The 523797-nt window shown below is 40.7% G+C and overlaps 2 protein-coding genes across 3 annotated transcripts; one reads left to right on the forward strand and one right to left on the reverse strand.

Annotated features, from left to right (window-relative positions):
• Positions 1-58556: 58556 nt before the first annotated feature.
• LOC126335398 (regulatory-associated protein of mTOR) lies at positions 58557-334122 on the forward strand. 2 transcript variants are annotated; one of them, XM_049998641.1, is made up of 25 exons: positions 58557-58982; positions 82224-82326; positions 98820-99061; positions 110498-110644; positions 123274-123437; positions 133652-133711; positions 133787-133887; positions 150022-150155; positions 158333-158521; positions 170735-170929; positions 171167-171241; positions 205366-205623; positions 212879-213022; positions 227080-227203; positions 242944-243129; positions 244226-244371; positions 252096-252193; positions 258594-258705; positions 279865-280019; positions 286424-286594; positions 289955-290193; positions 320098-320259; positions 324171-324327; positions 324413-324529; positions 331330-334122. In XM_049998641.1, the coding sequence occupies exons 1-25, from the start codon at positions 58839-58841 to the stop codon at positions 331523-331525; spliced, it is 3819 nt and encodes a 1272-aa protein (XP_049854598.1). In that variant the 5' UTR covers positions 58557-58838; the 3' UTR covers positions 331526-334122. The 2 variants fall into 2 exon arrangements, with proteins under 2 accessions (XP_049854598.1, XP_049854599.1); XM_049998642.1 differs by lacking the exon at positions 242944-243129 and having other exon boundaries at positions 58622-58982.
• Positions 333478-336563, reverse strand: LOC126335400 (EKC/KEOPS complex subunit Tprkb-like). The gene has a single exon (XM_049998643.1). It carries the CDS (start codon positions 336478-336480, stop codon positions 335956-335958), a length of 525 nt encoding a protein of 174 aa, XP_049854600.1. The 5' UTR covers positions 336481-336563; the 3' UTR covers positions 333478-335955.
• Positions 336564-523797: the final 187234 nt, after the last annotated feature.

Genomic DNA, 523797 nt, shown 5'->3' on the forward strand with positions numbered 1-523797 from the left:
TCACCAGTGTCGCATAGAATATATCAGACGGGTTGTCCTGTGGAGGAATCGGTTGACCTATAACCTTGCGATCAAATGTTTTCGGTTTCCATTGGAGAAGTACGTCCTTTCGTCTACTATGTTGTTGTTGTTGTGGTCTTCAGTCATGAGACTTGTTTGATACAGCTCTCCATGCTACTCTACCCTGTGCAAGCTTCTTCATCTCCCAGTACCTTCTGCAGCCTACATCCTTCTGAATCTGTTTAGTGTATTCATCACTTGGTCTCGCTCTACGATTTTAACCCTCCACGCTGCCCTCCAGTACTAAATTGGTAATCCCTTGATGCCTCAGAACATGTCCTACCAACCGATCCCTTCTTCTAGTCATGTTGTGCCACAAACTCCTCTTCTCCCCAATTCTATTCAATACCTCCACATTAATTATGTGATCTACCCATCTAATCTTCATCATTCTTCTGTAGCACCACATTTCGAAAGCTTCTATTCTCTTCTTGTCCAAACTAGTTATTGTCCATGTTTCAGTTCTGTACATGGATGCAACCCATACAAATACTTTCAGAAACGACTTCCTGACAGTTAAAGCAATATTCGATGTTAACAAATTTATCTTCTTCAGAAACGCTTTCCTTGCCATTTCCAGTCTACATTTTATATCCTCTCTATTTCGATCATCATCAGTTATTTTGCTCCCCAAATAGCATAACACCTTTACTACTTGAAGTGTATCACTTCCTAATCTAATTCCCTCAGCATCACCAGACTTAATTCGACTACATTCCATTATCCTCGTTTTACTTTTGTTGATGTTCATCTTATACCCTCCTTTCAATGCACTGTCCATTCCGTTCTATTGCTCTTCCAGGTCGTTTGCCGTCTCTGACAGAATTACAATGTCATCGGCAAACCTCAAAGTTTTTATTTCTTCTCCATGGATTTTAACACCTACTCCGAATTTTTCTTTTGTTTCCTTCACTGCTTGCTCAATATACAGATTGAATAGCATCAGGGAGAGGCTACAATCCTATCACACTCCCTTCCCAACCACTGCTTACTTTTCATGCCCCTCGATTCTTATAACTGCCGTCTGGTTTCTGTACAAATTGTAAATAGCCTTTCGTTCCCTGTATTTTACCCCTGCCCCCTTCAGAATTTGAAAGAGAGCATTTCAGTCACCATTGTCAAAAACTTTCTCTAAGTCTACAAATGCTAGAAATGTAGGTTTGCCTTTCCTTAATCTTTCTTCTAAGATAAGTCGTAGGGTCAATACTGCCTCACGTGTTCCAATATTTCTATGGAATCCAAACTGATCTTCCCCAAGGTCGGCTTCTACCAGTTTTTCCATTCGTCTCTAAAGAATTTGCGTTAGTATTTTGCAGCTGTGACTTATTAAACTGATAGTTCGGTAATTTTCACATCTGTCAACACCTGCTTTCTTAGGAATTGGAATTATTATATTCTTCTTTACGTCTGAGGGAATTTCGCCTTTCTCATACATCTTGCTCACCAGATGGTAGAGTTTTGGAAGGCTTGGCTCTCCCAAGGCTGTCAGTAGTTCTAATGGAATGTTGTTTACTCTGGGGTCCTTGATTCGACTTAGGTCTTTCAGTGCTCTGTCAAACTCTTCACACAGTATCATATCTCCCATTGCATCTTCATCTACCTCCTCTTCCATTTACATAATATTGTCCTCAAGAACATCTCCCACGTATAGGCCATGTATATACTCCTTCCACATTTCTGTTTTCCCTTCTTTGCTTAGAATTGGGTTTCCATCTGAAAAGAATGGCTCTGAGCACTCTGGGACTTAACGTCTGAGGTCGTCAGTCCCCTAGAACTTAGAACTATTTAAACCTAACTAACCTAAGGACATCACACACATCCACGCCTGAGGCAGGATTCGAACCTGTGACCGTAGCGGTCGTGCAATTCCAGACTGTAGAGCAGAGAACCCCTTGGCCAACACAGCTGGAGTTTCCACCTGAGCTCTTCATATTAATACAAGTGGTTCTCTTTTCTCCAAAGGTCTCTTTAATTTTCTTGTAGGCAGTATCTATCTTACCCCTAGTGAGATAAGCCTCTACATCCTTACATTTGTCCTCTAGCCATCCCTGCTTAGCCATTTTGCACTTCCTGTTTATCTCATTTTTGAGACGTTTGTATTCCTTTTTGCCTGCTTCACTTACTAGTTTTTTGTATTTTCTCCTTTCATCAATTAAATTCAGTATCTCTTCTGTTACCCAAGGATTTCTACTATTCCTCGTCTTTTTACCTACTTGATCGTCTGCTGCCTTCGCTATTTCATTCCTCAAAGCTACCCATTCCTCTTCTACTGTATTTCTTTCCCCCATTCCTGTCAATTGTTCCCTTGTGCTCTCCCTGAAACTCTGTACAACCTCTGGTTCTTTCAGTTTATCCAGGACCCATCTCCTTAAATTCCCACCTCTTTGCAGTTTCTTCAGTTTTATTCTACTGTTCATAACCAATAGATTGTGTTCAGAGTCCACATCTGCCCCTGGAAATGTCTTACAATTTAAAACCTGCTCCTAAATCTCTGTCTTACCATTATGTAGTCTATCTGAAACCTTCTAGTATCTCCAGGGGTCTTCAATGCATACAACCATCTTTTATGATTCTTGAACCAAGTGTTAGCTATGATTAAGTTATGGTCTGTGCAAATTCTACCAGGCGGCTTCCTCTTTCATTTCTTAGCCCCAATCCATATTCACCTACTATGTTTCCTTTTCTTCCTTTTCCTACTCTCGAATTCCAGTCACGCATGACTATTAAATTTTCGTCTCCCTGCACTACCTGAATGATTCTTTTATTTCATCATACATTTCATCAATTTGTTCATCATCTGCAAAGCTAGTTGGCCTATAAACTTGTACTACTGTCGTATGCATGGGCTTCGTGTCTATCTTGGCCACAATGATGCGTTCACTATGCTGTTTGTAGTAGCTTACCCACACTCCTATTTTTTTATTCATTATTAAACCTACTCCTGCATTACCCCTATTTGATTTTGTATTTATAACTCTGTATTCACCTGTGCAAAAGTCTTGTTCCTTCTGCCATAGAACTTCACTAATTCCCACTATATCTAACTTTAACCTATCCATTTCCCTTTTTAAATTTTCTAACCTACCTGCCCGATTAAGGGACCAGACATTCCACACTCCGATCCATAGAACGCCAGTTCTTTCTCCTGATAACGACGTCCTCCTGAGTAGTCCCCATCCGGAGATCTGAATGGGGGACTATTTTACCTCCAGAATATTTTACCCAAGAGGACGTCATTATCATTTAACTATACAGTAAAGCTGCATGCCCTTGCGAAAAGTTATGGCTGTAGTTTCCCCTTGCTTTCAGCCGTTCACAGTACCAGCACAGCAAGGCCGTTTTGGTTATTGTTACGAGGCCAGATCAGTCAATCATCCAGACTGTTGCCCCTGCTACTACTGTAGAGGCTGCTGCCCCTCTTCAGGAACCACACGTTTGTCTGGCTTCTCAACAGATACCCCTCCGTTGTGGTTGCACCTACGGTATGGCTATCTGTGTCGTTGAGGCACGCAAGCCTTCCCACCAACAGAAAGGTCCATGGTTCATTGGGGGGGGGGGGGGGGGGGGGGGGAGGGGAGTTCGTCTACTAATTGCACGGTTTTGAGGTGCGGTCGCAAAACACAGACACTAAACTTATGACAGTGAACAGAGATGTCAATGAACGAATGGACAGATCATAACTTTGCAAAAATAAAGAAAATAAACTTTTCACTCAAGGGAAGACTAGGACCAAGGACCTCTCGGTCTGCAGCTGCTCACGCTAACCACAGGACGACGGCGCTCCTCAGCTTACACTGTCCTTGATTTTGCCTATCTTGGTCATGAACTACTCAGTTTGTATATTTTGCTTACTTTTTCATAGTTCCACACAACTTCTTCCTGTTTTCTCGATTGATCTGTGTTCAGTTTTTCAAGGCCTATCCACTGTGCCAACTTATAACTAAATCTGAGGGGGGTGCGATGGGGAGGTTCCCGTGTTAGCAGAAGAACCCAGGCAGCCTGCATTACTTGAGCATTAACAATTATCTTGTTTTTATCCAAAAAGTTAGGTACTGTAAGTTTTCACACATGGCTATTTCAATTATTTTGGAATGGCTAGGCAATACTGGGATTGCTTCGTAGTTTCGTACGTCTTGTTCATCACCCTTGTGAAGTGATTGTATAAACGTATGTTTTGATTTTTTGTGAATATTCCTATTATTGCTGAAAAATAGATGGTATCACTTAGACTAGCATGTTAATCAACTTTCTGTAGTGACATTTTCTAGAATATCACCAGTGCAACATCGCAGTTTATTTTTTAATTTGTTGAAAGTGTTTCATAATGCTGTTACAGTCATACAAATATGCTACCTTCATTTGCTGGCATTTTTTATCATTACTTATGTCATCTTTAGTTCAAAAAATTCCGGAATTCTGTCCACACAATTTTTCTCATTGCCTTTTACTTATTGCGCACGGTCTATTTCGGAATACTCACCTCCACAAGAGACACACCACTGCCAAGGCCTTTTCCACTTACAGAAGCAGACTTGGTACACCTCTTGCTGGACTTCACAAAGCATTATCTGCGATTGTTTTATCTCGTCTATCGCTGCAAATCTTCGTCCTTTCAAGGGGGTTTTCAACTTTTAAAATAAAAATGTCCACAGGGGCCAGGTCTGGTAAAAGCTCTGCACAGATTGTGACTCGAAAGTCGCTCTGCTCTTGACGCATGAGCTTGTAACCACCCCCTCACTTACCGACCTTAATGATAGTGAAAAATTGAACCCCGTGTACCTAACGGAAATTTGGGAAAAGCAATTGTCAGCAAAGTTAATCTGTCGGTAAAGAGGGAGGAAAGAGTTACATGTAAATGAAAGGAAAACTTCAAATGAAACTGGTGGAAATTAATTTTGAAAAGGGGTTAAGTTAATAAAGAAAGTAAATGTGCGGCTGTTACGTTAACAATTAACTAGCAGTAATTAGATATTTGAGATTTTGGGGAAATTACAGTCGCCAGTCCCATGGACAATTACTGTAGTAACTGAAAAAGAAAGGTTATTACACATATAATTAGCACTAGAAGCATTGCAACTGAAGGTTGACACGTGTAGTGTGAAAACTGAAAGTTTGTCAGAAATAACAAATTTCGCTACACTCTGACTTAATATAGCAAAAGAATTAATAAAACCGGAAAATTGAAAGTTAATTTAGTGACTGAAATTAATATGAGATTTGTTTCTGAAGCAATTTTGAAATAAGAGATTTAACTTAGAACTTGAATTAAATGATTCTGGACAATTAACAATAGTAACATTAAGTACGTTCAAAGCTGAGCTGCAGTCATAGGTATGCTAAAATATGCTAACAAAACCCGCACTCTCAATTTGTGCTTGTAGTGACTGAAATTAATATGAGATTTGTTTCTGAAGCAATTTTGAAATAAGAGATTTAACTTAGAACTTGAATTAAATGATTCTGGACAATTAACAATAGTAACATTAAGTACGTTCAAAGCTGAGCTGCAGTCATAGGTATGCTAAAATATGCTAACAAAACCCGCACTCTCAATTTGTGCTTGTGTAATCTAAATATTGTAGCCAGCTATGAATACCTTAACTGAACTTTGAAATTAAAGCACTGAAATGGAATGGTATTACTTTAATGCTGGCGTCTGAATTTCAATGACACTCGGGTTCATTTTGGAAAAGGAAGGGACTCTGCTTGGTAATGCAATTGGGACAATGAGCAACAAACGTTCATCCCAAGTTGCTGTACTTTAGTCATGCAAATGGAACAGTTTGAAAAGCTGAGGTCTGCCATACAGTTCTAAAACTTTACAAGCTTCCAGTCTTCCTTGTTGGTTGATTGAAGGTTTGCAGTCGTCGGTCGAGCAGGTGATGACAGTCACTCATTGTCGGCCGTCGCTGCTGCAGAACCTGGATGTTGGCGCGCCTTCTTCTCGACACGATCACCAGGCGAAACGAGCTCTTGATGTGCGCCAACTAATGCTTCCCGTCTGCGACACCGTGTCAGAAACTATCACAGCAATTCAAGCGCAATTACATGCTGCCAAACCCCGAAAGAGCGGCAGCCCGCGGGAGCGTCACACAACACACCTGCTCCACTGCACTACTCCAGCCAGACTCTCTGCTCTGCCCGCGCTCCACGCAGCAGAGTTAGCACTACCAAAGATACTAAACACCTTGGTTCTCCACACGACCTATCCATGTATTCGTTCGATACCATAGTTTTCCCTAGGCAAGACCCAGCATAAAAATACGAATAGTATTTACAAAACAAACCAATTATACGTCGACATAAATGCATAAATATACATATACAAATAGTAAAACAATTACAATATATAAAGAGACAGAATTGTCATATCTTCAGGTGACAAAATAAGGAAAACATGTATAGTACAATAGATGGAAATAGGAGGATATGCATTTCTGGCATTACAAGCTTTGGGACGAACTTGGCGGCAACACGATGCATCGTGCCAAGATTTCATGACATGATATAACTGAAATGTTACGTTCTTCTGAAATCTCTTGGACGGTCAGTCTTCGACTGGCAAGCACAATTTCGTTGATGTTTCTGTCATGAGCGTCGACGGTAGATGTCGAAGGGCGTCCTGAACGAGGGTCAGCTTTAACTTCCGTGTAGTATTTTTTAAACGATGAACTATTCATAACACCCAGTACTGCTTAAGCACTCAGCACAGTAGGCTTCCTGCATGATTTGGTATATCTCTGTCAAGCTTTTCTTGATCTTCACGCAAAATTTAATGCAGACGTGTTGTTCCTTCAGCTTTGCTAGCTATGTGGCACAATGTTCTACTCAGTACAGCACTGAACAAAAACTAACAGACATACAACAATGAGACTTTCGCCAGTTGCACTTTAAACACATGGAAAGTAAGCGTTTCCGGACACATGTCCACATAACATATTTTCTTTCTTTGTGTGTGAGGAATGTTTCCTGAAAGTTTGGCCGTACCTTTTTGTAACACCCTATATATATATATATATATATATATATATATATATATATATATATATATATATATATATATATATATATATCCGTTACAGCCATGCGGATAAGATGCCTGTCATCTTGACTGCTAGTAATACTAAGCCGTTAGGTTCCAGCACGGAGTTCTGTATTACCCTCCTGAACCCACCAATTCCATATTCTGCTGACAGTCATTGGATCTCGATCAACGCGAGCAGCAATGTCGCGATACGATAAACCCCAATCGCAATAGGCTACAATCCGACCTTTAGCAAAGTCGGAAACGTGATGGTACACATTTCTCCTCCTTACACGAGGCATCACAATAACGTTTCACCAGGCAACGCCTATCACTGCTGTTTGTGTGTGAGAAATCGGTTGGAAACTTTCCTCGTGTCAGCACGTTGTGTGAATGCTTTGAAAAGCTAATCATTTGCATATCACAGCATCTTCTTCCTGTCGGTTAACTTTCGCGTCTGTAGCACGTCATCTTCGTGTTGTAGCAATTTTAATGGCCAGTAGTGTATTAAAGAAAGATGCAGTATTTGAGTGGAGAAACGAGTGCGAGGCAGCAATGAAAAAAAATTTAAGAAATTTTTATTAGTTCACCTTTACTAACAAATCCAGATTTTGAAAAGCCTTTCACTCTTTCGACTGGCGCATCAGACTACAATGTCTGAGCTGTTTTAGTCAGGAATAGAATGGTGAGGAATTACTAATTGGTCACGATCCCAGACAAATAAACTCGGGGAAAATTTATTGCAGTACTAGCAAAAAGGAGTTGCTAGCTCTGATGTTTGGAGTAAATTACTTTAAGTGTTACCTGTATGGACGTCAGATCACTGTAGTTGCAGCCCAAGGTGCTTTAGTACAGAGGTTAAGTTAAAGGACCCAGCAGTCACTTGACTAGATGGTCATTAAAATTATCAGAGTATAATTACACAGTTCAGTGTAAGACTGACTGCCTGCACAGCAACGCCAACAGACTAAGTAGAATGGTTAGAGTTGTTGAAACAGATGATCTTTCAATCGATGAATTGAAAGAGGTACAGAAGAGAGATGCAGAAAATCCATCAGTATGCTAAAATCCGAGATTTTGTTACAGAATACGATATACTGTACCACAAAACTCCACTGCACAACAGTATAGTAATACCTAAAGAATTGCAACAGAACGTTATGGCACAATGTCATACAGCTTACAGACTTTCCATAATGAGTGACGAGCCACAAATGCTAGAACAGCCTCACGATTCTGGTTGAGAGGCCGACAAATAAATGTTCGGAAGTGTACACAAAATTGTCTGCCTTTTGGGACGCCTCGGCCAAGAACCAAAATTCCTTCACGGTCATTGTCATAAGCTACAAGACCATTTCAAAATGTGGCCTTAGATCTCGTAAACTCTTTTTCCCAAAGTAATCAAGGTAATAAATATAAACTGTCAATCCTTGGACACTTTTCCAGGTACCTAAAATTAGTACCAATTGCGGATATGACCGCAGAAACGGCCGCATGCGTGTTTGTCGATCACTTGGTCTTGCCGTTCGGCAGCCCCGACGCAATACTCGCAGTACTTACTGACCGACATGTTCGTACAGATTTGCAAAATGCTGTGAATCAAAAATTGGCGAGCTATGCCTGTTCATCCTTAAGCCAATGTGTACCTGGAGAGAGTGCACAAAACTGTTTGCGAATGCTACCGTATAACTTAGGCAAGATCCAGTTAGATTGAGACAGATACGTAAGATTTGCCCCTCAGCGTGTAGTAGACGTATCCATGAGGCAAAGGGATATGGGAGACCAATGAATTCACCTTTTGAAATTGACAAATAGCTACCTGACGTCAACATAGGCTAAGTGAAAAGGCCAGCCCGCCGTCTCAGAACCATATGGTACCAAGTTAAACACAGTAATTTCAAAGCCACGCAAAAACAGCTAGAACATAGTAACAAAGGCTCTACACACCCTTTGTATAAACCCAGTGATTTGGTATTGCTCCAAAATCCCATGGTAAAAGAGGGACGAATTAAGAGATTCACTCCTTGGTACAAGGGCCTCTACCCTCTATTGCACATCCCTCCCTTGATGATTGCCGAAATCAGTTTCCTTATCGTACTACAACAGTACACTTTGATCGACTACAGTGGTATCATAGCCCAGCTGTGCATCCTCAAGCTTCCCCGATTGTTTCCATCCCTAAAGACGCAACAATGGATAAATGTGTCAGCATGATAAAGCCTAAAGATGAGAAAGATAGGTTGTTACGAGCATATCCTCGCTAAAGTGTAGGAAACGAGCATCCCTATGCCCTTGAAGTCCAGGGACTAAATGAGAAAGATGTAGTGATAGTGTGACCCTTCTCTCTTTGCTCCGTTTCATTCTTCCTTCTGCGTACCGCAGCTATATCTCAGGGTTTTCAATGCAGAAATGTAGTGAGAAGGGGGCACATGTGTGTGGTGGTTCACGATATCGTAGTACTGTGAGGGAGCATCCTTCGTGCCTCTGATTTGAGAAGACTGATAACTGAAGTACGAACATTTCTCGAAAGAAAAACAGCTATGTGTCTTTTCTTTTAAAACTATAAAAAGTAGCGTAGCTAGTACTATCTATCGTTCTACTAAAATGAATGAGCCTGACAGCATTGATGAAGTTTCAACCTCGAAAGAATTTTATTAATACCAATTAGCTGAAGAAAAAATAATCTATAACGGAAGTCACTCACAGTTAGAGTAATTAGTTCCTAATATGTGTGTAGTGGTCATTAATACTTAAAGATCGTTTCAACGATTTTATCACTGTCTGTTTATGAGTTGCTGAGCATATCAACAAGCTTACTTTAAGAATCAAGACGATTACTGTGCCGCTCATATAAGTCTTTGATAGTTATTATCAAGCTAATGTCCATAAACTGCAGCTAATGTTACTGAATCACGCACGCGACGATAACGCTTGATATCCAGGCGCGTATCTTGGAACTACCTAGAATAATTTTTAAATTAACTGCGGGTTGTAAATTAACAATTCTATGCCCATTAACGAAAGTTACAGCAGATCCGCACTCGATGGCTACTTGATCGCGCACTCGAGGACACAGAAGTCTTTTTTCTTACAAAGAGAAAACGTATCATGCGTAATGCAACAAGGTGATTTGCTATGTCAAAACATATTTATACCTATCTCATTTAAACTCATTACCTATTAAATGTTGTACATAATTAAATTCTTTACTCTGTAAATAATCAATAACATTTAGAATTGAATGACATACAAAAAACATCTCTTAGTTGATATGACATCATGGGTCACTACTGGTTTCGACTCCCCTACACTCACGTGACACAAAGTAGAACCGACTATATAGGACACACTCATGTAATGTTACAATAGGAATGTATCAAAATAGGACAGGAAAGATGCGAATCATTTAACTATTTCTTTTTATCTATAAACTGTGTTAGCCGGACAGAATTAAGTCCAACAGAGATTAATGTTGTTCCACTAAAACAAAAAAAATATTTGTGCACTTTTATGCTACTAGTTGTTTCATGTTATATTATTACAATTCATAGTGTTAAGCATCAGCAGCTAGGACATAGGGAAATTATAAGATTCAGGTCATAAAAACTAAATGATAATAAGTGAGATAATTATTTGTGGCAAATTTCTGCCACTAACAGGAAAATGTTAGAGTATGAGTAAGTCTGTGATACAGCAGTCATAATTTTTTACACGTTCGACTTGGTCATGAACAGAAAAGCTAAAGAGAATAATTTGTCACAAAATTCACAGTAACACATTGCTTAACTTTAATTACTGCAGGTCCAAGGAGCCAAAAGACATTAACGAGTCATATAGGAAACAGAATCCGTTTGCATAATGTCGATATAAATGAAATACACTCCAAACATATTAAAAGGCCTTTCAAATGGGTACTAGTAATCCACTTCTCAGAAAACAAATGATCACATGTCAATGTAAGGGCTAGATATATGTGAAGAACACAAGTTATACTCCACCCGAGAGTCAGTCAGAAACTACTTCCTGTGCCATAATTTGAACACCTAGAAAGTTAATTGCCATCTCACTCAGTGTTATTAGTACCATTGGATAGCTTGAGACACAAAAAATTAGCATTTGGAAGTAACGACAGTTACCAGTACACATCTATTGGAACAATGCTTCACACATAGTGCAGTTCTATCTCTTAACAAGTATTGTGAAATGATTTCGGTTGATGATTTATGTTTACGTGTGTAAATTGTTACATATACCTATACAGAGTGTAATACAAATGTAACACATCAAACATTGCCATCACGTTTGAAATCAACCAATGTTATTTACATGAAGATGAAATAATTAATCAAAACAGCTAACGTTCTATACAGCAATTAAAACTTACACTAATTGAGCTAGAACTATACCTGCAAACAAAGTCATGACTATTAATTGTTTAACATTCAGATTTCATACACTGAGGCAGCAAATCAATGGCATTCAGGTTCAATATTAGTTGGTTATTATCTGGTAATAAGGAAAATTCATTATAAAATAGGAAAATAAAAATACCAGCTTATTTTGGTCAGTGTAGAGGTGAAAGGCCCAGAAGCCTGTAAGTAAGGATTTCTTCATGATATGATCGTATATCGAATGGCTGATAAGTGTCTTTCCATCCTTCTGATAGGAAATATTAACGAAGTTACAGGTTGAAAAGCTTAGTCGCTATGGGGAGCGACGCCTCGTTGTTGCCTGCGAGTGTTGATTCGAATGTACTTTGGTTCCCTGCCCCCTATTCTCGCAGCGCACAGTGGCCATTGCTTTTACATATATACTTACATACATTAATACTTGTTCCATAGATCATGAATATGACATTTTGTAATGATGTGAAATGTGTCCCTTTAACATAAGTTTTCTTTACACAAAATAATTAATTTTACTTATAGTTATTACTTCATATCTAAAAATTTGTCTTGAGTAGAAGGAGCTGTCATTCAGAAATTCTTTTAATTTGCTTTTCAGTGTTGGTTGATATCTATTAGACTTTTAATGCTATTTGGCAAATGACCAAAGATTTTTGTGACAGCATAATTCATTCATTTCTATGCCAAAGTGAGATTTAATCTAGAACAGTGAATATCATTCTTTCTTCTAGTGTTGTAGCTATGCACTTCCTTGTTATTTTTGAATTGGGATGGGCTATTAATAACAAATTTCATAAGTGAATATATTTATTGCGAAGGTACTGTGAACATACCGAGTGGCTTAAAAAATGTCTGCAAGGTGATCTTTCTGGGGGCTCCAGCTATTATTCTGATTACACCCTTTTGTGCAATGAATATTTTCTCTCTTAAAGACGAGTTGTCCCAAAATATGATGCCATATAAAAGCGGTGAATGAAAATAGGCACAGTAGGCTAATTTACTGATTTGTTTACCACCAAAATTTGCAATAACCCTAATAGCATAAGTAGCTGAGCCTAACCATTTCAGCAGATCCTCAACGTGATTCCTTCAATTCAATTTCTCATCAAGACATGCATCCAGAAATTTTGAATATACTGCCTTAGCAAAAGACTTAGATTCAAAGTTTATATTGAAAATGGTTTTACACCGTTTACTGCACATAACTCTTTATACTGTGTTTTCCCAAAATTTAGTGAGAGTCCATTTGCACAGACCCATTCAATAATTTTCTGTAAGACATTATTTACAATTTCCTTAGATAGTTCTTGTTTGTTAGGTGTGATTACTATAATTCTATAATCAGAAAAAGAACAAGCTTTGCATCTTCATCAACATAGAGTAGCAAGTCGTTAATATGTATTAAGAACAACAAGAGGTCCAAGACTGAACCCTGTGGGAGACCATTCTTGGTATCTCCCCAGTTTGAGGTCTCTGCTGATTTTTGCAGGCCGTCTATACCATTAATTTCAACATTCTGCATTCTTACAGTTAAATATGAACTAAAACATTTTTGATCTGTCCCACCCATACTAAGATACTTAAGCTTATCTAGAAGAATTCCATGATTTGCACTGTCAAAAACCTTTGAAATATCACAAAAAATCCCAATTGGTAATTTTCAGTTATTCAGAGCATTTAATATTTGATCAGTGAAGGAATATATAGCACTTTTTGTCTAAAGCCTTTCCGAAAACCAAACTGACATTTTGTTAGCATTTAATTTTTACAAATATGTGAAGCTACTCTTGAAAATATTACTTTTATTAAGAATTTAGCATAAATCTGTCAGAAGTGAGATTGGGTGGTAGTTGTCAGCATCACATCTATCCATTTTTTATATGCAGGGGTTTAAGAATTGCATATTTTAGTCTACCCAGAAAAATGCTCTGTTTCAGTGAGCTGCTACACGTGTAGCTGAGAATCCTACTTATCTGTTGAGTACAAGCGTTTTGTACTCTGTTGGAAATTCCATTAACTTCATGTCATCTTTTACTTTTGAGTGAATTTATTATTTTCCTAATTTCAATAGGAGAGATGGACTGAATTTCGCTTTTATCAAATTTCATAGGAATAGCCTCTTCCACACACAACCTTGCGTTTTCTACGATACAACTGCGTCCTATTTTCTCTACATCATTCAAAAAATGATTATAAAAATATTTCCTACTTCTGGCTTTTCATTTACAAATTTTTCATTAAGTCTGATACAAATACAGTCTTCTTGTGCTCTCAGTTGCTGTGTTTCCTTTTTAACAATATTCCAGATTCTTTTAATTTTGAATAACTTTCATTAATACAGTGCAGCAGTTTTTATAATGTTTGATTGTTTCTGAATCATTACTCATTCTAGCTATCAGATACATTTCCGTTTTCTGTTGACAATATGCTTTTATCCCTTTAGAAGCTTTGGCTTTTTAGATTGTTTCTTACAATTATGTTTCACTGTTTTCTTAGGAAATTGTTTTCAAAAATGCTCACAAGGGTTTCATGAAATAGGTTAAGTTTTAAATTAGCATCAGGTTCCCTGTACACCTTGTCCCAGTCTAACAGTTGCAAGCTATCCCTAAAATTTGCAATTGTTAAATGATTAATTGAGTGCAATACTTTGTAGGACTGTTTTGCATAACTGTATGGCACTATGTCATATACTGTAACTAGCTGTGCATCATCATCAGAAAGACCATTCTTAACAGGAAAAGTTTTCATTTCATTAAATTTATCTTGGTCTATAAAAACATATCCTATCAGTGTGCTGCTTCCCTGTACTACCTGAGTTGGAATGTCAATAACTGGTGTCAAATTAAAAGGCCCAAGTAATACTTCAAGGTCATGCTTTCTATCAGACTCTGACAGAAAATCTACACTGGAATCCCCATAAGCAATAATTTTCTTCCCTCTGTCTGACAGATAGCACAACAAAGAATCCACGTTTTTCAGAAATAGCTGAACATTTCCCAATGGGGACCTACACACAGCTACAATTATAAAAGTAGCATTACTTAGTTTAAACTCACAGTCACATACTTTTGTATGTTGCTCTACACAAAAATTTTTGGTATCTAAATTTTTCACACTATGATAAATTTTAACTTAAGTGACAACTCCTCCTCTCTCCATAGTGTCTTTAGTTACAAGTACTGAAAGCTCATGTCCACCTAAATTTACCTTTTCCATACCTGTGACTGTATGATGTTCAGACAGGCATAGTGCATCTGTCCCATTTTCAGTTTCTAAATCTTCTAGACAAACAAGAAGCTCATCTATTTTGTTTTTTAATCCCTCCTTTGATATTCTGATTCAATATACTAACATTATTTTTCACTGTACTTTTATGAGAATCTTGTGATATTTTAACATCCCTTGTACCAGCCTGTCTGAGATTCACATTAAGCTTAGTTTCTTTCAATGTTGAATCACTGGGTACTAATCTTATCCTAAAAAAGAGGAACTTCTATGGCTTTCAGTGCCCCTCCCCCCACCTTAAAGAATTTGCTATCACCACGGCCAATTTATCCTTTACTTTCCTACAGAGATGCAGGCTGTGCCATGTCAAGTCCCACCTACCAACTGCGCCAACAGGAACCAAACCTATGCCTGATAAAGTAGCTGCCCGGAGCAGTTATCTAACTCCATATTGACCCTCCTGACAGAGCTGTTCAGTTGGGGCTGATCAGACTGGATGGAGGCAGGAACCAAACCAACATTTGTATGTTTCATTGCAGGTGATGCGTTTACCAGGACACAATCAACATTGTAGTCCTGATCGCTATCAATACTATTTTGTGCTCTATCCACTATCACAACATTATCCTGCTTTGTGAAACAGTTGCACAATGATCTATCATCCTCTGTCACTTGCTTAAGACATGCACTGGGCTTGAAAAAACTTGTGATGTAGTACCTGTCACCTAATTTTTTCTGCAAGGTCTGTCCCACACCTCTCCCATTGCTGGTACCTAACAACAGAAGTTTCCTGGTACTTTCTACTTAGTTTGAAACTGTTGGGTTCCTGGTGAAAGTCTGTTGAGTATTAACTACAATTACATCTACCTGATCCTCTTCCTTAATTAGCCATGGTTGCACGGGAAATCTGTTGTCTGTCCAATGGCAAAACTGTCAGATGCTGTTCTCTTTCTGTGCCCGCTGTTCCTTGCTACCACTTCCCAACTGTCTTTACCCTTCTCCCCTCTTAGCCTCATCAGCTCCTCCCAGTTCAGCTTTAAAGTCTCTAATCTTCCATCCCTGTTCTGCTATTTTCCTATCCCTTGAACACACTTCGCAATGTCACGAAAGAGACCCATTTACTTCAACAGCTACATAGAATCCCAGAACTAACTTTCCTATTACAGCTCAAACACATCTCGCTCATGGTTGTTTACAATCTTTTTACTATATTTATAACGACAATAACAGTAATGTTCTGTTAACTACAGATCACAATAGTCGTTGAAGTTGTATGGTACACTAATATATGTGTCTGCCATTAATATAGCAACGTAATGCACTTAAAATAACGTTAAAGCTCAAAACTTGTATACCCGAAAAATTATGTCTAAGAGTGCGAATGCTGAATATGGACTTTAGAAAAGAAAAAAAGATACAACTTCAACAAAAGACACAAATTCAATAAAAGACAATAACACTCCAAATATGCTAAGAACTATGCAGGTTAAACGGCACTGTTCCAAAATCATGTGTCTTGAGCTGGACATGTGCATTTCTGTACTAATTGGAGTATACAGCACAATAATTACCTTTCATAAAACACCTGCTGTTCCCCACCTAGCAAAGAATTATTAAAACGTTAAGTTCAAACGTTAAATCCACTTATTAAATAAATGCTCATCCATTTTCTTAATGGCTTAACTAATCACAGCTGAAACCATTATGCACAACCTACCATATTAATCATAGCATACAAACTAATGCTAAAAGCTTTCAGTAGATAAAGAAAATATTTCTAGCTTCTCAAGTAACCGGACTCAACTGTATGACTGAAGAAGCAGAATCATAAGAGACACAATTTTGAGTAAACACAACTGCGCCAGTCCTATTAGGAATTTCATTTCACACTTCCTATCTGTCACTGTAACAGGAATTATTAGCAGAGATTCATACTTTAGCAAGGCCCATTACGATACTAATTTTCGTGGAAATCCTAGCTACTTAAGAAAGAGAGAGAGAGAATATAATACGCCTGTGTAGTCAGATCTTTCCCAAGTAAACTTACTCCTAGTAGAGATCTCAAACTGAGCAGAAACTGCACATTAAGAAACAAATAAAAAAGAAGTTCTATTCAAGATACTATTTAAATAGTACTCATTATGGAGTGTGGTCAGTAGTGCTTCACTGAAATTATGGCGAGAACTGCCATATATTTTGTAGCTGCAATCACGGTATGAGGATTTAAGCATCTAAAAGTGACTACGCATAACCAGCTTATCAATCTGCAGTATTTCACGTCGTATCCATACTTCACAAAACGTAACTGAAGTAAATTACGAGTTTTGCATTTGTAACGATAACAGAAAACTGTCGAGTATTACAAATCGATATTAATCCTACCACTGCGTCAACATGCCAGATACATTTTCCAACGTTTCTCAGGTGCCCGAATAAGCCACTGAGGCATGCTCGTTACCGACAGGACACCAGATCCTGCTGGCTATAGTACATGCCACTGGTATCACGCCGTAGCTACTGCGCCGAGCCTCACTTAGTTACAGCATCCAGCACCTTTACATAAAGTAGTTAAAAAACTTTGGAATACAGTCTCGATCTCCCCTTTCCTCATTAAAATACTGTAATGATTCATGACCTTACAAAACACATTGGAAAATTCGTACTACAAATTATTATGAAAACGCCGATTTTGAAGATACAGCCTTGCACAGCCCTGTAATACTGGATGGAGATCCACAGCCATTCAGCTCCAAGCTCCTCCTATGCGAAGGGGCCATCTTTTATTTGTCTGACATCATTTACCAGAACCAAACTTGCGTCCAAAAACACGCAACTTTTAGTTCTGAAGTACTGGTATTGTAGCCACATGGGAATACGAAATAATCATTTCAAGATGCCACATGCTACAGTCGTAGGTTCGAATCCTTAGGTTAGTTAGGCTTAAGTAGTTCTAAGTTCTAGGGGACTGATGACCTCAGATTTTAAGTCCCATAGTGCTCAGAGCCATTTGAACTATTTGACCCAAGCTACATTCTTCGGTTTACCACGCTACTTGCAGCCTCCAGACTTCAAGGTAAGTTCGTCGCTGGAACTTTGTTCATTTGAAGATAGCAATTGAGGGCATACCTCCTAATCTAAACATTGTAAATAATTATGTCCTCTCACTGAGAGACGTGTACACTGTGCACTTTACGCAACAAATACTTTTAGTGCTGAACAACATAATTCAGCTACAGTAGCGATCTCCAAGGTAAAATGGGCTATAGAAATAGAGAAGCCCATGAGAATTGGCAGTAGTTACCTGCACTAACTTACTTTCAGAACCATTGTACTAATGGTGACGCCACAAGCTCTATTGCATATGCCAAAATAAGGTACACCGACCAGCGAAGAACTCTCTAAGTGGCCATGCCTCTACACCCTTAGGTAAACAGAAACGCATAATTTATAGACTGACGCGAGACTAGGCACCTGTTGATTTCTATGGTAGACCGAATAAACTGTGATCGATTCTGGCGACGCGGTTTTTAGGCTACTGACATGCGTTCAATCTCCTGGAATTGCCAGTGGGCGTCCATGACTGCATGTTTCTAGTTGATACTTTCGACTCTCCCGTCTTTATCACTTACGCTATTGCCGTGTTGCCAGCTCTACTTTTCGTTCTGTATTTCTTTCTACCATCAATGAAAAGCTAACCATATTAATCGGGACTATGCCCTCCGACAGTACCAACAGTATCATGTTCCTTTCCAACCACATTATACCAAGGTATTGCTCCGCTCTTGTTTCAGTGATCTGTCTCACTCCACTCAGGTCTTGTCGTAAGGCGTCAATAGTGCCCTAATTAATTAACCAAGCATGTCACTAATATGTTAAAAAGAAAAGCCATAGATAACTAACACTGCCCACTTTGGAACGTATGCCCAACCTTAAGGGATATAAATGCAATTTCACTACTTGGCGGTTGTCTCGAAACAATGTTCCTTTGTCACTCTGTTCTGAACATTACCATTTTCTGACAACCTACAGTGATTACATATAGGTAACGTTTGATGAGGCACACTATTTCACAGGGGTGGCCCTCCCAATGGGTTAAGCTACAGTTCTGTGTAACTGTCTAGTCAAGTTTAATGCAAACTTGTTAAAAACAGTATTATGGGAAAGTAGTTTTCAGATGCCATGAGTAAAAACAAACTGATGTTTGATACCTAATTTGTTCAACTGGGGATTATGCCTCTTACAGGCTTATTCTATATTTGTATCTATCTCTTATTGTTACTTTTTGCCTAGGTATTGTGATTCACTTAAGCCTCTATTGACTCGATTGTCACCTACTAGTGTTGCAGTCGCTGGTACCCGATACACTCTCATTTGGCCAACTGACCCTCTAGTCACCTCAACTCCGGGTGCATATTATGATGCACGAGTGATCATGCACTTCAGCTCTGCTGCAGCCCAGCTGGTCTCTGCCACTGTGCCCACCTCCACATTGGCTCCATGCATTCAGCTGACTGCTCGCTGCTACACCAACTCCAATGGCTTTACAAAGACATAAAAGACATTATGCCAGCAGAGACTTCCAATTAAGAACAACTCAAGTGACACCAATGGACAATTATATCATAAAGTAAAACCTCAAACTTTGTTCCCCCTGACCCAACTGCATATTTTATAATCAGTTTTTAAAAAATGTAAATTCAACCATTCACTGGTTTTAAGATGCCTCTTCTTAAAAAAAAACACTATATGTCAGACACATTCCATGTACATTAAAAGAAAAATTGTTTTTGTGTTTTGAATTGGTCATTAAGAATGATTTTGTCAGCCATTGTAAGAATCACAGACCTGTAACCAGCTGTCATAGGAGAGGAAAGGAATTGTACATGGTAATGGGTAATAATGATTATAATTTTATTGTGTTCTATTTCCATCATTTTAACTTCCATACAGTGGTCCAATCCATACAAATACTTTCAGACACTTAAATCTACACTCAATGTTAACAAATTTCTCTTCTTCAGAAAAGTTTTTCATGCCATTGCCAGTCTACATTTTACATCTTCCCTATTTTGACCATCATCAGTTATTTTGCTTCCCAAATAGCAAAACTCATCTGCTACTTTAAATGTTTCATTTCCTAATGCAATTCCCACAGCATCACTCGAATTAATTCGACTACATTCCATTATACTCGTTTTGCTTTTGTTGATGTTCATCTTATACCCTCTTTTCAAGACACTGTCCATTCCATTCAGCTGCTCTTCCAAGTCCTTTGCTGTCTCTGACAGAATTACAATGTCGTCGGCGAACCTCAAAATTTTTATTTGTTCTCCATGGATTTTAATACCTACTCAGAATTTTTCTTTTGTTTCCTTTACTGCTTGCTCAATATACAGATTGAATAGCATTGGGGAGAGGCTACAGCCCTGTTTCACTCCCTTCCCAACCACTGCTTCCCTTTCGTGTCTGTTGACTCTTATAACTGCCATCTGCTTTCTGTACAAATTGTAAATAGTCTTTCGCTCCCTGCATTTTACCCCTGCCACCTTCAGAATTTGAAAGAGAGTATTCCAGTCAACATTGTCAAAAGCTTTCTCCAAGTCTAAAAATGCCAGAAACATAGGTTTGCCTTTCCTTAATCTTTCTTCTAAGATAAGTCGTAGGGTCAGTACTGCATCAAGTGTTTCTACAGAATCAAAACTGATCTTCCTTGAGGTTGGCTTCTACCGGTTTTTCCATTCGTCTGCAAAGAATTCGCGTTAGTATTTTGCAACTGTGACTTATTAAACTGATAGTTCGGTAATTTTCACATCTGTCAACACCTGCTTCCTTTGGGATTGAAATTATTATACTCTTCTTGAAGTCTGAGGGCGTTTCGCCTGTCTCATACATCTTGCTCGCCAGATGGTAGAGTTTTGTCAGGACTAGCTCTCCCAAGGCTGTCAGTAGTTCTAATGGAATATTGTCTTCTACTGGAGCCTTGTTTCGATTCAGGTCTTTCAGTGCTCTGTCAAACACTTCACACAGTATCATATCTCCCATTTCATCTTCATCTACATCCTCTTCCATTTCCATAATATTGTCCTCAAGTAAATCGCCCTTTTATAGAACCTCTATATACTCCCTCCACCTTTCTGCTTTCCCTTCTTTGCTTAGAACTGGATTTCCATCTGAGCTCTTGATATTCATACAAATGGTTCTCTTTTCTCCAAAGGTCTCTTTAATTTTCCTGTAGGCCGTATCTATCTTACCCCTAGTGAGATTAGCCTCTACATCCTTACATTTGTCCTCTAGCTATCCCTGGTTAGCCTTTTTGCACTTCTTGTCGATCTCATTTTTGAGACGTTTGTATTCCTTTTTGTCTGTTTCATTTACTGCTTTTTTATATATTCTCCTTTCATCGATTAAGTTCAATATATCTTCTGTTCCCAAAGATTTCTACTAGTCCCCGTCTTTCTACCTACTTTATCCTCTGCTGCCTTGACTATTTCATCCCTCGAAGCTACCCATTCTTCTTCTACTGTATTTCTTTCCCCATTCCTGGTTATCGTTAAATAATGCTCTCCCTGAAACTCTGTACAAGCTCTGGTTTAGTCAGTTTATCCAGGTCCCATCCCCTTAAATTCCCACCTTTATGCAGTTTCTTCAGTTTTAATCTACAGTTCATAACCAACAGATTGTGGTCAGAGTCCATCACCTCTAGTATTAATTGTGAACGCCAGGCAGGTAGCAATAGGAGCAGCATTACAACAACAGGTAAATGGAGTGTAGCATTCTCTGGTAAATGATCACGCTGGCATAACAACAGTGGAGTGCGATAGACAGAGAAGTGTACACAATCTACACTGTGATACAACACTTCAAAGGCTCCATAGGAAGGCAAGGATTTCGCAGTCTCCACAGACTATGCTCCTTTAACTGCTTTCTTTCCAAAGGTCACAGCACACAATTCACCTAGACAATGTTGACAGGCAGATTACACCTTATATAATAATAATAATAATAATAATAATAATAATGAGTGATGATCCCATGTGGCGTTGATAGTCTCCCATCGGGCGCCTCCCCAGGTGGCGGATAGGGGAATGCTCTCCATATATGGAGGGTACCGGGGAAATAAAATACCCGGGATGGACCAAAACTATCAACCGAAATCCACTAACGTCTGCCTGGTATCCAGTGGTTAGGGGTCAGCGTCTGTTTGCCTAGATGGTGCTGCTGCAGCAACCTTCTTGATCTCAACAATCAAGTCGTATTCCTCGTGATCTTTCCTCGGAACGACCACCACCAAGTTAGTTATCAACTTGAAAACCAAACATCATGATAACACAAGGAATGAATCCACTACCCCGGGCACCAGTTGCAAGGCTGGCTTTACCTGGGACCAGGAGCATCATGTTACGCCTAAGGTTGAGAACCAGACGACGTCCAAATTATTACACACAAAACAAAGACACTTCATCAGTACACTTAATACTAATACTCTTTTCAAACTGGGCAAGATCAAATAACTTACAGATGTGCTGCAAAAATTCCAGATCAAAATCCTCGCAATCCAGGAAACACGATTTACGGATGAAAACCATTTTGATACAGACAACTACAGGATCTCCAAAGGAAAACCAGCAGTTAAAACTAATGAGAAAGGGCTCAAAGAGTTTGGCACAGCATTTTCAGTCCACAAATCTATCAGCGACTCTGTCATTGACTTCCAGTCTGCCTCAGAACGTATATCAACGCTCTCCAACAAAGCATATACCTTGATCAAGGCACACGCACCCACAAATAACTATAACAAGAAGAACCGCCAGAAAGTGGATGACTTCTGGAATGACCTTGAAGATACGACAAACAAAATTGCCAAACACCATGTAATAATCTTGTTAGGCGACTTTAACGCACAATTAGGTAAAGAGAAAAAATACAGGAAAATAACCGGAATCCATACAGGTCACAAGAGAACTAACACGAATGGGGAAAGATTGATAAAATTTGCGAAAATTTCGGCCCAGTAATTATGTCAACACAATTCAAAAACCCAATAAGAAACTGTATACTTGGAAGACGCCCAACACAATGTTGGGTGAATTCCAGATAGACCATGTGGCCATCTCCAAGAGTAACACAGCAGACATTCTGAATGTGAAAACAAGAAGAGGATTTTTTGACTCAGACCACGATCTTCTACGGATAAAGACCAGATTACAACCCAATAGAAAAAAGCCAAAACTAAACAAAGTGCTGAGACCAGACCTCGAATACATAAAACTCAACAAGGAAAACATCTTACGGGAAATTAGTCAGACAAACACCACAAACTGGACAGAATTGTGGATCTCCTCAAGTCCATGATGAAATTGGGTCGACCCCCGAGAAGGAGAAAACACAGGTGGTGGAATATAATGTGTGACGAAGCAATAGAAGAAAGGACCAATGCCTGGAAAAACTTCAATAGTCACAAAACATCAGAAAAATGGCAACAATTTCTAGTAATCCGAAAACAAACATCGAAAACTATTCGGAGGGAAAAAAGAAATAATGCAAACGGCGACTAGATGAGATAGAACAAGACTTTAAGAAGAACACCACCAGGAATTTTTAAGAGACGTTTAAAGAACATATTGCAGGATACCAGCCACCCAATCTTTGTTTCAAGAAACTGGATGGTTCACTAGAAACAAACACAAACAATAACTGCCAGATCCTCGCATACTATTTCAACAAACTTCTCAACTGCGAAAGACCTACACAGGATATTCACTACGAGACGTCTACACCAAATCCTGGCGTTAAACCGCCAACCATCAACGAAATAGTAGAAATTATCAAGACACTCAAAAACAATAGAGCCCCAGGAGAAGATGGAATTATTGCAGAACTATGGAAACTAAATGATGAAAGATTAACAGGAAAAATTCACAAAATCATATTAAACATTTGGGAAACAGAACAGATCCCTTCTGAATGGAAATGCGCTCTCATCCATTCACTCCACAAAAAAGGGGACAAAACTGAACCAAATAATTACCGGGGTATCTCACTCGTACCGGTCACATATGAAATCCTATCAAAAGTTCTCATGAATAGATTAGAAGAACAAGCTGACCCACAAATAGGAGAATACCAGGCTGGTTTTCGCAAGGGACGATCATGCATGGAGCAGATCTGGAATCTGAAAATGATTCTCCAGATGAGAAACACCCAAAACATAGTGGTTACTTTTGTAGATTTTAAAAAGGCCTACGACTCAATAGACACAGTATTGCTCTGGAAGACGCTGGAAGAGTTCAGCATTGACAGAAGGACAAGAGCAATCATTCGGGAAACATTAACTGACACAGTCTCCAAGGTTAAATTTATGGGGATATCTCGGAACCATTTGAAATCCAAACTGGAGTGCGACAGGGTGACGGACTTTCACCATTACTCTTTAATATCATTCTTGAAAAAATTATCAGGACATGGGAAAAAGAAGTCATAGTAATCCAAATTGGCATTAGAAAAGATAATAGATTCAATGTGAAGTGTTTAGCTTTTGCAGATGACCTTGCAATCCTCACAAATAATAGAAAAGAAGCCACTAATGCCATAGAGAAGTTACGCGAAATTGCACAAAGAACTGGCCTGCAAATCTCATATGAGAAAACCTAGTACATAAAAAGAGTGCCACAAGACAAATTGCCTATTGTGACAACCCATGGGAAAATCGTACAAGTACCACATTTTAAGTACCTGGGAGAAATCATCCAGCCATCAGGGATCAACCTAAAGGCCAATGGGGAAAGAATTAAAAAAACTACAGAAAGCATATAAACTAGCGTGGAACTATTATAACAAAAAGTCCATATCCATTAACGCAAAATTGAGGCACTACAACACTGTCGTTCTTCCGGAGGCACTGTATGCATCTGAAACAACACTAATAGGTGGCAAAACTAAAATCAAAGAAATAGAGAAACAAGAAAGGAAAATTCTCAGGAAAATTTTTGGCCCGATACAAGAGCAATGAAGTGGAAGAAGAGACCGACATCAGAATTATATAAATACACAGACAAGATTACAGATGCAATAAGGAAAAGAAGAATGCAGTTCTATGGACATATTCACAGGATGAATGAAAACAGAATTTCAAAGCGAATTCTTAAAGTCATCAACTCAGGCAGGGGAAAAACAAAATGGATAAAAGAAATTGAAGAGGAACTCAGACAAGCACACATAACAGTAAACGATGCAGAAAATAGAACTGAATTCAGGAACATCATCAGAAAACCTAAATTTGACACCACAACACAGAAGAGACCAGGATGCAAATGGACAGTGGAGCGAAAGAAACAACATAGTGAACACATGAAGAAAATTTGGGCTCAGAAAAAACATAAACATTCATCATAAAGGAATTCAAGTTCAAACGCTCTCTTAAATGGCGATAATCGAAAATAATAATAATAATAAATGATGATTTAATTAAAGTGGAAAAAATTGAATGGTAGTACAGTTGCATTATTAGTAAATGTTCTGCGTGTATGAAATTGTGCCCATATATATATTAATTATATTTGTCGTCTCCTGCAAGGTCTTATAGTTCTGTTAATCTTACGAAATAGGACTGTGGACTTCCTTTCATACATTTTAACTGTAGATGCAGGCAGCTGACTCCAAGGACACCAGTGTCTTTCAAGATGAGGAAATGTCTCCCAGCTTGACTCCACATCACTTCATTAAAAATACTTCATAATGTTATTAAGTCTTCTCTTATTCAGAATCACATACAATACAAAACACTCGTAGCACATCATACGTCGAGCAATATATCTTAACCATCCTTCTACATATGAGAGAGTGAAACAAAAACCATGACCACAGAAAAGTGAATGATGTTTTTCGTTCATTTGTCTGCACCTTACTGCACATTTATAATTAATGTCTTTGCCAACGCTTATGGTCGGTCCTTGCTTCTGTTATTATCGCTGTTTCATTTTTTAAATAAATTTTAATGTTGACATATCCAGGGGACTTTCACTATGTACCTACACAATTGTCCCCACACTATATGTTAACATGGTATGAAGACGTACAGTGTTTCAGCATGTACATATTTCTATTTACATTTGCCAATAGGGGTCGATATCCCTTTATTTGTCAGCTTCTCTTTTATTTAATGGAATTGATATGTCAGTTTATCCTATATATGTTAAGGTTCTACAAGAAATTGAAAGGTTGTATACATAATATGGTGGTTCATTACATATTTGGATTTAGTGTGCTGGCAACAATGTTCAGTTTGCTTTGGCCTCGCTACCGGATTTCGAGCTTGCGCACTAATAGGTTGGGCGACTAAGCATGAGTCACTAACGGCCAACATGCTAGTTACTACCGTTGCACGTGCGTGCACTCGTTTTCTTATATTAATTACACATTGAGTGTCACACTTTCACCTGAGTATTACTTATTTAAGAATTGCCGTGATGTTTGCCTTCATTCTGGGTGCAGTGTGTGTGCTTATTGTTCAAAATTCGACGATGTGACTGAAGATCTCCATTCCTAAGGCCCGGGCGTCATTATTACCCGTCGCACTTTCAGCAGAGAGAAACCTATCCAACAGCATCCGTCGACGAGGTAAGTACTGGCTCGAACAACTATAGTTCACTTATTAATGTGTCAGGCGTTGTGACACATGATACTCAGAGATTACTTCATTGCACTTGTGTATTAATGTCACCACACTTCACGGTCCACTTTGTTGAAAGACACATACAGCCGGCCAAAACATTGTATAAGTGGCATTCAAAAAGAAATGACGCTTCAAAAGAAGAGTAGAAAGGTGTTGCTTGTTTCCTGGCAACGGAAGGAGTAGGAGGAACGAACAGTCATCAACGAATGTCACAAGTGTACAGTGAAGACTGCATGTTGCATGCAAGGGTCAAGGTGTGGCACAAGCGCTTCAGGGAAGCGGATTTGTTAGCCAATGATGCACGGTCTGGAGCACCACACTACATTACCGATGACATCGCCCAGCTGGTGGATGCCCTCATTACCCAGGACCACCGTGTGTCAGTGAAAGCCATAGTCACCGAGGTCGGATTGAGCGTTGGAAGTGTTCACACGAGCATGAAGGAACGACTGCACAGGTGCTAAGTGTGAGCCCAATGGTTGCCTCACAGTCTTCAACCACACCAGGAACCATGTCGAATAGCCCACTGTCTTGCTCATCTGCAGCACTATGCTCAGGAAGGGAATGTGTTCCTGGTACGAGTCGTGGCTGGAGATGAGTCATGGTGTCATCACTTTGAACCAGATTCAAAACGACAAAGCATCCAGGGAGCCCATCACCAAAAAAGACAAGGCCATCCACAAGAGTGCAGGAGAGGTTATGCTGATATTCTTCTTTGAAAAAGATGGCCCCTTTCTGATTCACTTCCTGCAGTATGGGACAACAATGAATGCCCAGTGTAACTCACAAACCTTGACCAACCTTCGCCAAGGAATCAAATCTAAAACGACCAGGCAATCTCACCCGTGTGGTCATTCTGTTCCACAACAATGCAAAGCCTGATACAGCCAACACAGTCGCGGCACTCCTGCAGAAATTCAAATGGAAGGTTCTCGGCCACCCTCAATACAGTCCAGACGTCTCTCCCTGTGACTGCGTCATTTTTAAACCCCTTAAAAAGGCTATGAGAGGCAAACGATTCACTTCGGACGACGACGTCCAGCTGTACATGCGGAACTAGTTAACATCACAGCCCGGGGAATTTTATGAGACAGCCATTGACTGCCTTGTGTCACAATGGGACAAGTGTCTCAGCATACGGGGTCAATACTTCTAACATAGAGGTACTCGTTTCTGTAATTATGTCTTCGGCTCATTTCTTTTTCAATGCCCCATATAAATTGCTTCTCTTTAAAATTCATTCCTTTACATGGACTGTGGTTTCCAATGAAAATTCATACAAGTATTGAGTTACAACAAAATGTAACATGTTAGCTAATATCTAGGGCTGACATCCATCCATCGCTTATACTATGAACATAAATTTCTTAAGTTTTAAAACGTTATAAATTTTTTCATTAACTGGGTTCTGTTACTACAGTTTGTTAGTTTTTACGTAACATCACACATACAAATTAATTTCGTAACACATTATTCTGGAACAATACAAGCACACGATACATTTGCACTTAATTTTATAGATAAGCTTTTGTCACTTATAGGAGTTTATTTCTTCCTTTGTTAGAGGAGGGAGGTAAATATCCAAAATGGTTGAAATGCCTCTGAGCACTATAGGACTTAACTTATGAGGTCACCAGTCCCCTAGAACTTAGAACTACTTAAACCTAACTAACATGAGGACATCACACACACCCATGCCCGAGGCATGATTCGAACCTGCGACTGTAGCGGTCGCGCGGTTCCAAACTGTAGCGCCTAGGACCACTCGGCCACCCTCGCTGGTGGAAAATATCCAAAACAGGACTAAAACATTACGCATTCCTGCCATAACTGTTCTTGGCACTGCCTCCTTTGTTTGGGAAGGAAGAGAGGAAGAAAGGAAATACTCATCTATTGGTTCAAGGATTTATCAGGAAATGTTACTTGTACAGTCATGGACTAATTGCCAACAAACTCTTATTTCAAGGAAATGATGTGTAGTGACTAATAATTCATGTACTATCATGTTGTTTCTTCGTGCAATGGTGCTTCCTTCAATTCACATGGAGCTTTGTGTTAATTATGAAAGAGTTTCAACCATCATAGACCTATCTTTCTTGAATACATGGAAAAAACATTATTTATACTTTCATTGACATGATAAAAATTCCAGAATGAGATTTTCACTCTGCAGCGGAGTGTGCGCTGATATGAAACTTCCTGGCAGATTAAAACTGTGTGCCCGACCGAGACTCAAACTCGGGACCTTTGCCTTTCGCGGGCAAGTGCTCTACCATCTGAGCTACCGAAGCACGACTCACGCCCGGGAATCACAGCTTTTACTTCTGCCAGTATGCATCTCCTACCTTCCAAACTTTACAGAAGCTCTCCTGCGAACCCTGCAGAACTAGCACTCCTGAAAGAAAGGATATTGAGGAGACATGGCTTAGCCACAGCCTGGGGGATATTTCCAGAATGAGATTTTTACTCTGCAGCGGAGTTTCCCTGATATGAAACTTCCTGGCAGATTAAAACTGTGTGCCCGACCGAGACTCGAACTCGGGACCTTTGCCTTTCGCGGGCAAGTGCTCTACCATCTGAGCCACCGAATCTCCTAGGAAGTTTCATATCAGCGCACACTCCGCTGCAGAGTGAAAATCTCATTCTGGAAACATCCCCCAGGCTGTGGATAAGCCATGTCTCCGCAATATCCTTTCTTTCAGGAGTGCTAGTTCTGCAGAGTTCTCAGGAGAGCTTCTGTAATGTTTGGAAGGTAGGAGACCGATACTGGCAGAAGTAAAAGCTGTGATTCCCGGGCGTGAGTCGTGCTTCGGTAGCTCAGATGGTAGAGCACTTGCCCGCGAAAGGCAAAGGTCCTGAGTTCGAGTCTCGGTCGGGCACACAGTTTTAACCTGCCAGGAAGTTTCATGATAAAAATTAATTAGTTTTTGTAAAATCACATGGTTAAATATATATGTGTAATTTGCAGCAGAGAGGTACTGGTAAATGTCATGGAGCTATACTACGATGATGCATATTTTTATTTTTCATTGCCTTATGACCTTTGTATAAATATCCTTATAACTAAATTGTTTACTCAAGATGCAGCCGTTTTCTTCATTTGGCACCTGCTACTCTCGACGTAATTCTCTTCTTCTGTGCTGTGATAATGCACCAGTCGCTGAAAAAAAATAAACTTAAAACTAATTGCATCATGTAGCTCGATTGCCACTGATACATTTGGTCATTACATCTGTTGGCAGATATTTCCATACTTTGTTTAAATTCGTAGATAATAATTTATTCTGTTACCCTTTATGGTCATTTACCCTGCAATGAGAATTATTTGACATTTCCTACTGTAGTTTATCATTTCTTCGTAGCCTACAAGTGTAATATATTTCTTCATAATGCTTCCTCCTGCTTGTAAATATGTTGTATATACCTTAATATTTAATTAAATCTCTCTCTCTCTCTCTCTCTCTCTCTCTCTCTCTCTCTCTATATATATATATATATATATATATATATATATATATATATATATATTTTCCTCAGTTCTTAGACATTAGATGTAACTGCATAGTATTTCTGTTTAATTTGTCTTTAAATTATGTACTCATACATATCACATTCCTATTTCATTGAGACTTCTGCCAGCCTGTCACAGATGTGCACAGGTCAATGCCTCCTCTCCTACTACTGATGTCAGCGTTTATTGTTGAGCGTGCACAGCTGAGTCATAAACTAATTTTATTTATACTTTCGCTTTGTGTGAAGAGGTGTATTACTTCTCATTCCTGTTGATAACATTGGAAGTTCACTGAGGCTTTTTATGGATGATGCTGTGGTATATCGAGAGGTTGTAACAATGGAAAATTGTACTGAAATGCAAGGGGAACGAATTGACGCATGGTGCAGGGAATGGCACTTGAATCTCAATGTAGACAAGTGTGATGTGCAACGAATACATAGAAAGAAAGATCCTTTATCATTTAGCTACAATATAGCAGTTCAGCAACTGGAAGAAGTTAATTCTGTGAATTATCTGGGAGTATGTATTAGGAGTGATTTAAAATGGAATGATCATATAAAGTTGATAGTCGGTAAAGCAGATGCCAGACTGAGATTCATTGGAAGAATCCTAAGGAAATGCAATCCGAAAACAAAGGAAGTAGATTACAGTACACTTGTTCGCCCACTGCTTGAATATTGCTCGCCAGAGTGGGATCCATACCAGATAGGGTTGATAGAAGAGATAGAGAAGATCCAATGGAGAGCAGCACACTTCGTTACAGGATCATTTAGTAATCACGAAAGCACTACAGAGATGATAGATAAACTCCAGTGGAAGACTTTGCAGAAGAGATGCTCAGTAGCTCGGTATGGGCTTTTGTTGAAGTTTCAAGAACTTACCTTCACCGAGGAGTCAAGCAGTATATTGCTCCCTCCTACGTATATCTCTCGAAGAGACCATGAGGATAAAATCAGAGAGATTAGAGCCCACACAGAGGCATACCAACAATCTTTCTTTCCATGAACAATACGAGACTGGAATAGAAGGGAGAACTGATAGAAGTTATGAAATTACCCTTGCCACACACCGCCAGGTGGCTTGCGGAGTATGGATGTAGATGTAGATGATTTTACGTTTATGTGCACCTACACATTACTTTATCCTAAAATACACTCCAGAAGAAAAAAATTACACTTAGAGTTAGGTGCACTAAGTACAACTATCTTGTGATAGAAAGAAAAGTGTTACCTAGCTTCATCATTCTATAAAAGCTTTTATATCTTTGTGAGACTGAAGACCATTGTCTCTCCCTGTTTTCTCAAGACTAATATGTACATTTCCCAGTAAGGAATTTTGAAAATTATCTATGGTCCTGAATAGAGTAATTGCCACTTCTTATTCAGTTTGCCAATTATTATCGATTTAGGGTGCGTCTGTAAGAGGACTCATTGCCCTTCAAAAATCTGTGTAAGATGTTCTAGTTTCTTATTATAATTTTTTTCTATACTCTGCCCTGTTTTCGTGTGTAATCATGGCTTGTTTGATTTTGTCTTGTACTGTCATTTCTGTAGCGGGTACTTATGGTATTGGCGACTCCCTCTCATTTGTTTATTTTGTCCAGAACATCAATTCATTAGGTGTGAAACCTATTGAAGAATGTGGAAGGTAACTGACAACTTGAATGAAAGGGGTTATGTATTCTACCCATCGAATGTGTTTGTGAGGAGTGTATGTCCTAATGAACCGGTTAAATTCTTAACGATTTGTTCTACTGGCCTTGCTTCTGGATGAAAACAGTTTTCTAATACATGTATTATGCACAGTGACGTCATAAATTGTTTCCATCTGGTTTACTTATTCTTCTCAAATAGCCATCCTCAATTGTTTTTCCGATATTTGCGGATGTTGCATTTTTAATTTCATACGTTTTGATATGTTTTGCAAAAATATCGTATAGTCCTACTACGTATCTTACTCGTCCTTTACTTCTTGGATATGGACCAGCTGTGTCCAGGTATACTATATCTAGAGGGTTTCTTGTGAGTATTGGGTGTAGCTCAGTATATTTTGTCACATTGGACTATTTTGATTTTTGACATATTGTACAATTTCTTAATACCTGTAGCACTCACCTTCCCAAACTTGGAAAAAACGAAGTGTACCAATTTCTTCAGCACATTTGCCTTCTCCATAATGTCCCCATACTTCAATTGTGTGTCTTATAAACTCGTCGATATAACATTCAGGAATACACAAACACCATTGATCAAATTTTTCGTGTTTCCTATGAAACAAAACGCCCTTGTACTCCTGATACCATTTACTTACGTTTCTACTTCATCTTGCTTAAGGTTTTGCATGACTTCACGCCATCTGCGATCTTGCTGTTGTATAATTTTCATTTGCTTACAAAACGTATGGTAATCAGACTGTTGTATTGTACCTTGCATTAAAAACGTTTTGATTTCTGCATCTTGCTCTGTTAACTCACTAAATTCCTCTAAACCTTGTGGTAACCTAGACAAGGCATATGCAACAACATTCTAACTTCCTTTAATATTGAATTCTTGTAAATTTAGACATCACCTAGCTAATGTACAGTGCAATAGTTTACATGTTAAAAGAAATGACAGTTACTAATGGTCACGGTAGTTTTTGGTATTCTTACCCCACAAAAAATATTCAAAGTTTTTAAATGCCCATATTACAGCTAAACTTTCCAATTCTGACGCATGGTAAGATTTTTCTGCTTCTGATAACGTCTGACTAGCAAAACGGATGCTACATCTGTGCATGGACAAAAATTCTTGGGCATGTCAGGGTGGCTAAGAATGTTTGCATTAACTAGTGCCTCCTTCTGACACTTATCATCTCATGACCAAGGCCTATTTTTTCATAACAAGTTGAGTAATGCATCACTGTTCATCAGTTGGTACGAATTTCCGAAAAAAAGGATGCTAGTCCTAAATAAACTTTTAGTTGTTTTTTAATCCTTGGACCTGGACAGTTGCATATGGCATCAAGTTTTTTCGGCTCAGGTAATATACCTTGTCCTGATAGAATATGATCTAAAAATTTTACTTGCTCCTTGCCAAAACTAGACTTTTTTTTAAATTGGCTGTTACTCTGTAATCTGCAAATCATTGAAGTACCTGTTCAATCAACCTGATATGTTCTAACAAAGTGGGTGTGGCTATTAGCATGTGACTTTGTTAAGCAATTCTGGTCCTAAGGTTTTGTGCAGTACAGATATAAACACACTTGCACTAATGTTCAGTCCAAAAGGTAGAACACGGAATTCGTAACTTCTACCACCACAAACAAATGGTGTATATCTTCGACATTCTTCATGGAGCTTTATTTGTCAGTAGGACACTCGAGACCTAATATACTGAAGTATTTTGTATTTTAAAACTTTAAAAGCTGTTCGTCGAAGTTGTCTGGTCTTGTGCATACTGGTACTAAAGTCTCATTGACACCTCTACCATTGAGAACTAATATAAAGATCTGTCTGGTTTAGTTACTGGTAATAGAGAACTACAGTAGTGTGAAAATGAAGGCTGTATAATTCCCCATTTAATCATATGCATGATCTCTACCCTTATTGCCTCTCGTTTGGCCATGGAATAGGATATACACTCCTGGAAATTGAAATAAGAACACCGTGAATTCATTGTCCCAGGAAGGGGAAACTTTATTGACACACTCCTGGGGTCAGATACATCACATGATCACACTGACAGAACCACAGGCACATAGACACAGGCAACAGAGCATGCACAATGTCGGCACTAGTACAGTGTATATCCACCTTTCGCAGCAATGCAGGCTGCTATTCTCCCATGGAGACGATCGTAGAGATGCTGGATGTAGTCCTGTGGAACGGCTTGCCATGCCATTTCCACCTGGCGCCTCAGTTGGACCAACGTTCGTGCTGGACGTGCAGACCGCGTGAGACGACGCTTCATCCAGTCCCAAACATGCTCAATGGGGGACAGATCCGGAGATCTTGCTGGCCAGGGTAGTTGACTTACACCTTCTAGAGCACGTTGGGTAGCACGGGATACATGCGGACTTGCATTGTCCTCTTGGAACAGCAAGTTCCCTTGCCGGTCTAGGAATGGTAGAACGATGGGTTCGATGAGGGTTTGGATGTACCGTGCACTATTCAGTGTCCCCTCGACGATCACCAGAGGTGTACGGCCAGTGTAGGAGATCGCTCCCCACACCATGATGCCGGGTGTTGGCCCTGTGTGCCTCGGTCGTATGCAGTTCTGATTGTGGCGCTCACCTGCACGGCGCCAAACACGCATACGACCATCATTGGCACTAAGGCAGAAGCGACTCTCATCGCTGACGACGACACGTCTCCATTCGTCCCTCCATTCACGCCTGTCGCGACACCACTGGAGGCGGGCTGCACGATGTTGGGGCGTGAGCGGAAGACAGCCTAACGGTGTGCGGGACCGTAGCCCAGCTTCATGGAGACGGTTGCGAATGGTCCTCGCCGATACCCCAGGAGCAACAGTGTCCCTAATTTGCTGGGAAGTGGCGGTGCGGTCCCCTACGGCACTGCGTAGGATCCTACGGTCTTGGTGTGCATCCGTGCGTCGCTGCGGTCCGGTCCCAGGTCGACGGGCACGTGCACCTTCCGCCGACCACTGGCCACAACATCGATGTACTGTGGAGACCTCACGCCCCACGTGTTGAGCAATTGGGCGGTACGTCCACCCGGCCTCCCGCATGCCCACTATACGCATTCGCTCAAAGTCCGTCAACTGCACATACGGTTCACGTCCACGCTGTCGCGGCATGCTACCAGTGTTAAAGACTGCGATGGAGCTCCGTATGCCACGGCAAACTGGCTGACACTGACGGCGGCGGTGCACAAATGCTGCGCAGCTAGCGCCATTCGACGGCCAACACCGCGGTTCCTGGTGTGTCCGCTGTGCCGTGCGTGTGATCATTGCTTGTACAGCCCTCTCGCAGTGTCCGGAGCAAGTATGGTGGGTCTGACACACCGGTGTCAATGTGTTCTTTTTTCCATTTCCAGGAGTGTAGTTCAAATGGCTCTGAGCACTATGGGACATAACATCTGAGGTCATCAGTCCCCTAGAACTTAGAACTATCTAAACCTAACTAACCGAAGGACATCACACACATCCATTCCCGAGCTAGGATCCGAACCTGCGACTGTAGCAGTCGTGGGGTTCTGGACTGAAGCGCCTAGAACCGCTCGACCACAACAGCTGGCGAATAGGATATGACATTAAACAAAATGTTTCATGTGAATAGATTCCAAATTTATATTCATAGTCTTTGATTACTCCTGGCTCCTTACTGAACACATTTGCATACTTAAATAACAAGTTGGAAAGTTCTTGTCGTTGCATATCATTTAGTATCTGTGATAACTTAGTTTCTGCTCTGCCATTTCGTGACTAAGATCAGTGTTTACTTCTTGTTCAGTATCAAAATTGTGAAATATACAGTTGGAAATGAATGTTGTACTATTACATTTGACTGTGATTTGTTTTTGTTACTTTTATCAGTTGTTTTGACTAAATCAACAGAAAAAATCTGATTCTTTATATCAAAGTGGCATTTACCATTACCTATGTCAATCTGTGTTTTGTGTGCTCTGAACATGTCCATGCCAATAAGAAAATTAACTGTAAGTTTGTCAATTATAATAAAATTGTCCGTTCCTGGTTGCTAAGTGGTCAGCGTGGCAGACTGTCATACCTAATTGCCCGATTTCAATTCCTGGCTGGGTCAGAGATTTCCTCCTGTCAGGGACTGGGTGTTGTGTTGTCCTTATCAGCATCATTTAATCCCCTTCGATACGCAAGTCGTCGAAGTGGCGACAACTTGAAAGACTTGCACAAGGTGAACGGTCTACCAGACAAGAGGCCCTAGATACACTGCTTTACCATAATAAAATTTCACTTCATTATAAAATGTTCAACTTGTAATGGAATAAATGTCCGGTGTCTCATCAATTTAGTCTTACTGCATGTAGCAGTTTGCACCTTGCAATTTTGGACAGGAAATGTTGAATCTGGACTTGCATTTAGGAGGACAATGGTTAAATCCAGACATCCTGATTTAGGTTTTCTGTGATTTTCCTAAATCGCTCCAGGCAAATGCTGGGATGGTTCCTTTCAAAGGGCACGCCGCCTTCCTTCCCAGTCCTTCCCTAATATGATGAGACCAATAACCTTGGTTTTTGGTCTCTTCCCCAAACAACCCAACCCCAACAGGAAATGTTGCAAATTTGCCTCTCTTCTTCTATTCACATAAAAATGCATCTGACATTACGTTGGCAGTTGAACTTGTGTCTAAAATTAACTACGTGACAATATTAAATATTTTCACCCTAATGATTGCTTGTACTTGTTCTTTCTGGATATTATTCGTTGTATCTAACTCATGCAGATACAGGTCATCCTTGATGGCACCTTGTTCATCAAATCTTACAAAACATGTTTGTTGTTTTGCTTTGCTCCCAATCCCTGACAGGTCAATAGCCTGGGGCTTAACTATGACAGGTTGGGGTTTTCCAGCGGTGTAGTGGGACTTAATTCATAACCTGGAGTAGTCGCGGTTGGTTGCACAGTGAAGTCACTTCGCCAATTTGTGTTGTTGGCTCCTCAAGACATTCCTTCGTGAGTGCTCGTGTTGTTATTAGCAAAAACTGCTGAGCTGTTACTGTGGTGCCCAAAAGTTGGCTGCTGTACAGCATAAGGCAAGGCGTTGATGCTGCGCATCGACCACTGCTGCGTCTGACTTTTTACTGTTTATATTCGGCATATGGCCTTGTGATGGTGGATTGTAATTCGATTGTGCATTGAAATTAATCCTCTTGTTTTGAAAATTTCTTTTAGATCGTTTGTTTTTTTCCGTTCGCATTACCATACTCGTTACCTATGGGTATGTAACATTGCATATGTGTGTACTATCCCTGATGTATGTTTAGATCACCTTTTATTAACTGACTTACATAATTATGTTGTGCCTAATTTTGTGTTGCTCTATTTGGTACAAGTCTTTCCTCATAGATTAAGTTAATAGAATCAAGCACTGACAGAAAATATTCAGTGTCGTGCTTGGCATTGTGACTAATTTTTCTCTAATGTACAACGGTAAATGCCTTTTCAAAATTTTTGATACTTCCACCTGTGATGTTGGGTTCGTCCAGTAGCGTGTCTTGTTCAGGTATTTTTCAAAGTATCAGCATAGACTACTTTATTTGCCACTGAACGGTGCGGGGTTGACAACCTCGCGCCTGAGTCTTTCTTGTACTGCCAGTATTTGTTGAGGAAAGCTCGTTCAAATTGTATATAAGAGCTGCAATGTTCAGCCACTTCAGTTGCCCATAAAAGAACGTCACCTTGCTTTCGTCTCACGACAAACCTGATTTTCTGTGCTTTCGTCCAGTTGCGTGGAAATACATGACGAAAAGCAGTAATAAATACTATTGGGTTCATTCTTTTACCTTCGGTAGGGAATGTAGGAAACTTATGATGTCTCAGCAAACTTTCGTCTGCAAAAATAGTTGACAGACACGTGGCATTTTCGGTTGTATTTATGTGGTTATTGTAGTTACCTGTAATTCCGGTTGGTAATTGCTCAGGTATTGGAGTTGTGGATAAGTTTACATTTTGCACTCTTTAAAATTCACTGGTACCTGCTGTATGACTTGTAACAATTTGTGGATAAATACCGACAGGTTGTGGTATGTTCATTGTAGCCTGTGTATTATTTACATGCATATTTCGAGATCTGGTAATATTTTCTTCTAAGAGATTGTGGATCCTACCTTCTGTGGCTTGTAGGTTAATGTTTACCTTTTTCATATTTCATTTTCTTTTTTCTGAATAACTTTTCTACTGCATCTGTGCATAACTTACAATCGAACCAACTTCTCTACAATGGTATTACTCTTATCTAATATCTGCTTCTGCTTGACTAATTATATCACTTAGATTTTCATTGATCTTCTCTTTCTCCTTCTTAGCACACAGTGAGCAACTTCTAAAATTGGAACCTTTAAAATAAGCTCTTCTACAGCTAGAGGTATACCTTCATAGTCTCTATTTAGTTTGTTAACGACGGTGGTTACCTTTTTTACTGTCAAACACAACTCGTTTTGTGTGGCTTGAATATTTGTGTTTGCATCTGTGATTTTCTTTATTTGTTGCTGTACTAGATCATGATAATCTTTAAAAGAATCTACCCTCTGCTGTAACTGCGTAATGTTAGTGTTAACTTCGGAAAGTACTTCATGCTTTACTTGTTTCTTCATATCATTCAGTTTTTCATCGATTATATTGTGAAAATTTTTGGCCAGGTCATTGATCTTCTAAGAGACCGCGTCTTGCAAGTCTTTGAATAGGTAATTTTGTTCTTCTTTCATTGTATTTAGATCTTGTGTTTTGATGCTGTTTTACCATGTTCATATCTTGTGTCAAATTATCAATTTGGTATTCAGATCTGGTTTCATATCACTAAAATTGGTGTTCATATTATCTAATTTCGCCTTTATGTTAGATAATAACTGCCATAGCAATTTATCATTTATATTACTGTGGTTGATGTCAGCTGTCTTTTCCAGGTTACTGTTTTTGTTGTGACCAAGTGGTGTTTGTGAAGTGTTGTCAAGACTCATATTTGTATCGCTCTCCAATGTTTCATTAATGAGTGGTAAGTCACTCTGGGAGATGCATGACATTGTCTCAATTGTAAACATTGTGTCATCAAAGTTTGTCTGTTGTGGAGCGTCGCTATTATTTGTCACACCTGACCTACTTACGGTAGCCATACATGGCGCCTGAACTTCAATTGTTCGATCGCGAAATTCCACGTTATTTTCCCTGATTGCGTTTTCGCTATTGCTATCAACAATGGACATATTTTTTGCCATGTTGTACGAATATGGAAAAACAAAAATAATTACACTTGATAATTGTAATTTACGCGATGTCATAGCCTGTTTTATGTCTCCTATGATACGCAAATTACTGTGTCGCAATTCTTTATTTTTACTGGCAAAGCGTCACACAGAAAAGTTCCTGTAAATTTTCCACAAAAAACTCCAGGAAGGGAATAATGTGGAAATTGTTTCTATCTACATCAAAAGAGGCGCTACCAAGTGTAAACATGCAAGCAACTTGTGAATCTGTCCTACCTTTGCACACACCAAACATAACAGCTTACTATGGAAAATTTTACATATCCTGGATCCAACTCTTATTTCTTTCCAAAATTTTCTCCTTAATTTTTTCCTCTACTTACTGCCCACTGTGATTCATGTAAACAGAAAATGTGAACAATTAGTTTTTATCAATAATAACAATGTCAGAAATTTCTTAATATAACAATAGTTAACAAACCCTACTTACAACCAGTGCCCTGACATTGTGGTACTTAGGTCGCCAGTTGTGTAATACTAATAATAATTATAAATTATGATATAATTAAAATGGAAAAAATTTCATTATTAGTATATGTCCTGCATGTACGAAACTCAGCTATAATTCATTCACTTTACTTTGTGTCATTCCTTTTTGTGTGTGTGTGTGTGTGTGTGTGTGTGTGTGTGTGTGTGTGTGTGTGTGTGTGTGTGTGTCCATCACTATATATATTAGAATTATATTTGTCGTCTCCTGAAAGCTCTTATATTTCTGTTAATCTTACGAAATAGGACTGCGGACTTCCTTTCAGACATTTCAACTGTAGATGCCGGACACCATTCTCTTTCGAGATGAAGGAAAGTCTCCCAACTTGGCTCCACTTCGCTTCAATAAAATACTAAATACTGTTATTAAGTCTTCTCTTACTCCGAATCACATACAATACAAAACACTCGTAGCACGTTACACTTCAAGCAATATATCTTAACCATCCTTCTACATACAAGAGAGTGAAACAAAATCATGTACAAAGAAAAGTGAATGATGCTTTTTGTTCATTTGTCTGCATCTTACTGCACATTTATAATTAGTGTCTTTGGCGACGCTTATGGTCGGTCCTTGGTTCTGTCATTACCGTTGTTTCATTTTTTTAAATAAATTTTAACTTTACTATATACGGTGGTCTTTCATTATGTACCTACACGCTCTCTCAGTTCGTGACCAATGTGAGATGTGGCTGACTTCTTACGCTGCTGTGCAAATACGATGGCTACTTCTTGGAAAAACGTAGGGGAGCAATAACAGGATAACAGCGGCGAACACCTGCTGCTGGCACAGCTAACATCCAGCCTGAACCCCTCACATGTTTATGAGACAGAACGTCAGACTTCATTGTGGTGTAACACATACTGCAACCTGTAGTAAGCTTATACACCCAAAAACAGTTCCAGCGCCATGTCTTTGAGGGTTTCCATAACGTCCCATATCTGGGAGTGAGAGCTACTCTTCAGATTGCTCAAAAAGAAAGAGATTTGGTTGCACATTAAAAAAGATTGCCAGAACTAGGCTCAGTCATGCAAAAGATGTCAACAGTGCAAAATTGACAGGCTCATATCGGCGCCATTAGGCACCACAAGGAATCTAACAGCATGTTTCACGCATGTACATTTGAAACTGTTGAGACCATTTCCGAGTTCTGGACAGCATAATTACTTGTCGGCAATGATTGGAAGGTTTCCTCACAAGCTGGAATTCATGACCATCGCAGATATGAGACCAGAAACAGAGGCCAAAGCTTTTATCAGTTGCAGTATTTCGTTATTTGGGGTGGCTCAGACGATAACAACAGATTGTTTCATGAGCTTTCTATGCCTACGTGGTTAGTAATATATCATAATCACCTACTACCACCTCGCCAGCAATGGGATGTTAGGAGTGTTCCTCAGAATATTGAAGTTAGCTGTAACGTGCAGGGAGAGCAGCGAACGATTACCATTGATGCTGTTATGGCTGTTTAGAAATACGGTTTTCAATATATTTTGTACATGAATTGTCCATACACAACGTGGCAGTTTATATATGTGGATGCTGGATCCACATTTATACGAATATAACTTTTATTGGGCTCAAATAGTTTGCAGCTTGCAGCGATAACTTGTATATTAGACAAGGAAGGCAGATGTCCAAAACAACACAAAAAAGAGTGTGTGTCTGGAAAGTGTTATTATGTGGTACAGAAAGGAAATTTCACATAATGTACAAGGAGCTTGAACAAGAGGAATCTGCATATTGTAAGTATTTTAGGAACTCGAAGCACCAGGTTGTTTATTTGTTATGTTAAGTTATACCAAGAGTTATTAAAAGGAACACAGTGTTATGAACTGCCATCAGATCCTGTGAAAAACTGGTATGTTAAAGGTTAATTCAGTTGCCAAACCAGGGAAAATTTTTTTCCATTTGTCACGTCTCCCTCAAACCATTCCTTTCAATATTTATAGTTCTTTTATTCATCTTGTATTTGGCTTTCAGAAGCTCAAGGGCTTAGCTAGTGAAACCTCATAAATACTGACCAGTGATGATTGCAAAACTGTTATACAGGCAATTCAGACAGCTACTTATCAATAAATAAGCCTGCCACCAACAAATATTTTAACAAACAACTCTAGTACATTACTTGATGCACATTTCACAAAAGAGATTTTGCGTGTTAAAGGTTTTGAAAATTTCGGTCCTTTTCTTTATGAAACATTACAAATGCTTGACAACATAATAATAAATTTCAGTTACTAATCAATCTGATTTTATCCACAATACTCCTTTCACTTCAAGTTACAGTCATACTGCAAAACATTTCACTGTAAAATTTTAAATCAGGACTGGTGTATTACAATCCACTTTGTAGATATAGGAAAGAGTAAGTAATTTAGTACACTCATGTTGTGCAATTCAGACTAGTGCCTCATTCCTTCAATTAATCTTTCATCATGTATTGTAAAATTGTAAATTTAAAACAAGAAGTAATGAATCCAAACAATTTATAACAAAAACAACAAACAACTGAAATCAACCACTTTACCATGATGAAACTAAGTATGAAGATCTGCACGTGGCTGTCTATCAGGAGGAAATGAGCTTGGGAGTCATATGATCAACAATCGATGGATGACATCAGCTATAGACATCTTAATGTTGCCGTGACATGATGGTACAACCAGTGTGGTTGCTAACATTTGAAATGCACAGCAGAATGTTATGATGTGACATGACGAGATGTGACTTGAGAGACAGTGTGAACTGGCCTTGACAGATGAAGTATATGACCACCTTTGTGACCCCCCATATACAGGATCTTCTAAAGGCTCTCCAACGAGGTGTCACCATATTCAAAACAGAGTAGGATGGTAAGACAATCCTGTTTCCTCTGAAGATGACATGATTGTCTAACGGCCACAAGTCATTATCTCCTCTCTGCCTTATAAGGTGACAGCCACCGAATATCTGGAGGGTACTTCATCCTCTATTGAAACCTTTCAATGGATACAGATGCCATCTACTCTGCAACCAGTGGTGATTACAACAACTGGAAGGGCTGTGAAACACCCGTTCACTGATATCCCTTGTATTTCCCAATTAAAAAAAGGGGAGGAGAGGATTTGTAGCAACCTCAGCAATTGGCCTATCAGTCGTAGACAATGAAACGTAATTAGTGTGTGGTATATTTAAGACAAAATCTTTAGTTATAGCTGCTTGGCACAAGTATCTCTGCTATGACGTGCTTGGGGGAGGTTTTAAATTATTGTAATAAATGTGAGTGATTCAAGTCAGTATTTGATTCATTTAAAGTAGGTGTCTGTCTGCCCTGCGAGCAAACAGCCCTACAAATGCTATGGATGACCTCTTTATGTACTTTGACTATATTCATACAGTAGACTTCACTTGAATAGTAAAGGAAACTGCATGTTAGGAAAGTTGAAAAGCGAAGCAAAAGAAAGTAAATCCCAAAAGACAGCCAGTGGACTGGGGTGGTATGAACCATACGCAGTATGTGGTACTGAACCAACGACAGTAACCACTTCAACACACTGCAACAGACCCACAGACACAGCCACATTTGTAGCCAAGAGGAGGGGTGGTGCTGCCACTAGTTCGTCTACCAGAAGCAGGGATGTGAGTAGCTGCAGTGATGATGTTTCATGAACTACCATGTCCCAGCCGTGCTACCATTATTTTAATTATAGATGCATTAAGTTCTTTACTTCTTTCAACAAATTTGCAGACAACCATTCCCTCTATGACAAATCTGCCAAAACAAAGTATCACCCTGCACTCACCAGATAAGTACCATCAAAATAGTATTCAGAAATGTAGTTTAAATATAGCTCCCAGAGGAATACAGATAGAGGCAAACTACTCACCTTTCTACAAATTAAAGTATATTGCCTTAGAAGTAAGGTTTTAGAATTAGAACGCTTGTGTAACAATCAGCATGTCGATATTACATGTGTATCTGAGCACTAGTTAACCCAAGAGCAAGTAAATATTTTGGTTCCCCAAGACATACGTGTAGAACACAGAGGAAGAATGGTGGTTCTGGAATTTTTCTCAGAGAAGATCTGATTTAACTATTATTACTCAGAAGTGGATGGGGATTTTGGTTGTATAAATCTAGAAAGCGATAGTATAGTTGTAATTAGTCTGTATAAGTCTCCAGATGGAGATGTGAACTTGTTTATTGGAAAATGTGAGTTAGCAGTTAAAATCTTGAAGAATAAGTCAAGAATTGCTATAGGTGGTGATTTTAACATAGAAATGGCAAACACAGTGATAAGTCACAAGCACATTTCTGAATATGCCACGATCAGTTGACCTGTATTGAACAAATAACTGTGTTACAATATTATAGTGAGTATTCATAGGGAAGACTTGACAGTCAGACTTTCAGGAGAAGGACAGGCAGATCATGAGGTGTTACTCCTCACACTGTATAAGAGGTAACCAATCAAAACTGAAGAACCTAAAGTGGTACTATTAAAAGAGCAAAAGGAAGAGCACATAAGAGTGTTTATTGGCAGACTAGGTAGTGGAAATTGAGACTTTATATATGATTGCCAATCGGGAAAAGGGGAACTGAAATCGCCTTTGATAACTTTTTTATGAAATATACAGATTTATGGCAATCTTGTTGTTCGGTAAAAAATTAGATCTCTAACAGCACCTAAAAATAAAAGGCTGAAGTAGTTTTCTAGAGAACTTACGGAAATCAGAGAAACACGATTCTGTCATACCAGATACAGAAGCATGGCTGTACCCAAAGGACAGGACAGAAAGAAAGAACATTTATAACTCATATCTTAAATGCAAAAAAACTCTATAAAGCTAAGCTTATTTGGCAAAAATCTGGCAGTGGAAAAATATGTAGAAAGGCTTCCTAATAAATGCTAAGCAGCATGGCAAATAATAAAATAGGGGACACATCAAATACACACAAGCAGCTCTGCTAGATCCCAAGAAGTTAAATCACTACTTTTCAAACTCAGTTAAAGAAATAGAAAGCAGTATTAAAGCAACAAGTTCATCAGCAATGGACCTGACTGGGGCCACACTGCCCAGTGACCAGGTATTTCAGTGGAGTAACATAAGATCTGCTAATACTGTAAAAGCTGTTTCCAAATTTTCAAATTCTGTAAGTATGGATTTCCAATGGCCTTACTGCAATGGTAACGCCATATCTTGTCAGATCACCAAAGATCGCCAGGCTTGGCTGGCACTTGGTTAGGTCACCGCCAGAGTCTGCCTAGTGCTGTTGACAAGTGGTTGCACTCAGCCCTTGAGAGGCTAATTGAGGAGTTACTTGACTAGGAAGTGGGGGCACCAGTCATGAAAACTGACAATGTCGAGGAGAGCGGTGTGCTGACCATGTGCGCCTCCTTATCTGCATCCAGTGACACCTAATGGCTGAGGATGACTGGTCAGTACTGTTGGGGCTTCAAGGGTTCTTTGGACAATGTTTGTATTCGATGAGTGAGGAGTGCAACTGGTTGTCAAATTACATAATTAAAAAGACAATACACTCAGCATCTATACCATTCACTTTTTATTTCTCATAATTATGTAGAATTTGGAGTATTTCTGGAATCACTCAAGGTATCAAAAGTTATACCAGTTTTTCAAAAAGGGGACAGACAACTTCTACAAAACTATGGAGCAGTCTCAATTGTGACAATATTTTCAAAGACATTTGAGGCACTGCTACACACTCAAATAAACAGCTACTTTGAAAAATACTATGTCCTATGTATCCATCAGTTTGGTTTTTGCAAGGGGGTGAAAACAACAGCAGCTGTTTTGAAAATTGTGTAACAGACTTTAACAGCTCTTGAAGAAAAGAAAGCGGTACCACTGCTATCATATGACCTGAGCATGGCATTCAATTGCATGAACAAGGAAGTTAGAGCTTTACTGTGATGCATTCTTATTTAAGCAACAGAAAACAGTTTGTCTCAGTCAGAAACGTAAACTCAACCTTAATGGAAATAAGTACAGGTGTTCCACGAGGATCTATTCTTGTGCCCTTCTTCTTTATTCCAGCAATCAATGATTTGCCTTATAACATAGCTCATTCTGTCATATGCTATGCAGATGATACAACACTACTTACCACACATCAGAGAATCTCAAATCTGAACAGAGTAACAAAGGAAACTCTTGATGGTGCCTTGGACTGCTAATAAACCCCTTTGTAATCCCAATAAAACCCAACAGTTCCTAATGGGATTGTCTAATGAAATAGAAAATATGTCAGTAAGACACTTAGGAATTTACATTGACTCTAGACTCCACTGGGAGAAACATGTCAACGTCATATGTCTAAAAACATCTTTGATGTCTTACCTCATTTTGAAGCTAAGGGATCTACTGAGCTTGGATTACCTTAGGGTGACATGCTTTGGACTATTCCAGTCATATATATCGCATGGTCTGATTGTATAGGGACACTCTTCTTGCGTCAGGAATATTTTAAAAGTGCAGAGAAGGTCCTACATGTAATGTGTAAAACAGGACACATGGAACGTTGTCGTCCTCTTTTTTCCAGGCTCAGAACAATCACACTTATAAATTTAGACTTATGTGTCTGTGCTCTATGTTAAAAGTAATATTTCAGAATTTTCTGCTAGAGGAGAAACTCATGAAGACATCACCAGAGCTAAGGCTAATTTAGATATACTAAGTCACAGGTCAGCAAGAACTGGAAATTCTCACAAAGTGAACCTACTCAAAATTTTCAACAAATTACCAATCTATGTTTGGTCTATGGAATTAAATTTTTTTTAATATTACATGGTACAGCTGGCTATCAGATCACCCATTTTACCACAGTAAAGAATTCTTTGAAATGCCTGTGGAGGTTATTAGCACATAACAAATTTTTTTGTAGTCTAATGTATCATTATGTGGTATGTTTATGCTTTGTTTAGTTATGCTTCTGCATTTTGTATAATTATGACCTGTATACTCCATCCAATTATTATTGCACAGCATTTGTACCATACTACATCGTAATATATCTGATGAACACTAGCTCTTAGGAGTCGTCCTGTACCATATATTATTATCATGGTACTCAATATGTATACTTCAGTTAATTTACATTATTATACTACTATATATACGTATGTATTTATACACCCTGTGTTATACAACAATGTCGAAGACGATTTCATTGCACAATGATCAATGGTGAATAAAAATTATGATTCTTGACTCTAGGCCTACATATACCCTGTCAGGAAGTAGTAATAGATGGCAAATCATCGAGTAAAACTGAAGGTATATCAGGTGTTCCCCAGGGAAGCGTCCTGGGACCTCTGCTGTTCCTGATCTATATAAATGACCTGGGCGACAATCTGAGGAGTTTTCTCAGGTCGTTCACAGATGATGCTGTAATTTATCGTCTAGTAAGATCATCCGAAGACCAGTATCAGTTGCAAAGCGATTTAGAAAAGATTGCTGTATGGTGTGTCAGGTGGCAGTTGACGCTAAATAACGATAAGCGTGAGGTGATCCACATGAGTTCCAAAAGAAATCCGTTGGAATTCGATTACTCGATAGATAGTACAATTCTGAAGGCTGTCAATTCATCTAAGTACCTGGGTGTTAAAATTACGAACAACTTCAGTTGGAAAGACCTCATAGATAATATTGTGGAGAAGGCGAGCCAAAGGTTGCGTTTCATTGGCAGGACACTTAGAAGATGCAACAAGTCCACTAAAGAGACAGTTTACACTACACTCGTTCGTCCTCTGTTAGAATATTGCTGGGCGGTGTGGGATCCTTACCAAGTGGGGTTGACAGAGGACATCGAAAGGGTGCAAAAAAGGGCAGCTCGTTTTGTATTATCACATAATAGGGGAGAGAGTGTGGCAGATATGATAAGCGAGTTGGAATGGAAGTCATTAAAGCAAAGTCGTTTTTCGTCACGGCGAGATCTATTTACAAAATTTCAGTCACCAACTTTCTCATCCGAATGCAAAAATATTTTGTTGAGCCCAACGTACATAGGTTGGAATGATCATCAAAATACAATTAGAGAAATCAGAGCTCGAACAGAAAGGTTTAGGTGTTCGTTTTTCCCGCACACTGTTCGAGAGTAGAATGGTAGGGAGATAGTATGATTGTGGTTCGAAGAACCCTCTACTAAGCACTTAAATGTGAATTGCAGAGTAATCATGTAGATGTAGATGTGGATGTAGATGAAAGTAGTTTTACATAATATATTTACAAGGTGCAACAATAAAGTAATAGACTGATTTTCTTTCCAAATTGTGGCAACGCTGCAGGCTTGTGGAGGCACAATATCTTTGACTTTCGGCTGTAAGGTGCTTCTAGTCCAAGTGGCACATCGATGCAACTGCTCAGTTGTGAGTTGTGCAGTAATAAGTTAACATGAGTTTGTGTCTCTTGTCACAGAAATGGTACCGCATAATATCGCGCAACGGTATACCATTTCTTTTTGCGTTAAATTGGGTGAAAACGCGACGACAACTTGTAGTAAGCTTCAGAAGGCTTTTGGAGAGGAGGTTATGTCAAGAGCTCAAGTTTTTCGTTGGCACAAAATGTTTAGTGAAGGCAGAACGAATGTTGAAGATAAAGACCTCTGTGGACGACCATCAACCTCATGGATGGATGTAAACTTGGCCAGGGTTCGTGAACTCGTACGATCTGATCGAAGATTATCCATGAAAATTATTGCAGAAGAACTGAACATCAATCGAGAAACGGTTCGTCTAATAATAACTGAAGATTTTGGTATAAGAAAAATTTGTGCAAAAATGGTCCCCAAAAATATCGGACCACAACAGTGAGAAAAACGAAGAAATGTGGCAGTCAATCTGTTAGAGCAAACGGAAATCAATCCAGAGTTGTTGAGATGTGTTATCACTGGTAATGAAAGTTGGTTTTTCAGTACGCTCCAGAGGCAAAACGCCGAAGTTCGCAATGGTGCTCAAACGGATCATCCAGACCAAAAAAAGCTCACATGTCAAAGTCAAAAGTGAAATGCATGCTTGTGTGCTTCTTTGATTCCAAGGGAATTGTTCATATGGAGTGGGTGCCTCCTGGACAAACAGTGAACCAATATTACTACAAAGAAATTTTAGAAAGACTTCATAAAAGAGTTCTTTGTGTCTCTGCCAACATTGTATCACGATAATGCGCCATCCCAACTGCTTTGTCAGTACAGCCATTTTTAACCTCAAAACAAATTTCAGTACAACCTCAGCCACCTTATTCACCAGATATTGCTCCATGCGACTTTTTTATATTTCCAAGAGTCCAAACAACACAAGATGCACAAAAAGCTGTGACGAGGGTCTTGGAGGATATTACATAAGATGAGTTGCAGAAATGTTACCATCAATGGCAGAAGCGATGGAAAAAGTGTGTACAATCAGAAGCGAACTACTTTGAAGGAGACAACACTAAACTAGACTAAAACGGTAAGCAACATTTTTTTTCACATTACTCTCATTACTTTATTGTCGCACCTTGTATTTCAGAAAAAAACGACCTCCTTTGACTTCAACAAACAATATCTAGAAGGTGTTTCGTTTCAGACACTGAAATCTGGTTTTAGTCAAAGGTGATATAAGTAATCAAGTATATCACAGGATGTGCGTCTCGTGGGCTCCTAGGAATCGCTTCATGACATCATTAGAAAGGCCGAAAGCATCACAGAGCTGCCTGGTGACTTGACCTGTAAGCAGCTCCGTTGACAAAATCGACATCAATGTCATGATATGACGTCATGATTCCTCGGGCCTGCGAGCCTCTTCGTATCACAGGCTAAGGCTCCTGGTTTATAGGAGCTCTACAGGCCATCGTTAACATTGACTGCACATGACGTCATTACTCTGAAAGCAATATCTACGTCACGTGACTTGGGCATCACGCCGAGTTTCTGTTATTATGCACTGTGTGGAATGGAGCTGACACTTACAGTTTTGCTCATTTATAGCTGAACATAAGCATTGGTTTCAACAAGAAAACAATTTGTATTATTGATATGACAAATGTAGTAGTGCAGTTAACATGATTTCACCGGAACTCCTAATATTAATGCAATGGTAATTGTTTTTACATGCTGGAAGGTGAAATGTAGCGACAGTTCTATTTACATCTACAACTATATGGTTACTCAGCAATTCACACTTAAGTACCCGGCAGAGTGTTCATCGAACCATTTTCATACTACTTCTCTACCATGACACTCTCGAATGGGGCGTGGGAAAAAGGAACACCTAAATCTTTCCATTCGTGCTCTGGTTTCTCTTATTTTATTATGATGATCATTTCTCCCTATGTAGGTGGGTGTCAATAAAATATTTTCGCATTCGGAACAGAAAGTTGGTGATTAAAATTTCGTAAATAGATCTCGCCACAAAGGAAACCGCCTTTGTTTCAGTGACTGCCACCCCAACTTGCATATCATATCAGTGACACTCTCACCCCTATTGCGCGATAACACAAAACGGGAGCCCTTCTTTGCACTTTTTCGATGTCCTCCGTCAGTCCTACTTGGTAAGGATCCCACACTGCACAGCAATATTGCAGATGAAGGACAAGTATAATGTAGGCTGTCTCTTTAGTGGGTTTGTTGCATTTTCTAAGTGTTCTGCCAACAAAGTGCAGTCTTTGTCTCGCCTTCCCCACGATATTATCTATGTGGTCTTTCCAGTTTAAGTTGCTAGTAATTGTAATTTCTAGTTATTTAATCGCATTGACAGCCCTTATATTTGTGCGATTTATTGTACACCAAAAATTTAACGGATTTCTTTTCGTACTCATGTGGATGACCTCGCACTTTTCTTTGTTTTGTAACAATTTCCACTTTTTGCAGCATACAGAAATTCTCTCTAGATCATTTTGCAATTGGAATTGATCGACTGATGATTTTACTAGACGGTAAATTGCAGCAGCATCTGCAAACAATCTGAGGGGGCTGCTCAGATTATCACCTAGATCATTTATGTTAATCAGGAACAGCAGAGGGCCTACGACACTACCTTACATAACGCCAGATATCACTTCTGTACTACTCGATGATTTACTGACTGTCAGCAGGAACTGTGACCTCTCTGAGAGGAAATCACGAATGCAGTCACATAACTGAGATGATACTCCATATACACGCAATTTGATTAATAGTCGCTTGTGAGGAACGGAACCAAAAGCCTTCTGGTAATATAAGAATATGGAATCGATCTGAGATTCCTTGTTGACAGCACTCATTACTTCATAGGAATAAAGAGGTAGCTGTGTTGCACAAGAATGATATTTTCTGAATCCATGTTGGCAATGTATCAATAAGTAATTCAAGCAACCAAAGTACAGTACTTAATTGAATATTTGTTTTAGTTGCAATGTGAGTCTTTTAGTCCACCATTTACCCAGGAATGGAACACAAAATATCGGTTTGGCAGCCAACATTACTTTTCTGACGATTCCTCAACAAAATGTGTGAAATGTTTAGTTGTGCTTTTATAAGAAAGGTCCGGTTTTTACGCGAAATAAACGTTTATATTTTATGACTTTTGCCACTTACTGATGCCAGTGTGTAAAACAAATAAAAGATTGCTAGTTTACATTAAAATAATCTCATGAGGAATCTTGACTGGTCCACTAAACAAGAACAGATTTTATAGGTATAATTAACACTCCACATTCAACTTTAGTTGTTTATGACGCTGTCAGAGGCAGATCTGCACCACAACGGTCTTTTGTACTGGCATACATACTCATTCAAGACCTGATGGAAGTGTTTTTTTAATGTTGTGATAAGTCGTGGAGGAGCAGAATATCAATCCAGCAGTCTGAAGCTGCTTTGTAGAGATTTTTGGTACACATTCAGGCTGGTAAACCTGTTATTGGTAACTGCTCTGCCACTGTAATAAATAACGACTATGAATACATACACCAACAAGTTTCTTACACTTTATATTTGGGTAGGAATCTGAACACAAAAATGGAGTGTCACATGTGGCAAATTTCCTAAACAGAAGAAACAGAGGTGCTTATTTACTATACCCAACGACTATGTTTATGTGTGCAAAATGAGTCAGAAAGTATTAGACAAATGTCTATTTTTAATGTCGAATACTCTTTTAAAAAATTAATGGCATCAGGATTGCAGGACATACCAAGGAATCAGATTTTTCTTGAGCTGAATGAACATTTTTCATACAGTGCTGCCCTTGATAATCACATTAATAAAATTGAAAACAGCGTTACTCCTTGAGTATTGTAAAATAAGGCTATATGATGAAGTGAGATTTCAGGAAGAAGCTTCACCATGCTCTTCTTAGAAGTGTCAACACAAAAATAGTTTTGTCTTGTAGTTAGTGACTTTGTGATTGATTTGAAAATAAAATTGCATACACATGTGGTGGCACCTTCTGTAATATCTAAACAGCTAGCTCACAATATCATATCTTTTTATTTTTTCTCATTATTAATTTGTATGAATGTTTTCTTTTCTCATTAGCAACAAGGAATCTGTACAATGCAGTAGAAGATGGCAAAGATAGGCTTTTAAAATTATCTTTGTAAGAGATGAACAATGTCTGGAGAATATTCATTTTTTAACAACTTTTGTTTCATCTCACTTGAGATCTCACATAAAAAGAACAAGCAATTTTTACTTGTGTTTCAACAATGTGTGTAGTAAATACTATGCAAGTATAAAAATGCAAGAAAATATATGTATTAAAAATCATCATAGCGACAAAAATATTTTTATTACAGCAAAATATTCCAGGACTTTTGCCTGCAATCATGAGAATATGCAGTAATTTCTTCCATCCTCTGCAAGACATCCTAAAATACATATATGCTAAATATGCTAATCATCAAGATTTAGTGGATGGTCTATATGATCAGCAACCACAGAAAACTAGAGGTAAATTAATGATATCAGTGCAACCTAATACACACACACACACACACACACACACACACACACACACACAGATATATATATATATATATATATATATATATATATATATATATATATATATATATATATATATATATATATAACAATTATATTGTTATGCATCAAGTGTGCTGCAAAGTCAGAAATTCCAAAAATCTCCATGGACAGAGTAAGAAAAATTATCCCATATACATTATTGTGACTAGAGTATTTGTACAGTGCATTGTATTTTTCTTATGCTATGAGGGAGATTGTTCATAGCACCAATTTAGTTTCAACAAGAATCCATGCTTTAATTCCAGTACTGCTAGTAGTAATTATCTCTAGAATGAGATTTTTCACTCTGCAGCGGAGTGTGCGCTGATATGAAACTTCGTGACAGGTTAAAACTGTGTGCCGGACCGAGACTCGAACTCGAGACCTTTGCCTTTAGCGGGCAAGTGCTCTACCAACTGAGCTACCCAATCACGACTCACGCCCCCTCCTCGCAGCTTTACTTCTGCCAGTACCTCGCCTCCTACCTTCCAAACTTTACAGAAGCTCTCCTGCAAACCTTACAGAACTAGCACTCCTGAAAGAAAGGCTATTTCGGAGACATGGTTTAGCTCAAGCCTAGGGAATGTTTCCAGAACGAAATTTTCAATCTGCAGCGGAGTGTGCGCTGATATGGAACTTCCTGGCAGGTTAAGGAGGCAGAAATAAAGCTGTAAGGACGGGGCGTGAGTCGTGCTTGGATAGCTAAGTTGGTAGAGCACTTGCCCGTGAAAGGCAAAGATCCCTAGTTCGAGCCACAGTCCGGCACACAGTTTTAACCTGCCAGGAAGTTTCAGTAATTATCTCTTATTACTTAAATTTCATGCCGATTCATACTCTTTGTGTTACCTGTTGGGCTGCCTCCCAAAACGCTTATTTTAAAACCGACCAATAGACTAACACAACCTAGCGCTGCAGAAGTCTACTTACCTAATGATGAACTGTAGGTTTTGTGTTTTTTTTATTCTTTGAAATAAATTAATGAATTTGAGTTCCACTCTGTAAACCTTCTCTGTATTCTTCTTAAATTCTGTTGCTGACAGTTGACTGTAATGGTGTTTTTCTATTATAAATTAGGTGCTTGTATTATTACAGTCAGTATTTCCATTTTTCTTTTGTGTTGACTCCTGATTTTAGAATTCTGTTCAACTTTTTTGTGCCTGGGCAGTGTGCGAAAATGTTGTAATCAGAAATGTACTTCTTTCCCCCCTGTCACTTTACTACAAAACGCTGGAACCTAAACACATATAATACAGCCTATTGTAGATTCTAAAGAATTTGTGAAACTGATAATGATCCTGTTAAATGATGCTGTTTACCTTATTCTTCCAAGAGAGGAGTTCATTTATGAGAAATATACAATATTATTTAGGCAGACACAATGGTATCAAGCTTCATTAATGTCTGTATAAAGTGTGTAGGGGGTACAGTGCTGTCCATGTAAATGTTGTTTTTCTTTGCAAGGAGGGGCGGGAGGACGAGCTGTTGGGCACTGGAGTTGGTGTATTTTCACTGTGCTATAAATGAATCTTCTTTGGTAGGACACTTTGAGTAAATAAAGTGTTTGGGTTTGTGTAGTAAACAGAAGTGAACAGGAAGATTATTGTGTAAAGAATATAGCCACATATTGTGCAAATTGCTTTTTAAGGCTCTTGGAGCTCTTAGTCGCCAATACTTATACTCCTCAATGGTTTCTCTTGCTGACATCAAATACAAGTTGCAGATGAACAGTGATGTACTTAACACAATACAATGTAATCAAAAGCATTTTCATGTGTACTTTCCATTCTTACCCAGTGTTCAGAGAGGAGTAATGGACTCTGCTGCAAAGAAATGGCATTCAGCAAACTCCCAACTAACACAAAGCAGGAAGTTGGGAATTGCTGCTAATTCAAAAGAAAACTATACCTAAATTCATCACTATTTTTATTACTTGACGATCTATATTCGATAATTAAAAAGTTCTTTTGGTTACTTGGTAATATTAATATGTGTTGTAAAGCTATACACACTGCAAGCAAGATTCAGTTTTTGGATATATAAGTTTCTATTTTGTTTGAGACAGTCAAGTGTAATGAAGTTAGAATATTGATACAGATTGTTTACAATTTGCTTGTTGTTACAATAGATCTTGACTCATTACACATCCATTAGGATTCTCAGCCTATAATGTAATTTCATTACAGTTCAAATTTTAGAAGCATAATTCATAACCTTCATATATGCCAGAGAAGTCTCCTTTGACCCTACCCCCTTTACAAACGGATGAAAATTTCAGTTGTGAAAGGGAACTATTTACAATTCTTTGCACAGGTATTTCCATAAGTTGAAAGTTAAGCTGGATCTTGGTTCTTGGATGTAAAACTCGATGAATGACTTAAGATTTTGAGATGATGTATTGTTAATATCTAGCTCACTTCACAATCATAATCACCGTTTTGTAATATATGGCACTTTGTCTCCTGATATCGTTTCGGTATCTATATTGTACTAAAGTGCGCGTCATTTATTACGGCGGTCGCGTTTAGGTTCGTTCTGCGCATCTGACGTCACAAAACACAGTCAGCCAATGAACAGAGAACGAAGTTGCAAGATCTCGACTGCAGTACAGAGCATGGACGAGTGTCTTCAGTTTTAGAAACTTTCAGTCATAAATAAAGTAATTGAACGAAAGCAATGTCTTGATAGTAGAATTACTTTTATAGAATGTTTGGAAAAAGCATTCTTTATACCAATTGCTTCATATTCTATTAATTAATTAAACCAAACATGCAATAAGCCTTCTAATTCAGGCGATAGCAAGGAAAGGTGTTTGTATCATTCTCACTAACCGCTTTTTCGCAATAAAGAACAGCTGTAATTGTATATTTCCTATTGTACTTCGATGAAACGTGAGTAACTCATAGTCATACCAACAGTGCTTGCCGGTATTTTGCGTCCTAGTTTAAAGTCCTCCAGGAAGTATACTGTATGATGAGCTGCGTTAGCGTAATGGTTTAAGTGTTTGGCAGCTAAGCAAAAGGTTCTGAGATCAAACCTTATTTAGTGCTTAATGTTTTCTTTATTTACAAACAATATTGATTTGTCTTATTTCATGAATTTTATTCGTTTGAATGTAATTTTTTGAAATTTCTGGTGGCATCTGAAATCAACCATATGGAAAGTATATGCTATGGACTTTCACCTCTGCAAACTCTTCAAAATTTCGTGCAGTGGTTTATTAATTTAATGCTGCACAATAACTGCGTTGAACATCGAAACAAAATTAAGTCATTTATGGGGGGAAAGTATCAGTCAAGAAGATGTGTAAAAATCAAATTTTTGGGCCAAATAGTTTTTGTGAGATCGAATGATAAGTGTTTCAAAGCAGTCGGAACACCATGTGTCTGCACAGGCGAGCAGTGCAGTGATGACAAAATCGCGCGGAATGCGGGGAGCACTTCTCTGTAGCAGCGAAAGGGTTAATGCGGCTGTGGTGGCTTACTTCATAAACTGTGCGCTTCCCCCTAATTGTAAGTTTGCTTGGTGGGTGCAACTGGCAAAGCAGCAATATCCCGCGTCTGGGCGGGCATGCGCGAACCGCCAAGATAAAAGAATTGAACTATAGGCAAAAGTCAGAAAATATATGCGTTTATTTTGTGTAAATAGCTGACATTATGCAATAAACAAATTAGATTTCTGACGAAATGATACTAAAAAATTTCATACATATTCTTGTGGAGCCGTTAGAAAACTAAAGCTACGTGCGAAATTGTAGTTGTGTTTAATACTCTTGTGGAAGTGGTGAACTACAAGAATTCACAGTGAAAAAAAAAACAAGTGTTCACTAAAGAACAGTCATTTTGTCGCTGGTTAAACGACCTGTCAATACGTTTCAACTTGATCTCATGTAAAAAACGATAACAATTGCTTTATCATGAGGATTTATTGAGATACTAGGTTAACTGCACTATTACATGTGCAATGGGACTACTACAGTTCGTTGAATTGTAAAAATCAATGTTTGATTTCAGCTATATATAAGAGAAACTTTGACTGTCAGCTCCACTTCACGAAGCATGTAATGACAGGAACTAGACTTTCTGCTCTGAGTCAGGTGACTTAGATGTTGGTTTCAAGCACAGTCTAACATAACAGTCGTTTGACATATGGAACGACACAAGCGTTCCAGGCAGTGAGAGCTGAGAACATCAGATGCAGCTTAAGCATAATGTTTGCTTCGCATTCCTTTCCTATGTGATTTACTAAATATTTGAATTATTTTTTTGCCTCCAAGAGTTTGTGTAATATCAGAAAACTTAGATGCTTTTACAAATGATTCTAAGATAAGCGCAAGTAGGGATAAAAATCTTGAATTCGGTTATTATTATTATTTATCGTATGGAAATAATACAGACACATAAGAAAGAAACTGACAGATCACTAATACAACAAATGTTAATAACTGCAAACAGACATCACTAATATAACAAAGTTTAAGAATTACAAATAAACATCAAGTCTATTAATATAATCTATCGACTCTCGAGTTGCGAGCAGGCAGTCGTTGGGGCTTCCATTATAGGCTCTTCTGGAAGACTCTTCAACAATGTGGCTTATGGTCTAATTTTCTCCGCAGTCACACTGAGGGGATGGTATACGACTATAAGACAGTTCCAGAAATCATGAATTCAGTGGAAATATACAACACATTCGTGAAGAAACGCTTTTGATGTTGAATAGAACTGCAGCTTACCATGTTGATATCAAAGGAATACAAACACATAGATTCACAGGTAAGAAGCACGAACATGTACCTCTACATGCAAAAGGCGTCGACGACCCGTTTGTCGTTCTGTAAATCTACGATGTTTTCGTCATCGTCGCCTGTTGCCACAAATACGACCTTCATCTTTATATTATTCCAAGTGGGACAAGCAACTGGCAAATACTGGGAAAAATATGCTGTGCGTGTAAACTATAAGTCCTCAAAGCCAATAAGACTGCCAGAAGTACTGTCATACGTTAAATTTGCTGTTAGAGACATTTCACCCAATGACACATTCACTAGTTTATCAATATCGGTGAAATGCTGCACCTTCTGCTTTAAAAGGTGGAATATATTGTTACTTATTCCATATTTTATTTATATGCCTTCCCCATACCTCTGCAATGTACACTCCGATGGAAACATAAGACATTCTGACAAAATCTCTATGCATGAGTGGTGTAATATAATAAATTTAGAGCAGACTGCTTAAATGCGTCTTTCCATCTTGCAGCGGGTTTCTCACTCAACGGCATGCTAATCTGGTTTAACAACAAGTCAAGGGCATCTTTTTTATAAATACTGGAATCTTATGGTCTTCAAAATTTGGTTGTCCTTACTCCCTTGATTCCTCTGACACACTTTCTGTTGCTGCCTGTACTTAAAATGATAGGCATTTTCTTGTCCCGTAATAGTTTTTCACGCAGACTAGCGATCTGTATATTTTGACACTTCACACACTTTTGCAAGACATGAATAACTGTATTTAACCTAACCACTTCGTCGCCAAAGCAGGTTTCTGTTGACGATTCAGATGACTCTGACATTGATGCAGGGAGATCTGAACTGGCTGCTTCTGTGTCATAGGAGTGTTTTACAGCTTTAGACGAATTATCGTATCTTTGTGGCAGTTTCCTCTTCGTTGTCAGTTGAGGTGGCTTATTAGGGACGTCAAACAGTGTTGGTACTGCATCCCACACGAGTTTATTGTTGTTTGTATTCATGAACTGTTTTTTTTTTTCGAATCGCAGCTTAAAAAACTTAACAGTATTATAAAGGTAAACAGTTCTTTTACATAAGATCTTCTAGTCTACTATTGACTAGCCATTTTCTGCTCCTAAAACGGAACATTAATACACATGTAGTTTGCACGCGAATCTTGACAATACAGTTTAGTAACATAACTATGGTATATATTTCTCAGGATTCTTAAGAAACCTAAAAAGATAGATGTGGTGTCTTCTTCTTGTTGTTGCTACAATTTATTGCGCTACAGAGGCTCCTGTTTGTGAAAACCACTGTACAAACCAATATAAACAACTACTTTTTGTTTTCACAATAACGCTGAACTCAACAGTTTTATTTACTTGCCGCTTAGCGCGCTGTTGGTCGTGTAGGCAAAAAAATCGAGACAAAGTGTCGCGACTGCGGTTTCAACTTTCAAACCTTAACACGGCAGAGATAGGGACATGCGCGGTCTATGAAGTATATAGTAACATCTTTAAAGGGAGAATCTTACACATGCGGGGGTAGTGTGACTTCTGTGACAACCATTGTTGACATCTTTGGCCGTTCGATCAGCTGTTTGCTTTGGCAATAGAAACAAACGTCTTGTATTTGTCTATAAATTCAGATGGCTTCGCGGGCCAAGTGTTTGTCATGCCACAGGCTAGTAGCGATCACCTGTGTACTCTGCGCGTTTACGGTGGTATCAACATAACACAATAAATTATTAGTTACGTTATTAAATAAAAATTGTTGTTAGAAAAATGATTGCCATCCATAATCACACCACAGAAGAAGAGGACTATGCAATAGATTGGGCCTTACCGTTAGCATTTGTTAAAAAGCGTCACATAGAGTCAATTGAAGGAGGGAGCGAAATAACTCAAACATGGAGAATGAAAGAAAGGGTAAGTGGAATTGCGTATAATGTTTTCATATTGATGTCCAGCGCCTCACTTTACAACTGACACTGCTAGAATTGCTGCCGTCAGTGGTATTTAATAATCTGACTCTCTCACTGTGTGTATGCCATTATGACACGAATCTAATAAAGCGTTTGTCGGCAAGAAAGTATGAAAGTTTAACTTGTTTATTTGTATTTCTTGATTTGCGAGTTACTGATATAAAAATTAAATACATCATGATTAAAAATAAGGAGCTATATTGGAAAAGGAAAAAAAAAATGTTTATCGTGGTTGGTTAGTATCCTTAAAATCTAATCTCTTTTGGTCTCGCCGTATGAGGGGAGTTCAGAATGCTGGCTTCCAGGAAATAATGGCATTTGGAGCAACCATTAATTATTAACGTAAATGGGATGCAGAGGACAATGTGTCACCATGTTAAACACTAATTTGACTATTTTCTTTCTTGTGAGTATAGTACACACAAGCTTGCCAAGGACTCTTTGATGTCTGCCTTGAGTCATCTGTATACGGAAGGCTGCTGTGACTAATACTATGCTGATAGGGCTGTGTTAAGTTACGAGCTCAGTTCAGATCATGAAATAATTAGAGATACAAGTTAAATTTAATGCTGTAAGAGTAATACAAAATTTCTAACATCAGACGTCTATAGGATGTGTATCACAATGATGATATGTGGAATAACAGGGACACAAAATGATGATGGAAACTGAATGTGCAACAGACACACTGGAGATTTAAGTGGCTATCATTGAAACAGAATTTATTCATTTTGGATGAATGCTTCGCCTTTGCATATTCATTCAGTTAGTTTTGTCCAAATTTGAAAATCTGGATGTTGGTATGTGGCTGAGCACTTGAGAACATCTCAAAATCGCCACACTCTGAAACTATCAGAGAATATTAATTATGAAGTGAAGTAAGAGATAGCAATGATTGCATATAAATGGCTAGTAAATTTTCTTTTAATAACTTTTTCGACCACTTAGTGTAATACTAAAGGGCATGCCAAATACACACACACACACACACACACACACACACACACACACAAACCATGAAACGTCTTGGTATTCATTTTAGTAACTTAGGAACCTCAAAGTGTGGACAGTAGGATGAATCTAACTCCTCAGGAATGTCATAAGTTTGTGCCATTTCTCTGTGTTCTATTTGTAGAAGAAACAACAAGTAATGCCACATACATCTAGATGTTTCAGATAGCTCACATGTTGCACTAGAGGCCTCAACAGTCACATTAGTGGGACATGAAAACTTTTGTTCTCTACACTTTCGAACATAATAATTGAACTGCCTTCACTACTTCGTACAAAGCACTTTATTACCCTTCTTATGTCAATCTCATTTTTTTGAGTTGATACATATGCAGATATATTCCTGTATAAAGAAATCCACATGAGATAGAGTACACTGTTATCAATTAAAAAAAAAAAATAATAATACTCAGCTGTGTCACAAGGTAGAGCCAAAATATTCACATAAATCATCTCAAGTAACATTTTTTGAAATTGTTCTAAAGCCCCTTTCCTGTTCCAACTCCTTGATGTATGCTGGCAGTGCCTTATGAAGTGTGTCAACAATGTCGTCACATGTCTTTGAGTATGATGTGTTCTTACTTGCACTACCTGTGGAGACCCACAGTTTGTATTGTTTCTATTAATTTGTGGATCTCCAGGTTAAATTCTAGTCATCAGTGTACATTTGTATATGCACAGGAAAGGTGTTGATCATTGACATTATGATGTAAATAGAGCTGTTCAATGTCAGAAAAAATATTAATTCTATAATACTGCTGCATCTTGTTCCCAAAAAATGTACATAATTGAATTGTATTACTAATTGTGTGTGTTTCTCTTGCACCCTAATCAGATGATTAATAAGTGTGTGTTATGGAATCAATAAATTGTTTTTCACTATTGTAAGCATAAATAACTTTTTAAACATAACTTTGCAGTGCCACTCGCATAGGTATTTAACATGATTTAGATAGCCCCTTTATGTGATATAATAATTTCCAAAATTCTTTTCCTTAAGCTGCTATGGACTGAAAATTCCGAAACTATTTGTACGGTGAAATGTTTTGAAATGTGTCTCAGTGTAAAACATGTTGAACTGAATCTCTGCAAAAAAAATCAAAACAATTTATTCCCTATCGAATTACATTGTGTACCTGCTCCTTTATATTAAGTCTCATATGGCTGAATAAATAATAATAATAATAATAATGTCATTCGTCTTTCATATTGTACTCTACTGCACCATCCTTTTTGTTTTGCAACATGGAGTTCTTTTTTCATGTAGTGTATTAGCTGTTTTCCTCACTATTTTACCTTGTGACTATTCACAGATTCTTGTAGGGCATCTTTTGTTACACAACCCATTCTTATCAAATGCTCCAGCCACTTTCTTTCCCTATTCTTGATTTTGATACCTTCGTATTTCGTATTTTGTCTTTCTGGTTGGTTCTGTCTTCCTTTAGACCCATAATTTTGAAGGCTTCTCACTGTTACTATTTGAAGGTTTGGAGTATTTTTACTGTTGTTACACAGTCTTAAGGCATAGTTTATTTTCTTGTTTCAGTACAAAGCATTTAGGAGCTACAACTCCATTGGAGGGAAGTTTGCACTTTCAATGACAAAAATACTCATAATGTATAAGTTATAGTAACGAGCAAGCCCCTACAAAATGTATGATAATGATGTTGCTTTGGATGTTATCACATTTCAAATTTCAGCACAATACAAGTTGATACTCCAATCAAAATACTTCTTCAGCTTCCCTAAGATGATTATCCAAGGGCTCACAAATATTATATTTTCTGGCTCTTTAAATTCTTTTTCATAATGCAGGTGGTTCAGAAATAAACTTCTTTTTGTTGGTTCATCTAGTCAACACCCACTTTTTAAAATTGTCATTTTATATTCATTATTCCCTCTCCCCCATGGACTGTGGAACTTGCTGTGGTGTGGTGGCTTGTATACCTGAATGATATAGGTAGCCCACCGTAGATGCAGCAGTCCCCCATTCAGATCTCCACCCAGGTACTGCTCAGGTGGACGTCGTCATCAGGAAAACCAAAACTGACACTCTACAAGTTAGAGTGTGGGATGTTAGATTCCTTAATCGGGCAAGTCGGTTAGAAAATTTAAAAAGGGAAATGAATAGGTTGAAGTTAAATATAATGGGGATTAGTGAAGTTTGGCACTAGGATGAATATAAGTTTTGGTCACTTGTTCAGGGTCATAAATATAAAATAAAATAGGAGTAATGTGGGAATAGGTCTAATCTATACCAATAAAAATGTAAATGTTTATTTGTTCAGAATGTAAATCTCTTAACAATTCTTCACCAGTTTCTGTGAAATTTTGTCATAACATTGATTTTGAATATACATGTGTTTTTATATATCTGATTGAGCGCCATATGCTATATAAATATATTTTACATATGTGATGAATAAAAATGTAATTTGTATATTTATGTGCTGTATGGCATAAAACTGTCGCATATTCAAATGAACATTGTGTCATATATTGAAAGTAATTGGTGTAGAACTTTCTGAGATTTAAGCTTTTGAAAAAAATAAAAATAAAAAACTTGAGATTTTTGTTAACAGCATACCCCCCATATATGTTCGGTATATTTACCAAATATGACTTAATAGAGGATGTTGAACCTATACAGAGAAGGGCAGCACAAATGATCACAGGCTTGTTTGATCCCTGCGAGTGTCACAGAGATCCAGAAGGAACTGATCTGGAAGACTCTTGAAGATAGACATAGACTATCCCAAGAAAGTCTATTAACAAAGTTTCAAGAAATGGCTTTAAATGATGACTCTAGGAATATACTACAACCCCATAATTATCACTCACATAAGGATAGTGAGAATAAGGTTAGAAAAATTATTGCACCCACAGAGACATTCAGTCATTTCCTCATGCTCCATATGTGAATGGAACAGGAAGAAGCCTTAATGAGTGGTGCAACGGACATACTCTCTGTCGTGCATCTCGTGGTGGGTTGCAGAGCCATGCATCTCGTGATGGATTGCAGAGCATAGATGTATATATAAAAACATACACTGAAGAGCCAGAGCATCTGGTACTCCTGCCTAATATCATGTTGGTCCCAACTGGGCACGCAGAGGTGCCGCAACACAATGAGACATGGACTCAACTAATGTGTGAAGTAGTGCTGAAGGGAACTGATACCAAGGGCTGACCATAAATTCATGAGTACGAGGGGGTGGAGATCTCTTCTGAACAGCACATTGCAAGGCATCCCAGATATGCTCAATAATGATAATGTCTAGGGAGTTTGGTGGCCAGTGGAAGTGTTTAAACTCAGGACAGTGTTCATGGAGCTACTCTGCAGCAATTCTGGACGTGTCGCATTGCCCTGCTGGAATTGCCCCAAGTCTGTCGGAATCCACAATGGACATGAGTGGATGCAGGTAATCAGACAGGATGCTTACGTACATGTTAGCTGTCAGAACCATATCTGGATGTATCAGGGATCCATATCTCTCCAACTGCACATGCCCCACACTATTACAGAGCCTCTACATCTACATTTATACTCCGCAAGCCACCCAACGGTGTGTGGCAGAGGACACTTTATGTGCCACTGTCACTACCTCCTTTTCTGTTCCAGTCACATATCGTTCGTGGGAAGAACGACTGTGTGAAAGCCTCTGTGCGTGCTCGAATCTCTCTAATTTTGCATTCGTGATCTCCTCGGGAGGTATAAGTAAGGGGAAGCAATATATTCGATACCTCATCCAGAAACGCACCCTCTGGAAACCTGACGAGCAAGCTACACTGCGATGCAGAGCGCCTCTCGTGCAGAGTCTGCCACTTGAGTTTGCTAAACATCTCCGTAACACTATCATGGTTACCAAATAACCCTGTGGCGAAATGCGCCGCTCTTCTTTGGATCTTCTCTATCTCCCCCATCAACCCAATCTGGTACAGATCCCACACTGATGAGCAATACTCAAGTATAGGTCGAACGAATGTTTTGTAAGCCACCTCCTTTGTTGATGGACAACATTTTCTAAGGACTCTCCCAATGAATCTCAAACTGGTATCCACCTTACCAACAATTAATTTTACATGATCATTCCACTTCAAATCGTTCCACACGCATACTCCCAGATATTTTACAGAAGTAACTGCTACCAGTGTTTGTTCCGCTATATAATCATACAATAAAGGGTCCTTCTTTCAATGTATTCGCAATACATTACATTTGTCTATGTTAAGGGTCAGTTGCCACTCCCTGCACCAAGTGCCTATTCGCTTCAGATCTTCCTGCATTTCGCTACAATTTTCTAATGCTGCAACTTCTCTGTATACTACAGCATCATCCGCGAAAAGCCGCATGGAATTTCCGACACTATCTACTAGGTCATTTACATATATTGTGAAAATCAATGGTCCCATAACACTCCCCTGTGGCACGCCAGAGGTTACTTTAACGTCTGTAGACGTCTCTCCATTGATAACAACATGCTGTGTTCTGTTTGCTAAAAACTCTTCAATCCAGCCACACAGCTGGTCTGATATTCTGTAGGCTCTTACTTTGTTTATCAGGCGACAGTGCGGAACTGTATCGAACGCTTTCTGGAAGTCAAGGAAAATAGCATCTATCTGGTATCCTGTAGCTAATATTTTGAACAGTCCCCAGCGGACATGCAAGTCCATGGATTCATGAGGTTGTCCCCATACCTGTACTCGTCCATCTGCTCGATACAATTTGAAACAAGACTCGTCCAACCAGGCAACATTTTTCCAGTCATCAACAGTCCATTGTCGGTATTGAGGGGGCTCGTGCAAGGCTTTGTGCTGTGCAGTCATCAAGGGTACAAGAGTGTGCTTTTGGCTCCGAAAGTCCATATCAATGGTGTTTCATTGAATGGCTCGTACACTGCCACTTGTTGATGCCAGCAATTTGCAGAAGTGTTGCACTTCTGTCATGTTGAATGGTTCTCTTCAGCCATTGTTGGCCCTGTTTTTGCAGGATCTTTTTTTTGGCCACAGCGATGTCAGAGAGTTGATGTTTTACCGGATTCCTTATATTCACAATACACTTGTGTAGTGGTTGTACGGAAAAATCCCCACTTCATCACTACCTCAGAGATGCTGTGTCCCATCACTCATGCACTGACCATAACACCACGTTCAAGCTCACTTAAATCTTGGTAACCTGGCACTGTAACAGCAGTAACTGATCTAACAACTGTGCCAGACACTTGTTGCCTTATATAGGCGTTGGTGACCACAGTGCCGTATCCTGTCTGTTTACATACAGGGTGTTTCAAAAATGACCGGTATATTTGAAACAGCAATAAAAACCAAATGAGCAGCGATAGAAATACACTGTTTGTTGCAATATGCTTGGGACAACAGTACATTTTCAGGCGGACAAACTTTCGAAATTATGCTAGTTACAATTTTCAACAACAGATGGCGCTGCAAGTGATGTGAAAGATATAGAAGACAACGCAGTCTGTGGGTGCGCCATTCTGGTACGTTGTCTTTCTGCTGTAAGCGTGTGCTGTTCACAACGTACAAGTGTGCTGTGGACAACATGGTTTATTCCTTAGAACAGAGGATTTTTCTGGTGTTGGAATTCCACCGCCTAGAACACATTGTTGTTGCAACAAGACGAAGTTTGCAATGGAGGTTTAATGTAACCAAAGGACCGAAAAGCGATACAATAAAGGATCTGTTTGAAAAATTTCAACCGACTGGGAATGTGACGGATGAACGTGCTGGAAAGGTAGGGCAACTGCGTACGGCAACCACAGAGGGCAACACGCAGCTAGTGCAGCGGGTGATCCAACAGCGGCCTCGGGTTTCCGTTCACCGTGTTGCAGCTGCGGTCCAAATGACGCCAACGTCCATGTATCATCTCATGCGCCAGAGTTTACATCTCTATCCATACAAAATTCAAACGCGGCAACCCCTCAGCGCCGCTACCATTGCTGCACGAGAGACATTCGCTAACGATATAGTGCACAGGATTGATGACGGCGATATGCATGTGGGCAGCATTTGGTTTACTGCCAAAGCTTATTTTTACCTGGACGGCTTCGTCAATAAACAGAACTGGCGCATATGGGGAACCGTAAAGCCCCATGTTGCAGTCCCATCGTCCCTGCATCCTCAAAAAGTACTGGTCTGGGCCGCCATTTCTTCCAAAGGAATCATTGGCCCATTTTTCAGATCCGAAACGATTACTGCATCACGCTATCTGGACATTCTTCGTGAATTTGTGGCAGTACAAACTGCCTTAGATGACACCGCGAACACCTCGTGGCTTATGCAAGATGGTGCCCGGCCACATCGCACGGCCGACGTCTTTAATTTTCTGAATGAATATTTCGATGATCGTGTGATTGCTTTGGGCTATCCGAAACATACAGGAGGCGGCGTGGATTGGCCTCCCTATTTGCCAGACATGAATCCCTGTGACTTCTTTCTGTGGGGACACTTGAAAGACCAGGTGTACCGCCAGAACCCAGAAACAATTGAACAGCTGAAGCAGTACATCTCCTCTGCATGTGAAGCCATTCCGCCAGACACGTTGTCAAAGGTTTCGGGTAATTTCATTCAGAGGCTGCGCCATATTATTGCTACGCATGGTGGATATGTGGAAAATATCGTACTATAGAGTTTCCCAGACCGCAGCGTCATCTGTTGTTGACAATTGTAACTACTGTAATTTCGAAAGTTTGTCTGCCTGAATATGTACTGTTGTCCCAAGCATATTGCAACAAACGGTGTATTTCTATTGCTGCTCGTTTAGTTTGTATTGCCGTTTCAAATATACCGGTCTTTTTTGAAACACCCTGTATCTCTGTATTTGAATAGACATGCCTATACCTGTTTCTTTAAAGCTACAGTATAAGTGTATCTAGCGTAACATTCTCTGAACTTAATTTTCGAATTCGTATTTGTTAAGGTAAGCTCTATCAGTTTCATTAATTTTGGTGGAGTCTGAAGTGTCTCAAAATTTTTAACAGTGAGGGTCTGATAAACATATCAGTAAATTAGTCTACTCTGCCTATCTTCATTCATTGCTTTCATATGGCATCATATTTTGGGGCAATACGTCATTAGGAGAGAAAGTATTCATTGCCCAAAAGTGTGTAATCAGAATAATAGCTGGAGACCACCCAATATCACGTTGCAGACATTTGTTTAAGCAACTCGGGATATTCACAGTACCTTTGCAGTACATATATTCACTTATAAAATTTGTCATTAATAACACATCAAAATTCAAAAATAACAGCAAAGTGCATAGCTACAACACTATAAGAAAGGATGGTCTTCACTCTTCTGGATTAAATCTCACTTTGGCACAGAAAGGGGTGAATTATGCTGCCACAAAAATCTTTGGTCATTTGCCAAATAGTATTAAAAGTCTGACAGACAGCCAACCAGTATTTAAAAGCAAATTAAAAGAATTTCTGAATTGCAACTCCTTCTACTCAATGGATGATGTCTTAGATGTGAAGTAGTAACTGGAAAAAAAAAGAAAAGAAAAAAAATAATTTAATTAGTTACTTGTGTAAAGAAAACATGTTAAAGTGACACTTTCCACATCATTACAAATTGTTGTATTCATGATCTGTGGAACAAGGATTAATAAATGAATGAATGTGGACACAATCATATGCTTTCTTAAAATCTGTAAATTGAGAGAGGCTTGTTTCATTTGCGATAATAAGCCATGATTAATTTCAGAGTAATTATTTGTTCAGGACAGCTTCTCCAATGTCTGAAGCCTCCTTGGTATTCCTCCAGTTCCTTATCCAGTTGTTATTTGATCCTATTGTGTAAAATCTTGAAAAAATGTTGTAGGTGCAGTTCAGGAGTGAGATTCCTCTGGTACTTTTGTCTCCTTTCTTGTAAAGTGGGTAATTATAGCTGTGATAGATTCTTCAGGGAATTTTTCTGTTGCCAAATAATTTGTAAAATAATATTTAAAGATGTCTGAGTTGCTTTACCAGCATACTTCTACATTTCTGCAAACACTTGATTTTCCCCACATGCTTTGTAGTTTCTCATTTCTTTAACTCCAGTTTCTATTTCTTCTACTGTAGGTGGCTTCATATTTTCTGGTTTGGTTTTTAGAGGGGTGCTTGTGTCTACTGTTAAAAGCTTTCCAAGTTTATCACAGTTCAAGAAACTTGTTGAGTACCGCTGCCATTATTTTCGTGTTTTACTTGTTGTTATGCTCTATTCTTCCATCTTTATTTATCAGCAGTAATGTGGGAGGGTTGTAATTACACAATTATTTATTAGTTGCTTTGAAATATTCTCTGGAAATGGTTTTGTAGAAGTTTTCTTCAGTGGAGCTCAGTATAGCCTTTTGATATTGCTACTTTGTTTTTCTGATAATTTGAGAGAACTTTTTTCTGATGTTTTTGAGGTTAGTTGCAATTTTTGTTTTGTTTTGTGAGTTTGAAATTTTGTCAGAGCTTGATGTCTTTCATCATGAATTTCATCAAATTCTGTAGTCCACCATGCATGTCTTTTAGTTGATTTACTGTGGCCAATTCTTCAGCATGCTGTTTTAAAATTGGTATTAGTTCCTCAAGATTTTTGCTTACTGTGGTATTTTGAGTGTTTTGCTGATATTTGTCATTTTTCATTACTCTATGTGGGTATTACTTTCTTTTGTCTCCAAATGTTCTGTCTTTTTTGTCTTTAGTGAGGTGAATCTGATTTTGATTTTGACCCAATAATGATCTGTTCCTCTGAATACTTTAACATTTTAAAACATTTTGAATTTCTTCATGAAAGAATTTTTCCATGTAGACATTGTCCAGATGCCACTCTCCTCTTCTCCAGTCAGGATGTATCCATGTCATAAGTTTACTTGTTTCTTTAAAAAAAAAAAATATGTAGATCTAGAGATGAGCCCATGAGTTCTGCAAATTTCAGAAAGTCTTTGTCCATTTCTATTAGTTTATTTATGTGGAGCCCATTTTCCAATTATATCTCGCTACTTCTTTTCCTTTCCCAGTTGGGCATTAAAAATTAATTAAAAAGCAGTAATGAAGAAGAAAGTAGGAATGCTGGTAAACTACTATGTACAGCATAGTGAATGCTTTATTGTAGCCAAGATACACACAAAGCCTATGCCTAAAACAGTAGTATGAGTGTATATGTCAACTAGTTCTGCAGATGATGAAGAGATTTAAAAAAATATATATATATATTATAATGATATAAAAGAAATCATTCAGATAGGTAAGGGAGAGGAATTGTGATGGGGACTGAAATTCAGTTGTAGGAAAAGAAAGAGAAGGAAAAAATAGTAGGTGAATATGGACTTGGGGAAAGGAATGAAAGAGGAAGCCACCTGGTAGAATTTTGTGTATAGCTTAGTTTAATCATTGTTAAAGAGTTATGATAGAACATTGTATATGTGGAAGAAACTTGGAGACACTGGTAGGTTTCAGATTGATTTTATACTGGTAAGACAGACATTCTATTTCTGGGGGCAGATGTGGACTCTGATCATAATTTATTGGGTACAAACTGTAGATTAAAACTGAAGAAATTGCAAAAAGGTCAAAAATTAAGGAGATAGGTTCTGGTTAAGTTGAAAGAACCAGAGATTGTTGAGAGTTACAAAGGGAGCATTAGGCGATGATTGACTGAAACAGGGGAAAGGAATGCAGTAGATGATGAATGGGTGGCTTTGATTGATGAAATAATGAAGGCAGCAGATGATCAAATAGAAAGATAAGGCGTATTGGAAATGAGATTGACCGGAAATACAAAAAAGTAAGCAGGAATGGCTAGAGGACAAATGTAAGGATATAAAAGCATATATAATTGGGAGAAAGATAGATTCCACCAATAGGAAAAGTGAAAAGACATTTGGAGGAAATAAAAGCAGCTTTATGAGTGTCAAGAGCCCAGATGAAAAACCAGTACTAAGCCATAAAGGGGAAGCTGAAAGTTGGATGGAGTATACAGAAGGACTATAGGAGTGAACTTGAAGGAAATGTTATAGAAAGGGAAAAGGGAAGAGGACATAGATGAAGGTAACACAGGAGATGTGATACTGCGGGAAGGAGCACTGGAAGAGCAAAGTTATAAAGGCCCCGAAAATAGATGACATTCCCTCAGTACTACTAATATCCTTGGGAGAGCCAGCCATAATGAAACCATTATACCTGGTATGCAAGAAGAATGTAACAATTCCAATAAAAAAAACAGGTGCTGACAAGTGTGAATATTCCCTATCTATCAGTTTAATATGTGATGGTTGCAAAATACTTACACAAATTATTTACAAAAGAATGGAAGAACTGTTAAAAGTGCACCTCAGTGAAGATCAGTTTAGATTCTGAAGAAATATAAGAACACACAAGGCAATACTGACTCTGTGACTTATTTTAGAAAATAAGTGAAGGAATGGCAAACCTACATTTATAGCTCTTTTAGATTTGGTGAGAGCTTTTGATGAGGTCAACTAGAATACTTCCTTTGAAATTCTAAAGGCAGTGTGGATAAAACACAGGGAGTGAAAGGGTATACACATCTTAGACAGAAATCAGTCAGCAGTTATGAGAGTTCAGGGGCATGCAAGGGAAGCAGTGCTTGAGAAAGGAGTGGGGCAGAGATATAGCCTAACCTTGATGTTATTAAATCTGGACATTGAGCAAAAAGTAATGGCAACCAAAGGAAAATTTGGAGAAGGAATTAAAGTTCAGGAGAAGAAATGAAAACTTTGATGTTTGCCGTTGATGTTTTAATTCTGTCACAGACAGCAAAAGTCTTGGAAGAGCAGCTGTATGGAATGGACACAGTCTTGAAAGGAGGATATAAGATGAACATCAACAAAAGCAAAGCAAGGATAGTGGAATGTATTTGAATTAAATCAGATGATGCTAAGGAAATTAGATTAGAAAAGTAGTGGATGAGTTTTTCTGTATGGGCAGTAAAATAACTGATGATGATGATGGCCAAAGCAGAGAGGATATAAAATGTCGACTGACAATGGCAAGAAAAGTGTTCCTAAAAAAGGGAAATGTGTTACTATTGAATAAAAATTTGTGTCAGGAAGTCCTTTCTGAAAGTATTTATATGAAGTGTAGTCATGTGTGGAAGTGAAACATGGGCAATAAACTGTTTAGACAGGAAGAGGTAAAAGCTTTTGAAATGTGGTGCTATAGAAGAATGCTGAAGATTGATGGGTGGATCATGTAACTAATGATGTGGTACTGAATAAAGTTGGGGAGAAACAAAATTTGCAACACAATGTGACTGGAAGAAGGGACAGTTGATAGCCTGGTAGGACACATTCTGAGACATCAAGAGATTACCAATTTAGTAGTGGAGGGAAGTGCTGAGGATAAAAACTGTAGAGGGATACCAAGAGGTGAAAACAGTCAGTGATTGGGGAAGGGAGGTGAGAAAGGAAGGAAATGCATGAGATAGGAATATGGCACATCTACACCTGTACTCCGCAATCCACCTTAACAGCATGTGGCGGAGGGTGACCCGTACCATCACAAGTAATTTCTTTTCCTGTTTCACTTATGAATAGAACTGTCTATATGCCTCAGTATGAGCCCTAATTTCTTGTATCTTATCTTCTTGTTCCTTGTGCACAATGTGTGTTGGAGGCAACAGAACAATTTTTAGTCAGCTTCAAACACCAGTTTCTAAATTTTCTTAATAGTGTTCCTGAAAAAGAATGTCACCTTCCTTCCAGAGATTCCCATTTGAGTTCACAAAGCATATCTGTAGTAATACTTGGGTGATGTTGGAATCTAGTTCTGGCTGCAGGCAGAGGAAGTTGTGAGCAGTACTTGATGATGTGGAGGAGTGGGTGGGGAGGGGGAGATGGAACAGAGGAAGCACGAATCCTTAAAGAATTCTTGGGTGTGGGATGAGTGAAGTTAGAGTCATGAGGCAGAATTGGAGGTGTGTGGTGTGAGGATGGGGCTAATGGAGGTTGAGACCAGAAAAGATTGGAAAAGATGAATGTGTTGCAAGGACAACTTCATTCTACATAATTAAGAAAAGTTGGTGTTGTGGGGAAAGATCCAGATGGCTTAACTTACGGAGCAGCCATTGAAATCAACCCTGTTGTGATCAGCGGTATGTTTTGCTACTGGGTGGTTAACTCTGCTGTTGGCCACAGTTTGGCAGTCACCATTCGCTCAGGTGGACAGCAGATTAGTGGTCATGTCCACATAAAATGCTGTGCACAAATTTCTGCAGAGGTAGTAATGATACTACTGCTTTCTTAGGTTACCCCCTATCCTTGATAGGATAGGATGAGCTTGTTACAGGACTGGATTAGCATGTGCTGGGTGAAGTATGTGTGTTGTAAAAATGGACTAGAGTATCACATAAATTGGTTCATCTGAAAATTAATCAGAGTCCTCAGTTTTCTTTATGTGTGTTTTGAGGATACAGCGCTTGTTACCTGTACTCCTTAAATTATTTAAAACACATCACGAACAATGCGCAGTTCATGATAGAATGTCGCAATATTATGAGAAGGAACACATACTCTTCAAAAGAAGCATACTTTATTTGTGGTGAATAAATTTTGTATTCATCAATGCTGTAATAACTGTTAGGTATTAGTATCTATTTCAACTCTTTCTTAAGTTCACATGATATGCACAATTTGTTTGGGTAGTAGGACTACCACATGTTGAATTAGTATAGATGTTCGCAGGTGGATGGAGGAATCTGTGACAGTGCAAACAAATTGTTGTTGTTGTTGTTGTGGTCTTCAGTCCTGAAACTGGTTTGATGCAGCTCTCCATGCTACTCTATCCTGTGCAAGCTTCTTCATCTCCCAGTACCTACTGCAACCTACATCCTTCTGAATCTGCTTAGTGTATTCACTCTTGGTCTCCCTCTATGATTTTTACCCTCCACGCTGCCCTCCAATACTAAATTGGTGATCCCTTGATGCCTCAGAACATGTCCTACCAACCGATCCCCTCTTCTGGTCGAGTTGTGCCACAAACTTCTCTTCTCCCCAATCCGATTCAATATTTCCTCATTAGTTACGTGATCTACCCATCTAATCTTCAGCATTCTTCTGTAGCACCACATTACAAAAGCTTCTATTCTCTTCTTGTCCAAACTATTTATCGTCCGTGATTCACTTCCATACATTGCTACACTCCATACAAATACTTTCAGAAATGACTTTCTGACACTTAAATCTATACTCGATGTTAACAAATTTCTCTTCTTCAGAAACGCTTTCCTAGCCATTGCCAGTCTACATCTTATATCCTCTCTACTTCGACCATCATCAGTTATTTTGCTCCCCAAATAGCAAAACTCCTTTACTACTTTAAGTGTCTCATTTCCTAATCTAATTCTCTCAGCATCACCCGACTTAATTCGACTACATTCCATTATCCTCATTTTGCTTTTGTTGATTTTCAGCTTATATCCTCCTTTCAAGACACTATCCATTCCATTCAACTTCTCTTCCAAGTCTTTGCTGTCTCTGACAGAATTACAATGTCATCGGCGAACCTCAAAGTTTTTATTTCTTCTCCATGGATTTTAATACCTACTCCGAATTTTTCTTTTGTTTCCTTCACTGCTTGCTCAATATACAGATTGAATAACATCGGGGAAAGACTACAACCCTGTCTCACTCCTTTCCCAACCACTGCTTCCCTTTCATGCCCCTCGACTCTTATGACTGCCATCTGGTTTCTGTACAAATTGTAAATAGCCTTTCGCTCCCTGTATTTTACCCCTTCCACCTCCAGAATTTGAAACAGAGTATTCCAGTCAACATTGTCAAAAGCTTTCTCTAAGTCTACAAATGCTAGAAACGTAGGTTTGCCCTTCCTTAATCTAGCTTCTAAGATAAGTCGTAGGGTCAGTATTGCCTCACGTGTTCCACGGAATCCAAACTGATCTTCCCCGTGGTCGGCTTCTACTAGTTTTTCCATTCGTCTGTAAAGAATTCGCGTTATTATTTTGCAGCTGTGACTTATTAAACTGCTAGTTCGGTAATTTTCATATCTGTCAACACCTGCTTTCTTTGGGATTGGAATTATTATATTCTTCTTGAAGTCTGAGGGTATTTCGCCTGTTTCATACATCTTGCTCACCAGATGGTAGAGTTTTATCAGGACTGGCTCTCCCAAGGCCGTCAGTAGTTCCAATGGAATGTTGTCTACTCCGGGGGCCTTGTTTCGACTCAGGTCTTTCAGTGCTCTGTCAAACTCTTCACGCAGTATCGTATCTCCCATTTCATCTTCATCTACATCCTCTTCCATTTCCATAATATTGCCCTTAAATACATCGCCCTTGTATAGATCCTCTATATACTCCTTCCACCTTTCTGCTTTCCCTTTTTGCTTAGAACTGGGTTTCCATCTGAGCTCTTGATGTTCATACAAGGCAAACAAATTAGTGACACAAAAATAAACACTTTATTGTTCTGTGATACTTAACTAAAATTGTACAACAACTTGTAAGATGTGCTTCTGGACAGATACACCTAAGCAGTGGCCTGTCAGGGCATTCGTTACTGTATACAATGTCAATGAGACTATGTCTGTCCTGGGTACCACACTGCACTCACTGTAGTAAACACTTTTCCCTGTGTGAAGGCTATAGGTGTCTCCACACACAGACTAAGTCACACAGGTTGATCTCCACTACGAACTGTAGCTATAAGCTGCAAACCTGGAAAGCCGTACTTGAACTGTCATAAGCCATTGCAGAACATGAACCATGTATTGTTGCCTCTGGAGGGAAGGGTTAAAATTTCAAATTATTTAGACATATTCCTGCAGCATTTCCTATTGGTAACTCCTTTCATTATTTATATTACTTTCTTTTTTTTAATTTTGAGTGATTGTTTTGCAAAACTTTCATTTTCCCATCATATTGCACAGTACTGCAGTAGGTGGTGCACATGTCCATAGTAAGAAATAGTATTATTTCAGTGTTACAGCAGTCCCTAAGCATTCTTAAGACAATGTATTTACTTAGCCATTGGTCAATAGTTAAAAATTTCCCCTAATAAATGACCACCTAACCAAAGTTATAAACCCCATGTAAGATATTTGTTCAGTGCTATGGCCCCTAATTCTAGGATTATGTTACGTCCAGTTTTTTTCTCTTACACCTCTAAACCCTGTCCACATAGTTTTTTTTTCTTATTTACCACGTGGAACAATCCCTAAACCATCTTTCTAATTTTTATGTTGCCACCAAGACCTTCTGCTGTAAATCAGCAATCTTGTATCCATTAATAAAAAATACTAGTATCATCTGCAAACAACCCTGGCTTTGCTGCTGACAAGTCGTGCTGTAAATCATCCTCAAAGAATAACAGAGAACCCATCACAGGCCTTGAGGTACTCTGTAGCTAACTTCCCTTCTCCCGAAAAGTAATTTTTATTTTCATTTCATGTTTCTAACATCTGATGCCTGCCAGAAGTACAAGACTTAAGTAAGATGTATGCATTTCCATAGATACTACATAATTCTCAAATTTGTAGATCATGATTGATAAGATCAAATGCTTTAGATAGATCTAGAAATAGTTCATACTTTAATTCATATTGGTCTGTAGCATTCAAGACTTGCTTCAAGAAGTCAGTCAGCTGTTTAAATAGCTGTCCTTTTCCTGAAACCATTTTCCAGTATTAACTAGTACTTTATTTTTGTCTTAGAAAAGCAAGGCAGTACTGAGATTGATCTATAGAGTGGTGTGTCTTATGTTCAATCCTTGCTGTGGAGTGCCTGTATTATTGACTGTTTTAGGTTTGTTGAAAATGTTTCTGCGCTAAATGGCAGTTATATCAGTTAGCTAAGAGAGTATTTTACATGAACTTAGTTTAATGACCTTTTTTGGGATACCACTAGCATTGTAGAAGGATTTATTTTACTGATTGAATTTATGAAGTCAGTTGTCGTTACTTGATACACAAATGTGGATTTTCCTTTTTTTAAAAAAAAAATAAATCATTATTTGAATTTCATTGGCTTTTAATTAAATTTTGTGCCATAGTTCTGTAAAGTTCATTAAATGTATTAGAAATCTACATTTATTTATTTTATTTATTTATTCATCCATTGATCACTTGGCACAACAGTATAGGACATGTCAGGTACACCACAGACATAATAAATACATACATGCATACACATACACACAATAAGATAGTATTAGGCAAGGATAGGGCAGGAAGTCGTGCATGGCCTTATCAAAGGAACCATCCCAGTGTTCACTTTATCCACTTGGGAAAACTATGGTCAGATGGGCTATGAATCATGATTCTTCTGAATATGAGTCCAGTATATTACCACCACCGTACCCAACTCCCTCATATATATTTTTTTTATTTGGAAAGAAAACTGTATGTACCTTGTCTTCAAGGAGCTTACATCATGCATGAGAAGGACAATCAGTGATATATCTAAACATGAAACACAAAAAAAAGCTAAAAAACATAAACCCCCCCCACAATCATTATACCCATCACAACTTTTCTTGCAAATGGTCCCCTTCTCTGCATCTGAAACAGAAAAAAACAGGAAACCAACAGCAGAAACATTCTTGTGCAAAGACACACACAGTATATATGGTAAATCAGATATCATGAAAAGTTCACAACAGTAAACAAGGGCCTAGAATTTCTGCAAGCTAACATATACATCTACAATGTGGAAACACTTCTCAACAATAAAGGTATTTGATTCTTCTCTAAAAGCTTTCTTCTTCACCAACCTCTACATATGTTGGCAGTGCATGACACCAAAGTGGCTCACACATTTTTGAGTACAAATTGTTCTTACTGTTTCTACATGGAGGGGCCCACAGCTACAGAGTGTTAAAACTATAATAACTGTTATTGTTTACAGGTCTCCCTATTTAGCTCTTGTCATCAGCACACATTTCTATATTTGTAAGGAGGATACAGTGAGTGTACACAACTTTTCAAAAATGGGCTTGCAATGAGCCCTTGTAGAGCTGTGTGACAGGATTTGAATAGTGCTTTCCCATAATGTAAAAATTTCATTTAAGGACTATTAGTTTTACCTCAAAACACTATTTTGTGACTATAAGTAACCAAAACAAGCCAATGTAGCAGCTTCTGGTGAGCATACTTTTCAAATGATTCTCAGAGCAAAGCATGCTTGACTGAGTGTCTGGTAGAGTTTGTTACATGGTCTTTTCAGTTTGTCTTTATCAACATACAGTCCTAAAAGTCTTGTACATCAAACTCTTTCTAACTCATTTCCATCCAGTATCAGTTGGAGATCTTGGTTTTGATTCATTTTTACAAATCGAATATAATTTGTTTCCTTCACATCAAGGGTCAGCCTGTTGGCAGTGAACCATGACTATATAGACTTGAGGGATTGATTGTTGTCGTGAACAGAGTTTATTTAACAGCACTTACTATTGCCCTAGGTGGATGTGAACTCCAGTGAGAACTTGGTACAGGGTTTGTACTGAAAAAATGATTAGTACTTCCGTTGATGAAAGTAGAGATAATAAGCAAAAGAGTGGTGTACCTGGCATTGAAACACAACATTCATCATTTTGTAGTTGACTTTCAGACCCCAACTGAGACCAATGTTGTGAATTAAAACATAGTGAGAATGAAGTGCAACCTGTTAATTTAGCCATGAACTGTGTGCAAGTCTACAGTGTTCCTGCACAACTGGGCTGATATAGAAATGTGGGATCAGTAGCTTGACAATATGTACAAGTATAATTCATACAATGAAAGAAGAGCCCTGTTAGCTGGCAGTGCTCTTGCCAGCTTTCAACCGTGAAGCACAAAAGGTTGTTGGTGGCAGCAAAACTATGTGACTGAAAACAATATTAGCTTGTAGAGCTGCAGTAGCACCGAGGCATTACCATAGGCAAATATATACAAAATTATGTTACATTACCAGTTGTGGCTGGCCCGCGAAACGTCCACATCACACCCACTTTAAATGTCAGGGCTCTTCTTCTGCTATATGTGCAATAAGAAGGGATCTTCAGAGCTGTTAGGTAACAGATAAAAATAGAGACAATGGACAAAGAAAGATGTTTATGAAATGGCATTATAAACAGGATTTAGTTTAGTTTTTGTGTTCACATGCTTCTGTGAATAAGTGAATTGTATCTGCATATTTTGCTGCATTGACTAGTGAGTACTAATTTATTTAGAAGTTTTTGCAAAAAATTTAGTGCATCTTCGTTGTGTGAGCTGAATTTGGAATGTAGTAAAAACCAAAAGCAGTGTAGCAGCACGATGTAGACTGCACCCCTTGGATTTGTGTTAGATTATTTGTAGTATCTTGGATTAGTGTTAGATTACTTGCAGTATTGAAGAAAATCGATTAAAATTGGAGAGGTACTCCACCTGTTGTGGACAGATGCTGGGGAATTTGAGTGATGTCCGTCAACAGCTAGAAGCTCTGTTGACCGTGGTCTACAGGCTTCAGATTGCTGCCCTAGGCTGCAGTGGCAATGGAGTACCTGAGATGAATGCATTGAAACATCTGGAGCCTATAGTGTCACCCAGGGTCTTTAATGCCACAGCACCCAGATTCACAGGATGCATCTGGTCGACACATATTTGACGACTATTGGCAAACATTGGTAGGGTTGCGAATCTCTGGGCAGAAGTCGAAAGTGGGTATCGACTTGACGGCTGCCCCTACTCTTTAAAAACAAGTTTGAGGTAGTGCTCATTGCTGAAAATAGATCTGAGACAGCATGGGACACATCACCTGGAATGGAGGCCAATCGTCCTGATTGATGTGAACAAGAATGGGAGCGGATGCTCATCATTGGGAGCTCCAGTGTTAGGTGGGTGATGGTTTCCCTTACAGAAATGGTGGGCATGCTTGGAAGGGAGGCCAATATTCACTCTATTTGCTTGCTGGAGGTCGTGTCTGAGATGTGGAGGAGGCTCTGCCAGCAGCAGTTGAGTGCACTGGATGCACCTGACTGCATATTGTGGCTTGAATAATGTGTGCTGCCTAGGTTCAGTAGCCATTCTCGGTTCCTACAAGTGGCTGGCTGATGAGGTGAAGACAGCTAGCCTTTGCTCGTGGGGTGGAAGCAGAGCTAGCACTCTGCAACATTGTTCTCAGAACCGATTAGAGTCCTCTGGTTTGGAGCTGAGTGGAGAATGAAATCAGAGATCAGACAATTCTATGATGATCTTGGATGCAGACCTCCACTATTTGGTAGAAAATTTTAGAAACCCCTTAAGAGATTAGTCATGCTTTATAGGTAGGTAGCGAGAACTAGGATAGTGAAGTACATGTGACATGCACATTTGGGTTTTTTATGATAGAAAAACCCCTACACATACCTGATAAGATGTATTGATTTCAGCCAGGGAAGAATAGTATCTCCATTAACTGAAGAAGTAAAGTTCATCATCACAGATTGGAGAAAGCTTGTTGGTGTAGTGTTAGTTAACTGCAGGAACACACATGAAAAGGTCCCAGAACTTGTCTAGTCTATGATCAGTAACAGTGCCCTCAAACTGCTTGGAGCAGAAAGCTAAATGAAACCAGATTTTAATGGCAATGAAGTTTTGAATTCCGATTGGATATATATTGGAAAAATAGGTTGAATGCCAGCAGTGGAGGCATGTTTATAGCCGAAAAAAAAAAAAAAAAATGTTAGTACTAGTAAGGTTAATACATATTCACAGTGGAAAATAATTTGGGTAAAGATAAGTGGTTGAAGATGGATCAAACACGGTCATTGGATGCTTTCATAGACCTTCTGCCACAGGAGCAATAGTGGTAGAACATTTGAGGGGAAACTTGGAGAATATTTTGTGTATAGACTGAGAGATTCAAGTGATTAGGGCAGTATACAAGGACAGGGAATCATCTGAAATTGTTCTGAATGCTTTACCCAAAAATTACTATCAGCAATTAATAAAGAGCCGACTCATGAAGGATATCTTTAATCTGGTGTGACAGACAGACCTGAATTTTGGAATCAGTTAGGTTAGAAAAGGAAATATGTGATCATCAGTGTGCTACAGTGTTAGTGAATATTGTGTAAATAGGATACAAAGAAAGGTAGGAAGATCCTACTGCTTGGCAAGAGTGACAAGAAACAGATTTCTGATTACCTGGGTGATCAGCATTAAAATTTTATTCAACAGCTGTGTTAGAAAGCTGCTACGAAAGTAATAAGAGTTCACTGCAAATTTAAAAGTAGCCAAAGCCTCACAGACAAACAAAAACGGAATGAAGCCAAAATTAACTAAGGAGAGCCAAACCAACTTGACAGGAAACCCTGAGAAGACTTGGTTTTAGGTTAAACCAGTAAACGAATTGATGCCATCTGTCCAGACACTGTGATCGTAATGGCATTAAGATGGAGGATGGCACAGTGAAGGCCAAAATACTAAATGTCTTTTGGGAAAACAGTTCTCTGAGGAAGATTCCACTATAACTCCTTCTCTAATTGTTCCACGAATTTCAGGTTGACAAATGTCAGAAATGTGACCATGGGATAGCTAAATAATTGAAATAACTCAAAAGAGGAAATGCCACTAGACTTGATGGGATACCAATATGATTCTGCATAGACTAAGTGCCACAACTTGCTCCTTTCCCAGCTGTGATGTACCACAGGTCACTAGGGGAGGAAAGCATTCTTAATGGCTGAATAAAAGTGTGTGCTGTTACTGTTTTCAAGGAGGGTCATCAGACAGATGCACAAAACTATAAGTTTATATCTCTGATGTCGGTCTGTTGTAGAATTTTGGAACATTTTTTACACTCAAGTATTATGACTGTCCTGGAGAATGAAAATCTCCTCTGTAGGAATAAACAAGGGTTCTGAAGAGAATGTTCATGTGAAACCCTGCTCACTTTGTTCATCTTCAATACCCAGAAAGCAATAGGTACCAGCACTTAAGCCGATGTCATATTGCTTGATTTCCAGAAGGCATCATTCAACGCAGTCCCACACTGCTGCCTAATGAATTAAATCCAGGTATACAAAATATCAGACCAGTTGTGTGATTGGACTGTAGAGTTTCTAACAAACAGAGCATAGTGTGACATGCTCAATGGAGGGAAATCTTCAGACATAAAAGTGACTTTGGGCATATCCCAAAGGAGTGTTAAAGGATCAGTTTTTTCTTTCACAATATATAAAAATGATGTAGCGGAGAACATTGTACATTCTGTGAGTCTTTTCACAGATTATGCTGTTGTATGCAGAGAAGTCATAATGCTATAAAATTGTAGCAAAATGCAGGAACATTGTAGAAGATTGATACTTGGTGCAGGGAGTGGCAATTGACCCAGAACATAAATGAATACACTCTTAGACAAAAAAAAGTGACACACCATGAAGGAATTATTAGCATGGGCCAGAAATTAGTAAGTGTGATCTACATATACAGACAAACAAATGATTACAATTGCAGAAAATTTGGTTGATTTATTCCAGAAAAAGAATGTCACAAATTGAACAAATCAGTAACACAGTGATCCACCTGTGGCCCTTATGCAAGCAGTTATTCAGCTTCGCATTGATTTATAAGTTGTTGGACATCCTTCTGAGGGATATCGTGCCAAATTCTGTGCTACTTATGCATTGGTTTGTCCAGATCCAGAACTGCTTGGAGGGCCCTGCACATAGTGCTCAAAATGTTACCAATTAGGGGATAGAAGTTCGGCACCCCTCTTGATGCTATTGGAAAGTATCAGGCTATGTGCTGGTACCTTGTTTCACCCTCTCCCTTCTTTTTATCCATAACTACAGCAGGTAGATTGTAAAAGCACTCATCACAGTTATCTACACAACACAGACACACTCAACACTTCATAATAGGTTGTGGAAAGACAATGATAAACCACATCCACTATGGCATAATTTAGAACAGCTATGCAGGATTTCTGCATCTACACCTCTATACTCTTTCCCTGAGAGTGGGACAACTTTGACTTTAGCTTGTAACTTGCATTCATAACACCTCCATAGTGGCAATGTTTGGTTTGATGAACTGTTTCTTATAAGTCTGTTTACTAAATACCTACTACTTTTTTCAAAATGCAGTTGAAATGCTTTTTGCAAAGTTTTTGTTAGTGGTTAAGGAGTCTATCAATAATTTTCTTTAAAGTGGAGCTGTGACAGTTAATAAATACATACTTTGATGAATAAAAATATTGATTGCAGATGAAAACTGTGAGTGTGGCTCTTGTACTCTGCCTTAATGTGGGTGTCGATCCACCGGACGTAGTAAAGACACAACCATGTGCCCGTCTTGAATGCTGGATAGGTAAGTAATGATTGAGCTCAAATCTATTACATTCTGTTTTTACTGAATACAAGTTTCATGTATGACAATTAGTAAGTGACTGCTGAAAAAAACTGTATGCTTGAATTAAACAGTGAGAAGTCCAGTTTGAAATATCAACAATATTGTGATTAGGACCCATTGCTACTCGTCATAGAGGTGATACATGGAGCTGCAGACGAAAAAACATTTACACTTTGAGCGTCTGGCGAAATCCTTCTTCAGAAAGGGAAACATGCACATATTCACACAAAAAAGCACATCTCACACACACATGGCACTTGTCTTTGGTGCATCTGGCCAGAATGCAACTGTGCCATGTTGAACTGAAGCAGCAATCTGGAGTGGGGTGTGGGGTAGCATGAGGAAGGGATAGCAAGGTACAGATTGGGGGGGGGAGACAGAAGTCAGTGCAGCCTGGCAGAGTGTATAGGGGCCGGATGGTGACAGGATGAGGCTGTCAGGTGCAGTGTCAGCAGGCTATAGTGAGGGAGAGAGATGAGTGGGAGGAATGGATAAATGGAAGGAGAGGAGCAGAGAAGGGGAAAAGACCAGTGTGTGCATTGGCAGAGAGCATTGTCCAATGAGGATGATGGGACTGAATAGGCAAGAGGTGATATGACAGTGGGGGGGGGGGGGGGGGGATGGAAAAGTTGGGTGGCTAGTGTAGGGGTAGTATATTACCATTGGTTGAGGCCAGGATGATTTCGGGAGTGGAGAATGTTTTGTGATAAGTCCCACTTGCTTGGTTTAGAAATGCTGGTGGTGGAGGGGAGGATCCAGATGGTAAACAGATGGCTGGTAGTCACACCAATATAAAAAGCTGGGCAATGTTTGCAATAAAGCTGTATATGACATTGTTGCTTTCACAGGTGGCTGAGCCTCTGGTGGGGTATGATAAACCTGTGATAAGACTGGAATAGGAAATGCTGGGTGGGTGGGTTTGGCAGGTCTTATACTTGGATCTTCCACAGGGATATGATCCCTGTGGCCAAGGTGGGGTTGGGAGTGGCATAGGGATGGACTATGATGATGTGGCATTTGTGTGGGCAATGAACACCACTTTAGGATGGGTGGGAAGGATCTTGGGTAAGATGTCCCTCATTTTAGGACATTATAATAGATAGTAATCTTGGTGGGTTTAATGAGGACAGAGGTGTGGATGGAATCATCAGAGAGGAAGGTGGCATGCTGTGTTGCGGAGAATCTGGTGGGGATGGGAGAGGAGTGGTGGTGTTGGGGTTGTGAAGGAATGAGGACAGGGTGTTTGTTCGACTCCAGATAATGAAGATATCTCCAATGAACCTGAACCATAAGCAGGTTGACATACAAGGGTGCTATGCAAGTGGCCATGGCTGTACCGCAGATTTGTTATCTGTGTGTGTGTGTGTGTGTGCGTGTGTGCGTGTGTGTGCGTGTGTGCGTGTGTTTGTGCGTGCGTGCGTGCGTGCGTGCGTGCGCGCGTTTCACTTTTGAAGAAGGCTTTGAGTGAGAGCTCATGCAACAGTCTTTTCGTTTTATTTATCTGCTACTGAGTGAGCAGCAATCTATCCTATTCATAATATTTTTGTATCATTGAATTATGTTTTTAACAAACCTTTGTAGAAATATTTGTTGAAAAGCAACACACAAAAGACAATGTTGCTGAACAATAGAGATAGAGAGAGAGAGAGAGGTATGTATTTTGCATGTGTCTCACATTTTCAGATTATTAGCTGTATAGCAAATGAGTAAGCTGTAGGATTAGTAGTGTTGATAAATCAGGCACCGGTTATGGAAATAAACATATGCAGTGTAATGTGAGCTAAATAATATATTATTCAAAAAAGAAAAGAGAAACTGTGTAGAATTTTTCACTAGATGATGGCTCAACATCTGATACAGCAAATTGGAGAGTAAGACTTTAGGTATTATTAGTAGTTGTCACTTACAACTTTTGGGAGCACTTGCAATATGTCATTCCTCCAGCTATGATAATGTTACTTCAATGATTGAGCTGTGTTCCGAGAGTATTTGTTTGCAGTTCAGAGCAGTTCTGGGGGTAAAACATTGCTAGAAGACCACAGAGAATTAAATGTCACAGTACAAGTACTTTAAAACATATGTAGCTGTGGTAAAACTCATTGTTGCTATTTTGAATGTGATGAATACCTCCAAAACAGCATGCATTTGTCATCTGCTTGGGAAAAAGAATTATCTATGTATTTATGAATCGCTTTAGGGAAACAGAAATTTACCACATAAAATCACTTGTGAGTGATGCAGATTAGAGTATGGCTGTCCCTCGTGAGCACCGTAATTACACTACCACACAAACAGTTGAGGTTACACTCATCTGGTATGAGACGTTCCCAGGGAGGGGGAGTCCACTGGGGTCCAAACCACACAATAACCCTGAGTTCGGTGTGGGGTGGCAGTGGGTTGGGAGGACTGCTGTGGCCTGTTTTGGGGTTGTGAACCACTGAGGGCTACGGCGAGATGAAGCCTCTCCATCGTTTTTAGGTCCTGGTTTAATACACAATGGCTCTCCCTACAGAAGGGAGAAAATGCTTCTCATCAAAAAACACTTTTCTTTACCATATCTTTAACAAAAGTTGAGAACACAACAACACTGAGAAGTAGCTTATGATTCAATGAACTGAAACATTCTGTATTGTATGCCACTTAGTTTTAGTTGCTATTGTTATTGCTGTTGTTATGAAAATCAACAAGATTTAGGACAAACATAAATATTCTGAGGTAGAAAGTTGTGAGAAGTTGAAACTGACCATTGTGATAACCACGTTAAAAAAAATTACAAGATGAATCCAAATTCCACTGTCAAAATTTCAGATGTTTTTCAGGGATATTTCCTGAGTAATTTGACACAAGGGACCCATGGTTTTCAGTAGCTCATTATAGAGTATGTGGCATTTTGTTTGATTTCTTACCCCCACTTATCTTTTTATCTCTTTTGAACTGAAAATTTCTGCACAACTGCCTAATGACAACTTGTTTGGAAACAAACTTCTTATATCCACTTGCAGAACTTGCTTTTGACAATAGTAATGCACACTCTTTTTCTCTTTGTCCTCAGTGTTCATGATTCAGTCTCCGGTTTGTTTGTTTTAAACGTTTATTTGTATGCTAATGGTGTAACACAGCACTGTGGATAGATTTACTGTTGGTGAGTTGTCCATTATACATCTTATATTTGGATTCATTGAGGGCAATGGAAGGCCAGCTCAATAATGCTATGCATGGATGCACCCTATGCAGTGCACTAATTTTGCATATATCTGAAGGTTATTGAACTACTCTCTGTTTTGTATTCTTTGTTTTGGTTATTGTGTAATAGAGGCTTTGTCACCATTGTAAGATATTTTCACAGAAACAAAGGTAACAGAAAAAAAATGTTCTATTACTTTGTAATGAGCCATTGACGACAATGAGTCTCTTGTTCCAAAGTAATCAGGAACTACTCATGAATGCTCTGATAAATGTTATACTGGAGTTAAGATTCCCCCAGTGGACATTAGCCAAGAATTCATTATGTGGATTCCAGATTATTAATGCCCTCAGTGGCTACAATAATTCCAGGGAAATTCATGTAGTATGAGACCAACTGTGAATGTGACCACTACTAGATATGAATTAAAAAGAAGTATCCACCTGAGAGTAGGAAAAAAATTGATAGGAAGGAAACCCCGAAATATGAAATACACGCTTTATTATGCAACCAATGAGCCTCAAATGAATACAATAACAGGTTGCACTGATCAGCAGCCACAACAACACTGATAAAAGAAGCAGCAGAACAAACATCAAGTATGAAAAAATGAATTGTGATGGGATGTAGTCTGTCAGGAAGCATTACAGAGAAAAACTGAAGCTTAGAATGGATGGAACTCAACTCATTGACAGTACAAACAAAATCAGCATCCAAAAATATTTGTGGTAACGAATAAACTTTGGCACTCATAAGTAAAGAGAAAAGTGAAGTTCACAAATTCAGCATATGCAGCTACCTCAAATGTCTAAACATTACTCAAATGTTACACATTGACTCTGTTATTTATGGACATAAGAGAAGTCTCAATAGCAGTGGACAAAATTACCAACAGTTAGCAAATTATTTCCATTGATTGCAACAGTTCCAAAAAGAAGATAATTGATTCAGAACTACCTAATAAGAATGAAATCAGGAGAAGAATAATTTGAATCAAGAACCATATGGCATTGGGTAAAGACTTCATAGTTACAGAGGTACTCAGGTGTGTAAGAAAGCACTTCATAAGCTATCTACTTTGACTGACAGCTTTCATTGGTATTTCATTCGTGGCGTGAAGTACTTGACACCTGTCTCGCACCTGGTTACAGTTCAGATTACAAAATCAGCTGGCTTCTTTTTAAGATGCTCTGAACATTTATGAGAGATTCATTTTTGGATTTGGGTTTGGTTAACATTCAACAAGTGTGAGACCGATTTTGTTCACTGTCTGGTACTTAACCCTCAAGTACTTTATCTTCCAGATAGCTGTTGAGTTTTGTATGACTTTAATTGGTGATGATCCAGTACCATAAGATGCACCTTTGTGAATTACTTCTTTAAAATAAAATGGGACCTTAATTAAATTCAACTGCCAGTTTCCTCACTGTTGAAAATGAGAAAGCAGCCTTGTCGTGAATATTCAGAAACTTAAGTTCAGTTTCCATGGATGCTAAGTTGTCCAAGGTTGGCTAGGTGTTTTATGTGAACAAAACACATACAACAGAAGTTCTTTTAAAAAGCTGTATGAGCAAAACTATTCTTCATATGAAGTTGACATTTGATACATGGAAAATCTCGAGTGCCTATTGTGAGCAGATTGTATCAAAGCATCTTCCACAACTCCAGTTACATAGATTTCTTATAGAACACTTTTTCAAGGCGATAAGAGCTAATGGATCTATTTAACATTAATATAAAGGAAATTCAGGCAATAATCAAGTGTATGAAGTGTAAGAATTCATGTTCTTATCATCATATACTGCTCAAAAGAATTAGGGAAATGTGACTTTAGGTGTCTGCCATACTCTACTGAGGAATAATTGAGGACTGGGTGTGTTACCAAGTTATACTTTTGCCTTTTACAAATTAAGTTCATTACAAAACATTATTACATCATTGTTCACTTACGTAACAAGTACTGAACTGCCCAACAAGTGTACAAAAACAAGGTGGAAACAATTTTTCACCCCTCATTCTTGATGATTTTCATTGGACTCTGAGAGCTTCAATAACATGTATGCCTTCCTTGGGAATTTATGAATGCCTGACTGGTACCTGGCGTACTCTGTGCAAGTCTACAGAGGTCACCCTGTGTTATCCATTTCCATTCTTCAATGAGAGCCTTGAGAATTTTTGAAGAGTCTGTGGTGGAATAGGAAAACCATGAACATGTCTCTGTCAAGCATGTCTCACACATGCTTGATGAGGTTTAGATCAGAACTCACTGCCGGCCTGCCATTACTTCAATGTCCAGATTTTGCAAGACATCGCTGGCGATGTGCGTAACATGGGCCCTGGGGTTATTGTGGATGAGAAGAAATTCAGGGCCACTACCATATGCAACAGCCACAACATTGTCCAGCAGGATATGTTCAATGTATTGCCTGACAGTAAGGCGATTATGGGCAACAACAAGATCCGTATGGCTGCCAACACTGATGCCTCCTCTCACCATCACACAACCTTGGCTGAATCTGGCAATTTCCTGGACACCATTTGACATGTAACACTCGCCAAGGTGTCTTCTCACACGGACATGGCCATCACCTTGCATCAGAGGAAATGTGGAATGTCTTTGAATAACACGTTTCACCAGTGACAAAGTTGCCACTTGATGTGTGAATGACAGAACTGAATGCAAATTGCAGGTTGTTGACATGTCAAGTGAGGCACTCGGACATGATTTATGGGTCATACGGTCCTTTCTCATAACCTGTTCTGTACAGTCTGGTTGGATGCAGCAACTCCAGTGGCCTCTCAGAGATCATCTTGCAGTGCTCTGATGGTAACTATACAGTGCTGCAATGCACAGATGGCCAGATATGGGTCTTCACAAGTGGTTGTAATACATCCTTGACCTTATCCAACTCACCTTGTGTACTGACTTGTCTCCCTTAGTGTGTTAGCAACCTATGGATGACAGATGGAGAGATGCTCACATCTGGAGCAACACAATGGATAGTCCATACTTCGTGGATCAGACTGCCCTGCAACTTGCACTGCATTAAGAAGCCGCATTGCATGTGCTTGACTGAACACAGTGAGTACAAATGACAACTGTCTCCTGTGTACCTCATTACAGAACAAAGGGACACCAGTACACAGTTTCTTTTGAGGGATCAATGATACTGTAATGCATAAAACAGACAATAGATGGCGAATTACTTTATTTGTTGCATACATTGAAAGTGCACCTCTCTTGCTATGCAGCAAGACTACAGGTACTGTCTGTATCAAAATAGAGTTTACATACTGGATGTTGATAGACTTGTTCCCTAATTATTTTTGAGCAGTGTATTTGTTCAGCTCATGTTAGTGGTGTACTTAAGTTATTTGTGTGTCATAATTTTTCATCAGTGTTTGCCCAGATAAACTTCTCCAGAAAAAAAAAGAAAAAAAAACCTTGTTACCCACAGGCACACAGCATTGAAAAGGCCACTTGTAATGGAGGAATTGTCTGTTTCTGTGAGCACAGTGGTTGGACATATTCACATTTCTATTTTAGGAATGGCTGTTCAGTTGACCAGACACTATTTCTCGTACAAGAAGGTATTGATCAAACACAGAAACAGTCAAGTATCTTCTGTTATGATATAAAGGGTTTTGAATATGGTGACTTTAGTATGTTGCAAAATAAATTAAAACATCATGAAATTAGAGGGAAGGTATTCAGTTTCTTTCAGATGTATCAGGGTGCTTTGGCATATTTCTTTACAAAGTGTTTTATTAGTGTTTCGCAGTTAACAACGTTACTTTGTACAATAACAGAATTATGAAAAGGATAGTTACTATACACCATATAGCTGAGGTGCATATAGACACAGCACTGTCATGCAACTCACACCCACATGACCATATTCCCTTGGTTGCCAAAGCCTTGGCAACTAGAGAAGGTGGTCGTTTGCTGTTGTTATGTGAGACTTATAGGCAGCTTATCAGCTGTTCTTGTGAAGATCTCATACTTTATACACAAAATAAAAGCAGCACCAAAAGGAAATTATTATTAAGTATGGAATTTCACAAGTGGATAGCTGTTGGTGATTGCCAGTTTTGTGTATATAGTGGTCATTTCTGCATAACTTAATACTTTTTGTGGTGTAACCAACATTTAATATCCCACCAGGTAACTTGCCACTCTTTGGTGGATTTGTGCTTGGCTACCATGGGGCCCCAGCCTTTGCAGCATTTTCCCCTTCCATGCTGCGTATCTTTCCTCTTGCTCTTCTTTTCTCCCTCCCTTTGGGAACTTGTCTGGGATATTGTTGGGAATGTTCAGCATTCTGTCGCTGATGTGTGAATGGTCTCACCTTTGTTTTTCGCTCCCTTTTCCTTTCTTTGTTTCCCTTCTCCTCTTGTTCCTCCGCTTCGGTGTTTGAGGATTCTCTTTTTTCTTCTTTCTCTCTGTGCGCTCCTGAAGGCCGATTCATATCTGACGCATGACAGGTGACTGGGTAACGCGTAATTCCTAGCTGTGGGTCGACAGGTAGGGTTCGCATGTACCCCCTGGTACAGGCCAGGCCCAGGGAGAGGTGATTGCCTGAGCTGTAACATTCCCAAATTGCCGATTGGTCCCCCTGTCAGGTCTTCGGTAAGTGTACTGAGGTGTGAACAGTCACCTAAGGCGGGTGTACCCCCTTTGTAAAGGGGCCCCCAGTTGGAAGGAGCACGCCAATGGAGATGCTGGCAATTATGGGGGATTTCATCATAATGAGTCGGTCATCTTCCCACTCAAGGTCTACAAAATTTAAACATAATGAGGCTATTGATTCGAAGTCTCTTCCCACTGCCCTACGGTTCCTTTTCGTCTCACATACTGTAGATGGTCAGTCCTTCACCACAGTCAATCTGTTAATTATACAGAAAGGTGTTGATGCAATTGCTGGCCCTCTGAAATCCTGCTCTCATTTACGGAATGGACATCGCTTTTGGAGACAGATTCTTATTCTCGAACACAACTACTACTTACTGCCTTGCTTTTCCATGGCTACCCTGTTCGTGTCGAGGCCCACAGAACTTTGAATTTTTCCCGCAGTGTAATTTACACCAGGCTGCTTGACAGTCTAATTGAATCTGAAATACAATCTTACCTCTCTGATCAGGGTGTCATTGCCATCCATCGTGTAATGAAAAAGGTGGATTCTCCTTAGTGCCCACCCGCACTCTTTTCCTCATCTTTGATTGGGTGGTGTTGCCGTCCAAGCTCAAAGCGGGCTATGAAATTATCACAGTTTTGCCATACATTCCGAACTTGCTGTGCTGCTACCAGTGTCATCGTTGTAACCACACTTACATAACTTAACATATTGTCGACACCCAGCCAAATGTATAACCTGTTACAGGGATGCACATGAGGGTGATTGTCCGCCTCCTTCTCCCGACTGTATCAACTGCAATGGCGGCCATGCCACCTCCTCTTGGGATTGTCCCATGTATCTAGATGAGCAGGCTGTCCAAGAGATTCGGGTAAAGGAAAAAGTGCCTTACCCAGTAGCTCGGAAGTTACTGGCTAGTTGCAAACCCTGTGTTCTGTCTGGCACCTATAGCTCTGTTCTTGTTACCCCTCACTCCATAAAGGACATGACCACTCAGACATGTGACCTCAAATTTGGCTCTGAGGTTGTGAAATTTCCCAGTGTCGAGGTAGCATCACCATCCTCCTGTCCCGTTGTGCAACAAACCATGAAACTCTCACCTCAAGGGGCGAAGCCACCAACTACACAACCACTAGGCAGGGTAGGGCAGGAGGAGCATTCCTGTAAAGACTTCCTCCATCCCTCCAGCCAAACAATGCCCAAGTCTTCCTCTACCAGGAAAGGCTCGAAGTAGTCTGTTAAAGGTACAGTCTTCACCTTCACCAACTCAAAGATCCTGTTCGACAGTGTCACCACATGGTATCTTAGCCCGGCTGATCTCTGTCTCGCCAGTGCGCACCACCAACCGTTTTTCAGTGCTGAACTTTACAGACCAATCACACAAGCAAGCTGATGATTGTGTGAACCCCTTGGAGCAGGATCCTCCTGCTCCTGTGCCCTGTAGTGGTGAATCTACACGAGCTGTCACTCGGCGGCCCCTGAGTTGACACCCTTCCATTTCTTCCTCCTCACGACTGTCCTCCAATGGAATCTTCACAGCCTTTGGTCCTACAATGTGGATTTATGGCTGCTTTTAGCATCGCAGCATCCCATTGTACTTTCCCTTCAGGAAACAAAACTGCACCCTCACAACTGCTTTGAGTTTTCACAGTGCTTACTGATTCATTTTGACCTTCCCCCTGAGGTCAGCATTCCACATTGGAGCGTCATGCTGCTCATACTACCCATCTTCAAGCTGCTGCAGTTCGCCTTTTCCTTCCCTGCCTGACTTCCTCCCTCAGTACCATTTATGTACCTCCATCCTTTGATGTCATCAGGGCAGACTTTCTTCAGCTTATTGGGCAGCTGCCTCCATCGTTTTTGCTATTCGGTGAATGAGCATCGTCCCCTCTGGGTTTCGCCCAGGACCTGTCAGAGAGGTGCTGTCTTGGCTGACCTTCTTAATCAACTTAACCTCTTCTGCCTTAACGCTGAAGCATCCACTTTCCTTTCCGACTCCTTGCACACCTTTTCCCATTTTGGACTTTTTGCACTGCCCAGCTTGCACATCGTCCATTCTTTGTGACACCTACTCGAGCGACCATTTCCCATGTGCTCTATGTTTGCTGCCTCCTACCCCATCCTGCATGCACACCCAAATGGCAGCTTACTAAGGCTGACTGGCAGCTTTACCCCTTCCTGGTGGCCTTCGCATAACAAGATTGCCCCAGTTGTGATGACCAGGTGGACTATCTCACCAGCTCCTTACTTTTGCAGAACATTCCATTCCTCGCACTTCCTCTTTACCACATCGTTTTCCAGTCTCTTGGTGGACTGAGGCATGCCGTGATGCAATTCGCGCATGAAATGTGCTCTCTGCACTTTCAACTGTCATCCTACGATAGCAAACTGCATTCATTATAAACAGATGCATGCAAAGTGCTGTCGTGTTCTTCGGGAAAGCAAACGACCTAGATGGCTATCCTTCACTAGTTCTTTTAACAGTTCCACCCCATCCTCTGTCTCGTGGGCCAACCTCCGACGGTTCTCTGGCACCAAGATCCATTTCCCAATTCCCTGCCTGATACTAGCAGATGATGTTATTGTGGACCGTATTGCTATCTCCAACACCTTGGGCCACCATTTTGCGAAAGTTTTGAGCTCATCGCACTATCACCCTACCTTCCTCCATTGGAAATGAGCAGGGGAGTCTCAGTGCTTTTAATAGGAGGGAGCTCAATCACGCCCTCAGTTCATCCCGATCCTCTGCCCCAGGGCCAGACACCATCATCATTCAGATGTTGCAGCACCTTTCTCTTGCAGACAAGCATTTTGTGCTAAACACATACAATCACATGTGGGCAGAGGGCACATTTTCCGTACGCTGGCGTGAAGCCACCATCAGACCCACACCTAAGCCTGGCAAGGACTTACTTCTAGCTACTGCCCCCTCTTTCTTACCAGTTACATTTGCAAGGTGATGGAACATATGATTCATGGCCAGCTGGTATGGTGGCTCGAGTCTCACAATTTACTGACGAATGCACAGTGTGGATTTCAAGCATGGCGTTCTGCAGTTGACCATCTTGTTACTTTGTCTATCCATGTCATGAAAGGCTTTCTGTGGAAATCACTGACTGGCTGTTTTTTTCGATATGGTGAAGGCCTACAACACCTGCTGGAGAACTGGTATCCTCCATACTCTTTACAAGTTGAGCTTCTGTGGCCGCCTGCCCTGTTCCCTTCAAACATTTTTACTAGATCCGAATTTTCAAGGTGCGTGTGGGTTCTGCCTTGTCGGACACCTTTATCCAGGAAAACTGTGTGCCTCAGGGTTCTGTCCTGAGTGTTGTCCTCTTTGCTATTGCCATTAACCCTGTCATAGCCTGTCTCCCACTGGGCATCTCCAGCTTCATTTTTGTTGACAATTTTTCCACCTATTGCAGCTCTCTACAGTCTTGTCTCTCTGAGCAGCATCTTCAGTGCTGTCTTGATCATCTTTACTCTTGGAGCATCGACTGTGCCTTTCGCTTTTCCCCTGACAAAACTGTCTGTATGAATTTCTTGCAGCACAAATTGTTACTTCCACCTTCTATAGATCTTGGGCCTGTTACCTTTCCGTTCATTGAAACTACTAAATTCCTGGGGCTCATGCTCGATAGGAAACACTCTTGGTCCTCCCATGTGTCTTACCTGGCAGCCCGTTGTATGTGGTCCCTCAATCTCCTACGTGTCATCAATGGTACTTCCTGGCATGCCGATCGAACCACCCTCCTCCATTTGTACCGGTCCCCTGTCCATTCGAAACTTTACTAAGGGTGCTTTGTTCATGCATCTGCACACCATCCCTCTAACACTGTCTCAACACTATCTACCATCACGGAATCCATAGGGCCACGGGTGCCTTTTACACCAGCCCAGTTGAGAGTCTGTATGCTAAAACTGCTGAACTGCCACTGCTCTACCACCGTGACTTTCTACTCAGCAGGTATGCATGCCATTTGTTTGTCATGCGTGGCCACCCCTCCTATGCCTCCTTCTTTGATGATTCCTTTGATGATCAGTATGGAGCTCATTCATCTTTTCTGTTACCTCCTGGAGTCCGCTTTCGCCACTTGCTACGGCTGACGAATGCACTACCTGCAACTTTCCTAGTGGGTGTAAACCCTTCACCACCTTAGCTTCATGAAGCAGCCCATGTTAACCTTGGCCTTCATTTGCTTCCTAAGGACACTACTCCAGCCTCAGTCTATGGCGTCCAGTTTCATGACCTTCGCATGGGACTTAGCGATAGTGCCTTTGTAGACTGATGGCTCTCACACTGACTGTGGGGTCAGGTGTGCATTCGTTATTGGCACCCGTGTCCTTCGATATCAGCTTCAGGTACACTCCTCAGTATTTACAGCCGAGTTCTTCGCCTTTTATCAGGCCACGGTGTACATCCGGCGACACAGGCTTTCCAGTTGTGTCCTCTGCTCAGACTCACCGAGTGCTCTCCAAAGTCTATGTGCGCTGTTCACTGCTCATCCCTTAGTACAGCGGGTTCAGGAAAACTGTCACTCACTCACTCACTCACTCACTCACTCATCATGGAGCCAGTGTCATGTTTCTTTGGGTCCCTGGTCATGTCGGTCTGCAAGGAAATGAGACTGCTGACACTGCTGCCAAGGCTGCAATCATCGTACCTCAGCCCGCGAGTACCTGTATTCCCTCCAATGATCTCTGCTTTGCCGTCTGTCAGGAGGTGGTGTCACTTTGGCATTGCCAATGGTTCACCCTACATGGGAATAAGCTTCAGCTTATTAAGCCTCTCCCAGCACCTTGGACAACCTCCTCTCAACCCTCCCATTGGGAGGAGATTATTTTAACTCGGCTGCATATTGGGCACTGCCTTTTTAGCCATCGTCGTTTGCTAAGTGGCACTGCCCCACCACTTTGTACACTTTGTGCCCAAGTTTTAACTGACAGCCACTTCCTGCTGGAGTGCCCTTTTTTTAACAATTTATGTTCCAGATTGGGTTTGCCGTTTGATTTATCAGCCGTTTTAACGAATGACACGCGGGATGTTGACCCAATTTTACTTTTTATCCATCGAAGCAATATGGTGAAAGCCGTTTAATTTTTCCACCTGACTGTTTTTAGCTGTCTCCTGTTCTGTCAATTGGGACTGATGTATAGTTGTTTAATTCCTCTCTGTGCTCATGTTCTATAATTTTGACTTGGATGCATATGACCCCAGTTGTTCTTTGCACCCTAAAACAAAATAAAACAAACATTTAATATTATTAGTGCAACAAGAACTACATGGCATACATTTATGCCTCTGTATTGTGGAGATTTGTGTGTTAACAACATTTATAAATTCATATTGTGTATAGACAGATAAAGAAAGGAATAAAAAATAAATGAAACACATTGTGTTTTGTCTTTCAGGCTGTAGATGTACATATTGGGGAGGATTAGTTCTGGAAGCCTTACACTTTGAATAAATAAATTTTTATTGTTTAAAAAATGTGCTTGACTTTTCATGTTTTCTGAATCTTGCTGGAGTCTTGAAACAAACTTTTCATTTACTGCCCCACATACTTGGTGTCTCCTAAAGAGAAGAGCTACCATGGTTTGTTTGTTTTATTGTGTACATCTTATTCCACAAATGGGATTCAATTATCTGAAATTTTTTGTGTTCATGCAAGTTACAATAGCCTAATGGTGACGTTTTTGTGAGTTAAACTTCTGCAGAAACTGTACATGCATTTCTTTCTTTCTTTCTTTTTTTTTTAATCTTATACCTTCCAGCAAATAAAATATTTTTGAAACTGGTGATAGAATCAACTAAAGTAAAGAAAGGTGACCCCTGCACCTAAACAGAATGCAACTAGTAGTTTCAGCACATAGGCCGATTAGTAAAAGAGATACTTTTGAAATTAATATGTTTGACTGTGAATTCCTTGACATCAGTTTATTGGGTATAGATTTACTACCTAACATTGACATATGAAAATATGTGCTGGACTGGGATTCGAATCCGGATTTCCTGCTTAGTGTCAGCAGTTGCCTTAACTACTTTGGCTATCTGTGCACAGCCTCAGACCGACCCAAACCTCCATATATCACACTGTCTACATCATTATATAGTCATCAGTTGTTGTGGTCTTCAGTCCTGAGACTGGTTTGATGCAGCTCTCCATGTTACTCTATCATGTGCAAGCTTCTTCGTCTCCCAGTAGCTACTGCAACCTACATCCTTCTGTATCTGGTGTATTCATCTCTTGGTCTCCCTCTACGATTTTTACCCTCCACGCTACCCTCTAATACCAAATTGGTGATCTCTTGATGCCCTTAGAACATGCCTACCAACCGATCCCTTCTTCTAGTCAAGTTGTGCCACAAACTTCTCGTCTCCCCAATCCTATTCAGTACTTCCTCATTAGTTATGTGATCTACCCATCTGATCTTCAGCATTCTTCTGTTGCACCACATTTCGAAAGCTTCTATTCTCTTTTTGTCCAAACTGTTTATCGTCCATGTTTCACTTCGATACATGGCTACACTCCATACAAATACTTTCAGAAACGACTTCCTGACACTTAAATCTATACTTGATGTTAACAAATTTCTCTTCTTCAGAAATGCTTTCCTAGCCATTGCCAGTCTACATTTTATATCCTCTTTACTTCGACCATCATCAGTTACTCCTTAACTACTTTAAGTGTCTCATTCCCTAATCTAATTCCCTCAGCATCACCCGACTTAATTCGACTACATTCCATTCTCCTCGTTTTGCTTTTGTTGATGTTCATCTTATACCCTCCTTTCAAGACACTGTCCATTCCATTCAGCTGCTCTTCCAAGTCCTTTGCTGTCTCTGACAGAATTACAATGTCATCGGCGAACCTCAAAGTTTTTATTTCTTCTCCATGGATTTTAATACCTACTCCGAACTTTTCTTTTGTTTCCTTCACTGCTTGCTCAATATAGAGATTGAATAATATCGGGGAGAGGCTACAACCTTGTTTCACTCCCTTCCCAACCACTGCTTCCCTTTGATGTCCCTCGACTCTTATAACTGCCCTCTGGTTTCTGTACAAATTGTAAATAGCTTTTCGCTCTCTGTATTTTACCCCTGCCACCTTCAGAATGTGGAAGGGTGTGTGTGGTGTCTATTCTTTCAGATATGAATGTAAGTAGTAAAAGAGACATTGGGTAACAAAGGAACTGTTAGCGACAACTTCCTCTTTGACTGGAACAGACAAGTTGTCTAGTCCTTGGAGGAGGAGGAGGAGGAGGAGGAGGAGGAGGAAGAAGATGAAATTAATATTATTTTTAAATCAACTTGACACTGCAGTTAGAAAAGTGTAGGTGCATGCAGTAGATGAAACTGCTTGTTATTGCAGAAGATTTTGTAATGTCAGTCTTCATTTATGAGTTACGCAATGGATGTGACATATCTTGGACCTAAGTAGAATATTCCAAAAAAAACAATATATGCTCGGAAAACTTCATCATTACTTTTAAACATAATACAAAGGCAAGTGGAAAAGCAATTCCTCTGAATTTTTCGCATGAAAACTCTTAAAGCTTTTTAAATAAAACAAATGTTATTAACACTCTATAGCTTTCTTCTTCATGTCTACATATTTATTTCTCAGTACCCTGGTAGCAAACACATTCTTCTAACGAAAGACCACTTTGTTGATACTGTCACTGTAGAAAGACTCACTTCATTGACTGAGCCACATCCTCACCTCTGCTTCCATCACTTCATCAGTATCATAGTGAAGTCCTCAAAGCTGCTCTTTAAGTTTTGGAAACAGATGAAAATCGGATGGAACGAATGAAAATCAGATGGGATGAAGTCAGGACTGTATGGAGGATGATCCATGACAGTGAACTCAAGGCGGCAGATTGTTGCAGATGTCGCAATGCTTGTGTGTGGTCTGGCATTGTCATGTTGAAGATGAGAGTGTGTATGAACTCTTTGAATTTGAAATTCTATTACAGCACACTGTTTCTCATGCACCAACATAGTTATGTTACACAACACCATCTTACGCACTACAATTCGGAATCTTCTAGTAGCAGAGGCTGCAAATATGTAGACATGAAGAATAAAAATGTTGAACATTAATAACATTTGTTTTATTTTTTCTGATGAAAAATTTGGAAGCATTACTTTTGAGCACACACTCATACTTGTCATGTTTGCTTCATGTCACCTGTAATAAACACAGCAAAGTCTCAGCACCTTTGTGATACCTAAAATACCAGGAAATTCAACACTAAATGTCCTATGTGCATCCTGAAGTACATACTACAGACAGACGTATGGCAGCGTGATGCTGTTTGCTCATGAGTCACATGATACACTGCTCCTTGCCAAGGCACATCACTCTGCCACCCACTTTCTTACATGCACACTACCATTCTCATGAAGGAAATGTCTAAAAACCTCAGGTTTTGATGATGAAACATTTTCAGCAGTTTTGCATCTAAGTGGTACATTTTGATGCTACCACTGCAGCTGTTTACAACTTTTTGCTTTTCAGCAGGTATGTTCACCTGTCTGTTGAAAAGTAGTTATAAATTTTATTGTTACATTATTTTAGTGTGCAGATGTTGAAATATTCTGCCTCAAAGATGTTAATTTTGTGCAGATCCTCTGTCAATGAGCCCACAGAAGGCCCTGGAAACTATTGGATCAAATCTTCAGAAACAGTACGAGCGCTGGCAACCTCGAGCACGGTACAAGCAGAGCCTCGATCCTACAGCAGAAGAAGTGAAAAAGCTTTGTACCTCACTACGTCGAAATGCAAAAGAGGAGCGTGTTCTCTTTCATTACAATGGACATGGAGTGCCCAAACCTACCTCAAATGGAGAAATCTGGGTTTTCAATCGGGTTAGTGTACTATCATTTCCTTTTCTTTCCACCATTGAATCACTGTTTTGCATAAATTTTACCTTTTTTTTATACTGCGGTGAAAAGGGTAATTTCTCTACTTAGAGAATTTTTTATGATATTGGCTGGTAATTTTCAGAGCACTTTAGACTATGTTTAAAGAAAATGTTTCCCATTACACAAAAACAAGGAGGACAGTAACTGAAAAATACCATGAAAGGTGCCTAAAATGTAATATGAAAATTTAGATTCACATTTTGTATGTTCAGAGTTGGTAGACAGTGTTTACACATATAATTTAAAAGATTCTACAAGTGACCTTCCACCTCATAATAAGGAATAAAGTAGCCGTTAGAACTACTATGACTCTTAAACATGATGGACAACTGTAATAACTGATGTTGAAGTAATTACAGTGTTGAATGTTTTCAGATTGTTTTGCAGAATCATGATCATGATATTAACATACATTACAGTGAACATTGATTTTTCTTCTAAGAAATATTTTGAACCCTATGTTTTTGGTATTAACCAACAGAGAAACATCATAGAGCATGTAAATTTAGAATAAAAACCATGTTTAGAAATTGGTTTGGAAGAAATGGGTGATGAAAATTACCCCTAAAGCTAAAAATTATGAATGAGACAGGAGATGAATGGGCAGCCCTTGTAACAAATACTGTAATTTTTGCAACAGACTGTACTGATGTATTCTTTAAGTGGAGGCAAATAAGAAGAAGAAACTTTGCTCTCTGTAGTGGCATAACCACTCTTGCTGCTTTGTGGCGAATCCTGCATGTTTGAGCCAAAGTATCACCCTTAACAGTTCTACCACTGTGCTGTTAACATAACTGTTGCATCTGTCACTACAGTTGCACTTAGTTCTGCTATAAACCCAGCTGCTAAATTTATCCCACAGTCAATGCTTCTGTCACTGAAATCGACTGTGGCTACTTCCTGAGAGTTCTCATACTGTCTTCCTCTCATTGCTATCTTATTTTTGAGGAAGAACTGTTTGATTCTAAATGCTGCAAATCGTTTAAATTTTAAAGTTATTGACTTGGTTACTGTCAAAACTTTGAGGAATTTCTGTTTCTTGGTATGTGTTCCCTATAGCTTGTAATTTGTATTTACATATTTGGAGCAGAATGACAAACATTTCAGTTTAGTATATGCTTTACAAGTCCACTTGTGTATCTTATGCATAGCTATATATAGATATTTATTAATTTAAGTGATGAAATACTTCACCAGTTGTGTTTTTCATGAATAGCACAGCGTGTTTTAGGAATTTATTTCCATTTTCAAGGACCAACCATACAACCATTATTGATTATAATATTAAAACAGCATTTCCGATCAATATTCTCTTAAAATATCTGTTACTTTTATGTAATTAAAGATTAAAAACCATTAAATATCAAGATCTCATCACATGATCGAAAATGCTGTTGTTGGCTGATGCTCTTATGATGTCACAGACTAGGATAAGACAAAGCTATGTGTATGTTATAGGAGCATTAGCCAAAGTGTCGAGATTTTTACATACTATTTCTGCAAACAGTTTGGCTGTTTAGTGATGGAAAATGGAATTACAACTTTTAAGTAGCAGTAGAAAGGAATTTTGTGAATGGTGATTGTGAAAGCCTTGCAAAAGTTGATGCCTTTAATTTCCATCCATTTAGAGCCGCAGTAAGTGCAAGGATGGACATTCTTTTCCCTGCTCCCTGCAACATCATTAAACTTGCTCAACACTCAGGAATTGTAGAACTTCAGCAAATGGGTCTGTATATTGTCGTGAGCTAAACTTGATGATGATTTCCTTTGTAGAAGACACTCAGCAGAGATCTTGCTCACTGCATGTGTTTGGTGGCCTAATGGGCAGTGCATCCAACAGCAGATCAAGTGATCACATGTCGTATCCAGGAAGGGTCATATATTTTTAAAAGTTTTATATAAAATATGAAAATAATTTTAGCAAGAACTGTTCGTGTAGTCGTTTCTGTTGTGGACTTTAGTATATACAGCTGCACATTAGTCTTAGTCGGAGAAATTGACAACAGAGGATAAATGCATTTACTTTGTGAACAAACGATTCAGTTTTTTGGAAAGCATTGCTAGTAGTGAAGATGCCACCATACGCCCCCAAGACAAGGAGTTGTAGGACGATGAGGTTATATGGAGAGATATAAAGCATGTACAACATGCAGGTGACACAAACGTAAGGGCTGTGATATTTGTGAGTGTAAATTAATGTTAGCATCTGAAGTATACTACCTTCATCTTTATGTAAAATGATGAAACTGCAAAATTTTAAACAATAGGAATCCTAGCTGCACAGTAAAAAGATAAAAACCTTATTTCTAATAAAGTAAAAAGTCTAGGGTCACATAAACTAGAAAATATGTTGTTGAAAGTGATGTCTGTGAGCAGTGACTGAAAAAGTGAGTGAGTGTAAACAGCAAAGAAAACACAATAATATTCTGTTTCTGATTAGTGTGGTGAAGTTTTGAAATTGTGATTTGGTTTTCTTATGAGAAGACTGTCAAGTCATTATACATATAAGTTAAAATGTGCTTTTGGGATAGATTTGGACCAGAGATCTATGGACATCATCTTATAACATTTGACCGTCTATTGCTCTAATAGCTGAGGTACTGAATAATTTGCATGTGCTTTGGTAAAATAAGTTTTCACTAGGAGTTTAAATTTGTTGAATGGTGCTGTATTTTGTTGTGACAGTGAGAGAACATATTTGGGAGGTAAGTTAATGTTAACTTCACAGTGCAACACATTTGTAATTTAGTGAACTTGTGCATCAACATGATGGCAATTTGTCAGTACAGTGCAACTACATTTTACACATCTTTTTATTCTCTGGAATACTCAAAAACAACTTTTCATGAGTTTCTATAGATATATTTGTATGATATGGCAGTACATGCCATTTGTAACCTATTGTCCAAAACGTAAATTACAAAACTCGACATTACTGTGGATTAGCATTATGACAGTAGGAGCAGCAAGCTAGTTAGTGATGTCACAGACATCACTTGACTTGAATGGAGATTTTAGCGGGCTTATAAATTATTCAAATTTTGTTTCCATTTTTGTAAAAGAATACTGTAATTCAACAATTAATCATATAATACAACTTCCAGAAAACAGTCAAATACCCTATGCTAATGTAAACCCCTACAGCACTTTAAAATGAGCCTTAATTCTGAAACATGTTGTGTTATGCATAAAAAAATGTAACTGGTGTAGTATTTTATTATTTAAATCATTACTGACACAGTTACAGGCTTTGGAAAACATTGTTTATGATGAATGAAATTACATCTTTGTCATATAAATTTCTACTACTACAGCATATGCAAGTGAGATTACCATGGCATTGTACTGCTCTTGTGTACCTATTACTATGGACTTTTTCTTTTGTTTTTGATTCTCAAATTTTCAGCCCAAAGAAACTGCAATGTTTACTGTAAATATCGTATTTGAATCACCTGCTGATAGTTGGGCAGTACTTTAATGCTTTAGAAGTTATAGGACCAGTGTTGAACCTGTTAATTCTGAACAACAATCAGAAATGAGGAAAGGCAGTCACTCATCAATAGATGAGAGATGAGGTGCACATAGATAAGTAATGAATCATAAAATTTTAATACTATTTGAGCTGCAGTATCAATCTTTTTTTGGTTCAACTAGATATTCATTCTCTCTCTCTCTCTCTCTCTCTCTCTCTCTCTCTCTCTCTCTAAGAAAGTACCATCTTTCATTAGATTAACACTTACATTATTCATGTCAGTCTGAATCTTTACAGACAACTGTGCCTTGTGAAGCACAGTGTGTCCCATTTCTCTTGTTGTTGAAATGGAACTTCCCTTTCCCACTTTCCCATCCTGTACATTCTGCACTGAGGTATGGTGCTCCCTCTCTCCATTCCTTGCCCCAATACTCAAAAGATAAAGTGCCTCTTTTTTTCAGAGGTATTTTTTCTGAACACAACATAACATTGTGGTTCTCTTCCACCATAGAGTTCTGCTCTGCAGTCCTAACAGATATTGCTTGGTGAGGACTGTAGGGTTTACATTTTAGAGATCCCTCTCAAGCCTGCTCCCATCTTCTTTGCCCAAATCTAAACTACCGAGGTGAACTCTAAGCAATACAGTCCAGATGTTGTATGCCTTTGAAGTCTGTCGTGGAACATTGTGATAGCCTTTGAAGTTTGAGTGGACCCCCTTCTCTGCATTCAAGGAAATCCATTCTATTAGTTTTTATAAAATTTGGTGTGATGGGCATTAACCCAATACTCGAATTAAAAGTTTGAAACTTGAAAAATATTTGTAGTACCTGAGTTTTTGGAATAATATAGTCTTCATGAACTGCAATAAGAGACCTTAGAATATTCGGTTAACTGTCAAGTTGTTTGGGTCTTGGAAATCAGAGATGTCAGCCAGCCACTCTAGGCTCAGAAACCACTGATTACTAACCATAGCTGACACTACTGGGATTTTTTAAAAATGATTTGATCTTGCTTTCAGCTGTTAGTAAGATGAAGTCCTTTAAAAAATTGTAGAAGATGTGACCCATACTACAAGAAAATAATTGACTACTGGGGATACAGTGCAGGCTTTCAAAGCCAGTATTAACTTCCTTGCTGATTTTAGTTACATAGGCATTGGACTGTAATCTAAGGCACATAAACATACCTTAGATTATGAGCTAATGCCTATGCAACTAAAATCTCTAAGGAAAACTACTGAGAGTAGTTCATAAGACTTGTTCCTGCCAGGCGTTAATTTACAAGGGTCTTTGTTGACATTTAAAAGGCAGATTCTATGCTAACTGAGTGTGATCCTTCCTTTCAAGATCTATTTTAGATATTTTTAGAAACTCAGAAATTTCCCTCGGAGCATAGTATTCTAAAGGAGTCTCAACTTTGTTTGCTATAGTTTCAAGTAGTATCTTGTCCACAGTCAGAAGTCCTCTCCAGTATTCTATTTTTGTGGCCACTTTCAATTTTCTGGCCACACTCTAGCCCCACAACTAAAATCTGTCTGCCGTAATTAGCACCTAGGATGCTGAAAGAATCAACAAAGAAAACTGGTTATGCCTTTTCTCATCTTAAAAAAACTGTATATATTTCTTTTAATCATCGCCGACTTGTTTTTAATCTGCCACAGTTACGACTGAGGGAGACTATTCTCAGTTTTAAAGAACCTGTGAGGTTCCTGGGCCTTGTATTCGATGGCAAAGTGACACGGCTACCACATCCTGAACATTTTAAAGGTAAGAAGTCTCAAATCCCTGTGTATTTTTAAATGTCTGAATGAGAAAGGGGAATAGGGGCAGCAAACAGATCCTGCTAACTGCAATGTTGCTGGAGTCGTGTTACATTCCAGTTGAACTGCAGATGTTTAGAGTATTAGCAAATCAGTATCGGATAGATCTGAGACTGGTAAACATGAAGGTCCTGACACAAGGTTGGAAAAAGTTTCCATCTTGGTTGTTGCTAGTGCCTAAATGTCCTAGAATGCAGTAAGTCTTGCACTTCAGACTGCACTTCAGACTGCATTTCAAGCTGACATTTTATAGGATTTATAGTAAGCACCTCAAAGTATACAAATGACTGTCCATTATAATCCACAGTTTTGTTCTCGGCATTTACTTACTGAATGAATACATTGTATTTAACGGCAAACTTTTTGCTTTTTTGAGGGCAATGGGATGTCATAGGATTCGAATGTTTCTTATCTGCTGCAATTTGTGAAACATTTTGTGAGCCTTTCAGTAGCTAAACTTAGCAAATGAAATAACCCAAAACATTACCAGATTCAGTTCTCATTTTGCAGTGATGAAGTTAGTCATTGTGCATAGTGGGAGTGTGTAATGTTTTGGTAGGTAATACTACCAGGGCATACCTAGTGTACTATGTACAATGTTATTATTTACCCCCAACACATTATAGTACTGTTTTCAAGTAGATGTGTTGTGTGTTAGTAGCAGACTCGGTGGCTGGAGGTGATTAATAACCAGTCAGGAACACATCTGTGGCATACCTCCTACCAACCAAAGAGATGTGAAGTAGTAGTGCTTACCAGACTTTGAATGGTGCATGCCTCTTTAAGACGTAACTTCATCCTCTATGGAGAGAACACATCAGTATGAGGTGCCTATGATATATCAGTAACAGTTTGCCATGTATTAGTTTGCTGTAATTTATTTGTTTTACAAGAGGTCATTTTTACAAGTACTCAGAGATGTGCTCTCTGTTTTTAAAGATTCCTGGGCAAATATAATGCAGGTTTTAAAATTCTGTACTACGTGTGAACTCCTCCATAATTTATTAAGCTCGAAGTTTTGTGTGTATCGTACTTGTTGATTCTATATCTCAGCGAGCCACAGATGTATAAAAATAAAAATTTTAGTACTTTTATTAAACTCTTTTTTATTTAGTTAAGAAGCATTTTACTTTGTGATTATAATGGTTTTATAAAACATGGAGAGCCTGTTTGTTTGTGTATGCACATGCATAAACACATGTATGTGGTGAGACCTCACAGTATCATAAACTGTCATAATTGTGACGCAAAATGTACACAATCACATGTGTTTCTTTTTACTATTTTAATTTTGAGATTAGATTGTTTGTGGTTTTAAGCTCATCATCATTATTTTATGGATTGTAGTAAGCTAGTTATTGGGCAGACAAATCCCGAAACCTACTAACCAATTATCTTCTTTAAATAACAATGTGATGATTGTTGTATGAGTTTGATAGTTTGTGTGTCATCTAGACTCTTCCTCAAAATACTAGAGGTTTTAATGGTTTGCAAAGTTCATAGTCCATCTGAATTTTGCCAGTGGTTGACTAGTAACCTAGCTCTGTGGTTTACTGTTGGCTTACATCAATAACTTTATTGTGTAAAATGTTTAATAGGAAGGCACATTTACTTATTCTTCATAAGTTGACATAGTTTTATAATTTTTGGGTTCTGTTTATAACTCAGTTTAATTGTTTATCATTCTTAACATCACTTGTTCCTCAAAATAAATATCTCAACTATGTAAAGTAATGCAGTGGAGGACAGTAACATGAGGTAGTTTTGAGGTTGGTGGTAGCAGGAAGGTTAATTCTCTCCTTAGGCTTAACCTTTAGGAGTAGAAACACTTGATAATCACAAAAGTGAGCTGTGTGCTCATGTTAATGTCTCCTGTGTGGTCAGAAATATGATTTTCTCAGGTGCAGATACTTTGTCATCTTCAGGCTGTAGATTTATACAATATTCAATGGGTTATTTGAATCCTTCAGTAGCCGGTCATTGCTGCATGGATATCTTGTTGTATGGGTGTCCTTGTCACATTAGTATTGATTGAGATCCAAGGTTTTGTGGGTTACTAAATACCCATGTTCAGGTTAAGCAAGGCTGTTGATAACCACACATTAGGTGCCATGAAATCATAATAAAAATGACAACAACCACCACCACCACCATTATTGTCGTCACTACATTTTCTTTTAATTTGCTGCTTCTTCTTCTCCTTCTCCTCTATATTTCCACCTCCTCTATTCCCCTCTAGAAGTGACAAAGAAAAATTGACTGGGTAGTGAAATTTCTGTGCACCTCAAGCCTTTCCTGCATTGTGAAATTGACTTTTGTTTTATATCACAGAATATTGACTTTTTTATGGACTTTGTCAAAATGAATGCTCTTTGATGTTCCTCTAGTCAATGAGGTAAGTGCCATATTAATTGTAAGAAATAGAACTGTTCTTGCACATGATAAGAGGATGACAGATGACGACAGGAGAATTGCATTTTAGTAGAATGCAGGTCCAATCGTTGGCATCTGAGTTCAATCGTGATGTGAAATTGCTAATCAAGGTTTTGGCAACTTAATTTGTGTGTATGTATATTGATCTGTGGTTATCAGCTGCCTCGAGGGAGTGAACTCATGTGTGCTGTGTATTACATAGTGTATATTTGTATTACACCTGGTTGTGATTTGTATCTGTATTTTTTAACTGTTTGTGTATTCTTGGTATATTGTGGAAAACTACTTTAGAGATGCACTTAGTCTCGACTGTGTGCTAGACGGCGGTCTTTAAACATATTCTGGGTTATCTCACTGTCTCGCATGTTAGGTCACTGCATGTGAAGCTACTTGTATACAAGTATATATAACAGAAGAATTTTATTACTTTGTAGTGAGAAAATTGAAAATCTAGAAAACTAAATGTAGGCATTCATGCAAAACATATCTGGATGTAGAAATACTTACAAAGTATTCTAATGAAAATAATCAATTTTTTGAAAACATAATGTAAGTGGATGGATAAAAAATCTGCACACCAAGTGGCAGCAGGAAAACGCACATATAAAAGGTATCATGTATGCAAGCTTTAAGAGCCAGTGGCTCCTCCTCCTAGCAGAGGGGTTGAAGGGGAAGGAAAAGGTGTGAAGGAAAAGGACTGGTGATGTTTAGGAGAAGGGGTAGAGTTTGGGAAAGTCACCCAGAACCGTGGGTCAGGCTAGATTTACTGGACGGGAGGAGAAGGAAAGACAGATCGTTGTGGACTGCACCAGACGAGATCTGAAAATTTGAGAGCTTAAAGGTGGAAGAAAGGGTAATATGCGAGACAGAGATTGCTGCTGAAACATCATGCATGATTTAATAAGAGTGAAAAGCTAAGTGCATTGTATGTGATAGAGGTGGGAGGGGGGATGACAAAAAATACACAGGTCAGAAAACAAAAGATGTAGAAAACTAAAACTGTGTGAAGAAAGAAATTGTAACTGTGAAGAAATACTGAGACCAAAGAAATTAACATAAATTAAAGCTAGGTGGGTGGCGAGAACCAAAGACACACTGTAGTGCCAGTTCTCACCGGTGGATTTCTGAGACACAGGTGTCTGGGGGAAGAATCCAGATTGCACATGTGGTCCTGACTGTCATGGTGTAGTGCATGCTCTGCAACAGAATATTGTGTGTTGCCAGTATACACCCTCTATCAGTACCTGTTCATCCTAACTGATTATTTCATAGTAGTCATGCTGATGTAAAACATGTTTTTACATAACAGTTGGTGTATGACGTGTGTCGTTTCACAGTGGATCTCCCTTCGATAGTATGTGTTTTGCCACTACAGGGCTGGTACATGTGGTGGTAGGAGGGTGCGTAGGTCAGGCCTTGCAGTGGGGCAGTAGCCATAGGGCACAGAGATGGGTGCAGGAGGACCATAGGGTCTGACAAGGACATTGTGGAGATTGGGAGGGTGATGAAATGGGACCTACCACTGTGGTACTTGACCGACAGAAGTATGTAAATGAAAGTCTACCAGCTGTGTGACACCTCTGCATACGGCATCTGCCATCAAGATCCAACCCCTGTGATTCAAACTGACCTGCAGTTCCTCCTTAAAACATCAGGCCCCTCACAAGGACGAACACCTCAATCCATAGACCTTCTTACCCCACCCAAACCACACACCCCCACCTTTTATCGTCTTCCTAAGATCCACAAACCATATCATCCTGGCTGTCCCATAGTTGCTAGATTCAAAACACACACTGAACATATATCTGCCTTAGTTGATCAACACCTGTAACCCATAGTACAAAGACTTCCCTCCTCTATAAAAGTCACCAAGCATTTTGGTTGTCTGAAATCCGTGCCTGTCCCACATCCACCACGCACCTTGCTTGTCACCACCAATGCCATCTCTCTCTATACCAACATCCCCCATGTACGTGGTCTGTCTGCTGCTGAACATTTCCTCAGTCAGTGCCCACATGATTTTTAGCCTGTATCATCATTCCTGCTCACCGTAATCAATTTTATACCTACCACATTTGAGGGCAGACATACAGACAGATCAAGGGTATGGCTGTGGGAACCAGGGTGGCTCCTCCTTATGCTAACCTTTTCATGGGTCGCTTGGATGGGACTTTCCTGAGATCCATAAGCCTTCACCTGCTGGTTAGATTTATATGTTAATGACATCTTTGCCATATGGACTCATGATGAGGCTGACATGTTAAAATTCCTGGAATCTCTAAATGCATTCTCCGAACTAAATTTCACATGGTCTTGTTCTGAATCCCATGCCACTTTCCTTGATGTTGATCTCATCCTCACAGAAGGCCAGCTGCATGATTCCATCCACATTAAACCTACTAACCAACAACAGTACTTACATTTTGACGATTGCCATCCTTTCTATGTCAAATATTCCCTCCCATAAAGCCTTGATATTTGAGGCAAATGTAATTGTTCAGATGCAGACACTTTACAGCAATACACCACCATTCTCAAATGGATTTCCTGTGCTATCACATCCGATGCTGGTACTGCTGAACCCTCCAAGAAACAGCTTACAAGTACACCACTTGTCACCCAGCATTATCCTGCTGCAGTGTATTAATCATCTGACAAGGCCATGACTTCCTAAAATCATGTCCTTAAATGAGGTCCATTCTGTCTGAGGTTTTGCCCACCGCACTTAGAATGGCTTTTTATCACCCTCCTGACCTCCACAGTGTCCTTGTCAGACCCTATGCTCCTTCTGCACCCATCTCCCTACCGTATGGCTCCTACCTCTGTCTGTGTCTTCACTGCAAGACTTGCCCTATGCACCCTCCTGCCACTACTTGTTATGTAAACATTGTTTGGCCTTTTACGTCAGCATGACTACCAACAAATTATCCATTAGAATGAACAGGTACGGGCAGAGGGTGTGTACTGGCTACACAAAATATTCTGTTTCAGAGCATGCAGCACAACATGACAGTCATGACCTTGGTGCCTGTTTCACCACTTATGCAATCTAGATTCTTCCCCCCAAAACCTGTGCCTTAAAACTCTGCAGGTGAGAACTGGCACTACAGTGTGTCTTTGGTTCTCGCCACCCACCTAGCTTTAATTTATGTTAATTTCTTTGGTCTCAGTATTTCTTCACAGTTACAATTTCTTTCTTCACACAGTTTTAGTTTTCTACATCTTTCGTTTTCAGACCTGTGTATTTTTTGTCATCCCTCTTCCACCTCTGACACATACAATGCACTTAGCTTTTCACTCTTGTTAACTCATACATGATATTTTAGCAGTAATCTCTGTCTTGCATGTTACCCTTTCTTCCACCTTTAAGCTCCAAAGTTTTCAAATCTCACCCTGTGCAGTCCACAACAATCTATCTTTCCTTCTCACCCATCCAGTAAGTCTAGCCTGACCCAGATTTCTGGGTGACTTTCCCAAACTCTGTCCCTTTTCCTAAACCTCACCAGTACTTTTTCTTCACTCCTATTCTTTCCCGTTCATTTCTGCTGCAGAAGAAGGAGCAACTGGCTCCAAAAGTTTGCATATGTAATACTGTTTACAAAGTCTATGATATGCTTTTTATGCAGCTCATACAAGGTTTCTATGTTTTCAGACCTATACTCAGTACATTCCTCTGTCAGTTTATGATCTTCAGACATGGATGGGAGCACCATCTATTTACATCTATGATTGCTCAAATGCAGGAATCATAGTTGACTCATTTAAACAGTTTGCTGATCAGCATGAAAAGGAATACAAGGTAAGTTGACTCCACATTATTTTTTAATTCCGTATACTGAAAAACACTGTTGCTAGTACTGCTCTCTGATAAAGTGAAGCAGTCTTTCTGTCTCATTCCCAGAATTACTGTGCCCTTACTGCTGCAAGTGTAGTTTTAGGGAGTTAAAGTGGTGAGGTGAAGGTAAATACTCAGCATGGGCTAGTCATGTAGCCAGTTCCTCTCCAGATTTGCATTATATAAAAAAAGCCACATATTATAGGGAAACTGCTGGGAAAGGGAGGAATGAGAAGGGAGAGGTTGACACACAATGGGGCTGTGGTTGGTGTGAACGAAGTATACAGACTAGTGAATGGTTGAGGCTTGTAAGAAAAGACAGTGATGTTGCATAGGTTGAAGAGGCAGCAGAATACCACTTTGAAAGGGATGGAAAATATAGTGGAGAAAATACCCCTCATTTCAGGACAAGATGAAAGGCAGTTGTTGGAGAATGTAATTTCATTCTTTCAGGTAGTATTGAGTGGTATAACCAGACTTTTTGTGACAGTTGCCAGATGCACAAAAATGTTAGAATCATAAAACACCAGTTGACGATTGAAGTGCAAGGTCGTTCTGTAACTACACTCATCATCTTCTCCTCAAGACTCAGTTCACATTACCACTTCTATCAAAGACAAAGCCATTTCTGAAATCGGTCACATCTATACCAAATTCATTGTAACAATTGCATAGTGCTTTATGTGGTTGTGACCCTGCATGAGGTAACCACCTGCATGATGGCAACTGCAAATTGCGTAGCATGCTGTTCTATTTGATGTGGTTGGTTTCAGCTGCGGCTTTATAACCTGATTCAACTGGAGTCACCTCCCCTGATCCAAGCATTTCTCAGTTTGAATTGTGTAGGAGGGAACCATGAATCATGGACCTTGCCCTTGGTGGGGAGGCCTGCATGCCTTAGTGATACAGATAGCCGTACCGCAGGTGCAACCACAACGGAGGGGTATCTGCTGAGAGGCCAGACAAACGTGTGGTTCCTGAAGAGGGGCAGCAGCCTTTTCGATAGTTGCAGGGGCAACATTCTGGAGGATTGACTGATCTGGCCTTGTAGCATTAACCCAAATGGCCATGCTGTGATGGTACTGCGAATGGCTGAAAGCAAGGGGATACTACAGCCGTAACTTTTCCCAAAGGCATGCAGCTTTACTATATGGTTAAATGAGGATGGTGTACTCTTGGGTCAAATATTCTGGAGATAAAATAGTCCCCCATTCGGATCTCTGGGCAGGGACTACTCAGGAGGACGTCACAATCAGGAGAAAGAAAACTGGTGTTCATGGATCGGAGCATGGAATGTCCGATCCCTGAATGAGGCAGATAGGTTAGAAAATTTAAAAAGGGAACTGAATGGGTTAAAGTTAGATATAGTGGGAATTAGTGACGTTTGGTGGCAGGAGGAACAAGACTACTGGTCATTTGGATACAGGGTTATAAAATACAAAATCAAATAGGGGTAATGCAGGTGTAGGTTTAATAATGAATTAAAAAAATAAGAACATGGGTAAGCTACTACGAACAGCATAGTGAAAACATTATTGTAGCCAAGCTGGACACGAAGCCCACACCTACCACAATAGTACAAATTTATCTGCCAGCTAGCTCCGCAGATGGCGAAGAGATGGAAGATGAGATAAAAGAAATTATTCAGATACTGAAGTGAGATGGAAATTTAATAGTTATGGGGGACTGGAATTCTATAGTAGAAAAAGGAAGAGAAGGAAAAGTAGTGGGTGAATAAGGAATGGGGGTAAGGAATGAAAGAGGAAGCCGGCTGGTAGAATTTTGCACAGAGCATAACTAAATCATAGCTAACTCGTGGTTTCAGAATCATGAAAGAATGTTATATACATGGAAGAGGCCTGGAGACACTGGAAGGTTTGAGATAGATTACATAATGCTAAGGCAGAGATTTAGGAACCAAGTTTTAAATTGTAAGACATTTCCAGAGGCAGATGTGGACTCTGACCACAATCTGTTGGTTATGAGCTGTAGATTAAAACTGAAGAAACTGCTAGAAGGTGGGAATTTAAGGAGATGGGTTCTGTATCAACTGAAAGAACCAGAGGTTGTATATAGTTTCAGAGAGAGCGTTAGGGAACAATTGACAGGAATGGGGGAAAGAAATACAGTTGAAGAAGAATGGGTAGCTTTGAGAGATGAAATAGTGAAGGCTGCAGAGGGTCAAGTAGGTGAAAAGAAGAGGGCTAGTAGAATTCCATGGGTAACAGACGAAATATTAAATTTAATTGATGAAAGGAGAAAATATAAAAATGGAGTAAATGAAACAGGCAAAAAGGAGTACAAATGTCTCAAAAATGAGATCGACAGGAAGTGAAAAATGGCTAAGCAGGGATGGCTAGAGGACAAATGTAAGGATGTAAAGGCATATCTCACTAGGGCTAAGATAGATTCTGCCTGTAGAAAAATTAGAGAGAGACCTTTGGAGAAAAGAGAACCACCTGTATGAATATCAAGAGCTCAGACAGAAAACCAGTTATAAGCAAATAAGGGAAAGTAGAAAGAGTATATAGAGGGTTTATACAGGGGCAATGCAGTTAAGGGCAATATTATGAAAATGGAAGAGGATGTAGATGGAGATGAAATGGGAGATATGATGTTGCGTGAAGAGTTTGACAGGGCTCTGAAAGACCTAAGTCGAAACAAGGCCATGGGAGTAGACAACATTCCTTTAGAGCTTCTGATAGCATCGGGAGAGCCAGCCAAAACAAAACTCTTCGGTCTGGTGAGCAAGATGTATGAGACAGGTGAAATACCCTCAGACTTCAAGAAGAATATAATAATTCCAATACCAAAGAAAGCAGCTGTTGACAGGCGTGAATATTACCAAACTGTCAGTTTAATAAGTCATGGCTGCAAAATACTAACATGAATTCTTTACAGACGAATGGAAAAACTGGAGGAAGCCGACCTCGGGGAAGATCAGATTGGATTCCGTAGAAATGTTGGAACATGTGAGGCAATACTGACTGTACACCTTATCTTAAAAGATAGATTAAAGAAAGGCAAACCTACGTTTCTAGCATTTGTAGACTTAGAGAAAACTACTAAAAATGTTGACTGGAATACTTTCTTTCAAATTCTGAAGGTGGCAGGGGTAAAATACAGGGAGCGAAAGGTGATTTACAATTTGTTCAGAAACCTGATGGCAGTTACAAGAGTCGAGGGGCACGAAAGGAAAGCAGTGGTTGGGAAGGGAGTGAGGCAAGGTTGTAGCCTCTCCCCAATGTTATTCAATCTGTATATTGCGCAAGCAGTAATGGAAACAATAGAAAAATCTCAAGTAGGAATTAAAAACCATGGAGAATAAATAAAACATGTGAGGTTTGCCGATGACATTGTAATTCTGTTAGAGACAGCAAAGGACCTGGGAGAGCAGTTGAACAGAATGGACAGTGTCTTGAAAGGAAGATATAAGATGAACATCAACAAAAGCAAAATGAGGATAATGGAATGTAGTTGAATTAAATCAGGTGATGGTGTGTGAATTAGAGTAGGAAATGAAAAACTTAATGTAGTAGATGAGTTTTGATATTTGGGGAGCAGAATAACTAATGGTGGTCAAAATAGGGAAGATGTAAAATGTATACTGGCAAAGGCAAGAAAAGCTTTTCTGAAGAAGAGAAATTTGTTAACATCGAGTGTAGATTTAAGTGTGAGGAAGTCTTTTTCTAAAAGTATTTGTATGGAGTGTAACACTGAATGGAAGTGAAACATGGACAATAAATAGTTTAGACAAGAAGAGAATAGAAGCTTTCAAAATGTGGTGCTACAGAGGAATGCTGAAGATTAGATGGGTAGACCACATAATTAATGAGGTGGTATTGAATAGAATTGGAGAGAAGAGAACATTGTGACACAACTTGATTAGAAGAAGGGATCGGTTGATAGGACATGTTCTGAGGCATCAAGGGGTCACGAATTTAGGGTTGGAGGGCAGCGTGGAGGGTAAAAATCGTAGAAGGAGACCAAGAGATGAAAGCACTAAGCAGATTCAGAAGGATGTAAGTTGCAGTAGGCACTTGGTGATGAAGAAGCTTGCACAGGATAGAGTAGCATGGCGAGCTGCATCAACCCAGTCTCTGCACTGAAGACCACAACAACAACAACAACAACAACAACAACAACAACAACAACAACACTCAGTATTATAAACCTTGGGCCCAGAAACAGCCTGGCTTCAGTGTCATTTGTGATTAACCTACATCAAGATGTCTGCTCCTTCCTGCCCCCCGCCTTTCTCTAAATCACAATGAGATCCAGTTTTACATCTGCCTCCAAATTTCTGTTAATCCCTGTCCTCCAGCTGCTTCTGAAATTCAGCTAGTCCCTGTCCACCTCGCGCCTCCAAAGTTCAGCTCATCCCTTTTCAAGTCTGCCTTCAAAGTTTTTTTTCTTTGCAACTGAGCAGGACTCGCACAGCCATCATCATGTTACAAGTCTTTAACATTTAATAATAAACATAACATTACAGAAGAAATATATTGTGGCATTTTTGTATCTGCACAGGCGTGACAATGCTGTGAAACCATCCTATAAGCACAAACATCGTTACTCTAGTTGATGTTGGTTACTCGACCCACAAGTCAGGGAGCTGGGCCCCAGAAGAGAAAAAATTGACATGTAGTCAATCTGTGGGGAAGCAGAGTGTCATGATAATCCATGTATGGATGTACCACAGCACAATACAGTCTTACTCCAATGCACATGCCCACTCCCCAGCTTACACCCGTGATAGCTCGCAATATATTGTGAGCTTTTCACAGTTTGTGACAGCCTCTATAATATGCGGGTTTCACTGACATATTTTGTGATCGATGTGGAGTCCGAGGTATTTGATTACTGTCTTCACTGGTATTTCTTATGGCCAATGCTTCAGCATCTGTGTGGAAGGAATCCTGTGCCTGGTGAAGAATAGAACTGAAGACTTGCTTGGTGATATATTGAAACATTCTTTGCCATGTACATGTGTAGACTAGACATCACTTGATCCATCTTATGTGTCACTTGCTAATATATACACAGGTCATCAGTGTACTATAAAATTGTTGCATTTTGTGGCAAACTATTTTGTCATTCAAATGTTAATATATTTAAAAGCAGAGGAGAGAGAATTGATCCTTGGGGTAGCCCTGCAACTGTCATTCTCGGCCCCGCAGTGTCATTTCCTTTTTTTTTTTTCTACCAGTGATCACTGGGAAAGTAAGAGGATAAGTTTGCTTATGAAGCTACTGAGAATATTCTGCCTCCACACTTTGACAGCCAGCATTGAGAAGGTGACATTATTATGAGCATTGTTTATGTCAGTTACAGCACATCTGTTGAGGCTGATACATATGTGGATGTTGGTTGCTAACACAGCATCCTTTCGAGCAGTTCCTGAACACAGCTCAGGAATGTTATGGGCCTGTATGAGGTTGCTTCATTTGTTAGTTTACTGCGTTGTTCTTCCACTACTACTCGTGACATCTTCCATTCAAGGATATCAACTTTTTTGTTCCAAATATTATTAAAAATACTACAATGGTGGTTCCTTCCTTTTTGTATCAAGGAAGAGAGCATGCGATAATGTATATTGTCCATCACTGGGGCATTACTTCCCCTAAATAATGGAGCACCATTGAGTTTCACAACAGTGTATACGAATTAGCTTATTGTAAATTGATCTAAGCTTGTAAATACTTTGACATGTCCTATATCCTTGTAAAAAGAGATCTACGGATGAATAAAACTACTACTACTACTACTACTACTACTACTACTAAAGCAGTCAGTCAGGAAATGGATTTCCTCCTCATCTTCCTCATCAGTGCACTGCTCAACTAGAGTCTGGTGCCAAATGTTTCAAGAAGTCATCCACTAATTTATATGGAAGAATTGTCATACTGTTGTTGTTCGAGCTTCTATGTACATGCTTAATTTGTTGCCAAAGTGTTAAGCTGGGTAAACCCTTGTTTAAGATTGTTACAGAAGCTTTCCAATTTTTCCATTTGTACGTTGGCCATATGACATCATGAATCACACCTGTATGACATCTGAGAATGGTGGGTAGATGATGAGATCCAAGGGATTCTGCAGCTACCTCCTGTATGAAGTCTAATGTTAAACATGTTAACACCAAAAATTTATCTGTAGCACTGAATCCTTGGTTTGGTGCAGTTACCCACATCAGTAAAACTCCATTTAAAATGATCAACTTATTCTAGTCTGCAATCTCCTCTATCATTTTGCCGATGTTATTTCCTTGGTCTGAACCCCAAGCAAGGTGATGAAAATTAAAATCATGTAATATTATCCTTGGGTGTGCTGCCAAATTAAACAGTGTATTGAGTTGTTGTTTTGTTACTGTCTCTCTTTTTGACCTGTAAAGTGACATTACATTTATTGTTCTTTTCATTTAGTGGTTTCATGGTGTGCGTTGCATCGGGTAACAAGCTGCATGAGAGTGAGAGCATACAAATGGTGGGGAAGGTGCCAAGTTCCCTGTGACATAAGTCTGCATATGTTCCAAAATTTAGTTGTGTAGCTGCCTGCCAATGTGCTATGTCTTTTATTGCCATGCACTGGTAAATTTTCCTTTGCTGGACGTACACTGGTTACACTCTAGAACTGGACAGATGCCCTCTTGAGCAGTAGACATCAGGATTTTTTTTCCGTACTATTACATTGTTTACTGTGGGCGTAATTCTATGAAAAGTGAAGGTTTTGTTACATCTGTAACACTTCCTGTTCCTTTGTTTGGTGGCAAATTAACAAAGCTTGAAGCTCGCGTAATTGAACCTTCACTGTGAATTGATCATATTCAGTCTACCAGTTTTTTATTTTCCTGTTAATACTTCAAAGTATTAACAGTTGTAACAATGGAATAACCCTAGGGTAACCATGTGATAGGCAATTTGAGCACTGTGACCTATAGCCTCTGGGGTTCGCAGCTCGTGGTCTCATGGTCCCATTCTCGCTTCCTGAGCACGGGGTCCCAGGTTCAATTCCTGGTGGGGTCAGGGATTTTCACCTGTCTCGAGATGACTGGGTGTTTGTGCTGTCCTCACCATTTCATCATCATCATTCATGAAAGTGGTGAGATTAGACTGAACAAAGGTTGGGAATTTGTACGGGCGCGATAACCGCACAGTTGAGCGCCCCACAAACCAAACATAATTATAGCCTTTGGGTGTTATCTCCCAATGCTCTCTTTATGTACACTTTTAATGTCCACAGTCTAACTGTGTACTGTTCACAGATATTTTCAGCAATGCTACCTACCTTCTGCTGGTGATTTTGTTGATTTTCAGTAATGCTTGTAACTATCGATGAGTTCACTGCTTGTTGAAGTTGCCTCAGGACCATCTTTCACTGGGGCAAATTTATCAGCCCTGATGAGCAGCTGTTGTTCCTCCCCATGTTGCTGTTTCATAGGTGGTTTCTTGACACGCATCTCTCGATTGTCAGCTAAGTTGACCTCACCGGTGGATTAATCCATATTGTTTTTGTCAGTGCTCAGGAGCTGAAGAGCACTATAAATGGTGCTACTGACAAATTATTCAGAGTGGTTGGCTCCCCTGCCTGCATCCTACTGTTCACTATATATCTTGCACTTGTAACATGATGCACGCATGGAAAAACAGTTAATGCGTTGTTAAGTTGTCACCAGCAAACGAGAACAATATCTTGGAATAAGTTAAAATCCGAAGAGCAAATATGAGTGCAACCTCTGCAGAATTGTTGTTATGAGATAACACTCTGCCTGCGAAGTTCACCTTGTCATTGTCCACACTCTGCTTCCAAAGTCAGCTAGCCCCGGCCCATTCTCTGCTCAAAGTTTGGCTAGTCCCTACCAACCTCCTGCCTCCAAAGTACAGCTAGTACCTGTCCAACCTGCACCTGTTGTTGTTGTGATCTTCAGTCCAGAGACTGGTTTGATGCAGCTCTCCATGCTACTCTATCCTGTGCAAGCTTCATCTCCCAGTACCTACTGCAACTTATATCCTTCTGAATCTGCTTAGTGTATTCATCTCTTGGTCTCCCTCTGCAATTTTTACCCTCCACGCTGCCCTCCAATACTAAATTGGTGATCCCTTGATGCCTCAGAATATGCCCTACCAATCAATCCCTTCATCTAGTCAAGTTGGGCCACAAATTTCTCTTCTCCTCAATCCTATTAAATACCTCCTCATTATTTATGTGATCTACCCATCTAATCTTCAGCATTCTTCTGTAGCACCACATTTCTAAAGCTTCTATTCTCTTCTTGTCTAAACTATTTATCGTCCATGTTTCACTTCCATACATGGCTACACTCCATACAAATATTTTCAGAAACGACTTCCTGACATTTAAATCTGTGCTATACTTAAATCTATATCTGCACGTAAGTTCATGTAATTCTTACCCAAATCCTGCCCCCAAAGTTCTGCTAGTTGCTGTCCATCTCCTGTCCATTTATAAAGACTCTACATCCTCCATTGTATTCGTGCTTATAATGTTCTCTAATAGGATTTTATTGTGTGTGCCTGGTCACACTTGTTAAGATGCCTGTATTGCTGGAATGTTGGCTGTCTGTTGTAAAGTATAATTTCAGACTCATTACCAAAAACAGTAATAACACTTTAAACACTGTTTTAAAGTGAACTGAATACTCTCACTAATGTTAACTGCTTCTTTTCTACCTGTTCGAATATTAATTTGGTTATCTTAGTTCTTCCAGAGCATTTAGGGTGCAAAGTAGGGTGTCACCATATCCAGAAACAAAGTATATATTTCACTTCATTATTATCTGTAATTATGATTGTGTGATTGATGTTTTCAGAACCAACTCACCTTGTGAATGTTTCTACTAAAAATCAGAATTCTGTTTGCTAATACAGGTTGCTGCATTGTGAAGGGACAAATATTGAAAGTACTCAACTTAGAGAAAATGATGAATTTAAGTTCCAGAGATGTGATTACAGCTTTCTGTACCAGAATGAAACTGACAAGTTCACAAATGACTTCCTTTTCAAACATTACTTTACGAACTTTGCAAAGACAAAATGAAGTTAGTACTTGTCAGGAGACTGAAGTTACTTTAATCTTGAAATTTTTGGTAAATGAATTTAAACAAATGATGTTTAATCAAGTGCTGTAAAAGTGTAATCCATCAAAGTTGTGTGTCCTGACTAAACAGCCATGGCATTCACTGTTGTCAATTTTTGACACAGTTAATGGTAATTTTAAGATGGAATTTAGGCAAATTAATGCTAGGTACTTGAAATAAGATGGTAAGCTTGTAATATTAACTATCAAAATATTGAACAAAAGCACTTTTTATTACAGATTTTGTTAACACATTTGTAACTAGAATGAGCTTTTCACTTTGCAGCAGAGTGTGCACTGACATGAAACTTCCTGGCAGATTAAAACTGTGTGCCGGACCGAGACTCGAACTTGGGACCTTTGCCTTTCGTGAGCTTGTGCTCTACCAACTGAGCTACCCAAGCATGACTCACGCCCTGTCACGAGGTACTGGCAGAAGTAAGGCTGTGAGGACTGAGCTACCCAAGCACAACTCATGCCCCATCAAGTACTGGCAGGAGTAAGGCTGTGAGGAAGGGGCTTGAGTCGTGCTTGGGTAGCTGAGGTGGTAGAGCACTTGCCCGCGAAAGGCAAAGGTTCCGAGTTTGAGTCTCGGTCCGGCACACAGTTTTAATCTGCCAGGAAGTTTCACACTTGGAACTTCCTGTACATGAATAAGGAAATAAAAATTGTCTGTGGCTTCCTTGTCAGAAGCAGTTCATTTGAGCATATGGTGCAAATAATATTTTAGCACATTCTTTATGTCTCTTATTAAGTAGAAAGAAAAAAAAATGCCATGATGGCTACTTTTGATAAGCATCCATGAAGTAAGATAGCATCATATTTTGGCCTGGAAAAGCCTTGCATCCATGACTACAATTGATGTGAGATGACTTATTATTGCACAAGTGCTAATTATTGCCTTTGCCCTTGAATTGTGCCAATGTTAACACCAAATACTTAATATCTTGATGAGTGTACCAATATCTGCCCTCACTCAACCACTGCCAAAGGGCTCCTTCCCAGGGTCCACTTTGTCTATGGTGTACTTTGTTCCACATTATAGTCATTCACAGAACTGAAATGGCAAGTCACACCTGTCAAAACCATCTCAATGCTGTTCAGTGGGGCAGCCTCCTACACATTATCCCTTGTAGAAAAGGCATTCACAAAACAGAACATTAAGGGAAAGCTTGACAATCCACAGGCCTAGTGGCTTCATGTCTTTGGCAGAATGTTACCAATTTTGGATTAATAAAATATAGCATCCACAGGAAGAGATCAGACTTTACAAATACAATTTTTTAAGTCATTAAATATATTACATTGAAATCGAAGGGCAGTTACTAATAACAGTATACTTTTACAATGGTTTGATAACATTTCCTCCCCATTATCAACATTAAATAATCGTTACTAAATCATTTCAAACATTAACAACACACTTCATGAATCTAAAATTAATACTGTTCCATTACACACTAGCTGCTTCCAGAATTCAGCTAGTCCCAGTCCACCCCCTACCTCCACAGTTCAGCTAGGCCTTGCACACTTCCTGTATTTGTTTGTGTAAGCATGCATTAGTTTTGTAGAATTACTGACAGTAACAAATATTCATTCTCTTTCTAATATTGTTTGCTCTCAGAAACAGAATGGCCTTCAAAGGCCATTAGGCCGTAGCGAAAAAGCAATAATTACCCAGAGTTTTATTTTCCTTTTAACTTTTTTAATACAGATGAATAAACTGCATATTTGAGGGCAGGGTAATGACAATGTTTGAAAGTCTTGTAAAGCCTTCATTGGGAAGTGCCATATATAAATCCACTTAAAGCAAGTCTTATTTTTCCACAGTTTTGTGTATCAATCTCCTGTATTCATCTTGAAGGAGAGCTTGGGAAATGTACCATATGCTATTTATGAAAATGTGATTTTGTAGGTTATTTTATTGTCATTATTTTTTGGAGGCAAAGATTTATAGCTTATAAAAATGATTGAAAAATTATGGTTGCACATAGTTGTTTTAATAAATTTATCATACAACCATTTCAGTCAGTAACAGATAACCTGCCAGTGTATTGTGTGACAACTCATAACTCCTGGTTGTATTAAAAAAAGAGAGAGAGAGAGAGAGAGAGAGAGAGAGAGAGAGAGAGAGAGACTTATACAGCTGTGTGCAACCATGATTTTTCAACAATCTTTGTTGTGCTTCTGTCATGTATTGTAAATATGGCTTTTAGTATCTAACAGGTTTAAGTCAGTCAGAAGGAGACAATTCCTGCTGTAAGAGTTATAGAGCAATAGCCTTAGGTATGAAGTACTAAGTGGAGAACAATATCTATATCTACATCCATACTCCCCAAGCCACCTGAAACAGAGAACACCTATAGAGGAATGAATCCTCTCTCTCTCTCTCTCTCTCTCTCTCTATCTCTCTCTCTCTCTCTCTCTCTCTCTCTCACACACACACACACACACTTACACTTACTTCTCATGACCTCTGACCAAGTTATTTGTGGCTTTGATCAGGTGCTTAGATTAACAGTTCATTCTAAATGTCTTGGTAAAAATGACCAGCAATACATTCACAGAACTCTTCTCTACTTTTTCTATTTTGTAAACTAGAATAAGAGAATCAATCCATAACATCTAACATTTGATTCATGCATCACTTTTCTGGATGCTTTACTGTACCTTGGAGAGACCTACAGTTTCACATGAAATTTTTATAGTGCTGTGACTTGGCGTTTATCAGATATAACATCTGTGACAAAGGTCAAATTTACATAAATAATTAAAAATAGTTTTAAATAATGTTCAAGTACCAACTGCAGTTTGAATTTGAGATCTTCCAAATTATATTGTGATATCTTAATTACTTGGTTGTGCATAGTATACCTTTTAATATGTGCTGCTATTAATGTTGTGGCGACTAAACTTGATCTTCTTATGCCAGTCTAATGATGAATGTCTGTGAAGCACATTTTCCTTATTGTATTTGTTAGAAACATTGGTTTCCATCAGAAGTGTTCACAACTCGTATTTGTAAATAATAAAATTATACCATATTTCCTTGTAAGGTAGGGTTACATTTATCAATGCTCATTTGAGTGCAGCTTCATCTACAAAGCCCACATAAAAACTTTACATATCTTATACTCCAATAGTGTCATTGCAGTGTCAGCAGTTTGTGTTGTAATCCTTTTTTGTGTCTTATTTTCTGTACATCAGTATTTTTTCTAAATTAAAACCTGTAACAATACATATATTAGATAAATACTAGCAAATATTAATGCAAATAAGCCTTATGCTATCTTGCCTTACATTATAAGCAAGCCCACTACAACCTCTTTAAAACTTTATAACTCTTTTTAATACTATTTAAGTTATGTACAAGTAAAATTTTTACCTTCAACATGTATGTGTAGGAGATTTTGCTAGTCTTGTGTGTGTGTGTGTGTGTGTGTGTGTGTGTGTGTGTGTGTGTGTGTTTTGCTATTAACATAAGGTATGTGATTTTACTGCAGGTTGCTGCACAAAGCCATGGAACAGTGAACACCCCTCCATCATTCAAAAACTGCATTCAGTTGGCAGCATGCAGTGCAAATCAGATATTGCCAATGAATCCAGATCTGCCAGCTGATGTCTTCACATCTTGCCTCACAACTCCTATTAAAATTGCTCTTCGATGGTTTGTAAAAGAAAATTCCTAATTTGTTGTTTCTTGTGTATGACAGAGTGTGTACAAGATTGCACTGTCTGCATTACATAGGTTAGATAGCCTTAATGTGTGATGACTAAATATGAATTATGATAATTTGAAAACTGATAATTCCTTAATATTTTGTTTTGTCACTGATGTGTAGCATGAAAAGAAAAACCTCTGCTGAAAAATGAACATCTGTTTTGACATGGCTGATGCAGAGGCTCTCATACATTTGTTCTTGCATTTCCTTTTGAACTTATGGAAAGACATCCACACAACTCCTCTTCATCACAAGCTTTTATCAATGTTGTAATGTAAGGAATAAAGGTAACAACGCACTGAATAGTTGAGGGGTTCAGTCATTGGCTTCCACATAAAGATTGTTTCTAGCTTTTGGATGAATTCTGCTTCATCGCCAATGGAACACACACACACACACACACACACACACACACACACACACACACACACATTTTCTTGCACCCACATACACTTTACACAAGATTGATATCTGACAGAATATTTTCAATTCTTGCCATTGCCTATTCATATCCTACTTTTTTGCATTTCAAGATTGAATAATAAATTGTTAACATTGGTCAAACAATACAAATTTATGAGTCTTTCATTTGATCACAAGTTTATACAGCTTTCACACATATGTCAACTGAAAACCAACTGTATCATAAAACTTAATGTTCTTCGGGGACACCAGTTGGAGGGCCGATAGCAATGTTCTTCTTTAATATTGTGCTAATCACCATAGTGCTGAGAGTTTGGTGGCTGGGAGCGTTACACTTGTGCTATCAACAACTTTCTCTTAGTAGCTGGCTTCTCATCACTGTAGTTTTAATGTTGACACAGAACCTCTTTTCAAGCTCAAAGCTTGTTGATATTTCATGATAGCAGGAGTCAAAATCTTGTAATAAATAGACATTTCCGGTTGGTGTCTTGGTTGGTGTCTGGTTCAGTTGAGAGCAGGCAGGTCAGTGTGTCGGTCAGGTTGTGGCATTGTTCTGGATTGACATCCATTCTGAGAGCAGAACAGTGCCAAAGACTGCTCCTGTGGGTCACTACTGATGGATGAGCTGTAAGCAGCAGCTGGTATTGAGCCCAGAGTGAGGGCAGTTGTTGCTGGCTAGTCATTGTGCCGCATCTTAAGTAATCCACCAGAATGAGTTCCGTGCATGTCATGAGGCACGTGAACAAACTCTAGTGGATTTGCAGCGCCATGGTCAGCTGCACACACAGCTCGTGGGCTTTACTGGTACCACACGTGGAGCCCACTGGAGTCTGGTGTGTGCACAGAGTGATGATTGTGTTGCTGTTGCCCTCCAACTTGATGCTATTGACACCGGTGTGTACACAGAGTGGTGTGTACAAACAGCACAAGATGCATGTGCATTCCGTGGTGGTATGTTGCCAGGCAAGTGGCCAGATACTACAAGAGGCAACTTCTCCTCAAATCAGGAAATGATGAAAGGGCTCCCAGCAGTTACAGGAGTGTTGTCTGAATGAACTATGTAGCAAAGACTTTGGAACAAATGATGTATTGTCATCTGATCTGGGTATTAGAGACCATGCAGCTCCTAGCTGCTCTCAGTGGGGATTCATGAGGTTTTAGACTCCTGTTGACAACTTGACCCTACTAGAGGCAGCTATCCAGCAAGCTTTCTATGTTGACAGTATTGTATATGAATATTCTTTGATATCAGCAAGGTGTGTGATACTACTTGGAGACACAGTATTCTAGGACACTTCCAACAGTGGGGTTTTCATGGCCACGTACCCATATTTATTTGGTCCTTGTAAAAATGCTTTTTTTTAGGTACTGAGTTCATGAATACTGTCAAGTAGTTTTGAGCTGGAGAATGGTGTTCTACATGGAAGTGTTGGAAGTGTTACCTTCTTTGTCATAACCATAAACAGTCTAATGTCTATGGCAAAGAGTCCTGTACAATGCTCCTTATTAGTGGATGATTTCATGGTTTTCTTGTTCCTCCTTCAACTCTATAACAGGGACTCGTCAATTACAGCTAACAGTGATGAGGTTGGATGAGTGGGTTGCAAAGATGAGTTTTACATTTCCTGCAGGTAGGTGTGTTGTGATAACTTTAATCATTCTCATCTTTTTAGTTTACCTCATTTTCATATAAGGGACACCATTTTATTTTCTAAAGGCTCATTGAGATTACTGGACCTCCTTTTTGATTCAAAACGGTGGTGGTTACCACATCTAAATGACCCAAAGGCAAGAAACCAGAAAGCACTTCATATCTTAAAGTGCCTTAGCCACAGGCCATGGGCAGCGGACAGGGCACACTTGCTCCTTCTTTATACAGGTCTGTGAGCCATTTCATCTGAAAATCATTGATGTTATCCATTGAAGGGGGCTCAGGCTACCCAGAGGTGCTAACAGGACCCACCCTGTAACCAGTCTCAGTACTGACGTGGGAAACCACTGCTCACCATCTGGTGGCAACTCCTGATGATGGTCTACAATGTCATATAATACAGTTGCTCATCCAGCTATGGAACATCTTGTGCTCAAATCGTCTGTGAGCAACAAGACCATTTGGGATTTAGCTGGAGACACTTGGTACAGGCCAAATACAAACCAAAATCCAGGGTTGGACCAATTTAACCATACCAGGTTAATTTTAGATTTAGTGTAACACAGAAGAGGAGTCATTCCTGCCCCTCCTTTAAAATAATATTTTGTGACGTTTTAAATGAGTACCAACACTATGTAGCTGTATTTGTGGATGGGTTTAATCAGGGTGACTCCCTTGGATGTTCTGTTGTTTTTATGGTCACATTCTCAAGGTACGATTACCTCAAGTCTTCATTGTGTTCAGTTTTGAATTATGCATGACCGTGCAGGCAGTGGAGCAGATGATTTGTGACGCAACTGCTAAATACTTTGTCTTTTTGACTTCCTTAATTTCTTTAACACTCCACACCATTTGTGCTTGGCAGATGAAGTAAGCCAGAATATCCAGGACACCCTTCTCCATCTACAAAGGCTGGAGTTATCTTTCTGCCGGGTACTAAGAGAAATAAAATGACAGATATAGCAGCCAAGGTAACATGTCACGATAAACAGGTGGTTCATTTTTCCATTGCCCCACATTCTATTACCTCATCACTGAGGTAGAGAGTTATGTGTAAATGGTGAGAAGAGTGACTGGAAATAATAGACAAAAAGCTGCATCTAGTAAAGTCATCAGCTAAGCCATGGCATACCTCCTTCCAGCCACATAGTAAGGATGAGGATATGGATTGGGGGAAGAAATGAAAGAGGAAGCCGTCTGGTAGAATTTTGCACAGAGCGTAACTTAATCATAGCTAATACTTGGTTCAAGAATCATAAAAGAAGGCTGTATACATGGAAGAAGCCTGGAGATACTAAAAGGTATCAGATAGATTATATAATGGTAAGACAGAGACTTGGGAACCAGGTTTTAAATTGCAAGACATTTCCAGGGGCAGATGTGGACTCTGACCACAATCTATTGGTTATGAACTGTAGATTAAAACTAAAGAAACTGCAAAAAGGTGGGAATTTAAGGAGATGGGTTCTGTATAAACTGAAAGAACCAGAAGTTGTAGAGAGTTTCAGGGATAGCACAAAGGAACAATTGACAAGGATGGGGGAAAGAAACACAGTAGAAGAAGAATGAGTAGCTTTGAGAGATGAAATAGTGAAGGCAGAAGAGGATCAATTAGGTAAAAAGGCGAGGGCTAATAGAAATCCTTGGGTAACAGAAGGGATACTGAATTTAATTGATGAAAGGAGAAAATACAAAAATGCAATAAATGAAACTGGCAAAAAGGAATACAAACGTCTCAAAAATGAGATCGACAGGAACAGAAAAGTGGCTTAGCAGGGATGGCTAGAGGACAAATGTAAGGATGTAGAGGTGTATATCACTAGGGGTAAGATAGATACTGCCTACAGGAAAATTAAGGGGACCTTTGGAGAAAAGAGAACCACTTGTATGAACATCAACAGTTCAGATGGAAAACCAATTCTAAGCAAAGAAGGAAATGCAGAAAGGTGGAGGGAATATATAGAGTTTCTATATGAGAGCGGTGTACTTGAGGACAATATTATGGAAATGGAAGAGGATGTAGATGAAGATGAAATGGGAGATACGATACTGCGTGAAGAGTTTGACAGAGCACTGAAAGACCTGAGTCAAAACAAGGCCCCGGGAGTAGACAACATTCCATTAGAGCTATTGATAGCCTTGGGAGAGCCATCCCTGACAAAACTCTACCACCTGTTGAGCAAGATGTATGAGACAGGCGAAATACCCTCAGACTTGAAGAAGAATATAATAATTCCAATCCCAAAGAAAGCAGGGGTTGACAGATGTGAAAATTACAGAACAATCAGTTTAATAAGCCGCAACTGCAAAATACTAACATGAATTCTTTACAGACGAATAGAAAAACTGGTTGTAGCCGACCTTGGGTAAGACCATTTTGGATTCCATAGAAATACTGTCCCTATGACTTACCTTAGAAAATAGATTAAGGAAAGGCAAACATATGTTTCTAGCATTTGTAGATTTAGAGAAAACTACTGAAAATGTTGACTGGAATACTCTCTTTCAAATTCTGAAGGTGGCAGGGGTAAAATACAGGGAGCGAAAGGCTATTTACAATTTGTACAGAAACCAGATGGCAGTTATAAGAGTCGAGGGGCATGAAAGGGAAGCAGTAGTTGGAAAAGGAGTGAGACAAAGTTGTAGCCTCTCCCCGATGTTATTCAATCTGTATATTGAGCTAGCAGTAAAGGAAACAGAAGAAAACTTTGGAGTAGGTATTAAAATCCGTGGAGAAGAAATAAAAACTTTGAGGTTCGCCGATGACATTGTAATTCTGTCAGAGACAGCAAGGGACTTGGAAGAGCAGTTGAACGGAATGCACAGTGTCCTGAAAGAAGGATATAAGATGAACATCGACAAAAGCAAAACGGGGATAATGGAATGTAGTCGAATTAAGTCGAGTGATGCTGAGGGAATTAGATTAGGAAATAGAGACACTTATAGTAGTAAAGGAGTTTTGCTATTTGTGGAGCAAAATAACTGATGATGGTCGAAGTAGAGAAGATATAAAATGTTGACTGGCAATGGCAAGGAAAGCGTTTCTGAAGAAGAGAAATTTGTTAACATTGAGTATAGATTTAAGTGTGAGGAAGTCATTTCTGAAAGTATTTGTATGAAGTGTAGCCATGTATGGAAGTGAAACATGGGTGATAAATATTTTGGACAAGAAGAGAATAGAAGCTTTCGAAATGTGGTGCTACAGAAGAATGAGGAGGATTAGATGGATAGATCACATAACTAATGAGGAGGTATTGAACAGAATTGGGGAGAAGAGGAGTTTGTGGTACAATTTGCTTGAAGAAGGAATCGGTTGGTAGGACATGTCCTGAGGCATCAAGGGATCACCAATTTGGAGGGCAGCTTGGAGGGTAAAAATCATAGAGAGACACCAAGAGATGAATACACTAAGCAGATTCAGAAGAATGTAAGTTGCAGTGTGTACTGGGAGATGAAGAACCTTGCACAGGATAGAGTAGCATGGAGAGCTGCATCAAACCAGTCTTAGGACTGAAGACCGCAACTACAACAGCAACTCTTTGTGGGGTGGAACCATGGTCAAGACACCTACCCAGATGGGCTCTCAACACTGCCGAATGGGATGCTTTTGCCTCTGCTGTTGACCCTGGGTGCCTGTCATATGGAGATATCTATGAGGCAATCCAGAATACTACTACAGCCATTCTTTCGGCAGCTGATTTAGCGATCCCCTGTGCCTCGGGCCCACCCCAGTGGAAGACAGTACTTTGGTGGTCCTTGGAAATCACAGAGGCCATTGGAGATTGAAGGTGGGATCTCCAATGCCATAAGCAGCACCCATCGTTGAATCACCTTATTGCCTTTAAGCAGTTCCATCTGCCATCTAATAAGCTGATGGAAGTGAGAATTCTAGGTACGGTATGTTTCAACCATTGGACCACGTACCTCTCCTTTGCAGGTTTGGGCTAAGATCAGACGTCTCTGTGGATACCAGACAACTGCAGGCGTACCTGGTGTTACCTCTAATGGCACTCTCTACACTGACCCAGATACGGTTGCCAAACATTTTGCTCTGCACTATGCTCAAACCTCAGTGTTGAGAATTATCAACCAACCTGTTGTGTCCTAAAATTTGGAGCGAAAGCTATTCCCTTTTACTATATGCCACCTGGTGCCATATAATGCTCCATTCAGTGTGTGGGAAATCTTCAGGGTCCTAGCCCACTTCCTTGATACAGCCTCCGGGCCAGACCACATCAAAAACCAAATGATCAAGCTCTTTCAGGTGGATTGTCAGCATTGTATCCTTGCCATCTTTAACTGCATCTGGAGCAAGAGTGAGCCCCATTACAATGGCGAGAAAGCATCATTGTCCCAGTATTGAAAACGAGCAATCACCTTTTAGAGATGGACTGTTACTGCCCAATAAGTCTCACCAATATTTCCTGTAAACTTGTTGAATGCATGGTGAGCCAGCGGCTGTGTTGGCTCCTTGGGTCTCAGCGTCTTCTGGCTCCATCTCTGGGTTGTTTCCACCAAGGCCTTTCCACTGCTGATAATCTGGTTTACCTGCAGTCTGCCGTCCGAACAGTTTCTGCCTGACATCAACACCTTATACCCCCTTTTTTTTGAACTGCAAAAAGTTTGTGACACGATATGCTGATACCACTTCCTTGCTACCTTACACAAGTGGGGTCTCTGGGGCCTGGTTCTGATTTTCATCCAGAACTTCCTGTCACAGCGTATGTTCCAGGTTCGAGTTGGTGCTTCCCACAGTATCCCCATATCCAAGAGAATGGGGTTCCACAGGGCACTGTACTGAGTGTTCCTCTCTTTCTAGTAGCCATCAATAGTCTAGCAGCAGCTTGGCATCCTCACTATCACCCTTCTTGTTTCCTGATGACTTTTTCCTGTATTATTGCTCCTCTAGTGTGAGTGTCACTGATCATTGACTGCAAGGCGCTGTACGAAATGCGCAGGCAAGTGGGTTATATCATGCACTTCTGTTGATGTCGTATCATTCACACACAACCAGAACTTTACGTCTACAACCAACTACTCAATGTGGTGGAGGATTATCACTTTTTAGGACTGATCTTCCTACACTTGTGGGTACTCTTCCACCTGCAGCAACTCCTTGCGAGCAGTTTAAAAACTGTAGACAAGTGCTACCCTCACTATCCCTTGGTCATTGCTATCCAAGAGTCTCTGTATGTCCTTGAACTGTGTGGATGCTCAGTGACCTTTGTATGGACCCCAGACCATGTCATGATCCCAAGAAATGAACTCACTGATAGCCTTTTGAGATCAATATTTCAGAAACAAATGTCTGATTGGTTTTACGCTGTCAAGGTTTAGGTGCCTGGAGTATGGAATAGCTCACTCAGACTTCACCAAACAAATGATGGGTGATAAAGGAGACTACAGACCTGTGGAGGTCCTCCATGCAGGCCTCTTGCAAGGACTCTACTGTCCTTATCCAGCTTCTCATCGGTCATAGGTGGATGACTCGTGGTTGTCTTCTCTGTAGCAAGGACCCACCCCACTGTCATTGTGGTTCCCGTTTGATGGTGGTCCACATTTTGCTGAACAGTCCCAACCTACCTGCCCTGTGGCAGACTCTTAATCTCCATGACTAACTACCCCTGGTGTTAGGAGACTATGCTCCAGCAACTGACTTAGTTTTATGTTTTATTCATGAAGTGGGCTTTTACCACTCTCTTTAAGGGAGGTCCCCTTGACCTTATTGGCCCATTGGGGGGTTGGCAGAACACTCTGTTGCCTCCTTTGCCCAGACCAGGCTGCAGCTGTCTGTGCTTGGTGGTCCAGCCTGATTCTCACTCTGTGTAGAATTCCTCTGGTAAATGGCAGAGGCTGAGGGGATTTCCCCTTATTGCATTCTGCTTTCAGGTTGCTCCCTAGATGAGGCATCTTGCTTGCCTTACTTCCCTTGTCTCCCTCTCTTCTTTTTGTGCATTACCTGAGCTTCACTGACCTTTGGGTTTTCTTCCCCTGGGTTTTGCATTGTAGGCTATCTCTGATCTACAGTCATATAGACACATCTGTTCGAGGAAAAGGGGACTGATGACCTAATAGTTTGGTCCCTTTACCCAACCAACCAATCTGTGACACACAACGTCTTGCTCTGACAGGAGGACCCTCTATTGTGTGGTGCTTGTGGCATGCAGATCACAGTGGGCCACATTTTCGTTGACTGTGTTTGATATTCAGACAAGAGGACAGCAGCTACTTTACTACAGATTTGCCCTTGTTTTAACTGACAGTCATACGAATGTGGTTCAGCGTTGAAGGTTCTGTGAAATACCCAAATCGTTCCCTAAAATTTTAGGGAGTAGTTTTTAATGTGTTGTCTGGGTGGCTGGCTCATCCATGTTTGTTCCAGGTAATGAGCCAGAAACATATCCCTGTGTAATTATTTTATGTTTCCTCTTGTATTACTTATGCTCTGATTTTTATGCTATCTTAGCAGTTGTGAGATAGTGTGATTGTGCAGGTGACTGTGAATGGGATTTAGAGAGACGGAGTGCAGTTTTGTGTCAAATTGCCTATTGCTTCTTTTCTAACATTTTTTATGTTTTAACCACATATGTTTCCATTACTATTTGTAACCTCACCATGGAGAACTTCTGGGGGGGGGGGGGGGGGGACACAATTTTGAAGATAAGATAGGGTAGGGTTATTGAGTATTTATGTTTAGAAGGTTGTGGTGAAGAGATGACTTGCATCCAGAGAGAGTTATTTTTAAGAACTGGGAGTCTGGGCATGATTAAAGAAACAAGCAGTTGTGGAAGCACTTGGGTTTCATATCATCACATCCTATCAGCTCATAAGTCTCTGTTGGGTTGGGATTGAGAGTAATTCTTGTGCATTTCTCTTTCCATTTTTTCCTCTGTTTAGAAAGAGTCTAAGTATCTCACATTGTGTGCGATTATTGTTTTGCTGTCATCTTTCATTCTGATAAATATGCAGTTTTTTTTCTTTATTTACTCACAATTTTGTGGGCATGAATAGAATAGACTAAGGTTTGTATTTCCTAGAAAATTTTTTTTATTTAACTTGACTTTTGTGGTATTATTTGGATACATCAAAAGTAAATTGGATAGAGAATGGAGAAATACATGCACAGAAGATGGGTAAAATGAAGACTGAAAAATTAATATTGTAATTAAAAAATGAATTTTCACTATGCACCCTGTTCCTAAATTCTACTTGCACACATGCAGAGTGTGTGGAAGATACTGGGTAGATAATGATTTGAATATGGTCCAGTGTCCAGGGATGTACAATATCCAGTCTACAATAACTAAGAAATCCACTTTCTCCATGTCTGTTGGGTGAAAGAGCAATAGCTCTTTGCTTTAAGTCTAGTAGTTATTGCTTTTATAAAGAGATATCTAACATGGTAATAACACTCAGTGCTAAGGTGTACCAGCAACATATTCATGTGTTGTATTACGCTGTACATCTTCTTCCACTAAAGCTATTATCCCATTTCAGTCCAGTGACACCAGTTGATGTTTGGTGTTTTTATTGCATTAGGTTATTGTCTACAAACATAATAATTAGTAGAGATAAAATAACTGATTGTCACTCTTTGAATCAGTAGACATTGTAGACTGGTCTCAGTAAAGGAAACTTAATATTAAATGCAGCAATTGCTTCATGTTACTATGCATCGTGTTAAAAGTGGCTGTTGGTCCCCTTATTTTGAAGAAATGTATTGAACTGCATCTCTCTGTGAAAAGTAGAAATGCGTTGAATTTATACCTGCACACAATAATGTGATTTACATTAATAATAATAATAATAATAAAATAATAATAATAATATGAAACATGAGCTGCAGTGATTGCTGCAGGATTAGTAGTGTCAAGAAACTTAAATAATGCGAAGAATATACCGTAGAAGTGTTTTGACATCTTTAACCGCAAATAGAAGGCATTCTACTACAGATGTACATCATAATTAGTCAGTTCATCCTTAAGGTTCTTAAAGTAATAATAATAATAATTTCTTTTCATTTATTAAGTGTGGAAAAAGTTGTGTATTGACAGTAACATCATGGATGTTTCATTTCTGTTTCAGGTTTGTCATACAAAACTCTTCTAAATTGGTGTCAAAACTTTCCTTGGATATAATTGACAAGTGAGTAGCTCATGGTTTGTCATTTTTGCTGATAAGATGTTTTCCCTGGTAGTAATCACAAAAAAAAATCTTTAGAATTCCAGGCCAGCTGAATGATCGCAGAACCATGCTTGGAGAGTTAAACTGGATCTTCACAGCTATTACTGACACAATTGCGTGGAATACATTACCACGAGGTGATGTTTGGCTTTTATTTCCACATTTATTTTATTTCCACTTCTTTTTGTTGTTGTTGTTGTTGTTGTTGTTATTATTATTGGCTTCATAACCAGCCATACATAGTTTATACATGTTAACAATAATTTAAGGAGTAAAAGTAACAACTCATCAAATCATAAAGGCATGACATTGTCAAAAGGGGCATAATCAAGACTGAAAACTTCACTTGGTTTAGGATGATTCCATTTTTTGAGCTATGAGTTGTTACCTGTACTCCTTGCATTATTTAAGTTCCGCCAGGACTTTCCATCCATACATATTAACAAAAGTCAGAGTGCAGCACTATCTATACATCCCCCTGCGCGTGTGTGTGTGTGCGCGTGTGTGTGTGTGCGCGTGTGTGTGTGTGTGTGTGTGTGTGTGTGTGTGTGTGTGTGTGTGCGCGCGCCCCCCTCCCCTCCCACGCACTCACACGAGCAACACTACTTCTGTTATAGAAGTTAATTATATTTTTAGTGTTCAGTAACATGGTTTATGAAACCATATTATGAAATAAAATATATCCATAGTTTATATATATTAACAATAATGTGAGGTGTAAAATGGTTGAAAAATCAAATACCAAAATCAGACGTATCTTTACTGTCTGGGTCGAAATCAATGTATTGCCACAAATTGGGAATGAAATTTCTTCTGGACACTGGTACATGTTCTTGCTAAACAAATTTACATACTTAAGTTTAGGAACACCAGCCTTGCAGGCAGCCAAGACAAACAAAACTTCCAGTTTCACTTACTTCCAAACAAGTCACTTAGCCAGTAGATTTTCTTGTCGAAGCTGACCCCACAGTGGACAATACAGTAGAGCTAGAATCTTTACACACTTTGAATTTACTATTCATAAAACAGCAAAACAACTAAAATGCAACTTGCACAAGTGTTCTTTCAGGCAACTGCCTGTAACAAATTTGGGTTTCAACCTAGCAGCCAGTGGAGTCAAAGAAGCTGAAGATTATGTTGTGGCAAACACCGGCAAGGAAGTGATGCCTGACACTGCACCTAATGCTTGCTGTGGTCTTCTAGTAACTTGCGAGGCCATCCCAACTGAAGGTCACACCTGAAAGAGTAGCTTCAGAGCTGCTCATCACCACATCCTCTTGGACATTTGGCATTCGCCACCAGTTCATATCGAGGCTTCTTCTTTGCAGATGGTCACAACAGTGTGGTTCCACTAGCTCAGATGCCACCCAACGTGGATCCAAGACCTCTGCTTGACATGGGTTTGTGGTATCCCATGGCCTCAAGCCTTGGAATTCTGTGGCATCACAGATATCAACTTTGCCTCTGCCATCCTGCTCAATGACCACCAATTTCTCCTCCAGTAACGAATCCTCCAGTTCCAGGGTAACCTACACAACTGACATTGAGTATTGTCTACCAGTGTCTTTTCGTAACAAAGTAGATGGACATAGATCCACTGTCTTCAAAGGTGGCAGCTTCTCTGCATCCCACGAATCCCACACAATCAAGGTTCACCTCCAGCAGTCACTAAAGGGTTGCAGGGAGGGGGGGAGTTTGATAGGATGTACTGGCACTGTCCAATGGTACCATGGAAACCAAGTAGGTGTCACAACATTACTATTGACCACTGTATTGGCCCCAATCAGGGCACTGATCCTTATGTGTGTTTCGGGCACGATCATGTCAGACTCTGACTAATAAGTCTGCACAGGGGTGGTCCGTCTCTCTTCTCTCTGTTTGTTGATGTTGACAGTGTAGTGTGTGGTGCGAGTGTGATTATATGGATATGGTGATATTCTGGTGGACTGTGTTTGTAATAGATGGAACTTTGATATGGCTTGGGATGGAATACGGACTTAAGGTAGCTTGCAGTTTTTCTGAATAGTATCTTGTACTCATATCTCTTCTTGTGAATAAATTGTTAGGAGGGTTTTACATAAATAAGTTAATGCAGACTGTTCAGTGCTTGTAAAAATAAACTGGCAATGCCCACACCATATACAGCAATGCTGTCAGTGTCCAGACATGTCTCACCTGACATAGTTCAAGCGTCCAAGTATCTAAGCAATAGAAATATATAAGCTTTACAGCAATATCCTTAACATATAAATTGCAGTTGCTTCACTACCATTCCAGTATTGTGAAATGTGCCATGTGTTGAAGCTTACTGGCAAATTAAAACCTTGCACTGGACAGGACTCAAAACCAGAACCTTTTCTCTTCATGAGAAGTGAGTCACATTTGGATACCTCAGTTGGTTGAGCAGTTGCTCTCAAAAGGCAACGGTTATGGATTTGAGTCTTAGTTTGGCACTCAGTTTTAATCTTCCAGTTTTAGTATTAATTGTTGCTACACACTAGTGAAATCAAGGAAACAGTAAGACTTCCGCTCACACACACCTTTATTCTCACATGTCCATTTTACAGTTACTCGAACTATATCTGCTGCAGAGGTCAGCACAATGTACAGACTTCACGAAACACCAACAGTTGGCGTAGGAGTCTTCATTCCCTGACATCCTCCCCACCCTGGTCCATCTCAGGGGGGATGGCCAGCTGGACCGGTCGACAGATCTTCATACCATCTGGCCGCCGGAGGATGATGCACCGTATTTTACTGTCTCTGCCATGCCGCACTTCTTCTACCACAGCCCTCTTCCACAAGTGCGGTGCTTTGCTGTCTTTTTGGAGCAGAACAACCTCTCCAATTCTTGGTTTCCTTTGCGAAGGGTATCCCTTCACCTCATGATATTGTCTTAGCAGCAGGAAGTATTCTGTCTTCCACCTGTGCCTGATGTCGTCATTGACCTTTTGTCTGAGTCGGAACTCCTTGGCAAGGTCCCTTCTAGTTGCTGGCTCTGGCCCACATAGAATTGTTACTAATTTACCACCATTTAGAAAGTGAGCTGGCATCAATGCAGTGACACTCTCTCCTTGAGTGATGGGTCGTGAGTTTATTGCAGCTTCTATGGTGGTCAAGGTGGTGTTTAAGCTCTCTTCATCCACCTGGGAGCGACCAAGAACTTTCCTCAAGCACCGCTTGACTGAGCCTATCATGCGTTCCCACCAACCTCCCCACCAAGCCGCAAGTGGTGGTATGAATTTCCAAGTGATTCCATGGTGGGCACAGTAGAGCTGTACGTCAGTATGCTGCATGGTTTTGAAAAGCTCTGCCAGTTCTGAGTTGGTTGCATGGAATGTTGCAGCATTGTCTGAGTAGACAGAGACTGGTAGGCTCCTACGTCCTGCAAAGCGTTGCACGGCCATCAAAAATCTGTCAGTGGACATGTCAGTTGCAAGTTCAGTATGTATGGCCTGTGTTGTAGCACATGTGAATAGGACCGTGTAGGACTTTTTTGTTTGATGTCCAGATCTGACATATAATGGTCCGGCAAAATCGATGCCTGTTACTGCAAATGGTCTTGAAGGCTGAACTCTGTCCAGTGGTAGGGGGCCTCCATCTCTTCGTACTGGTGACTGTGTATTACCTTGCATGGTAGGCAAGAGTGAAGAACCCTCCGAACAGCTTGTCATCCTCGCAGAATCCAAAATTCTTCTTGCAGTTCCCCTAACACAATCCGCACAATGTGTGTGTCTGATGAGAAGCCCAGTGAATTGGTGATGTTCATCCAATATAACTGGATGCTTCTCTGAGTGTGACAGTGCAGCACATTGCAGCCTACCGCCAAGATGAAGGATGCCATTCGAGCAATCTTTGATTCCTTGGGCAATTTTTCTCCCTTACGCAATGCAGACAGTTCACTATTGAATAGTTCCTCTTGAACCCTTCTGATCCAGTAGGTGCGGGCATTTTGTAATTCCACAGCACTAAAACTGCCAGAGATTCTATTTTTGTTTCTTGTTGTGCTGATAAATCGTAATACAAAGGCAGTTATATGCAGTACTCGCCAATATGAACTAAACTTTGCAATGTCTAATAGTGGTTCAGTGACGGTGATCAGTGACATTTGCTCTCGTTTGGCTTCTGGCGTTGATGGAGGTGGGGATGAGATTTCCAATGGCCAGAACTGCTTGTCTTCTGAAAGCCATGGTGGACCATCCCACCAGATATCAAGAGTGGCTAGCAGATTTGCTTCTAGTCCCTGCGTGAGAAGATCTGCAGGATTTTGGCTTCCCGGACAATGCCTCCATTGGCTGGGTGTGGTGTATGTCAATATCTCTGTCACACAATTACAGATAAATGTTTTCCATTTGTTTGGATCACTCCGTACCCATACCAAAGTGACTGTCGAGTTGCTCCACAAGGTAGCTCTGTTGGCATCAAACCCTGTTTCCTGGAAAAATTAATGAAGGAGTCGCGATCTGACCAATGCAGCAAGTAACTCCAACATGGGTAGAGTTACCTTCTTGATAGGGGCCAGTCTGTTCTTGCTACAGACAAGGTGCACAGTGTATCCAGTTTCAGTAGCCGTCCTTATATACAAAACAGCCCCATAGGCTCTTTCAGATGCATCACAGAATACATGCACCTCCGCAGAGCAACCTGTGCCCAGCGTCCCTATCCATCTAGGAATATGTAGTGATGACAAGTGATGAAGCTTTGAGACCCATGAGTGCCAACGACATGCAAGATCTGTGGGCAAAACTTCCTCCCATGTAAGACCCCTCAGCCACGTGTCTTGGAAAATTATCTTTGAAATGATCCCAACAGGAGTGAACACACCCAGCGGGTCATAAAACTGAGCAACTGCTCAAAGAACATTTCTCTTGATAGCCAGTTTGTCCATTAGATTTTCAGCTATCTTCTCGTATTCACTGCACATATTCATTTCCTGTGTTCCAATTAATTCCTAAAACTTGGGTTGTGGTCTTTGTTTCAAGGCCTTTGATATCCCATATTGCCTTCAGATCATTCGAATTAGTAGCTGCTGGAAAAATTCTGTCAGTTCATGGTAAACAGTTGCAGCAGTGTCGCTGTCTCTAACACCCGCTACAAAATCGTCCATGAATACTGACTTGTTTACAAGTCCTAAAGATTGTGGATATTTTCACTATTTAGTGCTGCTAGCTCCCTTATGGCAGCTGACAACAGGAATGGGCTTGGTGCAAGTCCAAATGGCAAACGTTTGAAGCGATATGTAGTCACGTCATTTGTGGTCATGTAGGCACCACTTCCAGCTTGCTCAACACGATACCAAAGGAATCTCGTGAGGCCTCTGTCTTCTTCTTTCAACGTTAACTGCAGGAAAGCTTGGTCCACATCACACACTAATCCCACCAGAAGTGTGCGGAATCGTAGTAAGATTGCTAGAATATCTGGAAGTAAATTTGGTCCCTTTTCAAGGGCATCATTCAGCGATAGACTCTGGCTCATGTGAGGATGCATCGAAGACTATTCTGTACTTCCCACTTTCACTGATGCATTTCTTCACAATGTGGCGTGGCAGGCAGAATGTGTTTCCAGCAGTACAGTCCTCAGGTGCTACCTCTACATGGTTCTTCTCAATATATTTCGACACGGTCTCATGGTAAATGACCTTCAGCTCTTCATTCCCTCGCAGCTTGTTTTGTAAGGAGCGAAGACGCGCTTCAGCAGTTGTGCGGTGCAGGAGAGAGGCATATCCTTCTTTCAAGGCAGAGATACAACTCTGCGGCCATATTCCACACAGTATGATTCTCGGAATTCCTGATAAATAGGGTGGTCCATGGGTTTTAATGCTCGCTCTTCATGTTCTGTTATCCCAATTGTCTCCAGGTCCCAAAATCGGTGCACTGATGCATCAGATATATCACTGCAGCTGCCCTGAATAAAGTTGACAGTTGCTCTGTTGACGGTGGCGCTAGATCTGTTTCCACTGACAACATATCCAAAGATTGTTGGGAGAAGAACCAATGACGGAGATACCTTGATTGGTTGTTCCAAAGTCACAATTCTCCAGTACTAATCAGCTCCAGTCAGGATCTCAATAGGTAGATCTTCAGTGTCTCCTTTAGGATCTGTGAGTGGTGTACCACCCCTCAAGGCCATATCTCCTACATCTTTTGGCACTGTTGGTTGCTGTGAAAAATTATTTGTGCTTTCAAAGGCTGTTACTGATATGTGGGAATTAGTGGAGCACCCCATCATATTAAACTGCACCTTCTTCCTTGACAGTGATGAACTGTAACTGGATTTGAAAGTAGTTATCTCGAGAGTAGTGCTTTCAATGACACTTAGTTGGAGAGATTCGATCAGTGAATGGTGAATGAAACTCGATTGACTCCCTGTGTCCAGGATGGCACGTGTCTGTTTGCTCTTACCAGTGGGTCTTGTGATACTCACACGAGCAGTCTGCAGGTATATGAAGTTAGAAGTCAAGTTTCAATTTTATTTACTGTTGTGGTATGGCTACTACAGATAGAAATGTGGTGCTCCCCCTTACATTTCGCACAGGACGCCTTTCCCCATTTGAAACACTGTTTTCTGTTGTGGCCCCATCTCAAGCATAAAATGCAACGGTTCATTGTCTTGAGGGTGTCGATTCTTGCCTGCAAGCTTGCAATCTTTTGGCAGTCTTGGCCCCAATGCCCTCTTTCACCGCAATACACAGAGAAGGGCTCTGAATTCTGTTCTTTCTTCTTGTTCTTCTTCTAACCTTTACGTGGAAGGCAGAGGCTGTTGGTACGTAATTTTCGTGTGGTACAGTATCTCCACGAATTTTGCGAGTGTTGATAGCTCCTTCCACCTCTTCATTTAAGAACTCCCTAAGGTGGGTGAGGTTCCCATCTTCAATCTTTTGTCTTCGGGCATGAACAAGCCAATTTTTGCAAATTTCTTCAGGAAAGGCTCGAAGAAGTTTGGGTGCAAGCACTCTGCCATAAAAGTCCACATTTTCTCCTAGTGTTCATAGTGCTTGGATGCGCTCATGGCACTCAATGTAGGTGGAATTGAGAGCCTTTGGACTGCCTGAAGTCGAAGTGTTAAGATTCTCCAATAAATCCAGGTGACTTTGGATGATTCTGTTCTTATCCCCATATTTGGATTTCAAAATTTGCTTAGTCTGCTCATACGTATCAACTGTAACAGCAATGCCATCGACCAAGTCCTTAGGTTCCCCATCAAGGTAACCACGGAGGAATACATGCTTGTTCTTTGTTGACACCATCGGATACTCGCTTATGGAAGCTGTGAATTGCTCCCAAAATCGAGGCCAAGCTTCTATATCCCCTGAGAATGCGTGCAGTTTGATAGTACACAATTTTATGTCCATACAGGCGTGTTGTTGAGCCACTGACGTCGAGTTTCTGTCTCCTGAGCGTTCTCCTCCTAGAAGGCCTTTCGCCTTTCAGAGGGCGCGTTTGCATTTATCAGTATATTCCTCACAAGCTTCCATGTCGGCTTCGTATTCAGAGTCATCCAGCAAGTCCTGTATTGTATCGTTGAGTCGGGTCAACTCTTCTAATGTTTCCTGTAGGCGTTCCTGGAAGTGTTCTACTTCTTCTGCAGCTGTATAACCATTGAAGGTGTTTATTTGGCTGATGAAACGCGTCGCATTCGATCACAAGGTCGTCCGCTTCCGTTGCAGCCTCCTGAAGTTCGTAGCTACTGCTTCTGCCATGGTGAGTTGGTGGTTTTGCTTTCTGTCGCGAGAGTGCGCTCATGGCCAAGATACCCTGTCAGTTGGATGCTATCGCTAAGGGATGGCGCTGTCCTGGAGTGTGAACCGTTAGCAGCCCCCGAGTGAAGTTTGTAGTTGTCAACAGATGGCGCGGACGTGCAGTTTTCAACTTTCGTGACCTTTAGTAGTGGTCGCTGTTGCTAACAGCCGCTGCAGTCTACCAATACTTAAGCAAGTCCCCTTTGTACTTTGCAAATAAAATGCCAACAGCCCTCCATTGCTCTGCCACCAACAAACATGCACCAAGTAACATCACATATAAATCAATTGCCCCACAGTGTCCTTTGCTACAGTTTCAGAGCAATGCCGCAACTTATCTGTGTGATATGAACGTGGCGTGACGTGACCGGATTTTGAGATTGAAGGCGCTCAAAACCTTCTCCGCCGGCGTCGAGTCCTCTTTAATGTGTATTAGCACTCTACCTCTTCATGTTCTCCCGGGTTTCGGCACCAAAATGTTGCTACACACTAGTGAAATCAAGGACACAGTAAGACTTTTGCTCACACACTCCTTTATTCTCACATGTCCATTTTACAGTTACTTGAACTATATCTGCTGCAGAGGTCAGCACAATGTACAGACTTAACAGAACACCAACAGATGGAGTAGGAGTCTTCATTCCCTGACATTAATGTTTTAAGCTTTATCTGTTACCTCCGAATAACATAATAATCATCATATATTACTTTTTTAACATCCTGCATAGCAGGTAACAGCTAATTGTTTAACAATTTCAACATGCCATATATGATATTCAAGTAACTTGATTTGATTTTAACAGGGAAACAAGAACAGATTAAGTCTAACCCACCACTGCCCACACCAAAACTGGGTTTATTGTGCAGTATCACTCCCTATATATCTAGTAAAGCCAACCAATGCCCTAGAATAGTGCAAGGAGTCCCTTTACCAGTTTTTTGTTAGACACAATTTCTTCAGGTCTTGTTGTCTTGAAGATTCTGTATCTTTTGCTCTCCAATGCCATGCATTCTAAGATTTGGTATGATGCAACTTCTTCACCATCATCACAGATCCTACATTTAGGGTCTTCTTCTGTTATACCCATTGTGTGTAGGTGTTTTTTGAAATTCCCATGGCCTGTCATGAATTTGATCTCTCTTCTGTTCAATACCAAGATTACAGAGCTTCTTTTAAAACATGGGTTGGGCATAATTACCTTACCATGTTTTTGTTTATGGACCTTGCTCCGATATTCTATACACTGTTTCCTAAGCCAGTTCCGTAGTTCTAGTTTGATCATAGCCTTGGTGATTGTCAGGGCTGGTTCCGTTCCAATAAATGGAGTCATTACCACCATCCTAGCCAATCTGTCGGCTTGTTCATTGCCACAGATCCCTGAGTGGCCAGGGACCCGCACTAGGTTTACCCTATTGCTTCCCCCTAGCTCCACCAGAGCCCTGTGGCATTCTGCAACAGTCTTAGATCTTGTTGCAGGAGCTGCCAATGATTTCAGGGCTGCCTAGCTGTCTGAATAGATGTAGATGCTATGGTCATTGTAGCACCTATACATATTCTCCTCCACACATGCCCTGATTGCCGTAATTTCAGCTTGGACTACAGAGGCCAGTTTTCCTAGAGAGATTATGCCCTCGAGTCTTAGCTGAACCCAGTACACCCCTGCTCCAACTCCTTGGTTTGATTTCGACCCATCGGTGGACCAAATGATTTCTCCCATACAGTGTTGAACTGTTTTCTCCCCACTCCTCCCTGCTTCCAGTTATTATATTGTAAGGCTTGTTGAAGCAGTTGGGAGTTGTAATATAGTCGGCAGGCATTTCCCCACCCATTCCTATATTTACCTCACTCACTATGTTAGTGTGTGATTCTGGATATACGATTGAGACCCAGTTTTTGCCAGTCTTAGGTCTGTATGCCCCAGCTGCTGCCTCCATCTTGATCCAAAGGTGTAGTGGAGGTATGTCCAGCATAGCTTCCATTCCAGCAGTGCTGCTAATTCCATCTGTTATGGCTAAGCAGGCCAGTCTCTGCACCTTATCAAGCTCCTTAGCTGCAACTCGCTGTTCTACCTTCTTCCACCACACTATGGCCCCGTATGAATTCCTAGGTCTAGTTGTATATCCAGTGCATATCCCTGGGGCTTAGACCCCAGTTTTTGCCATAAGCCCTTCTGGTACTCACTAGAGTTCTTTTTACCTTGGAGCAGATGTTCTTAATGTGAGGGGTCCATGTTAGTTTCTCATCTAAGGTTACCCCTAGGTATTTTACTATCCCCCTCACAGGTAGAGTTTCATTGAAGAGCCTTAGATTCCAACTTTGTATATGGCACCACAACAGTCTTCTTAGAATTAATCCTCAGATCCAGTTTGATGCACCAATTTTGCACAATGTCCAATCATCCTTGTACTGTATTTATAACTGTGTCAGTAAATTTGCCAAGTATTACTATGACAAGGTCATCTGCGTATCCTTGACAGAAGCATTGTGTGGAATTTTGTTCCTCAATGAGTTCATTCACCACTAGATTCCACAATAGAGGGGACAGAACTCCTCCTTGTAAGCAGCCTCTAGTGGTGTTAATTACCATCTTTTCATTCATTATGGTAGTCTCTGCCCTTCTTCCACTAAGCATGGTCCTGGTTCACCTACATATAGTGGTCCCTAGGTCATGCACCTCTGCTGCCCTTACCATGGAATCGAATTTCATGTTACTGAAGGCCCCCTTGATATCCAGGAAGATGCAGAGGGCTATTTCTTGGAAGTGAAGTGTTTTCTCCATCCTCCCAACGAATTGATGGAGAGCTGTCTCACATGATTTAGCTGGTTGACATGTGTGTTGGTTTGAATGTAGAAGGACCTTAATTAGCCTCCTCTCCCCAACGTACAAATTAACCAGTTTTCCAATGTTTTGAGAATGGAGGAGGACAGACCGATTGGTCTCATATCCTTGGCCTTGGTATGATCACTTCTCCCTGGCTTTGGAATGAAGACAATCTTTACTGCCCTCCAATGAATGATTCCTACTGCTTAGGCTAACCCTGAATAAACGGCATAGGACTCTTATGAGCTTCTCTCCTGCCTATTGCAGGAGAGCTGGAAAAATTCCATCTGGGGCAGGTGACTTGAACAGTTGGAATGTTCCCACCACCCATTGGATTTTATTAAAGTCCACACACTCCTTGGCCGACTCCCAGTCTTCTCTTCGAGTGCCTGAGGACCATTGTCCCTCTGGTATCACATTCTGGTCTGTGTTGTCTAGCAGAACATATTGAGGAAAGTGAGTTTTGAGAAGCATTTCCAGCATCTCATGTTCTGTCTTTGTATATTCCCCATCCTCCTTCCTCAATGTACCTCCTGGATTGGTTGGTACTTTAGTGAGAATTCTGTGAGGTCTGGCTTGAGCAGCTGTGCTCTCCACTTCCTCACAGAATGCCTTCTTTGCTTGTCTGATTGCAAGGTTGTAATTGACAAGGGCCTCAGGATCTTTAGCACATTGTACTTTGCTTCTCGCAATGTTAAACAGTCTCCGTACCAGTTTTCTTTTCATTTCCAAGTTGTTATTCCACCAAGGGACACTCCTATTTGTGCACTTCTTGGTGATTGTGCAGTTGTCCTGATACGAGGTCTCTATAGCCTCTGCTACTTCCTAAATTTCTTATCGAGGTTTTAATTTCCAATAAGCCTGATTCAGGGTCCCTCCCATATGTCTCCCAGTCTGTTTTCCTGGTATTCCCGTAGGTCATGGTCTGTCCGATTCCCATCTCAACCTTGATTTTAATGTACATGTAGTCCGATGAGGATGGCTCTAACACCACATGTCGTTGTTTGACATTGCTGCCCATCATCATGGAACCAAAGGTTATGTCAATTACTTCTTCCCTTCTGCTATTCCTGAATGAAGGTTCATTGCTCCTATTCAGGACCTCCAAGTTGTTAGCTAAAAGAAATTCAAGAAGGTACTCACTTCTACTGTTGGTGTCCTTGCTGCCTCACACTAGGTTGTGGGCATTGGCATCGTATCCCACCTGCAGTTGGTCATCCTGCTGATGGCAAGCCTCTACCAGTCTCCACACCTCCAAAGGAGGAGGAGAGCTGTCTTTGTAAGGAAGAAATGCTAAGGCCAAAATAATTTTCTTTGTGATACCTTCCTCACATTGCTGCATTTTAGTGGTCACTAAGTCCCTGGAGCAGAAATCCGTCATTGGCAAAAAAGAAATTCCATTTCTTATATAGATGCATGTTCTGGAGTTTCTTAGATTTCTAGCATAAATGAGCTTACCTCTAGTTCCACCGAGGCCTGATACAGCCCCTTTGTATAAAGAGGGTTCTTGTATCGGGGCCACATCTACTTCCTGCCTCCCCATGCAGTGACTCAGGGCAGCACAGGCCCCTTTACTGTGCTGCAGATTAATCTGAAGCACCTCCAGTCTCTGTCTTGTTGCCATCTTTGAGGTGTTTGAGAACCCTGACAGTGACATCAGAGAGAAATCCCTGAAGGCAATGTGGGAGCAGGACCTGAAATTGTTTTTAGGGTTCTCCCCTAAAAACAATTTCAGGTCCTGCTCCCACATTGCCTTCAGGGATTTCTCTCTGACGTCCACCACCAGGGTTTGTCCTTCTGGTACAACTTTCTGGTTGATCACACTCCAGTCTCCTGATGAGATTTTTGGGTTCTGGACCCCTATTTTCGCGACCAGAGTCTTAGGAGAGACTTCCTTAAGGATCTTTTGTACCCATGGTGAATAGAAATTGCATCATACTTATCATACTGTCACTGTTCATGGCCGGTGGCAGAAAACCAATTTTAATTCCTAGAAACTACAACAGAACTGTCACATTCTCATTTGATGTTCTCATGTACCATTATATTAGAATGTTGCGCAAATTGTAAGTTGGGCGCATGACACATTCTTAGCAGGGAATGATGTAGCATAGCCAATGTGCTCTCTACCTCTGCTCTGCAATGCATGCTATAACTGTACTTTTCACTGACAATCAACAATTCTAACAGAATGCTCCAAATCAAAGCAAAATTGCTGCTTCTGACTCTTGCTCTTTAAAATTTAGGTACTGAGAAAATTATCACTATTGATTGGTAATGTAATACCTATTGTGTTTGCATTATGTCATCTATAATGATCACTTAATGGACAAACTGCTTCTAACATAAAGCATATGCTGGTGAGCATCAAATAAGTAAAAAATATTGAGTTGTGGAATTGTAAGCACAGGTTTGGTGGGTGAGGGCAAGTTGTGGCATGTCAGCAGGGCTGTCATGACAAACTACATGGTCGCCAGTGAGTGAGTGTCCAGCAACAGGTAATCAGTGGTTTTCCCAAGGACTCGGGTGCTGGAGGATGGCTGTCAGCCTTGTGAAAGCCTGGTCTGTGTGTGAATAGGTCCTAAGATGGCATTGCTCACAACATGGCAGGATTTCAAAATTTCATAGTAATTCACAGTTTCATTGTAAAACCAATAACATCAGCACATTTAGAGCACAGAGATGAATGTTTTGGGACTTTAATATTATGAATACTATGAAAACTAAGAAAGTTATGTAGTATATTGATTGCATGATCTTAAAAAAAAAAAACCAAAAAAGTTAATAACAGTTGAACGCTTGACAAACAAAATGTTGGATGATAGTCTAAGCTTAAAGCCACACATTTATACAAATTTTTGTTGTTGAACTGTCACATACTTTACACTTTGTTAGTTATTTAAATGTGTTGGATCATCGTATTCTCCACACACACAAAATTCAAGCTTTCGCAACCAACGGTTGCTTCATCAGGAAAGAGGGAAGGAGAGGGAAAGACGAAAGGATGTGGGTTTTAAGGGAGAGGGTAAGGAGTCATTCCAATCTCGGGAGCGGAAAGACTTACCTTATGGGGAAAAAAGGACAGTTATACACTCGCGCACGTGCCCACACGCCCCCCCCCCCCCCCCACACACACATATATCCATCCACACACACACAGACACAAGCAGACATTTGTAAAGGCAAGGAGTTTGGGCAGAGATGTCAGTCGAGGCAGAAGTACAGAGGCAAAGATGTTGAGACATTTTCGGATATAGATAACATAGCTATCTATGATGTGTGTATTACCATTGCATGTTTATAAATATTGAAGTCTGCATAAACTTATTTTTGTAAAAGGTGTTCTACACATGCTACTAACAGAGCTTGCTCACAGCAAGAGATATTTATACAAGATACTATTCATAAGCATGACAACTTATTGTAAGTCTGTATTCCAAGCAAAATTCCATCCAAGCCATATCAGCATTTCATCTATTACTAATAAGAGTCTACCAAAGAACACCATCACCAAATCTGGCTGCGTTGGAATTTCCTGTGCCTGGGAACTGGTTGTTTGTGTTAGCCTCCTCCTCCTCCTCCTCCTCCTCCTCCTCATCATCATCATCATCGTTTGTGACTGTGGTTAGATTGGATTGTGTTAAAATTGGACTATGTAAAAACTGGGTCTTTGTACGGCTGCTGATTACCGCGCAGTTGAGCGCCTCTCAAACAAAACATCATCATCACAACCAAACTATTACACATGTACCACATGCTCCACTGCTAGGACCAACACAGACAGAGAAGAGAGTCAAATTGGTCCTGCACAAGCTTAGACAGGATCACGTCAGACTGCAACATATGAGGGCATATCTGAGGATCAGTGCCCTGACTAGTGCCACTACAGTGGTCAGTAGTGATGTTGTGACAACTACTTGGTTTCCCCGCAATCCATTAGTGACCATCATAGGTAAACGTTGGTGGTGTGGGGTTATTGGGATGCAGAGGAGCTGCCACCTTTGAAGGCAGTGGATCTCTGTCCATCAGCATTGACATGAAAAGACACTCTATGGCATTTGAGTAGGTTTCCATGGAACCAGAGATTTCATTATTGGAGAAGAAATTGGTGGCCATTGAACAGGATGGCAGAGGCAAAGTTGATATCAGTGATGCCACAGAAATCCAAGGTTTGAGGCCATGGGATACACCACAGACCCATGTCATCTGAGCTAGTGGACCCACACTGTTGTGACCATCTGCAAAGAAGAAGCCTTGATATGTACTGCTGGTGGATGCCAAATGTCCTAGAGGATGTGGTGATGAGCAGCTGTGAAGCTACTCTTTCAATTGTGACCTTCAGTTGGGATGGTCTTGCAAGTTACTAGAAGACCACAGCAAGTATTAGATGCAGTGTCAGGCATCATTTCCTTGCTGGTGTTGGCCACAACATAATCTTCAGCTTCTTTGACTCCACTGGCTGCTAGTTTGAAACCCAAGTCTTTCACAGGCAGTTGGCTGAAAAACTCTTGTGCAAGCTGCATTTTAGTTGTTTTGCTGTTTTATGAATTGTAAATACAAAGTGTGAAAAGATTCTAGCTCAAATGTATTGTACATTGTGGGGTCAGCTGTGACAAGAAAATCTAATGGTGAAGTGACTTGTTTGTAAGTGAAACTGGAAGTTTTACCAGCATGACCACCTGGTGGCGTACATCAATCCACGGGTTTGCCTTGGCTGCCTGCGAGAGTGACACCCTAAACCTCGTAAAGAAAACATGTCAGGTTGCAGACAGCCCTTTTCTTAAAACTCTCCAGTCCTTTTGTCACCCCTGTTCCTTCCCTTTCAACCCTTCTGCCTGAAGAAGGAACCACTGGCTCTGAAATCTTGCATAATTACAACCCTCTTTTATGTGTGTGTTCTGCCAACACTTGGTGAGAAGATTTTTTTATCGTTCCAGTTAAATTATTTTGTCACAAAATGATTGTTTTAATTGTTATTTTCCTAAATTGTTGATATTCCCACCTGGAGTTTTGATTTCCTGATATAACTCAATTAAAATAAACAGTTTTTTTTAATTTTTCTGAGCAACAGTCATACAATAATTTTTAAATGAACACAGAGCTATTTGACTGTATTGTTCTTTATTTAATTATGACCCAGTTTTGGACTTTTATGTCATTTTCAAGTGACTGAGTTTATGTCATTAACACATACTGCAGGACATCAACACAAAATTGGTCGTAAATTAAGAAAATATTTGTTCTCCTCAAAATGCCAGATGTAAAAATCATCATTTTGTAAAAATATCAAGAAATAATCGTGGGAGCACATCATGTTTAATAAAAACAGGTGTACTTTGGTGTATAAAAGATGAACACATGTACTTGAGTCGTAATGATAGTGATGGATTTCACTATCATTATGACTCAAGGACACGTGATCATCTTTTATATGCTAAAGTAAACCTGTTTTTATTAAATATGAAATGCTCCCACTATTATTTCCTGATCTTTTTATGAGATGATGATTTTACATCTGGCATTTTGAGGAGAACAAATATTTACTGAATTTATGGCCAATTTTGAGCTTGATGTCCTGCAATGTGTTAATGACGTAAACTCAGTCACTTGAAAATGGCATAAATAAAGAACAATACAGTCAAGTGATGATGTGCTAATTTAAAAACAGTTAAGATATATGTGCTTATAATTTACTTTTTTCAAATTTCCAGATGTGTTTCAAAAACTGTTTCGGCAAGATCTCCTAGTCGCTAGCTTGTTTAGAAATTTTTTGCTAGCAGAAAGAATTATGCGTTCTTATGACTGCACTCCTGTATCGTCTCCAAAGTTACCTCCAACCTATCAGGTAAATTTCCACACGTGCTTTTTATTTTTCTTATAATTGATTTAGTGTGGGCTAGTGGTCAAGTTCTCTCATTCTACAACCAATGGCTATTTCCATGTCATACTCACCGTCAGGTGTAGAACAGTGCTTACAAATAATTTGTTGTGTGGTGTTACTGTATTTCCATTTTCTGTACACAAAAGTGGTCGAATTAAATAATATTTAGTCAGTAAATGTACATAATGTGCGTTGCTTGAGCATTTATAACACAAATATAATACTTGGGGTGGCAGGTAAGGAAGTTCAGGACTGATTGGAGGGCTACTATTTGAAACCTGTATGTATAATATTTCTTTTTTTTTTTTTTTTCTAAATCATGCTGAGCAGCTAATAGGTTACTTATGCAACACTTAAGGTAATATACATGTGATCTTATCAGATTTTCAGTAATTACTTTCTTGCCAAATTAAAGGCATGTGCCAGCTTGTGATGTTCTCCGGAACTGTATATTTGTCACAGAAAGCTGCTCCACACGAGAAAGGCAACTATTCGGAGTGGCACATTGTCAGTCAGTCTGATAGGATGATTCCTTTCAGTGACAGTCTGCTACAAAGTGAATGTTTTATCCTGAAACTAGCCCCTAAAACATTCTCTGCCTCCCTCCCAGTTAATATGGTATAGCAAAGTGTTTGAGAGAAGATTTGAATGATTTGAAGAAAATAAAAAAGGTATTTCCATATAAGTGCTGTGAGTCTATCTGTGAGCATGTTCAGATATCTCGTTAAGGCTTGTCATTATTGTGCAGTGGCACTGCAGAACTGAGCTGTAAAGAGCTCTGGGCACGTAGCACAGTCATGCTTCCAGTTCAGCTGTAGTGGAGCATGAGATAAGCCTAGAACACACATCTAAAGACTATTGAAACTGTTCGTCAAGCAGAAAGACTCATTCTCCACAGTTAGTTACATAGTGCTGACCACTATTAGTATCAAAGCATAGATATACTTAGAAAACAATGCTGTCAGATTCTACAGCTTGCATCAATGTGTATCAAAGAGAAACTTAAAAACATTGTCCATCCATCTACTCAATGTCAACTGCCAAAAAAATTTAGAGTTTTTAAATTTGTTCTTTGCTTATTTCAAGATAAATATTGACAATACTTTAGGAAGTCAGTTCCCCCCTTTAACCACATCTTACAAAATATGAGACACAGTGTAAAACATACATTGCGTTACTTTGATTGTAATCCAGTTAGCCTTGAGAAATAATCAACAAATAGGCATTTGTCTAAAATGACCAGATAATTCTGGTACAATGTTTTAAATCTATAAATATTTTTATTCATTGCTACAGATGCCAACAGCAAGTTCATTGTAATTGGTATAGGAGGGTATGGACGTTGAAGCATTGAAGTGTTTGTACATTTAAATCTTTGAGTTTTTCACTACATGCAAGGAGGGAAGATTAATGTACCACCAGACTCTGTGCTACCACAGCCATCAGTCATATTACTGTAAGGGTACATTTGGAGATCACTAGTATTCATTGTTAAGACATTTCTTCAAATGTAGATCCATACACATAGTCTGGAAAGTTACACAAGTCATACCAAAACCCAAGAAAGGAAATAATAGTAATCTGCTGAATTACGGACCTATATCACTAATGTCAATTTGCAGTAAGATTTTGGAAATATACTGTGCTTGAACATTATGAATGACCTCGAAGAAAATGATTTATTGACAAATAGCTAACATGGATTCAGAAAATATCATTCTTGTGAAGCAATACTAGCTTTTTATTCACACAGAGTAATGAGTGCTATTGACAGGGAATGTCAAATTGATTCGATATTTTCAGATTTCCAGAAGGCTTTTGACTCTGTTCCTCACAAGCGACTTCTAATTAAATTACGTCACTAAGGAGTGTTGTCTCAGCTGTGTGTCTGGATTTGTGATTTTCTGTCAGAAAGCTTACCGTTCATAATAACTGACAGGAAGTCAATGAGTAAAACAGAAGTAATATCTGGTTTTTCCCAAGGAAGTGTTATAGGCCCGCTGTTGTTCCTGATCTACATAAACTAAAAGGAGACAATTTGAGGGCAGGCCTCTTAGGTTGTTTGCAGATGATGCTGTCATTTACTGTCATGTAATGTCATCAGATGATCCAAATGAATTGGAAAATGATTTAGACAAGATATCTGTATGGTGCAAAAAGTGGCAGTTGACTCTGAATCTTGAAAAGTGTGGAAGCATCCACATGGGCACTAAAAAGAACTTACTAAATTTCAGTTACATGATAAAACACAGAAATCTAATGGCTGTAAACTCAGCTAAATACTTAGGGATTGCAATTACAAATAACATAAATTGGAACAATCACATAGATAATGTTGTGGGTAAATCAAACGAAATACTGTGATTTATTTTCAGAGTACTTAGAAAATGTAACAGGTTTACTGAAGAGACTGCTTACACTGTGGTTGTCTGTCCTCTTCTGGAGTATTTTTGTGTGGTGTAGGATCAGCTTCATATAGGATTGACTGAGAAGAATGAAAAAAATTCAAAAAAGGGCAACTCATTTTGCATTATCATAAAATAGTGGAGAGAGTGCCGTGGATATGATACATGAATTGGGGTGGCTCTCGTTAAAACAAAGGCAGTTTTTCACTGTGGCAGGATCTTCTCATGAAATTTCAATCACCAACATTCTCTTTAGAGTGTGAAAATATTTTGTTGGTGCCCTCCTCTATAGGGAAAAATGATCATAAAAACATAATAAGAGAAATCATAGCTTTCACAAAAAGAGGTGAGTGTTTGTTTTTCCCACATGCTGTTTGATAGTGGAACAGTACTGATGTAGCTTAAAGGTAGTTTTATGTACCCTCTGTCAGGTGCATAATTGTAAATTGCCAAGTAATCATGTAGGTGTAGATGTGGAACCTTACAATCAGTGGGTTCCAGATTCAGAGAGAAAATATTTCAACAAATTTCTTTCTAGAACACAGCAAGTAATTGAATATACTTTCCGAACAGTGGGCACTCGTAGACAATTGTTTGGAAGCCAATGGAAATGTTGGAACAATTTTCTGACACTATTTTTAAATGTATATATGTTCTGCACAACACTTTTCTTAACAAACCACATGGAAGTGCATATGCCATCTTATCTGTTTGTTCTTATGAACTATGGTTGTTAATTTGAGAAGAAATGCTAATATTAATTTTATGACATAACATTGATAGTTTGTTGTGTTTGTACCTGCACTGTTACCTCATCTGAATGCGTGCTTTCCAATTAGTACTTGGTCATTCCTCTTCATGCCTTAATAACGACTTTCCATTATGTAAACAGTGAGAGAATTAAATTTTTAGTGTGTTCCTCAACCAGTTCACAAGTGTCACTAATAGTTTCTTCTATTCGTGGTTTCTTTTTTGTGACTGTATTTCCTGTAACCTTTCAACAGTTTGCAATAGGATTTAAATCAGGCCTGTTTTTTTGGCCATTCTAATATTTGCACTCTATTGTGGTCATAAGCTTGCTTTCATGGATTCCGAGGTATATGTTTGCATTGACTGTGCCATTTATGAAGTACAGATGATCTACTCCAAATACTTCCCTAGATCATCTGTCCTGTTGGATGTTTGACTGTTTGTGTTATACACGAAGGCAAAAATTGTTCACTTAATCTGTGATGTTCAAATACTTTGCCATCAGTGCTATGCAGATCAAATTTAGACCCATCTGGAAAGATTACTCTGTTCTGCATGCATCTCATGACTTTGTCCTATTTTAGCTGCTGTTATCACATTGTTTTTGTCAGTAAAGGCTTCTTTCTAGGCTGATAGGCAGCAAGTCCAGCTTCCATCAATCTGTTTCTAATAGTTATAATCTTTACTGAGACAGTACACAGATTTCTTTCCAGTATCACAGCAGTTCAATTGATGATCCATGAGAGAAAATCCGTCCTGTTTGACTGTTGACACCCTTCTTGTGCCTCTTCCTTTCTCACAATCAACGTTTCATTCTCTCTGTACCTGTTCAGTAATCTTGAAATTGTAAACTGATTAATAGCTATCTAGAGAATCTCTGTCTTGTGCTGAGACCAAATAGTGCATAAGCAAGTGTAGCAGCTTCCGGGTTTGGCATTAATTCCTCTGACCTGCACATCTTTCCACTTCAATGTGCCAACACAAGATGACTGTATGGACACTGCTTCATTGTAGATGACAACAGTGGCAACAAAGAGTTGGATATTGTTGGAAAAAATGTGACAGGAAGTAAAACAATAAAGGCAAGAATGTGTAACCATGACTAACATTCTTGTTACCAACAGTGTGATCTCTTGCGCATGAACAAGCAACTGACCCTGCAATTGGCTGAAAGTTTTTCAGCCGAAATAGTGGGATAAGGATTTAATAATATCCCAGAATTACTCCCAAAAATGATGAAATAAAACAAGAGTTTTATGTTTGCTACAATACAAAATGCTATTTTTCAGACCAAGCATACAAGTATCCTGGCAAATAATAATAATAATAATAATAATAATAATAATAATAATAATAATAATAATACACCACTGACCTTGGCGAAACACTGCAAAAATACACAAGACAAGTAAAATTTTTTCCAACAAGGGAGACCTACAAATCCAATAACAACTATTACCTATTTTCAAGATAGGCTATCACTAAGGCAGAGTGTCAAAGGTAAGTAGAACTCTTGGTATTGCCTTATGTGCTCACCATATCTCTACAACAATATTTTTATTTGTTTTATGTCTCATTAACATGTCATGATGATGTGTACTGTAAGAATGCATCAGATACATATAGTAACTTCACTCTACCTAGGAAGTCTGTTATAAAGAAGTTATGTGATACATCAGAGTGGAATTATAGAATATCAGACCACAACTTCAGCCTACGTCTTTGCCTTAGGCTGCTGTTATAGTGGAGCAATGCTGAGCCACCACAGGTGTATGGCAGTCAGAAAAGAACAGCACTGGTGAAACAAAATCATCATTACAGCCGGCACACAGTTGTAGTGGTGCTGGTTGCAGAATGGCACAAAAGAGAGCAGCAGAGAGCAGTGCTGAAGGGATCAAACATATTCGTCTGCTGAGCTCCAACCAGAGTGTTGGTGTAACTTTAGCTATACTGAGTGAGGTTGAGGTGGCACAGTGGCTAGGACACTGGACTCACATTCAGGAAGACGACGATTCAAACCCGCGTCCAGCCATCCTGATTTAGGTTTCCCGCGATTTTCCTATATCACTTGAGGCCAATGCCAGAATGATTCCTTTGAGAGGGCATAGCCAACTTCCTTAGAGATTTATATTTTCCGTAGATTTTATTTCTTCCGTTATCTTAATATGAGAGCCAATAATGAAATTCGAAGTACATAGCTGACAAACACATAAAAATCATATTTTGTCACAGTCAGTTCACAAAACCATCTCTTATATGGACAGCCTCATACGAAGCTCTATTGAAGTTTCATCCTGTTCGATAACTACAGTCGTAGAATTACATATTGTATCATCAAATGTTACTTCATAATTTTGTCCATGGCCTCTGTTTGCTTCAGGTTATACCAGTAAAACTAAAGAAGTGCAGAGTCAGCGAATCCAAAGTGCTTATGCAGTATTTGGTTGAGTCTTATGGACAGCATATGTTCGAGTGCTAGGCAGCGAAGACTTAAAATATTATTTTACCTGAGAGCACGGATTTTAAATAAGGGGTTTCCAAGATGTGTCATCTGAAAACCCTTGTTTTGGTTGAGGAGGTTATATGCTAATTGTGTTTTCCTTGACCACTGAATCTCAATAGTATGAGGCTGTGGCCAGTATTTTAACTTTCTCATAATCCATGGACTGGATTATTTATCTATCTATGACTGACTTTCTTGTTATCAACAGTGTTAACTCTGACACACTCATGTTTACTCCACAGTGTGAAGTACTTTAAAAATCTTGCAAGTTACTCTCCTTGAGAATAGCTGAAAGATTGTCAGCCAAAATGTTGATACAAGAGTTATTAACATCCCAGATGCGCTCCTGAAAAATGATGGAAAATTCGATCTACTGGGAAAACATCAAGAAACACTACACTTGTGTTGTGTTCTGCAGACACAACCAGTAAAGATAGCTGACAGAGTATGTGATCCATACTATTTAATTTCTTCCTTTCAGAAATTTTATTTGACAGTAGGAAAAAAATCCTCAAGCAGTAACTGGAGATGGTTATAGTAAAGGTTTTCATGCAACAATTATTATTTTTTAAATCTTTCCAAAATACTTAGCTCACAAAAACCCATAGTTAGCAGCAACCCATGAAGTAACATAACTATTGATAAACTTTTGTGATACCCAGCATTTACCTAGCGACAAATGATGATCACCATAGTGAAAGTATTTTCATTAGCTAATTGCTTTAGATTGCAAATGGTTTGGACATTTGTTATTATCATACAAAGTACATGTAATATCCTATGAGCATGAACATTTTATGAAGTTTCGTATTGTAACTGAAGGAACAATGTAATTGTATTTCAGAGGAAGTGCTATCTGTTATTTAGTAGAAAATTGAAGATAGATCAAAGCTTCCAGAATCTAGCACAGAAACATCTTCAGTGGTGAATAAGCCCATGTTAAGAAGAAAATACACAATTTGAATGTTTAAATAAGAGGGGGCAGTCAAAAGTTTTAGGATAACAACGATCTGAACATACACTATTTCAGAATTGGTGACATTTCAAAGCATTGTAAGATATTTGTCACAAAAATATGAGTTCATTGTAAAATATAGGCAATGAATAATTTGGAGGTCTGGGGGTCTGGGAATGTTCAACAATAGAATTCTCCTCACCCCATAGGTGGTGGGTTGAGTCACAGTCAGTCACAATGAAAAGACTGCTAATCTTTTGAGCAGTGGAAAATCTAGGATGAATTATAACAATATTGTTACTGCTCACCATATAGCGAAAATGCTGAGTCACAGATAAGCACAACAAAAAGGCTGTCACAAATATGCTATTGGCCAGTAAGGCCTTTGTCAAACTTAGATGACGAACACACACATACACACACAAACTCATGCAAATGCAATTCACGCACACACATGACTGAAGTCTCAGCCAATGCAGCAGCACCAATGTATGGTGTGAGTGGCAACTAGGTAGGGGTAAGGAGAAGGCTGGGGTGGGGAGGGGGAAGATAGTAGGGCAGGGATGCTGGACAGTGATGTGCTGCTGTGGAGCACGCAGGAATGAGGTGGAAAGAGGGTAGGGCTGCTACGTGCATTCAGGAAGTTACACGGAGGGCAGCAGAGAGGTGGGGATGGGAATGGGGGGATAGCAGAAAAGGAGAGAAGTAAAAAGACTGGGTGCGATGGAGGAATGAGGGCTGTGTAGTGCTGGAATGGGAACAGAGAAGGGGCTGGATGGGAGAGGACATTGACTAATGAAGGCTGAGGCCAGGAGGGTTACGGGAATGTAGGATATATTGCAGGGAAAGTTCCCACATTCGCAGTTCAGAAAAGCTGGTGTTGCTATGAAGGGTCCATATGGCACAGACTGTGAAGCTGTCATTGAAATGTAGGATGTCAAGATTTTTGAGAGGGTGTTTTTTTTTTTTTTTTTTTTTTTTTTTTTTTTTTTTTTTTTTTTTTTTTTTTTTTTTTTGACTCAGCATCTCCGCTATATAGTGAGTAGCAACTTTCCTTTTCACTGCTAAACTTATTTGGACTGAAAAGTCTTGCTTTGTGTGTGTGTGTGTGTGTGTGTGTGTGTGTGTGTGTGTGTGTGTGTTGTGTTTAATTCTGATGAAGACCTTTTTGGCTGAAAACTTACTTGTTTGATAGTATGTCAAACTGTCTATGCTAGCCAAAATTGGACTTTTTTGTCAACTGTAAATTCAAAACTGTAACTATTTTTGTAAACATAATGTAATGTTTGCATTTTTTTAAGCAAATCCTGAACTTTGTTAATTGTAAGGAATAAGTCTCGGAATTTCAAATCTCTTTTGTTGTTTCTTCATCACAGAATTTCTGCTTTGGATCTTATATTCCTAGAAGATAATTTATGCATGGATTTACAAAGGAAATGTGGCCTGAAATACGGTAATACAAAATTTCATGTCACTATGACAGGATGTATCCATTGTCATTTATGTTGGTCCAACATTTCTTTTCTAGCATCCTATGTGGCAGGCATGGGATATGGCCCTAGACTTGTGCCTTTCACAGTTGCCGGCCATAATGGAAAATGAAGAGCAATTTGTTCATTCACCATTCTTTGAAGAACAGTTGACAGCTTTCGAAGTGTGGCTTGGGCTCGGTTCAGACAGACGAAGTCCACCAGAACAGCTTCCAATTGTACTACAGGTATGACAGTATTTCAGTTTTTCTTGCCAAGCCATATTGTTACAGGAAAAGATGGGAGAATATGTAGAGAGCATAACAGTTATGTTGCATGTGTCTAATGGTGTTAAACTAAATAAAGCTGATAACATTTACTGCCACCACAACTTGGAATTTTGTATTTTGCACATTGTGACATTCAGAGATGGGCACTGTTCAGATTAATTTTCTATACAGATAATTATTCTGACACAAAAAATGGAAATTCCAGCATGAAATAGCAATATGAACATTAGGATAAACAGCTGTTCACCACAAAGAGGAGACATTGAAAAACAGACAAGAACATTTAACAATAGACTGTTAAGGTTTAGAAAAAAATTAATTGCTTTACTTTGTAGTTGCAATTTTATTTTATCTACTGCCTATTGGTCTTGGTATTAGTACCATCATCAGGCCGTCCCCAGGTGAGCAGTTGTCAGATTCAGTTCCCTAACAAAGTGTGAGTATATGACACACCTTGTTGGGGAAGTGTGCTTGATGATTACATTCAAGGATATTTGTATTGGCTGTTGTACCAACTGGCAGTACACTGAGGTGCAAAAGTCATGGCCTATCTCCTTTTGCATGGTGTCGAGCAGCAACTTGACATGGCATGGGCTCAACAATTCGTTAGAAGTCCCCTGCAGAAACGTTGAGCCATGCTGTCTCTATAGCTGTCCATAATTGTGAAAGTGTTGGTAGTGCAGGATTTTATGCGTGAGCTGACCTTTTGACTACGTCCCATAAAGACATATTAAAGGTAATTTTCATTTATTGTTCTGTCTCAGTTGCACACTGAGACAGAATGATAAATGAGAATTATCTTAAATATCTACTTATATACAGTTTCTGAATTCTCTGAAGAATATTATGTTGAATTTTATGTTTGATGGGATCTACGTTGTGTGATCTGGGTGGCCAAATCATTCGCTCGAATTGTCCAGAATGTTCTTTGGACCAGTCGCAAATAATTGTGGTCCAGTGACGTGGTGCATTGCCATCCATAAAAATTAGGTCTTTTTTTGGGGATGTGAAATCCATGAATGAATGTAATAGCTGAAGGTAATGATTTTCAGTCAGTGATCAGTTCAGTTGAACCAGTCGACCCATTCCATTCCATGTGAACACAGCGCACACCATTATGGAACCACCACCGACTTACACACTGCTTTGTAGACAACCTGGGTCTGTGGTTTTGTGGGACCTGTGCCACACTTTAACTCTCTTCAGCACGTACTAATGAAGCTGGGACTCATTTGACCAGACAGCGGTTTTCCAGTTATCTAGGGCTCAACCACCATTGATTTTCTGTTAACGTTGACAACTGTATGTAAACGTCACTGCTCTCGGTCATTAAGTGAAGCTCGTCAGCCACTGTGTTGTCTGTGGTGAGAGGTCATGCCTGAAATGTGGTATTTTTGGTACGCTCTTGACACTGTGGAGTCAGAATATTGAATTCCCTAATGATTTCTGAAATGGAATGTCCTATGCGTCTAGCTCTACCGTTCCTCATTCAGAATCTGTTAATTCCTACCATGTGGCATTAATCACATTTGCAAACCTATTCACATGAATCACCTGAGTACAAATAACAGATCTTCTAATGCACTGACCTTTCATAGCTAGTGTGCATGATACTATTGTCAACTGTATATGTGCATATCATATCACCATCCCATGACATTAAGCTAAAATCTGATGGTCTACTATTAATTGTGTCTCTCTGCTATGCAGTGCTTCCTCTAAGTAGTGAGTAGCATTCTGTTCGAGTATTCGTATTGTTTGTTGTTCAAATAAATAGATAATTTTAAAACTTTCCGTTGCAAATAAATTATTTGCAGGTATTGGGATTAAACCTTTGTGTTAATACAAATAGTTACATGTTAATTACCATTTGTAACTTGTTAATGAATAACAAATGATATTGTATTAGCCTATGAATATGAATATCTGAGGTTTGATCCCCAGTTAATCTTGTAATATTTTCTGTAACTTTTTGCTTTTTTTATCATTAGCAGTGATCTGTTAATTAGCAAACTACCAAGTTGCGCATGGTTCAGAGTCCACATCAAACTGTAGGTTTGCCTGGAACTGGTCAGAGAAATCATTTCAGAGGTCAGAAGAGGGCAAGGGCATACCACAAGCAATAATGTCATGACACAGAACTTGTCTATGGTGTAATGGGAAGTATATACGGTAGGAGGCGAAGGAATACATTTTTGACCATAATTCTGCTCCTGTTTGAGCCAGGAAGATATAAACTGCACAGCACTGATACTCATGGAGTTTGCTGTTTGTGTGTCAAGTTTGGTGGAAATGGAACCAGGGCTTTGGGAGGAGATCACAGATATACGAAGATACATGCTGATTTATACCTGCCTTTTCCCATGGCTTTGCCTATGTGCATGTAAGTCACATAATGTACACATCTCTCGGTCCATCTCCTCATGCCCCCTCTCTACGCATCACCCCTCTCTGCTCAGACGTCACCATCTGCTGGTGTAGCCGCTGCAAGGCATTCCAATACTACCTGAACAACACACCTCTCCCACACATTATATCTGTCTCCTCCTACCCATGCGTTCTGTTAACTTCATCCTTCCCTTGCCTGTATCCAACGCCCCTATCTGTCCACCTCCTCCTCCCACCTTTCAGCCTGTCTCCTCTTCTCTCCCCTCTTTCTGACAATATCGGCTCCCTCTCCCTCTGTCTGTCTCCTCCCTTTCTCTGTATTCATCCCCTCCCTTTCTCTGCATCCATACCCTCCCTTTCTCTGTATCCATCCCTTCCATTCCCCCCTCTCTCTGTCCACCTCCAACCCTCCTCCCTCTCTCTCTGTCCACCTCTAAACCCGCCCCCTCTCTCTGTTCATCTCCTCCTCCTCCTCCTCCTCCTCCTCCTCCTCCTCCTCCCCCCCCCCTCCCCCACATTTTCACCTTCCCCTCTCCCTGCCGATCACCTGGTCTCCCCTCGCTTTCTCCCCTTTTTTTCTTCTACCTCTTCCTCTTCCTCCTCATCACTCATTATCCATTTTCTCCTCCCATCTCCCTGTTCAGCCGTTCCCATCTGTACATTGTAGCCCCTGCAAAAACAGGTTGATAAAACAGGCTGATGCTGCTGGCATAACATGCCTGATGTGCCAGGCAGCCTACACACCTGGGGCTGGAAAACCATCCCCCTCCCCTCTCCCCTCTTGCTAAGTGGATTGATAAGGCACGCCTAAATGATTCCCACACAACTTGGCTGTTGTGTGCAGCAGCCTGTACAACAGGGACTGAAAAAACATTGGTATGCCCATCTCTCCTCGTATTCCCCCCCCCCCCCCCCTCCCCCTCTGGAGCTCATAGCTGCAGTTGTGTAGCCATGATTTTAGATGAAATTTCACAGAGAATTCAAGTTAGACCTGAAAAGAATCATTGCAACAGAACTGATAACACAACAGTTTCATTAGAACATTCACAGAGTCAGAGGAAGATTATGCTGATGACTGTGGTGAAGGTGATAATTGAGAAGTGGCAGATGACTGAAAAATTTTATAATTGAAAGACTCTCAGTACATAAAATAGTATACAATGTTTCTGCCTTTTTACTTGAAACTATAAATATACTGTAAGATGGGGAAAATGTGTATTACACGCTTATTAGCAAGTTTAATGGCTGTACATAAAAAAAGAGAACTGAAGAGCAGGCTTCATAAATAGTGCAGAAATTTGCATCTTCCTGTGGGGAAAATGTCAAGAGACAATTTTTAGACATTTTCCCCATTCTACACCAAAGAAAGAACATATAAGTATTGCAGCACTTTCTTTCTCACAATTAAAATACAAATTGTTCAACTTGTAGATTTTTCTGATGATGATTTAGTGTTTTAGGGTGCACAACAACGAGATTATCAGCGCCCAGTAAATTTCTCTCTGGGATGGGATAAAGGTAATGTGTGGTAACACTAAAATTACATATAACATGCACTTTATTACATAATCAACACATGATGAATACATGTCTAAGTTCATATCAGGCATAAAGTGCACTGAATCATAGTTCCTTTGATAACCCACATGTGGCCGCTGTTCCTAGTCAGAGTGTTTCCCCTCTGTTGCAGCTGCTGTTACTGATGAGTTCCCACAACCTGTACTTGATCAAAGGAGATTTTTTCCCCCTATTGTAACTTCAGTTCAGTCTCGTCACTCAGTTTCATTGACATTTCCTGTTGTTCTTTTTGTGTCACACAAAATTATACATAATGAAGTTTTGAAGAGTCCATTACAGCTAAATTGATTGAGGATACAATCAGTTTCACTGTTAGCCAATGTTTCCCAGCCGTTGTATCTACCGGGAGAGAAGTGTCTTCTGTAAAGAGGGTGAACTTGTTCACTGTGGTGGAACGGAGTAGGGTATCATTTACAAATATAAAAAACAGCAAGGGCCCCAGCACCAAGCCTTGTGGCACTCACGTTGACTGTGCTTCACTTAGATGGAGCTGGAATTCCATTACTATCAGTTAAGATATCCTATGCTTCCTACTTTTGTTAGGTAAGACTTAATCCAAGTCTCCATTATTCTGCTTAAGCCACAGACTTCTGTTTTATTTAGCAGAATGTGTTGGTTTACACATTCAATATCCTTAGATAGGTTGCATAGGATTTTGACTGGTGTTGATTTGTTGTTAAGAGAGTTCAAATCTGATTGATAAAGGACAAAATAGCATCATCTGTTGATAGACCAAGCCAGAAACCAAACTGTGTCATTGACTAAGTGATCAACAGTTACCCTGAAAACAGTTTCTGTATGACCGTGGAAAAACTTGTTAGGAAGGACACTGACTGATCAGTTTTTCACCCTGTCATTGACTAAGAATATTGTGTCTGCTATGGTGATCAACAGTTAACCTAAAAACAGTTTCTGTATGACCTTGGAAAAACTTGTTAGGAAGGATACTGACTGATTAGTTTTTTCACCCTTCTAGAAAAGTGGTTTCAAACACACACATTTTAATTGCAGTGGGACAACACCTTAAGGTAAGTATTTGCTAAATGTGTGAATCTCTTTTATTTTACTATTATCTCTTTATTTTGATCTCACTAAGTGTGATGGGAGTTACATGCTTCTGACTGAGTTTGGCACTGCTAGCTTGGGCTGTGGCATCACTCACTAATTGTTGCCAATTTTGACTGCAGATGTTAAAAAAAATATTAGTAATTTCCTCAGTGTTTTTTACAATATCTGCACCATGATTTATATTATTTACGCACTGTATGTTTTTTCCACTCTCCTTTTTTATAACTTGCCAGATAGTTTTTGCTTTATTATCATAGTTATCAATTTCAGATGTTATGTACATAGTTTTAATGCTCTTTCTAAAATATTAAAATATAATCTATAGTTCTCTTTTTATGGGATAATCGGATATCCTTAGTGATTTATTTTTTTCTGCAGGAAGTTCTGATCCCTCTAATAAGCTAAGATTTCATTTTAGTAGGTCAAAGATTGTTTCTTACAATACAATTTTTGCAATACAGCTTCAGTGATGCAGGCTCATTAGCATAATTCCAGGAACCAGACTAGAGTTTTCAGTAATCAGATATTCTAAATGCTTCAATGTGGACCAAACATGCGCAACCTTTAGGGACCTGCGGGCCTGATCCACATGCTTCCTTAAGCTTATGGGCCTCCTTGCTAGATGATGCGACAATAGCATTGTAGCATTATTTGTGTATAATGTCCAAACTAGAGTGCCTGTGTCATTAATGTATGTGGGGTAACACACTGATTTGAATGGCACTACTTTTTTAAAACACTATGCCAACAAAATGTGCTTCAGAATAAGCATTTTTGAGTATATTCGTTTTATTTTCACCTTATCTTCAGATGTTTACACATAGTTACGCATCCGCATTGTTTGTTTACTTACTTATGATGTTTTACAACAAAACTCTTAAAAACCCCTGTTGCAAAATTCTGCACTGCTGTTAGTGAAGAAACAATGTTCATGATATGTAAATAAATGTAAACATCTGAAGATAGAGTACCAGATATTGTGAAATGCCTATAAAAGCAACTGTTTGCAGCTACATCATTATAAATTACCTTCAGTTTCAGCAGTTGTCTGTGTTCTAATAGGTCCACAATGAACTGTTAATACCAGAATGCATAGAAACACAAAATACGGCAATGCAATAAATAGGCAGTCCCAGTTGACAACTTTGTGATTTTTGGTAACGTGCAGATCATTAGAGTGTTTGAAATTTAGTGTGTTAATATCCAAAAATATCAACAACAGTATTATGTAAAGAATAGTTGCCACTCACCATATAGTGTAGATGATTAGTTGCAGATAGGCACAACAAAAAGACTGTCACACAGTAATCTTTTGGCCAACAAGGCCTTCATCAGAAATATAACCTCCCCCCCCCCCCCCCCTCCTTCCACGTGCACATGGACACACACACATTTGCATGAGTGTGTGTACATTGTCTATTTTCGACGAAGTCTTTGTTGTACTTATACGTGACTCGGCATCTCCGCTATTTGGTGACTAGCAATGATCCTTTCATAATATTGTTACATTCCATCCTAAATGTTCCATTGTTTAATACTGTTAACATGCATTTTTTAAATATTTGGCCAAAATACACTACCGGCCATTAAAATTGCTACACCAAGAAGAAATGCAAATGATAAATGGGTATTCATTGGACAAATATATTATATTACAACTGACATGTGATTACATTTTCACGCAATTTGGGTGCATAGATCCTGAGAAATAAGTACTCAGAACAACCACCTGTGGCCGTAATAACAGCCTTGATATGACTGGGCATTGAGTGAAACAGAGCTGCCCAAGCAGCTTCAACACGATACCACAGTTCATCAAGAGTAGTCACTGGCGTATTGTGACGAGCTAGTTGCTCGGCCACCGTTGACCAGACATTTTCAATTGGTGAGAGATCTGGAGAATGTGCTGGCCAGGGCAGCAGTCGAATATTTTCTGTATCCAGAAAGGCCCGTACAGGACCTACAACATGCTGTTGTGCATTATCCTGCTGAAATGTAGGGTTTCGTAGGGATCGAATGAAGGCTAGAACCACGGGTTGTAACACATCTGAAATGTAATGTCCACTGTTCAAAGTGCCGTCAGTGCGAACAAGAGGTGACCGAGATGTGTAACCAATGGCACCCCATACCATCACGCCAGGTGATACGCCAGTATGGTGATGACGAATACACGCTTCCAATGTGCATTCACTGCGATACCATTTTCTCAGCAGAGCTCCACGCAGTTCTGAAGGCACTGGAGCAGATGCGTCATATTTGTGGTTTCTCATTTCCTCTGATTTCTTTAGTGTTTTACAGTTGTTACAGAACCTGTACCCAGCTGAGGAGTTCGTCCGGCTGGTGTATGACCTATATGACCAATTGTAATTGCTCCAACGGCAGGGTAAGCAGGTGTCATTCTGCTGGGTGCCAGGTCATGTAGGGATATGGGGAAATGAACAGCTCAATTTGGCTGTCAAGAAGGCGTGCAGAGGACAGGATGTGACACAGTGTCCTATTCCCTTTCAGTCTTTTTTTCTACTCTACACAGGAAGTAAATGTAGTTGTGGGATGAGGAATGGCTGGCAGTGATGGCCAATAATTTGTGGTTGGTGAAGACAACAGCCTGGCAGTTTCTCAGGCGGGATAAAGTGACCTTCTTGCCTCTTAGAATTGGGCACTGTCCTCTCTAGGTAGCTTGTTACTGCAGTGAGAGGATCCCCCATTTTGTGTGATGTGTCTGGACTCTGGTCTAAACTTTTAGTCTGGAGGTTTTAGTGTTTTGCAGAGTGGCTTTCTTCTCCTTTTTTATATTCTTGTGGTCAGCCAGCCACGTCCATCTGCTATATTGTTTAAGCTCCTTATATCACTATCTTCCTGTGTTGTTAATGTTTTACTACTGATGCAGTACTATGTTCCATGGCCCTGTGCGGGTATGAACATAGTTTTCCAACAGCACTATGTTTTACCTGCTGTTTTATCTTACCGTTTTGTGTACTTCACTGACACACATCTCATTCTGTTTCCACGCGGGTGTTTAAGACCTTGCTTTCATGCACCCCTACTAACATGTCCCTGTCCATGTACATTTTGAGGAAGGAGTCCACTGTCCTATGTTGCCTCTGCATTGGTCATACCATACTAACATATACATATTGAGCCACCCCCACATTATAGTTGTGAAGCCTTGCAGGCAGTAGCTCATATCCTGATGGAATGGCTCTTTCTTCTGGCCTTCTATGCTGACCATGGACTTCAGAATTCTTTGCCTACACTACCTTTGGGGCAGGGGCGGGGTAGTTGTGGCTTCTTCTGCTGCATGATGGTCCTATAGGACCCCTAACCCGATGTCTTTGACCATCTCACTCTTTAATCCTTTTCTACTCTGTTGTAATTGCTTTTATGTATGGTTGTCTCCTTTTTCTGCCTCACCCATTTTAGATGTAGCACTCAGGTAGGATGGCTGTGGGTGAGACGGCTCCCATCATAGGCAGAGCCCCAGGGTTACCCACCTGCTGCCTGACCAGTTTCTCCCCTCTTGTTTTTATTACTAATAGTTGAACTGATGTTCATCACATTTTTAGCCTTCTCACTTTTACTGCTCTGAATCTGCCAGCTGGGAGACATTCTTTTCTATGTAACTGTTTTCGCTCTTCATCAGCCCGTGGGTCAGATACACGGCAAGGCTTTTCTTGCCAGTGGATGACCTCTGAGTAACCCTTCATCTGCTTTGATCTAAGTACCGGTCTGATCTGTACACTTCTTCCTGAATTCTTTCTGAGCTCTTGCAGCAGTATTGCCTTCAATGCCTCTGTCTTTCCACTCCTACATACTTTGATCATCAGAACATCCAGATGAGCTACTGAGGGACTGATGATCTTGCTGTTTTGTCCCTTAATCCAACCAACCAACGTGACTGCACTGAATGACCGCACCAAAAGTCTTGTCTATGATGATAAGTGTTGATTAGTGAGATCAGCATGAGTTTTAAAATTTAAGATCATTTCATTAGGTATAAAAGTGGCTGTCTCTTACTTGTGCACTGGTATAAGTCACCAGTCAGCAAGTAAAGTGTTTCCAAACTTTTAGTGCTGTTATCCATCCACTTCTTCTCTCATTGAGTAGAATTTTGTGTAAAGGCTATGATTTTATTTTGATGCAGAAATTTGTACATTAGCACGCATTGTGCACCGTACATTTTATTTAAATAATGCCAAATCTAGGATGGAATGTAAAATATTATGAAAAGGAAAGTTGCTACCCACCATATAGTGGAGATGCTGAGTTGCAGAAAGGCACAACAAAAAGACTGTCACAAATGTAACTTTTGGCCAGTAAGGCCTTCTTCAAAATTATATCACAAACACACACATACACACTCACGCAAATGCAACTCTCTCACACATGCCTGCAGTTACAAGCAACTGAGACCACACTGCAAGCAGTGGCACCAGTGCATGATGTGAGTGGTGACTGGGTGGTGGTAAGGAGTAGACTGGGCTGGGGAAGGGGAGGGATAGTAGGGTAGGGGTGTCTGACAGTGACATATGGTTGGGGAGTGCGCAGGGACAAGGTGAGAAGAGGGTAGGGCAGCTATGTGCAGTCAGGAGGTTTGAGGGAGGGCATCGGAGAGGTGGGGAGGGGTAGCAGAAAAGGAAAGTAGTAAAAAGACTTGGTGTGATGGACGAATGAGGGCTATGTAGTGCTGGTATGGGAACAGAGGAGGAGCTGGACGGTAGAGGACAATGACTGTTCCTTTACCACACGGTGCCCTGCTTGTCACTATTGATTCCACCTCCCTTTACACTAACATCCCTAATGCCCGTGGCGTTACTGCTACTGAACACTGTCTTTCCCAACACCTGACAGATTCCAAACCAACAATCTCATTCCTAGTCACCATGACCAATTATATCCTCACCCACAATTACTTCTCGTCTGAAGGTATTACCTGCAAATAAATCCATGGTAAGATGATGGCCACCTGTGTGGCACAGCTATGGACATGCGCATGGCACCATCCTGTGCCAATCTATTCATGGGACAACTATAGGAATCCTTCCTAAACACCCAGAGTCCTAAAGCCCTCACCAGGTTCAGATTCATTGATGACAATTTTGTGATTTGGATCAAGGGTGAGGACATCCTATCCACATTCCTCCAGAACCTTAAAAACTTCTCTCCCATTTACTTCACCTGGTTCTACTCAACCCAACAAGCCACCTTCCTAGATGTTGACCTCCACCTTAAAGGTGGCTATATCAGTACCTCCATCCATATCAAACCTGCTAACCTTCTGCAATACCTCCACTTTGACAGCTACCATCAATCCCCTACCAAGAAGTCCCCTTCATACAGCCTAGCCACCCATGGTTGTCGCACCTGCAGTGACGGGTGATGCCTCTTGAAATATACCGAGGTTCTCACTGAAGCCTTCACAGACTGTAATTATCTTCTCAAATTTGTATGAAAACATATCTCCCATGTCTTATTGTTCCAGTCTCCCGCCACCACACAAAGTCCCACCATCCAGCCACAGAGGAGCATTCTTGTCATAACTCAGTACCACCCAGGACTGGAGCAACTGAATCACATTCTCCTCCAAGGTTTCGACTACCTCTTGCCATGCCTTGAAATGAGAAATGTCATGCCCACTATCCCTCCCCCCCCCCCTCCCCCATAGTGGTCTTCCATTGTCCACCAAACCTTCACAATATACTCATCCATCCCTAAACATCCTCTGCTCCCAATCCCTTGCCTCACGGCTCATATCCCCATAATATACCTAGATGCAAGACCTGCACATGTTCATCCTCCCACCAGTCTGGTCACAAACATCACCTATCCCATCAAAGGCAGGACTACCTGTGAAACCAGTCATGTGATCTACAAGCTAAGCTGCAACCACTGTGCTGCATTCTTTGTCGACATGACAATCAACAAGCCGTCTGTCCGCATGAATGGTTACCAACAAACTGTGGCCAAGAAACAAGTGGACAACCCTGTTGCTGAGCATGCTGCCAAATATGGCATCCTTCATTTCAATGACTGCTTCACAGCCTGTGTCACATGGATACTTCCCACAAGCACCATCTTTTCTGAGTTGTGTAGGTGGGAACTTTCCCTGCAATATTTCCTACATTCCCGTAACCCTCCTGGCCTCAACCTTCATTAGTCATTGTCTTCTCCCACCCAGCCCCTTCTCAGTTCCCATTCGAGCACTACACAGCCCTCGTTCCACCATCACACCCAGTCTTTTTACTCCTCTCCTTTTCCAAACTCCCCCCACCTCTCCACCTCTCCGTTGTCCTCTGTCTAACCTCCAGATGGCACATAGCTGCCCTGTCCTCTTTTATCCTTGTGTGCTGCCCAACAGCACATCACTGTCTGCCACCCCTACCCTACAACCCCTCCCCCTCCCCACCCCAGCTACTCCTTACCGCCACCCAGTCACCAGTCCCATCATGCACTGGTGCTGCTGCTCACAGTGTGGCCTCAGTTGCTTGAGACTGCCGTCAAGTGTGTGTGAGTTGTGTTTGTGAGAGTGTATTTGTGTGTTTGTTGTCTAGTTTTGACAAATGCCTTACAAGCTGAGAGCTATATTTGTGAAAGTCTTTTTGTTGTGCCTATCTGTGACTCAACATCTATGCTCTGTGGTGATTAGCAACTTTCCTTTACACAATACATTTTATTTATCTACTTTAATATATTGATAAATCTCCCTTTATGTACTTTATACGTGTTTGTTCATTGTAATTTTATAAAGACTCTGGTAAACTTTTTGGATACATGAGTATGAATTTTGTAAGTGTTCTATGTATGTATAATCTGGGTCCATCTTCACTTAGAACTCTGTCCTTCTAGCATATCTGAAGCTGGCATAATGCTTTCCAGTGTACTATTATTTATCTCCTGCTCTCTTTGATGCCATCCCCTGCGTCTTTTGTCTTCCCTCAAGGTCACAAGTGGACCCCTCTCAGCTGGGGATTGAGCGATGTGTCCCTCCTTCCCAGCTGTTTCCAACCTAACCTTATTTCTTCCCTAATCAAGGAATATTCACATTTCAAAGATTAGATATAGTTTTTTTGTACTTAGAGTGTGTACATGTATTGCATGTTGGATGTATTTCTAAATGTAATTTGCAGTTATATGTTACAGGTGCTGTTAAGCCAAGTTCATCGATTGCGTGCATTGGAACTTCTGGGTCGTTTTCTAGATCTTGGACCATGGGCTGTTAACTTAGCTCTGTCCGTTGGAATTTTTCCTTATGTACTGAAACTTCTTCAGAGTTCAGCACGAGAGTTACGTCCACTTTTGGTGTTCATATGGGCAAAAATACTAGCTGTTGATGGCGTAAGTTGGATATTTTTCATAAACATATTATTTCAGTCTGTCACCTGATAACATTTGTGAGCTATATCACAGAGGATACAATACAGTGGTGATCCACTCTTGAATCATTTTTAAAACAAGACAAAACAAAACTGATAGATAGCATTATTTCTTCAGTATGAGTCATCTGTCCCATTATTTTGCTATCAAAGAATATGTCACTCATAATAAGTCTCTGTTAACTTATTGTTGTTTCAGTCATGCCAAGCTGATCTGGTACGAGACAATGGTCACAAGTATTTCCTTTCTGTTCTGCAGGACACATCTATCCCTGTAAGTATGTTACCTCAGATAAAGCCATAAAATTAAACTCTTGCATCTAATAAAACAAAACATAAAAATAGTAGTAAAGATTTTGTATTGTGGATGTTTCATTCCTCACATATTATATTCACATAGTTTACTGTTAATACCCTAGATACATATGCAACATGCAGTCACACCAGAACCCAAAAAAGTAAAAATGCCATAACTAACACAGAAGTACTAGTAGCTTCCATGTAAAGTAAATTACAGTCATATTTGTTCAATTCTCTCTTCAATGCAAATGGTGTGTCAAAGTATTTGTCATTATGAGATAGATTATTAGAAAAATGGGAGCAATTCTCTTGTGGTGAGTAAACTGTTGTTACTGAAAGAACCTGCTAAACACTGTGTGTGTGTGTGTGTGTGTGTGTGTGTGTGTGTGTGTGTGTGTGTGTGTGTGTGTGTGTGTGTACATCTGCATTCATACTCCATTCACAGCTGTGCTCCATTGCACTACATATTACAGTCTTTTTCACTTACTCCCACATATTGTTTACAGAGAGAATGACTGGTTAAATTCCTCCACGCATACTGCATTTAGTCTGATTTGTCTTTGTGGTAATGCCTCTGTTCATGCTGTATTTAATCTGATACTGTCTTTGTGGTGTCTTCGGGAACAATTTCTCACTTGATAGTGGCTCCTGAAAAGAGACTTTTGCTGTATAGTTAACATATATCTTACAGTAACTGCCCATTAACGGTTTCCAACATTCTCATGACATTCTCTTGTATCAAACAATGGAAGCTCCATGTAGAAATATCAACAATGTAGGCAAAGATAGATTAAATTGCAGACAGGCACAATTAAAAGACAGCCAAAGCTTTCAGCTATAGCCTTCATCAGCAAAACAGAAACACGCACCATTCATACATACATGCAAACAAGCACACATGATCACTATCTCTGGGAGTTTGGCCTGGAATGCCAGCATTCTGTCTCTTCCTGCACTCTCTCATGTGTCAAATCAACCTCTGACCATTTATGCTGCCTCCTTTGTATATGTTCAATATCCTTCATTTTTCACATTTGATATGGGTGCCAATCATGAGTGTTTTGTGAGCAGCTCCTTTAAAGACTAATTGTATCTACCCTGTAACCCACAAATGAACTAAAGTAGGTGAACGTACGATTGACAAAAAAATCTACTAACCAAGTGGTGGCAAGAGAAAACACACATAAATATATTGAAATTTGCGAGCTTCTGGAGCCAGTTGCTACTCATCCTGGCACAATGATGAAGGGAAGGGAAAAATTGATTGTTTTTGTTGATATATTAAAGTATGTGAACTGTTTTATCTGTGATTGAACCTGTGGTATCATTTCATGTCATAACCCCAAAAATTGTTACACCCAAACATTTGCATCAGTTGACTGATCCCAATTAGGACTCATTGATGTTGTAGTCATAGGATACTTAGTTTCTGCATTTTGTGAATGACACACTTTTTCCTTTCTGAACATCTAAAGCAAGTTGCCAATCGTCGCACTGCACAGTTTTAGAGCCCATATCAAGACGTGTCTGGATATTTGTACTGCTTTATTCAGATAGTATCTCATTATAGATAACTGTACCATTTGCAGAATGTCTTATTAGTGATATTGTCTGCCAGGTCATCTAACTAATTAATGGAAAATCTCATATAAAGATGTGAAACAATTACTAACAAAGAGATAGAGGGGCTGGCCAGTACTTACCTCAGCTCAGTACAGCCGATAGAAACGCAAAAAACAACCGAAAATTTAAGTTCCTAGCTTTCAGAATAAATGTTCCTTCATCAGAGAGGAGAGAGGGGAAAGAAAGGAAAGAAGGGAAAGTGGATTTAGTTACTCACAACCCAGGTTATGAAGTAACAGGGAAAGGAAAAAGGTTTTCCTTTCCCTGTGACTAGTGAAGAAAATTCTGCACCTTTCAGGGGAAATGCAAATTCGGATTTCTCACCATTAAAAGTATGTGAAAGCATCACTTTGCTTTTTATTATACTGTTTGTATATTACTTTGGGGCATTAATCAGTCCTATTTTATTCATACTTAGTGCTTAATGTCTTTTTTCACAGCATTTGTGTGTTTGTGTAATGAAGATATGATGTTGCGTTTGGCTGACTAAATCTCACGCCCTGTACCCTAATTGGCTAACAAAAGCAAATAGGGTGACACAGTCTCATTTCTATTGCATGTGAAACTAATGTGCCACATTTTGAGAATTTCTTATGTACTCTTGCTTATTACAAATTAAATGAGGTACCACATAAAAGACCACTCCAAAACATAATGTTTTTGGTACAGTTTATTTTTGTAAAATGACAGCAAGTGCAATACAAGTATAAGGTAATGTTACCAAATGTTTGAATGTAAACAGTTAAACTCTTTCTGTGACAAATACATAGTAATGATTATAAATTACAAATGATGTAATACTTCCTCCATCACTCTTAGGTTATATAAAACTTTCGCAGTCATCTGCCTATATATAAGTTTCACACCTTAATTTTATGCAAACAGTGTTGGCCACGACTTACCTTCACAAATCCAGTTGTGTCTAGTTGTTTGCGTGGCTGCAGTCTGTGTGTTGGTTCAGCTGTCTTCTCGATTGTGTGCCATCAAACATGAACCCTTGCATTTTCAAAGTTTCAGTGAAGTCCCTCCGCACTCTGCAAGATGTTTTGCTGGTGATTTTAGGAGTGCTCCAATGCTCCAACATTCTCCCCATTCCCACCAGCAGCGTCCACCTCTACAAATTAATCAAATCTTCTCCTCCTCCTCCTCCTCCTCCGATACAGCTTCTTCTTCTTGGATATCATGGATAATCTTTTATTATTTATTATTTTATGGCCACTGGCATTGCTCTTTGTATTTAGACTAGGAATTTTAAGCAGATCAGAGTAATTTTGTGGAGGATGTCTTCAATATGAGCAGTTTCGACAGTAGTATCCTTTTCAAGAACAGGTCTGTTACAGTATCTTTCTTATCATAAATATTAATTACTTATGTTGTAACTTTACTTTGACGAAGCATAGAAAGATCAGAGATCATATTATCTTTGCCTTTTCTGTAGATATCACTTTTATTTCCAAAGTATCCTGTCTTGGATTCAAATATCGAGTGTAGCATAATTGGTTGTAAAATGGTTCAGAATGCTCTTCTAAGCTCATACAAGTATATACAAATGTGGACACACGCAAACTAAGAGAATGATGCATGATTTTTCATAGTTTTCTTCTTTTTTTACTTCAATTAAAATAATAATCAGCAGAGGGAAGATGAACTGAATGGCAGTATCTTCTTATAGTCACTGGCACTGGCTGTTGGTGAACGTTGTCGCTCTTCCTGTTGCAGCTGTGGTCTATTTTCAGTGAAGTATGCTCAGCTGTGTTGCTCTCTCCCCCCGCTTGTTCAACATGAAACGTGAAAAAATACACACACTATAATTATGTCACAAAATCATGACAGGAAAAGAAACACTTTAATTAGAATTTTAAATAAATAAGTATTCTTACTTCACTTGGACAACAGAGGCAGCAGTGTGCACGAAAATTGCCACACAGCTCTTACAAAACTGGTCTTAACTGAGTTGATTGTTTAATGAGTCAAGTCCCCTTCCACAGTGACAATATGATTGGAGAATATAAGTATTAGCCAATTAAGGGTACTCTTGATGTTTTTGCTTACATTTGGTGGTGAGTAGTCTGACAGTTGATAGAAAGACCGATCTCAATGCTTTTGCCATCCCTTGATACTGAGTATTGCCCAAACAGTATCACATTCAGCTTTAATTGCTATCTCGGTGGATTTTAGTTTTTGTCTAATGCGAAAAATTGCTTCAGTTTCCCATTACTCTGTCTTTTCAGTATACAGTTCATATATAACCAAATAGCTTCACTGCTGTCTGTTTCGGGCTTTAGACAGCTGTTCAGGACTGCACCAAACTCTGATACATTGTTGTGAATATTGTGCTATGTACTGTAGACTGGTCTCCATACATTAACTCTCATTATTAACATTTTGAAAATAAGCAACAACACAACTAGTGTCACTCTCTATTAGCAATTCCCCCTCGGCCCGTGCTGACAGGGTGACATAAGTGTTGCTGAGGCAACAGGTGACTGGCTGGCTGCTATGCTGGAATGCTGATTCTGAATGGTATATCTCCCACGGGGAGATGCTTGATAAGACACAGGTAAACAAGAACAAGGGTTTATCACAACCACAATAGAGAGATTTAATAGTAAAGGAAGCTTTTCTCAATAAAAATAGTACAACTTCTGAGACACTAACAGGCATCTGTCTGGAACACACAGTAAATAAATGTAGTGGGATGCGAAGATTATGCCACTGATAATCCCTAATGATGGAGATGGTGTGTTTCGCACAGTTGGCCAACAGGTATGTCTTGAGATAACACTGGAAAGAAGTGGGTCCCACTGCGATGGCTTCTGATCTGGCCTTGACTGAGGGGCTGTTAAGAGCCTGTGCTTGAATTGGCCTTGCAAAATCAATGTCTGACATGAACTTCCACATGGCGTTGGTACTGCCAGACTGCTGTGCCTTTGTCTAAAAATGACTGTATTTATGTAGGTCTGGTGCATACTTGTTGTGCAGAGGCGCCACTTCCTAACATGTGCACCAAAATAAGGCAGTGGCCAAAAAGTGTGGCACCTGGCCTATCGTTGCCATGGTTGGCCAACCTTCCTGATGCGTTGTCGGCACTGTGACCATTGGCCCCTGGCCACCAATATGGAAACAGGCTGATGGTAGTGCTGCATCAGATGTGAAAGTGTTTTGGTCCATTTTGCATCTACTAACAGTTAGGGCAGTGCTGTTGTTTCACTTAGCTGTGCCGAAAAATAGTGGTGGCGCTACTGTACAAACCTGCCCAGTGCTTGGGCAAGTGTTCTTGTTTTGAGTTCTTCCTTGAGAGATGACACTACTGCTTATTCATCTACTTAATTGAGCATGTAAGTCTTTCTGCTTGTTTTCATTGTCTTTTTTATGTTGGTAATTACGGTTGCTATTAACTGCATCAAGGCCATTAAAAGCCAGTTTCACTGTGATGGATGCAAAAAGATGAAGTCCATTTGTTACACATCTAATACACTCCTGGAAATTGAAATAAGAACACCGTGAATTCATTGTCCCAGGAAGCGGAAAACTTTATTGACACATTCCTGGGGTCAGATCATCACATGATCACACTGTCAGAACCACAGGCACATAGACTCAGGCAACAGAGCATGCACAATGCCGGCACTAGTACAGTGTATATCCACCTTTCGCAGCAATGCAGGCTGCTATTCTCCCATGGAGACGATCGTAGAGATGCTGGATGTAGTCCTGTGGAACGGCTTGCCATGCCATTTCCACCAGGCACCTCAGTTGGACCAGCGTTCGTGCTTGACGTGCAGACCGCGTGAGACGACGCTTCATCCAGTCCCAAACATGCTCAATGGGGGACAGATCCGGAGATCTTGCTGGCCAGGGTAGTTGACTTACACCTTCTAGAGCATGTTGGGTAGCACGGGATACATGCAGACGTGCATTGCCCTGTTGGAACAGCAAGTTCCCTTGCCGGTCTAGGAATGGTAGAACAATGGGTTCGATGACGGTTTGGATTTACCGTGCACTATTCAGTGTCCCCTTGACGATCACCAGAGGTGTACGGCCAGTGTAGGAGATCGCTCCCCACACCATGATGCCGGGTGTTGGCCCTGTGTGCCTCGGTCGTATGCAGTCCTGATTGTGGCGCTCACCTGCACGGCGACAAACATGCATACGACCATCATTGGCACCAAGGCAGAAGCGACTCTCATTGCTGAAGACGACACGTCTCCATTCGTCCCTCCATTCATGCCTGTCGCGACACCACTGGAGGCGGGCTGCATGATGTTGGGGCGTGAGCGGAAGACGGCCTAACGGTGTGCGGGACCGTAGCCCAGCTTCATGGAGACAGTTGCGAATGGTCCTCGCCGATACCCCAGGAGCAACAGTGTCCCTAATTTGCTGGGAAGTGGCGGTGCGGTCCCCTACGGCACTGCGTAGGATCCTACGGTCTTGGCGTGCATCCGTGCGTCGCTGCGGTCCGGTCCCAGGTCGACGGGCACGTGCACCTTCCGCCGACCACTGGCGACAACATCGATGTACTGTGGAGACCTCACGCCCCACGTGTTGAGCAATTCGGCGGTACATCCACCCGGCCTCTCGCATGCCCACTATACGCCCTCGCTCAAAGTCCGTCAACTGCACATACGGTTCACGTCCACGCTGTCGCGGCATGCTACCAGTGTTAAAGACTGCGATGGAGCTCCGTATGCCACGGCAAACAGGCTGACACTGACGGCGGCGGTGCACAAATGCTGCGCAGCTAGTGCCATTCGACGGCCAACACCGCGGTTATTGGTGTGTCCGCTGTGCCGTGCGTGTGATCATTGCTTGTACAGCCCTTTTGCAGTGTCCGGAGTAAGTATGGTGGGTCCGACACACCGGTGTCAATGTGTTCTTTTTTCCATTTCCAGGAGTGTATATTTTTTTGTCATGAATGGGCTTCTGAACATTAATTGTTTTCAGGGAATCATTTTGTCTAGTTTCATAAGTTGGAGTCATGGCAAGATGCCCTGTAAATTCAATTATCTGCATCTTTTGCTAGTTTTTGGTCTGGGAGTGAGTCTGGTTGACACACACACACACACACACACACACACACACACACACACACACACACACACGACACTTGCAAGCAAGGTTAATAAAACTGTAACATGATGAGTATTCATACATTCAAAGCAGTCATACTGTGATCGGCAAACTGCACATTGAAGATTAAAGGCCTTAATATCAGTTCATGTCAAGGAAATATGTTACCATGTTTCTGTTCAACTGCTGTAAGTACTGAACAGTCTTTGCTGTCTACAATCAAAACTGTGTACTTATAGCATTCAAGCACCTTGGGGATCTGCACACCAGTGTTTTTTAAGATTAATGTACAAAATAACAGTTATGATAAATAAGCAACACGACACATTCATTCATAGTCCATGGTAAACAATGAAATCACAGAAGTGTGCCACCATTGAAACATATCAGTGGAAACAATCAATTATTCACAAAATTATTTAATTGGCTAGATAGAATATCTACTCACCAAGAGGTGGCAGAACGCACGCATAAAACACATTTTTAATTGGCAAGTTTTTGGAGCCAGTGGCTCCTACTTCAGGCAGAAGGGCTGAAGGGGAAGGAAGAGGGGTGAAGGAAAAGGACTGGAGAGATCAAGAAAAGGGGTAGATTTCATGAAAGTCACCAAGAACAGCGGTCCAAGGGACACTTACCATTCAGGATGGACGATATTTGAGAACCTGTGAGCTTAAAGATGGAAGACATTGTTATGCGAGACAGAGATTACTGTTTAAAGCATCATGCACGAGTTAATAAGAGTGCATTATACATAACAGAGGTGGGAGGGGGATGGTGGAAACTAGACAGGAAGGACAATGAAAGATGTTGAAAACTAAAATGGAGGGAAGCAAAAGTAGTTACAGTGAAGAAATGCTGAGACGGAAGAAATTAATGTAAATTAAGTCCATGAGGGTAGACATAAGGACATGTTGTATGTAATGCTAGTTCCCATCTGCAGAGTTCTGAGAAACTAGTGTGTGGGGGAAGAATCCAGTGCATGTGGGTGAAACAGGCGCTGAGGTCACAAATGTCATATTGTAGAGCATACTCTGCAACAGGATATTGCGAGTTGCCAGTATATACCCTCTGCCTCTGTCCATTCATCCTAATTGATAATTTGGTGGTTGTCATGCCAATGTAGAAGGCCGAACAGTCTTTACACAACAGCCGGTATGTGACGTGTCGTTTCGCAGGTGGCTCTCCCCTTGATATTATATGTTTTGCCACTTACAGGACTGTTATAGGTGGTAGTAGGAGGGTGCATATGGTAAGTCTTGCAGTGGAGACAGTCACAGAGGTAGGAACCATAGGTTAGATGGGTGCAGAAGGAGCATAGGGTCTGGGAAGAATATTGTGAAGATTGGGAGGGCAACAGAAAGCTATTCTAGATGTGGTGGGAAAAATTTCAGACAGAGTGAATCTCATTTCAGGGCTAATTTTAGGAAGTCATGGCCCTGTCGAAGTAGCTGATTAACACATTCCAGATCAGGATAATACTGAGTCATCAATGGTGTTCTCTGAAGCTGTTTTTTGGATGGATCAGCAGTACCAGGATTGGATGTGATGGCCCGCGAACTCTGCTTTTTAAGTAGGCTGATGGGATAATTACATGCAGTGAAGGCGGAGGTGAGAATGTTGGTTTATTGCTGTATAGTCTGCCTCTGAACAAATATCTTTGCCTCGGGTGTCAAGGCTGTATGGGAGGGAACATTTGACATGGGAAGGATGGCAACTGTCAAAATGTAAGTACTGTTGTTTTTTGGTAGGTTTAATGTGGATGGAAGCGTGTAGCTGACTTCTGGTGAGGACAAGATCAACATCAATGAAAGTGGCAGGGAATTCGGAATAGGACCATGTGAAATTTAATTGGGAGAAGGTATTCAGAGATTCCAGGAATTTAAGCAGGTCAGCCTCACCATGAGTCCTTATGGTAAAGATGTCGTCGCTGTATCTAAACCAAGCCAGGGGCTGAAGACTTATGGATACCAGGGAAGCCCCCTCCAAGTGACCCATGAAAAGATTGGCATAGGAAGGAGCCATCCTGGTTCCCATGGCCATATCTCTGATCTGTTTGTATGTCTGTCCCTCAAAAGTGTACTAGTTGTTGATAAATGTGAAGTTGATTAAAGTGAGTAGGAAGGATGGCATAGATTTTGAATCAGATGGGAAATGACTGAGGAATTGTTCAGCAGCAGACCAATCATGTACGTGGGGGATGTTGTTATAGAGGGAGATGGCGTCAATGGTGACAAGCAAGGTGTGTGGTGGGAGTGGGACGGGCAAGGATTTTAGATGATCTAGGAAATGGTTGGTACTTTTGTTGTAGGAGAAGAGTCTTTGTACTATAGCTTGGAGGTATTGATTAACTAAGGCAGATATATGTTTGGCGGGTGCTTTGAAGGCAGCAACTATAGGTCGACTAGGATGATTGGGTTTGTGGGTCTTAGGAAAAGGTAAAAGGTGGGCTGAGAACTTCTCAACCCACCGAAACTACGCACTCCCACCTTTTATTTTACCCTCAGGACATATTGCTCGGCATTATGCTGAGCATGATGAATTAAAGCTTCGTACAAAATTATGAGATCACTTTATTCTGTTCATGGAAAATGGATTGAAACAAAGTGCAAATGCACAGCGTCAGAAGAAATAAAGGTAGCAATTACATTCAAGAAAGCTGCATGACGCAGACAGAAGCATAACTATACAAAGAAACAAAATTACAAAACTCATCTTGAAATAAATCCTTTAATGTACCAAGAAAAATAAAGTAAAAATCCAGGAGAAAGCAGTCAGGAAAAAAATGAAAAGGTATTATATGGTGTCATAGTGTTATCTTCACATGTTCCCCCATTTTATCATGTGATGTTGTCTTGAACTTCTTATGATAAAATGTCTCCAACTCAATTGAACTATGTTTATTGTGTGCTACTTGTGCTCACCTAATCCAACTCGACATAAAACACTGCAGTCATCCTTTGAACAAATACAAAATTAAATACGTATTGTCATTGCCATAAACCAACTCAAGAATGTCGTCTCTGTCTCTTATAAATTCCTAAGGTATTCCTCCAATAACACAAATAATGTGACACATTGTGTGAAAGAAGAAATTTCAACTGTAGTGGCATACAACAGAATATAATACAGTTGATGTTTTACATAGAACCCTGTAAATCACTTAGTGGCTCTGTTTTGAGTCCTTGAATGTAACTTTTTCTTCTCTCAATTGTTTGAATAAAAAGTTCGTTTCTATACAGTCTTACCTTTAGCTACAAGTGTTGTGGGATTTAAGCTTGTTACTTTGTTTTATGATACAATTAGTCTTTCAACCTATTCCTTATTACTAACCTGTGCAGTCAATTGAAAACTGCAGAATCTTACAATTTATAATTCTATTTACAACAAGACATAGCTCTTTTCTATTGCTGCATTTCACAGTTTTGTTTCTTCAGTTGCATGTTGTAGACAAATTTAGAAAAAAACATGAATTTCTAATAAATTAACACTCATCATGCCATGAAATATCCTCCATCTTGAATGGCCTTGAAAACTTAAGAAAAAATTAAGATCTGTATTTCAAAAACAAAATTATATACTCTACAGCCAAGCCTCACACAGAAAAAATTCATTTCACTCATTACATTCAAGTTTTTTGCTGTTGCCATTGTTGCTTTGTGTGGATTCAAATCTACCACAGTCTTGAGAGCAGATTAGTTATTTGACTTTGCATGAACCAGATAGAATGCATTTGGCAGAGTTATACTGGCTTCTTCAAATCGGTTTTTTCATATATAAAAAAACTTTTGATGTTGAACATGATGAGTTGATGTTAGTCAAGAATATCTTTTAGGTAACAAAGACACCATTATTAATGACTCACTGAGTTTAAATGAAGACATTTAATAGGCCTAGGAGAAGCTATATGGTCCTTCTCCGATATTGCAGAAAGTGGCAGCAAAGAAGCTGCTGTATATGATTGCTGGCAGTAGTCATAACAAGAATGTATGGTTGCAAGAAGACTGGGTTCTGGACTGCCATGTGGCACTAATGAGGGTAAAGATGATTGTGTTCAGTGTGTGGCTCTGGTGCATCGTACTGCATCTGCTGCAGCTTTTTCAGCAGAAAGTGGCAGCAAAGAAGCTGCTGTATATGATTGCTGGCAGTAGTCATCACAAGAATGTATGGTTGCAAGAAGACTGGGTTCTGGACTGCCATGTGGCACTAATGAGGGTAAAGATGATTGTGTTCAGTGTGTGGATCTGGTGCATCGTACTGCATCTGCTGCAGCTTTTTCAGCAGCAGTTGGCATCACAGTGATACAATGAACAGTTACAAATCAGTTACTTCCAGGACAGCTCTGAGCCAGATGCCCTGTAGTGTGTGTGCTGACCTCAAACCACTGCCATTTGTGACTTCAGTGGTGTCAAATGAGACTCATTGGAGGGCAGGGTGGAGATCCGTTATGTTTTCCAATAAAATCTGTTTCTGCCTCAGTGCCAGTGATGGCCTTGTGTTAGGAGGAAGTCACCAGAGAGGCTGCAACCAACCTGCCTGCATGCTAGACACACTAAACTTACAATTGGAGATATGGTCTGGGGTGCCATTTCATATGACACCGTGAGCACTCTGTGTTATCTCATGCACCCTGACTGCAAATTTGTACATCAGTCTAGTGATTCAACCTGTTATGCTGCCATTTATGAACAGCATTCCAGAGGACATTTTCCGACACCATGAGACAAACCCGTGCACTGCTGCTGTAACCCACAGCATCCCAGTGGGTGTTTTCCAACAGGATGACACACGCCCACACACTGCTGTTATAATCCAATATGCTCAACAGTGTTGACATGTTGCCTTGGCCTGCTCGACCACTGAATCTGTCTCGAGCCGGGCACATATGGGACATCATCAGACGATAACTTCAGCATCATCCACAAACAGCTTTAACTGTCCCTGTATTGACCAACAAATTGCAACAGATGTGGAACTCAATTGTACAAACTGATATCCAGAACCTGTAAAACACAGTGTATGTACATTTGCATTCTTGCATGCAACATTCAGGCAGTTACACCAGTTCTTACTGTATCAACATTTTGCATTTATAATGGCTTGTCTTGGGCTTACATTAACCTGTGATCTTGTAATGTTGTCACTTAAATATATTACACAGACAAATATATTTCCAAATTTTCATACTGCACATTAATTATGTTTCAGTGTTGCAATTTTTTTTTCTATCAGTGTATTTTCTCATCTACCAAATTTAAAGATCTCTCACCTTTCATAGTTTTATCAGGAATAAACCCTTTTACACCATGGACAACACTGTTTATTACAAGCTTGATGTCCTCCACATCATCTCCTCATGATCTGAGATTGTTACTGCAATATGTGCTGCATAGCCTGGCAATTTCCCTCTCATAACGTTCCACAGGATTTCACATCAGATGATAAGTTGAAGTGTACATAACTGTTAAACCCTGGTTGGCAAGACCATCCTTCCCTATTTTACATGTGGATTCTACATCTACATCTACATCCATACTCCGCAAGCCACCTGACGGATTATGATATGTTCTTAGAAAGTATGGCTTTAGGTTTCCCAAATTTCACAAAGAGCCATGTTCTAGTTTAGTTAAGTTTGCTTTGCCAGATTTCTTTACCAAAAGATATAGCTTTATAAATTTAGAAAACACCTCCAACACTACAAAAATAGAGGCAAAACTTTTCGTCTTTGGCAATGGGCCATAAAAATCCATGGCTAACAATTCCATCAAGCATTTGGTTTCATTCACCAAGTCTCATCAGCAAGCTGTGTGCGCGCTTTCGGAGCTCTGGCAAAAGTTAAGTGTTCAGTAATAGAATAATATTAAACTTAGTGTAAATTATAGTTTAGATAGTTAAATTAACGTCTGTGTTAGACTGTGTATTGAAGGTTTCGCGAATATTAGCGTATTTTACTCGTAAAGAAGGTTTTACTTAACGGCTGGTTTTCGTCAGTGTTTGTTTACATTTGTAGGCGTAAATTTCGTGCGTGTGTAGACCTCTTATTATTACTTAACTTTGCGCCTATAATCTTAAATACTTCTTTGGTCAATAATTAAAGACTTTTTATCGTCAGATTCTAGATTATTCAAACTTATTTGTTCATAGACTTTCCATTTGGCGTTTGTTTACTTTCAGGTAACGATTGTTTAAATTCATGTAGCTCGTTAGATTACATCCATTGTAGGTTCATTATCTTACTGATATAAGAATATAGTTTGTTGTATTAAGAGAACATTGTTTAAATTTTATTACTGTACATTGCCATGAGTACTAAGTGTGGAAGCTGCCGTAGGAAGATAGAATCGGGTGTGGTATGTGGGGGATGTGGGGGTGTTTTTCATTGGGGCTCATGTAGCGGGAAATTTGACGAGATTATGCTTTTGGCTCTCCCATGGAACTGTAGGTTCTGTAGTATAGAAAAAAGATTTGTACAACAGGAGGAAAAGATGTGTGCCCTTCAGGTTGAACTAGATTCGGTAAAAACTGAATTAGCTAAGTTAAAGGGGGAAAAAGACTGCGGGAAATGGGAATTGGTAACAAGGAAATCGCGAAAATGGACCAGCCATGTTGTCAAAGTTCCAGTTATGAATAAATTCTCCTTGTTACCTGAAGTAGGAAGGGAGGAGCCAAAAACAGGAGTAGCTGAAAGTAGGGTGCAGCAGACTACTAAAATTGGTAACAGCATTAGGTTGGGAAAATCTAGTAATAGGAAAAGAAAAGTCTTACTGCTAGGTAGCAGTCATGGGAGGGGTGTAGGCCAACTAGTGCAGGAGAAATTGGGAGCAGATTACTAGGTCACGAGTTTGTTTAAGCCAAGTGCTAGACTTAGCCAGGTGATAGAAGACATAGGACCACTCTGTAGGGACTTTGACAAGAATGATGAGGTGATAGTAATAGGTGGGGCAGGAAACAGCCTGGCTAAGGATAGGAATTATGATATTAAGAGTGACCTGGATAAAATAGGAGCTGCAACAGGATGTACGAATGTGGGTTTTGTTGAGGTATTGCAGCGTTACGATCAGCCCTTGGTTAACCCTTCTGTGTGGCGAGTTAACAGAGAGTTGAGCAAGCAGCTGCTGGACGGTGCAAAAACACACATTTATACAGTGCCTGTTGGTAGTATTGGGAGATGGGGATACACTCGACATGGCCTGCACCTAAATAGTCTAGGGAAGGATAGATTAGCTGATTTAATTGTAGGTCGTCTAAAGGGGGCCACTAGCACTCAAGGCAAAACCCCTGTGACCCAAAAGGGCGTAGGGGAACCTTTTTCAGGTTGAACAAGATGTCCAGACAGGCAGCTCTTAAAGGTAAAAAAATAAATGGTTCGAATAAAGGTAGAGGAAACAGTTGTGTTAATATATTTCACCAAAATATCAGGGGATTAAGGAACAAAATAGACGAACTAATAATTTGTTTTGAGAATATTAAACATACAACAGAAGTTGATGTACTGTGCCTGTCTGAACATCATATAACTACACAAATAGGAAATGTAAATATTAATGGGTATAAACTAGCAACTTATTTTTGTAGAGACAATATGGAGAAAGGAGGAGCTGCCATTTATGTTAAGGGGGAACATGGTTTTAAAAACATAGAAACCGTAAAATTCTGTGTAGAACAGCACATTGAAGTATGCGCTTGTGAGCTTAAATTGGACAGTGGTAAATTCATAATTGTGACTGTGTATAGGTCCCCACTTGGAAATTTTCAAATATTTCTTAAAAACCTAGATCTCTTGCTGCGTTATCTGTCAGAAAAGGGAAAACACATAATCATTTGTGGAGATTTTAACATAGATGTTCTTAAACACTCAAGCAAGAAGAACGACCTTTAACTATTACTTTGCTCTTACAATCTGACATCAGTCATTGATTTTCCTACTCGTATTGTACAAGACAGTAGCACCCTGATAGATAACATTTTCATAGACCAAGATAAATTAAAAGAAGTAAGCACATATCCTATTAAGAACAGGCTTTCTGATCATGATGCACAGCTACTTTCAATTCATGACTTTGCTCCATACAGTAATGTGAAAAAAAAAACAAAATAATATGCCCAATTAACCATATAACAATTCAACAATTTAAGGAAAGCTTGAAAAGGGTAGACTGGAAGGATGTTTATCGGGAACCTGATGCATATGTTAAATTTAACTTATTCCATGATAAACTTGTGGGTATATTTGAAAACAGTTTTCCTAAGAAATTAGTGAATCATAATTCAAATAAACTTGATAAAAAACCATGGCTGACTAAAGGGATTAAAATTTCTTGTAGCAGGAAATGGGAACTATACCAAGACACTAGAATAAGTCGAGATGAAGAAAAGCTCAACCATTATAAGAAATATTGTAATATATTAAGGAAAGTTATAAAAAAATCCAGAAGTATGTGTATCAAGTCTGAGATTAGCACCTCTGATGACAAAGTTAAAACAATATGGAATATAGTTAAAAGGGAAACAGGGCAACCAAGGACACAGGACAACAGTATTACTGTTAAGCACAATGAAAAACTTATAAATAAAAAATCACAGGTTGAAAATATTTTTAATAATCATTTTATAAATGTAGTTGAAAATATAGGCACCAGCTGCTCACCAGATAGGGCAGAACTCTATATGAAAGAGGCATTCCCGGTGCAAACAAATGAAATTGAAATCCTACCCACCTCACCGTCTGAAATTAAGAAAATAATAAATTCACTTAAGAATAAAAACTCACATGGAACTGATGGTATCTCCAATAGAATACTCAAATCTTGTCCACACCTGATAAGTCGAGTTCTTAGCCACATATGTAATAGCTCATTGAATCAGGGAATATTTCCTGACAGATTGAAATATGCCATAGTTAAACCCTTGTATAAAAAAGGTGACAAGACAGACGTCAACAATTATCGTCGTATTTGACTTCTGACATCCTTCTCAAAAGTGTTTGAAAAAGGAATGTACTCAAGAGTAACTTTACACATTAGTGGGAATAACGTTTTAACAAAATAGCAGTTCGGTTTTCAGAAAGGTGTTTCAACAGATAGTGCTATACACGCTTTCACTGATCAAATTTTAAATGCTCTGGATAGTAGAACATCACCAATTGGGATTTTCTGTGATCTCTCTAAGGCTTTTGATTGTGTGGATCATGAAATCCTCTTAGATAAGCTGAAGTACTATGGAATGAATGGTTCAGTACACAGATGGTTCACTTCATATTTAACTGGTAGAATGCAGAAGGTTGAAACAGTAAACCCACATAGTACACAAAGGGCATCAGATTATTCAGACTGTGGATGTATCAAGAATGGGGTACCACAGGGTTTTGTCTTGGGGCCTTTATTGTTTTTAATATACACTCCTGGAAATGGAAAAGAGAACACATTGACACCGGTGTGTCAGACCCACCATACTTGCTCCGGACACTGCGAGAGGGCTGTACAAGCAATGATCACACGCATGGCACAGCGGACACACCAGGAACCGCGGTGTTGGCCATCGAATGGCGCTAGCTGCGCAGCATTTGTGCACCGCCGCCATCAGTGTCAGCCAGTTTTCCGTGGAATACGGAGCTCCATCACAGTCTTTAACACTGGTATCATGCTGCGACAGCGTGGACGTGAACCGTATGTGCAGTTGACGGACTTTGAGCGAGGGCATATAGTGGGCATGCGGGAGGCCGGGTGGACGTACCGCCGAATTGCTCAACACGTGGGGCGTGAGGTCTCCACAGTACATGGATGTTGTCGCCAGTGGTCGGCGGAAGGTGCACGTGCCCGTCGACCTGGGACCGGACCGCAGCGACGCACGGATGCACGCCAAGACCGTAGGATCCTACGCAGTGCCGTAGGGGACCGCACCGCCACTTCCCAGCAAATTAGGGACACTGTTGCTCCTGGGGTATCGGCGAGGACCATTCGCAACCGTCTCCATGAAGCTGGGCTACGGTCCCGCACACCGTTAGGCCGTCTTCCGCTCACGCCCCAACATCGTGCATCCCACTTCCAGTGGTGTCGCGACAGGCGTGAATGCAGGGACGAATGGAGACGTGTCGTCTTCAGCGATGAGAGTTGCTTCTGCCTTGGTGCCAATGATGGTTGTATGCGTGTTTGGCGCCGTGCAGGTGAGCGCCACAATCAGGACTGCATACGACCGAGGCACACAGGGCCAACACCCGGCATCGTGGTGTGGGGAGCGATCTCCTACGTTGGCCGTACACCTCTGGTGATCGTCGAGGGTACACTGAATAGTGCACGGTACATCCAAACCGTCATCGAACCCATCGTTCTACTATTCCTAGACCGGCAAGGGAACTTGCTGTTCCAACAGGACAATGCACGTCCGCATGTATCCCGTGCCACCCAACGTGCTCTAGAAGGTGTAAGTCAACTACCCTGGCCAGCAAGATCTCCGGATCTGTCCCCCATTGAGCATGTTTGGGACTGGATGAAGCGTCGTCTCACGCGGTCTGCACGTCCAGCACGAACGCTGGTCCAACTGAGGCGCCAGGTGGAAATGGCATGGCAAGCCGTTCCACAGGACTACATCCAGCATCTCTACGATCGTCTCCATGGGAGAATAGCAGCCTGCATTGCTGCGAAAGGTGGATATACACTGTACTAGTGCCGACATTGTGCATGCTCTGTTGCCTGTGTCTATGTGCCTGTGGTTCTGTCAGTGTGATCATGTGATGTATCTGACCCCAGGAATGTGTCAATAAAGTTTCCCCTTCCTGGGACAAGGAATTCACGGTGTTCTTATTTCAATTTCCAGGATTGTATGTTAATGACTTGCCTAATTATATTCATGAAGATGCAAACTTGGTTCTCTTTGCAGATGACACAAGTATTGTAATCAAGCCTAAAAAGCAAGAATCAGCTGAGGAAAATGCAAATAATGTTTTTCAAAGAGTTATTATGTGGTTTTCCGCAAATGGACTTTCATTGAACTTTCAAAAAACACTGTACATACAGTTCAGTACAGGGAAAGGCATAACACCGGACATAAATATAGAGTGTGGGGGAAAATCTTTAGCTAAAGCAGATTGTTCAAAATTTCTGGGTGTCTGTATTGATCAGAATTTAAACTGGAAGACACACATTGACAATCTACTGAAACGATTGAGCTCAGCTACCTATGCTATTAGTGTCATTGCAAATTTTGGAGACAAGCACATCAGTAAATTAGCTTACCATGCATATTTTCATTCGTTGCTTTCTTACGGAATCATCTTTTGGTGCAATTCATCACTAAGAAAGAAGGTATTTATTGCACAAAAACGTGTTATCAGAATAATGTCTGGGGCTCATCCAAGATCATCTTGTAGACAATTATTTAAAGAATTAGGGATATTGCCAGTAGCTTCACAATATATATATATATACAGCCTAATGAAATTTGTTGTTAGTAACCCAGATCACTTCAGAATTAATAGCACAGTCCACAGCTACAATACTAGGAGACAGGGTGACCTTCACTACCGTTCATTGAATTTGACATTGGCACAAAGGGGGGTGAATTATACTGCCACAAAGATTTTTGGTCAATTGCCAAACAATATCAAAAGTCTGACAGACAACCAATCGGCATTCAAAAGTAAGTTAAGGGAATTCCTGAATGACAACTCCTCCTACTCCATAGATGAATTTTTAGACATAGGCCAAAGAAATACAGTAAGCATTAACAATTGTACCGTATATAAGACTAACAATGATTATTTGGGATAAATGAATCTTGTGTACTTTGACACGTTCCACATCATTACGAAAGAATCGTGTTCATGATCCATGGAACAAGTAATATAACTAACTAACTAACTAACACTTTGTGTAGCAAGTCTGTGTGCTTGATTGGTAACTTTGGCTCTTTTACATGTGTATGTTCAAATATGGTTATTTGTCATCTTTACCATGTTGTCAAAAACTACACACTCTCTTAATTTCAGTACATACTTTTTAGCACCTACGTATCCAAAACTCAAATGAATGTAATTAATTACTTCAGCTATGTATCCATTGGGCCAACACACATTTCAGTCTTCCAAGTTTTCATTGGTTCACCTGAATAATACTCCAGTGTATACCCTGTAATATTTCAGCAATTCTTTGTGATTTTCTTCTTACCCAAGTTCCTTTTTGATCTGTATCTCACCCTGATACTGACATCTTCTCAGATTTTTACAGGTACTTACCTTCTCCCTTCGAACTACCTTTGTGTAGGACAAATGATGGAACGTCCAGGATGGAATAACAACAGTATTATGAAAGGACATATTGCTCTTCACCGTATGGTTTTTGCCAAAAGGCCTTCTTCTGAAATAGGAAACACACACACACACACACACACACACACACACACACACAGAGAGAGAGATATTCACATAAGTACATCTCACGCATACATAACCACTGTCTCTGACTGCCTTGGCTGGTGTTTATATAAAACAGCTTCATGTGTTTGTCATCCTCTTCATGCTCTACCTCATCACTCTCCCCTCCTGACTGTCTGAATAAGGTCTCTAAAACCTGGTTCTGGGTACTCTTACTTATTTGATTTGAAATTGAACTTGTTTTAAAAACAATGTTCACCTCATTAATTGTCCAAGCATTAATCTAAGGGCTTTGTGATCAGTGTAAGTGATGGCTATATTTCCACATAGGTAAACTCTGAACATCTGAAATTCCCAAACTCTCTCCAGGACTTCTAACTGTAGTTAATGATATTCTTGCTGAAGTTACTGTTCTGTTATCTTCGTTCCCCTCATATCCAAAATTCTTTAACCGTCCCACTCCTATATCATACCCACTTGAGTCAGTCCCTAAAAAATGGCCAAGTGAGATCAGGATGGTGTAAACCCCCTGTTTTCCTTCAAAGCCTCCTCAAGTTTGTCAAAAGCTTCTTGACACTTGTTTTTCCAAATAAAAACTACCTTAACACGGGGGCATGTTGAAAAGTAATGCCTGTGAACTTTCAGCTCTATTCTCAATATTGACTGAGAATTACATGTCATGAATATTACTTGGTCGACTTTTCTTCTTTACTCATGCAAGTTGCAATCCTCTACCATGAGAGGGTTCTGAATTGTACTATGTAACATGGTTGTACGTAAAATAACTATGCAAGTGAATGAGAAACACAATGCTGTAATCCCTCAAAAAAGTGAAAGCATGAATTCAAACAGTTCGTCCACACACAGAGCACCCTCTCTTCCATCATGACAATGCCAGACCTTACATGAGCACTGCCACATCTACAACAGTCTGACATCTTGGAATCATTGATATGATTTTTTTCTCTGTATAGTCTCGACTAGATCCCACCCAATTATTCTCTGTTTCCAAAACTTAAAGAACACCTTTGAAGACTTCACTTTGATAGTGATGAAGCAGTGCAAGCAGAGGTGAGCTTGTGGCTCTTGTCAACAAAGTCAGACATTCTACAGTGAAGATATCAACAAACCGGTCTCTTGTTGGGAGAAATGTATTCATCACTAGGGTGGCTGTTGAGAAATAAATATGTAGACATGAAGAATGAAAATGTAGAATGCTAAAGTTTATTTGCTTTAAAAACCTTTCAGAGTTTTCATGTTAAAAATTCAGATAGATTCCCTTTGAGCATGCCCTCATAACTCACAAGGAAAACACAGCAAATGCCGTAACCCAATTTCCCAGAAACTTCACTCTGTGGAAGAGGGGTCATAATAAGTGAACACTTGTTTCAGCTTGTTTGTAGATATTTGGCCATTTCTGAGACAACAGTGGTAGAGGTTTCAATATGTTCTATGTGCCTTTTAGTGAGTAAATGTTTCAATTGAAGTGGTGGCACAGTGGCTAGCATCATTGCTTCACTCGTCTAAAAACACTAATGAATTAATTTTTTAAAAGCAGAAATCCAAGAACAACATTAACAAAGTCCCCCCAAAACTGAAAAGACTAAATTTCTATAACACAACTAATAGCAAACACCTCAAAATGGCCACAGTATAAAGAATATTAAAATTTACATTACAAACAGCAAAATATATGATCATATGAATATGTACCAAAAAAAAAAAAAAAAAAAAAAAAAAAAAAAAAAAAAAAAAAAATTAGCCATTGGCTATTGCCAGTAATTATCAAAACACCATTGCCTTTGAATTAGCCAAAATGACTGACAACTGTGGTTCAAATTTATGATGATAGGGGTGGTGGCAGAGGCAACACCAGTAGCAATAATTCCTCCTCCTCTACTAATATAGGATGGCTGTTGCCGCTACTACAGTACTAGAAACCTTCGTTAAAAATTTATATCATGGTGCATAGGCACCTTTAACTAGACCACAGTTAACTTATCCTGTAACACAGAGACAACTCATTAATCATCTAGTAAAAATTAAACATACTATAAATGCAGAAATGCGTGAACTTTATGAAGGTAGCTTTGACTTGAGTACTGAGGCATAAAATTTTCCTGTAGCTTTTTTTGTGTCTGTAGATGCAAACAATTAAGTAAACAGCTCAAGCTTGTGATACTAGCCAACAGGTAACTATAGACATGCCTCAGAAATAAGGTAGATAGAGTAAACAGTTTTCACTGACTATAAAGTCATTTACATTTCGTAAATCAGAAGAATTACATCTGCATTCTATACCCTAAGACTCTAAAATCAGTTTGTAATGAAACTTCCACATGGGAAAAATACACTCCTGGAAATTGAAATAAGAACACCGAGAATTCATTGTCCCAGGAAGGGGAAGCTTTATTGACACATTCCTGGGGTCAGATACATCACATGATCACACTGACAGAACCACAGGCACATAGACACAGGCAACAGAGCATGCACAATGTCGGCACTAGTACAGTGTATATCCACCTTTCGCAACAATGCAGGCTGCTATTCTCCCATGGAGACGATCATAGAGATGCTGGATGTAGTCCTGTGGAACGGCTTGCCATGCCATTTCCACCTGGCACCTCAGTTGGACCAGCGTTCATGCTGGACGTGCAGACCGCGTGAGACGACGCTTCATCCAGTCTCAAACATGCTCAATGGGGGACAGATTCGGAGATCTTGCTGGCCAGGGTAGTTGACTTACACCTTCTAGAGCACGTTGGGTGGCACAGGATACATGCGGACGTGCATTGTCCTGTTGGAACAGCAAGTTCCCTTGCCGGTCTAGGAATGGTAGAACGATGGGTTCGATGACGGTTTGGATGTACCGTGCACTATTCAGTGTCCCCTCGACGATCACCAGAGGTGTACGGCCAGTGTAGGAGATCGCTCCCCACACCACGATGCCGGGTGTTGGCCCTGTGTGCCTCGGTCGTATGCAGTCCTGATTGTGGCGCTCACCTGCACGGCGCCAAACACGCATACGACCATCATTGGCGCCAAGGCAGAAGCGACTCTCATCGCTGAAGACGACACGTCTCCATTCGTCCCTCCATTCACGCCTGTCGCGACACCACTGGAGGCGGGCTGCACGATGTTGGGGCGTGAGCGGAAGACGGCCTAACGGTGTGCGGGACCGTAGCCCAGCTTCATGGAGACGGTTGCGAATTGTCCTCGCCGATACCCCAGGAGCAACAGTGTCCCTAATTTGCTGGGAAGTGGCGGTGCGGTCCACTACGGCACTGCGTAGGATCCTACGATCTTGGCGTGCATCCGTGCGTCGCTGCGGTCCGGTCCCAGGTCGACGGGCACGTGCACCTTCCGCCGACCACTGGCGACAACATCGATGTACTGTGGAGACCTCACGCCCCACGTGTTGAACAATTCGGCGGTACGTCCACCCGGCCTCCCGCATGCCCACTATACGCACTCGCTCAAAGTCCGTCAACTGCACATACGGTTCACGTCCACGCTGTCGCAGCATGCTACCAGTGTTAAAGACTGCGATGGAGCTCCGTATGCCACGGCAAACTGGCTGACACTGATGGCGGCGGTGCACAAATGCTGCGCAGCTAGCGCCATTCGACGGCCAACACCGCGGTTCCTGGTGTGTCCGCTGTGCCATGCGTGTGATCATTGCTTGTACAGCCCTCTCGCAGTGTCTGGAGCAAGTATGGTGGGTCTGACACACCGGTGTCAATGTGTTCTTTTTTCATTTCCAGGAGTGTATATTAAAAACAAAGATTCCAAGACTTACCAAGCGGGAAAGCGCCAGCAGTCAGGCACAATGAACAAAACACACACACACACACACACACACACACACACACACACACGCACACACAGAATTACTTGCTTTCGCAACCGATGGTTGCTTATTCAGGAAGGACAACCCACATCCTTTCGTCTTTCCCTCTCCTTCCTGAAGAAGCAACCATCGGTTGCGAAAGCTAGTAATTCTGTGTGTGTGTTTTGTTCATTGCGCCTGTCTGCCGGCGCTTTCCCGCTTGGTAAGTCTTGGAAAATATATGTGTATGTGTGGATGGATATGTGTGTGTGTGCGCACGAGTGTACACCTGTCCTTTTTTCCCCCTAAGTGAAGTCTTTCCGCTCCCGGGATTGGAATGACTCCTTACCCTCTCCCTTAAAACCCACATCCTTTAGTCTTTCCCCCTCCTTCCCTCATTCCTGAAGAAGCAACCATCGGCTGCGAAAGCTAGTAATTCTGTGTGTGTGTTTGTGTGTTTTGTTCATTGTGCCTGTATGATGGCGCTTTCCCGCTTGGTAAGTCTTGGAATCTTTGTTTTTAATATATATAACTACGGGCAACCAGGATACAGGATACACCAAGCGACATGCACACTAATCAGATACTCGCTGCGATTTCTCGTAAAATTCAGTGCCCACTGACAAATGCTTGCTCAGAGAGAGCTGAGAGAAGGATGTAATGTAGATTACTCATAGTCGAAAATCAACGAGTATCATCCAGCAGACGCCACCACGTCCAGTACTTGCAAAGGTCAGACCATACTCCTACCCGACACCACAATCGACACAAACTTCTTGTAACTTTAGTAGCAGAGAACATGCCAAATACCGTGCATCCTGCCAATGTAGCTTTTAACAAACAATGTTCACAGCTGCGAGCAACATGTGGCCCCGCCAAACCTGTAGTGAGCGAAGGCACTCCTGCCAACGGGCCACGGCTGACGCTTGGCCCCAACAACACGCCACATCGCTTGTGCTCCTTGCCGTCCATGTCACACTCCCCTTTTCTCCAGGTCACCACAGCCCTTAACTACTTTCTCCTCCGACCAGCCCTATAACGGCAACAGTAATGCTCCATGTGCTCTTGCAGCCAGAGGGATTCCAAATCCGTTGGAATTATGCGAAATTAAACCTGGGTGAACAGCACACTACCCATGTCCATAGAAGACTACTACACAGATGTTTCCCACTGTATGTTTAAATGACATTGCTCCTCCTTGTCTACTAATTATATGTCTGGTGAATGAATTGAAAAAAAAAAAAGTGAATGGAAAAGTTATTTGGAGTTGTTTTCACTGAAATTTATGTAAGTGTATCTTGATTCATAATCAAATAAAATAGAAAGAAACTTCCACATGGGAAAAATATATTAAAAACAAAGATTCCAAGACTTACCACGCGGGAAAGCGCTGGCAGACAGGCACAATGAACAAAACACACAAACACACACACAGAATTACTAGCTTTCGCAACCGATGGTTGCTTCTTCAGGAAGGAGAGGGAAAGACGAAAGGATATGGGTTTTAAGGGAGAGGGTAAGGAGTCATTCCAATCCCGGGAGCGGAAAGACTTCCCTTAGGGGAAAAAAAAAGACAGGTGTACACTCGCGCGCACACACACACACACACACACACACACACACACACACACACACACACACACACACACATCCATCTGCACATACACAGACACAAGCAGACATATTTTCATCGGTTGCGAAAGCTAGTAATTCTGTGTGTGTGTTTGTGTGTTTTGTTCATTGTGCCTGTCTGCCGGCGCTTTCCCGCTTGGTAAGTCTTGATTCATAATCAGTTGCAAGTGCCAGTTTTTGGAAGAGTGGTCCATTATGCATGGTTTGCCACAAAATAATTGTCATTGCGTGAAATCTTCAGCAGTGTTAACAACATTTCTTTCTGGAGAGAGATTCATATGGAGAAATGTTGCTATGGAAAACCTCCCTTCATGAGATGGCAATGGTGTTTGGCATTTCTGTATTTCGATTGTTCTTACAATCAGTATCATCCAAGGGAATACACCAAATCTTCCTGAAGAAGGATCATAAGAATAAACTATAAGAATTAAGAATCGATATAAAAATGAAATATAAGAATATGAGAACGTAAAAAGGTTGTAACCCCTGAAAATACCATACACACATGTATTATATAATAAACGTATCTCACTTATTGTGAAACCTAATTCTAATTTTGCAATTAATGTATCACTTCATATCCTCTAATGTGATAAGAAATGTCTGTGTTGTAATGTTCTACAGGCATGAGCTGATAAGTGAAAAAGGTAAAATAAAATAAATGAAAACAATAATCTGGTTTTGAACATGGAATTCAAAAGTAAGATGCTACGATGGTAGACACTGTGTCACCAATTGGGCTGAAGTTGTCATTCACAAAAAGGCTTCTAAGTTACTTTGAAAACTGTAAAGGCTGTTTTCTCAGAAATGCTTTAGTATCTACCGATAATCTGAGTCACATGTATGCGTATTTCAGCTCCTCTTCCACCAAATTGCAGAAACCTAGAATGGAATTCAGTTTCATCTGATTTTTTGGAGTTGGGCATTCCTTAATTGCTTTTATTTTTTCAAGGTTAACTTTAATGCCAGTAGCAGATAGGAGTCTGCCTAAAAAAATATATGTCTTTTCTAACTAATTTGCTCTTTTTAAGCCTAAGGGCCATAACCCCCTTTTCTTAAAGCTTGAACTACCTTGTTCAACAGGTTACCATGTTCTTTCCAAGATTTGGCGGTAACCAACAGGTGACCCACATATATTGTTGATTTGAAATTCATCTCTGCTCCTAAGACTAGGTCTAATACTTGTATAAACACTAGCACACTAATATCCAACGCAGATAGGCCAATAATATATTAGTAACAATACCTATCCGTGAAAAAGTATGTATACTTTCAAAACACTGCAGAAAGTGCATTCACTTTTAACATTTCTACATCAAAATTAACAACACTGTCACCTCATTTAATCTCTGATTTAAGCTTTGTTAATCAGTTTGTACCCAAACTGATATCTACACTCAGACCAGGTGCCACAAAAGGTTGTATCCTGAACTTATGCCCCCAATTTCAGATTCCAAAATTATTTGTTGTTTAACAGCTTTACTTAATTTACCCATAGGGCTTACTATTTTGAATCCCATTACTGGCATAGCCATTCAATCATTATGTTTTTTGTGTAATTAAAAACACTCTCAACAACTGTACTATTTTCACTGCAATTGTTCAAAAGGGCTTTCTCTTCTTTGCTGTGGATACCAGTTTTCACAAGAGATATTCATTTCTGATATCATTATTAAGTCCCACTGAATATCATTAAGTCCTGCCATTATGACTTAATTTTGGATTTATATCTTCTTCTGATCCCTTTAGCTTTGCACACACACTTAGTTCCTCTTTATTACAAGTTGATAACCCTTTTTTCTTGCTGCTCCTCTCCAAGTTCAAAGAAGATGTGATAGTTTCAGAAAATGATCCTTCTCCTTCTTACAAACAGTTGTGTAAAAGCGATGGATCCTCATGTGTCCTTTTGTGTTCCTCTTCACTACTACTACTACTACTACTACTACTACTACTACTACTTGCACACATTCTATCACCATAATTAGTATTACTATCATTATATACCACAAAGCTTTCTGTTTCACAATGGCAGCTTGTAACATTGGTAGGCCCGTATGTTTGACCCGCTTCAGCATGGGCCCTTATTGTTGTGAGTGTCCATTGGCCACTTGGGATGCTCCCATTCTGTAATGACCTTATAACTTCTCTGGGCTGTTATATTATGATAATTCTTGTTTACCTTTCTCCTTGAATTTAATAATTAACTGACTGCAACTGTTTATCATTGAGGGAAGCAGACAAAGATGGAATCGATTGTTCTCAATTATGGATACTCAAGAATTATAAACACTTTTAATTACACAGAGCTAAGCTACATTTCACATGCCATCTTATCTTAGCAGTAGCATTGACAGTGAAACTTACATGGTAACCTACAGCCACATGAATAACCGTTTTAAGTACTCAATAGCCTAAATGTGTCCTCTAGTGCACTTCTTTGACTCAACTCACAGACTGCTCTGCTGCAACTACAACATGTATTCTTGTTTGAAGTGAGAACAGTTACTGTCCCCTGAAAAGCATTGTCTGCAATCACAGGTTATTTTGTACCTACGACCTTGACTAAACCAGAGTTAACTATATAATACACACTCTGTGGTGTGGTGGAGTGATAACACTGACATTTAAGTTAATAACTGATGTCAACTGATCTTGCTGTGTGATGGTATCATACCCTCACACATCCTCAGATGTCAAAACAGTATTATTATTATTATTTGCTTTTATGGCCTCATTGGACCACTTTAGCCAATCATTTCCTGGCCTTCTTCAGTAAGCGCATGTTTTGTTCTTTCTTAACTGCCCAGTATCTTTTCATTCGTTCTGATCTTTCCTTTCTTTCCTCATCTGTAAATACCCTTTTCATTGTGTGTCATTTGTCTAATTTCGGTTTAAATTTTATTTTCTTGTCTTTCACTTCCTTGAGATTTTTCTGTCTTGTTTTGCAGATCATCCAAGGTTCTACTGTTCATAACCATAGTTGTAACTTGGAGCTTGCTCCACACAAGATTGAATAATAATGATAATAATAATAATAATTATTATTATAATTATAATTATTATTATTTTTGCCTGGAAATTTATGGCAACATAAAGCTTCAGCGTGAAATTCGTCACTCAAGAAGGGCCCTGGTAGATAGGAAAGACATAACAGAACAAGAATATGCACAAATTGACAAACTCTGAAAATATTCTCTTTAGATCAGTTGTAACCACACAAAAGTACATTCAGAGTTTTAGTGACTGTCACACTAACAACAAATTCTTTATATAATGACCATGAAAATGTTGGTAAAGAAAGACGGAAATAAAATTATCCACCATAGGGGCCTGTGTCAAATGGCAGTAAGCGTTACTCATTTAAAAGGCGCATGTACAGTGCACTTTTTTTTAAATACTAAGAATGTATTTTTCAATTGGCAAGAAAAGTAATTAGTGGCCTTGGCAAATATGTCAGACAATTTACTAACTGCAGTTAAAATGTTTTCCCATAGAAGAGTCTGACAGCACATCACACTATCTTTTGTCCATTATTCATGAAAGTACCCTCATTAAAATTAGCTAGCTTTGTCATAATCTTATAACAGTACCAAGTGTTGACATAATCATATACAAGTATGCATCAAAAGATAAACTTTTCAAACAACTACACTAACATAAATAATTAATAAAATAAGAGATGGAAAAGAGAAGAATAGGAGGAGGCAATAAAAGATTAGTAGCATGCAGTGCACAGATCCAATTACATGAATACATACCTTAACATTTGATACAGCAAAATATCCACATTTTGCATTACACATTTCTGTTACACACTTTCACTGCACTCAAGGATCCACTGCTTTTTGTAAAACTCACCATGTCATGTTTACTCAAAGATTCACATTGCCACTCCATTGCATGTGGCAGCGTTGACAAGGAAATGCCTACCAGTTTGCCTGTTTGTGGGGGGGGGGGGGGGGGGGGGGGATGAGGAACAACTGCTTCACAGCTAGCTGCATGCAGCAGTGGCCATGGCCATAGGGTGCATGTCTTGGCATTCAACTCCTTGGAAAGCCCATGAACTGCTGACATCATGTGCCGTGACATTGTTCACCTCCCATGATTCACCTGATTGCATAGTCTGACATAACGATGACACAGCATCACCAGCCAGAACCTGAACACAGCACACAGAAAGAAAACACATCACAGAATCACTCTAAAACAAAACTTGTGCTGTTGAATTGCAAAATTAACAGTCACACACACATATATTATTTTTTTAAAAATGCAATGAATTAAATATAAATACTCACATTTCTCTACAAAAAGATCAACAAACTCCTATAAAAGTCAAGATTTTGAACGTCATCACCACTTATTATCATTCAAAAGTAAATATAAAATTTCTTTCTCTTCCCTTTCCAGTCATTTTTTCTCTCTCTTTTTTTCCTTCTTCATAAAGTGAGCATACAAGTTTCTTGTTTTTTTTTCAGTCGCTGTTCCATTTTAAATATTTGTCTTATCTGCAGTGAGGTTCTGATGATGATTCTTTGCATACTCGCCACGGATTAATAAATTATGTACATTGTTCTGCCAATCCTTAGATAATTATTAACTGTTTTGAACTGTGTAGATGTCAAAACATATTCTGTGCAGAACAGTTGTGCTGTCTAGTGCACAAAAGCCAATCTTATCTCTGTCACTTGGATTTCAGGAATACAAAACTTAAAACTGTCCATAGTATATTTACATGATCTTTGCATTTCAGCTATGGCATCATGACTTACTGCACTCAGTTCAGTAGACTGATAAATTTCTTGTTGCTGTAAGATTACTTGAGAATAAACTTAAGCCACTCCTGATTCTTTATCTTTGTCTTATTGCTTACTGTCCTGAATGTCATCAGAATTTCCAGTTTTCTTCTGTCCTATGATCTTGAGTTTCAAATCTATGAACATTTCATGCACATCATAACGAATATCTACTACCTCTTAGTCCAATATTTTGTCCAGTTTTTGAGTATGTTCATAAAGTTTTCTGTTCAAATCCTCTCCCAGTTTTGAGTTCTCTGCACTTAAATCCCTCTTAGTATTATTTAGCTGTTTGTTATTCTCATCAAGATTTTCTTTTAAAATTTGCTCCAAATTGTCAAGCTCTTTATTTAAATTTTGCTGCTGATCATCAAATATTTTATTTAAATCTGCAAATTTCTTTTGTAAGAACTGCATTAATGCATCCCCCCTTCCTGCAGCACTAATCCAATTGTTGTCTGTTGCGGCCTCACTTGATTCGGCACTTACATCCAAACTTGAATTTTCTGTTACTACATTTGTACTTTGAATTCTGTTACTTGTTTCTGATTCATGTGATCCATGGCAACACCATCCCGATCAACACTGTCCTCACTGTTGATTATGCCACTGTCCTCAGTTTGACCGGACATTGTTATTCGTATCCATGCTACACACACAAAGTAGTATCAACTTAATTTGTTCAGTGTTTAATATTCCTTTTCCTATCAAACTTCGCTTGAAAAGTTGAGGCATCACTGAAAATACCAAATTCACTCCCCATATACTAATGATTGCCATTGGACTAGATTTGAATATTGCTGCAGGATTCAATGTCCTGTCATGGTCATCTTATGTAATGTATCTGGGCTGTTATAATGTAACAAATTCTTGTTCACCTTTCTCCATGAATTTAGTAATTGGCTGTAAGTGCTGATCATTTAGGGAAGTAGACAATGGCGGAATTGATTGAGAAAAATGGTGTTACTGATCATGTTCACACTAAAACTTAAACCAACTTAAATGTGAACAACCATTTTAAAAACTCATTATCAAAACGGATGAACAGAACCAGCTAGTGCACTGCTTCAACTCAGTTCCCAGACTGCTCTACTGCAGCTATCATTCTTGCTTGTGTCAAGAGAACAGTTACCATCCACTTTCAGTATAGATGCTGAGTACAGACAGACACAACTAAAAGACGGGTACAAATAAAGCTTTTGGCCAGTAAGGCAGTCATTAGAAATAGGTGACACACATGCACACTGACACTTACACCCTCACACACACAACTACAGTCGCAGGCAATGGAAACCCCACTGCGAGCATCAACAGCAGTGCATGATGGGAGTGGCGACTGGGTGTGGGTAAGGAGGAGGCTGTGGTGGGGACAGTGTCACCAACTTGATAAAGCATTGTGCACCTGCATCTACACTCTACAATCAACTTTGAGGAGCATGGCAGAGAGTATGTCCCATTGTGCTAGTTATAAGGGTTTCTTTCCATTCATATTCACGTATCAAGCATGGAAAGAATGATTGTTTGAATGCTTCTGTGTGTGTGGTAATTATTCTGACCTTATTCTCATGATCTCTACGTGAGTGAGACTTAGGGGTAGTAGTATATTCCAAGAGTTGTCATTTAAAGCTGGTTCTTTAAACTTCATTAATAGACTTTCTATGCATAGTTTGTGTCTATTTTCAAGAGTCTTGCAGTTCAGTTCCTGTGTCACATTCACGTGGATAAAAAAAAACCTGTGACCGTTCATTGCTTCCTCTAGTCGCCTGAAACCGCCAGAATGTATACAGAAGGTTACATTATGACACAGAACCACACTAGGTCACTGACTTCCCAAGACGTTTTGCAAAGAACTAAGTGCTTATGCAGCAGTGTTATATAATCAGTCAAAGATAATGGTATGGCTTTTTAGTAAGCATTAAGAACAATGCCAATGTGGTACTTGTTCATTTTGGTAAGCCATCAAATACAGTATTACTATCAACAAGAATGTCTGGCAATGAAAAGCCATTAACAACAGTAATTCTGAGGGTGTCATCAGAGTGAAGGAATTTGCTCCCATTCTTTGTGGGAAAACCATACTAAAGGAAAAACTGTTTGCAGGACTTGCCTTTAGAGGGCAAGAAATTGGATGAATGACAAATGGCCCATCACTAGATATATTGAAGGTTATTTCATAAAATCAGGCGAACAGCTGGATGTATGCAACTTCCTTTCACGTCATTTCGGTGCAGAACTGCTGGCCATCTTCAGATGAATAGTGACAAAAATGCATTGAGCTCTGGTATTTAAAACTGCACCTTGGCAAAAGCTTGCTTTATCAACATCAGATCGATTGTCTTTGCATAGTAAAATTGTAGAACGATCCCGGCTACACTGAGCACATAGTTTTTTTATGACAGAATTCCATACAGAATTCAACAGGAAGTCACCATTTCTATTGGTAAGGGACTCAGACAGTCATATTTCCACTGATTCATTGATGATGAAGATCCAGAAGTTTGACATATGGGCCACAATCTTTTTTTTTTTCCTTCATTGTATTTGATCAAATGCCCACTAGAAATAAAATGTTACTACCTCGTAGGAGGTAAGTATGCAGCTGATGTTCTAGTGTGGTCCTACACAGTGCACATCGTTTGCTGTACGTAAGATTTTCCTGATTCACAAGCAATCCTGCAATTGCCTACCTTATGCAGCTCTAAGTCATCTTTGACAGATCTCAAAAATGCCAACATATTGGAAGGCAAATGAAAGATAACTTTCACTTTGTCTTCTTAATATTCTGCATATTTTCACTGAAACATTCCAAATATATGATAGATAAGCAGTCATTCTAAAGGCCTCATCTTCTTCCTAGTTTTGCTGTTTATTTGTTTGTAGTGCTCTCTGTAATTGCTAAGATGAATATCCATTCTTAGGGGAAAAAGTTTGCAGATGTTCCAGTTCCATTTGCTGGTTATCGACATCTGAGATGGTATGGGCATATTGGATTAAGGTCTTAAGAATGAGTGAAGGCAGCCAATTTGATACTGGTGAGGTTAGCTTTCATGATGGATAGTGAACAGAAGTGCATATGCTCAAGCAGCACATGTGTAATGCCAGCTGTGTGCACCATTCATGTTACAGCAGGTCTTAAATATGGAAGCTTAGTGCATTTTTGTTCACTACTTCAAGTAATGGATGTTGTTATGAATAGACCTTGTAAGGCTCTCCTGCTATAGCTTTACAGTGAGTAACTTCTTTGAGGAGATCATGCTCTGACTCCAGGGATAAAGTTGAAAAAACCCTCAATATCTATGCTGGGCCAGTGGATCCTTACTGCCAGGGGTAGAATCTCAACTGAATCCTTAATGAAAGGATACAGAAAGTGGTGCATATTCAATGACACGGATGGTTCAGAAGATGACATCATATGGAAGGAGTGCTTGGAAGAAAGAAATGGCAGTGAACATACGGATGAAGATGAAGATGATGATGATGATGATGATGATTATTAAAGATAATAGTACTGCAGACTACTTGTTTAGATAGTGAGCAAAAAAGAAACTGAAGATAAAAAGTAATGTAAACTATTTTGTTATGCAAGCAGTGTAGGTTTATGCTCGCTTTTATGTATCGCCTACTGCGACACTCACCCTCTGCTTCTGTTTGCGCCAGGGTTTCTCACACCCACAGTATTTTTTTCGTGACAGTAAATCGTATGTGTATCAAGTGTGGTTAAATATTCTCCAGGTGCTCTGGATCCATGCTCAAACAGTCTGGTTAAAATTCCTCCAGCTGTTCTGGAACTGCGCTGGAGCAAACCCACAATTAACATACATATTTAAAAAATAAATAAATAAATAAATAAATAAATCTACAGTTGTATCGGCTCCCTTGTCAATTCACAAATCAGCCAATGGGATAATAAAACGACCATTTTGTAGTGATGAACAATACTATGGAACTAATCAATGAGTATAATATACCATTATGTGAGAGTTTTTTTTCCCTCTATTTCAATAATATCTGTACTGACAGCTATTGAGAATCGAAGCATTGATTCAGCCTTGGAAATTCATGTGAGAAAACTATAAAATCATGAGACATCTTTGTCTCCCATTGTCCCCACAGAAGTAATCTCATATGCTTCAAGCACCTGATATGACATGTCATGTTTTTCTTCCTCTTTTTTCCCTTCCATTCTCAATAAGAAAGAACAGTTTGAATGAAACCACCCATGTACATAATTTGGATTTCATGGAAATGATGGTCAGTGTGTGCAGTGTTCCTAAACAATCTGTTTGAAAACTGAGCAATATAAGAAAGACTACATGCCATACAGATGAAACAGTGAGTTGTAGACAGGCACAGTGAAAAGACCATTACAATTTAGCTTGCCTCCTTTAGAAAACCACACACACATCTTTCACACAAGCAAGCACGTCTTATGCACTCAAAATTGCCATCTCCAGCAGATTGGACTGGATTTGGCTGGAAGCTAAATTGTAATAGTCTTCTGATTGTGCCTGCCTGCAACTCAGTGTATCATTATTATGTTGAGTATTTTTTTTCAAGGAATCATGTTATGGAGGCTTCTCTAAATTTTTTAAAAACATGCATTTATTCATACAACCTGAAGCAGAGTACCATGAAAAGAACTGAAGTTAAAATTTTGGAAAAATCAGAATTTGCATCACATTTTGAAACTTTCAGAATGATTATTATATGAAACAGGTTTAGTGCACATTATAACTACTATGTGTGCTGATATTTTACTGTAGGCATGCTCTTTTTCTCAGGGTGAAGATCGCACTCTTGCTGCATTTGTTCTTGCAAGCATGGTGAAAGACTACCCTCCTGGCCAGGAGGCTGCTCTTCAGGGCAGTCTGGTGTCCATATGCCTGGAGCAGCTTGGAGATGCCAGTGCCTTGCTACGACAGTGGCTTGCAATCTGTTTGGGACGTCTGTGGCACAAATATGAGAAAGCAAGATGGTGTGGAGTGCGTGACATTGCTCCTGAAAAACTGAACACACTTCTGCAGGATCCTGTACCTGAGGTAACAAGCTAAAAGGAGCAGTGTAATACATTGCATTATAGCTATTTATAGAAGTTTGAAGTTTTATGCTTGATGAATTATCAAAACCACATTTTTAAACCACTTATACACATTTCCTCAGTTCTGTAGGTACATTACTTTGACAGAAAACTAATATCAGAGTCAGACTACTGATATTTATTCCCACTTGTAACAATATAAATTTCTTCAAACTAAATTTTGCATAAATATTCTGATGTGATGACCGAATTTTAATTACACCAGCTTAAAACCAAATAGAAGCACTGCCGTATAATTTGTTTCGTTTGTTGATTGTTTTCGGCTTGTATCTTTTCACAGTTTGTCAGTAGGTACAGAAAAAGATTTATCTAGTTTTGTCCATTCGAAATTATATTGATTCCCAGTATAACAGTATTCAGTAATTATATCAAGCCATGTAATAGTGAAACTTCAAACCAAATAACGATAGGCAAGTACAGGCTTAGTATATTTACTTAAGTAACAGGTGGAGGTAGAATGCAAAGTACATAAATGATGATGAAGTAGGTAAAAAGATTCTGAGGAAGAACACTGAACACAAAGTGCGCTCTCTCTCTCTCTCTCTCTCTCTCTCTCTCTCTCTCTCTCTCTCTCTCACACACACACACACACACACACACACACACACACACACACACACACACAGGGTGGTCCATTGATAGTGACCGGGTCAAACATCTCACGAAATAAGCATCAAAGGAAAAAACTACAAAGAAATGAAACTTGTCTAGCTTGAAGGGAGAAGAAACCAGATGGCACTATGGTTGGCCCACTAGATGGCGCTGCCATAGGTCAGACAGATATCAACTGCATTTAAAAAAAATAGGAAACCCCATTTTTATTACATATTTGTGTAGTGCATAAAGAAATATGAATGTTTTAGTTGGACTACTTTTTTCGCTTTTTGATAGGAGGTGCTGTAATAGCCACAAACGTATAAGTACGTGTTATCATGTAACATTCGCCCAGTGCGCACGGTATTGGCTTCGTAAAGGCCTTTACAAATGTCTGCTTGTGTCTGTGTATTTGCGGATGGATATGTGTTTGTGTGCGAGTGTACAGCTGTCCTTTTTTCCCCCTAAGGTAAGTCTTTCCGCTCCCGGGATTGGAATGACTCCTTACCCTCTCCCTTAAAACCCACATCCTTTCATCTTTCCTTTTCCTTACCTCTTTCCTGACGAAGCAGCCGCCGGTTGCGAAAGCTCGAAATTTTGTGTGTGTGTGTGTTTGTGTGTTATTTTATTGTGCCTGTATACCGGCGCTTTCCCCCTTGGAAAGTCTTGGAATCTTTGTTTTTAATATATTTTTCCCATGTGGAAGTTTCTTTCTGGGTGGTCCATTGATATATATCACACACACAAGTATTGAGTATCACCATGAGAAAATTAAGCTGAGACCATGAAATTCTTCACTTGTGTGGCCATATTGTCTGTAGGTGCTTTACACTTTGTGAGGATATTTTTTGTTCCATTGTTACAACTGCAATAAAATGCATGTTTTTCTCACCAGTTGCATTTTGCTTTAGTTAAGTAAAGCATCATTAGTAGTCTGTAATTAAATATATGTACAATTTGATGTATTTTCTAGATAAAAAAAAGTTCATTAACAAATTTTTGCTTTTTCACTTACAGAAATTTTTGCTTGGTTTTTTACTTAAATCAGGAAATGTCATCTGCTAACACGTCTTTGGTTTCTTTATGCATTAGGTACCAATAATAGTGGTCTAATTTTACACTGCTTTGTGAAACCTATGCATTTAAAAAAAAATTTATTTTTTTACATTTAACAAAGCACAATTTCATACGCCATTGTTCACTGTTTACTTGTATGCTCCTAAGTATGTTTTGTGTTAGTAGTGTTGCCAGCATTGCCACTAACTTTTTTTATCTGTATATTTTTCTTTCTTTCCCTATAGTTCATTTTATGTGTGTTATTCTGTTTAGCTATGTTTCTGTATATTTATTTACTGTATAAGACTAGTGAAGGATTTGTTGGGGGAGGAAGAAGAAAAGATGAGTGGACATAAGTGTATAGTAGTAGTGTGCTGAAAAGTGAATTGGGGAGTGGGGTGATTTGGGGGGGTGGGGGGGGGGGGTGAAGGATGGAAAAGGCCCTGTTCTTTTTCATGTGATTTTTTCAGTTATTTTATGTAGTGTCTGATTTCCAATCTTTATTTGGTCATTGTGCAACTGTTTATTTTGTGTTGATGCTCTGTGTATATAGAAATTTTTGTGGAAAGATAGGAGGTTTCTGTCTTTACTGACTCTTATAATGATCATATCTTCATCAATAGTGTCCAGTCTGTGGTATTCCTGTTTAGATGATCTTCTAATGCTGATGAATGGTTTATACCATATTTCAGTGCTCTGATGTGTTCTTTATATCGTGAGGCAAATGTTCTACCAGTTATCTCAATGTATATTTTTTCACAGTCACCGCAACAGAGCTGATAGACACCAGATTGCTGATATCTGTCTGGTTTCGATTTCAGTTTTGGTATGTGTTTTTGTATTGAGTTTTTTGTTTTGTAAGCAATGGTTATGCCTCTTTTGATTATGTTACCTATTTTATGTGTGAATTTGGTGTGGTAGGCCATTGTATGCCATTTTTTGTTGGTATGCAAGTTGTATGTGTTGATGTCGTTTGATTAGTTTTTTCATTATTTGCGTATTTTTTTCTGTTTAGTGTTCTACCAGTGTTTACTGTGTCCATTTTTTTAAAGCTATTTGTTGTATAATGGCCACTTCCTTTTGGTAATCAGAATTGTTTTGGGGGACTCTGTTCAGTCTGTTTAACATGTTTTTTATTGTGGCCTGTTTCTGATATTGCAGGTGGTTCAAGGTAGATTTAAGATAGTGTCACTTGTGGGTTTTCTGTTTATGTCTGATGCGTGGTTGTGGTTGTTGTTTCTTAGGGTTATGTTTAGAATGTTGAGTTTATTTTCTTGCTTTTCTTATGTTGTAAACTTCATGTCCTTTTGCATCGTATTTATGTCTCTTCGTAGTTATTGTATCTTATTATGTGGTTCATCTGTCATGCATATTATGTTGTTCATGTATCTGCATCAATAAATAATGATGCAGCTTTTCTTTGTTATTATGTCTTCAAGCAGTTATTTTTGTATATGATTCAAGAAAACGTTGGCTAGTGTTCCTGAAATAGGTGAACCCCTTTGGTAAACCTCCTTCTTGTATTTAGTATTTGTGATTGTATTCAAAATAATTTTGTTGTAGTATTAACTGTGACAGTTTTATTATTTGTGTGTGTGCTTGTGAGTTAGCTGGTTTTGTATCTTCAGGTTTCCTTCAATTAGTTGTATTGTTCCATTAACAAGGATAACGCTGCACATACTTTCTATATCAAATTAATTTTTGTGCCATCTGAAGGTGATACTTACTTCATATAGCACAAAAATGAAATAATCCTGCTATTTTCATGTCCATCATGGAAAAAGTCAAATGTATACGCAATACAACAGACAAAATGTAACTAAAGCATAATAAGAAACTTGTAAATCTCAAATTGCACCACACAAAACTTCATAACAACAAACACATTCACACACACCATTCCTATCCAATCTGAATATATTCATACTACAGAAGAAAACCTGACAGCAGTAATGTAAATGCAGAGCTAACTAAAGAATTAACAAAAGAAGAAATTAAAACATACCAACACAGATTGAAAAAGATAAATTCAAATATAATTGTGATGAACAAAACTTAAATCTCTAAAGAACAAACTGCAAGCAGAAAACAGCAATGTAACAAAATCTGACATAGGCATAGTATTGGCCTCAAGACTTCATCACCAAAAACGACATAAGAAAAGTTAAAATCAAGACCAGCTGACAGATTTTGAACATACACTCCTGGAAATGGAAAAAAGAACACATTGACACCGGTGTGTCAGACCCACCATACTTACTCCGGACACTGCAAAAGGGCTGTACAAGCAATGATCACACGCACGGCACAGCGGACACACCAGGAACCGCGGTGTTGGCCGTTGAATGGCGCTAGCTGCTCAGCATTTGTGCACCGCCGCCGTCAGTGTCAGCCAGTTTGCCGTGGCATACGGAGCTCCATCGCAGTCTTTAACACTGGTAGCATGCTGCGACAGCGTGGACGTGAACCGTATGTGCAGTTGACGGACTTTGAGTGAGGGCGTATAGTGGGCATGCGGGAGGCCGGGTGGACGTACTGCCGAATTGCTCAACACGTGGGGCGTGAGGTCTCCACAGTACATCGATGTTGTCGCCAGTGGTCGGCGGAAGGGGCACGTGCCCATCGACCTGGGACCGGACCGCAGCGACGCACGGATGCACGCCAAGACCGTAGGATCCTACGCAGTGCCGTAGGGGACCGCACCGCCACTTCCCAGCAAATTAGGGACACTGTTGCTCCTGAGGTATCGGCGAGGACCATTCGCAACCGTCTCCATGAAGCTGGCCGTCTTCCGCTCACGCCCCAACATCGTGCAGCCCGCCTCCAGTGGTGTCGCGACAGGCGTGAATGGAGGGACGAATGGAGACGTGTCGTCTTCAGCAATGACAGTCGCTTCTGCCTTGGTGCCAATGATGGTCGTATGCGTGTTTGGCGCCGTGCAGGTGAGCGCCACAATCAGGACTGCATAAGACCGAGGCACACAGGGCCAACACCCGGCATCATGGTGTGGGGAGCGATCTCCTACACTGGCCGTACACCTCTGGTGATCGTCGAGGGGACACTGAATAGTGCACGGTACGTCCAAACCGTCATCGAACCCATCGTTCTACCATTCCTAGACCGGCAAGGGAACTTGCTGTTCCAACAGGACAATGCACGTCCGCATGTATCCCGTGCCACCCAACGTGCTCTAGAAGGTGTAAGTCAACTACCCTGGCCAGCAAGATCTCCGGATCTGTCCCCCATTGAACAGTTTGGGACTGGATGAAGCGTCGTCTCACGCGGTCTGCACGTCTAGCACGAACGCTGGTCCAACTGAGGCGCCAGGTGGAAATGGCATGGCAAGCCGTTCCACAGGACTACATCCAGCATCTCTACGATCGTCTCCATGGGAGAATAGCAGCCTGCATTGCTGCGAAAGGTGGATATACACTGTACTAGTGCCGACATTGTGCATGCTCTGTTACCTGTGTCTATGTGCCTGTGGTTCTGTCAGTGTGATCATGTGATGTATCTGACCCCAGGAATGTGTCAATAAAGTTTCCCCTTCCTGGGACAATGAATTCACGGTGTTCTTATTTCAATTTCCAGGAGTGTATGTTAAGAACATCTTCAAAAAGATAGCAGCATATATGACTGTGTTCCACACAGAATGAGCTGTAACATTGTCATGAAACAAAAACTCCGCCTCAGATACTGTCCCAAGCTTCTCAAGCCTCATCTGGGAATTTTGGTAGTAGGCTCACCTGGTGGTTTGCCTCTTTTGAGTCTAATCTTTTAGCACTACACCATGTCAGTCTCAAACACACTGAGCATCTCGTTTATTGGCAGTGATGACTCCCCCTGTTCCCTCTGCTTGCTATGCTCCTTTATCCTGGCGCCCTTGTTATATGCACAGCACACATCCATAGTGATTAAACAGCTAAAGAAGTCACCTAGATTTGTCTGACACAGCCACAACATTTGTCTGCTGCCTTTGTTTGGAGGGCTTTTTAATGAATGTTAGTACTTGTGGTGAAAAATGAGCAGTGAGCAACCTTTGAAATGTTCAAAATGTCATGCAGGATGTGGAAATCTGATCCATGACTGATTTTCATGTTATCCACTGTGTTATCTGACTGTGATACATTGGTCTTCGAGCACCACGGCCTCCACGTCTCTTCTGGCTCCTGGTTCTTCACAGAGAGACGGTCTGCCCCTCTATTCTTTATCATTCACACTTCACTGGAAGCAGCTGCATCACTATAGAACTGTGTCATATGAAGGTGCGTGCTTGCCATGCACTTCCACCAACTCAGCATGTACTGTGTAAGGGATCTGTGACCCCACGAACATAGATATTACTTTCCAACACCCAGGTCGATAGCAGACAGGAGTTGATTGTCGAGCACTGCAGGAGGCAATGAGATGAGTGTCGAGTGAGGAGTGGTACTGGAGAGACAGGTAAGAATGGTGGTCAAGTGAGTAGTATACGGTAAATTCACTGGAGTATGACAAATGAGCGTGTCCCACTGATCGTAATGGGGTGGGCCCTCATCAATACTGATTCACGAGAGATATGAAACCAAAAGTGACAAGGGCCAAATAATGTGTTTCGCGTCAACCGTGTCAGCCAGCAACAACCATTGATTGCAGTGAGGATTGTTGTGATGAAGTACTTAAAATCTGCAACCAATAAAAGATATAACAGTAATTAGATGTGCAAGGCAAAGGTAGCAACTGCCTCAGAATTTGTGTGTTTATAGAAAATACATTACAGTTTGTACATCGCAACCTGTATGGTCTTTAATAATAGATAAACTTTCAATCATTAACTATTCTGTCTCAGGACAGCCGCACTCGGTTGAAATACCACCGAAGCCACAGAAGGAAAACCGATAGCATTACATCTATTAAGCACACGGTCATATAATTATAATAATTAACTGTTTGGCGCCTTTGGTAATTTTGTTTTTTTGTTTTTCCAAGTGTAAACTTTTTAGCTGCCCCTTGTATATGATGATTGATTACTCTTATTCCTTTGGTTGTTTGTTAATGGTTTAACTTTTTTACAGTCAGACTCCATTACATCTTCCATACTTTTTATGATATTTACCATCATTTCTCTTGTTTTTGTGTCTCTTTCTGTTCTGCCTCACCCTTTTATGAGCTTTTTCTTAGTGTTAGACAATACTCTCCTCCTTATTCCTTTGTTGCTGCTTCACTTTTTGATCCGATTAAACCAATATACTGTGATTCTTTTCCAATCCTCAGAGTTTTGCGTGAATTCTGTTATAACAGAAGTCATATTTTGCCAATCATCCTTTTATTCCAGAAAAAAAGGCTAATCAACTGTAATGGTCTCACAGACATAACAAAGATTTGCTTACATCAAAAGCCGAAAATAGTGAAGTACTCGATATGTTTGTTCATTACTTCTCACTCCCTTCATGGTAGAATTAGTAACATATTTTCTTAAAATGTCATCTTCTACTCATTGAAATTACTGTTTGTCTCCCTGTGAACTTGCTAATATAATTGTACATTTTTATGTTCCGAACTTTCAGGTTAGAGCAGCAGCTGTTTATGCATTGGGAACTTTCATCAACTCTGTCACCGAAAGAAGTGAGCATGCCAACAATATCGATCACACCATTGCCATGACGCTACTTAATACTGTATCATATGATATGAGTCCTCTTGTTCGCAAGGTATGCAGAATAATTCAGTTTTATCCATGCAGTAATTGAATTTCAGCAATCTATGTATTTAGATTTAACATCTACACTCAATTAAAATAAACTAAATGTCATATATTATTTTTTAATTTACTGCCAAAAAGTGTATAGAAGAACTGAGAAAGGTGTTACTGTGCACATTACTTCCCATTCTCAATTCTTCTCATGGAGGATGCTCCATGCACCTACATGCAATCACATGGATGTCACTACAATAAATCAAAACAATTAATAAGTAGCAGCTGCTACATGAATGCCAGGTGGATTTCTTCAACAAGGCTGCAGCCAATATTTTTCTCCTCCTTTCTCCACCTAGCAATTTGGTTGTACATTAATACCCCGGATTTATGCAATATATGGGACTGAGCAATAACCCTTAAGTTGAACTCAAATCGTGTTCCAGTTTTGCATATAAATTCAAATTATGTTAAACTGGGACCAGAGACTAAAGAAAACAATGTGATGTAGAAGAAAACTATTTAATAAAATGTTATGCAATACAACAAATTATATTGCAGTTCAGTATGATGCATTGCATCATAAGTTATTGTAATGTAGAAGACTTAATGAAATCTAACAATTCGTTTGATGAGTCAGGTTTTTTTCCCCGTCCTTCTTATGTAATATTTCCTCTTAGCACACTAATGAATTTTTTATTCCTCATTTTGTAAGAAAAATGTGCATTTTGTTGAAATCTATTGTTTGTTAAATTTGTGACCATTTTTCAATTGAACTGAGGTCTTATTTTATGTTTGCAACTGTCATTTAATCTTCTGATTGAACTAGGTATGAAGACTCAAGTTGTTGAATGTTTTGCACTTGCTCACACATTTCTGAAAGCTCACCAATAGTCAGCTTGTGTGCTAAATCTACAGAGCAAGAACCAACTCGTTTTAACAACTTTTTTACTAAGGAAACTATAATAAACCACCAACAGAAACACACTCTTCAGAACCAACAAAACAATAATGATCCCTTCTGCAGATCAAGCAAATAACAACTAATTCATATAATCAGAGTTCCCTTCAACTCTATACCCATATAACTGTTCCATGTGGAAGATAGCCTAACACGACGGAAGTGACGTCTCACAATCATTGTGGAAGAGAGGATGGTCAAGGTGGCACACCTCTGTACTGGCCGATCCTATCCACACTTGACGAGTCAAAGACCGCCTGCTGAACGGTCGGGCACCAGCTGTTCTAGCCCTGGGCAGAAGGATATTTCCAGGACTGTTTGCACCCATGATCACCAAAAAATATCTCATTGATAGTCGCGCCCCCTTCCTCTGCTGCTGGTTGATGCCCTCTGCTGGACGTTGACCATACCTATATGTTTGTTGTCAGCTGTGGTTCTTGCTTGTAAACACTCTTGCGTCGGCCAGACTTCACAGTGGAGTCGACAGCCCACGTCACTGGTCTGCCAGCAGACTTGCCACTGCAGTAGGTGCCTGTGGTGACTGCAGCAGTTCTCCCCACCACCCCTCCCAGGGGGGAGGTGAACGCACATTTTGACATCAGTATCAGTTTCCACTGGTGGAACGAGACCATGGGTGGCGGTGGAGGTGCTGGTGGCAAGGGGAGCCTCACTCATCAACATCCATAGCATCCATAGGCGAGGGACCCGCCCACAGGGACCCTGCAAAAGCTGGCGTTAGCAGCTGTGGTAGCAGCGACTGTAACCGTGGTGGCTGTGACAGCGGCAGTGGCAAAGGCAAAGGGAATTCCGATGAGCCCCTGGCCTCCAGCAAGACCCCAGACTGAAGGGCCTGGCCGGCAACGGTGCCATAGCTGGTCAAAATGCTTCTTACAGAGGGAACCATCGTTGAACGCGACAGTTGCCATGGTGCAGCCGAGAAGTGTGGAGACCTGGGCAGGAACTCAGTGGGGGCAGCTCTTGGGAAACACCAATGCCCAGACTGGATCCTTGGGAGAGAAAAGCAGCTGCACCAAGACTGGAGCAGCTGCACTTGGGCAAGCAGGAAACAGGAGTGACAAGGGTGTCTGATGAGGGGGGCCATGCAGTTTCTCTACCAGAGAGGACCCCTTGAGACCAGAGGAATGATAAGTAGACAGGAAGAGGTTGAGGGCAGCTGCCTGGGAGTGATGCTGACACAGTTTGGACACCTGCAATTTAAATTTGCAGACAAATCTTTCAGCCAACCCATTGGATGCAGAACAGAATGCCGCCATTTGGAGCAGCTGGATGCCCAATGTAGCACTAAAGGAAGTAAACTTTGCCGATGTGAACTGCAGGCTGGTGGTCGTCACAATCGCTTCCTGCAGACCCTTGATGGTGAAAATATGAGAGAGATCTTGAATAATGTGAGAGGTAGTTGTTGAGGACATGCATGTGATGTACGGAAAACCACTGCTGGCATCCATCAAAATCAGTCAGTAAGATCCCAGGAATGGACTCGCAAAATTCAGTTGGAGACAGGACCATGGGGCGGCAGTCGGATGCCACAGAAGCAGGCATCATGGCATTGCTGACTGCTGACGCTGACAGGAGGAGCAGAAACCTACCATGTCGCCGTCCATTCCCCGCCAGTAGACATGTTGCCGGGCGAGGCACTTCGTCAGGACGATCCCCGAGTGCCCAAAATGTTGGAGCATGAGGACAGTCAGGTTGGCAACACTGCACAGACGCGGACTCTTCGAGTATTTGCTGCACTAAATAATTATAAAAAGCGTTGTTATTGAGCTATTTTTAAACGTCTACTGGTGTTATAAATATAATATAAGTGTTGTTAAATTAGTGGAAGTGTTAGTGAAGTATAAAATAAGATTAAACGGTGTAAGAAGCGTATTTTTCTTCTCGTGCCTCTAGCACGAATCCTAGGCCTAATTTCACGTGCACGAATCATAAGTAAGCAGTGAATTAAACTTATAGGTAAATGCTTCCAGTTGATATAAATATATTATAAATGTTGTTACATTAGTGGAAGTGTTAGTGAAGTGTTAAATAAGATTAAACGGGGTAAGAAGTTTATTTTCCTTCTAACGCCTATAGCACAGACTTCAGGCTTAATTTCATGCGCGCATATCGTAAGTAAACAGTGACTTACACTTACATGTAATCACCAGTGTTTTTTATTCATTACTCTTTCAGCTTATTTATATCTGCCTGAATAGTTTCTAGGGTCTTTTCAGTGACTTAAACTTGCATGTAATCACCAGTGTTTTTTATTTATTACTCTTTCAACTTATTTATATCTGCCTGAATAGTTTCTAGAGTCCTTTGTTTATGTATTAGTCAGTACTCAAATCAGTTTATACGATTTCTGTTTTTGTCATGAGTGAGAAGTGTGTGACATGCCGTAGGATCGTTAGTTCCGGGGTATGGAGGGATGGGTGTTGTAGCTTCTTTCATTGGGGCAAATGTAGTAGCGTGGGAAATGGGGACATAAATGAGGCTCACCAGTGGTATTGTAGTATATGCAGTAGAGATAGGAAAATACTGGAACAGGAAGGGAAAATTGCAGCTCTTCAAGCTGACCTAGACAAGGCAAGGGAGGATCTGGACAGGTTAAAGAGGGAGAAGGGTGAACAGAGGTGGGAAGTGGCAACAGGTAATAGGGGGAACAGGCAAAGGAGAGCATCAGACAGCTTTGTGATAAATCTTGAAAATAGATTTGACCTGTTGCCTCAGTCAGAATCGGATGAGCCTCATCTAGCTGAAGTTGTAGAAAGGGCACAACAAGCTTTCAAGGGCAAAAAATAGGGAAATTTGTAAAGAGAAAGAAAGTTCTGTTGTTAAGTAGTTCCCATGGTAGAGGTGTTGGCCAACTACTGCAGGAAAATCTAGGTCCAGAGTACCAGGTCACAAACTTTTTCAAGCCTAGTGCAGATCTGGGTCAGGTAACAGAGGATATAGATTCTTTATGCAAGGATTTCATGAAGGAGGATGCTGTGGTTATAGTGGGTGGTCCAGGAAACAGCATTGACAGAGACTCTGAATATTCCATAGAGAGTGACCTGGTGAAAATAGCATCAGCAACGAAGCATACAAGTGTGGGATTTATGTCTGTGTTGAGACGCCATGATCGGCATCATTTGAACTCTTCTGTAGGGAGGGTGAACTTGAAGTTGGAGTGGCTGCTTAGGACAGATATAGGATCCCATATTGGTCTGATTCCTGTGGATGCTATTGATAGGTGGGACTACACTAGGCATGGGCTTCACCTCATTAGGAAAGGGAAGGGAAAACTGTCTGGCTTGATTGCAGGAAACTTAAGGGGGGACACTGTCACAAGTGGTAAAATACCAGTGGTCACAGGTGTCAGAGGGATGCCTCTTTTAGGATAGGGAAGGGGGATAGAAAATGTGTTTTAAGAGAGATTGGGCACACACACTCAATTTGAGAAAACAGATGAACAGGAGTCAGATTTTAGCATACAGCCTCCATTTCAACAATGTTTAACAGAAAGTAATCAGAAACTGCCAGTTCATCTTCACCAAAGCAGTTATAATCCCATTAGTATGCAGTATCAATTATCTTTATTACACCAGAACATTCTGGGACTCAGAAATAAAGTTGATCAACTACTCATTTGTACCGATGGAATGAATTCATCTAAAGAAATTCACATAATCTGCCTCTCTGAACATCAAGTTACCACTGGTATAGATATGTTAGACATTTCAGGATTTAAGCTAGCTTCCTACTTCTGCAGAGTAGATATAGAGGGAGGAGAAGTTGCCACATTCATTAAAAACTGCCATAAATTCAAGAACATTGACATTAATAAATTCTGTTTAGAGCAGCATCTAGAAGCATGTGCAACAGAAGTTAAGTTCCATAACAGATCCTATATAATAGTAACTATTTACCAAGCACCTGCGGGAAATTATAATCTATTCATAAATCATCTAGAAGCTCTTTTGGGTTATTTAACAGTAAGAAACAAAGAAATGTGGATTGCTGGTGACTTTAATACAGATTTTCTAATTCAATCTTCCAGTAAACATTTACTGCAGTTAGTAATGTTGTCTTTCAATCTAACTCACACTGTAAACTTTCCAAATAGGATCACTAAATCCTCAAGGACAGCCATTGATAACATTTTAATAGACAAATCAAAGGAACAAAATCATATCATAAAATCTGTAATAAATGGACTGTCAGATCATGACATGCAGTTCCTTGTTTTAGATGTAAATTGTTAGCAGATTATCAAGACTACTAAATCTGAGTACAGGAGAGTATTCAATCAACCAAAAATTGAGTGTTTTAGAAAACTGCTCAAAGATATGAACTGGAAAGATGTTTATAGTGCTCATGACATGAATGAAAAATATAACATATTCATGAACAATTTCAGTACCATGTTTGAAAACTGTTTTCCTCTAAAAGTTACTCAAATTAAACAGAAGTCTATAATAAAACGATGGATGACACAAGGAATAAAGATTTCCTGTAAGACAAAAAGGAAAATGTATCTGTCGACCAAGAATAGCTCCAATGCTCATGATTTAGCTAAATACAAGGAATACTGTAAAATATTTTTAAAATAGTAATTCCTACATCTAAACAAATACACTATGAGAAGAAGATAGCAATGTCAGGGAACAAAATAAAAACAATGTGGGATATAGTGAAAGAGGAGACTGGTAGAACCAGGAAGGAACAGAAGCAAATAGCACTAAGGGTAGATGACACATTAGTAACCGATGGGCATAGTGTGGCAAATCTATTTAACAAGCACTTTATATCCATTACTGATAGAATGGTATAGTCAGGATCAGTAAATAATGCCCTTGAACATCTGAAACTAGCCTTTACAAATAGCTTCAGGTACATGAATATGTCACTTCACCAAAAGAAATAACTTCCATAATAAAATCTTTAAAAACAAAGCATTCTAGTGGTTACGATGAAGTATCAACAAAGTTAGTTAAGGCATGTTCTTGTGAGTTTAACACAATTCTAAGTTACTTGTGTAACCAGTCAATTATAACTGGGACATTTCCTGACTGGCTGAAATATGCAGATGTTAAGCCTCTATTCAAGAAAGGGGATAAAGAGATGCCATCAAACTACAGACCGATTTCACTTTTGCCAGCATTCTCAAAATTTTTAGAAAAAGTAATGTACAGGCAGCTTCTCAACCATCTGTGCACAAATAACATATTATCAAGAACACAGTTTGGATTTCTGAAGGGTTCTGATATCGAGAAGGCTATTTACACCTACAGTGAAAATGTACTTAATTCATTAAATAACAAGTTACTAGCAGCAGGTATTTTCTATGATTTGTCTAAGGCATTCGATTGTGTAAACCACAACATCCTTTTAAATAAATTAGAATTCTATGGTGTCATGGGCAGTGGTGCAAAATGGTTCAAGTCATATCTTGCTAACAGGAAACAAAGGGTGTCAGTGCAAGGGACTAATGAATTAAGTCATCAGTCATGATCAGAATGGGAAGAAATTACATGTGGTGTCCCACAAGGATCCATCTTAGGGCCATTGCTTTTTCTTGTGTACATTAATGATCTCTCATCAGTCACACTGCCAGAAGCAGAGTTCGTTTTGTTTGCAGATGACACAGGTATTGCAATAAATAGTATGTCGAGTGTAGTTCTAGAAAGATCTGCTAATGATATTTTCATGGATATTAATAAATGGTTTAAAGCCAACTCATTGACATTAAACTTTGAAAAGACACACTACATGCAATTCAGAACCTGTAAGAGGTGTCCACCCAGCATATGCATAAAGTATGAAGAAGAGCAGATAGAAGAGGTTGACAGTCTTAAATTCCTGGGATTACAACTTGATAATAAATTTAGTTGGGAGGAGCACACCACAGAACTGCAGAAACGTCTTAACAAATCTGTATTTGCAATTTGAGTGTTAGCAGACATAGGTAACATAAAAGTGAAAAAGCTTGCATACTTTGCCTACTTTCATTCCATAATGTCATATAGTATAGTATTTTGGGGTAACTCTTCAAGTCAAACAAAAGTTTTCAGAGTCCAAAACCGTGTAATACATATTATTTGTGGAAACCTCTTCAAAGAATTGGTATACTAACTACTGCCTCTCAGTATATTTACTCCTTAATGAAATTTGTCCTAAATAATATATCTCCTTTTCCAACAAACAGTTCAGTTCATACATACAATACCAGGAACAAAAATGATCTGCACAAGGACTTAAAAGTGCTTACTTTAGTTCAAAAGGGGGTCCACTACTCAGGAGCACTCATCTTCAATAATTTGCCAGCAAACATAAAAAATTTAGTTACAAACAAAGATCAGTTTAAAAAGAGCCTGAAAGACTTACTAGTGGCCAACTCCTTCTACTCCATTGACGAATTTTTTAATAGAAACAAGTGATGTGTCGTATATATTTATACTATTAGTATTGTTATTTCAGCTTAAAAAAATAAATAAATAAAAAGAGTGACATGTTCCACATCCACGAGGATCTCCTCAACACGGATCTATGGAACGAAAAACTAATCTAATCTAATCTAAACCCGCTGATGGGGTGAGGATGGTATGACAACACGCCAATGATGAGCATCCCCTAAGAGAAGAAGAATACCATCACAGATGGAAAAGTCGTTGCGGCGAGGTCAGTAAACCCAAACCTCAGGGTCTGAGACCTGACGATGATCGGAGGGCCACCCAAGTTGAACGTGGCACAGAATTGTCCAAAGAACCGAGTCTGAAGACATGTGTTATGTGACGAGCCGGGCATTCATTGGTAACGTGGCAGTGGTCGAGTAGACGACGCTATACAGATGAAAACACGCAGCTGGATCAACATCGAAGTTGGAATTGGCCCCCGCAGGAAGTCGAGAAACAAGATCGGTGTTGGCATGGAAGCCCGTGGCCTGGTAACTGATGTAGGTGCACCCTGCAAGGAACAGTGCCCAGTGCTGCAGGTGGCGAGCGGCCCAGGAAGGGATGGTGGATGTGGCACCGAACATGGAGACCAAGGGCTTGTGGTCCATGTAGATCGTGAACCGGTGGCCAAAGATGAAGTTGTGGAACTTCTTGAATCCAAAGATGATGGCTAAGGCTTCCTTCTTGACGCGGCTATATCTGCACTGTGCATGTAATAGGGTTTCTGAGGTGAAAACCTGTGGGCTGTCAACACTGTCAATGGTATGAGACAACACAGCTCTCAGCCCATAATCTGACGCATCAGCAGCCAAAATAAGAGGCTTGGTGGAGTCATATGGGACAAGGAATGGTGGAGCGAGAAGAGCAGATTTGAGATGCTGGAAAGCCCAATAACATTCCAGCAAACAGGTGCAGGGAACATTCTTTTAAAGCAGGTGATGATGAGGCTCCACCAGAGGTGCAGCATGTGGGATGAAATGCTGATTATTCTCGGTTGAGTTGACCCAAGACAGATTTGAGCTGGGAGACATTTGTCAGTGTCGGGAGCCACTGAATGGCCTCTGGCACTAAAAATTGACATTTGGTCCTGTTGCACCACAGTCGCCAAAGATTCTGCACTAAGTCTGGGGCCGAGATCCCTGCAACTAAGATGTCATGCAAGTACTTGGCCGTGCCAGAGATGTCCTGATTCACAGTCTCCAGAAACTACTGGTGATCCCAAATGGCAGGTAGTTGTACCGGAATATCCCCAAAGGGAGTATTGATGATGAGGAACTCATGAGAGGGAGTGTTGATCGGCAGCTGGAGGTCTGCTTCCCAAAGATCAATCTTGGCAAAGATCTTTCCATCCGCAACTTAGACAGAATATCGTCGACCTTGGGGATAGGGTAAGAGTCAACGACAGACTGGGCAAAGATGGTGGCATTAAAATTGCCACATACCCAGAGAGACCCATTCGGTTTTTCGATAATAACATTGGGCGTAGCCCAGTGACTGTGGTGAACCGGTGTCAGAAACCCCGTCTCCTCGGGGTGACTCAGCTCCTTTTGTAGGACATCCTGCAGGGTGAGAGGCACTGGACAAGCCTTGTGAAACTTCAGAACCGCTGAGGGAAGTAGTTCGATGTGCACTTCAAAACCAGACACCCACGGAGGAGAATCAGAGAAGACATCAGGGAAGGAATCAAAAAGCTCCTATAAAAGAGCATCAGGGGATACAGTTTGGATCACTGGGGCCAAATCGTGGATCTCAAGGCCAAGAAAATGAGAAAGATCATCCCCCAACAGATTAGTTTCTGTGGAGGCAGCTAGGACCAAATTCAGGCGGTGCCATCATGAGAGAAAAACCGCACCTGCTCCAGGAACCACCCTTGTACACGGATAGTGTCATTACTATAGTTCTTCAAAGGGGTTGGGAATGGGTGGAGGAATGGAGCACCCAAGTGATAGTGAGAGTGGCCATCAATAATTGTAGCCTAGGACACTGCGTCGAACTGGAAACAGAGAGGAGTGCTGTTGATCTGGACTGTCAGAATGATGGACCCCGCTACTTGTGAGAGGACTGTCTGTACAAACGAGATGCGCAGCAGTTGGACAGAATTCTCCAAGACCAAGTCTGGAGGGTGCAACGCTGTGAGGTCCACCTCCATTGAAGAAGAGGACCAGCAAACGTCCCACAGGTGGAACAGACCACCCGCCAGAAGCAACACTCACAGTCCTGGTGCGTAACAAAGCATTGATGACAGGAGGGTAGCCTCTGACTTTGCTGAGCCCAAGAACCTGTAACCTGGTCTGGAAGACAAGGAGGAGGAGGAAGAAGCTGCGGTGGGGCGACTGCTGGCTGTCAGCAAGGCTGCCACTCCAGCGACCATGGTTCCGAGTGACGACAGGGCGTCCACGTGCCATAGGCCTGCGGTGGGGCATGGGGCACTGCAGATGAACGGGAAGACTGTTCATGGGCACGAATGACGAACACACACATGTCCAAGAAGGGATCCTTCAGCTTCAACAGATCCATTCGCAGGGCATCGTTAGGAGCATGGACCAGAATCGTGTTGCAAATGAGGTCTGCACAATATGACTGCTTACACCCCGGGTTGGTACAAGAGAACCGACAGTCCTGGGAGAGCCCTTTAAGGCAAGCAATCGATTCACTGTAAGACAGTAATGGATGCTTCTGACAGCTGAAGAAGTTGTGACAAGCTGCCGCGACGTAGACCTGGGCATCAAAATACTCTGTTAAACTGTCGGTCAGCTGTTCATAAGGGAGGACATAGGGTTGTACATCCAGATGCAACTGCTACAGTAAGTGATAAATGTCAGGACCCACATAGGGAAGAAAAAACTCACAACACTGGCCAATGTCGATGATTGTATGGGCAAGGAAATGTTGTTCCAAGCAAGCCGCATTATTACTCCATCGTTCAATAGACTTGTCAAATGGCAGGAACATGGCAGGAGTGCCGATGCCGGCACCCCTGGAGGAACACTAGTCAAAGCCTGCAGACACTGAATCAGAAGTTCAGTCATGTGTTGCATATGACCCAACAGCTCGAGGACATGAACCATTGTGCATCTGAACCAGGAATACCTTCAGCCATGTCAACAAACAATTAAGCAACGCAGGAATTTGAACAAAGTCATTACCACTGCTAAATCTATGGAGCAAGAACCAACTTATTTTGCCAACTTTTTGATTAACCCTCTGGTTCTAATTTTGCATATAAATACAAATTATGTTAAACTGGGATCAGAGACTAAAGAAAACAATGTGATGTAGAAGAAAACTATTTAATAAAATGTTCAGCAATACAACAAATTATATTACAGTGCAGTATGATGCATTGCATCATAAGTTATTGTAATGTAGAAGGCTTCATGAAATCTAACAATTCATTTAATGAATCAGTTTTTTTCCCCCTCTCTTTCTTTTCAAAATTTCCTCATAGCACACTAATGAATTTTATTCCCCATTTTGTAAGAAAAATGTGCATTTTGTTAAAATCTATTGTTTGTTAAATTTGTGACCATTTTTCAATTGAACTGAGGCCTTATTTCAAGTTTGCAACTGTCATTTAATCTTCTGATTGAACAAGGTATGAAGACTCAAGTTGTCGAATGTTTTGCACTTGCTCACACATTTATGTAAGCTCATCAATATTCAGCTCATGTGCTAACTCTATAGAGCGAGAACCAACTCATTTTGGCAACTTTTTTTACAAAGGAAACTACAGTAAACCACCAACAGGAACACACTCTTCAGAACCAACAAAACAATAATGATCCCTTCTGCAGATCAAGCAAATAACAACTAATTCATATAATCAGAGTTCCCATCAACTCTTTACCATATAACTGTTCCATGTGGAAGTTGGCTGTTAGCAGTTGGTAGATAGCCTAACATGACGGAAGTGACATTTCACAATTGTTATGGAAGAGAGGATGGTGAGGCTGGCACACCACTGTAATGGCCTATCTTCTCCGTGCTCAATGAGCCGAGAACTGCCTGCTGAACTGCTGGGCACTGGCTTATCTAGCCCCAGGCAGAAGGATATTTCTGGGACTATTTGCACCCGCGTGATCGCGAAGCAATAGTTCATTGATCATCGCACACCCTTCCTCTGCTGCTGGTTGATGCTCTCTGATGAATGTTGGCTGTACCTGTGTGTTTGTTCTCAACAGTGCTATTTGCTTGTAAACACTCTTGCACTGGCCAAACTTAGAGTCAGCTACTGGTGTCGCTGGTCTGCCTGCAGAGTTGCTGCTGCAGTAGGTGTCTGTGGTGACTGCACCATCCTGCTTGTGTGGGACCCAGCAGTTCTTGATCATCATCATCATCATCATCATCCACCTCTAAATTTAATTGCCTGCCAAGACTGACCACATCTTCAATCACATTATCAGTTTGATTAGGATTTGGTGCTGATTCTCCCTGGGTTACAATGGTGAAAAAAAATGGACACAATTTTTTTTGAGATGCCATTATAGTTTTTTGCAAAATTTCATTCCGAGATTGTCCAGTAATTCTCAAGGCATCTAAATCACTGAATTGCTTCCAAAAGTGCTAAACAGAGAGCTTGTTGTTTTGTTTCATTGCTGCACGTAGATGTACATATGATCACCTTGTGTAGTAAGGTTGGAATGTTTTAATGACTCCATGGAGGTTGGAATGTTTTAATGACTCACTGGTCAATTGGTTGAAGCAAGGTGGTTGTAATAGGTTGCAAAAATAAAACTTCCACATTTGGGTCGGAATTAAAGGAACAAGAGGATGATGTGGTGTCTTGTCAATTAATAGTGTCACTTTAAATAGGATTTGTTTTAATTGTCAATAATGTTCACCTTTAGGTATGAAGTAATGACCAAACCAGTCCTCAAGGTGGGAAGTTGTCAGCCATGCTCCAGCATTCAACTTCCAAATTACAGGCAATCCAGCTTTAATTCTTGTATTTTCTGGATGGTAAGCTAAGAGAGTTTTTTGAGTCTCCAGCTGCATTTGTGCCAACCATCGCTGTCAGTCGATCATTGGTGGCTGTAAAGCCTGGAAGATTTTTCTCTCCTTGCACATCAAAAGTTCTTTTAGACATCATCTTCCAGAACAGAACAGTTTCATCTAGACTAAATATGGTTTGGCTGGTGTAGCCACCTTCTTCTGTAACTGCCTTGAGTTTCTCTAGATAGGGTGGAGAGATCTCTTTATCAGTGCTTGCTGCCTCTCCACTTTCTGTGATGCTATGTCAATTATAATGACCTGTCAGTTGGCTAAATCAGCCATTACCAGCATTAAACATTTCATTTTGGGTTGCCTCCCCTGTTTCATCCTTCAGTCTCTCAAAAATCAGCTTAGCTTGAGAGCACACCAAGTTCTCACCATTAGGACAATTTTTCACTCTTACTTGATTATCATGTAGGAATAAAATTTCAAGAGCCAAAGTTGCATAAATTAGTCTCCATTGTTGACAACTGGTTTTGACTATTGTAACTGTCCTCTTCTGGCATTTGAAAATTTTTTGTTATAAGATGTGTTCCATTGTGAGTTAATACTTCATGCCATGTCGCCATCATGATGAATTCGCTGACAGCAAAACCATTTACATTTATGGTTCAAATGGCTCTGAGCACTATGGGATGTAACTTCTGAGGTCATCAGTCCATTTACAGTTAAAAAACACCTTGTGTACATAGGTATGTTTGGATACATAGTGGTCACAAAGGGTTGTTAATTCTTAAAGCGAATGATATAAAGTGAAATCCACATTTGCATGTCTTTTTATATTTGCGTGACATGTTACATAGGTTGCGAATCCACCTTAAATGAAGTATACAATGCATCTGGTTTTTTCCCATGTAAAACATAGAATGCTCCTTCTGTCACATCATAATTTTAGCATTGTTTACAATTGAGTGATAATACGATGACATTCATGAATGATACTTGACTCCAAAGAGCGTGCGTTTTTTACAATTCTGAATTTTTTTTTCATTATCTGATACAGTCGTATCAACTGCTGATTCTAGTAGATCAGACTTCTTTGCCAATCCTCAAATTTTCATTTTTGCATTGAAATCCTTGATAATATTAAGTTTACATTCCAAAGGTAATGATTGTTTTTTCTTGATTGATGCAAATGAACCACTCCTGCTTCATTTGGATTCTATAGTTAGACTCTATCGATCAATGCATGAAACGATTCCGCATGAAACGTCCAAACCTGTCGTAAGCTGAACACTGTGTGGGTAGAGTGAGGAGGAGAGGTGTGCAGTGCTGAAACAGCCAAATCGCATAATACAAGATTTGCATGAAACAGAATAGTTGGGGTATTACTGTAATGATTCTTTTTCTGACAGCACCTTAACTTTCTTGGACAATTTTGACTGTGTGTTATTCAGTTTCTGGCACTTTGTCTTTTACTTCCTGTCCTCTTTCCAAATTATCTTTCTGTTTTGATAGAAAGTATGATTTTCTCTGCAATATTTTTACTACCTGGCGGGAGAAATTTTTATTGGAAAACCTTGATACTAACTTTTATGGGTTAATTGATCTTTTTAACTAGGTTGTAACTTAAGTAATTATCATCGATTCATTTTTTAATAATTATTGTAAGATTTTACTTTGCATTCTGTATGTGAGTGGTATCACCACTTCATTAATACCAAATTTTAATTTTTGCAGGAGCTGGTTGTAGCACTGCAATGGATTGTCCTCATCTTTGAAAATTCCTTCCTCTCAGTATGCCTACAAGAAGAGAGCAGGCGAGGGGAGAGTACACTGAGTCCACAAACTGCAAATGTGCCAGGTTATTTTTTAAATAATTATTATTCCTAAAGTTTGTTATGCTCAGTGATGAAATCTTAGAAAACATTTCACCATCTATTCACTAAGTGTTGTGTTTCTTTGTTACTTCCTTACTTTGTACAAGTTATTGATTTAGAGAAAATAGAAGTTATCTATTTTTGTTTGCTTGAAAAACTGATTTTAGTTGACATAACAACAGAAGATTTGTTTTAAAGAAACAAAAATTGTAACACCTGCACCCATATAGTGAGGTTATGCTACACAAGTGGTTGTGAAAAATCTGTATGAAATTGGTATATTCAATAATGAATTATTGAGCAGTGAGTGTAAAGACACTTATTACTCTAAATAAGAAAAATTTAACTGAATTTGTAATCAGAGTGCCAGTTTCCATTGTGAGCCAGCTGTGACTTTATCTCAGGCTGAGAAAATGTGTGAACTCCTGTTTACCACATTTATTATGAAAAGTATAAATTGCTACTCACTATAAAGATGACACATTGAGTTACTGACAGCCACACTGAAAAGGCTTTTGGTCAAAGCCTTCTTCAGAAAAGGAAGCACACACATTCATTCACACAAGCAAGCACACCTCACACACAGATGACCATCATCTTTAGCAGCTCGGACCGGACAGCAACTGCCACATTGAATGGAAGCAGTGACCTGCGGGGAGCAGGGAAAGGGAAGGGGTAGCAGGGTACAGGTGGGGAGAGAGAAGTGCCATCTGGCAGAGTGTATGCAGACTAGGATGCATGGCAAGACTGCTACCAGGTGGTGGGAGGCTGTTGGGCAGGAAGGTGGGCATAAGGGGGGAGGGGAGGAAATGGGAAGAGGAAAAGGAGAGGAAGATGGAACGGGAAAACTGGATGGGTGTGTTGACAGAGAGCAGCATACAAAAAGGGTGGGGATGACGGTGGGTGGTGGTGAATAGGAAGGTGATAGTACAGACAGGGTGAAAGCTGATATTGTGTGGAATGCGTGGGTACAGTAGATTATATTAGGTTGAGGCTGGGATAATTTCAGGAGCAGAGAATTTGTTGTAAGGATAATGCCCATCTGCACATTCCAGAAAATTTGGTGGTGGAGGGACCAATGTCAGCCTCAACCAGATGGCCCCAACCTAAGGTGATCTACTGTCCCCACACACCCACACACCCTCTTTTTCTGTGCCACCCTCTGTCAATGCAAACTGCCTGTCTTTTCCCTTTCCTTCCCTTCCCTCCTCTTCTTTTCCACTACCCATTCCCCCTCCCCCCTCCCCTTCCACCTCTCTACCTGACAGCCTCCTAACACCACACCTGGTGGCAATCTTATAGTGCATCCTTCTTGTCCCTGCACAGTCCACACGACAGAATTCTTCTCTGCCTCCACCCAAACCCTGCTACCCTGGTCCCTAACCCGTCCCCTCCAGATTGCGGCTTCTGTTCATTGTGACACTGCATTCTGGTCTGAGCTGCCTGAGATGGTGGTCGTGTGTGCATGAGGTGGTCTTGCTTGTAGCTGAGTCCGCAGCTCGTGGTCATGCGGTAGCATTCTCGCTTCCCGCGCCCGGGTTCCTGGGTTCGATTCCCTGCGGGGTCAGGGATTTTCTCTGCCTCGTGATGACTGGGTGTTGTGTGTTGTCCTTAGGTTAGTTAGGTTTAAGTTGTTCTAAGTTCTGGGAGACTGATGACCATAGCTGTTAAGTCCTATAGTGCTCAGAGCCATTTTGAACCTGGGAGCTGATACAGTGGGGTCTTCACAACCACTATGATAGAAACATTTGTGCGATTCCCCTTGTCTCTTTGCGCTTCCGTTCAAAATAATGGTTCAAGTGGCTCTGAGCACTATGCAACTGAGGTCATCAGTCGCCTAGAACTTAGAACTACTTAAACCTAACTAACCTAAGGACGTCACACCCATCCATGCCTGAGGCAGGATTCGAACCTGCAACTGTAGCGGTCGCTCGGTTCCAGACGCGCTTCCATCAGCAGAAAGATTTGACTGTGCTGCAGAACAACGTCCTCGTCTTTGGAACATGGCGTGAAATCCAGTACAGTGTGGATGAGAAGTCCTGACTGAAATATTTCACTATGTTTTGTGATTTATATGTGACGTGTATGAGCTACAACAATATATGTGTGTGTATGTGTGTGTGTGTGTGTGTCCGTGTCCGTGTCCGTGTCCTTCCTTCCTTTTCTGAAGAAGGGTTTGGCTGAAAGGTAAATGAGTAACAGACCTTTTGTTGTGTCTGTCTGCAGCTCAACATGTCATCTTTACAGTGAGGAGCGGTCTACCCTTTTCCGTATATTGTTCATATGTAAAGTGATGACAACTTTATGCCTGCATTCAGAATTTTGAAATACTGTTTTCATAAATGTATGTTGTCAGTGTTCTCCTCTGTGCGTGGATATTCTTTGTTTACAGTCAGTTGCGTGGAGTGGAGTGTAGTGGAGTGAGTTTTAAAACCTGAGAAAACTTTTCTCACCACTATTGAAACGGAACACTTGTGTGTGCGCACGCACACACACACACACACACACACACACACACACACACACACACACACACACACACACTCACTCACTCATTCATTCTCACTAACATTAACAGTACTTTTATTTACAGTTATATTTATTTCAGTCTAATGAAATAAATTTCTTTGGTTTTAAAGGACTTTATGATTATGTGGCTTTTGTCTCATCCCACTCAGCATTTCTTTTCTGTACTGGTTTGGAGGTTTGAGATACCTCTCTTTGTTCACGCCACTTCAATTTACTGTCTACCGTATTTACTCGAATCTAAGCCACACTTGAATCTAAGCCGCACCTCGCAGACTCGAAATCAAGGAAAAAAAATTTCCCGAACCTAAGCCGCACCTGAAATTAGAGACTTGAAATTCAAACGGAGGGATAAGTTTTAGGCCACACCTCCAAATCGAAACAAAGTTGGCCCATTGTAATATGAGACACAATTTAGGTCGAATAAGTGACGATACAGCTACAGTAGTTTGGTTCGAGTCGTAAGCTTAGCAGTTAAGCTTTACCAGGTAGCCATCGCTATGCATCAGGTGCTCCATCCGTATTTATAGGGGTACTCTTCCTTTTTCACGTGCTTCGTCTGGTTTGAATTGACTGCTTATTTTTCTTTGATCTGATAAGTGCCGTTCTCTTTGTTATAGGTGTTTACGTCACTCTAAGCTGAAGATGCATTACTGCACTGTGTCATGCATTGTTTGTCGCATTCTGATAAAGAGTTTTTATGGCCTGTCGCCACTCGCGGCATGGCTTTGGCTTGCTTTTGTGCATGCTACCACCGCTTAGAGAGAGAGAGGGAGAGAGAGAGAGAGAGAGAGAGAGAGAGAGAGAGAGAGAGAGAGAGAGGAATTGTGTCATTAGCGAAACAATGGCAAGAGACTGCTATTTGTTGTTACTTACACTGCTGCTTTCTACGGTATTAGCATTGAAACGAAATCGAGCTGACTTGAAGGAAACAGTGGTACCATCTGATATCTCTTGGCTGTGGCCTGTACAGTCTAGTGACAAATATACCACCTAATTATGGCTCAGACTACTAGATCACCCCTCATACGAAACGGAATTGTCCCTTGCAACACTTTTTTTGTATGCATAGTCCCTTTCCATCTTCATTATGCAGTATTTAAGTTTGATGTTTTCTGTATTGGCGAGTCCACTGGCCTACATAAATTTAGTTTTAATTGCCTCTTCATCTACCTCCTTTGCTATCCTCTAATAACCCTGATGTGAACGGGACACTTCACTTTCCCTCTGAGTCTGAATTTTGGCCACTATGCTTTCCAGTTCAGTACCAAAATCTGTGGGCGTAAGTTATCCTCATCTCATGGAACTCTTTTATTCCTGTGTGATCAGTAATAGCCATTCCTTTTCCCCCGGACTGAAACTGTGATAATTATTGGATCTTGCAGCCTAAAAGTCATTGCCCCCATCTTGCCAACCATTATTACAGGGGTTTGCTCTCTCTACACCTACATCAACACTCTGCAAGTAGTTGAGAAATGCATGGCAGTGTGTACTTAGTGTGATACCACATGTTAGGGTTTCTTCCTGTTCAAATCATGTACGTAGTGTGGGAAGAAGGGCTGGCTAAATGTATTTTGTATGCTGTAATTAGCCTAATGTTGTCCCCATGAGCACCACATATTATTCTTACAGTACATTTTTTGGGCAATGGAGACTTCCTTTCTTAAAGATGAGTTACCCCAGAATATTATTCCATATGACATTATTGAATGAAAATATTCAGAATATGTCAACTTACTGATTTGTCTCTCCCCAAGATTTGCAATGATTCAAACTGAATATACGGCTGGACTAAGTTGTTTTAGGAGTTCTAAAACATGCTTTTTATAGTTTGAATTCTCATCAATAAAGATACCTAAAATGTTTCATGTATCCAACTGATTTATTATTTCCTCACTGTGTGTTACACTTATAATTAGTATAATACCTCTGGATGTGCAGAACCGAATATGTTGTGTCATTTTAAAATTGCAGCAAACCAGTCAATGACACTGTTAAGAATATTGATTTGTATTTCTTTATGTTGCTGTACATACGTACATACATACATACATACGACTCATCATATAATTGATGTGTTGAGCTGTTGATAGGTATATGATCAAGATTTAATATTTTACTTCTATGGCAGATAATATACCAGAAAACTTACACATGGAATGAAGCTTTCTGCAATAATAACTAAGAACTAGCAGTCTGATTGCCTGCTAGTGGTTCACAACAGATACACAACACATTGACTTAAATGGCTGTTACAAAGTCTGTGCCATCTTGGTCCCTCCTCCCCTTGCAATGCTTGTGGCCCCAGTCTCTCTCTTTTCTTCAATTTATAGTTTCTGTCTGTGTAGATATGGATTCCTTACAAAGCAGATTTATAAGTAAGCAATTGTTTGGAATGGAATAATATTCCCCATGTCGTTGTTGAATAATAATATTCTTGATATAGTTGTTTTGAACTTAATGTGCCTATATTAATTTTTACTTCTTTTTTACATAAACTTGGGCATTACTCAAAATTTATAAGTGGTGTTGGGAACCATCATGCAGAACTATCTTCTAACCTCAGACACTGAACACAGTACAGTGTTAATGCAGGTAGTACCTACAAGGCCTTTGCAATAAATAAAGTGATATGCTGTAACAAATCAAATGTTTACATTTTATATTAATTGAAGTAAGAAAGAGACCTTGCAAGGAGCAAATGTGTTTTATGCAGCTCATATGGCATTAGCTTAATGTGGGTTGGTAGTATGCACAGTATTCTACCATTTTCTGAGACACACATTTTATTCAAATAGATGAAAATCAGAAGGAAAGAAGTTGAAGTTCAGACCCAGACCCAGGTCAGAAATTGGCCATATGTGTTTTATCTAGTTACGAAATAAAGTCCAGCAAGCAATCTAAATAGCAAAAAGATGAAATATGAGCTTTAGGAAATGTGAGCTATCCAATAGTCATGATGTGTTACAGCTGGGTGTGTAGTATGACTCAAATATAACCACCTACAGCAAATATGCCCTTTTTTTTATTGCTGATTGCTCTGCAAATGTTGGTTTTTTCAGAAACTACTACATAGTGTGAGTAATACATTCAGAAACTGTTGAAATTATGTCCATCTATATAAACATTATTGCTGCTCATACACCAGTGTGAACTAAATGTGAATGGCTTATATTTGTACTCAAAGCAACAACATTTTTGTGGCACTTGTGTGTAATGGCAGGTGTGTCACAGAGTCATCAGGCTTCATTGATGGAACTACGTCCCTGGAGGATGAGCTGTGAATATGTTGTTATGATGGAATTCTAATCTGTTTCACTTTAACACAATTAATGTATGAAGCTAAGACCTCTATTAAAATCATAAAATACACTACACATTGCCCACTGTGACCTGTCACTTTAAATGGGAACTGCTGGAAGAGGAAAGAAACAAGCAAGCCAGCCAGTCTCGTTCCATTCATAGACAGTCTCGGGGAGGTGAGTGGTGGAAAATCCCCACCTCATTGTTATTCTGCAGGGAGCATATACCTCCTTAGCAGTTTTTGGAGTCACTGGCTGTCCCTATATTTTTAAAGGAAACTAAATGCAACAAAGCATAATAGAGTAAACATAATTTTACCAGCAACTATTTCAGTATTATTGCTATGATCACTATATCATATCACCAGTTACCTAACTTTTGCTTATTCTTCCAGTCTCATCATCCCTCAATAAAAATGTCAAGTTACAGTGTTCAATATCCTTCCCATTTGGTGCAGATTCTGACGACAGTTTGTACATGATCACTTTACTGCTTGGGACCCTAATTACAACACATGACAGTCACTCATACTAATTAGTAATATAGGAGACAACCACAGAGAATTAATTTTTGTGTAGAATTCCACAGAACTGACGCCCACCATCAGTATAGACTCCACACTGATCATTTGTCCCTTATGCAAAGCATATATAACATCTTTTTATGCTTCTTGTTAGGTAAAGGCTATGTGCTGTGAATGTGGACTGTTGCAGGCTTTACTCACAACTAGAATGAGGGATGCCATTAAGTAGAGTATATTTATTGTAAAAATATGCCTTGAAAATACTTGTATTGCATTGTGTTCTAACTTTTATGCTTTTTGACCATGCAGTTAAATTTTTTCTAAGTTTTAGGCACCATCTTACAGACACTTTAGTGACTACTACACAATACAGCTCCAACTGTGATATGCTATCTTTGACTTTCAGTTGTTTAAATAATGATGGATAGATAGAATTAAAATTGTTGAGTGCTGCACATCACGGTCATCAGTGCTCCGTCTCAAGATTGTTGTGTTGGTGTATGAGTAGTTACTTTTGTTACAGTAATAAACAAAGACTAGAGCCACAGTAATAAAAGATTTCATATAAAGTTTCCAGTACATCCACCGTATCATTGTCATATAAAGTATTAATAAAACAGAGGATAGTGTCAAATGGCCGGTTCATTATGGAACTAATAGGATGAACCAGCCAGCCAGAAACACATTAGAACAGTCATTCAATTACTTGTTCCATCATCACATAAAATTGAGATTAAGTCCCTCAGCAGATGAAAACCTTCCCTCCTAGCAGTACTCAAAAAACTTGACATTAAAGCATGGCACACTTTGAGTGTGACACCAAAAATATTCTGATTGCTCTTCATGGCCACAAGAGATTAGCATGCATCATTGGATAGTGTCTGGTGTGCAAATGAGTGAGGACTACATCAATCCTCCTTGGAATTCAAAAGGAAGTGCACCATGGTTGAACAGTTGATTGGCCGACTACAGCTTGTTGTTGGCCACTTTCAGACGCTGTGTTTCCCACTCAACCAACATGCTCTTTATCACCCATGACATTATAACCCTTAGGGAGACCTCACAGTGAACTGTAGTTCATGTTTGGCAGGCTTTTTTCACTGCTCTGTCAGATTCCTCATTCCCTTCAATTACTGTGTGTCCAAGGACCTAACAGAAGGCTATCTCCATCTTTTCCTATACAAGAGGTGGATAGTGTCCTGGACCAGCTGAACTATCCTATCTGCTGAATAACATGCAGAGTACTAAGTGTCCCCCCCATGAACCATGGACCTTGCCATTGGTGGGGAGGCTTGCGTGCCTCAGCGATACAGATGGCCGTACCGTAGGTGCAACCACAACGGAGGGGTATCTGTTGAGAGGCCAGACAAACGTGTGGTTCCTGAAGAGGGGCAGCAGCTTTTTCAGTAGTTGCAGGGGCAACAGTCTGGATGATTGACTGATCTGGCCTTGCAACATTAACCAAAACGGCCTTGCTGTGCTGGTACTGCGAACGGCTGAAAGCAAGGGGAAACTACAGCTGTAATTTTTCCCGAGGACATGCAGCTTTACTGTATGATTAAATGATGATGGCATCCTCTTGGGTAAAATATTCCGGAGGTAAAATAGTCCCCCATTCGGATCTCCGGGCGGGGACTACTCAGGAGGATGTCGTTATCAGGAGAAAGAAAACTGGCATTCTACGGATCGGAGCGTGGAATGTCAGATCCCTTAATCGGGCAGGTAGGTTAGAAAATTTAAAAAGGGTAATGGATAGGTTAAAGTTAGATATAGTGGGAATTAGTGAGGTTCGGTGGCAGGAGGAACAAGACTTCTGGTCAGGTGACTACAGGGTTATAAACACAAAATCAAATAGGGGTAATGCAGGAGTAGGTTTAATAATGAATAGGAAAATAGGAATGCGGGTAAGCTACTACAAACAGCATAGCGAACGCATTATTGTGGCCAATATAGATACGAAGCCCACACCTACTACAGTAGTACAAGTTTATATGCCAACTAGCTCTGCAGATGATGAAGAAATTGAAGAAATATACGATGAAATAAAAGAAATTATTCAGATAGTGAAGGGAGACGAAAATTTAATAGTAATGGGTGACTGGAATTCGAGTGTAGGAAAACGGAGAGAAGGAAACATAGTAGGTGAATATGGATTGGGGCTAAGAAATGAAAGAAGAAGCCGCCTAGTAGAATTTTGCACAGAGCACAACTTGATCATAGCTAACACTTGGTTTAAGAATCATGAAAGAAGGTTGTATACGTGGAAGAACCCTGGAGATACTAAAAGGTATCAGATAGATTATATAATGGTAAGACAGAGATTTAGGAACCAGGTTTTAAGTTGTAAGACATTTCCAGGGGCAGATGTGGACTCTGACCACAATCTATTGGTTATGACCTGTAGATTAAAACTGAAGAAACTGCAAAAATGTGAGAAATTAAGGAGATGGGACCTGGATAAACTGAAAGAACCAGAGGTTGTACAGAGTTTCAGAGAGAGCATAAGGGAACAATTGACAGGAATAGGGGAAAGAAATACAGTAGAAGAAGAATGGGTAGCTCTGAGGGATGTAGTAGTGAAGGCAGCAGAGGATAAAGTAGGTAAAAAGACGAGGGCTGCTAGAAATCCTTGGGTAACAGAAGAAATATTGAATTTAATTGATGAAAGGAGAAAATATAAAAATGCAGTAAATGAAGCAGGCAAAAAGGAATAGAAACGTCTCAAAAATGAGATCGACAGGAAGTGCAAAATGGCTAAACAGGGATGGCTAGAGGACAAATGTAAGGATGTAGAAGCTTATCTCACTAGGGGTAAGATAGATACTGCCTACAGGATAATTAGAGAGACCTTTGGAGAGAAGAGAACCACGTGTATGAATATCAAGAGCTCAGATGGCAGCCCAGTTCTAAGCAAAGAAGGGAAGGCAGAAAGGTGGAAGGAGTATATAGAAGGCTTATACAAGGGCGATGTACTTGAGGACAATATTATGGAAATAGAAGAGGATGTAGATGAAGACGAAATGGGAGATACGATACTGCGTGAAGAGTTTGACAGAGCACTGAAAGACCTGAGTCGAAACAAGGCCCCCGGAGTAGACAACATTCCATTAGAACTACTGATGGCCTTGGGAGAGCCAGTCATGACAAAACTCTACCAGCTGGTGAGCAAGATGTATGAGACAGGCGAAATACCCTCAGACTTCAAGAAGAATATAATAATTCCAATCCCAAAGAAAGCAGGTGCTGACAGATGTGAAAATTACCGAACTATCAGTTTAATAAGCCACGGCTGCAAAATACTAACGCGAATTCTTTACAGACGAATGGAAAAACTGGTAGATGCAGACCTCGGGGAGGATCAGTTTGGATTCCGTCGAAATGTTGGAACACGTGAGGCAATACTGACCTTACGACTTATCTTAGAAGAAAGATTAAGAAAAGGCAAATCTACGTTTCTAGCATTTGTAGACTTAGAGAAAGCTTTTGACAATGTTGACTGGAATACTCTTTTTCAAATTCTAAAGGTGGCAGGGGTAAAATACAGGGAGCGAAAGGCTATTTATAATTTGTACAGAAACCAGATGGCAGTAATAAGAGTCGAGGGGCATGAAAGGGAAGCAGTGGTTGGGAAAGGAGTGAGACAGGGTTGTAGCCTCTCCCCGATGTTATTCAATCTGTATATTGAGCAAGCAGTAAAGGAAACAAAAGAAAAATTTGGAGTAGGTATTAAAATTCATGGAGACGAAGTAAAAACTTTGAGGTTCGCCGATGACATTGTAATTCTGTCAGAGACGGCAAAGGACTTGGAAGAGCAGTTGAACGGAATGGACAGTGTCTTGAAAGGAGGATATAAGATGAACATTAACAAAAGCAAAACGAGGATAATGGAATGTAGTCAAATTAAATCGGGTGATGCTGAGGGAATTAGATTAGGAAATGAGACACTTAAAGTAGTAAAGGAGTTTTGCTATTTAGGAAGTAAAATAACTGATGATGGTCGAAGTAGAGAGGATATAAAATGTAGACTGGCAATGGCAAGGAAAGCGTTTCTGAAGAAGAGAAATTTGTTAACATCGAATATAGATTTATGTATCAGGAAGTCGTTTCTGAAAGTATTTGTTTGGAGTGTAGCCATGTATGGAAGTGAAACATGGACGATAACTAGTTTGGACAAGAAGAGAATAGAAGCTTTCGAAATGTGGTGCTACAGAAGAATACTGAAGATAAGGTGGATAGATCACGTAACTAATGAGGAGGTATTGAATAGGATTGGGGAGAAGAGAAGTTTGTGGCACAACTTGACTAGAAGAAGGGATCGGTTGGTAGGACATGTTTTGAGGCATCAAGGGATCACAAATTTAGCATTGGAGGGCAGCGTGGAGGGTAAAAATCGTAGAGGGAGACCGAGAGATGAGTACACTAAGCAGATTCAGAAGGATGTAGGTTGCAGTAGGTACTGGGAGATGAAGCAGCTTGCACAGGATAGAGTAGCATGGAGAGCTGCATCAAACCAGTCTCAGGACTGAAGACAACAACACACATACTAAGTGTGTCCATGAAGACAGGAAACGTCCCTCTACCAAGAAGTATCATGTATTGAATAATGAAACAGTCCAGTCAATGAAGGAAAATGATGGTAAAAATTTGTGTAGTTGCAAACTTTGCACAGTGATAGCAAGGAGTGTCATGAACAACAAACATACTAAAAATCCCCACTAGTGGAATGCGAGCGTGAAGGTTGGTGATGCCTAAAGGTCATATTTTTATGTTTTTATTGGGTAATTCGAAAAACCATGACTTCTAGCAAATATGTTTTCCAGTACAAAACTGAACTGCTCTAACTTTCCTACAAAAAAGGTCTATTCATTTTTTTCTCTCAGACTAATAGTTTCCACATTGCAGGGGATGGAAAAATTGAAGCTTATTAAAAAGTAGTGTTTTAATGGTAAAGAACTACAGTTTACTGTTAAAATGAAGTGGATTAAGAACAAATACTAAATGTGCATACCATGTCTAAGGGCAGTAGAGCCATATTAAGGGATAAATTGCATTCTGGGGTAGTAACATGGTGTACGGGCTGGAATAAAGGATAGAAGCATTAGGGAAGCTAGGTCCCGGGATTGTGGTCTTGCTTTTCCCTCCTTTATAGGTTTGAAGACTGAACAGTGAGCAGATAAGTCCCACTCCCTGTACCCCACTACCTAACTAGACACAGCTACAGGGTGTTTCACAAAGTAATACCAACACCCTGCAATGCACAGACATGCCAAGCGTATTAGGGCTGGGGGTTGATAGTTTTTCAGCACTAGATGAAATACAAATATCAGTTACTACTAACACAAATGCAAGAAACACATGTGGGCAGAATGAACATTGTTCTACACTGCCAGAGGTTAAATGATTTTTAGTCATGCTGTGCGGCAGTTGTACCTATCTTCCAGAAAAGGCAACTTCCCACAGTAAAAGTGCTGGGCACTTTCCATTTTGCAAACTGACTGTACCTTCTACATTTCCTGTCCAGTTCTTGTATGCGAGTAGGCAAAATATTTTCACTGAGCTTGCATTTACATAGTGGAGTTATTTTCCATTTATTATATGAGTTTTTATTTCCAGTTGTTAAGTGAGCTCTTATGTAAAATAAATTCCCACAAGCAGTAACTGAGAAGTGTATATTGTGTAAGTGTAATATTGCCCATGACCTTTGTAGTATTGCTGGTAATGGGATAGGATTTGTAAATGTTGCACCTTTCTGCTGTCTGTTATTCACAGTGTATTTTAGAGCTGTGTATTTGTGTCACAGTCACGTGGTTGTGAATTAATGAACGAACTGAAAGTTACAGCACTTTGCTCAGTATTAATTGTACTGCTGCTTTATTGCATACATCTCTTCCATTCAGCAACTGCTGGCACTTGTAGACTGGGCTTCACTAAGTTGAGCAACTTACCACACATCCACAGTACATCTTCCAAGATGGGTGTGAATATGTCTGATGAATTGGATGTGATCAAGTTCAAGTATTGAACAGTAATCATCTGCAATGCATTGCCTGATTTAGGCTGAAGTATGTGAAGTGCCATAACACCTAGGAGGCCTACCTCTGTTCTAGAGTGAGACACTTTAAACCTCTGAGCCTTTTCAGATGTTGGAAGAGCTGAGGCTGGAATGATGCACTTGATTCCTCTCATCCTGTGAAAAGCACTCCAGCCAGTGACATCTGAGGCAACTAAATTTATATTTTCAAATACGTATTGGTAGCATGTTACACTTGAAACAGGCTCTTCAGTGTGGCACACAATTGACACTCCATTTTTTGAACTTTTTTACATAACAACTCATGTAACAATCGCAAATAAGTACTCATTTAATAAATTGAAAATAACTCCAGTATGTAAACACAGGCTCTGTGAAATTATTTTGCTTACTCACATATGGAAACTGGACTGGAAATGCTGGAGAGGTGTAGTCTGCTATAAAATCAAAAGTGAGCAGCACTAGTGTAGTGGTATGGTAAGCTGCCTTTCTTGGAAGATGGCATCAGCTTCTCCTAAAGCAATGTAGAACAGTGTGCAGAGATTTATGTAAATTCTGTCCTTTTGCATTTCTTGCATTAGGATTGTTAGTAACTCATATCGGTCTTCTATGCAATGCAATGCAATGCAATGCAATGCAATGCTAAAGCATTTCATGAAAAATGATCATCCCCCCCCCCCCTCCAGACATGTCTGCACACAGTGTTGCCTTGTAAGGCGTACTGTGGGGGTGTAACTTTGTGAAATGCACTGTAGTTGCCTCTCATGATGTAGTGCGATAGAGAGAATAGTGAATCACCTACTCGCTCCTCAGTTTGCAGACCTGTGAAGGAGGAAAGAGCATGACCAGTATCCAGTGACCTACCTTCCCAGATTCCAGGAACCTTCCTTCCCTCACACTTCTGCCCTTCCACCTTTCCACTCTGTTATGCCCCAGAACACAATTTATCCTTTAATACAGTTATACTGCACTTAGAAGTGGTACACACATTTAATATTTGTTCTTAATCCACTTCATTTAACAGTAAACAGTAATTTTATATCATTAATAATCTGCAGTTCTTCCAACCCCTGCAATGTGGAGGGAAAAAAAAAAAAAAAAAAAAAAAAAAAAAAAAAAAAAAACTGGACATCTTTAATGGTTGGAGATAGGACGTTCATATTCATGGGACATGTACATTAGTACATTCTGCAGAAATGATTAGCTTTTCAGTCACCTCATTTCAGCATGTGTCCTGTTGCCTAGTAGATACAAGATCCACCATGGGCCCTGATAACATTCCATGCATGATGGCATCGACGCGAATAATATTCGAATGGTGTCCTGTGGTATAGCCATCCACGATGCATTCACCTGGTTCTAAAATTCAGCTGGCATTGTTGACATTGGCTCACAGTGCTGAAGCTGTCATTTCACCGTCTGCTGCACATCTTCTATTGGTAACAAGTTTGGTGATCTGGTGGTCTAGGGCAAAAGGCTGACATTTGGTGACCCCAAGAATGCTCATGTTGATGCAGCAACATGTGGTTGTGCACTATTTTGCTGAAAAGTGACATAGTGACATCTGGGATGTTACGCAGAAATGGTATGGGTATGGGTCACAGGATGTCATTCACATAGGTCACACTGGTCACAGTGCCCTGAACACACACCAACTGTGATTTGTGGTTGTACCCAATAGCTTTCCACACGATCAGGCCTTAAGTTGGCACTGTATGTCTTTTGCAAATGCTGTCACTATGATGTCACTCCTCCTTTGTGCAGAAAACCAAAATGTGGCCATCATTTTCAAACAAAGAGAACCTGGATTCATTCAAAAGCACTATCAGATGACATTCCTGTCCCCAGTAATGTTATTTCATATACTATTGCTGTCTAGCACGTTTTTGCACATTCATCAAAGGTAGGCGGAGAAGTGAATGATGAGCATGTAAACCAAGCTGTAATAAATGCCAACAGACTGTCAACACTGATAGTGTACAATGTGTTTCATTGTTCCACTGTTGTGCCAGAACCGAGGAAGACACAGATCTATCCTGCTGTGTGCTGTGCCATTCAGATGACATGTTAATCTTGGTCGGAGTGGTGCGACTTGACCCATCTTGTCGTGTCTGATGGCATTCCATGAACCATTTTGTACACATCCGTTGCACTGCCAAAACAGTTCACCCCACATGGGCAGCAATTTCCCAGATGGATGCATCACATTCTCTCTTGCCAATAACGCACTCTCTTTCAAACTCACTGGTTTGATGGTACTGTTCATGCATACATCTGCAAGGCATTGTGCATGTCTGCTTAAGTCACACTCATCTATTACCTTTGGTTTATAGTGACAATGGGAGCTGCATGCACATTTTACTGGTAGGTGGTGTTTCGGCCTGATAACATTGTTGACCGTGAACCGCAGGCCGATGTGGTTCAAATGATAATCCTTTCTGCAGAACATACTAATGTACATGTCCTGTGAATGTGAACATACTGTTTTCTAGTTGTTCATTATGCTGATATATATGAGTGTATTAGTCCTAGAGAAAAAAATGTATAGGAACTTTTTTACAGAAAATTTAGTGTAGTTCAATTATTTGCTGGGAAATATGTATACTAGAAGTTGTGGTTTTCAAGTCATTCAAGAATAACATTAAAAAGTGACCATATTAAGTGCCCCCCCTCCCCCCCCCCCCCCCCCCCCCATTCTACACTCACACCCCACCAAGTGGAATTTTCAGTTTGTTGTTCATGACACTCCCTTATAACACTATACAAAAGTTGTCTTAATCGATCTTTTTTGGTCTTCATTGACTGGACTAAAAGGGATAAAGGAAACTACTCACTGAATTTGCATGTTGAACACTTTTTCATAGTGACAGCTTATTGTAATCAAAAAACTGAAACTAATTTGATGCCACTATAGGCAAGTTTTTATTTACAGTTATCATACATCAGCATTTTCAACCAATACTAAATATTAACATGTCATTGTTTCTATTTACATACATATAATGGAGATATTAGAGGCATCACCTAAATTAAAACTGCTTATTTGAATGTAGTTGTTATAACTTTCAGCAATCAGTATATTTTTTTGAATTGATATCATTTTGAAAATGCAATAAATGTTAAGAAATTGATAGCTGTTCTTAAAAAATATAGCAATGTAGTAGAGAACTGCTACTTTTCAGTGCTAAGAAATTTATAGTAAAACAAACAAAAGCTTTTAGCTCATTTAATAACTAACTTGCTCCTGTTGTAACACTGTTAGCTCAACTGTTTGGTTAACAGGACTGCATGTTTCCCATCCTGAAACCCATCATGAAAAATTTATTTTTTTCCTTTGACAGATCTGAGCATGTCTCCTATTATGGGTATGAGACGTATAGCTTCACGAGACAGGCTCAAGACTGTCACTCCAGTGACAGTACTTAGCACCGATGGTGCTGTCTCACCAGCTGCTGTTGCCTCCTCTGACTTCATACATACAGAAAGAATCAAACGGGTTTCATCCTCATCCTCTATATGTAGTCTTGGTATGGTGTAATTACATATGCTTGCTTGACTTAGTGTTAGATGTAAGTTACTATAGTTTGAAACATTTTAAGTATAATTGCTACTTAACTGTTGGTAGTGAAGTTCTTGCTATAATATTTTAGCTAAGTTAAGACTTCATCATGCAATATTCCTTAACTATGGAGTAAGCTACATTTAAGTAGGTATGTCTTAACAAAATCATTTCTCTGCTAGGCAGTAAAAGGTAAGTTGATATGTAATTTCTGCTGGTAATATTTTAGTGAAATAAATGATTAGCATTTCTTAAATGTAGGTTTTTTGGACAATCTGTATTGCATATGAATTTATTCCTTCTTAGTAAAGTGTGTATCGTATGAAATGTTATATCTTTTCTGTCCACACTACTCTGTTGATCTCTGTATCCACACAAAACAGCACTCATGTCCTCACTCATTACTACATATTCTCATATCATATGTTATTGAGGATGACAAAATTTTTCATAGCATTGAAACTGACAGTCATGAAGAAATCTTCCAAAGACTGAAAAAAATCATGTGATGAAGTGTTCAGATTTATTATCTGTTGCTATCCTTCAGTCATGGTCCAATGTTCTCTTTTCTGATTTTGTTACTTTATTCTTCATTAGAAAAGCCGGTTGGAAACAAAAATCTCAATTTATTTTATATTTAGTTTTGTGTTTCTGTGCTTCTTGTTATTCTGTATTTCTAATTTGTTACGTTAAATAATACAAGTTTGAGAAAACCTTGTAGTGTGTGGTTAATATTTCACACATTGTGTTATAATGTTAGAATTTTTAGGCACAAATTTTGGTTTTTTTGATCCTGGTTTTAAGGACAGACCAAGAGAGAAATACTCTGTGAGCAGAAATTAAGTCTTGACATATGAATTTGTTTCACAATATATCAGGCATTCTGAAATAGTTTCTTGTGACCACATACAATTGATTTATTGCAGTTTTGTGGAGAAAGTCATGTAATATTAACACACTTCTTAAATGTTACCCTAATGTTAGTGCATAATTGAAGTAGTTAAATTTTATGTTTTTCTAGAGTTTTTACTCATGGTTTGGTAGTAATCGAACGTCCATTGCAGGTCATGGCAACCTGAGCAATTTGCCAACTCTCTCGTTTGGCAGTATCTATATGAAACTATGGCATGGTCTTACTGCACTGGACCACGATCCTCATCCTGGTGTTAGTCACCTGTCACACATTGTTACATCACACATAAGAGATCAGGTATAACTATAATTATAAGAAGAAATCATAAATTGGTTACAATTAACCAAAAATTGATCTTAAATTTATGTGTAGATTGATATCTGTTGTAATACTTTCAGAAAAAACATGTAAGCTAATTAATTAATTACCTAATTTAAAATTTTATGCACTGGGGAGAGTGAGATCTGCTTGATATGCAAATGAAAATCTGATAATAATTAAAATGATGAAAATTGTGTTGGTATGTTTATGAAAATTGGTATGCTTACATACCCATAAAGAACTGCGGAGAAGTTGGGCATTTAATCGATGAAGTTGGCTGACAGTCTTATGATTAGGAATTGCAAAAGGATGCCCCTCCGCTTGTTTACCACAGACATTCAAGTGATGAAAATTTGTGTAAACTTCAGGATTTGTACCAGTATCTCAGTAGCTTAGTAGTCATAAGTCTAAAATGACCACAACTTGGACTCGATTGCAGTCTCCAGAACTGACAGTGATTTTTTCCATAGAGGGCCAGTCAGCCATCCTTGTGAGGATAACTTGCATCTGCTTGCAGAAGAGATACAGGCCCAGTTTTCAAAGTTAATTTCAGTAACCAGGAACTTACTTTACTAATAGCATGACATTCAGTATTTGGTATCCAATGGTATTTGCAGAAAGGATACAGCAGTGGTGAGTTACGACCATAGGAGGGTCGTCTGGGTCTGCTCCCTTTCCCATTCCTTACACCTGTCTGCCCATTGCCTCAACACTTCTCTCTCTCACTCTCCCCCTCTCCCTTGCTCTCCCCCCTCTCCCCTGCTCTCCCCCGCTCTCCCCCCTCTCCCTCGCACTCCCCCCCTCTCCCTCGCTCTCCGCCCCTCTCCCCCGCTCTCCCCCCTTCCCCCGCTCTCCCCCCTCTCCCCCGCTCTCCCCCCTCGCCCCCCGCTCTCTCCCCCCTCGCCCCCCGCTCTCTCCCCCCTCGCCCCCCGCTCTCTCCCCCCTCGCCCCCCCGCTCTCCCCCCCCTCGCCCCCGCTCTCAGCCCCCTCGCCCCCCGCTCGCCCCCCCCGCTCTCCCCCCCGCTCAACCCCGCTCGCCCCCCGCTCTCCCCTCCCTGGTGCCTCCTCGCCCCCCCCTCCCCCCGGTGCCCAGTCAAAAGAGGCTCATACGACTCCAAAAACGCATCTCTAATGCAGCACAGCCTTTATGCTGAAGGCTTAGAAATCCTCTTTTTGACATGAAGCGCATACCAATAAAGCAGGCCAACACAACACACCTGTTGTGCTAGGTTGCCTAGACACCAGGAACTTGAAAACAGTTTCTTGTCCCTGATTTGTTGACTGACCTCCTAACCAGGTCTGTAAGGCAGGTTGATATTATTCCCATATACACACCTGTTACGCAGGGCAGCCAGCATGAGAGTGACTGAAAAAAACATACATGTCTGTAGACCTTGAGCATTATAAAGGCTCCGTTAAAGTCCTCTCGGGGCATGGCGTTTGTTTGTCAAATTAGGATCAGTGTAGTCCAGGGGCTTGAAGAGTTTTTCACATACTATTTCACAAACATTGTTGGCATGTCCATCTTTTGCAAGTGCATCTTTAGATTTACATAGTGTAAGACACACAAACACCATTGATGCTGGCATAGGTATTGGAGGTGTGCAGTCTCAATTTTTGCATTCATGTCTACCAGAAATTGTTGCAATAATTAGTGCCAATTAAATAAGCAGTTGCAGACAATAGTGTGAAGTGTAAGGTGGTATGCACAGGATTCCACTATGGGCAACTTCCTTGGACTAGTGCAATTCAGGTATGCAAGTAACCCCTGCATTGCATCGGTGTAGAATGATGTCCCTGATGGTAGTTGTTTATCTGACTGTATAACTAATTTGTACCTCTGACTTGGAATATGTTCTAAGGCAGTTTTAAATTATGCAATTAGTCTGTTGTTTGTGTGCAGCATTTTTTTGTAATGTACACAATCTCACAATGTGAGCCAGGGATACATTTGCATTATCTGTCTGCCTCAAGGACGTCATTACCTAGGAAATATAGTTATAGGTATGTGGGTGCATTGCCTTCGTGTGTGAACACAAACCCTACCCCTTTCTGCCCCTGGATCTTTAATAAGATGCCTACTGTGGTATGTGTGCACATGATGCTGTTGTACCAAACATGTCATCTGGAACACTGTGTTATATTTTTGTGCATGCCGTATGAAATGTCTTGACTTCAGTGTGTCCTTTGTGTTGATGCATGAAATTCAGCTGGTGGTGGACCAGGGTGTGGCAGTTTAACTTGGTAATTCATACAAAAGCATGTCAGGTAGTTTGGCAGGAAACTGTTTTGTGCCACAATGTGACTGTAATGCTAACATTTCACCCACACAAACAATTAGTATCTCTGCAATGATAGGGCAGCATGGAGAGGTGTGGATGTTCCTCTGCCTGACAACCCCCCAAAGGGCTCATGTTTCTTTCATGGGTTCGTGTGTGGTGCATGCAGGCCCCGTGCTATTGCGGCCCATTTTTCCTTCCTGGGTTGCATTTTCTTCCCCTCTTCCCCATCTCTTTGTCCTTGCTCCTTTCCCTCTACCCCTTCCTTCCACCTCTCTCGATGTTCTTACTGACATTGACCTGGCTATCCACCTTGATTATTGTATTCTTTCCAGTTTTTGTTCCACTTGCCTTTTCATTCCTTTTTGTCATTTTTGACTTCTCTGTGGTGTTTAACCTCCACTTCTAAATTTTCTCTCCATTGTGTGACCTATTTGGGGAATAACACCCTCCCTAGCTCATATGGCATGGATACCTCTCCTCTCCTCCTCTTCTTCCTTTCCTGCTGGAGCCTCCCACTAACCTGCTAGTTCAACAGCATGTGTAGCCAGTCCATGTGGTGGGGCTGCTGTTATGTACCCATCTGGCTGTGACCCCTGACAACACACCGATCACACTTCTGATGCCTGAGTTGCCTCACCATGTATGACTAGGAGTTGCTTTTCATTCCGCGACAATGGAACTCCCAACAATGGCTTGCATGCCAGACAACCCTTGCTGTGGCTTGATGGTGCCCATAGGGGGAGACCCTGATCGGAGTGAGTGGTATCATGGCATATGCTTTGTGTATTAAGCTCCAAAAAGTGGCCGTGGTATCATGGCATATGCTTTGTGTATTAAGCTCCAAAAAGTGGCCGTTCTTTTATGGCTGTCTCTTTAGTTGGTAGTGGATCATTTAATGCTGCCCTGTGGTCTTCCCTTCCCTGGCTATACTCTGGGAGTAGGGCCTCACTTGCCAGCTACCTGGTCTGCACTAGGATTGTCGGGGACACTTTCACCATCACCAAGCCTTTATTTTTGCTGAAAATATCAAAGACAAGTTTAGCAAAGTGGAATCCTTTGGTAGAATACAGTCGGCTTCACTGTTGATCAAAACTTCTGCTGTCCAATCTGCAACCTCCATGCTTGTGACCATCTTTGCAACATCCTGGTGTCCATTACTCCTAACCAGTCCTTGAATATGGTCCAAGGAGTCATTTTTCATAGGGATCTTATCCTTCAAACTGATGAGAAACTCCGCGCCAATCTGGAACAACAGGGTGCTCAAATTTGTTTGGCATTTTCAGAAAGGTCATAAGGACAATTGTGTTGATACCTGCACCTTTATTTTGGCATTTGAGGGAGACAGTCTCAGAAAAGGTCAAGGTTATTATTATCAATGTGATGTGAAGCCATACATCCCACCACCCACAGTGTGTTTTCAGTGTTTACATTTTGGGCACATTTTTTCCCATCGTATGGCAGACCATCTATGCTGTGAATGTGGATACCCACTCCATGAGGATGAGGGGAGCCCCTGTGTTCTGCCGCCCATGTGTTTTAATTATCAGAACCATCACTCTTCATGCTCGCCAGGTTGCCTAGTTTATAAGAAGAAACAGAAGACACAGGAGTATAAATCCATTGATTGTTTATCCTACACTGAGGCCCTTCACCCTGTGTTGATGACATCTAATCTAACTCTGCTCTGTTATACCCTTCCTCCCCGCCGCAACTTGGCCGCAGTACCCTCATCCATGCGTCCTCAGGACGTTGCGCACCTGTCCTCCCACAGGTGCCATCTCTGTTCTCGCTACCTGAGCCTGACCTCTTACTTATGGACATCACCCCATCCTTCTTGATGGTAGATGGGACCCAAAAGTGTCATTGGCTCCAGCTCATTTGCTTTCCATTTGGATACCCGTTCCATGCTTATTCAATCCCTGGAGTTGCAATCCCTCATTTCCTTTTACTCAACAGCTTGTGTCATTTGCTAGGAATCTCATTTTATTGATTCTCGCTCACCAAACTTCCGCAGGTTAGACGCTTTCTGCCAGAATTGAGTTGGTCCTTTGAGGTCTTCCAGTGATATTTGCATATGGGTCCATATGGATGTTGTTAGTACATGGACCCCCCTTGGTACTACATTGAAAGCAGTTGCCATCCGGCTCCATTAGGGTTTCATGGTCACTGTTTGCAGTCTCTATCTCCCTCCTGACATCCACTGCCCAAACTCTCCCAACAACCCCTCCCTCCCTTCCTCCTCCTTGGGGATTTTAATACCCCTCACCCTTTGTGGGACAGTGCTTTTTCGTGTAGTCGGGGACTCTTCATTGACCAGTTTCTTGTGGACCATGACCTGTGTGTTCTCAATGATAATTCCCCAACTATTTTTAGAGCTGCCTATGGCATTTTGTCTGCCATTGATCTTTCACTAAATAACTGTCCCCTTCTTCCTTCCATGAACTGGTGGTTACCACACAATGACCTCTGTGATAGTGACCAATTCCCATTGATTCTGTTGTTCAGCCCCTGCCTCATGATTGCCAAGTTATCCTGCTGTGCTCTCCATCTAGCTGATTGGCCTCTATGTACCTCCCAGATCCTGTTTACACCTTTTTTGTCACGTTGTATTGAGGAAGTCATTCATCACATATCAGATTACATAATTTGCACTGAAAGTATTGCTGTTCCCCGCTCAACAGGCCCTGTTCATCACCAGCCAGTTCAGTGGTGGAACGTGGCTATTGCTACTGCCACTCATGATCATTGTCACACCTTGCAACATCTTTAGCAGCACCTATCCTCTGCCAGTCTTATTACCTTTAAATGTCTTCATGCCAAACCCCATTACTTAATCAAACAGACCAAGTGGGTGTGTTGTGAACACTTTGTCTCCTCCCTAGGTTCTTCTGTCCCTTTGTCACAGATGTGGGTTACACTCCACACCCTCTGGGGTTATCTGATGTTATCAACAACAGTTTTCTATTCCTGACGTTGCCCTTCCAGGCGGCCTTTAAAAAGATCCATCTCATGGAACACCTCACGACCCGTTTTGTGACAGCATTGGCATCAACCTCCTATCCAACCTCCTTTCTGGAAACAGCATGCTGAAGTTTCCAACTCGCATTTTACCCCTTGTCATGTAGAATTCTACAATCAACCTTTTACTAAATGGGAACATCTTCTAGCCCTCTCTTCTTCATATGTTTCGACCACTGGCCCTGAGTCCATCCATAACCAATTGCTTAAACACCTAAGTCCTCCACGATGACAATATCTCCTCTAGGTGTTTAACCATATTTGGCTCCAAGGCATTTTCCCCTCTCAGTGTAGAGACAGTATTGTGGTTCCTGTCCTGAAGCATGGCAAGTATCCGTTGTCCCTTGATAGTTACCAGCTCATCAGCCTGACCAATAACCCCTGCAAGTACTTGAAGAGATGGTGGCCCATGGGTTCAGATGGATCCTCAAATCTTGGGACCTTTTGTCTTCTTACCTGTCCGGCTGTCAGGAGGGACAGTTTCTGATCAGTCATCAGTTTCAGTGCCAATGAACTCACCCTCGCTCCACATTTCATCAACCGCCACACCACGCTGTCTTAGCACGAGGAGAGGGAAGAAGGGAAAACTGGAAACACACTGCATTTAAATGGCTGTGCAGTTGTACTGCATACTACATGGTTTTGTATTTCAGTGTTCTCAACAAAGTAGGTCACAAACGAAACAAAGTTTTGGTACTATTTAATTATTTTTTGCATACTAAAGACATAATGTAATTTTTATCTGGTGCAAACTGTCTCCTTACGGACAGTTGTAGACAATTTCACAGAGTTTTGCACACAAGTTGTCACATTATTGTGACTTACTTACTTATGTGATCGAAAAAAGTCTTTCACACAAATAAGTCAGACAAACGATTGTAGCACTTTTGCAACCTCATTGTGGAGACATGGATACTCTAGCTTAAAGAAATCAAAGTAGACGTCCAGGACAGTTAACATAAAAGGTTAGTCATTACAATTGGAATTGCCTTGCAGGTCAGTCAGTTACATCTACACATGCACAGTGGCACTTTCAAATAAAGCACATATGGTCTTCTAAACAACTTAAAAACAAATGTACGATTGACAGTGTCTTCGAAATCTTTATAAAGCTATCCTTGTAGTTCTTTACAGGCCACAATGAATTCTTCAATCCTCACGTTTTCTTTAATGCCTGTGAGCTTAGGGAACTGGACTGTCTTTGTCAGAATGGGTCACTTCTATAACATGCATTGCTTTTTAAATACATCCCCATCAAATCAGAAAGAAGTTTGCGTTGCCTCACAGTGTCTTATTGTCGGCTGTATGCAGTCACGTCCACTTAAAACAGGAAGTTTGTAATTCAGTCCAGACGATCTAATTTTCTTTCCTCTACTCCTCTTTCCTTCATAAATTCAACAACAGTGAGTTTTAAATTGAAAAATTGTTCCAGGCATAGGCCTTCACTTAACCAACATACTTTGCAGTAATATATGATATCTTCATACTCTTCATTCTGTTTCATTGAAAACTGTTGCATCTGACAATGGAATAATGTATGGACTTTAGAAATTTTACTATTCATACCACCAGTTTCTTCATATTCTCCAGCTCTGCAAATTTAGCACAAAATGCTTTTTGGTGTACAGAGCAATGAATCCTGTCTGTCAATCATTGTAATAGTAAATATTTGTTCTTTCATTGTCAACTAAATCTTTAAATTCTTTCTGCATAGTTTTGTAATATAATTTCATAGCAGTTACGCCATATCTGTCACTTATGCAAATTGAGAATTCTCATCCCTCTCTCCTCTCATTCCCATTAATTTTAAAAGATTGTGAAGTTAGATCATTAGACTGCTTCTTTTTGTGCAAACAGCCACTGTACCTGTGATAGTCCTTCATACTACAAACAAGTAATGAAGGCTAAACAGTACTGACAGCAAGATTCTGCCAAACTCAGAGAATTGTGCAGAGCAAAAAATGCCACACAGCAACACTAAATGAAATGTTGCACTGTTCCCTGTACTTCCAAGAAGGACCAAGCAAAGCTGAGAGGCAGGCTGGGCTTGAGACCCGCATGCATCCCACCACACGCTGCAAGTGTGAAGTTCAGCCCGGCATGACTGACCCTAATCTGTTGTTTCAAAATCTTCTTCTACATCTACAGCTATACTATGCAAACCACTGTGGAGTGGTGTTTCCCATTGTACTATGTGATAATGCTTCTTCCTATGTCACTTACGTATGGAACATGGCAAGAATGACTGCTTAACTGCTCCCATCTTAGTTTGAATGATATACATTCACCACAATTATTATATAAACGTATACATGTTATGTAGTTGTGTTATATTCATTTTTCTGCATCTTCCCGCTGAACTGTCTTTAATTCACTACAAGACATTGTTTTATATTTCAGATAAAAGAGTCAACTGCCACCAAAGATGTTGGTGAGATGAGAATGACACCATCTCTTTCTCTGCCACCATCTCCATCCAGTCGTTCATCATTCTTAGCGTGAGTATTGGGGATGCCCTTTCATATATTAACTGTAATTCAGTACTCTACTTCACTATCTCGCACCTCTCTGAGAGCACTGCTCAGGCCACGCAAGAGCACAGTGATGATAGGGGCTTCTTACGTGTTCCAGCTGTCATTGTAAGTCATTTGAACATATACAATAGTTCCATTGTTAACTGTTTTCCAGAATTACAAATCTATCACTATGATACAAACACCAGTCATAGATGATTTGTAAGACTGAAAAAATGCTGATAACTGAAAAATACTGCTTCACCCAACTGTAAAATGGTCTTCAGTGGAGAATTCTCACAGTGTACCCAAAGATTGAAGTGATCTCATAGTTATTCAGTTGAGTTAAGATCTAGGAAATTTGAGAACCAAGGAATTCATGATCATCCTGTTCCATCTATTTTCAGACACTTGTAGCGAATAAGCAAGACATATATAATACTGAAATATCTCGTTTTTGCTACGGAAGATAATTGGATATCAGGGAATATGATCTCCTAGGATGAAAATCAAACAATGGAAAATCCAGGATGGAATGTAACAATATTATGAAAAGGAAAGTTGCTACTCACCATGTAGCAGAGATACTGAGTCACAGATAGGCACAACAAAAAGACTGTCACAAATAAAACTTTCAGCCATTAAGGCATGACGACCGGGTGTGGGTAAGGAGGAGGCAGACAGTGAAGTGCTGCAGGTTAGACGGGGGTATCAGAAAAGGAGATAAATAAAAAGACTGGGAGTGATGGCTGTGTAGTGCTGGAATGGGAACAGGAAAGGGGCTGAATGAGTGAGGACAATGACTAATGAAAGTTGAGGCCAGAAGGGTTATGGGGAAGTAGGAAGTATTGCAGGTGAAGTTCCTACCTGTGCAATTCAGAAAAGCTGGTGTTGGTGGGAAGGATCCATATGGCAAAGGTTATGAAGCAGTCATTGCAGTGAAGGATGTCATGTTTGGCAGAGTGTTCAGCGACAGGGTGGTCCACTTGTTTCTTGACCACAGTTTGTCGGTGGCCATATATGCAGGCAGGCAGGCAGGCAGCTTGTTGGTTGTCATGGCAACATAGAATGCAGCACAGTGGTTGAAGCTCAGCTTGTAGATCACATGACTGGTTTCACAGGTAGCCTTGCCTTTGATGGAATAGGTAATATTAGTGACCAAAATGGAGTAGGTGGTGGTGGGAAAGATGTATGGGACATGTCTTGCATCTAGGTCTATTACAGGGGTATGAGCCATGAGGTAAGGGGCTGGGAGCAGAAGTTGTGTAATAATAGACAAGAATATTGTGTAGGTTCAGTGGACAATGGAATACCACTGTGGGAGGGGTGAGAAGGATAGTGGGCAGGACATTTCTCATTTCCGGGCATGACAAGAGGTAGACGAAACCCTGGTGGAGAACGTTATTCAGTTGCTCCAGTCTTGGGTGGTACTGAGTTACAAGGGGGATGCTCCTCTGTAGCTGGACAGTGGGAGAAAAGAAAGATATGGCACGGGAGATTTGTTTTTGTACAAGGTTGGGAGGATTGTTATGGTACGTGAAGGCTTCAGTGGTACCCTTGGTGTATTTCAAGAAGGACCGCTCATCACTGCAGATGCAATGACCACGGGTGGCTAGACTGTATGGAAGGGACTTCTCGGCATGGAATGGGTAGCAGCTGTCGAAGTGGCGGTATTGCTGGTGATTAGTAGGTTTGATATGAACAGAAGTACTGGTGTAGCCATCTTTGAGGTGGAGGTTAGCATCTAGGAAGGTGGCTTCTTGGGCTGAGTAGGGCCAGGTGAAGCAAATGGGAGAGAAGTTGTTGAGGTTCTGGAGGAATGTGGATAGGGTATCCTCAACCTCGATCCAAATCACAAAGATGTCATTAATGAATGTGAACTAGGTGAGGGTGTTAGGGTTATGGGTTTTTAGAAAGAATTCCTCTAGATGGCCCATGAATGTATTAGTGTAGGATGGTGCCATACCTCGGATTTGTTTGTAGGTAATGCCTTCAAAGGAGAAGTAATTGTGGGTGAGGACATAGTTGGTATTGGCGACTGGGAAAGAGGTCGTTGATTTGGAATCAGTCAGGTGTTAGGAAAGGTAGTGTTCAATAGCAATAAGGCCATGGGCATTACGAATGTTGGTTTAAAGGGAATAATGACTATCAGGGCACTGTGTGGTAACGGGACAGGAACTGTGGAGAGTCAGTGGAGGAAATGGTCGATATATTTTATATAGGAGGGTAGGTTCCGAGTAATAGGGTGAAGGTGTTGGTCTACAAGAGCAGAGATTCTCTCTGTGGGGCTCAGTAAATGGCCACACTGGGGTGTCCTGGGTGGTTAGGTTTATGGATTTTAGGAATCATGGAGTGGTACAAGTGAGTAGCAAGATGGACTCCAGGGAGAGGTCCTGGGATGGGCCTAAGGATTTGAGTTGTCACTTGAGATCCTGCTGGATTTCTGGAATTGGATCACTGTGGCAAGGTTTGTAGGTGGAAGTATCTGACAGCTGGTGGAGTCCTTCTGCTAGGTAATCCTTGCGGTTCAAAACAACAGTGATGGAGTCTTTGTCCGCAGGTGGGTATTAGAAATGAAATATTTTTGTAGATGACACTGCACCATGTCACCGGGCCACAACTGTTTGTGGTTGCTTTGAAGAACATTTTGGACAATTCAAATGAATGATGTGGCTGCCCAGGTTGCTCAACATCAGTCCCATTGAACATTTATGGGACATGATTGAGAGGTCAGTTTATGCACAAAATCCTGCACCAGCAATGCTTTCACAATTACGGACGGCTATAGAGGCAGCAGGGCTCACTTTTTTTGCAGGGACTTCCAGCACCTTTTTGAGTCCATGCCACGTAGAGTTGTTGCACTATTCTGGACAAAAAGGAGGTCCAACATAATATTAGAAGGTATCCCATAACTTTTGTCACCTCAGTGTAATTAACATGGATGCCATTATAATTCATATGCTTTGAAGCCTCAGGTGGAACAGAGTTTGATGAACTGTTGCTAGAGGCATTTGCTTGGTTGTCCGTATAGTTGATGGTAAGCTGTTCTGGTGTGGCATACACACTCACCTTTGTACATCATCACAGCTTAGACATTAATGGCCAGATGGACCTTATTGTTTTCACCACAGACTGATACTGAAGCCATTTTTGCATTTGTAGTTTCATTACATACATGCAAACAGTTCAGAAACTTCACAGTTTCAGAAAGAAAAAGCAGTAGATATAAATCAGTTTTGATTCACTAAGGCTCTGTATTCTGTAGGTCTGAAATTTAATGACACTGATATTCCTCAATGAATCTTTCACTCTTTGGCTGAGTACATGCCATAATGGAACATAATAACAGATTAAAATTATGTTTTATACTTTCTCCTACAGGTGCTAGTCTATGAAAATATACACGAACCATTAAAACTGCCTGGGTAACTCATGGCTGCTCAAGAGCAAAGTTATGTGTTTGAGTATCAATCTGGCACACAGTTTTAATCTATCTGAAAATTTCAATTGCCAGATTTTTTACCATGTTGTAACACCTTTGGAATGTAGGACTGTCCAAATAGTAAATTAGTAAGATTTGTGTTAATGTAATATGTGAGTATGACCAACATGGAATATATGCCAGTAAAGGTGAGATAATTTTATTTATGTGTCTGTGATTTTAGTCCAGAAAATAGATATTCCAAATTTGTGTGCAAGATGCATAATTATTGCAGGGCATGTTAGGGAAACATAATATGATATTTATGTTTGACATAGTGTCAGATGTTGGAGGTATTCTGAAGGCTATATTATTATTGAAGAATCAAAGTTGCCATGATAGCTAGTAATTCTTTTTATTCCTATTACTGGCTTTGACTGCTCTACACAGCCATCATTGAATCCAATGATGACAACATAGATCCATCAAAACCGGTAATATAATAAAAAGAATTACTGGCGATCTTGGCAAACTTAATTCTTCAAGAATAATATAATGTGATATGACGAAGTTTAGAAGTTTTGCTTGTTAATTGGTTTGATGTGAACCAAATTTTGGGTGTGAGCCTCAACAAGACTAAGGTTAACAATGAGGAAGGTGGCTTGTGACATGGAGAATGATCAGATAAATTTCTGTCATCAAACAGAGTTGAGCTGGCAAGTGTAGTAGTATGAGGGTTGATTCAAATTTAAGGTTCCCTTGTTTTTTAGAAATAGAAATAAATGTTTATTTTTATTGATTTACATCATTCTAATGCATAAACATTGATATATTTTTCTACGTAATTTCCATTTCCATTCAAGCATTTTTGGAGATGGTGCTAGTTGTGTCGCCATGTCACAGAACTCCCCTGCCTACCCATTGAGGAAGCTCATAAACTCTTGCATGACTTCATCATCCATCCGAAAGCAGAGTCCACCAAGTATTCCTTCTATTTTGGTAACAACTGGATTTTGGGAGCAACTGGTAATCACTCGGGCCTAGGTCCAGCCTTCAGGTGGGGTGGAGAATTACAGTCCAGTGAAATCCTTTGGTCCTGGGTTTCACGACAGACTTGGGGTCAAGTGTTATCTTGAAGCAGCATCACCCCTTTTCTGAAGCAGTATCACTCCATTGCTCAGTTTCCTCTCTGGCAGTTCTGGATCACCCGTCTGAATTTCTTTAGCATTGTCTAAGTTTATTGTCATTCCAAGAGGCAAAAATTCGGTCAGCAACATCCTTTGTGGATCCAGAACACAATCATCATCACTTTGCCAGTAGACTATGTTTGTTTAAACTTTTTTTGGCATAGGCAAAGATGAATGTCCCCATCTGGATAATGGTTGTTTTGTTTCAGGTATGAAATGAAACACACATTTCATTGGCCATAAAGATTGAGTCCAACAGTATCTCCCTCTTATCACTATGTTGTTGAAGAAATTGATGGGCACAGTTGACGCGTTGCTACTTGCCCTTCAGAATTTGAAAGAGAGTATTCCAGTCAACATTGTCAAAAGTTTTCTCTAAGTCTACAAATGCTAGAAACATAGGTTTGCCTTTCCTTAATCTAGCTTCTAAGATAAGTCGTAGGGTCAGTATTGCCTCTCGTGTTCCAATATTCCTACGGAATCCAAACTGATCTTCCACGAGGTCGGCTTCTACTAGTTTTTCCATTCATCTGTAAAGAATTCACGTTAGTTTTTTGCAGCTGTGACTTATTAAACTGATAGTTTGGTAATTTTCACATCTGTCAACATCTGCTTTCTTTGGGGTTGGAATTATTATATTCTTCTTGAAGTCTGAGGGTATTTCGCTTGTCTCATACATCTTGCTCACCAGATGGTAGAGTTTTGTCAGGACTGGCTCTCCCAAGGCCGTCAGTAGTTCCAATGGAATGTTGTCTACTCCCGGGGCCTTGTTTTGACTCAGGTCTTTCAGTGCTCTGTCAAACTCTTCAAGCAGTATCGTATCTCCCATTTCATCTTCATCTACATCCTCTTCCATTTCCATAATATTGCCCTCAAGTACATCACCCTTGTAGAGATCCTCTAGTTACTCCTTCCACCTTTCTGCTTTCTCTTCTTTGCTTAGAACTGGGTTTCCATCTGAGCTCCTGATATTCATACAAGTGGTTCTCTTTTCTCCAAAAGTCTCTTTAATTTTCCTGTAGGCGGTATCTATCTTACCCCTAGTGAGATAAGCCTCTACATCCTTACATTTGTCCTCTAGCCATCCCTGCTTAGCCATTTTGCACTTCCTGTCGATCTCATTTTTGAGACGTCTGTATTCCTTTTTGCCTGCTTCATTTACGGGATTGGAATAATAGAGAATTGTGTAGGTGGTTAACCCTCTGCCAGACACTTAAATGTGATTTGCAGAGTATTGATGTAGATATAGACATAGGCATAGATGTAGATAGATGAGAGACAGTGGTCTTGTGTTTGAGTTGTTGTTGTGGTTGTTGTGTGTGTGTGTGTGGGGGGGGGGGGGGGGGGGGGGGGGCGTGCACGTGTGTGTCACACTATAAACCCAAAGGTACAGGGTTCACTACCAAGTTGGTCTTAAAATGTTTTTCTATCTCTTACTTTTTCACATCTGCAGATCCTATGTATATAAGAAAAAAAAACAAGAAGCAAAATGATGCTTGTAGTACTTATACTCTAGGAACTATAATAATTGACATGGTTAGCAGGTTGAAGGAAGGCAGGTAGATGCTTACCATATGCCGTAAAGTCATAGTTAACACAGTACTGTGATATTCAAACAAACTTTCAGATTGACTCATTCATGTAAAAATAGAAATTATTATTATTATTATTTAATTTTCTTGTTTTCCATATGAAGGATTGTGTGAATTGCATTAAACATGTCAAAATTTTACTGTAAAATTTGTATATTTTCTAACACAAAATTAAATTATTTCAGTGGAGAATCTCCACCTACATCAACAGCATCAACTACGTCAACTATTGAACTTCATAAATTTTCTAGTTCAAGAACACATACACCTCGACCTCGGAGGGTATTGCATAACACAGTGAGTAGTCTGTTGTAAGACCAATTATACAAGCTATGAAACTGATTGGAAAATTAAGAGTAACACTAAATTTTGTTAAAAATAATTTTACTCTAACATATTACGCTGTCGCCGCAGACTCTGATTTTGCTGTACTAGTTAGTGCCACTGGCATGCTATGGGTCATCGGTTCAAATTTTACTGAAACATTAAGTGAACGGGCGTGTGTGTGGGGAGGGGCTAGGTGCATACACACGCACTTGTGTGTTAGCTTAAAATATGCAAGTGAGACTTGCTATGAATTTAAATCTAGATGGTGTTCTGTATATAATAATGAATACTAACCATAAAGTGATAGTGACAAGGCATATTTTAACTATTAGTATACACTGCCACAAAGATGTCATGCAACAAACATGAAACTGGTATGAAGTGTACAGTGTGCTTGGATATGCAGATGATTAACATTTCAGTGCCATTGTGAAGTGTTGGTAGGAGTGATGCCATCTACATTTTGTACATAAGGAAAAATAACACAGTGGATTTCGCTTTCAGAAATTGCATTTGAATATCACAAGATACTGTTATACCTCATGCAATGTAACAAAACAGAAAACCCTTCGAATATTAATCTAACGTGTTCAAGTAACAAAAGTGAAGGAACCTTGATATGTCTCACTGATATCTCAAGCATGTACATTTAAAGATAACTGAAACTAAGAATATTTAATTTTCCCCGTGATTCCTTGAGTATTATGCCAACACAGATCGCAATACCTGCAAATCTTTACCACAAACACACTTGTTACTTGAGATTTCCTACTGCCTGCAAACTTAATGATGGCACTGCATAACATGCATACTTTCCCAACTTATGGTAATAATCTACATGAGAATTGGCCAAAAAAAAGGCAGTATGCAAATGAAATGTTACACTAAGAAACAGCAGAATTATCCTTATATGGCAGTGGCATTTTTCAACAAGGTACTACACCATATCACAAGGCCAGGAGTGTGATGGAGTGGTTCAAGGAACACAGTGGCAAGTTCTAGTTGATGTACTGGCCCTCCAACTCACCAAGTCTGAACCCAATCGTACCCATCTGGGATGTGATTTAATGTGCTGTCAGACCTTATTGCCCCAATCCCTGAAACGTATGGGAATTAGGTGCCTTGTGTGCAGGTGTGGTGCCAGCTCCCTCGAGCAATCTACCAAGGTCTCATTGCTTCCATTCTATGACACGTTGCCACAGTTACCCATGGCAAAGATGGACATGCCAGCTATTAGATAGGTGGTCAGAGTGTTCTGGCTGATCAGTGTATGCTCACAAAAATCATATATTGACTGGCACATTATACATTCTGAAAATCACTGCATGGTGAGAAAGGGCATCAGTGTATTTCTAGTTCAGTTTGACAGTCCACGATATGCACAATACAGTCTGTATGATTCAGGCTAGATACTGTACATGCGTAGCATTCACATCACTTGCCTGTCTGCACGTTGTAGTTCTGTTTAATGTCCTGAATATCAGTTCAGAATGAGAAGCAGTGCAACATGTTTGTTTATTAGTTTCTTTGTCCATGGTACACACTGAAATCAAATCATCGATCACTAATAAAACTGTTTTTTAACATTCGCCAAGAAAACAGCACACTTCCACTCAAGATGCACAACAGTCCTCTCCCTTTCTCACTCTACAGATTCTTTGTTGGTGTTCCTTTATCAACTTATAGACATATTTCTACAGCTCAACACATCTTGCTTTCCGTTATGCCGAGTACAGTGGTGGAATCAAATTATGCTATAAATCGAATTAAAATTTGTGAGAGTCTGTAATTTTCAATTGATTGCATAGATTAGTAATAAGAGATAGACTGAGGAATTACAGCACCTTAAAACAAAGTAACAAGCATAAATCCCACAACAATTGTAGCTAGAGGTATGGACGCATAGAAATGGAAACTTTGTATACAAGGAGTTGAGAAAGGAAAAGCATGCAATAAGAGCAAGAAAGTGAACTTTGGGGTTCTATGCAAAATGCCAACTATATAATATTTTGTTGTATAACAATGTAGGGTAGATGTATTTTCTTCTTTCATAGACTTATCTTGTTATTTGTGCTACTGGTGAAATAATTTCAGAGCAATAGGTTATTCATGTGTTTCTTCGTGGTAATGGAAATTTGTATTCGGTTTTGTGTGTGCTCCCATGATGACTACAATCTTTTAAGTTATGTTGAAATACATGAATGCAAAGGGTGCACAACATATTCCATTCCTGATACAAGGCGACAGCCAGATTTGCAAATAAAATACATGTTTATTCAGTAGGTGACCTGTTTTAGTTTAATACCCATTTTCAAATTACCCAAGGCTTGCAAAGTTAAACATATGTCCAAAATAACATCAAAAATTCTGAAATATAGGTGTTAACATATTCTATTTTATTTTGGATGTCCATTTAACTTGGTAACCTTTGGTTGGTCCAAAAATGAGTATTAATCCAAAACCAGTCATCTACTAAATAAACATTTATTTTATTTGCGGCTCTCGATGTCTTTTGCATCATAATTCAACAACAGTTAATGTTACACCATTAGTTGCTTCAAATGGATTTGAAATTTTTATTTTTCTGGTGTTTTATGTTTGTACATTTATTAATGTGTTATTTAAAGTTATGTTTCAGACAAATTTAGAACAAAAATCAACTTCTAATTAATTAACACTGATTGTTCTGTAAAACACCCTCTGCCTTGAATGACCTTTCAAACTTCAAAAAATAAAGTTTTACACATTTGTATTTCAAAACCAAACTTACACTCTCTCTACACTTCAGTTCATTTCCATTGCTGGATCCCAAGAACACTATGGAAAAAACACTCCACTCATCACATTCACTATTTTTGCTGGTGCCATTCTTGCTTTATATAGTTTCTCAAGGGCAAATTTCTTCATTGATTTCATTATAATCCACCTAGAATAGCAGACGATACTGGCTACTTCAAATAGACCTTTGTACACATAAAAAAACATTGTTATCTCATTATTTATTTGTTGTTTTTTCATACATCTTTACTAATACCAGATCCCTCACATCTATATCAACACCTTTTATTTTATCACCACATCCTTTCCTCTGCTCTGACAATTTCTTTTCTATCAGTTCTCTCTCTCTCCCTTCTTTTTCTCATCCCTACTCAGCCCATTCCTAGGATGGAGAGGGAGTTTCCTGTCCACAAAACTTATAGGTCTCTCACCTTTCATAATGTAATATTTTATCATGAACTACACTATTCATTACTTTCTCAGTGTTCTCTTCCACATTTTTCCAAGCACTATGGTTGTTGCTGCATTATATGCAGCGTAGTTTGCCAATTTTTCTCATGTAATAGTCAACAGGATTTCCTGCCTAATGTTAAGTTGAAATATATATCACTGTTACTCCCTCACCGGTAAGATTTTCTTTACATCTTTTTCCGTTCTTGAAAAGTATGGCTTTTTCACAAAATAGTCATTTTATAGCTTATTCAAGATTGCTTTGCCAGGTACCTTTCACTGAGGGTAGGTCATCATAAATTCAGATAATACCTCCAACACTACAAAAATATAGGCAAAACTTCCTTTTGTTTTTGCCAAAGGGCACAAAAATCCCCAGATAACAATTCCATTAAATCATTTTGTTTAATGCTGTGTGTAGGAAGTCTGCACATTTGGTTGCTAACTTTGACTCTTGGCATTTATCACATTTCAATATAGTTATTCACCCTGTCTGCCATGTTGTCAAAAACTACATACTTTCTTCATTTCTGTACACACGTTTAAGCTCCTAAATATCCAAAACTCAAAAGAAAGTGATTAATTACTTCGTCTATGTAGTCAGTGGGCCAACACACCTTCTGGTCTTTCAAACTTTAATTGCTTTGCCTAAACAGTGCTCCACCATATACCCTGTAATATTTAGGCAATTTATTGTTACTGTCCTCCTTAACCAAGACCCTTTTGATCATCTTCCATTTCTCATCCTTGTTCTGATGTCCTATTAGGTTTTTGTACATACTTCCAGTTTTCTTCTCTCCCTGAACTACCTGTATATAGAACAGTTTTAAAAGTTCCTCGCCTATATCATGTCGTACTTCATTACCCTCATCTGCCGTGTGTGTATGATGATTGGGGGGAGGGGGAGGGGGGGCGGCATCAGTGTGAACTACTTCATGTAATATGTCCTGTTCAATATCACTCCATGTACAGTCGTTATAACTTAATTTTGGATTTATATATTTTTCTGATTTCTTTTGGACTGAACAAAAAGATGCCAACCCTTTGTCTTTGCCAATTATGAAAACATAAATGTCCTCCCCAATGCTTACAGCTGTTTCACTGTTCACAGAATTTGTTGTAGTCATCTCCTCAGATATTTCAGAAAATGTTCCTTTAACCTCCATATCTCCTTCCTCCAAAAAATTATGTGAAATAAATTTACCCCATGTATGTTCTCTTCTTCCTCTTATCTACTACTATAGGGTGTCCTTTAGTTCCATTTTTTCCCGGGAGAGTAACCTTTTTTTTTTTTCCCAACATTCTCGAAAGTTTTATTGGGGATGCTCGAATGTCCCACTATTTTATGATTCAGCTTGGCTAAAGTATTTTATGCTAGCAATTTACTGGACAAGTATACACACTAGGAAGCACCATTTGTACAATGTGCTTCTACAATTTTTATTTCTTTACTGTTAGTTTTTTGCACTGTTGGTAGTACTGATTCATGTTAAATTGTTCTTTCGATAGATTTAGATAAGGGTGGGCCACTGTGCCCAACTTCATGCAGACTGGGTGTGCAGGCTGCATGCAGGCCATGGCTTGGCCTGACTCGGCTTTGCTTGTGCCTTCCGGTACTATTCGGTGCAGCGCAACATTTAATTTAATATTGCAGTGTGGCATTTTTTGGTTGGCACAACTCCCTACACTTCAGAATTATTGTGGTGTCAGCACTGTTTACCCTTTGCTACTTGTTCAAGGCATGAATGACATTCACATGTCCAGTTGCTGTTTGTACAAAAGGAGGCAGTCTAGTGACGTATTGTCACAAGCCTTTAAAAATGAATGGAAAGGACAGAAGAGAGAAACAACTTTTCTCAGTATCTATTATACAGTCATATAAGTGACGTGTACTGCAGATTTGCTATGAAATTATATTGCAATACCACGCAGAAAGTATTTAAAGATTTAAAGAGCAAAAAATTCAACAGTCAACAGATGGGATTTGTTGTTTAGTACATCAAGATGCATTTTGTGTTAAATTTACAGGCATGTAGCATGTGACGAAATTGTTGGTATGAATAATAAAATTTTTGAAGTTACACACATTATTCCACTGTCAGATGCAACAGTTTTTGATGGAACTGAACAAAGAGTATGGATGCTTTATATATTACTGCAAAATATATTGGTTAAGATAGGAGCATGCCTTGAACAATTTTTGATTTAAAAATCACTGTTGTTGAATTTATGAAGGAAAAAGGAGAGCAGAAACAAGAAAAAACTAGAACATACAAAAAGGATTGTGAACTTATATTGTAAGGGAGCCCCCCCCCCCCCCCCCCCCCTCCCCCCAGTCCCTCCGTACCACAGACCTTGCCGTTGGGGAGGAACCATAACAGAGTGGTATCTCATCGGAGGCCAGACAAGCATGTGGTTTCTGAAGAGGGGCAGCAGCCTTTACAGTAGTTGCAGGAGCAACAGTTTGGATGATTGACTGATCTAGCCTTGTAACACCAACCAAAACGGCCTTGCTGTACTGGTACTGCGAACGACTGAAAGCAAGGGGAAACTACGGCCGTAATTTTTCCCCGAGGACTTGCAGCTTTACTGTATGGTTAAATGATGATGGCATCCTCTTGGGTAAAATATTCCGGAGGTAAAATAGTCCCCCATTCGGATCTCCGGGCGGGGACTACTCAGGAGGACGTCGTTATCAGGAGAAAGAAAACTGGCGTTCAACAGATCAGCGCGTGGAATGTCAGATCCCTTAATCGGGCAGGTAGGTTAAAAAATTTAAAAAGGGAAATTGATAAGTTAATGTTAGATATAGTGCGAATTATTGAAGTTTGGTGGCAGCAGGAACAAGACTTCTGATCAGGTGAATACAGGATTAAACATACAAAATCAAATAGGGCTAATGGAGGAGTAGGTTAAATAATGAATAAAAAAATAGGAGTGCGGATAAGCTACTACAAACAGCATAGTGAATGCCTTATTGTGGCCAAGATAGACACGAAGCCCACGCCTACTACAGTAGTACAAGTTCATATACCAACTAGCTCTGCAGATGACAAAGAAACTGAAAAATGTATGATGAGATAAAAGAAATTATTCAGATACTGGAGGGAGTGTAGTCATGTATGGAAGTGAAAAGTGGGCGATAAATAGTTTAGACAAGAAGAGAATAGAAGCTTTCGAAATGTGGTGCTACAGAAAAATGCTGAAGATTAGATGGGTAGATCACATAACTAATGAGGAAAGTATTGAATAGAATTGGGGAGAAGAGGATCTTGTGGCACAACTTGACTAGAAGAAAGGATCGGTTGGTAGGACATTGTCCGAGACATCGAGGGATCACCAATTTAGTATTGGAGGGCAGTGTGGAGGGTAAAAATCGTGGAGGGAGACCAAGAGAAGAATACACTAAGCAGATTCAGAAGGATGTAGATTGCAGTAGGTACTGGGAGATGATGAAGCTTGCACAGGATAGAGTAGCATGGAGAGCTGCATCAAACCAGTCTCAGGACTGAAGACCACAACAACAACAACAACAACAGTGAAGGGAGACGAAAATTTAAGTCATGGGTAACTGGAATTCGATAGTAGGAAAAGGAAGAGAAGGAAACGTAGTAGGTGAGTATGGATTGGGGGTAAGAAATGAAAGAGGAAGCCGCCTGGTAGAATTTTGCACAGAGCATAACTTAATAATAGCTAACAGTTGGTTCAAGAATCATAAAAGAAGGATGTATACATGGAAGAAACATGTAAATACTGACAGGTTTCAGACAGATTATATAATGGTAAGACAGAGATTTAGGAATCAGGTTTTAAATTGTAAGACATTTCCAGGGGTGGATGTGGACTATGACCACAATCTATTGGTTATGAACTGAAGATTAAAACTGAAGAAACTGCTAAAAGGTGGCAATTCAAGGAGATGGGACCTGGATAAACTGACTAAACCAGAGGTTGTACAGAGTTTCAGGTAGAGCATAAGGGAACAATTGACAAGAATGGGAGAAAGAAATACAGTAGAAGAAGAATGGGTAGCTTTGAGGGATGAAGTAGTGAAGGCAGCAGAGGATCAAATACATAAAAAGACGAGGGCTAGTAGAAATCCTTGGGTAACGGAAGAAATATTGAATTTAATTGATGAAAGGAGAAAATATAAAAATGCAGTAAATGAAACAGGCAAAAAGGAATACAAACGTCTCAAAAATGAGATCGACAGGAAGTGCATAATGGCCAAGCAGGGATGGCTAGAGGACAAAGTAAGGATGTAGAGGCTTATCTCACTAGGGGTACAATAGATACTGCCTAGAGCAAAATTACAGAGACCTTTGGAGAAAAGTGAACCACTTGTATGAATATCAAGAGCTCAGATGGAAACCCAGTTCTAAGCAAAGAAGGGAAAGCAGAAAGGTGGAAGGGGTAACTAGAGGATCTATACAAGGGTGATGTACTTGAGGGCAATATTATGGAAATGGAAGAGGATGTAGATGAAGATGAAAGGGGAGATATGGTACTGCATGAAGAGTTTGACAGTGCACTGAAAGACCTAAGTCAAAACAAGGCCCCAGGAGTAGACAACATGCCATTAGAACTATTGACGGCCTTGGAAGAACCAGTCCTAACAAAACTCTACCATCTGGTGAGCAAAATGTATGAAACAGGCGAAATACCCTCAGACTTCAGGACGAATATAATAATTACAATCCCGAAGAAAGCAGGTGTTGACAGATGTGAAAATTTCCGATCTATTAGTTTAATAAGTCACAGCTGCAAAATACTATTGTGAATTCTTTACAGACGAATGGAAAAACTGGTAGAAGCTGACCTCGGGGAAGATCAGTTCGTATTCCATAGAAATGTTGGAACACGTGAGGCAATACTGACCCTATGGCTTATCTTAGAAGCTAGATTATGAAAAGGCATTTGTAGAGTTAGAGAAAACTTCTGAAAATTTTGACTGGAATACTCTCTTTCAAATTCTGAAGGTGGCAGGGGTAAAATACAGATAGCGAAAGGCTGTTTACAATTTGTACAGAAACCAGATGGCAGTTATATGAGTCAAGGGGTATGAAAGGGAAGCAGTGGTTGGGAAGGGAGTGAGATAGGGTTGTAGCCCATCCCCGATATTATTCAATCTGTATATTGAGCAAGCAGTAAAGGAAACAAAAGAAAAGTTCGGAGTAGGTATTAAAATTCATGGAGAGAAATAAAAACTTTGAGGGTCGCCGATGACATTGTAATTCTGTCAGAGACAGCAAAGGACTTGGAAGAGCAGCTGAATGGAATGGACAGTGTCTTGAAAGGAGGGTATAAGATGAACATCAACAAAAGCAAAACGAGTATAATGGAATGTAGTCGAATTATGTCGGGTGATGCTGAGGGAATTAGATTAGGAAATGAGACACTTAAAGTAGTAAATGAGTTTTGCTATTTGGGGAGCAAAATAACTGACAGTGGTCGAAGTAGAGAGGATATAAAATGTAGATTGGCAATGGTGAGGACATCGTTTCTGAAGAAGAGAAATTTGTCAACATCAAGTATAGATTTAAGTGTCAGGAAGTCGTTTCTGAAAGTATTTGTATGGGGTGTAGCCTTGTATGGAAGTGAACCATGGACGATAAATAGTTTGGACAAGAAGAGAATAGAAGCTTTCGAAATGTGGTGCTACCAAAGAATGCTGAAGGTTAGATGGGTAGATCTTATAACTAATGAGGAGGTATTGAATAGGATTGGGGAGAAGAGAAGTTTGTGGCACAACTTGACCAGAAGAAGGGATCGGTTGGTAGGACATGTTCTGAGGCATCAAGGGATCACCAATTTAGTATTGGAGGGCAGCGTGGAGGGTAAAAATCATAGAGGGAGACCAAGAGTGAGTACACTAAGCAGGTTCAGAAGGATGTAGGTTGCAGTAGGTACTGGGAGATGAAGAAGCTTGCACAGGATAGAGTAGCGTGGAGAGCTGCATCAAACCAGTCTCAGGACTGAAGATCACAACAGCAACAACAACAAGTTATATATCTCTTCAGCACACTAAAAATAATTAAATTTTCAGTATTATTTGATTTGTTGTTAGTTTATGTTACGTACTTGTGAAATGCGAAATATAAAACCAAGTCATAAGCAGTGTACTGCATTGCCATTTTTATATGTGATGCATTCACAGTCCCCCACCCCTTTTCCCTCTTCTTGTGGTGAGACAGCATGCCATGGTGGTAGGGGAAATGTTCAGCAAGGCTTGCAGTATGACACTTGTGCCAGGGCACGGCTCCTGAGCGAAATTCTTGGTTGCACCTCATTTAGATCGGAAGAATCTTTGTTTTCGTCATATTAAGCAGTCTGAAGACACTTTGTGGATAAGTGACAATTTTTTAGATCCATGCTGTCATTGTTTCATCATGCTAAATCAAAAAATTAATTTCAACACCAATCCACAAAGAGGTTTTTGTTTTATCAGTGGTAGTGGAGAAACTGTTGAATGTATGTGTGTTTTCCTTAGTGAACTTTTTATGGTCAGATAAAAAAAATGAATGTTGAAACAGCGAATGCTTTGCCCATTGTCAAACACATTTTAATGGGGCTTCAAGTGCTCACTTGAATGTCGAAAGAAAATGCACTTCTTGACGAAGTACGAAAAAGTGAAAAGTACGACAACAGTGCAGGAGAATAATTGCAAAAAGCCATTTGGGATTGTTTGAGTGCATGATCTAAAGGCAACTTGTATGACCACTAAATTTTGTCAATATAATTTGTTTATTTTCCCTTAATTGTTCAAGATTTTTTCTTAACTTTTTAAAATGCCCCATTTTTAATAAAAATAAAATGGACGTAGCATTTTACTATCTATCTGTACTGGACCAGACTGGGTGCAATGCCTGTACCAGGCAAAGGGTACAAGTCCACAAAGTGCAGAACTGGATAGAGATGGTGGGTGTTAGAAAGTGTAGAGCCATTGGCAGCTCAAATGAACAGGATTAAAAGATTTTTTGTAATTTGCAAAACTATCATTGTGGCATCGCTGCTTGATGACCATGTCCCTCTCAGCTAGGATTTCGTCAGTGAGCAGTTGTTGTTGTCAGCCTTCCCTCAGCTGCATCAGTGTGCCCAGCATTGCTGATTCCAGTGTTAACAAACACAGCATGTGCAGTCTACTTCCCACTTTATAGTTGTCTGCCTGAGGAGCCAGTAATGATGCAGACAGGAGGAGGCAGGAACTCTTCAATTGGTGTGTGTAACCATCCCTGTAAGTTGTGGCATGCCTTCAGGTACATAGTAGAGCAGCCAGCTGCACTACCCAAGGCCCAAGCTGCTGCCCTCCAGGGCAGGCATTTGATGGCTACTGTGTAATACTGGAGGAGGCCCACCAGTTTTGTGCACTAAGTCAAAGAAGGCGGACTTAATATTTGAAGATAGGCCATTGGTGGCTGGTACTCTTAGTGACTGCAAGCTGTTCTCTGTTGATCTGGTGCCCAGCATAGCCATCTTATCCTGGTGGGTACTACTAAACTGCTCCTGCTCCTGCTAAAATGGAAAGTCATGTATACTCAATTGTAAGCCACTTGTTGTGCATATGTGCTGTTTTCCAACACACTCTCAAAACAACAGTCACATATGGGTGTGGTAAGATATTGCCATTGTGGACACTGACTCATAATTTAGCAGATTCACAAGTACTGCAGATGTACACCTAGCCTTGATGAAGCAAGTGCCGTACTGGCAGCTGTTGCAGTGATGTTACAATTGTCTTTGTGCTTATGCTGTTGCTACTGTTTTCTGTCACAGCACCCAAAATTTATTGATGACCCCCAATTTTCATGGTTCCTTTTAAACTGCAAATAAACCTACCTCCTCCTCATCATAAGTTGCCAAACCTTTGTCTTTGTCAGTGACGAAGTCTTTTAACATCTTTCCCAACTCCTACATCTATTTCACTGTTAATCGAATTTGTGGTAGTCACCACCTCAGCAATTTCAAAAAATGTTCCTTCTCCCCCTTATCTCCTCCCTCCAAACCATTATGTGAAAGAAATGTATCCCCATTGTATATTTCCTTCTTCCTCTTCGCTACTACTATCATCTCTGATATCTTCCTCATCACTATCACTTTCATTTTGCAGCACATTCTTTTCCTGCTTCTCATCTACTTACTGGATCTTAAATTTATTGATTCTGTCGTGCATCTGGAAAACATTTTGATGTATCTCGCCACTGATTCTACATTACTTCTATAACTAACATCAGGTACATTCTCTTTACACACCAGTTTTTGGCTTTCACATGTTACGTCACCAGAGTTGGTATTGCTACTATAAAGTCCTAAGTTTAATGTTTCATCATGGCATAGGACAGAGTTCGAACTCCCCCTCCCCTCCCCTCCCCTCCAATATGGGACCTCGCTGTTGGGGGTGTTTGTTTCCCTTTGGGACTCACCCATTGTGTAATGACCTCTAGTGTTACCCCTACACTTCATCCAAGCTTTTCTTTCTCTACCTCTCACATTTATTTGGCTCACTGTGTTTGTCCAATCTCTGTTCTTGTGGTACCACACAGAATATTGTCTTCGTGAAGCAAACAATTTGTTTGCCACCTACCTACATGTCTTACTGTTCAGAAAGTCTTTAATATTATTATTACGTCCTATCAGTCCACATCTCTTATTAGGAAGTGACTTCACTATTGGTAGCATATAGTATCCATTTAATTCCATGGGCTACCCAAATGTTTTAATTTACTGATCCAACTTTCACAGGACTCTCTCTCATTCTCCCTATGTCTCCTGTCTTACCATGGAGCCTTCTTAAAAGCTTCTATAATATGACTTTGTTTTTCTTTAGACGAGCACTCACCCAGAAATGCTGATATGAAATCTTCAAAAGACTTATATTTCTCCAGGGCATCTGCTCCTCAATCAAGACTTTTCCCTTTAAGCAAGCACTTGGCCTTCAAGTTTGACATTCCCTACCCAATCTGCAGTAAATTGACTCCTCAAGCTATTTATAAAAGAAACTGCATGTGCATCTCCATTGGGATAAAAAACTACATTATAAATGGTATAAATACTAGCTTTCCTTTTCTGCAGCACCACTGGTGGTACTGTAAATTTATTTATTTTTAACTTTCCTTTCTAAATTTCCTACCCTGTTCTTAATCCCAGGAGTGATCTCTTTAATTCCTTCTATTTCTAGCGTATTGTTTTTGTTATAATCCTGTAAAATCTGTTTGCAGTAGTCCTTAATTTCAGTCTTCATTCTTTACAGTTGATATCTTGGGCTTGAATGTCTTTATCCAAGCATTCTGCCCTTCCCTTTATGGCATCCTCAGATTTCTTTTGTTTTTATTTACTTTTAATTATGCCTCTTTAAACAGATGATTAACTTCATCTTTGAATTTCTCAAAATCTCTTCAAGTTTGCTCATATTTTCTGCCTAGCTTGTTTCTCTCTTAATCCATCTCATTTTTAGATTCATCTACCTTCCATTTTCTTCTGCTCTCATTCCATTTTCTTCTGCTCTCATTCCATTTTCTTCTGCTCTCATTCCATTTTCTTCTGCTCTCATTCCATTTTCTGCTTCTCTTTTAATATCTGGTTCTAATTTAATGATTGATCCTACTCCTATACTCTCCATAACATATTATGCGACTTTCTTGCCACTTTTCTGTGTTTGGAAGGTAGCTATCCATTTGTCTTTCCTTATCATTTTGTTCATGGAAGAACAACAAAAGAAAGCAAAATGAAGTACACCAGTTGCTAAATTTCAAAATTCAACCTGGAAAGTGCCATATTTCACCCAGATAGCATTAAAACAACAGTGTCCTGTCACAACACTGTAACTTATGTGATGAAACAGGACCCCCTTTAATATTATTCTAACTAGAAATGACAGTGTTCAATCAACAAAATTGTAGGAACCCTGAGATGTCTCGCCCACTATCACTTCTGAAGCATATTTAACTTTTCCCAGGTTTAATTGAATATTATGTCACCACAGATTGAAATAACTAGCACTATTTAACACACACACACACACACACACACACACACACACACACACACACCTGTTATTTGTGGCTGGCTGCTGCCTCCAAGCTTAATAATGGACACTGCACGATTCATGTATTTTCCCAATTTACGGCATTAATTTGCATGAGATTAAGCCCAAAAACAAGGCTATGTGCAAATGCATAAAATAACACTAGCAAACAAAACAAATATACATGCATAGGCAATAAAAGTGAATAATAAAAATAAAGACTGTGTGCTTTAGTACCACTAATAATAATACATATTTGCAATAATGAAGATGGTATCTGAAGATAATGGCCTTTCAATAAAAAATGACACCAATAGTAGAAACTTAGTTAATGAATGGAAATAATTTCAAAGAATGAATTTCTCTCTCTACAGAAGTGTGAGTGCGCTGATATGAAACTTCCTGACAGATTACAACTGTGTACCAGACTGAGAGTTGAATGTGGTGTCTTTCTTCCAGAAGTGCTAGTCCTGCAAGTTCTGTGGGAGAAGTTCTGTGAAGTTTGGAAGGTAGGAAATGAAGTAATGGTGGAAGTAAAGCTGTGAGGACAGGTCACAAATCATGCTGGGGTAGCTGTTCCTAAAGCATTTGCCCACAAAACACGAAGGTCCCGAGTTTGAGTCTTGGTTTGGCACACTGTCCTAATCTGCCAGGAAGTTTTGAACATAATTTCATTTTTATTTCTGACATTTACTGAAAATGTTAATCAAAACTATTTAGATCTTGAAACAATAGAAAATCCAGGATGGAATAATGACAGTATTATGAAAAGGATAGATTGCTACTCACTGTATTGCAGGGATGTTGAGTCACATATAGTCACAAAAAAAGACTGTCAGACAACTTATTTGACTGTCTTTTGTTGTTGTGCTTATCTGCAATTCAACATCTCTACTATAATGGGAATAGGAATCATATTATTGTCATTATTTAGATCTTCAGTTATTTCAAAGCACTAACAATGAGAAACAAAAACAGCTTCAGTACCAAAAGAGTATTGTTACTAAATGCTTTCCAGTAATAGTTTGCATGACAGCTTTTTTAACTTTTGCAAGGCAATCTCCACTTAGCTGGTATTGTCGGTGTGTCATTGTCGTTGTCATTTGCATTATATTGGGTGTGGAGTCTGGTAATTATTGCCATTGTACTTATCCTGTTCATTGTGACCTTCTGTTCGTGGCTCAGCAGGACATCACAGTGTTTGTAGAGTTGTCTTGCTTATCATACCCACTAGTGGTGGGTCTTGAATTTGCTGTTATCCCTTCAACTGCAACTTGGAACATCTCAAAGTAGCACAGTTCACAGTAAGAAACTATATTTATATGTTTATAACTTGATTTATCAATCTGTGGGCCATGTCAAACAATCCGTACTATTCATAATACTTACTGTACACTCTCGGCAGTCATGCAGTGATTGCACCTTGTATGAAGAGTGTGCGCTCAAGTAATGCAACAGATTTTTTTTCTCAGCCAATTTCAGTTGAAAAAATGTGGAATTTGTTTTGTGGGCTATTGTGGAATATTCCCGCTTCAATCCCAGCAGTTTCATGAATTTCCAGTAGGTGGTGGTGTTATATGTAGCCTTCAAAATAGTGTCTGCTATGGATGTGCATTGCAAGCAAAGCTCTGTCATTGAGTGTCTTGGAGAACCAGAGCATTGCAGATATTCATAGGCACCTGCAGAATGCCAACAGAGACCTGGCAGTGATCAAAAGCATGGTGAGTCATTGAGTGAGAGATGTCTGTCATTATCACAACAAGGTTGCACAATCTATCCAATCTCCTGTGTCTTAGCTGGTCACTGCACACAGCTGTGACTCCCGCAAATTTGGAAAATTTGAACATCTCATTCAAGGTGATTGATGGGTCACAACAGATACCTCATAGCACAACGGGACATCCCTGTTGGTAGTCCTGACACAGTCATCCAGCTGTTGGTGAACTCAAAGGTCTGGTCCTTATGGGTTCCTCATTGCCTAACAGAAGAACTTTAAGAACAACAAAGGACTATCTGTGCAGAATTGCTTGCATGTTTTGGGGCTGATCACGACAATTTTTTGTTGAACGTCGTCACAGACAATGAAATGTGGGCTCATCACTTCAACTGGAAACAAAACAGTAATCCACCTCTTCCCCAAAGAAAAAGTTCAAAGCCACACTCTCAGCAGGTAAAGCCACAGTGATGATCTTCCGGGAGTCTGAAGGGATCACTAGTGCAGCAAGACGCTGGCTCTGATGTCGACCAGTAGAAGTGTACCGTAATGGAATACAGGCCCACCCAGAAATGTAGCTCGAGGCCATCACATTGAATGGAGATTATGTTGAAAAATATGGTTTTGTAGCCAAAAGAGTCAGGAATAATATGGTGTATTGGAATCCTGGAACAAAACCAACCTGCTTTCAGCAAACATTTGTGTTGCCTTACTTACTGAACACCACTCATACAATCAAGATCAATGCTATCAATATCAGCTCATGCTGCGATCATACATTGCATATTCAAGATCCCTTTTCTCAATATCAGTTCATGCAAGAAAGTATTTCTAGTTCAGTTTGACAGTCCACAGTATGCACTACACAGGCTGTGTGGTTCACGCTAGATCCTGTAAGTGCATAACATTCACTCTGCTTGGCTGTCTGCTCATTGAATATTAGTTCAGAATTAGAAGCAGTGGAATGTTTCAGATTATTAGTTTCTTTTCCCATGGTACACATGGAAATAAAAACACCAGTTACTGATAAAACAATTTTTTAACATTGACCAAGGACACAGCACCCTTGCACTCAACACGACAATCACCACCCATTCTCACGCTAAAGACTCTTTGCTAATGTTACTTTATCAACCTATTGACATACTTCTACAGCTCAACACATCTTGCTTAGTGTTACACTGAGTACAACAATTTACAGTATAATTTTGAAATAACACATTAATAATTGTGCAAACACACATTAGAAAAATAAAAATAGTGATTTCATTCATAGCAGCTTCCAACATACCAAGAAAAGGAAGCAGAAAACAAAGAAAGAAGAAAGCACAGGAAAAAAGAAAATTTTAAGTCACACAGTAGTGTTGTCTTCACACTAAGGAGGAACCTCTACCATCGTTGTTGTTGTTGTGGTCTTCAGTCCTGAGACTGGGTTGATGGAGCTCTCCAAGCTATTCTATCCTGTGCAAGCTTCTTCATCTCCCAGTACCTACTGCAACCTACATTCTTCTGAATCTGCTTAGTGTAGCCATCTCTTGGTTTCCCTCTACGATTTTTACCTTCCACACTGCCCTCCAACACTAAATTGGTGATCCCTTGATGCCTCAGAACATGTCCTACCAACCGATCCCTTCTCCTAGTTAAGTTTTGCCACAAACTTCTCTTCTCCCCAATCCTATTCAATACCTCCTCGTTAGTTATGTGATCTACCCATCTAATCTTCAGCATTCTTCTGTAGCACCACATTTTGAAAGCTTCTATTCTCTTCTTGTTCAAACTATTTATCGTCCATGTTTCACTTCCATACATGGCTACACTCCATACAAATACTTTCAGAAATGACTTCCTGACACTTAAATCTATGCTCAATGTTAACAAATTTCTTCTTCAGAAACGCTTTCCTTGCCATTGCCAGTCTACATTTTATATCTTCTCTACTACAACCATCATCAGTTATTTTGCTCCCCAAATAGCAAAACTCCTTTACTACTTTAAGTGTCTCATTTCATAATCTAATTCTCTCAGCATCACCCGACTTAATTCGACTACATTCCATTAACCTTGTTTTGCTTTTGTTGATGTTCATCTTATATCTTCCTTTCAAGACACTGTCCATTCCATTCAACTGCTCTCCCAAGTCCTTTGCCGTCTCTGACAGAATTACAATGTCATCAGCGAACCTCAAAGTTTTTATTTCTTCTCCGTGGATTTTAATGCCTACACCAAATTTTTCTATTGTTTCCTTTACTGCTTGCTCAATATACAGATTGAATAACATCGGGGAGAGACTACAATCCTGTCTTACTCCCTTCCCAACCACTGCTTCCCATTCATGCCCCTCGACCTTTATAACTGATATCTAGTTTCTGTACAAATTGTAAATAGCCTTTTGCTCCCTGTATTTTACCCCTGCCACCTTTAGAATTTGAAAGAGAGTATTCCAGTCAACATTGTCAAAAGCTTTCTCTAAGTCTACAAATGCTAGAAACGTAGGTTTCCCTTTCCTTAATCTTTCTTCTAAGTTAAGTCGTACGGTCAGTATTGCCTCACGTGTTCCAGTGTTTCTACGGAATCCAAACTGATCTTCCCCGAGGTCAGCTTCTACTAGTTTTTCCATTCGTCTGTAAATAATGCGTGTTAGTATTTTGCAGCTGTGGCTTATTAAACTGATAGTTCGGTAATTTTCACATCTGTCAACACCTGCTTTCTTTGGGATTGGAATTATTATATTCTTCTTGAAGTCTGAGGGTATTTCACCTGTTTCATACATCTTGCTCACCAGATGGTAGAGTTTTGTCAGGACTGGCTCTCCCAAGGCGATCAGTAGTTCCAATGGAATGTTGTCTACTCCGGGGGCCTTGTTTCGACTCAGGTCTTTCAGTGCTCTGTGAAACTCTTCACGCAGTATCGTATCTCCCATTTCATCTTCATCTACATCCTCTTTCATTTCCATAATATTGTCCTCAAGTACATCGCCCTTGTATAGACTCTCTATATACTCCTTCCACCTTTCTGCTTTCCCTTCTTTGCTTAGAACTGGGTTTCCATCTGACCTCTACCATCCACAGTACCTCTACCATCACCTGTTGAAATTTGACTATGGCTTATCAAAACTATGGTTTATCAGTCTGCAGTGTTGCTGCATGAATTGGTAGATAATTATGACCATCATGCAACTATGTAATTGATGGGTTCAGGGAAAGCCATACTCTGTGTGATGTGGGACCTCGGTGACTCCATGTGACTGCTGCCTGAGAGAACAGTCACATTGTTCACTCATCTGTGTTGGATCGTACAGCCATATCACAGACCTTGACTCAGGAAATGGACACAATTAGTATGACAATGTCTGGAGTGCCACAGACAGCACGGTAATTGATGTTGCTGCTTCTTTTGATGTGGCAGCAGTGAGAGGCACGCTGGCAGTCGTGTATCCAATATGACACAGGACACCGGACACAGGAGTATCACCTCCTGTTTTTTTTGTTTTTAGGCAAGTCTTGGTTCAGGATAAAGCATCACTGAAGACACATCTGTGTGTGGAGGCTGTGAGGGAAAGAAATGTTGCCTGCTTGCATTTGCCATTGTTATAGAGACTGGAATGTTTCCTTGGTCTTTATTGCCTAATGGGAAAACAGTCTAATGCTCAATCTGCACTTCTGTATCTTGCCAGGTTTTGTGCTTCTCTTTCTTTTTTCTCATGGTTGCTGTACGATATTAATGCTGCAAGGGTCGTGCTATTCAGTGCCCTTGTACTGCGACACAGCTTGCTCTCCCCCACCCCGCCCCCACCCCCACGCCTCCCCACATGACTGACTTTGATCTGTTGCGTCAGAGATGCTGAAAGAGGCTTTTCTTGTTCCAGTGGAATAACATGCTCAGAGAAGTTGAACTCAATGTATTTCCTGTAATATATAACTCTATCTCCTCTTAAAGAAATGACTACACGTGCCTTATATTCTAGCCAGGTATTGTCATGCATCCAATTCACATGAGACACTGAACAGTAGTACAGTAAAAACAGAACATCAGTGCTGTGATGGTTTCTTTGGTATCATGGAGATCACATGCACTCCATGCCTTTCATTCAGAGCCCCAAGGAGCAAATGACTCCACCCAGCAGGTAAAAGCGCCAGTCAGTGGCCTGCTTCACCAATAGCACAGGATTGGCACAATTCCGAGCTGCACAAGCCGTCGAAAAACCTCCTTAAAGTGAGGTGCTTCCTGCTTATTGCCTTAACCCACAAACGTCTCTCATTGACCAATGGATGTCAAGCATGTGGAACATCTCATTCTATGCATCACATGTTACACCTCAAGACTCAACACCCGGTGTGTTGGTATGGGGTGCCATCGGGTACATAACACGATTACTTCTAGTTCACGTAGCTGGTTGTTCGGACAGGAGCCTTTACATTTCTTATGTGCTAAGACACATGGCTGTGCACTACCTTCGAGGTCTCTGTGACATTATCATTCAACAAGATATTACATACATATTGCCCTTGCTGTTCTGATTCACCTCACCAGAGTGTGTTCATTTGTTTCCCTGACCAGCATCTCATCCAGATCTCACACCCTTTAAGAACATATAACCATAGCTTGTGGACAGACTGGCACATCGTCGTGTGCCAGACACTACGACTGATAAATGCTGGCATAGAGTTGAGCAGCATGAAAAGAATAAGCCCAATCTTCCATCCAAGCACCATTCGTATCAGTGCCCAGCTGGATGATAGCTGTTGTTGCTGCAAGAGGTGGCAGCTTTGTGTGGTAAATTTTGTAACTTTAGACTCCCAAATCAGCTTCATGTTTAATCACACCAGGTGTTGAGTCTTGAGGTGTAACATGTGATTCATAGAATGAGATGTTCCACATGCTTGATATCCATTGGTCAATGAGAGATGTTTGTGGGTTAAGGCAGTAAGCAGGAAGCACCTCTATTTAAGGAGGTTTTTTGACGGTTTGTGCAGATCGGTATTGTACCGATGTATGTGCATAAAATTAAAATTTCATTATTTACTGTCCTTCCTGATGTTGCAGGTGTAATGGCCAGAAGTGTATTCCAGAAATAATCTTTCTTTCTACAAGAGACTATTGTTAGCAGACAGACTAGAATTGAGCTTGCCAGGATTCATGCTCAGACCTAGGGCCTTGCCAGTTGCAGACATGTACCTCTGCTTACTCCAGAACAACTTCAACAAACCTTGCGAGATTAGCATTTTGTGTCAAGAAGTTTCAGAAAAGTACATAGTCCACTGCAGCATAGAATATTAATTCTCGAAACAATCCCAAGGTGTAGTTAGGCTGTTCTCCACCATATCCTTTCCAATATGAGTGCTGGGAACCTGAAAAATCTTCTCACAGGAAGTTCATAAACACCCTTGCTTTTTGTGTACAGTGGCTCCATCCTGTTGCAACCACACTGCCGAATCAGCACAATGTCTCTACATAACACCCAGAAGTTTCCGTTCCTACTCCTGCCTGCACCAGCTACCCAGTCAACTGTGCACCAGTGAAACCAAGACTAGCAACAAGTGAAATAACAACACATTTAATAAAGAGAGAATTATTAACTGCGCAATGGAAAAAGTCCTGGTTCTGTTCTTGGCATGGCAAATGAAAGCAAGCGTCATCACTTTTTTTGAGAAGTCAAAGTAATAATATATAAAATAGTTTTATAGACAATGCCAGATGATTTGAATCAGTTAGCTTAATCAAGTTCCTGACTATTTCATCATGTTATAAGTTTAAGTTCAAATGTAATCTTCCTATTACACTGCGATCTGAAATATCCAGTTGTATGCCGAAGTGTTTAGAGACTGCACAGTTGGCCTTCTCATTGTTTTCAACTTTATTTCATGTGTATTTTCCAATTGGCTGATGAGAAGGCTTTATTTATAAATGTGAACCTGTCCTTTCGAAAGTTTAAATTTGCAGCAAGGTGGTTTCTTTTCCTCCCTTTTTGCCAGAAGAGAGAATGTTAGCTTCTGAAATCTAGTTTTATGTTACTCTTTTTGTGCATCCCTTTGCTGTTGCTGGAGGAGTAGGAATATTTTTATGTGCATTGAATTATTTTAAAAACATTGAAACAATGCTATGTGTAAAAAGATTTTTTACAAAGTGTTATAGTTAAGGATTGTTTCTGAAAGCACTGAATTTACAGATATCAGAAGAAGCAGATGACAACGCAAGGGGTCGCAGGCCATTAGTAAAAACGCAATTTGTAGAATGGAGTTCCAAGTACTTTGCACAGTCTGCAACACATGGCCAAGATGACAATGATGTAGAAAGTGATTTACACTATGAGCGAGAATGGAGGTATACTATCATGAATTAAATTCAACTTCAGTTATTATTACATTAATTATTAAAATTATCCTCACTTAACAAATATGAAGTAAATGTAATGGTACACATTTTATGATAGTGTAGATGCCATGTTTTCAATGTTAATATTATATAGAATACATATGAGTAAGAGGATGAGGTGACGTGTGACTGCTGTTGCTATCTCTCTCTCTCTCTCTCTCTCTCTCTCTCTCTCTCTCTCTCTCTCTCTCTCTCACACACACACACACACACACACACACACACACACACACACACACACACACACAAAAGTATTATTCATTTGTTGTTGGTTGAAAGCAATAGAAAGGAAAATGCAAAGTCCACAGTAATGAACCTTTACAAAAAGTGTTAAATGTTTACTTCTGTTTTTCAGAAATGAACATTCACATGTCACATGCATTTGCTGTGGTCTTTTGAATCGGCTGTTATTAAGAAGTAGAAAATCATGTTTAATGAGCTCTGTGGAGATGGATTGTGAGTTGCACTTAGGTATCTCGGTCAGTTGAGCACTTGCCCACAGAATGAGCAAATGTCCCACGTTTGAGACCCAGTCTAGCATACAGTTTTAATCCACCAGAAAGTTGTAGGTGAATTTTGGGCTCACAGAAGGAAACAGTCAGGATAGTATCCTCTGGCATGTAGCTTTCATTTGTGCCAGAGGCAAATATTTATGATTGTACTCTTTGATATATTGAACAGTGTATTCTGCTGAGTGATAACAAGAGGAAAAGTGATAAAAAATACCTGGCTCCAAAATGGCTCTTCATGTAATGGTGTGTATCAAATCCATAACAGAATAAGAGCAGATGGGTAGGTGAGCATCCATGGCCTATACTTCATAAAGAACTTTGACAAATATGTGACATGAGACAGGAGATTGGATTACATTGTGGGAACATGGAGGGTAGGGTGGGGTTGGGGTTGAGGTTGGGGGAGGGGGGGCTAGAACAGAGCTGAAACAGATTGTTGTGTCAGAGTAGAATGTTTTCAGAGTTTATTGTTTAGTTGAGTTGTAACCTAATGTAAAATTTGATTTTGAGAAGATTTCTTGCAATTTTTACTATCATCTCAGGCCTGTGTTGTGTTGAGTAACAAGGGAAGCATGTTCTGTGTGGCTTAGTTAACAGTGTTCTGATGGTGAGAGGGTAGACATACAAGAGCATATTCTGTGAGAGATTTTTAGTGAATGAGAGAGACATTTTTCCAGTTTCTAAAGTCCTTCTGTATCCTCCAACACATTATACTGTATTAAGTATGCATGTACATCACCACGAGCTTCTATTCATAATTGCCATTGGTGTTGAGAAGAGACAGTAAGTGCTATTAAAATGGCTGGTGAGTTCTAATGAGTACAGAGATTTTTTTGAAGTCATTTGACACAGGATCCCGCATGTAGAAGTTTTACTTAACACAGAGAAAAACAACATGAAATCAATATGGGAGTTACAGAGGCTTTCAGCAAGTGACAGTATATCGTTCGTCTGTGTATCCATATCCTAAAGATGTCAATTGTAAATGTGAATTCTGTAAGTGATTTCAAATCCTGAGAAGGACTGATGACTTCCTGTGCATGGTTACTCACAAACAAGGTATCAGAGACATATTTTCTGTTTGTAATCCTACATGGTATCATCTGTTTATACATTTATTGATCAGGGGTTTCTGCACATTTCTATCACATGATTTTACTCATCTAATTGCCTCCAATTTGAAGTTGTAAAAATAAGTTGATAAATGACTCTTTGCTGGAAGTATATAATTGTTTATTGAACAGAAGATCTGCGAAAAAAGTAGTAATACACAGGCCAGTTACATTTATGTGGCTGCCTACCAAAAGCCTGAATAACCACCTTTTGCAGTGCAGGTGTGCTAGGAGAGAGTGAATGAGGTTCTGGAAGGTATCAATAGGGATGTAGAGCCACGCCAGCTCTAGTGCCATACCCAGCTGTGCTAGATTTCTCAGTTGAGGATCCATGACATGAACAGCCCAATGGAGTTGGTCTCACAGTTCCTCGATTGGTTTTAAATACTGGGAGTTTGCTGGGCAGGGGACAATGGTAAACTCATCTTAGCACTCTTCGAACCACACACGTAGACTGCGAGCAGTGTAAGATATTGCATTCTCCTGCTGGTAGATGGCATCATGCCGAGGAAAAAGAAACCACGTTTGGGGATGGACATGGTCCCCACGGACAGCTGTATACTTCTGTTGGTCTATTGCACCTTTCAGAATGATGAGATCACCCAGAGAACGCCACGAGAACATTTCCCAGACTATAATGCTCCCTCCTTCAGCAAGGTGGTTGTTGCAAGTTGTTTGCATTTAGATGTTTCACACCATCCACACTGATGGCCACCTGTCATCTGAAAAGGGCACCTGTTGCCACTCAGTGGGCATCTAGTTGCAGTGCTGGGGTGGAAATTTCAGCTTTAGTCACTGATGGACAGCAGTCAGTATGGGTGCCTGAACCAAGTACCTGCTGGGGAGTGGGAGGGGAGGGGGGAGGCATATGCAGCAGTGTTCACTGAATGGTCATGCAGGAGGCGCTGTTGGTAACCCCTTACTTCATCTGAGTGGTCAGTTGCTTAACACTCACATGTCCATTCACCTGTGCACATGTCTGCAGCTGTTGTTGACCCTTGTAATCTATAGTTGCGTCAACATCAGTTTTGGATTGTGCCATTTTGCCATGAACACTATTCTTTAACATTAGCAGCATGCGAACATTTTAACAACTTAACTGTTTTGGAAATCGTTTCAACCTTGATCCAAATACCAGTGATCATGCACTTTTGGATGTCAGATAAATTGCTCCATTTCTGCACTATGGCAATAACTGCACTGTTTTCCTTGTATCCCCAACATGATTTATATACTCTACATTGTTAGTGCTACCAACTGCCATCTGTGAGTTGGCATTGCCATCGGACATAGGCGGTGTTGACATTTATGTAACTGGACCATGTAGAGTGACACAGGTTGAAATACTATCTGAAGAAAGTCGAAAATTTGACATATGTGCTTCTGTGGCACTCTATGTAAATGTGATGCGTCCATTAGTTTCTATGTATTGCTGAAATCAATGTCCTCTGATATTACACTTCCCACTGTAAAATAGACATGTAGAAATGGAAGCACACCAGTTTGTGGCTCCAAGGTAGCGCAGAGAATGCGACAATATGCTGAGTTCTCCACAAAGTCACAGCACAGTTCTCATTGTGGAAAATTTTGTCCATCCAGTCTGTACTGTCAGATTTGCAATTGGAGTGTCTGTATCAGTGCATGCCAGCCTCAGTTGATTGGTGGCAGCCTCTGGCATTGTATTTTACTCTTGACTACTGAGACATGGCAGGATGACAAGTGCACCTCCTGGATACAACAGCAGTGGAGTTGAAGGTAACAGCATCAGTTGTCATGGCCACCATAGGCTTAGCTGGTTGTTGTGGTGTCAGAAAGTGCAAACCTTGGTGACGGCTGGGAGAGAGCACTTGCCAGAAGAAGGAGCCGCCACAATGGCAGGCTTCCATGTTGAGTGCTGTTGAAAGACCAAACCATCCAAGTCTGGCAGATGAAGACTGACAAAAATCTTGCAGAGTTTTTAGATGTCATGACTGTGACCACATAGGTAATCAAGAAGAGTTTAACTTTTGCCTTGTCTTGAAGTTTCGCAGACTGCCTCGGTCATCAGGGTTTTTAAATGTGTGCTCTAGAAATTCTACATCCCTCTTACTCTGGGGGTGAGGATCAGAGCAAAAGCAAAATGATTAAACCAGCAGTGTGTTAACTTTTATGAGACTCTCTGCAATCTGTAAGATTTTTGGCTGTACTGTGATGCATTTAAATGGTGGCCTTTGAAGTTGTACTCCTTTTGTTATTTCCAAAGTATTGTTGACATTGGTGTCCTTGATTTTACTGCAGAGATCTTATTTAACATTGCTTATAGTTATTTTTTCTACAGAAACATTAATTATACTAGATATATCCTGTCAGATATGGATATTGCAATGTTAGAGATAATATTTTACTAGAAATTAATATTGACTGTTCAAATAAAAATGAGGGAGGAAGAGATCACATTTCAAATGGAGGCCAGCATTGTAATGGACAGATATTAGTATCATAGTTTACTCACTATAGACATAACAATGAAAATATTCAATTTTTGACAATATAATATATTTGGCAATATAATGTAATTGGATAGATAAAAACTCTACTCACTAAGTGGCAGCAGAGCACACACATTCCAATGTTCTCTGGACGACATAAAGAGACAGTGTGTTGCTGGGGTGCAAGACTCACACATCTCTCAGTTCAGTTAACTTGCCCATTGTGTGTAGCTGATCCTCTTCTCTAGTTAATCTGCTACATCAATCTCCCAAAAGCTTCTTTTCCGAAGATATGTTGCTGGTTAAAGGAATTTACTAACTACTTCTCTATTCTTGAAATATTTTGTGTACTTGTAGAATACTTTTCAGTTCAATCACAATATATTTTCACTGTTCATATACAATAACTTCGGCAAGCTAACTCATTCTTCAAACATTAGAATCATTTACACTTCTTCAAAATACCTTACATGTGTCTCGCTTCGATCATAACCAAGACATAGAGTAATTCGAGGATCTCTAGTCTCAAACGAGTCCAATTCGTGAGTGTCCTTAGGAAATTACTTTCAACTGTCCACTAGTCTTTTTATGATCATCACAGACATTAAAGACTACTACATAAACTTTTCTTGTTCTTCTTTGCCCGTACACAAAACTCTGTGGACTGTACAGCAAGTACTTGTTTGCAGCCGTTCAGCCACTGTGTCCATCTATTTCCTCGTGGCTGTTCTTTTTGACCTGCACATACGAATAAACTATGCGCAATCAGCTGATTCATTTCTCCATTTTACTTACGCAAGCTTACGGAGCCAATGGCTCATTCTTCCAGCAGAAGGGTTGAAGGGGAAGGAAGAGGTGTGAAAGAAAAGGAAATGGAGAGGTTTAGGAAAATGGGTAGTGTTCCGTAAAGTTACCCAGCATGTCGGGTCAGGGGAGTCTTACTGGATGGGATGAGAAGGAAAAACTGATTGTTGGGGACTGCACCAGACAAGATTTGAAAACCTGAGAGCTTAAAAGTGTCCTGCGTATTGCACTATTTTCCACTTTTAAGCTCTCAGGTTTTCAAATCTCATCCAGTGCAGGCCCCAACAATCAGTTTGTCCTTCTCATCCCATCCGGTAAGTCTCCCCGACCCAGGATTCTGGGTAACTTTTCCTAACACGGCTCCTTTTCCTAAACATCTCCAGTTCTTTTCCTTTCACTCCTCTTCCTTCCCCTGCAACACTTTTGCCAGAAGAAGGAGCCACTGGCTCTGAAAGCTTCCATAAGTAAAACTTTTTTTTAATATGTGTGTTCTCCTGGCACTAATTGGTGAGTAGATTTCATCTATCCTATTACGTTATGCCACTATAGACATAGGTAGTTATCAAAGGAACTCTAATGATGACCCCTGTTTAGTTTGGAGATAAGGTTGCTCAAATAAAACTAAATTCCTGTCAAACAGGCTTTGGAAGGCCCAGCAGTACTAACTGATAGCCGTATCAGCATCATCTCAAAGGCATCATTTGATGTGGATGTGGAGGAGTGCTGTCAGCACAGTGCTCTCTCCCAGCTGTTATCAGTTTTTGTGACTATTGCTGTTACTTCTCATTCGAGCAGCTCCTCAATTGGCCTTTCAGGGGCTGAGTGCACCCAGCTTGCCAACAGTTCATGGCAGACCTGGAAGGTGTCACATCTAAGTGCTAGCCACACCCAACAGTGCTCACCTTTGATGACCTTGTGGGAACTGATGTATACACTGTGGCAAGGTTGTTGGCAATGACGCTCAAATTTCTCACAATGTTTTAATGCTAGCACAACAGTGAATAATAAACACCCATGTCCATGATATCTATAATTCTTTGCAACCTACAGTATTATTATTTTTCTGTTCGCCTCCATAGTGCAGCAGTAGTGTTACTGCCTATCATGCAAGGGGGCCCGGGTTTGATTCCCTGCAGGGGACTGGGTGTTGTGTGTCCTTGATCTTCATTTTCATCATCAGTGCCATGCAAGTCGCCAAAGTGGCGTCAACTAAAAAGACTTGCAATATGGCAGCTGAACCCCGAAGAGGATATCCTGGCCAATAAATGCCATATGATCATTTCATTTCATTATTTTTCTGTTACTTCTTATGAACTCTCCCATAGGTCTCACAATAACCACTAAAATGTGTACGTTTCTCTTATTTTATTTTATATACTTGAATGTTAAAATTACTTACATGCTTCTGCAGTAGTTTTGGGCACTGAAACTTGAAACCATATTTTGTGGATTGTCAGGTATCAACGCAATCACCTGCTACGCATTGAAGCACGTGATGAACAACGCAGGATTTTAAGCAGCAAACTTGAATCACAGGTGTTCAATGCTCGTAATCCTAATGCTCCTTCAGTCATTGCTTTTCATCCATATGATACACACATTGCTGTTGCAGGAAAAGACTCATTTGGGTAAGTCTGTAGATATAGAATGTTACATAATATGATGGCTTACAGTAAAACTGTAGATATAGCATGTTACATAATATGATGGCTTACGATTATTTTTTATGTATTTATTGTTTAGATTAGATTAGATTAGATTAATACTTGTTCCATAGATCATGAATATGACACTTCGTAATGATGTGGAACGTGTGAGGTTAATAAAAGATGTCTGTACAAGAAATTACATTACACAAAATATTGCATGACACTAATGATTAAGGTTTTTTTTTTAACTTAGTTTATATCTAAAAATTCAGCCAATGAGTAGAAGGAGTTGTCATCTAGAAATTCTTTTAATTTATTTTTAAATGTTAGTTGGCTATCTGTCAGGCTTTTGATGCTGTTTGGTAGGTGCCCAAAGACTTTCTCCTGGTGTTATAGGTATGCACACTGCTATTACTTTTGAATTGGGTTGGATTATTATCAACAAATTTCATAAGGGAATATATACAGTGAGGTTACTGTGAGGATCCCTAGATCCTTAAATAGATGTCTGCAGGATGACCGTGGGTGGGCATTGAAATGCAATTAGGTCACTTGTCTAAAAATATTGTTAATACACTTCAAGACAAAAAAAGTTGACATGCCATCAAGGAATTGCCCAAATGGGATGGAAATTGGTAGATGTAATGTACATTATAGACAAACAAATAATTACAATTTCAGAAAAAAATGATTTATTCAAGAAAAAGAGCTTCACAAATTGAGCACACATTGATCCACCTTTTGCCATTCTGCAAGCAATTATTCAGCTTGGCATTGATTGATAGTTGTTGGATGTCCTCCTGATGGATATCTTGCCAAATTCTGCCCAACTGATGTATTAGTTGGTAGAAATCCAGAGATGATTGGAATGCCCTGCCCATAGTGCTCCAAACATGCTCAGTTTGGTAGAGATCTGGCGACCTCGCTGGTCAGGGTAGGGTTTGGCAATCACAAAGACAAGCAGTAGAAACTCTAGTTTTGTGCAGGTGGGGGGCCTTATATTGCTGAAATGTAAGCCCAGGATGGCTTGCATGAAGGGCAACTAAAAGGGACGTAGAATATTGTTGATGTACTACTGTGCTCTATCGGTGCTGCGGATGACAACCAAAGGAGTCCTGCTATGAAAATAATTGGCACCCAAGACCATTACTCCTGGTTGTCAGGCCGTATGGTGTGCGACACGACAGTCAAATTGGTATCTCATCATTGTCCGGGGCATCTCCAGACACGTTTTCGTACTGGAATCTCATTGACTGGACTAGAATTGTCTTCATTGGTGAGTTGCGCTTTGAACTGAGCCCCGATAGCCAGTGAAGACGTGTCTGGAAATGCTCCAGACAGCAATGGGATACCAGCCTGACAGTCGCCCATCTTTACGGCCCGAGAACCAGGAGGGATTTTCAGGGGAGCCATTTCTTTTCATAGCAAGATGCCTTCAGGTGCATCCATGGCACCATAAAGTATAGTGTCACATCAAAGATATTGTATGCCTATGCCCTCCATGGTAAGCCATCCTGGGCTTACATTTCAGCAAGGTAATGCCCACGTGCACACAGTGAGAGTTTCTACTGCTTGTCTTCGTGCTTGTCAAATCCTACCATGGCCAGCAAAATCACTGGATCTCTTCTTATTTGAGGACATGTAGAGCATTATGGGCCAGGCCCTTGAACCACCTCAGAATTTTGATGATCTAACATGCCAGTAGGAGAGAATTTGACACAACATCCCTCAGGAGGACATCCAGCAATTCTATTGACCAGTGCCAAGCTGAATAATTGCTTGCAAAAGGGCCAGAAGTATTATTGACTTGCTCAATTTGTGGAGCTATTTCTGTTGAATAAATAATTTTTCTGAAATTGCAATCATTTGTTTGGCTGTGCCTGTACATCATACCTATTGATTTTTGTTGCATTTGGATAATTCCTTCATGGTGTGGAAATTTTTTAAAATTTTTTTTCTCTCCCTTGGAGTGTAATTTGACAGGATTACCCCCTGCATAGTAGCTCATTTTAGTCCCACAAATAATAGTGTGTGGGATGTTTTTTTGTTACATGAGGTTCCAAAGCATCTTTGTATCACCTTTATATATGCTATTTCAATAATATTTTTGTAACTATTATGTTCCTGTTGTACCATTGTGTAAAATGACGGAACATCTCATTATTTAATAGTCCTCATTGCTTTGTTATTTCTTTAAAAAGAAATGTCATATAAGTTTGAGTTTGAAAAATCTTAGGTGTTGTTATATACTTTGTATGGTTGCTGGTACCCAAGGGGACTTTAAGATACATAGTTCTTAACTGTGTAATTGCCTGTAGCAGACAGGATTTTGGGTGGTGTCCAACTATTTAAAGACATGCATATGACCAGATTGTTGTTTCAGAAACTACATAATCAATTGAAAAATGGCTATGGTAGATTTTGCTACTCAGGATGAACTATAAGTATTGATAGTAACTTGATTTGTGAAAAATGTGGTGGTGTAGGAATTTAGGAAAGTTCATGAAACCACTTTATGCATCGCTATGTAAGAATATGGTTGCCATTCTGGAAAGTATTTGACATTATGATGAAATATGCAAAATATTAAGTAGTGCCATAGTTAGTGAAATTGTCACCTTGACCATAAAAATTATGGCAACTAATGTGTAATGTCAAAATTTGGAATCTAGTAAGTATAAAGGCACAAATCAGCAATGGAAAATTGTAATAGTCTGTGATTTTTTCATTAATTATCTCATAAGTTAATTAAATGATTTAATTGGCTAGATAAAAAATCTACTCACCAGGTGGTGGCAGAACACACATATAAAAAGAGGTTATAATTAGAGATCTTTGGTTTTTATAAGGTAATTAGTTTTATGAAAATTTGGATATGTTATTGTAAGTTGTAATGTAAGCATTTCTAGTGGTGTATATTATCTAAATGTGTGGATTAACTTGTTAATTTTTTTCCTTGACAGACTGTGGTATTATTTTCAGTTAGTTCATTTCTTCTAATTAATGAATATTCCAGTAAAACTAAATGTAGCATTAGAATTGGCGTATTGAAAAGATTACCTTGAATAATGAATTGTAGTGGGGAAAAGCTTAGCTAATGTTTTGATTTATTTATTGCTTAATACTTTCATACTACCTAGAAAATGATTGAAAACTGAGAAGTAAACAAAGAAAAAAATATTAGTTATTATAAGGAGTCAAAGTTCATGACACCTGGAGCCATTCTAACTTGCTATGTCTCTTTACAGTTTTTAAGACTACTTCAAAAAGCTATAAATTAAGGATGAGAAAACATTCTAGTTTTATGATTCCACTTCATCATGTGTAAATATATTTCAGAATTTGGGACTGGGTAACTGGAGTCAAACAAAGCTACTGCTATAATCGTGCTTCAAAACAGTCTCGCATCACATCTTTGGATTTTGTAAATGGCCATGACGTTTCTTTGCTGCTTGTTGGTTCAGATGATGGAACTGTACGTTTATGGGGAAACTACACACTGACCAAGGGCAAGGAGCCAGTTCTGGTGACTGCATGGCATGCCCTCTCCGACATTCAGAATCCTCGCCAAAATAGTGGTTTGTATTTTTTGTTTTCCTATGTTTGTTACAAGCTGTATTGTATTATATTTGCAGGTAATAAACATCTGTGGTATGTTTGTTATAGATCACTTTCTTAAGTCCATTCAGATTCATTAGTGGAGTACTTTATTGTATCCAGGTATAAATAAAAGGTCTGTGGACTAGCAAGTCAAGAAATGGCCTTTCTTTGTATTAAAATATAGGTATATCTATTTCCGAGGCAGAGAAGTGTAGTGTAGTATATTTATTTGCCTCTGGATCATTTGATGGAATATTGTTAAACATACCCAGTTTTATGGTAGCATACATACACATATCCAATCTAATTACAACTGAGGTAACATTATAATAATTTTTTGTTTCATCAATGAAGTTTTTCTTGTCTGGAAAATGTTGCTTCCTAACTGTTTGCCTCAATAATATTCTTTTACATTGTATTGACAAAATGAGACTAACCGACCTTTCGGTACTTTTCTAAGTAGGGTTCATATGCATGCTTCTTGTTTGGCATGGTAGTTAATTGTGTTCAGTTCATTGAAAAAATTAATAATCTATTCAGTTTCATTTCAGAAATTCCATGTAAAATTTATAATCATTACAATACTGTGAATTTCCTTTTAACAAAGAATTTGTTAATATCAAGTACATAATTTTTTCTTGCACATATACTAAGGACATTAAATTTATTTCTATCTTGCAGGGTCCCTATTCAAGTGTGCTTCCTTTTTTCTTTCCATTTTCAGTGAACCACTGTGATGTGTTTATCCTCAGCAAAGAAATTCACCCTGAAGACTTTTATATTAGATGTGAAATTTGAAGAGAGACTAATAAAAAAGAAAGGAAGAGTAGGGTTTAAAGCCTCTTTGACAATGAGGTCATTAGAGACAGAGTAAACAAGATTGTGGAAGGATGTGGAAAGGAAATGAGGTGTTTCCTTAATTATAAAACTAAATTCCATCTGAACAGGCCATGAAGGCCCAATGGTACTGACCGGCCGCTGTGTCATCCACCGCCCACAGACGTCACTGTTGCAGACATGGAGGGGCATGTGGTCAGTGCACTGCTCTCCCAGCCATATGTCAGTTTACAAGACCAGCTAAATTGAAATTTAATTAGGCATTTAAGCTGTGGAGGTACAGGGACAATAGCACAATCAACTTTGAGATCCACTTTCAGCTTGTCTTTCTTATGTGCTGTACCTACTTTTATCAGTTATTAACTTCATCTCCATAGGCAGAAATCTGCATGTTGAAAACTCACAAGCCCCTATTTTTCGACAATTTGAAATGAGAGAAATTACTTCATCATAAAAATGCATATATTAATTCAAATATTATAGCCAGAAACCCTTTTCATAATGCTTTTCTGTAGTTAAAACCTTGACATTCAGTACATTAATACATCAGTTTTGACATCACCATTCCTTATCATGACCCCCAGAATTCTCTGGTGGATAACATGTCTCTGAGAAGGGTTGCACCTCCATGGGACAACTGCTGACCTAGCATGCTTCGTAAAGTGCCAACCAATTACCAGGGTCTTGTAGAAATGCCATGTCGAGCCTCCTGATTACGTGGTCACATAATGGAATTCCTACACAATATGCATTTTCATGTTTATTAACTGCCTAATGAAATTTCTTTCTGCAGCTGACAAACACAGTTTGTTGGTAACATGGGCATAGAGTACCCTATCACTTTCACGAAGTGATACATTACACTCCATATCCCCCACCTCAGAGGAATGATGTCATCATCATTAGAAAATATAACTAGCTAAACAACATTAGTAACAATGACAGCATTCACCACATCTGTCTTTTCAATCCCAGCTTATCTCTAATAAATATTCTTGTCATTAAACTTCAAAAGCAAAATGGAAGCCACCAAGTTTTGGCATATATTATCTAACCATAGCTATAGACCACTTCAGTCTTCAGGATGAATACTACTATTAGCACTAGTAATACCCCAACATTCTGGGCAAGTTTACTTATATGTCTTCGTACAGTTCTTTTATGTACTTTTGTAATTCATTGAGCTCATGCTCATGTACATCTTGATACAGAGCTCCTCTTTAAAGCAATCATACTATCAGTTGATTGGCCTTGTCAGTTTTATATAGCAGTCAGAAAACTGTTTTCCAGTTAATCCTATTTATTTGATTTTTAGTGGGTAGTATTTCGAAGTGTTGCTCTTCCATTTTCATTACTCATTCCAGGGACTTTGTATATGTGTCCTTTTATCGTTTAGTGGTACCTACAAAATTACAAAAGTCATTCTGACCTCTTAATTGCTTTTTATTTCTCATGAGTAAAACAGATAAATATGGAGTTGTTATACTCCATTCCGGGTTATACTAACCACCACTATAAAATTATATACCAACTCAACCATAGTGTTTAACCAATCATCATTCCAGTGTATAAATATCTCTTCATAAAAATATTTGTAATTATTCAACAAGAAAGTCCAAAAACTTTCTGGGAGTTTATGGTAGTACTCTTATTGCCATTTTATCGTTAGAGGCCACAAGGCAAACACAGCAGCACATTCTATTCTGCCAATCTGGCTGCTCTGCATTGCTGCTGTTAACTTGAGGAGTCACTGATCAATTAAAACCAGCAGCCTTTTGTTGCTCCCTGCATCATATTGATTTATTAAATTCTCTTGTGATCAGTAATATTTCACATAGCTCAGACTGTTGTATACATGGAAGAACCCTGGAGATACTAGAAGATATCAGATAGATTATATAATGGTAAAACTGAGATTTAGGAACCTGGTTTTAAATGGTAAGACAATTCCAGGGGCAGATGTGGACTATGACCACAATCTATTGGTTATGAGCTGTAGATTAAAACGGAAGAAACTGCAAAAAGGTGGGAATTTAAGGAGGTGGGACCTGGATAAACTGAGAGAACCAGAGGTTGTACAGAGTTTCAGGGAGAGCATAAGGGAACAATTGACAGGAATGGGGGAAAGAAATACAGTAGAAGAAGAATGGGTAGCTCTGAGGGATGAAATAGTGAAGGCAGCAGAGGATCAAATACGTAAAAAGACAAGAGCTAGTAGAAACCCTTGGGTAACAGAAGAAATATTGAATTTAATTGATGAAAGGATAAAATATAAAAATGCAGTAAATGAAGCAGGCAAAAAGGAATACAAATGTCTCAAAAATGAGATCGACAGGAAGTGCAAAATGGCTAAACAGGGATGGCTAGAGGACAAATGTAAGGATGTAGAAGCTTATCTCACTAGGGGTAAGATAGATACTGCCTACAGGAAAATTAAAGAGACCTTTGGAGAAAAGAGAACCACTTGTATGAATATCAAAACCTCAGATGGAAAACCAGTTCTAAGCAAAGAAGGGAAAGCAGAAAGGCGGCAGGAGTATATAGAGGGTCTATACAAGGGCGACGTACTTGGGGACAATATTATGGAAATGGAAGAGGATGTAGATGAAGATGAAATGGGAGATACGATACTGCGGGAAGAGTTTGACAGAGCACTGAAAGACCTTAGTCGAAACAAGGCCCCCGGAGTAGACAACATTCCATTAGAACTACTGACAACCTTGGAAGAGCCAGCCCTGACGAAACTCTACCATCTGGTGAGCAAGATGTATGAGACAGGCGAAATACCCTCAGACTTCAAGAAGAATATAATTATTCCAATCCCAAAGAAAGCAGGTGTTGACAGATGTGGAAATTACCGAACTATCAGTTTAATAAGTCACAGCTGCAAAATACTAACGCGAATTCTTTACAGACGAATGGAAAACTGATAGAAGCCGACCTCGGGGAAGATAAATTTGGATTCCGTAGGAATGTTGGAACACGTGAGGCAATACTGACCCTACGACTTATCTTAGAAGAAAGATTAAGCAAAGGCAAACCTACGTTTCTAGCATTTGTAGACTTAGAGCAAGCTTTTGACAATGTTGATTGGAATACTCTCTTTCAAATTCTGAAGGTGGCAAGGGTAAAATACAGGGAGGGAAAGGCTATTTACAATTTGTACAGAAACCAATTGGCAGTCATAAGAGTCGTGGGGTATGAAAGGGAAGCAATGATTGGGAAGGGAGTGAGATAGGGTTGTAGCCTATCCCCAATGTTATTCAATCTGTATATTGAGCAAGCAGTAAAGGAAACAAAAGAAATGTTCAGAGTAGGTATTAAAATCCATGGAGAAGAAATAAAAACTTTGAGGTTTGCCGATGACATTGTAATTTTGTCAGAGACAGCAAAGGACTTGGAAGAGCAGTTGAACAGAATGGACAGGGTCTTGGGAGGAAGGTATAAGATGAACATCAACAAAAACAAAATGAGGATAATGGAATGTAGTCGAATTATGTCGGGTGATGCTGAGGGAATTAGATTAGAAATGAGACACTTAAATTAGTAAAGGAGTTTTGCTTTTTGGGGAGCAAAATAACTGATGATGGTCGAAGTAGAGAGGATATAAAATGTAGACTGGCAGTGGCAAGAAAAGTGTGTCTGAAGAAGAAAAATTTGTTAACATCGAGTAAAGATTTTAATGTCAGGAAGTCGTTTATGAAAGTATTTGTATGGAGTGTAGCCATGTATGGAAGTGAAACGTGACGATAAATAGTTTAGACAAGAAGAGAATAGATGCTTTTGAAATGTGGTGATACAGAAGAATGCTGAAGATTAGATGGGTAGATCACGTAACTAATGAGGAGGTATTGAATAGAATTGGGGAGAAGAGGAGCTTGTGGCACAACTTGACTAGAAGAAGGGATCGCTTGGCAGGACATGTTCTGAGACATCGAGGGATCACCAATTTAGTATTGGAGGACAGCATGGAGGGTAAAAATCGAAGAGGGAGACCAAGAGATGAATACACTAAGCAGGTTCAGAAGGATGTAGGTTGCAGTAGGTACTGGGAGATTCAGAAGCTTGCACAGGATAGAGTAGCATGGAGAGCTGCATCAAACCAGTCTCTGGACTGAAGACGGCAACAAAAACAGACTTACATCTTTATTGTTCATTTATTACACATGTACAACAGAACTACAAATCCATTTACCTGGCAACTTGGGAGCAATACTCATAGGACCACAATGGTATTGAGTGTTACCTTCTCAGTGGTACCATCACTTTAATAATTACATCTACTTATGTTTATATTGTGGTTACAATATCCTGTGTAATATCATATGCCCTCTACTTCCTTACTTCCTTCAATGTGACTTATTTCCAGAACTCTAGAATTCACATGCCTCTACATTTTCAGATTCATTGATGTGCCAGATTTCTGTATCATATTCTTGAATGAATATTGATTGACCATGATTCAATTCGCAATTCGTCAAGAAGGTTCAAAATTTATGGTGATAGTTTTATGACCAAGCAGAAAATATTTTAAATTTTTAAGGCATCACACAATACTTAAATCTTACTTCCCTGATATACTATAATTTCTCCCACCTTTGGATAGTACTCTGCTGGAAGATGAAATAGTTTGGTGGTTTATTCTGTCGCCTACTTTAACCTTTAATCAGCTGGAAAAGCTGTGATGCAATCGCTTAAAAACTACTGTCAGTTGAAAGATAAAAAGGATAATTGATATCTGATGAAATAATGTTCTTCTTTTCATTAAATTACTTTTTAACTTTATAAAAAGCCTCTTGACAATCATCTGCCCACTTCCATGTAAGGTGAGCCTTTGTCTTCAAAAAATATGGTTAAATGCTTTCAATGAACTGTCCAGTAGCATACCAGATGACAACCTTTAGGGTACCATGGGCCTTTTCCTGAGTGCGGTGCATAGGTTTGGGCCAAAATAATATTGGAAGTTTTGTTTAGAGACAAAGCCATTCTTATGAAACTGCTTCTCAAATGACATCACAAAATTTATCAGAAATGTGTCATCATGGTCAATTTAGTCCAATAATGTTGTCTAGAAATTGCTCCTAATCACTTTATCTTCCCACTATAAGAGTTGAGCCGCTTGCAGGTCATATGAAAGAAATTTAGTATTCTGTTTCATAGTCCTCTGTAAAGTTGTGCAGTGGATTTGTAATGTTCTGGAATGGTGATGGAGAGGTCACTGTGGGATTTGTTACAGAGCTGCATGAACTTCTTGGATATTTTCTAGCATTCGAACTGTTGTTGTAGGCCCCTTATGCTTCACACTGGCACAGAATCCATCTTGTGTCATTGTTTTATCCACCTGGAAATTATTGCCTTCTGCCTGGAACACATGAATAATAGTCTCTTCCATAGTGCATTGCATATTGAACAGCCATGACACATAATACATGATAGATTTTGTTCCATACTGAACTGAAAGGCATACTGTGTGGGTCCAACTGAATGTGATAGATGGGACGAGCACATCTACATCTTCGCAGGAGCATCAGTGGAATATATGCCATTTCCTGTGGGCCATCCTGGAAGTTCAGTGCTCTTTTATATAATATTTTAGTCTTAACTCCTCTGCATCTGCTCTTCAGTTGCAGTTTGTGTGGCTAGTGACACAGTATAAGGTTTCATTCTGGCAGTTACCTTAAGAATACTGTTCGTATTCATTACTTTCCCAGGCTTGACACGAAATACTTTCTTATGCTTTTAACAGGATGTCTGGCAGCTATTGTTTTTACCCCTCAGTTAAACTTTGTCATTCTGAAACTTTGCTCCTAATTTTTCCTCCTCTTTCTAATCTTCCATGTCATATTCACTCCTGTGATTATATTTTGGCTGTATATCTTCTCCAGTATTTTGGTTTTAATTTTTTTAATTGCGTTACTCTTCTCCATCTCCTTTCTTAATAATTCTCTACATAAATTATCGGCACCTTTACCTGTACTCACAATCAATGTTTACAAAATGTTTCTTTATAAAATCTTTTACTAAAATCATATTTACATATAGTCGTGATATCACAAAAAATCCTACTCCCATTTCCCTTCCTTGTACTTCAACAGTAGCCAATACTTAATATTTTACTAGTTCAGTTAACTTCCCTGTTGCCCCTCCAATTCTCACCCAAGTCACAGACTTGATACTAATTTTTCTCCTCTTATTTCTTGTTTCTCCTTATCAGGTGGCTCCTCCTCCTTTCTTCCTTTCACCACTCAATATTCCTTGTTCCAGTTCTTTTCATGCTCGCCTTGCATAAATTTTAGGGTATCTTTCTTCTCACTGGCTCCTCAATATACTGGATGATTGTCAACCTTTATTTCCTTTCTTATGTAGAAAATGCTGCCTTTGTCTTCTTCAGGTATTAATCTATTTACTTCAGTGTCTTGCCCCTTAAGATTAACATCACCATCTTCACTCTTTCCACTACTTTATTGCTCTTAAACATCGTTACTCTTTCCATCAGTAGCATTATCCAACAGTCTTTCATTTTCATAAACAATGTTCCACTCATGGGCACTCAATTTTTTTCTTGTCACTCCAGATTCTTCAGTATTACTTAATTTTCCATTTATGCTTCCAGATGACTTAGAATTTTCTTCTTCTTCTTCTGCTTCGTCTTCATCTTATTTTCCTTCTTCCAAGATTTCTTGAACTAGACATCTTAGTGCTTGTATTTCCTCTGAATTTTCCAGTTACTTCATTCCTTTCTTGTTACTCACTGATTACTGTTATTTTTTGCCATTTCTCCTAGTTGAACCAGTTGCTTCTAATTTATCCAGTCCCTTATCTTCTTCATCCCATATATTTTCACCCGGTTTATTTATACTAATTGGCTTTTCACCTTCTTTTAATTTACACATTAGTGTTACTATTTTTTACTATCTGTATGAGGGGCAATCAAGAAAGTTTATGTTCGAAGGCTGTACAGCCCAGAATTGGTATGCCAGTCTGGCAAAATTGCTGTGATCATTAAGACAATCATTCCACAGACACTCCAGGTTGAAGATACCCATTTGGTAAACAACTGTGTCCTGCAGCGTGCTACACATCTTTGTCAAACAGGAATCATAGATCATTCAAGGCCTTTTTCATAAGGGACTGAAGGCATGATAATCGCATGGTGAGAGATCAGAATTTTAGGGGAGGTGCTAGAGTTATTATGTCCATAATGGATCAGGTCGGCCTCCCAGGTTGTGTCAAATAGCAAACAGCATGGAACTTGGTGCACCATGGATCAAGACAGTCAGGTAGATGCAGTACTTCTCAAGTTCTGAAAAGCTTTTGACCCACCTATGCTTATTATCAAAAGCACAATCATGTGGAATATCAGACAAAATATGTGACTCAGTTGAGGATTTCTTGGTAGGGAGGATGCAGCATGTTAGCTGGGAGGGAGAGGTATCTGCAGATGTAGAAGTAACTTCGGGTGTACCCTAGGATAGTGTATTGGGCCCTTGCTGTTCGTGTTGTATATTAATGATCTTGTGGACAATATTGATAATAACCTCAGACTTTTCACAGATGATGCACTTATCTACAATAAAGAACTGTCTGAATGAAGCTATACAAATATTCAGTCAGATTGAGATAAGCTTTTTGTGTGCACTGTTTGAAAAAATAAATAAATAATTAAATCAATCCTGTGAATATACAAGGTGTACAACTTTGCTTCCGCCGTTTGCCGATAGGTGGGACCAACAGTAAGTAGCAGTCAAAAGAAACAGATCGCAGATGTCAGGCAGTTAGCTTGGACCTCAGTCAACATAACCTCATTCAAACATTAGTTGATTTGTGTCTGCATCATAAAGTTGTTCTTGATTGAAAATGTCAGTTTACGAGCCTAATTCTCATCATTTGCGGAAGGTGTTACTGTTTTGTTTCAATATGAATAAAACAGCTTGCTGAGTATCAGAGAATGCTCTCAAGTATGTATGGTAAGGACGCTATTAGTGAAAGAACATCTCATTAGTGGTTTCAATGCTTCAAGAATGGTGATTTTAACGTCATAGACCAGCATAGTGGTGGAATGTTTTCGAAGATGCAGAATTGGAGACATAAAGCTGAGTGCAGACTCGCGTCAAACTGAAAAAGAATTGTCACAATTAGTGGGGGTGACACAGCAAGCCATTTCAAAACGTCTCAAGGCTATTGGCATGATTCAGAAAGAAGGAATTTGGGTCGTGTGTGAGCTGAAACCAAGAGACGTTGAACGGCATTTGTGTGTTTGTGAACAGTTGCTTCAGAGGCAATAAGGGAAGGAATTTCTGCATTGCATTGTGACCATGGACGAAAAATGGGTTCATTACTACAACCCTAAGTGCAAAAAAATCACAGGGATATCCCGACCATGCTTCCACATTGATGGCCAAACCTAATATTCACAGCTCCAAGATCATGCTCTGCATTTGGTGGTACCAGCTCGGTGTCATGTACTATGAGGTGTTAAAACCAAGTGAAACAATCACAAGTGCTCGTTATCGAATGCGTTTGAGCAGAGCATTAAAAGACAAATGGCCGCAAGACAGATAGAGCACAATAAAGTATTTTGCAGCACGACAATGTTCGACCCCATGTTGCAAAAGAGGTCAAAATGTACTTGGAAACATTAAAATGGGAAGTCCTACCCCACCCACCATATTCTCCAGACATTGCTCCCTCTGACTATCACCTGTTTAGATCAAGGACACATGGCCTGGCTGACCAACACCTCCGATCTCATTAAGAAGTCACAAATTGGATTGATTCATGGATTGCTTCAAAAGATGAACAATTTTCTTGATGCGAGATTCATACACTGCCCAAAAGTTGGTAGAAAGTAGTGGCCAGTGATGGAAAATACACTGGATGACACATGTGTAACCAATTTGTTTCACTAAATCCTCAAATGTTGGGGAAAAAACAGCAGAAGCAAAGTTGTACACCTTGTAATATTAGTGAGTCACAGTTGGAATCTGTAAACACATACATATTCTTGGATGTAACACTTAGTAGGGACATGAAGTAGTATGACCACATAGGCTCAGTCATGGGTGAAGCAGATAGCAGACTTCAGTTTCTTGATGGATTATAAGGGAAATGCAATCAGTCTACAAAGGAGATAGCTTGCAAATCACTCATGCAACCCAGCCAAGAATATTTCTCAAGTGTGTGGGACCTGTACAACATAGAGCTAGCAGAGATTTTGCACATATACAGAGAAGGGCAGCACAAATGATCATAAGTTTGTTTGACCCGTGGGAGAGAGTCACTGAGATGTTGAAAGAAATGAAGTGGCAAGACTTTTGAAGGTAGATGGAAACACTGCCAAGAAATTCTACAAAGTTTCAAAAATAGGATTTAAATGATGACTCTAGGAATATACTGCAGACCCCTATGTATTGCTCCCATAGGGACTGTGAGTATAATATAAGATTAATTATAGCATTCACAGAGACATTTAAACAATCATTTTTCCCGTGCTCCATACGAGAATGAAGTAGGATAAAGCCCTAAAAGCTAGTACAGTGGGAAATTCCCTGTGCTCTCTGCAGTGCATGGTTTTGCAGGGTACAGATGTAGAGGTAGATTCTGCAGTGGTGGTTTTCGACAGAGGTGCTGCCCCATACACATTCGTCATTCTCCGATGGATGTCTGTCAGTGTTTGTCCTTGGGGAGCCAAGAAAAAATAACAGCACATTTGTCCGTATTTGGTAATAACATCACCATACTTCACATTTCTGGATTTATAACATGCACATCGAAAAGACATGAATGCCACACTAAACCCTTGCCTACATGTTGGTATTTATGTACCCATATCAGAGTCACAGTGTGCCGTATGTAAGCTGCAACTATGCCCCCAAAGAGAAACTTTTTGATCATCCTTATATGTACTATTTGTACTATCTTTTTTTATTAAATTCTCTTTCTCCTTTAAAATTTTGACAAAACAGATATCAAACAATGGAATGTAACAATATTAGAGAGGACAGTGTGGTTTCAGTTGCCTGAGACTGTAGTCGTGTGTGTGTGTGTGTGTGTGTGTGTGTGTGTGTGTGTGGCCACGTGCGTGCGTATGTGTGTCTATTGTTGACAGAGGTCTTATATTGTTGATAAAGGCGTTAATGGCCGAAAGCTATAATTGTGTGAATCTTTTTGTTTTGCCTATCTGCGACTCAGCGTCTCTGCTGTATGGCGAGTGGCAACTTTTCCTTCTCTAATATTATTACTCAGATACACATTTTAGGTGGGGGCCATCTCTGATGCTCCCTTCTGTTTTCCTCATCCCTTTCATCACATCTTCCACCATAATAATGCTGCCTATTTACATCTCTTCTTTCATCATTACAAAGGGGGATAACTACCTCAATTTCTGATTCTGAATCATCCTATTCTTCTCATATTATCATCAACAAATGATCCCTTTGGCTTCTTATCTCAGTGTTACTGTTAAAACCTTTCACTACTTCATTATGAACCTGATCAAACCAGATTAAGAAATTCTTTACCATTTCAGAAAAAATCTGTAAAAATTTTACACTTTTCCCTAACTTCAGACCACCATGATATATTGTTTCAAGTTAAAATACTTTTCACATAATTAATTTTTCTCTTTTATGGCCTCCTTCCTAGCTAAAATCCTGCACTTATCTCAAAAATTGCTCAGTATTTTGCATAAATTTATTATTAACAAATCTGTTTAGTACTACCATCAGTCTACAAATGAGATAGCTTACAAACACTCATGCAACCCAGCCAAGTATGTATCAAGTATGTTTCATGCTTGACCCGTATCAAAGATACTGCCAGGCTAAACATATCCAAACTTGTTTTTACTATATTCATTTCTTGCTTAATTTCACTCAACTCTTTTCCAGTAAACAATTTCCTCTCCCCACGTTCACTAGTTTGCTCCTCCAATCAAATCTTGTCTCCTACTTTTTCTGCCTCCCCACGGACCTTGTCAAAACTTGCTTAGTTTCAGTTTCCATCTTCTTCACTTTGTTTCTCATTTCCTCGTGTACTTTCTTCCTCACTTCAGCAGCTTTCTTTTATATCTCTTAAGGCTTTTAACTTCTTCCTTCATTTCTTCTTTCAACTGTTTGATAATCCTATCCAGCCTTTTATTATTTTCTTCAGTTTTCTCCATTATGTTCTGCTTGTTATTGGGGCTCTCATTTCCCACCACAGGCTGCTGTGGATTTGAATTGTAAGTGCCATTTCTTCTGCAGATTGCTCCTAACTTCTAGGGCTTGCTTTATCCAGATATACCCACTCCTTGATGAACTCTTCTTGGGTGATCACACTTCTAGGGCTTGCTTTATCCAGATATACCCACTCCTTGATGAACTCTTCTCGGGTGATCACCCGAGAAGAGTACATCAATGGAGTATGGCGAGAAAGCCTGCAGTCACATTTACCCACTCATTTTCAGGGTTCCACTACTTCTGTATATTTTGATGTATTAAAGTGTTTGTCTAAATTAGACTGTTTTAAATGACATTGTCCACACCAGTTTTACAGGCCAAAACACTTTAATTGCACATTGATATTAAATATCCTACTGTTTATGACCATATTGAGTTTAATCTTCTTTAATTATGCACAGATAAATGACTAGCCACATACTACACTAGATTGATGATCTGTAACATGATTCTGGAAGTGTCGTAACCTAACATTGAAGCGACAGAAGGTGTGTGGCGGACATTCTGTTAACATAGTCTCTGATTAACATTCTCAGATCACCGTCCTTTCAAGTAGATAGTCACATCAAGATAAAAACTGTTCACATTCTGATCTCATTGTCACAGTAAAAATTATTGAAGATTAACACAGTTATTGAGATTAATTGCCAGATTACGGTAAATCATTAGAAACAGTCCCTGGATTACAGAAAGATCCCTCAGATGTGAAATTTGGATAAAACTTGGCACATTGTGTGAGCTGTGATAACTCATCTGCAGTACGTTTTTGGACACAGAACTTACTCATTTTATAACCCTCCGCGGACTGACTAAAATGACTTCCAGCAACCTCCCCTTTATAACATTATATAATTATAAATACATTCAGCTGTTTTTGTTTATTGTAGTTTTACAAGTTAAATTAAAGATATATGTTTCTGAGCAAATGGATAGTAAAGGAAGATTCTTCTAAATGCAAACCTTTGGATGAAACAATAATTGCTGTTGAATTAAGCTGTATAACTTGCCAAAATATAGTATTCTACTTCAGAAACAATGGCTTAGATAAGAATGCTAATTACTCTGAAACTAAATGAGTGCAAAAAAATTATGTCCTCCATATGACATCCCAAGGCCATGCGACGACAATCAATGCATTCACTGAAGTTCTCAATGGCGTTCACAAATGTGTGGTGGGATGCCAATAATAACTTTTTTAATTTCATCCTGCAGTTGGTATATTGTTTATGGTTTGTTCAGTACACTTTAGATTTCACAAATCCCCACAAAAAAAGTCACATGGTGTAAAATCACATGATCTGGTGGGCCATTCCTGTTTGCCATGCAAAGGAATAATTTTTTGAGGAAACTTTTCATTCAGCAGAGCTATCGCTTCACAGGATGTGTGACACACTGCATCATCTTGTTGAAACCAAAAATCATCATTTTTGTCAATAACAGGGAAATACCAATCAGAAAGAATGTTTTGGTAATGGTTGTCATTTACAGTGGCGGAAACTCTTCATCATTTTCAAAAAAGTAGGTGCTGATTACTCCTCCTGGCCAGAATCCACACCATAGTTGTGCATTGTGGATGCATCTCATCTTTCACAGTCACCCATAGATTTTTGATACCCCAAATTCTGCAGTTGTGCTTATTGACATATCCACTGAGGAGGAGTTGTGCCTTTCCTGAGAAAATTATTCTTTTTGTGAAGCTTTTTCTCTTCTCTTGTCGAGCCAAGGGCCATTGAGCAAATCGATGTGTCTTTCGATGAGCTGCAGGCTTCAACTCTTTTGTAACTTGAATCTTGAATGGATGCATTTTCAAATCTTTTGAAAGGATCTCATGCAGTGAACTTGGTGAGAAATTCAATTGTTGAGCTTGTTGGTGAACCGATTTTCTGAGGTTTACAATCACGTTGACATCCACAACCACAATGTTTCTTGTGTATGAAGAGAATGCGGTGTCCTGTTTTCTTAACTTTTGAAACAGAACCTGTGGTCTCAAACTTATGGATCAACTTCTGAATTGATGATTCAGCTGGAGCAGCATTACATCTGAGTGTCACACACAATTCACAAATGGTTGGCATGGGACCATCACTGTTTTTGTAATAACTGCTTATCACTTGGATGTTAGTTAGTTAGTTAGTTATATTACTTGTTCCATGGATCATGAACACGATTCTTTCGTAATGATGTGGAACGTGTCAAAGTACAAAAGATTCATTTATCCCAAATAATCTTTGTTAGTCTTATATACGGTACAATTGTTAATACTTACTGTATTTCTTTAGCCTATGTCTAAAAATTCGTCTATGGAGTAGGAGGAGTTGTCATTCAGGAATTCCCTTAACTTACTTTTGAATGCCGATTGGTTGTCTGTCAGACTTTTGATATTGTTTGGCAAGTGACCAAAAATCTTTGTGGCAGTATAATTCACCCCCTTTTGTGCCAATGTCAAATTCAATGAACGGTAGTGAAGGTCACCCTGTCTCCTAGTATTGTAGCTGTGGACTGTGCTATTAATTCTGAAGTGATCTGGGTTACTAACAACAAATTTCATTAGGCTGTATATATATTGTGAAGCTACTGGCAATATCCCTAATTCTTTAAATAATTGTGTACAAGATGATCTTGGATGAGCCCCAGACATTATTCTGATAAGACGTTTTTGTGCAATAAATACCTTCTTTCTTAGTGATGAATTGCCACAAAAGATGATTCCGTAAGAAAGCAACGAATGAAAATATGCATGGTAAGCTAACTTACTGATATGCTTGTCTCCAAAATTTGCAATGACACTAATAGCATATGTAGCTGAGCTCAATCGTTTCAGTAGATTGTCAATGTGTGTCTTCCAGTTTAAATTCTGATCAATACAGACACCCAGAAATTTTGAACAGTCTGCTTTAGCTAAAGATTTTCCCCCACACTCTATATTTATTTCCGGTGTTATGCCTTTCTCTGTACTGAACTGTATTTACAGTGTTTTTTCAAAGTTCAATGAAAGTCCATTTGCGGAAAACCACCTAATAACTCTTTGAAAAACATTATTTGCATTTTCCTCAGCTGATTCTTGCTTTTTAGGCTTGATTACAATACTTGCGTCATCTGCAAAGAGAACCAAGTTTGCATCTTCATGAATATAATTAGGCAAGTCATTAACATATATTAAAAACAATAAAGGCCCCAAGACAGTGTGGTACCCCATTCTTGATACATCCCCAGTCTGAATAATCTGATGCCCTTTGTGTCCTATGTGGGTTTACTGTTTCAACCTTCTGCATTCTACCAGTTAAATATGAAGTGAACCATCTGTGTACTGAACCAATCATTCCATAGTACTTCAGCTTATCTAAGAGGATTTCATGATCCACACAGTCAAAAGCCTTAGAGAGATCACAGAAAATCCCAATTGGTGATGTTCTACTATCCAGAGCATTTAAAATTTGATCGATGAAAGCATGTATAGTACTATCTGTTGAAACACCTTTCTGAAAACCGAACTGACATTTTGTTAAAACGCTATTCCCACTGATGTGTAAAGTTACTCTTGAGTACATTACTTTTTCAAACACTTTTGAGAAGGATGTCAGAAGTGAAATAGGACGATAATTGTCGACGTCTGTCTTGTCACCTTTTTTATACAAGGGTTTAACTATGGCATATTTCAATCTGTCAGGAAATATTCCCTGATTCAATGAGCTATTACATATGTGGCTAAGAACTCGACTTATCAGGTGTGGACAAGATTTTAGTATTCTATTGGAGATACCATCAGTTCCATGTGAGTTTTTATTCTTAAGTGAATTTATTATTTTCTTAATTTCAGACGGTGAGGTGGGTAGGATTTTAATTTCATTTGTTTGCACCGGAAATGCCTCTTTCATATAGAGTTCTGCCCTATCTGGTGAGCAGCTAGTGCCTATATTTTCAACTACATTTATAAAATGATTATTAAAAATATTTTCAACCTGTGATTTTTTATTTATAAGCTTTTCATTGTGCTTAACAGTAATACTGTTGTCCTGTGACCTTGGTTGCCCTGTTTCCCTTTTAACGATATTCCATATTGTTTTAACTTTGTCATCAGAGGTGCTAATCTCAGACTTGATACACATACTTCTGGATTTTTTTTATAACTTTCCTTAGTATATTACAATATTTCTTCTAATGGTTGAGCTTTTCTTCATTTCGACTTATTCTAGTGTCTTGGTATAGTTCCCATTTCCGGCTACAAGAAATTTTAATCCCTTTAGTCAGCCATGGTTTTTTTATCAAGTTTATTTGAATTATGATTCACTAATTTCTTAGGAAAACTGCTTTCAAATATACCCACAAGTTTATCATGGAATAAGTTAAATTTAACATTTGCATCAGGTTCCCGATAAACATCCTCCCAGTCTACCCGTTTCAAGCTTTCCTTAAATTGTTGAATTGTTATATGGTTAATTGGGCGTATCTTTTTTTTTTTTTTTTTTTTTTTTTTTTTTTTTTTTTTTTTTTTTTTTTTCCACATTACCGTATGGAGCAAAGTCATGAATTGAAAGTAGCTGTGCATCGTGATCAGAAAGCCCGTTCTTAATAGGATATGTGCTTACTTCTTTTAATTTATCTTGGTCTATGAAAATGTTATCTATCAGGGTGCTACTGTCTTGTACAATACGAGTAGGAAAATCAATGACTGATGTCAGATTGTAAGAGCAAAGTAATAGTTCAAGGTCGTTCTTCTTGCTTGAGTGTTTAAGAAAATCTACGTTAAAATCTCCACAAATGATTATGTGTTTTCCTTTTTCTGACAGATAACGCAGCAAGAGATCTAGGTTTTTAAGAAACATTTGAAAATTTCCAAGTGGGGACCTATACACCGTCACAATTATGAATTTACTACTGTCCATTTCAAGGTCACAAGCGCATACTTCAATGTGCTGTTCTACACAGAATTTTACGGTTTCTATGTTTTTAAAACCATGTTCCCCCTTAACATAAATGGCAGCTCCTCCTTTCTCCATATTGTCTCTACAAAAATAAGTTGCTAGTTTATACCCATTAATATTTACATTTTCTATTTGTGTAGTTATATGATGTTCAGACAGGCACAGTACATCAACTTCTGTTGTATTTTTAATATTCTCAAAACAAATTATTAGTTCGTCTATTTTGTTCCTTAATCCCCTGATATTTTGGTGAAATATATTAACACAACTGTTTCCTCTACCTTTATTCGAACCATTTATTTTTTTACCTTTAAGAGCTGCCTGTCTGGACATCTTGTTCAACCTAAAAAAGGTGCCCCTATGCCCTTTTGGGTCACAGGGGTTTTGCCTTGAGTGCTAGTGGCCCCCTTTAGACGACCTACAATTAAATCAGCTAATCTATCCTTCCCTAGACTATTTAGGTGCAGGCCATGTCGAGTGTATCCCCATCTCCCAATGCTACCAACAGGCACTGTATAAATGTGTGTTTTTGCACAGTCCAGCAGCTGCTCGCTCAACTCTCTGTTAACTCGCTACACAGAAGGGTTAAGCGAGGGCTGATCGTAACGCTGCAATACCTCAACAAAACCCACATTCGTACATCCTGTTGCAGCTCCTATTTTATCCAGGTCACTCTTAATATCATAATTCCTATCCTTAGCCAGGCTGTTTCCTGCCCCACCTATTACTACCACCTCATCATTCTTGTCAAAGTCCCTACAGAGTGGTCCTATGTCTTCTATCACCTGGCTAAGCCTAGCACTTGGCTTAATCAACTCGTAACCTGGTAATCTGCTCCTAATTTCTCCTGCACTAGTTGGCCTACACCCCTCCCATGACTGCTACCTAGCAGCAAGACTATTCTTTTCCTATTACTAGATTTTCCCAACCTAATGCTGTTACCAATTTTAGTAGTCTGCTGCACCCTACTTTCAACTACTCCTGTTTTTGGCTCCTCCCTTCCTACTTCAGGTAACAAGGAGAATTTATTCATAACTGGAACTTCAACAACATCTACATGGCTGGTCCATTTTCGCGATTTCCTTGTTACCAATTCCCATTTCCCGCAGTCTTTTTCCCCCTTTAACTTAGCTAATTCAGTTTTTACCGAATCTAGTTCAGCCTGAAGGGCACACATCTTTTCCTCCTGTTGTACGAATCTTTTTTCTATACTACAGAACCTACAGTTCCATGGGAGAGCCAAAAGCATAATCTCGTCAAATTTCCCGCTACATGAGCCCCAATGAAAAACACCCCCACATCCCCCACATACCACACCCGATTCTATCTTCCTACAGCAGCTTCCACACTTAGTACTCATGGCAATGTACAGTAATAAAATTTAAACAATGATCTCTTAATACAACAAACTAAATTCTTAAATCAGTAAGATAATGAACCTACAATGGATGTAATCTAACGAGCTATGTGAATTTAAACAATCGTTACCTGAAAGTAAACAAACGCCAAATGGAAAGTCTATGAACAAATAAGTTTGAATAATCTACAATCCGACGATAAAAAGTCTTTAATTATTGACCAAAGAAGTATTTAAGATTATAGGCGCAAAGTTAAGTAATAATAAGAGGTCTACACACGCACGAAATTTACGCCTACAAATGTAAACAAACACTGACGAAAACCAGCCGTTAAGTAAAACCTTCTTTACGAGTAAAATATGCTAATATTCGCGAAACCTTCATTACACAGTCTAACACAGACGTTAATTTAACTATCTAAACTATAATTTACACTAAGTTTAATATTATTCTATTACTGAACACTTAACTTTTGCCAGAGCTCCGAAAGCGCGCGCACCGCTTGCTCCAAAGATAAGTTGCAGCACTCCATGACAAAAATAAAAATCAAACACCTCCACTTACCACACAAAAGCTATCAAGCTACTAATGGGAAGGATTGCAGATAACAAACATGAAAAAACCATAGCTGCCTACTGTCATATGACAAAATGGCGCAAAATTCAAATTCATCCTTACTTCCCAGACACACGTTACTTTATCTGAAAGTTAGCACTGGGATATATGTCTATGTATGAACAATGATAATGAAATTTGCTGTTAATGGTATGTGTAATTAGCACAGTTTTTAGGTAAACTAATCATGCTTATGAATTCCAATCAACTAAATGAATGTACTGGATAATAAAGACAATTTGGCTAAGTGCCGAGTTAATATTTGTGGTTTCTTGTACTGTGCATACACCATATAAGTGATAATCTCGAAGATACTTGTGGGGAAAAAAAATTGAAGGAAAGAGAAACAGAATTGATGGAAAGAATCGAAGTGTTTCATTACAAATTCAAATCAAGAACAAGTGCCAAAGTGAGTAACTTGGGAGAAGTAGGTATCCTCTGTATAGCAAAGCAGCTTAAATCACTTAATAAAGGTAAAGCACTCCAATCCAGATTGTTTACCAGTCAGGTTCCTTTCAGAGTATGCTGATACAGTAACTCCATACTTGGCAATCATATCAACCACTCGCTGTCCAAAAAATCCATATGACAGTTTGCACATCTCACACCAATACCCAGCAAAGGAAATAATCATAATCTGCTGAATTACAGGCTCTTATCACTAATGTTGAATTGCAGTAGGATTCTGTAACATATACAGTGTGCAAACATTATCAATTATCTCAAAGAAGAAGATTTAATGATAAACAGAAAATTTGGTCCTCGTGAAACACAACTAGCTCTTAATTCACATAATTTAATAAGTGCTATTGACAGGGGATGCCAAATTGATTTCATATTTTTAGATTATGAGACCATTCCACACAATTGACCTTTAATCAAATTGCTTGCCTGTGGAGGATCATCTCAGTTGTACTGTTGATTTTGCGATTTCCTGTCAGAAAGGTCACAGTTCGTAGTAACTGGCGTAGTAACTGGCAGAAAGTCATAGAGTAAAACAGAAGTGATGTCTGGCATTCCCCAAGGAAATGTTATAGGTCCCCTGATTTAGGAGACAGTGTGATCGACCCTCTTAATTGTTTGCAGATGATGCTATCATTTACCATCTCATAAAGTCATCAAATGATCAAAACCAATCACAAAATGATTTAGACAAGATATTTGTGTGATGTGGAAAGTGGCACCTGACTCTAAATAATGAAAAGTGCGATGTCATCTACACTGTTACTAAAATGAATCCTCTAATTCACATATAAATTACAAAATCTAAAGGCTATAAATTCAGTGAAATACTTAGGGATTGCAATTATGAATAACTTAAATTGGAATGACCACATAGATAATGTTGTGGGGAAAGCAAACCATAGACTGCAATTTATTAGCAGGACATTTAGAAAATGCAACAGGACTACTAAAGTGACTGCTTACACTATGCTTATCCTCCTCTTCTGAAGTATTGCTGTTGTGATGTAGGATCCATATCAGGCACTTACACTATGCTTATCCCCCTCTTTTGAAGTACTGCTGTTGTGATGTTGGATCCATATCAGGTAGGATTGACAGAGTACATCAGGAAAGTCCAAATAAGGACAGCTCGTTTTGTGTTATCACAAAATAGTATGTGCCATAGACATGATACAAGAATTGGGGTGATAATCATTAAAACAAAGGCATTTTTACCTGCAGCAGGATCTTATGAAATTTCGTTTGGCAACTTTCTCTCCAGAATGAGAAAATATTTTGACAGTGCCCACTTACAGAGGGAGAAATGATCATCATCATAAAATAAGAGCATGCACGTAAAGATTTTAAGTGTTTGTTTTTTCCATACACTGTTAGATAGTGGAATGGTAGAGAAATATTTTGAAAGTGGTTTGATGAAAAGTATGCCTGGTACTTAGTAATGAATTGCAAAATAATCATATAGATATAGATGAAGATAAGAAATGTTTGGCTTCTCTCCCTTGGTCTCAATCTCAACCCTATTCTTAGGTATTTTCGTTTTGACTGCATTACTCATTCAGTTTGATGATCTCAGTACCCTTTCCTTCAGAATACTATTCAATGCTTCAGAGAGGTTCTCCTCGTCTGAAAGTGTTAAGAGCTCTGTGGACCAGAGTGTTTAGCACCAAATTTCTTTGTGCCAGATGGTGGTGGCTCTCAAAGTCTGGAGATATAGAGGTCATTGTACATAGATTTCGTATATACATTGTGATGCAGCACTTTGTCCATTTTTCTCATAACTAATGTGCCAAGGAATGGCAGTTTTCTCTCTTTTTCTAGCTCCATTGTGAATTTTATATTGCAATGAATAGATTTTAAATATTCTAGAATCTTTTGAATCTTTTCTGCTTCATGTTGCCACCCCATAAATGCATTGGCACTTTGACAAGTGCTCTACATGTTTCATGGCAACCCCCTTTCACTGCTTCCAGTTGGAGAGAAGCTACAACATGCAAAACAGAGCTGATGCAATGTGCTGTTGGTAGCATTTCTGGAGTGAGTGTGAAATGTAGCCCTTTAACAGGGATCTTAACAGCATCCTCATCCAGATGTTTGTCAGTGACATTCGCTTTTTGTGCGAACGATCAAATTTTTCTTACTGGTGTGTAGACATTTTCAGCTGCATTGATTCAGCTTGTGATTATTTCACATTGTCAACCCAGTCCTGGGAATTTGCAGTGTGTTCAACAAAACCATAAAGATGGAGATGAAAAAGCCCTTTTGAAGTGACATCTAGTATTCATTGGGCATCACTAATTCTTTCATACTAAAGACAGGCTTGCACAGTGCATAATCTTATTTGCCACTGGTGTGTTAACGTGAGGACTGATTTTAGCAAATGAGGGTACAACTTCTTCATAGCAACACTTTCTTAGGGGCATCAACATACTGATAAATTAATTTCTTTTGGCAGAGCTTATTCAACACATGTATGATATAAAACATCCCTTTCTCATAGAGTAAAGTTGTGTGATTTCTCAGGTTTTCTCAATGTAACTCATTAATGGTGAGCTTTCAGGGGTTCTGCTATTTTATGCACTACATCTAGAAGACCTACCCAGCCATCTCATTCAGATGCTGCAAATTTTTCTGTTATGTTACTTTCTGCCTCAACTCTAACCAGATTATGAACTATTGTTTGTCTCACACCACTATTTATAGCCAAGTTCAAATCACAAACTCCACTATCTTCTTTTTTTAAAGATCTTGCACTGATATTCTAAGTAATGGAAACACTTTGTAGCAAAAGCACTAGACTCTGCCAAGTTGAAACCAACACATCTATATTGGTTCATGGACAACACATTTATGGTGTGGTGACATGGTGCCGAAAAGGTTCAAAAGTTTCTGGAACATTTAAACTCCATCCATTGTAATATAAAGCTAACAATGGAGCTTGAAAAATATGGCAGCTACCCTTCCTTGATATGTTAGTTCAGAGAAGAATGGACATCTCCGTGTGCCACAGTGTATGTAAAAACCCATGCACACTGACCTCTATCACCACACCTCGAGCCATCACCATTTTTCACAAATAAATTTCGTGGTGAACACACTGGTCAATAGAGCTAAGCCACTTTCAGATGAAGAGAACCTCACCAAAGAATTACAGCACCTATCAATAATGTTCTGCAGGAAAAGGTACTCAGATCATCAAACTGAAAGGGTGATGCAGTCAAACTCAACATTGCTTAAGGAAGAGGTTGAGACCGAGGAAGAGAAACCAAAAATCACTTATCTATCTTATGCTGGCCTAATGTCTGGAAAGAAACATATCATCCAATGTATTTACCAGTTTTCAGCTAAGATAAAAAGTACTCTCAGAAATCTGAGTGTGTATCACATCCCATGCAAATGTGGCATGTCTTATGTGGGGCTGACTATCAGAATGGTCAAGGGAGAGGTGCAAGGAACATCAGTGATACACCTGACTAAAACGGGCAAATCAGCTGTCACCAAGCACCGCCTCAAGTATATTCACTGAGACCACTACCATGGTGCAATGCTTAGTTTCTGAGGTAGCATAATTAAGCAGTCCATAGAAATAAAGATGTCAGAAAACCTAATGAACGGTGACAGAGGGATACATTTTAATAACACTTGGGGGCTCAGCACTCATTTTATCATAATCTCATTGGTCATCACATCCACCAGAACTGGAAAACATCGAGAATTTGCATTTCATGGAATATCAGTGTGAGCAGCTCTAAAAAACAAAAGAGCATAGTGGATGTAGGGAATTTGATTTGGCTATAAATAGTGGCATGAGATGAACAACAGTTTGCAGTCTGGTTGAAGTCCAGGGAATGAATACACATAACAGAAAAACACACAATGTGTGAAGAAAGTGGCTGGCTCGGTTATTGAAATTTGTGCATAAAATGGAAACAATTTGTTAGAACTCCTGGAAACTCACCATTAACCAACCTCTGCCATTTTATAGTGCAGCTTGTCCCTGACCAGTGTTTTCATCGATCAGTCATACAGACAGACAGACAGTTTGTATGGTGTGGCTGCTTTCTGAGTGGGGCCTGTCCGTGATAGAAATTCTGACTGGTCACACACTGTTTCTGTCTTTTTCATGAACTTATTTGTGACCAGCATCACTTGCATGTCACAATACAAGTCATCATTTGCACTACTGATGTCTGCTTCCACATGCTTTGTCACTGGTAACTACAGTATCAATCGGTTCCTCTCTTCTGTTAACATATGTCTATGCCACTGTCACTGTTATTAATATCTATTGTAAACAGGTTTAATTTATTCCTAAATATATTCTTTAATTTGAGGTTTAATAATGTAAGTCTCCACATCAGTAACTGTGTTTTGCCCTGTGGCGATCTTGCCTTCTCACTTCGGGAGGGCTTGCTAATACCACATACTGTACATATCTTAAGCTATCTTTGTCATACTGTGCTGGTGATCTCTTTCCTATTCTGTGTAAATAGTGGGGGTAAAGACTATGTCCAGTCATAAAAATTACTGCATCCCTGCTGCAGTTGATGTGATTAACTTGTGATTTGTGTGCTGTGAGCACTGTGTGTTCAGTGTTCCTTATGTCCACTGTCCCAGTTATGCAGCAATTCATCTATCCAATTTCAAATACTTAACTAATTATGGACTCTGTAACCCGTTGGACTTTGTGTCAGTTATCTTGCAATATACAATGTGTTGCTGTGAGGTATTCTGTTGTGATGATAGCTGACCATATTCCCAGAATAATGAGGAGAGCCTCTGATGATGTAGTACTGAAGACCCTCATCAGCTGCAGAACAACTCTTCATCTTATTACTTCAAAACTTAGATGCTACTCTAAGCATGCTGGATAATTTGTATGACCTTGCTGAAGAGATCTGGTCTAAAAATTTTCCGAGTAGGACAGAGTATGTGGGACCTTAATCTCAGAGAGATAGATGCATTACAACAAGACTGAGAAATTAAGAAAATAGGGAAGTTCATATACGTGTGGGGAAATGGATCCTATCAGATGTGATGGAAACAAAGATAGAGCTAGAAAATTAGAGTTAGTAAACAATCTAATTCAGGATACAATATACAAGTACTATCATAAAACGTCAAAATCGGATATTGCACAATTCATTAGTGAAACAGCAAGATCATGTGGCTCAATGTGTCAAAAAAAAAAAAAAGGTGTGGCAAAAAATTCATGACCAAAAAAGCAAGTAACCGTGCACAGTTAAAAAATTTGAGACAAATATTGAAACGTTAATTCTAATATAAAATAATAGAATAAAAATTACCTAGCAGCACATAATATTGCAGTCATTACAGTGCTACCCTAAAGTATTCAACCTCAGCAGAAAGAAATGAATTTTTACATTGCTAAGGAATTTTTTGTCTTAGCATATCCGTGATTGACGGTTTACAATAAGACTCGTCCTTACACTGCAATAAGTTTCAGCTTGGTCAGTCAACTTGATGGCAGAGGATGAACAGCTTAATACAGGCAAGTTCTAGCAATCTTCCAGAAAATGCAGTGAACAGAATCTAACACAAAAGAAGTATATTTTTGGTAATCGTCTTCAAAGTACTCCCTACACAAAGAGTAATGTAAATCTTCTGATATGACAATCCAAGATGTCTTTCTTATGTCTCCAAACAGAGATGCTCCCATTTCAGAGTATGAAGACATTTTTGTGTTCCGCAATAAACAGTGTTGAAATCAAATCATCTGAATCCTTATACTAGTACATTACATTTAAAGAAAAGTGCCTGCACAGTCCATAGAGCATTGTAGGATCAACATTGCTCCACATTTTAATATTAGTCTCCTTCATCCTCCCTTTAAGTCATAAAAATGCTGGAAAGCATACTAAGATGACTATTCAGTAATTATGATTGGCGGCAAGAGAGTGCTGATGCTCTAAGAAGTGAGAACTATTTGCCATGGTATATTAGTGAGTGTGTGTTTTTAGACTTTGAACTTTGCTCTTGTACTGTGACAAATTTAATCGAAGTCACTCAACTCAAGGGTAAGCAATTGAATTAGATACCTATTCTTGTAGTCCATTGGAAGACAGAAAATGACAGATTCCCAAAGCAATTTCAAAGAAAATGACATGGGAGTAGATGCAGATGTATCTACTCCCATGTCATTTTCTTTGAGATTGTTTTGGAACTCTGTCATTTTCTGTCTTCCAATGGATTGCAAGAACAGGTATCTAGTGAACTGCTTACCCTTGAGTTGAGTGTTACAGTACGACGATACAGTTCCGTGTCTAAAAACACACACTCACTAATTTGCCACGGCAAATAGTTTTCATTTCTTAGAGCATCAGCCCTCTCTTGCTGCCCGTCATAACTACTGAACAGTCATCTTAGTGTACTTTCTAGCATTTTTATGACTGAATGTATACACAGTCTCTTGGAAGCTCATGTTAGTAAATTATCGAAGTGTCTGTAGCAAGATCCCCAAGTTAATCTCCGAAATAAACAGTAACAATGCCAATATTGTATTAGGTACTGAAAGATGGTTGAAACCAGACATAAAAAGCAGTGAAATTTTGGACTCTGATTGGACAATGTTTAGGGAGGGGTGTGTTCATTGCAGTTAAAAACTGTTTGATCACAGTTGAGATCAGTATTGTGTCAGACTGTGACATAGTCTGGATAAAGCTGTCAATCAGACAAGGATTGACCATTGTATTAGGATGTTTTTATAGACCACCAGCATCCGCAACAAATGTCACGGAACGTTTCAGGGAATGTCTTGAGTATGTAAGTAGTAAATATCCAAATTATCCATTAGTTATAGGTGGAGACTTTAATCTAACATCCATTGACTGGGAAAATAATATGTTTATCACAGGGGGCAGAAGCAAAGATTTGCGTGAAGTTATTCTAGGAGCGCTCTCAACACACAACCTTGAGCAATTGGTTAGAAAACCAACTTGAGATGGGAGCATATTAGATATCTTGGCGACAAACAGACCTGATCTTTTCGAGGAAGTTAATCTAGAAAAAGGTATTAGCGACCATAAGTGTCATTAATGAATATCTTCACAGTCAGCTCCAAGCACTCACAGCACATTCTTCTATCCAGAGCTCTCCAGCATGGCCTACATATGCTTTACGTAATGTGGTGTCTACTTGCTCACTGTCCTTTTGAATATGGTCAAGCTAATGGGTCACAACTTTGGTACACATTTAAGCAAAGTATACAGAAGTGTCCTAAATGTTCACCTTAAAGACCACCACCCCCCCCCCCCCCAAAAAAAAAAAGGGGTTATGAAAGACCCTCCACGAATAATCTTTCATATGCCAGTTGCATGTGCAACAGGGTGGATAGCCAGGAGTTAAAAAGAACAGTGATATTTCAGGGTGACTGCAGAATAATAGAAAGAGATTGAGGCAGGGAAGACACCAGTTACAAGAGAGTACATCTGCCCTGGAGGAGAGCAACAGTACAAGAGGCACACAGAGACAAGAGATCCAGAAAGAGAGAGAGAGAGACTCAGAAGTGTCTTTTGGCAGGCAGAGACAGGAGGCAGTCACATGGGTTCTTTCCCACATACTCTGATTGGCTTATTCAAAGTGTGCTGGACTGTGCACCATCTTGTTGGACTTCAATCTCTCAATTCAGCCAGCATATAGCAGCACATTTATCTGGCTTGAATGACTGGGTACTGAATGCAAAATCTGAGTCAGATAGAACTGCAGTAAAATGATTAATTCCTTGCACTCATGGTGTGACAAACAACTGGGGTTATACCTACAGTTACTGGATTTACAGTATATTGACTTAGACTTTTTTATCTCAAGATTTAATGTAACTATTTTGCAATTATATGTCATAGTTCATCAAAATTAACAATTTAATTACACTGATTTTTCATTTAGCAGTTTAATCAGTACAAAAAACTTGACACATGAAGCTGCTAGTGAAGTGATTGACAATGGTAATGGGTTTTGGTTAATTAATGAGACCAGAATAATTCTTTGCTTTTAGGATCCAGCCGAAACTGTTCAATCTTCTTCACTTGCAAAACCATAGTATTTTCATAGTGTACTGCAAAACTTAATAATTTTATAGTTTTGTGGGGTGAATGTATTCATGATTATATATGTACTGCTACAACTTTTTTATCTTGGTTTTTTGTACGATGGTGGTTTTTAAAGTTCTCGCAACAGAATAGAAAAAAAGTACTTACATCACTGAAACTTTTTTTTTTTATTTTTCAATGTAGTCTCCTTGTAGATTAATGCACTTGCTCCAACAATGTTCCAGTGCCTTGATCCCACCTCGAAAATGAGTTTCCTCCATGCCTGCAAAATAGCTGTTAACTACAGCTGTCAATTCTTCACTTGAAGTGAATCTTCGTCCACCAAGAAAAATTTCAGTTTTGGGAAGAGATAGAAGTCTGATGGAGCCATGTCAGGCGAATAAGGCAGGTGTGGCAATAGTTCATACCTTAGTTCATGTAATTTTGCCATGGCACATGTGCGAGCCCACATTGTTTTGATGGAAGATGACTTTCTTCCTTGCAAAACCTGGCCTTTTTTCATTTATCTTTTGTTGCAGTTTGTCCAGGAGTTTAGCATGGTATTCTTCAGTAATTTTTTGCGCAGTGGGGAGATAATCTACTAACAGAATCCCCATCACATCCTAGAACACTGATGCCATGACCTTTCCTGCCGAAGGAATGGTCTTTGCTTTCTTTGGTGGCAGAGAATCAGCATGTGTGCACTGCTTTCATTGTTGTTTTGGTTCTGGGGTTTAGTAGTGCACCAGGCACAAAAAATCTTGTACGTTTCTCCTAAAACTGGCCAAACATTGTTCTGATATGTCCGTTCTCATGCAGTTTTGATACAGCATCAAAAGTTCCAGCACCCATCTTGTAGATAATTTTTTCATTTATAATTCTTCAGTTAAAATGTGATATATCCTTCCAGATGACGTCTGCCAAGTGTGAACAATTTTATGCACTTTTACACAGCGCTCCTCCATGACCATTTTGCAATGATCTCTGGATTAGTGACACATCTTGGCAGATCATTGCGCAGATCATCATCTAAGTTCTCCCTACCAAATTTAAATTCATTTGTCCACTTGGCAACAGTTGAATATGAAGGAGCAGAGTCCCCCCAGTGTATTCTGGAAATTAGCATGAATGTCCTTTGCTTTCATACCTTTCTTCACAAAGTACTTAATCACTGCTTGAATCTCGATTTTTCTTTCCATCCTCGCAAATCACTACGTGGGAACAACAACAGAGCCACATCACCAGTACAGCTCTCTTCCAGGAGCACTGACATGGCACGCATTTGCAGGGAACAGTCCAATGAATATCCCGTGAACATCTCGTTGCGCTAGTGCTGACCTCTCGTGTTGATTCCAACAACTTTTCAAACAACCCTCGTACAAGCTGCTGCTGTTGCCAGCTTGTATCGCTGTACATGTTAGCTTGCAACATATCCATTTGCATCTTCTAGTGTTAACTGGAAGCGGTGGCAAAAAAAAATCTGGTTATAAAATTTACTGTTTGGTTTTGACTCTTGGTGAATGATTGGTTAGTTCTTCACCAGTCGTAGCATTAAATCATGTTTTGTTAAATGCATGCAGCTGGTTAGGCCAAATAAAAATCACGGTTTAAAGCTGTACCTAACTTTATTCCATTTTTGACTAAACTCCAACACTGCCCCAATGGAAAAGACACTGAGGAAGATGGGCCTGGTTCCCTCACCACCTGTACTGCTTGCGATCCAGTCCCAATTTACAAAATAGTCCCCTCCAAAGTAACAACAATTTTTTTATGAATTTTACACATTCTGGCATTCTAGATATTCTTAAGTGTTAAATTTAGTTGTTCTCAATGAAACATAATTATGTGTTCTATTCATATGGCAAAATTATCCATGATATGAAGTGCATGGGTACAATCATGCATATATTTCCACTTGGTGCATGAACACAATGCCCAAAAGCTCAGGCTCACAATGTGGCATGAATACAATGCCCAATAGTACATATTTCTGGAAAAAACAATTGAAATGTACAAATATTATCTTTGAGTTACCTTCAGAGTCTCTAGGATGTTGTCTGCTACTAATTACTCATGTTATTGTAACATTATAACCTCTGTAAAACAAATTTGTGTTCTCTTCAGTCTCATGTAAGAGTTGGTTTTCATTCACATCCCAAACCTCTGCCTGATTTGGTGGTAGTATTGTCTTTATTATTATATGTTGTTTCTGTGGAACTGTTTTATTAGATCATTTAACACATGGAGGCTGCTGTGTCGTAATTGTTTCTGCTTGTAGTAGAATAGGTGAATATAAGTGAATGTTTAAATGAGCCATTTAATTCACTCCTATACATTAATAAACCAGTACCTCAGTCCCAATTTCTGCTAAATATTTCCCTGTTCTACATAATCCGTGCAATGTTTATGATTATCATTTAGGGGCTGGACTGGTGACACACTGGGAACAAAAATCACAACAATTAGTTGTGACTGGTGATGCCCGTGTCATCAGACTGTGGGATGCAGAAAGTGAACTGAAGGTGCAAGACATTCCTACAGGTGCTGATTGCTGTATCACAAGTATTTCAAGCGATGATATGGGTAAGGAACATATTTTATTTATTTATGTATTTCAATGCTGTAGTTTGCTTAAAAATTCTTTCACTTTATTTCTATAATTTCTTGCGCATTAAACATGAGAATATAATACATCAAATGTACATTTAATAATAACAAGCCTTAATTATTATACTTTAAAAAATTGAAACAATAAATCTACATTCACACACATCATCATTTACAGTTGTGATTTTCGCCCCAGTGGTTTTTATTTTACGTCTTCAAGTAGTATAGGCATAGAAATGGAAAAGTCCCATTCAAACAGTATTATGGTACAAATTTTTTTGTCAGAACCTGCAGTGCTGTAGAACTTTTGGAAGATGGAAAAAAAATGAACTTCCATTTAGGATGCAAACTTTCATGTGTGACCCAGTAGTTGCTAAACCATCTTCATGAATTCTGTATGACATGGTGAACAATGTGATCTACTATTTTAGTTGAAACATGAGAGAGAACCACAGGTTGCAAGATGATTATGGCTCTTATCAGCAGTATATTTTTAAGTCAACAGTATTGAATAAATAACACAGACAAAGAGAGCTGATATACTAGTAACACTAAGCAAGTACTCTAACCAATGTTCTTGTTTGATTAACTTTTTATGGTTGGGATTCACATTCATATAATATTTCTTAAAAGACATCATAGTTGCCGTTGACTGTATAAAATATTTATTATTACAACTGCAATTTCGGCCTTAGGGCCATTTTCAAGTAACATTGCAAAAGTTACCTAAACACAAAAATATACAAAAGTGAAGCACAGGGTGTATATATATAATTAAGCAAACATTTCATTAAGATAGTAGCGTAATTATAAAAATTGGTGAGAAATGTACATAACTTACATTCTGTCAGAATATAAGACTATCTGACATGAGTACATGTCGTCGTCAAAATGCAGCCTTTTGACTTTGAGATTCCCACAAGATCTGATGAGTACGACACTTGTTACATCGTAAAATGCTATTAAATATGTACTGAACTGTCAATGTTACAATCGTTCTAATAATGTATCACACATACAAGCTCAGGTGCACTGACAACATGTGGAGCTAAGTCTGTTGGTGCGAAAATACATTTACTAAAGATACTGCCTGTGCACGTAGCAAAGATAGTGCACACCAAGGATACAACTTATAAGCTTTATACCATAAAGTCTTTTCATCTGTCGGCACCGTACAGTTTTCTAAATAGTGCTATGATTGTAAGGGGGCAGCAGGATAGGATGGGAATATTTATTTATAACATAATAGAGGATAATGATGTCGACAAATGAAAAGAAATGTTCTTGTTGTTGGAGTTTCAATGGCGCATCACAGTGTTTTCTAAATTCTCTATTTCTGTCAAGATGCTAAGGTTAGTCAGGACAATACAGATTCTATTCTGTCTCTTTGTCTCAGTGAATGACATCTTATGTGCACCAGATGGTTTTGGTTTTTGGCATTATAGGCTGATGTGCCAAAACGTTATGACCAATGCCCACTGCAAGACTGAATGCCACCTGGTGGCGTTGCAGCCGCATGACACAGTACGAAAAGCACACAAATGCAGCAGAGACAAACAGGGAATTATTCTAATAACAATACAGATCCACTAACATAATTGAATTTGACAAAGGGCAGTTTTTATGGCCCAGTGCCTGGAATAGTGAATCTCTTCTCTAGATACTGTCATAAACATGTATGTAAATGGTCAAAGGGTGATGAAACCACAAGTAGATGGCCAAGTGTTGGACATCCACACTTCAGCACAGAATGTGGTAATCGAAAGTTTGCTCACTCTGTAAAGTAGGATAGGTAGTGATCTGTGTCTGATCTGATGGCAGAGTGAAATGGTGGTGCAGGCACAAGAGTTCCAGACAACACCATTCAACATACGTTGTCAAACATGGGGCTCCACTGAAGGCGACCCTAGATGTTCCCACATTGGCCAGATGACATCACGAATTACAATTACATTGGTTATGGGATCATTGAGTTTGGGCCATGAATCAGTAGAAATGTGTCAACTGGTCAGATGAATTGCATTTGTTGTTGTGCGAGGTTGATGGTCGTGTCTGGGTGTGTTATCATCGCAGCTAGCAACTATTCATAATGTGCACAGTGCCAAGGACTTGGGTGACTTGGGGCAGTATTGTGGTATGGGGACATTTGCCTGGACTTTCATGGGACCTGTGGCAGTAATCGAAGGCACCTGTACTATGTGATCGTTATTGAAGGTTATCTACATCACGTAATGCTCAATGTCTTCCTCAGTGACTATGGCACCTTCCATCAGGATAACTTTCCATGTAAAAAGGCCACAATTATGCTACAGTGGTTTGAGGAGCATGATAGCAAATTCACATTGATGCCTTGGCCACCAAACATGCCAGATCTGTACCTGATGAAACACATTTGATATGCTGTTGGGTGCCAGCTTTGTACTCACAAACCACCAGCCCTTAGTTTATGGGAATTGTGTGACCTGTACATAGACATCTGTTGCCACATACCACCAAAAACCTACCAAGGACTTGTCAAATCCATGCCATGCAGAATTGCTGCATGTTGCATTATGCAGGTGGACATAATATGTTACCTCATTGGGCCGCGCGGGGTAGCCATGCGATCTGAGGCGTCTTGTCACAGTCTGCGCAGCTACTCCCATCGGAGGTATGAGTCCTCCCTCGGGTGTGTGTGTGTGTGTGTGTGTGTGTGTGTGTGTGTGTGTGTGTGTGTGTGTGTGTGTGTGTGTGTCGTCCTTAGTGTAAGTTAGTTTAAGTAGGGTGTCAGCTTAGGGACTGATGACCTCAGCAGTTTGGTCCCATAAGACCTTACCACAAATTTCCAAATTTGTTGCCTCATCAGTATATTTTGCACAGCAAAAGCAGAGAATGGCAATGATCAAAGGTAAGTAATTGGGACTTAAGCAATTCAGATCTCTTGTCCTTGTCTTGCAAATCAGATGTCCTCTTGTCCTTGTTTTTCCCATTTTCATATATCTTCCCCTTACCCCGACTCTTTATGGCTCTCTTGATCTTTCCCATACACTGTACAGCCTATCTCTACACCTCCCAAACTTATTTCTTTCTCTTCTCCTGCCACTTCATCTCACAACTGCTCTCTGCCACTCCCATCCTGTGCTCTCCCACCACTTCCACTCGATGCTCCCCCCACAGTTTCCCACTGCTCATTCCCTCTGTTGCATCCCTCGTGTCACCAGTGTGTGCTGAGGATGTTAAAACAGTCATGTGTGAAAATAGTTGTCTCAGTGAACAGTATGGATGAATTTAATAGGTGACTGATAAAATTAAATTGATGCTAAGCTACAATGCTTGTGTGAAGATGTGTCTCAGCTGTTGATGAAAAGGATTAAGCTGTTTTAGCTTAATATTTTCTATACTACTGCATGTGGAACACTGGTAAATGTTCTAAAATATCAGTGTATCCATTATAGAACTTTGTTTAGGTAACTGAAGAATGCTTTCCTTTTTGTCAATATTGTGTTCAGTTGCATATTTAGTTGTAATACATGTATAGAGAAACTGTGTCAGTCTAATTTTCTTAGATTTTTCACAAGTAGTAAGAACATTTCCACTATAGAACCCATAAACAGATATCATTTCAGCATACTCAACAAGTGTAAACATGTTGCAGTAAGAGCATTTCTACTACAGAACCCGTAAACAGATACCATTTCATCATGTTCAGCATGTTTCATTGTTTCAAATACTTCTCTTACGACAGGCTGACTACAGTCAGCTAGCTAGTAACTACAGTCTTATTCAATTCCAGTCTGTTATGACACACTCTGTAAACAGGATTAAACATTCCATATTTTTCCCTGTGTACCTCTGAATTTACAGAGCCCATGTTGTAGTCATGCAGTTAAATCTGTTACATTTTCCAGAACCAGCACTTATTGCTGCAGGCTGTGGTGATGGTTCTGTGCGTTTATTTGATCGAAGAAAAAGTTCTCAGGAGGCCAGAATCATGACTTGGCGTGAACACGCAACATGGGTGGTTAATGTACAACTTCGCAATCACAACAAAATCGTCAGTGGATGGTATGCTCCTAAATTATTTGCCATAATCTAAAAAATTGTTCTTGATGCTACTACAAGCAATATAAAATCATCCTTTTTATTACAGTGTTTCAGGTGATGTAAGATTCTTTGACATAAGGAAAAATTCAGCTGTTGCTGTACGACAAACAACACATGGAGTAACAGCAATGGCAATTCACAGAGTAGCTGACACGTTTGCCTGGTAAGCATTTCCCTTCATTTACAGTGATATTTGAACTTGAATTCTGACGCTGGCAGAAACAAATAGCTAATTCTGTTTTACTTTATTAGAAAACACACACACACACACACACACACACACACACACACACACACACACACACATTCGTATTGTCATATCACTCTTATTATTTCAGACAGATCGAAACTAAAAACACAAAGAACCTGGTACTTGTGTAATTGATCAACCACTAGTATACGGAGGTGTGTCTGTCTTGGAGCTGGTAAAATGCACGTCCAAGCCTAGGTACTGACTGCCAATCTAGTATGGCACTGCTTACTCTTCCAACTATGTATTTCCTTTTCTTAGAAAGAATGATCATTTCATTCTATGTGTGCTTTAGAAATAACAGCATATTGAACCTTATAGATTTCTTCATACTGTTTCACAGCTGATTGTATTAAATTGTGGTAGTTGTGTTTCAAATATCATAATGCATTTTATTACTAAAAAAATTTGAACATTATGGCTCTGTTTGATGAACAAATCTCCTGGAGCTCGATGAGCACTTATGTGATGCACTCATGTTGACTAAAGAAATCCATGACAGAATACACAACTGTTATTTGCATCTTTCCTCTTTTCTACTGGATAGGAGTCATAGATTGATGAGCAACACTCAAGCATTGTCTGAACTAGGGGTCTGTATTCTACCTCCTTAGTGCACAAATTGCATTTCTTTATAATGAACACCAGTGTGGGCCCTGCTGTTACTACAAGTAGTTGTATGTGATTGTTCCACGACAAATTAGTTTGGGCACATTGTACTCAATATTATCCAGATGTGACAGTAGACAATTATTGCACATCAATTATGTAATTAGACATAAATAATTTGTTTAGTGTATGTGTAAATTGCAAGTTCATGATCCAAGCATGAATTCTCAACAGGTGAACAGTAATGATCCACAAACATTTTCTTGGGACAAACATTTGAGGATTTTTCCCATTGAAATTGACATACTGAATTCTATTTCATAGGAAGTCTTCAACTAAGCCAAAGTGTTAATCTGAAATTCATAAGCTTGTATTTTTTGTTTGCAAAATGACAAGGTATTGCATGGCTTCTGAAAGTGAAGGTGCATGGTATCAACATGGCTCTATTGTCTTCTGGATAACACATCCAAATAGAACAAGCAGAGTTTCTTAGAACCTCTGGTTGCAGAATATCTTTTTATTATTTCAGAGATTTTCAATCCCAAAAAGATCATAATAAAAGAACACGCTTTCATTCTACAACATACTGAATTCAGCCGTTTAGGCCAGTAGTTGCATGCATCAGTGTGAAAATTCTTTTTGAGAATGGTAAAGCCTACCACCATTTTTCCTTTAATTGAATACTTTGTTGCTCCTGTGGCTCAGGATAAAATGCACCTACAGAAAAAAAAAAGTTGTTTCATATAATCAGTATAGATTCTCAAGGAGGTATCGTGGTGGTCTTTCTTCTATCAAGTGATATATTGCATTTCCTGTGTGGGCAGGCCTCCAAAACAACACTTACTCTGTGTGCTACATATGCTGTGCTGTCAATGGAACAAAATTTTTCGTTACCCTACAGAAATTGGTGTTGTCAAGCTGTATGTATAACATAGAAGAAAAGTGTGAGAATAAAGTAGTTTTTCTCTCACCATCTATCAGGAACTACTATGGATTGCCAGGAAATGAGCATTTTGGGCACACTCGTGTGATATGCAGAACAGTTTGTCATTCTGACAACTGGGCAAAGTTGTTAAAACTCATTTGCTCATTGAGTCAGCACATCTTCCATTATTTGTGCTTATTTTGTTGAACGCAGAACAGATCTTGTAGTGCTGTTCAAAACCTGGTGACCTGGATGAGATGCAGAGCATCTTAAGCTGTTCTGGAATAGCATTGTTCTACCATATTTCTGTCTGTCACTCTGTTACTTTTACTCCATTGCCTATCAGAAGTTTTGCACTTTGTAGAGCTTGATGATGGGAGGAAAGTCTGGTTTTATTCATGCAGAAACGTCATAAAGTACAGGGATCCCCAGGTATTTTTATAAACTCCTTATTGAGAGCAGATTCTCATTGCAGAAATGAGTGAGTGAAATGACTGTGAATAGGCGACCAGAAAGTTGGAATTTTTCAGATTGTTCCTGTGATAATGCACATAATCTGGTTGAGCTGCATGTCGACAAGTTTGGTGTATGGCTTGTTGATTCAGACTGCTGTGCAATATTCTTCTGCAGGGTACACCAACCCAAGAGCAGAAGTTCTTATTGCTGGAGCTGATGCACCCCAAGTCATACCACCACGTTTCTGCAAGATGTTATTTCTTGCCTTCATCTTAGTGACAATTTTCAGCAAATGCTCTTTGAAGCCAAGCACCCTGTCAAGAGTGGCCCCGAGATAATGTGGCCTATATCTTACACAATATTCTCTGTCTGGATCATACTCTATTTCTTAAAATAGATAACATGTTTCAGCTGCTTAGGATCATCAAATCAAAAACAAAAGTGAAGAATCAGTAGGTTGTATCAAATCAAATAGTGTGCTTATAATTGATATAATGATGTGCTGCTTGACTTATTGACTTAATGATTGTTCACTTTTGTTTTTGATCTGATCACTGTGCGAAAATGCATTACCTTTATGAAGAAATGAAGTGTGATCCAGACAGACAATTTGTATAAATGCATCATTGTCACAGACCTCTACAAAGACTCACCAACTTTCATTAACAACCACATGTCTTCCTCATCCTTGTCTTAATGGATTCCTGCAGTTTTTTCTCCTCAAAGTGATTTTTCTCTATTTTTTTCTCATATTTTATCCAACAGTAGATTGGAGACAATTGCTGAGAGAGATTATGCCTCCTAAAACTAAGTTTTAAAAACTTAACTCTTGAGTTTGTGTCTTTTAATGTCTGTTCAGCCATTTTACTTGTGTTTAGTGCCCTCGTAATTATTATTGTGTTATGAATAACATTAGTTGATTGATGGAATTGTGGGTTTCCTAAAGTGAATGAAAGTGACATGTGTTAAAGCTATATATTGTTTTGATTTCAAGCATCATTTTCATATTGAAAATTTTTTCTGGATGTAGTCTGCTTGTTCTTCGATTTTGTTCAATAATGCTTTCAAAACAAGACAAAACAAAATATAAGCAATGCTTTTGTATTTCTTGACATCTCTCTTGTCTTCTTTCCTGTGCAATAGGGCAGACAGAGGCTTATTTCCAGTCATCCAATATTTATTTTTCAAGCATTCTTTAATAATTATGTATTAAAGCTTGCTGCTGCCAATTACCTGCCTTTTTCCACATCTCAGCTAATGCACCCCCCCCTCCAAGTTTCCTTATGACACAATAATTTATTGATCTATTTGTTGTAGTGTTGGTACCTCACAGTTAGAGGAACTCAGTTGGCTTTGTTGGTAACCAATCCCCTTACATGAATATTCATTGGTTCGAATTTTGAAAAAATATTTTGTAAAAAATCCATATTATTCTTCTTTTTTTAATTTGGTATGTTTCCTCCATTTTCTTCTTGAACTTCATAATTTTCTAAGAGTCTTTCCTGATAATGTTACTGTTTTCTTTTCTTGTCAATTGCCCTCCCTCCCCCCCCCCCTTTTTTTTTTTTTAGAATTCCATTTATTCCTGGGAGTTAATCCATGATGTGTCACTTCATTCACCATCTGTATCTTCTCCTTCTTGATGTTTTTTCTAGTTCCCTTGCCCTCTACTGTAGCTTCTCTGATCTCATTCCATCTCCCATCGGCCTTATGTCTTATTAATGATTTCTTTCATTAGCTGAAGAAAGACAGTCATAGGAATATTTTTTAATTTTTGGATTTAGTATTTTAGTTGACAGGTGAGTTTCATTTTGGCTAAAAAGTGACCCAAACCAATGTTGAGGTATCCTCTTACTCTTACAGGCATTATTTCGATGAAGTTTTGGTCACTTACTGCCACATGGCCCAACTAATATTGGCCCAAAATTGTAGGGCAAAGACTTTATCCTCTTCGATAATTTTCTAAAAAGGTTTCATAAACCTCACTAGTCCTTTTCCTTCACCCCTCTTCCTTCCCATTCAATCATTCTGCCAGGAGAAGGACCCACTGGCTCCTAAAGATTGCAAATTTAAATATTTTCCTGTATGTGTGTTCTATTTTCATTGTTGTGTTATTTGTTTTAGTATGTCATTGTTTTTAAAGTGATGTTGCGTGTTTGTAATTAATATTTTTGCTTAGGTCATACGCCAGACATTCTAAGAACTCAAACACTATATAAATTGATCTTTTGAGCTCTGTGTGGTCTGATCATACCCTAGTTGCACCACTGTTTCCAGTGCTGGAGGATTACCTGCCCCCAGGGGTACTTTTCAGTTTGGTGTTGACCATCATGTCTAAACTGAAATTATTTGGAAAAAATGCTTTAATTTGCTTTGTAGGATGTATATACCTGTGTGAATTGCACATTGTGAGGGGAAAAACTACTTTCATATCCAGCCACTTCGGTAACAAACATTTCCGATTTGCCGAAGTTTATCAAATTATCAGACTGCTGGACTTAAATGTCCCTTCCACTTCCTCCAGCATGACCATTGTTTTCAGCATTAGGCTGGATTACGTTAAGTTTCTACCATCTGAACCAATCCTTGAAGACTTACACCAAGTAAATATTGACTCTACATATTTACAGAAGAACGGAAAACTGATAGAAGCCGACATCGGTGAAGGTCACATTGAGTTCTGGAGAAATTAGGAAAAGCAAAGCAATACTGACCCTTATCTTAGTGATAGGTTAAAGAAAGGCAAACTTATGTTTATAGCAAGAACGCTTTTACATTGTGTAACGTTCACCTGCTTTACTTCATCTTGATTGTCCTCTGTGTCGACGTACTGTGTTGCTATACTGTCGGAAAAATGAGGGTGGAAGTTCAACACTGATTACTTTAAATGATGTAGCTGACAAGAGCACTTTTGTGTTTCACAGTTCTTTACTTTCACTGTTGACTGTTGTATGCCCAGTGCACTATTGTTTAACTTTCGATAATCCTCATTAATAGGTTCCAGGCAGACATCCACATACTGCTACAATAGTTTACTGTTGAACATCTACAAGCAATAACTGCCTAACCACCCATTTCACAGTTTTTCAAATAAATTGAACAGACACTGTCATTGTTTTAACAGGCGGCCTAATTGTGTTACACTTATTTCACAGTTAAGTTGGTGCATTATGGTTGTTCTAACCAACACTGGTTTCTTGTCTAAAACTCGGCCTTGGACTGACTGTCTCGAGACCAGAAATCGGGCCCTCATATATTCTCACACTAATAGGCACTGAAACTACACATTGTTTGATGTTTGATTTACAGAAATTGCATTTAAAACTTAACTCCTTCAATTAACTGCACACATTGACAAAATGCATCTCTTTAACAGTTTATTTGGTTACAAGAGTTAGGCCGAATTATTTGTTTAAATGGTTAAATTAACAAATATCATTACACAAACAATACTTTTGACAAAACTGTTAATTACTTAGGTATTGATTAAGGGCTGGCTTTGCTAACATGTTTTCAAACAGAGTCAAATAGATCCTTTAAGAATATTATTAGTTTTTCCTCCAAATGTTTATAATTAGTACAGAATTTATATTTGTTTATACATCAACAATAGAATTTAAGTTACGGAAATTACTGATTTCACCATATAACAAAAGTATTAACTAGGAATAGTCAAAATTAGATGTGGTGCTGTATTCTTTAAAACTGAGGGCCAACTTTTCACTTTTACAAAAATGCGTATTTTATTCATGTATGTTAATGGTAATTAGTCAGACGTGAAAAAAAATGAACTTTAAGGAGGCAGACGTCAAAACAAGAGGGGAAGTAAAAGTATCTCGGCTTGCTTGGTCACAAGTGTTGAAAACTTTGAGATTTGCCCATGGCATTGTTATTGAGAGACATAAAAGGACCTGGAAAAGCAGTTGAACGGTATTGATAAGTGTCTTGAAAAGAGGTTGTAAAATGAGAATCAACAAAAGTAGAACAATGGTAATGAAATGTAGTCAAATCAAATCAGGGGATGTTAAGGAATTAGATTAGAAAAAGAGACACTAAAAGCTGCAGATCAGTGTTGCTTTTTGGCACCAAAATAAATGATTGCTAAAACTGAGCTGGTATAAAATGCAGACTAGCTACAACAAGGAAAGCATTTTTGAAAGAGGAATTTCTTAATTTCAGATATAAATTTAAATGTTTGGAAGTCTTTTCTGAAGGCATTTCCCCGCAGTGTAGCCGCCTTGTACGGAAGTGAAATACGAATAATAAGCAGGTCAAACAAGAAGACAATAGAAGCTTTTGAAATGTAGTGTTATAGAAGTAGCTGAATATTAGATTGCTTAACTAATCAGGAGAAACTGAATCAAATTGGGCACTAAATTTGTGGTACAGCTTGACTGCAGGGAGGGTTTGATTGATAGCACACATCTTGAGCCATCAAAGAATTGTCAGTTTGGTATTGTAGAGGGAGACAAAAGTATGAGTACACTGAGCAGGTTTAAATGGATGTAGGTTACAGTAGTTATTCAGAGATGAAGGGCCTTGCACAGGATAGATTAATGAGAGCTGCATCAAACCAGTTTTCGAGCTGAAGACCACAACATCTGATTTTATATTTGTTTAATATGTTCAATAGTAAGCTAAAATGTACAAACAGTTGAAAATGAAATTTTGATCATACCTAGTGAACTCAAAGGTAATATCAATGATTTTTTCCCCTTTACAGTGGCTCCATGAACCAGTTTATCAATGTATATGGAATGGATGGAAATGCTCTTAACACAATCAAATATCATGAAGGCTTTATGGGTCCACGTATTGGCGCTGTTAGCTGCCTTGCATTTCACCCATATAGAGTTTGTTTGGCTGCTGGCTGTGTGGACACTTCAATTAGTGTGTATTCCATTGATCCAAAGAGATGACTTGCTTCAAATTTTCAGACTGCACATGTTTTCTCCTGTACTGTGATGGTACTAAATGTGAAACTCCAAAATATGTACAAGTATAATGGCGCTGTCACATTCTATTTGTTTTTATTATAGTTCACAGATTTTCAGGCCAGTTGATTTAAGAACTGTGTAACATACTGAACACGAGATCACACATGATAGTCAAATGTAGAAAATGATGCTCCTAAGTAATTTTACTGTGTACAGTAAAAAGTGTGCAAATATTTCTCAGGAATGATAAAAATTAATGATGATTGCTTGTGCAGGTATTCTAGCAGGAAAACGGGTATACACAGTAGGTAATCTTGAAGTTCCATTCCGTGAAACCACACAAAATGTTTTTTTCTAGTTATACTGAACACATTTTTGACTGCTAAAGCATTTCATTAGTCAGATGCTTTATAGAGCATAAGAAATGTGTAGTTTTAATATAGAACTGTACTTACACAAGCCATAAACCCCTACTAACACCCCCCCCCCCCCCCCCATCCACACACACAAGCAGACACACCATATAAAAAGCTGTAGAGTGATTACAGAAAATACATCAAACTGTTCCATCTCGTGCTTTTATTGGATTATAGCATAATGCTTTGTATGAAACGCAGATGTGATGTGCAATATTATTTGTTACAACAGCAGACAAATTATGCAAAATAGATGATAAAGTACTTAATATTGCAGCAAGGAGCTTTGTGCTAACAGTAGTAGAAACCATGGACAAAAAAGTAACTATACAAACTAGTCTTAGAGCATATTACAATCATTCATATGTTTCAGCACTGAATTCAGCCATTAAATGTACAAATTTTCTTGATGGGAGTTTTACCAGTCGCAGATGTATTAAATAATCAAAGATGACATTTACTATATGTACATTTATTTGTGTATAAATTACGTTATTCAGATTCAGAAAGTGATAATTCCTAAATGTAATTCTCCTCTTCTGATAATGTTATTACTAACACAATTAACTTTCCCATTGTTGTTTCCCCTCAGAAATTGTTGTTCTGTAGTGCTTAATTGTCAAGTACTGCTGAATGACTGTATGTTCACAGTAACAGGCAAAGTCCAAAGCACCAGACTTACTTGTAATAATGCAACATAATTTATGTAGACCATGTGCACTATTGTATAGCCACTTGTTAAACAATGCACAAATCAATCCTATTTTCACTGTATTATATAATTTCAGTTACCATAGACATCTACAGGAAAAGCTACTTGCAATTGCCTATATACTAGAAAGTGAATTATGACTTACATAACACCCTAAAATTTTTCTACACTGAATGTTTCAATTGTTATTGTTGGCTTTTTAAAATAATTTTATTCCTAGTTTTGTAACACAGTCCAGTGTGCGATGCTACAACTGGAGTTGACCTGTAGTAATATGAAAGTACACAGTCTCTATAGTGTATTTTTGATTATTCTGTTATTTTCTTTTAAGTCAAGATAGAAATATAAAATATACATGCATGAAAAAAGTTCAAATCTCATAATTATGTGTAAAAAAGAAGAATTGGAAGATTGGGTGTTGTACCTGCATAAGATTATCCCTCTCTCTCTCTTTTTTTTTTATATATATTTTTTTTAAGAACTTGTGAGTAAGCCATATTATCATCATGTTTTTTGACACACAACTTTATTCACTGTTGACAATCCCCCCTCCCCACTTAAGTGTAATAATGGTGAAAAGTTCAGAAGGAACTACAAAAATATATTGCTCATTACTACTTAGTCTTCCATGTGTGCTGTTACTGATGTGTAAGTACTCTGAAGAATTATTTGCCATGATCATCTTAAACAGACCATTCTCACTTGTGAAATTTAAATTCATTTATCTGAATTATGTTACTTCTAATAACAAAGCTGCTTCCAAACTTAATATGTGAATTTCCTGCATTGTGCAAGTAATGAACAAATCATTTTTTAAGTAAATTTATTCTCATTCATGTATCCACAAAAGTTTGCCCCATAAAAGCTGCATTTTTTTTTCTTTGTAAAAGAAAATCATACTTTAGAAACAGAATCCCTTCATATTTCAGCTTCTCTATTTTCAAAAATATCTATCTTTAGACATGCTTGTTCCAATTACAGAAAATTTTTTTTCTGTGTTACCATGTTCATAGATGCAATCCCAAGGAAGCTTATTGCAGGCAGGGAAAGTTAAAATTACATGTTTAATTTTCGGGTGCTGCAGTCAAGTGTTACTAGTGTTATACAGAAATATCACAACATTTTTTTTATTTATGTTGCATATAACACAGAAGATGGAATCAACACACTATCTCGGTATTTGCTGTGCTATGTGATTACTACTTGCTTTCTGAAAACTAAGTTCGTAACGGTTTACAAATTATTTTAGGTTTCTTTCACTTTACAGTAAAACTATCAAGAGTCCACAGGGCCAGAGTAATAGTTCCTAGATTTTAATTCTAGGTCATTTATTTGCCTTATGCAGGTACAAAGTACTGGTGTGTGTCATCTCAGATTCCATACTCAATATATTTGTAACTTGTTAAGATAATTTTTCTGTCATCACTGTTTTTGAAATTTTGTTTTACAAATTAAGAAAAGAAGTTTATTATATGCAAACAAGTGTTTACCTTCAATCATGATACTGTGATAATTACAGTTAGAACTGTGATACTTAGTACTACTTCAGATAAGGACACAATTTTCATTTGCAGTAAACAAACAAAATCTTTTGCCTGCAAGTATGATAAGCAATTTAAGATATTTTTTGTTTGTGTAATGTAAAAATGTGGATACAAGTTTGAATTTGTTAAGAAAATACATTAAATGGCTGATGAAACATCGGGAATCTGTGATAAAAACCCATGTTACTAATACAAAGTACTTATTTTTCTTAGAATAATTTAAAACATTTCTCTTTGGATATAACAATGTATCTTATCTGCCTTAGCTCATGGATCATTTTCTTCTTTTTTCAAAATATATTTTATTCAGATATTATCTCAGTGACAGTTACATTTACAATGTGTCAAATGTAATATGTAATGTAAATACACAAATGACAAAATTATAAGGTTTTGCACTTCATACGAAGAAAAAAAAATATTTTTATTTTTTTATTGATGTCTACTTCCATTCCTCGTCAACCTTCAGGTGTGCTGATCACCATGTAAAATAATTGATGTTTGTCCCTAAGGACAGCCATTACAACATGGCCAAAATGCCTGTTATTTTTGTATTTCATTTGATGACAGTTACAGCTCTTTATTCTATTATTTCCATTTTATAGCGCAATCGGACCAGGTTAGCGAAACTGAATGTAAGCCATACTGTTTGCACCTGTTTTGTTATACCTGTAAATTATTTTATACTTTCAATGTATACTCTTCTGTTATTTCCGTATCATTCTAGCAAGAGATAAATCTTATTGGAAACATCTCTTACTGTGTATATATCACATTTTATATTTTCTTCTTTAAGTTGCATTGAAACATCTACCAGACTCTGGCAATATCTACTAAAGCTTTAGTAGTTCTTGCACACAAAAACAGACTATCAATTGGTGACAGAGAAATTTTTACATTACAAAGGCAGTGAGCTGTTCCACTGAAAAACACATTGCGAGCATTTTTTTGTGAGAGATATTTGCAAATAACAAAGACCTTTCATTATTCAAATACTTTCACTTATGACAAAATATCATTTTGTGAAAAGCCAGATTGTTTGCATGGCACTGCAACTTATATGGACAAACTGCTGTAATTCTGTCCATTTATGTAAACCAGTAATATGAAGGCAAAACCTTAGATTTTTATCATCTGATTATAATTTCAGGCAAAACTGTTTATGTAAGTGAACAATTTTTTCTGCTTACCATTAATCAACTCCAGATCACAATGTGTAACTATAGTGTCAAATTGCTCAAAGTAAAGCCACAGCAAACAAATTCTACAAAAAGTTCATACTCTTATTATTTTCATTATTAGTCCTTATTGAATGGTAATATTGTAAATTGTATCCTTTAACTCCAGTAGTGGTTGCCTGTCAAATGAGCAACTCTGTGCCTATTAGTGACATCACAGGCTGCTTAAATATTGTCTTAGAGAAGAATCTTTTCTACACTTTGAGCCTTCATCATGACTTTTGTATACCCCCCCCCCCCCCCCCCCCACACACACACACACACACACACACACACACACACACACACACCAGTCCAACACTGACATGCATGCATAAAAGTGCTTTCAACATAAAACGTTGAAATTCATAAGAAGTGCATTAATCACTTTTTATATTTTTGGATTCATCTTTCCTCAGCAAACTGTACATCCATTGAATCAACATGAGATTGTCGACAGGTTTTTGATATTATAAAACAATCTACCTGACTTAGAGCTACAGCATGATTTGTAGTAAAACTGTCATACAACTATTTCCTTAGTAGAAATCCGACTGACAACGGAGTCTAAAATATTAGATGAATAGCTTTCACTGTCGTTGATTTTGTACGTTTTCTTGACAAGCATTACATCCGTAAATTTGCTTAGTTGGTCTATAGGGCATTCATCGCCTTGAATGTTTTCCAACACTTCCTCCGCTTTCTTTTCACCGCATTTCTCCAAAACACAAACAAGAATACGGTCTTCTTTATCATCTATCCCAAATTTTATTAGCGACTGGGAAATCTGCTTAGTTGGCGATAAGTTATACAAAATTTCGGTATATATGTTCCTCGTACTCATTTTTCCGCGAGCCATTGATATCACTGCCTTGTTTGCGGCAACCACCACTTGAAACGGATTTACAATTAAACTTGGTTTTACGATACAACACTCCAAACCACCACTAATCACCAGGTTTCTGAGTTCCGGCGTATTTCGTACATTCTCCACGAGGAAGAGTACAATGCTGTAACCACTATCTTGATCCAGTTCTTCCCGAAACATTTCAGCCTTTTAGTTAATTCAAACGGTACTTTAAAATAAAACCTTCCTTGTTTCTTGCCGTTTACGCAACTGTGAACAAACCAAGTTGCTGTTTATAAACTCCACTCCCAGAGATTTCCTGTATTCCACAGATGCACCTTATCGTACCGAATTTATTATTCAAAGTTTCAGACAATATCATTGCGACTAAATTAGTATAACAAGAATGATGGGAGACGTTTTAAATTATTATAAGATAAGTGGTTTCTTTAGACAGAATTTTTATGAACTGAAATTTCCGCGCGGAATGTTGTCATTCCGCTAGAGAGTATTCTGTGAGCCGTGAGGTAACAAATGAACTAGCGTAGCTTCTAGCTTGTGGCCTTGCCATTTGTCGAACATGTGCCTTTCGGTAACGCGGAGGTCGACTAATTGCTTGTCTTTCGTTTTTTATCCAGAAAAGATTGATAACCCAAGTTGAACTGTAATAGCCAAAATAAATTTATTCTACTCCGAGGGAGTAGCAATGAAACGAGTTTGGATACTTCTCATTTCTTTGGCGTGTTGCGACGTTAGCGTATATATTAATATTAATAAATTTTGTCTACTCCAAATCAGTACACAGTTTAACCAGAAACGCACGCACTTTCCTAAGATAAAATGGGTTTGTAGCTATTTTTCATTTTAATACAGTTACGAATATTGGTTTTTGTTTCTGTAATGTCTTTACAACGCCGACGTTACAATTCCCGAAACTTTACCGCAATAAATTTTACAAACGGAGAGTGCACCAAGTAAACTGCATAGTTTCACTGTACCGAAAACTGGTGCGTATTTATGTGTTAATCTGAAAGCCACCAGCCTCCCGAGCGGTTCTAGGCGCTTCAGTCGGGAACCGGGCGGTACGGTCGCAGGTTCGAATCCTGCGTCAGGCATAGATGTGTGTGATGCCCTTAGGTTAGTTAGATTTAAGTAGTTCTAAGTTCTAGGGCACTGATGACCTCAGAAGTTAAGTCCCATAGTGCTCAGAGCCTTTTTTTTTGGAATCCACCTATTATATTCTTTCTAGCAAGTAAAATATCTGTACGAACACCACCAAATGCAGTTCGCTGATGTACCTTAAAATACATGAAAAGAAAATACAAAAGAATAAAATGTTTAACATTATTTGTGGACACTAGGATACTACAATATCATTTATAGTTTTAATTTGTAATAGCCTATGGAAACAAGTTAAAGTTACAGTGGAACATCATGGCTTGATAAAACGAAATAAAATAAAAATAAAGACAAATTCTGGAAAGTCCTAAGAAAATTGCTCTCATTATTACACTAAAATATAAAATATTTTTTGTTCAAACTGTCTACTATAAATTAGTCTATGAAATAGGAGCTCATCTCTACTAAAAGGTGGTTGTACAGGCTTTGTTGCAGTGAATTAAACTCATTACTAAATATATTCCTTCCTTTTAGTTTATGATAAAGTCTGAAGTCCCATAGACAAGGTGTAACATAAAGGTATGACCAGAGTGTCAGGAAACATTCTTCACATACAGAGAGATGAAATGTGGTATATGAATGTAGGTCCAGAAATGTTTTATTTCCATGTTAGACCTCATTTTCTATTTCTTTTCAGGATCACTGTTGAGAGTTATATTTATGTGCATATTGCCAGTAAATTACTTCTGTAGAGAACACTAGTGAACATATTACTGTACATTTTATTAATCTACTTCAGGTTAAAAGGAACTTCCACACTGTATTGTACTGAATGATTCATGACATACTGTATGACGAACATAACACAATATGCAAGACATGGCACAGCAGCAGGACACACTGACAAGCAGTTTACTGGACACACGGTGCGAATGAGCAAAGCAAAGACACAGATACATCAAAGCAAAACAAATACAAAGGTCATGATTCACCCAAGTTCACTTATTTTCATTTGAATGTTTTTAACTAAATTCAACCCCCACACTTCAAAACATTCAAATGATTTTTAAAAAAAGTCTTTACCCATGAAGTTCATAAATTCATTATCTTTTTCTTTTCTAAAACCCAATGTTATTTTGTCTGCTGACATATTACTTGTTTGTAAATTCACTGCTTGTACAACTTCTCTTATATAATGGCATCTGTAATCAATTTGCTTTGACTTTTTATGATTTGAAGAATCAACCTTATTTATTGCACTGTGATTATCATTAAATGAAGTGACACACTTGTCATAGCCTCACATGTCTCACATGTGTCATTTGAGAAAACATAAAAATCATCAACATGTAAACTGCCATAGTAATTAAGCGTTTGTCCTTGAGTTTTAAAACATCATTTAGTCTTTGATTCCACACACTGTATGAACTATACACTGGGCTACTTCTTTTTAATTTTAAATTTTTGCTTTATCATTACAAGGATAAAAACCTCCAAGTCCCTTTATAAAAACTTCCTATGTGATAATACTATTTTAAAAAGCTGACTTCAGACAAAGATGGGTGATGTTTAAACAACAGATAGACATTAGAAGTGTAGATTGCCTTACGACAGGTGAGAAGGTTTCGTCATAATCAGTTCCAGGTTTTTTAGTTAAACCCCTTGCCATTAACATGGCATGATGCTGCACTTTACTTTCACTGGTGATTTTTCATTTCTTAACTACCCATTTCCACTGCACAACAATAGCACTTTCTTTAAGATCTACCACTTCCCAAGTATCGTCAAAACCTTGTATCTTTTCATCAATAACACATTTCCATTCGTCTGCATTAGATTGGGAAAGGATCATCTCCACATTTGTTGGGTACTCCATCTGACATGTTGCTGTATCCCACTAAGATCTTTTCTTGTGCCTTTGCATCCTAGTTTGTCCTCATAATTTTAGGAACATGCATCATGATCTTGCTTCCAATTATCATGAGACAACTAATGTTTAGTTTCTTGGCAGTCCACAATACATATGATGATTTGTTCCCTAACCTGAACTTCCTGACCTATTGCACAAACATACTGCACTATTAACAGTTTCAGCCCAAAATGTTTTATCAAGTTTACCATCAAGTAGTGTACCTCTTGCCTTCTTTACCACAGTTCTGTTCAACCTCTCTGCTGAACCATTTTGTTCCAGTATATAACTATTAGTCAGTTGATGTATAATCCCATGCTTTTTCAACACAGTATCAAAACTTGTATAATAGAAATTTTTGCCCTATCTGTCCTCACTATTTTGATTTACCTTTCTTGTTGATTTTCTGCCATTTTTATAAGCTCCTGAAAATTTTTGCAAGTTCCATCCTTTGTTTTTAGAAAATACATAGATTTCATTTAGCTATGATTATCTTCCGAAAAAAGAAAATACTTTGTACCACCTAATGACATAAATGCCGTTGCTCCACAGTGATCTGTGTGTGTAACTTCAAGTGGGTTAGTAGTGTACTGCCTTATGTGGGGAAGGCTGTCTTGTTTGGTTTCCTTCATTAAACACCATGTAAATCTGCTTGCAATTATTAATTTTAATGTATTCACACACGACACCTTCAACAGAAGCATCTTACATTTGTACGAAATCATTTGAATTTCATTGTCATCAGTTTTCTGCTATATTATCAGGTCCTTTGCCTCTCCATTTTCTGCATTCCATTGCTTCCATCTTAAGGGTGCTGTATGTCATACCGTCCATCACGTCATCCAGTATCTGAAATCTCTTCCTTCCTCACTTCCTTTTCCCTTCTAGATAACCTTATAAAGCTGTTTTTATCAGTCCACCACTCTTTCTTAATACATGCCCAATCCAATTTCTTTTTCTGGTTTTTATTACATCTAGTAACTGTCTTTTCTCTCCCACTCTTCTCTGTGCCTTTTCATTTTTTACTCCGCCCATTCTTTCCATCCCCCACCATTTTCACATCTCAAAAGCCTCCAGCCTTTCTCTGTCTTTCTTCCTCAAAGTCCATGTTTCAGCACCACACAGAAAAACACTCCATACAAAACATTTTATGAGTCTTTTCACTCTTTTGATTTACCTTTCTTGTTGAATTTCTGCCATTTTTAGAAGTCCCTGAAAATTTTCACAAGTTTCATCCTTTGTCTTTAGAAAATACACAGATCTCATTTAGCTATGTTTATCTTCTGAAAAGAGAAAATACTTTGTACCCTCTAATGACATAAATGCCTTTACTCCACAGTGATCTGTGTGTGTAACTTCAAGTGGGTTAGTAGCTGTACTGTGTAATGTGGGGAAAGCTGTCTCGTTTGGTTTCCCTCATTACAGACCATGTAATTCTGCTTGCAAATATTAATATATTCAACAACCACACCTTCAACAGTACCATCTTTCATTTTTATGAGATCGTTTGCATTTCATCATCATCAGTTTTCTGCTATTTTAACAGGTCCTTTGCATCTCAATTTTCTGCAATCCATTGCTTCCTTCTTAAGGCTGCTATATGTTGTACCATCCATCTGCTGTCTGCCAACTACATCATGCAGTAACCATTCTGGGGGGAAAAAAGTCTCCTGTCAATGTTCAGCTTACAAGCCCCATTAATAAGATCTGAAGTTGCAACCAATTCTTGGTTCTTGCTAAAAATATTACAGTGATCACCACTAAATTCAACTGAGATTCCTTGTTCAGTCAGACTGCTCACAGACAATAAATTTGTTGTAACTTCTGGAGTGCACATAACATTTCTCACTGTGATAGCATAGCAAGTCTCTCCAACTACTGCTCCCCCTCAGCATGCCCGGGAGTTAGAGTAGGCCCGAGGTATTCCTGCCTGTCACAAGAGGCGACTAAAAGGAGTCTCACACCTTTATGTGATGGTCCCCTGTAGAGTTTGACCTCCATTTTTCAAAATTTTCCCAAAGAACGAGCCAATTGTGGAAGGGCGCCTTACATGGTGTATTGTGACCCTTGTGCATTGAGATCTTTTAGCCCACTTTCTCATTGTGGCATTGCAGTCCCGCTTTTCCCCATCTCTTGAGCGAGGACACCTTCCTGGATGCATTTGCCTCCACACACTATGCAGTGTCGTTTTCTGTGCCTACTAGGGCCATGAAATTCTTTGCACCTCATGTCCAGCACGGTAGCCAGTCCATGGGGGTGGGGCCGCCATGTTGGTTGTAGGCCTCTGAATACACAGGGATCGCTTTGCTGATGCCTGCGCTGTAAAGTCCCCACATATGCCAAGGCGTAGATGCCTGTCACCCTGGGGCATCGGGACTCCCAGCAATGGCCATCCTGCTGTGTGAAGGGCCTCTGGTCGAAGTGGGTGGCATCAGGGGGGATGACGTGTGATGAGGCGTACCACATCATCACTTGCTGGTGATCAAACTCTAGCAGTCTCTAACCATTCGAAGTCTCAGTACAATGCAAGGAAGTGTGATCCTAAATCGTTCCCCTCCATGGCCACACGATGGGAGGAACGCCAGGCTAAGGATGGCAGCGAACATTATTCGCCCTGGTACCATGTATGTATGAGAGCTGATGGGGACCCCATTGTCTCGATGAAGCCTCAGTTTTTTTGTAGAGCATTTAGAGAAAAAGTTTGGGGAGGTGGAGGGCTTATCAAAAATGTGGTCAAGGTCAGTCTCAATAAAAATGCCATCCTGTGCCCAGTCACGGGCATTACTCTCTTGTTACAAGCTTGGAGATATTTCTGTTACCATCACACCTCATAAGAGCTTAAATATGGTCCAGGGTATTATATTCCACAGGGACCTTCTCTTGCAGTCTGACGACGAGCTGTGTGCCGACTTGGAGTGATGAGGAGTTCATTTCATCTGGTGTGTCTATAGGGGTCCGAGAGATAATCAGGTTGCCACCAGTGCCTTCATCTTGGCCTTCGAGGGTGACACATTACCCGAGAAGGTCAAGGGGATGGTCTACTGCTGTGATGTCAAGCCATATAGCCCTCTCCCAATGCAGTGTTTTAAGTGCTGGAACTTTGGCCATAACTCTTCCCGCTGTACTTCCAGCATCACACGTCAAGATTTTTAGTGTCCATCCCAATCATCTATGCCCCTCGCCTCCCATATGTGCCAACTGAGGAGAGCATCATTCCCCTTGCTCACCAGACTGCAGGATTTTACAGCGAGAAAGGAAAATCGTGGAATACAAGATCCTGGACCAACTGTCCTACACTGAGGCCAAGAGGAAATTTGAGCGATTACATCCTGTGGCTATGACCCCCTCTTATGCTGCCGCTACGAGAACAGTTGTAGCCCTCCCAGTTCCGTGTGTTCCAGTCGGCTCTCAGAGCCAGAAGACTACACCTGCCCCCTTGTTGGTAGGTGGCACTTCCCTCCCTGTTTCTCCTGCACCACCTACCTCGAGAGCATTGTCCCCCCCCCTCTCCCCCTCCAACCATTGAAGATATCAGTCCCCACTTATGCTTCTCCAGCTCCTCTCACTAGGAAGGGGTCCCAGGTTTCTGCTAGTGGGAAAGATGACACCCGCCAGTGGCTGAAATGCCCAAAGGCAGCTGGTCGCAGGGCTTCACGATCATCCTCAGTCCCAGAGACTGAATCAGTGAAGCCCTTCCACCCAGAGAAACCCAAGGATCAGTGAGAGAAATCCAGAAAGAAGACCTCCAAGACCAAGGGAATTGTGTTGCCACCCACACCACCAGCTCTGCATCTGAGGATGATGTGAAGATTCTGGCATATGTTGAGGACCTAGATCTCACCAGACCCTCAGACACAATGGGTATAGCCTGTTCAGGAAATAAGTCAGTGGCAGCAGGTGACGCTGAGGCATAGACTACCTCGTTGAGTGTTTCATGCCTTCACAGTCTCACGATCACTTCCAGTGGAATTGCGGCAGTTTTTCTCCACCGCCTGGCTGAGCTACAACAACTGGTATGCTGTACACCTGCTTTCTGCATTGTCCTCCAGAAAACCTGGTTCCCGACAATGCGGACCCCCGTTCCTTTGCAGCTACAGGGGATATTACAAGAACCGTAGCAAATATCATACAGTGTCAGGTGGAGGTTGTATTTATGTCCTGAACTTGGTATGTTGTGAACCTGTGCCCCTTCAAACTTCTCCTGAAGCTGTGGCTGTCAGGATACGGGCAACGCAGAAAGTAACTGTCTGCAATGTACAGGGTGATTCAAAAAGAATACCACAACTTTTGGAATTTAAAACTTTGCAACGACAAAAGGCAGAGCTAAGCACTATCTGTCGGCGAATTAAGGGAGCTACAAAGTTTCATTTAGTTGTACATTTGTTCGCTTGAGGTGCTGTTGACTAGGCATCAGTGTCAGTTGATGCTAAGATGGTGACCGCTCAACAGAAAGCTTATTGTGTTATTGAGTACGGCAGAAGTGAATCGACGACAGTTGTTCAGCATGCATTTCGAACAAAGTATGGTGTTAAACATCCTGATAGGTGGTGTATTAAACGTTGGTATAAACAGTTTACAGAGAATGGGTGTTTGTGCAAAGGGAAAAGTTCTGGACGGCCAAGAATGAGTGATAAAATTTAGCACGCATCCAGCAAGCATTTGTTCGCAGCCCAGGAAAATCGACTCGCAGAGCTAGCAGAGAGCTGCAAATTCTACAATCAACTGTATGGTGAATCCTACGAAAAAGGTTAGTTATGAAACCTTATCGTCTGAAATTAATTCAAGCACTGTCTGCAGCTGATAAGATTAAAAGAATCGATTTCTGTGATTTTATGCTTGCTCAAATGGAAACAGATGAATCTTTTGTTTCAAAGATTGTGTTTAGTGATGAAGCAACTTTCCACACTAATGGGAAAGTCAACTGTTACAATGTCTGTATATGGGGCACTGAGAATCCGCGGGAAACAACTCAGTATGAACGTGACTCGCCTAAGGTGAACGTTTTCTGTGCCATTTCAGCCAATAAAGTTTTTGGTCCCTTTTTCTTCCAAGGTGCTACTGTAACTGGACTACAGTATCTGGAGATGTTAGAGAATTGGCTGTTCCCTCAGCTCGAACAAGAAGCACAACAATTCATATTTCAGCAGGATGGAGCGCCACCACATTGGCACTTATCTGTCCGTAACTACCTGAACGTCAACTACCCGAGGCGATGGATCGGCCGCCAGGCAGCCCGTGACAGAGCACTTCATCACTGGCCTCCAAGAAGCCCTGATCTTACCCCCTGCGATTTTTTCTTATGGGGGGTATATTAAGGATATGGTGTTTTGGCCACCTCTCCCAGCCAACATTGATGATTTGAAACGAGAAATAACAGCAGCTATCCAAACTGTTACGCCTGATATGCTACAGAGAGTGTGGAACGAGTTGGAGTATCGGGTTGATATTGCTCGAGTATCTGGAAGGGGCCATATTGAACATCTCTGAACTTGTTTTTGAGTGAAAAAAAAACTTTTTAAATACTCTTTGTAATGATGTATAACAGAATGTTATATTATGATTCTTTCATTAAATACACATTTTTAAAGTTGTGGTATTCTTTTTGAATCACCCTGTATATCTCCCTCCAGATGGTGCGGTACCCATGAACGTATTGGCTGCACTGATTGATCAACTCCCTAAACCTTTCCCACTTCTGGAAGGTGTTTACCGTCCATAACCCCTTGTGGGGTAGCACCATGCTTACTGGCCGAGGCAGAGACATCGAAAATTTACTGTCCCACCTCGACTTCTGTCTCTTAAATACTGGGGCCACCACAAATTTCAGTGTGGCTTGTGGTAGTTACTCGGTCATTGATTTATCGATTTGGAGCCCAGGACTTCTCCCATCTGTCCAGTGGAGAGCGCATGACAACCTGTGTGATAGTGACCACTTCCCCACCTTCCTGTCACTCCACCAGCATCATGCCCATGGACGCCTACCCAGATGGGTTTTAAACAAGGCAGACAGGGTAGCCTTCACCTCTGCTGTCACCGTTGAATCTCCCCCACGTGGTGCCATTGATGTTGTGATAGAGGAGGTCACTACAACGATAATTTCTGTGGCGGGATAGATGATCCCTCATTCTGTAGGGTGCCCCTGGCGAAAGACAGTCCCTTGCTGGTTGCTGTAAGTCACTAAGGCAATTAAAGAGTGTTGGTGAGCTCTACAGCAACATAAATGGCACCCTTCCCTAGAGCACCTAATAGCCTGTAAGCAGCTCTGTGCCATGTTCGCCTGGTTATAAAATTACGGAAACAGGAGTGTTGGGAGAGGTATGTGTCGACCATTGAATGCCATACATCATGGCGTATTCTCTACCAATGCAAATGCAATTGCTGAGCACTACGCTTGAGCCTCCACGTCGGAGAACTACCCCCCCCCCCCCCCCCCCCCAGCCTTTTGCGCCCTCTAATTGCAGGTGGAAAGGAAAGCCCTCTCGTTCTCTACATGCTACAGTGAACCCTATACCCCACCCCTCCCCCCACTTAGAGAGTGGGAGCTCCACAGCGCCCTTGCACATTGCCCCGACACAGCTCCTGGGCTGGATCGAATCCACAGTTAGATGATTAAACATCTCTCATCTGACTACGAGTGTAGCTTCTCATCATCTTCAACTGGATCGCGTGCGACGGTGTCTTACCATCGCAATGGTGGGAGAGAGCCATCATTCCTGTGCTAAAACCAGCTTAATGTGGATAGCTATCGGCCCATCACTGCACTGTAGTGGACACGTATCAATTCTTAGGACTGGTTTTCAATGCCCAATTGACTTGGCTACCTCACCTTTGTCAGCTTAAGCAGGAGTGCTGGCAGCACCTCAGTGCTCTCCACTGCCTGAGCAACACCAACTGGGGTGCAGATCCCTCTAAGCTGCAGCAGCTCTACAGAGTCCTTGTTCAATCCGGCCTTCACTACGGAAGTCTGGTTTACAGTTCAACGTACCCTCAGCATTGCATTTCATTAACCCAGTGCACCACTGTGGCATTCGCCTAGTGACAGGAGCTTTTAGAATGAGTCCAGTGACAGTGTTCTGGTGGAGGCCGGAGTCCTTCCATTTAGGATCCTACATGCACAACTGCTCACCAGTCATGTTGCACACATTTGTAGTTCTCCTGAGCATCCGAATTACCGTCTCCTTTTCCCACCCACAACAGTTCATCTCCCACATTGGCGGCCCAGGCCAGTGCTCACAGTTGCAGTTCGGATGTGATTCCTTCTCTCCGAAGTGGAGTCCTTCCCTTTACCACTGCTACTTGATGTCCATTCACATACACCTCCATGGCGTACACCTCTGCCGAAGCTTTGTTTGGATCTTTTGCATGGCCCTAAGGACTCCGTTAACCCCGCCGCTCTCTGCTGTCACTTCCTCTCGATTCTTGATGTGTTCCAGGGCTTTACACCGACAGCTCGAAGGCTGATGGTAATGTTGGCTTTGCCTATGTCCACAGAGGGTTTATTGAACAGCATCCCTTGCCCACTAACTGCAGTGTATTCGCTGCAGAGCTTGTGGACATATCTTGTGCACTTCAGTACAGCTGTTCCTGTTCTGACTCCGTGAGCAGCTTACAAGCTATCAGCCAGTGCTACCTTTGCCATCTGTCAGTAGTGAACATCCAGTAGTCCACCTCTGTCTTGCCCTGGAACAGTCCAGTCATTCAGTGGTGTTTGTGTGGACCCAAGGAAACATCAGAATCCCAGGCAATGAACTTGCTGACAGGCTGCCAAACAGGCTACGTGGAAACTGCTCTTGGAGATGAGCATCTCTGAAACAGACCTGCGTTCTGTCTTACGCTGCAAGGTTTTTTGGCTTTTGGAGACGGAGTGGTATAACAGTATACGCAACAAACTGCATGTCATTAAGGAGACTGTGAATGTGTGGAAGTCTTCCCTGTGGGATTCTCGCAGGGAATCAGTTGTCTGCATTGGCAACACATGGCTCACACCTGTTTACCTCCTCCGTTGTGAGGACCCACCTCAGTGCCACTGTGACTCTCAAATGACAGTGGTCCACTTCTTGCTGGACTGCTCACTTTTAGCCACTCTGCAGTGGACTTTTAACTTTCCCAGCACCCTACCTTCAGTGTTGGCAACAGTGCTTCAACAGTAGTTTTAGTTTTACGTTTTATTTGTGACAGTGTATTTTATCATTTGATCTGAGTTTTAGCATATGTCCTTTGCCCCTCTGTGTCCTTCACCCTAGGGCTTTTAGGGTGGAGGTTTTAATGTGTTGCAGAGTGGCTGGCTTCTCCTTTTTTATTCTCATGGTCAGCCAGCCATGGTAATGTGCTTTCCTGAGACAATACTCCATACGCACACAATATGATTAATAGTCACTTGTAAGGAACGCTATCGAAAGCCTTGTGGAAATCTGGGAATATGAAATCGATTTGTGATCCCTTGTCGACAGTACTCATTACTTCATGGGAATAAAGAGCTAGCTGTGTTGCACAAACATGATATTTTCTGAATCTGTGTTGGTTATGTATCAATAAGTCATTTTCTTCAAGGTGATTCATAATGTTTGAGTACAGTATATGCTCCAAAATCCTACTGCAAATTGAGGTCAGTGATACAGGTCTGTAATTTAATGGGTTACTCCTATTTCCTTTCTTGAATAATGGTGTGACCTGCGCTAGTTTCCAGTCTTTAGGAACAGACCTCTCACGAAGTGAGCAGTTGTATATAATTGCTAAGAAAGGCGCTATTGTGTCTACATAGTCTGAGAGGAACCTGATTGGTATACTATCTGGACCAGAAGACTTGCCTTTCTTAAGTGATTTGAGTTGTTTCACAACATCTAAGATATCCACTTTTATGTCACTCATGCTAACAGCTGTTCTGGCTTCAAATTCTAGAATATTTACTTCATCTTCTTTCGTGAAGGAATTATGGAAAACTGTATTTAGTAACTCCGCTTTAGTGGCATCATCATCGGTAACATTTCCAGTGTTATCACGCAGTGACGGTATCGACTGTTTTTTGCCACTGGTGTACTTTTCATATGGGTTTTCTACTATATTTTGAGACAATATTTCATTGTGGGAGCTATTAAAAGCATCTTACAATGACATCCACACTAAATTTCGAGCTACTGTGAAACTTAGCCAGTCTTGGGGATTTTGCGTTCTTCTGAATTTTGCATGCTTTTTTCGTTGCTTCTGCAACAGTGTTCTGACGTGTTTTGTGTACCATGGTGGATGTCCCATCTCTTATTAACTTATGTGGTATGAATCTAACTATTGCTGTCGATACTGTATCTTTGAATTTGAGCCTTATCTGGTCTACACTTACATAACTAGCTTGGAAGGACAGGGGGCTCTCTTAGGAAGGCATCAAGTGAATTTTTGTCTGTTGCTTTAAATAGATATATTTTGTGTTCATTTTTAGTGGTTTTAGTTGATATGGTTTTGAGCCTCGCTACAATGACCTTGTGTTCACTAATCCTGGTATCCATCATGACGCTCTCTATTAGATCTGGATTATTTATGGCTAAGAGGTCAAGTATGTTTTCGCAACCATTTACAATTTGTGTGGGCTCATGAACTAATTGTTCAAAGTATGTATTTTCACCAACAAACCAAGGGTAGATTGAAGTCTCCACCAATTATAACTGTATGAGTGAGGTACTTATTTGTAATGAGATTCAAGTTTTCTTTGAACCATTCAGCTATTATATCGTCTGAGTCGGTGTGTGTGTGGGAGGGGGGGGGGGGGGGGGGGGGTTCAGTAGAAGAAGCCAATTATTATTTTGGTACGACTGTTGAGTATAACCTCTACCCGTAGTAATTCCCAGGACCTACCTATCCCAACTTCACTACAAGATAAACTACTACCAACAGACACAAACACACCACCATCTACTTTATTTGATCTATCCTTTCTGTACAAGTTTACGCCTCTGTAAAAATTTCGGCAGAATTTATCTCTGACTTTAGCCAGCTTTCTGTTCTTGTAACGATTTCAGCTTCAGTGCTTTCCATCAGCACTTGAAGCTCTGGTACTTTTCCAACACAGGTACAACAATTTACAACTACAATACAGACTGTTACTTGGTTGATTCTCATCATTTCTTTGTCCTGTACTCTTTGAGACTGGAGCCCTTTTTGATCTTTCCCAAGACTGTCTAACCTAAACCTTAGTCTGGAACTAAGAGATTTTCTTGCATGGGTAAACTTCAGTGAATGATTGATTCAACAATCTGTCAACCCTCAATTTAGTACAGATGTGCTGTTCATGTATGAGACTTTGTTTCAGGGTGATCAGATTGTAAATTTTCAGTCATCACGTACGGACTACCGAGAATGCTCATGAAATTGTGTGATCCCATCATCAACAAAAACCTTCTGTCAACTTTTGGGCTAGCATTGTTGGTGACTGTTTGTTATGACATACCCCACCTGTTCTGCTAGAGCATATGCCTTTACAAGTGTGACAAAATGTGCATTTAATGCATGATGTATCTCCTGCTCATTTCAGTGCCAATGTTCCTGGGCTTCTAACCAATCAGATTCTGTGACAGATGGATAGGCTGAGATGAACTAGTTCCTTTGCATCCACATTCTGCAGACCTAAACCCACTAGACCTTTCTTCGTGCAGCATTTGAAAGCTCTTGTGCAGCTGGAAAAAAAGGTTTTCATTAATACACAGAAAACATCATGTAAATATGAAGATATATTTGCTTTGACCTGTCCATTGGCTGGTGCACTGTACTGTATGTGTAAGATTTACTGGCCCAAATAATAAATAAATAAACCCTGGCAGCAGATAGATGAAGTCTTCACACCTTTATTGGTGAAGGCTGTGAAACAATATGTAATTCTCCAGTTGTACATTGGTGGATCAAAGACTCAATGTAATGCATGTGTCCTTGCTAAGGGGAATTTTGAACATTTCATTTTGGAAAAATGTTTCATACTGTGCCGATACATTCTTTGTCCTTGTGCTTTGCATGATTAGTGTGTTGAATAGTTGTAGAAACTGAGCTCTAGTATGGAAATAAAGCATTTCTGGTCCCAGGTCCGTACAACATATTTTCTTCAAGTGCATTTAAGGAATGTTTCCTGTAGGTTTGGCCATACGTTTTTGTTGCACCCTGTGTCTGGGCATAAAGGTTTAATCAAAGCTGTGGAATTTTGAAATTTTCTTTGTTATAAATGCTGTAATTGTGCTTAAATGGTAATTTTCAAGTGTACTGTGGTTCCTGTGTAGAAAAATCAAAATTTCATGAACTTATTGAGAAGGAATACCTCATAGTTTTAAATTTTCAAATAGTAGCATACAAGCATCTCTGTTGTGTTATATACATTTCTCTGATGACTTTCTTTTGAAGCATTAGTAGTCTAGTGTTGTTGGTATAATTTCCCCTGAGGAGATTATCCTGTATCCAATAAAAGATTAGAAGCAGTTAAAATAAACTACAATTCTTATGCTAATATGAGTGGCACCAGATAAAACACATTGTAAAAGTTAGTCTATCCAGTTCATTTGCTAAGACGTCCATGTGTGCTTTCCAAATTAAATTTGACACAGCTTACTTCATTCATTTCCTCATCATTGTGAGTTATTTTTCTTCCTGCCATTTATAGTGATTCAGTTCTTAAACTGCATTGTCTGGGTCTCTTTTTATGTTCAGTTTGTCCATTTTGATGGCACCAGAATTAAAGTTTTTCTAGAGTATTTTGTATACTATCTGTTTTTTTATAGGGCACTATTTTCAATCAGGACTGTGAATAAGACTGAATGAACCTAAAAATTAAATGCCAAATCATTTTTATTCAACAGAAATAGCTGTGGACTCAGAATTGAACCATGTGGAACCCCTTGGCAAATAGTCTTGCAGTCAGAAAAATAATTGCTTTTATTTGCTGTTAAAATCATTCTGTTTTCTTTCTGTCATTAAACCACTGCAACACACTGCTCTGTCCTCACAACTCTGTTGTTTGTGGAGAAGTCAGGCGCAGCAGCTTGCCAAAACACAAACAGCAACAGGAAAGTCATTGATTTTGTGGCTTTTATGAGTTCCTAACCAGGCTCGAATTGTATAGTTTCATCAGTGTGCTTTGATAATTTAGTTTCTTGAGTTTCTGCATGTTAATTTAATTTTAATAGAAACAGTTCTCACATTTTCATTTGTGTCAGAAAGTATACTGACTGTGTGACCTATTGAAAGTTCATAAACAGCAGCAAATTATTTAATCTCACCTGAGTGCTTTGGCTGTCCAGTTTTTTAATCTCTGTGCATTAATCTAATTTATTAGACACAGTTCTTCTGTTTTCCTCATTATTTACAGTAGATTTCCATAAAACATGTCAATAGTCCTTGTTTGTGTTGTGTAATTCTTCACAGTATGGATTGAGACTGTGATTGTTGTGTGTGAATGCAAACCAAGTTTGTGACACTTCATTCTCAGCTTCAAGCTGTGATTGCTTTGGTTACACAGCTTGAACTTCAGTGGATGGGAATCACTGTTGTGGGCCAGCTGTGGGGATCCAATGGACTTCCAACATGTCTGAGTCCACCAATCACTCCACTCTGGTGGCCAGCCCAGTTACTGCTCTCACTGATATTGACCCCTCACCCACGGTCGAGTGAGAGGTTGCCTCGGGGCATGGCAGGTGGCAAAAAACATCCCAGGGGGCCGCATGTGCTCTGAAAAACAGGTTCCAGTTGCTGTATGTGGCTGACACTGTCCCTCAGCTAGAAGCACTCACTTGTCCTGTTTCAGAGTAAACATCTCGGCCTGCAAGATCCAGGCAATCACAGGTGGTATGATTATTGGCATCTGGGAACTCCAATGTTAGGTGCATTGTGTTGCCTGTTAGGGACATGGCTGCTAATGAGAGGAATTTAAAACAGAAGGAAAACAAAACACAAAAGAGCTAAAAGAACAGCACAGGGAAATGTGACTGGCTGACACTTACAAAAAAATTGGGTGAGCCAGCCACCCTGTTGACATATTAAAAACATCTCCCCAAAATCTTGTTAAAAACTTGGGACAATTCACAAAACTTTAAAACATGAATCACATTCATTTTATCTTTGCATAAACAGACTGCAGATACATCAACAAATGCGCTGCAGTCCGCTGGTCAGCAAATAAAATGCAGACCAATAAAATGTGGTGCACCGTGATCTGCATGTCACAAGCACCACACATCGGACGAGTAAAAATCAATGTGCCATAGGGCTGCGGCCGGTGTGAAGATGAGTGAGGAGAACCTCGTCCCGTCGATGTGGCTGGAAGGAAGTATGCCACGGCTGAGTTGTGGGCTTGACGACACAGAGCTTGTTGTCGGTCACTTCTAGTCACTCATGGTCCCAGCGACACAGGACTTTATACCTCAACAGTGAAATGAAGGCATGCAGGTCGATAGCACACTGAAAGACATGGTGGTCACAACATGCCTCCTTGGCTGCTCAATCAGCCCTTTCATTCCCCAGAATTCCCGCGTGCCCTGGTACCCAACAGAAAGACACCTCCTACCCCACTCGCTGTAGTTGAAGAAGGGCATCCTGGATAGTCTGAGTTACTTTATCTGCTGGGTACAAACGCTGGAGAGAGTAAAGAGCACTCAAAGAATTTGAACAGATGAGAAATCTAACACTGGGAGAAAGTCTCACCTGCTCCAGTGCCCACAAGATTATATATAATTCTGCATCAAAGATGGTAAATTCGGAAGGCAGTCTGATCTTGAGGACACAATCCGGGAAGACGACAGAGCAACCAATGGAGTCACCCTGCATAGACCCATCCATAAAAACAGCCACATGGTCATGGTGCTCAGATAAAATGGCAGAAAAGACCGCATTAAAAACGGAAGCAGGAGTGCTATCTCTCTTATACTGCACCAAATCTAAAATCACTCTGGGCCGCTCCAGTAACCAAAGTGGCAGAGAGTTGAAACCCTGGATTTGAGGCCACACTGAGTGATTCCAGCACATGCTGCCCAAATGGCATCGTGGTTTGTGGATGGTTGGAAAGAAGGTGCTCCAGATGTGGATGAACAACAGTATGGTGTGCGGGTGAAGTACTCACCCATCCGGCCCCTTCCCTGTTCCCATTCCAACACTACACAGCTGTCATTCCACCATCACAACCAGTCTTTTTATTTCTCTCCTTTTCTGCTACTCCCTCCCCCCTCCCCAACTCTCCCCCACCCACCATCTAATCTGCAGCACTTCACTGTCTGCCTCCCCAACCACACTATCCCTCCCCCTCCCTGCCCCAGCCTCCTCCTTACCCCCACACAGTCACCACTCCCATCATGCACTGGTGCTGCTGCTGACTGAGACTGCAGATGTGTGTGCAAGTTGCATTTTTGTGACTCAGCATCTCTGCTATATGGTGAGTAGCAACTTTCCTTTTCACAACTGTTAATTCCATCCTGAATTTTCCATTGTTTACTTTTTACATTTGCGATAGATTTTGTAGTACTTATAAATTTACTGCAGTTTTATCCCTATGTAGAAGATTCCTTTTGACATGCCAGTGTTTGCAGGAATAACATACATGTTATCTTCCTGTCTTGTACTATGATAGTGAATGTCTGATCTACTTCCCCTTGTTAGCCTCAGGTTTCTAATTGAACAGTGAAACTTCCAAGGTTTACATGCAATATAGTGGTGGAATGTTTAGTAATAATATTTTCTTATTCATATTTGATGTAAAATATATGGATATAATAAGCAGCAAAATATTAGTCAGAGATTTGTTTACTATTTAAGCCTTTCTCTGTTTACTTTGCGGTATTTTATTTATGTGCATTAAATATTAAGTGAACATAGACCTCAGTCTACACTACAGATCAGTCTGTTACCAGGCTTTGTTCCATATTAATTGATTTCATAAAATGAAAAGAAAATGTCAGCTTGCAATCTAAGCTAAACATTGAACTATGCTGCAGATCGGTCTGCCTACAGGCAGTATTTTAAGGTGGACTCTGTCATACTCAAACCAAATATTTCATGAAACGTCCTAGCAGATTAAAACTCTGTGCCGGACCGAGACTCGAACTTGGGACCCTTGCCTTTCACGAGCAAGTGCTCTACTATCTGAGCTACCCAAGCACGAGTCAACCCGCGCCTCACAGCTTTACTTCTGCCAGTACCTCGTCTCCTACCTTCCAAATTACAGAATTTCACAGGAGAGCTTCTGTGAAGTTTGGAAAGTAGGAGAGGAGGTACTGGCAGAAGTAAAGCTGTGAGAACGGGGCGTGAGTCATGCTTGGGTAGCTTAGATGGTAGAGCACTTGCCCGCGAAAGGCATAGGTCCCAAGTTCGAGTCTCGGTCCGGCACACAGTTTTAATCTGCCAGGAAGTTTATATCAGTGCACACTCCGCTGCAGAGTGAAAATCTCATTCTGCAAATGTTTCATTTTCTTAAATAAAGATCTGTATGAACCTGTAATTGCTTTTCCCAATAATGACTCTGATAGCTCTCTTTTGTATTCTGAAGCACCCATTTCTACAGAAGCAAGCAGTGTTCCAGACTATGACTCCATATTTTTGATGTGAATGGTAATACCTGCTACTGAGTGCTGGCAAATTTGTGCAGATTTCAAGATCCTTAGGCAAAAACCTTCACTCAGTTTTGAGGTAACATTTGACATACAGTGTCCAATTTCATTTTACCCTGGGTCCACAGTGAAAATTTTTTAATCTGCTTACTGTATACTACACATTGATTATAAATATTGGAGCTTTATGTATTGTGCACTGTGAGAATTTACTGCTACTGTTTGGTAATTATAATGAGGTGGGTCAACTGGAACTAGTCACAGAGGTCATGTGTATTATTGTTTATTTTCTCACATTCACACACACTAGTAGGAGGATACAGAGCACCTCTCCCTTGTGCAAAGAGGCCATCCATGTGACAGAGAGGATGCCAGTAGCCCAACGAGAGACAAATCTGTTAGATCTGGAGTGGCGGCAGCCAGTGCCAATAGTGGGAGTGGGATGGTGTGCCAGGCACACACTGGAGTGTAGGGCCGGAATGTGCAGAGACATGGGTGTGTCTGAGGCCAATGGCTCCATGTAGTGTCTGATGACAGCACCTGGGAGGACGGTACTATGTCCATGTCTGCATTGTCATCAGCAGGCAGGTCCCAGTGCAGAGGAGACTGGGCTGAACCCACCAGTGACAATGGCTGAGGCCATGATGGTGAGGGGCCAGTGGACACAGGCTGATCAGAGCACCGCGCTGGGGCAATGAAGCTAAGACCGGACACAGACCAGCACCCGGCACTGGAAACTGGAACCCAAGGGCACTGTACATGGAGGAAACAGCCAGTGGGACAGGGGTATCTCCACAGCAGCCAATTGTGAGCCCGAGGCAGAGGGTGCCCTGCAACTACAGAGGCCATACCTGTGAACCGGTAGTTTCCGGCACTGAGTGGAGGTGCAGCTGATCAAAATAGCATGCCACCAGCCTGCCAGCCATATGGACATCACAAAGGTGGTGCCCATAGCAGCAGACAACAGTGACACGTATCCACTTGGGCCAGCAATGACACCCACATGCTCACGTCAGTGATCCTGTGGTGAAGCAGCCGAATGATCTCCACTGTGGCAGGCATGGAGGGGCATGCTTGGCTGCCGGCTGTGAAGCAACTTAGCCAGGTTCTGCTCCCCCATGAGTGCGAAGTGGTAGATACTCAGATGACAGAGAAGGGCATTGTTTGACGGAGAATCCACAGCAAAAAATTTTTATTTGGCCCTCAAACGTACAAACTAGTTATTCCACCTTGCCATTTGATTGAGGGTGGAATGGCGGAGCCGTAACATGTCAGCTGCCAGATGGGATTGAAACAATTGAAAATTATCAGAAACTAAGGTACAAGTCAACCACTCAATAGAAAAAAACCCTCTAAAGCATACAAATTGTGACCTTGGGCTGTGTCGAAACGTACAGGAGAATATAAGAAAACCATGGATACTAGTCACAACCAAAACTCGATAGGAATTCAAGAAGGGACCAGCAGAGACTACATGAATGCATTCCCATACCTGGCGTGAAGCAGCCAACAAGACACACACCCTGGGAGCTGCCTGTTGTCAGGCACACTGCTCACATGCCACAACAAAACTGGCAATTTCACCATCAATCCCTGGCCAAGAAACATGTCTTCTGACTAACAGTTTAATGCATGAAACTCCAAAATGGCCCTGATGGAGAAGGTGTAGAACATCGTGGCTTTACATAGTGGGAGCTGCTACTCTGGGAGAGAGGTCTAATGTGGGCAATAGCAAAACACCATCCAGAACAGAGAGGTGATACCATAAGGAAAAATAGTTGTGCAGTGTGTCTGAAGCCCACCTGGCTGTTTATCTGCCCAGCCCTGTTGAACAAACTGAACCACATAGACTATGGCAAGAGCCTCTTTTTCCACCTGAGAGTAATGTTGCTGGGCCAGAATGAGCGATTTAGAGGTGAAAGCAAGAAGTCATTCAGAGCCATCAGCATACTGGTATTCAAGAACCGTACTGAGGCCTGTACTGTGAGGTGTCATTTGACAGAACTTTGCTGGTCCAGAGAGAACGTAGTTTAACAAGGACCCAAGAGTAAATTGGATGTCAACATTTGAAAAGCACATTCACAATTTGGTCTCCAGCAAAAAAATTACATTCTTGCATAACAAGGTGTGCAACATGTGGGCCAGAGTGGCTGCTCCCATTGAGTATTTAGGGTAGTTGGCTATCTTCCCTAGTGAGGCCTCAATCTCATCCATGGGCAAGGGGTGAGGAATAGGTGTAAGAATGGAGATGTGGTATGGGGGAGATCGAACCCCATCACACGAGACCTTGAACTCCAGATAAACAGCGCAAGGTTGAAAAAATTGAGATTTCATGCAGTTACACTGTAAGCCTGCAAACTGTAAGATACAAAACAAAGTGCATAAGTTTTTCAAGTGTTCAACCATGGTGGAGCCTGTGACAGCAATATCATCCACTTAATTAATGCAGCCTGGGACAGACATAGTCAGTTTCTCTACAAATCATTAAATAGCAGTGTGCTATCCACACCAAAAGTAAGGTAGAAATATTGATAAAGACCAAAAGGAGTACTCAAAACCAGAACTTGCTACGACTCTTTGACTACCGGAATCTGCAGATATACTTCAGACAAATCAGTTTTAGAAAAGTACTGGTCACCCGATATTTTCTCCAACAATTCCTCCTGGTGAGGGAGAGGATACATAACCACAGTTGACTGCACATTGACAGTAGTCCTGAAGTCACCACAGAGGCAAAGTTTCCCTGACAGCTTTCAAACTACAATCTGATGAGACAACCATTTACTGCCATAACAGGTTGCACCACTCCTAGAGATTGAAGTCTGTCCGATTCTGCTTTCACTTGATCTTTCAGCATGACAGGAATATGGCATACATGGCAAAAATGAGGCCAAGATGTGGATTTCAATGAAACATGAGCAGAAAGATTCATAGCACACTCTATACCTTCTGAAAACAAGTCCATAAACTCCTCACAAAGTGTTTCCAATTGAGAGTACTGTACCTGATTTGACACAAGGCGAACTGCATTGGTGATAGAAAATCCAAATGCCTGAAGTGCATCCATCCTGGACAAGTTCTCAAGACTGGCATCAGTAACCACCTAAATGTAATGAAATGAACCACTGTCTTGTAAAAAGCAAATGCAGTAAATTTCCCCACAGTGCAGTGTTCTGTTTGTTATAACTGACCAGCTTCTGCATGACCAGTGCCCATAGCAGGGAGCCTAAACTCACATAATTTTTAGAATACAATAACGTCACTGCAGCGCCTGTGTTGACCTGTGTCTGGAGCACATGGCAAAAAAGCACTTATCTTGATAAACAATTTGGAAGAAGTCACAAGCATTGGAGTGACACAGTTTACATCCATGTCCAAATCCTGAGGAATCTTTGGTGAATGATACATGGAGATGATGTGGCCTTTCTTCTGGCAAGTATTACTAGGAGCCTAGCACTTAACGCATACCAACCATTTATGCTGGACAAATCATAAAGGACAAGACAGAAACAGAGAATGTGGACACTGATGCTGTGGCAGTTACCGCTGACTGTGCCGGCATTGGTCTATTCGACACTGGACCTGCACGTTTACTGCTGCTGTTGCTGCTTCCTTGTGCAAGCTATCTGTCATCCTACTGAACATATTTTGTGACACTATTAACACATCTCCACACGCTTCTATTTGGCCACTTGCTGTCGAAGTAACTTTAAAAGATTGTGGTGTTGCAAATCTTCTGACATGGGGGGTGGGGGCATTTGACATAGTAATGCCTTCTGGTGCACTTCCTTTTCTGGAGCTAAACAGATAATTGTTAATTGTGTCATTTACCATAGAGTCTGCATAATAGTAATTATCTGCCTCACTAACAAACTGACACTTATGGCTAAGGCCATGAAGTTGAGCTGCCCAGGTCCTTGTGGTATGCATTAATTTGTGATGGTAGTTGGACAATACACTGCACATGTGATCAAAAGTAAGAGAAGCTCTTGTGAAGGGGTAAGCTGACACAGTAACTGATGCACCTTATATGGAATCCACGAGAGGAATAAGTGTGTGCACAAATTCGAGTATGTCACACCGAAAGCCAAAAAATGCTGTCTGAGTCTCTTTTCGTAAGCTTTCCAATCCTCAGCTGAATCATCATACAGAGGAAAAGTGGGTGGATGGACTGGTAGGGTAGTAACCTGTCTGTTAATAGAAGCTGACATAAAACTGCCAAAGTAAGTTGTTCAGTCATGGCCGACAGCACAATGCTCGTGACGAGTAAACCTTATGAAACCACACTTAAAGTCTGCACATATGGAAAGCTTCCTCATTGCCAATTGTGTAATAACCAAGTAATGCATGAAACTGATACAAGTAACACAAATATATCTTTACTCATAAACCTCTGAACAATGACTGAAATGAGTCTGTCTTGACTCCACCCGTAACAAGACAAAAGAATCATAGAGAAGGTTCGACATAAGCGATACACAGAGCAACTGATGTGAGCAGTACAAACTAAAAGAATGCAGTGAGAGTGAACATAGGTGTGAGTCGCCGGTAGGCAGCGTGGCCGAGACTGTGCAGTTTGCTCACTTCCTACAGGTGGCCTCTAGTGACTGGCCTGCACTGATACAGTTGGCAGTTGACTTAAGTACACACATGCAGTGACACTACACTCAGAGCATTCACACACACACACACTAGTAGCAGGATACAGCAGAGTAAATTAGTGTGTTGTTTTTGTTAATGTGCAAGACGCCTCCAACAAGTAAGTTCTAATCGCGTGCAGAGATGGCATGAGTTGTCAGATAGGAATGCACATGTGTGGGAGGGGAGATGAGGTATTTGAGAATAATGCAGTGTGGTTTCTCTTGTGATGGTAGTAGTTACTGCACACTGCTAGGATAATTTGCCTACTCTGATATTGTCTCCTGCCAACTGGGAGGTTCAAGCATTTATTTTATTTTCACATGCTCAGATTTATTGCACTTGCCTCCCAGTGGCTTGGTACTGACAAAGTGTATGCAACAGGGATGCGAAGGCATCTGGCAGATGAACACAAAACCAAACATCTGGCTGCAGCACTGGCATTGCTACAGTGGTACATAGAGAAAGGTGACCAGATTCTCGACTGCTGGGGATGAAACATGGTTGTCACATGCCCCATCAGAAACAAAACAACAATCCATGCACTGGTGATATAGTGGTTCATGTGTGAAGACCATATTGAAGCAACTAGTCACTCTCAAAGAACCATGTGCACTGTCTTCTGGGACAGATGTGGTGTTACCCTGTGTGAGTTTTTACTGCAAAGGGAAACTGTAAATGCAGCTCGTTTTTTTAGATATGGAAAAATCTGAGGAGGGTGACCCAGAGCAAGAGACATGGGATGCTGATAAAAGGCATTATGTTTGTAGTTAACAACACAAGACCTCATACATCCAGTGTCATGTGAAATGTGTTGACTCAGTCTGGATGGGACCTTGCCCCAAGTGACTTAAATCTCTTCCATCTCATGAAGCACTTTCTTGCAGGAAAACATTTCCACAACAATGCTGAGGCGCAGACTGGAGTGTCTTTGTATCTCTGGGTGTTGGCAGCTGAGTCCTATGAAATGGGCATAGGATTTATGGTGCACTGTTGCAATAAATACCTCATCGATGGTGGGGGATATGTTGAGAAGTAGCCAGTGAATCAGTGTAAATATTCCAATAAATATTTCTTACTTAGTGATGTTTTTGTTGTCTTTATTGCTCATCGGAACTTAGTTTCTGGATGCACCTCATATATTATCAGTCCATCAGTAGGAACACGATCAAGACAAACAAATCCTTCTTCAGAGCTATAGAGTACACGCACACAAGAACTTAAACAAGACTAAGGTAGCGGTATTATAAATATTGTTTATGTGCCTATTGACAACTCAGCACATCAATTATTCATTGAACTGTTACATTTACTCTTTCCATTATTATTTATATTTGATCACGAACTTTCCACCACCATATTTACAGTTTGGTAACCTGTTGTGTATACTCATACTAATGCGTTTGAAAAATGCCTCCAAGCATTATCTTCCTCTCTCACTTTCTGATTTTATGAGTTTTCAGTGGAGTGAACTTTTATACAGTTATCTTAGGGCTTTCATGAAATTTTATTAAGGTACATTGTGATGAGACTAGGTATACTGTCTAATTCAACTCTGTGTTTTAGTTCCTTGATTACCTTTACTAAACAACTTTTATTGTTACTGTGATAATAAGTATTGATGTTTTAAATAAAATAGAAAGAAACTTCGACATGGGAAAAAAAAATAAAAACAAAGATTCCAAGACTTACCAAGCAGGAAAGTGCCGGTAGATAGGCACAATAAATAAAATGCACAAACACACACACAGAATTTCGAGCCTCGCAACCAGCGGCTGCTTCGTCATCCATACATACACAGACACAAGCAGACATATGTCTGCTTGTGTCTGTGTGTGTATGTATGGATGGATGTGTGTGTGTGTGTGTGTGTGTGTGTGTGTGTGTGTGTGTGTGTGTGTGTGTGTGTGTGCGCGCGCGAGTATATACCTATCCTTTTTTTCCCCCTAAGGTAAGTCTTTCCGCTCCCGGGATTGGAATGACTCCTTACCCTCTCCCTTAAAACCCACAGCCTTTCATCTTTCCTTTTCCTTCCCTCTTTCCTGACGAAGCAGCCGCCGGTTGCGAAAGCACGAAATTCTATGTGTGTGTTTGTGCATTTTATTTATTGTGCCTATCTACCAGCGCTTTCCCGCTTGGTAAGTCTTGGAATCTTTGTTTTTAATATAAGTATTGATGTTTTGTTAGACTGGGTCATATTTCTGGTTGTTTACATGTTTGGAGACAACTTTTCTGTTTCACACCTTTGTAGACTGTAGATGTTTGCTGTTGCTCTTGAGCTACAGATGTTCTTATTGTTCTGAGCCAAGATAACGCCTTCAATTTCTTTTTTAGAATTGTATGAAAATGTTGTTATAAGCAATTTGCAGTAAGAATAATGTAATTTTGAAGCACAGGAAAGAATTCCTTGTATTTCAGTGCAGTGAGACAATAAGTGAAGAAAAAATCTAAGTAGATAGTACACAAGCTGCAATTGAGAAGGTGAAATCTTGGCTGTGTTGAGAGATCTAAGTTTGATTGGAGGGTGGCAGTTTCGTTGTCAGTGGTGAAGGCATTGAATGTGAATGCAAAATAAATATTATAGTAATAGACTGCCTAATATGTACATCCATGCCATGTTTAACACAATTTTTTTATAAAATCTGCAAGGTAACAGCACAAAAATTTTGTAAGGCATGAAAACTTTCACATTTAAAGCCATCACATTATAAGTGGAGAATATTTACAGAAAACTCTAATTTACACCTCTTCTGCGAATCATTAAGAAGAGTCTCACATTAGTTATATTGTACTGTATCAACATTAAAAATTTATTCCTACTCAATTTATAGGTGAAGCACAGTGAAAAAGATGCCTGCAAGCTGTTGTTAGTATAACTGTATACTGAGTGTCTCGATACCTAAGAGCCTGCCATGAACAAGTCATTATCACCATAATAGAGGATCCTAACTACATAAATATCATGCTGTTATCAAACTTCATATAAGTTGCTTTCAGTAATAAATGATCTGTTATAACCCAGTATAATAAAACTAACACTTTAATTCTACAATTTTCCAGAGGCTAGATATTTTTTATGATTCCAGTTTCTATTACAGAGGGCTGACGTGATGTGTGCTCATTCTCAGTGTATGTAAAAGTGTTGTGTGGTCATGTTAGCCAATAAATAATGAATGTTACATGACTGTAAGAAAAGAAAAGCTTTTTATTGTATTCTAACAATGAAAATAGTCAATTTATTACAAAATAACGTAATTGGATAGATAAGAAATCTACTCACCAAACTGTGCCAGAGACATAAAAGAGGATTGTAATTAGGCATGCTTTTGGAGCCAGTGGCACCTCCTTCAGGCAGAAGGGTTGAAGGGATAGGAAGAGGGGTGAAGGGAAAGGACTGAAGAGGTCTAGGAAAAGGAGTAGATTTTGGGACAGTCACCCAGAACTGCCAGTCAGGAAAGACTTACTGCACAGGATGAGAAGGAAATACTGATTGTTGGGGACTGCATTGGACAATATTTGAAAACATGAGAGCTTAAAGGTGGAAGACAGTGTAATATGCAAGACAGAGATTACTGTTTAAACATCATGCATGAGTTAATAAGAGTGAAAAGCTAAGTGCATTATATGGAACAGAGGTGAGAGGAGGACAATGAAAACTAGATGAGTAAGACAATGAAAGATGTACAAAACTAAACTGGAGTGAAGAAAAGAGTAGTTACTATGGAGAAATTCTGAGATGGAAGAAATTAACGTAAATTAAGGCCAGGTGGGTAGCAAATACCAAGGACATGTAGTGCTAGTTCCCACCTGCAGAGTTCTGAGAAACTGGTGTCTGGGGGAAGAAACCAGATGGTGCGTGTGGTGAAACATGCACTGAGGTCAAGATTGTCATTTTGTAGAGCAAGCTCTACATCAAGATATTGTGTGTTGCATTATATACCTTCTCTCTATACCCATTCATCCTAATTGATAAGTTGTTGGTAGTCATGCCAATGTAAAAGTCCGAACATTTACATAACAGATGGTATATGACACATGTTGTTTCACAGATGGCTCTCCCTTTGATAGTAAATTTTTTCCAGTTACAGGGATGCTATAGGTAGTGGTAGGAGGGCGCATAGGGCAAGCCTTGCAGCAACGATGATCACAGGGGTAGGAGCCATCGGGTAGGGAGATGGGTGCAGAAGGACCATAGGGTCTGACAAGAATGTTGCGGGGATTGGGAGGGCAATGAAAAGCTGTTCTAGGTGTGGTGGGCAAGATTTCAGACAGAATGGATCTCATTTCAGGATATTGTTTTGGGAAGTCATGGACCTGTCAAAGTAGCTGATTAATACATTCCAGACCATGATAATACTGAATCACCAGTTGTGTGCTCTGAAGATGTTTTTTGGAGGGATCAGCAGTACTAGAATTGGATACGATGGCCTGGGAAATCGGCTTTTGAATAAGGCTGGTGGGGTAATTATGTACAGTGAAAGCTGAAGTGAGACTGGTGGTGTATTGCTGTAAAGAGTCTGCATCCAAACAAATACGTTTGCCTCAAATACCAAAGACATATCGGAGGGAACATTTGACATGAAAATGATGGCAACTTCCAAAATGTAAGCACCTTTGTTTGTTGGCATGTTTAATGTGGACAGAAGTGTGTAGCTGGTCTTCAGGGAGGATGAGATCAACATCAAGGAAAGTGGCATGGGATTCAAAATAGGATCTTGTGAAATTTAATTGGAAGAAGTTATTCAGAGATTCCAGGAATTTTAACAGGTCAGTCTCACCATTAGTCCTTATGGTAAAGATGTCATCAATGTATCTAAACCAAACCAGGGACTGAAGACTTAGGGATCCCAGGAAACCCCCTTCAGGTGATCCATGGAAAGGTTGGCATAAGAAGGAGCTATCCTGATTCCCATGGCCATACCCCTGGTCTGTTTGTAAGTCTGGCCCTCAAAGGTGAAGTTGCTGTTGGTAAAACCAAAGTTGACAAAGGTGAGTAGGAAGTATGTCATAGGTTTGGAATCAGATGGGCACTGACTGAGGGAATGTTCAGCAGGAGACAGACCGTGTATGTTGGGGATGTTGGTATAGAGAGACAAGCATCAATGGTGACAAGCAAGGTGTGTGGTGGGAATGGAATGGGCATGGATTTCAGATGATCTAGGAAATGATTGGTATCTTTGATATAGGAGGGGAGTCTTTGTACTAGGGGTTGCAGGTGCTGATCAACCAAGGCAGATATATGTTCAGTGGGTGCTTTGAAGCCAGCAACCATAGGATGGCCAGGATGGATTGGGTTTGGGGATCTCAAGAAGAAGATGAAAGGTGGGGGGTGCATGGTTTTGGTGGGATTAGAAGTTCTATTGATTGAGATTTTAAGGAGGAACTGTAAGTCAGTTTGAATCAAAGGTATGGGATCTTGATGGCAGATGCTGTATGTAGAGGTGTCAGAAAGCTGTGAAGACCTTCAGTAACATACTCCTTTCAGTCAAGTACTACAGTGGTGGATCCTTTATTTATTTATTTATTGTTCTATGGGACCAAATTAAGGAGAAGTCTCCATGGTCATGGAACAAGTCAATACATGAAATTATAACATGATAGTAGAAACAGATAAAATGAAATATTAGAAACATATTGAGTTGACAAGTTGTAAGTTTAAATAAAGAAAATCAACAATGAATTTGCTTAATTTTCAGGCTCTTCCAGGAGCTCCTCGACAGAATAGAAGGAGTGAGCCATGAGGAAACTCTTCAGTTTGGACTTAAAAGTGTCTGAGCTACTGCTAAGATTTTTTAGTTCTTGTGGTAGCTTATTGGAAATGGATGCAGCAGAATACTGCACTCCTTTCTGCACAAGAGTCAAGGAAGTGCATTCCACATTCAGATTTGATTTCTGCCTAGTATTAACTGAGTGAAAGCTGCTAACTCTTGGGAATAAGCTAATATTGCTAACAACGAATGCCATTAAAGAATATATACTGTGAGGGCAATGTCAGAATTCCCAGACTATTGAATAGGGGTCGACAAGAGGTTCTCGAACTTACACCACATATAGCTCGAACAGCCCATTTTTTAGCCAAAAATACCCTTTTTGAATCAGAAGAATTACCCCGAAAAATAATACCGTATGACATAAGCGTATGAAAATATGAGAAGCAGACTGCTTTTTGTGTTGAACTGTCACTTATTTCAGAGACTGTTCTAATGGTAAATAAAGCAGCATCTAGTTTCTGAACAAGATCCTGAACATGGGCTTTCCACAACAGCGTACTATCTATCCAAACACCTAGGAACTTGAGCTGTTCCGTCTTGCTTATAATATGCCCATTCTGTCTGATCAAAATATCGGTTCTTGTTGAATTGTGTGTTATAAACTGTAAAAACTGAGAGTATTACTGTGATTTAGCATCAAATTATTTTCCACAAGCCACGAACTTGTTTCATGAACTACATTATTTGATAGTGTTTCAATATTACACACAAGATCCTTCACTACCAAGCTGGTGTCATCAGCAAACAGAAATATTTTTGAATAACCTGTAATACTAGAAGGCATATCATTTATATAAATAAGAAACAGCAGTGGCCCCAACACTGATCCTTGGGGAACACCCCACTTAACAGTGCCCCATTGGGACTGAACATTACTACCACTCTCAGTATTATGGAGAATTACCTTCCACTTTCTGTTCTTAAAGTAAGACGTGAACCAATTGTAAGCTACCCCCCTTACTCCATAATGGTCCAACTTCTGCAGTAATATTTTGTGGTCAACACAGTAAAAATCCTTGGTTAAATCAAAGAAAACACCTAGTGTTCACAACATTTTGCTTAATCTGTTCAAAACCTCACAGAGAAAAGAGAATATAGCATTTTCAGTTGTTAAACCATTTCTAAAACCAAACTGTACATTTGGCAGCAAATTATGTGAATTTAAATGCTGCAGTAGCGTTGTATATACAACCTTCTCGATAACTTTAGCAAACGCCAATGGCATATAAATAGGTCTAAAAGTGTCAACATTATCCCTGTCTCCCTTTTTATAAAGTGGCTTCACTACCGAGTGCTTTAATCGGTCAGGAAACCGACCACTCCGAAAGGAAAAGTTACAGATATGGCTAAGTACTGGGCTAACATACATAGAACAATACTTCAGTATTCTGCTAGATACCCGGTCATATCCATGAGAGTTCTTGGTCTTGAGTGATTTAATTGTTAACTCAATCTCCCTCTTGTCAGTATCATGGAGGAGTATTTCAGGTAACAGTCTCGGAACACTTTTTGCTAAGAGCGCTGTATGATTCCCTGTTGGGACTAGGTTTCTATTTAGTTCAGCTACTGTATTCAGAAAGTGATTATTAAATACTCTACATATATGCAACTTATCAGTAACACGGACATTCCCACTACACACTAATTCTATACCCTCGACCTGTCTCTGCAGACCAGTCACTTCCTTTACGACTCACCATATGGTTTTAATTTTAATTTTATCCTGAGACTTAACTATTCTATCTTCATACCACATACTTTTTGCCTTCCTAATAACATTTTTAAGCACCTTACAATACTGTTTGTAATGGGCTGCTGCATTTAGATTTTGACTGTTTCTAACGTTTTGATATAATTGCCACTTTGTTCTACAAGATCCCTCTAGTCAGCCACCCAGGCTGCCTGTTTGTGCTAGTACCCTGTTTTGAACGTTCTAACGGAAAGCAACTTTCAAAGAGCATGAGAAAAGTCTTGAGGAAAGCATTATATTTATCGTCTACTCTATCAGCACTATAAACATCTTACCACTCTTGTTCCTTGATAAGGTTTACAAAGGTCTCTACAGCAACTGGATCAGCTTTCCTAAAAAGTTGATAACTATATTTAACATGTGTTTCAGCACAAAAATCTTTGTGCGTCATGATCTGAAAGGCCATTCACCTTTTTGCTAGCATAATGCCCTTCTAGTAATGAGGAATGAACAAAAATGTTGTCTATGGTTGTTATACTGTTCCCTTGCACTCTCATTGGAAAGAATACAGTTTGCATAAGATTATATGAATTAAGGAGGTCTACCAGCATTCTTTTCCTTGCACAGTCACTTATACAATTAATATTGAAGTCACCACATATAACTAACTTCTTGTATTTCCTATAAAGTGAACCAAGAACCACCTCTAGCTTTAGCAAAAATGTTGTGAAATCGGAGTCTGGGGATCAATAAATAACAACAGTTAGAAGTTTAGCTCCACTAAATTTAACCACACCTGCACAACATTCGAACACCTTTTCAGTGCAGTACTTTGAACATCAATTGACTCAAATAGGATGCTGTTTTTCACATACATGGCTACTCCCCCACACTTTTGCGTAGAAAGGAAGGTGGAGAAGTGTTGTAATAATATGCATATGACGAGTAATTGGTGCAGAACAAAAGTTTGGATTGATATACATGCTCCTTGGATCAGTTGTTTAATGTACTCTAATGATGAGCAGCAAGTTTATGTTCAACGTATTTAAATACTGTTGCATGTTGTTCATTTACATATTGGCTTCTACAACAGTAAAAATATCTAGTTCACTGACAGAAAATGTTAAAAAAATGCAAAGATAGATGGGGGTGGGGGGGGGGGGGGGGGGGGGGGGGCAAGCTGCTGTATGAGAATGAAGAATTTCGCAAGAAATTTCATTGACTAAATCTTCTCACATTGTAGTCAGTGTTTTCTTGAAACTGCATTTCAGGGTGTGTCCTTGTCATCATTTTTGTCTAACAATGATGAGGACAAACTCCTTAAATCATTACTTTAAGACAATGTGCCTCCTAGGGGCTCACAAATCTATTTTCCTTTCAGTGCTGCAGGTGTAACCTTGAACTGTACCATTCTTCCTCTCGGCAGTGCTAGAGATAACATAACTCTTTTGTGAACATGTACTTGCTGAACATGGGACACCAAGACTTGCAATCCTTCTTCCTTTCCTGTGCTGCGATTTTAGTTTCTTATATATCTTTTCCCAGGTTTGTTCTGTAGAACAAATTTCCTGTTGACAACCTAGCTTCTTTGTAGCAAATTGATTTGACTTTTCCCACTTAGTTTCTTTATTTTATAGCAGTTATTTTGGCTATTTCACATTTGGTCCCTACATCCAGGATGGCTGCAGCCCCCCCCCCCCCCCCTTCCTTCCCTCTTCTCCTCTCCCAAAATTTTTACTGGTCTGACTGGATGATGCCTGTGGAGGGAGCCTTTGTTTGGAGTAGGTGCCATCAGGGCAGATATCTTGCACAGTTATCATCCATTGGCATGAGGCTCTTCCAATCTCTTCAGATAGAGCTTTCCATCTTTGGCCATGTCATGGGAAGGAAACAAAATCAAGCAAACTACAGAAATTTACTCCTGTCACTTTGTGGTTGCCCTGGACTGTCAGAGGGTCCACTGTATTCACTAAGTGCAAGTTCTTTACATGCAGTATCGAAAATATATTTGGATAAATCTCTCTTCTCAGTAAACTACAGAGCAGTTCTGTCTTTATTAAAGCAGTTACCTCTACCCAGTCCCAAGTGTTACTCTCTTGAAGAAAACTTGGTGGTATGTTGTCACTCGGACAGCTCATAAGAGGCTGAAATTAGTTTATGCTTTAATTTTTGATGGGCCCTTAAATTTGCCAGTGGATTAGGAGATATGTGAAAACTTCATCCTCAGTGCTCAGGGGATTTGCTTCCTAAGAAAGTCATAGTCGTGGTTTACCACTGTTATGTGAAGCCATATTTTCTCAATGTGGAACTTTAAATTCCAACATTTTGGGCACATCTTCCTGCTGTATGGATAACCATTTCATGGAGACTTTGGTCAGCTGCTTCATGAAAACTCACTTTGTGGACAACCACCATTCTGTGTCAATTGCAGCGACCTCTCCTGATCCTCAAAGTGTGCTACATGAATTATGAAGCAGAAGATTCAAGAACTTAAGCTTAATGATTGCCTCTCATATTTTGAATATACTGCATACACAGTGTGTCCCAGTTCTGTTAGTAATGCTTGTGTGAAATTCCATACTGCAATTCTATCTTGTGGCAAGTTGTGATGTTACAATACTTGAAGTTTCAACAACAGTGATGAAGATCACTGCGGCAGGCAACCTGGCCACAAATGTTACAGTATGTGTCTGACACTTGTCAGAAAATGGTGGTGGAGGAGCAAAGCAACATCAAGTTTTGTGTTAAATTTTGTGTTTGTGGGCAAGGTTTTGTCAAATTCAACCCAAATACTGAGAGGCAGGCTGCTCCTCCACAACAATGCCCCCACCCACAAAGCAAAGATGGTGTATGAGATTTGCCAGCAAATGGATCGCAGTCCTGGACCACACATCGTATTCCTTGGATTTGGCTCCAGCTGATTTCTGGTTGTTTCCCAAATTGAATTTGGCAATGAAAGGACACCATTATGACTGAGTTAAGAACATACAAGAAAATTGTACTGAAGCACTAAATACAATTCTGGAAAAGGACGACAGTGACTATTTCAAAACACTTTTAAAACAATTTCAGCTGCATATTGATTCATGGGGAGACTGTTGTGAATAAATGCAGTGATTTTCTGAAAATAATTCATGATTATTATTTTTCGTAGCCAAGTTTTAATGGAACTGGGATACACTGTGTATATCCCTCCTTTGGGTTGGAATTTTGTTACTAATATTGCCAAGTAAGTATCTATAGTATTTAGAATACTTACTTCCTCCATCCCTTGATGTTATCTCTGGTAGTTACGTAAGAAAATTAGCTCATGGAGAGATAAACCCTCCCCTCCTGTGGTCCTTACAGCACCATCTTCTAGGACTGTGACTCCCTGCACCAGACTAGAGAAGCAGCATCCTCTAGTGTCTCCTCTCAGTGGTATCAACTCTTTCATGAGTATGTGCATTGTGAGCATGGGGTCCCAAGCTACTGTAGCACCTGCCTCCTTTCTTTCAATCTCCCATCCGCAATTACAGGTATCTTTACGCCTCTTACTTTCTTTCCCATGGTGGTAGTCTTTGATGTTTACCTGACCATTTTTCTAGGTTCTTCTTTCTTTTGTTGACTTCTTTATCCATTTACTTTACACAAATTTTTTGACAATAATGTTTAATTCTCTTTTGGGTTTGACCTCCATTTTCAAAATTTTTTCTGTAGTGTGGACCAACTGAGGAAGAATGTTTCAAATAGTGCCAGCTGCCTACAGCATTAAAGATCCTCTGCATACAATAACTATGTAGACTCATATATACACTTAAAAGCCAAATTGGTAGCCAGTCCAATGTGGTGTAGTTATTACATTCCCTCTTGGTAAGGCCCCCTGATAACACACAGATCACACTTCTGACTCCTGAGCTACCAGCTCCCCACACATGTCCGCCTTCTTGAGGCCCAGGACTCCTGACAACAGCTGTTGTGCCAGGCGACCTTTGGTGCCCATTGGGGAGAGCCCTTGCTTAGAGTAGATGGCATGAAGGTGAATGTTTCACTCATAAAACACATCAAACTCAACCAGAATAATGGTCATACTGATCGAACTGTCCTTTCCATACCCTGGCTACCCCATGGGAAGAGGGACAGGCTAGAAGATAGGGAACAAAGAAATTTATTCAATACCTGGTGTGAACTAAAACAGATAGAGATACTGTTAAACATCAAAACCATTATTTTTCATGAAACAAACAGATGATAAATTTGAAGAAGTGTATTTATTGGGAAAATTGCAAAATAGATCACTTTTCATTAAAGCCTCCGCAGCTGCATAGTCTGAAGTATTTAACACAAATGAAAGTCTGGATGACATACCAATGACTATTACTCCACATAAAACTATGACTATGTTATAAGGAGTTACCTTTCACAGACACATTATGCTACAGACAGAGCTACAAGTTAATTTAGAACAGCAAGTGTACATTATATTCAAAGCATACTAGAAGGTCCAAAAGATTACTGACTAGAAACAAGCATTTTCTTCTCAGCTTTTGAAGGAACTGTTCTCCAAGAAAAAGTTACAAGGAATGGTGTATAGATGTAATGTGAAATCTTGTGTACCCCCACTCAAAGATATTTCCAACACATACAGTTTGGATGTATGTCATCCCACTCCACAGCAGACCCACAATGCAGAAACTGTGGAAAATCATTTTGCAATGATTGTTCTTGTGAACAACTGCCTTTGTGTGTAAATTGTATGAAACACCATCCTTCATGTTCATTGGATTTCCCAGTATTTAAAAAGGAAGTAAAATACAAGAAGATGTAGCAGTTGACTGCCTGACATATAGTGAGGCAAGGACAAAATTTGAACACATGCACGCAGTTTATGTGATAACAAATTACGTAGAAGCTGCAGCTATCAGTCCATCTACCTCAACTTTTTCAAAACCAAATCTACCACTGCCCTCCCCTCCCATGGTTCCCGGGGCATCATCTTTGTGATCCACCCTGCTCTCCACCCCCACCCCCACCTCTGCCCTTTGTCCCTGTCCCCCACCCCCACCCTGCTGGAGAAGCAACATCCTCTGATATCTACCGGGGACAGGACCACATCTTGGGAGCCCTCTCCCTGAAAATCCACAGATTAGATGTCTAACATCAGACTGTGGGCTCCAGAGTTGCCCATTCTTCCTTTGTTCCTACACCCACAACAGATAAGGTCTCACATGAATTTCAAGGGCTACAAAATTGCAAAAGAGAGAAAGAAATCTTGGGGTAAGACTACCCCGGTGACCTGAAGATGATCGACTCACACCATAGGACTTTGGGATGACATACATCCAAACTGTATGTCCATTTACGTTGTTCAACCCCCACTGGTGGCCGCCAGCAGTTCTGGGGCATGGCCTGTCCTTCTGACCACTTCATATCTAACTATGGCATCCACAGCATGCTGATACAATGGAGCTGCAATGGATTACAGTCACCTGCTGGAACTACAGCCACTAATTTCCTCTTGTTCTGCGATTTTTCTTGCTCTACGAAATACATTTCGCTTAAGACCACACACTGGTTTGCACAGATGTTGTCAGTGAGGTAATTTTCCTTCTTACTACACTGGAAACAATAACAATGCGAGTGCAAATGACCCCAGTGGTCACCATTTGTAACATTTATTTCCACCAGGCAGGCTACTTATTTACCTTGAGATGACCACGTTAATCCAGCATCTTCCCCCCCTTTTTTCTCCTACTTGGGACTTTCAGTGTGTTGTTCTCCCTGTGGGGAATTATCACATCGTCTGTTAGGGGCTCTTGATTGACCAAGTTCTTTTCAATCTTGATCTCTCTCCTTAATGACAGTACTCCTACCCACTTCAGTGGTGCTCACAGCACCTTTTCATCTAAATCTTCCTCTAATCTTATGGCTTGGCTACCACAATGATCTTCATAACAATTACCACTTTCTGGTAATCCTGCCTGAGTCACTGCCTGAGTTATATGATTAAGATTTCACTAACTGGACACTGCTTTGGGCAAAACTCATCACACAATATGGTCCCGAACCCTGATTTGATTCATAATCAGGTGATACATCATTTGAATGCAGCATTACACTCTCCTTCGTCGCCATCAATGGATAAGTAATCTCTGTCAGGCCAGTGTCTTACCCAAAGCTGCATACCAAAATCATCTGCATTTGGTAGAACTTTCAATCTGTAGTCTTGGCTTCCATGGAGCCTTTCATTCAAAGGTCTTCCATTGGAACCCTTTCCTAGGTCTTCCAGTCTTCTTCCATGAAAATGCAAGTCATACGCTTTTGTCATCATACCACAGTGCATTCCAACCGAGTACACTACTTGGGTACTCAGCACTTGGATAGTGTTGCACAGTCCCAATTTTTCGGCCTCATATTTGATAAAATGCTGATGTAGCTGCCCCACATTTGTTAACTTAAGACAGACTGCATATAAAACTTTAATGGTTCTTGCTTCCTTGCCTGCACTTCTGGGACTGTGGCTCACATTACTTTACTCCACATTTAGTGGGCCCTAATCTTAATCCTACAGCACCTTGATTGCTAGGTTATGGATCATTGGTACCTTCAGCTACAAAATTATTGGACCTAGTATACCATCTTCGGAGAGCCAGTCCTGACAAAACTCTACCATCTGGTGAGCAAGATGTATGAAACAGGCGAAATACCCTCAGACTTCAAGAAGAATATAATAATTCCAATCCCAAAGAAAGCAGGTGTTGACAGATGTGAAAATTACCGAACAATCAGTTTAATAAGCCACAGCTGCAAAATACTAACATGAATTCTTTACAGACAAATGGAAAAACTGGTAGAAGCCGACCTCAGGGAAGATTAGTTTGGATTCCGTAGAAATACTGGAACACGTGAGGCAATACTGACCTTACGACTTATCTTAGAAGAAAGAAGAAAGGCAAACCTACGTTTCTAGCATTTGTAGACTTAGAGAAAGCTTTTGACACTGTTGACTGGAATACACTCTTTCAAATTCTAAAGGTGGCAGGGGTAAAATACAGGGAGCAAAAGGCTATTTACAATTTGTACAGAAACCAGATGGCAGTTATAAGAGTTGAGGGACATCAAAGGGAAGCAGTGGTTGGGAAGGGAGTGAGACAGGGTTGTAGCCTCTCCCCGATGTTATTCAATCTGTATATTGAGCAAGCAGTAAAGGAAACAAAAGAAAAATTCGGAGTAGGTATTAAAATCCATGGAGAAGAAATAAAAACTTTGAGGTTCACTGATGACATTGTAATTCTGTCAGAGACAGCAAAGGACTTGGAAGAACAGTGTCTTGAGAGGAGTATATAAGATGAACACAACAAAAGCAAAATGAGGACAATGGAATGTAGTCGAATTAAGTCGGGTGATGCTGAGGGAATTAGATTAGGAAATGAGACACTTAAAGTAGTAAAGGAGTTTTGCTATTTGGGGAGCAAAATAACTGATGATGGTCGAAGTAGAGAGGATATAAAATGTAGAATGGCAATGGCAAGGAAAGCCTTTCTGAAGAAGAGAAATTTGTTAACATCGAGTATAGATTTAAGTGTCAGGAAGTCTTTTCTCAAAGTGTTTGCATGGAGTGTAGCTATGTATGGAAGTGAAACATGGACGATAAATAGTTTGGAGAAGAAGAGAATAGAAGCTTTCAAAATGTGGTGCTACAGAAGAATGCTGAAGATTAGATGGGTAGATCACATAACTAATGAGGAAGTATTGAATAGGATTGGGGAGAAGCGAAGTTTGTGGCACAACTTGACAAGAAGAAGGGATCGGTTGGTAGGACATGTTCTGAGGCATCAAGGGATCACCAATTTAGTCTTGGAGGGCAGCGTGGAGGGTAAAAATAGTAGAGGGAGACCAAGAGATGAATACACTAAGCAGATTCAGAAGGATGTAGGTTGCAGTAGGTACTGGGATATGAAGAAGCTTGCACAGGATAGAGTAGCATGGAGAGCTGCTTCAAACCAGTCTCAGGACTGAAGACCACAACATATCATCATGGTGTAAGACCAGCCCTTTTGCCTTCCAGATTAGTTTTGTAGATAGTCTCCTTGCTGAAGCAGGCATCTTACCTTTTCAGTCCTGATGGTACCAAATCTTATTTAGACAATCACCATATGACAATTTTATAACCTTCTGAATTGTTGAATTCTTTTTTCATGCAAGTAGTCTTGATGCCCTGATGCTCACCATTGCTCCTCAAGATCTCCTCTCTGGCCTTTAACTGTATTACCTGTTAAGTTGTCTTTCTCTGGGTCCCAAGTCTTGTGGATATACTTGGGAATAAGCTGGCTGTTCCATTTGGTTTGAGAAGCAATAACTGGCCCAACATGCATTTTGACAAACCCAGGAGTGGACCTGCAGGTGCAAATAAGACCTCTGTTCTCTTGGAAATGGAAAAAAAAACATCTGGTGGCTATTTGACCCCTCTAATAAACTGCACACTTTTAAGGTGTCTTTGGCTGCAGCATGCTCTTCCCTCAATTTGTACCAGAAGGAATCTACCATCCTATGTGTACTACACATTGGTCGCTCCATATTAACCCATAGTTTTATCTTGTGTGATTAGCCATCATCCCCATTGTGGTTGCAGAGCCTTACAGAGAGTAAGTCACATTCTGGTGGAACACCCCATCGTTCTGGTTCTCCATGCCTTGCGTGGTCTTCCAGATTTTTTTTTCTCTCTAACATAGATTGATGAAATACAGACAGTTGAACTGGGTCTTTGTTTCCTCTGAGAAAGTGATTTTTATTGTTAGATATAACATTTTAAACTGCACAGTGGCAGGGTGTTTGGGATTGAGCTGTGTTTTACTGCATATTGAGCATCGGTACCCTACCTCTTCTACCAGCCACCATTCCTCTTGTACTCTGTTTTAATTACTTTTAGTCTCAGTTATACTTTTCTTCTACCATGTTGTGTTTTGCTTTTTAGGAGTGCTCCTTCAAATAGCAATCCTATCAAGATTGGACATCAAGGATTCCATATCCTTGATACTAGCTGATGACAAAAGAACAGTTATATAGGTTGTTTTGCATCTTCCAAGAGTGTGGATTCTATTCCTATGTTTAAGGCTTTGACTGTAACATACTGAATGTGTGACACCCTACTTGCCTCCTCTGTTTGCTGAGTCCCTGGGTACATTTGACTGCACCCACCCATCCCCCGCCCACCTACTAATCTGATTATTTATCTTGCATTATTTTACTGTTATCAGCCCTACTGTTGTTCATTCCCTTTTTAGCCTTCTCACTTTTACTATTACAACTCTCCTGGCTATAAAACATTATGCACTTTATTGCTGTCTTACCTTGCACCGGGTCAATGTGGGATCAAGGAGGAAATTGGGGGGAGGTCTCCCTCACCACAGATGGAACCTTGGAAGCCCTTGTCTGTTCTCTGGCATGCAGATCAGCCCCACTCCTGTGCACTTACCTCTCATTCAATTATTTTTCATCTTTGACATCATAATTGCTTTCAGTGCCTCAGTTTACCACTCCTCCATACTATCACAAATCAAACAGATTTCTTGCTGACATCACTAACTTCAAACACGGACTGTGTCATGAACAAGAAACTGATGACCTCTCTGTTTAGTTCTGCAACCCCTCTACCAACCAACCAACAACCAATCAGCCAACCAACCACATGAAACTGACTGAATGCTGGCTGACATCTTGTCATCCACCGTAAGTACTGCTTCTTCCAATTGAGCTGGAAGTCTTTTATCCTCCTTGACCAAAGTATTGTGAAACAGTTTGCTCCATATGGGAACATGGCCTGATGCAAAGCTGTCAGCTTCCCAACATTTTCTGTTTCTTTGAGTGTATGAAAATCTTGGCTGCTAATTCCGTAACTGGGTACAAAGCTATTTCATTAGAACTAATTGACTTGTAAACTTGTGAATAGAGATTGTTAATAGATCCAGAAATGAAAAGAGAACCAGCGAGTTGTTTGATTTTTGTTCCGTAGAACGTTGCACTAGCCACAGTACAGCTCCACTATGAAAGCCATTATCGAACACGATATCAGTTAGTTGCTCTCTGTAACCAAGAGGGAATCTCCCTGACTCACGTCAAGTGATTGGAAACTGTAGTGAATATGTGTGTTTGGAATATAATGGTGTTGTGCTTCTGTTGATCCTTTGCTAACACCAGTGTTGCAGGGTGGCCACTTCTGTATTCAAAGTGGCGTGTGTAGGGAATATGTTATGGCTCTCCCAGTAATGCAGTGAGCACATAGACAATAATATTAGGTCAACGAAAATTTCTGTATTATTTGATGGTTCATATACAGTAGATTGACAGCTGTGGCCCGAGTGCTGATTGTGGCTAGTGGCAGCAAGTGAGCCCACTGAGGCAGCATAACAGCAGCCGGCAGCGACAGCAGCCTTGCTGATGCAACACAGGAGTCTGCTTTGCAACACAATTAGTATGTGGTTGGACTAGTGTAATCTGCTTGTGACCTGGGAGGGGGGGGGGGGCTGGCTATCAGGGCTGTGCAGACACCCCTGAGTCACACCCAGCACACTTGAAGGCTGGTTGGAGTGTCAAATGACAGCACCTACTGAGAGGCCTCACTTCTGTGGCACTGTTTCAGCTTCGCCTAATTGCAAAGGCTACTCAATAAGACTGTAGCTTCTCGGCTGCACTTCCGAGCACTGACTGGCATGTAGACTGCACTAGACAAATGCATGGCTACAGTGAAATGATGAAAAGAAGCTACTCTCTCAACAGGGGCATATATAAAAGGCTGTGCTGAAAAGTAATGCCTCCAATTTTTTAATGTGAAAACTCTTAAACCTTTTTAAAGAAAGTAAATGGTATTCACATTCTGCATCTTTATTCTTCATGTCTTCATATTTATTTCTCAACATATTATCCTACTAGATAATATTTTGTTCATGCAATCACTGCTAAATGTTTGAGTTTGTTGACAGCTTCGCTTCTGCTTGCAGCATGTTATCACCATCAAAGTAAAACCCTTGAAGATGTTCTCTAAGTTTTGGAAACAGGTGGAAGTTGGATGGGTGCAATTCAGGACTGTAAGGGAGATGATCGATGACTGTGAACCTGAGGCATTGGATTTTTGCAGATGTCACAGCACTCCTGTGTGGTCTGGCATTGTCATGCTGAAAAAGAGGGTGTGCCATGTGTGGGTGAACTCATCGAATTTGAAATTCAATTACAGTGTGCTGTTTCTCATGCACCAACATAGTTATGTTATACACAGCTAAGTTACACACTATAATTTGGAGCCCTCTACCACCACCTGGCTGCACATATGTAGACATGAAGAATTTTATTTGAAAAGCTTTAAGAAATTCCTCAAGAAACTTCAAAGGCATTAATTTGCAGCACACCCTCATAATTGTGTTGGCTGGGTGCGCTGTGACAGGAGTTCTGTTCCTGTCACATAGCCATCTGTGATACGTTCTTTATGCTACATCATATAGCAATTCAGCCCAACATCATAGACACTCTGAGTTGCAAAAAGCTACACTAACATTATTGAGTGCCCAACTGCAAAATTACACGTGTGGGTGGCACACATACCCCTTGGCTTGCTGCTGTGGCCTGTTGAGATTGATATCACAACAGGAGGGCTACTTACAGCTATGCACCACAGAAACCAACGGCATCTCAAATACTACCCTCGTCTTTGGCTACAGTCTCTACTACAGGAAACACTGGATCTATCACCACTCTTCCACTGCACTATGAGTAGCTTATCCAAAGAAATGCCCCCCCCACCATCCCCCCACATATCAGACAGTTAAATTGCTAGTGATCAACTGCTGAAGCATTTGCAACACAGTACATGGGTTTGAAGCAGTAGAGCTCATATAATACTAGAATTGCAAAAGTGACTGAAACACCCAGTTAACAGCAGTGAGATTTTTTGGGGTAATCTAAGTGTACATAAACAGTATGGATGAACTGATGGAAAATTTGGGTGATGTACTTATTCAGAAGAAACTCAGATCTACCAAGAGATCAATCAAAACATTATGGGCAAGACAGAGTGCCACAGGTGGGCACCAACTTACAATTCGGGCTCTCTAGAAACCACCAGAATCAATCCCAGATGAACTTTGGAGAAAATCTCAGCCCTTCTAGTATGTATGTTCCCCTAGCATACTGCCTTCATTAGAGGAACTTTAATCATCTAGTAATCAACTGGGAAAATTACAGTTTTATGAATGATGGGTGTAACATGAAACCTGTAGAACTTTCCTAAAGGTTTATCTGTGATCTACCTAGAAAAAATTGTTCAGAAGTTGATCCATGACAGAAATGTATTGGATCTAAAAACAACTAGAATCATGAAGGAAGGCTGTATACATGGAAGAGACCTGGAGATACTGCATAGTTTCATATTGATTGTATGCTCATAAGACAGATTTCAATACTTGATTTTAAAATGTGGTGCTTTACCAGGGGCAGATAGGAACTCCAAGCTTAATTTATTGGTAAGGAACTGCAGATTAAAAGTAAAGAGTTTGGAAGAAGGTAGGAAATGGAGATTATAGTACCAGGATAAATTGAAGGTTGTTGAGAGTTTCAGAGGCAGAATTAGGCAACATTGGACCAAGACAGGGGTAAGAAACACAGTAGAAAATAAACGGGTAATTTCAAGGGATGATACAGTAAAGGCGGCAGATGGTCCAATACGTTAAAATACAAAGTTTAGAAGGAATCCCTGGATGATAAAGGGGATACTGAATTTAAGTGACAGAAGGAGAAAATATAAAAATGCAGCAAGTGAAGCAGGTGAAAGGGAAAATGGACATCTAAAAAATGAGATTTGCAGTGCTTAATAGTTCAACAGTGATGGATATGGAGCAAATGTAAGACTGCAGAAGCATGCATCACTAGAGGAAAGGTAGATGCTGCCAATAGGACAATTAGAGAGACCTTTGGACAAAAGAGAAGTAGTCGTATGAATATCAACAGCTCATATGGTGAGCCAGTACTAAGCAAATAAGGGAAAGCTGAAAGGTGGAAGGAATTTAAAAAGGACTATACAAGCAAAACAAACTCGAGGAAATATTACAAAAAGAGAAGAGGAAGTAGGCGAAGAAGAGATGGAAGATAAAAAAAAAAATAACACCTTGGTCCATAAAGTAAATCACATTCCTCCAATTCATTGAGATCTTTGGGAGAACCAGACATGAGTAAATTATTCCACCTGGTTTACAAAATACATGAGGTAGGTGAAATAACCTCAGACTTCCAGAAGAGTAATTCCAATTCCAAAGAAGGCAGGTGTGAATACTCTCAAACCATCAGTTTAATAAGTCGTATTTGCAAAATATTGACACAAATTGTAGACAGAAGATAGGAAAAACTGACCTTGGGGAAGATCAGTTTGGGTTCTGGAGAAATGAAGAAACACATGAAGCAATGCTGACTTATAACTTACCCTAGAAGACAGGTCAAAGTGAGACAAATGTATGTTTATAGCATTTGTAGATTTAGGAACATTTTACAGTGTTGATTGGAATAAACTGCTTGAAATTCTGAAAGTTGCAGGGATGAAATGTACCCAGGGATAATATATCAACAGCTTTTAACCAAACAGCACTTGTAACAGTTGAAGTACATGAAAGGGGAGCAGTGGTATAGAAGGGGATGAGAGTGAGACAGGGGGAAGGAATGTTTTTGTTTGCCAGTGGCACTGTAACACTCTCTCAGACTACAAAGGACTTGAATGGAATGGATGGTGTCTTGAAAGAGGATTATAAGAACCACAACAATAAAAGTAAAACAAGGGTAATGGGATGTAGTTGAAAAAAAATCAGTCAGTGCTGAGGGAAAAATATTAGAAAATGAGACACTGTTGTTGTTATTATTGTTATGTTCTTCAGTCCGGAGACTGGTTAGATGCAGTTAAATCTATACTCGATGTTAACAAATTTCTCTTCTTCAGACATGCTTTCCTTCCCATAGCCAGTCTCCATTTTATATCCTCTCTACTTCAACAATCATCAGTTATTTCACTCCCCAAATAGCAAAACACATCTACTTCTTTAAGTATGTCATTTACTAATCTAATTCCCCTAGTATCACCTGATTTAATTTGGCTACATTCCATATTCTCATTTTTTTGCTGATGTTCATCTTGTATCCTCCTATCAAGACACTGTCCATTCCATACAACTGCTCTTCCAGTCCTTTGCTGTCTCTGACAGAATTACAATATCATTGGCAAACCTCAAAGTTTTTATTTCTTCTCCATGGATTTTAATTTCTACTCCAAATTTTTCTTTTAGTCCCTTTACTGCTTGCTCAATATACAGATTAAACAACATGGAGGACAGGCTACAACCCTCTCTCACTCCCTTCTCAACCACTGCTTCCCTTTGATGCCCCTCGACTCGTATAACTGCCATCTGCTTTCTGTACAAATCGTAAATAGCCTTTTGCTCCCTGTATTTTACCCCTGCCACCTCCAGAATTTGAAAGAGAGTATTCCAGTCAACATTCTCAAAAGTTTTCTCTTAAGTGTGCAAATGATAGAAACATAGGTTTGCCTTTTCTTAATCTATCTTCTAAGATAATTCATAGGGTCAGTATTGCCCCACATGTTCCGACATTTCTATAGAATCCAAACTGATCTCTCCTGAGGTTGGTTTCTATCAGTTTTTCCATTCAACTGAAAAAAAAATTCGTGTTAGTGTTTTGCAGCCGTGACTTATTAAACTGATAGTTCAGTAATTTTCACACCTGTCAACACGTGCTTTCTTTGAGATTTCTAATTACTATACTCTTCTTGAAGTCTGAGGGTACTTCACCTATGTGATACATGTTACTCACCATATGGTAGAGTTTTGTCGTGGCTTGCTCTCCCAAGGCTATCAGCACTTCTTGTCAATCTCATTTTTGAGTTGTTTGTATTCCTCTTTGCCTGCTTCATTTACTGCATTTTTATATTTTCTCCTTTCATCAATTAAATTCAATATCTCTTCTGTTACACAAGGATTTCTATGAGACCTCGTCTTTTTACCTACTTGATCCTCTGCTGCCTTCACTGTTTCATCTCTCAATGCTACCTATTCTTCTTGTACTGTATTTCTCTCCTCTGTTCTTGTCAATCATTCGCTAATGCTCTCTCTGAAACACTCTACAACATCTGGTTCTTAATCCAGGTCCTATCTCCTTAAATTCCTACCTTTGTGCAGGTTCTTCAGTTTTAATCTACAGTTCATAACCAATAAATTGTAGTAAGAATCCACATCTGCCGCTAGAAATGTCTTCCAGTTTAAAACCTGGTTCCTAAATCTCTGTCTTACCAACCTGAAACCTCCCAGTGTCTCCAAGTCTCTTTCACATATGCAACCTTCTTTCATGTTTCTTAAACCAAGTGTTAGCTAAGATTAAGTTGTATTTGTAACCCTGTATTCACCTGGCCAGAAGTCTTGTTCCTCCTGTCACTGAACTTCACTATTTCCTACTATATCTAACTTTAATTTATCCATTTCCCTTTTTTAAGTTTTCTAACCTACCTGCCTGATTAAGTGATCTGACATTCCACGCTCCGAACTGTACAATGCCAGTTTTCTTTCTCGTGATAATGATGTCCTCCTGAGTTGTCCCCGCCCAGAGATCTGAATGGGGGACTATTTTACCTCCAGAATATTTTACCCAAGAGGACGCCATCATCATTTAACCATACAGTATAGCTGCATGCCCTCGGGAAAAATTACAGCTGTAGTTTCCCCTTGCTGTCAACCATTCACAGTACCAGCACAGCAAGGCCATTTTGGTTAATGTTACAAGACCAGATCAGTCAATCATCCAGACTGTTGCCCCTACAACTACCGAAAAGGACATCCTTGTCTGGTCTCTCAACAGATACCCCTCCATTGTGGCTGCACCTACGGTACGGCTGTCTGTATCACTGAGGCCTCCCCATCAATGACAAGGTCCATGAGGTCCATGATACATGGGGGGGGGGGGGGGGGGGATGAGACACTAAAAGCAGTCAGTTAGCTTTGCTGTATAGGTATCCAAATAACTGACAACAGCTGAAGTCGAAAGGGTATAAGAGACAGACTGGCAGTAGCAAGAAAAGGAAAAGAGAGAAGAGAAGCTTTTGAAGTGTAGTGGTGTAGATGAGTGCTGAAGATTAGATGGCTAGATTGGAAAACAAATTAGGATGTACTGAATCGAAATGGGGAAAAAAAATTATTGCACTGCTTGACTGAAAGAAGGGATCAATTAGTAGGATATATCTTGAGGCGTGGGGGGGGGGGGGGTGTATTTTGGAGGAAACTAATACAGAAAGATGGTTCAAATGGAAAGTATGTTGTGGTAGTTACACAGAGATTGATGACAGCAAAAGCACCTGAGGTCTTCGAGGATATTCATACAGAAATTGCTACAAATGATCATGAACAGTTTTAGCAGTAGTGATGCCGAAAATACAAAGGGCAACTAGAGACATTAGAAGGAGTTACATGTTCAGCAAACTAGATGAAGAGACAGTATAGTCATATGTTAATAAGGAACTCAAAACTCCGGAGAAGAGCATGTATAAGAACCAAGACTCAGGTTTAGAAGAAGAGTTGAACATGCACTTGATAGATACTAAATAGTAAAACATTTCATGATGTGAGGGACCTTTCATGATAGGCTTGCTCTGTAAAGAAAATTCTAAAGAAATAGAGACTACTGCATAATAAGTGTAGGAAAAAAGCAAGGGGCCATAGATTGTGACGCGGAATGAAATGTATTTGGTTGTCAAGATGTCAACACATGAAACAACTACTGTTGTGCAATACTATGAAAGGATCGCTCAGAAATGCCAAAGAAATTCTGATCATACGTAATGGCCAAAGTTTAGTGTCCAGATACTCATGGACGAGGCAGGGGCTAAAACTGAAAGTAGAAAAGCAGAAGCACTGCAAAGATGAGTGACACATATATTAGTATCAGTGATAATGAGAAACAGCTGAAATTGAACAAAGCTCCAGGGTTTGAGTAAATCCCTATCAAATCTTATACCAAATTTGCAGTTGAGGTAGCCCTTCTTAACTGTAGTCTATGAAATGTGTTTTATTCATCTCATAATGTACACAATTTCCGAACATATGTCTGATGCACAGGAGACACACCAAGGCTACAATTTGCGTATTTAAAATTTTTCACATTTACAATAATGCTTTTACTTACTTAAAATTTGTCAAACTTACAGTATTTACATCTACTATCACTATCATAAATTTTTATTCCATTTTAGGGATCCAGCTCACAGTATCACTTCGTCCTTCATGAAATCTTCCACAGAGTTATAGCATCGTAAAATTAGAAAAATCATGTAACTTGATTTTTAAAATATTTGTCTTCATATTCGTTGCTACACCCTTTTATTGTGTTGTGAATTTTCATGGCTATATATTGAGCACACAGTTTTAAGCGATGTGAGGTGACAATAAAGTTTTCTCTATGGCTTGTGTCATAAGAGTGTTCAAAATGACTTTTTTAATCGATCAGCTCTGCTGTGTAGCAAAAGAACCACCTCAAAGATCTATATAGAGGAGACAGTTAAATTTTTTAGGTCTTTAAAATATGGTCGACATGATGCCCTCGGCTGTGCAGATATGACAGGGAGTGATAATTTCCCATATCATCTTTCGTACCTTTTTTAAACAATGGTTTTACTTCCGCATATTTCAGGAGAACAGGGAAGTAACCTTCTTCAAAGGATTTGTTTATTATAAGAGAGAGAGGCTGAGCTATTATGTTGTAAACTTTTTTAATTATTTTGGTGGGTATCCCATCCCAGCCAGCAGAGTTTTTGTCTTTTAAAGAAAGTATGCTGAGACTGTGTTGAATTTTTTAAGAAATTCACCAGTCCATTTTAGGGATCCGGCTCACAGTATCACTTCATCCTTCATGAAATCTTCGACAGAGTTGTAGCATCATAAAATTAGAAAATCATGTAACTTGATTTTTAAAATATTTATCTTCATATTCATTATGTCACACCCTTTTATTCCTTTTAACCCAAGACTATTAACTTTCTGCTCATAATTTGCTATGTCTAAATCAGATTTTGCTACACTTCATAGAAGTACTTATTGAAGCACTCAGATATTTGAGCTGGATTTACAACTGATTTTTCCAACGTTTGTTTTTTGAAATGCCTTGTTTGTGATTCCGGACACCTAATTCAGACTTAACTACAGACCATATTGCCCTTGTTTTATTTTTCTGCCTAGAATGCATTTGTTTTTTGCCATTTGTTTTGAAGCTTTCACAACTTTTATAAGAATTGTTTTATAGTTTGTAACATATTTTACAAAATCAGGATCTTTGTTGTACTTCAGCTGATTGTGTAGCTTCCTTTTTCTTTCATTGGATATTTTTATTCCTGGTGTGATCCATCTTATTGTACTTGATGTTTTGTTGCAATATGATCTCAGTGGGAAAGTTTCATTAAATACTTCAAGAAAACTGTTTAAGAATTTACTCAAGTTTTCATTTGTTGAATCACCATTGCCGAAACACCACTTAACTGTACTTAGTTTCTCATGGAATATTTCAATATTTGTTTTATTGAAACTTCTTTTGATGTAAGTTTTCTTATATTATGCTTATCAGTTTTTGGCAGTGAGACAAACAAGGCTGAGTGATCAGAAAGTCATAAGTCTAAACAGAATTTATGAATATTATCAAAGTAGTAATTTGTTACAATGTTGTTGATACATGTTGCTGAATGGATATTTTCTCTGGTGAACTCCAAAAAATTTAGTTTAAAACCAGACTTTTTAATTGAATCAATAAATTTTGTTGATTATTTATTGTCATTTACAGTATTTATATTAAAATCAGCTGCTGTTATAATTTTTTCTTCTTTTCTTTCTTTAGTTTACCTAATAAGCACTGGAATTTAGAGAGGGGTGGTGTGAGTAAAGCCCTTTCTGGAATTCTATAAATTGAAATGATTGACATATTAAGGTCTTTAAGCTCTACACAACAAGTTTCGAATATGAAATCTTCATTTAAACAATTAAAATCTGTTTTCACTTCCTAACTTACAGAGGAGTCCAGGAGTATGCAGCAACCTCCGTGAGATTTTTTTCTCCATGCAATAGCGGCTTGCAGCATTGAAGTTTTCAATTTTATTTAAAATATTTTTTGTATTAGAGGTAAGCCAGTGCAGGGATACATCTAAACAAATAATTTTTTGTTTTTACATTTTGAGAGAAGAATTTGTAACTCACTGAATTTGTAGCTTAGGCTGCTGGAGGATTTAGAATATAAGCCATTTATATTCCAGTGCACCAAATAAGAATTTTTTCTTGTTTTAATGGTGTTAAGCATACATTTTCGTAGGCATTCTTTACCAGTTTTCTTTTTAGCTAACAGGCATTTTCTTTTACATGCCCTCCAGTAAATAATAGCTTCCCCTAGTTTTTATGATTTTACGGACATCCATAAATATTCTGCTGACGGTCAATTGGTTCGATTGATATAACTGTCACTCACTGATCTCCTGTTTATCATTCTGCTGATCACTATCTTGGAATCAGGGTAAATTCTTCTGGCTGATCGGATTATACTTTTTGACTCATTAATAATTTCCACTTTGCTGTATCCTCGGAGGGAATTTGTCCTAACATGGATGAAAAGGGCTTTGTAATTTTCGTTCGCTGCTTTTTCGATGTTTTCTCTTGAATTTGTAATGTTTTTAAAATAGTTACTGAGCTGATTTTTTTGTTTATTGATCAGCAATTTAATGTTTGAAACAGTATTTTCAGCAGCGCGAGAACAATCCGAATAGGGATAAACATATTAAAATAATTTCCGGTACTGGGGATAGAACCTAGGCCTGCTGGCTGAGAGCCAGGTATCCAAAACCACTTTTTTTAAAATTATACAAAAACAGTAACAAAAAAGAAGGGATCTAATTCCTGGGCGGACTTCGACTTCACAGGCTTGCACTACGACACTTTTCAACGTGGAATCGCCAATTATGAGAAATTCACTTTCAGCTACACTTTTAATACTACGACAACTTTTGTTCTCGAACTTTCCACTAGTCCATAGATCTCTTGAACAAAAACCCTTGACTAGTAGTTAGAAGGAAGCACAATCACATCTGTCTACAAGAAGGGTAGTAGAAGTGATTCAAAAAACTTTAACCCAATATCTTTGACATCCATTTATTGTAAAATGTTATAACATTCCAGTGAAGTATCTCGAAGAGAATGACCTCCTCTACGCCACCCAGCATTGATTCCAAAACCACCGAAAGTGTGAAACCCAATGTGCACTTCTCTCATACGACTTACTGAAAGCCATGGAACAAGGCCGTCAGGTAGTCTTGATTTCCAAGAAACATTTTACTCACACCATACCTGCACCTCTTATGGCAAATACGATCGTATGGGTTATCAAGCGAACTTTGTGACTCCACTGAGGGTTTCCTGGTAGGCGGGACACAGCAAGTTATTTTGGGTGAAGGCTCATCAGCAAATGTAGAAGGACCTTCTGTGGTGCCCCAGGGAAATATGTTAGAATGATTGCTGTTTATGTTGTACATTAAGATCTTGCCGAGATTATTAATAATAACCTCAGACTTTTCAGAGATGATGCAATTATGTGTTATTATCTTAAAAAAGCTGTACAAATATTAAGTAGGATCTTTATAAGTCGTGCAAAGATTGGCAAATTGCTGTAAATGTTTTATTGAGCTGAGTTTAACAGTTTGTTGGGTTATGAAAAGGAACGATCACAAAAACTCAGTCATAACTGGTGGCCGACTTTAGTTCTTTGAAAAACGCAGTCGGTCCTCAAAGGAGATTGCTTAGCAAACGCTTCTGCGACCCATCCTAGAATACTGCTCAAATGTGTGGAGCCATACCAAGCAGGACTAACAGGGCATATTGAAATTATACAGAGAAAAGGACAGGATGAATAGTCACAAGTTTGTTTGACCCGTGGGAGTGTCACTGTGGTACTGAAGAAACTGAACTGGCACACATGAAGATAGACGCAAACTATTTTCCTGGGAAAGTTTACTTACAAAGTTTCAAGAATCAACTTTGGATGCTTCAACCCACTGAAAAAGTAATGTATTGTAGAGTAGCTTCACACCTTTGTAAAAATAAAGTTTTAACAAAGTGTCAGTTTGGTTTCGAGAAGGGTTTTTAAACGGAAAATGCTATATATAGTTTCACTAATGAAATATTAAATGCTCTGAGTAACCGGAAGTCACCCAATGGGATTTTTTGTGATCTATCAAAGGCTTTTGATTGTGTAAATCATGGAATACTTCTAGATAAGCTCAAGTATTGTGGTATGAATGGGACAGTGTTCAAATGGTTTAAATCATACCTAACTGGAAGAGTGCAGAAAGTTGAAATAAACAGTTCACATAATATGCAAAAAAACTGGTGATTTCTCAAACTGGGGAACAATCAAGAATGGGGTGCCGCAAGGTTCGGTCTTGGGTCCTCTGCTGTTCTTAATATATATTAATGGCTAGCTATTCTATATTCATGAAGATGCAAAGCTGGTACTTTTTGCCGATGATACAAGTGTAGCTATCACACCCGACAGACAAGAATTAACTGGTGAAATTGTAAACAATGTTTTCAGAAAATCATTTAGTGGTTCTCTGCAAATGAGCTCTCATTAAACTTTGACAAAACACAGTATATACAGTTCTACACAGTAAATGGAATGACACCATTAATAAATATAGACTTCGATCAGAAATTGGTAGCTAAGGTAGTATATTCAAAATTTCTAGGTGTATGCGTTGATGAGGGGTTGAACTAGAAAAAACACACTGAGGATCTGCTGAAACGTTTCAGTTCAGCTACTTTTGCTATTATGGTCATGGAAAATTTTAGTGACATACATCTGAGTAAATTAGCTTACCACGCCTACTTTCATTCTCTGCTTTTGTATGGCATCATATTCTGGGGTAACTCATCATTGAGTAAAAGAGTATTCATTGCACAAAAGCGTGTAATCAGAATAACTGCTGGAGCTCATCCAAAATCATCCTGCAGACACTTATTAAAAGAGCTAGTGATCTTCACTGTAGCCTCACAATATATGTATTCACTTATGAAATTTGTTATTAACAATCCGAACGAATTCAAAAGTAACAGTAGTGTACATGGCTACAGCACTAGGAGAAAGGATGATCTTCACTACTCAAGGTTAAATCTAACTTTGGCTCAGAAGGGGGTAAATTATGCTGCCACAAAAGTCTTTGGTCACTTACCTAATAGCATCAAATGTCTGACAGATAGCCATATAGCATTTAAAAGGAAATTAAAAGAATTTCTTAATGGCAACTCCTTCTACTCTTTAGATGAATTCTTGGATATAGTAAGTGGGTAATTTCCACAACCCCAAACAAAAAAAAAAAAAAAAAAAAAAAAAAAAAAAAAAAAAAAAAAAAATAATAATAATATTGAGTGTCATGTAATATTTTGTGTAATGTAATATCTTGTATAGACACCTTTTATTAACCTGACACGTTCCACATCATTATGAAGTGTCGTATTCATGATCTATGGAACAAGTACTAATCTAATCTGCGTATCACTCCCATATGGATAGCGGCAAGATTAAATTAATTACAGCGCACAAAGAGATGTTTAAATAGACATTCTTCCAGTGATTAGTATGGAATGGAATGGGAAGGAGCTACAATAACTGTTGCAACAGAATGTACGCTCTGCCATGCACTTGGAAGTTGTTTGCAGAGCATTAATGAAGATGCAGATGTAAGATAATTAATCACAGACTTATATTACTTATAAGATCTTTTATTTTGTGTGCTTTTTTATTGTACTTTTTTCGATTTTATGGATTTAGAAAAGGAGCGAATGCAGGAGCCCGTGTGCGCCCCACTGCCTGTCCGAAGGCGCTGTCAGCTAGCAGTTCCCTCCACTTCACAGCTAACGTCGCTCGTTTGTTAGCGGTGAGTTTGTAGGGACTTCATATCGTTTTTGTTGTTGGTGTTCACAACTATTCACTATTCACAAATTTAGCGGTAGGAAATGGCGGAAGAGGAGTTAACATCCTCAAAACGAAATGAGGTCGAATCCGTACACTTCAACCCTCACTGGTAAGAAGATTATCTTTTCTTATTGAAACAGAAGCCGGCCTTCAGTTTCTGTTCTGCAGTGCATTGCTTCTATAAGAAAAAAGGTGAAATAAGGACGCCAGTAAAAGAGTTTGATGACCCCCAATGGATATTAAATCTTTCATTTCTAACTGCTGCTACAAAGCATGTGAATGTCTTTGAATATAACTTTGCAGGGTACACATAAATTATTTGAAATTAATTATAAAACAGGCTAGATTGCAAGGCACATTTATTAATAGGTGACCGGTTTCGATTATCGTATGATAATCTGTAGACGTTCAACCACACTGATGGACAATGGCTGTGTGTGGAGCAGGAACCGTCGAACGACAGTAGTCAGCGGTTCCTGCTCCATGCATAGCCTTGTCGATCAATATGATTGAAGGTCAACAGATGATGTGAAAGCTCTTGAACAATAAAATTAACGAAATCAAAGCTTAGGACTAGTCTTACTGACGTCCATCTGCCCAGAACAGAGCGTTTGATACAGTGTTGTTGCTTGGTGTTTTGCTGTCTACGCAAGAATTGTAAAAAAAGACTCCCCCTCTTCTATACAGCCATTGGTCTCCCTGCTATTTCCCCACCCCTCCACCACAAGCAACATCCAATGGCTCAACTATGCAAATCCCCTATTTTACTTTTAATCATTAAAGCATCGTTTTCTCTTCACAATTTGCCCTAAATTCCTTCAGGACTGACTGAGGACAATAAATGCCCTCAATTTATTAATTTTTGTCCTCAGTTCTTGAAATTTCCCAAACTAATTGAAACAGAAACAATGAGCTGAACATTTTAATCTAGAACTGAACTCAATACACCAGTACAATCGAATTCGGCATCAAATCTTTATTTTACTTAATTGAATGAACAAACGTTTGAGCTATGTTTTACTGATGAGAGACATGCCAAAGCATCAAACTAGGCCATGTGGATAATTGTGGTGTTATTTCTTTTCTGTTCTGTTTGAAACATTTTTAGAATGTGAAATAAATCTGCCGGGCTTTGTAGCCGAGCGGTTCTATGCGCTTCAGTCCGGAATCGCGCTGCTGCTACGGTCGCAGGTTCGAATCCTGTCTCAGGCATGGATGTCTGTGATGTCCTTAGGTTAGTTGGGTTTAAGTAGTTCTAAGTCTAGAGGACTAATGACCTCAGATGTTAAGTCCCATAGTGCTTAGAGCCATTTTTTGGAATAAATCTAATCTTTTCCAACATCCAGTTTCTTGCCATTTAATGAATAAATGATGCCTTGTTTGCATTTTTTGTTAAGAGGTTTAAAACCACGGTTAGTCGCTCCTGTGGTGCAGTGGTCTAAGCGATTGGCTTCTGATCACTTATCAGAGATGGGTTCGGGTTCGAATCCTGGTCAGGGATGAATGTTGCGTTTGCCTAAAAGCACTGGTTCTTTCTTTTCACTGGAGTCAGTGGCCCTAAATTAGGGACGGGCGACTTCTTATTTTGCTCATGGTAGTTAAACTCTAAATAAAAAGAAAAAATCTCATGTTCAGTACATTTCTGTCAAAAAACTGTTTCTTCAAGCAAAGTTAGTGCAATTGGACTATTTCTTCTTCTGTACAGCAAATTTTTATCTTTTTTTTTGTACAGAATCACAATGAAATTTCCGTAACAAATCAAAATCTAGTTTTGTTTTTATTTGCTGATCCCTATGAGTAACATGTAAAATTTATCAGAAGTAATACTCCTACTGATGTACTTTGTTCTTATTTTATACTTAACTTTACATAAAAAATATCACTCAGATTCATTATATATCTAATGGACAATAATGATACCGTTAGCAACTTCTTTGCTAATCTCCGGCGAGCCAGTGCACGTAGTAAGCTACAGACGCAAAGACGTATCGAAGTCATGTTTTTATTTTTCCTCTTTGTCATTTAGTCAGCTTTTTCGCTGTTTGATTTGAAATTAATTTTTTCTGCCCTTTTCCGCCCCTAAAATATAACCGCCCTAGGTCGCTACCTAGTCTTGTCTAATTTTTAGAAACGGCCTTTATTTGATAACTGGTAATCTTACTTTAAAAACTAAGATGCTAGAGTGAAAAAGCTTAAAGACAGTTGTAGAGTGATAAGAATGCATGTTTTTTTTATATGAGGGTCACTCCAAAAGCAACTCACACTATTTTTGTAAAAGTACAGTTTCCATTCTGCATGTGTTAAAGTTTTACAGTGTGTAGATACATTCTTTCCACTTGTTTTCAGACTCAGTTCAACCTGTTCCCGTGAGTGGAGCCATCACAGCATGTCTTCAAGATAGCTGCTACACTTTACATTAGTTAGAAGCATCGTGCTGTCATAGAATTCCTGTGCTGTGAAAACGAGACAGTGGGAAACATCCACAAGAGGTTGAAATATGTGAATGGAGATGCTGCTGTCAATCACAGTACAGTTAGTCGGTGGGCAAGCAGGTCACATGATGAAAGTGGGCATGGCAATATTGTGGATTGTCCTCGCAGCGGCAGGCCTCGTACTGCACACGCTCCAGACAATGTGCACAGAGTTAACGAATTGGCGACTGCTGACAGACGCATCACAGTGAACGTATAGTCATGCTACGTTGGGATAGGGGAAGGAAGTGTTTGCAGAATACTGAAAGTGTTGGCGTTAGAAAAGGTTTGTACCAGGTGGGTTCCCAGGATGTTGACAGTGGCTCACAAAGAAACAAGAAAAACGGTATGCAGCGAACTTTTGGAACACTATGAGAATGGTGGAGATGAATTTATTGGAAGAATTGTGACAGGTGATGAAACATGGCTCCATCATTTTTCACCAGAGACGAAGAGGCAATCAATGGAGTGGCATCATGCAAATCCCCCCCCCCCACCCAAAAAAAAATTCAAAACTACATCTTCTGCTGGAAAAGTTATGGCTACGGTGTTTTTTGATTCCGAAGGACTCTTGCTTGTGGACATCATGCCAAGGACAACCACCATAAATTCTGGTGCATAAGTGACGACACTGAAGAAACTTCAAGCTCGACTGAGTCGTGTTCGACCACATCGGCAAAAGAATGGTGTTTAGCTGTTGCACGACAATGCACGGCCACATGGCAGTCAAAAAACCATGCAAGCAATCACAAAACTCGGATGGACAACACTGAAACACCCACCTTACAGTCCTGACCTGGCTCCATGTGACTATCATCTCTTTTGGAAACTGAAAGACTCTCTTCGTGGAACAAGGTTTGAAGATGATGACTCCCTTGTGCACGCTGCCAAACAGTGGCTCCAACAGGTTGGTCCAGAATTTTACCGTGCGAGTATACAGGCGCTGGTTCGAAGATGGTGTAAGGCAGTTGAGAGGGATGGAAATTATGCGAAGAAATGAAAATGTTGTTCCTAAAGGATGTATCTACTCACTGTAAAACGTTCAAACATGTAGAATAAAAGATGGATTTAAAAAAAAGTGTTGTTGTTGTGGTCTTCAGTCCTGAGACTGGTTTGATGCAGCTCTCCATTCTACTCTATCCTGTGCCAGCTTCTTCATCTCTCAGTACCTACTGCAGCCTACATCCTTCTGAATCTGCTTAGTGTATTCATCTCTTGGTCTCCCTCTATGATTTTTACCCTCCACACTACCCTCCAATACTAAATTGGTGATCCCTAAATGTCTCTGAACATGTCCTACCAATCCATCCCTTCTTCTAGTCAAGTTGTGCCACAATCTCCTCTTCCCCAATTCTGTTCAATACCTCCTCATTAGTTATGTGATCTACCCATCTAATCTTGAGCATTCGTCTGTAGCACCACATTTCGAAAGCTTCTATTCTCTTCTTCTCCAAACTATTTATCGTCCACGTTTCACTTCCATACATGGCTACACTCCATACAAATATTTTCAGAAACAACTTCCTGACATTTAAATCTATACTCGATGTTAACAAATTTTTCTTCTTCAGAAACGCTTTCCTTGCCATTGCCAGTCTACATTTTATATCCTCTCTACTTCGACCATCATCAGTTATTTTGCTCCCCAAATAGCAAAACTCCTTTACTACTTTAAGTGTCTCATTTCCTAATCTAATTCCCTCAGCATCACCTGACTTAATTCGACTACATTCCATTATACTCGTTTTGCTTTTGTTGATGTTCATCTTATACCTTCCTCTCAAGACACTGTCCATTCTGTTCAACTGCTCTTCCAAGTCCTTTGCTGTCTTTGACAGAATTACAATGTCATCGGTGAACCTCAAAGTTTTTATTTCTTCTCCATGGATTTTAATACCTACTCTGAACTTTTGTTTCCTTATTGCTTGCTCAGTATACAGATTGAATAACATCAGGGATAGGCTACAACCCCTCACTTCCTTCCCAACCACTGCTTCCCTTTTGTGTCCCTCGACTCTTATAACTGCCATGTCGTTTCTGTACAAATTGTAAATAGCCTTTCGCTCCCTGTATTTTACCACTGGCACATTCAGAATTTGAAACAGAGTATTCCAATCAACATTGTCAAAAGCTTTCTCTAAGTCTACAAATCCTAGAAATATAGGTTTGCCGTTCCTTAATCTTTCTTCTGAGATAAGTCGTAAGGTCAGTATTGCCTCACGTGTTCCAACATTTCTGAGGAATCCAAACAGATCTTCCCCGAGGTCGGCTTCTATCAGTTTGCCATTCGTCTGTAAAGAATTCGTGTTAGTATTTTGCAGCTGTGACTTATTAATCTGATAGTTCGGTAATTTTCACATCTGTCAACACCTGCTTTCTTTGGGATTGGAATTATTATATTCTTCTTGAAGTCTGAGGGTATTTCGCCTTTCTCATACATCTTGCTCACCAGATGGTAGAGTTTTGTCAGGACTGGCTCTCCCAAGGCCGTCAGTAGTTCCAATGGAATGTTGTCTACTCCTGGGGCCTTGTTTCGACTCAGGTCTTTCAGTGCTCTGTCAAACTCTTCACTCAGTATCATATCTCCCATTTCATGTGCATCCTCTTCCATTTCCATAATATTGTCCTCAAGTACATCACCCTTGTATAGACCTTGTACATACTCCTTCCACTTTTCTGCTTTCCCTTCTTTGCTTAGAACTGGGTTTCCACCTGAGCTCTTGATATTCATGCAACTGGTTCTCCTTTCTCCAAAGGTCTCTTTAATTTTCCTGTAGGCAGTATCTATCTTACCCCTAGTGAGATAAGCCTCTACATCCTTACATTTGTCCTCTAGCCATCCCTGCTTTGCCATTTTGCACTGCCTGTCGATATCATTTTTGAGACATTTGTATTTCTTTTTGCCTCCTTCAATTACTGCATTTTTATATTTTCTCCTTTCATCAATTAAATTCAATAAATCTTCTGTTACCCAAGGGTTTCTACTAGCCCTCGTCATTTTACCTATTTGATCCTTCGCTGCCTTCACTATTTCATCTCTCAAAGCTACCCACTCTTCTTCTACTGTATTTCTTTTCCCCATTCCTGTCAATTGTTCCCTTATGCTCTCCCTAAAACTCTGTACAACCTCTGGTTCTTTCACTTTATCCAGGTCCCATCTCCTAAATTCCCATCATTTTGCAGTTTCTTCAGTTTTAATCTACAGTTCATAACCAATAGATTGTGGTCTGAGTCCACATCTGCCCCTGGAAATCCTACAATTTATAACCTGGTTCCTAAATCTTTGTCTTACCATTATATTAAAAATAGTGTGCATTTATTTTGGAGTGACCCTCGTAATTAGTAGGCCAGCTCCGAATTTGACAATTCTTAGTAAGATTACATATGTTAAGTCAACAGGTGCTTGATAAAAAAAAGCTTTATTTGCTTTTTGCTTTATGTTGGGGTTGTATTAAAACGACGAGAGTGACATTTCATTCCCATTTTCTTGGGGTCCCTCCCTTACGTGTACCGCCCCTCCCCTCCCTTCAACTTTCCTTTCCCAGTTCTCCATTAAACTGAAAGACAGAAACGGGAACTTTTCTTACCGGATGTAAGTGCTGTCAGCCTGTGCAATGTATTGCTTTGAGGCGCTGCTGTCCTCATTGCACAATGAAAACGTTATTCTTTATTTGTTTCTTTGTAGCTGCGTTTTGCCACTATCGAACTGCAGACGGTCAAACGCCTGGTGTCATGCATGCATTTTCAAAGTAAAATTGTATCGTAATTCGGAATAATGCGGGCACAGCAATATCGTACTCACACATTTCGTTTGATATTCCATATGGTCATTGGAGTCAAATGTTTTACGAAAGTCAAGAACTTATGGATACATCTGAATGCCATCACACGTGGCTTTCAGGACGTCATAGGAGAAAAATCGGAATTAGGTTTTGCATGATCGATATTTTTGGAATCCATGCTGGTTGCTGTGGAGGAAGTAATTCTGTCTGAGATACTTCATTACTTTCGCGCGGTTTGAGGCGCCATGCCACGGTCCGCGCGTTTCCCCCAGTTGGAGGTTCGAGTCCTCCCTCGGACATGGGTGTGTGTGTAGTCCTTAGCGTAAGTTAGTTTAAGTTAGATTAAGTAGTGTGTATGCTTAGTGACCGATGACCTAGGAGTCTGGTCCCTTAAGACCGTACCACAAATTTCCAATTTCCTCCCTCGGGCATGGGTGTGTGTGTTGCTCTTAGCGTAAGTTATTCAGGTAGTGTGCAAGTCTAGGGACCGATGACCTCAGCAGTTTGGTCCCTTAGGAATTCACATACATTTGAGCATTTGCTCAGATTCTACGACAGAGGGATGTCAACCGCATGAGTGATCGTTCTGTGGATCACTCTACTACCCTCTAGTTGACGAGTCTTGTCTGTGCATTTTTCGAACTTCTGGATACAGTTTTTTGTTCAAGGGATCTGCGATATACCGTTGTTCTGCTGCTTTCAGTACCGGTTCCTGCGCCACCCATGAATGTCTGGACCTTAAAACATGCCACTAGCTGTCTTTATCCGTCACCAAAATTCCTTTCGGTTTTGTGAGAGGTTTTTCGAAAAAACTCCGCCACGGCAGTAACTGAAGCCTTCGCGAATTGCTCTTGTGACAGCCAAACGCATTTCGTCCCCAACGAAGCGTATTGAGACAGTCGTTGCCCCTTGTGAAAATTACTGAGTAAGCTTAGTCAGCGGCCTCATGTTGAAATGCTGACGAACTTTTATCTGTGCATGAGTAATGTGAAGGGGCATGCAGCTAAACTCACGTCACTGTAGCTTATCGCGTACTTGCGTTCAACGAACTTCTGAGGCCCACAGAACGTTCTCTGCAGTGGGCAAACAATACGTATGTAGACAGCTGGAGTTTCGACAGGATACCCCAATAGAACCAAAACAGATCTTTCAGAAAATGCTTTACACGTTTATATTTCTAGTTTGGACAAGACAGGAAATGTTATCTGCCTTCTTAAGGCGCCTTTTGAGGTCTAAAGATGTTCAGAAGTATTTTATTTGCGTATAACTGGGAAGATCGCACCTCTCTCTAGGAGTAATGAGTCTATTAATACTGTTTGGATTTAGTCCTCTACATGAACTAAAGATGTGCCATCTATAGAGTATATGCGTCTTTAGCTCGAGGCCTCAGAATACTCTGCTAAAACATCATGGCAGAGAGATGGATAGGTGCCATGAAAGATAACCGACCCTCTTACTTAGTCTGTGCGAAACAGAATCTCTTCATACTCAGAAGTACTGAAAACTATATTTATTCGTATCCACGCATACTTTGTGTTCCTTCAAATTATGGAATACTTTTCGATGTTAAACAGCTGGTAGCTCTTATTAAATAATGCGTATGAACTGTTCGATGTATATGATTTATTGTTGATCATTATAATCTTCATGGGGCACCGTGGAAGTTAATCTACAGCTGCTACATCAGGAAATTTGTTATCGGTACAGCAAAATGTTTTATTTTATTTCTTTGTTTTTTAAAGAAATTTTACCTCTAATATCTAATGCATTTAAAACCTGTCTAATTTTACGAGGCGTGTTTTTTAAGTAAGTACCGTTTTGAAATTAAAAAAAGACGTGCTAAGATAACTCAATAATTTTATTTTTACACGAAAGCCTGTACCTTAATCTACTGTTCTACAAAATTTCCGTCAATATTGAGGCATTTGTCATAACGTTGTACCAGTTTTTGACTACCCTCCTCACAGAAGTCTGCCGCCTGACTTGTTAACCACTGCATCACCACTGTTTTGACTTCGTCATCGTCTTGAAGACGCTGACCGCCCAGGTGTTTCTTCAAGTGCAGAAACACATGATAGTCACTGGGCGCAAGATCGGGGCCGTACGGAGGATGATCTAGAGTTTCCCATCGAAAATATGTGATAAGAACTTTGGTCTGATTCGCCACATGCGGACGGACATAGTCACTGGGCGCAAGATCGGGGCCGTACGGAGGATGATCTAGAGTTTCCCATCGAAAATATGTGATAAGAACTTTGGTCTGATTCGCCACATGCGGACGGACATTGTCTTACAGCAAAACGATGCCTTTGCTCAACTTCCATGGACTGTTGCTTTGATTCTGACGTGACGTAGGCCACCCATGTTACACCGCCCGTAACAATTTGGCTTAAGAAATCATCACCATCATTGTGGTACCGCTCAAGGAAAGTCAATGTACAGTCTAAACGTTTGGTTTTGTGCACATCCGTCAACATTTTCGGGAGGACGACGGTTCAATTCCGCGTCCGGCCATCCTGTTTAGGTTTTCCGGATTTCCCTAAATCGCTCCAGGCAAATGCCAGGATGGTTCCTTTGAAAGGACACAGCCGACTTTCTTCCCCGTCCTTCCATAATCCGAAGAGACCCATTACTTCGCTGTTTGGTCTCTTCCCCCAAACAACCCAACCCAACCCAACCCTCAACATTTCCGGTGCCCAACGTGCGCACAATTTTCGATAATTCAAGTGCTCGGTCACAATGCCATACAAAAGACTACGAGAAACATTAGGAATGTCATCCCGCAAGGAGGAAATCGTAAAGCGTCTGTTTTCTCTCACCTTATTGTCCACTTCCTGCAGCAAACCTTCATTAACAACCGAAGGACGCCCACTCTGTTGTTCATCATGCACATTTGTGCGGCAGTCTCTAAATGCTCTCACCCACTTTCTTAACATTCCATCACTCATAATGTTTTCTCCGTAAGCTGCACAGATCTCACGATGAATATCGATCGCTTTTAGGCCTTTAGCACTAAGAAATCTTATAACATCCCGAACTTCACAGTCGGCGGGAGTCACGATTATCGGAGGCATCTTAAACACAGTACACAACGTAAACAAGGAAGAATCAGACTGTAGTGGTGTCAGTGCGTAGATTAAGGTGCAAGCTTTCAAGTAAAAACAAAATTATTGATATATCTTAGTAGCACGCCTGCTTTTAAATTTTAAAACGACACTTACTAAAAAAAAAAAAAAAAAAAAAAAAAAAAAAAAAAAAAAAAAAAAAACACGCCTCAATCATCTTACTCGCAGTATTCGTAATTTAGTTGATCGTTGGCGGTGAATCGAGGAAGTACAGTACATACCGACGAAACTAAAATGAGCTCGAACATGGAAATTAAGCGTTTCCGGACACATGTCCACATAACATCTTTTCTTTATTTGTGTATGAGGAATGTTTCCTGAAAGTTTGGTCATACCTTTTTGTAACACCCTGTATATGTACAATAGCAGTGTTTCGCATCATTTCTGACTTTTCGATGAATTTCTGGATACAGCACTTCAGTGTCATCATTTACCGACTACAGTCCGCCTTTTCGCCTGTGTGTGCAAACCCAAGGCCATTCTTGCAGCTATACATGTTGCTTAAGAAGCAACAGTTGAACGTCGTTCACAGGACAGTGTTAACTCACAATCTATGCAAAAATATTATTTAAAAGGATAATTTCACAATTAAAATGATTTAAAAAGAAACAAAAAAGTAGTTGGAGATTGTTACAGCTCCTTTTAAATTAAAGGTTTTAATTATTATAAAAACATGATACGACGTAGAGGTTGATTTTAGGCATTGTGAAACGGACCTAGAAGTTTCAGCGAGACAAGTTCCTTCGACCCTTAGGCCCCGAAATTAGACGAATAATTAACAATGACTGCTCCCAAGTCATGTGTTATAGTTACTTGTGCTGTTCTGGTTTCACAAGGGACCGATTACGCTGTTCTGTGGCTGGTACTCCGCCTTATTCAGTCTTCTAATTCAGTGTAAAAGTAGGGGGGACTATAACTGTTCACGGCTTTTTAAAAGCTAGGAACTCCCACGTTCATTGAATTTTCTTGAAATACTGATGACTGCCACATTATCTTGTAAAAAAATTTACGTCCATTTGCTAGCCCACCAGACAAATGTTAGCTACACTCTAGGACACTAACGGTACGCAATGTGCAGGTGTAGTGGCGCGTTTCAAGTTACAGTTCCATAACCTTCGGCACGTGACTAATGGTTGGAGTGGCAACAATGGAGTAGAAAGGCAAGTTCACGACGCCAAATTTACGTATGATTAGTGTTTGTAGAAAATCTGTCCATATGCAGAATACGTATTATTAGTGTCAACGGGTGAGAGAGACTATATGCCTTGAAACTTCCTGGCAGATTAAAACTGTGTGCCCGACCGAGACTCGAACTGGGGACCTTTGCCTTTCGCGGGCAAGTGCTCTACCAACTGAGCTACCGAAGCACGACTCACGTCCGGTACTCACAGCTTTACTTCTGCCAGTATCCGTCTCCTGCCTTCCAAACTTTACAGAAGCTCTTCTCGCAGAAGAAGATTCGCGTTAGTATTTTGCAGCTGTGACTTATTAAACTGATAGTTCGGTAATTTTCATATCTGTCAACACCTGCTTTCTTTGGGATTGGAATTATTATATTCTTCTTGAAGTCTGAGGGTATTTCGCCTGTCTCATACATCTTGCTCACCAGATGGTAGAGTTTTGTCAGGACTGGCTCTCCCAAGGCCGTCAGTAGTTCCAATGGAATGTTGTCTACTCCCGGGGCCTTGTTTCGACTCAGGTCTTTCAGTGCTCTTTCCAACTCTTCACGCAATATTGTATCTCCCATTTCATCTTCTTCTACATCCTCTTCCATTTCCATAGTATTGTTCTCAATTACATCGCCCTTGTATAGACCCTCTATATACTCCTTCCATCTTTCTGCTTTCCCTTCTTTGCTTAGAACTGGGTTTCCATCTGGGCTCTTGATATTTATACAAGTAGCTCTCTTGTCTCCAAAGGTCTCTTTAATTTTCCTGTAGGCAGTATCTATCTTACCCCTAGTCAGATAAGTCTCTACATCCTTACATTTGTCCTCTAGCCATCCCTGCTTAGCCATTTTGCACTTCCTGTCGATCTCATTTTTGAGACGTTTGTATTCCCTTTTGCCTGCTTCATTTACTGCGTTTTTATATTTTCTCCTTTCATCAATTAAATTCAATATTTCTTCTGTTACCCAAGGATTTCTAGTAGCCCTCGTCTTTTTACCTACTTGATCCTCTGCTGCCTTCAGTATTTCATTCCTCAAAGCTACCCATTCTTCTTCTACTGTATTTCTTTCCCCCATTCCTGTCAGTTGTTCCCCTATGCTGTCCCTGAAACTCTGTACAACCTCTGGTTCTTTCAGTTTATCCAGGTCCCATCTCCTTAAATTCCCACCTTTTTGCAGTTTCTTCAGAGATTGTGGTCAGAGTCCACATCTGCCCCTGGAAATGTCTTACAATTTAAAACCTGGTTCCTAAATCTCTGTCTTACCATTATATAATCTATCTGATACCTTCTAGTATCTCCAGGATTCTTCCATGTATACAACCTTCTTTTATGATTCTTGAACCAAGTGTTAGCTATAATTAAGTTGTGCTCTGTGCAAAATTCTACCAGACAGCTTCCTCTTTCATTTCTCTCCCCCAATCCATATTCACCCACTATGTTTCCTTCTCTCCCTTTTCCTGCTGTCGAATTCCAGTCACCCATGACTATTAAATTTTCGACTCCCTTCACTATCTGAATAATTTCTTTGATTTGATCATACATTTCATCAATTTCTTCATCATCTGCAGAGCTAGTTGGCATATGAACTTGTACTACTGTAGTAGGCATGGGCTTCGTGTCTATCTTGGCCACAATAATGCGTTCACTATGCTGTTTGTAGTAGCTTACCCGTACTCCTATTTTTTTATTCATTATTAAACCTACTCCTGCATTACCCCTATTTGATTTTGTATTTATAACCCTGTATTAACCTGACCGAAAGTCTTGTTCCTCCTGCCATCAAACTTCACTAATTCCCACCATATCTAACTTCAACCTATCCATTTCTCTTTTTAAATTTTCTAACCTACCTGGCCGATTAAGGGATCTGACATTCCACGCTCCGATCTGTAGAACGCCAGTTTTCTCTCTCCTGACAACGACGTCGTCTTGAGTAGTCCCCGCCCGGAGATCCGAATGGGGGACTATTTTACCTCCGGAATATTTTACCCAAGAGGACGCCGTCATCATTTAATCATACAGTAAAGAAGCTGCATGCCCTCGGGAAAAATTACGGCTGTAGTTTCCCCTTGCTTTCAGCCGTTCGCAGTACCAGCTCATCAAGGCCGTTTTGGTTAGTGTTGCAAGGCCAGATCAGTCAATTATCCAGACTGTTGCCCCTGCAACTACTGAAAAGGCTGCTGCCCCTCTTCAGGAACCACACGTTTGTCTGGCCTCTCAGCAGATACCCCTCCATTGTGGTTGCACCTACGGTACGGTCATCTGTATCGCTGAGGCACGCAAGCCTACCCACCAACGGCAAGGTCCATGATTCATGGGGGTAGGCTTTTAAACATATGTCGCATTATTGTGCACTGTTTGTAAAGCGCTTTTGTACAATACACATTCTTGTATTAAGGGCTTCAGTAATAAGCGTTTAATTGTAATATGTCATAAATATAAAACATATAAAGATCTGCACTTATATTCTACGTATCACTAGTATTAACCCACGATCACTCGCGCAAGAGAAAGTGGTCCAACAGTCACTATATTAGTGAAATATTTCAAGATATTTTAAAAATATTGAAGTATTGTTCTAGTAATGCTTTCTTTGGTATCTCTACCTACAATCGACACGTCTTTCGTTGGTCAAATCACAATTAAAGCTCGCAAAGTAGCGACTTTGTTTTATGCAGTGAGCATCGTTAGACTTTTTCTCACATGGGTGTTATTGCGTAACAGTGTTTTCTGTTCTCTGTAACCCCTCTTTGTTTCTCTTTTTGACTGTTTGTTTGTGCTAGTAACATGCGAGTGGGTGAATTTTTTCTCCTGGACGTATTCTGCGTATATAACGTCCTTTATAAGCAAAGCAAGTATTCTTACTGGAGGACAACCGCCGATATTTTGACAGCAGCACACCCTTCCATTTCCAGGGAAAAACTGCAACAAGTAAACGCTGTGCAAGGGAATTAAAAACTTGGGTTTTCAGTGAAACTCCGAAAAGATGAAACTCTCACACAATGTAACAGTAGTGCCATCACAAACCAAAGATGACCGACGTCGGAAGTCATCGATAGTGAAATTAATAATCAATATGTGAGGTGGCATTAACTCTGTCCCTCTGTTTTTTGGCATGGAAGGGAGCAGTATTCCATGCACAATTTACACAAAAAACACCATCTCTGTTTATAATGTTATTAGCTAATTTAATTTCAACAGCTTTCTTAGTAATACTATCCCAGTAGCTGGAAGTGCATGTTGCTATATTCCACAAGATGGCCGGTGCAAAGGCAAATGTTCTGCAATGGATATATGCTCAGATGTTGTAAGCGTGTATGCCGCTTATGCACATTACGCCGTTCCTCCAAAGCGCTAATAGTCTGACCAATATATGAATGCTATAACTGCAAGGAATACGGTAGACACGCAAACCAAAATCGTCCCTTACATAATCTAAAAGTCCCTGATCTTAGATGGTGGTCGAAAAACGCACTTCACATACTATTTCCGCAAAATACAACCAAGCCTGTTAGAAATACGGCCTGCGCAGGGCAAAAGGGCCGTAGGCTTAGGTGCCACCTCGTATTGTCCTCACTCACCCAGTGCACAGTTGGTCGATAGCGCAACGCACGTCTGATCTGTCTTCCACGACAACCATTCTGACGGAAGGTGACTTTGAGATTGGCTAGCTCAGCTGACAAACTCTGAGAATCCGAGATCACATGGGTCCAGTGAACCAAAATGCGAAGTACCCCTTCACTTTGAGCCGGATCGTGACAACTGTCTGTCTGCACATACGAGTAGGCTTCCTTTAAATGGCATATCCCTCCTCCTGATCAACACGTCAAGGAAGGGAAGATAGCCAACCTTTTCAAATTCTCACTGCCATGAGGCCAAACAACAGAAGTGTCGTTTACACATCAGAAAAAAAAACACGCGAGTTTCAAAGCCGCTGACTTCAAAGCACATTGCTCGAAATCTCCATACAAACTGGCAGTAATATGTGACAACGGGCTTCCCATAGCAACACTATGTGTCTGCTCGTAGTATTGGTCACTGAATAAAAAGAAAGTCGAAGTCAACAAATGTTGAAATAGGCTCGTTTATTTAGCATCAAACCTAACCCCAGTCTCACGGAGAGCCCCTTTGACAAAACAACCTTATTTTGCACCGACTCCCACGCGTTCCCCAGTGGTCCAAACAACAAAAGTGTGTTCAACTTTTATTGTCCTGTCTTTCCCAGTTGCGTGTAATATTACGGTGTACTGATAATTTTTACCTTATGGACCGAACTGTAGTCAGACGGTCCATAAAGTAAAAATTATCAGTATACCGTCACAAAAGTATCGTCTTCATATCTGAAAAAACACACAGATTTCAAAGCCGCTGACCCCAACGCAGATTCCTCGAAATATTCCATACGAACTGGCAATAGCAACTAACAACAGGCTTCCCATCTGAATTCCATCTGTCTGCTCGTCATTGAATAAAAAGAAATAGGAATTCAACACATGGCGAAACAGGTTCGTTAACTCAGCACTACTACAGTAGTACACGTTTATATGCCAACTAGCTCTGCAGATGATGAAGAAATTGAAGAAATGTATGATGAGATAAAAGAAATTATTCAGGTAGTGAAGGGAGACGAAAATTTAATAGTAATGGGTGACTGGAATTCGACAGCAGGAAAAGGGAGAGAAGGAAACATAGTAGGTGAATATGCATTGGGGCTAAGAAATGAAAGAGGAAGCCATCTGGTAGAATTTTGCACAGAGCATAACTTAATCATTGCTAACACTTGGTTCAAGAATCATAAAAGAAGGTTGTATACGTGGCAGAATCCTGGATATACTAAAAGGTATCAGATAGGTTATATAATGCTAAGACAGAGATTTAGGATCCAGGTTTTAAATTGTAGGACATTTCCAGGGGCAGATGTGGACTCTTGGTTATGAACTGTAGATTAAAACTGAAGAAATTGCAAAAAGGAGGGAATTTATGGAGATGGGACCTGGATAAACTGAAAGAACCAGAGGTTGTACAGAGTTTCAGGGACAGCATAGGGGAACAACTGACAGGAATGGGGGAAAGAAATACAGTAGAAGACGAATGGGTAGCTCTGAGGGATGAAGTAGTGAAGGCAGAAGAGGCTCAAGTAGGTAAAAAGACGAGGGCTAGTAGAAATCCTTGGGTAACAGAAGAAATATTGAATTTAATTGATGAAAGGAGAAAATATAAAAACGCAGTAAATGAAGCAGGCAAAAGGGAATACAAACGTCTCAAAAATGAGATCGACAGGAAGTGCAAAATGGCTAAGCAGGGATGGCTAGAGGACAAATGTAAGGATGTAGAGACTTATCTGACTAGGGGTAAGATAGATACTGCCTACAGGAAAATTAAAGAGACCTTTGGAGACAAGAGAGCTACTTGTATAAATATCAAGAGCCCAGATGGAAACCCAGTTCTAAGCAAAGAAGGGAAAGCAGAAAGATGGAAGGAGTATATAGAGGGTCTATACAAAGGCGATGTACTTGAGGATAACATTATGGAAATGGAAGAGGATGTAGATGAAGATGAAATCGGAGATACGATACTACGTGAAGAGTTTGACAGAGCACTGAAAGACCTGAGTCGAAACAAGGCCCCGGGAGTACACAACATTCCATTAGAACTACTGACAGCCTTGGGAGAGCCAGTCCTGACAAAACTCTACCATCTAGTGAGAAATATTTACGAGACAGGTGAAATACACGCAGACTTCAAGAAGAATATAATAATTACAATCCCAAAGAAAGCAAGTGTTGACAGATATGAAAATTACCGAACTATCAGTTTAATAAGTCACAGCTGCAAAATACTAACGCAAATTATTTACAGACGAATGGAAAAACTGGTAGAAGCCGACCTCGAGGAAGAGCAGTTTGGATTCCGTAGGAATGTTGGAACACGTGAGGCAATACTGACCTTACGACTTATCTTAGAAGAAAGATTAAGCAAAGGCAAACCTACGTTTCTAGTATTTGTAGACTTAGAGAAAGCTTTTGACAATGTTGACTGGAATACTCTCTTTCAAATTCTAAAGGTGGCAGGGGTAAAATACAGGGAGCGAAAGGCTATTTACAATTTGTACAGAAAGCAGATGGCAGTTATAAGAGTTGAGGGCCATAAAAGGGAAGCACTGGTTGGGAAGGGAGTGAGATAGGGTTGTAGTCTCTCCCCGATGTTATTCAATCTGTATATTGAGCAAGCAGTAAAGGAAACAAAAGAAATGTTCAGAGTAGGTATTAAAATCCATGGAGAAAAAATTAAAACTTTGTGAGGTTCGCCGATGACATTGTAATTCTGTCAGAGACAGCAAAGGACTTGGAAGAGCAGTTGATCAGAATGGACAGTGTCTTGAGAGGAAGGTATAAGATGAACATCAACAAAAGCAAAACGAGTATAATGGAATGTAGTCGAATTAAGTCAGGTGATGCTGAGGGAATTAGATTAGGAAATGAGACACTTAAAGTAGTAAAGGAGTTTTGCTATTTGGGGAGCAAAATAACTGATGATGGTCGAAGTAGAGAGGATATAAAGTGTAGACTGGCATTTGCAAGGAAAGCGTTTCTGAAGAAGAAAAATTTGTTAACATCGAGTATAGATTTAAATGTCAGGAAGTCTTTTCTGAAAGTGTTTGTATGGAGTGTAGCCATGTGTGGAAGTGAAACATGGACGATAAATAGTTTGGCCAAGAAGTGAATAGAAGCTTTCGAAATGTGGTGCTACAGAAGAATGCTGAAGATTAGATGGGTAGACCACGTAACTAATGAGGAAGTATTGAATATGATTGGGGAGAAGAGAAGTATGTGGCACAACTTGATTAGAAGAAGGGATCGGTTGGTAGGACATCTCCTGAGTCATCAAGGGATCACAAATTTAGCATTGGAGGGCAGGGTGGAGGGTAAAAATCATAGAGGGAGACCAAGAGATGAATACACTAAGAAGATTCAGAAGGATGTAGGTTGCAGTAGGTACTGGGAGATGAAGGAGCTTGCACAGGATAGATTAGCATGGAGAGTTGCATCAAACCAGTCTCACGACTGAAGACCACAACAACAACAACAACAACAACAACAACAACAGTTCAGCGCCAAACCTAACCTCGCTCAACCCATTATGAATCAGACAGAGGAACACGAGTGAAGAGAGAGTCTACATCATAACTTGCTAGAATATCAGAGTCAATCAAACGCATTTGCTCTAATCAACGTAAGAAATCCGCCGAGTTCTTAATGTGGAGCTCACAACGACCTACTACAGAGCTCAATTGAGTAGCAAGGTGTTTTGGTAAATGACGTGGGAGAGCACCAATGGATGGAGAGGAACTCCTTCAGTGTGGACCATAGGGGGGCAGTATAACCTATGAGGAACAGCACAATGAGAATTATGACTCTGGATAGTCGTCTCTGATAAGGAACTTTTCTTCAGGAGGCTGTTAGTCTTTTCTCAACACTTTTTGTGGGGTCAGCAGCGACCGTGGGATATGGCGAATCAGACAATGAACGCTGCATCTTTTAAAGATAATTCTTCTTGTCCAAAACAACTGTGGCATTGCCCTTGTCCGCAGGTAACATAACAATATCAGGATGAACTCTAAGTGAACGTAAAACGGCCCTCTCAACTGCTGTGATGTTACTATTGACCGGATGTACCCCAGTCAGTACACGGCATGCCTTCCTCCTGTCGTCCTATGCAACACCAGGAGGTAGTTTAAAAACAGCCTGTTCAGCAGAACTACAATAAAATCAACGACTGGGAAACGCGTGGGAGTCGGTGCAAAATAAGGCTGCGTCGCCAAAAGGGCTCACCGTGAGATTGAGGTTAGGTTCGGTGCCAAATAAACGAACCTATTTCGACATTTGTTGACTTCCACTTAATTTTTATTCAATGACCAATACTACGAACAGACAGATGGAGTTGGATGGGAATCCCGTTGTCACGTATTACTGCCGGCTTGTATGGAAGATTTCGAGGAACGTGCCTTGGAGTCAGCGGCTTTGAAACTTGTGTGTTTTTTTTCGGTGTGTAGACGATACTTCTGTTGTTTGGCATTATGGCAGTGAGAATTTGAACGACGTTTAGATACCTGAATTGGGACAAATAATTTATAGGAAGCCCACTCACATTGACTTTTATCTGCAGGCAGATAGTTGTCAGCATTCAGCTCAACGTGAAGGTGTACTTCGTACCTTGGTTCACAGGGCCCATGTGATCTTGGACCCTGAGAAATGTCGCTGAGTTAGCCAATCTCGAAGTCACCTTCCGTCATAATGGTTATAGTGAAAAAAAAATCAGATGTGCGTTGTGCTATCGACCAACTGTTACTGAGGATAATACCGAAGTGGCACCAAAGTCTACGGCCTTTTTGCCCTGCGCAGGACGTATTTCAAACAGAACTGGTTGTATTTTGCGGAAATAGTGTGTGAAGTGAAGTATGTTTTTCGACCACCATCTAGGATCAGAGTCCTTTTAGATTCCGTAAAGGATGATCTTGGTTTGCGTGTCTACCATATTCCTTGCAGATGCGGCATGTTATTTATTGGTCACACTATCAAGATGTGGGGGGAGCGGTGTACTGGAAATAAGCGGCACACTCGCATACAACAGCTGAGCAAATATGCCACTGCAGAACATTGACTTGACACCGATCACTCTATGCAATATAACAACACGGAGGTTCTGGCGTGCAGTTCCGGCTATTGGGATGGTGTTAATAGGTAAGCTATTGAAATTAAATTAGCAAGTAACCTTACGAGTAATGATGGTGGTTTTTGTTTAAATTGTGCGTGGAATCCTGCTATCTTCCATGTCAAAAACAGGGTGACAGGATTTATACTACTTCATCTGTTGATTATTAATTTCACTAAAGATAACTTCTGACGTCGGCCATCTTAGGTTTGTGATGGTGTGTCTGTTTACACTGCCGTCTGAGTGTTATGTTTCCGGTGTTTCTCTTGATACATAAGCTTGCACAGCGCTTTCTGCTGCACTTTTGCCTTGAAAATAGCAGGGTGTGCACCTATCGAAATATTGATGACATCACCCTTCTGCATTCCCGTAAGTTATCTGAACATCCTATACTTCGGGAGGAACTCAAGTCTCATATTCTTATTGGGTTTTACATACCGAATGAAGCAGTTTCAGATGGGAAAATATATAAAATTTTAGACGAAATAAGTTATGTCAAGCGAATTGGCATTAATGTGGCTAGATGAAGCGCTAGACGAGGACATCCACATAGAGGGCTTGTCTTCGGGTATCGACACATAAAATGAGTATGAAGAGATCAATTCAGGAAGCAGTCTCACAGGACCTGTGTCTGTTCTAGCGCCAATTGCTGCAAACCGTGATATGCTCAAGCAACGGATGGAAAGAAAAGGTTCAAGAATGATCTGTTCCAGCAACTGCGGCTCGCAGAATATTGTCACACAGAGTCCAAGTGTAAAGGAGGAAACAAAAAATTCGAAAATAGTTCAAGATGGTTGTTGGCCGTATAGTACACTACACAAAGCAAGAACTATGAGACAGAATCGCAGCAGCTTATTCACGGAGTGCTCGAAACTGCCCACAGAAAGATTTTCAAGAATTATCGGCTTTTCTTGATGTTTTATAAGTACATCGCAGAAGTGAAAAAGTCACAAGAAGGTGGATCTGACTCGGTCTGGCAAAACGGAAATGAATTTCACCTTAGTGGTTCACTTGCTATGATTATGTCGAAGCGCTGGTAGAAAAGATGACTTAAGTCTAATGCTCAACAGTTTGAACCAGTGCATTTCGAAATATTTTTAAGGTAATTAATATATGAAGTTTATGTACAGGGTGTTACAAAAAGGTACGGCCAAACTTTCATGAAACATTCCTCACACACAAATAAAGAAAAGATGTAATGTGGACATGTGTCTGGAAACGCTTAATTTCCATGTTAGAGCTCATTTTAGTTTCGTCAGTATGTACTGTACATCCTCGATTCACCGCCAGTTGGCCCAATTGAAGAAAGGTAATGTTGACTTCGGTGCATGTGTTGACATGCGACTCATTGCTCTACAGTACTAGCATCAAGCACATCACTACGTAGCATCAACAGGTTAGTGTTCATCACGAACGTGGTTTTGCAGCCAGTGCAATGTTTACAAATGCGGAGTTGGCAGATGCCCATTTGATGTATGGATTAGCACGGGGCAATAGCCGTGGCGCGGCACGTTTGTATCGAGACAGATTTCCAGAACGAAGGTGTTCCGACAGGAAGACGTTCGAAGCAATTGATCGGCGTCTTCGGGAGCACGGAACATTCCAGCCTATGACTCGCGACTGGGGAAGACCTAGAACGACGAGGACACCTGCAATGGACGAGACAATTCTTCGCGCAGTTGACGATAACCCTAATGTCAGCGTCGGAGAAGTCGCTGCTGTACAAGGGAACGTTGACCACGTCACTGTATGGAGAGTGCTACGGGAGAACCAGTTGTTTCCGTACCATGTACAGCGTGTGCAGGTACTATCAGCAACTGACTGGCCTCCACGTGTACAATTCTGTGAATGGTTCATCCAACAATGTGTCAATACGCATTTCAGTGCAAATGTTCTCTTTACGGATGAGGCTTCATTCCAACGTGATCAAATTGTAAATTTTCACAGTCAAGATGGGTGGGCTGACGAGAATCCGCACGCAGTTGTGTAATAACGTCATAGATACATATTTTCTGTGAACGTTTGGGCAGGCATTGTTGGTGATGTCTTGATTGGGCCCCATGTTCTTCCACCTACGCTCAATGGAGCACGTTATCATGATTTCATAGGGATACTCTACCTGTGCTACTAGAACATGTGCCTTTACAAGTACGACACAACATGTGGTTTATACACGATGGAGCTCCTGCACATTTCAGTCGAAGTGTTCTTACGCTTCTCAACAACAGATTCGGTGACCGATGGATTGGTAGAGGCGGACCAATTCCATGGCCTCCACGCTCTCCTGACCTCAACCCTCTTGACTTTCATTTATGGGGGCATTTGAAAGCTCTTGTCTACGCAATCCCGGTACCAAATGTAGAGACTCTTGGTGCTCGTATTGTGGACGGCTGTGTTACAATACGCCATTCTCCAGGGCTGCATCAGCGCATCACGGATACCATGCGACGGAGGGTGGATGCATGTATTCTCGCTAACGGAGGACATTTGAACATTTCGTGTAACAAAGTGTTTGAAGTCACGCTGGTACGTTCTGCTGCTGTGTGTTTCCATTCCATGATTAATGTGATTTGAAGAGAAGTAATAAAATGAGCTCTAACATGGAAAGTAAGCGTTTCCTGGCACATGTCCACGTAACAAATTTTCTTTCTTTGTGTGTGAGGAATGTTTCCTGAACGTTTGGCCGTACCTTTTTGTAACACCATGTATACTTTCGTAGCATTTTTCCGTAGGTTTAATAAATAAAACATGCGCGTCACAGAGTCCTTACTCATCAACAACACAGTATAATTCTCCTTCACTATTTAACACAATCCGCCAACGCTGGGGTAACTGTTCGATTCCGCGATGCAGAAATCACGTGGTTTTGAGGCGAAGAATTCGTCCAAATATGTTCAGAATACATTTTCATCCGGAAAGGAAGTTCCTCGAATGTTGTTCGATAGGGAACGGAAAATCTGTGGGCGCAAGATCAGATGAATAAGGTGGTTGCGGAATGACTTCCCAACCCAACTCCTGTACACTGTTTTATTTGTCAGGCCAGCAGAATGCAGGCGTGCGTTAACGTGGAGTGGCATCACTTCACGCAGTCTTCTTGGTCGTTGTTCTTGGACTGCGTCTGCAAGACGTCCCAGTTGTTGGCAATAAATGTCAGCATTGATGGTTACACTTTGGGGAAGCAATTCGTAGAACACCACACCGTCGCTGTTCCACCTGGTGCACAACATTAACTTTTGTGGATTCGCGCAGGTCTTTGTAAGGGAAGTTGCTACTTTGTCTGGCTCGACCATTCCTTTCTTTTCCTTGTGTTAGCATAAAGACACCATTTCTCGTCACCAGTAATGATGCACGATAGGAGTGGTCGCTATTGTTCACGAGCCAATTGATGACGGGCAAGTAGAGATGTATAGGTGGCCACCTGTTGATTTTTTGTTTTTGTTTGTTTGTTTTGGCTTAGAGCACGCGGTACCCATACACACAATTTTCGAATCTTTAGCATTACATGCAAATGTCGCACGATGGCGGAATAACCACAGCTGATGACATCTGCCAGCTCTCGCGCACGCCACCAAGTGAAGTGGCGCAGTGCTTTTGTACACTGGGCTCGCATTCGGAAGGACGGCAGTTCAAACGGGCGGCTGGCCATCCTCATTTCTGTGATTTCCGTAAATCGCTTCAGGCAAATGACCTGATGGTTACTTTGAAAGGGCAAGGTCGATTTCCTTTGCCATTCTCTCCTAATTCGAGCGTATGCTCCGTCTCTAATGACCTCGTTGTCGACGGGATGTTAAACACTAATTTCCTCGTCCAGAGCACTGACGTGGATCATTGCGGATTAATACATTTAAACGATCGTCATCAAACCCCGAAGGTCTTCCTGAACGTGGATAATGTCAAAACGATCATCCTTAAAACGACAAACCATTTTCTTGCCGTGTTCTGTCCGGTGGCATTATCCCCACACAGGGCGCAAATGTTTCTGGCTGTCCCCGCTACTGTCACCCCTCTATTGAACTCAAACAGAAGAAAATGTCGGTTATGTTCGAATTCTCCACTGAAACAGAAGTAAATGTCGGTTATGTTTTGATTTCTCCAATTGGCACTCTTTTCTAGCGTCCGTAGCACTACTCACTGTCTCCAAATGATAATGTGCAAACTCAAGTAGCAGCAGTGAACTACAAATAAAAACTGACAGCCGATAAATAAACTCTTAGCAGTCGGATTACCAACATACAAAACAAAAACGCTACAAACTTACACAAGAACGTTGTATATTATCGATGATCTAGTGTTGCCCTTTCTCTTGCATCTTTACCAGATGTATTCCAAAAGCTGCGGGAAATTTCATTTTTTGGAAATAATTTTCTTATCCCTCAACCTTAATGTTACCTCCTTCAAATTAGTTCCCATTAGATGGTATACAATTATGCTAGCGCTTCTTCCAATCGTCTAACCACTTCTGGGACTTGATCTTTGAGATAGCACTTAGTTCTTTCAACGAAGCGCTTTTAATTACACCTGAGCTTGCAAAACAGCGGCCCTTTAAAGTTATCTGCATTTTTGGAAACAGAAAATAATTCACACGGGACTATATCTCGCGAGTATAGGGGCTGGGCATCATTAACGTGTTGTTTTTCCCCAAAAATTCACGAACAAGTAATGGAGTGTGTGAGCAGGTACATTATCGTGGTGCAAGAGCCATGAATTGTTATGCCACAAATCCTGGATTTGTTTAGGCTTACTTGCCACAAACGGCGTTGAACGTGTAGGTAGTACTCCTAACTGCTCGTTTGATCTTTAAATATGAACTTATGATGCATTTTGTTGTTAAAATCGGAGAAAATATTGCGCAGGACCTTCATATTCGACCGCACTTGCCGTGCTTTTTTCGACCGGCGATCCAGAATGCCTCCACCGGGACGATTGAACCTTAGTTTCGACGTCACATCTGTACACCCATGTTTCAATACTTCTGCACCGTTGTTGACTTCATTTAGTGACTCCTGAACAATTTCCATTCGCCGCTTGTTTTACTCGAAGTTCATCACCTTTTACACAAATTTTGCAGTCACACGTTTCATACTCAAAACATCTGAAAAGATTTCAAGGCATGAGCCCATTGATATGCCTACATCGTCAGCAGCTTCTCTGACTGTGAGTCGGGAATCGTTCATAATCATCTCTTTCACTTTCTCCAAGTTTTCATCGGTCGTTGACCCGCTGGGGCGTCCACAACGTTTGTCATCTTCAGCTTCTTTGTGGCCATCTTGGAAGAGCTTATACCACTCGTAAATCCTTGTTTTACTCTTAGCAGACTCGCCAATAGCAATGTTCAACGTTTCTAAAAATTTATAGCAAAATTTAATACAAGTTCTCTGATCCACTTTTAAAACAAATCAGTAATCGCCACTAATAAGCAAATACATCTGACTTTCATGTAACTGACGACACACTAGACATCCAATATGGGTACCAGCGTACAGATACGTTTCAGTCATTTTAGAATGCTCTCTATACTTTTTGGACATACCTCGTACGTTTCCGGATTGACTAACACTCGGGCACTTTGTAGCATATGGACTAGCTCGCAAATTCACCTGATGTCAACACCATAGAAAATGTCAGACACTGTCTGAAACAGTGGATGAAACGTAGCAATCAACATCCGTGCTGTTTGGTAGTTCCACAGGATCTAATCATCAATTAATGGCTTCATCTAGATAGGGAAACCTGAAGTAACTTGGGAAATCTTTGTTCCACCGAAAGGCTAGAATCTATGTTAGGCTTAACTATTTTTTTTTCGATGAGCTTATCTTAAGATTACATACCAAATGAGACCAAACCATAAACCACCTTGTACTCGACCGCAATTCTTGTCTCAATTGACTACTCGAGAGAAGCGAGTCTGCTGCAGCGCCCTGCCGTTTTATTTCCGCACTGAGTCTCGTCTATTTCGTGTGGTCATTTTCGTTTACAAGTCAGCACCAAAACTGCGTGTTCTGTGAGAGCTGTCTGCTCTGGCATTTCTTATATACATGCACACAAGGTGACAGTTATAGAACTATATGAAATAAAATAATCATAACTTCTGAACGGTCTGCGTTAGGACGTTCAAACTGTGCTGTTGTCCGCGGGGCACGATACTAATTGGTATGGGCATACATGGTTTGGTTTAGCGGCAAAGCCCACTTTCATTTGGATAGGTTCGTCAATAAGCAAAATTGAAGCATTTGGGGGACTGAGAACCCGCATTTCGTGATCGAGAAATCTCTTCACCCTAAATGGGTGATTATGCGTGCAATATCTAATCACGGAATAGTCGGTGCGACATTGTTTGATAGCACGGTGACTACCGAACGCTACGTGAATGTTTTAGAAGATGATTTCAAATGGCTTCAAATGACTCTGAGCACTATGCGACTTAACTTCTGAGGTCATCAGTCGCCTAGAACTTAGAACTAATTAAACCTAATTAACCTAAGGACATCACACACATCCCTGCCCGAGGCAGGATTCGAACCTGCGACCGTAGCGGTCGCTCCGCTCCAGACTGCAGCGCCTAGAACCGTCGGCCACTCCGGCCGGCAGATGATTTCATCCCCATTATCCAAAGTGACCATGATTTCTCCAAGATGTGGTTCATGCAAGACGGAGCTCGACACCATTGAAGCAGGAGAGTGTTTGATGGCCTGGAGGAGCCCTTTGGCGACCACATTCTGGCTCTGGGGTACTCAGAGGCGACTGGCACGAGCCTCGATCGACCTTCAGATTCTCCGGATCTGAACGCATGCGACTCCTTTTTCTGGAGCTATATTAAAGAAAGCCATTCAGAAGGTCATCGACAGCATCGATATTCCGACACCTCAGCGGGTCATGCAGAATTTCGCTATTCGTCTGCGCCACATCATCGCCAATGATGGCATTCGTATCGAACATGTCATAACCTTAATCCGAATACCTGTAGTGACGGTTACATGTTGAATAAAGTATGTGCACACTGAAGTTTGTAACTAATTCACGTTCTTTTCATATAATTCAGTAATTGTGACCCTGTACATTCATCTCACATTTTTGCCTCAAGGAGAGTGATTAATTTGAATATTACATGGTTATCCATTTTTTCTTATTCCCATCTTCTTTTTCTCTCCCAAAAACCTCTTCATTCTTTGGCTGCGTTACTGTTTCCTTTTCTCTGTTCATAGTTCACCTGTTTTCTTCCGGTCTTTTATTTCAAATTTCGTGTTCATAATTTTGATTATGAATTTCTCTTTCATTTATAATTTCAATGCAGACCGCTGCTTGTTTTAGGTCTTCTATTTTTTGGCGAGTCTAGTTGTTCATCCTATGTATGTGTCCATAGTGTGTTAGACGGCGTTATCTGAACATATCTGTGAGCCTGTCTGTGTATTCATATAATTCTTTGGCCGAGCTCTTCATCCATATCCATCTCTGTGAACTTCTCCAAAAAATTTTGTAACGATTCTACATTCCATTCTTTCTGTCTCTGTGAAGCCTGATGCTCCAGTTGTGGTCGTTTCTATGCACAGAGTGCTTCTGGTAGTACAACTGTATGTAGTGCCTGAGTTTAGCCTGTCTTGAAATATTTCTTCTATTGTAGTGCGTCCATGTCAGTTTGTATGCTTTCTGAAGTTTTTCTGCTCTTTGCATGTTGGGTGCTTTGTTTGATCCTCGCATTTGTATATATTTCCCAACATATTTGATTTTTTCCACTCTGTTAATCTTTCCTTACTTTATGTACATGGTTTGCTTGTTGTTGTTCTTTCTTTCCATGTATTGCGTCTTCTCACACAATATGTGTAGACCTGTTTTCGCAGGGACTTCATGAAAGTATTTCAGTGCTTCTTGTCTATTGCTGCTGACTATTGCAAGGTCATCTGCAAATGCCATACATTTTATGATCATCTTGTTTGCACACGTTCTTTCTAACTGAATTCCTTTTACATTTTCTTCCCATCGTTTCACAATTTTGTCCAAGACAATGTTGAATAAAAGCGGTGAGAGACCATCTCCTGACCCTTGTCTGTATCTTGTATGGGTCTGAGTTTTCTCCCCTAAATTTTATTTTGTATGTGTCTGTTGTACGAGTGTCCTAGTTCTTCTATCTATTCCATATCATCCTATTGTGTCAAAGAGAATCTGCCTGTCTGTGGAGTCGTAGGCCTTCATAAATTCCACAAATATAACTACAGTGTTGTTAGCCTGTTTGACCTTCAGGAGCGTTAGCAGGTTTCAAATCTGTTCATACAGGGCCCTCCTTTTCTGAAACCTGCTTCGTATTCACCTATCTTTGTACCAGATTGTCGTTCTAGTCTGTTGTGTAATGTCTTGGAGAGAATTTCGTAGGTGACTGGTAATAATGAGATATCTCTGTAGTTTTTAGGCTCTGTCTTGTCGCCCTTTTTGCTGGAGCGGGGGAATCAACGCACATTTCCATTCTCATGGATTTTCTCTGATTCCATATTTCTGTAGCAATTTCACGGATTTTCTTTGTGATGGTCCGGTCTTTGAGTTTCCAGAAGTCGGAAATAATGCTGTCTTCTCCTGGGCCTCTGATGTTTTTTAGTTGTTTTATAATCTCTTCTACCTCTGTTGTGGAAGGCGGCTTTATCGGCCGCGGTGGTCTAGCGGTTCTAGACGCTCAGCCCGGAACCGCGTGACTGCTACGGTCGCAGGTTCGAATCTTGCCTCGGGCATGGATGTGTGTGATGTCCTTAGGTTAGTTATGTTTAAGTAGTTCTAAGTTCTAGGGGACTGATGGCCACAGATGTTAAGTCCCATAGTGCTAAGACCCATTTGAACCATTTTTTGAAGGCGGCTTTGAATCTGAGTTTGGTACTGTTTTCATGAAGAGTAATTTTTCTTTAGGCTTCACGCAGTTGAGGGGCTAATCAAAATAATTTTTAAGAATTTTGAAGTTTTTTTTAGTAGTTGTATCCAGAGATCCTGCTGTTCTTTTGAAATAAATATTTGGAGATTGATCACCCTTTATATTTTCCCTGAAAATTTTGTAAAAATTTTTCGTAGTATTCCTCTTGAAGTCTGTCTCGATCTCATTAAGGTCTGTTTTTGTTGTATGTGTTTTTCACTCTTCTAATCTCTTTCGAGGATTGTTTCTGGACTTTGCGGAAATCTTGCCATGTCTCTCTTGTTCTGTTGCTGCTAAACTTCTTCCCGGCCTGGATTCTACGTTCAATGTCCTGATCACAAGTTGGGTTCCACCATCTACACTACTGGCCATTAAAATTGCTACACCACAAAGATGACGTGCTACAGACGCGAAATTTAACCGACATGAAGAAGGTGCCGTGATATGCAAATGATTAGCTCTTCAGAGCATTCACACAAGGCTCATGCTGGTGGCTACACCTACAACGTGCTGATATGAGGAAAGTTTCCAACCGATTTCTCATACACAAACAACAGTTGACCGGCGTTGCCTGGTGAAACGTTGTTGTGATGCCTCGTGTGAAGAGGAGAAATGCGTACCATCACGTTTCAGACTGCGATAAAGGTCGGATTGTAGCCTATCGCGATTGCGATTTATCCTATCGCGACATTGCTGCTCGCGTTGGCCGAGATCCAATGATTGTTAGCAGAATATGGAATCGGTGGGTTCAGGAGGGTAATACGGAACGGCGCGCTGAATCAGAACGGCCTCGTCCGCATGGCTGTAACGGATCGTGCAGCCACGTCTCGATCCCTGAGTCAACAGATGGGGACGTTTGCAAGGCAACAACCATCTTCACGAAATGTTCGATGACGTTTGCAGCAGCATGGACTGTCAGCTCGGAGACCATGGCTGCGGTTACCCTTGACGCTGCATCACAGACAGGAGCGCCTGCGATGATGTACTCAACGACGAACCTGGGTGCACGAATGGTAAAACGTCATTTTTTCTGATGATTCCAGGTTCTGTTTACAGCTTCATGATGTTCGCATCCGCGTTTGGCGACATCGCGGTGAACGCACATTGGAAGCGTCTATTCGTCATCGCCATACTGGCATATCACCCGGCGTGATGGTATGGGGGTGCCATTGGTTACACGTCTCGGTCACCTCTTGAACGCATTGAGGGCACTTTGAACGTTACGACCCGTGACTCTACCCTTCATTCGATCCCTGCGAAACCCTACATTTCACCAGGATAATGCACGACCGCATGTTGCAGGTTCTGTACGACCCTTTCTGGATACAGAAAATGTTCGACTGCTGTCCTGGCCAGCACATTCTCCAGATCTCTCACCAATTGAAAATGTCTGGTCAAAGGTTGCCAAGCAACTGGCTCGTCACAATAAGCCAGTCACTACTCTTGATGAACTGTGGTATCGTGTTGAAGCTGCATGGGCAGCTGTACCTGTACACGGCATCCAAGCTTTGTTTGACTCAGTGCCCAGGCATATCAAGGCCGTTATTACGGCTAGAGGTGGTTGTTCTGGGTAACGATTTCTCAGAATCTATGCACCCCAATGGCATGAAAATGTAATCACATGTCAGTTCTAGTATATTTGTCCAATGAATACCCGTTTATCATCTGCATTTCCTCTTGGTGTAGCAATTTTAATGGCCAGTAGTGTATGTTTTCGTTTCCTAGGTGATTGACCCCAACTCGTTGCGTTTTGAATTGTCTTCGCTAGATCTGTCCAATTTCCTTTTGAACTTTGATTAATTTCTTCAATAATTTTGTCTTTGTTTATCTTCACGTATTATGGGTCTAGTCTTATAATTTTTTTCTTTGTTGTCATTCTGTTTCTTGGGATTGATCTATTTTTCAATTGCGGCAAGTGATTTTCGGACTCAAAGAATCCTTTGTGTGTTCTCACATTCAGAATTTCGTTTTTATTTTTACATGATCTATTTGAAATTCTCCCCATACGTTTTTGGCCGTTTTCCATGTTGTGAGTTTTCGTTTTCGCTTGCGTTGGAAATTACATTGACATAATTTTAAGCTAATATTTTGACAGTGAAGTGTGAGATCTTCCCCATCCTTGTTGGGCCGCTTTTGTGCTGCGTATGGACCTGTGATTTGCTTGTACTTCTCCTCCTCGTTTAGTTCTGCATTGAAGTCTCCTAATACAATTTTAACATGCCTTTCTGGTATTTTATTTGTTATTTCTTCTATGCCTTTCGAAAAGTCTTTGACTTCTTAGGGGTTCGTGGGTTCTTTCTGTTGTGATCGTTTGTTGGTGCAAGTGCATGGATGATTGTGTATTTTCTGTTTCCTGATTTGGAGGCTATTTTAGAGATTCTTACTGATACTAAATTAAAATCTAGGATTTTGTCAATGACTGATTTGTGAACCGCAAATCCTGTGTCAAACATCGTCGGTGTTCCTCTTGTTACAGCAGTTCTCCGTGTGTTTTTCGTGTTGAAGTGATTTTCGTCCATGAAATACGTCTCTTTGATGTGAAATTTTTCCAGAACATCTGTCAGCTGCACATTAGTGGTTACCCATATTTTTAAATAGCGCAAATTTAGATGGCGGTGTAGAGTATTTGGAAGTTAAAAAAAAACATTTTTGAAGATCATGTTTCTTGATGAAATTTAAATCGAGCCTCATTTGATCTTTAAAAGAAGTACAATTCATGGTGCCAGTAACACTGATAGCAATGATCTTGCCAAAATAACTCAGATTTTCATGATATCCAGTGTATTTTCAAAATTTAAAGATGTGTAAGTAGGCTGTTTAGGTTTTTTTATTGGTAACGCCGCCGCCACGTAGCGCTCTGTATGAAAATCACTGGCTGTGCCGTGTGCAGTCTGTGGCTGGTTGGCATTGTTGTAATACTCACCATTGTAGTGTTGGGCAGCGGCAGCTGGATGCTAACAGCGCGTAGCATTGTGCAGTTGGAGGTGAGCCGCCAGCAGTGGTGGACGTGGGGAGAGAGATGGCGGAGTTTTGAAATTTGTAAGAATTGGTGTCACGAACTGATTTATATATTATGACTATTAAGGTAAATACATTGTCTGTTCTGTATTAAAATCTTTCATTTGCTAACTATGCCTGTCAGTAGTTAGTGCCTTCAGTAGTTTGAATATTTTATTTAGCTGGCAGTAGTGGTGCCCGCTGTATTGCAGTAGCTTGAGTAACGAAGATTTTTGTGAGGTAAGTGATTTGTGAAACGTATAGGTTAATGTTAGTCAGGGCCATTCTTTCGTAGGGATTTTTGAAAGTCAGATTGCGTTGCGCTAAAAACTATTGTGTGTCAGTTGAAGCACAGTCGTGTAAAATTTTTCAAAGGGGACGTTTCATATATCGACTCTTAGCCAAGGATACCTCACTGGAATCTTCTGATTTTTTCTTGTAGTTTGTGTAGTTAGTGTAGCCTTTGTTTATTGCTAGCGCGTAATCATAGAGAGAATTTCCTTTGTAGGTGCAGTCTTTCATTGTTGTACAGTAAAACAGTTGTGGCACGCATATACCAAGTATTTCGCAGCTTCGCTTGCAATTAACTAGATATTATTTTCAGTGCTATGTTAATGTGTTCTCTTATTTTTGCTCTTCAAATTGTGCTTTTCTCTGCTATCGTGTGAAATATTGTGACAATAATGGCGTGTGAAAGACGTAATACTAGGCTACAAAGTAAACTGAGAAATGACAGTGAAGACGAAAGCAGTGTGTTAGCGCCACCGAGTAATGAATTAACTAATGTTCAAAGTAGTAATTTGGTAATTGTACATAGGGAAATGGAGCGGGCTGCAAACAATGGTGTAGACAGTGAAATAAGTAGTGAACAGGGAACAATTATCGATCGATCAGTCGGCAACAGCTCGCCTCAGGATTCCGAAATGACAGGACACATTCTTGCAAATACTATAGATTCAGGTTTTGCGTCCTCACCGCTTTCTCAAATAAGTCAAGACACATTTTCTGCTTGTCAAACTGTGAATGTTACCGGTGCAAATGCACTGCCAAAAAGCATAGAGGATCAGATTCCAGACACTAATACATTATTATTGCAATTAATGCAACAAATGAAACAAAACCAGAGTCAAACACAGCAACAGTTAGACACAATGGAGCAAAAGCTTCAAAAGTTAGACTCAGTGGAACATACGCTTGAACAAACACGTGAAGATTTAACTACTGAATTATATAAAATCGAATCGAAATGTCAAAAAGTCTGTAATGACGTAAAAACACAAATTTGTGAGCATTTCCAACCAATTTTTTTGCGGCATGAAAATGCATTACAGAATCACGAAGCAGCCATAAAAGACATGCAAACAATTGTTCATGAAAATCAGGAGACCTTGCAAGCTAAAATTGACTCAGTTGCATCTACCGATTCGGTTACGCAACTTGCAAAAACTCAAGAAAACTTAAAGGACACAGTAGATACTCTGAAAATTGGTCCAGAAAGACCCATGGAGGACATTAGTTCATTATCAGAGAAAGTAGTTGAACTTTCGGATCAGCTAAATAATTTATCTACGAAGGTAGATGATAATCTGAATGACACAAAACCGGTAGTCTTTAATGACACAGAAGAGTTCGAACAAATTAGGAAATTCAAACAAAATCAGAATCAAATTAATACGCAACACCAAAGAGAAATCCGGGAAGTACAAGATCAGCTGACACAGGTAATACAAGAATTACGTATTTCAGAGGACACTCGCACTCCAGTACGGGAAGAGGGACATAAAAATACGGAACTGCCATAAATAACAACACAGAGCACTTTGGAGATTATGAAAGAAATTGGCAAAGTACACCGAATTTTGAGATGGAACCGCCGAAACGACGTAACAATGACCGATATGCGACCCGCCGACACGATGATTTTGACTATAAGCTGTTCATTACTACACGTAAATTCAAAACATTTAAGAATTCTGGCAACGACATTCATCCACAAGCGTGGCTCCATCAATTCTCTCATTGTTTTTCTCCCAACTGGTCACTAGAGCACAGATTAGAATTTATGTGTGGCTACTTAGAGAATGAACCAACTGTAAGAATGCGATCGGTCATTCACGATTGCCACAGTGAAGGAGAATTTAACCATGCCTTCCTCTCAGCATACTGGTCCCAAGCCACACAAGACCGAGTAAACCATAGCATCATGATGATGAAACACTTTGAACAATCTGAATTTTCCAGTCTTGTCAAATATTTTGAAGACATGTTGCATAAGAACCTATCTTTCAAACCCATACAGCCCCTCAGAACTCATCCGCATTTGCTTAATCAAATTGCCTGAACATTTAAGGAATATTATTTTGGCAGGGCGTTGCAAAGACGACATTGAAGCTTTTCAGGGACTCTTACAAGAATTAGAAATTGACACTGACAATCACGGAACGCGAAAATAGGAACACAACAGCTACAGGTCACATCCATCGCAAATCCGCGATAAAAGAAATAGTAACTGGACACGACAAGGCTATTCTCACAACACAAATCATGACCAAAACAGACACCACCCATATGACAACCGTTGGCACAATAATAGTTACAGAGAAAGACCCTATTTCCATAGTAATGACTGTCACAGAGACAACCATAGAAGCAGACAATATGGTAACCAGAACTATTATTATCAAGGGAGACAGAATAATTTCAGACGCAACAGTTCAGCGCGCAGTTACGATTCCGGGAGAAATTCTCCACCACATGACCGACAAACAAGAAACTATGTAAACTACCGACAAAACGACAGAGCTGAATTCCATCAGAACTGGCGAGCTTCAAACAGGTCAGGGCCTTCTCGTCAAGGTGAATTTGTAGAAGTTAGGTCTCCTAATCCCAATAACGGCGCGCGCCAACAAAGAGACAGACAATGACCCGCACCGCAGGCAGCCGCGTGCGCCGGCTGGCTCACAGAAAAATAACATAGGCGCTAACCTTGAGAAAAATTCCAGTATTCTTTACCGACGTATACCGCATGATAATTGCATTCAAGTTCAAACTCTGAGTACTATAAAGGGTGAAAGATTATACCACATATCATATGCAAAACCGTTTATTGAAAGATAATCTGGTTTTTAACTTTGTCTTTGCTATAAAATTTTTCACTTCACGCTACTAGTACAATTTGTCAGACTTAGAATCTGTTAACATGCAACCATGTTTGAAGCTAAATATCCAGTCAAGAACCAAGATAACTTATTTAAACAGAAATTACGAATATATTGTTATAGTGAACAGACGTCACAGTGTTATTGTGCATGTACATTCTTGCTTGTTAGTTGCACGATTACGTAACGACTATAAGGCTGACATACTTAGAACAGTTACCAGTACTGCTAATGAGATTTTAATGCAACATTTTGGTTTACTTGAAAATAAATTCTGGATTTAAAGTACTTTCTGTGAGATACCAGATGACTCAGTGGTTAGTTTATGTGCTACTAATGAGTGACAATTTACAATGTTGCTGTTGCACTGTATCTGTTTTATATCTGCACAGTTTTTCTGTATTATTCTGGAAAGTAAAACTTTGTGGTATAGCTACAATGAGACAGCCTTTTCTGCAGCACAACAATGCGTTACAGTACAGTACTTACTTCATCACCGCAATAAGCGTAGTAACTACGATATCTATACACAAAGCATTTCACTTTTTTTTTATCATGATTGACTTCTGTAGAACTTAGCTTTCGGAGGACGATAACTACGACACTTCCACAGAGATTATCTTACAACACGACGCACAGTTTAGAGCTACAGTACGCGTATTTGAGTGACTAATATTGTACTTAAAACATTTATTTTTAAAGATATTTGAAATACAATGATACAAAGGTTTTCCGTGATACATTTCATTCCATTGCTGTAATCTGTAACATCTGAGGATATAATTACATTAATCCTCAGGGGGGTACACGCTTACTTTGTGTACCATGTGTATGGCAAGCACAAGGAGCCCTAGCTAATATGGTATTTGCTTATACAACTTTACACATCGGTACCATATTTCTCTTACACAGTATTACACAGCTATCTGATCATTTAACTGAGAGAGACAAACATTTATTTTACTACATCAGTGACAGATGTTTATGTAATTGCACTGTTGGATAATTTCACACTTATGAAATTGTATTTTGTCTGTACTGTGTGAACCCTTCATATTTTTTTCAGAACCATTGTGATACTATGAGAGCTTTGAATGGTGTATTTGGTATGGGATCACGATTTTTAAAGTACGTTTGAGGCAGATGACACTTGACATGAGCAGAAAATTTTTTTTTAGATTTTGAAATTATTGGAGGAAGCTACGACGATTTTGAGATTTGACTGAGGTGTTATGATGTTATTATTACGATGACTATGTGTATTATGCTGTTGTGGTATGTTTATGGTCAATAAGCTGATGCTATATGAGTTATTTGATTATGATATGTATCTGTTATGATGAAATATTGAAGAAGTGTCGACGAATAAGGTAAGGAATAAAGAGTAGTGGTTAGGGACTCTGGTTTGTGAAAAAGGATGTTGGAAACCGAGAATCGTACTTTAAGAGTTATGAAATGTGTGTATATGCGTGAATGTATCACTTCGCTGGCGAAAAGTTTTTGGACACTATTATATTTAAAGGATTTTGTTTCTACAGATTTCTAACGCAAATTCTCAACCTGTGAAAATATTTTTATATGAGACTGTCACTGTAGCGAAAACTGCTGTCGTAAATTTTTCAGTAAGAAAGGTAAGTGGCCACCTGCACGTAATGCGTCGTGGGCACCCAGTTGCGCGACAACCACCTGACAAAAAGAAAGCCATTAGTGTGTGCCTTTCAGAGACACAGGTAAAAAAAAAGAGGCCATTATCCTCGCTATTGACATTCATTCCTTTGTAGAAAGCATCGCAAATACGACACGCTCGAACTTGAAAACATATGATTATACTGTGGAGCTCTTAATTTATGATATTTACTAAAATGCCTAATGAAACGATGAGAAACATTACATGGCTATTGTCTTGCTAGTTGAGAGAAATGCCATATGGATTGCTTTATATATTTATTTACTCATTTTGTTTAATATCTAGTTTCTATCTGCACTGCAGCATTGGTTAAAATACAATTTAATAGATGTACTAATATAGTTATTTTATGCCTACAGATGCAGTAAATAATAACTTTACGATGTACTTAAAAAAACGAAGGAGCACAAAAAGACTGCCCTTCACAGGAACTGCATACATAATTTTCTTTTCAAGTACTTGGTAATTTTTATGGTAGGATAACTTCTTGTGGTGCACCACTTTAATGACATAGATATTAATATGTGAACAGACATTTCCCTTTTCTGCATTGTCTTTAGTGTAATATTTTTTTCTGCTTGAGCTTTGTCATGTTTAGTTATAAGCTATTGCATTTGCTGCTGCTGTGTGCCAGGCGTAATGTTACTGAATTTGACTTTGTATTACTCTGTTAAGCCAGTTTTACTAGGGATTTGTTTCTCTTGTTTGCTGCACAGCGCCTTATATTAGTTGTAATATTGCAATTGCTTTACCAATTTCCATTTTTTGGGAATTTGTATTAATTTGTTTTGTGCTGCTGCTTTGCCTCGTCCCTTAGTTTAGCATCTGAGCTCAGTAGATTTAAGTTAGCTTAAGAGGGGGTAGACTATATAAGAATCTAACTATGATGAATTGGAAGAAAAGCATTGAGAAGCTATAAGAAAATGGTTTGGCCAAAAAAGTAGTGTATAGTGGAGAAAAACTATTTTTGAAAGAGGATGTGAGCATAATACAGAAAGCAGGCTTCGATATGACTTTTTGGAAATAATGAAGAATGAAGGGAGATCTCTGAGAAGTAAAGAAAGTTTTGTTCGCAAAATACTGCAGTAAAACAAACCCTGTCCTTTCTTTGTGTTATCCCACTATGTGTTTGTGTACCCCTGTGTATTTGTTTTCTTCCTGTCTCTGTGTACTGCTTCATAGAATTTTTTCTCTTATAATACTAAGCTACATTCACTATGATGAGGAATACAGTTATCCTCAAATATAATTTGCATTAATAACATGTTATTTACTTCGTAAATATGTTTACACATTATTTATTCTGTTTTGTTCTAATGCTAATGTGTGAAGTTGATGTTTCAAAAGTTATTCTGATCTTTTATGTATGTAATTATAATTTTTGTAACACTGATGTATTTGCTATTTCGATTCTTTTGTAAAGCCTGTACTACTGCAAATGTTATCTGTATTGTTATGTTCTAAAATGATATATTTTGTACCTTTGTTATTGTATTCTTACGTTATAAAATTGTAATTGACACCAGTTCATCAAATTAAGTAACTTGTAAATTACATTTCACTGCACACGTTTCTGTTGGTCATAGTATATGGACAATATGTGAGAAATAGGGACTGATAGTGTTTGCACGTGTGTTAATAATTCAGTAAGGGACTGGATAACAGCATTGCTGGTTCTAAGGACATTTCAAAAACAATTTTTGTGAGTGCACAAGTGGTGGTTATGGACTTGCTATATTATCCGCAAGACTCTTCAATGGTGATTGTGCGCCTGCACAGTCAAACAGATGGCTGCTGGCCATCTCTACAAGGACTACAGTGGGTCTACACCTTTGATGACCCACCAACACCATTATTTCTAGAAGGACTACAGTGGGTCTACACCTTTGATGACTCACCAATACCATTATTTCTACAAGGACTACAGTGGGTCTACACCTTTGATGACTCACCAATACCATTATTTCTACAAGGACTGCAGTGGGTCTGCACCTCTGGTGACCCACCAATAGTAATCTCTACCAGGACTACAGTGGGTCTGCTCTGTGATGACCTACCTACCGATAGTCTTCAACGTCGACTGACTCTGCTGTGGCCCATTACCTGTCTGCATGTCAAGAGTCAGCACTGTCTTTCATTGGAAGGACAACACTACTTCTTCAAGACTGCTTAGAAATCCACTACTTCCAAGTGCAATTTCTTTTATTGCTCAGACTTTGAAAAAAAAAACACTGCAATTTTACTGTGATGAACGATCAGGACTGTCTTTATGGACTGTGAGAGAATTTTAGCTTCTGACCAACATTGTATCAATAAGTGTGTGCATTTGATATCTTTGTTATTGTAATTATGAAAAAAATTTTCAAATCTGTATTGGCCACTGCCTAAAACAACTTGTAAATTTTTTTATGGGGAGCATGGGGGCTGTGTAAGTAGGCTGTTTAGGTTTTTTTATTGGTAACGCCGCCGCCACGTAGCGCTCTGTATGAAAATCACTGGCTGTGCCGTGTGCAGTCTGTGGCTGGTTGGCATTGTTGTAATACTCGCCATTGTAGTGTTGGGCAGCGGCAGCTGGATGCTAACAGCACGTAGCATTGCGCAGTTAGAGGTGAGCCGCCAGCAGTGGTGGACGTGGGGAGAGAGATGGCGGAGTTTTGAAATTTGTAAGAATTGGTGTCACGAACTGATTTATATATTATGTCTATTAAGATAAATACATTGTCTGTTCTGTATTAAAATCTTTCATTTGCTAACTATGCCTGTCAGTAGTTAGTGCCTTCAGTAGTTTGAATATTTTATTTAGCTGGCAGTAGTGGTGCCCGCTGTATTGCAGTAGCTTGAGTAACGAAGATTTTTGTGAGGTAAGTGATTTGTGAAACGTATAGGTTAATGTTAGTCAGGGCCATTCTTTCGTAGTCGTGTAAAATTTTTCTAAGGGGACGTTTCAGATGTTGTGACTATCATACCAGTTAATAATTTAACTGCTCAAAAGCGAAGAAATATGTTATTACATATGATCACTGAAGCAGAAAAAGATGGGTGTGCTGTGTTGGCTTTAATTTCAGATAATAATGCAGCAATTCAAAAAGTTTATGAGTTACTTACCCCTAGTGGTATTTGAAGCCTTGTATTCAACATCCTAATGACAGTACTAGAGAGTTGTTCCTAATTTTTGACGCAGAACATATACTGAAATATATCCATAATAACGGGATTACTAAACCTGATAGTCTTGAAATTTCCAGATTTTGACAATTTTGAAGTTGTAGTTACTGCAGACTTCAAATATTTAGAATTGATGTCCAAGAAGAAAAAATGTTCGTTGGGTAAATAGTTGTTTATTATCATTTAAGGCCTTACTTCCTTCCTGTATTCAGAAGCAAAATGTTAACCTTGCGCTCGAGATTTTTGATGATAGAAATGTTGCTGATTTAAAGGTCTTAGCTTCAAGAGAGACAGACTTTGCAGTGTAACTGGTGACACATAGTTAATGTGAAAGGTGCGTATGAAGATCTACATCTTCATGACTACTCTGCAATTCACATTTAAGTGCTTGGCAGAGGGTTCATCGAACCACAATCATACTATCTCTCTACTATTCCACTCCCTAACAGCGAGCAGGAAAAACGAACACCTAAACCTTTCTGTTCGAGCTCCGATTTCTCCTATTTTATTTTGATGATCATTCCTACCTATGTAGGTTGGGATCAACAAAATATTTTAGCATTCGGAAGAGAAAGTTGGTGACTGAATTTTCGTAAAAAGATCTCGCCGCGACGAAAAACGTCTATGCTGTAATGACTTCCATCCCAACTCGTGTATCATATCTGCCACACTCTCTCCCCTATTACGTGATAATACAAAACGAGCTGCCCCTTTTTGCACCCTTTCGATGTTCTCCGTCAATCCCACCTGGTAAGGATCCCACACCGTGCAGCAATATTCTGACAGAGGACGAACGAGTGTAGTGTAAGCTGTCTCTTTAGTGGACTTGTTGCATCTTCTAAGTGTCCTGCCAATGAAACGCAACCTTTGGCTCACCTTCCCCACAATATTATCTATGTGGTCTTTCCAACTGAAGTTGTTCGTAATTTTAACACCCAGGTACTTAGTTGAATTGACAGCCTTGAGAATTGTACTATTTATCAAGTAATCGAATTCCAACGGATTTCTTTTGGAACTCATGTGGATCACCTCACAATTTTCGTTATTTAGCGTCAACTGCCACACCATACAGCAATCTTTTCTAAATCGCTTTGCAACTGATACTGGTCTTTGGATGACCTTACTAGACGATAAATTACAGCATCATCTGCGAACAACCTAAGAGAACTGCTCAGATTGTCACCCAGGTCATTTATATAGATCAGGAACAGCAGAGGTCCCAGGACGCTTCCCTGGGGAACAACTGATATCACTTCAGTTTTACTCTATGATTTGCCGTCTATGATTACGAACTGCGACCTTCCTGACAGGAAATCATGATTCCAGTCGCACAACTGAGACGATACCCCATAGGCCCGCAGCTTGATTAGAAGTCACTTGTGAGGAACGGTGTCAAAAGCTTTCCGGAAATCTAGAAATACGGAATCAACTTGAGATCCCCTGTCGATAGCGGCCATTACTTCGTGCGAATAAAGAGCTAGCTGCGTTGCACAAGAGCGATGTTTTCTGAAGCCATGCTGATTACGTGTCAATAGATCGTTCCCTTCGAGGTGATTCATAATGTTTGAATACAGTATATGCTCCAAAACCCTACTGCAAACTGACGTCAATGATATAGGTCTGTAGTTAGATTGATTACTCCTACTATCCTTCTTAAACACTGGTGCGACCACCGCCATTTTCCAATCTGTAGGTACAGATCTATCGGTGAGCGAGCGGTTGCATATGAGTGCTAAGTAGGGAGCTATTGTGTCAGGTGAAGGTTTAATGAACAATATATGCAGCCTATTAGGGTAAACAGGTTTTCACAGTTGGGTAATTTTAAGAAAAATGTCCTTATGATTAAAAATTAGAGGTAGAGTGTTCATAAATCTCGTACTTTCAGCTTTCAGACTTTTCAGGCACTAATCAATATTGGTTGGTTGGCTGATTTGGGGAGGGGACCAAACAGCAAGGAGATCGGTCCTGTCAGATGAGGGAAGGACGAGGGAGGAAGTCGGCCATGTCCCCCCCTCCCTTTTTTTAGGAACCATCCTGGAATTTGCCTGAAGCTACTTAGGGAAGTCACAAAAAACCTAAATCAGGATAGCCGGATGCGGGTGTGAGCTTCCCAAATGCGAATCCAGTGTGCTAACCACTGCGCCACTTCTCTTAGTTAATCAGTACTTTTGATGGGTTTTTACTGCTGATTCCATATGTATTGGAACATTATAAGCCAGATTATACATTACTGAGTAAGATTCAGAATGACAGCCTGGAAGGTAGATTTAGCAGTTACTATCAAATGAGTGGGGCAAATTATTATGTGAGCTGCATTCAGATACTTGAGAGTGGAAAGAAATTAAGATTCAAAGATATTGTACTACTAAATTCTTTGAATAAAAAATATTCCCCTGCGTACACTGATTCGATAAATGTGATTGTTAATAAATATTCAGCAGTGTTACGGAAGATTTTTGAAGTGTCACAGATACCAAAAAATTTCGTGTCACTACTGATGTACATTTCGGATTGTGCTGTAAGGAAGGACCAATTTCTAAAAAAAAAAAAAATAGTGCGATTTGCACCTCTTGGGCGCTATCTGCTAAGGAAATGGAAATATCCATCCCAAATTACTTCATAACGGAATATGACCGCGGAGAGTCAACAGTTCCTTCTAATACTCATACTGTTAAGGTGATGGCCTTGCTTGGTTGATGCTAAAAGCAGTTTTGGATTTGTATTTAGGTAGTTTCATTGGTGATTCACATCAGCTTTCTATCTTGCACAAACTATATTTCTGGAAGGGTGTGATCCTACTAAGGTTGACTTAAGTGATGTTTGCAAATGTCAGAGAACTTTGAAGGACATACGGCAAAATATTAGCCTCCAATCCTGTAAAGTAACTATAAACTAAAAATATCAATGATTCTGTAAGCAGTAATAAATGTGGAATACACTTAAAGAAATTGAAGACAAAAAGGATATTTTTGTATAGAATTTTTTTAATTTGTTAACTCACTGAATCAATGAGGAAGTGCCCACTGTTAATTTATATGTAGCAAACTAAATACAATTTTCTAACACAGTCTCTATACTTTCCACCACAAACTGAATTCTGTAACTAGCCAGTTAATGATGAACACACAGAGTGGAAAAATGTCTATGACAAGTGTAAATAATGTATTATACGACTTTTCAAAATCACGATGTTTAAATGTATTATACTACTTTAAAAATCTTGGAATTTGTAGTTTTTCAATAAATTAATATGCAAATACTAAATACATTTCTTGAAAAATAAAAATTCATTTCCCCTTCTCCTTTACAGTAAGCTTTTAACTCAAATTTTGGTGAAGTGTCTGCTAAGGAAAGGCAGAATATTCCACTTTAAGGGTTGTATGTTTAACTTCTACAATTTTTGAGGATAGTTCTTTTGGTATTTGGAATTTAATGGTAGACAGAATGTGAAGGACAATGTTTCACATTAAATATGGTGTAATAAGATGTAAAACAAAATAACATTGCGAATATATATATATATATATATATATATATATATATATATATATATATATGACTAATTTTAGCACTGTTGTCCTGATATATATTTGATAACCAAAACGCAGTAGTGAAGTATGAAACAATCATTTATGTGTATCATTGTGAGTGAGTGTCATGCCATTTCTTTTTATAAAATATCGAAACAAAACAGTGTGTTGCTGAACTGTTTTAATCAAATTCTTTTGAGTCCAAAGGTTTGAAGTAATTTAAAGATAACAGTATTACTGAGAGTAGTATTCTCTTAGTATCAAGAGTAAATAACAATCAACAAACAGTAACATCATTTGTAATTTTCCAAAGCAGAAACGGCAAATACGCGAGAGTCGCTGCATACAGAGCTGGGTCACTAGAGGGCTGTGTTTCGGCCATAGCACTACAAAGCTGACGTCATCAAAGCGCGCCCAGGCCAGTATCCTTAGTCGGCCGTGCCTGCAACCGTGTGACGTTACACTAGTCAACCTGTGCGCCACACTCTGCGAAGACTTCGTTCCGTGCAGCGCACACTGGAAATCATTACGTGATTGAAAAAGTGGCCAGTGAAGATCTTAACTTTGTCATGTGCTATCGGGAGCTTGCATGCATTTAAATGTTCAGTCAAGAATTATTAAACTCGATGAAATAGTTATTTGCTCCCCACCGGAGACAGGTGCTGGCACTCGTAAGAGCTGTAATGTCACGTGCCATGACATACACGCCACATCTTGTCTCTCTCACTCTATAGATCATTACGTCATAGACATACTCGTGTCGTGGTGGGTTGCTGATTTACAAGCATGCACGAAATGTACACGCACTTCGAGTAGTTGATCTTGACGAGAAAGTCGCTCGAGTAAGACGAGCTTAACTGTACCTTCTTCCAAAGGCTCCACTGCTTTGGAAATATGCGGTTGGAGAAGGAGGAGAAAATGTTATACTGGGAAAAAGGTTGTCAGGGGACTGAGACATAATTTCTATATAACAGATTTTCTTTTATTGCATATTCAGTATTGCAGTAACCGACATTGTCCACTAAGCTACATTTTTAATCCTTTATTTTTTATGACCTTTTCTTCCGCTTGTGCGTGGTCGTTCATGTTTTGCTTCAGTTGATCCATCGTGTATACAACTATTTCAAAAAATGGTTCAAATGGCTCTGAGCACTATGGGACTTAACATCTATGGTCATCAGTCCCCTAGAACTTAGAACTACTTAAACCTAACTAACCTAAGGACAACACACAACACCCAGCCATCACGAGGCAGAGAAAATCCCTGACCCCGCCGGGAATCGATCCGGGAACCCAGGCGCGGGAAGCGAGAACGCTACCGCACGACCACGAGTTGCGGGCTCAACTATTTCTTTTTAGCTCCTCAAGAGAATTACTATTCACTTTGAACATCTATCTTTGTCGGATTATTGGTTGTACTGGCACAAACTGTGAGTATGATCGTTTGCAGACTATCTGTAGCTGTAGCGTACAAGTTACACGAAATGTATACTGACATAACGAAAGTCATGGGATGTCTCCCAATATCGATCGAACCTCCTTTTGCTCGGTGGAGTGCAGCAACTCCATGTGACATGCACTCAACACGTCATTGAAAGTCTCCTGCAGAAATATTGAGTCTTGCTGCCTCTATAGCCGTTCATAACTGCCAAAGTGTTGTCGGTGCAGGATATTGCGCACGAATTTACCTCTCAAAAATGTTCAGTGAGATTCATGTTGAACACTTAAATTGTCCAGATTTTTTACTAAACCAGTAGCAAACAATTCTGACCCTGTGATGTGGTGCATTGTCATCCATAAAAATTCTATCGTTGCTTCAGAACATGAGCTCCGTCAACGGCTGGAATTGGTCTGCAAGTAGCCTAGAATAACTATTTCCAGTACATGATCGGTTCAGTTGAACCAGAGGACCCTATCCATTCCTTGTAAACACAGCCCACACCATTATGGATGCAGCACCAGCTTGCATGGATCCATGGCCTCACGCAGTCTATACCACACCCGAACCCTACCATCAGCTCTTCCCAACTGAAATTGGGATACACTTGACGAGGCCACGGTTTTCCAGTCGTTTCGGGTCCAACTAATATGGCCATAAGCCCAGGAGAGGCACTGCAGGCGATGTCGTGCTGTTAGCAAAGGCATTCGCGTCGGTCGTCTGCTTCCATAGCTCATTAGGCCAAATTTAGCCACACCTTTCTAGCGGATACGTTCGTCGTATGTCCCACATCGATTTCTGCAGTTATGTCACGCAATGTTGCTTGTCTGTTAGTACTGACAATTCTATGCAAAACGCCGCTGCTCTCGTCGTAAAGCTCGTCAGCCACTGTGTTATCCGTGCTGAGAGGTAACGCCTGAAATTTGATATCCTCGGCACACTCTTGACACTGTGGATTACGGAATATTGAATTCCCTAACGATTTCCGAAATGTGACGTTCCATGGGTCCAGCTCCAACTACCATTCCGCTTTCAGCATGTGTTAAATTCCGTCGTGCGGCGACAATCACGTCGGAAACCTGTTCATGTGACCCACCTGAGTGCAAATGATAGCTATGCTAATGCACTGTCCCCCTTTATACCCTGTGTATACTATACTAGCGCCATATGAATATGTGCACATCGCTATCGCATGAGTTCTGTCACAGTGTACAAGGCTTCAGCTGTCGAACTCCCCTCCCCTACGGCTCTGTGTTAATTCACAACGGAGACGACCCTTCCCACGTTCCCCATACTACCGTTGTCCCCTCCCCTACCGTTTGTCTGCGCAGGCATGGGCTCATTTGCTTCAGCCATGAAATAAATCACGATATTTGCAATTTACTTAACTTGTCAGAGTTATGTAAACAATCGCCATTGGTCCTGCACGACAGCGGAAAAATCTAAGTATGATAATGGACAGCGGTTCGAACTGAATCTCTTTCGACCTTTAGCCCAGCGTATTGTCGCTTCACTGTATAGCTGAATGACTGCAATTAAGAGACGAAAAGATGGCGCAAGTTCTTAGAATACTTTGCTGAGCTATCCATTTACTCCAAAGAAGCACAATTTTCCAATTTAATACGTTGCTTAGCGACACTGAAAGTCAAGGTCATCATCATCATCATCATCATCATCATTTAAGACTGATTATGCCTTTCAGCGTTCAGTCTGGAGCATAGTCCCCCTCATAAAATTCCTCCATGATCCCCTATTCCGTGCTAACATTGGTGCCTCTTCTGATGTTAAGCCTATTACTTCAAAATCATTCTTAACCGAATCCATGTACCTTCTCCTTGGTCTGCCCCCGCGCCTCCTACCCTCTACTGCCGAACCCATGAGTCTCTTGGTTAACCTTGCTTCTCCCATGCGTGTAACATGACCCCACCATCCAAGCCTATTTCCCTCCTGCCATTGTTCCCATCTACTAGTACCTGCAATCATCCTAGCTACTTTCATATCCGTAACCTCAACCTTATTGGTAAGGTACCCTGAATCCACCCAGCTTTCGCTCCCATACAACAAAGTTAGTCGAAAGATTGAACGGTGCACAGATAACTTAGTCTTGGTACTAACTTCCTTCTTGCAGAAGAGAGTAGATCGTAGCTGAGCGCTCACTGCATTAGCTTTGCTACACCTCGCTTCCAGTTCTTTCACTATGTTGCCATCCTTTGAGAATATGCATCCTAAGTACTTGAAACTGTCCACCTGTTCTAACTTTGTTCCTCTTATTTGGCACTAAATCCGTTTATATCTCTTTCCCACTGACATTACTTTCGTTTTGGAGATGCTAATCTTCATACCATAGTCCTTACATTTCTGATCTAGCTCTGAAATATTACTTTGTAAACTTTCAATCGAATCTGCCATCACAACTAAGTCATCCGCATATGCAAGACTGCTTATTTTGTGTTCACACATTTTAACTCACCCAGCCAGTCTATTGTTTTCAACATATGATTCATATATAATATGAACAACAGTGGAGACAGGTTGCAGCATTGTCTTACCCCTGAAACTACTCTGAACCATGAACTCAATTTACCGTCAACTCTAACTGCTGCCTGACTATCCTTTAATTGCTTGCAAAAATTTGCCTCCTATTCCATAATCTCGTAGAACAGACAATAACTTCCTCCTAGGAACCCGGTCATATGCCTTTTCTAGATCTATAAAGCATAGATACAATTCCCCATTCCATTCATAACACTTCTCCATTATTTGCCGTAAGCTAAAGATCTGGTCCTGACAACCTCTAAGAGGCCTAAACCCACACTGATTTTCACCCAATTGGTCCTCAACTAATACTCGCACTTTCCTTTCAACAATACCTGAGAACATTTTACCCACAACACCGATTAGAGAGATACCTCTGTAGTTGTTACAATCTTTTCTGTTTCCATGTTTGAAGATTGGTGTGATTACTGCTTTTGTCCAATCTGATGGAACCTGTCCCGACTCCCAGGCCATTTCAATTATCCTGTGTAGCCATTTAAGACTTGACATTCCAATGTATTTGATGAGTTCTGACTTAATTTCGTCCACCCCAGCTGCTTTATTGCACTGCAATCTATTGACCATTTTCACCACTTCCTCAAATGTGATCATATTTCTGTCCTCATTCCTATCCCATTGTACATCGACATCTGAAACATTACTGATCGTATTTTCACCTACATTGAGCAACTCTTCAAATATTCCTTCCATCTGCTCAAGGAATCCACAGGTTTCACAAGCAGTTTTCCTGACCTGTCCAAAACACTTGTCATTTCCTTCTTACCTCCCTTTCGAAGACTGCTAAATACATTCCAAAATGGTTTTCCAGCAGCTTGACCCAAAGTCTCGAACCTGTTTCCAATGTCTTCCGAAGATTTCTTCTTGGATGTTGTAATTATCTGTTTGGCTTTGTTTCTTTCTTCAACATAACTTTCTCTGTCTACCTGAGTTCTAGTATGTAGCCATTTTTGATATGCCTTCTTTTTCCTTTTACAGGGTGCCTTGACCATATCATTCCACCAAGCTGTTTGCTTCATCCTACTTTTACACACTACTGTTCCAAGACATTCTTTAGCCACTTCTAGTACTTTGTGCCTGTACCTTGTCCATTCCTTTTCCAATGACTGTAATTGACTACATTCAACTAACTGGTACCTTTCTAAGATTGCTGTTATGTACTTGAGCCTGATTTCCTTATCCTGAAGTTTCTCCACTCTTATCCTCCTACATATGGACCTGACCTCCTTCACTTTCGGCCTCACAATCCCAATTTCACTGCAGATTTAATAATGATCAGTGTCATCAAAGAATCCCCTGAATACACGTGTGTCCCTCACAGCCTTCCTGAATTCATGATCTGTTATTATGTAGTCAATGACAGATCTGGTTCCCCTGCCTTCCCAAGTATACCGGTGAATGTTCTTATGTTTAAAAAAGGAGTTTGTGATTACTAAGCCCATACTGGCACAGAAATCCAAGAGTTGTTTCCCGTTCCTGTTGGCCTCCATATCCTCTCCAAATTTACCCATAACCTTTTCATATCCTTATGTTCGATTTCCAATCCTGGCATTAAAATCCCCCATGAGCAGAACACTGTCCTTGTCCTTTACTCTAACAACTACATGACTGAGTGCATCATAAAAACTATCCATCTTATCTTGATCTGTCCTTTCACAATGCGAATATACTGACACAATCCTAATTTTCTTGCTAGACACTGTCAAATCTATCCACATCAGTCGTTCGTTTACATACCTTACTGCAACTACGCTGGGTTCCATTTCTTTCCTGATGTAAAGCCCTACACCCCATTGTGCTGTTCCTGCTTTGACTCCTGACAGGTAGACCCTGTATTCTCCCACTTCGTCTTCTTTCTTACCCCTTACCCGAATGTCAGTAACAGCTAAAACATCCAGCCCCATCTTCCTTGGAGCCTCTGCCAGCTCTACCTTCTTCCCAGAGTAGCCCCCATTGATATTAATAGCTCCCCATCTCATTACCATTTGTTTGCCGAGTCGTATCTTAGGAGTCCCTGGTTTGTCAGTTAGACGTGGGACTCCGTCACCTCCAAAGGTCCGAGGCATTGTGCTCTGATTGTTGCCAGCATCATGTTTAAAGTACCAGGGAAGCAGGATGCTAGCCTTACTTGCCCCGAGTCCCATTGAGTTTTACCCCTAACGGTTGAGGGACTAACTGGTGGATTTGGTTGTCTTTGCCGTATGAGCACAAAGGTGACCACGGCTCAGAATATGTCCGAGATGCCCAGTCTTATTCCAGAGTAACTGGTATCCCGACTGTCGGGACCACTAACTTGGCCACCCATACGTTGCCCGTGGTTCATGAACTAGGACATGGCTACAGGAACCCACACCATGAACCACGAAAGTCAAGGTAACCATCAGAAACATTTAAACTGAAAATACTGCATCAAATGATTATTTTTCGAGAGACATTATAAGCTACCGACAGAATGAGACATGAACACGTCTCATTTCACAAGTATGTCAGAACTCACTCATTCAAAATCTTGTGCGCCCTGCGTATTACTGCATATAGAGTGATTAGTTGAGCCAGTCATTTTTTTGTGTGGGGTTTCACAGCCGTACATTCCACCGCAGTCGTTTGTGACAAGTATTCACTTTATTATATCTTGTGCGGCAGGCCATTTTGAAGTGCAGTAGGCGCCGACGTATTGCACAATTATCTGATTATAAAACGACCCACTTTCTGATCAGGTATATCTCCCATTTTATAATCGGATAATTGTACCATACATTGTTAACTATTGCGCTTCAAAATGACCTGTAAGCCCAAAATTGGCCAATGTTGCAAGATTTAATAAAGTGTATATTTGTTAAAAAGAGTTGAGGTGGAAAATGTATTTAAGTAACAATGGCGGTGTCACTGATGACAGTGGCGTTAAAGTATAGTTATTAATAACGATTTTCCGAAACTCCTTCACGAAAGAAAACGAAGAAAATGTTGCAGAATTCGAATCAAGAACAACTGCCAATATGAGTAACTTGGAAGTGGAGTGGAGAAGCAGCTTCAATCACTTATTACAGGGAAAGCCTCCAGTCCAGATTGTATGCCAGCAAGGTTGTTTTCAAAGTATGCTGATACAATAGCTCTACACTTAGCGATCGTATACAACGGCTTGCTTTTCCAAAGATCCTGAAGAATGGTAATTTGACAAGCGACTCCAACACCCAAGAAAGGAAACTGGAGTAATCCGCTGATTTACAGACTCATATCACTAACATCCATTTGCAGTAGTATTTTGGAATGTATACTGTGTTCGAGCATCATCAATTACCTCGAAGAAAACGATTCATTGACAAATAGTCAGCATGGATCAGAAAATATCGTTCTTGTCAAACACAACTAGCCCTTTAATCTCACGAAGTAACGTGTGCTATAGACAGTGGATGTCAAATTGATTCCGTATTTTTAGATTTCCAGAAGGCTTTCGACACCGTTCCTCATAAGCGTCGTTAATCAAACTGCGTGCCTATGGAGTATCGCCTGAGTTGAGTTACTGGGTTCGTGATTTCCTGTCTGACAGGTCACAGTTCGTAGTAATTGACGGAAAGACATCAGGCAAAACAGAAGTAATATCTGGCGTTCCCCAAGGAAGTGTTACAGGCCCTCTGCTGTTCCTGGTCTACGTAAACGACTGAGAGAGAGAGTGTGAGCAGGCATCTTAGATTCTCTGCAGATGCAGTCACTTCCCGTCTCTTAAAGTCACCAACTGCAAAATTGTTTAATAAGATATTTGTATGATGCGAAATGTGACGATTGACTCTAAAAAATGAGAAGCGTGAAGTCGTCCACATGAGTACTAAAAGAAATCCGCTAAATTCTGGTTACACGATAAATCAAACAAATCTAAAGGCTGTAAATAGGAGTAAATAAGTCCGCAGCTGTGGTCTTGCGGTGGCGTTCTCGTTTCCCGCGCACGGGGTTCGATTCCCGGCGGGGTCAGGGATTTTCTGCCTCGTGATGACTAAGTGTTGTGTGTTCTTCATATTCATTTCAACATCATTGACGCACGCAAGTCGCCGAAGTGGCGTCAACTAAAAAGAACTTGCAATACGGCGGCCGAACTTCCCCGTATGGGGCCTCCCGGCCAACAATGCCATACGATCATTTCATTTCATTTACGACTAAATAACTAGGGATTATACTTACGAATAATTTAAATTGGAACCATCACGCATATAAGCTTGTTGGTAAGGCAAACCTAAAACCGCGATTTATTGGCAGAACACTTAAAATTGCAACATGTCAACCAAAAAGATTGCTTACACGATGCTTGTCCGCCGTCTTCTGGAGTATTGCTATGCGGTGTGGGATCCGCATCAGTTGGGACTGACGGAGGACATAGAAAATGTCCAAAGAAGGGCAGGCCGTTTTCATTTTTTATTGCTGAGTGCCATGTGCATGGTACCTGAATTGGGATGGCAATCTTTAAAACAAAGGCGTTTTTCGTTGCGGCAGAATCTTCTCGTGAAATTTTAATCAGCAACTTTCTCCTCAGCTTGCGATAATATTCTATTGTCGCCCACCTACATAGGGAAAAAAAATCAATGAGATGAAATAAGAGAAATCAGAGCTCTCGCAGAAAGATTTAAATGCTCGTTTTTCTCGCGCGCCTTTCGATAGTGGAACGGTAGAGAAATAGCTTGAATGTGGTTCGATGAACTCTCTGCCATGCACTTAATTGTTAATTGCAGAGTAATCATGTAGATGTAGGTGTAGAAGTAGAGTGAGTGTTTAAATCACGCGTTATCTATACGGTTTACTTTGTCTGACGATCTGTTAGTGTCCCTGAATCACTCAGCGCCAAGGCCATATTGTGCTACTGATTAAGATGACAAAAGAGTCACACAGTTTTTACGCTGTAATCTGAAACGATCACAAAGAACACTTATGGACGGCCCACTGCCACTGTTTCAAGTGGTAAATATCTTCCGTAACTATTGTTCGTTAGTGAGCGTAGGTGTTCTAGCAACAAAGCAAATTTCGTCGACAAAGCGAACTGTTCATGGGCTAGTAAAGGGCAACGCATATCGCTTCACTGAAATATAGCGGCTTTTGCATTTTGTAAGTCTGCGACGAAGTTGAATGCTGTCGTTATTCTTCGTCATATAACTGCTTCTCACAGTAGCTCGATTTATCTCTTTAAGAACGTCTAAAAACGCAAAATTGAGTTTCAAGATTCATAGAACATAGATACATACACTACCACATGCCGTATGTTTAACGATTTTATTTGAGATCACAGACAAAAAGGATCCTCTGCTACTCACACATTTTACCCGATCTCTGGTCGTTAGAACTACAGTGTCTTCTTGCGACTTCACCTTTTCATTACAATGGAAGTGCCTTGCGCTACTCTTTGTGGGAACTGAATTGTGGGATCTGTCTAAAACCGGATGGCACTGCTCTCGCCTTTCTCTGTTGAGTATTATGACGAAATTTTGTTAACAGTGGTGTGATATTGTGTGGGCGTGGAAGGGGGAAGGGAGAATATTACCTCGTTTAATGACGTGGTGCTTTTTCTTGTACAGCCCAGTTGTCGATTCATAGGGTGGAGACCACCGAGACGCCCTTAGCATAACGGAACGCCTAGCAGCATCTGAAGATGATGACTGGGCGGGCGGGTGGCTGAAATATTATGCATCAAAGGAAATAACAACAAGGCACGTTTAATCAGTCACATTGAGAAAAACCTGAAAGATTTATTACGTTGCTGTTGTGATGTCTTTAGCATTTTCCTCGGCGGACATTTGCGTCACCGAATATACTCCTCATTCAGAGTGAGCGAATGCAGGATTTACCTGTTAGTCGACACCCTCGATTGTTTAAAGAACCGAACTCACATCTATAAAAGACTACAAACATCAGATTCCTTGACAAATGAATTGTTGTTGTTGTTGTCTTCAGTCCTGAGACTGGTTTGATGCAGCTCTCCCTGCTACTCTATCCTGTGCAAACTTCTTCACCTCCCAGCACCTACTGCAACCTACATCCTTCTGAATCTACTTTGTGTATTCATCTCTTGGTCTTCCTCTACGATTTTTGCCCTCCACGCTGCCCTCCAGTACTAAATTTGTGATCCCTTGATGCCTCACAACATGTCCTACAATCCGGTCCATTCTTCTTGTCAAGTTGTCCCACAAACTCCTCTTCCCCCCAATCCTATTCAATACCTCCTCATTAGTTATGTGATATACCCATTTAATCTTCAGCATTCTTCTGTAGCACCACATTTCGAAAGGTTCTATTCTCTTCATGTCTGAACTATTTATCGTCCATCTGTCACTGCCATACATGGCTACACTCCATACAAATACTTTCAGAAACGGCTTCCTCACACTTAAATCTATACTCGATGTTAACAAACTTCTCTTCTTCAAAAACGCTTTCCTTGCCGTTGCCAGTCTACATTTTATATCCTCCCTACTTCGACCATCCTCAGTTATTTTGCTCCCCAAATAGCGAAACTCCTTTACTACTTTAAGTGTCTCATTTCCTAATCTAATTCCCTCAGCATCACCCGACTTAATTCGACTATCTTCCATTATCCTAGTTTTACTTTTGTTGTTGTTCATCTTATATTCTTCCTTCAAGACACTGTCCATTCCGATCAACTGCTTTTCCAAGTCCTTTGCTGTCTCCGACAGAATTGCAATGCCATCGGCGAACCTCAAAGTTTTTATTTCTTCTCCATGTATTTCAACACCTACTCCGAATTTTTCGTTTGTTTCCTGTACTTCTTGCTCAGTATACAGATCATCGGGGAGAGGCTACAACCCTATCTCACTCCCTTCCCAACCACTGTTTCCCTTTCATGTTCCTCGACTGTTATAACTGCCACCTGGTTTCTGTACAAATTGTAAATAGCCTTTCGCTCCCTGTATTTTACCGCTGCTACCTTCAGAATTTAAACGCAGGTACAAATGAATTAATGTGTTAATTATTTGACATTAAGCATGTGTAAGCGACAAAAAATTTTGATAAAGTTTGAAATTACGTTTAAGTTTTAGTAGAAGTAAGTACTCTCATTATGCAACAACGGGTGATTGTAGCCTGAGTAAACTGCAGTCCATTTTAAACAAAATCTATTTTTTAAAGCATCTCAATGTTCATGAAGTCACAACTCCTGAACTAGCTGTCTCATAATGAATTAATTTTGCAGGTACAAGGGTCGGACTAAAACATGGAAATACTGCAAGAACATAAAGACAGGTGCTAGCCAAACCTGCAGGTTGCACTGTTGTATTTGTCCACGAACTGCACCTGTGCGAATACGTTGCAGGTGTCAGCCACGGAGTGAGCAGTGATCTGTATAGTAGTGAGTGAATTCCAATGCGGACAAGTTGCTGACGTTCGTATTGTCGGTCCTGTTCCAGAGTAACGTCAAGCGCCGACACGACGATCAAAAATGGAAGAGCAGAGAGGGCTGTGAGACGACGTCAGCCAATAGTACGCTGACGGACCCCTCCCTAGGACGACACCTAGGCAGGAGTGGCCTCTACACGAAGAGAATACACTGCTGGCCATTAAAATTGCTACACCACGAAGATGACGTGCTACAGACGAAGAATTTAACCGACACGAAGAAGATGCTGTGATATGCAAATGATTAGCTTTCCAGAGCATTCACACAAGGTTGGCGCCTGTGGCGACACCTACAACGTGCTGAGATAAGGAAAGTTTCCAACCGATTTCACATACACAAACAGCAGTTGACCGGCGTTGCCTGGTGAACCTCGTGTAAGGAGGAGAAATGAGTACCACCACGTTTCCGACTTTGATAAAGGTCGGATTATTACCTATCGCGATTGCCGCTCATCGTATCGCGACATTGCTGCTCGCTTTGGTCGAGATCCAATGACTGTTAGCAAAATATGGAATCGGTGGGTACTGGAGGGTAATACGGAATGCCGTGCTGTATCCCAAAGGCCTCGTATCACTAGCAGTTGAGATGACAGGCATCTTATCTCCATGGCTGTAACGGATCGTGCAGCCACATCTCGATCCCTGAGTCAACAGATGGGGACGTTTACAAGACAACAACCATCTGCACGAACAGTTCGACGATGTTTGCAGCAGCATGGAGTATCAGCTCGGAGACCGTGGCTGCGGTTACTCTTGACCGTGCATCAGAGACAGGAGCGCCTGCGATGGTGTACTCAACGACGAACCTGGGTGCACCAATGGTAAAACGTCATTTTTTCGGATGAATCCAGGTTCTGTTTACAGCATCATGATAGTCGCCTCCGTGTTTGGCGACATCTCGGTGAACACACATTGGAAGCGTCTATTCGTCATCGCCATACTGGCGTATCGCCCGGTTGATGGTATGGGGTGCCATTGGTTACACGTCTCGGTCACCTCTTGTTCACATTGACGGCACTTTGAACAGTGGACGTTACATTTCAGATGCGTTACGACCTGTGGCTCTATCCTTCATTCGATCACTTTGAAACCCTACATTTCAGCAGGATACTGCACGACCGCATGTTTCAGGTCCTGTACGGGCCTTTCTGGATACAGATAATGTTCGAATGCTGACCTGGCCATCACATTCTCCAGATCTCTCACCAACTGAAAACGTCTGGTCAATGGTGGACGAGCAACTAACTCGTCACAATACGCCAGTCACTACTCTTGATGAACTGTGGTATCACGTTGAAGCTGCATGAGCAGCTGTACCTGTACACGTTATCCAAGCTCTTCTTGACTCAATGCCAAGGCGTATCAAGGCCGTTATTACGGCCAGAGGTGGTTGTTCTGGTTACTGATTTCTCAGGATCTATGCACCACAATTGCGTGAAAATGTTATCACACGTAAGTTCTGGTATAATATATTTGTCGAAATGGTTCAAATGGGTCTGAGCAGTAAGGGACATAACTTCTGAGGTCATCAGTCCCCTAGAACTTAGAACTACTTAAACCTAACCAACCTAAGGACATCACACACATCCATGCCCGAGGCAATATTCGAACCTGCGACCGTAGCGGTCGTGCGGTTCCAGACTGTAGCGCCTAGAACCGCTCGGCCACTCTGGCATATTTGTCCAATGAATACCAGTTTATCATCTGCATTTCTTCGTGGTGTAGTAATTTTAATGGCTAGTAGTGTATAAAGCCCTGCCGGCTAGCCGCGACCCGAGTCCACCACGTGCAGCAGTGACTTATAAACTGTATTGTTTTGCCTACATTAGTATTGTATGTACCGAAGGACACTGGTTATCTGCACATACCTTTGCAAATACACATGGTTAAGTATTTTCAAATTAAATTACTGTAATATACTCCATTAATACGATTTGCTTGAATTTTTGTCTAGCGATCCGAAGAAGCAGCTACCCAAGGCTCTAGACGAGTGGGCACAACACAACAGGTGCTTTCTTAACCAAGGTAACAACAGTGTTCAGTGTTTCTAAAGGCTCCGTTACTAAGCTTTATACCACCTCCCCCCATGATCCATGGACCTTGCCGTTGGTGGGGAGGCTTGCGTGCCTCAGCAATACAGATAGCCGTACCATAGGTTCAACCACAACGGAGAGGTATCTGTTGAGAGGAGAGACAAACGTGTGTTTCCCTAAGAGGGGTAGCAGCCTTTTCAGTAGTTGCAGGGGCAACAGTCTGGATGATTGACTGATCTGGCCTTGTAACAATAACCAAAACGGCCTTTCTGTGCTGGTACTGCGAACGGCTGAAAGCAAGGGGAAACCACGGCCGTAATTTTTCCCGAGGGCATGCAGCTTTACTGTATGATTAAATGATGATGGCATCCTCTTGGGTAAAATATTCCGGAGGTAAAATAGTCCCCCATTCGGATCTCCGGGCGGGGACTACTCAGGAGGATGTCGTTATCAGGAGAAAGAAAACTGGCATTCTACGGATCGGAGCGTGGAATGTCAGATCCCTTAATCGGGCAGGTAGGTTAGAAAATTTAAAAAGGGAAATGGATAGGTTAAATTTAGATATAGTGGGAATTAGTGAAGTTCGGTGGCAGGAGGAACAAGACTTCTGGTCAGGAAGTAGGAATGCGGGTAAGCTACTACAAACAGCATAGTGAACGCATTATTGTGACCAAGATAGATACGAAGCCCACACCTACTGCAGTAGTACAAGTTTATATACCAACTAGCTCTGCAGATGACGAAGAAATTGATGAAATGTATGATCAAATCAAAGAAATTATTCAGATAGTGAAGGGAGACGAAAATTTAATAGTCATGGGTGACTGGAATTCGGTAGTAGGAAAAGGGAGAGAAGGAAACATAGTAGGTGAATATGGATTGGGGCTAAGAAATGAAAGAGGAAGCCGCCTGGTAGAATTTTGCACAGAGCATAACTTAATCATAGGTAACACTTGGTTCAAGAATCATAAAAGAAGGCTGTATACATGGAAGAACCCTGGAGATACTAAAAGGTATCAGATACATTATATAATGGTAAGACAGAGACTTAGGAACCAAGTTTTAAATTGCAAGACATTTCCAGGGGCAGATGTGGACTCTGACCACAATCTATTGGTTATGACCTGTAGATTAAACCTGAAGAAACGGCAAAAAGGTGGGAATTAAAGGTTAGGTTAGGTTAGGTTAGAGACATGGATAAACTAAAAGAACCAGAGGTTATACACAGTTTCAGGGAGAGCATAAAGGAGTAATTGACAGAAATGGGGGAAAGAAATACAGTAGAAGAAGAATGGGTGGCTTTGAGGAATGAAGTAGTAAAGGCAGCAGGGGATCAAGTAGGTAAAAAGACGAGGGCTAGTAGAAATCCTTGGGTAACAGAAGAAATATTGAATTTAATTGATAAAAGGAGAAAATATAAAAATGCAGTAAATGAAGCAGGCAAAAAGGAATACAGATGTCTCAAAAATGAGATCGACAGGAAGTGCAAAATGCCTAAGCAGGAATGGCTAGAGGACAAATTTAAGGATGTAGAGGCTTATCACGCTAGGTGTAAGGTAGATATTGCCTACAGGAAAATTAAAGAGACCTTTGGAGATAAGAGAACCACTTGTATGAACATCAAGAGCTCAGTTGGAAACCCAGTTTTAAGCAAAGAAGGGAAAGCAGAAAGGTGGAAGGAGTATATAGAGGGTCTATACAAGGGCGATGTACTTGAGGTCAATATTATGGAAATTGAAGAGTATGTATATGAAGATGAAATGGGATATACGATACTGTGTGAAGAGTTTGATAGAGCACTGAAAGACCTGAGTCGAAACAAGGCCCCCGGAGTAGACAACATTCCATTGGAACTACCGACAGCCTTGGGAGAGCCAGTCCTGACAGAACTCTACCATCTGGTGAGCAAGATGTATGAGACAGGTGAAATACCCTCAGACTTCAAAAGAATATAATAATTCCAATCCCAAAGAAAGCAGGTGTTGACAGATGTGAAAATTCCCAACTTACAATGGGACTGACATTCACAAAAGCAATGTATGTTTACTTTCATATACACAGTCATTATTATTATTATTATTATCATTATTATTCTTGATTGTTATAATTATTTTTTATTGTTATAATTGTCATTGTACTACTGTTATAATCTCAATTTTTTCTTTAACATCAGTACTGCATAATACGTTATATGTCCTTAATGTTATATACAGGGTTTTTCAAAAATGACCAGTATATTTGAAACGGCAATACAAACTAAACAAGCAGCGATAGAAATACACCGTTTGTTTCAATATGCTTGGGACAACAGTACATTTTCAGGCACACAAAATTCCGAAATTATAGTAGTTACAATTGTCAACAACAGATGGCGCTGCGGTCTGGGAAACTGTATAGTATGATATTTTCCACATATCCACCATGCGTAGCAATAATATGGCATAGTCTCTGAATGAAATTACCCGAAACCTTTGACAACGTGTCTGGCGGAATGGCTTCACATGCAGATGAGATGTACTGCTTTAGCTGTTCAATTGTTTCTGGATTCTGGCGGTACACCTGGTCTTTCAAGTGCCCCCACAGAAAGAAGTCACAGGGATTCATGTCTGGCGAATAGGGAGGCCAATCCACGCCGCCTCCTGTATGTTTCGGATAGCCCAAAGCAATCACACGATCATCGAAATATTCATTCAGAAAATTAAAGACGTCGGCCGTGCGATGTGGCCGGGCACCATCTTGCATAAACCACGAGGTGTTCGCAGTGTCGTCTAAGGCAGTTTGTACCGCCACAAATTCACGAAAAATGTCAGATAGCGTGATGCAGTAATCGTTTCGGATCTGAAAAATGGACCAATGATTCCTTTGGATGAAATGGCGGCCCAGACCAGTACTTTTTGAGGATGCAGCGACGATGGGACTGCAACATGGGGCTTTTCGGTTCCCCATATGCGCCAGTTCTGTTTATTGACGAAGCTGTCCAGGTAAAAATAAGCTTCGTCAGTAAACCAAATGCTGCCCACATGCATATCGCCGTCATCAATCCTGTGCACTATATCGTTAGCAAATGTCTCTTGTGCAGCAATGGTAGCGGCGCTGAGGGGTTGCCGCATTTGAATTTTGCATGGATAGAGGTGTAAACTCTGGCGCATGAGACGATACGTGGACGTTGGCGTCATTTGGACCGCAGCTGCAACACGGCGAACGGAAACCCGAGGCAGCTGTTGGATCACCTGCTGCACTAGCTGCGCATTGCCCTCTGTGGTTTCTGTACGCGGTCGCCATACCTTTCCAGGATGTTCATCCGTCACGTTCCCAGTCCGTTGAAATTTTTCAAACAGATCCTTTATTGTATCGCTTTTCGGTCCTTTGGTTACATTAAACCTCCATTGAAAACTTCGTCTTGTTGCAACAACACTGTGTTCTAGGTGGTGGAATTCCAACGCCAGAAAAATCCTCTGTTCTAAGGAATAAACCATGTTGTCCACAGCACACTTGTACGTTGTGAACAGCACACGCTTACAGCAGAAAGACGACATACCAGAATGGCGCACCCACAGACTGCGTTGTCTTCTATATCTTTCACATAACTTGCAGCGCCATCTGTTGTTGAAAATTGTAACTACTGTAATTTCGAAAGTTTGTCCGCCTGAAAATGTACTGTTGTCCCAAGCATATTGCAACAAACGGTGTATTTCTATCGCTGCTCGTTTAGTTTTTATTGCCGTTTCAAATATACCAGTCATTTTTGAAACACCCTGTAGAAACTGTAACTCGTTCACTCTGAGTATGCCTGGTTAGGTGTAAGAGAGGGCCTGAAGGCCCTAATCTTGCCAGGTAAAACAAATGCATAAATAAAATAAATAAATAAATAAAATTACAGAACTATCAGTTTAATAAGTCACAGCTGCAAAATACTAATGCGAATTCTTTACAGACGAATGGAAAAACTGATAGAAGCCGACCTCGGGGCAGATCAGTTTGGATTCCGTAGAAATGTTGGAACACGTGAGGCAATACTGACCCTACGACTTATCTTAGAAGCTAGATTAAGGAAGGGCAAACATACGTTTCTAGCATTTGTAGACTTAGAGAAAGCTTTTGACAATGTTGACTGGAATACTCTCTTTCGAATTCTGAAGGTGGCATGGGTAAAACACAGGGAGCGAAAGGCTATTTACATTTTGTACAGAAATCAGATGGCAGTTATAAGAGTCGAGGGACATGAAAGGGAAGCAGTGGTTGGGAAAGGAGTGAGACAGGGTTGTAGCCTCTCCCCGATGTTATTCAATCTGTATATTGAGCAAGCAGTGAAGGAAACAAAAGAAAAGTTCGGAGTAGGTATTAAAATCCATGGAGAAGAAATAAAAACTTTGAGGTTCGCCGATGACATTGTAATTCTGTCAGAGACAGCAAAGGACTTGGAAGAGCAGTTGAACGGAATGGATAGTGTCTTGAAAGGAGGATATAAGATGAACATCAACAAAAGCAAAACGAGGATAATGGAATGTAGTCGAATTAAGTCGGGTGATGTTGAGGGTATTAGATTAGGAAATGAGACACTTAAAGTAGTAAAGGAGTTTTGCTATTTGGGAAGAAAAGTAACTGATGATGGTCGAAGTAGAGACGATATAAAATGTAGACTGGCAATGGCAAGGAAAGCGTTTCTGAAGAAGAGAAATTTGTTAACATCGAGTATAGATTTAAGTGTCAGGAAGACATTTCTGAAAGTATTTGTATGGAGTGTAGCCATGTATGGAAGTGAAACATGGACGATAAATAGTTTGGACAAGAAGAGAATAGAAGCTTTCGAAACGTGGTGCTACAGAAGAATGCTGAAGATTAGATGGGTAGATCACATAACTAATGAGGAAGTATTGAATCGGATTGGGGAGAAGAGAAGTTTGTGGCACAACTTGACCAGAAGAAGGGATCGGTTGGTAGTACATGTTCTGAGGCATCAAGGGATCACCAATTTAGTATTGGAGGGCAGCGTGGAGGATAAAAATCGTAGAGGGAGACCAAGAGATGACTACACTACGCAGATTCAGAAGGATGTAGGTTGCAGTGGGTACTGGGAGATGAAGAGACTTGCACAGGATAGAGTAGCAAAAACAACAACCACATACAGGTAAAGCGGAAAACCATCATACGCCAAGTCACAACGTGGACGAAAGTGTGTGTCGAGTGATAGTGTCGGACGGTCATTGAAGAGCATTGTGACGAAAAATAACCGAACGACAGCTGCGAAAGTCACTGCAGAAATCAATATAGCACTCGCGAACCCTGTCAACACCAAAGCATGACGAAAATGGCTTCTTAAGCAGGGAATTGCAGAGCTAGCTGGAATTTGGAAACCGCTCATCAGTGATGCAAATGCGCGTAACAGGAAAACGTGGTGTCAAAGGCTATGGGCTATGGAACAACGGAAGAATATCATTTACTTGCATGTACCTTGTTGCACACTATTTCCAACTTCTGGGCTAGTTTGTGTCCCGAAAGTGAAACACGTTTGGGGTTCGGTGATGATTTGGGAAGCAAATCGTTGATATTATACATTCCTCATAGTTACTCTGCAGTGTTGCAGCACTACCGAGAAGTGTGTGCACATTTTGACTGGTCAGGTCCATTCCATGGTACAATGGTTGTTCCCCAATACTGATAATATGTTCCAAGACAACGGAGCCCCTGTTCACACAGCTCTCATCGTACAGGGCTGGTGTTGTGACGACGAGAATGAAGTGTGCGTCTCCCGTTGCCATGCTGCCACAGTCACCAGAACTCAGTATTATTGAATCTTTGTGGTCTGCTTCGGAGAGGAAGGTACGCGATCACTATCCGCCTCCGTCATCGTTCTTTGAACGTACCACTATTTTACAGGTAGAACGCTACAAGATTCCCTTTGAAAACCTTACAGGACCCCCTATTTATCCTTTCCAAGATAGCTGGTAGCTTGCTGAATGCCAACTGTTTCTCTACACCATATTAGGCATTGTACCCGCCTCCGCAGCCGAATTTTTTCACATGATATCTTGCGAACCATGGATGAAGGGTATCAGACGGATGCCATATTCCTTGACATCCGGAAAGCGTTTGACTCGGTGCCCGACTGCAGACTCCTGACTAAGGTACGAGCATATGGGATTGGTTCCCAAGTATGTGAGTGGCTCGAAGACTTCTCAAGTAATAGAACCCAGTAAGTTGTCCTGGATGGTGAGTGTTCATCGGGGGTGAGGGTATCATCTGGAGTGTCCCAGGGAAGCGTGGTAGGTCCGCTGTTGTTTTTTTTTCTGCATAAATGATCTTTTGGATAGGGTGGATAGCAATGTGCGGCTGTTTGCTGATGATGCTGTGGTGTACGGGAAGATGTCGTCGTTGAGTGACTGTAGGAGGTTACAAGATGACTTGGACAAGATTTGTGATTGGTGTAAAGAATGGCAGCTAACTCTAAATATAGATAAATGGAAATTAATGCAGATGAATAGGAAAAAGAATACTGTAACGTTTGAATACTCCATTAGTAGTGCAGTGCTTGACACGGTCACGTCGATTAAATATTTGGGCGTAACATTGCAGAGCGATATGAAGTGGGACAAGCATGTAATAGCAGTTGTGGGGAAGGCGGATAGTCGTCTTCGGTTCATTGGTAGAATTTTGGGAAGATGTGGTTCATCTGTAAAGGAGACCGCTTATAAAACACTAATACGACCTATTCTTGAGTACTGCTCGAGCGTTTGGGATCCCTATCAGGTCGGATTGAGGGAGGACATAGAAGCAGTTCAGAGGCAGGCTGGTGGATTTGTTACTGATAGGTTTGATCATTGCGCGAGTGTTACGGAAATGCTTCAGGAACTTGTGTGGGAGTCTCTGGAGGAAAGGAGGCGTCCTTTTCGTGAATCGCTACTGGGGAAATTTAGAGAACCAGCATTTGAGGCTGACTGCAGTACCATTTTACTGCCGCCAACTTATATTTCGCGGATAGACCACAAAGATAATATAAGAGAGATTAGGGCTCTTACAGAGGCATATGGGCAATCATTTTTCCCTCGTTCTGTTTGGGAGTGGAACAGGGAGAGAAAATGCTGGTTGTGGTACGAGGTACCCTCTGCCACGCACCATATGGTGGATTGCGGAGTATGTATGTAGATGTAGATGTAAATGTAGATAGCTGACGCAGGTCTGTTCGGTGGTGCTCGACTCGCAGGTAAGCCGCTTCGAAACCTGGTGGTGGAAGAAATTTCCACTGCCGCTATTTGGCTGGCAAGGGGAGGAGGGGTGGTTACGTGAAGTTTGGGACCAGCAGTCTTTGTACTGATGTCTGGGGTTAAATTCCATACGTCTCCACAGTGTCATCAATTGAGGATACGTTACACTGTTGGTGATGATTTGTGCGTCGAATGGGGACATTATGCTCGGCGGCACACTTGTTGCTTTTCGAGAGGTGTAAGTAATGTACTGGAGCCTGATTTCGCTCTCTCCATTCCCTTCATCCACGACAACACAAACCCAATACTACACTGTACAATTGCTCAGCACAGTCATCCACACGACACAGACATACACTTGACGCTTCATAACAGGTCGGAGGAAGGCAATGGCAAACCTCCACTAGGACGTTGTCTTGACCTTCAGTGCAGGATTTCTGCACCTGCTCCCACTACACTCATTCCCTGAGTATGTAACTCGTATGTACTGTATGAGAATTATGCATGGTAATGTGTTGCGTTCTTAGTACTTCCATATTTCTGTCCACCTGTTCTTTCAGTGGTCTATATGGATGCCGTTTGCAAACTTTCTTGCAAATAAAGTTAGTAGTAAAGGCGTAATAAATTAAAAAGTCATGCCTGAAGTATACTGCAAGAACAAGGAAAATATAGTAAGCGATAAACTTTTTCCCTTTGGAAGCTATGTTTAAAGTTCGTTGGAAGTCGCTGATGGCTCTCATTCTGAAATACTGGATGGATGTAGTCGGAGTAATTTGCTTGTATTGAGCTCCGCTAACTCGAGACGCATCTACAGTTTCGAACGGTAATACTTTTGTTACTGTGTTAAACTTTCGAGATAAGATTATACCTCTTAATGATTAGATTCTGACAGCGTTTTCAAATTTTTAAATTTGTCCAATAATTATATGAAATACTAGCGAACCTGCCAGTGCTTCTCAATTGCTAAATATGAATTGAAATTGGATATATGTCCTAATTTCCTTCTCCCCCTTCACTACTCAAGGTTAAATCTAACTTTAGCTCAGAAGGGGGTAAATTATGCTGCCACAAATGTCTTTGGTCACTTAGGCAATAGCATCAAAAGTCTGACAGATAGCCATATCGCATTTAAAAGGAAATTAAAAGAATTTCTTAATGGCAACTCCTTCTGCTCATTAGATGAACTTTTGGATATAGTAAGTGGGTAATTTCCAACCTCCACAAAAAATTATTGAGTGTCATGTAATATTTTGTCTAATGTAATATCTTGCATAGACACCTTTTATTAACCTGACACGTTCCATATCATTACGAAGTGTCGTATTCATGATCTATGGAACAAGTACTAATGTAATCTAATCTAATCTAATCTCTATCCTACTCCTCTTCCCCACTTCCTTTGTCCACTTCTTCCTCCTGCTCCTCACCCTATCTCTGATCATCACTTTCCTCCCGCTCCGTGTGCATCTCTTATCTCACACCCTCTCTCCTACTCTCCATCTCCTTCTCCCTTATCTCTCTGTCCACATCCCCCTTCACCTCCTTTGTAACCATTTCCTCTCTCCTTCTCTGTCCAGTCTGTCCGTCTCCTCCTCCCCCTTCTCTCTGATCTTATTTATTGTTTTTGCAAACGGAACCCTGATTGGAATTAAAAGTCAAAATGAATGGGTGAATCGGTTGGAGTCATTAGTTCGCGGGGAATGATAGAGACTTTTCCAGCTGCTGGAACTGTGAGGATAACTGCTTCAACGTCAGTACTTCGCATAGTTTTAATCTACGAAGAGGTAGAATTATAAAGTTAGCCATAAAAACAACTTTCCTGTTGTTTACTAAATATGATTAGGAAAACAAAACCACACATTTTCCCAGCGCAGCGTAGCGTATTCTTCTCACAGCTGGTTTAGCACAAAGTGTTTATTCTATAACGTGTCTACACTTCCAGTGTCTTAGGCTGTGCGTTGTCTGTCTGACTGTCACTCAGTTGGTCGAGAAGGAATTCTTCCAACCGAATCTTTCCTTGAGTTTATGTGAACTGAATCAAAACAATTTCAGTAAGATCATGAATTTATTGAAATGAAATAAATTGGGATTCATTGTTCCGCCATAGCCGGTCCCAAGTCCAGTTGAGAAAGGAGGAGGGGGAGGAATAACAGCTCGTTAAAAAGAACCTTGGTTCACCTGGCCCGGGTGATAGTACTTTAGTGAGGGCCCCTTGCTAGGGATACGGGAAGACCTCAATGGCAGCGAAGACGGAGAAGATGGACTTCGGTACGGCGGAGCTGGCGGAAGAGGCGCCTTTTCTCTTCGGGTACAAAAAGAGTACAAGTAGCGACTGAACCCCAGAGGGGTGGCTACAGACGGCATCTGACTCATGGTGAGCGGCTGACTTTAGGCTGGGCATCCTACTGCCTATGTCTAAAGTAATGGGAAACTACCACATTACACTCCCAAGCAGTACATGGTATGTCTCTGCATGTGAAAGATTCCGGAATTAAAACTTCCCCTCATTCGGATCTCCGGGAGGGGAACACATTGACAGTAGCCATATTTGAAAGGAAGAAAGGGACAGTGAATGGAGGAAAGATACGAACTGGAACATGGAATGTGAGGACACTTCTGCATGCAGGAAAGCTAGAGAATGCAAAACAGGAGATGAAAAGGAACAGATTAGATGCCGTCGGCTTGTGTGAAATGAGATGGGGAGAAAGTGGGCATATGGAAAGTGGAGGTTATAAACTCTTTTACTCATGGTAAATCAAGAGTGGTGAAAACGGAGTAGGAATATTGATAGGGCAAAAGCTGAAAAATAAGGTAATGAAGGTACAATATACTGATGGAAGACTGATAATGATACGACTGAAGGGTAGTTCAAAATATTTGATATTAATACAGGTATATATGCCAACCAGCCAGCACAGAGATGAGGAAGTGGAAGAATATTAAGAAAAAATACAAGAACTTATCGAGAAAGAAAATAGAAATGTCTGCATTATCATCATGGGGGACTGGAATGCGGTGGTGGGAGAAGCAAGAGATGAAGATACAGTAGGAAAATTTGGATTAGGAATAAGAAATGAGAGAGGTGAACGACTAATTAGTTTCTGTAAAGAAAATTCATTAGCGGTGGGTAACACATTATTTGAACACCACAAAAGGAGACGCTACACATGGATATCAAATTTGAATAGGGAAAGATATCAGCTGGACTACATCCTGATACAAAAAAGGTTTAGGAACTGTTTGATGAATGCTAAAGCTTATCCAGGAGAGGATATAAATTCAGACCACAACGTAGTGATGAGAGAAATACAAGTGAAGTTGAAAAAAGTCTGGAGAGGTAAAGCAAAGGAAAGACTAAACATAGAAAGACTCAAAGAGACAGGAAAGGCATCAGACTTGCAGAACAGATTTATGGAAAAATGGCTAAGAGGTAGTGTTGATGAAAGTGTTAATGACAAGTGGATAAAAATGAGGGAAGGACTCATGGACTCTGCCAAAGAAGTACTAGGAATTAGAGTATCCCAAAGCACCAGGAAAGAATGGATAACAGAAAACATGTTAAAAAAGATGGAAGAGCGCATAAAGTGGAAAAGTGTAGAAACTGAAGAAGGCAAAAAGAGGTACAGGAAACAGAATAATGAATTAAGAAGAGAAACTGAAGAAGCAAGAGAAAATTGGATAAAACAGAAATGCGACGAAATAGAGAAAATGGAGAGAGAGGGAAAGTATGAAACTGAAGAAGCAAGAGAAAATTGGATAAAACAGAAATGCGACGAAATAGAGAAAATGGAGAGAGAGGGAAAGTATGAAATGATGTATAGACTGGCTAGTGAGATAGTTTTTGAATGTAAAAGAAAGAGGAATAACATGGAAATAGAAAGAGTGGATGGTACTCTAGCAGAAGAACCACAGGACGTTTAGAACAGATGGCAAGAATATATTGAATGTTTGCATAAGAGGGATGAAATGCAAAGCGAAATTAAGGTTGAAGAGGAGGAATATGTGCCGGGAGATGGAAAGGGATTTACCATCTTGGAAGCAGAAGTAGAAAAGGCACTGAAGGAGACGAAGAAAAGGAAGGCATGTGGAATAGATGATTTGCCAGCATAACTGTTAAAGAGTCTGGGAAACAAGGTAAGAAAAGAAATAGTCTACCTCTGTAACGAGATATATGTAACGAGATATACGACAAAGGGGAATGGCCTGAGGACTTAGCTGCAACAGTTATGACACCAATAGAGAAAAAGAGAAAAACTAATGCTAAAGTCTTGCTGAGAGTGTTGTATAGAAGGTTATATGGCAAGCTGGATAGAAGGATTGCAGAGGAGCAGTTCGGTTTTAGAAGAGGAAAAGGAACAAGAGATGCTATTGGCCTGCTAAGAACTGTAGGGGAAAGATATATGAAAAATGGTCGAGAAATCTTTGCTGTTTTTATAGATTTAGAAAAGGCTTTTGACAGAGTTCAGTGGGACAAGTTAATGGATATTTTGAAGAGGAAAGGAGAAGATTGGAAAAGGAGACAACTGGTACAGAGCCTACATTTACACCAGAAAGTAAGGATAAGGATTGGAAATGAAATGTCAGAAGGAAGCAGCATTGGATGAGGTTTAGACAAGGTTGTTGTCTTTCCCCACTGTCGTTTAACGTGTACCTTGAAGAGATTATTGCGAAAAGCTTAGATGGGAAAAGAGGAATATGTATTGGTGGAATGTATAAGATTTGCTGATGACATGGTATTAGTGGCAGAAAGTGAGCGGACTGTGAATTACATGCTGAAAGATCTGAATGAAGCTTGTGTGGAATATGGAATGGAAATAAATACAGCAAAAACAGCGAGTATGGTCGTCAGTACAAGACGCAGACTGTCCAATATTTGCTCTGAGCACTATGGGACTTAACTTCTGAGGTCATCAGTCCCCTAGAACTTATAACTACTTGAACCTAACTAACCTAAGGACATCACACACATCCATGCCCGAGGCAGGATTCCAACCTGCGACCGTAGCGGCCGCGCGGCTCCAGACTGTAGTGCCTAGAGCCGCTCGGCTACCCAGGCCGGCTGTCCAATATTAAAATAGGACAATCTACCGTAGCCAAGTAAGCGCATTTAAATATCTCGGAAGCACAATAACTGAAGACTTTAGATGTCACCAGGAGGTGAAAACTCGAATTGCCAAAGCGATGGAGGCATTCAACAGAAAGAGGAGACTCTTATGTGGCAAATTAGATAAAGGACTGAGGAAAAGGCTTGGCAAATGTTTTGTCTGGAGTGTGACACTATATGGGGCAGAAACATGGACGCTGAGACGAGAGGATGAAAAAAGGTTACAAGCATTTGAGATGTGGATGTGGAGGAGAATGGAGAGAATAAGCTGGATGGAAAGAGTGAGTAATGAAAAGGTATTGGAAAGGGTTGGTGAGAGAAGATGTCTGCTGAAGATTGTAAGAGAAAGGAAAAAGAACTGGTTGGGACATTCATTGAGAAGGGAGTGCTTGCTAGTAGATGCTTTGGAAGGATTGGTTTGTGGGAGAAGACTGAGAGGAAGAAGGAGATACGAGGTGATATACGATATAAAGGGAAGAGGAAATTATGCAGACTTGAAGAGGATGGCAGAAGACCGGACAGTCTGGAGAACTACCATGTGAAAACCTACCCTTAGGCTGGACACTGATGATGATGATGATGAGAGGTATAATAGATCAAGCTTGAGAAATTCTTATTTTATTTGCCTCCAAAAGCTGTCTACTCTCCTCATCAGTCACATTGACTCTACGATCGTGTTGTTGGCTTGCGTTGCGCGTACGCCGACCGATATTTCGACGTCTCACTGGTGGCTTTTTTTCCAAAGAAATCAACCACAAACTGAAATCAGCTGAATGTTTGCAACACTCCAAACTACCATGAACTGACGTCAATTCAATCTTTGCAGCACAGCAAAGATATAATCACCACCAATAACTCACAGAAATATTACTTACATTTGTATTCTTTTTCGCAAAATATCAGTATTCAACAGAGAATTTATTGTTGTTGTGAAAACATGTAACAGCAGAACAATCCAATAGCCCCTCACATTGCTTGCGTTGAGATTTTCATTCAATAATATCATCCAAATTTCCGACTTATCCTGTGGATTTTCCAAAAATGTTTTGTGTACATAACGTGTCCGGATAGTAGTGAATAATAAAAAAAAAAAACAGCCAAATCGGTCGAGCCGTTCTCAAGTGATGATCTTTCACACATACGGCAAATGATTTTTGTTTATACAGATTAAACTTTTGTTAGCCCTGCAAGCCATTTGATAGACAACCTGAAACTGGGACTGTGAACCCTGAACTATGTTCCAAAAACGGAGGATTATTAATATAGACTGGTTTACCAAAACTTAACTATCCTGACTCTACCTAACAATCTGGTATTCTGCAGCAGTTTCTTGCCAAAAAACGTACGCTGCTTCGACCTGCATCTGTGTTAAAGTTTTATGTGAACTTGATTATTTGTTTGGAATTTATTCCAGCATCCAATTTAAATTTGGCACGCCTTGCTTTATCAGCTGCGAATGTGACGAATTTGGTTCACTATACAAACTCAAATTCGATCTGCAGCGTGACATTTTGCCAAACTTTGATTTGCAGGATACGCTATATCATGGTCCTTGCATGTCTCGTTGAGCAAATTAATCACCTTATCACCATGAGTCAGTTCTGTTCCAGGTCCACATAAACGGTGTCTGATAAGATGAATGTCGACTGATAGTTTATAGAGAATGCTATCGCCACCTCTGATGGTGCGCTTCCTACGGTATGCTGCTGCATTGTCTGTGGTTTGTGCACCTTGTTATGTAGCAAACTGTGAGCGTTCATCCAACTGTTTTGTGATTCTGGAAAACCAAGTCATTACACTAGTGCTCTGTTTCCACGACGCCCTATGATACGCTCTATGAGAAACAAGTTTGGTTCAGAACTTTTTTGTAATTCCTGTGCAAAACCTTCCTCCGATTTCTTGATCATCTCCATCCATCAACATGTAAGTTCTTGGGTGTGTCCTCTGTACTTTGGATGTTGTAAATATCTTCGTTGACTAATTGGGAAGGTAAAATTTCTCAAATTATATTTCAAAACGTGCACCAAATCATCTACTTTCAACTTTTGTATATGTGGCTCCACTATCTTAAATACAATTGTATACTGTATTCAGGAGTCTATTATCACATACATCGACAAGTCTCTTCGTAATCTTTTGTTTAGTTCGATTATACTCCCCAATAATTTGTTGGAGGATATCTAGCCATGTGCATGAACCACAAATATTAAACTGCACCTAACTACGGTACTTAATGATTGTGTTGAGACACTCCTAAATACTCGTGTTCATGTGAGAGATGTTTAATAGTGATTTATCCCATATGACTCCATCACCTCCGTGGTCAGACTGTAGGTCGCCAGGACACCGATTTCTACCAGTCTGGAGCTATTGGTCAGGTATCTTCCAGTCTTTGTCTTCGTAGGAAGGGCCCAGGCAAATTTGGGATACATATCTATTGTAGTGGCATCACTGCACGAGGCAATTTTAGTGTGAACTTGCGGCAGTGGGTTGCAGCTGTGCCTGTAAGTCAGGTGCAGGCTTCTTGCTAATATATTTGTGCAATGCGAAGTAGCAAAGTTTGTTGGGCCGACGTGGTCACAAGCCTTGCCAAAACGGCATGCACAGTGGAACTGCGAGTAACTCTTGCCACAAAACCGCCATCAAAACTAGCGCACTGGTGCTAACTTAATGTGTGTCAGTGGCTGACTTGGAGAGGCACATTTGCAAAACATCTGCCGAGTACAAACAGGGGGAGCCAAGTAATACCACTGTCTTCAGTGTCACAGCTCTCTTGGATGATGGAGGTGTGCTACGTAGGCAGCCACATGAAGCTTCTGAAAGAGGACCACTGTTCCAGTGTATGGTCAAGCCACGGTTTGAGCCTCTGAGTTCACAAAGGACCCGGAGCAAGCCAGCAGCAGACCAGACCAGGTCTTCCAGCAGCACGGTCGACTCCCACCCAGAAGCAGGAAGGTCACATCCCAGCTGGTGCAGAGGAAATCCTTCTGCTAGCATCCACTTTCCGCCATTGCAGGGAGCAGGTCTGCTTGGCGCAAGTGCCACTTGTCACCAGAGGCAGGAGCACGGCTTTCAGGCCGTCATCAGAGTTCACTCCTGGGGTAGTGTGCCTCTCCGTGGCTGTTTCAACTGGGCCCTGGGCAACACAGCTGCATCCTCAGCAAAGCAGAGTGACCAAACTGCAGAGTTACTGGCATTCAACGTGAGCAGGACGACAGACACTTGTACCATCTAAAGTAAAGGAAAATAAAATATTTACAGATTGCCGTAGTGTCATTCTGCAGCCATGAGCTGCCCTGCGCCATTCCCCACAGCCTCCAATCCAGCATCCCCATTCCTCTGCTGACTTCATCTGATATCGGAGTAGCGGGCGTCGTCTTTGCTGTGAGGCAGTTGGATCCACCGCCTACATAACCTACAAGAGCCATTCAGATACAGCAGACGCAAGGTATGTTGAGCGATGAACACTTTTGTTTTGGAATGAGTAGGGGATAATGGAGGTGCAGAGTGACAAGGAAGGGTGCCAAGTACCGTTTAAGTATTGTCTTGTTGTTAACCTTGCTGAGATTTGTAGTATGAGAAATCTGTTCCTGTTTTACAGTTTCACGGGAGAAGGACTCATGATCCATTGGTATCTGTAAGATGCAGTCAATTAATTTGCAAACCATTCTGCGCCTTGTACTCAGTTTTCGGCACTAGAGTTTTATATTTGTCGTCGTTTCAGCGGTAATGCGAATCACTGTTTTGAATCTAAGTGGTGAGGCATAGGAAATGAGGGTGTTTTGTTCTATGTTGTATTTGAGTGGTTTACTATAGTAATTGTGAGTAGTAGTGACATGACTAGGTAGAGGAGGTTTTCTTTTTGTGGTCATGCAGCTTGTGATTTGGGACGTTGAATAGTGAAAGCAGAACAATGGCAGAGTCAAGGATGCAAGCGTGTTGGAACCTGAGGTGATGCAGATTGTATTGGAAAAACTAATTCAATTAAGAGCACATTATACACATTTAAGTTATCAGTTAGTAGGCAGGGGTGGGCAATTATCACTGCCTCAAGTGCCACAACAGGAGATAAATCCGGCTGCCACGATATTGATTGTGCCATTTTCTGGTACAGCATCTGAGGATGTGCGTTCTTTTGTAGAGGGTCTAGAGACGTCAGCTGTGATGAGTGGTTGGACTGATAATCAGTTGTTGCAGAAAGCTAAGTTGCGGTCAGCAGAAGTAGCTAAAACACATGTGAGGTGTTCTGAGGCCTTTAGAAATGCGATGGAGTTTGACCAGATGAAGGAAGGGTTGTTGCAGAGATACAAGAAACAGAAGAGCTCACGATATTTTCGGTAGAGGTTGAATGCAATGGTAAAGAGGCAAGGAGAATTGGTGGAGAAATTCTCAGACAGGATAAGAGGAATGAACGAGCACACTTATGAACTGGGCCAGAGTGATGAGGAAAAAGGTTCTTGTACAACACACTGAGCAGAGGGCACTTGGCGTCTTTTTGAGGATGTTGCTGGTGAATATGCCTAGAAAGGTGCGTAAAGTGGTGCTGAGGTATGTTTACTCTGCCATTCTGTTGGCGGTTCAGTAGGAGGAAACAGACGTAGCAATTGGGGAACGTGATAAGCGGACAGTGCTGAGACAGTGCCGTCAGCCACCAGGAATAGGGGTAGAAGTGGTAATCAGCAACGTGGAGCATGGAGGGGTGGGTGTGGTGATGTTAAGCAGTTGTTAAAAGGCACCAGGTCCACCTAATGGAGACCCCATTTAATTTCAATCTACGAGTATGTATGCAGAGTGGAAAGTCCAGTGCTAGGATTTACAGGAACCACGAAATTTAAGTTTTTGTTGGTCAGAGGGGGGCATGTTAAAGTGGCTAGTAAGAGCCTAGTAGATCAAAGGAAGTTGAACCCACCATATTATAGGTTGTGTAGTGTATGGCATGGGGAGGTCACATCGTTAGCTTCAGTGCACATGGATTTTCGAATAGGGAAGTTTCAACTTGATCAGTGCATGGAGGATGTACAACTTATGAGTGAGTGATTCTAGGGATAGATTTCCTGTTGCTTGGGGAGCTGGGGTTGTAGTTGTGCCAAAAAATTCTATGGATGGGACAAGGAAATACTGGTTCAGCCATAACTATAATTATCTCAACAACAAGACAGTGATGAATGCATACCCCTTTTCAAAAATATCTGAGACTTTGGATCACTTGGAACACTGCCAGTACTTTTCTAACATGGATCTGATGAGAGGTTATTATCAGTTAGAAGTGGCTCAGGAGGATCGTCTGAAAACTGTGTTCTTCTTACCCAGAGGCCACTACCAATTTAGAAGAATGCCATTTGATCTAAGGAATGCTCCCACGACGCTTCAGAGAGGGGTTTGAAACCATGGCAGTGTTTTGTAGACCTAGATTACATCATAGTATTTTCGAGTAGCATGGAAGAGCACAGGCAGCATCTAAGGGAAGAGCTTAAGAGGCTGCAAGTGGCACGTTTAGTGCACATGGAAAAGTGTCATTGTATGTTGGAGGAGATGAGATATTGGGCCATATTATTAGTAAAGACGAAGTGCATGCGGATCTGAGCTTGGTACAGGCAGTGTGGGATTTTCCAAAAACAATTAAAGAACTTCCATCCTTTCTTGGGATCTTGAATTTCTACAGAAAATATTTGAAGGGATTTGCGAACATACCATGGCTGTTATCATGGTTGTTACGAAAACGTGTTAAGTCTGAGTGGACAGGAGAGTGTCAGGCAGCAATTGAGAAACTGAAGGAAGTCTTGACATTAAGTCCAGTTCTCGTTTTCCTTGTTTTTGAGAAGGAGTTTATTCTGTCATATGACGCATATAATCAAGCACTGGGGTGTTCTTAGTCAGGAAATTGATAGGAAGGATCATCCTGTGGCCCATGCATGAAGTCAGTTGAATGCTGTGAAAAGGAATGATTCGATGACAGAGAGAGAAATACTTAGTGTGATTTATTGGGTTATGTATTTTAAGCGTTACTTGCACAGGTAAAAGTTTCGTGTGGTAGCACACTATACTGGGATTGAAAGATCCATCTAATAAACTCATAATGTGGGCTCTTAGGCTTAGTGAGTTTGACTGTGAAGTCATACAGAGGCCAGGGACAAATGACAGTAATACGGATGTACTAAGTAGAAAAGTGCAGTGGTGAAAATCCTGGATCATGATCCTGCAGTGTGGCAGGAATGTAGAACACTGATGGTGATTGTAAGCAGTGCTGAAAACAGCCACAGTGTAGCATGTACGACTGTCTTTTGTGCACAGAAACGAGGTTAGGACCACGAATAGTGTTGCCAGCAAAGCTGAAGGAGAAAGTATTAAGGGAAGTGCATGATCGTATATTGTCTGGTCATGGTGGATGTAGGTCGATTAATAGGACAGTGGCAGAGAGGTACTGGTGGAAGTGAAGGAGGAATGATGTTGAACAGCATGTGAGGAACTGTATACACTGTGTGAAAAGGGCCGATTTGAATCAGAAGCAGATATCACCAGAAGCATCAAACCCATTTTCTATGTTAGGGATTGACATCATGGGACCATTCAGTCGAACACCAGCAGGGAACAGATTTGTACTGACGATAATAGACTATTTTTCGAGGTACATAGAAATGGTAACCACGCCGAATCAGCAGGTGGTGTTGGTCTCACAGGTTTTGGTAAACAACTGGATTCTGAAGTTTAGTATATGGGAAACGATAATTACCAACCAGGACACCAATTTATGTCAGATCCACTGAAGGAAATGCTAAACATAAAGAAGCTGAAAACGAGCATGCTGCATCCACAAGCAAATGGGAGGATGGAATGTGTGCACAGAACATTTAGTAAGATGCTGGGTTACAATGTAAACTCACTTTATCAGGATAGGGACGATTATCTGGGGTATGTTGTCTGTCCTTACAACTCGGAAGTCCACTCGAATACTGGGTTGTCTCCATATGAGATAGTACACAGATGGAAAATGTCATCTCCATTTGACCTGGTAAAGATAGGAAAGGGAAGAAATGGGGAATCAGTGCATGAGTTCACGAGAACAATTTGGGAGGTCTGGTAACGAACACAAAAGGCTAATACAAGAGCTTTGGAAAAGCAGGAAGAGGCAGTGAGACGAAAGGTGAGTTTGCTGCAGTACAGAGTGGGGTAATGGGTGATGCTGTCCAGCCCACACATGCCGAAAGGGAAGACCAAGAAATTCATCCCAGGTATCAAGGGTTATATCAGACAGTACAAACCACATAACCTGTAAATGTTAAACTTCAGTTGCTCACTAGAATGACAACTGGCCACACTAGCTGTCTGCAGCCAATTAAGCGTTGTCCACATGTAATTCTAGCTATTTTGCAAGGGAAAAAGAAATAGGCAGAGAGAAGCGAGAAACAGAAAGTTGTGATTGGGTCAAAGCGTAAGTTTCCACATGTGTTTGAATCTAGGAAGCAGTAGGACGTGTGCATTTTTTTTCTATTAGTTGGAAGAAAATGACCATTCCATTTTATTATAATGTAGCTGTGTTGTTTGATTTTATGTATATTATAGAGATTGTTGGGGGCAGTGGTCTTTTGACAAGAGAGGAAGGATGGTGGTGATCCCTGTCCTTAGTTTACCAAAAATGGGAATGTTGGCAGTGATACATCTTGTCATCCTCGTTGGAGTGGGTGCCTTGCAGGTCCAGCACTTGGATGGAGTAGTACTGTACTTGAGGCAGGAGGGTGTGGTGGTGATGAGTCATCAGGGGACGGTAAAATTAATATTGAACACTTGGGAGATGTGGAATGAAGTGAGGAGATTGGAGGAGACATTTTATGAACTCAAACAGGGTACAGAAAGCAAAGAGTGCTTGGAGAAGTAGCAGGGTAATATGACAAATTGTATCAGGCATATGGAATGCTATGGGAACATATGGGACAAATTGTAGAAGCTATAATGCATGCAAGGTGAAAGAGGGGTTGGTTGAACGCAAGTGGGAAAATTTTGAAGAAAATGTTTGAAATGGCAGACGAAAGTGATGTTAGGAAAGTGAACAGCACAGTGTAAATCGTAAAGAAATTGGCAGAGGAGAGTAAAGTGATGGATGTGCAGCACAGGGGACAGATAAAGACTTGGACAGGGGAGGGGGGGGGGGGCGAAGACCTGAACAACACACAGTTACTTCGTAAGTTGGTGCAAAAGTGCTGGAGTGAGCTAAAATGTTGTAAGACGTCATGAATCAAAACCTAGGAGCGTTACAAGAACGCTTGGAAGTGCTGGATACCAGTAGTGTTGATGAAAATTTTGCAAGAGGTGGCTGACAGTGTGTGGGATATGCAGGGAGTAGTGATGAGTCTGCAGGAAGCTTTGCAACACGCCTTACACAGGCAGCTGCATGCTAATTTGTTACCACTGGGCTAACACTTGCTGGGATTACTGGGAAGAACTGCCACCTGGGTTAAATGTGGTAATGGAACCTAGCAAGCAAAACCTACCATTTTACTAACACATGCCATTGGTGGAAGTAAAGACTGGCCAAGCACCATTATAAATTCTAGTTCAGTTTCCAGTAATGGGGGGCAAAACTCCAACAGTATACCATCCATCCATACGCAATGAAGTTGAGGGCTTTGAGGAAGTAATGGAAGTGAGGACTGAGTGGATGTTGCTAATCTTGGCAGATAGAGACAGGCATGCCAAAATTTCAACAGATGAATTTCAGTATTGGCATAGAGGAAGGGTAACTGTGTGTCCATGTAGAGCGATACACATCAATCAGAATGCATGAGTGGACAGTTGTTCCTAGCCAGGTGGAAGGAGAGAGAGTGTGCGAGGGATGTAGTGAAACCCAAGCTGAGTCTACAGCGAGTCAGGCTGCAATGGGTTTACTCCACCTATGAAAGTCTGATGGTCGTAGCTAGCTGTTATGAACAGGGCAGATTATGGAAGCTAGACACAGAGAGCTTGAAGGAAGTGGTATACTGATTAATGGGACTGCGTGCAACATAATAGGACCAAATTTTCATCTATCAGCATGAATTTCAGGTGTCACACAACTGAACATCCACAGCCATAGCTGTACTGGCTGGAGGCAATGGTAGGATTTTTGCCTGAACGAAATATAGCCTTTCTAAATCAAACTCAACAGCTGCGCCTAATACATTCCATAGATCAATTCATCACTGAGCAAGAGGGGCACATCTCGGCGAAGCAGCTGATGCAACACGCATTACAGAGAAGGACAGCAGCAGGTAGCAGTTTTTCTGAGCGCCACAGTACCGAGCGCTAGAATGGCCTTAGCCTTGTTATGTGTTGCTTTCGTTCGTACAAGGCATAAAGCCAGCAAACAAAAGGAACCATCAGTGGTACAATCGCCAGTGAATTGGATATCGAGGGTGTGAGAAGAGAAGGAAATTCCAAAACTCTAGGTGCCTAGTGCTTAAGTAATATTGTAACATTAGAATTCATGCATGTTTAGCTGAGGCAAAACGCCTGGAGTACCACGAATAATATATGTTGTTATGAACTCTTTGGGAAGACATATAATAGATTACCTTTTACTTAAGAAAAACCCATGTAACTAAGAAGTATATAAGAGAAGGTATAGGTCAACCTAGGGACTGGGTCTTCCCATAGGAGAAACTGCGTAAAATAGTTTTAGTGTGAATTTGGGTCAGTGGATTGATACCCTACCAGTAAGTCAGGCTTGGCCTCTTGATAATAACTTTGTGCAACATGAAGTACCAAACTATATTGGGCCAACATGGGGCAAGAGATGCCGAAACGACATGCTCAGTGGGATTGTGAGTAACTCTTGCTGCAAAGTGCCATCAAAACTAGCGCACTGGCGCTAACCTAACGTGTGTCAATAGTTGACTTGGAGAGGCGCATTCGCAAAATGTATGCGCTCTACCAAGTATAAATAAGGGGCAGCCAAGTAATACTAGTGTCTTTAGTGTTGCAGCTCCCTTGGACAATAGTACTATCCTACAAGGGCACCCACATGAAGCTTCCGACAGAGGACCCCAGTTCCAGTCTATGGTGGGGCCACGGTTCGACCCTCAGAATTCGCAAGCGATGTGGAGCCAGCCAACAGCAGGCCATACCAGACCATCTAGCAGCGCAGTTGACTCCTGCCCAGAGTTGGGGGATCGCATCCCGGCTGCTGCAGAGGACATCCTCCCACCAGCATCCACCGACCGCCATCGCAGTTGGTGTGGTGCAAGTGCCACTGGTCACTGGGGAGCAGGGTGCGGTCGTCATCGAAGAGTTTCCTGCTGGGGTAGCATGCCTCACTGTGGCTGTTGTAACTGGGCCACGGGCAACAGCACTGCGTCCTCAGCAAAGCTGAGTGACCAAACCACCGAGAGAACGGAATTCGACGACATACACCTGTACTGCCCCAAGCAAAGGAAAATAAAATGTCTACAGATAGCCACATGTCATTCTGCAGCTGTCAACTACCCTGTGCCCCACCCTCACAGCCTCCACTCCAGCATCCCCGTACCTCTGGTGACCTGACGACTTCACCATGATCATTAAGATATACTTGAACCCTTTATTTGATCATAGGTATTCTCTCATATTCACAAGATCGTCCCACTGCAAATCATGCAAACCATGTATTATGACTTTTCAGCCCTGAGCAGGGTTTGGGAAGTTCATGGGATACCATCTCCATTATTGTTCAATAATGCATGCTTCTCGAAGCTCTGAGATGACTGATATTATTTTGTTCGTGTGCACTGTATTCTCCGCTGGGGCTGATGTCTGTGGTTCATTTCCACGCCCCCTTTATCAAAATGTGTATCTGTAGAAACTGTAAAGTCTGTAGAGAGTGAGCTCACAGGGAAAATTCCTTTGCGGGTAACGCCACCTATTGGCTTGAGAACCATGTAGCCGAGTTTAAGACCTACAGACAGCAGTTATTTTCCAGATTCTGTGGTGCCACTACGCAGTGTGCCTTAAGTGAATAAGCAAGGTGTGTTTCTTTCCCTAAAGAGTCGTTTTTTCAGTCACAGCACCGCACCCTTTCTGACAATCTATTGATGCATTATATAAATTCCTCATACTGGGAGTGAGAGCGCTGCTGCCGCTGCACCATTTCCACTGCTGGCCCCAGTGTCGCTATGGCCTCTGGAGGTGTGGAGGTGTCAGCACAACCCAAAGGTGTGTCGCTGCATCCACACTGTCTACTGCCACTGATTAGATCTGTACTCAATGACTGTCAGATACAGTGAGCCCGTAGCGCGAACTGCTTATTGAGTCCCCGATAAATGGCTCAAACTGTACATAGTTCACATGACAGTAACGGATGGAATGAGGGAGTGAGGTCCGACAAGCTGTGGCTGAGCAAACCACTGCACATGTTATTAAAATAAATATACCGAGTAGGAAACAAACATTATTTTCTATTTTACAACTAAACAGCGCTGTTTAATGGGTAGAGGCCCATCAGTCTGACATCCAGTACACACGTCATAGAATTTATAGCAGTATAGCAGAGCTCTTACATAAAAAGTAGTTCATTATTTTTAAACACTTGAGGCAGTAAGTCAGATGTCCCATAGCCCAAGTATAAGCTGTGTACGAAATAGGTAACAGTCTACTGCATTTAAACTGTTATGTCTTTCAGTAAGCTTCCTATAAATATCCAAAAGCACTTTCCAAATATTTCGTGATTTCAGCCACTCGAATTTGGAACAGGTAGTCAGAGACAGCAAAGGACTTGGAAGAGCAGTTGAACGGAATGGATAGTCTCTTGAAAGGAGGATATAAGATGAACATCGACAAAAGCAAAACGAGAATAGTGGAATGTAGTCGAATTAAGTCGAGTGATGCTGAGGGAATTAGACTAGGAAATGAGACACTTAAAGTAGTAAAGGAGTTTTGCTAGTTGGTGAGCAAAATAACTGATGATGGTCGAAGTAGAGAGGATATAAAATGTAGACTGGCAACGGCAAGGAAAGCGTTTCTGAAGAAGAGAAATTTGTTAACATCGAGTATAGATTTAAGTGTCAGGAAGACATTTACGAAAGTATTTGTATGGAGTGTAGCCATGTATGGAAGTGAAACATGGACGATAAATAGTTTGGACAAGAAGAGAATAGAAGCTTTCGAAATGTGGTGCTACAGAAGAATGCTGAAGATTAGATGGGTAGATCACATAACTAATGAGGAAGTATTGAATATGATTGGGGAGAAGAGAAGTTTGTGGCACAACTTGACCAGAAGAAGGGATCGGTTGGTAGGACATGTTCTGAGGCATCATTGGATCACCAATTTAGTATCGGAGGGCAGGGTGGAGGGTAAAAACCATAGAGGGAGACCAAGACATGACTACACTAAGCAGATTCAGAAGGACGTAGGTTGCAGTAGGTACTGGGAGATGAAGAAGCTTGCACTGGATAGAGTAGCATGGAGAGCTGCATCAAACCAGTCTCAGGACTGAAGACCACAACAACAACAGTCGTAAATCGTTCGTTGTCATCTCAGAATCGGCAATTCTCCAACTGAATCGTCATAACTTTTTAGGAATATCCGAACGTCTAGGGGTCGTCTTCTTGGATACACCAAAGTTGTGCAGTCACTGTTATCCCTAAATAGCGGCGTAATGATCGACACATCAGCGGATCTGACCTGCAGCATACACTCACTGCCCACACTTAAGTTAACGACGAACACAGTCGCTCCACAAATGATCATTACCATGCTTCTTCTGATGATGAAGTTACCGTAGGGGCCAGCGAATCCATCATTTATCTATTTATTAAAGTTGCACACACTGCTGCAAAGAACATGTATGAGCAACGATTGATGCACAGATCACTGAGTCGTGAGAGAATCGCCAAAGGGCTAATATGCAGAGGGACTAGCAGCAGCTGATGTGAAGAAGCCACATGATGTGGCAATTATATTGCTACAGATAGAACACCACAGGCTGTAAACGCGTTGTTAGTATGATGTCTGACCTAAAGTTCCATCTGGTAGTTGTCTTTGAAAATCCACGAATTTGTGATGCTGAACTGATATTATCCATGGATGAATGATATCGAGTATGTGATACATCAATACATATTTCTGCATTCTTCCACAGGAACGTGCATTAGCCATCAGGAGTGCTGGGGCATCGTACTGTCACAGCAGGAGACTTCCCTGGAATAATTAAAATATTTAGCAGCAGAATGCATACATCTGCAGGAATAGACGTTTAAGAATCTGGTGCACACAAGTCATTGTAGAAAGTATGCTATAGACTGCCGATTAAGGTGGCAATCGTACATGGCAATTGTACATCCACTGATTCTACGAGACATTTTGGAGTGAGCTGTTAGAATCTGCTCGGTAAATTCTGCATCCATCGGAAGAAACCATGTGATTCATGTTGCGCCAGAATGGAGCTGGAAATGTATAAGCCAAGTGTGCCAGATATAGGCACGGAACTGCACTTGTATTTAAGTCTGTTCATACACCTTGCATTATGTGTTTTACAAAAGTAAGTTCCCTATTCAATATCCTGTAAGCCAATGAGGGCATATAGTTGTTGTCATGGTGGAGTGGACGAAACATCACTTTCACAACAGTTTTGTCGTAACCGACCGGTCCTACAATGATGATACCGGAAACCAAAGTGGGGAGAAAGAAAATGGTTCATTGCTTCCCGACGACGTACCTGCATTAATTGTGAGTTCTTCCGGTTGTGGGAAGACTAAATTCTAACATTTTTAACATATCCTGAGAAGGTTCACTTTCACGTTCTGCTCATAATATGCGAGAAAACTTCTTTAACCCTCTCAAATATCTCTTGTTTTATAAGGTATTGCTAATCTAATGCTGCAAATTTAACAGTGAGTGTGTGTGCTTTTTGCCGTGAAATGTTTCTTCAACCGTTTCGCCTTTTTATGTAGAACAGGGTTCAACGAGAACGAACTGGCTTTTCTCTTCGTTGCAAAACGGTTGTTTTAAGAAAATCTATTTCAGTATTAGCGAAGCAACACATTGCAGCAATAGGTATACAACTTCCCGACAGGCTTGCTCTACATTCACATTCACCTTCGTTCCTGTCAGAGCCCGTCTGAGATACTGCACCAGACGCTTATTAACGTCATACGAACAACAGTTGTCATGTTACACACTTACAATGAACATATTTAAGCAACTTACTTGGATTGTAACCGGGTAAGGTTGCTGACTAACACTAGTTTTTCTTAAACACTCAATGGACACTACTTCCCTCAACATTTCTTAACTTCAAAAACATGGTGGAAGACCTGCAATATTACGAGCCAAATTTTACACTCTGGAAGAGAGGTCTGCAGTATTCACAATAGGCTGAAAAGATCTGTGCGGCAGTTAGTTGCATTGGGTAGTGGTGCGAATGGCCGAAAGCAACTCATTGCGAGTGCGGTACTTGTAACGGTAGACCTTTCGCAGCAGTGAAAATCCCGCCTCGACCAGGCGACCTCGACTCTCAGTTGAACCAGGCTGTCACCAGAACGTCAGACGCTAAGAACAGAAACGCCGTTGATTGCACCTGAACAGAGTAACGGGATCTGTCCGACAGTTACTGAATCCGCTAGAGATGGGCAAACTGAAACACGTAACTGTTTCGAAACAAATGAAATAGTACAATGTAATGTTTCGATACGCTATTTCGAAACAGTTTGTGTTTTGTAATCTAATAAACCTACACACTTCATCATCTTGAATGTCTACTCTGTAAGTAGGTCGATATAAACACAAATGAGGTGCGAGAGCGCTAATTATTTCGCAGAAAGTATGAAACTATCACTTAGGCGTCTTGGCAGTTTCGTATTTCCTGGAATAAATGCGCTGCTGGCGTGTCGTGTGCCTTTCATACTTTTCAATTGGCTGAGGACAGCCATAGCTGAAGACAGAAGAACCACCACGAACGTTACTGGAGGTGGGATCAAACTACAGAAACAACAGATATGCTACTGGGATTCCCACATTCCGTTAGTATGGGTAATATACCAACCTTGCTAATTTCCATGCACACAAAGGGAATCATTATGGATAATAGGCACAGTGACTATAGACTTACAAATAATGCCAACTAATTCGAATAAATAACAAAATATAACAGAAAAAATTTTGTCTTTCAAGGTGTTTCGAGCCGTTACTATAAATTCACCATGCTTCCCAGCCCTTCCCGTTCACCATTACACTATCAGTGATATGTCAAACAGATTGCTTGCAATTATACCTACATCAAATTTATGTATATGTCTAATAACTGTCACTCTACTCCTTTTTATATTCAAAATGTTGTAGGCTTACTTGCCTTTCTTAATAATATTACTGTACATGACCAGAGAAACGTATGTTATAAAAAAAAGTGTAGTTTAACTGAATGATTTTCACATATTTATTATTTTGAATGTGAATAGTATGCGTTGTTTTATTGTTTGGTTAGTGTTTATAAAGCAGATGTTACGCCATTTCGGAATAGGACAGTCATCTAGAAACGAAGCTTTATTTTCGGATATCTTAAGCTTCATGCTATTGCTTATCAAAAAGATTTCGACACTCTTGAAAGTGTTTCACGAAGTGGTATGTTGTATCTCAGTACCTGTGCCGAGCCCAAATTTCGTCCGTCACAGAGCGGAATGAAACATCAGTGTTTCGATACAATTAGTCCGTTCCAAGCACAGGTGGACTGAAACAGCGTTATTTTGAAACAACAATACAGTTTCTGTGTCTGGCTCGAGGTCGAATCTGGTCCGGTTATCCGAGACAGGTGCGGAATGAAACACATTTCGAAACAGTGAACCACAGCCGTTCCGAAACACTGTAACAGTTCCACGTATCGATACACTGTATCGAAACATACAAACAGTAGCCAACTCTAGAATCCGTTATATGTCGCTGATGCAAGTACGACAGCTCATACGTGAATTAGCAGTTATTGTAAACAATAATGTCATTAAGTTGCTACCACGAGAGATTTGCGTCCACATCCGTTGGTAATTACAGGAGGTATGTTCCGTGTTCTGTGGCTTAAACAATGCGCTACTGATCAAGCAAAGATGCATAATTCGAACATATGTTCGTTGCTTTGAGAGCCAACAGTAGTTCCGTGTGGTCATTATATTCCCCAAATACCCCAACAGTGATATAATGTACAGCCAAAAATCACGCTTCTGATCTTTGTAATAACCAGATAGCCTGTATTACACAGATATATACTTGGAGGTATTGATGCAGAGATATTTACTGGATTTATTACCTCAATCAGCAGGCTTAGACTGGTTTCGATGACGTGATGTGAACTAACACTCTTGTAAATGCAGAATTAATTTTTGTTTAAATAGTAGGCATACTTCATTACTATCTCACGCTATCTATTTCTCGTGCTCCAGCAATGTTACGACCATACAATTTTTGTTCTTATGTTTATTGGCATTTGGGGAATGCCATACACAAGAGTGACCTATACAATAGCATTCTCGCTGGCTGCTACGCAAACTACAGAAATAGTTCGACGTATCTGACTGCATTTTAGTTAGGAAATTATTGGAGTTTGGACTCCTGTTCTTTTTCAGAGAAACTATCATAATATTGCTCCTTATTCAGGCTGACTGTGAGAAAGAAGAAATTGTTGTTGCGTGCCTTTTGCTACGTAACTTAATCGCTGATTATATTAGTCAATAACATTTTTGTTACGAAGAATATTTATGATGGTCTTTGCAAAGTAGTGGGTGCTGAATTCGAAAATGAAATTAGTTTTAAGCTACAAGCCACAGTTCCATACAATCCTCTGCCTATCGAAATTCTTGAATGCTGCATTTAGATTATTCTTCTGCAAGTCAAATACTCCCTTTGTCACAAAAGTTTCAGAACAGAGTTTTTTTTGTAATAGAAAACAGCACTTACCGAGAAATGATCCTAGCTCCTATCGAAGTATTGGCTATCTATACGCAGTCGCCAACGTTTGCGGAGGTTTTGGAAGCAATCAGGGAAATTTTGAACTGCTATGCTTCTAAGCTCATTTGTCACAGCCCGTTGGCTGTCTGCGATATTTTGATGCTTTCCTTTCAGTAGCCTTTGCACTCGGGGAAGCAATAAAAAGTACTAAGGCGAGAGGACGGGCGAATAAGGCGGGTGTGCGATAGCAATGACGGAATATATGGCCAGATACTTGGTAACAGAAAAAGCAGTATGGGATCTTTGAATGCCTCAAATTACGGCGGCGACGTCGAGCTGCTTGTCGTAAACGTTTCAAGACTTTGATGTAAAAAGTTTAGTTCACTGTTTGACCTTGCAATTAATATTGTCTTTGTTCTCGAAGGTTCATTATCTTCTTTATTGAAGGTTTTAGTCTGCCTATTTTCGAGGCTGATGATCCAAAACTACCCCATTCAGCACTTTGATGCTCCGTGTAAGCGACATTCTAGTAGCACCAATTTTATCTGCAGCAATAATCTTTGCCAGACATGTGTAATCACGTCTGGCTCTATACAGTAGTTCAGCACAAATTCTTTGTCTTTCCTCTTTCTGTCCGTCTGTTAGTGTGTGAAGGACGAGTTTTGCATTAACTTTCCTCTTCCCTAAATCTTCGAGTGAAGTCTTATGACACACACCAAGATTCAAATTAAGTTCGTCTGATATTGCACGCACAATAACATAATGGTCTCCTTGCAATAACTGCCTTATACGCCCCACGTTTGCATTGGTTTTTGCTGCAGATGGACGACCACCTCTGGGATCGACTTGCACTGAATCTCTGCCTTCAAGGAACTGTACCACTCGAAAACACCACTTCTTCCGGTGCCTCGCCTGCATATGATTGCTTAATCATTATCCATGTTTCATTAGGAGTGTTCCCGAGCGAAGTTGATGTTCACTCTTTGTTCGTAGTCAACATCCATTGTGTCACCGAAATTAATGCGTCAAGGACCCAAACAGGCACAGCCCTGCCACCTAGTGAGTTTATGCAGAAACATGGCCAAGGTCATTTCAAGGACGCACACATACCATGTAACATAAAAACATTTGTCCTTTTTAGTATCGCACACTCAGAAATAAAAGAACCTGCTCTGGAACCTTCTTGTCAAAGGGAATGTTCTGCAGATTCATTTCTTGAGAAATAAAGTACAAGGAATTACCACACAGTACTTTAAATTCAGATATCTAGCTCCAGAAAAAACGTGCTATGGGCTTTGGCAACAGGCCAATAAGTTATGCTTGAACATACAGAATCATGTTGTGCTTGTTGCCACTCACATCTCAGCATTCAAAGTTCTGACAGTTCCTGGGAGTAGTTACTTGGTGTTCTAACATGACCATCCAGAAGCGGTATTGGGAAATCAGTTAATGAAATGCGGTCTTGGGAGACTAATGTAAATGGGGCATATCTTTTTACCTTCAAGGTAGCTGGATTGATTCTTCAGATATATTGTGGCCTTACGTGGAAGAATCAATCAAATTTTGTTGAATAAAAATATTAAAATTGACGATGAAAAATGTTTTGTTCAGTTTTTAAGTTTAAAAAAATGCATAGCTACATATGATGGAAACTCAGAACTGGCCCAAAAGAGATGGTGCAAGTTTGTGCAATCACATAGTAGTGAGGAACAGTTTAGTGAGTTAATTGAAATTGCACAGTTCCTCTTCACATTGCCAGTCTATAATGCTTGTGTTGATAGGTCCTCCTGGGATCGAACCCAGAGACCCCTACAGCGAGCAATCACACTATCACAAAGCCACAACTTGCTTATGAACAAAAAACTTACCTTATTTTAGCACATTAAACATGGTCAGAAAAGCTAGAAATCGATTTTCTCAAGAATTTTTGGGATGTGGATCGAGAAAGGTAAACACATCAAAAGCGTTTTGAATCACCCCAGTTCCCAGAACTCCTTAAGATAGAAGTTAATTGTGGATATTGCATCACAGATGCAGCCCCTTTGACTGTCCATAGATATCACTAAACATGGCCAAAGATGTAAACAACTATGGATGAGCAGCATCTATTAGACAGCCCATCAGTTCCAGTCATTTCATCAGGAAGGAGGTACACGGCTCATGTTGTCTGTAGTTCAACCATGCCTAGACGGTCAATACCGCGGTTCAATCCCGTCTGCATTGTTACTGTGTGCCAGGAAGGGCTTTCAACAAGGGAAGTGTCCAGGCATCTCGGAGTGAACCAAAGCGATGTTGTTTGGACGGAGGAAATATGGAGAGACAGGAAATGTCGAAGACATGCCTCACTCAGGCGGCCCAAGGGCTACTACTGCAATGGATGACCGCTACCTATGGACTATGGCTCGGAGGAACTCTGACAGCAATGCCACCATATTGAATAATGCTTTTTGTGCAGCCACAGGACGTCGTGTTGCGACTCAAACTGTGCACAATAGGCTGCATGATGCGCAATTTCATTCCCAATGTCCATGGCGAGGTCCATCTTTGCAACCATGACACTATGCAGTGCGGTACAGATGGGCCCAACAACATGCCGAATGGACTGCTCAAGATTGGCATCATATTCTCTTCACCGATGAGTGTTGTATATGTCTTCAACCAGACAATCGTCGGAGACCTGTTTGGAGGCAACCTGGTTAGGCTGAACGCCTTAGACACACTGTCCAGCGTGTGCAGCAAGGTGGAGGTCTCCTGATGTTTTGGGGTGCCATTATTTGGGGCCGACGTAAGCCGCTGGTGGTCAAGGAAGGTCCCGTAACGGCTGTGCGATACGTGAATGCCATCCTCCGATCGATAGTGCAACCATATCGGTAGCATACCGGCGCGGCATTCCTCTTCATGGACGACAATTAGCGGCCCCATCGTGCACATCTTGTGCATGACTTCCTTCAGGATAACGACATTGCTCGACTAGAGGGGCCAGCATGTTCTCCAGACATGAATCCAATTGAATATGTGTGGGATAGACTGAAAAGGGCTGTTTATGGACGACATGGCCCACCAGTCACTCTGAGGGATTTACGCTGAATCGCCTTTGAGTAGTGAGACAATCTGGACCAACAGTGCCTTAATGAACTTGTGGATAGTACGCCACGACGAATACAGGCATGCACCAATGCAAGAGGACGTGCTACTGGGTATCAGAGGTACCAGCGTGTACAGCATGCATGCCTGTATTCGTCGTGGCTTGACGACGAATGCCTCGCCAATATGCTGTCGATATGATGGCACTATCGGTTGGAGGATGGCATTCATGTATCGTACAGGCGTTATGGCGTCTTCCATGACCACCAGCGACGTACGTCGGTCCCACATAATGTCACCCCAAAACATCAGAGAATCTCCACCTTGCTGCACTCGCTGGACAGTGTGTGTAAGGCATTCAGCCTGACCAGCTGCTTATAAACAGGTCTCCGACGATTGTCTGGCTGAAGGCATATGCGACACTCATCGATGAAGAGAACATGATGCCAATCCTGAGCGGTCCATTCGGCATGTTTCTGGGCGAATGTGTACTGCGCTGCATGGTGTCGTGGTTGCAAAGATTGACCTCGCCATGGACGTGGGGAGTGAAGTTGAGCATCGTGCAGCCTACTGCGACGTCCTGTGGCTGAGCAAAAAGCATTATTCAACTTCGTTACGTTGCTGTCAGGGTTCCTCCGAGTCATAATCCGTAGGTAGCGGTCATCCACTGCAGAAGTAGCCCTTGGGCGGCCTGATCGCGGCATGTCATCGACAGTTCCTGTCTCTCTGTATCTCCTCCATGGTCCGAACAACGTCGCTTTGGTTCACTCCGAGACGCCTGCACACTTCCCTTGTTGAGAGCCCTTCCTGGCACAAAGTAACAATGCGGACGCTATCGAAACGCAGTATTGACCGTCTAGGCATGGTTGAACTACAGACAACAAGAGCCGTGTACCTCTTTCGCGGTGGGATGACTGGAACTGATGGGCTGTCGGACCCTCTCCGTCTAACAGGCGCTGCTCATGCTTGGTTGTTTACATCTTTGGGTGTGTTTCGTGACGTCTCTAAACAGTCAAAGGGGCTGTCTCTGTGATGCAATATCCACTGTCAACGTCTGTCTTCAGGAGTTCTGGGAACCGGGGAGATGCAAAACTTTTTTTGATGTGTGTATTTTACGTAAACTGTATATCTGCGAGTGGATAGGGCTTTGCTTTTTTTATTTGTTATAATGAGTGTTTTCCTCCCATACTTTTTTGTTTGGATGTGAGTGATGAGTTATAAGCAGCTAGAGTGTAGCATTCAGGCAATAGAAATGAAATTTCTCAGACTGTCGGAGCAGTTCAAAAATGGCTCTGAGCACTATGGGACTTAACTTCTGAGGTCACCAGTCCCCTAGAACTTAGAACTACTTAAACCTAACTAACCTAAGGACATCACACACATCCATGCCCGAGGCAGGATTCAAACCTGCGACCGTAGTGGTCGCGCGGTTCCAGACTGTAGCGCCTAGAACCGCTCGGCCACCCCGGCCGGCTGTCGGAGCAGTAAAAGGATGTAGAAGATTAGACAGAATTAAGAGTGATCACATTCGTAATGAATTGAACATCTGTCAATTGGGAAATAAAATCCATGAAAACAGAACAAAAGGGAACGAACACGTTAACAAGTTGAGTAGCCAAAGATTAGCTCTCTAAATCATGACACAGACCTACACAGACATAAAGGGAGTAGAAGTGAAGGAAGACTGAGGAAAGAGGGGCGCAGCAAAAAATAAATGCATAATGCTTGAAGAGAAGAAGAAGAAGATATATAATAATTAGTATGTTTGCTATAGCTTTTGAAATCAAATGTGATGGCATTTTAGTATCACATATTCGAAACTGAAGCAACTTTGAACTCTCTTCGGTTAGGAACGCTAAAATGTATCTAGCGTGTCGGCTAAAAATATGTAGTGTAATAGGGTACACACCGTTTTGATGCTAATGTGTCTCAGCACGCAAATAACCGTAACTGCAGGTGCTTGCCATTGATGACGCTAGCCTTTGTAAGCAAATTTTCGCTTCGTATTAATGCACAAAGCTTTCATAAAAGCGATTACAGTATGACCATTGCAGCAGCCTGTAAGCGAAGCAGTAAACAGCCTTTGCACGTCGCGTTTCCTTAGGGCGTACAAAATTTTCGTCTTCCCTCCTGAGTGTGAGCATAACACAGCTTCCTAGTTTTTACGTGCGCGCAGACAAGTTCCTATACTGCTCTACCATCATAATTTGATTCTTATCTTTCTATAATATGTTGCTTCTACTGTTTTTAAACTGAATACTTACAGGTCTCATACGTTAGCTCTATAATTGGCTGCTCATGTCGCTGTGTGCCTTAATACACAACAACGATCTTTTTCTGCACTCTCTCATATACCTCTAACACAAGCACGGATCCAGGATTGCTTCCTAGGGGGAATTTGCTGTCACTCCCACTATTGTCTATTAATAATAGTATAAAAAACGTCTATATAAAATGTTTTATTGTATTATTTTATTTATTATACGGCGTGTTTCAAAATGAATATCCGTGTTCTAAGGCTTTGTAGCATTTATTACAGTCAACGTACAGTTGTAAATAACACATCAAAAGCAAGAGCAACTGAAACGGTTTTTCTTACAAGTGTTCAATGCGAGCACTATTCGTCACACGTCATACATCGAGTCGATGGGCGAGTTCTTCACAAATCTTGATCTGTGTGTGTCGGAATAATTATTGCAGCAATTGCTTTAATCCTGTTTCTTAAGTCGGGAAGAGGAACTGGTAGCGGCCGTACCAAACAGTGGAGATTTGCTAATCCCCAGAAGATCACATTCTGTGTGTTTACATTTCCGCTTAGGTGAAGGGTTGCTTCATCACTGACACCATCCAAAAATCTAAATCGCCCATCAGTAACACTTGAAGAAAATAAAGTTAGTTTGTGAAGTTTGCACGTATCAACCCGATGTACGCCGTGTGGCGAATGATGCTCACATTGAACACTCGTAACAAAAACTGAGATACTCTTTCATTTGATGTATTATTTACGATTGCAAGTGTTACAAAACCTTAATCATAGGTATTAATTTTGAAACACCCAGTACTATAAAAGCACTCCGCACCAGGCCACGAGTAGCCTATCGGATCATATTATATTATTATTATCAAGCCGGCCGCTGTGACCGAGCGGTTCTAGGCTCTTCAGTCCGGATCCGCCTTGCTGCTTCGGTCGCAGGTTCGAATCCTGCCTCGGGCATGAATGTGTGTGCTCTCCTTAGGTTAGTTGGGTTTAAGTTGTTCTAAGTCTAGGGGACTGATGACCTCAGATGTTAAGTCCCATAGTGCTTAGAGCCATTTTATTATTATTAAATAAATGACATGTGCTTGTTTACATTAATACTTAGCACTTCACTTTAGCACAATATACACTACTGGCCATTAAAATTGCTACACCAAGAAGAAATGAAGATGATAAAGGGTATTCATTGGACAAATATATTATACTAGAACTGACATGTGATTGCATTTTCACGCAATTTGGGTGCATAGATCCTGAGAAATCAGTACCCAGAACAACCACCTCTGGCCGTAATAATGGCCTTGATATGCCTGGGCATTGAGTCAAACAGAGCTTGGATGGCCTGTATAGGTACAGCTGCCTATGCAGCTTCAACACGATACCAAAGTTCATCAAGAGTAATGACTGGCGTATTGTGACGAGCCAGTTGCTCGGCCACCATTGACCAGACGTTTTCAATTGGTGAGAGATCTGGAGAATGTGCTGGCCAGGGCAGCAGTCGAATATTTTCTGTATCCAGAAAGGCTCGTACAGGACGTGCAACATGCGGTAGTGCATTATCCTGTTGAAATGTAGGGTTTTGCAGGGATCGAATGAAGGGCAGAGCCACGGGTTGTAACACATCTGAAATGTAACGTCCACTGTTCAAAATGCCGTCAGTGCGAACAAGAGGTGACCGAGACGTGTAACCAATGGCAAACCCATACCATCACGCCGGGCGATGTCGCCAGACACGGATGCGACACATCATGATGCTGTTAAGAGAACCTGGATTCATCCGAAAGAATGACGTTTTGACATTCGTGCACCCAGGTTCGTCGTTGAGCACACCATCGCAGGCGCTCCTGTCTGTGATGCAGCGTCAAGGGTAACCGCAGCCACGGTCTCCGAGCTGATAGTTCATGCTGCTGCAAACGTCGTCGAACTGTTCGTGCAGATGGTTGTTGTGTTGCAAACGTCCCCATCTGTTGACTCTAGGATCGAGACGTGGCTGCACGATCCGTTACAGCCATGCGGATAAGATGCCTGTCATCTCGACTGCTAGTGATACGAGGCCGTTGGGATCCAGCACGGCGTTCGGTATTACCCTCGTGAACCCAACGATTCCATATTTTGCTAACAGTCATTGGATCTCGACCAACGCGAGAAGCAATATCGCGATACGATAAACCGCAATCGCGATAGGCTACAATCCGACCTTTATCAAAGTCGGAAACGTGATGGTACGCATTTCTCCTCCTTAGACGAGGCATCACGACAACGTTTCACCAGGCAACGCCGGTCAACTGGTGTTTGTGTATGAGAAATCGGTTGGAAACTTCCCTCATGTCAGCGCGTTGTAGATGTCGCCACCGGCGCCAACCTTGTGTGAATGCTCTGAAAAGCTAATCGTTTGCATATCACTACATCTTCTTCATGTCGGTTAAATTTCGCGTCTGTAGCACGTCATCTTCGTGATGTAGCAATTTTAATGGACAGTAGTGTATAAGAATAATAATTTACAGGTTAGAAAATCAATGTGTGAAATCGCCATTGTCAGTATTCCTTTAACCAGTCGTTTAAGGTAAGGCATGTGTTCATACGTTTATCCGAAACGGAAACTGATCTTCCCAGAGATCGGTTCCTGCAAGTTTATCCATTCTTCTTTAAGTAATTCGCGTCAGTTTGTAGTACTTACAAGGGGATCGCACCTCCTCGACATCACCGATTCGTCCAGATTTGTGGTGCATGCAGGGCTTCTCCAGAAATCAAAGTGACGGGAGCGGGAGCTCCAGCTAGCCAAGCTTCCAGCCAAAATAGAATTTTTTGCTTGTGTCGAGCGAACCATTAGCCGTTACGTCACCGTAGTTTTCTGTGAGCGTCTGGCGCAGCGCGAGGAGTGTAAAACGGTAATCCGAGGGTCGTGAGGTCGAACCCGTACTCGGAAACTTTTTTTATTATTTTCAAGTGTTGCCTTACTTACACCGGGAATCTGAGAAACTTACAACAGCCTTCTAAAAAAAAAAAAAAGAAAAAAAAGAGAGAGAGAGAGAGAGAGAGAGAGAGAGAGAGAGAGAGAGAGAGAGAGAGAGACTGATGTGATGAAGCTCTGCGTGCAGTCCTAAAGATTTCTGCTGTTAACTGACCCTGACTCTTGGGGAAGAGAAACAAATACACAATTGTTCGACGAGAAGTTTCGAGATGAAGAAGGATTACCTTCGTGTAGAGTTAAGGTGCCGCACCTCAAGGTGAAAGCGAGGCGGGCGTCGTCATGCATAAAACAGAAATCATTGGATCTGCGTGAAACTGAGGAAACAACCAATTTTGCGGCATCTAGGTATGACATTCCTGTCACAGTGTCCTACACAGAAAGGAAAGGCCCGTAAACTTTGTAAACGGAAACAGCACAAAACACACACAGTTTCGGTGAATCTCTTTCATGTTCGACAACGGCGCCGGGATTTTGTGACCCCCAAATTCTTACAATATGGCGGTTCACTTTACCCGACAGATGAAACGTCGATTCGTCCAGAAAGATGACTTGTGTCGGAAAAAGTGTCCTCTGCCATATCCTGGAGAACTGAAATGCAAAATTCGTACTTCCTGTTAAGATCGCCAAGATGCAACTACTGCAGTAACTGCGACTTGTAAGACTTCTTACGGAGACGTCGTTTCAGAACACGCCACACCGTAATTTGAGGACGTTGAAGTTCCTGGCTTGCATGTCTTGTGGACTTCCGAGGGCTCCGAATGAACACATCTCGGATACGGTGCCGGCCGCGGTGGCAGAGCGGTTCTAGGCGCTTCAGTCCGGAACCGCGTGACTGCTACAGCACAGCTATTCAAAAATTTGAACCTTCTTCTATCTAGTGACATGCGCATATATTTTATAGTTTGTAACAAAAAAATGAAATCTGTTCTTTTTTTTAATCACCCGGTGTAAGAAGCCAGATAAAATTACTGCTTTCCCAGTTTTTACGATGAATATCACCCCACCACCCTTAAACATCAACTTTAAAGAAAAAAAAAAAGTATCTAGTCTCACATACGAAGCTCTCGTAATCACCTCACAATCCCTTCCAAGAAACTTATTTGTAGTCCCAAAACGTTGTCGTCTCGATTGTGACTCCAATGTATTAACCATAGCGCCACCTCGCTCGCTATCACCCTCGGATTACCGTTCTGTACTCTTTCCTTTACGCCAGCCGCTGCCTGGAAACTACTACCAGATTTTTTTTTCACTGATTTGTCATCTGGAGTTCCAACTTCCGTCATTTTCATTTCTGACCAAGCAAAGCATACACCATATATATGAATGATATCTGTGTTAAGGCCTGATACACTACGAAATTTAATTTGGCTGTAAGTAGGCTGTTTAAGTATTTTTATTGGTAACGCCAACACCACGTAGCGCTCTGTATGAAAAATCACTGGCTGTGCCGGGTGCAGTCTGTGGCTGGTTTGCATTGTTGTCTGCCATTGTAGTGTTGGGCAGCGGCAGCTGGATGCTAACAGCGGGTAGCGTTGCGCAGTTGGAGGTGAGCCGCCAGCAGTGATGGACGTGGGGAGAGAGATGGCGGAGTTTTGTAATTTGTAAGACTGGATGTCATGAACTATCATATATATTTTGTATATTTTGACTATTAAGGTAAATACACTGTTTGTTCTCTATTAAAATCTTTCATTTGCTAACTATACCTATCAGTAGTTAGTGCCTTCCGTAGTTAGAATCTTTTATTTAGCTGGGAGTAGTGGTGCTCGCTGTATTGCAGTAGTTCGAGTAACGAAGATTTTTTGTGAGGTAAGTGATTTGTGAAAAGTATAGGTTAATGTTAGTCAGGTCCATTCTTTTGTAGGGATTATTGAAAGTCAGATTGCGTTGCGCTAAAAATATTGTGTGTCAGTTTAAGCACAGTCGTGTATACAATTTTTCTAAGGGGACGTTTCATGGCAAAGAAATGTGACCTAATATTCATCAGATTTTCTTTGACAAACATATTTGCCGTGACGCTAATAGGGGTATAATAGTGTCATGAGCTTTTTTTTTTCTTTCGACAAAATTATTTCAAGTCATAGTTCCTTCAGAATTGCCGACGAAATATTTATTACTATGCTCTGCAGTTATGTGTACCGGAACGGCATTGCATTTACAACTGGAAGAGAAGCAGAAGAATAGAAAAAGGATGCGTACTTGGGACTTGGGTGAGACCGTTGGTTTCACGGCAGGATGTAAAAAGCAGCCAACAAATTTTTTACGGGAAAATTACTTGCGAATTGACGAGAGTACATTTCAACATGCGCTCAGGAAGATGGCTTCTTGTGTTTCGAAGCAGATCGCTCATCTCGGAAATGCTATATTCGCAAAAGATAGGCTTACCGTAATACTGCGATTTCTTGCAACAGGACAAAGGTACTTTAGTTAACAGTATGGCACTCTTAATACCGGAGTACACGTTGACGAAATGAACGCCAGAAATGTGTGAAGCTATTTATAAAGCACGGAAGAAGGAATGTGTGAATGCAAATAACTGTTTAATACGTTTATTTCTACAAAAGTTGTAGATTGTCTCCTTTATATCCTAAGGGGAATGGGGTTGGAAGGGGGGGGGGGAGGGGGCGTACATAATGGCTATGAGCCGTGGCAATTTTTTTTATAGCTCTCGCATATTCTTATTCTATTTTAGGTATTCAGGATGACGCCAGTAGTACAGTACTTCACCCACCTCGCACATTTCTATCAGTTTCGTTGTAAATGCGACGTATCATGTAAATTTCGAAACCATGTTGATAAGCGTTGGGTGTCAGATGTCTGTAGGGATGCTAGCACTCTAAGCGGTTACATTTCGCCACGCACTAAACAGAAGATGAACGTCTCCTTTTATCAGATCTAAGGCGAGGTGCTTGATTTGATCAAATAAAATTTGACCGAGACCTCCTTATTAGAAAAACCTGGCCCCTTCCAACACCGACTGAAAGGAAGGCCTCGGCGCTTGTTGGTGACGTCACGTCAGCTAGGCACGGCGAACGCCAGGTCTGTTGCAGGCAGAAACGCCTGGGTGTGCTTATCACTATAAATCTCTTATTTTTGGACAAAATGTTTGGTATTGTTTTGGATTCTGCAGTTTTATTTAGATGAAAGATTTCTCTTACTATCGTAAAGCTACAGATGAAGATCATAGTTCTGTATTATTGATTCCTATCGAAACAAACGCAGATCAATATGAGAAGATGCTTTGCCCCATTGCAAGCATCGGAAATTTTACATTCAAGTAACTATATTTACTTGATCCATTTTGTTATCGAAACTTACCCCAACCCCCTTACAATTAACTTGTTTCTTTTATTTATTTGTTTATTTATTTTCGTTTGAAATTGTTACTGTAAATGTGAACTAATTTACATGTTTAAATGTCCAACTGTTACCAGTCATTAGATTACAGTTGTTTTCAACGAAAGGAATTCGAAGCAGGAAACAAAGTAGCTTCATACATCGAAAATACTGCTGAGCTTAAACTTTTTTAAACATGTACATTAGAAAAGATAAATATTCCCCTCTTGCAACTGAAAGGAGAAACCTTATAAGATAAAAAAATTTCATTTGATAAAACAAGTATTTCTCTTTTGCCTCTTCTTCTGACCCCCCCCCCCCTTCCCCCAACGTGCGCAATCGCAAGATATTTCATTAACATTCAGTGCTCCTCACCCCATACTCAACCAAGATACCTGAAGAAGAGCACCAATATGTTCACAGTTTCTTGTAAAAGCAACCCAGTACAAACGTAACTTCCTCAGATTTACAAATAAGGTAAAGGTGGAAATTTAAGTTCAGGAGTACACTATTTGTTAAGAAGTGTAATGAATTGCACAATTAATTGATTGCAGAAATCTCTCAGAAGAATGTGTGTTGGTCAACTACCGCCAATAGTTTCACATTTTCCTGTGTCAGAGATGGAGACACCACCATTATGAGTGTGCGTGCAACAGACCTGGCGTTCGCCGTGCCTAGCTGACGTGACGTGACGTCACGAACAAGCGCTGAGGCCTTCCTTTGAATCTGTTGCCCCTTACCAAGCAGCGAGCACGGAAACGTACCGGTAGGGTGGTCGTGTTATTTAAACTCTTGGAACTCAGTTTGATTTCGGTGATGGTAGGAGAGAACGGCGCTTTTGCGTGAGAAGAGCGAGCGAGCCTTGAGGCGCGGACGAGTGTGTGGTGTGCGGTTTGTCAGCAGAAGCGCCAAGGTCGCGGGTCTACAGCTGCCAGCGGCCGCGGCGGCTGCCTTTCACTTTGGCGGGCTGCAGCTGTTCTCCTGGCAGCCGACAGCTACCGACAACGGAACGGAGCCCGGGGTATCCAGCGGCCAGAGAGCAGTCTACTTATGATGGCTGCTTTACGTTCACACAGTACATCGCTGTCAAGCTGTTAATTGGCGCTAAATTCTCAGAAATAAAAGTAATTACATCATAAAGTTTTTTCTGTGTGTTTCCTTCAGTCATCAAGCCTTTACGTATTCACAAAGGATTACCAGTAATAAAATACGAAGGGAGTTTGATATGTCTGGTAAATTTCCCTGGAACGATGGAACATTTTTGAGCCTTTCGTGAGCCGTGGGAAACATGCTTCCCACTACAATGAACTTGCTCCTAGTCCCGTGGGATTTACAGTTCCCACCTGTGTACGGTGTTACCACCTAGTGAACGGTATAGGGTGCTACTTCCAATCGGAAGTTCCCGCCATTTTTGCTGTACCTTCGCGCAGAGGCATTGTATCGCTGAGTGTTGCTTTGTAGAGGAGCCTTTCAGTACTGTTTGCGTGACATTGTTGTTGTTGTCTTCAGTCCTGAGACTGGTTTGATGCAGCTCTCCATGCTACTCTATCCTGTGCAAGCTTCTTCATTTCCCAGTACCTACTGCAACCTACATCCTTCTGAATCTGCTTAGTGTACTTATCTCTCGGTCTCCCTCTACGATTTTTATCCTCCACGCTGCCGTCCAATGCTAAATTTGTGATTCCTTGATGCCTCAAAACATGTCCTACCAACCGATCCCTTCTTCTAGTCAAGTTGTGCCACAAACTTCTCTTCTCCCCAATCCTATTCAATACCTCCTCATTAGTTACGTGATCTATCCACCTTATCTTCAGTATTCTTCTGTAGCACCACATTTCGAAAGCTTCTATTCTCTTCTTGTCCAAACTAGTTATCGTCCATGTTTCACTTCCATACATGGCTACACTCCAAACAAATACTTTCAGAAACGACTTCCTGGTACATAAATCTATATTCGATGTTAACAAATTTCTCTTCTTCAGAAACGTTTCCTTGCCATTGCCAGTCTACATTTTATATCCTCTCTACTTCGACCATCATCAGTTATTTTACTTCCTAAATAGCAAAACTCCTTTACTACTTTAAGTGTCTCACTTCCTAATCTAATTCCCTCAGCATCACCCGATTTAATTTGACTACATTCCATTATCCTCGTTTTGCTTTTGTTGACGTTCATCTTATATCCTCCTGTCAAGAGACTATCCATTCCGTTCAACTGCTCTTCCAAGTCCTTTGCCGTCTCTGACAGAATTACAATGTCATCAGCGAACCTCAAAGTTTTTACTTCTTCTTCATGAATTTTAATACCTACTCCAAATTTTTCTTTTGTTTCCTTTACTGCTTGCTCAATATACAGATTGAATAACGTCGGGGAGAGGCTACAACCCTGTCTCACTCCTTTCCCAACCACTGCTTCCCTTTCATGCCCCTCGACTCTTATGACCGCCATCTGGTTTCTGTACAAATTGTAAATAGCCTTTCGCTCCCTGTATTTTACCCCTGCCACCTTCAGAATTTGAAAGAGAGTATTCCAGTCAACATTGTCAAAAGCTTTCTCTAAGTCTACAAATGCTAGAAACGTAGGTTTGCCTTTCCTTAATCTTTCTTCTAAGATAAGTCGTAAGGTCAGTATTGCCTCACGTGTTCCAACATTTCTACGGAATCGAAACTGATCCTCCCCAAGCTCTGCATCTACCAGTTTTTCCATTCGTCTGTAAAGAATTCGCGTTATGACTGGCTCTCCCAAGGCCGTCAGTAGCTCTAATGGAATGTTGTCTACTCCGGGGGCCTTGTTTCGACTCAGGTCTTTCAGTGCTCTGTCAAACTCTTCAAGCAGTATCGTATCTCCGATTTCGTCTTCATCTACATCCTCTTCCATTTCCATAATATTGTCCTCAAGTACATCGCCCTTGTATAAACCTTCTATATACTCCTTCCACCTTTCTGCTTTCCCTTCTTTGCTTAGAACTGGGTTTCCATCTGAGCTCTTGATATTCATACACGTGGTTCTCTTCTCTCCAAAGGTTTCTTTAATTTTCCTGTAGGCAGTATATATCTTACCCCTAGTGAGATAAGCTTCTACATTTGTCCTCTAGCCATCCCTGCTTAGCCATTTTGCACTTCCTGTCGATCTCATTTTTGAGACGTTTGTATTCCTTTTTGCCTGCTTCATTTATTGCATTTTTATATTTTCTCCTTTCATCAATTAAATTCAATATTTCTTCTGTTACCCAAGGATTTCTAGCAGCCCTCATCTTTTTACCTACTTTATCCTCTGCTGCCTTCACTACTTCATCCCTCAGAGCTACCCATTCTTCTTCTACTGTATTTCTTTCCCCTATTCCTGTCAATTGTTCCCTTATGCTCTCCCTAAAACTCTGTACAACCTCTAGTTCTTTCAGTTTATCCAGGTCCCATCTCCTTAATTTCCCACATTTTTGCAGTTTCTTCAGTTTTAATCTACAGTTCATAACCAATAGATTGTGGTCAGAGTCCACATCTGCCCCTGGAAATGTCTTACAATTTAAAACCTGGTTCCTAAATCTCTGTCTTACCATTATATAATGTATCTGATACCTTTTAGTGTCTCCAGGGTTCTTCCACGTATACAACCTTCTTTCATGATTCTTAAACCAAGTGTTAGCTATGATTAAGTTATGCTCTGTGCAAAATTCTACCAGGCGGCTTCCTCTTTCATTTCTTAGCCCCAATCCATATTCACCTACTATGTTTCCTTCTCTCCCTTTTCCTACAATCGAATTCCAGTCACCCATTACTATTAAATTTTCGTCTCCCTTCACTATCTGAATAATTTCTTTTATTTCATCGTACATTTCTTCAATTTCTTCGTCATCTGCAGAGCTAGTTGGTATACAAAGTTGTACTACTGTAGTAGGTGTGGTCTTCGTATCTATCTTGGTCACAATAATGCGTTCACTATGCTGTTTGTAGTAGCTTACCCGCATTCCTATTTTCCTATTCATTAGTAAACCTACTCCTGCATTACCCCTATTTGATTTTGTGTTTATAACCCTGTAGTCACCTGACCAGAAGTCTTGTTCCTCCTGCCACCGAACTTCACTAATTCCCACTATATCTAACTTTAACATATCCATTTCCCTTTTTAAATTTTCTAACCTACCTGCCCGATTAAGGGATCTGACATTCCACGCATTGTGTTTTTTTCCTCAAATGGGACTGCACAAAGTGTAGGTCTAGATTGGGACTTAGCATCTATTCCACAGTGCCAGGTCTTATAGGCGATGACATCTCGGTCGGCAAATGATCAAGGTCACGCGCTCAGTATATAAGCGGCCAACGCAGACCAGCGGAATCATTCCGTTGTGACCTATATCTGCAACAGCATTGAAACACTATGCCTCGTCGACGTGTGAATCGTCAAAGTCGCCATCGCATGCCTGTCTATAAACACATAATAAGCTTGGAGAATAAGCTTGGCACAAATGGAACTGCACAAAGTGTCATACTGAATGGACCGATTTTTTTTCCGTGGATGTCTTGACGTTGCCACAGGGAGTACTGGAAGTGGATGGTTTACTCTCGCTATCGTCCGATGTGCGAATGCCTCTCTACCTGGATTGGAAGCATTTGCCGACCGAGATGTTATCGAATACAAGTCGTGGCATTGTGGAATAGATCCTAAGTATAAGGTAAATACTTATGATTTACCCAAATTTATGTAGGAGCACGTAAAATTGGAACGAGGAGAATTCCAGTTTGAAACAAAAGGAACCATTTCTGCAGTAAAAGGGATGGATAACCAACTTTTCACTTTCCTGTCTTCAATTCATGACCCATGAGAAACAGTCACAGTGAAAAGGAAAAACAAGGATGGTACTAGTACAGAGATTTCTTGTCCTGAAGTTGGGGCAGAATACAATAAAATAATGGGCGGTGTCGATAAGTTTGATCGATTACGGGAAAGGTATGCTATTGACAGACGTTCTGTAAAATGGTGGCACAGAATATTTTATTTCCTGGTGGGTGTTGCTGCAGTGAACAGTTTTATCCTGTGGAAAATTAGTAAAAGAGAAAGTGGACAGCATGATGAGCTCACATACAGGATTAATCTAGCCAACAGTTGATCGCTGGCTTCTCATCCCAAACCAGGCGTGGACAAAAACCTGTCTTTCTGGCAAAAAGGGGTAAAGTACCTGAAGATCTGCAGGGGAGCATCAACCCATTTTAGGAGAAACCTACTGGACGTGCCGTCATTGTAGTACCAAAGCTGCGGAAAAGAGCACTCGCTGTGTTTGTACGTATTGTCAAATACCACTTTGCATAGACCCATGTTTCAGAAAATTTCATGGCAAGTATTTGTGAACAATCATTGTAACAAGAGAAGTAAATTTATCAAATAAATACGACATATATTGAAAAAGTTGTTTTTATCATTTAACTCCAAGGAAGGGCTGTGGGAAGAATACTTCCCACCTTGTTGTGTGACCTCACTTTCACACTTGGAGCAAATTTGATATTCTGTATGATAAATATACCTATCTGTTAACTACATCTTCATCAACTAAAAAGAAACTGCTCAATAATTTCGCCCACGAAAGGGTTAATGAGCCTTCATAGATGGTAAGCTTGATTATTTCGAGGATTGTATAAAGAATTTCAACATTGTGGGCGAACAGTTCGTTGTTGACAGCCACCTGAATTGGTCAGTGTCTCTATTGCGATTAAACTGGAGAAAACCGAATTTAATGCTGTTATTAAACATTTTCGTTTGAAGGGTTGGACTGCCGCACAAATTATAACAGAAATGGATGAAGTTCACGAGAATTCTGCACTATCGCTGACCACTTAAACGTGGTCGGACAAGCACCGAAGATGAAGCGCGCTCCGGCCGTTTAACTCAGGTCACCAAAAAGGAAACCATCGACAGACCGATTGCGCGGTTGGACTGAGGAGATCCTAGATAACAGAACGCAGCATGTCATTCTCAATGGAGAGAAGTCTTCCGAAGTAAGAGTGATTTCAGGTGTGCCGCAGGGGAGTGTCGTAGTACCTTTGCTACTCACAATATATATAAATGACCTTGTGGATAACATCAGAAGTTCATTGAGGCTGTAGTATATTGAGAGGTTGTAACAATGGAAAATTGTACTGAAATGCAGGAGGATCTGCAACGAATTTACGCATGGTGCAGGGAATGGCAATTGAATTTCAATGTAGACAAGTGTAATGTGCTGCAAATACATAGAAAGAAAGATCCTTTGTCATTTAGCTACAATATAGCAGGTCAGTAACTGGAAGCAGTTAATTCCATAAATTATCTGGAAGTAGGCGTTAGGAATGATTAAAAATGGAATGATCAGATAAAATTAATCGTCGATAAAGCAGATGCCAGACTGAGATTCATTGGAAGAATCCTAAGGAAATGCAATCAGAAAACAAAGGAAATAGGTTACAGTACACTTGTTCGCCCACTGATTGAATACTGCTCAGCAGTGTAGGATCCGTACCAGATAGGGTTGATTGAGGAGATAGAGAAGATCCAACGGAGAGCAGCGCGCTTCGTTACAGGATCATTTAGTAACCGCAAAAGCGTTACAGAGACGATAGATAGACTCCAGTGGAAGACTCTGCAAGAGAGACGCTCAGTAGCTCGGTACGGGCTTTTGTTGAAGTTTCGAGAGCGTACCTTCACCGAGGAGTCAAGCAGTATATTGCTCCCTCCTACGTATATCTCGCGAAGAGACCATGAGGATAAAATCAGAGATATTAGAGCCCACACAGAGGCATACCGACAATCTTTCTTTCCACGAACAGTACGAGACTGGAATAGAAGGGAGAACCGATAGAGGTACTCAAGGTACCATCCGCCACATGTGGCTAGCTGAGTATAGATGTAGATAGAATCCATGATGTGCTAATGTAAGACGGCCATATAAAAATTCGTGAGATTGCTTAGGCTGTAGGCGTTTAAGCTGAGTGAGTGCGTAATATCCTTTACACAGATTCAGCTATGAAGAAGTTGTGTGTGTGAGGTGGGTTCCGCGATTGTTCACAGTCGACCAAAATCGCATATGGCACAACGTTTCAACACAATATCTGGCGATGTTCAACTGCAATGTGCAAGACTTTTTGTGCCGATTTGTGACTGCTGATGAAACCTGTGTCCATCATTACGCACCACAGTCAAAACGACAGTGAAAATAACGGACAAAGTGCACCGAAGAAGGCGAAGACCATTTTGTCAGCTTGTAAGATGATGGCCACTATTTCTTAAGATTCCCAAGGAGTAATGCCCATAGATTACTTGGAAATTGTGCTTCGTTGTTGGATCATTTGAAACTTGCACTGGATGAAAATATCGATGGCAAACGAACAAGAACTGGGATTTGAAACGGTTCCTCATCCACCCTGTTCACTAGACTTATTTCTATTCCCTAACTTGAAACTTTGTCTGGCTGGGAAGAAACTTTCATCAAATGAGGAAGTGACAGCTGCAATCACTGGGTATTTTGCGGAGGTTGAGAGAACCTATTTTTCCAATGGAATGAAGAAGCTGGAGGATCGCAGGACCAACTGTTCATCCCTCAAAGGAGACTGTCGACAAGCGAAGTGACTTGTTTACGAGACAAACATTTTTCTCGCTTTTTACCAAACCTACCAAACCATCGTCGTATATAGCAAGCCAATAAAGCTGGAGCATTAGAAACAATAGCAGATAACGAAATTTTATGAGGTGTGGAACATACACAGTAGAGTAGGAATAATATTAGATCAAATTTGTAGGCAATTTGGAGATATAAACAGTGCAAAATTTAAACACAAAGCTGTTGCCTCTACCAGCAGCAAGGACTCTAATGGCTGGGAATCGAATTGAACTGTGTATATATGTTGTTGTTGTTGTTGTGGTCTTCAGTCCTGAGACTGGTTTGATGCAGCTCTCCATGCTAATCTATCCCGTGCAAGCTCCTTCATCTCCCAGTACCTACTGCAACCTACATCCTTCTGAATCTGCTTAGTGTACTCATCTCTCGGTCTCACTCTACGATTTTTACCCTCCACGCTGTCCTCCAATGCTAAATCTGTGATCCCTTCATGCCTCAGGACATGTCCTACAAGCCGATCCCTTCTTCTAGTCAAGTTGTGCCACAAACTTCTACTCTCCCCAATCCTATTCAATACCTCCTCATTAGTTACGTGATCTACCCACATAATATTCAACATTCTTCTGTAGCACCACATTTCGAAAGCTTCTATTCTCTTCTTGTCCAAACTATTTATTGTCCATGTTTCACTTTCCATAGATGGCTACGCTCCATACAAATACTTTCAGAAACGACTTCCTGACACTTAAATCTATACTCGGTGTTAACAAATTTCTCTTCTTCAGAAACGCTTTCCTTGCCATTGCCAGTCTACATTTTATATCGTCTCTACTTCGATCATCATCAGTTATTTTGCTCCCGAAATAGCAAAACTCCTTTACTACTTTAAGTGTCTCATTTCCTAATCTAATTCCCTCAGCATCACCCGACTTAATTCGACTACATTCCATTATCCTTGTTTTGCTTTTGTTGATGTTCATCTTATATCCTCCTTTCAAGACACTGTCCATTCCATTCAACTGCTCTTCCAAGTCCTTTGCTGTCTCTGACAGAATTACAATGTCATCGGTGAACCTCAGAGTTTTTATTTCTTCTCCATGGATTTTAATACCTACTCCGAATTTTTCTTTTGTTTCCTTTACTGCTTACTCAATATACAGATTGAATAATATCGGGAAAAGGCTACAACCCTGTCTCACTCCCTTGCCAACTACTGCTTCTCTTTCATGCCCCTCGACTCTTATAACTGCCATCTGGATTCTGTACAAATTGTAAATAGCCTTTCGCTCCCTGTATTTTATCCCTGCCACCTTCAGAATTTGAAAGAGAGTATTCAATCTCCTTAAATGCCCACCTTCTTTCAATTTCTTCAGTTTTAATCTACAGTTCATAACCAATAGATTGTGGTCAGAGTCCACATCTGCCCCTGGAAATGTCCGTCACTTTATCCATCTGAGTCACCGAGGATACAGACGAATAGCGCGAATCTTAGGGGAATCGTCACGTTAGTGCGCCCGAGTAATGAGTGGATGGGCAAATATCTATTAGGTACATTACGAATGTAGATTGTGGACAGTTGGGAATGTGGGTCTCACGGGAAGCGTGCAAGGGATAAGTCCCTGCAGTCGCGCTATTCATCTGCGTCCTCGTTGGCTCAGATGGATGAAGCGTCTGCCATGTAAGCAGGAGATCGCACACATTTTCAGCTGTCCACATCGAGGTATTTCAACAACACCTGTCGGCAGCTGAGGATTTCAATTATCATTTGAACTGAATTTGTTCAGGCCTTGGCCAAAAATATGGAAATACGAAAAACTTAACACATTACCTTGCCTAATACGCTGAGCGGATAAATCCAAAAAATGGTTCAAACGGCTCTGAGCATAATGGGATTTAACATCTGAGGTCCTCAGGCGTCTAGAACTTAGAACTACTTAAACCTAACTAACCTAAGGGCATCACACAAATCCATGCCCGAGGCAGGATTCGAACCTGCGACCGTAGCGGTCGCGCGGTTCCAGATTGAAGAGCCTAGAACCGCTCGGCGACATCGGACGGCGGAGAAATACAGCTCCTGCACGATTTTCGAGATAATCGTATACTACTCTTCCTGAAAAATAATGGCAAGTTCAGATATCGATGTTGGTGGATAGCGATTACGCACCTTCATCTCCAAGGCAGACCAGAAAGGCTCAATAATGCAGAGAGCTGGCGACTGTAGTGGCGCGGGGAAATGCCACAATTCATCCCCTCCTTCACAAAACCAGTTCTGGGCGATAAGAGCTGGATGAACAGGGGTTCTGCAGCCTTGGAAGTAGCATCACCACTGGGAAACAAACATTGTATCATGGGACGAACCTGATCAGCAAAACTGGTCGCATAACCCTTGCCAATAATGCGACCTTGCAAGTGTACACGTGGTGCGCGTGGACATACGACGATATGGCTGCCCAAATCATCATCGAACCGCTACCATGTTTCACTCTTGGGACGTGAACTCGGCCAGAAGTTGGAAACAGTGTGAAACAAGACTCAACAGACCAGGTTACATTCTTCCATTGGTCCATAGTCCAGATTCTGTGGCTTCAGCACCACGTTTTCCTGTTACGGGCACCTGGACCACTGAAGAGAGGCTTTTTTGTTTTTTATAAAAATGGCTCTAAGCACTGCGGGACTTAACATCTGACGCCATCAGTCCCCTAGACTTATAACTACTTAAACCTAAGTAACCTAAGGACATCACAGACATCCATGCCCGAGGCAGGATTGGAACCTGTGACAGTAGCGGTCTCGCGGTTCCAGACTGAAGCGCCTAGAACCGAACGGCCACAACGGCCGGAACTGATGAGTGGTTATGGAATTCCAGCTCACCATGCAATTCACAGTTTACGAAGTCTCTTCATGTTTCCAGAACGGAATTTTCATTCTGTAGCGGAGTATGTTCTGATATGAAACTTCCTGGCAGATTAAAACTGTGCAACGGACCGAGACTCGAACTGGCGACCTTTGCATTTCATGGGAATGTGCTCTACCGCCTGAGCTACCCAAGAACGACTCACGACGTATCCTCACAGCTTTACTTCCGCCAATACCTCTTTTACTACCTTACATACTTTACAGTAGCTCTCGTGCGAAACTTGCAAGACTAGCATTCCCAGAAGAAAGTGTAAGTAGGTTTTTTAGGTTTTTATGTTGGTAACGCCATTTAGCGCTCTATATGAAAATCACTGACTGTGCTGTGTGTAGTTTGTGGCTGGTTTGCATTGTTGGAATTTGCTATTGTAGTGTTGGGCAGTTGGCTGTTAACAGCGCGTGGCGTCGGAGGTGAGCCGCCAGCAGTGGTGGATGTGGGGAGAGAGATGGCAAAATTTTAAGAGCGGACGATCTGGACGTGTGTGCACCAGAAAGAGTAAATTTATAATACTGGATATCATGAACTGATATATATGTATATTAGACTTTTGAACACTATTAAGGTAAATACATTGTTTGTTCTCTATCAAAACCTTTCATTTGCTAACTATGCCCATCAGTAAGTGCCTTCAGTAGTTAGAATCTTTTATTTAGCTGGCAGTAGTGGCGCTCGCTATATTGCAGTAATTCGAGTAACGAAGATTTTTGTGAGGTAAGTGATACATGAAAGATATAGGTTATTGTTAGTCAGAGCCATTCTTTTGTAGGGGTTATTGAAAGTCAGATTGCGTTGCACTTAAAATAATGTGTGTCTGTTTAAGCACAGTCATTTATAATTTTTCTAAGGGGGCATTTCATAAAAGGATACTGCAAAATGGTTCAAATGACTCTGAGCACTATGGGACTTAACACCGGAGGTCATCAATCCCCTAGAACTTAGAACTACTTAAACCTTACTAACCTAAGGACATCACACACATCCATGCCCGAGGCAGGATTCGAACCTGCGACCGTAGCGAAAGAATACTGCAGAGACCTGGCTTAGCTACAGCCTGAGGGACGTTTCCAGAATGAAATTTTGAGTCTCCATATTATTTTGGTACTCACTTGGGTGACATTCGGTTTTGCAACGACTTTTGCAGTTCTCGACCTCTTTGTTTTACGTCTGAACTCTTTTCAGTGACCGTCTGTCATGATCACTCAGCACACACTTTAGACCGCTTTTCTGTTTTCCCTGTATGCAGCATAAATTTTCGACATCATGTCTCTTGAAAACTTAAGCTGTCTTGGCCTGGGAAGCAACCACCATACGAGGACCAACAACTTACACACGTTCGAATTCACTTTGCACCGACATCATGCACTCGCAACTACACTGAAAATTGTTCTGGCCACGACTGACATTTGCAAAGTATTGAGAACATTTCAGAGGTGCCGTTCATGTTCAAGTACGAGAGGCATTCAATAATTAATGCAACACATTTTTTTTCAGAACCAGTTTGACTTTATTCAAGATACCAATACACCATATTATTCCCCTCTCTTTCGCTACTAAACCCTTTTGTTCAAATAGTGTTCAGAGCCATTTGAACCAAGCACTACAGGACTCAATTCCGACTGGTATGGAGGAAGAAGTAACACAATATGACCACGGTCGGTTAAAATAGTGTCTGTTTTGTAATGATGTGGCTTGGTTTGTTCAGTTTGATCAGTTAATACAACTGCGGTCTCAGCATGTCTTTGTGCAAAGGAATTCCTTTTTCTGTTAACTAAGAAATCATGTTTCTCCCCGTAGAGTCTGATGTTGGAGCACGAGTCAGTTGCATATTGTGGTAGGGGGTGTTTCCTGTAACGAGGACAGTATTAGGTAGTAGGTTAGGTACTAATCTCTCCTTGAGCCAATGTTTCATAATTTGTAAAGTCCATATTGTTGATATTGTTGCACAATCCTCTATTTTATGGCTAGATCTAAGCCTTACGTAGGCATTCGGTACAAAACCACCTCCCGCCAGCATGGATGATATAATTCTTCTTCCTTTCGAAACAGGCTGAAGCACATCCTGTAGTGAATTGTCATTCTATCCGTACAGTGCTATGTGGCAGGTGTGAACATAAGTCCTTTAACATACTTTGTACTAAAGGCATCTTCAACTTCCAATATGTTCTCCCAGTGCATGGCAACACTTCCGACACTGGCGATCGTCTGAGAAGGGTCTAATGCGCATATTGTTTACGTTCTACACATCTGCTTGCACGAACTGTACTGTGGACAAATTCCATACGACTGGAAATTTGGAAATTTGTGGTAAGGACTATGGGACCAATCTTCTGAGGTCATCGGTCCGTAGGCTTAAGCACTACTTAATATGACTTAAACTAACTTACGCTAAGGACAACACACACACCCATGCCCGAGGGAAGACTCTAACCTCCGACGGGGAGAGCCGCGTGAACCGTGACAAAGCGCCCTTAGACAGGGGGAAGGTGTGGGGCTATGGAAAGGGTGAATGTGTTGGAGGACTATGGTGAAGAAACAGATGATGTCTCAGCTATGGGGGTGGACAGAGGGAAATGTTGGGGTGGATGGGGAGGATTGATGGGATGCACAGGAACAGTAAGCTTGGGAGTGGGAGGAGTGTGTTTGGCTTTACACTTGTGGGAGTAGGTGGGGTGGGAGCCATTGTAGTTTTTACAGGAAGGACGAGTGGCGATGTTGGGGCAGTTTTTGAGAAAATTAGAGGCCTTGAAATGGGGACAGGTGGGGGAGTGGGGTGTTTGCAGTTTGGGGTCAGGTGGTCATTATACATGAGGCAGCGCTGGTGGCGGTAGGATTGGGGGAAGGGATTTGGATTCAACAGGGTGGCGGTAGTGGAAAATCAGGGCTCCCTGGGTGAGGAGGTGGTTGATGGAGACTCCAAAAAGACCCACGTGAGATAAGTGGGACCAGAGGCATTGTGGATAAAGTGGGGAGAGTGGATTTCCAGGTCAGGGTGTGGGTTCAGTTCAGCCAGCACCTCATCCTCCATGATCACTGGGCTGAGCTTGTTGATCACAGTGGTGTAGATTGGGGGGGGGGGGTGATGGGGAGGCTGAGGCTGATGAGGAGAGGAAGAAGAGAGGAAGGGTGTCAAGGACGCATGGGGGCTAAACATGATGTGTGGAAGTTTACGGAGGAAAGGAGGGGGACTTTAAGAGGATGGAGGCCCTGCAGGGAATCAGTTGGGAGACGGGAGCACCAGGGAGATACTTACTCATTCTTATCTCCATAGTAAGGGCACGGGCATCAAGGAACTTGGGGTCCGGAGTTGACGGGAGAAAGGTGTGAAGGGTGAGGGCCAGGGTATGAGTGACAGGAGGGGGGTGGCATCCATGGAGATGCCGGCAGGAGTGGGAGGAGGCATTGTCTTTTTGTGGGAAATGGTGGGAGCAGAGTTGGAATTGATGCACTTCTGGAGTTTTTTGGAGAGGGAAGGCTGGGAGGAGGGATGATGGTTGGGGAGGAGAGGGAGGTGGTGGGCAGCTGATACCGTAGGTGCAGTGGAGGCGCTGGGAGATGTGGTAGGTTCTAGGGTGGCAATGGTGGCCTGGTGAGATGTGGTGCTGGTGGGGGAGGCAGATGATGAAGGGGGAAGCCGACCACATGAAGGGTGGCAGCAGAGGCAGCAGCAAAGATGTACGTGAGGGCAGGGGGAAGGATTGGGAGCTGTTGCAGGTGTGGAGGCTGGGGGAAGAGTGTAGATGTGGGGGTAAACAGCATGGGGAGAGATGGGGAATGAGTGAATGAGGGGCAGGGAGACGAGGTTTAAGGGGGAGGTCAGGGCTGGCACTCCAGGAAGTGATAGTGGAAGTTGGAGGTGGGAAGGCTCATGATGGACGGATGGATGGACAGACAGACGGATGGATAGCTATGATGAACATCAGGGGACGGACAGACGCTGGTGATGGATACCAGTGGACGAGAGCAGATTGATGGATGGCGATGTTGGATGGTGGCAGATGGACAGTGACAGACAGACGGACGTCAATGGCAGGACAGCATGTGGTGGTGAGCACCGAGTGGCGGCAGTGGCAGCGGCAGCGGCGACCACTGGACGCCGGTGGCGAGCACCAGGCGGCAGTGGCGAGCACCGGGTGGTGGCTAACAGAAAGGCAGGCAGGCGCATGGATGCACAGACTACAGCAGTGACAGGCGGCGGCAAGCATCAGGCGGCAGCGGCGAGCACCAGGTGGTGGCTAACAGAAAGGCAGGCAGGCGCATGGATGGACAGACTACAGCAGTGACAGGCGGCGGCAAGCATCAGGCAGCAGCGGCGAGCACCGGGTGGTGGCTAACGGAAAGGCAGGCAGGCGCATGGATGGACAGACTACAGCAGTGGCAGGCGGCGGCAAGCATCAGGCGGCAGTGGCGAGCACCAGGTGGTGGCTAACAGAAAGGCAGGCAGGCGCATGGATGGACAGACTACAGCAGTGGCAGGCAGCGGCAAGCATCAGGTGGCAGCGGCGCGCACTGGGTGGTGGCTAACAGAAAGGCAGGCAGGCGCATGGATGGACAGACTACAGCAATGACAGGCGGCGGCGAGCATCAGGCGGCAGCGGCGAGCACTGGGTGGTGGCTAACAGAAAGGCAGGCAGGCGCATGGATGGACAGACTACAGCAGTGACAGGCGGCGGCAAGCATCAGGCGGCAGCGGCGAGCACCGGGTGGTGACTAACAGAAAGGCAGGCAGGCACATCGATGGACAGACTACAGCAGTGGCAGGCGGCGGCAAGCATCAGGCGGCAGCGGCGAGCACCGGGTGGTGGCTAACGGAAAGGCAGGCAGGCGCATGGATGGACAGACTACAGCAGTGGCAGGCGGCGGCAAGCATCAGGCGGCAGTGGCGAGCACCAAGTGGTGGCTAACAGAAAGGCAGGCAGGCGCATGGATGGACAGACTACAGCAGTGGCAGGCAGCGGCAAGCATCAGGTGGCAGCGGCGAGCATCGGGTTGTGGCTAACAGGAAGGCAGGCAGGCGCATGGATGGACAGACTACAGCAGTGGCAGGCGGCGGCAAGCATCAGGCGGCAGCGGCGAGCACCGGGTGGTGGCTAACAGAAAGGCAGGCAGGTGCATGGATGGACAGACTACAGCAGTGGCAGTCGGCGGCAAGCACAGGCGGCAGCGGCGAGCACCGAGTGGTGGCTAACAGAAAGGCAGGCAGGCGCATGGATGGACAGACTACAGCAGTGGCAGGCGGCGGCAAGCATCAGGCGGTAGCGGCGAGCACCGGGTGGTGGCTAACAGAAACGCAGGCAGGCGCATGGATGGACAGACTACAGCAGTGGCAGGTGGCGGCAAGCACAGGCGGCAGCGGCGAGCAGTGGGTGGTGGCTAACAGAAAAACAGGCAGGCGCATGGATGGACAGACTACAGCAGTGGCGGGTGGCGGCAAGCATCAGGCAGCAGTGGCGAGCACTGGTTGGTGGCTAACAGAAAGGCAGTCAGGCGCATGGATGGACAGACTACAGCAGTGGCAGGCGGCGGCAAGCACAGGCGGCAGCGGTGAGCACCGGGTGGTGGCTAATAGAAAGGCAGGCAGGCGCATGGATGGACAGACTACAGCAGTGGCAGGCGGCGGCAAGCACAGGCGGCAGCGGCGAGCACCGGGTGGTGGCTAACAGAGAGGCAGGCAGGCGCATGGATGGACAGACTACAGCAGTGGCAGGCGGCGGCAAGCATCAGGCGGTTGCGGCGAGCACCGGGTGGTGGCTAACAGAAAGGCAGGCAGGCGCATGGATGGACAGACTACAGCAGTGGCAGGTGGCGGCAAGCACAGGCGGCAGCGGCGAGCACTGGGTGGTGGCTAACAGAAAGGCAGGCAGGCGCATGGATGGACAGACTACAGCAGTGGCAGGTGGCGGCAAACATCAGGCAGCAGCGGCGAGCACTGGTTGGTGGCTAACAGAAAGGCAGGCAGGCACATGGATGGACAGACTACAGCAGTGGCAGGCGGCGGCAAGCATCAGGCGGCAGCGGCAAAAGCTGGGTGGTGGCTAACAGAGGGGCAGGCAGGCGCATGCATGGACAGACTACAGCAGTGGCAGGCGGCGGCAAGCACAGGCGGCAGCGGCGAGCACCGGGTTGTGGCTAACAGGAAGGCAGGCAGGCGCATGGATGGACAGACTACAGCAGTGGCAGGCGACGGCAAGCATCAGGCGGCAGCGGCGAGCACCGGGTGGTGGCTAACAGAAAGGCAGGCAGGCACATGGATGGACAGACTACAGCAATGGCAGGTGGCGGCAAGCATCAGGCGGCAGCGGAGAGCACTGGGTGGTGGCTAACAGAAAGGCAGGCAAGCGCATGGATGGACAGACTACAGCAATGGCAGGCGGCGGCAAGCATCAGGCGGCAGCGGCGAGCACTGGGTGGTGGCTAACAGAAAGGCAGGCAAGCGCATGGATGGACAGACTACAGCAGTGGCAGGCGGCGGCAAGCGTCAGGCGGCAGCAGCGAGCACCGGGTGGTGGCTAACAGAAAGGCAGGCAGGCGCATGGATGGACAGACTACAGCAGTGGCAGGTGGCGGCAAGCATCAGGCAGCAGCGGCGAGCACCGGTTGGTGGCTAACAGAAAGGCAGGCAGGCGCATGGATGGACAGACTACAGCAGTGGCAGGCGGCGGCAAGCACAGGCGGCAGCGGCGAGCACCGGGTGGTGGCTAACAGAAAGGCAGGCAGGCGCATGGATGGACAGACTACAGGAGTTGCAGGCGGCGGCAAGCATCAGGCGGCAGCGGCAAGCACTGGGTGGTGGCTAACAGAAAGGCAGGCAGGCGCATGGATGGACAGACTACAGCAATGGCAGGTGGCGGCAAGCATCAGGCAGCAGCGGCGAGCACTGGGTGGTGGCTAACAGAAAGGCAGGCAGGCGCATGGATGGACAGACTACAGCAGTGGCAGGCGGCGGCAAGCACAGGCGGCAGCGGCGAGCCCCGGGTGGTGGCTAATAGAGAGGCAGGCAGGCGCATGCATGGACAGACTACAGCAGTGGCAGGCGGCGGCAAGCATCAGGCGGCAGCGGCGAGCACTGGGTAGTGGCTAACAGTGAGGCAGGCAGGCGCATGCATTGACAGACTACAGCAGTGGCAGGCGGCGGCAAGCATCAGGCGGCAGCGGCGAGCACCGGGTGGTGGCTAACAGAGAGGCAGGCAGGTGCATGCATGGACAGACTACAGCAGTGGCAGGCGGCGGCAAGCATCAGGCGGCAGCGGCGAGAACTGGGTGGTGGCTAACAGAGAGGCAGGCAGGCGCATGCATGGACAGACTACAGCAGTGGCAGGCGGCGGCAAGCATCAGGCGGCAGCGGCGAGCACCGGGTGGTGGATAACAGAAAGGCAGGCAGGCGCATGGATGGACAGACTACAGCAGTGGCAGGCGGTGGCAAGCACAGGCGGCAGCGTCGAGCACCGGGTGGTGGCTAACAGAGAGGCAGGCAGGCGCATGGATGGACAGACTACAGCAGTGGCAGGCGGCGGCAAGCATCAGGCGGCAGCGGCGAGCACCGTGTGGTGGCTAATAGAGAGGCAGGCAGGCGCATGCATGGACAGACTACAGCAGTGGCAGGCGGCGGCAAGCATCAGGCGGCAGCGGCGAGCACCGGGTAGTGGCTAACAGAAAGGCAGGCAGGCGCATGGATGGACAGACTACAGCAGTGGCAGGCGGCGGCAAGCATCAGGTGGCAGCGGCGAGCACTGGATGGTGGCTAACAGAAAGGCAGGCAGGCACATGGATGGACAGACTACAGCAGTGGCAGGCGGCGGCAAGCATCAGGCGGCAGCGGCGAGCACTGGGTGGTGGCTAACAGAAAGGCAGGCAGGCGCATGGATGAACAGACTACAGCAGTGCCAGGTGGCGGCAAGCATCAGGCAGCAGCGGCGAGCACCGGTTGGTGGCTAACAGAAAGGCAGGCAGGCGCATGGATGGATAGACTACAGCAGTGGCAGGCGGCGGCAAGCACAGGTGGCAGCGGCGAGCACCGGGTGGTGGCTAACAGAAAGGCAGGCAGGCGCATGGATGGACAGACTACAGCAGTGGCAGGCGGCGGCAAGCACAGGCGGCAGCGGCGAGCACCGGGTGGTGGCTAACAGAGAGGCAGGCAGGCGCATGGATGGACAGACTACAGCAGTGGCAGGCGGCGGCAAGCATCAGGCGGTAGCGGCGAGCACCGGGTGGTGGCTAACAGAAAGGCAGGCAGGGGCATGGATGGACAGACTACAGCAGTGACAGGTGGCGGCAAGCACAGGCGGCAGCGGCGAGCAGTGGGTGGTGGCAAACAGAAAGCCAGGCAGGCGCATGGATGGACAGACTACAGCAGTGGCAGGTGGCGGCAAGCATCAGGCAGCAGCGGCGAGCACTGGTTGGTGGCTAACAGAAAGGCAGGCAGGCGCATGGATGGACAGACTACAGCAGTGGCAGGCGGCGGCAAGCATCAGGCGGCAGTGGCGAGCACCGGGTGGTGGCTAACAGAAAGGCAGGCAGGCGCATTAATGGACAGACTACAGCAGTGGCAGGCGGCGGCAAGCATCAGGCGGCAGCGGCGAGCACCGTGTGGTGGCTAATAGAGAGGCAGGCAGGCGCATGCATTGACAGACTACAGCAGTGGCAGGCGGCGGCAAGCATCAGGCGGCAGCGGCGAGCACTGGGTAGTGGCTAACACTGAGGCAGGCAGGCACATGGATTGACAGACTACAGCAGTGGCAGGCGGCGGCAAGCATCAGGCGGCAGCGGCGAGCACCGGGTGGTGGCTAACAGAGAGGCAGGCAGGTGCATGCATGGACAGACTACAGCAGTGGCAGGCGGCGGCAAGCATCAGGCGGCAGCGGCGAGAACTGGGTGGTGGCTAACAGAGAGGCAGGCAGGCGCATGCATGGACAGACTACAGCAGTGGCAGGCGGCGGCAAGCATCAGGCGGCAGCGGCGAGCACCGGGTGGTGGATAACAGAAAGGCAGGCAGGCGCATGGATGGACAGACTACAGCAGTGGCAGGCGGCGGCAAGCGTCAGGCGGCAGCAGCGAGCACCGGGTGGTGGCTAACAGAAAGGCAGGCAGGCGCATGGATGGACAGACTACAGCAGTGGCAGGTGGCGGCAAGCATCAGGCAGCAGCGGCGAGCACCGGTTGGTGGCTAACAGAAAGGCAGGCAGGCGCATGGATGGACAGACTACAGCAGTGGCAGGCGGCGGCAAGCACAGGCGGCAGCGGCGAGCACCGGGTGGTGGCTAACAGAGAGGCAGGCAGGCGCATGGATGGACAAACTACAGCAGTGGCAGGCGGCGGCAAGCATCAGGCAGCAGCGGCGAGCACCGGGTGGTGGCTAACGGAAAGGCAGGCAGGCGCATGGATGGACAGACTACAGCAGTGGCAGGCGGCGGCAAGCATCAGGTGGCAGCGGCGAGCACCGGATGGTGGCTAACAGAAAGGCAGGCAGGCGCATGGATGGACAGACTACAGCAGTGGCAGGCGGCGACAAGCATCAGGCGGCAGCGGCGAGCACTGGGTGGTGGCTAACAGAAAGGCAGGCAGGCGCATGGATGGACAGACTACAGCAGTGCCAGGTGGCGGCAAGCATCAGGCAGCAGTGGCGAGCACCGGTTGGTGGCTAACAGAAAGGCAGGCAGGCGCATGGATGGACAGACTACAGCAGTGGCAGGCGGCGGCAAGCATCAGGCGGCAGCGGCGAGCACCGTGTGGTGGCTAATAGAGAGGCAGGCAGGCGCATGCATTGACAGACTACAGCAGTGGCAGGCGGCGGCAAGCATCAGGCGGCAGCGGCGAGCACTGGGTAGTGGCTAACAGTGAGGCAGGCAGGCACATGGATTGACAGACTACAGCAGTGGCAGGCGGCGGCAAGCATCAGGCGGCAGCGGCGAGCACCGGGTGGTGGCTAACAGAGAGGCAGGCAGGTGCATGCATGGACAGACTACAGCAGTGGCAGGCGGCGGCAAGCATCAGGCGGCAGCGGCGAGAACTGGGTGGTGGCTAACAGAGAGGCAGGCAGGCGCATGCATGGACAGACTACAGCAGTGGCAGGCGGCGGCAAGCATCAGGCGGCAGCGGCGAGCACCGGGTGGTGGATAACAGAAAGGCAGGCAGGCGCATGGATGGACAGACTACAGCAGTGGCAGGCGGCGGCAAGCGTCAGGCGGCAGCAGCGAGCACCGGGTGGTGGCTAACAGAAAGGCAGGCAGGCGCATGGATGGACAGACTACAGCAGTGGCAGGTGGCGGCAAGCATCAGGCAGCAGCGGCGAGCACCGGTTGGTGGCTAACAGAAAGGCAGGCAGGCGCATGGATGGACAGACTACAGCAGTGGCAGGCGGCGGCAAGCACAGGCGGCAGCGGCGAGCACCGGGTGGTGGCTAACAGAGAGGCAGGCAGGCGCATGGATGGACAGACTACAGCAGTGGCAGGCGGCGGCAAGCATCAGGCAGCAGCGGCGAGCACCGGGTGGTGGCTAACGGAAAGGCAGGCAGGCGCATGGATGGACAGACTACAGCAGTGGCAGGCGGCGGCAAGCATCAGGTGGCAGCGGCGAGCACCGGATGGTGGCTAACAGAAAGGCAGGCAGGCGCATGGATGGACAGACTACAGCAGTGGCAGGCGGCGGCAAGCATCAGGCGGCAGCGGCGAGCACTGGGTGGTGGCTAACAGAAAGGCAGGCAGGCGCATGGATGGACAGACTACAGCAGTGCCAGGTGGCGGCAAGCATCAGGCAGCAGTGGCGAGCACCGGTTGGTGGCTAACAGAAAGGCAGGCAGGCGCATGGATGGACAGACTACAGCAGTGGCAGGCGGCGGCAAGCACAGGTGGCAGCGGCGAGCACCGGGTGGTGGCTAACAGAAAGGCAGGCAGGCGCATGGATGGACAGACTACAGCAGTGGCAGGCGGCGGCAAGCATCAGGCGGCAGCGGCGAGCACCGGGTAGTGGCTAACAGAGGGAGGCAGGCGCATGGATGGACAGACTACAGCAGTGGCAGGCGGCGGCAAGCATCAGGCGGCAGCGGCGAGCACCGGGTGGTGGCTAACAGAAAGGCAGGCAGGCGCATGGATGGACAGACTACAGCAGTGGCAGGTGGCGGCAAGCATCAGGCAGCAGCGGCGAGCACTGGTTGGTGGCTAACAGAAAGGCAGGCAGGCGCATGGATGGACAGACTACAGCAGTGGCAGGCGGCGGCAAGCATCAGGCGGCCGTGGCGAGCACCGGGTGGTGGCTAACAGAAAGGCAGGCAGGCGCATTAATGGACAGACTACAGCAGTGGCAGGCGGCGGCAAGCATCAGGCGGCAGCGGCGAGCACCGTGTGGTGGCTAATAGAGAGGCAGGCAGGCGCATGCATGGACAGACTACAGCAGTGGCAGGCGGCGGCAAGCATCAGGCGGCAGCGGCGAGCACTGGGTAGTGGCTAACAGTGAGGCAGGCAGGCGCATGCATGGACAGACTACAGCAGTGGCAGGCGGCGGCAAGCATCAGGCGGCAGCGGCGAGCACCGGGTGGTGGCTAACAGAGAGGCAGGCAGGTGCATGCATGGACAGACTACAGCAGTGGCAGGCGGCGGCAAGCATCAGGCGGCAGCGGCGAGCACTGGGTGGTGGCTAACAGAGAGGCAGGCAGGCGCATGCATGGACAGACTACAGCAGTGGCAGGCGGCGGCAAGCATCAGGCGGCAGCGGCGAGCACTGGGTGGTGGATAACAGAAAGGCAGGCAGGCACATGGATGGACAGACTACAGCAGTGGCAGGCGGCGGCAAGCATCAGGCAGCAGCGGCGAGCACCGTGTGGTGGCTAACAGAAAGGCAGGCAGGCGCATGGATGGACAGACTACAGCAGTGGCAGGTGGCGGCAAGCATCAGGCAGCAGCGGCGAGCACCGGTTGGTGGCTAACAGAAAGGCAGGCAGGCGCATGGATGGACAGACTACAGCAGTGGCAGGCGGCGGCAAGCACAGGCGGCAGCGGCGAGTACCGGGTGGTGGCTAACAGAGAGGCAGGCAGGCGCATGGATGGACAGACTACAGCAGTGGCAGGCGGCGGCAAGCATCAGGCAGCAGCGGCGAGCACCAGTTGGTGGCTAACAGGAAGGCCGGCAGGCGCATGAATGGACAGACTACAGCAGTGGCAGGCGGCGGCAAGCACAGGCGGCAGCGGCGAACACCGGGTGGTGGCTAACAGAAAGGTAGGCAGGCGCATGGATGGACAGACTACAGCAGTGGCAGGCGGCGGCAAGCACAGGCGGCAGCGGCGAGCACCGGGTGGTGGATAACAGAAAGACAGGCAGGCGCATGCATGGACAGACTACAGCAGTTGCAGGCGGCGGCAAGCATCAGTCTGCAGCGGCGAGCACTGGGTGGTGGCTAACAGAGAGGCAGGCAGGCGCATGGATGGACAGACTACAGCAGTGGCAGGCGGCGACAAGCATCAGGCGGCAGCGGCGAGCACCGGGTGGTGGCTAACAGAAAGGGAGGCAGGCGCATGGATGGACAGACTACAGCAGTGGCAGGCGGCGGCAAGCACAGGCGGCAGCGGCGAGCACCGGGTGGTGGCTAACAGAGGGGCAGGCAGGCGCATGCATGGACAGACTACAGCAGTGGCAGGCGGCGGCAAGCACAGGCGGCAGCGGTGAGCACCGGTTGGTGGCTAACAGAGAGGCAGGCAGGCGCATGGATGGACAGACTACAGCAGTGGCAGGCGGCGACAAGCATCAGGCGGCAGCGGCGAGCACCGGGTGGTGGCTAACAGAAGGGCAGGCAGGCGCATGGATGGACAGACTACAGCAGTGGCAAGCGGCGGCGAGCATCAGGCGGTGGTGGCTGCCAGACGGACAGTGGAGAGCGCCAGGTTGCAGTGATGATGGATGGCAGTGGCCAGCCAACAAGAAGTCAGGCACGCAGGTAGGCGGATGGACAGCAACAGCAAGGGGCTCTTGCAAACTGTAGACTGCACACTGAGTGTACCCAATCAATGTAATTGAAAGTTATCGTGTCACGGTAGCCACAACGAAAGGCAACACTTAAAGGGCTATATAAAAATGATTGAGAATGTATGCATAATCTAGTTTACTGACAACATTTATTTTCCCAAAACAATGATAGACATCAATTACGCTAAGCAAGTGATGATTGAATATCATAAACATCTAACAGGTAGTTTAAGACCACAATGGACAATGATCCTTGGTGGCAGAAGTGAGTCAACTACTCTGGCCCTAAAATTGTGGATGACACAATCTATCTGAATTGATCTGACAGTGAGCAGACTTTGATTGTTCAGATCTACAGAAGTTTATATAGGTGCCGCTGAGAGCAAGTGGCGATTGAGATCTGTATGCCCTGACAAGGCCAGAGCAGCAGTACATTACCCTGTTTGCTTGGTGCAGCGATGTAACTTGCAACTGGCGAGATGTGTGTAGCAGAGGCGAGGCATAAGGCGACACCTGCGAATCGATCGTGGCCACGAAACAAATGCAAAATCTCACCTCTAGCGATCAGGCTTATGGATCGCAATTTACTCTCTACCAGTCCCCTGAAACACAGTAAATTTCAGTGTGTGACAGACCCGTTCACTGGTCGTACCAAAGACCAATTAGGCTCACTTATACGACAGAGTGCACAAGGATACCAAACATCAAGACTAGTAAACCAAAAACGAATAAGTGTGCCCTCGGCAAACAGGTAGTTCGAAGTCACACTGTCAGTATAGTAAGAACTTCACCACAGGCTCCCCACATTAAACTACTCAGATGTGAAGTCAGTCTTAGGACAGGTCCCAAGCACCAACCACACATCCAGAGCATCAACCAGAAATACTCTTACAAGACTAAAGTCTGGCACCCAAGTGCCTCGCACCTCTCCAGATAAAAAAAAATCCGTTTTTCCGAAAAGTGCACGAACTACACTGCCACCACAGGGCTTTAGAGGTGCTAAATCCCCCCTCCTACACGACAGCACAAACTCATGTCGAACCAGTTCAAGAGTTAAGAAACATGCGTCTCTGGAACAAATAAGAAGAAAGAAACCACCAATTACTGGCATTTTTAAGTTTTCACAGAGGGAGAAGATGTTTTTCTCTGAAGTCACATCACTTCCCACAGTAACAAGTGAACAGATACAATCTTAAAGATCTTTACCTAAATCGCCTGTGCCTTGGAGCATGTTAGTCCTAGCTGTGAGGTGAAATAAGGATTCTATCTCTAAACGTTTCTCAGACGCCGGTGTTTCTTATACAACCGAGGCGGCTGATGGAAGTAAGTCACAGGCCTGTTTGTAGTATCGGTGAACATGAAAACTTGCGAATTTTTATTATATGTGACTCTACACACAATCCCTGGTTTACGACTCCACTGTGTAGACATGTCCCTTTGGTGCGTTGCCCCCAGCCCAGCCTTCGGCTGGCGCCAACGCAGGTATAGCAGCATTGTCCGGCTGGAGATCTGTTTGTCCTGTACTGCTGTGGACCTGTCCAGCAAGATTTACTGAGGGATGGGCTTGCCGCCAATTACGTTCAACTTCTAACGTGCCGTTTCTGCGAGATAAGAACCATAAAAGTACCTCATGCTGTTAGCGCCCTACTGGGCTCCATCAATGTCTGCTCAGACCGTTAAGTTTCTAGAGTCTCGCTCAAGGTGCATAAGGTTGTAACAAAATCTTTAATAATTTTCAGTATATACGAGAAATAGGTGAGAGAGTAACTTGTTGTGTCTCATAATCCTTCAACTTGGAATTGGGGGGATCCAACCGTCGAGATTTGGCTTTCAGCCTAGAGACTGGTATTATACAGATTTTCGAAAAGCACTTCTTCATGAATAAGTTATACCTTATGTCACTGAATCAATGAGATTCGCTTGTTTCTGTACTTATTTCACAGTTACTCAAGCCTCTCGATAATTTGCAGCTGCTTGGGACGCAAAATAACTATTTCGCTTATTAAGTAACAAAATATTTAAAAACAAGCTTTAATCTTACAGCTGGCTTTCTCGCCGCTATAGACGCTAGCGTAGTCCAAGCTGTCAAACTGTAATAATTTTCACAGCAGTGTGTGTCGTGACTCTGTGCGTCAGAATGTGTTTTTAGTATCCAGATAGTACGAGAGTTTGCGCACCAACATAGGACATCGATTCTCGATTAGTGGTTATTGCATTGCTGTAGCTAGCTGTAGTGTCAACCAGAGATGAACTCGATGGGTGAGATAGTATTCGTAATCTTTAATATACAGAGCTTCTATAAATGATTCATTCGTTTTCAGAGTTCTGTATTTTCCAAAAGTATTACATGTTCGGATACGATTGATGCATGAATAGAACCGTAAACTCACCGAGTTTGTATTGTTCCTACCAGATGACATTACACGTGCAGTGCTTCAACAAAATGATGACAAATCAGGAAAGGAGTTTTAGTGTGTTAGAATGTATGGTTCAGCGAAGAAGCAGCCCAAGGTTAACAGCCACAGTGTGAAAGTGCAGGGGCAATGAACATCCACTTGAAATTGTGGCTCAAGAACGAGATTCGGCGAAGGTGAATGTTTTCTATGCAGTGTCACAGATGAAGCTATATGGGCGGTTTTTCTACTGTGAGAAGACCGTGATGGGTACCAGTTACCTTTGTATGTTGCAGCTGTGATTTTTTCCACAACGGACCTCTGAGAGAATTTCATCTTCAAACAAGACGGGGCAACCCCTACTTGAGCGTCGATGTTCGTGGCTACCTAAACGACGAACGACCACATCGCTGGATTGGGTGTGGTTTTGTAGATGATCTGGCTGTGTTTCCTTGGCCACGAAGTTGCCTGACCTAACCCCACGTAACTTTTTCCTTTGGATGTACTTTCCTTTGGATGTTTACGTCCCCCAATGCTAAGAACGCCAGAATAGCTCAGAGAACACATCAGTTCTGCTGTGATTGCAATAAACAGGATGTAGCTACATAATGTATGGTAGGAACTTAACTACCGCTTGGAGGGGAGTGGTATGACCACATGGCCTATCATAGAACATTCGTAGAGGTAATTTACAAGAATGATTGCCTATCGAAGTCACTGGGACCAAACGATATATATCCAACGTGCGATATGAAGTCGATCATGCAACCCCGGGGCGGAAGTTGTGATCAATTATTTGTGATCGACATTTTTTTCTGTTTTCCGTCGTTCCCTTACATGCTCTAAATTACATACCTACGGAAAATATTTGTGAGTTTCTAGGGAAACCCTGACGATTTATTCCGTTAGTGAGTGGGATGTCTGGTGTTCTTGACTTTTTTTGGCGGATACTCTCACATGGGAGAATCTAGTTCCATGTTTATCCAGCGTAGAAAATTGTTCGACGTTTCGTGGCAAATATGGAGTACTACCGGAGGAGGAAAGAAGGCAATGTGTACACTGTGGTGGTGCGAGTGTGTAAAACTTCGTGAGAACAGTTTCGATACTGAAATACCGTTACAATTTCATTGCGGACAGTGCGGAAAACGAATGAGTGTCAGGAAGAATACATGGCCATTAAAATTGCTACACCACGAAGATGATGTGCTACAGACGAGAAATTTAACCGACAGGAAGAAGATGCTGTGATATGCAAATGATTAGCTTTCCAGAGCATTCACACAAGGTTGGCGCCGGTGGCGACACCTACAACGTACTGGCATGAGGAAATTTTTGAACCAATATCTCATACGCAGACAGCAGTTGACCGGCGTTGCCTGGTGAAACGTTGTTGTGATGCCTCGTATAAGGAGGAGAAATGTGTACCATCAAGTTTCCGACTTTGATAAAGGTCGGATTGTAGCCTATCGCGATTGCGGTTTATCGTATCGCGACATTGCTGCTGGCGTTGGTGGAGATCCAATGACTGTTAGCAGAATATGGAATCGGTGGGTTCAGGAGGGTAATACGGAACACCGTGCTGGATCCCAACGGCCACGGATCACTAGCAGTCGAGATGACAAGCATCTTTTCCTCATGGCTGTAACGGATCGTGCAGCCACGTCTCGATCCCTGAGTCAACAGATGGGGACGTTTGCAAGACAACAACCATCTGCACGAACAGTTCGACGACGTTTGCAGCAGCATGTACTATCAGCTCGGAGACCATGGATGCGGTTACCCTTGACGCTGCATCACAGACAGGAGCGCCTGCGATGGTGTACTCAACGACGAAACTGGGTGCACGAAAGGCAAAACATCATTTTTTCGGATGAATCCAGATTCTGTTTACAGCATCATGATGGTCGCATCCGTGTTTGGCAACATTGCGGTGAACGCAATGTATTCGTCATCGCCATACTGGCGTATCACCTGGCGTGATGGTATGGGGTGCCATTGGTTACACGTCTCGGTCACCTTTTGTTCGCATTGATGGCACTTTGAGCAGTGGACGTTACATTTCAGATGTGTTACGACCCGTGGCTCTACCATTCATTCGATCCCTGCGAAACCCTACATTTCAGCAGCGTAATGCACTACCGCATGTTGCAGGTCCTGTACGGGCCTTTCTGGATACAGAAAATGTTCGACTGCTACCCTGGCCAGCACATTCTCCAGATCTGTTACCAATTGAAAAAGTCTGGTCAATGGTGGCCGAGCAACTGGCTCGTCACAATACACCAGTCACTACTCCTGATGCACTGTGGTATCGTGTTGAAGCTGCATGGGTAGCTGTACCTGTACACGGCATCCAAGCTCTGTTTGACTAAATGCCCAGCCGTATCAAGGCCGTTATTACGGCCAGAGGTGGTTGTGCTGGGAACTGATTTCTTAGGATATATGCACCCAAATTGGGCGAAAATGTAATCGCATGTCAGTTCTAGAATAACATATGTGTCCATGAAAACCAGTTTATCATCTGCATTTCATCTTGGTGTAGCAATTTTAATGGTCATTAGTGTATTTTCCGCTTCACATATAAGTTCCTTTGAAGTTGTATATATGCTCTGTTGTTAGGATATAAGTACTTGTACTGAGTTATTACTGTAGCTACAAAAGCAGTATATTGTAATCTCAGTTACAACTAAAGAGCACCCGATTAGAACAGCTTCAACTCAAAGGCATACCAATATAACAGCACGGTAACTGAACATGGATACGAATTGATCATTAGATTTCATTTTCGTAACAGTTAAGTAATAATGCTGAACGATGGTGCAGTTTGAGCCATTTGTTGGCAGAATCTATGAGTTCATCGTCGGTCTTAAGATGCTGAGTAGCCAGCCAGGTCTTCATCTTGGGGAGCAGATAAAAGTCGCTTGGTGACAACTCAAACTCAGGACTAAAGACTGGATGTTGAAAAGTATCCCAGCCAAAGAGTCTGAGCTTCTCATTCGTTCTATTCACAGTAAGGTTCGGGCACTGTCCTCGAGGAGAATGATTCCTTCTGTAGTACTCCTCCGCTGTTAGCTGTGGATTGACCGGAGTTTCGTAAGAGTCTCGCAACAAACCTGTGATGCTTTCATTTCATGCGGTGGCTGATTAAGCGAGCACGGGGCCCGTAGCAAATGCTAAGAAAAGGTCCTTGGTTTGCTTTTTGCTTTAGGCCTCAAAGTTTAGGATTTAAAATAAACCAGCACTTTACTTTGGTCCCAAAATGACGTGTACATTTTATTGGTTAGTTATCGTCAAACAAACATTACAGACTTAAATTCTTTTCACACCACGAGGAAATATGAACGCTCCCTTACTGCATCCATAATTGTCAATACAAATTCACTTCATCAAAGTTATGCAAAATAATGAAATTAGTACGAAGTTAGTACATTGATTGAAATGAACCAAACAACGATCAGAAGCGAGATTTAAGAAAAGAATTATATTTAAAACCAATGTAAACGAATAAAAAAAAAGAACGCAATCATTCTGACAACAATTAAAAATTAATATTCTGTGAATACTCCACACGTGGGCTTTAGGTTGCTATCCTAGATCCTTAGCCATTATAATACGAAGCTACTGGGTAAACTTACGTTATTTTTAATAATTTAGTTTCTCACGAGAAATTATTTTCATCACATTTTCACAAACGAGGATGCACTAGGATGGATGGCTGCATGGTATTGAAACCTGGCAACCAATCCTATACCACTGTGTGGACGGATTCAAAAAGTCGATCCCACTTCAGGTGTCTCAGTGGCTAGTAAATTTTTACTGCATTCGAAAGTAAATGAACTATAATGATAACATTTTAGTATCATATCAAACACCTATAACTGATACGTACATTTTTACATACGTTGCACATAGAACCTACTTCATTATTTAACTTGTTAGCATATATAAACAAAGCAAATACGCTCACCCTATTCTTCAGAGCTTCTCGTTTTCCTGAGGGTAAATTTCGCAATCACTAGATAAAATTGTATTTCACTCTCTTAACATTTTCTACTATTGTTAAATAGTAGTATTGTATCCTATTAGTTCACAGCGACCGGCAAAGAAATAATGACTCAAAAGAAACGCAAGAACCATGAAATAGCATACAACACGTTATACAACAATAGTTCATCAACAAGGAAACAACATTCAGTCTAGACGGCTCGTATCAAATGTACTGTTAAAAAAGTGAATACGCTATAGAACAAATGAATAAATGTAATGGTAGATTTACAAAAATAAATGTGGTATCTAGTAATTACTTCTTTATTGGTAATCAGCAGAACCCCATTCTTACTGATCGGGTTATTACGACCAGTTCCTTGCCGCGTGTGATTAGCCGAGCAGTCTGGGGCGCTGCAGTCATGGATTGTGCAGCTGGTTCCGGTGGAGGTTCGAGTCCTCCCTCGGGCATGGGTGTGTGTGTTTGTCCTTAGGATAATTTAGGTTAAGTAGTGTGTGAGCTTAGGGACTGGTGACCTAAGCAGTTAAGTCCCATAAGATTTCACACACATTTGAGTATCTTCTTCACGACCAGCTCCGACAATATTAGGGATTTCCGCTGTAAGTTTTGGGGTGTTGTCAACTTACAATACACAACGTACAGTGTGGCCAGCACTCACTTTTAGAAATGAGCTAAGAATGTTACTGCTCATTATAGATTTAGACACCACCGACAGTTCATTGGCCGGTAGGTAGGACACCATTCCTATCTACTTTGACAGATTCTTTTTACACCCAGGCATGTGTCACCCTAATGAGCAGAGCTCGTAACTCTTGCTACGGGGCTAATCTGGCATTGAACTCATGAAGGCTGTAGTCGAAATTCCTTTGCTGTCTCATAGAACTGTAACCATCATTTTGCTGTTTAACAGCGTATGCTCGAATTTTTCAGATTTATTGGGAGAATGAATATGGATCCATTGTTTGGACTGAACCATAGCTTCACCATTGATGTACTGCAACACTGTCTCATCCCGTCATGATGTTCAGAAATTCCTCCCCTCTTCACAGTGGCGCTTAAGAAAAGTCAGGGCTGAACCCATCCATTCACTTTTCTGAACACTGGTTAGACATTTTGGTACCTTCCACGCACAAAACTATGGGAACCTTACCTCTGTGTGACTAGGCTAAAGAGGGTTGTCCCTGAAATCTGAGGAACATCTTCAGAAAGTGTGGTTATTGTATACTGACGTCTCGCTCACACAATTTCGAGATGCTTCACAATTTCATCTCTCACATCTGAAACTTTTCCTCGACCACTTTTATCGAGCACATCCGCGCTTCCGGTCTTGAGTTTTCTGCGCCACTGTCTCACAACATTACCTCTCATAACCATATCCCCATACATATGACATTATCGACGATAAATCTCGGTTGCATAGATCCCTCTTGCTTGCAGGAATCGAATGACAGAATGTACCTCGCAATTGGCAGGAAACGCAATAAACCCTATGCACGTCTGTCGATTTCTAATTAGATACTGGCAAACGAAACAGACAGCTGATCGACGCAACTTGACCTTCAGAATATCCTTTTCCAATTACACAAGCGCCATGAATCCACAGCCATTTGTTTATTTTTAATAGTCATCTGAAGATTAATTTATGAATAGCCTTCGCAAAATAAGAATAGCATCTGTTGTCGCGAGATAGCTCGAAAGATCAGAATAGGTGTTCAGTCATGTCTCTGAGCTATGATCAGATGACTACGTAACAAGTCGATATAAGAGGTCACAGCAATCTTGGAAATATCCATAACGACTGTTTTTTTAATTTCATAGTAGCGCTTTGTGAAACCAGAATGAAAAATATTCCTACCATAGCACAAAAAAGGCGAATATACTCTGGGCAGAGTTAGTGACGAAAAAATAAGGATGTAACTCTTCGACCTATCTGGCAACTTCAAGGACAATTTCTGATAAATTGGATTCTTTATTCGAGAGAAAGAGCTCACAAACTGAGCATGTCAAGAACACATTGGCCCACCTCTGACCCTTACACCTTCCTCTGACCTTATTTGCCTTGGTATTCATTGACACAGTTGTCAGATGTCCTCCTTAGGGATACTGTACCAAATTCGACAGTTTTTTGGGAACACAATGTACTTGAATAGCTGCAAATGGTCTCCAAGTAGCTGAACATAGCCAATTCCAGTCAGTGAACGATTCAGTTGGACAAGAGGACCCAGTTCATATCCATTAAAGACAGCCACACTATTATGGAGCCATCACCAGCTTGCACAGTGCCCTGTTGAAAACTTGGGTCCATGGCTTTTGGGGTCTGTACCACTCTCAAACCCTACCAGCAGCTCTTACCAACTGAAATCGGGGCTCATCTAACTAGGCAACGGTTTTACAGCCATCTACGGTCCATAAAATATGCTCACTAGCCCAGGAACACGAAGTCCATTGCAAATGGTCTCCAAGTAGCCGAATATTCAGAGGACCCAGTCCATCCCATGTAAACTCAGCCATACCATTATGGAGCGACCTCCAGCTTGCACAGTGCCTTGTTGACAACTTGGGACCATGGTTTTGTGGGGTGTGCGCCACGCTCGACCCCAACCATCAGCTCTTACCAAGGGAAATCGAGACATCGGACCAGGCCACGGTTTTCTGGTCATCTAGGTCCAACCGATATGGTGACGAGCCCAGGAGAAAAGCTGCAAGCGAAGTCGTGCTATTAACAAAGGCACTCGCGTTGGTCGTCTGCTGCCGTAGCCCATTAACGCCAAATTTCGCCGCACTGTCCTAATGAATACTTTCGTCGTATGTCCCACATTCATTTCCGTGGTTATTTAACGCAATGTTGTTTGCTAGCCCCACAATTCTACGCAAACGCCACTGCTCTCGGTTGTTAAGTGAAAGCCGTTGTCCATGGTGAGAGGTAATGCCTGAAATCTGGTATTTTCGGCACGCTCTTGACAACGTGGATCTCGGAGTATTGAATTTCCTAACGATTTCCGAAATGTAATGTCCTACGCGTCTAACTTCAACTGCCATTCCGCGTTCAAAGTCTGTTAGGTCCCGTCGTGCGGCCATATTCATGTCGGAAACTCATCTACATGAATCACCTGAGTACCAATGATAGCTTCGTCAATGCACTGCCGTTTTATAGTTGGTGTACGCAGTATTACCGCCATCTGTATCTGTGCATATCGCTATCCTATATTTTTGTCTCCTGAGTGTAATGTCTTTCACTCTGAAGAAAAATTGCTCGGTTGTGTTGCTGATTTTGTGTCAGACCTTGAGAGAAACATAGAAGCCTGCCTCCAGTACTGCCAATGTTGTGCTTCTGTTCTACAGGAAATCTTACAGTATCTGATAGTTAATATGTCTAGCATAAAGACAAAGAATAGGACGAAACACATACTGGAAATCACAGCACTACACTGACCCATGAACAATGTACAATTGATTTGGCTGGTGAATATTGGTCATGTAGTGTACCTGTTGAAAGATGTTTTGAATGAGATCCTTCTAAACGCAACTGCACAGAATAAACATCATGTCGGTGTAGATATGAAATATATCCTATTACGCAGCGACTACAAACTGCCTTGTGTTCGAAACTCTATTGCCTTGTGCGTATTATTGTTCCATTTCATGTATGATACGTTCCAAAATTTGTGTATACACCCATTGTGGCAGCTTTCACAATAATATTCAACTGCAAGATTTTACTTTCCTGTGCAGATGTTTATGAAACACTACATTTGTAAAATTTTCTTTGGTGGGGTATATCAACGTTTCTATTTGTAAAACATGTATCGTCTGTCGAGGAATGCACTCTCTGAAATTCTGCAGATATAAGGAATAAAATCCAATGAGTGAAAGGCCACATACAACTTGTGCAGAAATCAGACTGTACTTTGGGCACAGCTGGTAAAAATCGATTATTGTTAGGACACTTCCCTATGCATCAAAGAATAGTAATACCTTGAGAACAAAAAGCAACACTTCACGAAGGAATTATCTGAATGGGGCGGAAATCGATAAATGTAATGTACACGTACAGACAATCAAAAGATTACAATTTCAGAAAAATTGAGATGATATGTTCAAGAGACTGAGGCACAAGAAAAGGAGGGAGACAGTAACTGAGAAGGGAGTGAGCCAGGGTTGCTGTCTGTCCCTCATCTTATTTTAAACTTTACATAGAGCAAGCAGTGGAGGAAATTAAGGAGAAATTTGGAGGAGGGTTAAAAGTGAAGGGAGAAGAAACAGAAATTTATAATTTCCCCATGACTTGAAATTCTATTGAGTTAGAACAGGAAATCAGACACTAAAGGTAGTACATGAATTTTTGTATTTGGGCAATAAAGAAACTGACTGTAGCCTAAGTAAAGAACATAAAATGCAGATTGACAATAATAAGAAAAGCGTTAAAGTCGAATGTAAATTTGAGTTTAGAAAGCCTAATATGAAGATATTTGCCTAGTGTGCAGCCTTTATGGAAGTGAAATATATGCGACAAACAGTACAAACGTAAGCAGAATAGAAACCATTGAAATATGGTATTTCAGCACAATTCTGTAGATTAGAGAGTAGATTGCGTAAATAATGAAAAGGTACAAAATCGCATTGGAGGGAGGAAACAGCCTTATGAAACGGACGGCTAAAAAGCAATCTATTGTTAGGACAGTTCCCGATGCATCAAGGAAGAGCCATACTGTGAGAAACAAAAAGAGCGCTACACCACGGAGGAATTATCTGAATAGAACGTAAATCGGTAGATGTGATGTACTGGTACATACAAACACATGATTAAAATTTCAGAAAAATTGGGGGATTTGTTCAAGAGATTCACAAACTGAGTAAGACAATAACATGTTGATCCAGCTCTGGCCCTTATGCAAGCAGTTATTCGGATTGGTATTAATTAACAGAGTTGTTGGGTGTCCTCCTAAGGGGCATCGTCTTAAATTCTGTCCAGTTGGTGAGATAGATCGTCAAAATCCCGAGATGCTACGAGTGCCCTGCCCATGATGCTCCAAACATTCTCAATTGGGGAGAGGTCTGGCGACCTTTCCGGCCAAGGTAAGATTCTGCAGGCACGAAGACAAGCAATAGTAACTCTCACCGTGTGCAAGCAGGCATTATCTTGCTGAAGGGCAATAAAACGGGCATAGAATATAACACTGTGTTGCAAGGGTGCCCTGGATGACAACCAAAGGCGTCCTCTCATGAGAGGACCCTAGTTGTCAGGCCGTATGGCAGGCAACAGTCAGGTCGGTTTTCCACCGCTGTCCAGGGCGACTCCAGGCACGTCTTCGCCCTGACATCTCATTGACTGGAGTAGAATTGTCTTGGTGATGAGTCCCGCTACGAATTCAGCCCTGATGACCAGCGAGGGTGTGTTTGGAGACGCTCTGGATAGCGGTGCATCGGCCGGAGTGGCCTTGCGGTTCTAGGCGCTACAGTCTGGAGCCGAGCGACCGCTACGGTCGCACGTTCGAATCCCGCCTCGGGCATGGATGTGTGTGATGTCCTTAGGTTAGTTAGGTTTAATTAGTTCTAAGTTCTAGGCGACTGATGACCTCAGAAGTTAAGTCACATAGTGCTCAGAGCCATTTGATAGCGGTGCGATACCAACCTGACTGTTGCCTGCCATGCAGACCGACGACCAGAAATGGTGAACTGGGGTGCCATGTCTTTTCATAGCAGGACCCCCTTGTCCGTCGTCTGCTGCACCCTTGCAACACAGTGGTACATCGACAATATTTTACGCCCCATCTTGTTGGCCTCCATGGGAAGGAATCCTGGGCTTTCAGTTCAGCAAAATAACGCACATGTCGAGAATTTCTACTGCTTGTCTTAATCCTTGCCCATCCCTACCTTGGCCAACAAGTTCGCCGGAGCTCTCTCAGCTGAGAACATTTCGAGCATTAAGTGCAGGGCCCTCAAACTTTCTGGGGATTTTGACGATCTGACGCGCCAGTTACACAGAATTTGGAACGATATACCTCATGAGCACATCAAGCAAAACACTATCCATCGGCCGGGCGCTGTGGCCGAGCGGTTCTAGGAGCTTCAGTCCGGAACCACGCTGCTGTTACGGTCGCAGGTTCGAATCCTGCTTCGAGCGTGGATGGGTGACGTCCTTAGGTTAGTTAGCTTTAAGTAGTTTTAAGTATAGGGGAACGATGACCTCAGATGTTAAGTCCCATAGTGCTTGCAGCCTTTTCTTTCCTAGCCATCAATGCCAAGCTGAATAACTGGTTACATAATGGTCGGAGATGGACCAGTGTGTTACTGACTTGCTCAATTGTGAAGCTCTTTCGCTTGAATAAATTATCAATTTTTTTCTAAAATTATCATTTGTTTGACTGTAGATACCGCCCCATTCATTCTCGCTGCAAGCACTGATCGTTACTGCTAATCAGCGGATTCAGGTAACTGCCGAGTAACCAGGAATTTCACGAATGACATCGGACAATGACGCTGTGTGTTCTAATATACACTCATGCTCATAAATTAAGGATAATTGGAGAATGTGGTGCCACACAACGTAGCACTACACAAAACTGGCGCTAATAGCCTAGGCACATAGGGAACACACGCGACACAGATCTGTAAGTCCACGGTATTGGTGATAAGTTGAGAAAACCGTCCCGAAACACATGTGCTACAAAACGCCACTGTTTCCTGCGCATGTACCCCGACATCAATATGGGATATAATTACCATGCAAAGGTACACAGGCTGCACAACGGGTTGGCATACTCTGTATCAGGTGGTCGAGCAACTGCCTCCCATTCTTGCACCAGTGCCTGTCGGAGCCCCTGAAGTGTTGTAGGGGTTTGAAGACGTGCGGCGATACGTCGACCGAGAGCATCCCAGACGTACTCGATGGCGTTTAGGTATGGAGAACAGGAAGGCCACTCCATTCGCCTGATATCTTCTGTTTCAAGGTACTCCTCCACGATGGCAGTTCGGTGGGGCCCAGCGTTATCACCCATCAGGAGGAAGGTGGGACTCATTGCACCTCTGGAAAGGCGGACATAGTGGTGCA

This window comes from Schistocerca gregaria, chromosome 2 (assembly GCF_023897955.1).
Source record: "Schistocerca gregaria isolate iqSchGreg1 chromosome 2, iqSchGreg1.2, whole genome shotgun sequence".
Lineage (NCBI taxonomy): Eukaryota > Metazoa > Arthropoda > Insecta > Orthoptera > Acrididae > Schistocerca > Schistocerca gregaria.

What these genes read in the sequence shown, in the direction of transcription:
- LOC126335400 (XM_049998643.1), bottom strand. Translation starts at nt 336,480, where the DNA reads ATGTTTCGGGAAGAACTGGATCAAGATAGTGGTTACAGCATTGTACTC.
- LOC126335398 (XM_049998641.1), top strand. Translation starts at nt 58,839, where the DNA reads ATGATTGCCATCCATAATCACACCACAGAAGAAGAGGACTATGCAATA. An exon ending in TGCAGGATCCTGTACCTGAG is followed by an intron (nt 205,624 to 212,878) that starts GTAACAAGCTAA and finishes CCGAACTTTCAG; the next exon opens with GTTAGAGCAGCAGCTGTTTA. An exon ending in ACAAACTGCAAATGTGCCAG is followed by an intron (nt 227,204 to 242,943) that starts GTTATTTTTTAA and finishes TTCCTTTGACAG; the next exon opens with ATCTGAGCATGTCTCCTATT.